The sequence below is a fragment of the Marmota monax genome, unplaced genomic scaffold, assembly GCF_021218885.2.
Source record: "Marmota monax isolate L192 unplaced genomic scaffold, Marmota_monax_Labrador192_F-V1.1 WCK01_AAM20220418_F8-fsc00007, whole genome shotgun sequence".
NCBI classification, from domain to species: domain Eukaryota; kingdom Metazoa; phylum Chordata; class Mammalia; order Rodentia; family Sciuridae; genus Marmota; species Marmota monax.
The window spans coordinates 13,349,155-13,925,870 of NW_026692781.1; the positions used below are offsets into that span (position 1 = coordinate 13,349,155).

At 36.3% G+C, this 576,716-nt stretch overlaps 2 protein-coding genes and 1 pseudogene across 13 annotated transcripts; 1 reads left to right on the forward strand and 2 right to left on the reverse strand.

Moving 5' to 3' along the window:
- Window positions 1-49,694: 49,694 nt before the first annotated feature.
- On the reverse strand, window positions 49,695-423,440 carry Znf385b (zinc finger protein 385B). Of its 9 annotated transcripts, none has more exons than XM_046447602.2 (11): window positions 423,195-423,440; window positions 332,270-332,421; window positions 331,342-331,641; window positions 140,411-140,553; window positions 119,709-119,747; window positions 115,809-115,919; window positions 88,170-88,332; window positions 54,958-55,200; window positions 53,536-53,714; window positions 52,880-52,981; window positions 49,695-51,182 (listed from the first exon to the last, which is right to left on the reverse strand). In XM_046447602.2, the coding sequence occupies exons 3-11, from the start codon at window positions 331,637-331,639 to the stop codon at window positions 50,964-50,966; spliced, it is 1,497 nt and encodes a 498-aa protein (XP_046303558.1). In that variant the 5' UTR covers window positions 331,640-331,641; window positions 332,270-332,421; window positions 423,195-423,440; the 3' UTR covers window positions 49,695-50,963. The 9 variants fall into 9 exon arrangements, with proteins under 9 accessions (XP_046303558.1, XP_046303557.1, XP_058436279.1 ...); XM_046447601.2 differs by having other exon boundaries at window positions 54,958-55,203; window positions 423,195-423,439; XM_058580296.1 differs by lacking the exon at window positions 423,195-423,440 and adding an exon at window positions 347,531-348,306 and having other exon boundaries at window positions 54,958-55,203.
- On the forward strand, window positions 157,518-257,430 carry LOC124094622 (acyl-protein thioesterase 1-like; annotated as a pseudogene).
- A 75,691-nt stretch (window positions 423,441-499,131) lies between the features above and the next one.
- Window positions 499,132-553,601, reverse strand: Cwc22 (CWC22 spliceosome associated protein homolog). 4 transcript variants are annotated; one of them, XM_046447433.2, is made up of 20 exons: window positions 553,434-553,601; window positions 540,478-540,617; window positions 538,718-538,785; window positions 537,279-537,389; window positions 533,320-533,562; window positions 530,220-530,348; window positions 526,416-526,584; window positions 526,009-526,062; window positions 523,640-523,775; window positions 523,330-523,536; window positions 523,176-523,238; window positions 519,347-519,448; window positions 518,028-518,109; window positions 511,705-511,765; window positions 508,648-508,725; window positions 507,823-507,975; window positions 506,095-506,222; window positions 504,638-504,739; window positions 504,324-504,544; window positions 499,132-499,980 (listed from the first exon to the last, which is right to left on the reverse strand). In XM_046447433.2, exons 2-20 carry the CDS (start codon window positions 540,502-540,504, stop codon window positions 499,394-499,396), a joined length of 2,721 nt encoding a protein of 906 aa, XP_046303389.1. In that variant the 5' UTR covers window positions 540,505-540,617; window positions 553,434-553,601; the 3' UTR covers window positions 499,132-499,393. The 4 variants fall into 4 exon arrangements, with proteins under 4 accessions (XP_046303389.1, XP_046303390.1, XP_046303392.1 ...); XM_046447434.2 differs by lacking the exon at window positions 553,434-553,601 and adding an exon at window positions 552,933-553,231; XM_046447436.2 differs by lacking the exon at window positions 553,434-553,601 and adding an exon at window positions 545,032-545,195.
- Between the last annotated feature and the right edge of the window lie 23,115 nt (window positions 553,602-576,716).

Below are 576,716 nucleotides of genomic sequence, written 5' to 3' on the forward strand. Positions count from 1 at the left end.
AAGTTTGAAATTTATGATAAAAAGGTTTTCAGTTCTGATGCCAATTATATCTTCCAGAACTTTAGTTTGAGGTCTGTTTTACTGGTCCAAATATGTGACTAGTCAAGAACTTCTATCTCTTGTGGGACAGTGTTCAATAAGATTTTTTTTTAAAAAAAATATTTTTACTTGGGGCTGGAGTTGTGGCTCAGTGGTAGAGTGCTTGCCTAGCACATGTGAAGCACTGGGTTTGATCCCTCAGCACTGCATAAAAATAAACAAATAAAATAAAGGTATTAAAAAATGTTTTTAGTTGTAGATGGACATAATCCCTTTATTTGGTTTATTTATTTTTATGCAGTGCTGGGGATCGAAACCAGTGCCTCACATGTGCTAGGCGAGTGCTCTACTACTGAGCCACACCCCAGCACCATGAAAATAATTTAGTAACTTCTTCTAACATAAGGTAATAGTTTTAGGACCCTGGGTTCTTACTAGGTTAATCATACCACTTCAGGTTATTGTCCTTTTAAAAATACTTCTTGAAAAATTCTAAATATGTAATTCTAACGATGTCTATTTTGTTTTGTGGGTTCATTAAAGATTAAACTATTGTCTTCCTCCATAACTACACTCCCTTATCTTTGTTTATTAAATCACTATTAACCCAGCACCTCAATCCGGAAACATTTACTGCTTCTCCTTCATTGACATCTTCCTCTCCAAACCCACTCCTCACAATTTACTCATGAATTCAACAAACATGCATTGATCAACTGCCTCACTTCAGACTGTACTTGTAAGACATATAATAATGCTGGGCACAGTGGCGTACATCTGTAATCCTAGTGACTTAGGAGGCTGAGGCATAAGGATACCAAGTTTGAGGCCAGCCTGGACAATTCAGTGAAACCATGTCTCAAAATAAAAAATAAGATGGGCCGAGGATGTAGCTCAAGTGGTAGAATTCCCTTGAGTTCAATTCCCAGTACTGGAAAACAATCAAAACAAAACAAAACCCCAGGCATAGAGTGTTGAACAAACTCCGCTGACCCCTACCCTTATGCAGCTTACATTTTACTGAAGAATATAATCTCCAAGTCTGATCAATTATATACCAGAAATAACTTTTATCCTACTGTACTCAATTCCCAATGCTAATGATTCAGTTAAAACACTCATCATCTCTTGTCCAAAGTAATTTTCTAACTCATCTCTATTCTTGTTATATCCTCAAACTAGCTTGTTCTCCATATCACCTCCAAAGTCTGCTTTCTAAAACATAGATTTGATTGTAATTTTCTGATCATTTTTGATAGATTCATATTACCAGTTGAATGAAGTCCAAATTCCTTCATGACTTGACCATGGCCTGCTGACTCAGCCTCAATCTTACCATCTCCCCTTCTTCATTCTAGTAGTACTGTACTATTTAAAGTTCCCTATCTTCCTGTGTGTACACGAATACTTGGTTTTGGCTTGGAAATGAACTTTGACTTCTCCTTTGCCTAATAAATTCCTATGTATACTTCAAGACAACTATTCATAAGTAGAATTTATCAGGCTCTCAACCTTGTACACAGCAATCTAGAAATTATCAAGGTAGTATATAAATCAGTCTCATGCATGTGTGTGTGTGTGGGGGGTGAGGTTGGGGATTGAACTCAGTGATGCTCTACCATTGAGCTACTTCCCCAGTCCTTTTTAGTTTTTATTTTGACACAAGGTCTCACTAAGTTGTTCAGGCTGACCTCAAACTTGCAACCCTCCTGCCTTAGCCTCCAAAGTAGGTGGGATTACAGGTTTGCACCAATGCAACCTGCAGTAACTCCAACTTGAGGAAGAAAAAGAAGGCTAGCATAACAAAACATTTTCACAGAATACTAAAATCACATGAAGTTACCCTGTAGATAATCAACTTCATGAATCTAAATAAGACTTTACACATTCATGTCTGAGCACAGACTAAAACACTATGCTAACCCCAAAAGTGGCTACACAATTCCTTTTCCTAGTTAGTGGAACTGGCTGCTATCTTGCAAATTAAAGATTTAACTTCATCTTGTTTTTTTCTTTTTCCTACATAAAAATTATTAAGATATCTGATCATAGAATGGTTCCCATGTTCTGAAAGCACCTGATCCCAGAAAACCCTGCTTCCTTGAGCCTTCCAAAAAATACAAGTTCAAACTCAGCTTAACAAATCCTTTCTTACTACCTCTGAGACTCCCCTTAGTTCCTTGGGGCCTGAGGTCTCCCTTGATGTAGCAAATAATAAACCCAGATTTATTTGAATACAGGTATATACCTGGTGGTATTTGGCTGGTGGGCATTGAAGTATTTACATATTTGATTTTTCTACCAGACTGTGAAGATTGAGATCTTGTTTCTGGCATTCCCTATACTAAGCATAGTGCCTGACTAGATAATGAGCACACTAATGGGAAACATTAATAAATTTGTACTTTATGATTAAAGAAACACAATTTTAAAATGGAAGAAGTTGCTTGAGTGAAGCATGTTATTTCACATCAAATTCTCTGCTGGTTGGCTACTGACTGAGTTTGTTTTGCATGTGAGTGTGTTCCTGTGGCTTTGATGCTATTGCTCTTGGCCAGTTCCTACCATCAACACAGCTCATGTATTCATTTTAAAGTGATGATGGCTTGCATTGTACCACCCAAGGATCTCACAGTCCCACATTCCCAGCATGCATCACCACACAGCCCACCAGGTGTGAGGATGCTGTTATTTGTACTATACATTGCTGAAAATAAGTCACAGTAGGAAGGCAGATTAGGATAGTTTAAAGAGTGGGGAAGGAGAAGCTATGAAAAACCAGAAAGAAAATTGATTTCTAACTACAGTTGAACTTCATACTTATTTTGACTTTGTGGATCATTCAAGGTATAGTGTAGTATGGTTGTTCTCTTTCAATTTATATCTATCTGGAGATTTCCAGAGCACTTCAACATTAACGTTAAAGTTCTTTATGTTTTGCACATTAGTAACATACTATTCAAAGTGCAATTAAAAAGTCCTAGTTCTATTCAAGGAATTCACCTCATTTAAGCTCAGTACTGCAGACTGTCAATAATTTAGGTTTTTTTTTTTTTTTTTTTTTGAGTCAGAGGGACATGAATTGGAACCCAGATTCATAGATTCCTGAAAATGTGATTTTTATGTCATCCTTTCTGAGGTTCCATTTTTTAGCTATAAAATAAGGATATCAATAATAAACACCCTACAGAACTGTGGTAATAAGGAAATGAGATAGTACATAAAAACCTTTCTTCACATTCAAAGCCAGCCTCAGCAACAGCTAGTCACTAAGCAACTCAGTGGCACCCTGTCTGTCTCTAAGTAAAATACAAAATAGGGCTGGAGTGTGTCTCAGTGGTTGAATGCCCCAAGTTCAGTCCCTGGTACCAAAACAAAACAAAACAAAATGAACAACAACAAAAAACACCCTTTCTTGACAACACAAAATACTAAAAAAATTATCTGTTATTAATATTCTGCAAGGCAGAATACTATGCAATATTATGTTATATATTATGCTTATTTTACATACTATTATAGTATATAATATGCTATGCATATTATAGATTATGAACTAAAATGTAAAAGTTTATAATGTGTGATTTAGTCAAACTCATTAGCTTGGTAATAAAAACTTTGTGGGCCGGGCTTGTGTATATTATGTCTTTGTCTGAAATAAACCTCTAATCTAGAAAAATAAAATAAGTTCTTTATAATACATTTACAGATGGAGTTTTAGTGTTTGAACTAGATGACTTTCAAGTTTCCCTGTTGTCAGAAAGAGAACAGTGCATTTGATAAACAGCAGGACTAAACCAAACAGTGAAAGTAGTGGAAACGACACCAGCCTTTGGGAGGGATGGACATTACTATCACAGTCAGCTCAAGACGATGAAAGGAACTTTAATCAAATTGTAAGCTCTGACAAGAAGGTGATGGGTGATTGGCTATTCTAAGAGGCAATTAGCAGCCTGGAAATCAAGAGTGAGTCAGAACATAGAACCCCACAGAGCAACTGGATGACATGTGTAAGTAAGAGACATTGCTATTATTATTAGCTAACATTAGTGAGTTCTTTTTATGTTCCAAATACTGTTCTGAGGATTCCTTCCTTCCTTCCTTCCTTCCTTCCTTCCTTCCTTCCTTCCTTCCTCCCTCCCTCCCTCCCTCCCTCCCTCCATCTTCCAGGGATTGAATTCAGGAGCCTTGAACCACTGAGCTACATCCCTAGCCTCCAAAACTATTCTGAATTGTGTCAGTTCATTTAATCCTTGTAACTCCCCAATATGAATGGTACTATTAACTCCATTTTACAAATGAAATGGAGCTGGAGTGGATTACCTGGATACTACAGTGGAAACTGATTCCAAAGGCATCATTTGTCAGGTCCCCTTGGTTTGCAGTTTCTTTGAGGGTCTTTTAATCTCTGACATTGAATCACTCATATCTGGACAAGCAATTTGGATCACTTTCATGTCTTTCCTTATCTCGCTTATGTTTTCCTCCACATTTTTGAGCATATGGAATGAGTTATAATAATTACTTTAATGTTTATGTTTACTAGTTCTGTCATGTGTTTCTATTTTGATTGACTTTTCTCGTTATTAAGGATCTCATTTGCCTGTTTGTTTGAATGCCTGTTAATTTTTTATTACATGTGAGACATTGAGAATTTTCCTTTGTTGGCTATTCATGGTTCTTAAAAAACTATTTTCAAGTTTTGTTCTAGGACATAGTTAAATTACTTTTAACAGTTTTTTTTTTTCTTTTTGAGACTTCTTTTGGGTTTATGTTTTCCTGTTTGTAGTGAGTGGCTAAACTTCTGCCCTCTCCAACCGGGTTCTACCCTCGTCCCTGATACTTGTTTAAAGGTTTTATCAGTCAGGACCAGGTTAACCTTCAGCCTAGGGCTAATTCTGCCCACTAGGAAGTCCATACGCTTATAAATATTCCACTCAATGCCCCGTGCTTTATGTTTCCACTCTGACTGAAGGAACAGCAACTATTCCTGTCTTGTGTGAGCTCCAGTGATTGCTCGGCCTGCCCCTTTCTGGGGGTTCTTTTCCATTCTGTATTTTATATGTGCAATGCCAGGACTCAGGTGAAGGTGAGGGTGGGGAGGATCTCTGAGCATCTTTACAGCTCTCCTTTTTGAGGCTCTGGTCTTTCTGATTCTTCGCACAAACTCTAGTTTCTTTGGCCTGAGCAAAATTTCCAGTCTGCCTTCCCAACTAGGGACCATTCTGCCTCTCTACACTGAACCCTGGAAACTTTCTCTAGGCAGTAAGCTTCGGCATTCTTGGGGCTTAGCACTTTGATTTTTCTCTTCCAGGAATCACTGTTCTGTCATGCCTGCTGTTCAATGCCTGAAAACCGCTGTTTTATAATTTTCCCTATTTTTCATTTGTTTGTGGCAGGGGGGCAATTGTAGTCTCTCTTCTTCCATCTTGGTCACATGCAGAAATTCCTGAGTATGTTTTTATGAAGTTAATAAAACTGGGGCCTGGTTAAGCCATGATTTGTATCCTTAAATACAACACACACAGTTTAATCCACTATTTCATGACCACACAACATTCCACCTGGACTTAGCCTGATCCTCATTTTAAGGTCTGTAACTTTTCATGTACAGATTTATGTGCCAGCCATGGCTTTTCCAGTTGAAAGTCTAGAAATTCTACTCAAAGAAGCCAAAGGAAAATGTCCTTTTAGCTCACCTAGCTAAAAGTGAGTTTTAGGCCTGTATAAAATGGGAGGGAGTTTCCAATGACATTATGAAAGTTCTGGATTTTTAATTCTTAGAAATATTTTCTATAATAGCTCTCAAATGGCAGACAAGATTGGAACTATAGGAGTTATATCCAGAAAGTTTTCTACTTCAAGACATAAATATCATGAGTTTAAACACTATCACTACCATGAAAGAAAGAAGATATGTTTTTGTATAGCTGTAATGGTTAATTTGAATCTTTGATTGGATTAAGAGATGCCAGGGACTGAAAGGGCTTATGGGTGTGTCCATGAGGGTATGTCTAGAAATGATTGGCTCATGTGATAGCCAACTGAAATAGAGACCCTCCCTCAGTATGGGCAGCACTGTCCAATAGGATGATGGCTTAGATGGAATAAAATTTGGAAGAAGAAGGAAGCAGCAGCAGATTCAAGCATGATTCTTCTTGAGCAGGTTCTTAATTGCTGCTGTGATCATCTGAAGATATTGGACTCTTGCTTTTTCACTCTTCCAAAGTGGGCTTTGCCAGTAATTCCTCAGAAGCCTTCAGTTTTGGATTAGGGTAGCACTTAGATCCCTCCTGTTCTGGGATTTCAGCCTCTTGGACTCTGCATTTACTAGTTCTTCCAGCTCTCCAGCTTGCAGACGACCATTGTAAACTATTCAGCTTCTGGTCACTAAGCCAACCTAATAAGTCCCCTTTTTATAATTTTACTTCCTGTTGATTCTGTTCTACTAGAAAACTCTGACTAAAACAATAATCCTTGTGGAAGAGTCCTCCATGTCAGATTGGCCAGACTTGGTTTACATGGCCTTTTAGACCCATTCACTCTGGCTTGGGGGTGAGAAGCTCTTCCATCACCCAACAGTGGCCATGTGTTCAACCTGAGTCCTATGGAATGGGTTATCCATAGGAAAGTGGGTGCTATTATCAGGAGGAGGAGATGAGTGCCTAGGCAGGACAGGGCTATTCATATTAGACTTGAGGTACAAGGCAGAAGCTTAATTTCAGGAATAATACAGAAACCCAGTACCATATTTGATATCCAAAATAAAGAATTTACTTCAAGGTGAAAGTGTCTGCTGACCCACTAAATGAAGACCTAAATCTTCAAAAAGGACAGACTGGTCACAGAATATTGATAATATCAGAGCTAATACATTTGCACCTGTAGTAGTGAGATTTTACAATTCTATTGCAACATAATACAGATATAGTGCTTTTATTAGTATAACACTCCTGATGCCTAAACTCCTGGTACAAAAACATAGGTGAAATGTTGCTATTGATTGTAAATTGGAGAAAAATTTCACTCCTAGATTATTTCAATAAAATTTTATCAATGAATTATATGGATTATTAAAAAGAATTTTTATTATTGAAATGAGAGAGAAATCTTGTCATTTTTTTGAAAAATAGCAGTGAGATTACCAAGGGTATACCATGTTGTTCATGTTATTCAACAGTGGGATTTTTGTTCAAATCCAGTTTGTGGCTTTAAAAGTTCTAAGCAATTGGTAGTAGCTGCCTGATTTATTGTTATACAGGATTTTCAGGTTTGTATTTGGACTGAGCTGGAAAGAGTGACTGTATTCCAGGTTAGCTCTTATGAGCATTTCTAAGACTTATGATCTAAACCAGAAGAGTAACTACAGCTGGCTCTGGTTTCATGGCCATGGGTAAATTGTTTAGAGTCACCTGAGTTTTTATTTTTACAAAGGAAAAATGCTTTTTTTTTTTTTTTTTTTTGAACTGGAGATTGAACTCAGGGACACTTGACCACTGAGACACATCCCTCACCATACTTTGCATTTTATGTAGATAGGTCTTACTGAGTTGCTTAGTGTCTCACTGTTGCTGAGGCTGGCTTTGAACTTGTGATCCTCTTGCTTCAGCCTCCCAAGCTGTTGGGATTGCAGGAGTGTGTCACTGCGCCCAGCTGGAGAAATGCTTTTTTAACACTCACATATGCTACAAAGATTGACCAGTGATGAAACAATATATTGTTTAGGGATATGTAATATCATAAATTCTTTTTTAAAAAAAATCATGGAATTGGGCTGGGGATGTGGCTCAAGCAGTAGCGCGCTTGCCTGGCATGCGTGCGGCCTGGGTTCCATCCTCAGCACCGCATGCAAGCAGGGATGTTGTGTCCACCGAAAACTAAAAAATAAATATTAAAAAAAAATTCTCTCTCTCTCTCTCTCTCTCTCTCTCTCTCTGCTCTCTCTCTATCTTTAAAAAAATCATGGAATTTAGGATTTTGGTTACTTTTAGGCACAGATTGAGTGAGGAGGATGATGGAAGAGAGGACCCTAGAATTATATGTAGTAATACTAAAACTCATATAGTTTTTAAGTGAGGTACAATGTTCATAAGTGTTCATAATATAGTATATAAATTTGGAGTGCATTAAATATTACAGAATAAAATATTAAATAATAATGAAATACATTCCTTTAAAAATATTCTAGCATCTTGAATAAAGGACATTCAGAAAAGCAAGTGATTCAACGTATTCCTAAACCCAATAAATCTGTATCTGAATTAGATTCTTCTCTAGTTTCACACATATTGAAGAGGTTGTGCAGGGTATCATGGGAGAGATCTTGGTTAACACATTCTCTTTCTTGTCAACATAATTTAAAATGTACATATGCCCATATCTGCATGTGTAGGAATATAGGAACTACAAGCAAAAGATTTCTACACTTACTATTTCTAATTTCTCATCCTCCTGAAATTCTGTCTTCTTGGACTTGATTCCTTACTATTCTACTGAGTAGTTCATATCAAAATCACAAATTACTTCCATCTTGCCAAGTCCAGTGGTTAGTTTTTTAAAATCTCCATGCGGGCTAGGGGTATAGCACAATGTCCTGGGTTCAATTTATATATATATATATATATATATATATATATATATATATAGATAGATAGATAGATAGATAGATAGATAGATAGATATAGATATATATATAGATACAGATATAGATAGATAAATATATTTTAAAGCCTTATTCTTTTCTCCTTGTATTTGACCTCTCAGCAGCCTCCCCTTACCCACCTTCTTTTTTCCCTCACTGTGGTACTGGGGATTGAACCCAGGACCTTTCTAAGTGCTAGGCAAGCACTCTACAATTGAACTCATCCCCAACCCTTTTAAAATTTTATTTTGAGACAGTTGCTCACTATGTTGCCCATGTTGGTCTCAAACTTGGTATCCTGAGTTTCTGTGATTGCAGGCCTTCATCACTATGTCTGGCTTTCAGCAGCTTTTATCCTAGATAAACACATCTTTCTGGAAACACACAGTTTTCAAAAATTTCTTCTATTTCTTTCATTTTCTTGCAGTGCTGGGATTGAACCTGGGGCCTTATACATGCTAGGCAAGTGCTCTATCACTGAGCCACATTTCCAACCCTCTTTTAACTATTTCTGAGTATTTTTTGCTGGTCCAGCCTCTTCTCTTCTTGGTTTCTTACGGTGAATGACCAAATCCTGTCTACAGTTCTCTTCTCTTTCTATAATCTCTCACTAGGTGATCTCAAAATGTATTGCTTAGTCATAAATCTCTATCACCAGATTTGTGTCTCTGAGTGCCACACTTCGGCATCAGACAACTTCAAAGTTTTCTCATCTACTAGATTTTCTGCTCTTAGAAAATGCTATATCAACTATGCCAACATCTCAGGCTACAAACATCTTTGATTCCTTGCTTTCCCTGACACCCCACAATCCATCCTTTATCAAGTACTTGCCAGAACCATCTTCCAATATGTTCCAAACATAACCACTTCTCATTAATTCCACCACTATCTTTCTATTCCAAACATCTATCGTATCTCACTTCGATACTCCCTCACCCTACACAGCAGCTAGTGTTATCTTTTTAAAGCATAAATTTGATTATAACATTTAATAGCACAAAACTCTTTGCTTGCTTCCTATTAAAATGCTAATAAATTCTAATTGTCTTGCTATGGTCACTAAGGCCTACATGGCCAGGTTCCTCCTAGCTCTCCGACTTGATCCTGAATCACTCTTCTCTCTCTGGTTACCAGCCGCACTCACCTTTTCTCCACACCTAGTTACACAGAGCTCTAACCCCTCTCAAGGTTTTGCATTTGCTAGTCTTTTTGCTTGAAATGTCTCTCTTCTGTCTTGTATGCCAAGCTGTCATGCTATTTCTTTTTTGCTTTATTTGAGTCTTAATTTAAACACCAATTCTTCAAAGAGAATTTCCTCTCTGATGTTATGCTAAGTAACATTTGACATGTTAGTAATAACTATTATACAATAATGATGATAAAAATTGTGAGATGTTGTTAAGATACTATATGCTTAGCAGAACTATCTCTGTGTGTGTATGGAGATTATTTTTTTCCTGGAACCATTCAAGAGTAAGATGTTTATGTCATGGTCCTTTACCTTCACATATGTCAGAGTGTACTTCTTGAGAATAAAGGTATTATTTTATATAACTTTAGAATTTTTACCAATATCAATAAATTATACTCATACAAATTTTCAGCACTTATTATATATCATTCACTGTGTATTATACAAGATTGCAATGGGAAAGATTCTCTCTCCGTAGTTTCTTTTAGAGCTAAGAATTTAATCTTTAAATATTTATTTATTTATTTTTGTGGTACTGGGGATTGAACCCCCTTATCGTGTTTTAATTGTATCATTGGTCTCACAGAGTTGATGAAAAATGGATTAGGGGGCTGGAGATGTGGCTCAAGCGGTAGCGCGCTTGCCTGGCATGCGCGGGGCACTGGGTTCGATCCTCAGCACCACATAAAAATAAAATAAAGATGTTGTGTCAACTGAAAACTAAAAAAAAGTATTAAAAAAGGAATTTAGAATGTAGGAAAAACCATATCCAAGTCAAATATGATGGGAGACACAAATTGGATTGACTTTGGTTCCTAGTTCCCATAGTGGATGGGATTGGTATGTGTGCCATCTTATTTAGCTCTATTATTTTTGCTGGAACTTGAAATGTGAACATGGATGAAAAGCTAGTGGTCATAAACCATCTTGGGATTGGACTCTGGAGAGAGTGGGATAGGACTCCGGAGAGAAGATCTATAAACTCCTGCTGCAGATGTACCTGGAGCTGTCATAGTTTCAGCCTTCCCTAAGGCTGAGTTGTTCAGCTCTTCCTCAGATTTATGGAAGGCATCCAGGATCCTTCTATCAACCCTTTATTTCCATTCCTTAACTAAAATTCATATCTGTCCTTTGCTTCCCATGAAATGTACCAGGTATTGGTGGAGGTTTCAAAACAAAGGCAGCAATCAAGCTGAGATTGGAAGGATAAACATGAGTTTTCCAGATAGATATCTAGGCAGAATATAGCATATAGATTTCTCATTTGTATGTTGATTATTTTTCAGAACCTGTGTTAGTTCCCCCCTAAGAGAGTAACTTAAAATTTGACTGGTCAGGGTGAAAAATAGGAAAAAATATTATTGAGAGTAAACATTTGAAGGACCTGAGAGTTTGCATTAAAAACGTGCCTTTCCTTCAACAATCCATCTACTCCAAATTTTGAGTGAATACAATGTGGACAAGTCTGTTCTCAGCGCTATCAATTTTTAATAGTAGTTATTTTATGCCAAGTAAAGTTTATATACAAAAGTACAGAATTTTAAAAACTTTATTCTGCGTTTCTGAAAATGGGGAAATTCAAATATCAAAATACTCAAAACTAATAATTTATTTGCAAACATGACCTAGAAAGTCAGTGGAATGCAGTAATCTTTTCAATATAGCCATTACAGGAAATTTAAGCCCAAACTTAGACTCTGGTAAAGCTTATTAAATGGATGATTAAATTAAAATTAAATAAAAGTCTGATTTACTTATTGCAGGGATTAGGCAAGCAAGCAACCAAATCAACCAGTTGATTCAGTTGCCTTAATCAAATAAGGAGTCAATTAAGTTGAATGAAAAATACTTACTCATATGTGTGTGTGTGTGTGTGTGTGTGTGGTGGTCATACACACACACACACACTAAGGTAAAATCCATCTGGATGAAAGAAAAGTTTCTTTTTGAGAACAACTGGGTTGGGCTACTTAGAAAGTGCCAAAGAGTTGGGGGTAAAACGATGAAAAGTTTGGGTTTCAAAATTTTCATTTTTCTGATTTCAAAATGTTTGCTCAAGTCCTTTTTGTCTGGTCATTCTATCCAGGAGATAGATGGTTTCAGAGGCTTCTGTGGCTCAGGAGGTTGAAGGGGACAGTAGTAGAAGGAATCATTGATTTTTGTGTTCCCAGTGTCATAGTGCAGCCCCTGTAGACATGCTCCCTCTGTGTTATGGTTCAGATTTGAGGTGTCTCCATAAGACTCCTGGGTGAGACAATGCAAGAAAACTTACAGGTGAAATGATTGGGTTATAAGAGCCTTATCCTAGTCAGTGCATAATCCACTTGAATGAATTAACTGAGTGGTAACCATAGGCAGTAGGACTGGCTGGAGGAAGTGGGTAGATTGTGTCCTTGGTGATTGGAGCTCTTTATCTCCGTTTCCTGATTGCCCCGTCCTGAGGAGCTCTCTTCGTCCACCCCCTTCCTCCATGGGCCTCACCTTCTATACCCTTGCATCATGGGCTTCACCTTGGGCCCAGAGTAATGGAGCTGGCTGTATATGCACTGAGACCTTTGAAATCATGAGCATCAAATAAACTTTTTCTCTTCTAAAATTGTTCTTGACGGGTCTTTTGGTCAAAATGGCAAAACAAAACAAACAAACAAACAAAAAAAAAAAAACCTGACTAAAACATTCCAGAAGTGTGGCATCATGGCATAAATTTGCCAAGCTAATCTAATTCTACCATATAATTCACAGACTGAAACACATCGCCTGTCTTCAGACTCTCCAAAGAAACCTAAAGGATTTGCAGATTTTCCTGTCTGAAGGATTTGGAATTTTTTTTTAGATGAATTCCTGGCCTATTGGGGATTATTTTGACAATTTCTTAAGTTTAGGATTTATATGTCTAAAATTCCACAAGATTTCAAGAGAGCTGAAAAATTCACAGGACACTCACTCTTAACTGTGGGGTGCCCAAGTGCTTTGCTCACAGAGCCAACAGCTGTGCAAATCTTAACTTAAAATTTTATCAGAGAAACACAGTAAAGGACCCCATGACATTAAGTGAGATGTTAGATATACATACTCAATTAAATTATGTGGCTAGAATCAACAAAAGCATTTTATCTTTAAATATTTAAATTTTTGCCTGCATAGACATAAACCAAAGGAGTCTGTCAACATGGCTCATCTTCAGAGCTTTAATGTATAGCCCAGGTTAGTGAAATGACTATTAAAAGATTTGTTAGATTATCACTACCTTTGTTTCTTTGATTTTGTTGTTTTTAGAATATTTACTTAGGAAATAAAAGAGCAATAAATATGGAGGTAGTTGAAAAATCAAAAGGTACCAATAAGCTTAAAATAAAAAATAAGCCCCTGACCTTCATGTCCTTCTACACCAAAACAATCCTTTGACTTTTTCTTTTAGTGACTTCTATTCTCAAGTCCACACTTCTAGATGACAAACTTGTACTCCTATTTTTTTTTGAATTATTAATTTTAGGCATCTGGTTATGACAGGTAAGAATTCAGCTCTCTGACACTACCTTATTCTTCTTCCTACTCATCTCCTGTTACATGTCACAATTTTAATTAAATCCATATTTAGTGTAAAACCATTAAAACCACGTCAATACATACCTTGGAGTTAACCCATACGCTGTAGGATTCATTCTCCCTTTTTCAGTAGAGTTTTTACTTTGTTGATTGTCTGCATTGCAGCACGTGCTCTCAGGACTCTGCCTCTCCTGCCCCAATGCAAATGCTCTATGATATTAATTATTCTACTGAATATGTCTTTCCTGAAGACAACTAATTGAGGTCTCTTGTTCTCTCACTCCAACATGGGCTTTATAGCTAGTGACCTGGGACCCCTAACTCCATTAGGTTGGCTCTGTTTGTCTTCAGATTTTATATTTTCCAATCTCATTTTACTCTTAATCTTAGTGGACCTTAATCTCCAGTGAAAAGATGGCATCTTTTGAAAGGGTGTATGGAAGTTAAAATATCTTACCATCTGCATATAGGAATTTGTCTTTATTGTATCCTCATTTTTCAGGGAAAATATGTGACTCAAAATTATGTTGCATCATCATTTTGAAGGAGTTGCTCTATTGTCCTCTAATTTACAAAGCCATTTCTGGATCAGTCAGTCAATGCCATTCCCAACCTCCAGTCTATTTTTGTTGCTGTTGTTGTTGTTAACAAATGTATATATTCATTCTGTTTAAATATATATGACAGTAGAAGTCTTTTGACATATTACACATACATGGAGAATAACTTCCCTTTCTTGTGGTTAAACATGGGAGTCACACTGATCATATATTCATATATAAACATAGGAAAGTGATGTCTGATTCATTCTACTGCCTTTCCCATTCCCTCTCCCTTCCCATCATTTCCTTTGTCTAATCCAGAGAACTTCCACTCCCCACCACTTATTGGGTGTTAGCATCTGCATATCAGAGAAAACATTGGGCCTTTGGTTTTTGAGGATTGGTTTATTTCACTTAGCATGATAATCTCCAGTTCCATCCACTTATTGGCAAATATCATAATTCATACTTCTTTATAGCTGAGTAATATTCCATTGTGTACACATTTTCTTTATCCTTTCATCTGTTGAAGTACACCAGGTTGGTTTCATAGCTTAGCAATTGTGAATTGAGCTGCTGTAAACATTGATGTGGCTGTATCACTATAGTGTGCTGATTTTAAGTCCTTTGGGTATATACCAAGGAGTAGGAAAACTGGGTCAAGTGGTGGTTCCATTCCAAGTTTTCTGAGGAATCTTCATACTGCTTTCCAGAGTGATTGTACCAATTTGCAACTCCACAAGCAATGTATGAGTGAACATATTCTTCCATATACTACCAACATTTACTATCAATTGTATTCTTGATAATTGCCATTCAGACTGGGATGAGATGGAATCTCAGTGTAGTTTTATTTCTCTAATTGCTAGAGATGTTGAACATTTTTTTCATATATTTGTTGACTGGTCATATTTCTTTGTGAAGTGCCTGTTCAGTTCCATTTATAGATTTGGTTATTTGGGGGATTTTTGGTATTTGTTTTTTAAGTTCTTTATATATCCTGGAGATTAATACTCTATCTGAATCAGCATCTAGTCTTTCAATGAGACCTAATGTTCTTATTCTGGAAACTTGAAATGTCTTCTCTATTCCTGTGGCTGTGTACTGATGTGGGTCTTTTCCAATTCATGCGCTAGGCACCTGGTGGCCACTTTCAATGTGGAGACTTCTCTCTTTCCATTGGTACATTTAAAAAAAAATTAATATTTTTATTTTTTAGTTATCGGCGGACACAACATCTTTGTTTGTATGTGGTGCTGAGGATCGAACCCGGGCCGCACGCATGCCAGGCGAGTGCGCTACCACTTGAGCCACATCCCCAGCCCCGTACATTTATTTTTTTTGCTTTCCAAAATCATGTTTATCTCTCTCATCCACTAATATTTCTTCTTCCAATTTCATAATTTTTGTCAATATGTTTCCTCATTTTAGTGGAATCTTGGGAAGGAGAAGAGATAAACATGGGTAGTGAACCCAGTGTCCTTAACTGAAATCTCATACCTCTTGTTTTTCCATTTGGGAAATTGATTCCCTACTCCTTCCCTCTGCCCCAATTTCATGGGTCTCTATCCGTGAGATAGTAAAGGATAGGCAGTCAAGTAGGGAAGACACAGTAAAGGCTACCAAGAGGGCAAGCACATGCACAGCCATTTTAACATGCCCTGACATGTAATAAAATAGTTCTTGTTTCTCAAAGGGCATACGTTTCTATCACTTGGAGAGCAACTGTCTAATGTGGCCTGACCACTACCACCTTGGGACAGTTGAAATATCAAGAACCAATCAAGAGGAGCTTACCAACTTCACCTTAAGTACCTTGAAAAGAAGGAATACTGTAAGACATACACTGTACCCTTGTCCCTCTCAGGTGCACGGTGCAGGGAGTTCTGAGTCTTTTACTTTCCTTTTAAATAAAATTCCTGCTTGCTTGCTTACCTCAGCAGTGTTCCCAGTGTCCATCCTTCAACTCCATGGAACACCAGCCTGCTGCTGACTCTGGCTGGTGATAGCTTAGGGGCTTGTCTGAAATCTCCAACCCCTACCAAGGAAAGTCATTTGCACCTGATGCTCTTTGCCTTCACTATCCTTTGGAGGAAAACCAGGCACCCACCACTCACTTAAAAGCAATTAGCTCAGCTGCCAGTCTCAAATCTCAGGTGATAAGTTTGTGTTTTGGTAGTTTCCAATCACCTGTCTTGTGGCTCCTCTTGTGGAAAGGAGGGCTTTTACCAATGGAAATGCCAACAGGTTAAGTGACCCTGATCAAGGCCCCTGTTAAGGCAATCACTGGAGGAATGAATGTCCCCAGGAGTTCAGGCTCAGGGGCCTGCACCCAGACCTGAAGAGGCCCCCAGGATCAACCTTAATGTTTCCTATGACTCCCATTATTATGCATGAACCCCAGGTATGCTTCTCAGTAGGAAGCCAAAAGTATTAATTTCCTTTTGGACACTGGCACCAGCTTCTCATACTTGTCTCTTACCTTGGATCCTTTTCCTCTGATACTATGACAGTGCAAGGGGTGCCTGAGTGGCCTATTACTAGATATCCCCCCTACCACCATTAAGCTGTAAATGAAATGGGGTGATGTTTTCTCATGAACTGTGATAGTCCCAGAGTACCCTCTCTGGGGAGAAATTTACTCTCAAAACTTGAGGTTTCCATCAGCATGAATTTGAGACCCCAGGGTTCATTATGTCTATCTCTATTAGAATGTGATATACACCCTGAAGTGTGGGCCACTGAGAGCAAAATCAGGCAAGCAAAGAGTTCAGTTCCAGTTAAAATAACTTTGAAGGACCCCTTCACCTTCCCACACCAGAGACATTATCTCCCGATTGGAGATTATTCAAAACCTTAAACGGCAGGGACTCTGGTGCCCCTGCAATACACTCATTTTAGGAGTCCAAAAAATCAAATAGGGTATGGCATCTAGTCTAAGACCTTAGAATAATCAATGAAGCAGTCATCCCCCTTCATCCTGTGATGCCCAATCTTTATATCTTTCTACTTTGTTATCTGAGATTCCTTCTGCTACTGCTTGGTTTACTATATTAGATTTTAAGGATTTTTTTTTTCTGTATACCTCTAGACAATCAGTCACAGTATCTTTGAAGACTCAGGCAGTGGATTTCCATTAACCTGGACAGTATTACCCCAAGAATTCAGAGATAGTCTCCACTTGTTTGGGCAGTTCCTTGCAGAATTCAGGGATAGGTCATCTGTAACTGTCCTCCAACATGTGGATGACATTCTCCTATATACTACCACCCAAGAAGAATGTCGAATGATCACTACAGAGCTTCTAAATTATTTAGCTGTTAGAGAGTGTAAGGTATCAAAAAAGAAAGCCCAAATATGCTAACCACAGGCTCAATATCTAGGATTACAATTGTCTCAAGGAATCTGCAGGCTAGGGAAAGAGAGGATTGCCCCCATAGGATGTTGCCCTCTACCCCAGACCATATGGTAATTCAGAGGATTCCTGGGGATAACTGGACATCGCAGGCTTTGGATGCCTGGGTATGGAGAGATAGTCAGATGTCTTTATTGACTCCTCAAGGAAGCCCAACACCAGGGGGAAACCACCCTAATGTGGGAACCAGAAAGCCCTAAAAGAGGCCCTACTTCAAGTTTTTGCTCTCAACTTGCCTAAAGAGCAAAAATTTAATCTGACCAAAAGGGAAGGAATGGTCTTAGGGGTGATAACACAAAGGATTGGGCCAGCTCAACAATGTGTAGCATATCTCAGCAAACACCTTGATATGATATCTCGAGAATGGCCCCATTGATTGTGAGTGGTGGCTCAAGTAGCCTTGCTGGTCCCTGAGGCAATTAAGAGAACCCTAGGAAGGGATCTTACTGAATACACTGCTCAAGACCTTTCAGGAATTCTACGTAGTAAAGAGGGATTATAGCTCTCAGATAGACACCTCTAAAATACAGTCACTGAGAGGTAACTCTTAGGCTTTTTTTTTTTTTTTTTTTTTTTTTTTTTTTTTACTCTTAGGCTTTTGAGAGGCCTTATTCTTAGAAGGGCCAGTGTTTTAAGTAAAAACTTGTTCAAATTTAAAACTGGCCACCTTTCTTCTGTAATCATTAGAAGGCAACCCCAAACATGATGGTCAACAAAGCTTAGTCACAGATCATTCAGCCAGGGAGACCTCCAAAGTTTCCCCTGTCCAATACAGATCTATATATACAGATGGAAGTTCTTTTATGGAACAAGGGGAACACAAAGCTGGATATGCTATGGTAAATTTTTAATCACCGTGCTTAGGGTATTAACCACAGTAGGGTGCTACATCATCCCCTGCCTACATGGTCTCATTCAGAGATTAATCAAAACCTCACTCACTAAACAACTCCTCTCTCATACCAATATCAAAATTTCTTCCTTTCAGACACAAAGGAACCTCACATGGACATCTATTGCGGACCCCTGGACCAGCCACCAAGGGACCATCACTGCTGCTTCTCAATGCCCCTTAACATCAGGAAGCAGTTACTGAGAGGTTGTTCCAGATGACTTCTACCATGAACCTCTTGATCAACCTGATCGTCCCTAAGGGAAATCTGAATTGCTGACCCCTCGTTGCTCCTCTCTGCTTGAAGCAGCTGTCATCACCCAGTTTTTCTTACTGCTGCAAGGACCTTATTAGAGGGGGTATTGAGATAGAAAAGGATGGGCAGTGAAGAATGGGGAAGGGAGAGTGAAGGTCAACAAGAGGGCAAACAGAACAGCCTTTCTAACATGCTCAGACAAGTTGCAAAACAGTTCCTGTTTCTCAGAAAGGGCATAAGTTTCCATCACTCAGAGAGTGACTGCATCATCCAGCCTGTGTCCACCTTGGGACAACTGAAATATCAAGAACCAATCAAGAGGAGCTTATCAACTTCTCCTTACATGCCTTTAAAAGAGGGAACACTGTAAGATCTAAACAGCACTCTTGCCCCTCCCAGGAACACTGCCCAGGGAGTTCTGAGTCTTTTACTTTGCTTTTAAATAAAATTCCTGCATGCTTGCTTATGTGGGCATTGAAGGTGTCCATTCTTCCACTCTGTGGAACATGAACCCAATCCCACTCCTGCTGGAAACATGGGGTCACTAATCACAAAAAGCATCCTCCTGACCACAGAGGTGGGCATGTAACTCAGGCCTGGTCAGTGGTAGACTCTATATGTTTTCCAAGTGACTTTTTTATTCAGGTGTAGCTATGATCCAGGAAGGGATAACCAGAGTACTTGTAGCTAAAGGAAGTGTAGCATTTCTTCTAAAGATCATAGAAACCTGATCTGGATGCAATTCTGGAGCTGCCAGTGGTCTTGTTATCTCCACATAGAGAAAATCTGTCAAGCTGAGAGAATGAAGTCAAGCTGAAATGAAAGATTAGTGGAGAAATTGGTATGGTAAAAATAGTGTTCAAGTTCTGGGACTTGGCTGTATCTAAGTCTTTTTTACCTTTGAAACTTTAAGAGTTGAGCAAATTAATACCCCTTTCCACTTAGACAAGATAGAGATTGGTTTCAATTTGTTTTGATTCAATGTGTCCCAATCAATGCAATGTTTTTAATGAGGGCATATTTAGGATTTGGGTAAGAATATCTTGCCTCTTACTGAATGGAAATTGTCTTTTTCCATTTTGTGTTTCTATAAATTATACCACAGTCTGGATAATTTATAAAGAACAGATGCTTATTTAGCTCATGGTTCAGGAAACTGTGAAATCCAAGAGCATGGTGCTAACATCTGGGGAGAACCTTCTTGCTGTATCATATAATGGCAGAGAGCAATATGTGGTGAGACAGAGTAAGTGTGCTAGCTCAGGTATCTCTTCTTCTCCTTATAAAGCCACTAATGCCATGATAGAGCCCTACCTTCATGCCCTCATCTGATGCTAGTTATCTCCCAAATGCCCTACCTCCAAATACTATTGAAATATAAATTTGCAGATTAAGTTTCAAACACATAAACTTTTGGGAGGACACAGTCAAACCATAGAGATAAAATATTTTGTAAAATAAGTTATTGTGAATTTTCACTTTTACAGAAAGTAAAACTAGTCCTTCCCCAACCACATGGACACTGCCACATACTGTTTTTAATGAAATTAGAAAAAAAGCACAAACCAAACCTGGCACATGAGGGTTAGAGATAAAAAATCAAATCAAAACAAACTATAAAAAAGAAATAAGAATGAATGGTGACTTACAGAAAAAGTATCAAGAAGTGATGATAAAGTTGAACGAACAAAGTGATAGTAAGTATATACATATACACTTTCTTTTTTTTTAAATTTTTTTTTAATTTTTTATTGTTGGTTGTTCAAAACATTACATAGTTCTTGATATATCATATTTCACACTTTGATTCAAGTGGGTTATGAGCTCCCATTTTTACCCCATATACAGATTGCAGAATCACATCGGTTACACATCCATTGATTTACATATTGCCATACTAGTGTCTGTTGTGTTCTGCTGCCTTTCCTATCCTCTACTATCCCCCCTCCCCTCCCCTCCCCTCCCCTCCCCTCCCCTCCCCTCCCCTCCCCTCCCCTCTTCTCTCTCTGCCCCCTCTACTGTCATTCATTTGTCCCCCTTGTATTATTTTTCCCTTTCCCCTCACTTCCTCTTGTATGTACTTTTGTATAACCCTGAGGGTCTCCTTCCATTTCCATGCAATTTCCCTTCTCTCTCCCTTTCCCTCCCACCTCTCATCCCTGTTTAATGTTAATCTTCTTCTCATGCTCTTCGACCCTACTCTGTTCTTAGTTACTCTCCTTATATCAAAGAAGACATTTGGCATTTGTTTTTTAGGGATTGGCTAGCTTCACTTAGCATAATCTGCTCTAATGCCATCCATTTCCCTGCAAATTCTATGATTTTGTCATTTTTTAATGCAGAGTAATACTCCATTGTGTATAAATGCCACATTTTTTTTTATCCATTCGTCTATTGAAGGGCATCTAGGTTGGTTCCACAGTCTTGCTATTGTGAATTGTGCTGCTATGAACATCGATGTAGCAGTGTCCCTGTAGCATGCTCTTTTTAGGTCTTTAGGGAATAGACCAAGAAGGGGAATAGCTGGGTCAAATGGTGGCTCCATTCCCAGCTTTCCAAGAAATCTGAAAAAAAAAACAAAACAAAAAAACGCTCGCCTACATATACACTTTCAAGTAACTCCCATGTTGAAGTCATAAAGAAAGCAAAAAGAATTTCATGTAGTGAATAAAGGTAGGGCAGAGCTATATCCTGTTTGAGCATGTGTTTAAATCTTACATTGGATGTAGAAAATGCTGTAATTGAGGTTAATTTCTTCTATAAGATGCATATATAAGCTTTTCTCATCTATCCAGAAGTGGATCATAAAGTGAATTTATAATTACATTTGCTGATCTAAGTACCATACATATGAATGATGGCAAACTAGGGAAACTGAACTAAATCACAACTTATTTGTAATAGAGAAAGGAAATGTATTCATTAAAAGAAAGGGGTGGATATTCTCAGGGCTCTGGAAATAGAGTGCTAATTAATTTATAGATTTAAAAGGCTACTCTGACTCAGTCTCATAATTTGAGTAATAAAACTCTTCTAATGGCTTCGCAGCAAATTTATAAAATAAATGAGCAAACTTAATCAAACCACAGTGCTTGGTCAATACAAATGTTTTTGTTGTCAGCAAATTACTCTACCAATTGAGAGATTTAGCTATGAATTTAGGTGGCTATGTGCCTCATCTTCCATGAATATATTAGCTAGACCATCATAAATGCATTTTATATATAATTATATAAATTATTATAGTTATACATTTGCATAGAATAACCATCCCAAATCATATATATATATAGCTGGGGTTGTGGCTTAGTGGTAGAGTGCTCACCTAGCACATGTGAGGCCCTGGGTTCAAGCCTCAGCACCACATATAAATAAATAAATATATATTACTTTTAGATGGACACAATAACTTTATTTATATATTTATATATTTTCCCATGGTGTTGAGGTTAGAACCCAGTGCCTCATACATGGTAGGTGAGCATTGTGCCACTGAGCCACAAACCCAGTCCCATGAATGCATTCTTGATAATAAATTGAGAAAGGCATAGCCTTAGTAATCAGTTAAAAATAAAAATTCTTCTTCTCCTCTTACCCCTTCCTTCCTTGTCCTCTTCCTCCTTATTTAGATTTTCTTTCCCAGTGCAGTTTTAGGTTTGCTGCACCACTGACTAGAAGGTACAGAAACATCCCCAGTGTTCCTTGCTTCCCCATTATCCACAGTACTCCCCAGAATGATATATTTGTTAGAACTGATACATTTACATTTGCATAGAATAACCACCCCAAATCCCACAGCTTACATTCAGGTTCACTCTTGGTGTTCATTCTATGGGTTTGGACATGTCTGGCATGTATCCACCATGATAATACCATGCATAGTAGTTTCATTGCCCTGGAAATCCTCTGTCCATCACTTCTACTCTCTTCTTTTTATCATAACAAACAACGATTTCCTTAAATCTTCATAGAGATATATATTAAATAAAATTTTAAAGACCTCTATGGTATTAATTTTATGTATAAAGGGGTTAATATTTTATCATTTCATACTGTCAGTTCACTAAAACTGATATTTACAAAAGTGACCACTTACTAGACAAGTTTTGTGTATCTGTGGCTTTAACTTGAAAACATTTGCAAAGGCAGAAAAGGCTCTTGATTTATAATTTACATTGCAAAATTACAGACCAGAAAGATGATTTAATGTAGTCTCTAGTTGCTTCTTTTAAGAAATAGATCAGGCTATTCAAAGAAGCTACAGTAATAGTGCCAGGAAACCCCTCCTATCTACTGGGCTCACCTCATCTATAGGTACCTGAACTTTTTTCCATAGGTGGAAAGTTGATTGTATGTTAGTACGGAGTCATGCCTTCTTGGAGACTCTTCCCCCAGGGAAAATGCACACATGTATAGACACATACAGTTTATGTAACTTTAGGAGTTTTGTGTACTTCTCTATGGCTATGAAGCCCAGAATCTTTGCATCAGATGACGCTCTTACAAAAAACAAAGGGATGCATGTTTCCTCCAGAATACGGATGCTGAAATAAACATGGAAAATTGGACCAAAGAGCACACATAGCTTCATATGTTGATTTGGGAAGTCACTTATGTAAAAATTTAAATAAATTTATTCACAAGAAATGTCATGCATTGAAATGAGCTAGAAAAGGGGAAAACAAGCCAGGCAGGGTGGCAGATATCTGTAATCCCAGTGACTTGGGAGGATGAGGCAGGAGGGTGGAAGGTGGAAGCCAGCTTTGGCAACTGAGCGAGACCCTGCTTCAAAATAAAATAAAAAGGGCTGGGAATGTAGCTCAATGGTAGAGTGTCCTCGGGTTTAATCTCCAGAACTACCAAAATAAAAAAAAAATAATAATGAAATAAAAGGAAAGCAAACGGTGGGAGTGGGGTGGGGGAGGACAAAACCACTTATTAGGGAGTAGGAGAGTAGGAAAGAGCATTTGACGAAATGTGGCTATCCTATCATTCCAGTCCCTTAGGCTGAATGATTTATTCTTTCCTCAGTAATCTGCAATACCAGTGCTGCTACAGTACTTCCAAATCTATTAAAGCTCTGTTCTGAGCTCTATTCTCTGCTTCATTGTCAATTTGCCAATCACTGTGTCTTTATAAAACATTATGATGGAATAAATGTTTCCAGGAAAGCCCTTAGGGAAATTTGATTGTAATGTATAGAATCTATACATCAATTTGGGAAGAGTAGAGACTTCTAAGATTTGAGCTTTTCTATCCACTTAAGGTATCATCTTTAATTTTTAGATGTTCTTTAATGACTTTCTATAAAGTTTTATAATTTCCCCCATAAAAGCTTTAAACATGTTTTTGTTAAATTGACTTTTAGGTACTTTGTGTTTCTGTTGCTAAATAAAATAGCATCTTTTCAAAATGTAGGCTTTTTAACTTTTGGGTTTTTGATGATATACACAAATATGATTAATTTTTGAATATCAATTTTATATTCAGTCACTTTGCTGTATTTTTAATTTGAGTAGTTACCTTATAAATATTTTATATTTGTTATCAAATAAATATAATTTATTTTCTTTATTTCCAATCCTTATTTCATTTTTTTTTCTTCCCTTGCCATTTTGGTTAAGACAGGAAAATATAGGTGGTCTAGGGTGCAATATTCTAATGCATGAACAGAAGAAGTATGTTGAAGAGAACTGTTATAATAGTTTTATAATACCTTTTTTAATACCTATAATAGTTTTATAATACCTTTAATATAATACCTTTTTCTCAATGCTGATTTTTAAATGGAAAACTTCTAAAATTTCTCCATTAAGAATACCATAGTAGGGGCTCAGTTGGTAGCGTGCTTGCCTCTCATGTGTAAGGCCCTGGGTTCAATCCCCAGTACCACAAACAAAACAAAACAAAACACAGTAGTCTTTGGTTAATGCCCTTCTCAGATAAGGATGTATACTTTTTAAAAATTTTCTGGTACTTTGTTGTATTTTAGCTGGAGAAGCTTTAGATTTATCTAGTTAGCCAAAAGTCTTGGCCATTTATTTTTATAAAACCCAAATTGCACACTTCACTAGCTCTTCAGAAAAGGGAGAAGGGGGGTAGGAGGGAATCCTTCCTGGAAGGGAAGAGATGGCTGGTTGAATTCCTCCTATAAATAGAAGTTTCTGGCCAGCCCCACTGCTGGGGACTAAATCCCTGAGATATTTATTTGCTATTATGATACTTATTAATTGCTACTTTTTTTTTAGTCAGTAACATGCCAGGGACTGGAGAAATGGAATCTCAGTGGGCAGTAGAAATGCCAGTAAATGATATAATGGTAGAAAATGCTGGTGATTTAGAAATATTTCTGACTAAATGAGCCTAAACTTCCCAGTCTATGGCAAAATACTTCCCTGTTCTAGAAAGAGCATAGGTTAGGATAGGTGGTTACTGGGATTCATATATCAAAGCAATAATCAAACTTCAGAAAAAGAACTCTACGGAGGTGTTCAGCCTGGAAAAACTGTTAAAACTGGAAAAACTGAAAAACTGTCTCATCCACCAGGGGGCAATGGTGTGGTGCTTGGAGCCCTGAAGCTCCTGAATGCCAGGGCTGACAGAGTTGAGAACCAGGCAACAGTGCTGCCTTGGATCATAGCTTTGGGCCTGCTGTTCCTCGTCCCTTGAAGTGGGGCTTCCATAGAAGAGTGTCTACCTAGATTCAACTGACAGGGGGGAAGATGTGTCACAATGGGATCATTAAATTTCTTCACTATTCATTTTTGGGGCATTTTTAAATTCTAGAATGGGTGGAGCAGATTCAGCTGTCATTTTGGGGTTATTGAAGTGTGAAGCAGTTCTAACTATGCATCTCAGTGGTGGTGAAGAGTGACGTGACCCAAAGCTATAAGGACAAAGTGGAATCGCTTTTCAGACAGAACTTCCAGAGGGCTGGAACAGGATCATTGAGTTTTCTTCCCTTTCTCTTAGCTCCACTGTTTGTGCTGGGGTAGGCACGCTCAGGAGGAATCCTGCTCACCAAGTAGAGGTTGAAAAAAAGGAGAGGAGCTCAGAGAGACCAGACAGACACAGTGCACTTCTCTCCATGAAGAGATCCAGAAAGACTTAACTGAGATACCAAGTCGTTAATTCCCTGGACTAGAGTTTCAGGCTAGGAATGAGGGCTAGTTCTTTGTTAATCCCCTATACTGGGTCCCAGGTCAGATAGAAAGAGAGAAATGAGGCTGATAGGGTATCCCAATGAGCCCAAACAGGAATAACAGGATATTTGGCCAGCTTTTCTAGCCTGAGGTGGGTGTAAGATCAAAGGGTCTGTTTACATCCTTGACACAATAACCCTATACACAGCATTGGACCTACTTTAAAACAAAACACACGTACTTTAGCCTTTCAGGAGTACTTTTGCATTCTCCCTTCTACTTTCTTAGACTCCCTTAATTCCTCAGTAACAAGTTGAAACTTGGTGGTTGTAGAAGGATAAACAGCTCTAGATTGGGTGGATAAATGAGGGAACAACTTTGATCACAGTTGGAATAGATAGAAAACTACCAGGGCTGGCTACATGATTTGTGGGTCTCAGACCAAGATAAAATGTGAGCCTCTTAAAAAACAATGTGAGCCTCTTGTTCAAAAAGCAGAAAAATTGCCACTAAAAGTTATATAAAGATTTTTAAAAAGTCATTTTATTAGTCATAATATGTCATAGGGGTAATCATCAAAGTAAAGAAAAATTAAAAGTATTGGCATGAATTTTATCATTAACTTTTATATTGAGCTGTACCAATTTTAATAATAGTTACATCATTGGGCTGGGGATGTAGCTCAGTTGGCAGAGTGCTTGCCTAGCATGCACAAGGCCCTGGGTTTGATCCCTGATCCCACAAAATAAATAAATACATTAATTAATTAATTAATTAATAATAATAATAGGTGTCTACTTTAAAAAAACAATCATATGTAGGATTGATGGCATTTCACAGTTCACACAAGCACATGTATTTCATTCTTGCCTGAAAAACTGAGATACTGTAAAAAACTTTTTATTCATTTCTTGTTACACACATATTCTACCAGCACTGTCTATTTTTGGCTTAATAATTTGTAAGAAAGATCTGAAAGGAAAAGGAACTATGGGTTGTCTCGTCTTTCCCTTTTCTTTTTGGTCCGGTAATGAGACTAAGAAAGATTACGGTAAGGTTCTTTGGATATTCGTGCTTCTTAGAACACTATTTTATTTTTTGTTCTGGTTCAAATGCAAAGCCTCACTTGTAAAGTTCCCCACATCCTGAGTCTTGGAGCAGCACAGAGTTCTGCTGGGCCCCTGATTCCTGGGGTTTCAGCAACACTCAAGCTAATGCAAGCCAAGTGTGCTATGAAAGCTGCCCCACATTCCCAGTACCATGTGGACGTGAAATTCACTGAAGAAGCTGCATCTATATTAAATCCTGCAGATTGTTTGACCCTGGCTGACTAGAACATTGTGATTGTGGAGAGATGGAATGTTGTAGGTGAAGAGCAAAAATTACCTTGGGCTATCTTAGTCCGTTTAATAACCATTTACTTTCAACCTTTGTATCTGATCTAATATTTAACTATTAGGTAAAACTCTTGTGGTATAAGCTTTAGCAGAAGATCTCTAGGCTCCACCAAGCCTGAAGTTAAGAATGCTGAAACCTATAGAAAAGATTCCCCCGGAATCTTTTCTGGACTTAACCTACCTAATGCCATTACTAATATATATAATTAGGTAAATGTATTTGACTTACGACCTTCATTGTTCTGTGGCTTAAAAAATTTCTATAATCTCTTTCTTGATGGAACATATTGTTCAGGGTGACCTGAATCCATGTTCCCAGGTCACAGGAACTCAAATTTCACTCAGAGTAAATGTTTTTACTTCCTAAAGGAGACTCATCATTGCCCATTGACCACCACATGTAAAGAGACACAAGGCACCATGAACACATTCATGGTATCCCCTCTGCTCATGTGCATGCTCCATTGTCTCATTGGGCTTCACTTACAAAATACAAGTTCAAAGGTAAAATTATGAGGAATTCAAGATGGCAACTGCAGAGCTTTTAACCAAGTGCAGGGCAATTCTGAGAGTGGGGCTCTGTGTAATCGAACTCCTTGCATGTCCATGAAGCTGGGTGCTGCAAGTTCAGATTGACTGACCTTGATGTGACTCCTTTTCTGGTGTTTCCAGACCCCTTCCTGGGTATTACTGTCTCGGATACTGAAAGTTGAGCTGCATTCAGACTGCCCTTCAGCACTGATCTACTTAGGGTCAGTACAGAGGTGAGAGAACCAAGGGAACAGATTCTGTCTGAGATGTTGGGATGCTCCAATTAGAGACATCTTCTCCCTCAGACCGGAAAAAGGCCAGACACAAAAGGTCAAGCACATGACCCAGAGTATCACGCTGTGATACACACTCCAACTTGATGTTCCTCACATATCGAGAATCACTTGTCATTGAACAAACACTGAACTTGGCCAAAGGTCATACAAATCCAACCAAAACTCTGCAAAAATCACTTTTATTTTGACTCTTAATTCTGCATCTCTAGCCCAGGGACCTTTCCTTTGAACTTGAAACCCATAATCCCAACCACTCACAGGGTTTACCATTGGATCGCAACATTAACCTTGAACTCAAAAGCCAACATTGAGTTCACTGTTGTATTTCCAAATATTCTCCTGTTTTTCTTCAGGAATTTTCATTTTGGTGAGCAGTCAGTGCATCCTAGACTTTGTCTTCTCATCATTCACCTTCAATTGGCCACCAACTACAGTGAGACTGGCTTTTAGTTATGTCTTGAATCCAGATTTTCACTGTCCCAGCAATAATTCAATTTTCATTAGTTGTCTTCTGTATATTTGTCTCCCTAACTTGTTTCCCCGTCCCCAGATTCATTTATTTTGGAACAACCAACAGAATTCTGTAGACTGACTTCAATCTTGAAAAATATAAAACATATTAAATATGTCATTCATCGAAATCTAAAGTAATCTGTAATAAAACCAATATATGTACCACCAAACTTTGCAAAATCTTAATTTATCAATTATTTTATAAATATAATAAATTTTGGGGGTGGGAAGTTCTGGGGTAGAACTCAGGGCCTCATACATGCAAGGTAAGCACTCTACTACTGAGCCACATCCCTAGCCCTGCTTCATATCTTTTGAAAAGACAAAACAATTACAAATATAGTGAGAGCCACAGTGTGCTTCCTCCTGTTCCTTTCCCCTTCTCTTTTCCTCAGAGAACATCTGGTGTTCATCCACATTCAAGAGGGATATATATGGTGCATGGAGTTTCATCTGTAACACATACAAACTATTGTGAATTTTTAAAATTTCTCATAAACGGTGTCACACTGTGTTATTGTTTAGATTTGAAACATATCCCAAAGGTCCATGTGGTAAAGATTTAGTCCCCAGCTTAGTGCTATTCTGACGTGATAGAAACTTTAAGAGGAGAGCCTAGTGGAAGGACTTCTGGTCATTGGGATCATGCCCTTGAAAGGGATTAGAGGGACCCACCCCTTTCTTTTTGCTTCTCATCCATGCTTCACTACATTCCTTAAATATTGGGATCAACCAATTATTAATTGAAACCTGTGAAATTGTGAGCCAAAATAAACCTTTTCTCTTTTTAAATTGACTATTTCAGGGGGCTGGGGTTGTGGCTCAGTGATAGAGCACTTACCTAGCATATATGAGGCCCTGGGTTCTATTCTCAGCACCACATAAAAACTAAATGAACTAAAAGTCCATTGACAACTATTTTTTTTAAAAAAAAGTTGACTATTTCAGGTATTTTGTTACAGTAATGCAAAGCTGACTAATATGAATGATATCTGTCTTGCTTCATTTTTATCCCCTGGTAGCTAGTGATGTGATTTACCATGGTCCAGACCTTTTTTCCAATAATGATCAGACTCTTTTTTGGAGGGATATTTGCTGTGCTTTGCTTCCTCTAGTCTTCTCTTTACAGTCTTTGCATGGTCCTGTATAATGACAGGGCTCTTGAGCTCTCTGTATATTTTCAGGTGTTTATTTCCCAATAACATGTGTATTAATACTTGCAATATTCTTTGACTCATAATTATGTTATATGTATGGGTTATGGTGGTTTTAGTTCTTCTCTTTATTGATCTTTTGAAGGTGTGGGGAGAGATTTAGATTTAGATGTTGCTTATAATCCAACATTATATAGAATTATGTTGCTTAATAAAAATTTTTGAAGAGTCCCAGTTCTTCCTGTGTCTCATTCTTTTTTGTTTGAATTCTATTTCTTCTCTATGAAGTACTTTCTATTTTTTTCTCCCTATGAACTTGACTACTCTAAATACTTCATATTAGTGAATTCACACAATATTTCTCCTTTTGTGATTGGCTGATTTCATTTATCATAACATCTTTAGGTTCATGTATACTATAGCATGCATCAGAATTTCCTCCATTTGTAAGGCTGATGATATGCTTTAATAAACCATGTTTTGTTTATTCACCTACCTGTCAATGACACATGGTTGCTCCACGTTTGGTTACTGTGACTAATGCTGCTATGAACATGAGTGTACAAATATCTGTTCCTGTTTTCATTTTTTGGGAGATAGATACACACAGAGAAAAACAGAATTGCTAGATCATGTGGTGACTATGCTTAATTATTATAATTATTTTAGGAAGTGAAAAACTGTATTACTGGTACATCATTTTACGTTCCCTCTAAGAGTGCACAAAGTTTCTAATTTTTCTATATCCTCATCAAGATTATTTTTATCATAGTCATTCTAATAGGCTCAAAGTGGTATCTTGTTGTTCTTGTGTGCATATGTGTGCGTGTGTGTGTGCGTGTGTGTGTGTGTTTAAAGGCAACAAGTCTCATTGTGGTTTTGATTTGCATTTCCCTGGAATGTTGGTTTTTATGACCTTGTTTCTAATGTTTGTTATTATTTCCTCTGAGTACGACATCTCAAGACAGAAAGGCAATGAGCTTTAAGGAAAGATAACCCCCTCTATAAAAGAAAATCACAATGCATGTTGGCATCTGATGGGTGAAAACTTGAGATAAATTTATTTATTAATTTATTTTAAAAATTTCAACACTTGTGGGAGGGGCTCTGGATTTTCCTTTCTTGCAATTTTAGGGACTAGAGCTCCTTGCATAGAGGCATACTGCCAGCAGCCCCCAGGGGGCGCTGGAAGGCTGTAGCTTTGCTTGCCTCTGGCTCTTCCTTGGAGACCTTTAGTAGCAGATTTAAGAATAATTTCCTGGGTTCTGTTTTTGGTCCCATTATTTCTCATTACTGCATAGAAATCCTAGGTGGGGAATTTAAGAACGGAAGCAGTATTAGGAGTTCCTGCTAATTCTGCTGGGAGGCCTGGGGAGCAGTTAGTAAACTTGTAATTCTCTTATGCCTTATAAATTTAATCCTCAAGAGAATAACTTGATAATCCGAGAGCTCTAGTATCACACCAAGGTCATAAAGTTTTTCATTCCACAGTGAGAAGAAGAGAAAATATTTATTTTCTAGGAATTGGGCTACCTACTTTTTACATAGTAGCTTGTGAATTATATATTATATTGTTTTACTTAGCCAAAATAAAGGTAAGTAATTTGTCAAGATCACACAGTTAATAAATGCCCAAACCAGAAGTCAAATCCAAGTTCAGTTGTAAATCATGCTGCCCCTGAAAATGTCTATTGTGCATTGGCCATAATTATGGTTATTTTTATTATTCTCTTTAATAACTGAGAGGGAGACAGCAACGCATAGATTAGATGACCTTAGTATTCTTGAACGGATTCCGCAGTTTTGAGACACTCTAAAAGCAACACAGTTGAGAAAGGGTCGCTGATTTTTGCTTGACATTTATTAAGAACTGAATGCTCTGTGATTTACTTACAAATGCTTAAGCTCATCCAAGTCACAGAAGTAGACTTGGCATGGCCTTGTTTATCACAACTAGATTCCAGGAAACATAAACTTCAGAAAAATTAGGATTTTTATTTTTCAAACTGTTTGTGCAGTGAGTTGAATATAACGAGGCTGTGAAAGCCAAGAGGTAATTACACCACCGTTTATGGGTTCTTCCCAAACACCACTTTTTTTTTTCCTTACTCCACTTGACCAAAAAAAGCATTTAAAATATAAAACCTGCACTATAATAACACTCGATGAGTTGACATGTGATACCAATGCTCAGGGGCACTTTTTGTCTAAGGATTTCATGGTGCTTTATATACTCATTAACTCACAACCCATCTGTTTTGCTCTATTTTATTACAGAGAAATGGAGCACCATGGATATCACACAATATGTTGGTGCAGGGGCTTGATGGGGAATTCTCCAAATCCTGAGCTTGCAGCTTGTTTATCCAACTTGATATGAACTCATACAGGGATCAGGGAACATGATGGCTAGTATTATTGGGGAATATACTAAGTTCTAGACTCTGTACAAAAGGCACTAAGTACATATGAAGATATGTATTTGCTCATTTGGATCTTTAAGAATTCTGTGAGGTAGAAGGTGGTATTATCAGAGAGAAATGTTGAGGGCCAGAAATGTTAAGTTCTGGCCCTTAATTGACAGTGAGCGACAGGGTCAGGATTTGAACCAGGAAGTGCCTGTGTCAGTGGTCTTTCTGTGACATTGCCTTTCCGCTAAGAGTCTTTGCCTTGAAACATGCTGGAGCTCAGTGGTTATGGGGAAAGTAGTTATTTCACACTGACATGTCTGAAGCTCTGTATCCGTTAAGAATCCCTTGGATGCAGACAAGCAGAAATTGTTCTTGGATAACATGAGGGGAAATGGAAATTTATTTGTAGGACAGGAGAGAACTACTCACAGAATCCAAGAAAAGATGAGTGGTTAGGACTCAGAAAGAAAGGGACAGAAGTGGTTTGAGGGATCTAGAGAGCAATGGTTGGTGGAGTGTGCCTCCAGGACATCACTGCCCAATGAAGGGTACTGTTCTGGGGGAGGCCAGCAGCCTGAACTTGGATCGAGACCCAGGGCTGCTCCAGGCATGGGCACTGATGGCACACCCTTGGGACACTTGATGGGGAAGGAAATCCAGGTGACTTCCAGGGCTATCACTAGACGAAGGGGGAATGGGTGTGTTTAAAAAGTATCTGTTGGGTCAAACAATAATCAGTGCCTTGGAAAGCCTGTAATAAGGTAAAGACTAAGGAATATGAAAATGATGGAAATGGCAGGGGGGCAGTTGGCCACTTCCCTCATGTCCTGTCTTTAATGAGAATCAAAACAGAGTGACCGCTGGGTGTGGTGGTGCACACCTGTAATCCCTGCATCTCTGGAAGCTGAAGTAGGAGGATTGCAAGTTCATAGACAGTCTCAGCAATTTAGAGAGGCCATAAACTACTCAGTGAGACCCTGTCTCTAAATAAAATATAAAGTAAAAAAGGGCTGGGGATGTAGCTCAGTGGTTAAGCACCCCTAGGTTCAATCCCTGGTACCAAAAAACAAAACAAAACAAAACAACAACAACAACAAAAAACTCACCCAGAAAACAAAACCAGAGAAACCTTGTTTTAAAGTAAAGGAATATACTCATAAAACATCTGAAAAGACCTAGCCCTGCAGCGGACATGAACCTATCCTATACATTCCTCCCTGTTCTACTGCCAGGGAGTGCGTGAGTAATGAAGTGTCCAAAACCTCTTCACTGAGTCCTCCAAGGCCTTTCTTTGGGATGATAAGCAGTATGCTGGGGGCATTTGCAGCCAAGGGGCTGAACAGTATTCCTGAGAAATGATGTCTGAGGCAGGTGTTCAAGACAGAGCAGCTGAGGCAGGGAAGAAGCAGAAAACAAATCAAATGGTAAATAAAGATGGATATGAGTTACCGATTTTTGGAAGGGAATGGGACTACAATGTCTCTATGGCTGTTCCAGCTCTAAAATCCACTGTATAAATTCAAATTAAACTCACACAACTACATTACTCAGATAATATAAGGAGCCATTTCCCAGATGATTAACAAGCCCTCCCCTGGCCCGCCAGTCAGAGGAAGCTGCAGTTGGGCCTGCAGTTGGGTTCAGCACCTGGAGACTAGATCGCTCCAGAGGGCTGCGCAGACACAGGGGCCCCAGGACAGACTGTCTGCAGTTGCTTTCTTTATTTTCAGGGGACACTTGGGGACCCGGCCTTGCTGTCAGCGTCCATCTTTCCTCCCCGTGGTTCTGCGTGGGCTCTTGGCTGTTTTGTTTGTTCAGGCCACATTCTGGGGTCCTCTTCCCTTTACCTCCCCTCTAAGGGTCAGCTACATTTAGTTTCCTGTTCCCTCTGGGGGGGTTGCTCTTCTTTTCAATGTGACAGCCACTCTAGAATCTAGGAATTCTAAACATGGCATCCAACCTCTAAGGTAATGAAGGAGGCAAAGCTAAATTGTAAGCTCCTCTCAACAAGCCCTGGAAGTCACCTGGATTTCTTTTTTTTAAGCCCCCAGTGGAGACGCTTCTGTGCATGTATTGGTGGCTCATCAGATGGATGTGTGTGTTTGTACCTTTGGCCAAGTCTTCCAGCCCTTCTGTCTTCATGTCTCTAAATCTTGATAATATTATCTGATCCTTCAGGTGCATTGCAAGGTGCACATGAGAATGTTAAAATGAAGTACCTTCCCTGTTGGCCTAAAGCAGTGAGTTATACCATGTGGTCATAGCACTGAGGAGGAGGAAACGCTGATGCTGGTGGAGGATGGTGGGCAGTGAGAGATATTTGAAACAGGTAGATTCTGGGTCCTCCTTAAATACCAATTTAAAGGCCAGCTATTTCACCTCCATGGAAAAGTGGCTCTGATCCATGTGTGAGTTGACCTATTGGCTGGATTCTACTTATGTGCAAAATAGTTTTATTTACTTAGTTATTTATGCAACTTTAGATACCTGACTTGAACAAATGGGACAAAAGAACAGTTTCCAATGATATCTCAATGAGTACCAGCTTTAAATAATTGTCTCTCAGCACACACCTAAAGGATGAACTTGAGTTGATCATCACAAACTCCACAAAGTAATTCCACAAGAGACAAAACAACCAAAAGACGTGGAAGAAAATAGCAAAAGGGAAAAATCAAGTGAAAAGTTAAAAGTGCCGCATCAATCAAGATATAAATTAAATTTAAAACTAATTGACATAGTTATTGAAAAATTATGCAGCATTGTTCTAAGCTCATTCTATGTGATGATTTATTTGTCATTAGCAATTTTATGAGGAAAGAATTATTACCAATTTATAGCTGAGGAAATCAAGGCACAGAGAGGTTAATACTTTGCTATGGTCACACAGTAGGTAAAAGAGTAAAGAGTTTAACACAGGCAAGTGGTCTGTCTCCTGTCATAACCTACTATGAGACTAAATGAGAGAAAGTGCTTTGTGACTATCAAAGAGTCATACAAAATCAACGTGTTCTGACCATGCTTATAAATTTTTTAGAAAATTTTTTTAGTTGTAGATGGACACAGTGGTTTTATTTTATTTATTTTTATGTAGGGCTGAGGATTGAACCCAGTGCTTCACACGTGCTATTCAAGTGCTCTACTGCCAAACCACAACCCCAGCCCCACCATGCTTATAATTTGATCCTTAGTATTTTTGTACCTGTGGGAAAAATGACAGGCCTGCTGACCTGCTCAAGGTCACAGGTGAGCCTTAGCAGACTCTAAATATGCTCTATTTAGGAATCAATATTACCAGCACCCCCAAGCTCTCTTCCCCCATCATTTTGTTGCAAGTCTGTTTCTTGCCAACACCTTCATAGAGAAAGTGCTGTTAAACTGAGTGAGAGTTAGATAAACGAACATACAAGCAAAAAGACGACACGTGCCTGCATTTGGAGGCAGATTTACTGCTACAATTCAGCACATTAGTGTGGCTTCCTGACATGGGGCTGGGGCAAACATCTGCATACAGAATTACTACCTCCCATCACACCTGGGCCACCCACATAGTCACCAATGCACCTGTCCCCAGAGGGTGCTCGGGTTGGAAGCACATCCACCCACCTGCCACATGCCTCCTTCTGAGCTGTGTTCAGAAGTCTGCTTCAAGGACTACTTTCATTGTTCATTTTAACCATAGTGACAACATTAAATAGAAGTTTAAAAAATTAGTTTTGATAAACTGAAGTTTTGCAAGGTCTCACTCTCCTCTAGAAATGGCTCTGCACTTAGACTAACCGGTTTAAAGAAGTTATTAGCTATCACCTGAATGTCTGTGGATATCACCAACCTGTGGGTCCACATGTGATCCCTGTAGCGTTCACACTCACCTTTACTGAGCTGTGCTGGTGTCCTCAGCTGATGGAGTACTCTGGTTCCCAAGGCGTTGGTGAGGTCTCTCCCACCAAGGAGTGTTCCATTTGTGTGGCACCTCCACGGCACCTGTGCTGCTCCACTGCTCTGCTGGACACAGGGTACAGTGCTGGTAGCTGTCCCGTGAGTGCCTGTGGTAGAATGGCTGAGACTAAATTGTATTCTTTGAAACTGAATCCAGACACATGATGCCAGACACAGAGTCCTGGAGGCCAGGACCAGCCCTGGAGACCGCGTAGGGGAGGCCATGCTATTTCTAGTCAATTCCTGAGAAGCAGGAACTCTTGGAAAAGTGCCTCCCTGAGTCCACAGAGCCCTAAGTGGTGATCTGTGGGTAGATATACAGGAGTTTGAGAATGCCCTAGAATTGCACAGAGATGGAGCATTATAGGTGCAGATGTCAATTTTTCTGTGTGGAGGGTCCAGTCCCGGTAGGCTCTTAAAGGAGTCCATGAGCCAAAGCAAGGCTTTGTTATCAGGGAAAGTGTCTCTGACTCATAGTATCTCTCTCACCTGCCAGGGGCTCTGCAGGTCCCACTGTTTGGGGCAGGAGGGTAAGAGAACACCATTACTTTACGAATCAACTCCTCCCCAATTTGCCCAATTATGCCCAATTATGCCAGAACACAGTAGAAGACAAGGATTCAAAAAACTCCTTGTTACATGAGTTTAATTAAATTTAGAAAAGGCAAGTTTTCACATTTTATTGCCAGTCCTCCTGCAATTGTAGCAGAGGTTGTATAACCACGTTAAAACAGACGTGGGGAGAACAGATCCTTTTTTCTTAGAGAGAATCACAACTTCTTCTGGGGAAATAGTAGGAGTGGTAATGGGGAGTGTGGACTTAATTAACTTGACTGCCTATCTGCATTGCCCAAGAACAGGTAAAGTAACCAAATAAATTGGTGCCATTACACCTTCCCCACCATGAAATCAGGAGGTATTACTAAATTGTGACAGTGCTATGGAGATTTTGAGGTCCTAGGGTTAAGAGGTACACTTACTGTGGGCCCTCTGAACCCCAATTCCCGTGGGAATGTGGGCACTGGCTGGTGACCAGGGGAGGGCACCTCCATGTCAGAGGTGGTGAGGGGGAGGGGTCATATGAAATTTGGGGGAAGTATTTTCAGCAGGATCCTTATGCTTGTAAAATTTGTTTTGATTTGTATTTAGTTCTGTCCTTTGCTTATTTTGTTTTTTTCTCTCCAAAGTGTTTCCCTTAATTAAGCGGCCTGTTTACCTTTTCAGATGTATGTCCCAGAACATCCCATTTCCTTCCAAGCGTCTTGGAGGACAGCAGGAAACTGCTCCTGCTTACTTGTAGGAGCAACAAAACCATAGGCTTTCTTCCTCCTTTGGCTCTTTTTGTTGTAATGGTTCCCATCTGTTCTCTAGAGAAGGGAAAGAACTCCGCTTTGCATGCGACATGGGCTGGATCAAGCAGGACTTCACACTGGTTATTCTGATTAGAACCAAGCACATCCGCGACTGCTGCAGACCAGTCCCTTTATTGACTGAACTGTGGTTAGGGAGGCGCTGTGCTGGGAAATCCAGCTTCCCAACAGTGGAGTCCTTGCAACTAAAGTAGTGCTCTCCCCCTTGCTTTGGAAAATGACTTCTGATCTTCCTAAATGCCAAATTGACCTTGGCCCTCAGGACCTGACTTATCTAAATTTTCAAGTTCCAGCATTGCCTGGTAGCTTAGCTCCACTGCCGGAGTTTGCTTTTAATGAGCACTATTTTACCTCCTTCTAGGGGCAGAGCAGGTGAGCAGATCGTGTGGAGTCAGCACTGAGTGGGGACACCTGTAGACATCTGCCTCCGTGCCTTGGCTGTCAGCAGGTAGCCCTGCAGCTGCGGCTCTGAGGAGCATCCCCGCTGGCCCAGCAGCTCTACCTGCCCTGGGACACCAGGCACTTCACAGTCATTGGTGTTATTAGTTGGCTAAGCACCTGCTTCCCTCCCCCGTGTCCCCTACATCCTGGCATTCAGGAACACTGGCTCAGCCTTTGTGTGTGAGGCAATGATATCCCCTGAAGGTGGCCTTCCGTTTCCTGTGGGGTTCTCTCTGCAGTGGCCACTTGGGTCAGAGGCTCTGGAATGGGAGGGTCAAAGCTAGGTGTTCTTGGTGAGCAGGGCTGTTTCCAGATTTGCTTTAGAAAGTGTAACAGATGCAGAACAGGGCGGCACCTACTGAGATAGTCACGGTTGGAGCACAAGATATTAGAGTTAGCGGTGGTGCCTCCAAATGACAAAGCCCCTGGCCAAACATTTATATTTGGTTGGCAAAATTCAGAAGAAGAGGAAGTCAGGAGAGTCAGACTCTCTTTATCTCCCCTCTCTGCCATAAAATATGCTTTGTGTTCTGCTATCTCCAGCAGTAGTGTGTGTGACTGTGAGATCCTCTGTGGCTCACTACAGAGAATCTGATGACAGTGGCATAGGGTCTTAGAAAATCAGAGGACATTACCACATGATGCCAGCAAAATTCATGCTCAAAGCAGATAAAGACAACCTATAATCTGCTCACAACGGTTTGATGTTGTCACAGTTCAGAAGCATCCATGACTTCTTAGCATTAGTGTCTCTGACCATCATTTATTATTGTTATTTTAAAGTATGTGGGATCATACCCATTGCTTTGGTCAGATGTTTAGATCTGACCAGAACCATTTTAGAGGAGGAAATTTTATTTGAGGGCTCAGGTTTCCAAGGTCTCCATCCATAGATAGCAGGCCCCATTCCTCAGGGCTCAAGGAGGGGCAGAACATCATGGCAGAGAGTGTGGCAGAGTGAAGCAGCTCACATGATGATCAGAAAGGAGAGAGAGAGAGAGAGAGAGAGAGAGAGAGAGAGAGAGAGAGAGAGAGAGAGACTCCACTTGCCAGATACAAAATATATACCCCTAAGGCACAGCCCCAAAGCCTACCTCCTCCGACCATACCCTACCCACCTTCAGTTACCACTCAGTTAATCCCACCAGGGAATTAATTCACTGTTTGGGTTAAGGTTCTCATAACCAGATCATTTCTCCTCTAAAATTTGCATGAGCTTTGGGGGGCGGGGACATCTCATATCCAAAACATAATGCCCATCCTCATCCCCATAAGGATACAGCAAATGTGACTAATGTTTCCAAATACTGCTATATGATCTGAAAACCATCCCAACCTGAATTTAATACGTATCAATTTTCTATGGTAGTTTTGGGGCCAACCAGTGTGTAGATTATTGGGAGTTAAATAACGAAACTTTTTTTTTGTTCTAATATTCATGGTGTAACAGATTACTCTGTGCCCCTTTGGAATTTTTATATTTAGATGAATACTTTCAGAAGATTATTATTATTTTTTTCTTTTCAATCAGAAGTTCAGTAATAAATGATAATGTTCTTCTCACCCAGTCCTCATGCATCTAGTGATAGTTCTTGGGCAGGGAGCTCCACACAGGGGTGAGACTAAAAGATGATCTGATTAAGAAAAGCAAGACATCACTTTACCATGGTATCTTCCCCTTTACTGCTACCCACACACCTAGGAACCCCGCATAATTTGTCTGTCAGTTTGAGAGACATATTTTGCCCTCAAAAAGAAGTAATCGGGAGTGTCAGACTCCCTTTGGCTTCACATTTGTAGTTCCTCTTTGGATCTAAATAGTCAGAGGGTCTCAAGCCCTTTGATGATTTATTAGTTTGCTGATAAGGTCACCTGGGGAGTTGATTTGTTTTCATTTCAATGTCAAGGGCTCACCACCTGAGATTCTGATTCAGTGGATCTGAGGTTGAGATCTGAGGTTGGCTTTGATGTTGTTTTTTAAAGCTCCACAGGTAACCCTCAGCCAGGTTGAGAGCCTCTGAATTAAACGCATCTGGGTGTTATGAGAACCAGAACAAGTCAATTCAAGCTAAAACAGAGAAATTCGTGTAAAAGGAACTCAGTGCCCCGGTAATTGACTTCTCTTTCTTTGGGGGTTCTTAATGATCTCCTTCAGGCCAGGTTGGAGTTTTTTTTTTTTTTTTTTTAATTTTGATATACTCAGCACACTGGCACATTTTGGTTTGCAGAATGAATTAAGAAGATTGTGATTTATTCTCATGTTATAATAATGGTTCATAATACATTTCCAGAAATCATTTCTATGGCATTTCTCAACACTATGGAACACCTAAAGATGAGAAAGAACAAAAAACTTGCTGTTTGAGCAGCTAACGTAGATATTTTTAAAAGTCTAGGAATGATTGGAATATACAGTTCTGTTCCTCCTGTACACACAGGGCAACAGTCCTGCTTCTCTGGTTTCCCCATTCATAGGCACTTAGAGGATAGGAGTGATTACTGTGCAATTTATCACTGAGGAAAATGATCATTAGAAAATAAAGAAAGAAAGAAAAAAGGAAACAGTGGTGCTCAGAGAATATTATGACCTGGGGTTATTTAGGATTCAGACAACTAATTTAACACTCCCAATATCTCTGATTTTGAGCCCACCATCCATCATTGATTAGGATTAATTAGTGCAAGGTGCTGTGGAGAGTGTGGAGATTACAAAGGTGACTCTCTCCAGTGAATTTCACTGGAACCTTGTCCCAGGTCCTGTCTGTCTTGCTTTTGAGATGATTAACGTGTAGGGACATGGTGACGCTGCTGCAACTTGGGTTTCATAGATTGTCTTTGCTGTCCAAAGCATTTTATAATTTTTATGACTAAAGCCCTATTTGAGGCCATCCTTGTGCCTCATAACTCTCTCTCTGGTCCATATAACCTCCCCCGATCCTTCATCAGAAAGATCTTTCTAAATGCAAATCTGATCATATTACTCTCAATTAATTATCTCTAAACTGCAGGATTTATTCCGGACTGCTATCTATCTAAAGCTCTTCATACTGATCCACATTTACATCCCAGCCTCCTCTGACCCCTCCTCCCTCCTGCTTCTCATGTTCAGCAGTACAAGCCACTCCAGATCCCTCCAAACACTGTACTCTTTCATATTTTGTGCCACTTTTCTTTGGAATGCTTTTCCTTCTTGTCATTTGAGCCACCTCATTCTCCAGGAAGTTCCCCTTGGCATCTCTTCACCCCACATGTTGCCCTCCCCCCACCAGCTGGGCCAGTTGTCCTTCCTTTGCTCCTACTATATATTGAAATCATGTTCAGATGTTTGTCTCCACAGCCACTTCCCCTCTTCCATTGCCCTTCCTCCCACTGCCTCCCAGGATTTTAAACAACCCAATGATAGGAACGATTCCTATCCTTTATAGAGTGCCAGTGGTTGACAGTGGACAGTCCTAAACTGAAAAGTCTGTTCCATTCCATTCCCTGTTTTTATAACTCAGACATTGTGCCTCAGCAGGAACCTTTGTCATGGTTTGCAAGCTCTGTATTTATGCAGGATTTGGCAGTGGAATCTGATGCTCTGACAGTGACACAGCAAAATTGTGGGAGCACAGAAGGTGGCAAGAGGCTGCCTGAGATAGCCTGGGTTAGTCTTGGTGAGCTTGTAGCTTCATCCATTTCTCGGATATCTATGTGCAGTGCCTGACATGCCAGTAATAGGGGAGCTAAAAATTTACTGAGCACTTTCATTGTTTTTATTTGATCCCCACAATAAATTTTGTATATTGAGGATGAGAAGTGTCATCAACATTTTATAGAGGAGGATAGCAAGTCTCAAATCTGCTTCAGGTAACATACTCAGTAAGTGGAGGTTCTGGGGATTGAAATTAATAAATTGTTATTTTTAGTTTTTTTTTCATAACTATATGATGGCTACATATATACCACTAAGAATGGTTTCAATGACGAACTTGAATCCTCAAAAAAGAGAGAGGAAGTTGCAATGGCACACACCTGTAATCCAATGGTTAGGGAGGCTGAGGCAGGAGGATCTCAAATTCACAGCCAGCCTCAGCAACTTGGCAAGGAGCTAAGTAATTCAGTGAGACCCTGTATCTAAATAAAATACAAAATAGGGCTGGGGATATGGCTCAGTGTTGAGTGCCCCTGAGTTCAATCCCTGGTATCCCACTCCCCTAAAAAAAATAGAGAAGAAAAAAAAATTATAGCTAGTATATTATGTTAGGAAGACAGGATCATTGGCAATACCTTTTATAAAACATTTCATTGAAAAGTTTAAATAAAGCTGAGTAAAATGTAATTTTGAAGGGACAAGATTCTTGTATATGAGAACTTAACTTATATTGGATGCTTTATCACCTGATTTGCAAGTAAAAATATTATTGTAGCCAACTTTTAGTACCACAGTAGGTTTAAGAAATTAGAATGATGAAAGATTCCTTGAAATATTTTCTGAATTATTTCCCTATTTTTATATGAAGCCATGTGTTTCCTAGACCACAATAATGATGAGTAAATTTAACAGACTTTGTTTTGAAAGCTGCTCTCAGTAATCCTCTTCTTATTTTCCTAGAAATGCTACCTAACAACCAGACTAAATCATTCATAAACACCCAAAGCTATTTTTTCCTTATTTCTATTTCAAATTCGAGGTAATCTGGCTCCTCTATTTATCCTGACTCACCAGGTCTTCTTCTATCCTACAAACTACTTCTGTTTGTTTTGATGAAGGTTCTTGTAGAATTTTGTTTCCAAGGGGGAAAAATAGAGAACTGATTCCCAGGACATTTGAAAGTCCTTATTGGTTACTGAAAACTATTTGGCCCTTTGCAGAAGGGCCTCCTGGGAGCCTAAATTTGAAGTTTGGTCTAATCAATATAATCCTTGGAAATGTTCATTGTTTTAATCTGAACTTCATGTGCAGCACTGGGGGGTACCTGCTAAGTTGCAGATTTCTAGGAGCCACTCTGGGCCTCCCTGAATAATAACCTGAAGGGGCAGGACCCAGGCATCTGCATTTAGCACGTTTTCCAGGTGATTCTTCTATACACTATTCTTTGAGAATCTGGGGTAGAGGTTGTACGTTGCACCTACCTTAGTGAAAATTCAGTCAGTACAAGATTTTTGCCTGTAGATGACGCAAGAAAGTCTTTGCTTTCTGGCTTGAGACCAGTGGTACTTTTTGACTCTCACTTGGTGTTCTATTTCCAAACTAATTTCTGTGATTAATTGCCCAGTATATTGACTTACAGTGGGATCAGCCATCCAAGACTGGGTATTTTATTTTTTTTAAGAGTGGGTATTAAAGCTTTTGTTCTAACAAAGGTATGCTGTTGACTACCATATTCCTAATAATGCTGCACCTCCCCGGGAACCAGGACCCTCAGGGAGGAGTCTGCTGGTCTTTATCTTGGAAAGTTAGAAATCAAAATGCAAAGTGTTTCTTCACGAGAGGGTTTTCTGTTTGTCATGAAGGCTTTGATTTTAATGTTCAGTCCCATACTTGCCATTGTTGATATTTAATGGAAAGTGAACAGTTTCTGGCATCCCAATAGTGAATTCTCTTAGGGAGAGCATCTGGATGGAGTCTGACTCCTTAATAAGAAAGAGCTTGTGTTTTGCATCATATTTTATTGTTTGAGCCTTCTGGGCCCTGTAGGTTAAATGCTGGCAGTTGCTTTTCAAGGAACTGTTACCATCTATCTGTATTTTTAGTCTTGGTCATCATCTCACAAAGGGGAAAAAAGCAGGCTGCCTTTTCTTTCAGCTGGTGGCCTGTCTATTCACCAAATTGTGATTTATAGTAAAAATGCATTTAACAGTGAAAGATAAATGTATTTTCATCTAGTAATAATGTAATTACTAGAATAATTATCTATAATTTGTTTTAAAAAATTATCAAGCCATATGAATTTATGCACTGGTTAGGCAATTCTTAAATAATTGGGGTTTGGTAATAAAGACATGGCTTTGTCTGGGCAGTAGAAAAGCCCAGGCATAGGACAAAGGAGGGAAAAAATTCATCTGAGTGCCATTGAGATTCATAGAGCTAAAGAGGCCATTTATGTTATTTGAGCGACTTGCTTTTGCTTTTCAAAGTAACCTTATTATAGTTTCTAACATGTCAGTAAAAGTTTTTCTCAAGGTAGAAAAAAAAATACCTGAAATAATACTGTTAGTTTTCCATTGCTGCAATGAAATACCTGAGAAAATTAAAAAGAATGAAGTTTTATTTTGGTTTATGGTTTCAGTCCATAGTTGCTTGGCTCTATAGTTTTTTGGCCTCTAGTGAGGCAGAACATCATGGTGGTGAGGGCTTGGTGGAGCAGAGCTGATTACTTCAGAGCATTCAGGAAGCAAAGAGAGAGGAAAAGGAAGGAGCAGGGGTCCCAGTGTCTCATTCAAAGGCATACCCCCAATGATCTAGCTGTCTTCCACTAGGTCCCACTTCATAAATGTTTCACCCCTTCCCAATAGCACCACAGACTGGCCACTAATCCTTCAACATGTATGGGGCAGTTAAGATTCAAACCATGGCAAATGCTAAAACTGTTTACTTGCTTTCAATTTTTATAATGAACTATTTTGATTTGGTATTTATCATACACTTATTTTCCAGTTGCCATTTATTGGAGTCCTTTGAAATTTTATCTCTGTTATTATGTCATAAAGATAATCTGTTTTGATTATAATGGGACAATTGGTTATATTTATGATTCTGAAAGTGACAGATTCATGGTAAAAAATCCAAACCATACTAAAAATTATATATAAAATGTAAAGCCATGTGAAATCCACAACTCAAGCATAACTTCTTTTATGAGTCTGGATAATCACTGTTTTCAGAACTTTTCTCTCTCTCTCTCTCTCTCTCTCTCTCTCTCTCTCTCTCTATATATATATATATATATATATATATATGCATACAGATATAATTTTAAAATTTAATACAATGAGATCATAAGGAGCTGTTCTGTACCCTCTTACAGACATATGTCATGGGCAACTCTTCCTGTCAGTACTTAGAGAACTATGTCATTACTAATGGTCATGCTCTTCCTCAATGCATATTGTTTGCATAATTTCTTCACTTATCCCCTATGAATGTATGTTTTCTCATTATTTTGAAACATTCTATGTATGAATCATCTTTTTACAATTACATGGTTAATATCTTAGGGTGTAGTCTAGGACATGGAATTTCTGTGTCAAAGTTAAGGAATAACTGCTGTAATGTTATATATGACAAATGATTCTTCCAGAAAAGTTGAAGCAATTTTCATTACAGCCAACAGTGCATGAATGTATCCATTTCCCTATACTCAATTTGACAGAATATTTATAAAATTCATGAAAATTTGTGTCAATATGCTAAATCTAAATGTGTTGATTTTATTTGTAGAACAAAAATATGGATTTCATTCATATAACTTCAGTAAGGACAAACATCTTTTCATACTTATTAAGATTATGTATATAATTTTAAATATCTTATATCTCATATATATATATATATATATATATATATATATATAAACTTATACATAATATATATGTATTTTTTTGGAATGTGTTTTTTGGCTCACATTTTCTGTTGGCTTCTCTTTCCTTTTTTAAAAGAATTCCCCCAAATTTTATGTGAGTTCTATGAATAATAAAGAAATGAACTATTATATATCATATGAGTTATTAATATTTCCTTCATTCAGCTTGTATGTTTATTATTTATTTATTTAGGGACAGGGGATTGAACCCAGAGTGCTCTATCACTGAGTTAAATTCTCAGCCTTTTTAATTTTTAATTTTGAGATAGGGTCTTATTAAGTTGCTGAGGCTGTCCTGGAACTTCCAATCCACCTGCATCAGCCTCCTGAGAGTCATCAGATTATAGGCATATGCCACCACACTCAGTAAATTATTTAGTATTTTTATATACTTTACATCAGAAAGATTAATTTTTTTTTTCATAACAGGAATTGTGTTTTACAACAAAAATATTTTGGATTTATTATGATTTGAGATTCTGATTTTCTTATATGGAATACAAGACTAAAATCCCAAACTATCTCTTATATATTAATCTATTATCTTAGTATACTTCTACTTGAATTATGTCTTTAGAATAGGAACATAAAATTACAATTAATGAGTTTGCTGTTCTTATGACAGAAGTAGTTTTATCTGAATCTGGGTCACCACTAAACACATAAGATTGGCTAATTTAAGATAAACTACTTAAAATTTAAGAAATCTAAAATTAGAAAAAATGTATTTATACATTTATTATGAAAATTCATAGAGCATGTTAAACTTTACAAAAACATTTTCACCTATTTAAAAAAATTTTTTAGTTGTTGATTGACCTTTATTGATTTTTTTTTTTTTTTTGTGGTGCTGAGAATTGAACCCAGTGCCTCACCCATGCTAGGCAAGTGCTCTACCACTAAGCTACCACCCCAGCCCCATTACCTATTTAATTTTATTTGCTTCTTAGAACCACCCTAAGTTGGATACCATTATGTCTTTTTTATATATGTGAAAAACAGGCTGGGAAAATGAAATAAAATCCTTTTCTGACAAAAAATTAACAGACCTAATGTGCAAAGGATATGGTCAGGATTTGAATTCAGGTTTTTTGAGGGCAAATTATATACTATTCTTATTTAATGGTCTTCAATCCTAATTTTGATTTTACAGTATAATAAAAATGAAAAGCAGGTGCTTAATGGCAAGCTTGTCCAATCATCTGTGGAAAAGTGACTTCTTAAACTGAACAATGTGACATGAAGATATTTTCATCGTACCTACAGAAGGAATTCTGACAACCACAGGTTTGATGCATTTTGAGCACTTAGCTAAGAGTAGAAGAATACATTATATTGTCACTCTTGCTTTAGAAATTTCAGCCAAAGAAATGAGCTAATTCCCTAGTCACACTCCATAGCTGCTGAGAAGCTGCACCGTCATGTCCCTGATGAATTCCCCCATGGAACTAATTACTTGGAGGAAGGAAGGAGGCAAAGATGAGCATCCCTTGTGGAATCTACCCTTGTACCACACAGCTTCTCCTTAACCTACCAAGGTACCAGGAACTGCTATTTTCCCAAAGAGGCCATGTCAATTCTGATATTTAGGGCCATCATATTAATAAAACAGAATCTGAAGGAAGGGACACTGCTAGGAGAAACCAGAATTCACACAGCACACCTAGAAGTGAAATGTAATGGCCTGTTACCTGAAAATGGGTGTATGTCTTGGTATTGACCTAATTCTCATCCATCAAAAAGCTCCTGGCCATCTCTCCACTCCTGCTTTCCAGTGACCTCCCAGATAAATCCCCAAATAATCCCCCAACTCAGTGAAGTCTCTTTAGACTCCCTTTGGAGATCTTAGCATAAAAGAATTTCCACAAGATATTCTATCAGCTCTTTCCTCTTTCTGTTTTCTCCCAGTGGAAATTTCCTTGGTTCTTTCTCTAACACATTAACTATAGCGTAGTTTTCCTTAAAGCATTTTCTGAGAGAAAAATTCTGTATAACTGTTTCTATTTCTGGCTTAGAAAAATCAGAATTCTCTTAGGACAGAGAAGGGAAAAAATCAGATATTATGCATTTGGTGTATAATATAAATTATTATTTTTTCAATAATTTAATTTTGGTAAAACAGGTGTCAGTGTAGCTTTAGGTAAATGGCATCTATGGCTACATTTTTTCCTGTCCTGTTCCTACCTATTGTCAATATATCTTCTGTTTACTTCATGTAAGGTCCTTTCTCTGCCTATTTGCAAGTGTATTTCACAATAGGCCTTTCAAAACCTCATTATTTACTTTTTAATACCCAAGAGGTAACTTCTCTCCCGAAGCATTATGGTACCTGAGATGAAAAGGAATGCTCTTGAGAAAATGATTACACAACTTACCAAATAAAAACACAGGATGTCCACCTAAGCTTACAGTTCAGATAAACAACAAATAATCTTTTGGTATAAATATACCCCCAAATATTGCATAATTCTTTATGGGACATAGTTATGCTAGGTGCAATGTCATACCAAAATTATTAAAATAAATATTATTAAAAAACTAAACAATTTGCCTTTCGAAACTCAGATGTAATCAGGTATTTTGTGTCAGGCAACACTACCTGAGGCCAGTTTTCCAATTCTACAGGACCTGAGGTGGAGTAAGTCAGGAAAGCAGTGTGGTTTTCAACTTTCACATGAAGTCAGCATCTTCTCCCAGTAGAAATGGCACAAGAAGGGATATTAGTTCAAATATATGCACCTCCCCACCTCAGGGCTGACCCCTCTGACATCTGAGAATCAGAGCACATGATAAGATATATCTGTTTAACAGTGTTTCCTAAGTCATCGCTTGAAGCTACTCACAGCTTCTTCTGGAGGCATGCATTTTAATTAATTGCTATTCTATTGTACTTCCTCCTCCCCAAGGTGATTTAAAAATCTTAACTCTATAAATCTAACTAGTAAATTTCTGGGTCTATTTCAATATTGACATTTAAAAAAAATTTGAGGATTGCATTAAGCTTCAATGAGCCATAGGAAAAGCAAGATAAATAAAATATAATTGCCATTGAAGTCCATAAAAATAAAAAGTTCTCCAAAGTGTTAAACTAAAACAAAATTCCATGAGAACATTGTGTATAAATCATATCTTATGGTTCGACTAAGTTTAACCAATATCGGTTAGAGTTCCAATGAGTCAGTTTAAAAAAGTAAACACGCCAAATTCCAAATTTTAAACTGGAATCTTATTGTACTCTAAGTTAACCTGTTTATAAGCCTCAGAACTAAAGTCAACAATTTTTCAATAGTTGGATGACATCTTTAATGAAGGAAGTCTATACCAGGCATCACAGCTACACTGCCATCTACTGACCTTAATTTTTTAGAAATGAGTATGTTAGTTCTACCTCCCATTCTGGTTCTCATTTATAAAAACTGACAGGGTCTGCGTTTTAGGTGGGAAGGAAGAAGATCTGTAATAGTTTTGTTACCATTCCCCTCAAAATTCTATAGCAGTGTAGTAGATTAAAGATGGTGCCAAGTTCTTTGCTCTTCTTCACACTGAGAAGTCTAATTTTCTTCCCTTCAATCTGAATTGGTTTTAGAAACATTTTTGATCAATAGAATATAGCAGAAGTGGCTGGGAGTTTCCTAATTCTTTCATAAGGAGTCTTTGGTTTCCACCTAGGCCTCTGAAATACACTATGTAACTACCTGAGACCACAGGAGGATGCTGGGAGCTCCCGCCCAGGCCCTCTGGTAGGCTGTGCTAGTGGAGCTCAACTGTCTGGCCATTCCCTGTGGAGCCATTTGGCCCCTTCACCCTGGCCCACCTGCCAGCTGAATAATAAGGAAAGGCTACTGATTCCTCTGGGGAACAGGACAGCCTGGCCAAACCCTGCTGGAATTCTTGGCCCATGAAATCCTGATGTAAGCAAGTGGTTGTCATTACAAAGTTTTAAAGAAGCTCATTGAACAGGAATAGATGGCCCAAACAAACAATGATTGTTATGCTTTAAAAGTAACAGAATGAAGGAAAAGGAAAGAAGGCTGTGCAAAGGGAGAAGGTGAAAGGGGAGGAGTGGAATAAAATTCTAAAGAGGAGAACCATAAATGCCTTGGACACCAATAAAAGAGGAGTTGGGGATGTAGAAGACCTTCAGTGAGTTTTTAAAAAATCAGAGTAAAAAATGTTTAGCAGGCTGCTACCATGATTTTGGACAACTCACAACTTTGGCCCAACTTCTTAGAGATTCAGAGAGGAAACAGCAGTCATGTTCCACCTCATGAGGCAATGAATAAACATGACAAATAAATATGCAGAAAATAAGAGCTAAAAATGATAAATATGTAAGAAGCAATCTTTGTTCCTACAAAAAATCTTTCATCAGGTGATTTCAAATTAGAGGGAGTCTCAGGAGAAAATAATACTGGAAATATGAACCGATTTTTATTTTTGATGCTTTTATTGAAAAGGTACATTTAAAAAAATACACAGACATTTTACCATTTACAGATTGCAGATATAGATACTCTAAAAGAGTTCACTATTTTATTGTTTTATGATACTTCTTGCCCCTGATATCACAAATATTCTAGTCTTGTTGATACCAACTTCGAAAGGGGGGCATGGGAGCATGACCTGCAACATATTCAGTGAACAGAAAGACAAATTGTTCAATTATAAATTTTATATCTTCTGTACATTATTGCATTAGGGAGCCACAAAATTATGTAGCATCATTACAAATGAAAACAGGTTAAAAATGAAGATAATTACGTAGAAATACATGGATTCATTGTCTTCTTGCAGAATGCACAGGAGGTGCCAAAATGTGCAATTTAGGAAGCTCTTTTTGTGTTTGTATATATTTGCTTAGCAACTCAAACCAGTGAGGAAGCTACAAAATAAGTTAGACAAAAAATAGCAAACAGGTAGTAATTATGCTATGTTATATGGCTTTCTATTTTGTTTAAATATCTCCAAATAAAATATGAAATAAAGAAAATACATTATCTTTTGTTCTCTTAACGAGAAATTCAAAGCTATTTTGCTTCCTAACATTTACACAGCAACTAAAGATGTTGAATTCAGACAAGAGATACAATCTAGTACTACACAGGATACAACAGTACTTGGGTCTAAAACAGTACACAATCCCTGTCGACGAGAGTACACCAAAAAGAAAACATGATCCGTTGGTAAGATGGTATTCACAAATAAGCACTTGTGTTCTATTTTTCTTCCACACTAGAATATGCCCGGTTGGATTCCAGAGCTATTTACAGACATCTGAGGAAGATCCTAGATTTCAAGTCTGTCAGGAAAATATTCCATATTGTTCTAAGCCAGATTATACCATGGGAAAATAGAGACTGGTTTTCTTTTTATTTACTTTCTGACTGTACATTTTCAAGAACCCAGATTTCTCAGATACACCAATTAAATGGGGTCGAGTCGGGGAGGGAAGAGGGAACCTGTGCTGCTCACATTCCAAAATGATTTGATCGGTCCATAAAAGCACTCTTGAATCTAGTGATTTGTTTTTCACTGGAGCTGGGGTTTGAGGTGGTAGGCTGCATTTTGTGGGTAGGTGGGATACTTACTGTAACACAAAATGCTCAAGTTGCTGAAATCCTTTTGGCTTGGCTTCTTGACTTTCCTACTGGCCTGGCTGGTCTTGGGGCTTGCAGATGTCAGTATGGGGCAAACAGGATGGAGGCCGGAGTGGCACGAATGGGCCCATGCCCTGGCCTCAGGAGAGCTGGAGGGATGGCTGGAGCCTGGAAGAGCGAGGCAGATGGCCGGGGTGGCAGTGAAAGTGCAGAGGACACAGCCGCTGCTGCTGCCAGGGGTGAGGACAGGAAGGCTGGGGCCAAAGGTTTCATCATATCTTTCTGGAATGCAAGTTTTGCCTAATGAGAGGAAAAAGACCAGGAATGGGGTGAGCAGGTTGTTGTCGAATAACAGCACCACAGAGAAGTCTTAAATTTAAAGTCCACTTTCAGGAGTGAAGAGATGATTATTTTCCCCAAGTTGGTGTCAGTGTCTTTTAGTATTGATATAGTTTTATTTTGAGTTGTTCCCATTTCAAGTCTTTCTTTGGTCTTTGATCCTGGATACTAGGGCACAGGGCATCTCTATGAATAGACACAAAGGGGCTCAGCAAGAAACAAATAAAACAAAACATGCCCAGAAGTTTCCTGCTTAAGCAATGGATCTCAATTCAAAATTCACACTTATGTTAAACCACCTTGTAGCTTAGAGAAAAGTTTCTTGCTTTTTCTTTTATCTTTTTTTTTTTTTTTTTTTTGAGAAGTACAACCCTTCACATCACTGCTCTTGGATAAACTGAAATTTAGGTAAGTAACTGAGTTCATTCAGGACATTACGGACCCAGGAAGAATAAAAAGACACACACACACACAAAGTCAATTCCTTCCTTTCCCTGGCCACATAATGAGAATTTCCTGAAAAATTAGCTAAATTAAGTATCTGTTATTGGGAATGACTATTAGTGGACTAGAAACTTTCTCTATTTAAAGGAGTCCCAGGGTAGAATCTTCATGTGAAGTAGAAAAATAATCCTTAATTTCTCTCTTTTGCAGTCAGAGGAGTTGTGCAAGATGGGTTTGCCTAATGCAGATACCACCAGCTTGCTGCAGAAGCTGAGGCTTTGGAAAAGCTGGAAGGTAAACTCAGCACCACCTCCAGCTGGCCAATCTCAGCTTCATCTCAGACTGAATACCATGCTGGGCCAGGTCCCAGGGAGAGTGTGAAATCCATCCATCTGGGTATTTATATGACACCTACTGCTGAAGTCCCTAGGTATTTTTGCAAAACACAGAAAACAGTACATATTGAGAACAGGTAGGATAGGCTGATTACCAACATGCCTGCTAGAATGGAATATAAACACTACTTTTTTGTATACATGTGCAAGCACATGTGCGCGCGCGCACACACACACACACAAGGGAAACACAGGGATATTAAACTAAATGGATGGATTTTGTTTTATGAAAGCAACCTCTCTGCCCGGGTTCCACACATCCCAGGATTCCTCAGGCATCACTTGCCCTATCCTGAGTCTTTGCTTTTCCTTATATAGTAAAGAAGATAGTCTTCTGACAAGGTCTTGGTAAAGAATAAGGTAATTAGTTCCTTTTTAATTTTATTTTTTATTTTAAGACAGGTCTCCCTAAGTTATGAGGCTGATGTTGAATTTGCAATAATTCTGCTTCAGGCCCCCAAGCAGCTGGAATTACAGGCATGAGCCACCATACCCTGCTGGGCATTTTTCTTTCCTAAAGGAGCTTTCTTCAAGATGTCCTTATAGCAGGAACTAAGCAGTTCATTCTAAAATTTCTGTCTATGTAGGTTGTTTAAATTCACAGCCTTTAGGTTAGGGGTGTACTTTAGTGGTAGAGCACATGCTCAGCACATGCTCAGCGTGTGTGAGGTCCTAGAGGTTCAATCCCCAGCATGGTCAAGATAAAATAGATAAATTCACAACCTTCCCATGACTGTTAGTCCCTAGGTCCTCCTTACAGCTCCTGCCCAACCCAGCAAGGCTGCCCTCCCCAAAAGGTGAGCAGGCGAGTGAACTTACTGCTAAAATGCTTGGGCTCCGCTGGAGTTTGTTGTAAGGGCTGTATTTCGGCTTCAGTGGCTTCCCTGCAACTCGGTCTTTATGCCTCCGGCTAGAAATGTGCTGAAAAAATGTTTGATGCATAAGCTAAATCCATGAAAGATACATTTCCTACACAGAGGTTGCTGGTTTCTCCATTCCAGCTCTTGGTTCATCCTTCTAGAATGGTTTGGGTGAAATCTTTACTACCTCCTTTAAGACCTGCTTCCTGCTCCCATTGTTCTCTATGACCTTCTCCTTTCCATCTTTTGTTTTCTATAGGCCTTATCAGATTTTTTTCCTGGTGTTTCCACTGTTACTGAAGAATCTCTCTACCTAGACTTTGGGGCTTGGCAGACTTACCAGTGGCTTCTGCTGGACTGTAAGCTCTGTGTGGTTTTTATGTCCATCCTTCTATCCCTAACATCTAACCTGGAACCTGACATACAGTAGTAGATGCTCCATTATTGGATACTGACTTTCTTTTCCACAGAGCACTTTTATGTTGCATAAGTTATGCATCCCATAAAGGTTAGTAAAGTTAACTGTGAGCACAGTGAGAACCACTCCGTAGATGAGGAGGAGACAGAGATCTTCACGTAGTGACCCCAAAGAGCAGAGTACACTAATTTCATTACCTGTTTGAGTTGAATTTCCGAGTTAACATGAACATCACAGATTTCACAATGAAATGTCTTGTTCTGTAGTCCTGACCCCTTACTGCCATTCTGCATCTTTAATCTTGATCCAGGTCTAGGATAGGACTTAATTGGACCAGCTCCATTACGAGCCTCAACCATGGTCTTGTGTTTAGATCCTAAAATAGAAAAAGGCATATATTAAACAGCTATTTAAGAACTATAGGAAGCAACTTCTCTCTCTCTCTCTCTCTCTCTCTCTCTCTCTGTTTACTTTTTCCTGTCTTTGTTGTCATTGTCATCGTCTTTTTTTTGGTACTGGGAATTGAACTCAGGGGCTTTTTATCACTGAGTTACATCACCAGCCCTTTTTATTTTTTGAGACAGAGCCTCACTAAGTTGCTGAGGCTAGTCCCAAACTTATGGTCTTTCTGCATCAGCCTCAAGTAGCTGGAATATAAGCATGTAGCCTGGCATGAAGCTCTTTATTTTCTTATCCTTGAGAAGGTTATCTTCAGGCTGAAGTTCCCAGTGCCTTTTTAGCATCATTTTTACACTAATTGTAAGTTTAACATGTTTTCATTGTAACACATGGGAAAACATGAGTGTATAATAAAATATCCAAAATACTGAGAAAATAAAGATTACATAGAGTTGTACCACTATAGGTAACCACGGTTATCAGGGTTTTTAAATTTTTTTGCTATGCTAACAAATGTGTATTTTCAGAATTTGGATTTACTAATTAAATATCCTGAAATTTTCAAATATCAAATCATGTATTTATTTTCTAATAATTACATTTTATTGATTAACATATTCTATCATTTTTGGTTACTATAATTTATTCAATATTCCTTATCGATAAGCTATTGTTTCTATTTTTTCTCTTATAAAGTGTGTGGCAGTGAATATTGCATAAAACTTTTTGTCTTCATCTCTGTTACCTCATCAAAAATGAGTTATGGAGCCAGGGGTGGTGGCACAAGCCTGTAATCCCAGCAGGAGGCTGAGACAGGAGGATCACTAGTTCAAAGTCCACTTCAGCAAAAGCACGGTGCTAAGCAATTCAGTGAAACTCTGTCTCTGAATAAAATACAAACTAGGGCTGAGGATGTGGCTCAGTGGTCAAGTGCCCTTGAGTTCAATCTCCTGGTACCCACCCCCCGAAAACAACTGAGTTATGGAAAGTATTTGATGCTTTTGAGGGAATGAAGAATAGAATAAGTTTTATCTTTAAACTGCTTTTGCTTTGTTATTTCCAAAGACATTATGAGCATACTTTAAAAAATCATTCCTTTGAACTCAAATGGTAGAGAAGACACTATACACATTTCATTCATGAACAACAGAGTGACATTCTGATGGGAAAAGTTGGGTTTTGTTATAAACTTTATTTCAATTTGAAAGATAGCTGCTAACCTGTGTTGTGTGCCTCTAGCTGTGACAGGGAGTTCACAGCCACTTTGCATAGTGAACAATAAAGCAATTTTTTGGCTTTCTCTTCTTCGGATTCAGCAACAGACCCTGGTGCTCCATTTGTGCTTTTGGAGGGAGAAGTGGCTGTCCCAGGTGGCAGGGCAGTTGTGCCAGATTTGAGGAGAAATGAGCCACTTTCAGAGCCTGATGGCTGACTGGAACTGTTGGCTTTCAGCTTTCCTTTATCTTCTAAGGGAGACAGAGGAGTTATTAAAGACTCATATATATATATATATATATATATATATATATATATATATATATATATATCATACAAACATTAAATCACCATCAAGGAATTAAAAACAAATTTGAAAATTTGAAAAACAAATCATAGAGTTTGATCTAAACAGAATTCCATGCCACTGGTTTCCATATGAGGTCACCCCAAGATCATGATAACTTCTCACAAAATGACTTTGTTCTCCCTTTAATAAAGCAGGTAATTTTCTGTCTGATTTCCTGGAGTTATAAGTTATGCTCCAGGGAAGTCTTTAATATATAACAACATCAGCTACCTTCCAAAATGATTACATGATATGATGGCAACAGGAAAGAAGTTATTAGGCAATGTTAGTTTAATTTGACTACTCATGTTTTAATTATGACATGGATATAAAGTTAAAATTGAATTTCTATACCAAGTTAAATTTTTAACTTTGGCTTGTAAAGTAGAGAAGAGGGAAGATTAGTTAAATTTTTGCTCTTTGGCAATGCAATTTATCTAAAATACAAGAGACAAAGTTCCATTCATTATGCTTATTAATTATTGGCAGTCAAAAAAAAGTTTTAAATAATGACATCAACTATAAGCACAATATGAAGATTAGTCAACTCATTTAAAGACATCTTGGCATGTAGATCACATAACTACTAAATGCTTATAATCCTCAAGGCCCATGTGTGTGCCGTGAAGGGTCAAAGTGACTTTAACAGTATCTACCTCCTCAGCGTTCATTTGGTATTCAAGACAGGCTTTGTTCAGTGACTCCTTTGGGAAAGAAATGAGTTTTGTTGTCAACAGCAAGAGCTGGTACTCAGAAAATGTCTATAGACATGATGATTAACTCTCATTAAGAGAGAAAGGGAATTAAAACTGAAAATACATTCGTTAATTGCCCTAATTCAGAACTGGACACCATTGGCCTGGATGACCAAGAGGAAACCTTCCCAAGTATCTAGAGAATGACAACCAGTTTTGTGTTTCTGTTTCTAGTATAAGGTTCTGTGTATGGTTTGTGAATCAGCAGTTGAGTTTCATCTTTTTTCCTGATCCATCCATCCATGTGAAGACCAACATAGTAAGGGTGCTATAGGGGGAACTTGAGATTTGAGGTTGTTTAGAATATATGAGTGCTGAGATCTTTCCTTAACCTCTGCATTCCATATGTCCTTTCAGCAGGTATATTAAAACTTCAGATGAAATGAAGTATTATGGAAAAAGTCTTGGATTTTTATAAGCTGACCTCAATAGTATGAGAGAAGGAAACAGAATCATTTTTTCTAATTGATAACAATGAGTAAATTAGTCTGGAAATTATTTCAGATCTGTAACTCTTTCATTTATAAGGACTTCTCAGATTGAATTTGCAGTCTTATAGAATTCATAAAGCAGAAAAATAATTCAGTAATTTTCATATTTTCCTCTTTGGAATTACCCAAATTTCATCACCATTATTTGTGATGAAAACTTAAGTTATTACACACCAAAATCTTTCCTTGCTTTAAGCATTTCATTTGGTGTTTTATTTAAATTTGACCTGAAAGAATCTGATCTATTTCAGTCATTTACTCACACAATCCCTCATATTACCCTTTTAATGTTCCTTATACGAATGTCCCTCATATACCCTTACATTTGTATACAATTTTACAAAAGTGCTATTACTTACATTATCTTATGATCTCTCAAACAAATTAGAATAGGTATGGCTGAAAATGATTTTTCTTATTTTTAAGATGAGGAAACTGAAATTCATTAAGATTAAATAATGTATGACAAATTAGAAGGCAGCATAAATGAGCATGATGTTTTCTCTAACTGATCGTCATTGGTGACTAACCTTCCTGAGTGGGGGGGAGGAGTATAATGTATCATTAATATTATGAAAGCACATGACAATCACTGTAGATGTGAAATAACTATTGCTTGTACCATTGCCATTTAGTTTTAAATTAATTTAGTTTTAATTTTAATTTTATTTAATTTTTTATATATAAAATTTTATATATAAAATTTTAATTCTAATTTTATTTAAATTTTAATTTAATTTTAAATTAATGATTATATCCTAGAAGACCCTAAAAGTTCCACCAGAAAACTTCTAGAACTATTAAATGAATTCAGCAATATAGCAGGATATAAAATCAACACTCATAAATCAAATGCATTTCTGTGTATCAGTGACAAATCCTCAGAAAGGGAAATGAGGAAAATTACCCCATATACAATAGCCTCAAAAACAAACAAACAAACAAACAATAAAATACTTGGGAATCAACTTAACAAAAGAGGTGAAAGATCTATATAATGAAAATTACAGAATCCTAAAGAAAGAAATCAAAGAAGACCTTAGAAGATGGAAATATCTACCTTGCTCTTGGATAGGCAGAATTAATATTATCAAAATGACCATACTACCAAAAGCACTATACAGATATAATGCAATTCCAATCAAAATCCCAATAGCATTCCTCATAGAAATAGAAAAAGCAATCATGAAATTCATCTGGAAAAATAAGAGACCCAGAGTAGCTAAAGCAACCCTTAGCAGGAAGAGTAAAGCAGGTGGTATCACTATTCCAGATTTTAAACTATACTACAAAGCAATAGTAACAAAAACAGCATGGCATTGGCACCAAAACAGACTGGTAGATCAATCGTACAGAATAGAGGACACAGAGACTAACCCATAAAATTACAATTATCTCATATTAGACAAAGACATCAAAAACATGCATTGGAGAAAAGATAGCCTCTTCAACAAATGGTGCTGGGAAAACTGGAAATCCATATGCAACAAAATGAAATTAAACCCTTATCTCTCACCATGCACAAAAATTCAACTCAAAATGGATCAAGGACCTAGGAATAAAACTAGAGACCCTGCATCTAATAGAAGAAAAAAGTAGGCCCTAGTCTTCATCATGTGGGATTAGGCTCCAATTTCCTTAATAAGACTCCTTTGGTGCAAGAATTAAAATCAAGAATAAATAAATGGGATGGTCTCAAGCTAAAAAGTTTCTTCTCAGCAAAAGAAACCATCTGTGAAGTTAATAGAGAGCCTACATCTTGGGAGCAAATCTTTACCCCTCACACATCAGATAGAGCACTAATATCTAGGGTATATAAAGAACTCAAAAAGCTAAACACCAAAAAACCAAATAACTCAATCAATAAATGGGTCAAGGACCTGAACAGACACTTCTCAGAAGATGATATACAATCAATCAACAAATATCTGAAAAAATGTTCATCATCACTAGCAATTACAGAAATGCAAATCAAAACTACTGAAGATTTCATCTCACTCCAGTCAGAATGGTAGCTATTATGAATACAAACAACAATAAGTGTTGGCAAGGATGTGGGGAAAAATGTACACTCCATCCACTGCTGGTGGGACTGCAAATTGGTGCAGCCAATATGGAAAGCAGTATGGAGAGTTCTTGGAAAATTGGGAATGGAACCACCATTTGACCCAGTTATCCCTCTCCTTGGTCTATACCCAAAGGACTTAAGAACTGCTTACTACAGGATCACAGGCACATCAATGTTTATAGTAGCACAATTTACAATAGCTAAACTGTGGAATCAACTTAGATGCCCTTCATTAGATAAATGGATAAAAAAAGTGGCCTATATACACCATGGGTTGTTACTCAGCAATAAAAGAGAACAAAATCATGGCATTTGCAGGTAAATGGATGGAGTTAGGGAAGATGATGCTAAATGAAGTTAGCCAATCCCAATAAAACAAATGCCGAATGTTTTCTCTGATATAAGGAGGCTGATTTATAGTGGGGTAGGGAGGGGGAGCATGGGAGGATTAGGTGAACTCTAGATAGGGCAGTGGGGTGGGAGGGGAAGGGAGGGGGCATAGGGTTAGAAATGATGGTGGAATGTGATGGACATTATTATCCAAAGTACATATATAAAGACACGAATTGGTGTAAATATACTTTGTATGCAACCAGATATGAAAAATTGTGCTCTATATGTGCAATAAGAATTATAATGCATTCTGCTGTCATACATAAATAAAAAATTAATTGAAAAATAAGAAAATACCTAATCACTGATTTGGGTTATATTGAGATGTATAAAATTACCTATTTTCTCTATATCCCTATTTAAGAAAAATTAAACAGATACCCTTTCTTATAACTTCTTAAAAAGAGATAATTTTAAAAGGTAATTTATTAATTAACAATGCATATTAACATTATGATAATTGCTGACAATGTGCTAGACACTGAAGAGAAAAGTAAGTAAACTATTATAGACTTTAAGAAAGTTATGGCTTATGAGGGGAAATTAAATAGTCATTCAGAGCCTCTAATTTATGATAGAAACTAGCAAGAGGCACGAGAGCATAGAGCAGAACATGATGACTTCTGCTTGGGAAGAAAAGGACATTTTTCATTAGGGAAGTGACATTTCAAAGGTTTTGAAGGTCAGATTTAGATAAGCAAAGAATAGGATTGAAAAGAAAGGGAAGCTCAGAGTGATCAGAAGCAGAAATGTGAAGACATGTTTAAGGGGCTACAAGTCCCAGGGCTTACCTGGTGACTACTTGGTAGTTGAGCATACAGCTGGCAATAGGTAGGCGGCCTATTACTACAAAGGCCAACTGAGGCAAAAGGCAAAGAGTATCTCAGATCTATTAAAATACAGTTGAGGACGTATAATATAGACAAAGACATTTTTCTTTAAAAGTATATTGAGAGCATTAGTTTGCTTAACATTGACATGATCTAACATTTAGATAAATAATGTTTGGATTGTTTTCCACCAAGTAGGCTGAAGTCTTAATTTCAGAGTATTAAGAAAAATTTTGACTTTGGAAATATATAAATGGTTTCAAAGTATTCAGAGAATTCTGGTTTTGGATTGATACCAACTGGTCAGTAAAACATATCCTAAAATCAGGAAAGTCACTCATGGTTTATATATTTAAACTGTGGCATTCTTTCTGGATGTGTAAATTTATAAACTTCAAAGCCTAGTTTTTTAATATCTCCTCTCAGTGACTTGATATTTTGGTCAAAATTCACTATATTAGTTTTCTTTCCTTACTGGCTTGTTTAAAGCCTCCTTATTTTGTGTATTTCTAAGTTTAATTAATGTACTGTTTACTTCTGTTTCTTTTAATAAAGATGCATGTCATCTGGAACTTCTAGTTAATATGAATTCCATTTTCAAGTATTCCCTCACCAAATTTTAATTATCAGGTCTTCTGACTGTCTTAATTATTTCCTGATTACTCAAACATCTTTTTAAAGGTTTTATTCTACAGGACTTTGAAGCAAAATTTGCTTAACTACATCAGAATTGCCCTTTGTTACAAAACCCCATAATTTATGTATGTAAGTGGATATATTTCTATAAAGTATCCTCCTTATGAGGTTTGACATTGATTCACTTATTTTTCAAATTTCAAGACATTTGAAAATATTTTAATTTGGGACTGTTTTCACATCTAGTTGATGAACCATTTGAAGAAAATCAGTCTTTAATTTTTATCATCCTTACTTCTTACTTCAAAACTTTACTGAGATTAATCCACCTTATTCATCAAATAGTACTTCAGAGACTAATAACTCACACAGAAGATAAAAAGAATGTGCCAGAGGTTTTGGAAGCACTTTTAAGAAACTGATCCTATTAGAAGATGGAAGTCAGATCCAAATATAGGTATTAATTTTAAAAATGATCAAAATAATATTCTATATAAATGTAGGTTTTGAATTTTGAATTAGAACTTGGAAGTCATAACAAATTTTTATTATTCTATTTACAAGGTTTAATTTTATTAATTTAACAAGTTTTATGTTCAACATAAAATTTAGACAATAAAGTCAGACAAAAAGTAAAAAAAAATTAAAATCATCCATGATTTCATTGTAACTTGTCATTATTTCATTGTTTTTTTTTTTGCATACTCTGCGAGGCAGAAAATGTTGCTACCTATACTTTTTATTTCTCCTTTTATTGAGGTATAGTCTACATACTATAAAGTACATGATTTAATTTAATTTTTAATTTTTTTATTGTTGTTTTGTGATGCTGGTGATCAAACCCAGGGCCTCATACATTCTATTCAAGTGCTCTACCACTGAGCTACAGCTAGAGCCTTTAATTTTTTTTGTTTGTTTGTTTCATTTTGTTTTCTGACATACTGGGGATCAAACCCAAGGCTTTGCATACACCAGGCAAGTGCTCTGCCACTAAGCTTACATCCCTGGCTCAGTACATAAATTTTAATAAATTTTTATATATATAAACACAACATATATCAAGATACAGAATTTTCCCACCACCCCAAAAGGTTACCTTGAACTCCTAATCACTTGATAACCCCCAAAGGTAGTTATCATTTTCATCCCTGTCAACTTAGGTCAGTTTTAATTGCTATTAAACTTCATATAAGTGAATCACTCAATATCTATTTTTTTGTGTGTTTGGCTTATTTCACACAACATTATGCCAATGAGATTCATCCATGCTATACATAGAGAAGTTATTTTCATTGCTTGATAATATTGCATTGCATGACTATTCCACAATTTATCTATTTTGGTATTGATGAACATCAAGAAAAGTTTTGGGCTATTTTACATAATGTTAGTAGGAAAATTCTAATGTATATTCTTTGGTAGACATAAACACTTATTTATGTTAAATATACATACATAGTAGAATCACTGGGTCACAAGATATTCATGTATTTGCTTCTAGTAGATTTTGAAAACAGTTTTTCAAAATGGTTATCAATTTATATCTCTATCAGCATTGTATGAGAATTCTAATTGTTTAATGTCCTCCCCAGCCCTTGGTTCTTCTGATTTCAGGTACCTGGTTTTATTGTGGCTTTCATTTGTATTTGTATTTCCCTAATGACTGATGACACTGAGAAATTTTGTAGATTTTTATTATTCAATTATTTCTTTTCTGAAGCGTTTGTTCATATCTTTTGCCTTTTTGTGGGGGTGGGGTTGGGGGAGGACTGAGGATTGAACCTGAGGATACTCTACCACCAAGTTATATACCCTGCCCTTTTTAAAGACTTTTCATTTTGAGGCAGGGCCTCACTAAGTTGCTGAGGCTGACCTTGAACTTGTGATCCTCCAGCCTCAGTCTCCTGAGAGATAAAATTGCAGGTTTGCACTAGCATGCCAAGCTTAATCACTGGGATTACAGGGGTGAGCTACCACGCCAAGATTAATACCATTTCTTTAACTGTTGTGTAGGAGACCAGAATACACATTTAGAGTATCAAAAGTCAGCTCCAATTTGAGAGATGATTTGTGGTGCATGTATCTGATAAAGGACACCTGTTCAAACTATATGTGTAATGAATTCTTCTAAGTTAATAATTTAAAAAAAAAACTGACAACAGTGTTAAAAAAAAATAGGAAGCCAGGTGTGGTAGCACCCACTTGTAATCCTAGCTACTCAGTAGGCTGAAGCAGGAGCATTCCAAATGGAGACCAGCCTAGGCAACTAAGCAAGACCTTGTCTCAAAATAAACATTTCTTTTTTTAAAAAAGACTGAGAACGTAGCTTATTGGAAGAGTATCCCTGCATTTTATCCCCAGTATTACAAAAAAGAAAAAGAAAGTTGTTTTATGATGATCCAAATTATTTAAAAAAACAACCAAGACTTAAATGATTTTTCAACTTGCCCACAGTTATTCAATTAATAAACAGTAGACCATGAATTTGAGCACATTTCCTAAAGCCTGAGCCAATGCTCTTATTGCTCTTCAGTTTTGAGGACTATTATACTAAGAATGCCTTGGGAATACCTTCTTGAATTTTTGATATTATTTTAAAAAAATATTTTTAGTTGTTGATGAACACAATACCTTTATTTTATCTATTTATTTATTTGGTGTTGAGGATAGAACCCAGTGCCTCACATGTGCTAGGCAAATGCTCTACAATCTAACCATAACTCTAGCTACTGATATTATGGAGTAAATATGGTGAGTAGATGGTAACACCTTTGTGAATTTAAGTTATATAATGCCATTGAAAACATAGCATGTGACGGGTGGGCAAAATTGTTGAGAACTAGAAAAATAAATTTCTCCTTCCTTCCTTCCCTCCTTCCCTCCCTCCCTCCCTCCCTCCCTTCCTTCCTTCCTTCTTCCCTCCCTCCCTCCCTTCCTTTTTCTTCTTTCTGTCCTAGAGATTTAACCCAGGGATGCTTTGCCACTGAGCCACATCCCTAGCACTTTTTGATTTTTATTTTGAGAAAAGGTTAAGTTGCTTAGGGCCTCACTGAGTTACTGAGGCTGGTTCTGAACTTGTGATCCTCCTATCTCAGCCTCCCAAACTACTGGGATTATAGGGGTGAGCCACCATGCCCAGTTTAATAGCATTTCTTTAAAGGTTGTGTAGGATACCAGAATACACTATATCTAAATATGTCTCTTTTGTCTTAAGGATTATTTTGAGGAACAACATCCACTGCAAAAACTCTGAGATCAGAGTAGGAATTACCATTTTGTAAGGAAAGTTTATATCTACGAAGGAAACCACTACTTATAAAGGTGTTTCCTTCCTTGTACCAGAAAAAAAAGGATGATTCTAAATCTTTAGAAACTCTCATCAATGCAGAAGGCACAGACTTAAATCTATATGATGAGCCTTACCCTTATTTACTGTGCTTTCCCTGGATGCTTGCCCACAACTGGCCTTTCTTCTTTACTGATTCCAGATGAAGTTGGTACTTAACACCTGAATTTCACAGCTACCTCTTGGAAGTTTTTATTCATTTCTCTGAATATCTCTCAAGTACACCTGAGGTATACATGTTAATAAACTTCTGTTTGTTTTTCTCTTGTTAGTCTGTATTTTATTAAAGGGTCAGTTTCTCAACTAGTTTCTCTTAGAGGGAGAGAAAATTATTTTTTTTCTCTTCAATAGCTGCAACTTGGCATGTAACCTAGAAATGCAAATGACACTAGCCTTTTAAGAAATACATTTCAAACAAAACTTTTTCTGTAGAGTTTTTTGTTTTCTGAGTTATCTCTTCTTGATTAATGGACTCTTTAAAGAAGATCTCTGGTTCCCTATGTGAAGTAAAAATTTCCTTGCATTACATTATTGTTTTTGCTAACATTTGTTTTATCAAGTTGTATGAATTAAAATCACTAAGACTTTTTTCTGCCTCTGAGAAATTACAAAGGTTTAAAACTTAAATAAGAGAGGTAATTATCTCACCAACAAGAGAAGTTACATATGTCTATTCCTTGGTGGGTGGTATGAAGTAGTGTAATCATAAGAAAGTAACTGTTCATCTACCTAACAAGCATTTAATGATCACCTATTATATATTATGTACTATATTAGGTACTCAAGTTAGCAATTAAAAAGACTAAGCCCAACTCAGTGGAATTAATCAAATGTGTGTGTGTGTGTTGTTGTTGTGGCTCTGAAAACAAGATTTCAAAGTATGATTCTTTGGCATACTAAATGACTTTGGATGAAAAGAAATGGAAAGGACTTAGAAGCTGTCTCAAAATCAAGGACTTTCGAACCTTTTGTACTCTTCCCACCACTCTACAAGCCAGGAAAGGACTCTCTCTTAAGTTCTTTTATCTTTATTTCTAAGCCACAACTAACACACAGCATGTAAATTTCCATGAGGTTTAACTTGCAGGAAAGTAATATGTATGTATAAAAAGAACTATGGGAGCTAGCTCCAGGAGGTGGAGGTTTATTGTGACCTAAGAAGAATAAAGAGACTACATAGGCCTTTGACAAAGACTTGGTCTGCTCTGCTTTTCCTTTCCCTCCCTATAAAAGTCCTTTGTGCCCCTGAGAGCCACAGGATGGAGCTTTTACAATAGCTCCTCCATCTTCTTCAGGGCTGGCCTTTGAATAAACTTGATTCCTTCCTACAAACTCTTGCCTCCCAAATATTGGCCTTCGAGCAGTTAGCAGCATGGACCTTATTCCAGTAACAGATTTAATATAGACTTGTAGAACCAACTAGACTTATGGATTGATTAGATGTGGGATAGAGAGAGAAAGAAAGGAAATTGATCATTATCATTTGGGCAGGGTCACTTGGTAAGTAATGGGTAGTGCCATTTAGTAGGACTAGAGATAATGATATTTAGAATGCTAATGAAACTTCCTGATTTATTAGCTAGGAATATATGGCTATTCCCTGTTCCTCCCATGACTGACTTATTAATATCAAGCAAGTGATTTAAATGATTGGTACTTTAATTCATGTGTGCGAAATACCACCCTTTTCTTACTGGCCTTGGGAACCAAGGAGATTGTATAGGTAAGGCTTCAGTTAGAAGACACAAAGTTATTAGTTTTGAGGGGTAGGCACAGGTGACTCACACAATAATATTTTTAAGATCCTAGATTCTGTTACATACTTAGGTGCTATGGATTTCTAAATCTATGACAGTGATTGCTGAAGACTGAAAAAAAATATGTGGATCACTCTTTATAAGCAAATCACAGTGGGATTATCCCTGTTCAACACCCTAGGCCATAAAGCAATGATTTTACTTTTTAATATTTGGGGGAGCAACATTATTCATCTATTTACATATTATTTTTATCATTATAATTTTAAAGACTAATATTTTAGATAGTTTTAATATACACACATATATAAATATACTGTTTTTCAATGATATATGTAATATGTAATAGGTTCTCAATTTACTGTGTAGCATTCATCATTTGTCAAAAAGAGCCTTTGGAAAACCACAGCCTTGCTCATTGATATCCACTGATCTTTCCAAAACAAACCTTCCAGAAGAGCAAAGGAGTTCCAGAACTTGAGAAAAGTGCTCAAATCAGTAAGGCCACAGTTTTAATAAACTCATACTTTGTGCTTTCTGAAGTCACTAAAGGACACTACTTGTCAATTTAGGTAATTAATTTTCCCCCTTTACACTTCATATTTCACTAAAAAGACTTAGATAACAGAGGCATGCAGTGAAAGACAGCTGGTCACATATCCTGTATTCACAGGCACCCAAGCAACACCTCATTATTATTCCAAAAAACAAAGCAATGCCTATATTATTATTTAACACTCATTAAACCAAGTCAGCTCACTTTGATAAGGAATTCTGAAATGATTCTCTTCTCCTTTATCGTTTACTTTCTGAACAATAAGAAATTAATGGGTGTCAGTCAGAGTACCTGCTTCCCTGTGCAGTCTTGTGAGAAATGAAGTTGCAAAGCCCATGGGGTTCCACGCCAGACAAAAACACTCCCCCAAAACCCTGTATGTATGTAAATGGATGTGTGGCAGAAGACTTCTTAAGCCTTTGCCTCATTTGTCTCTGCCTTATCTACACATTTGACACTGTGCAAAGGATTGAAACCACTAGCTGATGACAGATATTTTAAAGTTTGAAGTAGAATTCCATTAAGATAGCTAATGGATTTGCAAAAATGCAGCACACAAGCTGTAAGATGAACAAGCCAATTTGGAGTTCTTTGCAAAAAAAAAAAATGTAGTAAGAGCTGTACAGATGCTAGAGCATCACTTAATTGTTGAATGTACAAAGAAAGAGAATTCATTTGTGGCATAACAACAGTAAAAGGAGCAGGAAGAAAAGGCCAGCATTGCAGATTATGGTCAGATATAACCATCAGCTTGTCTCACTTTATTAGATGCTTTCCTGGAAAGTTATGCTTAGAAAGAGCTCAAAAATTTAGTAATAATTTGAATATACCATTGAATTAAATTAATTAATTATTTTTTAATAATTGGGATTGAACCCAGGGCCTTGCACATGATAGGTAAGTGCTCTATCCCTGAGCTATACTCCAAAGGCATCATTTTAAAGATTTTAAAAAAATCTATATGTATTTTTATTGGTGCATTAAAATTATACATAATAGTGGGATTTGTTGTTATATTCTTGATATATGCACAATATAATTTTGTCAATTTCTTTCCCCCATACCTTCCTTTCCCACTTCTTCCTCTTTGCCTTGGTCTCCCTTCCTCTGCTCTACTGGATTATATTCTATTTTCATGAGATTTCCCTCTCCAACTTTTTTCCACATCTTTTTCTTTAGCTTCCATGTATAAAAATGTGGCTTATTTCACTTAACATAATGTTCTCAAGCTCATTCATTTTCCTGAAAATAATATAATTTCATCCTTCTTTATAGTTGAATAAAACCTTATTGTGTGTGTGTGTGTATATATATATATATATATATATATATATATATATATATATAACATTTTATTTATGCATTCATCCATCAATGGATACCTAGCCTGGTTTCATAACTAGTTGTTGTGAATTGTGCTACATAAACATGGGTATACATGTTATTACTATAGTACACTGGCTTTAATTCCTTAGAATAAATACTGAGGAGTGGTATAGCTGGGTCATGTGTGTGGTACATTCTGTTTTTAAAGCAGAGCTTTCATTGAAATTCAAAAATTGTAAACGATTATTAAAAATTCTATTATCTTATAGATTAGATTTCCTTAAATTAAGTTATCTAATAAATAATCAATAACATCAATAAATGAAAAGTTCTTTACCTAGAGAAGAGGTAAATAAATTAGAAAAATGAGGGGAAAAGTGATATACTCAGGGAATACACACATAAGTCAACTTCCTTATGAAAACATCATCCTTCTTTTCAAGTTTCCTGTCAGTACTCCAAACCCTCATCAGCAAATGTTTGGTCTCCTGTATCTTTTTCTTCTTCTTTAGTACTGGGAATTGAACCCAGGTGCACTCTCCCACTGAGCTACATCAACATTCCTTTTATTTTGAGACAGGTTCTTACTAAATTACTCATGCTGGCCTTGAACTTGTAATCCTCCTGCTTCACCCGCCCACACCTCTCCCCCCATCCAGTAGTTGGGATTATAGGTATGTGCTTTATCTGGTCTCCTATGTCTTAGAGAAATGGGGAAGCTCGGTAAGTTTACCCTGATATTATAATTTCTTCCATCCATGAGAAAAAGTATATGTTTCCACTTGGGCTATTTTTTACATGTCTTCTCCTTTTTCTATAGCTTCATCTGCTTTTTTTCTACTAGGTTCTTTCTTTCCACCTACAGAATGTTGAGATCACCATGTTCCGAAAGTCATTTCCTGACTCAGTTCACTCCTGAAGCTTCCTTCCCAACTACCCTCTCTCTGGTGCTCCACCTGAAGTCACGTGAAGTGGCCCTTTCTACTTCCTTTCTTCTTATCCTCCTAAGTCAGTGATCTTTGTGTAGTCTTTTCTTGAACTTCGTATAAGTTCCTTCTTGAAACTTTTCCCCCTTGATTTCCACAACACTTTCCTTCCGCTGGTATTCTAAGTATTTCTTTGTCTAGTTCTCTTTTGGCCTCTACAGTAGCTCATTTTAAGTCCTTCATTACCTGTCTGTCACTGTTGGCATTGTTCAAGGTCACCCTGTTGTCCTCTTCTTAGGCATATATGATCTAATTCATTCACTCCAGTGACTTTCTTTGCCACATTATCAAAAGTTCGTAAATTCACAAACAAAAATCTCTACCTTTCTTACAGGCTCAAGACCCTTTTCTTAAGACAATTATCTTAAGAATAGATCTCTTAAGGAGATGTAATATGAGAGTCATAACAATAAACACATTCCTTTGTGCCAAGTCCAATATTTTGATGATGGATAAAAATAAAGAAATCTGTTGATTTCATTATCTCTATTATTAGAAATCTTAGACAAATTTAGATATAGATAAATAATGTACTGCTGATAAAGATGTAGCTAAACCATGTATCTATGCCAGAATAATGTAAAGCAAAGGTGAAAATAAAGTATGACCAAAGTAGAGCCAGCCCTCTTTGCAACTAAACAGGTGTCTTACTTTCTGGCAAGTTTTCTAATGGAGCGTTAGAGGTTCTGTTTGGAGAGTCATTAGAAGTTTCTAGTTCAACAATCCATTCTATAATGTTTTATTACAGAATGTAATGTACGTAATATTAAATTAGAGTATACTACATTATATGGGTTTTCATCAATTACATAGTAGATATATTTATGTCATCATTCTCGTTAAGAAATTCTAAGTACTATTTCCTGTGTCATTACTTAATTTTCCTCACCCTTTTAGATGTTAGATGCCTGTTGAGAGCCATTTGTGGGCTGTATGTGGACTATAGGCACCATAGCCAGTGAGGGGATAGGTCTGGCATTGGGAAATTTTCTGTGGCACCCCCACAGGGATAGACCACCTGATGCAGGTGAACTCCCCCTTCAGCTCTGCCAAAGATCCCACACAGCACCAGAGATGGGGTGACCTGCTGTAGCCACACAGCCCCTCTGAGATGGGTGTGACCTACCAAGGTGCCAATCAACCTGCTGACTGCAAGACTTCGTGAAGCAAGACTCCACCCCTGAAACCTTATCCCTGCCTTTGATGTATCCCCTTAAATAAACCATGGGAGCCATTTTCTAATTGTCTAGCTCCATCTCCTGTGTGGACTGGACCTATAAGGGGCTCCACCTTTTTGAAACTGTCTTTCCAACTTTGTCTTTTGTTCTTCACTAATTTATTCTAGACTTTAATTTTCTGTGGTTTAACACCCTCCTTGGCAGGAAGAACTCCCTAATGAGGTGCTGGCTGCCTCTCCATAGATGTCCATCACTGCAAGTGTCATTATAAGACTTTGTGTCTTAGTGATGGTGCCATTCAAACTAACTCACATCCCCAGGGCACATTAATTTCATACCAGGTAGCCCAAGACTGACTCAGTACACTGGGAGTCCTTCAGTTACCCATTTAGGTTTCCTCCAAATAGGTCCCTCATTTAGACGGGGATCTAATTTCAAGTGTCCCCAGGGGTTACCCAGAATAGTATAGTAGAGGCTGGTTTGTCACACAACACCTACCAGTGGGTTGACTTGCCTGTTAGTCATAGTACTTTCTGTTGGGAAATGTCTGATCTTAATTTCCACTCAAGGGTGAACTGCTGGACCACCTTTGGAAACTTTAAGAGTTTCCTACATGGCTTATGCTGTTTTGCAAGATAAGGAAAACAAAACAGAGTAATTAACCATAAGCCCCCAAACACTAAGTAGCCAAGGACAGCCAAGCTAGTTTTTAAAATGTTCAGAGCACTAAAATATTATACCAGTCTGAATTTGTCAGGTCTTTGACATCCAATGCACATTATCATGCTTCCAACCAAATTTCTAGAAACCCTGTCTCTTCAAGCATTGTCGATCACCTTGAAGCTTACTAATTCCCAATTAACTATGTTTATGTCTGATTTTCATATTGTGGACTTTAGACTAATCTTGAAAGCAGGGAAAATTGTCTATAAATTAAAGTGACTCTTCACTGAATCAAAATCTGTATGTAATTTTAAGAAAAAAGAACAGTGGCAAAAAACTTGATAAACTTTTATAGGACTGATGAAAGCAAAATGAGTAATTCTGTAAATTTAAAACTGGCCCTGTACTCTATTCACATGTTCTAGTAATTCTCTGCCAGGCTACAATCCTGACACAGAATGATGATGCTCTTTCCAACTGAAACCCTGTGTCAATCAGGTTCTGACCACTGGGATTCCTGCCCCTTGCAGTGGGTTTGTCCTTCAATAAAATGTCAGTCATTGTCCTCCTTTTCTGGGCACTGCATGCCAATGGCCCCTATTGTCTGCTGTACCACTTTGTGGAGGAGCAGAAGCTGCCAGTCTTAGGTAAACCAGTGTCATCACCAAGTATTTCCATGTTTAAAATGGGCAGCCTATACTGGGTTATCAGTGAACTGGCACTAATATTGGTGAACTTGTCAGTTTTTCTGAGTGAGTGCAAGAGAGGGCTTGTTTGCTTGAGTTTGAATCTAATGAATAGCTTTCTCCTATTTTGTGTAGTTTTCCAGTCATTTGACTTGCACAATAGAGAAATCAGATTTCAACTTCTTTAGGTTGAAAAATTGCCCCTTTTCTGATTTGTCACCAAGAGATGTGAAAGTTATTTCTGAGGCAGCTTTTATTATTGAAAATAGAATAAGTAAGTCATGTCACTCAAATCAAGTCCCTCAGGGAGTAGGTCCAGTGGAGATTCAAAGGCTGGAAATAAGATTAAAAACTAATTTTCTAGGTAGAATGAGGAACAGGGTCTTTTTCTTTTAAGTGAATGGCCCTATTTCAGAGGACACTTAGATTCAGAAAGTACAAGTAAAAATTTGAATTTAGCTCCCCCTGCCTCTCTAGATGCAGAGATCGGTACAGTGTTGAGCTGTGACATTCCAGGCAGGGTGTGGGGCACACTGACTATGGACTGTTCAGCCTGAGAGCTACTGAGGAAACTGAGTCTTTCTTCATCTTTCGCCTCATCAAGGCAGACAAATTACTACTGGGAAAGAAGCTTTTTGCTTCAGACTGCTCCAGGCAGATAGGTCCATAAAGAGGATGAGCCAGGTACCTAACTAGGAACTGCCTAGACATTCCGGGGCTAGATAGTCCAGACATAAAAAAGCTATCAATCATTTAGAAATATATTGCTAAAAGTCAATAATACTTCTACATTTCTTTTTCTTTTTTTTTTTGGTACTGGGGATTGAACCCAGGTCCTCGTGCAAGTTAGGCAAGTGCTATATTTTGACATTTCTAATCTTTCAATCTGCTGCTTTATGAAGTTGTCAAATCCACCTTTATATTTAAGACCTCTGGGTTTCAGGGGAAAGTCTATCATTTTTGATTTAAAAGGCCTGTCCCCCAAAGGGGTTATCTGGGGTTTCTTATTATGCTAGGTCTCAGAAATTGCTATAGTTCAGATCTACTATATCCCTTAAAGACCTATGTGTCATAGACTTGTCCCTGGCTTGGTAGAGGTGGGATTGAGTGGAACTTTGAAGAAGCAGGGCCTGATGGGAGGTCTTCAGGTCATTGGAATTGTGTCCTTAAAGTGGATAACAGGACCCTAATCCCTGTCTCTTCTTTTACTTCCTAGCCACGAGGTAAGCAGCTTTGTTCTGCTACATACTCTGCCATAACATGCTGTCTTGCCACAGGCCCCAAAGCAAGGAGCCAATCCACGGTGGACTGAAACTGCCAATACTGCGAGTCAAAATAACCTTATCACTTCATGAACTGATTATCTCAGGTATTTGTTAGAGTTATGGAAAACTAACAGTAATATCACTATATGGAGACTTATGACTCTGATAATAACAGAATTGATCAAGAAATAGATATGATACTGCACTACAAACCATTAACCTCATAGCTATAATACAAAATAAAGGGCAAGGAGTGTCTTTCTCATCTTACCTGTGCCCAAGATACAGACTCCATCAAGACATTACAAGTTATTGTAACATAGCATATAGAAAATAGAAGGGGAAAACCAATTCTGTCACACAAAATAGGAGTTTTAACCTGGAGTCTATAGACTTCCAAGGGGCTCAGGAATTCAAGCCATCATCTATAAATTTGAATGAAAAAAAATCTTTATTTTCATTTATTGCTAATTGAAATTCAGCATTTTCTTCAATCATAAATGAATGTAACAAACTATAATAGACTCAGCAACACCTATACCTTTATCACCAATAGAAATTAGTCTTATCAGACATTTTGGTTGTCATAGAATGCTGGAATCCTGATCACCACTGCAAAACTATGGTAGATGTTAGACCTATTGCTAGATCTTATTTAGCACATTATTGCTATATTATGAAATCATAAAAATTAACACTTGTATTTTAATAGAGTTGGTTTTATTTACAAAACTACAATTCCCATTTTATGGGTTTAAGAATATCTGTTTAAGAATAGGCATCATTAGTTGGTCACAGAAATCCCTGGAACAAAAAGAGGTTAAGAACTTTTGTGTTTATGCCCTAAATTTCCTTCTGTCTTCATTTCTGTTCTCACCCGCCATTTCAATTACTTCCTTACCAACATCCTAAATTCCCTTCTTTGCCCCCAGTGTCCTTTCATTGCTTCAGTTATTTCTGTGGGACCGTCTTTCACATTTTAAATCTATGAAGTTCTGATCTTTTTGCTTAGAATCCTTTTCCTCTCCACTCTTGAAACAGGGTCCCAGTTTGCCTGGCTCTTTTTCTCATCCACTAGGCAGAGAGAGCTTAAGTCCTCCATTGAGGCTGCCATGCCTTCCCAAATTAGGTTAGTATTTCTTTATTTTCACTCATCAAGCTTGTCATCACTTGTTCAGTATCTATCCATCAAGAGAATATACTTTCATGAAGGCAAGCCCAAGTCTATTTAATTCACCATCAGATCCTCTTTGCCTGGAATGATGCTGGTTATTCATTGGGGATTTGCCGCAGTCTGGCTGGGCACAATCAGGAGCCACTTGTCAAAAGAAACTAACTTTATTTTTAGAACCACACACGACAAACAAAATAGTCTCTCAGGAAAAACCCTCAGAGCCTCAACTGCCACCACCGGCTTTCCCCAAGCCTCTCTCTCCCACACAAGCTTCTCTCCACCTCCCACAATCCTCCTGCTCTTGAGGCCGATTGGCTGGGTCACGTGGGCGGAGCCAAAAAAGTCCCCCAATGAGCAGCTCCGTGGTCTGAAAGGGCAGGGAAACAGTCCAATGAGCATCACCGCAGAGGAGCCAATCAGCTAGATGTTGCTGGGGCCGAGGAGCCAATCAGCTAGATGTTGCTGGGGCCGCTGTGAGCCAATCATCAGCCAGCAGCTGGAAGTTTGCTGGCAGCTGGAAGTTTGCTGGGGCCCCTTTGGCTGTGGCTCTCAACATCTCCCCCTCTCTGTTTAAACAACAAGCATGTGGCTTAGGGACCGTGCCTGTTAGGCAGTCCAATTCAACATATGGTCCTTACCCGTCATCGGATGAACTGACCTCTAGGCGTCAGCCTCCTGTCTTAGGTTGGTACCACTGCAATTGGATCATACCCGTCACTGACTACCGGTCCAGCATACAGCCATACTTGTGGATAGGCCTTTGCACCTGTGGGGGGGTGAGGTTCTTTGCCTCACCTCTGTTGGCCCCCAAATTTTAGACCATCACTAGTAGAGGAGGATGCAAAATGCCATGACATTAAGCCAATTGAGGGCTCCTTTGAAAAATTCAATAAATATATAGGAAAACACAAATTAATAAACCAATTGTCCTTTTTATAACTTTTTAATAAACATTACTCATTATTTCTATATGGCTATTTTATTTACTTTAAAATTGTATAATATTGCCAGGTACAGTGGCACAAACCTATAATACCAGCAATTTGGGAGGTTGAGACAGAAGGATCATAAGTTCAAAGTCAGCCTCAGCAATTTAGTGAGACCTTCAGCAATTTAGTGAGGTCCTGTCTCAAAAAATAAAAAAGGACTGCAAATGCAGCTCTGTGGTAAAGTGCCTCTGGGATCAACCTCCAGTATAAATAATTCAAAATAAGACAAAAACAAATGAAACCAACCTAAAGTTGAATAATACAAATAGTTTATTTAAATAATTTCTATGAACTGATACTTTGCTTTCATTGATCATTAATATAAATAATGCTATCATGGGCATCTTTATGAATAATATTTTATTTTTCTTGCTTTGAATTTATAATTATTCCTTGATATAGAATTAAGGAAGAGGAATTAACTGAAATAATGGAATGAACATTTTTATAGTAATTAATTTATTCTATGAAGTTGCCTTCCAAAAGGATTCTCTCAATTTAAAATGCCACAAGTAATATAAGCTGAATAGCTGCTAATGATTTTTCAAAGTATAGTAATTTAAATTTATTTTTCTGGATATTAATCACTATGTCTTTTGGGTTAGTCAAAGGACTGGGTAAAATTTGGTTGAAAACAAATAGGCAAATTTCCTAAACTTCAAATGCAGTAGTTAGCCCTCTGTATCCATGGGTTCTGTATCCATGAATTAAACCGAACATAGATTAAAAATATTCAGGAAAAAAATGGTATCTGAACTGAACATGCACATACACATTTTTCTTGTCATTATTCCCTAAGTAGTTTAGTATAACAACTATTTACATAGCATTTACATTGTATTAGGTATTATAAGTACTCTAGAGATGATTTAAAGTAGTTCGGAGGATATATTTATGTAGGTTATATGCAAATACTATGCCATTTTATATAAGGAACTTAAGCATCTGCAGATTTTAGTGTACTTGGGGGTCCTGGAACAAATCCCTCATGGATACCAAGGGAATGACTGTATGCTAATTTACATATTGAGTAAAATTATTTTGTTAACAGAAAACTTAGAACAAAGATATGGTAGTAAGGAAAACATTATTTGAACTTAAATATGACCATTATGCTAGTTAGGTGGGTAAAAGTCATCATAAAAATTTTAACAGAAGTTCAAATATTTGAAAGCAAGGAATAAAATAATCTAGTGTGATAATTCTAGTATTTATGTCATTTCATATTTTAAAGAAAACAAAGTATATAATTTCTGGAGGCTAAGTAATTAATAGCTGACAATGCAAAAAAAAAAAAAAATCACACCCCAAGGAAAATTTTCACAAGAAGCGGAAATAAAACAGATGGGCTGACAAGTTTCTCCTTATTTATTGATATGAATGCCAGCAGGGACTTGTCAGGCAGGGGTGTTTCTCACTTAGATGGCACCTTTCTCCTAATCCTCTGATCCCAGTGGCCAGGCCCAACTTTCTCTCTGGACAGGTGGAAACGTGTCAGGTTGTCCCTACTTTCCAATACTGTAGCTGAGCATAGGGCAGCCTGTCAACTTGTGAGGTAGGCCATCTCTCATCATAAATACAAAGAAAAAGAGCTAACCTGTGTCTTCTTGCCCTGTCTACATTCTAGGGAGTGTATTGGATCTTCTCCCATTAAATTCTGCTTAATGATATTCACATAAAATGTGAAAACTATGTGACTACCATGTATAGAGTAGGTTACCAAGAGCTACAGAAGATATAATGAATGGGATACAAAAACCTGTGGGAAGATGAGTGGAAAGATGTTTCCTCTATTATATAAAAATGAAAGGAAGACCAAGAAGGGTCTTCACCTCTTTAAATGTCTCACTGGGAAAATCAGGCTCATCAAGTCTTAATGTCCTGGAATGAAAACACAAGTGCATATAATTACTGAGGTAATAAAACAAGCATATAAAGAGGAATGTAAGTGCAGGGCACTGTTGCATGCCAGCATGGCACGAAATGATCATAGAGTTAAAATAAGGACAGGGTCTGGAAATTTCTTTGAACAACAAATGGTTGCTTTTCATGGCTGCTATTTATTGAGTGTCTGCTACATGATAGCCAATGAGCTGAGCACTTTGCATTTATTAGTTCATTAATCCTGAGAGCAACCCTAGAAGGTAGGTATTAACACTCCCATTTTATAGATGAGGAACCAGAAGCTAAGTAAGCATTATTTGGTCAAGGTTTATGTGAGGTCTGAGAGGTGGACCCAGTCTGCCTGGCTTATGCTCTTTTTATTATGCTTCAGATGCAGAGTAGGAAAATGGCACCTAGCATCACACCTTAGTAAAAATATCCTTATATGAATCCACTCATTTCCCCCCGCCCCAAAAGAAAATCAGTTGTAAAGTAGGGTAGGGAAAGAAATAATAGACCTTTCTGAAATTTCAGACTTCTAGAAGTGTCAGTTAGTGAAATAAAATCTCAAACAGCCTGCAAAAAGCATAAGCAGTAAGGCCCAGAAACCTTTATCCACAGGTAGAATATCATGGTAGTGGAGTTGAAGGATAGCCTGGGTGAGATTCTGGCCTTAAATCTACTTTCTATCTGAATTGCTCTAGGCCAGTATTTCTAAGTTTCTAGTATCAATTATAGGTCTATCATAATCTTTAAGTAAAGAGTATATATGAAAACTTGGCACAGTATCAGGCACATAATTATCATTCAGTTTCATGATATTGCTGTGTCTCAGTCTGTTCTCTACTATTATAGAATATCATAGACTGGGTCATTTATAAATAGTAAAATGTGTTTCCCCCCCACTGTTCAGGAAACTAGGAAGGGACTTGTCAGGCAGGGGCATTTCTCACTTGGAATGGAACCTTTCAGGTACTGGTATCTGGTGAGGGTCTTTGTGTTGCATCATAACATGGGAAAAGGGCAAAGGAGCATGTAAGAAAGAGAATAAGGAAATTGGGCCAAATTCATCTTTTTTATCAGGAACCCACTCCTGTAATAATTCACTCACTTCCATGATACAACATTAATCCAACTAATCACCTTGTAAAGGTCCCACCTCCCACTGTTATTAGTACGGCAATTACATCTCAACATGAGTTTTGGAGGGGACATTCAAACCATAGCATTCTGCCCCTAGCCCCACCAAACTCATGTCCTTCTCACATACAAAATACATTCAATGCATTCCAATTGTCCCCAAAGTCTTAACTTATCCCACCATCAATTCAATAGTTCAAAGTCCAGAGTTTCATCTAAATCAGGTATGAGTGAGACATAAGTTACAATTCATCCTGAGGCAAATTTCCTCCAACTATGAACCTGTGAAATCAAAAAAAGTAATTTGCTTCCAAAATGCAATTGTGTGCCAGGTGTGAAACAGAAATTTCCATTCCCAGAGGGAGAAACAGTTAAGAAGTAAAGAGTAACATGCCCCATATAAGTAATAACCCAGTGAGTAAAAACATTATATTCTAAGTCTCCAGAATAATTTTTCACTCTTTGTGTTATTTCCTGGACACACCAAGAGGGGTTTAGGCCAACCTATAACTCTCTGGCTCAGCCAAGTCACTACCTCCTAGAGATTGGAGGCTCATACCTGTGGTTTTCTACATTTCTGGGGTCTCAGAAGTGGCACTATTCCCACTGCTCCACAAGGCACTGCCCTAGTAGCTCTGACCCCACAGTTTCACTGAATATAGCTTTTGAAGGTTCTTTCTGTGGTGGCTGCACCCTGAAAGAAGTCTCTGCCTGGGCCCCAGCAGTCTACAGCATCCTCTGGATTCTAAATGGAGGAAGCCATGTTCCCATGGTTCCTTTGGTCAGCTTGCTCCAAAGTCAGCAGCATGTGAATGGTGCCAAGGTTTACTCCTAGCATTCTTCAGAGGGGTAAATCAAGCTGCTCCTGGGCTTATTTCTACCATGGCTGGGGATGCTGAGGAGCACTGTACTGGAATGCAGACAGCAGAGGATTGAGGTGGTTCTTGGTAGCAAACTTGTGGAAGGGACCTTGGGCCTGTCTCTGATATTTTTCTGCCCTCTGATGGTGTGCTGGATCTGTGAAGGGAGGGAGGCAACCTCTAAGATCTCTGGAATGCCTTTTGGGTCTGTCTCCTATTGTCTCAATGGAAAGTACCCAACTCCCTTCCAGTCATGTGAATCTTTAGCAGATGACTGCCTGATCACACCCTTTATTTTTTCTTTCTACATGGCCAGGGTGCTAATTTTCCAGATCTTCCATTCTGCTTCCCTTTTAAATATAATTCCATCTTTAAGTAATTTATTTGCTCTGACATCTCACTGTATGTGGTTAAAATAGCTATGCAGCAGCCAGAATGCTTTGCTGTTTAGATGTTTCTTCTGCCAGATATCCTAGTTCATCACTTTTAAGTTCTTCATTCTATAAAGTCCTAGGACTTATACATGATTCCACCAACTTCATTGCAACTGTAAAATAAAGTTGTCTTTACTTCAGTTCTAATATCTCCTTCCTTATTTCTGTCTGAGACTTTATTAGAATGGCCTTCACTGTCCAAATTTCTACCAACATTTTGAGCATGACCATTTGTAGAGCAGGCTCAAGGTAGCTATAGTTAGGCTTGCTCACAAAGACTTTTTCAGGCTATGTTTTTAGTATGCAATCAAGGTCAATATTACTCTGATTCAGAGTATGTCCTCAAGGTCATAAACATTTGCTTGTGAGCATGAGCCCACTTATGTAACCTGTTGCAATGTGCCTTCTTTGTCTGGCTTGCATTTTAAAAAAAGGCTTATGGAAATATCTCAGGGAGCTAAATGGAACTGAAGCTAGAGCTGGAGGCTGAAGCTAGACCTTGGGCCTGGCTAAGAGCTATTTCCACCTCTGAATAAAGAATGACTACTATTCCAACTGCGCTGAAGCCCCTGAACCTTGCTTCCTGGGCCCCCACAGGACACCATTTAATTTCTTTTCTAGAAGTCAGACTTCCCCTACAGCTCTCATCTTTAAACCCCTTAGCACTCCACCCATGAAAATCTGGGCTTTTTCTAGCTTGCCCCTCCAAAATTCTTAAAGTATCCAGTTCCAAAGCTTCTTCCACATTTTTAGTTATTTGTTAATGGCAACATCCCTGATTCTCAGCACAAAAATCTGTTATTAGTCAGTGTTCTCTAGAGAGACAGAACCAATAGGATCAATATATGAGAGGGGATTTATTAGAGAAATTGATTCAAGCAATTATGGAGACTGAGAAGTCCCCTGATAGGCCATCTGCCAACTGGAGACCCTGAGATGCCAGCAGCATGGCTCAGTTCAAGTCTGAAAACCTCAGAATCCAGTAGGGCTGCCAGTGTAAGTCTTGAAGTCCCAAGGTTGAGAAGCCTAGAGTTCTGATGTTCAAGGTTAGGAGGAGAAGAGTGTTCCATTTTCAATAAAGACAGGAGGAAATTCTTTTTTTTTTCCTTTTTGTTTCTATGTGGGGATCAGCCTATTGGATGGTGCCTGCCCACACTGAGAATGGATCTTCTCTACTTAGTCCCCCAAATCACATGCCAGTTTTCTCTAGAATTGCCCTCACAGGCTAACCAGCAGTAATGCTTTATTAATTATCTAAGTATTCTAAAAACCAAGTTGATTCCTAAAATCACATTATCATATGCTGTTAAAATTATGTTTTGCATGGTCCTGTGTGTCTAAAGAATAGACAAGGTTCAGCATGATGAAAAATATGAGAGTTGATCATTACAAGAGACTGTCTCTCAGTGACAGCAGCAAGAAAGAGTAGCTAAATTAAGATTACAGGGACTGGGGTTGTGGCTCAGTGCCTAGCATGTCTGAGGCCCTGAGTTCAAGTCTCAGTACCGCATATAAATAAATAAAATAAAGGTCTACTGATAACTAAAAAACATTAAAAAAAGATTACAGGAGGACCAATAAGAAATAATAAGTAAAAATTAATGATCTGTAAGAATATCAGTAATGGGAATTTCTATTATAATTTACATTCCCAAAATTCTTTCATGATAATTTCAGTTGATTCATACAACATTGCTTTGATGTAGGGAGGGTATTTTTTTTTCCATTTTACAAATGACAAAGAAGACTCAAATAATTTAATACCCTTCCTAGAGTCACAGCAGGTCAAAGAAGCAAACAATGCTACAGTCTAGAAGTGTGCTGTCCTGTACATCAGTCACTAGTCATGATATGTGGCTACTTAAAGTTAAATTAATTAAAATAAAATGAAATGAAATATCCAGTTCTTAAATAGCATGAACCACACTGCAAGTGTTGAAATGCCACATATGGCTAGTCACATGCACATTAGACAACACTGATTATTGACTGTTTCCATTATGACAGAATCTTTTATTGGACAGTGCTGGTCTATAGAAATGAGAGTACCAATCCGTTACTTAATAATAATTTACCTAGTCTTCATAATAGTGAACCTGAGCCTCTGCATAAGGAGTCAGGGAAGAATATACTTCAGAAATGCGAGAGTTCAAAGCCAGTCTCTGCAACTTAGCAAGGTACTTATCAACTCAGTGAGACTCTATCTCTAATAAAATATTTAAAAAAAGGTTGGAGGTACTGAGGTTGTGACTCAGTGGTAGAGCATTTGCCTAGCATGTGTGAGGCACTAGGTTCAATTCTCAACACCTCATATAAGTAAATAAAATAAAGTTCCATTGACAACTAAGAAATATTTTTTTTTTAAAAGTGAGGGGGTGCTGGGGATGTGGCTCAGTGGTTAAGCACCCCTGGTTTCAATCCCCAGTACCAAAAAAAAAAAAAAAAGAAAAGAAAAAAAGAAATGCTTTCAGGAAAAACACTTCAAGCTTGATATAATCAGCTTAAACTGTATGTGGCACTAGATTAAAAGCATCATCAGGATTGGACTCAGATTTCCCCAAATGCCTAGCATAAGTGCCCCCATCACCACAAAATCTATAAAATACTTATTGAGTAGCTCTATTTGATCATTCACCTGTGTAAGAAAAATAGGTGACTGTAAAAGAATTCATCCTGAAGCAAAAATGTGGAATATCATTAAAATGTAAGTAACAACCTTTGTTGAAATCTCAAGGGCATTTATGTTTATACATTTACAAAATTATTCAATGCATATACAAAGTCCTTTTACAGTCCTATGTCTTTTCAATGCAGAAAGGTTGTAAATATATGTAATAACAGCTAAAATAAATGTCTAAAGTTAAGAAAGTTTTTTAATAGTGATAGACTTAATAAGGAGAAATCCAAGGTTTTGCTTTTTGGAGCAGTTTACAACATGTCCCCCAATAAATCACAAGTTAACAGGTTCTCAGTAAATCATAAATCGATCTCAACTTTTGGTTCACTTTTCTTAGAGGAACACTAGAAAATAGCTTTCAAAAGCAGAGAAACTAACAATAAGTGTTCTACATTGTCTCCCTCAAAGTAATATAAAATGCTCAAAAGTTTCAGAAGTAAGTTTCCAAAGGATGACAAACACTTAACGATCAAAGAATTTTCAGCCTCACCTGGCAGGATGCTGTTGTCAAATTCAAGGTGCATGGGCAAAGATGGAAGCAATTTCATTTTTAAATTGATTTTGAAAGTCTTAATGATATATTTCATTTCATAAAAATATGAGCTTTAGTATAATGGTCTGTTCTCTTTAGACAGATGGCATTCATTTATGTTCTACATGATTGTACCCCAGAACTTCAGACTTAAGATGTTTGTCATAAATATAGTTAATCTATTATTTTATGAGGGATAATAAATCTTGTCCTCCTGGATTTGGGTAGAGATGTTTGCCAAATTTATGATGGCTTTTGTCTATAAATGACGGATGCTGCCAAAGCAGAAAACTATCATTTTCTTCTACTCAACAGCACAAGGTCCTGTTGCTAGAGACCAAAGGGGAGAAGAGGCAGTTTAGGAGACCTTGCTGAGTAACTGATGAAGTCCTGCAGCAGTCAGTGGAAATGAGAGGTTGTCATTTGGAAAACTTGGCCCCATTTGTAACAACAGGTAAAAACTATGAAACACACAGTGAAACCCAGAAAAAAATGAATGCGAGGGTCTCTGTTTTTATCTTTGTTGGAAATACTCTTTGACAAAATCGAAAGTGTCTTTCATAAGGCAAAAGGGTGAGTGTAAAAGGCTAAACTGTAGGCTTGATAGGCAAATTTTATCCCAGTCCACTAGTTAATAATGTTCTGGGTTCAGAGCTGAGGAACTAGACCATGCAAAAGCATAACATGCTGAAAACTAAACTGAGCTGTTTTGAGATGTCCTGTCCCCTTTCCCTTCTCCCCTGACTTTTCTAAAACTGCTGTCTCACAGTGTCCACAGGTTACAGAAATAGGCTAAGCAAAACAATCTCCTGGCACTCAATGGAAATCTTTCGGATGGGATGATCCAAAATGCTACTGAATATGTAGACAGGCTCGAGACAACCCAACTGTACTCTTTTGGAGGCAGAACAAGGCTTATGCCATATTGTCAATGCCCATTACCAACATTAGTTTCCATCTCAGTGAGCATATTTATCTTTAGACATGTAAAATCTACCATTGTAAAGTTGGAGTTTTGAGAACATTTGTCATTTACTATTTACTTGAAATAAGTGATTTGTTCAAATTTTCTCTTGAAAAACAATTTAGCTTCTAAACTAAGCTTTGTTCTACCACAGTTAAACAGCACAGAAACTCAAGAATTACCAACAAAATAAAGCCTTAATGGCCCCTTCATTACCACAGTGCCTACCAAAAAGTATTAATAGTCAGCAGACAATTTAAAAGTAATACATGGTCCTACTCACTAATTCTGAAAAAAAAGTTGTTTAGTGGTATCTGACTTTGCTCATTGGGATACTTGTATTTATTCTCTGAAGTCAGACAAGTTTAGAGTAATAGGAATAATGGAATAAGCATGGGAGAAGAAGTACTGAGTTCCTGTTCATTTCTGACTCTACTAGGATTTGAATTGTGCAGATCTACATAAGTTCCAACCTTTCCAAGACCCAGGTTCTTAATGTTTACTATATTTGTGGGAGCAACTTGAAGGTGGTGACTATATATTATTTATTCCTAATATCCAAGATGGTAAAACAAATATTACTAATTGGAGAGCCCTTTGAGGACAAGAAAATGTCTTACTGTTCTTTGTTGCACCCTAGTATTTTAAAAATAAATATGCATGATATACTATACTATAGATCACAATAGAATGTTGAGTGAATAAATGGAGATCAAGTTTGTTGCATGAATGAATAAAAGATTTATACTAACATCAGGCCTACCTGACATGGGGAGGGTCACATGAAAATACATGTGCACCTGGATTGTATAAGCTGAAAAAATTTAAGGTGTTCTCATAGTTATATATCAAACAGAACATACTGATTCCATCGTCTTTGCTCATAGGCGCATTTATAAATATATCTGTGGCATTTTAAATCATTCCCTGTGCTCTGCTCTGTTTAGATAGCAACTGATTAAAGTCTGCTTAGCTCTAAATAGCTTTATGTACTCTAAACTAGAAATGTATTTTTTCATCATGATATCTAATTAATTTTTTAAATGCCAGTACTAAAGCCTAGACATATGGACTATTAGTTTGACTATCAAAATATGTTATCATTAGGGTAACTATCACAGAATTTTACTACTTTTAAGAAATAAGGTTTTCTGAAGGCTCTGTATTTTTAGAACCTATGAGTGGTTAAATACTGTCACAAAAGAGCCTTCAGCTTGATGTATGGGGCATATTATTGCAGGGATATGTACTGTCTTATGGCATTAGGACACTTGAACTCCAGGGAGAAATTTGGGTAGAGTGTCTGGCCAATATGTCCTAGCCATCTTCCTGAAGCTGCCTAACGCTTGCTGTGTTTTGACCCCATTTCTCCCAAAGCACATTTCTCCTCCCTCTCACTATGTTTCAGATTCCCACTGACACATCATTAAAGGTTGGGGCAGATCCTATGAGACCATAAAGTCATTCCTTTGTGTTTTACATTTAATTCTGCCCCAACTTCTAAAAAAATGAATGGGATAGCTATTCTTCCTCAACTATCTTTAATGAAACATGCTTAACTTTTTAAAAATCATGCAGTTAGAATTTCTTATAATAAATGAAATTTCTGCTATTGCAGTTTAAACCCCTTTGTTCACTTGATGGAGAGGAAAAAAATCAAAAAGCTTGCCTTGATACCCTGAAATTTCTATATATGTTAGATTTCTATATATAAATTTCTATATATATTATAACAAATGTCTTTGTATTGCACAGATCCACATACAACATGAGCCAAATTATGTCCCCATGTGTAACATAAAGAGAGAAATGGTTGTCCCTAGTATCAAAATAACAGATAAGAAGCTCTTGAAAGACTGTTAGATCACATCTTGGAATAATTAATGAGTGCTCTCAAGGAGCACAGGGAGGTCATCTGTGGGTCCCAGGCTCCTCATCAGATACTCTGAAATTACACCTCACCTTGAATGGTGTGCTATGAATCCCAGGACACTCCTCTCCCAGTAGCTCCTTTCCTTCAACCTGGTTCTTTCTTCTCTCACAAAATTTGCTTTCACTGAATCACCCTCTGTTGCTAAGTTGTTAGTGCTAAAACATAAGACTGGAAATTGAATTAGGCAACCCTATGGATATTGTAAGTGTCTGATTATTTGAAATCTGGCAGCTCAGGCATCGAATGAGAAACATTTTCAATTTTCATTCAAAAATCTAGGACTCACATAGAGGTATTTAAGCCCACTTGACAGAGCTCTTCATTCAGAAGAAAAGACCAAACTCTAGGGAATTTCAGTCTCATGAGATTTGCCAATCAACCATGAATTTTCAGTGTGACTGTTATGCTAATGTTTGGCTGACTCCTTGGAGGCAATGTTGTCTGAACTAAAACATTCCAGTCAATTAAGTGTCACAGTCACATTCCTCTTCCCACCCGGTTCTTCACTACGTTCCACCTACACCATTCTGTTTTTCTAAAATGACAATTTAAATGAATAAAAAGCCAGCTACCAACAAATCTATAACTCTGACAAAGCAGTAGGAGCTTTTCAAGGATTCAAAAATAGGTAATTAACAATAAATTATGTATTACATCGTTTAGACCAGATTTCCCATCTGGGCAACGCTTCTAATTTTCTAACTTGAAAACTGTATGAAACACATGAGGAAATTCTCATTTGGAAGCTATATTCAGGCATGTATAAATATGTGACAATGAATCCACTATCATATATCATTGTAATGCATAAATAAATAAATAAATAAATAAGCTACATTCAGTTGAAGGTGACAAAAGAAAATGTATCTACTTAGCAAATACAACCCACTCTATTTTTAAACAGTGTCACCCCTCCCAACAACTTGTGTGTTGCTTTTGTGGACATAATAGGATAAATAAATATTTTATTACTATTAATACCTATATAAAATATGGACAAGTAGTTTGAATGATCTAACCAGTAAGTTGATCAATAATTTATATAGATTTTAAGTAAGGTAACAAGGAAAAGGAAGTATACCCTCCAAAATATAAGTGGTTCCATTATTTCTAGTCCAAATCTGTACAGTTCCATAGTAATGAGCTCACTGTTGTTAGATCACAGGCAGTATGGGGTAGGGGTGGGCAGTGGGGAAGTGAAAGAGAAGTAGAGATCACAGGATTAAAGATCAACACAGATATTCTCAGGGGATGCTGTAGTTGAGCCCCCCCACCCCGCATCTGACTCTACTCTTATTCTCCAGGGTTCTTCTAGACTGGTTCTTTCCTTGTTTATACCACCATCGTTCTTGACCCTGGTATATGCTCCAGTTGTTCACTAGGCAAGTATAGCTGCTTAAGAAGTCTCTTTGTTTCACTGAACATCTGCTAGCATTCATGTGTTGCAAGAAAAGCCTTGAATTGTTCAATTTTATTCCAGTATGTACTTACTGAGCTCATCGTAGGTATAAGGGATACTGTAATAATAACTCAGGCCCCTTCTTTTGGATTTTCTATTTCCATAATGTTATTTTCTTGATTCTATCCCCTACTCTTTGACGTTTTTCTACTTCCTTTTCTGTTCAGTGCTTTTACTACTATCCCTAGAGCAAACTCAATTCCCAAGTAATAACTTAGGTGAAGCACTGAGCACATTCAGTAGCAACATTGGGATGTTTATAATACCACCAACTGCTCTATTAGCTCAGTCACAAAATAAGCTAGAAGAATAGAGTAACAATAACCTTCATTATTTTATTCTTTTATTTGTAAGTTCTGCTGGAGGCAAAAGGCATACTTCAGGTAATAAAATCTTTGGCAGAGTATTATTTCATAGAGGCAACAACATTCTATAGAAAATGAAAGCAGGCAGGAAGTCAGGAGTTGAGAGATCCTGCTCCTCCAAACACTGGGTAACCTTTAGTAAATAACTGCCACAATGCTTACCTTACTTTGGTTTGCAATTTTGCTAAAATGTAGATAGTATTTATTATTATCTGATGGATATATGGGTTAAAGATTAATTCTCTATCTATGTCTTTTTCTTTAGATGGGAAGAAGTGCTAAGTAAAGATTTAGCATTTATAGTCTGATCATCAGATAATATGATTCTGTGAGTATTACACAGAGAACAAAAAGTCTTCTTCTTTTTTAAAACAAGTTTGGCAGCTAACTTCTAGGCTACAATGGTTTTGAAACCAGCAACTATGGTATCTAACTGGTAACGGTCCCTTTCTACAAAGTCTCCTTGTCTGAATAGGTTATCTGAACTTTTCCCTTAGAGTAATGGACTTCTTTTTTTCTAAGGCCTTAGGAAATCATGAGAAAGCATTCTTAAGTTTCCTCCTCAAATGTTGATTTGATGAGTGGAAGAGAATCAGAAGCATGAGCGTGCCTACAACAGAGAGGTCACTAATGAAAGAAAGGAACATAAGGGAGGAAGGACATGTCCTCTTGGCCTCCTTTATCAGAATACTGAAATGATGACATATCCATGACAGCTCCAAGGCCAGAGGTGAGAAGGTCTATTAAACATCCAATTTCATGGTATCCATGCTAAGAAAAAAAGAGTGTTTTCTCTTTCCACTGAGTGCACCTACTCAGAAATATTACAGATTGCATATTCAAGAAATAAATTCTTAGAAGACACTTCCATTAGTAGTCTGCTTCCAATTATATGTAAAGTTCTTCTGTTAATAAATTCATAACTTTGTAAGCAGTTTCCTTAAAATCTTTGAATTTCTAACTCTGAGAGAAATTCTATTATTAAAAATTGAAATTTTTTATTATTAAACGAATTTCCAGATTCATTTAGTAATGCCATTCTCAGAAAATTCCACGATTTTTTCTCCTCAACTCTCCATTACTGGGGTAAAAACATAAAACATAAAAACATTTATTAGAAACAAGCTTAAGAATTCTTTCACTTAGAAGCTCTAACATGGAATAGAAAGGAATAGAAAGGAGTAATGACTCAGTATTTTAGATCTATTTCCTGATTTTTGTCTAAACACATTGTGACCAAGTGGCCTTTACATTTTTTCATGCACATATACTTATATATATATATTTTTTTTTTCAACACACATATATTCTTAAATGTATATATTTCACAAAATGGAATGGAAACATAGCAAATGCTTAGATTCTGTGCAAACACATAATCCTTCCTGTGAAGGTAACATATTAATATTACAAAAGTAAATCATGGAGAGTAACATGCAACAACTGAGAGGAGAAAAACAGGGTGGGGGCAGGGGAATAGGAGCAACACAAAGAATGTAAAGAATGAAAAGTGTCATTGACCTGATTTGTCAGAGCTGTTGCCTGTGATTGGAGTGATGGAGCAGCTGGGATTAGCCTTTGCGCTGTCCTTGGAAGAAACCATTTTGGGTTTATTTTTCGTTGCCTCTAGTGCTTTGACCTTCTTGGCATGTTTACTTCCTTTGTAGTGGGCCTCGGCCTGGCTCTACAAAGGAGAACAAATCAGGCTCATTTTTTGCTACTTACAAACACCACAATGGATGACCATGCAGGAAAAAAAATACATTCAATCAAAGGCACCACAGACATTTACAACTCAGCACTTGACTATGTTTCGGCATTTAATGAAGTGGTAGACCAGTACCGAAGAGGTTTTAGATAATGAACCCTTCCTTGTATATAAGAGAGGATCTGTATTTTTGAAAAAACAGAGATTACATGAGTGGACAACGGGATTAGGGCAAAATTGTGAAGAAGGTGAGCTTTGTCATCAGTGCCCTCCCACCAATGCCCCTTGGGGTTATTTTTCAAGCATTTGGCTGACAGCAGCAACTTTGAGTGTCTACCAAGGTCATGCATGTGGGCATGACCTTCCACAACCATTTCCCTTCAAACTAAATACCCATCTGTCCCATTTCTCCTAGCTCTGTTCTGAGACAGGGTGATAAAGCAACATGTTAACAGATGCTATTGGGTGGAAAGGACACTACATTCTGGAGACATCTACATGTGCTTCATGGGTCACTTTGATGATTCCAGTTCCAAATACAGATACTGTATGTTACAAAAGAGGTGGGGATTATCCTTATTTCTGAAGTCATAGCAATTAGTGTTAAATTAATTTATACACAAAACATAAGTAGATCTGTGACTTTAGAACTAGATCAAAAAGGAAGAAAAGAGGTCAAGACAAAAAAGAAAAACAAACAAACAAAAAACCCTTTCAATAAAAAAGAACCCCAAACCAAATTATAACAAACTTAGAAAATATTCAGTTAATTTATTGACATTTAGGAAATCTCCTTCTCCCTCCCAAATAAGGCTTTTATCTTTATGGCACCTAATACTTATGGACACATTAACAAGAGAATCTAAGTAAATTCACTTGAATCTTATCTTGAACAGACCAAAAAATATGGAATGCATTTTGATAAATATAGACAAAACATATGGCATAGTGACTTAATTATAAGGTGAAATGGACGATAAATCTCACAAAAACAAGATGAGTTTTTAAGTAATGATAACTTTTTTTTTTTTGGTACCAGGGATTGAACCCAGGGGTGCTTAACCACTGAGCCACATTCTCATCCCTTTTTTATATTTTATTTAGAGACAGGGTCTCACTGAATTGCTTAGGGCCTCACTAAGTTGCTAAGGCTGGCTTTGAACTCATGATCTTCCTGCCTCAGACTCCCAAGCTGCTGGGATTATAGGCGCGCACACCTGTGTCCCGTGAAATAATGATAACTTTTTAAACATCAGTTTTCTATATTTATCTGTATGTGTATGAAGATGGTAGGGGCCAATGAGGCTTCACACATACATGAGGTAACAACTGTAATTCAGAGTCATACATGTGCAAAGGTGAGCTAAAACAGCAAACATGTATGTACAGGAGATACAGAACAAAATAAAAGGGACCAGAGAGGAGTGGTATGAATGAAGATGTCCTAAATTTAACCTTTTGATTTGAGATTCAAAGAAAGAGACACATAAGAATAGGCAGAGAAAATTACATTCTGGTGGGAGAATTTAAGCTTCAGGAAAGGACTGTTGCAGGAGTCCAGGACAGTGGGTGGGCGTGGCTGGAGAGAAGCTTAGATGGGCCTCTTGGTAGAACATCTTCAAAATGAGACTAAGGAAAGTAGATAGGTAGCACAGAGAGTAGGAGATAGTTGAGGTGAGATTCTCAAGTAAATGCATGATGATACAAATTTCAAATGGGAGGATCTCTACAATGGCTATTCTGTACACGTTTGTTGATTGGATATGAGAGAAAAAGAGACAGGCAGCAGGGAGAATATATGATTTTTCTTGTGAAATCACATCTTCAGAGTATGAATATAATAAAAATGTCTTAGTTATATTAATATCATTGATTTCTTAAAGGCTTGGCTATTATCAATCCTGCTTGCAATCCCTTACTTAAGAGAACTATTTCATTGTTAACTAGTAGATATGAAGCACTCTTCTAACAGCCCACCGCTAGACTAAGCCATCTCAGGCTGATTTTTGTGTGCTGTTGGAATGTTTTTCTGACTTCTTGGCTTGTTTCCTTCCAGCTCACCAGGCACATGTTGCTTTGCTATCTTTAGACATAGAGCTATAATTGGTTCAGCAGAATTGATGGTGAGCACCACTTTAAGGCCAATGTCACTTCCAGGTGCTGGTGGGGCATAAACTCAGCTTATCCTGAATGGATAAAAGACGCTGATGAATTTGTTCATGTCAAATGTATGGTTGATGAAACCATAAGTGTCACAGGTCATGTAATGAGTCAAATATTATATCTATGTACCACCTGTCACATCCAAATGGGAGTTTGATGATAGATTCATGCTATTGTTTTTTCAGTGGTCCTTGGTCTTACTATGTTATTTCACATGGGGTGGGAAGTGTTTAGAAAAATAATGTACTGCCTTGGTAGAAGTACACTTTAGGGATAGGTTTAATTTATGTATTACAACTAAAGATATAGCAGTGATTTTCCTAGTCTACATGCTCTATCCTGAACACTTTTCCATAAATATCTCTGTAGATCTTTATTGACTTCTTACTGCTCTTGATTGGTTTGCTCAAGGACTTTTCAAGGTTTTCTTTGTCAAGGTGAAAAAAAAAAATCCCAGGGGAAGACAAAAGTTGTAACATGTTAAGTCCTTTATTTATTGATGAGAAAATAGTTAAATCTCCATAGTTGTGGTTATAAATTAAGAGTAAACAAAAAATTCCAAATAATGTGAAGTATAATAATAATTATTATTATTGAGCACTGTTCCAGGCACTAAAGTTTTATTTAATCCCCATAATACCCTAAAAGATAGTTATCATTATTAGCCAGCACTTTCCAAACTAGAAATCGAGCATACAAAAGTTAAGTAACTCATCAAAAGTCACACAGTAGGTACAGATGTCACTTAATGGACATGAATATTTAATTATATGTCTACATATTATACCCACACTAAGTTAAACATTATAATTTTATGAGAAGTGAAAAAGTACACACAAAGAAAGCACTCTGCTTTTAATTACTCAGTGAAAGATTATACTTTAATGCTACTGAAATTTCTATGAGTTGGAAAATATCTACATAATTTTGGGGTAATATACTCATAAGTAGCTAAGAAGGTCCCACGTTTTAGGTATGTAACAGTTTTCATAAGATAGCAGGACTCATCTTTCCAAGTACAAAAAATAGGACAGTGTTACCTTAGTGGCCTTTGGCTAAAGAAACATATGTTTCTCTAAATAAAACTTCCTACTACAAGATAAGCAGAATGTGATTTCCTCATTACTAATTCCTGGCATCACTGCAGAAGGTTAACAGTGTCAATTAACACCTGGGATAAAGATCCAGCAAAGTGACACCTCACAGGGTGCCAAGATGGAAAGAGCTCTCCATAACTGTGTTCCACTTTCCTTTTAAGCTGTGGGCATGGAGAGAAGGGCAACGAGGGTTAGCTTCTACTGACTGTTGTGTGGGAAAAGTGAAGTGGAAGATTGTGGAATAAAGACAGGGTGGCAGGCGCCATTCACTCCCATTTGGCATCTTTCCAGTCCCCCTGTGCTGTTCTTGGTAGTGGCACTTTGCTATCCTTAATACTGTGTCTGAGGCAGTGTCAACAGCTTCTGCCTCCTGGGCAAATCTTCAAATGAAACTGAGACACTGTTAAATAGCAATCAGATTAACATGACTTCATTATCCAGGAATCTCCTTAATTGAGGAGTGAAAGCAAGGACAAGAGCCAGAGAACCCAGGAACCAGGTGATACAATCAAGTCCAATCTACAATGAATCTTGTATCATTTAGGAGAGACTTGGCCACACTGACAGCTTTACACTCAATGAGAAATCAGCAGACGCATGGGTGTACAGTACTAACAGTATTTTCCTTCTTCCCTTCCTGAAGTGCTGTGTCCCCAAGGGTCAGTGACCAAAGAATCCTCTGGACAAGAACTGCCAGAATGATGGTTGGGGATGTAGCTCAGAGTGTGTGTTTGGCATGCATGAGGCCATGGATTTGATTCCCAGCATCCCAAAAAGGGGAAGGAAAAAAAAAAGTTCATAACAAAAGTTGCCATAACTAGAAAGAGCTGGCAGAACCACCACCCTGACCTTCCCCTAAGTATTTATGGGTATTTAGGTTCTTCTTTCAGGGACCACTCCAGGAGCTACCTGGCTACTCCCTGGAGGAAGAGCTTTCAAAGGAAATGACATCCTGAAATCTTTTTCTTCCATTAATCACCTTTGTTACTAAAGCCCTTCACTTTCCCAAATCCTCTACTTTCTCAGAATCCCACTGGTCCAAATAAAAAGGATAATGAGATAAGGTATTGCTTTAGACATAAAAATGGAATGAAATATTCCCAATGAGAAGTTCTAAAATCCACTGTGCTCTCATTTCCAGTTTTCACTTTGTTACTAATTGTACTTCAGAGCGATGGCTAGGATCTTGAGTCAGGACTTTAAAGTGTGTTCACTCTACATGAAAACAGAATCCAAAACACAAACTCACAATGGCTAGGGAAGGCCAGGTTCCTGGACAAAGCACCCAACTATTTGTTTACCAACAGAACCAATTCTTTTGCATTTGAAAAAGTAATTAAGCCTATTCCCTTAATTAAATTTCTTTAATGTCATGAAAACTGCTGGCATCCATTTTATTTTTGAGATTTTTTTTTGGTGGGGGGGTTATAGGGGATTGAACCCAGGAATATTTTACCACTGAGCCACATTCCCACTCCTTTTAATTATTATTATTATTATTATTATTATTATTATTATTTATTTCGAGACAGAGTCTCGCTAAATGTTGGAGCTGCATAGCCTCACTAAATTGTTGAGGCTGGCTTGAACTTGAGATCCTCCAGCCTCAGCTTCCCAAGTTACTGGGATTACAGGTATACACCACTGTGCCAGGTTTTTTGAGATCTTATATGCCAAAGTGGTAGACAATGTTAAAGGAAAATAGCAGAAGTCAGTTAATTAAAAACAAAAACAAATCCTATATACTAAGATTTCAAATTATACATATGTCTAACAAGCTTCCACAAAACAGAGAAAACTAACACGGGAGAAACGTGATTATTTATTCTTTGAAGAATTATTTAACACCTGCCAAATGTTAGAAATTGTGAAAAATTAAAAATAAAGATCCCCTACTCTCAAGAGTGGTGGTTGGAAGAAAAGAAAGAAAAGCACATACATAACTATAATCGAAAGCAAAAGGTGGGAAACAGGAGTTACAGAAGAACCAAGAATTGCAGGAGTCAGAGAAATGGAAAAATCTCTTCAGATTGAGTGGGCCATGGAAATTTCATGAAAAAGGAGCTTCAGAGCTGGGTCCTGTTACAGGGGCAGGGCTCTGAAGTTGCATGGTGGAAGGGGAGGTATTTCCAGCAAAGAGAAAAACATGTGCTAGGGTACTGAGTCCTGTGAATTATAGCATGTTCCCTGCTTTTCAGCTTCTCTAGAACACAGAGAGAGAAAGAGAATAATAGGCAAAAGTTGATACATTGTGCTACCTTAAAAAAAGTTCCTATGTATAAATGAAAAACATCACAATATTTTATACTGAAAATCAAATGTTTGATTATTAGGCATGTTGACTATAAAAAGATGACGCCATAAGATGCTGCTTCTACATTACAGTAAAATTGTAGTGGCTATATCAACTGTGATCTGAGTCCAAATCTTTTCATTTGTTCAATTTTTCTCTTTCTCCTAGTTCTCGACTTATTTTCAAATTAGGCCATAATTAAAAATTTATTTCTTTTGAAAAGCCAGGTCTATCATATAGGTACGTTAAGGTAAAACTCAACCCATAAAATTAACAACTTATTTCTATTACTGAATAATAAAATCTATAAAGATTATATTTTTAAAAATACCCCCCATTAACATAATGGAAGAATATTTGTGAATTTTTTTCAACATAGGCAAGAGATAATAAATAAAATAACTTTTATATAGTCATAATTTAATATCATCAAAACTCTTTTTAGTAAGAAGTATCTGAGATGCTTACCCTAAGAAAATGCTAATTCTTACTTAACAACTCTCTATGTTACACTATAATTTTATAATTTTTGAAAGGTGTATTTACTTCGTGTTCTGGATTGAGTATCAATACCTAAGTCAATGTTATGATAAATTTATGTATAAATTCCTTGTATGTGTGTTAGAATTTAATTGAGGTATGATGAAGTAAATGGACCCTGGAAAAGTATTCCTTTAACTCTCTCTCAAATCATAGAGGGAAGCAATCGTGAATGCCACAGAGAATGCACTCAGTAAATGATATTCTCTAAATTATTACACCCAGAGTAAGAAAACAAGTGCTCTGTACACTAACAAAATTCTCGAATATGAAATAATGGCAACATTTATAATTTAGGAAAATATCTAATTTTCTTAGAGAATTATGCACATGGGGACTTAAACTTCTAGAACTTCTAAACCTTAGAATTTTTTGAAACATGTAGATATGATCTTTTATTTTTACAATACAACATAAAGTATTCAGGATTTATCAATAATTAAAATCCTTGTCATTTATTTTATAGATTTCTCAACAGTATTTGAAATTGGAAGTTACCAACCTCCTTCAAATTACTTTTGCCTTTTATTAAGATGAGAATTTTATTAATTCTCAGCAACCTTGAAATATAAAGAAGGGTATCTCAAATTTTGTAGTGATTTCACAGTTATATTCCAAGTTGCTAACATGCATGAGAGTGTTGCTATCTTTTGGTGGGGAAATGGATTGCTTCATAGAGCAGTTTTCGTTACTCAATGGTAAGTAATGCAATATAATTCAAGTTTCCATATTAAACCTGTGACTATACAGCTAACTCAAGCCTTGTGATGGTATTTTAAATTAGGCTCTCAGGCTTCCACACATTAATTTTTAATCAGTCCAGGAGGTATTACACTCACTTCTATTTCCATATTAAAGAAATTTACATAAATGATACAAAATGAATCTAAAATTAGAACTTGCATCATGTCTCCTTATATTCAGTGAATATTCCTAATGTAGACAAGAGTGGCAAAGTACTTTTGAAAGTGCCATGTTCAGAAAACTGGTTGAAGAATAGCTTTAGTAATATTGTATATATTTAATATGTTGTTATTTAGCTGAGTGTGGTGGTGCATGCTTATAATCCCAGTGACTCAGGAGGCTGAGGCATGAGGACAGCAAGCTTGAGGCCAGCTTCAGCAACTTAGTGAAGTCCTCAGAACTTGATTATGACCTTGTCTAAAATAAGAAATGAAAAGGGCTATGTATGTGACTCAGTGGTAAAGTGCCCCTGGGTTCAATTTCCCAGTACCAAAACAAACACACACACACACACACACACATACACATATATACACACACACACATATACACATATATACACACACACATATAATTATTTATTTACCATCACTCATCTGAAAACCTGTTTTTACAAAAATCAGTTTTTGTAAATTTCACACTCAAAAACCCTAAACTAATTATTAAAACCCAGCATACATTTTATAATTAAAAATTAAGTGAAATATTTAAATATGAGGATTAATGTACTTTTAACATATATAAAAAATAAGAAAAAATAATAAAACTACATCTTAAGAAATCACTTAGCCAAACTGAGTTATGCTAACCCTCTACAGTAAACCACCAGATTAAACAAAATGTTTTCGTTCCAAATGAATCTGGTCAATCTTCACATATAAGACATTAATCTACTGGAGGTGAAACAAGCTTGATAAAATGGCATAAAATTTTAGTAAGAGAAGAAAGGGCTGCTAGATAGGTCTTTATCAGTGGAAAGGATCTCAAAGGCAGAGCTACATACTCCCAATGAGAAGACTATGATAAGAAAAAGATGTCCAGAAAAAACAATCTATGTTTATGGAGGTGAGAATGATCTACTTTCAGTGAAATGTGGGAATGTGTAGAGAAAAAGTGGGAAGAAAATATTGTAATGTAAGTAGCATATTATTTAGGCTCTAAATACTAAATTGCAGGTGAGTAATTAATTAATAGCATAATTAGGTAAGTAATGAGAAGCCACTAAGGGCTTTACTTCTAGCATAATCTGATAGCATGATGATCTACTAGGAGGCAAGAAAAGATGGGAAAGTAACTACAAGGTTCTTTCATAGCAAGACAGGGAATAAAGGGGTTCTTAAAGACAGATTTCAGGGGCACTGTAAATCAAAAGCTAGGACTTTTACAGAGAAAGAGCTTATTCCGTGTGTGTGTGTGTTAGTACTGGGGATTAAACCCAGGCCCTCACACACACTAGTTCAGAACTGAGCTACATCCTTATCTGTTTTTAAATTTTATTTTGAGAAAGAGTTTTGCTAAGTTGCTGAGGCTGGCCTTGAAATTAGGATACTCTTGCCTCAGCCTCCTAAGTAGCTGGAATTATAGGTGTGCACCACTGTGCTTGGGCTTTTCCTCTTATTAAAGCAAGTTTTTCTATCCAGAGGTGCTGTTCCTTTGCCTCCCCTGTGCCTATGATCTCTTATCTTTTTTAAGATTTATATTCAACCTTTCTTTCTTGCAAACAGATCCTTGTTCTCAACATTTAAACAAGCTCAAACCTCCCCAATCCAAAACAAAACATCCCACAGAAGAATTTATTAATATAGTTATATATGAGTCACCATTTTCTCTCCTTTAATCTATTGCACCTCAGTTTGCTGAAGTAGAGAATTTTGAGACAGCAGTGCCTTAAATCCTAAAATGGAGAGCATCTTTCACTCTTTTCACTTGACCATGCAGGCATGCTTCTTGCTACTCCTCTCTTGCTTGTTTTAGGAAGACACTTTGCCCCAGGCTCTTCTGCAGGTTGATTTCCCTCTTCTTTCTTTTCAGAACCATTAGCAGACCCATCTTTCCTGGCACAGTCATTAAATGTTGATACAAGAGTCACTCTTAGGTCTTTTTGAGTTCCCACTTCAAACTTTCCAATCTACTCCCTGTTCAATCTCACCCACATTACAACTTACACAATCATTTCTTCACCAATCTCTCTTCTGAGCTCCAAATTCAGAATAATGAAGTTTTACAGACACATATCTACTTGGATATCTAAAGCACCTGAACATAAGTTCCATGCCAAACTCATGAGATCATGTGTCTGTTTTACTACCCAAACTACCTAGTCCTCTTCTAGTGTTCCTTTTCTATCAATAGCACTGTTCTCTATCTGTTGCTGATTTCTTTATCTCTACTGCAACATTTGGTCCAAGATGCCACCATCATTGCCTGGACTCTACAACGGTCTCCTTAGTGATCCTGCAAAGGCCCCTAAAGCTCTTGTGCCAGCTGTTCTCCACAGAGTGGTATTCTCAAAACTCAAATCTGTTTATGTCATTCCTTGGTTCAAAACCCACATGCCTTTCACTGTTCTTGGATTAAAATCTAAAATCTTCACATTCAAGACCTTTATGCCCTACTCCCTCTTTATTCTAATTTTGTTTGGTTCCTCTCTGTTGTTCTCTGAGGAATAACAACATGGCTTCAGTGTAAGTCCAGGGCTGTCTTTCTGCACATGCCTAGAATACAATCCATTCTCTCTTTTATTAATTTATTCTATTCATCCTTCAAAACCCAGCTCAGACTTTCCTTAGTTCAGTGATCCCCTAGACTACTAGTCATATCCTAACTTTTTGGATTCTTCCCTTCATAGTACTTATGACCATTTAAATTTTATTTATTAATTTATATAACCATTTGATTAATGTTTGTCTTCTCAGACAATAACCTTCATTAAACTTGTACACATAAGATTTCTTTTCTCTTCATTGCATTTCTTGCACTTAGCACACTGCCTGAAACACTGGAGGCATTGATAAATATTGATGATAGGAATGGATGAATGAATAAATGAATGAAAAAAAAAGTCTTTTTTACTTGGCAATAGAATTAAAGTAAAGGTAGAGAAAGAAAAAATATTTAGAGTTGACTTTAAAAGTTTCATATCTAAATGGCAGGAAAAGGGACAAAATAACAAAAAAAATGTAGTTAGGGTTGATGAAGAAATATTGCAGAGGAAAATGAAGATTCATTCTGAGCATTTTCTGTCTGGTTGCTCATGGGCTGCACAGTGGCACAGTTCAGCAGATGACTGGAAATACAACTGGTATTTGAGGAAAGTGGGGTGGAGACAACCTTTGGGAACCATATGATAAGATTATGGATGAGACTCTGGAGGTAGATGAGGCTCCTGAGGAATTAAAATTCGTACAGGGAGCAGAATAGAACAGTAATTATACTTAACAGGTAGGATGAGGTTGAGAAATCAACACAGAATAGAGAAAAAGAGCCACCAGAAAAGTAGGATGGATAAGTCATTAACACACAGAGGCCAAAAAAAATTGAAAATCTCAAAAGTAAAACTAATTTAAAAATATGGCTACCAAGGAGGAACTATAGTCTTTGTGAAGTATGGCAACATCTTAAGTATTACACTACTTTTCTGTAATCTCAAAGCAACTTCATTAAATAGCTAAAAAATAATCTGAGTTTCTCATGTTCTAAAAGAATATTTGATAATGCTGTACAAAAAATATAGTGGTAGCCATGCTTGTTGAAATAAAGATCTTATTTATAGATACTGTTCCAAGGAAAATGATAGCACCTGGCCTACCACTTCAAAGAGGAGAAGAATACACAGCCATAAAGAGAACACAATGCCAGAAAGGCTGTAAACACAATGTCAGGTTACAAAAAATTACTCTAAACTCAATAATAAAAATAGTGACAAATAGCTGCTGTTTACTTTTTGCTATGTACCAGGCACAGTGCTAAGCATTTCACATGCAGTATCTCATTTCAGCCTCACAAAACCATACAGAGCAAACATTATTAGTTGAAGTTTACAGAGACTCTGAAAAGTTAAGTTATTGCCCAATCAGAAATGGAAGACCCTGGCTTCAAACTAAAAGATACATCATAAGATCCTAAAGTAAGTTTCAAGCCCAGGTCAAAATAGCCCTCACAGAGGGTCCAAAACAGGAACTCTTAACCTTTAGCCACCCTGGTAAAAGATGATCTCTATTTCCTTAGAAATAGATTATCTGGAGTGAAAACTGGTTTGGGGGCATGGTCTTTAATGTCATGTAAGATATAATTTTAACTATATGGATTTAGTAATTCTCAACCAATCCTTAGGTTGCCATCAGTTAAAAATCCCCTTTAGGATCATTCAAGAAATGTTTATGCACTGTGCTAAGGTAGCATGGAGTGAGCAATGAACAAAATGGACCCAGTTTCTGTCTTTATGCAATCAATAATCATGTACGTACGTGTGTGCATGTGTCCATGCGTACATGTTCAGAGAACAGATACTAAACAAAGAGTTATGTAAATAAAGACACATTTACTAACTGTAATACAGACCATGGAGTTTAGTGAGTGTGATATTATTAATGGGGTGGAACTAATTTTAGACTATAGTCCAGAAAAACTTCTTTAATGAAGAAACATTTGAGGTGAGACCTAAAGAAGGAGTATAGGAGTAAGAACTAGACTGAAAGCAGGAGGGGCAGAAGTGACTTGGCAGATTCATGGAAGTGAAAGCAAGCCATTGTGGCTAAAGCACTGCAAATAACGGAGAGAATGGCAGGAACTGGACTGGAGATGAGCAACACTGGTTAGGAATAGTTTAAATTTTGAGGATGCTGGTGACTAATAGAGTGAAAATTCTGGTAACAACAAGAGTGATAATAATGAAAAGAAAACCTCCTACTCCTCCAGGTTCCTGACTTTCTGCTTGGATCTCTCTCTTTCACATCATCATCATCATCTTCATCATCATTATGGTTAGATGTTGGGTGTCGCTCAAAAGCTCATGTGTAAGAAAATGCAAGAAAGTTTAGAGGCAAAATGATTGAGTTATGAGAGTCTTTAACATAATCAGCACATTAATCCTCTGATAAAGATAGTGGGTGGTAACTGTAGGCAGATTGGGTGTGGATGGAGGAGGTGGGTAATTGGAGGCATGTCTTGGGGATATATTTTGTCCCTGGTAAAGGAAGTCTCTCCCTCTCTCTGCTTCTTGGTGCCATGTTCTCAGCTGCTTTTCTCTGCCATGATGTTCTGCCTCACTTTGAGCCCCTAAGAATGGAGTTGGTCTTTTGTGAACTGAGATCTCTGAAACTGTGAATTCCCAGATAAACCTTTTCCTCCTTTTTCCTTTTTTTTTTTTTTTGTGGTGCTGAGGATGGAACCCAGGGCCTTGGTCCTGGGTTCCTTCCTCCTCTTAATAGGTTCTATCAGGTCTTTTGGTCACAGAAGCAAAAGAGCTAGCTAAAACAATCATCATTGTCATCATAGTATAAAAGAAAAAGCCACATGTACCAACTGATTACAAAGGATATGACTGGAAGTAGTGGACTAAAGTGAGGGTCACTGGTTTTTAGGATTTTGGAGGTTCTGGCTGCTTGACTAATCTTGGTGTAAAGTGATCAGATTCCCAACGGACTGAATGCTCAATTTTGAAAAAACAAATCTTGTATTCAATGGTTTGATCATTTGTCTATCAAGATCAGTTTAGGTCAAAACACAGAATCAGTGATTTATCTTTGACTCACCTAGTAAGATCAGTGTGGATAAATTAATTGGATAACTCAGACCTCAAAACAATAGTTGTTTGGCCTTAAATATGGGTCTAGATATTACTTGTGTTCAAAGACCAGAAAGACTTTCAGAGAGATGTTAACCAAGTAATGAAAATATTAATTTTATTTAAAAGAGAGAAGAGTATTAGATGTTACTAAATATTTATAATTTTAGAAAACTTATCTAATGAGACTAAAATTTGGGTGATGGACACAATGAAATTATAAAAAAAAAACCCTCAAAAGTAGAACATTTTTGAAGAAATGCTGTTAGTACATAACTGTTTGCTACAAGAGATTATATTTGTTAAATATGTATAAGAATTATTTTAGATTTTATCACTGCTGGTGTTTTTAATGAATGCCCTTAAAGTGCTGAAGTGTGCTTGAAAAATCATTTCTGCTGGTATTCTAAATCTGTTTCCACCTCCTTTGCAATTCTCATTTGCATTATCTTTGAAGAAAGAATTTGGACCAAACAAAAATAAATAAAATTCATCTATACCTGAATTATCACAAATCCCTAATTAATGTAGTCTAAATTAATAAGAATTTACTGGATTTATAAAAATGGAAATTTATGCAAAAGACAGTTATTCAATGTCTAAATCTCTAGAAAGCTAGCTTGAAAAGAATGTCAGATATTCAAATTTTTAATTTTTAAATCTCCATCTGTGAACTCAGTAATTCTATTCTGGCATTTTACAAATGTAGACATCTATCATTTCCCCAACATTTACAGATATTAATAAATACCTCCTTTTGTGACCATCTGTGTCCATGTAAATTAAATCACAAAGAGATTGTTGGTATTTTTACTTTAAAAGTATGTATAAGACATTTTGTTGGCCTAAACAATTTCATTTACAAAACTATAACAAATAACCTACCTACTCCTTTTGTAAATCTAGACTTTTCTCTTCATCCCAAATGACATAAGAAAAAAGGCAATAAATTTATGATGTAAAAACCCCCAATCATCATAGAAGGAATGATTCCATAGGTGCCTCTCATAAAATGTTAGTTACTTCTTTCCAGAGCAAAAACTAGATTATCATCTTTAGCTCACAGTTCATATCTCTGAACTGATAATGAAAGCTGATTTTCAGAGAATATTTGGTGGACATAATCAAAGATAAAAAAGAAACTATTTGATGATCAACATTCTTCAGTATGAATTGCTCATTCTAAATATAACATGAATTTAAAGCAGAACTGTAATTCCCATTAATTGAACATGAATCATTTGTGATATACTGAAGGTGGGGCTATGGGAATGTTCACCTTACATGCAGGAAATAAGGTTTTGCACTGTCTGTAGACAATTTAAACAATAAAGTTGACTAAAAAAAAAAAGCAGTCTGCTTTTTATTTTCATTAAATGCTGGTAATTCTAAACTATGGTAATAAAGTACTCCTGTGATAGTAGGAACAAATGTGACTCCATTTTGTTTTATGACTTCATAATATAATATATGTAAATGTAAGATTAGCACATTTTTTGTTGAGTGTGGTGGTGCATACATGTAATCCCAGCACTTGGGAGGCTAAGGCAGGAAGATAGCTAGTTCTAGGCCAGAGGGGGAAACTTAGCAAGACCCTGTCTAAAAATAAAATGGGCTGGGGGTATAGCTCAGTGGTCGAGCATTCCCTGTTCAATCCTCAGTACTGCAGACAAACAAAAACAATTAGCACATTTTTCTTATTTATGTTTTTTTTTTTTTTGGGGGGGGGGACGGTTACTGGGGATTGAACTCAGGGGCACTCGACTACTGAGCCACATACCCAGCTTTAATTTGTATTTTATTTAGAGACAGGGTCTCACTGAGTTGCTTAATGCCCTGCTTTTGCTAAGGCTGGCAATCCTCCTGTCTCAGCCTCCTGAGCCGCTGGTAATACAGGCTTGTGTCACCACACCTGGTTTATTTATGGTTTTAATTAACTACATGGAAGTTAATATAGAGGACTTGTAGTTACACAATTGAACTCTTCAATTCACAGTGACTTCACTACACCTGTTCATTTTAAGAGTAAGTTCCTAATAGATAGGAATCATTCCATATCAGTTCAGATGCCATTCATATTTGCAAACCCTGTGCCACTCCTGTTCTGGTATTTCAGTAGGTGATTTGAAATAAACACATGATAGAATAGTAATGTTAAAGAAACAAATCTTGAGATAGTTCAGATTCTTCATTTGACATGTCTACTTGGAATTTTTGCATTTTAAATATAAGAATGAACATGTCAACTGTGATGTGTATTCTTCTTGTTTGATAAATATCAATTTTAGCTTTCACTTGAAATATTTTACTGATTTTGGCTAATTTCATTAAAATTGAAATTTATGTTTAAACTTGTTATGTGCTTTAACACCAAGGAACAAAGAAGAAAAAAACAAACCAAAACAACAACAACAACAAAAAACCCAAAGTAATAAAGTCATCATTTTTTTTTAGAGCTAAACATACTTTTTAATCTGAAGGTAATACAAATTACTAAGAATTGAGCTATATTCTCCCCCCTCCCCACAGATTACCTTAAAAGTAAGATGTATTCTGGGAAGACCTAGTTAATCAGACCTGTTTTCTAACTACTGAACACTATATTTGCTCTCCAGGCATCCTGGAACTCAAAACTAAAGTGGAGGAAGAGGGAGAGAATGTTCAGGCCAAGGCTTGGTTCCTTTCTTCCTTAGGTTTAGATAAGATGAAATACTAGTCATTCAAAGTGACCATATTCTGTAACATGTTGACAAAGAAAGTTGTGGAACATTCACCCCAGGAGAAGGGATGATTCAGTCACCTGTTGTAAGTAAAGTTGGTTTCAGGTATATAGACATGAAAATTTTGCAGTTTTCGGGGTTCATGGATTCCATGGACCAGATCCTTGATGAACCCTATCTGCTTTGACTCTAGAATTTTTTAATCATTCATTTATCTCTCCCTCAAACTCTGACCACTTCCCAAGTCTCTATCAGTTTCATCTCCTCCAGGAACCCTTTTGAATATATGGAGATGATACATGTGGAGAGTATCTGGTATAGGGGCTGGCAGAAGAGGAGGCATCCATCAAAGGCTAGCTTTCCACTCATGATTATTCTAGCCCACATGCTCTCACCTTTCCTAAATTTACATTAGGACACACTTAATGCTATTCGATTCAGTAGATTCTAAGTGTACTATTTTGTTTCCCTAGCTAGATAACCAGGTCTATGAGTATGTTCTTCATACATTCCATTTGAGGGAGGAACTATTTTGATGTTCCTTTCCTGTCTAAGAACAAGTTCACTGCTTCTTTATTTTAACCATTAAAAACTCATATTAATTGGTTACACTATTTTGTTAACAAAGTCTTGAAATTTTAGAAATTGGCTAAAGCAATACTTCCTCATGTGCCATCCTCTCCTCCTACTCAGGTCCCAAATCATGCATCATAAGGTTCACCAGCCTATCAGATTTTCCTGGAGAGCTGCTCTTTCTGCAGACCAACCATATTTAAAGTTCTCCAAGCAAAGTGCCGTCACTTTATTCAAAAAGCTGCTTGAAAGGTGAAAGCAGCTAAAAGGTACCTCTTTCACAGATTATTCTGAGCTATATATTAAGTCAGCCACATAGTTAATGCAGTGAAATAGATAAGCTTATTTTTTTATTCCATCCAGCTTCTTTTTGTTTTTGTCTTATATTAAATAATACATTTTGTTTCTTGTTGGAAAGGTTGTGCGAATTTCCACCGACTGTCCACTGAAGCATTCAGAATAAAAAGATAAGCTATGGGAAACCAAACATGTCCTAAATAAAGTCTGAATGTAAAATTTAAACCAACTACTAATCATTTTGGAAACCTGCAGGTGTTCAGCCTAGAAATTCTACCTGTTGTTAATTATATGTTGAATACATTTGTAGCTGGAAATCCTAAACACACACACAAAAATCAAGTGAAACACTGTATTCTTGTTAGGGATTTTGTAACCAATCTTAACTAAGTGAAGAGTGAAGATGCAAAATACAGGAACCTTAAGTAGTCTTCTCCCAAGTGACAAGAAAACTTTCAGATAGAAAAAATTCAACAAAATGACTTGAAAATGCCTTTTTTTTTTTTTTTAGTTTTCACTAAAAGGGTCATTACTAACACAGGATTTTACACAGGAAGAAAAGAACACCCATAATATTTATTTTTAAAAGGTATTATTAACATTTGTTCAGCAAACCAATTACCTAATGGAAATGTACCAAAGCTTGTATTAGTGACAGTAAATTGTAGATAGTTAATGGTTTTCTGTTGAGAATGTATCCTGCTGAGGGGTAGGGTGGGTATTGATATTTTCATTGTATAATTCATATTTATGTTCTTCACAACATTAGGCTAATCATCCAACTTTGTATATTATTTAATACATATAAAGAACTAAAGTTACATGCTATGTGAGGCATCTATATGTTTAAAGAATAAACAGAAAAATATTGAATTATATCTGATGCATAATTTCCCCATTACTTAAATACAGGCTCTGATGAGATTTTAAGACATAATGCTTACTTTAAAAAATGTTTATTTTAAACCTAGTCTCTTTTTTTTTAATGATGAATTTTGAAACAGTTCTAAATTATCCAAATATCTATTTAAATTAAGGCAATGCTGAGAAATATTGTGATGTCTTCATATTATAGTACTACTGTAAAAATTAGATTTTTTAAAAAACTAATAACTACTATATGCTTAAAAAATTGAATAAAGTTTAGGAGCTTTGTTAAAGAGCAGCTATTGAGCAAAACTTTTAGCACAATATGTCCCTGCTCCATGCAATCATGCTATATTTCTGTCATGTTGAAGCAAAAAATGTTCATCATTTTGTCAGCTCTGGCTGAAAAACAGAGAATTACCTTCCCAAGCTCTGGAGATTTATGCTTTTAATTACCTCCTATCTGCTTCACTACCCTCCAAACCTAAGAATCAATATAAATAGTCTTATTTATGGGAAAAATGTAAAATGTTTGACAAAAGCTGGTTATCATTTTCTAGATTTTCCATTTGATGCTATTGATTCCTTCTATTTTTAGTACTGTACCTTTTTTCTCTTGACAGAATCAGTTGGTTTTTCAAACTCAGAATATTATTCATTTATCTAATAATTTGTACTGCTTAACAGCAGATATAAACTTTAAAACCAGCTTTTCAGTTCCTAGCCCAGCAATAAGATTATTATCGCTGTGGTATCTCTTTATTTAATCATCTGCTGCAGAGTTCCATTTAAGTGTGACTTCTCCAATCCCCTCATCATAACTTACTTTTCAGCGAGGACCAACTTCCATGGCTTATTTTGTTTCTAAATAGGAGGCTATATTAGCATAGGGAAAATAGCACCCTTGAATACACAAACATATAACTTATACATAATTATACATCTAGTCGTCCCTCAGTATCTGTCAGAGATCGGTTCCAGGACCTCCCTTGGATATCAAAATCTGTGGATGCCGAATTTTCTTACATAAGATGACAGAGTATTCACATATAACCTATGTATATCCTCCTATACTCTTTAAATAATGTCTGAAGTATTGATAATGCCTAATACAATGCAAATGCTGTATAAATAGTGTCATACTGTGTTGTTTAGAAAATGACAACAAGAAAAGGATATAAATATTCCCTACAGATGCGTTTTTTCCCCAAATATTTTTGAACTGTGGTTGGTTGAATCCATGGAGGTAGAACCCATGGATATAAAGGACCTACTATATATAATTTATATATATTTATATAAATAGAACTATAAAGGAGTTAGTTTCTACCCTCAAGAGCTTTCAAGAGAAATAGAGCAAATGTGAATGGGTGAGTGGCAGTGGTTGTATACATATATGTGAGAGAGGTAGCCATTAATCCATAGCTTTAACACACGTGTAGATGTTTGTTGGAAATATGTGACAGTGGTCTTGGTGGAGGGTCAAATATTGGGAATTGAATGTTTAAAAATTTTCCCTGTTAGGGTTGGGGTTGTGGCTCAGAGGTGGAGCGCTTGCCTACCATGTGTTGAGGCACTGGGTTCAATCCTCAGCACCACTTAGAAATAAAATAAAGTTAAACTATATTATGTACTAGTTAAATAGTATATATACATGTCCACCTATAACTAAAAAGTAAATATTAAAAAAAAAACTTGAAAAAGTTTTCCCTGTTATTAGTGACTGAAAATTCTGGAAGTATAAGATAAATTTATTTTTTTAAATACTACACTGGTTAGAGTTCCAAATGAAAGTCTTAGTATTTTTTTTTTTGTATCTTCTAAAGGTCATTTCAGGTGAAGTATTTCTGAATTTAAAGCAATGAATCCAGCTATTAAGCTAAAGAATTGCTTAATAAAGATACTAAAAATGTTCAAGAAAGACAGGGAAAAAAGAATATTTGTTCTATTTTTCTACAGAGAAAGAGGAAGAAGGGAAAAAGAAGAGGAGAGGAAGAAGACTGAGAACAAAGGAAGGAGGTTTAGAGAACACAAAGGAAGAGAAACACTGATAAGAGTTAAAAGCAGCCAAAGAAGTCAATAGCAAATTGGCAGAAACCCATAGAAGAATGTTACATCATCATCATCATCATCATCATCATAATTATTATTATTATTAAACAGCTTGATCCTTCAGAAAGCCCAAACAAATGCCTTGTGGCTAGGGTCTCTTTTGCTTTTGCTGCAAGGGACATCTTCAAAGGCAGTGGCTAACTGGCTTTCTGTGTCCTGGCCGCTCTGACTTCTCAGACAACCACAGCTGCTGCAGGGACTTGCTGCCTCGTGGCAGCTGGTGGAGAGGTGGAGTTAGCTTTGTTGGCCAGAGGAGGTGGAGGACCCGCCAACATGAAGTGGAAAGGGAGTGAGTGTGGGACTCAAAGTTGTAGCTTTCTCTCTAATCTCATGACTGCCTAGGTCTCTGCAGGATGAGGCCAGGGCCTCTAGAGCAGAGACAGCACTAGGGCCTCTGAAATGACAGATGGTTCATGGGGGCAGCTGGTTTATGCACTGTATTATTTTAGCTGCTAAAAGAAATCAGGAAGTGGGAACAGGATAAAAACTCAAAAGAATGAGAGAAAGATCCAGGAGAATATAACTTTATAATATGATTTTATCTAAATGAAAGCTGGAAAGATGACAAAGACACAAATCCAGAGTAGGTGGCACTGCAGAAATACAAACTGTACACTAATGAAGTCATGGGAACTGAGGGTGATATTGAATGACTACATTTTCTGAAATTTCAGAGCAATTTACAATAAAGAAAGTCACCTACAGAAATATTCACACAAACGACAAATACTTGGTCCCCCTACTATTTCAACTTATAAGCAAACCTTCAACTTCCTGCCCATTTGTACTTAATCATCCTAATGGAATTCAGTGAAAGGGCATGAGATCATCTCTTTGTCTTGGGATCTGAGAAAGCATAACTAACACAGCCAAAAGAAGAGAGGGGTGAAATGAGAGGTAAAGATACTGGATAACCCCAAACCAAAATAAATACAAAGAACAACATCAACAAAAATCACAAACCTAGAAAGTACTACCAAGTAAGATAAAATTAAAAATTGTGAACTATAATGTGATTCAAATTTGAGATGCTGTTCAAGAAGTAATACTGTAAGTTTTAAAAATCAAATGAATTAGCTCCAAATGAGTAATGAAAGCCTATGGAGTCAGTACTTAGGGACAGTATTGTGGTATTAATGATGAATTCCAAAATTTCAGGTATATTGAATTAAAGTATATAAAACTTGATTTAAAAGATCATTATGCTCTCATTTGATTTGCCTATAAAGAATGAAGGACCCAGTTATCGATTAAGGATATTTATAATAAACTGTGTTTTGTTATAGTAGAAATAGTAGTATAATAATAATGCTGTCATAAAAAGTAATAATATGGTTATCAAACTAAGTTTTTAAAAATATATATAAGAAAATCAAGTTGCTCTGCTCTTATGTAAGAATCTGTTTAAATTCATATCATCCTTCTGCTACTATTTCCAAGGAATTGAAATTAATATGTAAATTAGTTCCTATCTGCCAACTTTCCACTTAGCGAAAAAGAAAGAAATGTTAGCTTTTTTTTTTTTTTAAGGTACTGTGGATTGAACTCGAGGCCTCACATGTATTAGCAAACTCTACCAGTGAGCTACATTCCAGGCTTCCAAAAAAAATTTTAAGGTGTATGTTAGCTCATTTTCCTGGCAAGTTAACTCTGGAAATGACACTTCCAGGTAAAAGGCAAAAATTCAGATTTAGGCTTATCAATTTATGACCATACTACCGTTGTAATGTATCCATTCATTGGAGAATAAGGAGGCATTCAGGCTAAGCACAACTTCACTAAGCTTCTACCATGTTGGAGGAAAAAAGGTGGTTAAAAAGAAAACAGAGATTGGGGTCTGCATACATTTGGGCAAAAGTCTGGGATCAGTTGGAAAGAATATTATTCCTGGACTGCAAAGCTTGCCCCTTGGCAAAGTTAATGGTGTTAATTTGTAAAGGTTCATTTGGGAAATGTTTGTGATTAATGCCTGCTCATTTACATAACACTGTATTGTGTAAATAAAGCTGTGGCCTTTTGCTTTCCAACAGTGGAGTTCTACCGAGATGGAGATGGTAAAAGCTGGACAAAGCAGGCTACAGAACACTTAAACTAGGTCACATTGAATTTTAATGCACAGGCCTTCCCTGGTTCGTTTTATATGGGTAATGGGGAACTGCAGAATGCAGTCTGTTTACTGTGCAAATTTGCCTTCCAGATTTTTCAATAAACATATTTTCTACACCAAGGAGTGAAGCCAATTCAGTCTCAGGCTGATTTAGAAATGTTATTAAAGAAAATAAGGATGAGCATCTTCTTAATTCTTACATTAAAATGTAAATAGGGTAATTATAAAATAATAAACTCTCCCCCAAATAAAAAATGCTCAGTTTCAGAGCTTAGTTATGCAGATAGTAGCACCATTACTAAACACTGAGAACATGTATATGTCACATTTGTGAATTTGCCATCCAGACTCTGTGACTTTACTGCCTGAATCTAAACATGACTCAGAAGTTTAATTTATTTCTTTATTATCAACAGAGCTTTTTGAGCAGTCAGAGAGAGGCTGGTGGTCATATGCTTATGTGTGCACAATTGTCCCCGTCTTTATTAGCACACAGGGAGAAAGTGGTTGATATTGAATGAAACTCAAGTCAAAGCTGAACCTAATCCCAGAGAAATCCAGGAAGAAAATTCTTGTACTTCTCCTCACTCAACCCATGGTACAAAATTAAAAATAGAATTTGACTGGGTACAGTTGCATACCTCTGTAATCCCCGCAACTTGGGAGGATGAGGCAGGAGTTCAAATTCAACCTAGGCAACTTCAGGAGATTTTGTTTCAAAAAGAAAAAAAAAAAGGTGTTGACTATAACTTGGTGGTAGAGCACTTACCTACTATGCATGATACCCTGGGTTTAATCCCCAGTGTCACAAAACAAACAAACAAACTAAAATAGATAAATAAAAACGGCTAGGATGTAGCTTGGTGGTATAATCCCTCAGTGGTATAGAAATCCTGGATTCAATCCCCAGTACTGAGGAAAAAAAAAAAGAATTTGTAGTCATTTTTTTCTGTTTTAGCTGCTGTTCCATCTGTAAGATATAGGTGTTCATATTCCACCCTGATATGATATTGTGGAAATTATTTTTGTCATAGAGCTGTAGTGGTCCTCCCAAAGATCAGGTTCATTTTAGGTCTTATTAGAGAAGAGAAACAGGCTGATAATTTTGAAGTGATTCACCAAGTTCAAAATTAGGACTTAATGTCCAAGTTCAAGGACTCTTAATCTAGTGTTCTATATCACTAACCTTGGACTAAGAAAAACATAGAATAGGAGACCCAAAACACATTCTGGGGGTTGCAGATTAAGGACAGATTCTAGATATTCTTATTCCTACTGTTTGACAGTAAAAGTTGCTGCTGGATTCTGGAGCCTAGCAAAGTGCTTGTCATAGAGGAGGAGTCAAATTCTCAGAAAATAAATAAAGTTATGAGAGACAACATAATATGAAGAACTGTGGATTCAGAGGCAAGATACCCAGATTTTTGTCCTAGCTCTGTCATTTACTGACTATATCAACTATAAAAACCTATTAAATACCAAAAGATGGTATAAGGGATGAGTTAAATAAATTATAATACATACATATGTAGACTATGTTATCTATTACTTTCACAGCAAATTATCATAAAACTAAAGCATACAAATTTATTGTTTTACAGTTTAGATGGTGAAAAGTCTGATGTAGGTCTCACTGGGCTAAAATCAAGCCGGTAGCAGGACTACCTTCTCTTCTGGAGATTCTAGGGGCAAATTAACTTCCTTGCTTTCCCAGCTTCTAGAGGCTGCCAACATTCCTTACCTTGTCCGCTGCTGCCCGCCAACCTTTTTTTACTTTTAAAGCTAACAATGGCCAGTCAAGTTCTTCTTACATTGTATTACTCCAGTTACCTCTTCTATTTTCAAGTAGCCTTGTCATTACATTATCCAGGATGATTTTTTGTTGGTGGTGTTTTAGGGCCATCTTATTAGCACTCTTATTCCTCTTCACCAGGTATAGTAACATATTAGGTTTCGGGGTTTAAGACGTGGAAATCTTTGTCTACCACATTTGTGAAAGAAGAGAAAGGAAGCTCTCTACATTGTGAAAGGGAAAATTCTCCAAGGTATTATTATTATTATTATTATTTTTATTTTGTAAAAAAATACACAGCAAAGAAAAGCATAAATAAAATGATATGTAGAAAAGGAAGGAAATAAAAATATATGTTCACATTTAGTTGGTGTTACATAAGCAAACTCTGGAGAGATATGCAAAAATATTAAAGAGGTTATAAACTGGAAATGATGGCAAGGAGGGTAGGAAGATTGGGAATGGGACATAACAAGATTTTTCAAAGTATTTTTTAAAATCATTACACTTTTTGAACCATGAAAACATATTTCTTTAACTCGAATGATTCAAAATTGCCCCAAGATCCCATTATTGACTTGACTCTCAAAACCTTCTGTTTTGAAGAGCCTATCAACAGTTTTGTTATTTTTTCTTCTTTAAAACTCAAATTTTAACAGGCAAATCCTCATTTTTTTAGTGGCTTTATAACAAACAATTCTCTAACTTTATATTCCTGGGCTTCATGAAATTCTACATCTTTGCAACACTTTCAAAATTTTATTTTGAAATTCATTTGTATTGTACTGTGAGATCTTCTCAAAATCTAGCATTTCTGCAGTGAGAGGCTAGTGTTAGAGATGGAACATGTCTTTAGGTGGGTATTCATTTTCAAGAGGCCTATTAAGTATTGGGACATTTTAATTTTATATTCATACAGTTATAGAGGTGAGGCTTTAATTTTTCTATGTAACTATAGAAATTTGGACAATAAGTGTGAAAAACTGCTAAATATACTTGGATGTATTTCAGTATTTATTATTCTGGCTGTTCTTGGAAAAGTTCTTTATTATGCCTTAAATCTACTAGTAATAGCATGGTTTACTGCATTTAGTAGTTATATCCCCATCATAAATTAATCTTTTATTCATAAAATATTTTGTGGCACACATATCATTAATTATTCCTAGTCAGGTTTAATAAGGTGTGTGTGTGTGTGTGTGTGTGTGTGTATGTATGTATGTGTGTGTGTGTGTGTATGTGTGTGTATATATATATATATATATATATATATATATATTTTTTTTTTTTTTTTAAATTCCTTTAAAGATATTCAGTTGTACGGTTTTTAAAAAGCAAAGAAAGGGCTGGGGTTGTGGCTCAGTGGTAGAACGCTCGCCTAGCACGGGCAAGGCCTTGGGTGCGATCCTCAGCACCACATAAAAATAAATTAATTAATTAAAGATATTATGTCCAACTACAACTAAAAAATAAATATTAAAAAAAATAAAAATAAAAAACAAAGACAGTCATGTAACCACTATAGCACTGAAAGTATAAGATATACTCATCACTCAAGAGTTCTCTCATGCCCTTTTGTGCACAATTGCCTAATCTTACCCTCAGCCTCAGTGAAACGCTGATCTGACTATTCCCATAGTTTTGTCTTTTGAGAAAGTAAAGCAAGTGCAGCTGTACTGTGTGTAGTCTTTGTGTTCAACTTCTTTCATTTTGCATGTTGCCTTGGTTTCGTCCATGTTGTAGCATGCATGAGTACTTTATTTTTATTTCTGAGTGGTATTCCATTGTATGGCTACACTGTTTGTTTCTCCATCAGCTGATGGATAGTTGGGTTGATTTCAGTTTTGGATGGTCATGAATAAAGTTACTTTAAACATCACATATATAGGAATATTTGTTTTTATTTATTTTGGATAAATACCTAAATGCAGGATTGCTGGGTCACATGGGGAACACATGCATAATTTCATAAAATTTCTTATAAATAATTGCCAAATTGTTTTACAAAGTGGCCACACCATTTTGTATTCTCATTATGTATGAGAGTTCTAGTTGCTCCTCATCCTAGCCACTTGGTACCTTCAATTTATTTAATTTCCCGCTTCTTTGTTTGTTTGTTAGTTTGTTTTAGGACCAAGAATTGAATCCAGAGGCTCTTAAACACTGAGTCACATCCCCAGCCCCTTTTTATTTTGAGGCAGGGTCTCACTAAGTTGCTGAGGCTGCCTTTGAACATGTGATACTCCTGCCTTAGCCTCTTGTGTCACCGGGATTATAATTTTAATTCTTCTAATAATAGGTAAAATGATATTTGATTGTGGTTTTAATCTGCATTTCTGTAATAAATATAATATATGGTTGATCATGTTGAGAATTTTTATGTGCTTTTCTTTCATATTTCTTCTTTGTTAAATGATGGTTCAAATAATTTATTACTGAATTTATGTTACTTACGTGTTTCATATATAAGTCCTTAGTAGTATCATATACAAGTCCTTTTCTTATAGTCTATACTTGTTTTTTTTCATTTTCTTAAGAGTCTAATAATGTCATCCGAAGAACAGAATTTTAAAATTTTGATGAAACCCAATATGTCAATATTTTTATAGTTTATATTTTTTGTTTCCCATCTAAGAAATTTTTGTCTAACAAAAGGTCAAATAGATGTTCTATAATTTCTTCTAGACATTCTAGTTTTAAATTTATATGATCCATTTGAATTAATTCTTATGTTTCATATGAGGTAGCAGTCAAGGTTCTTTTTTAAAAATTTGCATGTGCATATCTAATTGTTCTAGCATTATTTCTGAAGTACTTATGCAAGGTTATTGACAAGTGACCACATATGCACATAAAGGTTTTCTAGACTCTGTCCTCCTCCATTGCTCAATGTGTCTAGTATTCTTTCTCCAATTTTATAGTCTCAATGACTATAGATTTTATAGTAAGTACTGAAATAAGGAAACGAAAGTTTTAAAAATTTGTACTTAAAAATGCTTGTGTTGTCCAGTGATTTTCTTTTCTGTGTACATTTAAAAAATTGTGTAATTTTCTACCAAAAAAAAGTCTTTGGTGATTTGATCAGGATACTGATGGGTTTATAGTTTGGGGAGAACCGACATCATCAGTATTGCGCCTTTGAATGAATTAAAACCATATTTTTCTCAGTTTATTTAGGTATATTATTATTATTATTATTATTATTATTATTATTATTATTATTTTGGTACCTGGGATTGAACTCTGAGGCACTTTGCCACTGAGCCACATCCCCAGCCTTTTTTTGTATTTTGTTTACAGACAGGGTCTTACTGAGTTGCTCATGGTCTAAGTTGCTGAGGCTGGCTTTGAACTTGTGATCCTCCTGCCTCAGCCTCCTAAGTCACTGGGATTATAGGCATGTGCCACCACACCCAACCCTATATTAAATTCTTGAAGATAAAATTTTATCAGGTACCAAAAAATTTCATGGAATTTTTGATTGTATTACATATAATTTTTAAATCATGACAAACAACTCCTTTTTCCTAAGGACAATCATTTTATTATGTTTATTATATAAAATTATAAAAATATTATTTAATAGTATATGTGAAAAAAGATATTTATAATTTTAGTATTTCTGAAAAACATTAATCCTGTAGCATGCTCTTTGTAAAATGGCTTCTGGGGTTGAGTAACCCAGGAATTACCAGAAATGATATGCAGCCTTCAGATTCTGATTTATATTGGTAATTGGCTTTACCTAATAATTTGATATTAAAAATATTTTACTATTATTTGTTTTGCTTTCCTATTACTTTATTTACACATTTTAAAAATCTACTTTTATTAAAAAGATTGATTTTTGTCACTCCTTCTCTTTTAGCAGGAAGATTATGCTGGCCAGATGAGACAAATTATGAAGCTTTTCCTGTATTTCCATGTTCTAGAAAAATCTGAATTGCATAGTAAATTATTCTCTGAGGTATTTAACAAGATTTTGCACACACATGAAATGTGACACTTCAGATTGAAAGTAATAACAATGGTTTTCTTCAGCATTCATTTCTTTTTAATTTTTTTCTATTTTTTGCTATTTGACTATTTTTGACAATATGATTGGTGAGATTAAATGTAAAAGGTATAAGTGAGACTGATTACATAGAGAAATTCTTAATTTCTGATATCAATCATTTCTTCTATTGTCAAGTTTAAAACATTGAACCCAAATCCCTTAGAAATCTGGCACACGAAAATGAGTAGGCTAGCAATAGGAAGGGCTACTAGAGAGTGTGCAAATATGAAGAAATGTACAAGATTAAGACCGATTAGACTTTCAGCTTGACAAAACACAGGGGACAATGAAAAGATGATACTCACATCTGAGTTAAAGCGAAGCTGACAGACATTACAAGAAATAACTTGTTTCTTCTTTGGGGGAATGGATACTCCAAATGTGTGGTTAATGACTGCTTTTTGCACAGGATCCATCTGAAAAGCAAATGATAAAAATTAGTCAAATTTTATCTTCGAAGGATAGACAACAGTGTGCAAATAAAAGTATCTTTAGTATTCCTAAAGATTTTAATTCCCAGACAGAGATAATAAAGATTCTTACTAAATAGTAATGTTCTTAACTCCAAGAATTAAGAACAAAAACAAATGACAAAAAACCCACCTTTTTTGAAACTGCAACACAAGAAGAGACCACAAGAGAATCACCACATTCCAAGAAATCTAATACCTACAAAAGAACCTTGTACATCCTTAAAAGAATCGTAAAACAGAAACTTAAGATCCAAAAGTCAGAGTTAAAATTAAGTTGTTAATGTTTTCCCTGTAGAACTGGTAATACTTACAATGGTTTCAAGTGACCTCAGTAATGATTATTACGGACACATTCAAGTTCTTATTTTTAATTTATGATAAAATCATAAATAGCAGGCTCTTATTACAGCACAGAAAATGTTAATCTTTATCTTAAAATAATGTATTAACTTACGTATCCTATAGATTGAAATTCATTCTACTGGAAATGCATGTCACAATTGTACACTCAAATGTACTATAACACTGGTTAATATGCAACCCTGTTTAAATATTGGTCAAGTAAAGTTTTGATTTAACGCCTGTGATTTTCCCCCTTTTGGCTTGCATGTATCATACATATTCAGAGAAATATACAATGATGAAAGTACTTGGTCACAGCAAAAGAGTGGCACACAGCCATCACAACACTCAGAAGAAGAAACACCTCTATCTGCAGAATTTATAAAAAGAGACCTAACAGTGATTCTCTTGGGTATTCCAGATAATAATCTCCAGCATTAACATCAGACAACTGGCAGTTCAAAAAACAATGTGCCGGATGAACAAAGCATTACTCATAAACAGATGTAACATGAACACGGAAGGATCAACTGACGCCATCATCTAGGAAATCTCCTGAGGTTAGAGTTTAGAATTGGATTAGCTGATGATATTTGATAAGAAAGGAGAAATGAATACTATCCCTGATCATGATTATAAATGATCAAAGTATAAAATTAGCATCTAGAAAAATTTAAATCCAGTGGAAAAGAGGGTGAATTGAGGGGTTACTGAAGAGTATATTACCCTATCTTTGGCTACAAGCTTAAGAAAAATGACAAGATAATATATTCTCATTATAGAGAACAGATATAGTGGTAGTTTTCTCAAGTTGTAGAATTGTTTTAATATCCTAACTGTAGTTATGGTTACACAATCTAAACATATCAAAGTTCATAAAACTATTCACATACCCTCCCCGCCAAATCAATATGTATGATAACTTAGAAAGTTAAAAAAAAATGTGAAGAGTATTATGTTTAACTACCCAATACAAAATATATCCAGAAAAATCCAGGGATTTACTTTGTTCAAGGTTATAACTGATTAATTTTTTATTTATGCTGGGGATCAAACCAAGACCACACATGCTAAGCAAGCACTCTACCACTGAGCTACAGCCCCAGTCTTTACATTTTATTTAATGAGAATAATAATAATAAAACTCTATGGGGTAAAGAAAATCTCAAAAAGTCAGAAATAAAACCTTAGTTTACTTTCTTACTTTATTCACTAGTTCATACATTCAAGACCATTCCATTCCCAAAACATAAAACTGTATTTTCTGAGCACAATTAATTAGTAGAGATGGCAAATCAGTTTGAAGAAGGTTAAAAATAAAATAGGCTAAACTTGACAGAATTTTAAAAAAATCCCAAAGTTTGGCAGTTAAAAGACAAAATATTTTATTAAGATATTTTCTGTTCCTAGGTTCTAAAAAATACTTCCCATCTGGTGATTTGTGAAATATATGGGAAAAAAGCATATGAGTATTTCCCAAATACCAATTTTCTCCATACTGCTTTCATTATTTCTGTCACATTCAATACTAATATTTTATTTAAAACTCAAATTAAAATATATTTTAAAAAATATAAACAAGAATATTCATAAAATCATAGTTTTAATTATTTCCTACTACTCATTTCAAAAATATATTGAAAATTAACATTTACAATCAAAACTTTCACTACTTAAAATAAATACACATATGCTAGTTGTTTTCATTAACACAATATAGAAAAAGAGATAAAAGACAAATCTAGAAAAATCTAGCTTTAATCTTTTAGTAAAGTAAGATAACTATTGAGGGCTTCAATCCTTGAATATACATTTTCCTTTACATTTTTTCAGATTTTTAGCTTCCTACATATATTTTTAAGTAACTTCTGACAAAACTTTATTCTGCCCAAATCCCATATTGGCACCACGGGAATCTGAAAATACCCCTTCCTGTTCCCAAGGTTGAGTGTTCTGGGTCCTGAAAGATGAGCTGAGGCTGAGCACTGCACATACAAGAGCAAGCAAGTTCCCAGCCATCTGTTTCCTGCAAAGCAAACTAAGGGCGTTCTTTCAAGATACTAGCCAGAATTGATTGGCTTTACTTATGTATATATACATAATCCTAATTTTTTTTCACAAAATCAACTAAACACAGCCCTTTTATCCCTTCCTACTTACCTGTCAATAACTTGCTGTCTTCCCATCTTTCGAATAACTTGTCACTAATCATATCAAAAGATTATCCCCTTAAATAATATTCACTATTTCCCACTTGATTCTCTATTTCCTTATAGGAATTTTGGGAAAAGACCCACTTTCCCCTCATCTAAATCTCTTTTATAATTCTCATAGAATTCTGTAATTATAATTTTTGTTGAAATATTTTTGGGGACATGATTAAATTAAGAGATGTTAAATGTTACAAAAAAGAAGGTTCCACTTTGCAATTTGAAACATTAACAGACCCTGTCAAGTTGATGTTTTGAATATTGGTCATCTGATGCAATAACAACAAATATCTGGGGCATTTCAGTAGGATCTATAAAAGGTTTTCAAATTCTTTAAAAAGAAAGTTGTAAAATTCCAAATATTTGTTTTCAGTGTTTCCACAATGTAGTAAAAGTTAAATGAAAATAACAACTATGGTATTCACTTATATTTAATTTTTTCCGTTAGTGTGATTGATGTTAGTTCTTTGTAAACATAATTATATATAAATAAAAAATATATTTTATATCTACATATACATATGTAGATATAAATATATAAATCAATGGTAATTGTTTTATTCAAGTACCAAATTTCAGAATGAATAAAGCATTCAGGATGAATAAAAAGTATTCTCATAATTCTTAAAATGTTGTAAATTCAAATTAGCCAATTTAACAGAGCCAAACTATGTGTCCAAAACATGATGATTTCATATGTATTCAGGTAAATCACTGGAGGAATTGCAATTACCTGACAAACTCGTATTTTATAGATTCAACTGGCATTTCATAGACTTTTTAAATTTATTTTTTATATTTTTAATTTTTTTGTAGTTATGTATGGACAGAATGCTTTTATTTGTTTATTGTTATGTGGTGCTAAGGATCAAACCCAATGCCTCACACATGCTAGACAAGTGCTCTGCTACTGAGCTCCAGCTCCAGCCCTTCACAGACATTTAATTGTGAAAAATGACTGCTTTCAACACTCTTCATTAAAATATTTAAAATATATGTTTTAAATGAACAAATGCTTGTTAAATAGTCACATTAAATTAGCTTGTTAGTTCACACTGCACAAAAAACTTGTCTACAGATTGAGAGAATTATGATTTATTAGGAAATAACACTAAAGCTTTTCAAAGGAAAAACAAAAACAAAGACCTATCACAAAGTTCTAGCTACCAAAAATCCTTACCTGGCAGAATTTATTGGTCCCAAATAAGCCTCTTCTTTTCTAAAAAAGTAAAAGTTAGAAGTAATCAACTAAAATTTTGAGGCCAGGAAGCACATTTACATGTTTTAAAGTTTAAAAATCTTACTTTTCTTGCTCACCCCTGACTAAAACTCTTGCAGTGCTTACTAACTAAAAAGTAGCAAGAGTTAACACTTGTCAGTTTTTCTAATGAAAATAATGCAGAAAAGAAAAGTAAAACCTATTAGTGCAATTAACTGGTAGGTAATAAAAATGAAAGATGGGGTTGTGGCTGTTACTAGGAATCGAGGAGGTAATTGGAGACTACATATGGGTGAAATAACTATTATATCATAGTGCATACAAAATGAATTAATCAAGCTGGCCGTATCACACCATCTATTATATTTTCAACATCAAAATAAGAATAAACATCTCTAGTACATTTACCAAGATTAGGGGGGCTACAATTCTGCATGAATTTTTTAAAAGATCATTACTTTCTATGAGTGTAATGAAAAGTAATTTACATTTGCACAGTGTAAGCAATCACATAAAAATATGCAGCTGCAAATAAGCTGTAGACACAGGAAAAAGAAACACTGCAGCACTTCACTAAAGGTAGGATGTATATAAGAAAGAGACTCTGTGATCAAATGACTGGACAAACAGATTATATTTTAGGCTCTCAATGATTTTTCTCCATGGAACTTTAGTAGAATTATAAACTTGTTCAACCATTCTAATGCTTTTCAAGAGGCTAGAAACTTGAGTTGTTTTTCTGAAAGAATCTTTAAACGATCTAACTAGCTAACAAGTAAGGCTGGAATGGAAATAAACTGGGCACCACACCACCTAAAAAGCAAGAACATTCAAGAATTGTGTAGAACTTTCTTTTATCCATACAGTTCCTTAAACATGGGGAAATCTCACCTTAAACTTAACCATCTGCTTTAACCAATGCTTTAAAAATCATTTGGGTAAGCACCTAATGGGGTCCATTAGCTTTTCTACTAAACAGAAGTAGAAACTGGGTTTTTTATTTCTGAAAGTTAAAATCAGTCATTCAACAAATATTTCTGGAGGCCTATTGTATCACAGACATTGCCCTAGACTAATGGGGAAATGAGTCAAACATAAGAAAGGACATAATTTTAAAAGATAAAGTGTAAAAAGGATAATACAAATTCTAATTGGAGTCTGTGTTAAGAAATCACTTTTAAGCAAAATAATGAGGCATGAGAAAGAACAGAAAGGTCTGTTTCTTCTGGTCCACCCTTATACCCCTCTTTAAATTTTCTCACACTTTAGAAACCGAAGGTCCTCCCTTTACCAGTGACATTGATGTGTATCCCCCCAGGGGTATTTGCTATTTAATTCCTTTTTCTAGCTGTTTAATAACAATATTAAACAATACAGTAAGAGCAGCTTAGATTTAGAGTTCTTATTGTGTGTTACAAAGTATACTAAGAAATTATCTTATGTAGTCTCCACCATCACACGCAGTGGATCTAATTATTTCCCTCCTTCTACAAATGAAGAATGTCAGGTTTTGAGAGGTTCAATTTCTTATTACCCTCAAGTCAACTCATAGATGCTAGAGTCAGGATTCAAACTCACACAGGAGTCTTTCTCTGTTCCATGCTAAAGGAATCTGTGAGGGATGATGGGTATCATGTGTGGCACTGGCTTAGTGTGTATGTTTGGGGAGGAAAAGATGAATGTTCTAGAGCTTCTGCAGCCTGGAAGGCAGCTGCCTACACAAACTACATATGGTCTATTGGTGCATAAGTCAAAGTTTCCTGGAGAAGTAAGCCTGTGTTTTCTCTTTCTGACCCATTTCTGTTATTCTGAGGATAAGCCCATTTTTTCTTGTGCAATTTCAGGAAACCCTTAAATAAAATTCTGGACTGTTCTGTCCTCTTTCCCCATTATAACTATTTGGTTTGCACAGAGACAAAAAGTTCTAGAAATACTTAGAGATTACACATTAGCAGGTGGCAGTCATCATTTGCACTTGTCTTTGATTTACAAAGAGGATCTCAGCTACTAAATCCTGTAACCTAGGGCCTTCTGGAAGTTTGGCTAAGCATTAACTTTTTTAACTATGACATTATCGAATTACAGGACTACAAAAAGAATAACTTCTTCATCCCTTCCTTTTTCAATATCAGACTTTTGAAAAAGGATGTGGCAATTGGGTCTCATTAGAACTTCAAATATACATAAAGCAACACATTTAAAACTGTGTTGTTGAAGAGCAATATTTCTCTAATGTTACTTAAAAAATGTTTTGCCTTTCATTATTGACTCTGACCACATGTCTTTATGTTAGTGTTTTATTCTCAAATCCTTGAAAATTGAAAATAGAAACAAAACAGATACAGCTATGACAAATTTCTTCTCTCAAAGATCAAGAAACCCAAATGATTGCATATTGTTGACAGCATTTGTTCAACCATATAACTTTCTGCTATTTTGGATTTCAAATCAGAAGGCTCAATAAAAATAAACGGCATAGAACATTACACTGGGATTACATGCTACCGTGAGACTTGCATTTTTGCATCTGGAATGTCTAAAAGCTGACACTTGGCCATTCTGATGCTGTCTCTCCTCCCCAGAGCACCCTGACAAGGGTCTGCCTGAATGCTGTCAATGCTGCTGAAAGGAAGACAAATGGCATGTCACTCTCTCCACAGACTGCTGATTAAACCAAGAGTCAAATATTTGGAAAGGTGCTTCCTCTAAGAATCCCCAGCTCTTTGCTAAAACCATATATTGGCCGTCTTGCAAAGAACATTAACTGTGCCTAGCAGAATGTTACCTAGTCATTCAGAACTGGTACAAAGGCTAGCATACACTGTGGAGAATAACATGCAAGCCACATTTTATTAAGTACCAATAATGTTTTTACTACTACTACTACTACTAGTAGTAGTAGTGTTACTACTAGTAGTATTTTATCAAAAAGTTATAGGCTTCAAAGTATTTTGAGATTGGTTGACAGTGGCAGTATCTAATGGCTGCAGGAAGTAAGTGGGATCCCAAGATTTTGTCTTTCCTCACCTTTCCCAAGCCTTCCTAGTGACAGTCAATATTCCCTGTAGGAAGCAGAAGTGGAATCTGCCTATAGGTGAGGCAGCCTATCAGAATGGAGCACAGATTAGCATTTCATTTTGTTCTTCCATTTACAAAATATACTTAGAAAACTTGATCTCTCTCACTCAAATTCCATACTGTCAGGTCCCCTTTGAAGAGCTCTGGGATTCATCAAATAAGACTTTTCTATTCCATTGACAAAGAGGATAATGAGAGAAAGGAAAAAAATAAAAAAACACACCTTGATCTGTTTTGAAGATGTTTTTTGAAAAGACTAAATACTTCATTTTCTCATAGTTTTTTCTCAATAAAGTCCATCTTGCTTTTATTCTTCTGAAGAATAAAAAGAAATGCATGCAATGCCAAGAGACTGATAATGACTTCTTTCTAGATCACTCTGATAATAAAAGATTCATTAGAGTTTAAAGGTTTTTATTTATTTATTTATTTTAGGTTTTAGGATCTTTAGAGTTAAGGATTTCATCTCAACTTTAAATACATAGTTCTATCCCTGAGAACTTTTGCTCCTTTGCAATATATGACACTTTTTATAAATGCATGATTTTCAATATATTTATATATTTATTATATTTTTCTTAAAGATATTCATTTTCAAAAGTTTATTAAGTATGTTGATTTAGGAGATAGACATAAGGTAGAGAACAAGCCTTCAAAAATCTAACAATCTAGTTGGGGAGACTTAAATATCTAAAGATATGAATAAGGCATTTGCAATTGTCATAAGTGCCATTAAAATAATAAAGCTGGAGAATGGGGAAACAATGATATTTTAGCACAGATAATTCCTAAAAACATTTTAGTTGCCTTGGTACCCACTGTGATTCAGACAAAGTATTTTTAAATGTGAAGCCATATCAAAATATGCAAAAATAAGAACAATATTTCATCACTAAGGGAATTTCATACAGAATTCAGAATTGCATAACTGGCAAAAATGGTAGAGTTAGAGGTCACTATCCTTGGCTTTCAAAGTGGTATGTGAGATATCAGCAAAGGGTTTTCTTTAATTGCTAAGTATCAAGTCAACAAGTACTCTTGGCACCAACACTACTACCATGTCCCCAAGAAGAGAGGGATACTAAAGGGTTCTGCATTTGAGAATTCTCTGAAGATGAGTGCTAGGCACTAGACACACACCTCATCTGAGACCTTCCTAGTGGGTTTCTATGCAGTGTGGCAGGCTTGGACTTGGTTCTGTAATTAGTTAGAGGAGAGTAAAATGACCCTCAGTTACTTTTTATTTTTAAAATAAACACAGATTTTTATCCAAGATGGTGAAGATATGATAGCAAAATATTGTTTTTTATCTTAATGCTTTGAAAACTTTAAAGAGTCACCAAATGGTAGAAATAAAACATCTAAATGCAAATGGACAGGTGGTTTTACTGTTTCCTTTTCATTAGGGAAAACCCAGTAATTCAGAAATTTTTAAATTGGTCTGAATAGAAGGAATAATTTTTAAGTTCTTTTTTAGACAGTTTTGTTATTGTTTTGTTAATGGAAGATGACATAAAGTTAGACTTGTGTGTCTTACTGAGGCTGAATGTCTAACTAACTCTGACAGTGGATCCTTGTATGTAGCAAATATGGTCAGTACAAATACAAAATATTCCACTTTCCTGGCTGCTCCTCCATAAGCCTGGTGATTTTCCATGCTGCCAGGGATCAAGGGTGATGCGGTAAAACTGTAGTTACGCTACTGGGTAATTTAAGAAGCCACATCAAAGAGCTTTTCAAAAAGTTCAGTTTAACAAATGAGACTTTCAACTTATTTCTGAAATGGATATGGGACTAGACTGTATGTTCACTCATATCTGGTTGTCACTAACACACACACCCAGCAATGTTTTGGATGTTGATGCTCCTACTTAAGCTTTAGAGAAGTAAAGAACTGAAATTCTGAAATCTCATGAAAATTGAAGGGAGATTAGTAGAGTAGAGGAAAGGGACCAGGGGAGGGAGGAGGAGAGGGAAAAAGAAAACAGTGGGGAGTGATATTGGCCAAATTACGTTGTTATATTGTGTGCATGTACGAATATACACACAAAATTAGTCATACCATTATGTACAACTCTAATGCACCAATTAAAAATATGGGAAAAAAGGGCTGAAATTCTATTGCATGTGAGCACATATTCAGGTTAAAAATGCATGTGGCAAGGTCCAATTGGTTAATGTTATGCATTAGGAAGCCCAGAATAACTTCAGCACCATTTGCAATTGTTTTGCTCAATGCAGGGAAAAAGCATTAAATAACGAGCTGAATTATGTCGCCAAAGGAAACTTGTGTTTTTCATTGTTTGTTTCCATCCCTGAGCAAGCAAATGCTTAGATGTGACTGGAAACCATTAGAAGACAAAGGTGTTTTTCCATCAGGATGCCAAGAAATTTCTCTAAAGGTTTTCATTTTATCCTTGATATTTGATGTTCCCCTACTAAAATAATTTCTGGCCAAAGTTCATATACAAAGTTGAGACATCTGTAGCCTCTTTCAAAGATAATTTAATGAAAAGTTCATATAATATTGCTAGACGCCCTTTGGAAGGAATATGAGAAAAAATATAGAATTTTTAAGGGAGAAGAAAAAAACTACCTGGAATCTCTAAGGGAATTAATAAAAACCCATTTCTACTTATTTTTAATATATCAAAGGAAGAAATGAAACAATAAACTACTACTATTTTTTTTTTTTTGGTCTCTGGAGAAGTTTCTGTTCTTAAAGTATTTATACTTTATGTTTCTCAATAAGATATATTAATATGTTTTTAAAAAGCAGTAGAAAACATATATAATGACAATGAACTATATGACCCAAAGATAAATGCCAACAAAGCTCGTTAGAATTCAGAGTGATAAAACAGGAACTGGATTTACCAAAATAATCTAAAATAAATGAGTTGAATGTTTCTTGTATTATTTAGTTTAATAAGTTTAATAAGTTTCTTATTGCTTCTCATTCAGGGTGAAATAAAATAAGAAACATCATTTCAGGAATACGGACTACAGAACAATTTTTGAATAGATGTATAAAATACTAAATGAGATAGAGATTCACGTAACAGGTCATGATAACAATCATTCAATAACACATTTGAAGAAAGGATCCATGCTAATATTTGGAGACAGAAGGTAATTCTTTTCTTGCTTGGCCTTTCCTTTTGTTTTTTTAAAGTAGTGACTTAAAAACAACCTCCAAAAGTCCCCAAAGCTGAGTTTGCATAACATAAAATTCAGTGCCAAAACTAAGCCCGAGAAATATATTTTTAAAAACAGACTTATTTATTCTTTAGAAGGAAAACAAAAAGGCATACGAATAACCAAAGATTACGTGTTATAGATGTAGGATTAAGTATAATAAGTGCTAAATCTCCAAATCCAAGCAAGTAGGTAAGGATTATTGTTTTTTTGGTAAATGGGCTAAAAAACATTAGAAGGACTTTCCAGGAGACCAAGAAAGTGATGAGCTTTCTTGATTTAAAAATCAATATACCTCCTGAACAGCCAAATGTATTAAGTGACATCCTTTCAAAACCATTCTGTCAAAGCTAAGTGTGAAACGCTGTTCAGTATCTAATTAGATATATCCTGATGCTGAGGCAAAACAGGTTCTTGACACAACTTAAAAAGCTATGAGAGGAAAACCCCACCAGTCAGGAAGAGGTGCTAAAACCTGAGCCTGTCTAGATATATTCTTGATTTTGTGAAACACAGTGGAAATGAAAGGTACCCTCCCCTGCCAGATAGACAACATATTTCTTACCCTTACATTAAGAAGAAAATGATAATTGAGAACTAGCAAGGCTTCATGTGAAGCAACAAATCTGCAATGTTCGAATTCTGGGCCACTCATTCATTATGAGGTGGTAAAATGTCACAGATCCTCTACATTTTGAAACCTGTTTATTTGTTTTAGTTTGAGGCCCAGAACCCCTGCCTCCATCTAACTGGAAATTAGATGGAAATCCTAATTCTAACTGGAAATTCTAACTGGAAATTCAATACAATTAAATACGGACACTGAGTTCTGTTAAAGCAGGTAGGTCAGATCTTAGCCTCATCAGGAAGACTTTAGTAGAACTCATTTAAAAATGAGGCCAGATTTTGAGAATTCTAGTTACTTGCTTAAGCCTCCTCAAACAAAACCAGAAACCATATTTTCTGCTAGAGGTGCCATATTTAGCAAACAAAAATATAAGATACCTAGATAACTTCAATATTGATTGATTGATGCAGGGGCTTGAACTCTGGGCCTTGTGCATATCTAAGCATGTGCTCAACTACTGATCTACAACCATAGCGCTAAATTTTAATTTTAGATAAACAATACATTTTTAGCACAAAAATGTGACAAACATTGCATGGGACACACTTATATTAAAAAAAATATATTGTTTATCTGAAATTCAGCTTTCAGCACCCTTTGATTACCTGTCCTCCCTCTCTGATTCCCATCCAAGGATATCATACTACTTTGGTGTTGATTTTAGTGGTCCTCCTCCTTGCAGACTTACCTTGTCACACTAAACATTTTATTTAGGGTCTTGATCAGAAAAGTGGATTCTGAATGGTTTTGCGGGCACAGGATGTCAAAACTATTTTATATAACATATTCATATCACTATTATCCTTTTGTATGGATGCATATATGTATATATATTATTAGCTCTTCTCAGTAGAAAATATTTTTGATTTAAGTTTGTTTCTGTGTTCATATTATAAAAATATACAAGACTTGCAGTGTAAAATAAAGAACTATAATGAAATGCCTCACTCTGCTCTCTGCAGTGATAATTGCTTTATTGAATAAGACTCTGTTAATGGTACAGCTTGACATTTAACATTTGTTCATTTGATTTATTATTATTTTTATGTGATTGCAAGGAGGCAATAGCTCAAAACAAAAGTAGTTTTAAACTGAACTGTCTTCATTTTCTTTTGAATTTGTAAGAAAATGTAGTGTTTTACAGGTAAAACTATTTTATTTACAAAATTATTTCAAATATATAACAAAGCCTATTTTGCCTCTCTATGAGCTAAATAAAACCACATAAAAATAAGAGAAAGTGAATACACTAAAAGAAATCACAAGTTAAAATATGCATCCAGTTTCTCTATATTTTGGCCATGGATATGGCATTAAGATTTGCTGGGATGGGGACACAGCTCAGTTGGTAGAGTGCTTGCCTCACATGCTCAAGGCCCTGGGTTCAATCCCCAGCACCACCACCACCACAAAAAAAAAGATCTCCTAATTAAGAGATGGAAAAAAACCCTCCATGAACCACATAGTAAGTTGTCATGAAACATACCAAATCTCTAATAATATTCACAAAACAATTTAATGTTATGAGGCAAAAAGACATTTGTGTTTTACAATCTATCCACGCCATATGATTTTTCAGAAACATTCCTGAATTATTCTTTCCTTTATGAATTCAGTTTGTCAGGATGGTGTTGGCCTATAAGTCTTCACAACACTCATTTGAAATTCACCCTTTCTGCCTCCCATAACCTTTAACACTTTTACAAAAATTGGACAAATATCTATATCTAGAAACATGAGAAGCTGATATGTTATTTTATTTAAAGATTTTGTATAATTAGTCAGGAATCACCAAATGCCTGCCAAACAACAGAATAATATCACAATATCAATCTTTGGCAGTTATCAAAACACTACAGCTTGACTAGCCCTCCCAGAGCTAGGGTTAAAAGCTATCCTCTGGAAATCAATCATACTCTCGGCAGAGGAGAATATTTCAGTGATGTGAAAGCTGAAATGGAGACTATAATCTTTTGTGATTACCCTTGAGGCTGAAGTGAACGCGAAAAGGAAAGTCTATGAATTGCTGGTAATTTCCTGTGATGACCGACTCCCAGGAAATTCTGATATTATCCTTGCACTGTAACAAAGGGACTGTTCCCCAGACAGTAGCTTCAAAGAACTCCACATCTGGGGTCACAATGCTTCTTCAGAAGCTACTCATCCATTACAGGAGCTAGGCTTGTGAGGCAGCAGCTCTCTCTGAAAACAATGGCGGGTCTGATTGCACATGGACTGATGAGCTGTGTGGTACAGCCTGCCTTTCCAGAAAGTTCTTTTCAGAAAGAACTGATTTAAACTTATCAGTTTTAACTCCCCTCACAGAGGTCTAAAGAATGATACATTTCTCTGCTAATATCTATAGAGCTATAACTATCTTGGCTGATATAATTTTTAAACTTTTGATAGTTTTTTTAAAACTTTTTTTTTTGTAGTTGTAAATGAACAGAATGCCTTTATTTGTTTATTTTTATGTGGTGCTGAGGATGGAACCCAGGGCCTCACACATGCTAAGCAAGTGCTCTGCCACTGACCTACAGCCCCAACCCTAGGTTGATATTTTTTATTCTGAAAAAAAATAGTTTCCATACCTACGCATATACCCTAAAAGTCTACATAATACTTGGAATAAAATATAAAACTATTATTCTTTTATGAGTAAGTAGAAAACTTAGATGTTATTACTCAGAATACAGGTTAAGCAGGTTCTTTTCATACAACTGACGATTTAAATTCAAGAAAAAAGGTGTGTGGGGGGAGCAGAGTAAAAGGGAGATATAGCCAAGGAATTTTAGGAATCAGTTTCTATTACCAATTCAAGAAGAATAGTTTGATATGTTGACTCTTATGACTAAATTTAAAATAGTTTTCAAAATGGTCATTTTAACCTACTTGCAACTTGATTCATGGAAAATGTGGAAAAAAATTATTTGTTTGAAAATCAACAATATTTTAAAAGTATAACTAAATGTTATGATGTCTTAGGACTCAATGACAATGTGTCATAAATACACAATTCTCATGCAGTTTGCATGAAGTTTTAAAGCCTAAGCACCACTGAAGATAAACAAGGAAAAACAGAATCCAATAAAACTGGTTGTGGTTATTTCCCCAATCTACTACTCATCCTTTTCCAAATTCAAATGTAGCTCGTCATTACTGCTTCCAAGCAGTCAGGTATCCCTGATCTTTTAAGTGTGCCTTTCAGTGACCTCATTCAATTAGCATAAAATGAACATTTGTTAAGTATCAAGCATAACTATTTTAAACTGGAGTAATAATTTCTTAATCTCAATGTCTTAGCCATATATATCCTTGAAATCCCCATAATTAGGATAATGCTAGTGCACAAGGCCAGCCCCAGTGATAAAACAACTTGGTTTATGTAGAAGAGATCAAAAGGATAGAAATATTAGTAAAAATTAATATTATTTATGAGAATAGAGTTTATCTATTTTGAATTCTCTATTGATATTCATGACTATTTTAAATTATTAATATTGTGAGCTGAGCACGAGCACTCCTGTAATCCCAGCAGCTTGAAAAGCTGAGGCAAGAGGATCCCCAGTTCAAAGCCACCTTCAACAACTTAGAGGCCCTAAGAAATTACATAAGACCCTGTCTCAAAATAAAAAATAAAAATGTCTAGGGATGTGGCTCCGTGGTTAAGTGCCCTGGGGTTCAATCCCTGGTACCAATAATAATAATATGGTGGTATTATATACTTATTTTTCATAAATTTCAGAAAATTCCATAGATTTTCTAAATATTAGTCATACCTTTAATTCAGCAAAAATTTAACCAAGTGAATTTTTATGATATAAAGATTTAAAGTAGAAAAACATTATCATCTCTAGTTTTAAATGGAGAAAAGTGACTTTCAAAGATCAAAGAAATTGAGTACAGACATGGGTCTTCTGACTCCTAGTTTGGTGCTCTTTCCTATCCTATACATCCACTTATTTGTAAGTGGATCACTGTCTTCTTCCTTCCATCTAGCTCCACTTTCCTGAGTGGAAGGATACAGAATGAGACCAGCTAGGACTAGTAGAGGTTTACATTGGAACCAGTCAAGTGGCGTTCTCAGAGGTCAGAAAGAACTCTCCAAGTGGTTTTTGGGAGGAGGTGGGACATAACTTGTAAGTGAACAGCCAACTAAATACATGAATGCCACTACCTTCTATAGAGGGTAAGTACTTCAAAAGTGTACCATATTATAGCAGCTATTAGTCAGGGTTTAACATGTAATAGCTTTAGCTCACTTTCAGAAAAGGAGATTTGTGGGTTTAATTATATCATTATGACATATGATGGATTTGGTTTCTACATGGGAAAAAACAAAAACAAAAAACAAAAAAAACTATGCCCAGATATGGGTTTTTTAATTATTGAAGAAGTTCTATAAACCTCTAGTTATTTGTAAGTTATAACCTGACAAAGAGATAAGATGTATTTTCTGCTACATCTTTTGGATCTTTATCTGGCTGTAGAAAATGTGTTCTCACTGAGAGAAAACAAGTATGAGACTGACAAGACAAATCTGTATACTTAGTAGAATGTATAACAAAAGTTAACTTTCAACCTGTTGTTAGAAGCCACAGGATTTATTGGGTACTTGAAAAAATTTGTCACACATGAATAATCTGTGAGAAGTAAACACATTTAAATTTAGGGTAAGTATGGTGGAAACTAACCCTTTCCTTATCTGATATTTTTTTTTTTTCCTTTTCAGTACTAGGGCTTTCTACTAAAAGAAATTAGAAGACTGGTTTATATTTTTCAATCTTTTGATCTGCAAAAAGAGTTCAGCAATGACACAGGTAGCCTATTTTATATGTGGGTACATTAAAAGAATTAATTATAGTCTGTCTAAAACCCTCTGATACTACAATTCTATGGAAACAGGTGTCACTCACATAATTTACGCTCTTTTCCCATTTTATTTCAAGCATCAGATCATAAAAAGGAAGTTAAGAAAACCTAAAGTGAAAGCTAAATTTGAGAAAAAATATTTTTCTAGGATTCCCACTGAGTTCTGCAAATATATTGAAACTTCACACGTTGCTAAACAACACTCCAATTCATCTTTAGCACCCTCAGTGTAACTATAAAACCAAAAGGATTGGAATATTCCACAGCATGCCCCTATCCACAAAGAGACTAAAACTTTATTCTGAACATAAGAATCCAGAGAGAGGGGGAAAAAAAGAGGAAAAAAAAATCTGTGTTGTTGGATGGGTTCTCACCACTATCAATTAATGTTTATAGAGCAACCAGTTTAGATACCTATTCTGGGCTGATGGGAATGTTGATACAATAATATTTTACTACATTTTTTTTTTTTTGGTATTCATTAAGCTCTTCTACTTTGCCACAGGCACATGAAGGCTTAGTTTTTGAGGCAAGCTAAGAACAAGGCTGGAGGTTTCTTCTGCTTCCTAATTAACTGGAAATTTGTTAATAATAAGATAAATATTTTAAAGAAGAGGGCCTGACACTTTTTCCAAGTTGACTCTACTCTTGAAAAATGCTGACCTGGGGCAGCGCCAAGACTAAAGACCTGTCTTGCCAGAAAATCTGATGAACCCTCCAAGTACACATAATCCTTGAAACTCTAGCACTGAAGATGAGGCCCTAGAGCCATGTGAGGTTGACTAGGATAATGAAAGGGACACACAAGAGGACATGGCATGGTGGGACTATAGATGTCTCTCTTCACAGCTCCTGAAACCTTGTATTCCCTTACCTCATGAGGGCCCATCAAGTTCTTAATCTGATGTTTCTTCAGAGCCATGAAACATCAGATTAAGTAATATGTACTGAATGATTAAATATCAACTGAATTGACTTCACTATGAGCAGAATTCTCTATTATGCTATAGCAAATTAAACAACAGAGCAAGTTCTATCAGACAGCAATTTCTGTCTTATTTGTTCCTATAGACCCTCCTTGGCACAAAGGCTGGGATATGTGTAGTAAATGATTTAGAATGAGTGACTTTTCCTAGACCCCCTAAAGATAACATTGTATTAGGTAGAGAGAACCACTGTAACTATCCACTACACAAACATATATTTATACATACATATATACACCATACAAATACTATCTGTGCATTAAAAGAGGGTTCAAGAGAACATAGGGAAAAGGGACATTTGAACACAGAGTCTTTAGCAAGATAAACCTTGAGGCCTTTGAGTAAGGCGAGAAACTTGAGTTCAATTTAAAAAGGATGTGTTTGTGGTTTGAAGGGTAGAGGAAAATAATAGTGCACATGGTTTTTTCCTTCCAATGATTGGATTCACATAATTTCTCTCTCTGTCAAATTTAATAGGAATGTAAAAATTTCAAGGCACAGAAACCAATGCTTAAGCATTTGTACAAGGTTCTTGTTAGCTTCAAACCACATTTCAAAGATTTACTATAACCATTTCTGGGGAGTGGTGCTGTTGACTTTTCTAAAACCAATAGTAGGCCACTGATTTCTGCTCAAATCAATTTGAGTAACCATGGAAAATTTCATTTCAGCATATTTTAATACTACATACTTCAGAACATGTAAAAGATGATGATCTTTCAATATATTTTAAAGCATATCATGAAAAATAAAAATTCAACCATATATTATTTTGATTTGACCGGGATAAATGGATCAGTTCAAGTGGAGTCAGCTGGGTATACTAGTATCTAAGAAATATAGAATATATAACTTTTTAATGACAGCAAGCACTATTAGAATAAAAATAAGATTCAAAGAACAAAATTACACATTTGGTTTGCATTAACAGAGGTAAATCATTGTACTTCAAAAGAATGAAAGAAAAATATGTATTTGAATGTTTAAGTAACTACTTTATTAAATCAATAAAGGAATTAAAGGGAGGTCAAAGAGTTAAATAGTCTAGATTACTTCAGGTTTCGTTATAAAAACATCTCATGAGAAACATGATATAAATAGCAAAGTAAATATGATTTTAATTTCTAACTTCTTTCTTTCAAACCTCCTTGATAAATGTATTATTGTTTAAACCACAAGAAAGAAAACTTTATGTTCATTGATATTGCCAAACTAAGGATGATTCGGAATCTCAGAGGACCTAAAATGATAAAGTAAATGGGAATCATATAAATTATTTCCTAGCTTGTCTTGGATGACTAAGAATGGAACAGTGATTTGGGACTTTATACTTAGAAATAATCTTTATTCTGTTCCACATATTTGTTCATGTCAGGAAAAAAAATAGTTTCAAGGTAGACAGTAAAAATTATATTATTTTTCAAAAAAATAAGATTACTGACTCTCTGGCAATAAAGTAGCAGTGACTGCCTTGTGCTTTCCTAGAGCAGGTGCGAAAACATGGCAGGATAGACAGAGATATTTCATACAAATAGGCTCATAAGACACCTTCTAACTATCAGAGAAACTAAATGGTGACTGAGGCCCCTAGATGGTTCTTGACAACAACTATAGCTCTAGAAAGTTACACAAATACATCTGAATGTATGCAAATATTATCTATTAAAAAGAAATTTTACCTACTTATTGCCACATATATTTAGGTTGGGTATGTGTCTCCATGTACTTGGGCTGCCTGGATAGCTCATCAGAAATTTATTTTCAACATTCCTGGAGGCTCAAAGTCAGAGATTAAGGTGCAGCATGGTGAGGTTCTGGTGAGGCCCTTTTCCTAGCTGGCAAGAGAGAGGTGAAAGAACTCTCTGTGTCTCTTTGTATAAAGACCCTAATGCCATCATGAAAGCCCCACCTTCATAACCTTATTTAACCCTAATTACCTTCCAAAGGTACTCTATTATGTCCAAACACCAACACGCTAGGGGTTAGGACTTTAACATGAATTTTGCGAGACACAAACATTCATTTCATGATAGTAAATACATAAGTGTGTCTTCTAAATGAACTTATTTTATCATATTAGTGTTATCCACCTTGGTAAGTATGCAATTTATTTCACTTCTAAAGTCTCTTCTTAATGGGGTTTAAATACCAAGAATTATTCCAGTTCTGAATAAAGGCAAAAATTTAACCCCCCGAAAAGGATTCTAAGGAGAGACACAATTGTGTATTTTTTAGCAGCTCAAAAAATATCATATACAGCAATTAAAGAATGACCATGGAGCATCTGACAAAGTAAAATGAATAACAAAGTAAAAAAATAGCTCACTCAGATACAAAAATATTTTCTTTCTGGTGTTTATTGAATTATAAAGTGTAACAACTATTTGAACATTGCTGGTGTTTCTTGATTTTTATTATCTTTTTATTTATTTCATTTTTTTATTTTAAATTTATTTATTTATTCTAATTTGTTATACATGACAGCAGAATTCATTTCAATGCATAGTCCACACATAGAACACAATTTTTCATGTCTCTGGTTGTACACAAAGTCGAGTCACACCATTTGTGTCTTCATACATATACTTAAGGTAATGATGTCCATCTCATTCTACCATCTTTACTATCTCCATGCTCTTCCTCTTTGCCCTATCTAAAGTTTCTCCATTCCTCCAATGCTTCTCCAACTCCCATTATGAATCAGCACCCATATATTGGAAAATATTTGGCCTTTGGTTTTTTGAGATTGGCTTACTTTGCTTAGCATGATATTCTCCAACTCCATCCATTTGCCTGCAAACACCATGATTTTATTCTCTTTTAATGCTGAGTAATATTCCATTGTGTATATGTACCACAGTTTCTTTATCCAGTCATCTGTTGAAGGGCATCTAGGTAGGTTCCACAATTTAACCATTGTGAATTGTGCTGCCATAAACATTGATATGGCTGTATCACTGCAGTATATTGTTTTTAAGTCCTTTGGGTATAAACTGAGAAGTGGGATAGCTGGGTCAAATGGTGACTCCATTCCAAGTTTTCCAAGGAATCTTCATACTGCTTTCCATATTGGTTGAACCAGTTTGTAGTCCCACCAGAAATGTATGAGAGTGCCCTCTTTCCTCACATCCTCGCCAGCACTTATTGTTGTTTGTATTCTTAATAGCTGCATTCTGACTGGTATGAGATGAAATCTTAGAGTAGTTTTAATTTGCATTTCTCTAATTGCTAGAGATGTTAAACATTTTTTTCATGTATTTATTGACTGATTGTATGTCATCTTCTGAGAAGTGTCTGTTCAGGTCCTTGGACCATTTATTGATTGGGTTATTTGTTTTTTTGGTTCTAAGTTTTTTGAGTTTATATATATCCTAGAGATTTTTCATAGTTGTAGATGGACAGAATGCCTTTATTTTATTTGCTTATTTTTATGTGGTTCTAAGGATTGAATTCAGTACTTCACATGTGCCAGGCAAGTGTTCTGCCATTGAGCCCCAGCCCCAGCCCTCATTTTTGTTATCTTTCCTTTTCAAGTATATTTACTTTATTTCCTACAAGTTTCTTAGGCATGAGGGTATTTTTGTTTTGTTTGTTATATTTTATCCTCTTCCCCAAACCCAGTACTCTTTTGTTCATCAAAATCCAACAACTGTGGTTTTTCAGCTAAAGACTAGGGACTAGGACAAGGGATATAATAGGTATATGTCAAAGTTTCCACATTTTCCACCCAGAGAAAGTTGGGAACTACAGCTGGAAAAAAAATTTTGTAATGAATTATTGCCTTTAGGTTTACAAAGATGCCTATTCTTAGGAAAATAAAAATGAAAGTAAATACTTGGGCTTATCACCTTGTACTTAGAAGGGGCTGTGAAATTCAGTGACGTATTCCCTTTGCTGGTTGAAGGAGTATGAGCATTGAAAATCAGTTCAAAATTCCCTGTCCTTTTTTCCTGTCTTCCCTTCAGAAAAGTTTATTTAGTGCCTATATAAACACCAAACATCCTAAAATGAACAAGATATAGTTCTAGTCCTCAGGTTCTGGCATTTTAGTGAAGACAGGTGGACTATGGTATGACAACTGCTGTAATAAACCTCATCTGGGGTACTTTGGAAACACAAAGGATGGAACTTAGCTCAGACTTAAAGAGTCACAGAAGATTTCCTGAGAAGGAAGGGGTATCTAAGTTGAACCCTGAAAGACAAATAGCTGAAGGGTGGATGGCAGTGGTAGAAGTTGAGCACTAGGTAAGCAATTGGGCAGAGAAGTCTATTAGGCCTTTGATATAAAGGTCAAAATTTTTAAAAAATTTATGTGTGAGTTTGCAGAGTCTTTTACCTAAAAATGACTCAAAAAGAGCATCTCTTTATAGTACAACTGTTGAAGTGCAGAGTTAGGATCAACAGGTTCTAGTTACACATCTTGACATAGAGCCCCATCCTAAATTATCAATGAGTCAAACTCCAGCTTCCTTATCGTGTCTCTTCATAACTCTGTTTGGACAGTGTCTTGAATTATTTGCTTATTCTTCATACAGAAGCACTAAGAGAGACATTGTCAATTGTGGTGTAAAGGATAAGACAGCTACTCAACCAAGGCTGTGAAGCATTCTTCATTGTGTATATATTTCTTCATCGTATAAACTTAGCACAGAACAGGCACATATTTTATTTTGTAATAACAGAAGAATCCTATTTCAATTCTTGTTATTTCTCCTATAATGTTATCTTACTATACTATAAAATGGAGGAAACCACTATAAATAATAAAAACCATTATTATTTTTAAGAATCCATTTAAGGAAAGTAACAAGACTTCAGATTTTTTAAAACCTTTAGCTGTAGTCTCAGAGCATAGTGTTTTCATTCTTCAGATAATAATAATAAAATAGACTTTTAAAATATTTTTTATATTTACTAACAAATTATTTTTTTATATTTACTAACATAAAACTTGGTTAAAAATAAAGTGATATAATAGAATTCACCTCACTTCAAAGAAAAACTAGATTATTGTACACAACATACTTTCAAATTTGGCAAAAGGAAATTTTGTTTTTTCAAAAATATTCTGCTTCACAGATATTGTTTATAGAAGTATATTTTTTATACCCCTAAATCCTTTTCTCTATTTAATGATTCTGCAGAAAATTGTCTAGTATGTTTCCAGAAAAGAGAACAAAAGATTTCTGATTGAGCTTTGTTCACAAAGGCAGGTGGCACAGGCCGAAAGAGCCAAGGATGTGAAAAGCCAGAACATGGGTTTCAAAGTTAGAACATTTTAATTCAAGTCTCTGTTTTTCCTTTGCTAACTCTCTTTTTACCTCCAGACAATAGGGGAAATAACCATAGTTTCCTAAAATGCTCTGAGGTCTGAGTCCTTAGAAGGATATAAATCATTACAAATTTATGATAATTTAATATAATCACTGTAGTGATATAATAATATTTTCTTAGAAAAACTTTGATAATAACTTTCCTAAAATTTCCCTTGGAAATCTATTGGATAAGTTTGGGTATTAGAGTGGATAAACTTATAGGCAAAAGGATTAAAGTAATTTCAATTGCAACTCAAGGTAAAAAATCATAGATAACTCAATAAATAAATGAATAAATTTCTTTACAAGTTGATAGAGGGTCTCACTTGCACTGACTTGTTTTTTAATAAACTATCAGGACTGTCTGCCTAATAAATGACTAAAATTTTACTCTAATAAATAGAGTAAAATGATTATTTCCTGTAGTTCTCTGCAGTTTTCTCTACCTTAACCAACTTAGTAGTATCTTATTTGAAAATTTAAAGTTTATTTTCTTCTAGGAAGGAAAAAAGTGAACTTCTATTAAGAGAGGTATTGCATGGGTTTTCTCAAACCCAAAGTATGTAAGATTGTTATGTACAGCAAACAAACAGAAAAATAAAAAGGTTATATTAGTGTTTCTGTAACATTAGTTAGCCATTTGGAAACTGCATTTTTATATTAAAAACCTTTAATGAAAATACCCCCTCTACTTTAATTTTATATTCCTTAAAAACAGAGAGGCATATGTCAGAAATTTTGATAACTGAAAAACGTGACTTACAGAATAATCAGTACTAATCATATGACTGCAGTTGTGAAAAGAACTGTGAGTGGGTGCCTACTGGTATGTACATATATACTTTTAAAAGGGCCTTCAGGATGGATACCAGCTGCTTATAGTACCTTTTTCTGGTGAAGTGAGAAACAGTATGTACAGGGGCAGGGGATGATGACGTTTTTGTTTTGCCTTGAATGCTGTTTTATTTGAATCTTTGAAATAAGTATTTGCATGTTACTTGTAATATACACACATGCACACAGACGTACACAATGAACTATAGGAGGAACCATTTACACCTTCTTACATTATCACTGTTGCCACTTGACAGCACCTGGACTTGTGCAGTATCTACAAATGCTGTCTTCTAAATGCACATGAATCAAAATACGAGTACCTAATAAACATTCCAAGAAGTATAGCTGGATTTGATTATGTTTGGAATGTATCACAGATGTGTCGATAGAGGACATAACAGGCATGCTTGAGTTCAAGCTCTCTGAAATGGCCTGATGTGGGTCTTTAGGAGGGTCACTCCGCTCTGGATGGATGAATATAGCCCAGGCAGGCATGATTTATCTTGCTGAACTGCTCCACTGGGCTAGACATGATGCTCACCTTTTCATGCTTTTTTTCTCCCCCCATGTTTTTTTTTTTTTTTTTTTTTTTTGGTAAATTGTTTGACTTGTCTCTGAAAAACCCAGGAGACAAAAACATTCAACTGTTTACTCACTAAGTCAAAACCAGTGCTCTTTAAAATGTTGGCTGATCCTTTACCCCCTAATTACCTTACAACACTAAGCCCCTGACAGAAAGCCTGTCAGCAGATTTTATTTAGAACCCTTGAGGAAAAATTCTCTTGCTGTTTTCACTTTACACAGAAGATAAGTTTGCAAAAGGAAACATTTGGCAGTACTTCAGATGTGTGCTGTCTGGTGGTGTTGATAATGCAATTCTTTCTTTTGATTATGGCAGCATTTATAATGCTGTTTCATTCACGTAGACCATCATGCCCCAACTGACTGCATTTATCAAATGAACAGACACAATTCATGCAATCTCCTGAACTGTTTACCCTTTCTCCTACTATAAGTTAAGAATCTTGACTACAGGCTGATTCTATATGCTGAACTCTGTTGTTGAGAAATGTCACACTCCTCTTGGTACACCTACAGAATGTCTTTTTTTCAAATAAAGGAAGTCAGCTGACCTGAGTAAAGAACACTGATAATTATGGGTAATTCACTAATATTTATCATATGTTTTGAAGAGAATAAGTATCATGGAGATAAGTAAAATGTAGATTTCAAATGAGTATTTTTTCCTTTTGCTAATAGTCATATTCATATAATCCACAAGAGCCCCAAAATAAAAATTCTTTTTGTGTAAAAGTCACTTCATCTAAAATATCTCCCAAATAAAAAGGTACCCAGGGAGATAAATCCTACAGTCATTTTTTTCCCTTTCTAGTAGTAGAGATAAATAAATGTGGCTTGATATCTCCAAATTGTGTTCTTGAGCATGTATGAATAACATCCCAGAAATCATATAGGTTCTAAAACCACTGAAAAGTCTATCAAAATTGCACAATGCAATAGGTGAAAAGTCATCTGTGAAAATATTTTAAAGATAAATATGCTGGCTATTGTTTGGTCTAACTCTCATGGGTGAAGCATCATATTTCACAGCACAGCTGAGCAGTATAACAATATATAGTTTAAAATCACACACTATGGAAACAGACTACATCTATTGCCTATTTGCAAATGTAGGAACAGACAGAGGTGGAGGAGGTCACACATCAAATAAAAAAATCATTTACTCACTGTGTTAAAATTTGGAAAGAGCCCAACAGCAGAACTACCGTCCACTGGAAAAGACATAAATGGTTTGATATCCAGTGAAGGCTGCATCATCAGGGTAGGAGTGCGCACAAGAGCAGGAAGGGTAGTAGTATGGCATGTACTGCCTGCCAAGAACAAAATGAAAATGAATTCAATCTCTTGCTCACATCCATCTCCCTCCCAAACCTACATAGCCCAAACAAGGCCAGTGAGCTGCCACCTGCAAACAAGAGAGTCACACTGGAAGTAAGCAAGTGGCACAAGAATAGTAAATATGGTCAAAAGACATCTTCTTCCTCATTGTCTAAGACAGTGATACAGAACACTCTCCCATGGCAAGAGCCAAGGGCAGCTCAGACTCAACAAGACACAGTACACAGCTTCTACTGGAAGGTGGGGGGAATGAGAATGGCCTGGTGCCCAAGCAGGTTGCTTTTAAGTGGCCAATAATTCAGGAAAGAGAGGGGGGTGGGGCCTCTTGAAGCCAGATGCTCTTTACTACATTAAAAGGGTAATAAACAATTTTTTTTTTCAAATTAAAGATAAAGGATTTTTGCAAGAAGAAAACTTAAGACTCTTAGAGTTTCTGTTTGAAAGTTATGACTCAATTTGTTTTATTTAAAAAAAAAATAACCCAAAAGCTGGCCTTTGAGGAAAAGAAGCAGTCTAGACATTGGATAGTCAGAGAATGTAAAACGGTCTGATTATAGCCTGGTTGTGGACAGGGTATTGGAGACAAAGAGTATTTAGGACAGGAACTCAAATTTTTGTTGTCAACTATCAGTTCTAATGAGCTTTGTATTATTTTAGCGATTATCCCTTTTAATCTTATATCAGCTGTTAACCCTTCATGTGAATAGGAGATTTGAAATGCTCCCCTCCAGCAACAAGCATTCTTCTTTAGTCTTCAACTTTCATGTAATATAGATAAGCAATGGCTGGTGCAGGTGGCTTTCTGGGAGATAGGCATGTAACAACTTTATTGAAATATAATTCATAGATGGGAGGGGAGGGGAGGGGAAAGGGGGAAAGGAAGGTGAGCAGAATAAAATAGACATTATTATTTCTGTATGTATATACGTGACTGCATGACCAATGTGATTCTGCAACCTGTACACTCAGAAAAATGAGAAATTATACCCCACCTGATTCAAATGTATGATATGTCAAGATCATTGTACTGTCATGTGTAATTAAAACAAAAACAAAAAACAAAAAAATATAATTCATATACCAGACAATCCACCCAAAATATACAATTCAGTAATTTTTAGTATATTCACACAGTTGTACTAACATCACAACATAATCTATTTTCTTGATCTCTTAAAGAACATTTTCATGATCTCTTAAAGAAGCCCTATCCCCATTAGCTGTCACTCCCCATTTCCACCCAACATCTCCAGCTCTTGACAACTACTAATCTATTTTCTGTCTCTAAAAATATGTCAATTCCAGGCACTTCATTTAAATTAAATCATACAATATGTGGTCTTTTGTGAGTGGCTTCTTTCATTTGACATAGTCTTTTCAAGGTTTGTTCATACTGTAGCCTGTATCAGAATTTTATGCCTTTTCAAGGCTGGATAATATTCTGTTGTATGAATGTCTCACATTTTGCTGCTGTTCATTAATTGGTTCATGGGCATTTAGATTGTTTTCACCTTTTTGGCTATTATTAATAATGCTACTATGGATATTCGTTTACAAGTTTTTGCGTGGACATATGTTTTCAGTTCTCTCAGGTATCTGCCTAGGAGTGAAATTTTGGTAAACACTGAGTCATATGGTACCAGATAGTTCAACGTTTTGAGGAACTGCCAGACTATTTTCCAAAGGGGCTGAACACTTTTACATTACCACCAGCATGGTTGGAAGGTTCCAATTTCTCCTGGCCTGACTACACAGGATCACAAAATAATCATATGCCTAAAATCCCCTGCTGACTTCAAGGAGAAATGAACAGTATGAGAAAATGCTCTAACTATTAAAATTTCCACCAACCTCTTACAGTGTCCCAGGGTCATTAAAATTCCTATTTCAATGATTTTTTTTTGTAATGATTTTTCTTAATAAATTGCATCATATTTCAAATCATTTCAGAACATTTATTGCCAACTGTGTTCAAGGGACTGTCACACCTCTTTTATATTGATCCTAAAAATTGGGAGAAAAAGAAGAGAGGAAAAAATAAAAGAAAAGAAAGGGAACCTGAAGCATTAATCTGTAATGATAGTTCTTCAGGTCTGCCCCATTCATTAGGAAATACAGACAAAGATTCTGCAGGAAAAGACTCAGCAAAAATATAAGTGTAACAGTAATTTTGTTTGTGTTTTTGATGAACAAGTAAATACTCTAAGCATGGTATTCACATAGCCACCCTGCATTTAATTACACATTACTCTTCTAATTAGGTAATGCTATATCCATTGCTAACTTCAGTGATTGTAGATCCAAGATGATGTATTATATCAATTTATCAAATGTTGCAGAGGCACTTATATTATTAAAATGCTTGTTTTAAAAGCTTTGCTTTAAAATCTTAGTTAAATTAAAAACTAGAAATATTTCTTAAATTAGATCAGAGCCTTTTATGATTCATTATTAATATAATTATTAAAAGTCTAAAGTACAGAGAATAAGTATACAGAATCATTCTACTTAAGCTGCCTGATGAACAAATTTGTAATTATTTTGCCATTGTAGATCTCCCAAAGGAAAGCTAGGTTCTTTCTCTAAACCCACAATGGTGTCTCTGATAACACTGTGTAGTACATGGCCCTCAGGGCCTTCTGAGTTACTTTGTCCAACAAACTCAAATCAAATAGAATGCAACAGGGAACTTGAATAGAGATTGCCCCATCAACAAAGGTCAGAATGCACAATGATCCCCCTTACCCAATCAAATCTCTATGCTAATAAAGACAAGACTTCAGAACTACTTAGCTGCCACCATTCATTAGCATAAAAAACTTAGCAGCTGCTTACCATTTCATTAGCATTTTAATGACAGACAATTTGCCATGTTAAACACAGATTGTTATAAAGTACTGGTGGATCTTCTGAATAAATATAAACTGTGATTTTATCAATTCTTTCACCTCAACTTGCTGTTTTCACTTTTCACCAAAACTGATTGCTTCAAAGGAAGTTTTTGCAAATGGAAATAAATGGGGATAAAGTGCATCCCCCCCACAAGTTATTTTTCATGCTTTGATCCTCTATCACCTTATTCCAGATTTTACTGCTACTGCTATTGCTGCTGGGAAGCCTTTCTCCTCACCTCTGGGTGCCTGAATGTCAGTGGGAATTACTAGCAGAAATTTGGCCAAAATGCATTGCACCTTGCAAAAAATGCTTAATTTCTCCCCAAGTCAAAGACTTGCTGAGGAGGGGAAAAAGGCTGAAAATACAGTAAGTGGGCATCTCAATGCAAAAGTATACCCTTTACATTGCTGTTCCCATGGGATAGAAGCAACCTTTGACTTTTGTAGAACTATTTGGAAATATTATATAAGGCTTGTATGTTGCTCTGTTTTGAAACCTAAGATACAGACTGGTATATATCACAATGAATAAAATCATAATAGAGCTTCACCTTATTTAATAATAATATATATATATATATATATCTCAAACTCTCTGTACTAAAACTAGATATACATGTAGCATGTAAATTTCACAGATCTAATAGTTACCACTGTTACCATGTCCATCATATTATTATTCTATATGTCCATATAATCTCCTGTAAGAATGCAATTAACCTCCCAGAAATTTCATTTTGACAGTGAAACACGTAGGGACAAGAGAAAATTTCCTTTCCACTCTCTGAAGTTACACTGAAATGACAATGACAGGTTAACAGGAGAAAAAAAAAACATACATAAACTTATCAACATGCATAAGCTCAGGAATCACACAAAATATGAAACTCAAAGGAAAGGTCCCATGGTTGAAGCTTAAATAACCTCTTCACAGGGGAGTGGAAAATGGAGGGTGCTCAGGTAATTTTAAAGGAGAAGCAAACAATTTTTAGAAGAAATGGATGAGCCCAAAGAACTCATCAATGCTGAAAGGTGTAACAAAGTCAGAAAAGCAATAAAAAGAGAAAATCGAGTTCTGGAAATAAATCTGAAATGCTACTTATGTTAATTACTTTAAAGAAATATTTGGAAATTCTATAATTGAAATCCCCCCAACACACACACACACACACACACACACACACACACCATAAATCTCCATGGTGTGTTAAGTTTTGTATTTCAGCACTGAAGGGGACATACATAATAATAGTAAGAAACTACTGCAGGATAAGTAATAGACCTAATCTCCTGTAAATGCTCAAAGAACTCAACAATGGCCTGGGACAAAGTTCCTCTGGGTTCTAGAGGAGGTAGCAGCCAGAAGTTACTGGAAGGTGAGAGGTGGAACTTTACTGCCAAGGAAGGTTGTCTTATTGTGCAGATAAAGTGTCCAAGGTAATCCCCTGGAGCTGCCCTCAAGAGAATAGGTGAAAAGTCTATCTGGGAGGGGTGTCAATTTTTAGTCTCTTCTCTTTTCTGGTGGTTAATCTTTCCTGGTTATTTGATGAGATTTCTAAAGAGGAGGTTGAAGACAATTCTTTTGGAAGAATTTCTTTAGTCAGAGAAAGGAATTTCAGAGATGGTGTCCCTTTTGTGCTCAGGGTTCAGGAGGAGAAACAAGGTCCAATTTCCTTTAATTCAAAGTGCTCCGCACTTCAAAGCTTCATTCTTTTGGGTATGATTTTCTGAGCCCCAACAAACACAGCTGAATTCATCTATTCCCTGAAACCAACAATATGTGAAAGATTCACAACTGTGATTATATTAAAAAAAATTACTTCAGCCAACTGTCTCTGTAACATAATAGGTACTTTATCATGTCAATGGATTATGTCATAATCCATCACAATAAAACTTCATTTGAGGACCAAGTGACACTTGAAAGTATTACCTTAGTCTTTGACCTTTAGAAATATTATATTGAAGGCTCTTTTAGGATATAATCTGAGGCTTCCTAGTGGCTCTTATGTACCACAACAGAAACTAACACATAGTTCATTCTTGGAAAGGAGAGTACATCAAAGTCACAGAAAACCTGCATGAAGAAGAATTTGCAGGAGATTAGGTCTATTACATATCCTGCAGTAGTTTCTTCCTATACTATTATATGTCCCCTTCAGTGTGAAATACAAAACTTAACACACCATGAAGATTTATGGTGTGTGTGTGTGTGTGTGTGTGTGTGTGTGGTGGGATTTCAATTATAGAATTCCCAAATATTTCTTTAAAGAAATTAAAATAAGTGGCATTTCAGATTTATTTCCAGAACTCGATTTTTTCTTTTCATTGCTTTCCTGACTTTGTTACCCCTTATAGCATGTATCTTTCCCTCTTACCAGGTGGGAAAAATAACTTACCAAAAAACCATGAAGTACGGCCACTAGGAAGTGGTTATGTGAATAAGGGACATGACTGATAAAGAGTCTAGTGTCTCTTGATAAAGATTACACAATAATAGTAACTGAAAGAACATTTTAATAACACAAACTATGTACCAGGTACTATCCTATTGCATGTTACATATGTGCACAGATATGAATACATACATACAGGTAATCCTCAAATGTATATGTCTACATATATTCATATATATGTGTATGTATACTTATTATTGTTTAATCCTCAGAAATGCCCAATAAACAAGGCATTATTGTTAGCCCCACTTTATAGATGAGAAACTGAGACAAGAGAGATTAAGCACAATTCATAAAGGTTATATGTAAAGGAGTTAGCATTTAAATCCAGAAATTTAACTTCTGTATTCTCTTTTTGCCACTATGGTATGGTCACCCAACTGTAAAACTGAAAACACTCCAGTTATATAGACACATTCTCCAGTTGTAGACAGAAGCATTTTGCCACCAAACTAAGGGATTAAAATGTTGAGCCTACAAACAGGAATAGTTTACAGCTGGGAATTAGTTAAAACTCTTATTTGACCTCAATTATAGTGTCTGATACTGAAATAGCTTAAATATATAAGTTTTTTAATGTTTTATAAGAAATTATAGAATATATTTATCTAAGAATAACCCTCCCCAAATAATAGTATTATTTAATTCAAACAATACTTATGAGGACCAACAAGGTATAGAGCTGACAGCTACAGAGATTATAAACTGAGTCAGAATTTATTTTACTTTTTTTAAAAAATGTTTTTTTTAGCTGTAGATAAACACAATATCCTTATTCAATTTATTTATTTTTATGTGGTACTGAGAATTGAACCCAGTGCCTCACATGTACTAGACAAATGCTCTTATCACTGAGCTACAACACCAGACCATCTATTTTCCTTTTTAGAGAGTATACTACTACCATTTAATGAGATTCTACTGAGTGCTAGATACTGTGCTAAGTGAATTTGTCCTGCATTTTATTAAGTTATACTACAATTTATAAAGGTTGTATTATCTTCATTTTAGAGAAGAGAAAGGTGTGACTTAGAGAGATTAAGATCACATAGTAAGTGATAGAGTCTGGGTCCAAACTTCTGCCCTTCTAAAGCCCATGACATTATTCCATAAAGTTGGTTATATATAAAGTTGTTACATAAAAAGATGCTCTCATCAGAACTGGGGATGTAGCTCAGTGATAGAGTACTTGCTTAGCATGCTCAAGGCCCTAGTTCTTTTATAAGAACTGAGGGGGAAAAAAGAAGTAAAAGGAAAATGCTGGCTTCAACAAAGTTTACTTTTTTTTTCTTTTTTTTTATTGGTTGTTCAAAACATTATAAAGCTCTTGACATATCATATTTCATACATTTGATTCAAGTGGGTTTTGAACTCCCAATTTTACCCCAAATACAGATTGCAGAATCACGTCGGTTACACATCCACATTTTTACATAATGCCCTATTAGTAACTGTTGTATTCTGCTACCTTTCCTATCCTCTACTATCTCCCCTCCCCTCCCCTCCCCTCCCATCTTCTCTCTCTACCCCATCTACTGTAATTCATTTCTCTCCTTGTTTATTTTTCCATTCCCCTCACAACCTCTTATATGTAATTTTGTATAACCATGCGGGTCTCCCTCCATTACCATGCAATTTCCCCTTTCTCTCCCTTTCCCTCCCACCTCATGTCTCTGTTTAATGTTAATCTTTTCTTCCTGCTCTTCCTCCCTGCTTTGTTCTTAGTTGCTCTCATTATATCAAAGAAGACATTTGGTATTTGTTTTTTAGGGATTGGCTAGCTTCACTAAGCATAATCTGCTCTAGTGCCATCCATTTCCCTGCAAATTCCATGATTTTGTCATTTTTTAGTGCTGTATAATACTCCATTGTGTATAAATGCCACTTTTTTTTTAATCCATTCATCTATTGAAGGGCATCTGGGTTGGTTCCACAGTCTAGCAATTGTGAATTGTGCTGCTATGAACATCAATGTAGCAGTATCCCTGTAGTATGCTCTTTTAAGGTCTTCTGGGAATAGTCTGAGAAGGGCAATAGCTGGGTCAAATGGTGGTTCCATTCCCAGCTTTCCCAGGAATCTCCATACTGCTTTCCAAATTGGCCGCACCAGTTTGCAGTCCCACCAGCAATGTACAAGAGTACCCTTTTCCCCACATCCTCTCCAGCACTTGTTGTTTGACTTCATAATGGCTGCCAATCTTACTGGAGTGAGATGGTATCTTAGGGTGGTTTTGATTTGCATTTCTCTGACTGCTAGTGATGGTGATTAGTATATTAAAAGTGATAGTGATTAGTATATTAAAAGTTTACTTTTAATATTAAAAGTTTACTTTTAATATCAAAAGTTTACTTTTAATATACTAATGTCACTGTGAACATTGAAACATCTAGTGATTTCTTCTCTGAATTTTGGAATGTAGAATCTGGCCTTCCTTCCTCCTTCCTCCCTGAGCTTCTGGGACAACCAGACCTCTGTGGCATTGGCTTTAGGCAGCACTGTTTTCCACACAAAGCATCAAAATCAGGAGTCAGACAGCAGTGACATGTAGGTCCCACTTTTATGTGTGACCTTGGACAAGTGATTTTACTTTTTTATACCTCTATTTTCTTTTCTACAAATTGGGGAAAATACAAGTACCTTTATCATAGGGCTGGTAGAATTAATTAATATTTTTCTATCAAAAGTGCTGAACTATGTGTTTGACACAGTTAAGTGTTGTATAGCTTCAGCTACTGTGGTTAATAACTACTCTTACTCCTAGGACAATTTTCATATCCCAGGAGGATATAATAGTTAAAATCATTAATACTGATCAGAAAAGGCAGGGTATGTCAGGGGTTGTGTGTTACCAATAAAATGTTAAAGAGGTCCAAGAGACAATGAAATTGCATTTGGTTGGAGGTTGGTTTCATCACAGTTTCCCTAGATAAGACCTTTCTTAAGATAAACTTTAGAAAAAGTTAGTGTTTTGAGAGGAGGCTATGGAAGAATGTTGGAAGGAACAGCATAAGCCCAAAGCACACAGAAAACCCAACATATTCAAATTAAAACCTTGTTTAAGCTCTCAAGGTATTGTTAGGCTTTCTGGATTAGAAGGTAAAATAGTAAACAGAAAAATAGAGCACTTTTGTGAACTTGGAGTAAGCAAACATTTCCTAAAAGGTGGTAATCATGAAAGAAAAAAATCAATGAATACATTCTATTAAGAACATGGATGTGACACCATCAAAGGAATAAAAAGGCAATCCAGATTGGGAGATGACATTTATTAAATATATATAGTATAAATTCAAGTCCTTTGTCTATTTAATATATACACACATATTATATATAACAGAATGTACATGCATATAAAATATAAAGAATCTACCTAATCTGCATACACAATAAAGAACTCTTACAAATTAGTAAGAAAAAACACTAGCAAATATGGGCAAAAGTCTTGAATGGACACTTCACAGAAGTAGATATTAAAATGGCCAATAAACACACAAAAGGTAATTAACTTCATACTGGGGACATGTGAATTACAACTAGAATGAGACATCATTACACAACCACAAGAATGTTTACAATGAAGCAAGACAGAGATTACCAAGTGTTGAAATGGATATGGAGCAACTAGTACTCTATACTGAATTGTAAATTATTGCAGCTATTATGAAAAAACATCCGGCAATATCTAAACACATGCCCTATGAACCAGCAATTCAACTTTTAGGTATATGTCTAACTGTATTAATTGTGCCGTACACTATTGTATATGTACTATACAATGTATATATACTATACAATGTTCATAACAATACTAGTTCCAAACTGGAAATCAGCCAGTTAACCCATCAAAAGTAGAAATAATAAATAATTTTGGCATTTTCACAGAATAAAATATTCACACAATAAAATGGAGCAATATGAGAACAAATGATTTATAATTACATGCAATAACAAATCTTGGGAACATAATGTTGAGAAAAAGAACTAAGAAAAAGAACTACATGTTACATAAAAATTTATATAAATATAAAGCCAGACAAATTAATCTCTGCTGTTAATAGTGGCTATCCTTTCAAAAAGAGAAGGATGGGTAGAGGATGGAGTAAGTGGAAGGGAATGAGAGGGTCTTCTAGGGTACTGGAAATATTCTTTCCTTGATCTGGGGCCAGTTACATGGGGATTTGTGCAAATTCATTCAACCATACACTTAGGATATTTTTCTGTATGGGGTCAGTGCTATTAACATCAATGAAATGTTTTGAAAAATTCAGGCAAAATTCTCCCATAAAAAGACCATATTCAACTACTGTCAAGTTATTATGGTTCATATGATGTTTGGATTTCTTTTTCTACCAGAAGCCTGACTTTGCTTAAAATAATTTGTGAGCAAATAAAATCCCCTCTAATGCTGAAGCTTCCTTACTGCATTCAGGAAGTGGAGAGAGGATACTGACAGAATCCAGTGATCCCAAAGACAAAACTATGTATCTGGAGAACTGAGTCTACACAATCTTAACTTTTCTGCCTGAGTCTCCCTTGGGGCAGCTCAGAGTCCCCTTCAAAGAGCTCCCACAGCAACCACCACTGTAGCAGCCTGGCAGAATGTTATGTTTAAAAAGAAATCTTTCTGAGTGCCACACTGAGGTTTATAAGCAATAATAAAGTGTTGTATCAAAAATGGCAGTGAAGCCACATCATGATAGATTTTAAGCCACAATGTCCTTTGGGTCTGGTAGTAATACACCAGCTTTTATACAAAATGATGAATACTTCACTAAGATGGATTTTCAGATGCTGTGGCAATGTGAAATCACACAGCCAAGTGGTGATTCACTTACACCTGAACATCTGGCCCATATACGAGATTTCTTCCATTAAATGCTGCAAAAAAATGGGCAAACTTATTTACTAAGAGTACAAACTACAGTTTGTTTAACCATGGGAAAAGTAGTTGTTATCTTTTTTAAAAGCAGCATTGAAAAATATGAGAATTTCAGAATTTAAGTAAATTTGGATAGTTAAAACTGAATTTAAAATATTTCTGCTTTATTAAAGTTTCTCAACTTGTAACCCAATAGTATTAAGCATGACCATGCAAGATAGGAAACTCGAAGAAGGCAAAACTGGGTCCTAACAAATGCTTTCTCAAGTTTTTCAGAGTAGTTTTTAATATACCTGACTTATCAAAAGAGAATGTCATGTGCTAGTTCCTAAATTACTAAGTCTTTAGAGAAGCCAGAATTATCTCCAGACAGGGCTTTACTAAAATTGTCTGAGGTCGAGACTGGATTGGGAGGTCACAGGAGCCTGACGAAATTTTCTGGCAGGAAGACCCAGGGAGATGGTCCTGGGCTACATTTGCCTGGTGACTCTTGTTAGTGGCATCAAGACCCTTACGTGAGGTCTGAAGCTTTCCTGTGACCAACAGAGAAACTATTTTCTCTCCCTTGACAGCATGCTGGGGAACTAACAGCAGCACAGAGCTATGTCTTATTTTAGAAACCTTCCTAAAACCAGATTTTTCCTAGCAAAAGTGACGACTATGTTTAGGAATGAGTATAATTTAGGAATCTACCCTTTTTTTTTATAAATAAAATAAGATTAGGAGGGCTTATTTCACCATGGTACTGACTAGATAGAGGTAGAACCAAACCTAAAGCCCATTGCCCAGGGACACTTTTTCGAATATTCAAGTTGGTGTAATCAAACATATACAAGAATCATAAGTTATGGATTACCACCTTTAAAAATTTAAGTAGATTAGTATCTGATCTGCTTTCTCTTTTAATTTTGAATAAAATTTAAAAGTACTTATTTTTAAGTAAGATTTTAATTTCAATATTTTTTAACATGAAAAACTGAAGAAATTCACTGAAATAAAACATAACCTGACCAAGAGTCACCATTTCTTTCTAGTTTAAAGGACAACAGAAAATCGATCGTGATTTTTGTTTTAAATAATTCTTTTAATATTCCCAATATCTGCCCCCCAAAAGAACGACAAAGTCCATTAAAACTATGCTTTTAACCATACTGTTTGGATCAATGTAACTAATCCTAATAGCTTGGTGGTAGGAGGCACATTCACATTTGTATCAGTGGTTTTTATAAGGAAGTATTATCAGAATTATATCAAAAGTGCTACCTAAAAAGACACATTTTTTTCCAAAGCAATGGAAAACTCCTTCCACTGGAGTGGATCAAAGCAATAGAACACTTTAGGCCTCTGGCTCTGTATTTAGGCCTGATCTCACACAAAGTGCCAGCCTGAATGGGGCTAGACATAGCAACCCCAGAGGTCAGTGCATCCAGCTGCTGCTATAAATTCTACCTTGAGGACACAAAAAATTTTTCCCCTAGTTTCAGAGGATTCAGTTTCTACATTCGATGTCTAGACTATTTGCATTTAAGAACCAAAAAGGGGATACAGGGAACAGTGGTTTATATGAATTATCCTTTTAAAAAGACCTCCCCCCACACACCTATCTAAAGCTTGCTCAATTTAAAGGAACACTGTTAATATTTGCTCTGCTAGTGCCCTCTACTCCTACCTTGGTAGAGAAAAAGGTTTCCCAGGCTTAAATATTAACTAATCACTCCAAAGCTATTCAAAAACTGTTGCCATGTTAAAAAAAAAAAAAAGTAATAGGCTCCCAGAAAGTACACCTTAGGTATAAACACAAACAGTAAAAACTGCTGTAAAGCTTTTTATATATGTATCTCATAGGCACAATAATTATTATATTATATAGGGCATTCAGAAAAAATTCTAGTGGATTGTTATTTTCATAGTAGGCAAACACAGAAAGGCCACTCTTGGTCCTCCATCATCAAAGAAGCCACTTTTCCCTAGAAATAGTGGAGATGGCTCCCACATGGCAGCCAGGGATGTTTTGTGAGCAACATGATACTCACTGTCCCATCCCTATGGAAACTTGGTGTGGGGTGCCTGACCAGGCCATGCCAAGGACAGGGCGCACATAGATTGTGAGTAATGAGGCGATATTGGGACTAAGGTGGGAAAATGGGTGAGGGAGGGTTTGGAGAGAGAAGAAAGAGTAGTGGTTTAGTTTTTCAGAGTAGATTATAATTAGCACCGAGTACTTATTTGGAATTTTCTAGGATTTTCTAAAAAGGTTTTCTTCCCTTTTGTCTTTTCATTGTATGGCAAAAGTAAAAAAGAGCAAAAATAATATAAGCTGAAAAACCTAGTTACAGGCAGAATATTTCACTCCTTCAAACACAGGACTTAGGCAACTGGGAGGCAATGTGAGAAACATGGAGCGTCCTTTAACCCAGGGGATGCTTCTACTCAGAAGGATCCTTAGGAGCTATTTAGCAGATGGGATCAGTGCCTGGCTTGGCTCCTTAGAACTCTGCCATTGTTTTGACATTGTAGGAATTGAGGCTACCTGTTTCCATCATGCAGGCAGTTCTGGGGCACTAGTGATATGCAAATCAGCATCAGATAAGGCTCTTCAGTGAACACCCAAGGATTTTCTACACCGGAAGTGATTCATATAAATGATTGTTCCTACACCTCTGTATCATGTTTACTTTTGTACCATTCTGCTGAATTTGTGCTAGGTTTTCTCTTATTGGGATTTCTTTTTCTTTTTCCTTAAAAAATATTCAATCTCATGAAAATAGAAGGGAGACTAAAATGTACATGAAAGGAATTCAAGAGAGGAAGGAGGGGAGGAATGTAATGGGGAATGAAATTGACCAAGTTATGTGCGTGTATGAATATGCCACAATGAGTAACCCACTATTCTGTATAATTACTATGCACCTACCAATAAAAAATTTCATTAAAATCATCAAAGTTTTTATTATTTGACTGTCAGGCTTCTTCTCTGTATGAGTCTTTACATGTACTAAAGAGTTAATTTTTATGTTGCATAAATTTAAGGTGAAGAGCAGAATAGGTAGGCAATTTAACATACCCATCATCTCACTTAAAAGTTAACTTAGTGTAACTTTTGTTGATTTTTAAAAATAAAAATATTGATTTTTAAAAATAAATTCTACATGTGAGATCATGCAATGTTTTTCTGTGTCTGTTCTATTTCACTCAACATAATGTCCTCCAGTTTCATCAATGTTGTTTCAAATGACAGGATCCTCTTCTAAAGCTGAATCATATTCCTTACATGGATTTTCTTTTGGACTTCCCAAATGAGTCCTTCTTATCCTCTCAATGAACACCAAAAGTCAAAGCCATAATGAATTTTTCAAAAAAGGAATTCCACTGAAAGCAAAGGATTTAATCACAGCATTCATATTTTCCTTTTCAATGATTTATTTTAAAAGGCAGCAAAGGAATGGAAATTTTTTTAGACTATTTTTTTTTTACTCTTGGTCTCTTCTGGACTTCAAACAGCCTTTTAAACTGATTTTGCTTTTAAAAGACAGCAATGGGAAGTAAACAAGCATAGAAATAGAACTGGTGTTCAATGTATTTAAGTTGACAAAGTGTGTTTCCAGTTAAAAGAAATCCGAAGTTCCAAAATTTCATTATACATTTCCAAACTTTGATTAACATGTACCTCTGTCTCTCTTTCCCTAACATCCTCTTTCTCTTATTCCTCTCTGTCTCTCTCTCTCAATGTATTTTCTGCCTCTCCTCCCTTCTCTTTCTCATGCTCTCTGTGTGTGCCTGTCTCTCTTGATTCTTTGCTTCTTTCATTGTAATACTACTAAGGAACTAGAAAGCACTCAAAAAATTTGTCATTTACCTTGATTTAAGCTATATTGTATTAACTTTCTTTCATTATTTGCTTCTATAAATCAAAAGATGAAGAGCAAGATTGTGCAAGGATCAGAACAAGATGCAACAATTAAATTAGGTCACATCTCTGTTTATGTCTGAAGTAGTCCTGTCAGTTGCAACAACTGTGGTTTGATTTTATATGTACTGCCACAATGGTATGTGCCAGATGCATGTGAGAGTAGGACAGGTTAGGAACTCAAATTTTCAGGTGTATTTTATAGAAATTCAGCATTGTGTCCTGGGCTAACCAAATGTTATATACCTTTTCACTGGAGAGCACAGGATGCTTCTATGTATATTAAGTAGCCTCCTTACATATATTTTATATATAATAAGTTGTCTTGTAAAATGTAACATGGCTTACAATCATCCTATATTTTTCTGATGTAGAAAATGATGCTCTGGAATAAATAATTCCACATAAAGCAAATATACAAAATGAAGGCAACAGCAGACACAGGTCTAGAAAAAAAGATTCTTCCAAAATTAGGTGCCAACCTATTGTAATAACTACACTGAGCAACAGTCTTGTCTGCCAAGAGTTTACACATCATAGAGTCACAAGGACTTTGGAAAAACTAATGTACTTTGGCTTTAACCTACTCATTTTTTGCAAGAGTTCACTGAACCCTCAGTGTTTACACCTACATCCACCAATGAAGCAGAATAAAAGGAGTCAATGTCTTTCAATATCTTCCAAACCACCTGAAATCCCAGTGGGAACTCTGAGATAAAAACATCTTCTCGGTGACAAGAGTTTCTAAGTCCTTTCCTAACAGTAATGTTTACTCATGTTGTACAAATGGCAAAATTTAAAGGATAAGGATTTCTTAGATGAGAAAAACAAAGTGATAACATTAAAATAGGAATGAGAATTTCACAAGTATCTTTATATACATACAAAACACACTCGCCCTTTAACAGACAATACTCCCTCTGGAGGAGCTAGACTTACCTGGTTTCCAGAGAGATTTCTCTGCCCCAGGGTCTAAATAAACATGAAATCATTGAGTTTTGACTTGAACTAGATGGAACATTAAAGTCTGAAATGTGCCCATCATAAAAATCATATGACAAGAGTGTAAATCACCCACGTCATTCAGTTTTATTACAGGCTCCCAGCCACTATTCTGTCAATCTGAATGTGGATTCTTGGACATATACAATCATCAACTTAAATACACTTTACAAGAGAAGAAAAAAAGGAGAGGGATTCTAATATATTTGAATTAAATATAAATCTCATTTTTGCCTAGTACTTACTCTGAGAAAAACTTCAAAAGAAAATAAATGGGAGCTCATAAAGACAAAAGGAAGTGAGAAATCAGTCACATCTTTATTATATTAAGCAGAGTGACTCAATAGTACAATTAAAATACAAACAAGTCAGGAAAATCAAAGTAATATTACAAAGGGGAGTCGTGAAATGAGCCAATTCCATTTTTCCTAATTCTGTTATTTTCCTCCTTTTCTGAAATTGATTTGAACTATTTTATATTTCTGTCACATACTTCATGAAAAAGTTCCCTGAGGTGTAAATGCTGATCAGTCAGCAACGCTTACCTTCACTTTTAAGAATACAGTTCACGTTTCCTTCTGCATTCAAGCACTGTACGAGGTATTGCATTTAGAGATAAATAATTCCATCATTTCAACCTGGTGCTCCTGTGAAATGTGGCGCTAGGAAACAGCCAACCGGCAGTGTGTCTGAACAAATCATATGTCCTGTAATTGCTGCTTAGCTCTAATTACTATTGAAGATAGTGTTTGCAACTTGATTCCAGGGAGAGGGCAGGCTACCTTCTGAGGACACTGCACCAAATATATCCTAAAAGACTGACAAGTTACTTTCTTTCATGTAATTTTTTCCTTTATCATCTCCTGGGTACTCAGAAATTACCACTTGTCATGGGAAAAGGGAAATCACAATATCGGACACCCATCTCTCTTACCAAACAACAAAATAATTCAGTTCCCTCAAAATATCTTTTTATCATCATAATATGGAAATTTCAGTATCATTTATATTTCAATGGTTGTTTTTCCCTTTCCCAGGTGGACAATTAAATATTTTAAAATTGCTTTTAATCTCTAAAAGGAATGTTCTCAAAATGAACCTTGTTTATATTCTGTTAATATAGAATAGTTTATTTGCATACAATGAGACCTTAAAAATTATTTTTTTCCTATGGATTTTTATTTTAAATAAAAATTCAGAGCATATAATTCAAAATACTAAAGCAGACGGCAATTTGGTATTGATTTGGTATTAATAGGAATGTTTATATATCTCAGCTCAAAAATCTAATTTCAGTTATATAGGAAATTATCGTGGTGAAATCAGCAGTTATATAGGCTTGCAACTAAAATGAAAAAATTATTTACTCCCATATTTAACTAATTTCACTTTACATTTAATGGTGTCTGACCATGTGATTAGAATAAGGATTATGATATGACCAGGTTACCCAGCATAGCTGTGACTAGATGGTTGTTTTGATGATTGTCATTGATACTGATGAGTTACTGGGCATCTGACTGAATGATAGAAACTTGAAATGACTGATGTTCACAAATGTCAGAAAGAATTTTGCACCTTTGATTGTGCAACTTTGTATATTTGCCAACCACAGCCAGCACTTTAGAGAGGTACAAAACAAATTACCCTTACCTTAATTCATATATTTGGTCTTTTTATGTCAGATTTGCACAGTAAATATCAGGGGCAGGTAAACCTAAGTGAATAATTAGATGCAGCAATCAAAGTGGTAATTATAACACCAGCTTTTAGAAATGGTGCATTTCCCCAGGCCCAATGAGCTCAGGTAAGTTATGAATAATAACATAATAGCATTCTAAATGGAACACAGTATGCTAGCTCTATACTTATTTTCCCCCAAATAATAACTGCACACTTCTTACTCACATCATATTTAGCTCTTCATGACTAAAATAAAATTAAAGTCATGTCTGTGGTTTTTCTTTTTTCTTTTTTTCCAATTAAATTTTCACCTATGATAGACTTCCCCTAAGAAACCTCTGCTTAGTGGAGGCAATGCTGATGCTTCCTGCAAAGTATTTTTCTGTCATGGAACTAGGCAAAGTGTTCTATTCCTTTTTGTCTGCTCTTAAATTGTGCCTAATTCTTGGAGTATTTTTCTAGAACATTTTCACATCTGGCACTCTAGTGCATCTTCAAGCTCCCTAATTCTTTATTTGTAGCTCTCATATATTCTTAATTCAATAGCTCACAAAGCATGATCCTTAGACCAACTGCATCACTTGTAAGAAAAACGAATTCTCAGGTCTCACCCTAGATATTCAGAAGCACAAACTCTGGAGATAGAGCCCAGGAATGTATGTTTTAACAAGCCCCTTGGTGACTTGAAGCCTGTGGGTGTTCAAGAACCGTCAGCCAATGGTGCATGTTTGTACTAAGAACAGAGGGAGAATGGGATAAGGAGCATTGAGCTTTTATGGGGAAAACCATGGGAGAGGTCAAGGCTCAGCAGAAGGGTGGCATTTGTGGTCATATAAAGACGGGAAGAAATTGGATGGGAAGGAGGCACCAGGAATTCCCGACCCGGCTAACTCATCACCCACTTTAAGGCTTCACTCAATAAAACTCATCTTTCTTCAGTCATTCCATTCTTTAAAGAAAACTTACTTCATTCCTATTAACTCTTAGCCTATCAACTACTCTCTCCGTTTCCTTCAATTTCAACTCATTTTAGAATAGCCAGACTGCGGCATTTGTGCCCAGCCAGACTGCGGCACTACACTTCCTTTAACTTTTTATTATTCTCTGGTTTCATAAATCCCAATTTAGCTTCCTAATAGAACTATGGTTTTAAAGGTCTTTTTTAGTCCTCCTTGACCTGTGTACTATTGGTAGACTAAGATCCCACCATCTAAGCTGCCTATTTTTGGAGTCAACTAGTGTATTTTCAACCACTTCCTGAACCCTTCCCACCTTAACTTCAACTTGTATAATTAAAGAGGTTATCCTGGCCTCCCTTCCCGAATTCCCTCATCTTGCTCCCCAAGGATGTTTCTGTGGTAGAATTCATTCCACTGCCTGGCACCATGAGCCTTGTTACACAGACTCTAAAACTTGAAGCTGTATTTGCCTTATCCTTCTTCCAAGTTTCCTCAATCACATGAGTTATCTTTAAGACATTTGTCATCTCCTTTTTCTTTTCTTACCCATCACTGTTACCATCACTGAGGTCCACATTGGCTGGTCACTAACATAATTCTTTAATCATTGTATTCCTCCTGTAATCAAATGAATTCTTAAGAACAGTTTGGATTGATCATTTTCCTATTTAAATGTCTTCCATGGCTCCTGTTAGTGAGTTACAGGCTCTGAAATCCAATACACCTTTTCAAATCTCTGCTCTTCTTGCTTACTAGCTGAGCAACATTACATGAATTAATTGACTTAAGCCCCAATTTTCTCAGATAATTAGGAATAAAACAGTAATCACATCTCCTGAGGAGATGTGAGGAAAATGCTTATAAATTCTTACCACAGTGCCTACAACACTGAAGGATTTAGTAAATGACAAACATTATCATCGCCATAATCAAAGTCATCACCATAGAATCCAGTTCCAATGCCTCAGTTTAGCAATCATTGCCATTCTCAATTCAACTGGAAACCATTTCTCATTTATACTTTGTAAGGCTTGTTAAACAGGATTCTTCCTTAAGGGCAAGGATCCCATCTTTCTTTCCTTCCTTCCTTCTTTCCTTCCTACCTTCTTCCCTTCTTCCTGTCTCTGGACCCTTAGGTAGTGTCTGACACCTGGTCCTTGCTCAAGAAGTGTTCTCTGCATTATGCACTAGCTGGTTCTTGCAGATATATACTTTAATAGTTCTATTATTTTGTTTATGTCACACCTCCAAGCATGCTTGTCTCTTTTGGTCCTCTTTTAAATTCTCTTCATTTTCACGTGGCATTTTAAATGCCATTTCTTCCAGGAAAGCTTCTCTCTTCCCTCATGAGAAAGTTCCTTGCTTTCCTCTGAACCACAATCCATTGAATTTACACTGAAGACATTCGCTTGTGAATTTTGTGTCTGAGCCTTCTTCCTCAAGCAGCCCTAAGGTCTTTTGGATCAGAGGCTAGATTTGTTTCACTGATGTTTTTCAAATGCCTCACCCGGAGAAGGCACTCAATGAATGTGTTGAATGAATGAGTGAGGCCCAGGAACAGATATATATATATATATATATATATATATATATATTATATAACAGATATATATATATATATATATTATATAACAGATATATATATATATATATATATAGTTTTTTTTTTCCAGATCATAGGGTTTCTTTTTCTTTTTTTTTATTAGCTACACATGACATTACAATGATCTTGGCAATTCATACATTTGAATCACTGGGGTATAATTTCTCATTTTTCTGATTGTACAGATTGCAGAATCATACTGGTCATAGAGTCACCTATATACATATAGCAATCATAATGTCTATTCTATTCTGCTGCCCTAGATCTATATTTTTATTGTAACAACCACATAGTTGCTTATTATTCAATTATTAAGGTTTTATTTCCCATTCATAATTATGGATTACCATCAAACTGTACATGGCTTGTGAGATTTACAGAAAAAGTTCGAGAGAACCCTTATAAATGGGATGTTCCGTTAACCTTGGTTTTAAAGTCTGTCTAGAACCCAAGCATTTTTCATAGAAACAAAGTCACTGGCTTCCTATAATAGTCCTCAGAAGTTCAATTAACCCATAGGATGGCTGTATGGAACAGAGGATAACACTAGAAATAGCATCTTAATGACATTACTATAAGGGGCCTTGAAAAGGAGTCACTATTCTTGATGAGTGTTTATGAAGATGCTCAGTCTTCTTTGCTATAAATCCTTGGCTTTTTCTTTATTTTTTATATTTTAAAACATATTCAGAAAGCTAGAACCAGAAACCAGTTTTGTAGATTCAAATGATTACTTTTCGCTGGGCACAGTGGCACACACCTGAAATCCCAGTGGCTTGAGAGGCTAAGACAGGAGGATTGTGAGTTCAAAGCCAGCTCCCAAACCAAGTAAGGGGCTACACAACTCAGTGAGACTCTGTAAATAAAATACAAAATAGGGCCTCAGAGTTGACTGAGTGCCTCAGAGTTGAATCCCAGGTGCCAAAAAAAAAAAAAAAGTTATTTTTTTTATTGACAGGATGAATGTGATTTATGAGTGTGATGATAATAAATTATAAATTTAGAAAATGGAAGTCCTCTAGAAAGTATATATATTTGAAATTTTTAGAAATCAGAAATCATTTCCTCCATATGATTCTAAATTTCATGTTCTTTGTTTATGTTCTGAATTAAGTTTTAATTGACTATGGCCTCTGATCTTTAGCTTTTCTTGGTTCCTTTATCAGGAATCCCCTGGCAAATATATAATAACTTGTTGACAAACTTTTAATTACATTCATTATAGGTGTCTGTTATTTTAAAGTAACTCTTGAGTGAGTAAATAATCCCTTTTTAATGGAAACGTGATTGCCATCCCAATGATCTGAAATTCAATTTTGGATTTTTACAAATTTACATATTTAAAGAAGTCTATAAACATATTATCTATGAATAAAATGTATTTTCACTGTCTTTTGCTTCCCCCGTCATAGACATGGCAAGCTGAAAAGTGATGTCCCTGGTTAAAAAAGGCAACTGTATTTGGAGAACACTAATAGTATATCTGAGATAAGGGAATCTAATACAAAATTTAGTGTAAATTATTGGCACTGACATAAAGGTAGTATAAGACAAAAATCTCCACAAGGGCAGGGATCTTTTTTTTTTTTTTTTTTTTTTTTGCGGGGGGGGGGGGTACTAGGGATTGATTCAGGGGCACTCAACCACTGTTTTGTATTTTATTTAGATTTGCTTAATGCTTCACTTTTGCTGAAGCTGGCTTTGAACTCAAGATCCTCCTTCCTTAGCCTCCGGAGCTGCTGTGATTATGGGACTATGCCACTGCACCTGGGTAGGGCAGGGATCTTTGCTTTGTTCACTAATGTGTCCCAAGCACTTAGAGCCATACCCTGAACATGCTATGAGCTCAACAAACAAGTGCTGCACTAAAAGGAGAGACCAACATAGGTTAAAATGGCTAGAGCAAGTGTGACTGAAGGCCTGACACGGGCAAAATCTCAGCAATGTGGTCCTGATTCTCCCTTTAGCTCTGCACCTACATCCTGACTATCAGCAAGTCCTGTTTCTACCTCCAGAGTAAAAATGAGAGTCTTCGTGTTTCTCTCCATATCACTGTCACATTGTAGTTCCAGACAACATTTGTTTGGACTCTCTCTGATGGCATTTAACAGATCTTTGAGGACTATTTATTTTCTCCTACACTTGATTTTCCGCAAAGCAGCAAAACAAGCTATTGAAAAATATAAATCGGACTGTGTCACTCCAGTGTAATGGCTTCCCAGTGTACTTCAAAAGAAATCAAACACTTATCTTGGCCTATAGTTACCACATGACTCAGCGCCTGCTCACTTCTACAATTATACCTACGACCAATTCTTCTCCCCATCTCCTGAGATCTCAGCTTACTCTCTCTTTCCTGAACATGTCAAATTTCTTCCTCAAGGCTTTTTCTGTTCTCTAACCATGGAGTTCTCTTCTAGTACAGTTGTGTCTCTACTCAGTTTTTACCTCCTGCTCTGCAAGATCTTTCTTCTATTAGATTATTATTCACTGTCTCCTCTAGAATATGGTCTCCATGAGGGAAAAGGATATTTTCTAGGTACACTATGTCAGTATCTGGAATAGTGCCAGGCCTATAGTAGGTACTCAGTATACATTCTGAATGAATGGATGGACATTACTTCTTCTGTCTTTTCTAGTGTGAAGACACAATTTTAGCATCAATGGATTTCAAGGACTTCTTATATATTATCAGTACTTTTTTCTTTTCTTCTCTTTATTGATTGTATTCAAAGTTGCTATAAAGTCAGTAACATTTAAGGTAAAAATGATATATAATGATATAAAATGATATAAGGTAAAAAGATATTTTATTATCATAGTAGGGGCTGACATACAGTTGGCTAAAAAATATTTGATGTGAGACATGGTATTTATTTAATCCACCAAATAATTTGTATGCATTTCCATTTATAGGTATGTGAGCATCCTCAGCCCTCTGAAGGGCTGATGTCAGGGGATTTGCTATGACAACATAGAAGGAATGGCAGTGATCCTAGTTAGAGCTTTCTCAAGACAAATATAAGAATAGATTCTATATAAAACTCTATCCTAAATTAAGGACAGAGTTATTTTTAAAATCATCCAAAACACCTAAAGTAGAATTTACTGGCCATCTTTACACATTTGTGTAAAAACTGCTGACTCTTACATGAATACTTATTGTGTGTCAACACTGTACAAAAAGACTTTATACATATTAATTCGCCGAATCTTCAAATTAACACAATAAGGAGAATTTGCTATTATCTTCATTATCTAGGTAAGGAAACATAACACACAATGAAGGTATCTTGCCAAGGTCACAGAGAAGACGAGGAGCAGAGCTGGCTTCAAAAGTCACTTAGTTTGTCTCTAAATCCATACTTTAAATACTAGCTAGATGGTCTTCCTAAAGAAGAAGGTACTATCTTTATACTTGTAGAATCTCTCTTGTCAACCATAACATGTAAGAAAAATTATAAAAAGAAGAAAAATTACATATCAGATGTCATTTACTCCTAAATACACACATTTCTCTTGTAAACATTCTTAAGTAGTGTTTTCCTCATTCCCAAATAGAGGTTGGACACACTTAGCAGCAAGGGACTCATAAAGCAGTTTTAGATCATGTGGGAAATCATGAAGAAAATCAAATGCCAAATCTCACTGTGCCTTTAATATCACTGTGAAAACAGCATGATTTTCTAGGACACACTGTGAAGTCTGAGGTAATAAGACAGCATTTCTTAAAATGACCAAAAACCAAAGTGGATCTATGAATGTATTCCTGCCTCACCAAGAATGTTCTATTCTGACAAGTTTGAACAGGGGACACAGACCTCATTGTAACATAAAAGGTTTGCAAACCACAGTGATTTCTACACAGTATTGGGTAAGGCTGTTTATGAAGAAAGGTCAATATTAGCTTATACTCAAGACAGAATCCAGTAAGACTCAGGTTGAAGGGAAAACTACTGGAGACTGAAGTGGAGCAAATTTTATACATGCATGAATATGTCAAAATGAATCCCACTATTATGTATAAATATAATGCACACATCAAAGCATAAAATATATAGTCTCAGGTTGTTCCTGTCATTCCTATAAAGCTCAGTTTATTCCCCCATTTATTTCCTCTTTTTAAAAGAGATGAATCCACTATCTTATGAAAGGTGAATGAGTCAAGGAGGAGTCAAGTCTACCAAGCAGAGCCGGGCTTTGCAACCTGACCCCTAGTAATAAATCTTTTGGGAAGCAGGTCTTCTTTTCCAAATGAGGCCTGTCTTCACTTTTCTCATGTGAGACTTGGCAAATGGGACACTATTTTGAATTTGACAGGCCACTTCTCTGCTCCTCAGCTGACAACTGTTTTATACAGTTGTCAGCCGGAAACTTTTACTGGGGCACGTAGGGGATCAGGACTTTTGAATCATGTCCAGACAAGAAAGTTCATCAACCCGGAGCTCTCTATCCACCCAAGCCCATCCAAATGGCAGCATTTCACTCATGCAAGTCAGCCCAGCCCTAGGGGGACAGCACAGAACATGGGAGAGGGTTATTAAGATGAAGCTGGTTTAGGAAGTTCCTTTGTGAGAAGCTCTCAAGGAACAGAAATCTCTGTATTTTGGTGAACTATTCTTTTGGAAAGAAAAAGAATAAAAAAGACTCCAGAAAGTCCTAGAGAAGAACTGTGAAGGAGCTAGGAAAGAACTATGAAGGAATTTAGGGCCTTTTATAATAGCTTTATAGCTTTAGCATTAGACCCCAATTCAAATTTTGCTTTACCAGTGATGAGGCTTTGGAAAATTGTTTAGGCTCTGAGCCTCAGATTTCTTATCAGATGTAATAGCTGCCTTTTTTAGGTTTAGAAGGAGGACAATATAACACCCATAAAATGCTTAGCAGAGTGGCTGGCACAGAGTATGCCTTCGATAAATGTTAGTTTTCTCTTTGTTTCTCAGATCCTGAAAAGGGCCAGGTGTTTGGAGGTCCAAATTTAGAAATGCCTCCAATATCTTCAGCATATTCCATTTTCACTGGCTTTTGTCTTTGTGTTGACTTTATTCCAGGGATTCTTAATTTAGGATACACGGACCACCCCTTCTCCAGAAATTGGCTGCAAATATTTGTAACCATGATCATTTTTCAGAGAGAGGGAAATCAGATTTAATCAATTCACAAAGGATTTTGTGATTCAAAGAGATTAAAATCTCTGCATATATTTCTGAAAAGTTGCAGGCAAACTGCATATCTTTTTGTAAATCAAATTTGGTTTTAATGTACTAGAAAAGTCTGTGAGTAAAAGGAACTCTGCTGAAAATCTTTTTGTAAAGCAAATACTTGTTTCATAAGCTGCACAGTTTTTTGGTTTTTAAAAAAGATTCAAATATTCACCTACTAAGTTCAATTAAATAGAGTATAGAGTAATATTATATGCACAGTAGCTAACTTCTATGAAAAATTTATCACAGAGTCTGGTGGTCAAGTTCAAGTTCATAGTAAACCAAAAGAAGGAACTCCAGAAAGTCCCAGCTCCTAACCATACAGAATCTTAGTTATCCTCTGCTCCAAATACCTCATTTTATGATTGAAGAAATGGAGGTTCTGCAAGGTTATGTGACTTGCCCAAGGTCATCACAATAGTTACGAACAATGAGGAATAACAGCTGTAAAAATAATGACTGTGATTATGATGATGATGACAGCACCATGATCTATTGAGCATCTACTTGAGCTAAGCCTCTTAAAGACTTTAACCTCATGTACTCAAACTACAACCCTGCAGGAAGATTTTATTACCTCTATTCAGCAGATGAAGCACTCTGCCCAGGGCTCTACAGCCAGCAAATGGACAACTCAGAAGTCATATCGGTTCAGACACCAGAACTATTTTAGTTCCTAAGACTGTGCTCTTTTTGGGGGGTACAAGGGGAGGCCCAGCAGATAGAACCAGGAACACTCTACCAGTGAGATACATCCACCACCCACCCCACCCTTTATATTTTTTATTTTGATACAGGGTTCACTAAGTTGCTGAGATTGGCCTTGAACTTGTGATCCAACTACCTCAACCTCCCAAGTTGCTGGAATAATCCAAGTGTGCACAACTACACCTGGCAAGACTGTGCTCTTAAGTACTATCTGAAACTCCTTCCCAGAACACAACAAATTAGAGTCACATGGTTTAGAAATATAAACAAAATTAAGAAATTAGGAAAGATACTTCTACAGTATTTAGGTTCTGTTCATATATTTAAAAATATAATATTAGACCATTCTTTCTAATGCTATATACCTTCAAGAATACATACTACAAGTCTATTCTCTAGAACAAACTCAGGTCTTCCCTGGCCACGCACCTTCTCAGTCTGCAGGTCAAGGAGATCTGACCACATGAAGTCTATGCCCTTCCCTCCCTTGTTAGTCTACATTCGGGTACCTGGAATTCCATAAACCCATATCCTAATGGACCTGAAATCACTTTCAGGTCTGCATAAGTCTCTTTTCCAGATCCCTCCTTCCAAGGAGGCCAACATCTGTGTGGGCCTGGGAGTGGCCACAGAGTGACTATTTTCTAGGAATGTAGAATAGGATATGGGGTAGGACAGAAGGCACTGTGCTTCCTTGTTCTGGCACAAGACTTTGTAAGAATTCTAAAATAATATCTGACCTTCTCATGGTTTTATGAATGAAGGTATATTTGTCAAAGTAGCACCTTATTTCACAGGCTTATTGGATTGATTTTTAACAGACATATGTGGGCTTCAATTTGTATTCCTCTCCCAGACTTTGCAAATGTTAGGGTAAAGCAGGGCAGAATCCCTTTCTTGGTTTTCCCACTCCTTTGATACCTCAGTTGTACCCCATATCTCCTGTGTGTGTGTGTGTGTGTGTGTGTGTTTTCCTACTTTTTGTGGTGACCTGGTATTATGGAGTCTATTTACCAAAACAGTCAACAGACATTTGATGATAAGCCACATATTATACTGGATGCAGGGATATAATAATGGACAAGAAACCCTCAGACTCTGTCTTCACGGATGAAGGATGCGCTTGAATATGCAGAGTGGTTAAGTGTGATAACAGGAACAATCCTGGGGATGCTGAGGGGACTTCCGTAAGTGTCCAATAAGGATTTTTAACCTTTTTTTTTTTTTTTAAAGAGAGGTCAAAATTGAAAACCTGGAGAGTAGGATTTACCAAGGTAAAAAGGAATGACTTTGGAGAAGAGGAAGAACTGGTCAGGTATGTTTCAAGTCGAGGTAACTACATACGAGGAAAGACCGAGAGCTAAAGCAAGCATGGTGCACTGAACTGAAAGAATTTGTCTCCAGGGTAAGCAATGTTCCTCAAAAGATGAGCTGGGACTAGGTCAGTATAGGTCTTATACGTCATGTTAATGTGTTTAGATTTATCCTAAAGACAGGGCAGAGTCAAGGACAGATTTTAAACAAGGACATGAAATGAGGAGACTTTCATTTTAGGAACATCAATGGGTATACACTAGATCATGTATAGTATATACCAGAGGAACTCATGGGGAAGGGTTGTGTAGGATAGAAGCTTACAAAGTCTGGAATTCAAGTAGGAGGCATTGGAGCGATCCATGTGAGAGTGAGTGTTGGTATGAACGAGGGTTACACTGGGGTGAGAAAGGTAAAGGTAGAATCAATAGGACATGACAACTGATTGGATATGGGGCTGATATCCAATATTCTAAAGCAAAGCTCCCAGCTTAGATAAATAAAGGAGTCAGACACAGAGAGAGAAGAGAGAAGGGTCAACTTGAAGGGAAATTTGGTTTCTGAGCTCCTCAGGGCTTCATCTTTCAATACTACACATTAAGGCTGAGGGGGGTCCAAGGCCTATGTGCTAGTCTGTGTGGGTACCCTCTTCCCTCTCTGCTCAGCTTCTTCCCCACCAGGAGGAAGGAAAGACAAACAATAGCCATGAGTAATGGAAATTCTTGAATGAGATTCTCATTTATAAATCCATTAACAAAGTTAATCATTTATTGAAAATATTTGACCATCATGAAAGTTACCATACTATTCAATAAAAGATAATATGTCTGAATTTTCACAATTATATTTGATTTTCAGGTGTCTACAATATTGCAGCAAGAATTAAGATTCAGTCATATTTCAAGATTATGCTCTCCTATTTGAAATTAGTCTATTAATGTTGATCCTTTAAAGGTAAAGACAAAATCACTTAGGAATAGCTAATCATATCTGCAAATCTGACTTGACACATTTCATAGTACATCTGGATCAGGATTAATACTTTTGAATTAAAATATTTTGTTAATCTTCAAGAAATTAACACAGGGTAGTGGTAATAGAAGGAATGTTTTAAGCAAAGGCACTTAGACTTGGATAAAAGAAATATTGTGATTTTTATTTTTTCTATGGTCACCTGAAATACTAGCTAATAGGCTAATAATAATTCTTTGTCAAGTTAGCAGCCACCAGGACAAAAACCTGGTGGTTTAGTTTTTGAAAGACCTGGTGGTATAGTTTTTGAAAAACATCATGTCAAAAATAAAGTTTATCATTTTGCTCAATATGAATGAATATTAGAGTTTGTATTATTCATTGGATATGTCATATAGTACAGTTAGGTATTTAAAATATCTAAAACTTAAAAGCAAAATTTAAGAAAGTTACTTTTGAACTTTTTAACAATTGTGCTATGTGAATTTTTGAAGTTAAAAAAGTAGAAATCGATACCATGTAAGGGAAAAACAAAAAGCTGGTGAGAAAGCTTTCAAGGGCTTCATTAATATTTTAAACTAGCGCAAAGCCATTATGTCAGCAATGCCAAGGTTGCTCAGCTCTAATGCTCATGTGGATTTGGATAAAATTCTCAATTTCTATATATTTCAGTTTCTTCATCAATAAGAGAAATAGACTAAAAACAAACTCCCCAAACCCCACAGTAAAGCAGGTTTATAATAGTTTTCACTCTCACTTGATGAAAGTCTAGCACTATTATTAGATTCAGCTATTTCTTCCTTGCGTGGAACTGTATCCCTGTGAACCAAAAGGAATGATTTTTAAAATCATTTCTTTACTGTAATGCCATGTAAGATTGATAACAAATTCTTCTCTCAGGAGGAATGGGCTAGAAAACTTAACAAAATGAGGATGTTTTAGTCGAATTCTTAGCCATACCTAGATTTAGGGGTTTGAACCCTACGTAAAAACTGTCTTAAAGAGAGGTGAATATAGCTAAACTACAATCTATTTGGGGAAAAAATAGCATCACACTTTTCTGTGGATAAAATAAAGATCAGAACTGATACTCACCAGGCAGGCAGCACTGACCTTGCCCAGAACAATAAATGAACTCTCACTACAATAATATAAACTTGTCTTTTTATTTTTCTCAAAGTTGTTCAGAGTCCTATCAGTGTGAACAACGAAGTAGAAAGCTCATGAAAGCAGAACCTAAACTATTCTGTTTTGCTTTGAGCAAGGAACTTATCTATTTCATACTGAATAAGGTGCAGAGAGGGCTAAACAAACAAACAAAACAACAACAACAAAAAAAAAAACACCCTGATTTAACAATGTTAAAATCTACTGGGTAACCATTAAAATAACTAATATTGAAACACTTGCATTATAGCCAAATTAATTATAGCTGCTTACAGGAAAAGACCATTAAAAGCCACAAAGCCTATAAGCAAACTAGATGGAAGTGCTATAAAGAAAGCTAATTTACAATCACACTTGTATACAGAGAAAATTATATTCCTCATATGGCATAAATCATGAACAGTTAAAAGTACAGATGAGTTAGGCAAGAATGGAGGGAAGAGGAGGAGGAAGGGTTTTCCCTGAGAGAAGCTCTTTGTTTCACTGGATCTCTCTCTCACTCCATCCTTCTTTTATTTTGGTATCAGGGATTGACCCCAGGGGTGCTCAACCGCTGAGCCACAACCCTAGTCTTTTTTATTTTTTATTTTGAGACAAGGCCTCACTGAGTTGCCAAGGTTGACCTTGAACTTGCAATCCTCCTGCCTCAGCCTCTGAAGCCACTGGGATTAAAGGTGTACACCATGGTACCCGGCTTACTCCTTTCTTCTTGAGCCTTGTTTTAGCCTACATTCTAGAATTTTTCTCTTTCCAGGCCCTGCTCTGGTCTCTCTGATCAAGTTGCTCTCTTGTTTAAACTTCCTCTTGCTCTTCTGGGTCTGTGCATGATGTTGTTGCTCAGGTTTCCATCTGGTCCTCTCTGGCCAGCCCCAACACTCTCTCTGGATGATCTCTCTGTCTTTCACAATTATCTCTCTGAGACTTCCTGATACTCAGAGCTTAGGCATCTGCCACAAGATCCAGCTCTATATATCCAGATACCTAGTTAGTATTGCCAGCTGGATACCCTAAATCCACATCTAAAACCAAATTTATCCGGGCTGAGAGATTTTACTGTGAAACAGGGCAGAATGAAATTTCTCATCCTAAAGGGATCTCCTATGATAATATGAAAAAATTTTTACAAGAGGAAGAGAGCCAATGACCAAGAGTGAGAAAGGAAAAACATTAACAAGAGTTCTCATAAATTTTCAGTATAATAGAATTTTATGCTTTAATAATAATCTAATCATAGATTAAATTGAATATTATTTGAACTTTAAGTTCAAATGAAGGATGGTTCTTTGGTTGGGTGTGTTTTGCCCAACACCAAAAACTAGAACCAGATTGAAAGCCAGAAGTAGAAATGCTGCCTGTTTGGAATTCTCCTTGACCTCTAGGTACTGTTTTGTTTTCCTGTGCAAAGTGGAGAATCTTTTAAAGACCACTGTTTGGGAATGAAGTTCCATGTAGTAGCTGATTGTGTTCCTTTCACAGCACAAAGCCAGGGGAAGAATGTCAAAAAAGAAAAGCAAAAAGGAGTGAAGGATTATGGTAGTCATGTCAAAATATTTTGGTACCATCAAAATAAAGGCCCCTTTTGTTGTTTTTAAGGGAGATGCCCATGGTTTTAATGTATATTCTGGAGCTAGTGCTACTGTACAACACACAACATATTTTAAAAATACGAAGTACTACAAAAATTTCATTGAAAATCTATTAGAATTTCATCTTGGGTTTATTTTCTTAAAAACTGATACATAAAAATTGAACATATTTATGGGGTACCATGTGATGTTTTGATATATGTGTACATTGTATAATGTGTGAATCAGGGTAAAAATTCTATTTCCTCAAATATGTGTCATTTCTTTGAGGTAAAAACATTTAAAATCATGTCATTTAGATTTTTTGAAATACACAGTATATTTTCATTGTTTATAGCCACCCTACTGGGCAACAGAGCATCAGAACTTGTTTCTCCTAACTATCAGTACTCAGATCAACCTTTTATGTTTAAAGTACCGCTGAAACAAATTTAAATTACAATATCTTGCAGAAAAATTTGAACTTGTTTCTTTCCCTAGAACTCCTCTCTTGGTATTCTTTAGGTGAAATGATGGCAACTCTACCATACTAATTGCCTCCTATCTCTCCTTTTCGTTTCACAGGCACACAATTCCTGGGTCTTAAATTCATCCTTGTGACTGATTTGTCAGTCCCTATTCCAGATCCTTTTTCTTCCCGTCATTACGAGTCTCTTCCACTCCAGTTTTATTCTCCTTAGGTTCATCTCACATGCCGCTGACAAAATAATAAATATATCTAAAATAAAAACTGAACCATATCACTCTTAGGCTTAAAATCCTTTTCATTATTCATCTACTCCACACATATTTGCTGAAGGCCAGGCTCTGTGAGCCAGATCTGTTCATGATATTTGGAACAGGGAGCGAACAAGACAGATAAGGTTTCTGTGCCCATGGAGCTTCACTTTTGCCAGGTCATTCTCACTAACATGGCCTCCATGGTCTCATCCTTCATGGTGAGACCCTTGACTTCATCTGACTTCCATTTCTCTTGTTGGCAGAACTACATTTTTCATTATCTCAAATATTGCATCAGCAATACAGACTGTTTATGATTCTATGTATACATTACACTGTTTCACACCTCTAAGATTTTCTCCTATGGGTCCTTAGCTCTCCTCACCTACGTTCATCTTCCTACCGATTTTTAAGAGAGGAAGTCTCTTTTTAAACTACTCAGGCTAGATGAAGTATCCCTTCATTGTGTTCCTACAATAATATCCAAATTCTACACCTACCTCAATTGCATTGTAAGGATCTTTATGGTGAAAACCATCATTTTATGTACACCCAGTTATAGACTACCAGTTTTAGACTATTATTGCTTTAATGAGTACTGAACTTGAACATGATTCATATATTCAATATTTCTATAATGATTTCAAAGAGAATTAATGGCAAAGAGATACTGATAGTATAGAGATTCACAATTCAGGGAAGAGAGCAAGAGGTGTCTGGATTATAGTTCTTATCCCCTATCCATGATGGGTTTAAAATATTCTGGTAGGTCAACAATTATCAAGGAAGTTCAACCATTTGTCTTGTTTCAATAATGTCTGCTGTATTGTTACATACCTTGGTGATTGAGGTGTTGTGTTGTGGTGAAGCCTGGTTCTTTAAAGATTTGAGGAAATCTCTTAAAGGATGGTTTTAAGTATTCATAAGAGATATGAAGAATAAAGGAGAAAACTGGATATGAAATATATTGAGGCAGCAGAAAGTAATCACTATCTGCAAAGAGACACTGTAACATGGGAAAGAAGCTCCACATGAGTGCCTAACAGTGTAAAAACTGACTTTCCATGAGGCTTTCAGAACATTCTGAGACAACAAGCACTCTACTTTGGCTAGTTGGATTGAAGGGATCATGTTTTTTAAGGCCAAGATTCATGAAGAATAAGCCAAAGCTACTTCATGAGGTAAGAGCTTACCATAATTTCTTTTTTCCATTTTAAGCTACTTCTAGTTCTAATCAGAATAGATAACATAAAGTTGGTCATATATCAGATATTTAAATCTCACAGTGAAATATAAAGTTTCTATAATAACATAAGCCCCAAAAGTATACATAAATACAGTTCATTCCATCTGTGAGACCTACTATTTGTAATTGTCCAATTATATAGAGCTGGCATCTACTATTTGTGTGTGTGTGTGTGTGTGTGTGTGTGTGTGTGTGTGTGTGTGGTGCTGGGGATTGAACCTGGAGTCATGTGCCTGTGAGGTGCACATTCTATCAACTATACCCAGAGCTATACCCCTGGCCCTGGCATCTACTTTAAATGGGAACTTTGCCTGCGAATGTCAGTTTATTTCTAGTAGAAAATGTGGCAACTGGACCCATGTTCTTTTATAACAACCAATTTCAGGAAGGAATATCAGGCTAATTTAAGGGTTTATTAATGTCTTCTAAATTACATAATTTTACTTTGAGGAAAAACTATAATTTCTTTTTAACAAAAGTTTAGATGATTATGTTTCAGTATTTTAAATAAATTATCAACTATATTCACAGTAATGAAAATCATGAATATAATAATGGTTTAGAGGTTTGTACTGACCATCCGTCTTCATTAAAATGACAAACAACTGGTAGCTATGAATAAATGTCAATGAGCTTGAATTTCTGTAAATTTTCTTGGGTTAACACATTTAACTCTCCTGATGTTTTTAAAGTGACATATATCCATTTTCACATTAAGAAATCAGTAAATTTTTAAATGAATATTCTCTGCTCTAGCAGTTACTTATTATGTAACTTTAGGATTCAATCACTTAAACTAGTGATAATACTCTGAATGTGGGATATATTTATATGTATGTGCATCTGCAAAAACATTAATAGATTCTTTGCATAATGTTTATATTTCTATATATTACACATTTAAGTACCATATATGTCCATTCATAAGCTTTAATCCATTTATCCACCTATTTGAATATTTACTATACATCTACCATGAGCCAGACCCTGTGTTCATTCTGAGTAAATCATGGTTCCTGCTCTCAAAAAGGTAGATGGTTAAATAAACAAGGGCAATAAGTGAGTTATGAACAATATAACAATTGACTGTGTACATACAACAAATCAAGTTGTACCTTAAAACTACAACCATACAAAAAGAGGTTTAACATGACAGGTTTATTTTTCTTGCTCTCCCAAATCAAAGCCACTGAAAAAGTGTGTGGAGTCTGTCCACATATGTACAGTTATTCTGAGACTGCCTACAAAGCAAAAGAAAAAATAATTTTATGTTACAATCCACCTTACTCATACACATATTAATAAATGCTTTGCCTAGGTATGAGTGCCATTTTTGATTAAAAATTCACAATCAATCAACAAGTACATGAAAAAATGCTCACCATCTCTAGCAGTCAGAGAAATGCAAATCAAAACCACCCTAAGATACCATCTCACTCCAGTAAGATTGGCAGCCATTATGAAGTCAAACAACAACAAGTGCTGGAGAGGATGTGGGGAAAAGGGTACTCTTGTACATTGCTGGTGGGACTGCAAACTGGTGCGGCCAATCTGGAAAACAGTATGGAGACTCCTGGGAAAGCTGGGAATGGAACCACCATTTGACCCAGCTATTGCCCTTCTTGGACTTTTCCCAGAAGACCTTAAAAGAGCGTACTACAGGGATACTGCTATATCGATGTTCATAGCAGCACAATTCACAATTGCTAGACTGTGGAACCAACCCAGATGCCCTTCAATAGATGAATGGATAAAAAAAATGTGGCATTTATACACCATGGAGTATTACGCAGCACTAAAAAATGACAAAATCATAGAATTTGCAGGGAAATGGATGGCACTAGAGCAGATTATGCTTAGTGAAGCTAGCCAATCCCTAAAAAACAAATACCAAATGTCTTCTTTGATATAATGAGAGCAACTAAGAACAGAGCAGGGAGGAAGAGCAGGAAGAAAAGATTAACATTAAACAGATACATGAGGTGGGATGGAAAGGGAGAGAAAAGGGAAATTGCATGGTAATGGAGGGAGACCCTCATTGTTATACAAAATTACATATAAGAGGTTGTGAGGGGAATGGGAAAATAAACAAGGAGAGATATGAATTACAGTGGATGGGGTAGAGAGAGAAGATGGGAGGGGAGGGAGGGGGGATGGTAGAGGATAGGAAAGGTAGCAGAATACAACAGTTACTAATAGGGCATTATGTAAAAATGTGGATGTGTAACCGATGTGATTCTGCAATCTGTATTTGGGGTAAAATTGGGAGTTCATAACCAACTGGAATCTAATGTATGAAATATGATATGTCAAGAGCTTTATAATGTTTTGAACAACCAATAAAAAAATTAAAAAAAAAAAATTCTCAGTCATGATCAAAACTAACAATCTAACCTTAAAGTTTCTTTTTCCTCCCCTTTTCAAGGTCATTAAACTGTTCCTGAAGCCTGAAAGTCACACTGTCTCTTCACTGTTTGTTCAGCTGATCACAAATCAGAGGTAATGACATTTACATTGCTAATAAACTTTGTTCCTGTTAACTCTTGTTTTGGTATAGTTTCTTCTACCTGGGAAAAGCTCATTTGACCTCCTATAGGAAAGTTTAACTAGAACGAATTCTCTGGCTAAGAATATTCCTTTATTTGTAAATCCACAAACACACACTCAAATCAAACTAGAAATTTATGAAATTTCCTAATTATCTCTTCCATATGAGAACCAGAACTGATGTGCAAAACAAATTAAAATATGTTGTTAATTTTCCCTGATGTTCACATTAAATTACCTAATAAATTTGGTTGTATTTGAAAAGTACCTCCTAGTCATTATGGTTTACATAGGCTACATGACAATGACCTCTTATGTTATGTAGAAACAGACTAATAGAAAAATATGTATTTTGATGGATATCAAATCCTAGCTAGAGTGGAGAAAATTGAAAATATTAATTTGGCTGTTCGGTATACTCAATTTCAACCAGTGACATACTTGTCTGTTTCTTTAATATTTCTTTGATCATAATTATTAACCTATATTGACTATTACAGGCTTACTGGTCTGAGGTGAAAAGTGAGAATTCCAAACTCAGTTTCTTTTATTAATGAGAACCAAATGACCTCAAACCAAAGCCAGATTAAAAAAAAAAATTCCCCTGGCTTATTTAAAGTCTAACTGGTAACAGTTTATAAAATGTCTGCTAATTATTTCCTGCTTTATTGTATTTGTTTGGCCAGGTATACATAAAAATATGCCTAAATAAACATATAAATAAATAAATATACACAAAAGAATGATGAGGTGATAAGACACATATGTCCGGGTTGGAGTTGTGGTTCAGTGGTAAAGCGCTCACCTAGCACGTGCAAAGCCTTGGGTTCAGTCCTTAGCACCACATAAAAATAAATAAATAACAATATTGTGTCCAACTACAACTAAAAAATAAGTATTAAAAAGATGCATATATCTGAATAAAATCTATATTATGAATTTTATAAAACTTTTAAAATAGTAAAGTGTATCAAGATCAATACACAGTTTATGTAATTTGAACAGTGCTAAAAGTCCAATAAAATATATAAATTTGGTTTAAAGAGATAATTCAATAAACAGTATTTGATATGTGCTTAAAAATAATAATCAATAATTTCGAACAATTTTCTATGTGGCAGGGGCTTTGCTGAGTGATTTCTATGCTTTCTGTACTTTAATTTTCATTAGAACCCAATGAGATGGACTCTATTATTTCCTGTCATAGAGAAGACTGAGGAATTTTAGTGACCTAAGTAAATTGCCCACTTATTGTTAAGAAGTGACAGATCCAAACTTTTGTGACTTCAGAGTCAAATTCCAGCTCATATTTGGCCCAATGTGGCTTAGAAATTTGAGGGTCTAGAATGGAGTCTCAATGTCCAATCAATTACTGGCCCTAAGACTTCAGGGAAATCACTAAACTTCTCCAAAAGTCAATTTTCTAATATATAAAATAGAGACAGTAAAATATCACAATCATTCTTATGAAGTTATCCTGAGGATTGAAGAGACAATGCAAGAAACTATAGAGTACTCTACAAATACAATTTCATTTCATTGTGATATCTGAACATTTTATAATTTTCAGGATATTCTGTGGAGTCAAACAATGATATTAAACCAGAGATCTCAGAGAAAGTGCTTGGGAAGTCACTGGAGTAATATTCTCTTCCACTATAGAAAATTTTAGGGAGGTTGCCAAAGATGGCACAGGGCAAGTATTAGAAAAAACCTTCACCCTTTGTGGATGTAACGACAAATGAAAAGAAGACCAGTATTATGGACTAAATTTCTGTGCCCTCCCCAATCACATATTGAAGCCCTAACTAATATAATTATATTTGGAGATAAGACACCTGCAAAGGTAATAAATGTTAAATGAAGTTACAGGTTGGGGCTCGTCCAATAGGGCTCGTACCCTTATAAGAAGAGGAAGAGACAGCAGAACACATACATACTCTCTCTCTCTCTCTCTCTCTCTCTCTCTCTCTCTCTCTCTCACACACACACACACACACACACACACACACAAACATAGTGAGAAGGGAGTCATCTGCAATTGAGAAAGAGAACTCACCAGAAACTTAATCTTGGACTTTTTAACTCTCACTTAAACTTAATTTTTTAGTCTCTAGATATGTACGAAATAAACTGCTGTTAAGCAAGGCTATGGTATTTTGTTATGGCAGTCCAAGCAGATTAATATCACCAGTATCATGTTTACCCCTCATGTTGCCAATGTCACCCAAAGAACAAGACCAACTGAGCCTTGTCCAGCTGCCAGGTGGGTAGCACTATGTTCTGATAAATCACATGAGGAGCTGACAACCTGGGGTTGTGGCCCATGGAATGTAAGAATGTCCTAGGCAAGGTTAGCATGAATGGGGCTCAGTATAAACTACTTCACCTGGAACAAAACTGTCCAAGTTCAGCAGGTTACTGTAAATATCCTCAGGAAAACAATCATATCAAACCAAGAACAATGAAAATACATCAACAAAGGTGCAGTGTTAATCTGTAAGTATGTCATTTCTAAAAGCTTAAAATTGAACACAGGCAAAGAGTAGATAGAATAATTTTGGTTCATAAAATTACAACTGAGCAAAGAAAAGAATTTCTGCATTAGAAATAAGTAACTTTGTATCTTTCCTTTTTCACAAAGCATGGTATCTATTGGCATTTACTGAGCTAGAAGGGAAACGAACAGAAAAGTTGTTACATATAAAAACAGGTATGCCATAAGAAGTTCTTTTTGTAGTTTATTTTCCTTAGGATGAACATAAATTACATTTCTTAGGAGTAATGTTCTAATTGACAAGAAGATAAGATTAAGTTTTCAAATGTAAACATATCTTCCTAGAGAGGTCTATCCCAAATTCTTGAGTACTCCAAAAACCATAGTTGGCAAAATGTTTCTACTTACCTTCTCTTTTCACACTAATTATCTCCCACACGATTTAAAAAGAACATTTGGTGAGCATTTTTTTTTTTTTTCTGTTTGAGGCACTATTCCAGGTACTTACAGCAGGACCCGCTATTTGCCTCAACAATCTCCATGATACTACCAGTACGAACTTGGCAATTTACTTCCTGGTTTAAAGAAAAAAAAAAAAAAAAAAAACAAAACCCCAGCTTCCTTTGCAGTTAGCTAGTAAGTACCACATGATTAGGTTCTGGCCAATGAGATGTGAGTGGAAGTAATTAACTTCCAGGTCATACCCTTAGAAGGAAATGAATACTTCCTCCAGATGTCCTGTTTCCTGTGGCCTGGGGAGTGGAAGTGGTAGTGAGCTGAACCAGCAAAAAAGGAACACAGACCAGAAGTGCCTATGTGTGCCCTGGGATGGTGTAGTTTGGACTCCCAATACACTACCACACCATTCCTGAATTACCAGGTGAGACACACAAGCCTTACTTGAGACCCACTACAGTCTTTAGTTGTTGTTACAGTGAGTGAGCTCATTAAAAGAAGATTTTACATCTGCCTTACGAGGTATTACCAGTTTTACTAAGGAATTTGGTCCTAGAGAAATTAAAGAACATTCTCATAATCGCATAGATGGTGGTGAGGATGGGATTTTAATCGAGTGCCTTTTCCATTATATCATTTTTATACTGATAGAAAATAACTAATTTATAAGAAATTAAATTGTGTATTTTTCTAATCCCTGATCTATTAATCTTGTAGGATTATGAAAAGGCTTCTGTTTCCTTGGATTAGAATCTGGGTAACAAACCCTTCTTTTTCTAATAAAGAATCTGGTAGTCACTTACTGATGCCTCTGAGACTCTGTCTCATAAAATGTTCCATCAGGAAAAATTATGGAGAAAAAGTATGTTGGACTGTGAAACAAATGGCTATTGGGGATGCTCTAACAATTTATAGAATTCACTGAAAAAATCACAATAACTCAGAAACAGACCTGAGGGATTTTTTGGTGCATTTTTTCTCCTGTTGTTAATCTTAAGTTCTCTTTTAGGCCCTGGACAAATAGCAGGGAACAGAGTAGACAAAGTCCCTGTACACTGGAGATGATACTCAAATGCCTATGTTGTAGATAATACTGTACATAAATTAATGTAAAGTTATGATGTGGGTCTAAAATTTTATTTTCAAAATTAAAAATGAAATAATTTGGAATAATAATTTTAAATTTTTAGAAAAATGTAAAGTTAATACAGAGTTCTTATATTTTCTTTACCTTTTAATGTTAACATGTTACCATGAGACATTTGTCAATGTTAAGAAACAAATTTTTTTTTAAATTGACAAATAAAAGTCGTATATGAAGTATTCCCCTTGCCTTGTCCCCAGGGGAAATAATAATAACAATTTAAGACTTTCAGTTGGTGCTTGAAACTGCACATGGTACTAAAGTCATTAATTTAGTGCCATTTTCATCTCAACTAAGCACTTATCATGCATTGTGGCTGTAACTTTCATAGTTTGAGATTGCAGTTTGAGGTGCAATAGCCTAGTACAAATTTCTTTTTCCTTTACAATTTCACGTAAAGAAGATCCATTTTTACTGTAGATCGTAGCAATCTCAGCATATGAATTTTTTCTTCCCTTATTAATTCAAGAACTTTCACCTTTTCACTTAAGGGAAGCACTTTACAGCTTTTCTTTGGCATATCTTAATTGTCTGTACTTATACTTTTGCACTTGGGCCCATTAAGTGAAATAAGGATTACTTGAACACAAGCAGTTAAATATCAAGAATAGATCTGACAGACAAGGTGGCTACTGAGTGACTTAACATGTGAGTAATCTATGCATATGCAATGTGGAAATGTTGGACAAAGGGATAATTCACATCTGGGTTGGGATGGAGTAGATGGCATGAGACTTCATCATGTTGCTCAAAATTGTGTGCAATTTAAAACTTATGAATTGCTTGCTTATTTCAGGAATTTTTCATTTAATACTTTCAGACTGTGATCATAACTAAAAATGAGGGACTATGAAAAGCAAATTATTTTGAAATATGCACACATTGTGGGAAAGCATAGTAAAAAAGAAAACAATTGGTTCATTTCTAATGGCTAAATTCCAGAGTTCCTTCAGATTCTACGAGCTGTTTTCATAAATGTCCTTTCTCTATCTAGCATTTACTCTTCATGCTTCCCTAGTATCTTCTAGACTGGTAGTTTCTCAGTTCTTTTTTTTTTCCTATGACCTTGAAAAATTTGAGCAGTACTGCCATGTATTTTGTAAATATCCCTCAATCTAGGTTTTTAAGTGTTTTTCTCAGGATTAGATTGGAGTTATGGGGTTTTTTAAGGATAGCAGAGAGGTAAAGTGTTCCTTTTATAATATGATACTAAAAAGATAGATGATACCAAAATGATTAATCACTGGTGATATTAACCCTGGTTTCTTTTATTGGAGAATGAGATTTAGAAACCCATATCTGGGCATTGTGTATGCTCATTGCTACTGAAATATCAATGTTTCCTGGCCCTACCAGGAGTAGTGCGATTTTTAAAAAATTTAATAATTTGTGGGCATCAAAACTGATGAGCATCATTTCTGTAAGACTGCATTAAAATGTAACCAGTTTATTTGGGGATACACACATACACACATACTTAGAGATAGTCAAATAATGTTAGCTTTTGAATAGTAAAATGAATTATTTAAATGTTACAATATTCCTGTCCTTTGTATTCTAATATACTAGGTCTTAATTAATTTACACAGGAACACACTAACTACAGAAGAAATGCTTTTTTTGGAAGTGCCTTAAAAGAAACGAAGGGCTTGGTGCAATGGCACATGTCTGTAATCCTAGCAACTCAGGAGGCTGAAGCAGGAGGGTCACAAATTCAAAGCTAGCCTCAGCAGTTTAGTGAGGGTCTAAATAACTTAGCAAGACCCTGTTTCAAAATCTAAAAAAAACAGGGGTGGGGAGGCTGGGGATGTGGTTCAGTGGTTAAGCACCTCTGGATTCAATCCCTGGTATCAAAAATAAATAAATAAAAATAAAAAAGAAAGCATCACCTTCCTCACCATGTCCTTCAGTGTGCTGCTTGGCACATAGAAGTGGTGACAGGCAACTTTGTGGGACCGCGGTTTAGGGATGGTAATGTGTCAAGGTAAAAAGAGCCTGGATTCCTTAATGACTTTGTAGGTCTGTCAAATAAACCCTGTACTGTAAAACTCCTGACTTGTTTTATGTGGGAAAAAAGTCAACTATTGCTTAATCCCTTATTATCAGGGTTCTGTTTTGAGGTCAAATGAAATACCTAACTAAAGGAGGTAGTTTGGAGATGAGGCAGAGCAAAAAAAAAAAAAAAAAAAAAATACTGAGAAACTATTATATATCAACTACTCTATAAACTTCAATTCATATAATTATCAAAACAACACTGTGTATATGTGAGAGAATTAAAGATTTATTAAGCTGAGATTCTTGCTTATACTTACATGGCTAAGTATTGCAATTAAGCCATAATTTAAATGAAACCCTGTTTTCCTATGACAGTATGCTAAAATGTCTTCCATTATTATAGATAACTCAGACCTATTTTAGTTACCAGTAATGAGGGCAAACACATAAATTTTTATTCTTCCCTCAACATGCAATACAGAAACGTATCTAAGTATACAACAAATGCATAACTAAATACATATTTAAATACACAACAAAATGGAAACATTCATTCACACTTTGACACCTCTTATTTCTGTCCATCGTCTATACCTCAAACAGCAGAAATAACTTCTGGGCTACTTCAAGAGTGAAACCTGAGGACTTATTTCTCTTAGTCCACATGTAACTATAATTTTTCTCTCTGGGCTAGACTGGGAGACCACTCCAAACCAAACTACTCATTGATTTATACACTCATATTTATTGAACTTCTACTATATAATCAAGCAACACGCTATATCTCATGTATACATTGTTGAATAAAGCATAGTTCCTATTCTCCAAAAGATTATAGTATAGTAGGAGAAACCTCAGCATTAATGACTTTGGGAAATGCATAATTCTATATTGTGAGAGGCTATGCATAGTAGGCTATTTAGCAGCATACCTTGCCTTTTTCCACTAGATGCCAAGAGCATCCTAACTCCTTTTGACAACTTAAAGTATCTTCAGAAATTTTCAAGTGTCCCCTTGGAGCAAAATCATCCTCTTATCACCTATTCCTTCCTCCCACCTCATCAGAACTGTTGCAATAAATGATACTATAAATATGCAAAAGATAGGCATAAAATGACAGGGTTCTAAGGTCAGGAAAGTTTTTAGAGGAGGAACTTATCTACAGAGACCTGAAACCTCAGTAGCATTCAGCTAGATGAAGTAAATAATTGCATGTGTATATCTGTTTTATTTGAGTATCAAGAGGCCTCTGAGCATATGTAAATACTGAATTTTAATTAATATAACATATTTGTGGAATGAAAGGTGGTGTAGCATGATTGGAGTGGGGAGGTATGCATGAGGAGGAGGCGTGAGAAGGTACATACATGTATCTACAAAGGAAAACAGAGGTCCAGTCACACAGCATAGGAGCTGGTGATTACAGAAGGCCAAGGTTTGGGGAGGAAGGAGTTCAGGTTTTTGACGAGTTGAACTTGAGTTTCCTGAGGGACCACTAGGTATGGATGTCCCATATAAAGTTAGATTCTCACTCTGAACCATGACTCAGGCCAGAAGAATGAATATCGCCTATGTAGAGAAGCCGTGTATGTGAAATAACCCAGGGAAAAGTACAGAGTTTGAAAGAGGAGCCAGAGATCTGACAGTGACAAATTGGACAGAGGTAAGGGAAAATCAGGGCAATACTGATGTCACAGAGGGCAAATGAGGAGAGTTTCATCAACACAGCATAAAGGTCAAGTAAGATGAGGAGTGACACACGTACACTGGAGTCGGAAATCAGGAAGACATTGGCACATTGGCATCCTTTGCCAGAGCCACCTTGTGAGTGTGTTCTGGGTGGTGGCCAGCTTACAGTGGGTTGGAGTGAATGGGATAGGATCCAGGAGAGACATTTTCAAAAACTTTGGCAGATATATTGGAATGATATAGGCAGGTCTCATGGTAGTATAAACAATAACTGTACCCAAGTAAAAACAAAAAATTAGCGTGAGTTTCAACTTTAGGAAAGTTGTGGATACTGCTTGCAGGCTGCTCTCTAAGTAGTCTGGGTATTTTTTATTAACCTCCCTCATGAAATTGGTGCATATAAGCACTGGATTGTTTTTGTTTTTCTCCTTTTCACAGTATATCACACAGTTCAGAGTGACTTTGCAGTACCTATTTATTTTGCTTATGGTATGTCTTCAGAATAAAGGACTATAATACCGGATCCATTCTGCACTAACATCATAGAGCCTTTTTTAAAACATAATCATCCCTAAAGGTTTAAAAGCAAGAATTTAAAACAATAAGCTATTTTATCAAGTTCTTAAATTATATTTCCCTTAAGTATGTTTTTAAAAGTGTTTCCTTGAATCAAAAGATATTAGTATGTAACCTAGCAGCCTTGGAAGAATTGAATCATGAGAGGTGAATGTTGCAAGGTATGCTAGATGTTTTCTTACACCTGTCCATTCAGTGAGTTTAGAGGAATTACTTCCCACACAGCTTACAGTCCTTTCCCTTCACTCCACAGTTAGTGCTGTCATCTTCATTATTTCTCTCTCCCATGTGCCTGTGCACTAGAATCCTAACAGGTCTCCTTGCCTCCATTCCTCGCCCTCACCAAGTCTCTGTCATACTAATAGGATGCTATTTCTAGAACAAATATATCAACACTTCATAAACTACTGTCATGGCTACTCATGAAACCCAGAATCTGTATGTCATATAAAGCCTTTTATATTTTCAGCTATCCCTTGCATATTTCACTTCATATTTACATTCTAGTCATATAAAGCCATATGTAGGTCCTGAGGCTTTATGCTAACTCTCTCATTAGGCTGTGTTCTTTGAACGGCTGTCCCTGTTCACCTAGAGAATGGCATTCAAGCCAAGTTCAAGCCATCTTCTCTCCCTCATATAGGACTGACGTATCCCTTTTTCTCCCTCTCCCCTCAATGTATCTTACAAATTTCTGTAATGATCTCAAAACCACCTCTTTGCATATATTACTTTTTACAGATATCTGTCCTATTAAAGTCTCAGCTACTTAAAAGATGGGCTGCTTTCTATATTTTTATATTTCATCAAAACATATCAGGAGCTCAGTAACTATCTGTCAGTTCACATATGCCTGGTAAATAGCTATTGAATGAATCTAGTCTAAGCCTCTGCTATTACCAATGAAGAAACAAAGTCCAGAGAAATAACTTTCCCAAGATTACCCATCTAATGGGTAGCAGATTGAGGAATAGAAGTGATTGTTGTTGCCTGTCTTTTAAACTAGGGCTCTTATCATTATACTTGGTCAATACTGTATCTATTTGAAAGGAGGACCCAGGACCCAACTCTGTAGGTTGCTGACTTATTTAAACAAAGCTTTAATATTAAATATCTAAGTAAATATTTGATGAGGAGCTATTCTGGTTGAGAGAACTAGTGGACTAGATCATTTAAAAGTAGCATATTATTTGATTTTATTCTCACCTTTATCCCTAAATCTTTACCCTCTTCTACCTGGTTGACCTTACCAGTTAGTGTTTACTTAGGTATTTTCAAAAGATTTCAAAATCTCTAAATAAATGCCAGCTGAAGGAAAAACTAATGTATTACTCTATTCTTGCTGGCAGAGAAGAAGCCTATTTAATATGGCATAAAGATAAGAATTAAAAAGAAACTCTCTTGGATTTATGTGAGCAAGTTGCATTATATGAGGAGACTATATCTTTGTGTATATATATATATATATATATATATATATATATATATATATATAAAGATAACTAGTTTATGCTTTTCATTCATGACTACAAATAAAACAGGACACTTAACTGATGAAAATGTTTTATTTTGGGGTTTTTAATAGTTCTTGGTATATAACATTAATATGTAAAAGCCCCAAAGAGTCCATTAGAGGCTCAGTACAAAAGCTACATATTAATAATGCTGACACTATGTGAGATGAAAGCCAATTTCTGCTATTTATGAAACATAAGCAAAAATCAACTTCCTGAAAGAGCTGAAGCTTATGAGTAAAAGAGGTTTAAAATGCACATGTCCTACAGATGGCAGAACTTAATATCACCCGAAAAACATAGGACAAAGAAAAGATTTTAAAAAACCACCTCAAAGCCCAGGTTTCTTTCAAGTCTTCCACTCCAAAGAAGATCGAGAGCACTGATGAATATTTGACTTTTCTTCTAATGATAAATCTCACTTTAAAAATCTATGAAGTTGGCTGTGTGCCATGGTGCATGCGTATAATCCCAGTGGCTTTGGAGGCTGAGGATTGAGAGTTCAAAGCCAGCCTCAGCATCTTAGCAAGGCACTAAGCATCTCAGCAAGACACTGTCTCTAAATAAAACATTTAAAAAAGGGGCTGGGGATGTAGCCCAGTGGTCATGCATCCCTGGGTTCAATCCCTAGTACCAAATACACACACACACACACACACACACACACAATATATGAAGTAAAAGTTGCCCTATGTTTCAATTCTCTCAAAAGATAAAATGGTCCTTTATATTCCTTTAGGCATTTATGGCACTTGAATATGGAAAGACTTGTCATAGGGAGGTGAAGTGAAAACCTGAGTGCCATTTTGTTGGTGCCAGTTTCTACCTCCATTGGAAAGATGGGTTCTTTGCAGGCCCTTCTCTCTGTACTAGCAAAATTTATGATGTAAAGAAATTCTCTTCTGTTTGCACAGATTTTCATTTCAAAGATGGGAATGAAGAGGAAAGATTATTTTTCTCATCTTTATATAGAATATCCTAAAAGTCAGGACCCAGTCCTGCCATTCCTCATGCAAGCAGGGGAGTAGGAGATGGAGTTCTGTCACACATACCCACCATGATTGCTAAAATCATTTTCCAACTTAGTCTCACTCTCCTGGGAAGGAGCCCGAGGCCATGAAAACCACTCATTCATCACATGCCACACCACTGTGATCCACTGAGCAGACATCCAGGGTCAGCATAATTTGCTTGACAGCCCTGAGGTCAGCCTGACTAGTGACTTAAGACTCTTTTCTTTTCCCTCTTCAAATGTTATTATGTACTGTCCTTTGTATACAGGGGTATTCCCGATACCCCAAATCAGAGGTGGGGAATCTGAAAAGGAAAATGTGATGATACAGTAGGGCTGAACTTGAGGGGCATACACAGAAGGAAAATGTCACAAAATGACAGTAACTCTTATAAAACCTATTGCAGAGACATCTGCACTTTAGCTTTTCACCTACTCTTGCTTGACCCCACACCTGCAATCTCTCTGGTATTTTTCACATTTTAGTTTAAAACCAATTTCTGTTATCTGTGACAATTTCATACATTGGCTGGTACTCTATACATTTATAGTGACAAAGAAACATTAAAAAATAATCATATCCATGCACTTAGGGAAGAATTAAGGAAGGCGTGCCAGCTTTAATTTTGAATTTTCTTGTTACTTGTCAGTTTGCCTCTCAGAGTTAATGCCAGGAGGGAATAAAAATCATCATTACTTGCTAGCTGCTCAATGGCATACATGAAATGAATAGGGGTCTTAATTCAAGTTTAACTGGCTCAGTTTCTCCTGTATCAGCAGAAAGCCAGGGACTGGCTGATCCAGCTCCCTGTCCACTCTTCTATCAGACACAAACCAGGTAGAGCTGCCCAGACACACACATTGCAGAGGGAAAGGAGAACCCCAAAGGCGGCTGGGAAAAGGGGGATTATTTCAGATTATTTCCTGAATGGACTCTTTGGGAAGTAGTATTAGCATTTTTTTTTTAATCCTTAGTTTTTCCTTGTCCTCTGGAGAGACTGGGAAAAATATGTCTTACTAAAGGGTCCCCAGAATTTAGAAATAATTAACCAAGACTAATTCTAACGCACTAGCTCCATGATTACAAGGAAGAATGGCAATGAGATACTGTCAATTTAGTCACTGGAATACAAGCAAGTTTGTGAAACCATCCCATTTTGGTGATAAAACTGTGTCTTACAGAAGGCTGTGCAATGAGCCAATTTGAAAAGAGGATATTATTGTGATGTGAATGTTTATTGCTAGTCTGAATCTCATGTTGATCTCCTGATTTTTCTTTTGCAAGGCAAATCTAATTAAAGTCAGATATTCAATTCAGTATTCATGAAACTGTCACCAGAAGGACAACAGTTACAATGGGAAAAAAATTAATATGGTATAGTGAAAAGTATATGTTTAAAAAGGTCTGGGTTAACACACCTTCTATTATATAGGGTCTGTGTATAACTCTGGAGAAGTCAGTTAACCTCTCTGATCCTCTCCTACCACATGCTTAATGGGGCATTCTTTATCTACATCAGCAGATGATGCCAGTCTTACAGAGTTACCAGGATTGAGCAGGAGGGTACATAGACCTTACAGCCAGATCACTGAACTCATGTTCCATACTTTGAGAGACTTCAGGCAAATGAAGTGAACTTCTTGTCTCAGATCACTTATTTGCAAAAAATGGATTGTTAGAGACTTGGCTTCATATCATCACATGAAACCATGGGTACATAGAGTTTAAGGCCAACGTGTGGCACTTGATACTTTTACCTGTGCCATTCTATTTAACCTGTGACTGGTATTACTCTTACTTTACCATCCAGAGTGTGGTAGGTTCAATAAACAGTGGCTTTATTTCTTCCTTTTGAATTTCCTTTGTACTCCCTTTCTGAGAATTTTACATGTTTTTAGTACATAAACTTTATTTGATTCTTTCAGCTTTCTCTTTAGATAAATGCTTTACCTGACTTACATTTACTTATAATAACTGATGGCAGTGACAGTCCTAGAAAGCTAAGGTTTAATGAGACCTTAGGGATTGTTTAATTATCCACTTCCTATTACAAAGATAAAGTGTCTCAGACCCAGCCTGATTCATTCCCACCATGTGTGTATGTATTTATGTACACAACATTCATATATATCTGAACTCTTAGAACTTTTATTTTTGTAATGATAGGAAATTCTTTTATGTTATTTTTAACTTCTTTCACTATATTTTTCCTATTTATTCCATACATATTCAAAAAGTTGCCTTGGTTCTTTCTATGTTATTCATATACTGTGTTTTCAATTTTTAAAAAAATTCAGCTTCCTAACAGTTCTTGAATAAAGAAAAAATGGGATTTTTAAAATTAGAATCTGTTTTACTTTGAACAGAATATATACTTTATTAACTAAGAAAATATAGACAGAATTAAAGGGTATGGGCTATGATTCCCAAGCAGATAGTCAGAACACACTGGGAGGAAGGGTTGGCCTAATACTGCTTTCTTAGAAGACTGTGTAATAGTCATCCCTAGAAACTGCTCCTTGCATGAAACTTCAGCTTAATCTCCTATAAGCAGGGCTAATTTAAAAGCACCTTAAGATTGTTCTACCCAAATAGTGACTTCAGCACTTGCTAAGGGTGTAGGGTAGGGAGTAAAGCAACTGGTCATCACTCTCTGTTTTAGCTTTCATTTTGCTTTGCTTACATAACACTAAGCCCTAATTCTCCTTGAGGGTTGACATAGATTCTCTTTTACCCTCCTAGATTGGTCATAATGGAATGTGTGGGTTCCTTATAACAGTTTAACTGAGGCTTGAGCAGACCCTGTTAGTGATTTATCAAGGTCAGCTATGGGCTGAATCTCATCTCCCTCTGGGGCCCATTCCATAAAGTTACTGAGACTGCAGAGTTCCTTCTGTCCAGTGACTTGAAATATCAACCAATTTTCTTTTTCACTAGTGAAACACAGGCTGAGTCTGCCCTATATGTACATGATGAGAAAATGATGCTGTAGGCAGAAACAATATCTTTTCAAAAATCATACCGATGAAACCTTGCACAACTTCTTTTATGAAGAATAAATAGTCCGAACCCCTTTAAAATAAGATGAATCTCAAGATGCAGGTTCTCTCTCTCTCCCTTTTCCTGATCTTCCTTCTTTTTTCACTTTCGTCTAGAAAACGTGATCTCTAAACAGTGATGCACTTAAGAGCCCTCTACACCCTCTTCCTCCGGTTGTTCACAAACATGTCTACTTGAAAAAAAATTATTTCTTTAAATAATTTAATAATTTTACCACTTTTAGTAACTCATAACTGTAGCATTGACCATGGTAACTTAAGAGTTTCAATAAAGTTGATGTCTGAAACACAAATCAATCATAGCTATCATAATTCGAGCTCTATTCTTTTTGTAGAACTCTTTCCTTTAGCAATAAGTCTGCTTCATGAAAGAACTGACAATGAAAGCAGGACATTGTGATTAACTTCATGTCATTTTACAACAGCAGAAACTTACAGCAACTTTTACCCTATAAAAAGTGCTAAGAGTGGGTAAAAGAATGCTGCTGAAGAACAGTATAGTGCAATATTTTCGGATAACAATTTTTACAGAAAGGAATACACTATTAAAAACCTCCTTTGGAATTATGTTGTTACTTCATGATCCAGATGGAGTCGTTGCATTATTTTAATTAATAACAAGGTAAAAAATATTAAATCAAAAGTGTCTTAGCTCTGTTGAAAGCTGTGTATGGAAGATTCTTGGCAATTCTAATCATCAGATACTTTATTCCTCTGTGCTTTATTTTATTGATAGAAGGCACTAAAGGCTTCTCAAAAATTCCTATGAAATTCTATTAAGTATATCATAAGGGAACAGTGGGAATTTTTACATAGGGAAGCTGTCTGTTACAACCTTCTTGGGGACTTTAAAACACAAGCCTTTTCAGTAAGTTTTATTTATTCACCCACTATAAAAAGGTATTGTTAGAAGGAAGACAAAGGAAATGATTTCTCTAGGATTCAATTAAATCTCCCCCAAATTTTAATATAGCTTTCAATTATGATAAAAATGAATTACTTGTTATCAATGGGAATGAAAACCTGGTTTGAGGCAAGAAACGTTTTCTTTAAATTATAATAAACACTGAAACATAACAGAAAATAGCCTTTAGAAACCGCAAGTGAAAAATAATATTAAAGTATCTGAAGAAGGCACTACTCTATTAGTTTTTATTCTGTTTGCTGAACATTTGAAATATTTTCCATTTAAATGCTTTTTCTTTATCAAAAATTATTAGCAACAATAGTATCATTGAAAACAGTTATAGTGAATATATTTGATTAAATGTCCATTTTCATTTCAGAACTGTAATTTCAAATAAGGATTTCCATTGGCAATACTTTAATCATTGGCTAAAATAGCCTCTCATTTGTTATAAACCTGTAAGAATTTTGAGTAGTTCAATTTTCACACATGTAAACAAGAATTATTGCTTGAATATTTGAAAACACCCTCAAAAGAGAAATGTTCTGAAGAGTATATAGAGGCTCAAATGTCAGCATAGGCAATTCATCCTTGTGGTTAAAACAACAACTTATTTCTACCAAAATGTCAATTATCATCAACATTTTTAGAGAAAAATCCTACTCTTTTCTATACCATTCTTAACTCATCTTAGTTATGACAAGGATGACCATGTAATTTATCATCCAACCCAGAACAGTATGGAGAAGGAAAGAGAATGCTATTAATAGGCATAGACCAAGAAGGTCTCAAGCAAACTGAGCTCACTGGTCACCTTAGGTATAGCTTTCTTCCTTTATCATCTTTCTGCCATTAAGCTGAAAGTGCACACGAGTAGTCATCTACTCCAAATTATAATGTCTACTTCCAGGGAACATAAGTAATGATGGGAAGGAGTGGGAGTTGGGGGGAGGAAAATGACAGACATTTTTCTTTAAAGTTTGAAAAAGAAGGCAGAAAGGAAGAGAAGACCTAAATAAATAAATAAATAAATAAATAAAAAATAAGACTATAGCAGAGAACAAAGTTTAAAATAAATAATCACACCACTTGCCTTACTTCTTGCTTTGAACTGGCTTTTTGCTTTCCATTTAGCCTTTAGCCTACTAGTAGAGATTAGTAGTTTGTTTAGATTAGTCATTTGTTATTATTATTAAGCAGCTCTAACTTCAATTTAATTTGGCAGCCACACAAATCTAAACAAACAATAGAATGAGAAGTAGGCAATTCCATCAGGTTTCATTAATGAACCAATACTCAAAGCTATTTCAAAGGGTCCAGTGCTCTCAAATGGCAGTTATGCTAATTTAGTCACTGTCAACTCATCATCATACATTTTTAATAATACCTACTTTTTTGCGTATGTTACAGCAGGGAAGAGAGTATTCACCACTACTGATTTCTAGTCTTCTTTGTGACAACCTATATCTAAGCCCCAATGTTCTGGGTGTAAGTCACAGAAAATAATACCCTAACATCTGACTTAGGCCAGCAAATGGCATTTGGCCTAAGGTTGACTCAGTTACTAAAACTGCCAGCACTGCTGTAAGCCCATTGTAAGCTGATGTTATTTTTGACATTAGTATTTTTAAAGCTAGTTCAGATAAAGAGGAGGCTCAAGGCCAAAAAATGCTTGTAAGTAAGATTCATTTCAGGACAACAATATGTTACACAAACCATGATACTAAGCCATTGTTTTAGGTGACATAGGCAAACTCTTGATATAAATTAGAAATGAATAGAAGACCTTGCAGATCTATGACAGTATGTTGAAGCAAATTTTACAAAAGCATAAAATAAGTGCCAATGAAAACTAAAAATCTAATTTTATTTTTAATTTTAATCAGTCAATAAAGAACATATTGAACAAAATGAAAACTATCATTAAAATATCTTAATACAATCTGAAATTAGGAATACTAAAAAAAAAAATTATCCTTTATATATCTGAGTTTTTTATTACTACCTCCCAAACAGAGAATTTGGCTTTACTGCATGAAGCGTCTTTCCTAGGCTTTCTTCATTTAAATCACTAGGGTCTCCGTTGGGGATACCTTGGGTTGTTCAACAACTATGCCAACCTTCTAATATTTCTTCCTGAAAAGCTTAAAAACTACACTTCCTGTATGTTCCTATTGCTTAGGTTCTTGGTATGATTTAGGTTACACCAATTAGAAATGCTAAATTAGGTCCCCATGGGGCCCTAAGACCCAGTTGTGATATGGTGTTTTACAGCAGAGGTGTAGAGAGGTGATGCTTCCCAATGATGGAGCCAGTATCTCCATCAGTAGCTTAGTTCTGTAACAGAGCTTCAAGAAACTCAAGATAAAGGTTATTTATTTGGTTTTCAGTCATTCCAAATATTCTGTAAGTTGTTTAATAAATATTCTAAATAGTCTACTTCTTCTTGAATTAGCTAACATGGATTTGTTCTTTGAATCTTGACTAATGCAGTACCTCTTAAAATAGTAATAAAAATTATAAGTTTCCTGCTGGGCGTGGTGGTGCATGCCTGTAATCCTAGCTGCTTGAGAGGCTGAGGCAAGAGGATCACAGATTCAAAGCTAGCCTCAGCAATTTAGCCAGGGCCTGAGCAACTTAGTGAGATCCTGTCTCTAACTAAAAATATATAAAAGGACTCAGGATTTGGCTCAGTGGTTAAAGGTACCTGGGTTCAATACCTGATGTCAAAAAACAAAACAAAATACAACAACTAGTTTTCTTATTTAAAAAATAAAAGAAAAATGAAAAAGTAATGAGCATAAATTTCTTCTAAGAGAGCATTTGGTCTTCCCACTTTGGCCTATTATTAATATTTCTCCAATATTTTAGCCACTCCCTCTCCTACCTCTCCATACCTTCTTTTGTTATTCTTTAAGAAAATAAAAATGATCAAGTTGGTGTGTTCCAGAATGTTGACTTGGCTTTTTTCATAACCCCATCCCTACCTTGGATATTTAAAAATCTTGACATAGGTCACACCATTTCCTTCCATTTGAAGACTTAATTATATTTGGATGTGATGAAAGCTAGAGTGGGCAAACAAAATTTTCCCTAAGGATCTTTTCTTTAGAGTGGTATACTGCAGATTCAGGTTGATATCTAGTAGAGTAAATAACTCCATGAATGATATTAATGGTTACATAAGAAAGCTAAGAGAGATTTCACAGTGCTCTATGTATAGCTATTACTCTGAAGAGACTTGAAACCTACTTGTCTAGGTGTAAACTGAAATAAGTTTGAAGTAGAAAATAATAGGCAAGTCCCCTGGGTCTATGAATATATGTATTTATAACTTCATGGAAACCATAAAAAACATAGCATTTTAAAAAAAATCATGTTCAGAGCAAGCATTTTGTGAACAGTTTAGGAGTGACGTACATAAAAATCTCAAGGACTTACTTTGTTCTCGCATATAAAATGTATAAATAAATTCTTTAGCATCTTTTAGTAAATCTAGATATTAATATCTGTATCATATTATTGAATAACAAATTACCAATAAACTTAGTGGCTTAGAACCACACCCATTTATTATCTCATAGTTCTATAAGTCAGAAGCCTGAGTAGACTTGATTGGATTCTCTGTTCAAGGTCTCACCAGTCCCAAATCAAGGTGGTGAAGAAGCTGAACTCTTATCCAGAGGCTCTCAGTTCTGTCCTCTGTACTTCAGATCTGTCTTCTAAGTCCTCCTTCCTTTTCTATGTTTGACTGAAACTGAGTGGTTTTATTATCCCTCTTCCTGCAAGTAGAGTTTTGGTGTGTCAGCCCTTCACTGGACTCTCCCTGTTTCTTCCAGTCTAAGCTGGCAGTGTTCCTGCTGGTATAATTTTCTCAAGAATTTCATGGGTCTCTTATGAAGGGCTCAGTGATGCTCCCTATTAGTCAAACCATGTCCAATGAATCTTTTTGAGATAACTCTTTCTCCATCTTTGGCTTCTCTTAGATATTAAAGGGCAGCATTCTTGAGTCATCACAGAAGTCCTCTAATTTAACTAACAAGATCTATAAAGTACAACCTTCATCTCTTATGTCCAACCACTCTAATCTTTTGATTTTTCAAAAGTTTCAGCAAAGTGTTATGCAGCCAAACCCTTGGCTTCCTTTTCTTTTTCTTTCCATGGCATATTTTCAGAATCAGTCTCTTAATTTGCATCTTTTGTTCTCTGAATAGGCAGAGATTTTTCCAAATCATAAGTCCAACTTCCTTTTTGTTTAACAGTTAACCTGAATTTATCTCTCCTCTCACATTTTACTCTAAGCAGTAAAAGAAACAGGTGACATTTTCAACACTTTAGTTGGAAATCTCCTTGACTAGAAACCCTAGTTTGTCTTTCACAAGTTCTATTTTCCACATAACTGGAGGAGACAATTCCACAAAGTTTTGCCACTACGTAACAAGAATCTCTGTACTTTTAGTTCCCAATAATATGTTCCTCATTTCCTACTGAGCCTGCAACAACATCTTTAATGTCTGTATTTATATTAGGAGTCTGAGCTTCTACCTACTTCCTCATTCCAGAGCCACTTTTGTATGTTAACTTTTGTTATGGCAGTACCCACTTTTAAGCAGCTAATCTAGACAGAAAGGTCCTATTTCTGTGAGTTGTTATAACAGCCATAAGTTTGGTTTTTATATTTCTGTGGTGGGTTTAGTGTGCCATCTTAAAGAGTTTCAGCAACATTAATACAGTTCAATAGTAGCCCAAGTTTATGATGTATATATTGTTTGACTATTTTTACAGATTAAATGTACTGCATTAGCACAAAAATTTGGGTATAGGCATAGCTTAATATGATGCCAAAGACTGTAAATGCAAACCCTATCTGTTTCCTTCACAGTTACCTCCCAAAAGTCAGCAGCCTCACTCTTGAATTCCTCTCCATCAGACTTCCATGTTTCTTCTGTCCATTTTTTTCTGTATCGCCCTGAGATTCTCACACAGTTTACATACAGGTATCTTTATGTCAATCATCCATGAGTCCTTTTGTACAAGCTATATCCTAATATCCTCTTATTTTACATTTTAATGTGGATAGGAGATTTTCATGAGATAGATATGAAGTATATGTTATATTCATGTCTTACAGACAGAAAAATTTAAAAAAGATTGGTAAGTATTATTGCTCCAAAGGCCTTTCCTCTCTTGATTTGAATTTTAAGTTCTCAGCTGAGGTTTCCCAAAACAAAAATTCACCACACACACACACATCACTTTTATTGTTCCAAAGGCCTTTCCCCCTTCTTTCATAAGTTCTATTTTCCAAATAACTGGAGGAGACAATTCCACAAAGTTTTGCCACTACATAACAAGATCTCTATACTTTTAGTTCCCAATTTTAAGTTCTCAGTTGAAGTTTCCCAAGACAAAAATTCACCACACATATCAGTTTTCAGCCATTTGGCTAAGGTCAAGTGAAATTTACCACACACAAAACTTACTGCAAAGATTAGTTCAACTTCTTCCAATGTGAAGAAGTAGAAGTCATCTTCACTAGAGCTCAAGATCTGAAAATGTCAGTCGAAAGAAATAATCTTGAAAAAAATTCCAAGTTAGCAAAAAGAAAGTCTTACAATACAGTTGCTATGGTAACTGCAGTGTACCCTGTTGCAAACTAGTAGATGGTTAGTAAAGTGAATCTGAATTAGATTCTTTAGGATAAAGACATATTCAATAAATACAAAGTTTAGAGAATTCAGAAATAATATGTCAGTTTTAAAATCCTTTCAGGAAGATATTTTAAATATATGGACAAATTTAAAATCCATTAAAATGGGCTCAGTTTTTTGACCTGCCTATGACTCCTCAAATTCCTCCTTTGCAGCTTGTCTGGAGAGCTTTAGCTCATGAACTCTGTCATCTGCATCCTGCTCCACTGTATTGAGAGATACCTACTGGGGTGGGGTATGGATGAAAGTTTTCCATAATTAATACTAATAGTTGTTATATTATGGAGGTCACCACAGAATTTTCCTTGTTCTGTTTTTTCTTCATCATGGTATGTCCTAAAGGACTTAAGTATCTAAAACAATTTAGGGACTTTTTCAACGGTTAAATCATTCGATTGTAATTGAATATGTCAAAGATGAAGTTTATTTATAATGCATATAATCTACAATATTTTGATATGTGTGTGTGTTTAATTTTTTTTGCAGTTGTAGATGGACTGAATGTCTTTATTTTATTTGTTAATTTTTATGTGGTACTGAGGATCGAACCCAGTGCCTCACGCATGCTAGGCAAGCACTTTGCCACTGGGCTACAGGCCCAGCCCTGGTGTGTGTGTTTTTAAAGATGACCTATACATATATATTGGGGGTAGAATGTTCACATGCTGCCTTAAAAGCATGAATTACCTATTATATATTTTCATAGCTCTGAATTTGGATAATAAAATGTAAAAATTATACATTGTGTTGTTTTGACCTATGTATATATTGTGTAATATTTAAACCAAGTTAAACATGGTTATCAAACATTAATCATTAGTTTATGGTGAAAACTTTCAATATACTTTTTTCTAGTTCTTTGAAATGTACAGCACATTATTGTTATCAATAGTCATCCTCCCTTGCACACTAGTCATCCTTCCTTGCAACACCACACCATAACTTCTTGCTCCTAACTTGTATTCATTCTTAGTAAATAATTAAATATTTAATACATAGTGGAACACTCTGCTATAAGCCAAAGATCTATATATTATATGGTTTAGATGTTTACAATGCAAAAAGAAAATGATCCCTAAGAATACATTTATTGTGAAGAATTCTAAAATATGTGAGGAATCACAGTCTAATTCAATATAAGAAAGTACATTATTTGACATAAGGTAGAAAATAAATGAAAAAAGAATATTTGAATGATTATATTATTAAACATTGTGTGTGTGTGTGTGTGTGAGAGAGAGAGAGAGAGAGAGAGAGAGAGAGAGAGAGAGAGAGAATGGATAACACCTCTGCAGAAATGAATAAGTAGACTTTTGTGAGTAGCAGATGGTGTGTGAATTTTTCAACAGACTGCCTCACTGTTTGTTATGCTTATATTGCCTACAGAATCTTTTGAGTGATATAATTACTAGGACAGTTGTTTGTTGTTCAAGCAATACCCACTTTTTGGATTTAGAAATTAAATTTCAGGAAAACTAATGGACTTGCTCAAACCAGTGCTGTTTGAGTTTCTGAATCAGATCAAAATTAAATTCTTCTGATCCCAAAAGCTATGAGTTTATACAAATTAGCACTTTCATAACTTACTATCAAGTTCATGTAGATGGAAAATACTTTCATGAAAATTAGTGGAAACAAGGTGAGAATTCCTGATAAACTGATGCTATTATATCAAAGAAAGAACAGCTGAATATTTTGTTTCAATCAATTGCCACAGTTTCTCTAATTCATGGCTGAATTAATGGGAAAAACTCTGTAATTTTCCTTATTTAAGATATCCCCCAAATCGGGAGGTAGCGTGGCCGAGTGGTCTAAGATTTCCCCAAAATAACTTAAAAATAGGAATATATTTTATAGTTTTATGTACAAGGATTTACCCCTAAATTTTTTGTCTATTTAAATAACTCCATTAAAGAAGAGTTTATATTATTTAAATGTTATAGTATTACATGTCATTCAGTGTTTCTCACAAACAGTATTCTGAATTATGAAAGTATATCCTAGGCATTTTTAAGTCACAAAATCAGTAACGACTAGATCAAATAAAGGTTTGCATAAATGAGAATTAGGATTATCAGGCAGTCTTCTTGACATTCAAATACCATTCTATAAGACTGGTCATAGCCAAGTTTGATGACTGTGATTCTGAGCCAATGGTTCTGAGCTGCCCTGTCCAGGTGGATTCCTCGTGGAGCATGGTCTGCATTGGCCACTTTGAATATGCCACGATGGCTGTGGAAACAAGGGAGGCATCAGGAACTGGGTCTACCAACCATTGTCCCTATGTGTTGGTCTTTTAGTAAATTCAAGTGAACACAATTCTAAATGGAATCTGAATCTTCATTTTGGCCAATCTTATAGCCCAGACCAGTTTTAGTGACCTGGCTCACTGCAGGGTCAATGACAATCACATAATGAATGTCTACAACCATAAGGGTAACACAATAACAGATCTAATCTGAATGCTAAAAATGGGCTCAACAAAGAAACTAACTCCAGAGCATTGTGAATGAAAGATACCACTTAACAATGTGAAGTTTCCTTAAAATATCACTTTAATATGCAATTCAAGAAGGAGGTTTAGTATATTGACTAAAAAGCTACAAATGTAAATTGGATGCTAACAATAATGTGAATTACTTTTGCAGGCAACTCAACCAGAAGAGGGCTAACAATGTTCTAATTAGAGTATTGCTTAGTTTCTTAAAGTAGATCATGAAATGAGAAAATATTTGAGTATGTAAGTCTGATAAGTTAGTATGTGTCACTTTTTCTATCCTTCTGAGTCAAGTAATTTATCTCTCAAGTCTCTGCACAAATAGACTCATTACTGTAATTGTCTATTATTGCTTCTGAGGGCACAGCCATTCAAGTTGATTAACAAAGGTAAACTGTCCTGCTTGTTTTCTTTGATGCTGCTTGTTTACATATAAGTCTTAGCTGCTACATTGTGGACTCATTGAAGGCAAGAACCAATTCTGTATTATTTATTTTTCTCCCTTCATTACAGAAACCAGCATATGGTGGGTACATAACAAAAGTTCCGGAATCACATCACTCTAGTAGAAAGACCCACATTCCATTTAGGAAAAACATTTCCAGCTCCCAGTTTGCTACATAATAGCGGCATTTAGACTCCCAATGGAGAAGGAAATGGTGAAGTGCAGCTGAGTTTCTCAAAAGTTTTATGAATATATGTGGGTAGAAAAAAAGGCAAGGTGAAAGTGACATTATAAACACATTGGCTTTTTCATTCTTGGATGAATGAAGGCATATAACCCACTTGGGTATCTCAGTCAGCATCATTTTCTTGAATATAAAAGACAAAAGTGCATATTCTTACAAACCTTTGAAATGCATTAGAGACCCTGAGTATATTTCCTTAGCAACATGTAGGAGCTGCATTTAGTTTTGGGATGCTGCCAGCTCATTTGATAGCTTTATGCTTAGGGAGGAGGACTAAGGGTTTGGGACTGATAAAGCAAGAATAAGACATTTTGAAGTTCACTAAGCAAATTCTGAAAATATCTCAAAGCAATAATAAAATATTCATTTATGTAAACATTTCTTGATATTATCTAGGATTGTCACTTTTATGCCTTATAAAACTGGAATCCAGGAGTAAAATAAATGTATGTAATATAGTTTTTTACTTTTAACATAATAGCAATTACTATATAAAAATTTTAAATCAAAGTATGGGAATAGTCTTGAAGTTTTGTGTTGCTGATTCCTCTACCGTTCCCTCTCTCTGTATATGTATGTACTGGGGATTGAACCCAGGGGCACTTTACCTCTGAGCTACATTTTCATCTATTTTTATTTTTTGAGACACGGTCTTGCTAAGTTGCTGAGGGTCTTGCTGAGTTGCCCAGGTTGGCCTTAAATTTGCAATCATCATGCCTCAGCCTCCTGCATCACTAGGATTAATGTGTATACCATAGCACTTGGCGCGCTCTATATTTTTAAGAGCTCTAGTAATATGTACATAATAGCACCTGACATTAAAAAACTGTCTTATATCGTGCCCAAATAATTTGAGGACTCCTCCACTCCCATGTCACTTTCACCACTTGAACCTGAGACAAATTATGATAATATGTATATTTCTGTTACTTCAAATTTCGTATTTATTGCAATACACTCATTACAAATATTCCCAGGGGTCAAGAGATACAAGGTCCATTAAAAGAGCCAACAGAGCTGACAATACTTTTAATTAAAATGTCATAATCCAAAGAAGAAGTTTGTTTTTAAACATCTTCCCCCTCCAAGTATGCCATTAGTATGGACTGGGTATTAAAATTTCTTGCTTCTCCTTTTTCAGCTATGATCTGCTAGATCACTTTGTATGATAAACTCTGAAGAGTCAATAAGGAAGAGATTTCAGGGGCAGGGTCAAATGATTCTAGTTTTACTTAGTGACTAACTTACAGTTCTCACTACATTGATGAGAGACATACATGAGGTCTATAGAATCAGATGAAATACAATGTCTTCTTGCATTAGGAGATTCTACAAGAAAGAAGGACTAAAACAATATTATGGTATATGAGATTTTCAATGATATTTATGTAGTACTCAGGACTTTCCAGCAAAAAATGTGCAGTTAAGACCAGTCTATTTTTATAAGCTGATTTTAAGACACTGGACAATTATAGCTTACAAGTCTCAAAATACAATAAACGTGTCTCCCCTCTCCCCTTTTTTCTTTTGACAGTGCTAGGAATGGAAACCAGGGCCTTATACCTGCTAAGCAAGTGTTCTAATGTTTTTTTTTAAATAATGTTACAATGATTATAAATATTCTACTAAGTAAATCACCTAAGAGAACTAAACTGGAATTGCATATTTTAACATGACAGTATGTTTCTCTATTAGCCCAACTAGTCATAAATGACTTGATATTTTTTGACTTCTACAATGGTAATTATCCCATAATTTTTCAAGAAGAAAACATCTTGTATATTGTCAACAAATGAGAGTCTGGGAAACCAGAATGATTTTCCAGTGGAGGAGCATTACTTTTTTAAAATTAAAGTTATCATAATTCAAATGTTATACTGGAGAACAAAATCCTGACATTATAACATAAATTGTGTATTTGGAAAGTTATGCATTGCCACAGGTGTGTCTTAATAACTCAATAATCATTAAACAAATTTATTTTGGTATTTATTTTTCATTGTTGAATGGAATTTAAAAAGTTCTTTATGTGCAAAAATGCTAGAAGTCTCCTTCAATATTGTAAAGATCAATGTGATGCCATGGGTATTTTCAGTCCAATTTGAAATTAAACAATGTGGTTCTTAGCATTTAATTTTCTTCCTCATGGATTTGGATTGCTCTAAAATTGATCGAATTTTAACTGACAGTGTTTCCAGGACAGAAAAGAGGAAAAGGACATTGATGCTGAATAAAGACAAATGTGGATTCAGGTCTGGTTCTGTGCTTGTTGATGTGGGTTACATCAGATATCTCAGCCTCTGTAAACCATGATTTCCTCACCTACAAAGTGAGCATAAGACTATTGCCCACCTTTAAAGGGCTTATACTGAGGATTAAATGAGACAGCATGGCAAAGCCTTCAACATAAGACTTGACAGAGCATACACACTTTGTATTAACCCCAGTTAATGTATATACTAAGTTCCCAGGCAGCCCAAATTATTAATTTGGTTGTGATGGTGTTTGTTTCAGAGTACAAGCATTAGTAAAGATTATTTTTTTAAATAGAGTTTCCATGTTCTAATTTTTCAAAAGAAATTCTTTTCCATTCTAATAACTAAGGCAGTGGCTTAGGATCTTAAAACAACTACTGTTATGTTTTTCACTGTTTCATGGTAAAGTCATACATATCATGATCATACTGTATAATTTTAGGATACTTTATAGTACTTGGAGTGCTAGTTCATATATTTCATGTAACTGCAGCAATAACTCTATGATGTCAGTCTAGTAAATAGTATCTCCAATTGACCCTTTATAAAGGCAGGTTGATTACCTGACAAACTTCACAGGGCTAGTCACTGACAGAACTCTGACTAGATGCAGTTCTTAGCCAGGTACTTCCTCCACACCACCTCTCTTCCAAACTACAACAATTCTGTTTTTTATAGATATAGAGAATCAAACGATGCTACATTATTCACCAATATTTCTCCTATCATAGTTAATTTATTGGAAGTTAAATGTAAATCTCCATTCAGAAATGCTTCTGTGGCAATTTGTGACCAGTTTTAAAGCTGAGTCAATTCAGAACACTTTCATTGAAAGACTTCTCTGAGGATTGGCATTGCACTTGACCCCATGGGATATATCAAAGCAAACTCACAGAAACTCTGCTCTCAATAAGTTTAAAAGCCAACTGGAAAAATTGCCAAGAGACAAAAAATATACCTAAAATAGAGAAGAGCCAATAAAAAAGATGTTAACGTTTTTAAAAAGTGGATTCCTAAAAAAGGGCCAATGATGATTAGGTAAAGGAACAATTTCAAAAAGGGCTGGAACTGAAAAGAAATAATGATTAAAAATAGTTTTGTTCCAATGAAAGAATCATCCTATTTTTAGAATTTTGAAGTTCACAGACAGGAGAGAAACTGTAGTTAGAACCCACAACATCCACCAACCTTTTCTGCAAGATAAAAATATTTATGTTGGTAATCTTTATTGGATTCTGTGTATCATATATATTCAAATGCAAATAACATGTCACTTGGTCTCAATATCCAGAGGGTTTTTTTCTCAAAATAAATATTTTTGCATAGTGTAAATCTATAAAAACTGTATTACAGAACTTACACAGATTTTAATTTGTTGCAAAGTAAAACAGAAAGACAGTTTTTGAGCAGACTTTTTTGTCTGCTTATAGATACTATCCCTGTCAAAGTGTTTTTGGTGGGGAGTGTCTGAAACTCTATTTCCAAAGAGCATTATAACATTTAAAATTGTAAAATGTCTCTGTGCCTACACATACCTTTTAACTCAATCCAAAAACATTTTATATTCGGTAGCACAAGAGAATAGTATTTTATTTTCAAGCAAGGTACATAACTGTGGAGTAATTTGTTTTCCACATTGCATATTTTAAGAAGTACTCATATGTTATTTTGTTTCTGGCTCCATATCCACTGGTATAACGTATCCTGTATTTTTACATAATAGTCTAACTATCTCCATTTCAAGGATTTTGAATGCCTAATAGAAGCATGTTTAAAATATACACATACAATATGATTTTTTAAATTAACAGCAATATGCTTTGGAATATTAAATATTAATAACAGATTTTTATAGATATTTTAATTTTATCACATGCCATTTCTCTTACTACTCTTAAGCTTAATAAAAAATTTTATGTTTCAGTGATTTATTTTCTGATTAAAATTGGGCATCAAACAGACTGCTTTCTGTGCTACCTTATCTGTCATTATACTCCTTTATAAACCAACCCAAATCATCTTGAAACTTGAAAAGTCATTTTCTAAATATAAAAACTGAAATTATAGTAGAATCACCAATTGTCTATAAGTAGTTTTTTTTAAAAATTAAATAGTTGTGGGATAATCAGTTATGATTGGGGCCTAAGCACATCATTCATGTTGGGTCGTCAAAGTGGATACTGGAATTCACTGCTTATCAGGGTGATAGCAGGTACCAGTGCTTGAAATATGTGTAGTGACCAGGCACCTACATGAATAGTTGGGATTTGTTTCAGTATGAAAAGTGAATGGTCAGGAATTATGTCTTAAAGATGCATTTATTTTCATAAATTATCAAATGAGCTTAATAATTACAGGGAAGCCAAATGGCCATTACTAATTCATGTCCTTAAGTATGGTATTCTCAAGTGAATTAATTGGTTTTAAGTTATCAAACATTAATGGTATTAGAAGCTTAGGACTTTTAGGTAGGTCCTAAAGGCAGCAGACACAATGAGAAAGTCAACTTCCCTTTATTTTTCACAGAGATTTTATCCTGAGGCCTATGAAAGAGGTTATGTTCTCTTATGAAGAGAACATTAATATCCAGGTGAAGAGGATTTTTCAGAATACCAAGGAATTCTGAAATGCTTTATAAACCACCTTTGGAAAATAAGGTTACACTACTATGTAAATCTGAATAAAAATTATAATTATTTTAGTAATGATATAAGAAGTACATATAGAGTAACTGTTTCTACATTTGTAGAAATAAACTAGCCATATCTGTTAACATTTATACAAAATTCTTTTTTACATGTTGATCAACTAATGGAAAACACTGCTGTTAGTTGTAGGATATATAGATTGAGACTAGAATTTCAAGTAGAATTTGAAAAGGACCCTCTTTGTTCAGAGAAAAACACATAAAAAAGGTTAAGAGTGCCCTGTGACATGAGCTCTTTAAATGGTGTCTAGAATTTAGAGCTGACCAACACCACACACTGACATTGTTAAAGGCCCATCTCATTACTGGAGGGTGGTATCATAGTAGTTTCTGTGTTTGATCAGCTCAAAGAAATCATGGACATTCTTGAAATGCTTCAGTAGACATTTGTCAGCACAGTATTACCTTCAGAAAGCACAGCTTCTGCTTTCTGACCTTCACATATTTCTCTCGTTTGCTCTGAAAAAAAAGGTGTTTGCTCCTTTATTGCAGTTTCATGCTTTCTGAAGACTTCATACTGAGCAAAAGTTGGATGATCCAAATGAGAATGTCTCACAGTGGTAGCACTCAAGGAGGGTACACATCTGGGAGAGTAGGTGCTATGGTTTCACCTGAGTCTTGGTTCTGCCTCACTCTAGGATTTGTGGTTTCTTCTTTGATATTTCTCAACATTTTCTTATCTAGACTTCCTGACCCAGATTTGGTTACAGCTGGACCTCATTTCTGACATGTCCAAGAATGAGGATGTGAGCACAGGAGTCAGGGAATACTAGTGAACATTGAAGACTGCAGAAACTTCCAGTTGTGACAATTTCTAATTTAACATTCACATTCCTATGGTGAATTTTACCTTTTCTGGAAGAAGGTTTTCTGTGTTTCTGCTGACAAACAGATCCCATTTCTGTTCACTTCTATTTATTTCTCTGGATGGAACTTTCCACACATATTATCTTGAGACACAAACTTTGTAAGTTTTCAGAAACTCTTAATTGCTTCCTTCTTTTTCTCTTTCTTGGTTTGCACCCACCTCTACACTTTCAGACTTAGATACTGTAAGCCAGAAGAAAAGAGGTAGCACCTCCTAGTGATGTGAAACTCCGTCATCAGAAAGTAGGAATCAGGAGGCAACAAGGTATGGATCTTCTAAACTGTCTGCAGAGAAAGTTCCACATATTGGACAGACCCACCTGCTGAATGCACTGCTGTCATTCAGACTCATTCCTTTCCAGACACATTTTGAAGTCATAGCCAACAAGGTATCTCATTGGTCTACAGCTTTCCTTGTCTTACCTATACTCTCAAATAAAAACAGCATTTCAGTCTTTGCTTCAGGCTCTGTTTTCTAGAGAAGAGATTCTCATAAAATAAAATGCAGGTTCTGTCTCAGGACATCTGGGATGAAGCCTAAGACTGTCCTTTCTAAGTTAGGCCTTTCTCCTGGTTCTTCATGTAACAAGGTTCTAGAAAACCAAAACTAAGACAGACCTCATCATTACTCAATATAAGTTCCTTGAGGGTCAAGACACTGTATTTACATATGTGTATATGTGCATGCACATTTTTTATTGTTCTACTCACTGAATCTATAGTATATTTTTGAGTGTAGGAAGTGTTCAATAGATATGTGACTAAATAGTAAATAAATGAATTTTCCTAGATGACTTCAGCAGTTTCTAGGCATAATGAAAATTACCGATTTTAAAATTAAAAATTTTAGGGAGAATTGCATTGTCTGGAGGTGGGCCTTTTGTGTTTTTGGTGATTGACAGGTAAAGGTGGAATGCCTAATATAGTTACACATTAATATTACCCCAGAATCTAGGCATTAAAGTCAAAAGCCAATAAAAAAGTAAGAGATTTATTTTAGAAATTTCTTGCTGGTTTTGAAGTACTGATGAACAGTAGTGAGGTATCTAGTTCAGGAAAGCTGATGCTGGGATTCCAAAGGTCAATCCTACTTTTAAAAGCTTGCTTGTCTTCTGACAGGTGTCAGAGAGCAAAGAAAGGTGTGCTTAAGATCCATTACATTGGTAGCATCTCATGTTTACTCACCCAGAACTTCACTTTTCATACAATATCTTTTATTATAGAGGGTGAATGGCAGTAGTCTGCTGAATTTTAAAATAGTGTATCATGTATAATTCATAAAAATTGCCAGTAGCATCAACATCCTCTTCTGGAATTTGTCCTACTTAAGAAATGTCACACATTAGACTTGTGTGATAGGTGTTAAGCCTGTTACTAGTTGTAACTGACCTTATCCCACTGCCCCTTCCACTGCTACCAACAACCATCTGGACACTTAAGACTTACAGCAACAATGTCAATAGCTATTCTTTTCTCTTACGCTTTAATTGTCATAGAGACATGGAAACAACTGAATAGAGTTTTCATATATGGAGTTCCTGACAAAGGAATGATACTAACTGTGGTACTATATGCCACTGCATTTGTTTCTAAATGATTTTGTAAAGGTCAGGCTCTCACAATCGAATTTTAAGGAGTTATTTCCAAAGACCACAAGATAAATATCTTTCTACCAGGAACTCTCATTTGGAAGGACTTTTTATTATAGTGGTTCTTGTGGTTGGTGTGCCAGGAGCACCAGCAGCACCTGAAAACTTGTTAAAAATGCAAATTCTTGGGCTCCATCCCAGCCCTGATGAATCAGAGACTCTGTCAACTGTTTTAACAAATCTAGGGGATTCCAATGAATGCTAAAGTTTGAAAACCACTTCTCTGTAGAAAGAAAGTTGCTGGGGCTGGGATTGTGGCTCAGTGGCAGAGTGTCTACCTCACACATGTGAAGGACTAGGTTCAATCCTCAGCACAATATAAAAATAAATAAACAAAATAAAGATATTGTGTCCATCTATAACGAAAAAAATATTTTTTAAAAAGTACCAATAGAATCCAGATATAAATGGAATTCAGGATATTCTGCATAGAAATATTTTAAAACATGGCATATGTCAGTGTTTTAGAACTAGGCTTGATCTATTTCACTACAGAAGAGGTACTTATTAAAATATACAAGCCTTGAATCCACCCAGACCCAGTGAATCAGTGTCTGGGCAGGAGCTGATTGCATGTTATAGGACATTCTAGACAGATTTGAGGCACCAAGCACAAGAACATATAATAGTGTTTGAGAACATCAGCAATCTCTGGGTAATGGGTCCAAGAGTGACCTTTATTTTCTACATACTTTTAAAATATTCTTAACTGGATACAATGATCATATATTACATGTATAATCAGAAAACAACAAGGGGATTATTTTAAATGATGGTAGCATATAGAATAATTGATATCAAGTCATCAATAGAGACCTAAGAGCTTGAGGGATTTCTTTTGTTTATAGCTGAAAAGTAAATAGCTGAGATTTTGGAGTAATACTGTCTGAGCTCCAATCCTAGTGACTGAGTGATGAGCTATGTAACTTTCCTCCTAGGAATCTCAGTTTCTCTATCTCTTAATCAGAGATGGTAATAATAGTGTATATTTCACAGGGTTGTTGTGAGAATCAAATGAGAATACTTATAACAGTACTTAAAGGTGCATGGCAATTCAAAATGTTAGCTACTAATAATACAAAGGTATCTGTTTTATGGTTATACATGACAATATGTTTTATGGCAAGTCTTAGTTCAATCTTCTGTAAAGGTCATATATTGATCAATTGATCAATTTTTACTGTAATACTTAAACTAGCAATGATTAAGTGGTCTATGTCTTCTTTCTTCATGGGGAGTAACTTTCTGCCTCATCTCTGACTGCTGTTCCTCTCATCTGCCTTTTGTCCATTGCCATGACTCTCACTCTCCTTTTGTCAAAAAACCACCTTTCAGCTTATCTTATATTTAGTGATCAAGGTCTTTCTTTCTCTTTCTACTTGTCCCCATTAGTGTGGTGTGCCATCTTTATTTGACTCCCAGATTTCTCTGTGCACTTAATGAATGTTTGCTAACATATTGCTATATTTTTACAAACTATATTTTTGTTTTGGACATCATTAATAATTAGGTTTCTGAAGCTCTAGAAAATAACTACACTTCTGGATATCAAGTTAAGAATTGGTTTAAAGAACATTATCCCTGGATCTGAGTATCCAGGGCAGGGAGTGGTACTGAGCTGCATGCACCCCAGCTGGGAGCTCCTGCAGCTAGTGTCTACAGACCAGAGCCCAGCTAAAGTTTCCCTTACCCTAAAGGGACATCAGTATGTGTTGAAGGCCTAGCATCACCTGATTATTTTTTCTCTTAGACTTACTCAAAGCATTATAAGTATTGAGAAAAAGAAGTTTAGGGGAGAAATTCATGCACTTTCTATTTTCTAGAACACTTTTACATTGGAAAAAAAATCTGAAGGCAGTGCTTTTAAGAATACAGTACACGTTTCCTTCTGTATTCAAGCACTGTACGAGGTATTGCATTTAGAGAATCACCTGGAGGGCTTGTTAAACGCAGGTTTCTGGGGTCCACTTCAGAGTTTCTGATTCAGTAGGTCCAAGAAAATTGGCATTTTAAAAATAAATTCACAGGTGGTATGGAGTCCACTAGTTCAGGGACCTCACTTTGAGAACTACTTGATATAATGTGGATATGAAATGTCCTCCAACACTCAAACATTAAAAGCTTTGTTCCCTGCTTGTTGCATATTACTCACATCTATCAATTCAGCCTGAGAAAGGGATCATCCTATACTCAGTCTATTTCAGAACCTCATCAAAAATAATTAAGTAAATAAATAAATCATAACCCTTATATTATTGAGATTGACTATCAGTTTAACAATGGTTATTATTTTAGCAGCAAGATCTAAAATTTAGTTCTATCAATGCCAACCTCTATATTTTGGTATATCTATTTCATGTCGTTCATATTCAATATATATGTTTCATTTCCTCTTTAAGTTTTTGTACTTATAATTTCCCCTGCCTTGACTATTGCTTCACTCCTTGTCTATCCATGTCTATAACTTCTTTCAAAACATAGTTTCCCATGATTCAATTCCTCTAAAATGTTTAGAAATTTTGATTTACACAAATGATTCATTGGTTTTGTTTTCTAGGGGATAAATACAGTTAATTGTCCCTATATTAAATTTTCTCCTGTTTTCTAATAAATCCTGGCTGACTGATCTTATTTTTCATTTTGCTGTCTTCCTCTAACCATAGCTCTCCTCCCATAAAAGCAGAAGATTATGAAGAGGATCAGAACTAATGATAGTATCTCCTATCAGTTCCTGAGTTTCTCCACATGTTATGCACAGGGTAGGGGTAAACATATTATTTATGATTGGGAGACCAAGAGGAATCAGGAAAGCAGCAGACTTTTCAAACTTTCCCTCTAAGTGAAAAATCCCACACTCCCAGTGATAGCAATGACTAGGTGCTCTGAAATTTCTTGGCTCCAGAGGTCCCCAGATCCTAAACTGTTCATCTTTCTCTTTCACTTGGACACAATCACTGTGTTCAGGAAGACAGCACAGCCAGAAGTGTGATGGCTTTTGTTTTGCTTCAATTTCTGCTTCAATGTTTGGAGAATAGAATGCAGCTACTATGAAACAACACCTGGTCTGTTTACTACAACAACAATGTTATAAAACATGACTTTAAAAAAAAAAGAACTGGATGACTGGGCCCCTGGACAAAACTCAAGCACAAATTATCACCTCACACTCATGATAACCATGGTAATTTGAGCATAGAATAGATGCCAAATGATTTGGGCCAGCCGGGTTATATTCTCCTGCTGTGCCGATGAACATTTCAGGTGCATCTTAATGTTGTATTGCTGTGAATATCAAAAGCACAGCAAGAGTCCCTAAAAGCTGGCAATAACCAATAAACTCAGGACTCACAGACTTCCAGGAAAAATATATATATATTCAGCATTTGTTTTACTAAGATAATCTATCATTTATTCTATCCGATTATTGGTTTGTACATTTTTATTACATTCTTTACTGACCTTTTTTAAAATTTTATGTTCAACATATATATCTAGTATCTCTTGCAGAAGCTGGATAACCAAGTCCTGCTCTATCCCTGCCTGCCCTATCCTCCCCAAACCCCAAATCTTACTCAGCCAAAAACCTCAGTGAGGATCAGGAAGCACAAACTTCAGGGCCCCACAGAGCAGAGGCAAGAAAGAAGCAATGATTCCTTGTATTAGAATATACTTTATTGATTTTTGCAAAGTAATCACTCAAAAATTAACTCTAAATATTAAGTCACTAGTATAAGTCTCATATTTATCAATTATCATTCACTTGAAGAGCCATCTTATAAATGAGCTAGTGAACAGGCATCTTCCAATTCTTAACATTCTGACCTAGTTTCTTAAAGGTCACTCTCTCTAAACTAGAAAGTTTATGTATCAGAATATATAGAAAATAAATGGAAGTTCCATCACTTTAAAAATTACCATTAAAACATTCATTCAATATAAAGTGAGTATTGTAGCATATAAAAAGACCCAGAAAGATATGGGGATGGAAGTCTAGTTCTGTCATTCATTAGTTATGTGACCTAGGCAAGTCTTTCAACCTCTTTGAATGCCAATTTTTGATTTTATAAAATTGGTTATGAGTATATTAAATATATATTAAATATAAAATACAGAAACTGTGAGGGTTTGATTTGACAAGGTCAAAAACACACCTTTTCTCTTTTTGCCTGAACCTGTTGACAAGGTTAGGCAGAGGTAACTCCTCTGCTTTTGCTCTAATCAACTTTCTGTTCTTTGTCTTATAGTGATTAGCTAAGACTAGAACTTCTTTTACTCCAGAAACTAGCTAGACAGAAACATTTCCATCCAGATGACTGAGATTTCCCTGATTGTGAAATCTCAACTGTGCATCCCCACACCTAAAACTCTGTCCACTCCTCCCTGTAAAAGTCCAAGACAATACCACTTTACAGAGACACTCTTATCTTAAGATCTGGGCTGCACTCCCTATTTCAATAGCCTAAATAAAATTTACCTTTTTTCTGATTTTTGTCTTTGACAATATCAAAAACATAAAAGTACTTGACAGTCATCAATAATTAACATTTTATTACAGACTTTCTATGAATAATACTCTGAATATAACTCATAGTGGGCATAAATATGAGAAAAATGTGTTTTCTGCATTGGTGTCTTCTGAATCTAGTTGCAGTTACATATATTCATGACCTTAATATCTTAATTTTGTAAGGTTTCCCTGACTTCCATGATGATAAGCTAATTTTGGAAGATCACTAAACAATATGAATTAATTCACAAACCACTTTAATGTGGACTTTATAGTCATATATTCATAAGAACTATAATGTTCAGCTTTGGTATGTATACTAATTCTTTATGACTTAGTTAAGATGGCTCTGTCTCCATGAAGTTTTTCTAATTTTTTCAGTAAGAAATAATATCTGTTCTCTGTGCTCTAGCTTGGGTGAAAAATAACTATGCATTGAAAAATCTGATAAAATTGCACAGTAAATAAATACATACTTGGTAACTTTTGGAGAGGTTATTATCCCAACCCTGAATATCTTAGTATACAATGTATAAATAAGACAGACTATAGTATAGGGCTTTAGAAATTTCACTTACTCCACCAAGTCAGAATCAGGAAACAGTATGGTATGATTGTGATGCAAAATTTTTCTTTCAACAGTAGGTTATCAATGGAATGCCAGTAAGTGTTAACAGATGACTCTTGGGGGAGAGGGAGTCATGATTTATAGTACTGCTGATATCTGTGGTGTAAATATTCCCACCACGACTGATTTTAAGCTACAAACATGTTACTTGCTGTAAATTTGAGAAGTAGTGCACACAAATCTCTCCTCCAAACTGGTGAGAGATGGTTTCATCACATCACAAGATGGTTATCTTTCTCTTTGCCTTCCTTCTGATGAACAGGATGATGTTATAGTAGGTCTAAGGGGAAGGGAAGACAAGAAACAGGGATTCACAGGAGGTTTTGTTCCCCAGTGTGCCCTCTGGGAATAATAGACCATCTCCAAGTTGCATTGTACAACCTGCAACTTGGAAACAAAATGAAAACATATTGTCATTTTTTGGGTCCATGATGAAAATTTTTGGAACACTTGCAACACAATAAATGGTGCATTCACTTTGCCTACATGATGCAAGTTTAGTGTCCTTGAATCTGGCAGGAAATCTAAAATTATAGTTATGTGTCACTTAATAATGGGGATATGTTCTGAGAAATGCGTCATTAGGCAATTTTGTTGTATGAACACCACAGAATGTACTTACACAAACCTCGATGGCATAGGTCAGTCACTTAACATGGCCCCTTGGTACAATTAAGAGATGCAGTAAAACAATGTGGGAGACTGCTAATATTCTGGTTTATAGTAAATGGTTTAAAAAATAAGAAGAAATGAGCACTCTAATACAATGATTAAAAAGCATAGTATAGTAAACACATAAACAAGTAAATGGCCATTAATTATCAAGTATTATGTATTATACATAATTGTATGTGCTATAATTTTATATAACCGGCAGTGCAGAAGGGTTATTTATACCAACATCCCACAGACATTAGTGATTTTATATACTACAATGTTATATGATAGCTATAGCACTAAGAGATAAGAATTTTTCAGCTCCATTGTTATCTTATGGGATCAATATATGTTTATATCTGTCTGTTGATCACAATGTCATGATGCAGCATGTTTGTACATGGGAAAAGACAGAAGCTACTGATTTATTAGGATTTTTAGTTCTTCTGCAGTGTACTAAGCTATACTTTTCTCAGCTCATTAGTTGAGCTTATTACAAATTTATTTTCTTTTTTTCTCCTAATGCCAAATATACTGAAATAAAAAGAAATATTAGCACAGTTTGAGAACTTACACAAATTAGCAAAGGCTCAAGCATCCATGGCTAGGAACAAATTGGATCTCAAGACATGCAACTATTAATAAAAATTTAACAGCCCAGCCCTGGAACTTGTTCAGGGTTGTCACCATCAGAAGTATCATCACCCTGACATCTTTAGCCTGGCTTGGGCTGGTGTAAACAATAAGCCCATGGAGTTTCCTGGGTTTATTTTTAAGAATAATGGACACCAAATCAGCTTTGTGCAGCACATTTGCTATCTGTGGTGTTTAATGACACTGGAAAATCCCTAAAGAAAGCTTCTTGGAATAACTTAGAGAGGTACCAAAGTTAAAAATAAGACTTATTTTCTAAGTTTAGACTCAAATGACTTGAGAAGACATCCTCCCAGGAATGCTTATAGAAATTATTTTGGTTCCAACTATGTACTTTGGAACCTAGGAGGAGTTATTTAGGTTCTCATTCTACATGTTCAGAATCTTGAGTCATTTTAAGGTACATTTATAAGAGAGAATTTTTAATGGAATAATCTTTCCATATCCCCACTTGTACAATTGCCACACCAGAGTAGTCTGGTATTGTTCCCTATATCTAGCAATGCAGAAAGAAGATTGGACCTCACTGCAAAGGAGTAGCAGCTGTAGAAATGACAAGGGTGGTTGGCAGCACATCTGTGAAAATAGGGACATGCTGACCCCAGAGCAGTGCATGTTCTACTATCATTATCAAGGCTTTCCTAGAAGCCCTCGCAGGGCATACATGTGGGATAATCCTAAATATTAGATTTATAGCTCCAAAATCATCCAAGACCTCAAAATTATATGAATACTTGAAGTATTAACAGACATCTCTCTCACCACCATCCTACTCTTTGGATGCCTAGAATTTAAACCTTTTATCTCTCTGAAGAATTCTGCCCTCATGAGTTTTGGTAGGAGGCAAAGTCCATTTCTCTGAATAAGAGCCCATGATATCACTCTTTAGCATTGTTTGAGGCCAGATAGGAACACAGGACTTAGGCTCAGTCAATCACACATATCTTGTCTCTCTTCCCAGGCCCTCATGCCCTAAATCTTGATTTCAAAAGACAGAAAGAAAGCAAAGCCTTTTTGGAGAAAGCTGCATTAGCAGCAGCTGCAGGCTAGGGATCAGAATTGCTGACCAGTGACGGTCAGTGTTTGGTGGCACCAGAAGCAGCTCTGCTTTGGGCAGATGAATTAATGGACTATAGGATGTTTCCAGCTTCCTTGCTTTCCCATGCATCATCCAATGTCCTCAACCTGCTTCTGCAGGCTTCCTGGTGTGTGTGTGTGTGTGTGTGTGTGTGTGTGTGTGTGTTTAATTTTGGTACTGGGGATAGAATCCAGGGGCACTTTACGCCTAAGTTATCTCCCTAGCATCCTCCTCCCCTTTTTAATTATCTTCTATTTGGAGATAGGGTCTCACCAGGTTCCTGAACTTGTGATACTCTTGCCTCAGCATACCAAGTCACTGGGATTACAAGCATGTGCCACTACACCTGACTTCCTGGTGATTGTGTGAGCTCTCTAATGCCTTTTCAACAAACGTCTTTACTATTGTAAACATCTAGTCAGTTTCTTGGCTAGCAGCTAAACTCTGATTATTACACAAATAAATTAGTCTAATAATTTAGTGTAATGTAATCCTTGAAAGGTTGCAAGACTCAAAAATATTAGACAAATAATTTATGCTTCCTTCTAAATGGGCTTATATCTGCAACCATAGTTTTGAAATAACATGGCAGCCTGGTATTGTTTCTATGCTTTCTTGAAGATCTCATCTTACATTCTTTACCATGCAGTTTTGTTAAAAATTTGGTTGATATAGGTGGTACTTGGGAATGATTATTTGAACAATTTCCCCTAAATGTTTTAAGTGATATCTTTGGAGCAGGCAAAATATTATCTTTTTGGACCCAAATATTCTGTATTTATTTGCTGCATTTTATAGTAAATCCTTCTGCAGTTATGAAGGAAAAGTAACAGAGGAATTAAATCCATTGCCCCAGTTTCTTCTAGAGTGTTTGTATAGGCATTGTCTAGTCTAGACACTCGTTGTCTCCCACATGAAACTTCATGCCTTTTTGTTGTGTATACAAGAAAAATTTTTGCTTTCCCCGAGGGTCTCTTTTTTTCTTTAATAATAAGAATCATGTAACTGATATATCTTCCTTTCTTTTGTCTACTGGGAAGTTCAGATGCAAGAATGAGTTTCAAAGAGAGAACTGTGGAAGAAGTGGTGGTTTGATTATATTTTTCATCTGGCCCTACTTATTTATGATATATAAGTGTGTGTACATATATGTGCAAATGTACATATTTATATATGTATATTATGGTTCTTTTTAAAACTTTTTTGGTTGTAGATAGATACAATACCTTTATTTTACGTATTTATGAAGTGTTGAGGATCAAACCCAGTGCCTCACACATGCTAGGCAAGTGCTTTACCATGGAGCCACAACTGCAGCCCTATATTATGTTTTTTTTTTATTTTCAACTAGAATTCAGCCATTATTTTCTTATTTATTCAAGCAATAAACTGCTACAAATTATTTGTGGAAAGTAGAATGTGAATAAATATATAATTAGATGAATAAAGGTGGCTAAATAATATGTTGGGTGAACATTAGCTATTATCACTACTTATACCAATTACTTGGTACATACTAAGTATGTGTGAAGCAAGTAAGAAGGTATAACAGTCACAAGAAAAACCCCTGACATCAAAAGTTTTGAAATTTAATTGAGTAACAGGGTTGGTACATAACATAATGCAATAAATATACTATTATATGTATGGAATGGACAGATGAACAGGTCATATACTAGTATCCTTCTTGTTTAAGAAGATGAAATTTAAATAGATTGGTGGTGCTTCTCTACAACCATGTCCCTTAGGAGTATAACTCTTCTCTCCTCTACTGGGGCCAGTGAGGTCTATGCTGAAAGATTCACAATTTCCAGCCTTCTTCCTACCTCAGATGATTTTGTTTTTTAAAAAATACATTTCAAGAAGATTTATTAATGTAAATATGATTTTATATGGACCACAAAAAGGAGAGTGGTTATTTTATTTTTGCTGAACTTTGTAATGGTACCTTTTAAAGCATTAGCTTTCTAATGTGTTTTTCTTTTTTGTACCATGACTCAGAAATAAATTTTGCTTCATAACTCAGAATGCACATGTGTGCGCATTCTCACACACACACACACCCTCTCACATGAAACATAAATTTCCCAAAACACTCTACCCCTCGTATGTGTGACACACATAATACTTTCTATTTTGTTCCATTTTATTTCTTAAGACATACTTACTATGACCCACTAAATTTAATTTTGAATAAGTAGCACTATTTTAAGGAAACAGGAAGGGGCAAATGTTTTAATTTTCTAAAGCGAAACTATTCTTTTAAAGATCAAAGGAGGTTAGGATGGATAATACAATATACTGCTTCTTATCTCCTGTGTATTTGCTCAGCAACCCAAAATATGCAGATTTATGATTCATGAAACTCTCTCTTAGAGGAGAAAATACATCCCCAAATTGTATTCTCAGTAGGAACACATCAACCCACATACATAAATCAAATTTCCAAAGCTTTTAGTATTAGTGTCTCCAGATTCTAAAAATGGACTTGATTTATAAGTCAGCTTCCCCCTAGCCTTAGTTATTAAAAAAGGAAAAATATATGTATGTTTATATAGCATATAATTCAGTGATTTTGAAGACTGTATTATTATTGACTAATCAGCAATGGCCTTAATCTTAGATCCTGCATAGAAAATATGAAACAAATTATTCAGGAAACAAATGGAAAAAAACCTTTTTTCATTAACTGATACCATGGTTAATCAACCAACTTAAAGAACTTGGAAAATAAAATGCTGCTATTATTAATAAGTCTACTTAAATATAATCAAAATTGTGAATGGAAACACTTCCAATTTTCCAACATAACCGTTAGTCTTGTTCATGCCAGAAATATCTTGGCATGAATTCACTAGAAGAAGATTAAGAAAGTTATAACCTTTTTTCCATGTCAACTTAAAGTAATACTTAATTCTTACTATGATTTGCAATGCCAGTTCTCATTGGACACATAGCCCTACCTTTAACCAATACTTGTATTCTAGGTGCAATCATATCACATTAACTTCCCATCCTACCAATTAATATCTAACTAAATTAGAGCCTAGTGAGTTTCTGTCAGATTTGTGATATTGTGTCCCAAATCTGCAGTTTTAACTAATTATAGAAAATCTGGGCAGGAAGCCTTTTCAAAAGATGATAAGCTTCATTTGCTTTTTGAAACTTTGAAACCATCCCAAACCAAGAGGTCTCTTCTATTTTAATTTGAAGAAAGGATACTAGTATGAATGATCATTCACTGTGCAATGGAATACCACAATAGAACCATATGTGTGTGATCCAATTTAATCTTTACATCTTAATGTAGTAGAAATAATTATCCCATCTACAAAGGAGAAACTAAGGCTCAGTAAAAACTAAGTTGATCAAGGACAAAGAAAGAGTACATTTTATATTTGAAATCTAACCAAAATTTAGAGTCTGACTCCAAAACTAATACTTCTCTGTTACTTCCCAGCAGTGGGATGGAGTTAGCTCTTCAGGCTCACAGAACTGGTTATACACAATCTCACATTCAGTAATGTCCCATTAATAGCTTGGAATCGGCCACAGTGGGAGTACTGACACCTTGAAAACTAGCAATCACTACAAGAAGGACTTTTTCAGAGAGCCATTTACTAGCATACCACTACTTATAAAACCTATATGTAATATTTCAGAAATGTCATGATTGAATGTTTCTCTTGATCAAGAATCTTTTTTTCATTTGTAAAAACAATAACAAAATGTGGGTATAGTTGCTCTTGGCATGTGTGTTCCACATTTATTTGCTGTATAACTTTGCCAACCATTAAACATACTGGGAATTTTCAGAGTTTTCAAGAAGTACATAGAATAATAGATCTTCATGCCTCCATTATCCATTTAATAATTACACGGTATAGCCAACCTTATGTCATATAAACTCCTCAAACACTATTTTTCCTCCTCAGCTAGATTATTTGAAAGAAAACTCAGATATCATATCATTTTATCTATAAGTATACCAGTTTGTATTTATAAGAGATAAGCTTATTTTAAACATTATAACAAAAACTGTTATAACTCTTTAATGATAATTTTGATACCCACCCCCTTTTACCCTTACCACTTATTTGTAGAAGAAATGGAATCATTTATCCTGTAGAATGTCTTACATTTTGTACTTTATTAAGTATTACTTTCCTAATTGGTTCCTGGGGTATCATGTGACATTTTCCTCTTCTATGTTTCTTGAAAACTGATAGTTAGACCTAGAGGTGTGGTATATATCCTACTTTTTTGGCAAAGAGATATCATGAATGGGAATGTGCTTGCTACCACATCACATCAGAAGGTCACAATATCTGTTGTCTTACTTTTTTGTATTTCATGAGCTTTGGTGTTCTTAGCAAACCCATCTCTTATAAAAAGATTCTCCATCAATCTTTCCCCAGATGGTTTGAGCAATAATTGGTAATCATTTCCTATGTTAACTGTTTCCATAGGGGTTACAAACAGTGATGATTTAACACTTTCATAACCTCTGCATTTATTGGCTGGAATTCTTCTGTAGAGAAGACACTTTTCCTGTCAAGAATCTGGGTCAGGAAACATATAAGAGCCTAGAAAATACTGACAAAGAAACTGCTCTGCCAATGGTACAGAATAGAGAACACAGAAACTAACCCACAAAATTGCAATTATCTTATATTAGACAAAGGTGCCAAAAACATGTATTGGAGAAAAGATAGCCTCTTCAACAAATGGTGCTGGGAAAACTAGAAATCCATATGCAACAAAATGAAATTAAACCCCTATCTCTCACCATGCACAAAACTCAATTCAAAATGGATCAAAGACCTAGGAATAAAACCAGAGACTCTGCGTGTAATAGAAGAAACAGTAGGCTTTAATCTCCATCATGTGAAATTAGGCCCCAACTTCCTTAATAAGACTCCTTTGGTGCAAGAATTAAAATAAAAAAATCAATAAATGGGATGGACTCAAACTAAAAATTTTCTTCTCAGCAAAAGAAACAATCTGTGAAGTGAATAGAGAACCTACATCTTGGGAGCAAATCTTTACCCCTCACATCAGATACAGCACTAATCACTAGGGTATATAAAGAACTCAAAAAGCTAAGCACCAAAAAAGCAAATAACCCAATCAATAAATGGGCCAGGACCTGAACAGACACTTCTCAGAAGATGATATACAATCAATCAACAAATACCTGAAAAAATGTTCATCATCACTAGCAATTACAGAAATGCAAATCTTAGATTTCATCTCACTCCAATCAGAATGGCAGATATTATGAAGACAAACAACAATAAGTGTCGGCGAGGATGTGGGGAAAAGGTACACTCATATACTGCTGGTAGGACTACAAATTGATGCAGCCAATATGGAAAGCAATATAGAGATTTTTTGGAAAAGTGGAATGGAACCACCATTTGACCCAGCTATCCCTCTCCTTGTCTAAACCCAAAGGACCTAAAAACAGCATACTACAGGGACACAGCCATAGCAATGTTTATAGCAGCACAATTCACAATAGCTAAACTGTGGAACCAACCTAGATGCCCTTCAATATATGGATGGATTAAAAAAATGGGGCATATAAACACATTGGAAGATTACTCAGCAATAAAAGAGAATTAAAATCATGGCATTTGCACGTAAATGGATGGAGTTAGAGAAGATAATGCTAAGTGAAGTTAGCCAATCCCAAAAAAACAAATGCTGAATATTTTCTCAGATATAAGGAGGCTGATTCATAGTGGGATAGGGAGGGGGAGTGTGGGAGGAATAGATGAACTCTAGATAGGGCAGAGGGGTGGCAGGGGAAGGGAAGGGGTATGGGGTTAGAAATGATGGTGGAATGTGATGGACATCATTATCCAAAGTATATGTACGAAGACATGAATTGGTGTGAATAAATTTTGTATACAACCAGAGATATGAAATAAGAATTGTAATGCATTCTGCTGTCATATATAAATAAAAAATTAATAAACAAATAAATATATAAAGTTGTCCACTGTTCTCAAAAAAAAAAGAGAAAAGAAATGAAACTATTCTGGCTGTATAAAAAAGACAAAGGAAATAATCTGAAATATAGCTTGCACAGGAAAGACAGGATACTTGTTTTCTTTCTCTTTATCCACCAGTTTTCAGAATAAGTTTATGCCTTCATAACCTACAAAGGTGATTAAGAGGGTTTTTTTGTGTGTGTGCCACCTGGTACAGTGGAACACACCTGTAATCCCAGTGGCCTGGGAGGCTGAGGCAGGAAGAACACAAGTTCAAAGCCAGCCTCAGCAACTTAGCAAGACTCTAAGAAACTTAGACCCTGTCTCCAAATAAAATATAAAATGGGTTGGTTATGTGGCTAGTGGCTAAGTGCTGCTAGGTTCAATCCCTAGTATCAAAAAATAAAAAAGAGGGTTTTTTTGTTTTTAATTTTTGGTATAAATATGTAATAATGGATTTTAATATATTTGATGTACCTCAATAAATTTCAGTCATTACTCTTCTTGATTCTTTCAAATTATTTCCTTTGTGTTTTTGATAGTAAGGAAGCTATCAAAAATTAGCTTTGTCATTATATTTCCTGAACCTGTTCTTGTAACACATTTTTTTGAGGAGCCTGATGGGAAGTGGTTCCACCCACCATTTAAACTGATTGGGCTTACTCAGGAGAGATTCTGAGCACTCACAGAATATACATGAGGTAGAGAGTACTGGCAGCCAGCATCTGAAATTTTATTTCTTAGACCAAAGGTATCAACTTATTACAATATCTCATACTGAATACAGAATTTATAATCCTTACTCATAACCTAACTCGTTATTGGGAGCATTAAGCACATGAATGAGTGATGGTCAACAAGACTACCTTGTATGCACTCTGCATGTGTGACTGGAAACTCCAGATTTTGAGGGAACTAAAATCTAAACAACTAAGCGGAAGCCCTCTTTTACATAATAAATATATGAATATGAAATTACAAATATAAAATTGGACAAAAACATGAATATTTATCTAGGCTGAGGGAAAACATAGCAAATTATAAATTTACAAAGCTAGGAAAAATGCCACAAAAATCACAAAGTATAAATAATAACATTTTTATAAATTTACTATCTGACTACTACATTTTTTGGTTGCTTACTCTTTGATTCCCTTTTCATATGATAATGATTTCCTGATATCACTATAGAGACATCAGAAAGATAATTTGGTCTTTCCTCTAGTTTGGTTGATGAGCCTTTCCTTTAACTTTTGATAGCTGGAATGCATAAAAACATATAAAGTTGGAATGCAACTTAACATATAAACATGGTTTGTGTTTTTATTCTATAACATTTTTAAAGTACTAGAAAAATCTTATAAAACCTTTAATGTGTGTTTTCCATCAAAAAGGGGGAAATGTATGATGTATTTATAAATATATAGAACAATATACTATCTAGTACATTTTTGACAGGTAAGAATTGCATTCTGTGTAGGGATTAATCACAACTATATCATCCAGTTGTACATTTACATGTCTGGTGACTGAAAGAATTTTCCATGGAAAAACTTCTGGTTCTGTACATTTCAATCATCATTTCTTCTCTAATGATTATGTACTCCCAGAGTTGGGGAATGTAGGACATATTAGTAGCAACACACAGCTTCTGGCCTTGCTGAGTGAGTCAACTGAGTATATGGTAGGACTTAGAAACCATTCATTCTCTGGGATGACTAGAAATAGCTTATTTATACAGAGAAGTGATTGTAGACTCATGTATATAGTATTAAACTCTTGAGTAAATGTATCTCCAACCTGTGTTCTCTTTTGCACAAAGATATCTCTAAAACCATCCAACATAAGAAAAAATGAGAGGAAAGGGAAGTTGTAGAAGAAGAAAATAGCATTCTTAATCAATTGTGGTTAGAATGTCTTATTGTAGAGCATATTATAAAACCATATGGCCATATGACCACATATGGCCATTCACCAGCTGTAAATCAAAAGATTTTAACCTTTCTATATTCAGAAGCTTTTTGGGGTTCCTTGGACATTTATAGTGTTATCCTTTAACTCTGGCATCATCCTCAGGGGACCTCAGTGCACACATATAGAAACCAGTGCTCTCCATGACTATTACAGAGTCTTCATCAAACCCTCCACAAGAATGCAAACACGTCAGAATTTTGCTCTCTCTTGTAAACAACTCATATGGTAAAATCAATATTTATATGAGCCAAGTGTGGGGGTGCACATCTGTAATCCCAACTACTTGGGAAGCTAAAGCAGAAGGATCACAGGTTTGAGGACAGCCCCTGAAACTCTGAGAGGCCCTGTCTCAAACTAAAAAATAAGAAGGAATGGAGATGATGGAGATGTAATAGAGTACCCCTGGGTTCAATCCCTACTACTACTAGTAGTACTATTACTATTCTCTTCTCTTATTCTCTCTCTCTCTCTCTCTCTCTCTCTCTCTCTCTCTCTCTCTCTCTGTCTTTCTCACACACACACACACACACACACACACACGTTTATATGAATCTACAATTCATAAGAAACTTGTGGACTTAAAGTACAGAATATCTATATAGATATATCCTGTCACTCTTGGTTGTAATCTAAGAGAACTTCAAGTATAAACATACAGAAGTCATAACAGGGTCTGGGGGTGCTGCTCAGAGGCAGATGCTTGCCAGGAGGAGAAGGGGAAGGAGCATGGAGAAGGGGAGGGGAAAAGGGAAGAAAAAGAAGAAAAAATAGCAAATAATTTCCAGCTATTACACTCACTAGTATGAGTAGGGACAACATACTTGCTTTGGTTCTATGCTGCGTCTGTCAAGTCTGGGAGTTGCCGGCAAGTGTTTCAGGAAAATTTCCAGAGCTATTATTAGATATAATACAGACTTTCCTACCTAGTTTTTAGCCATGAGATCTCTGGCAGATGCCTCAGTGATTACAGCGGTAATCATGCTTGGTATCCTGGCACAGACAGTCTGCCTCAGGATCAGCAGCAACAACTGACTGGGATTTTGTGGGAGGAATTTTTATTTTTATTTTTCTGATACTTCAAAAGAAGGACAAGGCCATTCCCAATGCCAGAACTCCTAGCTAAGCCATTACTTTTCCTTACATGTTATTAAAATGAGAGAGAGAGAGAGAAATCAAACCCCAAATCCACAACAAAAGCCCCAACTTGACAAGAAAAAAGGACTTTAAGTGTGGTAGGAACTCTGTATACCCGGAACATAGTTTCAAATTTAACACCACTGTCACTAAAATCACTGGTAATATTTTTTGTCATATACTATTCATTAGACATTAAGCTAAGTGCTTTGCATTAAGATTGCAGTAGCCCAACTTTACAGATGAAGAGGAAAGGACTGCAAATCTGACCTGGTTGTAACTAATAAGTGTGAGGCAGGGTGGGAACCAAGATTTGCCCTCAGGCAATCTAATTCCAGAGACAGTGTGTTAACCACTCTTCTATTATAATCATTCTTATCATAGAAATATATGAGTGAATAGATGGATATATGAATTAGCTTTATGTAATCATTTCAAATGTATATGAATATCAAAACACCACATTCTATACTGTACACATACACAATTTTTTTCAATTATACCTTAATAAAAACTGAGAAAATAAAATAATCATATTAAAATAGAAAAAAAAATAGTATATCCAGAGTACACAATGATTGTAAAACATGTTGTAAGGGGAGTGGGAGAAGAAAAAGCAAGGCAAATCAACTAGCAGATGTAAAAGTAATGATAGAAATAGAAAATCAGAATTTTACTACCACATATAATAATTGATTCAGGCAACAACCATCAAGGATTTTAAAATCAATAAATTAAAAGCAGGGAATAGGATATTCACACAACACCAACATGTCACTGAACAAAAACATGTCTTTACAGTGGAGTAAAGCTTTATGTAATATGTACAATGCAGTACACATGCAGACACTGCCTTACCTTACATCACCAGTAATGGAACGTACTGACGAACTGAGAAGGGCACAGCCTTACTTATGCAGATATGCTTAAACTGAATCTAATAATGAGGAAACAATGAAACAAATCCAAAATGAAGGACATTCTGCAAAACAACTAGCCTAGGCTTTTAAACAGTATCAGCATTGTGTGGTACAGTTGCAGCAACTGTTTAAAGGAATCTAAAGTGATATGACAACTAAACAGTGCATAATTCTGGATTGGATCTTAGATTGACAAAGGAAGAAAATTATTTAAATGACATTCCTGGGACAACTAGGGAAATAAGTTTGGACTGTGATTTACAGTAATACCCTATTAATACTATTGTATTGATACTTACTTATATTTTGCAGAGAATGTTCTGGTTCATAGGATATTCATGCTGAAGGATTTAGGAGTTCACTCCTAAATGTCTGTAATAATTCTCTCTATATATTTTTTTGTTTCTGATACTGAGGATTGAAACCAGGAGCATTTTATTACTAAGCCATATCCCTAGCACCCTTCTCCCACTTTAAATTTTTTTAAATTTTGAGTCAGGGATTCACTAAATTGCCAAGGCTGGCTTTGAACTTGTAATTCTCCTGCCTCAGCCTCCTGAGCTGCTACAATTACAGGTGAATGCCACCATACCCAGAGGTAATAATTTTTAAATGGCTTAGCATGATTATATATACATGTATATACATATTAATGACATATAAATGTATGAACATAAGTACAAGAAATATATATCAACATTCTGTTTACCTAAGACAACTACAAGTGTGGAAAAATTAATATTTAGTAAAGCTAAATTTTAAGGATGTATGGATGTTTCTCACATTATTCTTACAGCTTATTGAACTAGGAAAAACATTTTAAATAACATTTTAGTGGTGGCCTAGTTAGAATTGTTTTCTCTTTGTGAAAAAAAATGGTATGATAGCCATCACCTTATATCAAATGTGGTTTGAGAGCAATCAAAATAAAAAATGAGAGAGAAATTACAATCCAAGATATTTACATTCAATTTGAAAAGAATGATTAGCAAATTGCTAAATGCAGGAAATTATTGTTAGGGAGATGACAGAAGTGTAAAAATGGCCAGCTCTCTGAAACTGCTTCAAAGGAGCAGTAGAATTAACCAGTAAATTCAGGAGGTCCCATTGGATGTTATATATGCTTAATTAACTGAAGAAAAAATTGAGCTAGGAAAAACATTTTAAATAATATATTTTACTGGTGGCCTAATTACAATTTTGTTTTTTCTTTATGAACAAAATGGTATGACAGCCATCACTTTATATCAAATGCATGAGGTTATTTGTTCCAAAATTCTCTTTTCTGATTTCCATTTTAAAAGTTATGAGTTACATTTCATCTCTCAAAAGATAGTTTCCTCTAATATTTATTATGGTTTTATTAAACATGAATTTTCCTAAATCTATGTTGAATCTTTTTCAAAAGAGATCTGTATTACCTACCACAGCAATGATTTTTGTAATGTGACAATTGTATGAAAAAGTTATTCCAAATGTTTTTCTCTGTGTTACCTTTCAGGAATTTGATAATCAGGCATATTTGGTCCTGTTCATATGCTACAGAACTTTAGTCTTCAATCATATTTTTTTTTTGTTTTTCCAGTCTGAAGAAACAGTATTCTTATCTTTTTAATCAGTCCAGTTATTGTCATTTCAATGCCACCCACTTTTAATTGCCTTTCTATGTGGTTCTGTTTTTCTAGAGGAAAGACAACTAGACTAGGACTCACTTGTCTAAGTTTCTTTATGTAGGCTAAAGTCCACTTAAAGTTTCATTTCTAAAATCTTGATGATATCCAGCAGCTTTTTTATTCCTTATGAAATATAACTTGTTTGCACCTGTATCTCAACCTCAAGGGACAAACTACAGCATTTTTCTCAAAGCATAGATGGACTCTTGGAAAAAACATTTTATAAATATAAATTATAATTTTCATTTTCTCCCCCAAAAGCATTATGTCATATATACACATAGCAGAATTGAACTTCTGTGGTCTCTAAGGATTCAGAATGCATTACTTATACTTTTAGTTCAATCACTTAGTCTCCAAATTCAAAAGTAGAGAGGGATAAAAAATCAGAATAAAGCCTAGTTGTTCCTGTAGGGAAATTTTATGAATCAGAGCAAAATCTGTTCAACCCTCGCAGCTGGAGAGGCAAATGAAGCCAAGTCCTTTCCTCCCAGGAGCCACATTGTGGAAGGTGTGGAATGGACAGTGATCAGAGACTCTCATGGCCTCAGATGCTTTTGATGCCAGTGGGAAGAAGGCAGAGCTCTCCCATTCGTCTTCAGTATGTCTGTGAACAGCATGTGGCTTCCTTAGCAGCTCCACCTACCTCAAAGTTTGATTCAATTCTAACCTGCAAGCTATTAGGAGCAGCATCTTGCAAGGCGCTCAGAGAAACCATATAAAACTGAAGACAGATTTAGAATGAAATTGAATTTTCAGATATTGAAAACCACTGTCTGAAAAAAAAAATGTCTGAACAAAGAGTCAGCTATGCTTAGAGATATTATAAGCCTCAGATTCTTGGGTCACAAATACCTATTACAACTTTTAGGATTTTCAAGAAATCATTTGATCTGATCTTCTACCTTCAAACAGTTGAAACAGTAAATGTTCTAAGAGACTAAGTAGAATTCTGTTCTGAAAATCTCTAAGATGTAAGACATATCATCCTGCCTTCTGATAATCAGTGATGTTCTACCTTGTTTCATTTACATCTCCAAACATGGATTACAATAGATCCCCAACTAAAATACACCTGGAGACAGGAAGCAAGCTACTCCATCAACTGCATCTTCTCATGCAGGAACAGCTCCATTCCTTTTTTTCTTTTTAAATCATTGAGCCCATATTCTATTGTAATCTTAGTTATTCTATAAACCAACATGAAACATAGTCAAAGAACTCTCCAAGTATATTTTGAAGAAACTTAATGGTCCCAAGATATCTCTCTGGAAGTTCTACAAACTATTTTCATAGTAATGCTAACACTTTGTGTTTCTCACTGTGTTGGCATTTGCACTAATGGTATAATAGCTGCAGTGTGTAAAACCTACTGATAATTTAGGATGGGTAAAGACAGACTTCAAACTACCAGTAGTCCTTGTCTTGATCACTATTATACTCAGAACTGAAATTTTTTGATAATATCCTTAATAAAATTATAAAGATTATTAACTTCATTAAAATTCAAGACTTTGGCAAACATATTATGAATATTCTATGAGATAAAATAAAAAATCTGTATAAGAACCTCTGCTGAATATTCAAGTATCATGACTGTCTCAAAAAAACAAAAAACCCCAAAAGTTGGAAGCTGAAATAGTCACTTGTTTCAAGGAACACATTTTTCACTTGAAAGAGGAACTGGCAGAAAAACTGTGGTTATTTGGCAGATAGTTTCTTTCTTTTTATTCTGAGGATATTAATTGTTTCAGCCTTTAATTATTCATTTTGGATTCTACCAAGTGATTTTTTTAGAGCATTATAGTTATACGTAGAAGTTGGGTTCATTTTGACAAAATCATACATGCATAGAATTTGATTTACTTCATTTCAGTCTATCTCCCACCTTTTTCCTCCTCTCTTCCCTCCCCCAGCCCCATTTCCTTACTCTACTGACTTTTCTTTCACTTGATTTATTTGCTTACTTTTGATTGGTACTTTTTACATATGAAGTGAATCTGTCACTGAGGGAAACTCATAGGTTTTGTTCACTTTTTGTTTTTTGGTCAGTTATAAAATTTAAGCTTTCAAATAAAAAGTTATGATTTTGGAAAATTGGTTTTATCCACTGACAGCTTTCCAAAACTTAAGTCTTTTAAGATGAGACTGATAGTGAAAGCAAAAATGCAATTTTTAAAAAAATATTTTCTAAGGAAATGTACCAACATTTAGAGCTTTTGTCTGTATATCTCAGGAAACCAACATTCTTCAAATGGCCAGTGCAGGAAGTTAAAGAATTATATATACTTAAAAGAGTCTTTCAAAGTCAGACAAATCAATGTATTTAATGCAACGTAGTACAAAAGGTCATAGATAATAGTTTCAGGCTTCATGTTGCAACTTCTAAAAAACTACTACTTGTCAAATTCTGGTGTGATATCAAAGGGAATGAAATCTACTCAACAATACAAAGCAATGAACTTTTGATCCATGCGAAAACGAAGATGAATCTCAGGGACTTTATGTTGAATACAAGAGATTATTTCAGAAGGTGACATATTGTATGATTCCATTTATGTAACATTTTGAAAAAGGCAGAACTGCAGTGATGGAGAATAGCTCAATGGTTGCCAAGGATTTGGGATGAGAGAGAGAATAAATACAATGATGCAGCACAAAAGAAGTTTTCAGGGTAAATCAAACTGAATTGTGACTATGGCAGCAGTTACATGAATCTATATATGTGTTGGAACTTCTAAAACAAAAAAAAAATAGTCCAGTTTATTAAATGTTAATTAGCAATGTAATACAAAGAAATCTTATAGTACAAGGTTAGCTCACAGAAGATATTCAATAACTCAATAAATGTTAGCTTTCTATATATTAAAAACATTCCAAATCCTGACCATCAGACATCATTCTCAACATGCTTAATACCTTTTTTTTTTGGTAACACAGGGTTTGAACCCAGAGGTGCTTTACCACTGAGATACATCCCTGTACCTTTTTATTTTTTTTATTTTGAGACTAAGTTGTTTAGGGACTTGCTAAGTTGCTAAGGCTGGCCTTAAATTTGCCATCCTACTACATGAGCCTCCCAAATTGTTGGGATTACAGGCGTGCACCACCATACCCAGCTCTTAATACTAGTATTTGAGAAGACTCTACACTTATGATTAACAAACAAAAAACCCAATTATTTCTCCCAATGGTATATACATGCTTAGTTATTCTTGGCAACAGGCAGTCTTGTGAAAATATTATGGAAGTTAAAATCCTAGAGTTTGATTCCAGTTCTATCTCTGACTGTAGTAAAGCAGATGATAACCCATTATATTAACACTGTTCTCCATACTGTGAAGCTCTTTTTGTTAATGCTGCAGTGATTGATGAAGGCAATCATGACAGTTAACTTACTGTCTTCAGCCCCCATTACAAGTCTTCATGTAAACCTCAGAACAACACTACCAGCCTGGCTCTATCAATTCAAGGTCATATAGCTCTCAGACCACAAAATGCATGCACTCAGCCACTGAGTGAAATGTGCTCTGCATCTAAGTCACCAAGGTCCCCTATTCACCGACAACAGATGTTAACAGGTAAGCTGCCTTTGGTCCAAAGTTCCATAAGTCATGAATCTTTCTAAATTTAAGAGAGATTTCTATTTCAAACAATTTCTGATGAAAGATTTACTTTCATTGTGAAAATTCAAATTGAGTTGCCAGCTTTTCCACAGATAGTTTCGGCAACTTTTATTTTTATCATTTCCTGAATTGCGGGTGATAGGATTGGGACATTAGACTAAAATGAAACATGAAGAAAGCCCAGTATCATCACCTGATCAAATAAATCTGCTCATTTTTCATGGATCTATTCACATTTATTTCTGTTTTTTTTTTTCAACTAAAATCTTCCCCTTCAGCTATCTTTCCTTCTTCTTCTATATTGTTTGGAATGATGATTTAAAATCTTCTTGTCTAAATTTCCTGATTTAAAGTCCCATTTTTGTACAATTTTTTTTTATATTTTACAAAGGAGCACATCATTTTTAAAGTTAGCATAACAATAATAATATTATGTTATATAATATTTTAAAATATTTGTTTACATTTTTTAAAAAATATAAAGTATTTACTAAAATTTCTCACTATTACTTATTGTCAAGAGGATGGTTTCATGCAGAGGCACAGGTGGTTTCATCTTTCTGGAATTCCTGTCAGAGAGTGAGATGTCAAAATTTTAATGGCAGAGAGGTTTGTAAAAAACATTAAAATACTATGGGCACTAATTACCACTTCATTAGATTTACAAAGCAAATGGGAGAAACATCTGACTTCAAGTGGCTCAGCGTGGCAGCTGGAACAACTTCTGTCACATCTAGGAAACATGCATTGTGACACCCAGTCTTTAAAAGGACAAACTCTAAAGTATGGCCGAGAAATGCTAAACTTCAGGGTTGACTTTTACCTGGTTTTTACACCTAACTCCTGGTATTGCTAATATAATTAAACCATCACTGTCAAATGACCTTGGTCACTCAGAAGAAACAGTAACACATCTTTTATGTATTTTGATGTATTTAATAACAATGAGAGTTAATATCAACTGAGATCTATGAGGCAATATGCTAAGGCCTTCATAATGTAAAGGTCACATAATATAAGGAGGAAGAGTTTTGGGGTAGCACCTAACTTAAGTCTCAAGCTCTGTGATTCCCCAGCTGTACTTCATGAAGACCCACACAGGGGCAGAGCCTGGAGGATGCTTCTGCCATCTGAAGTGCTTCTCCATCCTGACCTATGGTCCCAATTCATATGCCACTTTTTCTAGCCTTTTCTGATCAGCCCAGTCTGACACTGAGACCAGGCCTGTGCCCCACTTTCCTGGAGGAAAAGGTTGGGTCTTAAGAAAATGTAGTTATGAACATGTCCATGTGCAAGTTCCTCTCGTGGAGAAGATCATTCTTTCTGATGAGTTAAGGAGTTCAGAATCCTGGGAAGTTTAAGAAGCCCTCTGAGTCTAATCCGCCCTCTTTCCATTCCATTGCCTCTGCCTTGTGTCAGCATCTTTAGCCTGAATACTGCAGTGGTGTCTGGCCAGCCTCTTGCCTTTATCTACCCTTTTGGAATCTATCTTTCACAGTGCTGCCATGTGATCTTTTAAAAACCCAACCCTAGTGTCATATTCAACTCTGGATCCTATTACATACTTAACAGTGTGTTGAGCACAGGAGGCGCTCAATAAACATCCACTGAATAAATGAATGAATAAGTGAGCACCTGCTGACAGGCTGACTACTTGCCCAGGACCCAAAAATAACTCTCCCAGACTTGCTCCTGTGACACCCTAAGACACTCTGAGTCTATCTATGGGTTTGGCATTGCACTTGATGTAATGAAAGATACGCTAATGTGCCAAACGAAAATCACAATCTCAAGTTTGTAAAGTGAGTATATTACAAATATGTTCCTAGTTTAAAAGTCACAGATAAAGAGATTACAATCAGGTTAGTAGTATGTGGTTTTGTTTGTTTCTAATGGCAAGGATTGTCTTCCTTTGGGGGAAAAGATTTGAAAGAACTATTTCATAAATATATTATACTGTTTTATATGATATCATAGATACAAGCAAAGTTATAACCTAGGAGCAGTAAAATTTTAAGGATTAAAATTTCATACAAACATCATTTCTGGTTATCAGTGTCAGATGTCATAGCTTTGACTTTTAGACTGAAACAGACAGCCCGCCCTCCAGGTCAGGGTGACACAAACTCGCCCTGGAGTCCAGCAGTACAAACCTCCCATACCAATTCTTATCTATACGTGAATAGAACATTTGTCAGCTGCATACTTATATTACAGTCTGAAACATTCCCCAGAGAAAACTGATTAAGTTCTGTAGTCAGCACAAAAGGGCCTAAAAATGCCTAAAGTGACTAATGTTCCTATAGTAGCCTGGAACCCTCAAGTTCCCTGATCCTTGAAGTTCCTTCAATCCTGAAGTTAAGCCATGCCTTGTCCAACCCAAAGTTGGACAGCTAGAGCTAGAGCTCCCAAAGTGGTCCACACACTCTTGGCCCCAGGCCTCCGTCACATTGCTCATTCCTGAGTCTGGCCCAGGAGATGGCTGAGCTCTAACTCAGTAAGAAGTGATCAAAGTGGCCACAGTCTCCTGCTTTGGTGGCTGTGGTACTGGCGTGAGGTCATCCTCAACAACAGCTATACCAGATACCAAAGGAAAAAAAAAGTGGTATGTGTTATTTCAATAAATATATATAAATGTGTAATGATCAGGGTAGGGTAAGTGGCATATCCATTACTTCAGACATTTAAGTGATCATTTTTTTTTATTCAAGTCAAAATGCTAGCAGATAACATTTTAAAAGAATTCACTTTTTCCATCAATTCCATGAATACTTCCTTTCTAAAATCAATGGATGGGGCAAAACCAGATAATCTGTGTCAGAGTGGGGGGTGGGCAAAGCTCGGTGTCTGGAACAGGATGTCAGGACAAAATATGGTGAGAAAGATGTCTGTGGTAGAGGATTTACCAGTGAAGGGAGGCACAGCCTAGTGGGCTAATGTAGGGTTGTCTGGCCTGTGTTAGTGCCTGACAGAGTGAGGAGGGTGTCCTGTTGGGGCATGGGGCTCAGCTTGCAATGGGGTAATGAACCTTGGGTGGAAGGAAGAGGCTTCCACATTGGAGGGGAGATATGTTTTGCTTTAATTTGAAAAAATGTCTTGTTTGGCTTAGTAAAGTAAAATTAGTATAAAATAAGTTTTAAGAATGTAGTTCTAATCATAATACCTATTTATATTTTCCAACTTTAGGATCTTTCCTTTGCCTTCTCTGACTTTACTAGGGCAAGACAAAAGACTTACCAGCACTGGAGACCAAGTGCTTACCACAGAGTCTGGTGCACATTAGGCAACAATTACATATTGTAGAATAAATTCATGAGCCAGAAACTCATATATACATTCACATATATAAAATTTCAACATTTTTTGAGATATGGAAGACTGGTGTTCATTGTCATGTACATAATGTGTAGACTATACTCATGGTGAAAACGTTCTTCTCTGTGAAGATTCTAGAAGAGTGAATAAGTAGAGTGAGGGAATTTACCTGGAAAGATTGTATATATGCAAATAATACATATACACAATGGGAAGTGCTATGATTTAGATGTGTTTCTTCCCCCAGGTACATATGTTGAAATCTTGATCCCTGATATGCCAGTGTTGAGGTGAGGCCTATCAGAAGGTTGGTGAGGTTATGGGAAGACCACTCTTGGAAGGGACTAATGCTGTTCTCATGGAGTGTGATAGTTTTCACAAGAGTGGAGTACTATAAAGTGAGGCTACTTACATGCCTAGTCCCTTCTGCACACAGCTGTTTTTCTGTCTGCTTCTCCATATGTTGTGACCCATCCTGGAGGGTTTTGCCTGAGGCTTAACAGATGGAGGCTGCCTGATCTTAGAATTTCAGCCTCCAAAACTCTTAGTCTCCTTTTTGTTATAAGGTATCAGTGTCAGCTATTCTAATATGGCAACACAAAACAGAATAATTACATGAGGAGAGGACTGGTTTGAAGTATGAGAAAACGAAATAAATTCGGATTCACATTTAACTCCATTATGTCAAAATTCCATGTTTGTGATACTGGTCTATGGAGAATGTATCCTTGCTAAATAGGTTTTTTTTTTAATTTAAAGGAAATCATAGAAATAGATATATATGAGAGAAGATGACATACATTATTCAAGATAAGGAATACTTGAAGACAAATGAAAGCCCAAGTAATAGATATTGCTAAATGTGGAAAGGATAACATGGTATGTATCCATAATGTTTGAGGTTGGTGCAAAGACTGTGGAATTTTATTGTTGAAAGATGAATCCTGTAGCAAGCTGTCATTTTTGAGGCTGACACTGTGCCTTTTCCAGTCATTTGGTTATATCAGTAACTTAACAATTTATTCAACACAGGGTAGATATTTCATCATCTTTATCAGAGATAGAAGAAAAGCAAATCAATGAGGTAGGAAGAAAGAAACCAAGACACGTAAGTCTTTTGTGGTTGTTTATATAACATGAATTTTCTTTGAATCAGTGTGTCACAGCATAAGACTTGGCTAACTGATAGCTAAACCTTTCACTGTTTTACTGGATAACTAAGAGGCATTAAATCCAGTGGACAATTGATACAATCATATCCTGCTACAAGTAAGAATTGATTAAGGAAAAATAGAATAATAGTTATCTTTAGTATCAACATGGCAAACGTTAGCAAATAATGCCTTTTGATTCCCCTTGCTACTGTCATTACACAAAGATAAAAAAGTCACATATTACTTTAACTGCACAATAGAGGAAAGAGCCATAAAATTGCTCAAATAATTCTGACTAAATTTACAGAGGACATGTTTTCTCCCCCAATTTTGCACCATTAGAGGAAAATTTGGCAAAAGAATCAAATTATGTAGGTTGCCTCCCAAGTTAGGTAACTAACAGAATATATATACTTTCAACAGAGTGTAAACACATTACACTTTGAGACAGTATGTTCAATAATATGTTTTCAGGTGAAGGACCTGGAAGTATAAAGCAATATCATTAATATGTATATACATGTATATATATTCATGCTGATCCATTTAAGAATTATTACATCTGGGCATGGTGGCACACACCTGTAATCATAGCAGCTCAAGAAGCTGAGGCAGGAGAATTACAAGTTCAAAGCCAGCCTCGGCAATTTAGTGAATCCCTGTCTCAAAATAAAAATTGATCAAAAAGTAGACTGAGTGTCCAAAATGTCTTGAAATACCAGGAAAATAAGACATTTGTTGTACTTCTTCAGATTAATAGTTGAACATACTGTTTTTCACAAAGAGGTCCTTCACTTAAAAATGTGCCTATAGACTGAAGAAAACATACAAAGCAAAATATTTTTAATACAGCTAATATATTGCATAAATACAAATAGATGCTGTTTTTTAGCCCCGGGGACACACTGTATATTTTATGGTGCATAAACACTACCTCTTTCATCACAAATAAAAATAAACCTAAATCTCAATAAGGTAGTCTCTAGATAGTTTTTTACAAGAACCTCCAAATATGGATCCATAAGAGGACAGAGAAAAATATGAACATTGCCTTGTAGAGGACTGCTTGGTGACTGAGTGCCAAATCATTAGCAAGGTAATGTGTATGAGGTAGTGCTCAAGTTGGAGGTAAGGTAGGAATCCTCAAGTACAAGTTGAATCTAAAGGAGATTACCCTCCTAAGAGAATATGGCTAATATTAGTGTTATGGTTTGAATCTTGACTGTCCCCTAAAGGCCCACATGTTAAAGGCTTTGACCCCAGGGTGGTGCTATTGGGAGGTGGTAGAACCTTTAAGAGGTGATGTCTAATAAGAGCCTTTAGACCATTGGGGGTGTGGCCTAGAAGGAGATTGTGAGATCCCGGTCTCTCCCTGTATCTTTGCTTCCTGGACATTGCTTTGCTCTGCCATGTGCTTCCTTGCCATAGGCCCAAAGGGTTAAATGGGGATGTTAAATGGAGCCAATTTAACATCCTCTGAAAACTTCAGAACTAGGAGACAAAATATAAACCTTTTCTCTTTCTAAGTTTCTTAATCTCAGGTTTATTGTTAGAGTTGTGAGAAATAGAAAGCCCAGTGGTCTGTTTTCAAAAAACCCTGTTTAGCTTTAAGTGTAAAATAAATTGGGATGTAAGAAAGACAGCTGGAGGGGAGAGCAGAATGAAAAGTTACATAAAAGGCAGCTGGAGGGGAAAGCAGGATGAAAAGTTACAAGCAGTTAACACAATAGTGTAAAAATTCACAGCCCCTTGACAAACAGAAAGTGAGAAGGAAGGGCCAACCTGAGCAACAGAGATAAAGTGTGTATGTGCCCAAAAGCATTCAATCCAAGGGGAATTTTCTTCCACAAAAGGAAAAAGGGAAATGGGGACAAAATAAAGGTATATTTCTTTAAATAACCCAATAGGCGACAGGAACACCTAGATAATATTCAGGGAGATTATACATCTCCCATAGCACTCAGCCAGGGAGGAACAAGGGGAGGAACCTTGTGCTACAGAGGATAAAATGCTGATTGTACCCAATCTGGGTGTGCCTGCTCCTTGCCCCAAGATGCCTTTCTTGCCTGTTTTGCAAGAGTGTTGTAAAGCTCCCTCTTTTGCTATACCTTTCGTTGTCTCTTAGTCCACTCTTTGGATTTGAACAAGTGAATATGTTTCTCACATAATGACAGCTGCCTAACAATTAATTGCCCTCCTCTTTATGAGGAATACCTTTCCTCTAAAAATAAATGAAAAGGAGGAAGAGATCAAAAAATACATTCCATATAAGTTTTTCTATCATTTAGAAAAATGGAGTTTCACTGGACATACCAAAACTGTACTGCCAGAGAAAATGTATTTCTTAGTTAGATTAAAAAACAAAATGGTTGACTTTCCTTTTCAATATATCAGAAGACCAGAAAACTCTTAACTTAGATAGTATATTTCACAGGACAGACTTGGGAACATGACAGGGACTCTGACCTTTTAAGTAACTATGGAGTACATAGTTAGAAATATTAAGATATATGAATGATGCTAACTACTGTTAGGATAGCTTTTTCATGATTATATGGTCTCTTTTTTCATAATTTCATTGAGTATATTTCTAGAGTAGAGGAATATAATACTGGTATAAAGTACACTCATAAGAATCTTTAAACTACAGTTTCTGCTGAGCCCCCTAATTCAGAATCATGTAGTTTATCCCAAACAGTGTTAACACTGTTCCTGGAACTGTTTCATGTGTACTTCAAAGAGTTGAACAGTTTGTGCCAATGGATTCTGGGAAAGCCCGCTTTTACAAGTGAGTACTTATGAGACTCCTATGTAATAAGAGCACACATTGCTAACAGTGAGGTTTTAAACTGCTAGCCTCAGCAGCCAGGAAATTAGGTCTTATGGTTATTACCACATCTCACCCTCATCCAGGACAATGGAATCATTTGCTAGTCCCAAAGATCTTGTCACTTTGCCACCGTAGCTATTTGCATATCTGCTTCCCAACTACATGAGTGGTCCCCTGAACATTAAGATGTCTCATTAATTTCTCAGCCCCTACGTATGAGACCACAGAAGATGCTCAGAAATTATACATTGAATGAATAATAACAATCAACACTAAATAATGTACTATAAATACCTTACCTATATTTATTTAGTAATTTTAAGTCTTCAGAATTGAACAATATTGGTCCCATGAACTCCCCTGAAAGCATAAGATTAAGGATTCTTAAGAGTCCCTGAGATTAGCCTCAGTTAAAGAAAAGAAAAATTGAGATAAAAGCTATTTAAGGGAAGAAGACTATTTTTTTTTTTTTTTTTGCCTCAGGTAGACCACAGTGTCTAGTGTATGTAACGTAATAGATACTCAATAAAAAATGTTGAGCAAATGACTAAAGTAATGATTATGTCTTCTCCAAATTCATAGAAGAATGAAAACAGTAGAACTAAAATCTAGGAGCTAGGATTGCTATAGACAAGCCCAAAGACAGTTGTGACTCTTTGTCAGCTGATGCAACAGAATATCAATAGACTGTAAAAAAAAAAAAAAAATGTAGTCAAAATGTAGAAGCCCAACAAGCTGGGATCATTTCTTTCAGGAGCCAACAGAGCTCCCTCAGGAGACTCTGAATACCATTTTGCTGCAAAGAACAACAATTAACCGTTGCTTTAAGGATTCTGAATTAAAACATTTTAAAAAGCCAAACTATGTCTATAACATTAAAGAAAGCAGAGAAGAATATGATGTACTAAAAGAACACTTCCATCACTTATCATTCTAATTGAAAACTATATAAGATGTTTAGGGATGAGTTGAAGAGACCATGTGAGCTACTTTGTCCCTGTGCCCATATCCTTCTTCTAGCCTTCATCATTTGGGTGTGAGGTACAAAAGAAGGGACCTCTGCTTCCTTGCACTTCAATACTTGTGGCTTCGAGTTGGCTTTACTCAGTGGGAGACACCATCAGGAGAAAGGAGGACAGAAGAAGTGAGAAGCTGAGGTATTTTGGTTTTCCTCCTTGCCTGCATTCTGGGAATGGCATCTCTCCACAAAAACAGTTCCTGTTGAGCAGCCCTTCTTCTGGCCTCCAGTTGCAGCTCTTTGTAGACTTAAGGGACTCAAGAGACACCTTCATTATCTAATCTCCCCTTTGAGGAATGAAGGAGTTTACATTTGGTCAAAAAACACCTTGTCGTCTGTGGCCGATTTCCTTAAACTTCCCACATCTCTGCAAATAGGTTCTTTATTAAATTCTCGCTGAAAATCTGAGCTGGTTATGCCTTCTATATCCAGTCAAATCTCTGACCAACACATCATGCAATAAAGTCAGGTTTTGCTACTCTTTATGAAACTGAGTACCAATATATCAAGAACAAATCAATTATCAAACCAACCCATCTTATTTCCATATTATGGTATCCTCAAAGGTCCAAAGGAAAGAAGAAAAAAAAAAAGACAGAATGTGACCATCAATGGCAAGCTGCTCAGTTCAACAATACTCCAGAGCTATAGAACAAATCCAGACCCATCAATGCCTACCCGCATTAGCTAAGGCCACTTTAACCTTTCTGAATGAATGAAAAAATAACTGGCAATGATTCTCTAAATTATTTTGGAATATTTCCATAGAAAGAAACGGAAATGCACAGGGGAAACAGAAGTAAAAATAATGTTTTAACAGAGAAAAAAAATGTCATGGGTCTGGCTCAATCAATTTGCCAGTAGATTAGGAAGGAGGACCTTGGATTTGGCAAGGTACAAATAAAATCAAGGGACAGGGTGGGGGACATTATGTGACTTTCCTTCACAAGGAGATAATAAACTTCTTGGCCATCTATCCTAAAAGAGGAAAATAGTAAACAATGGAAAGATGACTGTTTTCTGATGCCAACTTTCATAGATGAGATATTTTGATCAAGTTACTTTGCCTGTTTTAACTAAAATTAATAGGAATAGACAATGCTGTATTAATTCTTCACAATGTTATGATTCCAAGTTCAAGTTTGTGAATATTTTTCTAAAATCTTGGAGATGATAGTTGTATATTTCCAGGTTTGGGAAAATCTGCTTTTTCACTGCTGAAACTAAGAGACCCAACCAGAACAATTTCAGAGGAGGAACAGTTTATTTTGGGGGCTCAAAGTTTTAGAGGTCTCAGTCCACAGACAGCTGGCTCCATTCCTCAGGGCTTGAGGTAAGGCTTAACATCATGGTGGTAGAGGGTGGTGGAGGAAAGCGGCTCACATAATGAGCAGGAAGCAGAGAGAGAGAGAGACTCCACTCACCAGATACAAAATATATATCCCTATATCACAGCCCCAATGACCCACCTCCCTCAGCCACACCATACCCACCTTCATTTACCATCCAGTTAATCTCATCAGGAGATTAATTCATTGATTGGGTGAAGGCTATCATAACCCTATCATTTCTCCTCTAAATCTTTTTGCATTGTTTCACACAAGAGCTTTTGGAGGACACCTTACATCCAAACCATAACAGTGCTCAAAGAAGCTTTAATTCAGATCTCACCATTTATGCTAAAACATTTATCTTCTGTTTTAAAAACTCAGATTCTTCCCCTGCAAGGGCAGTATGTAGCCTTACAACCCTTCCATATGGATTAAAGAATATCTATTATGCACCAGAACTTCCAGGGTGTCATTTAGTAGACATGGATTTTTAATTCAACTCTTCAGTCTAGTGGCTTTTTTTTAAAGTCAAAATGTATATACAATGGAGTTATACTCAGCCATAAAAAAGAACAAAATTATGGCATCTGCTGGCAAATGGATAGAAATGGAGATTATTATGGTAAGTAAGTATTATGCTATTATTATGCTAAATAAGCCAAACTCAGAAACTCAAACTACAATATTTTCTCTCACATGTAGAAGCTACGGTAAAATAAAGGAAAAAGGGAGGGAAGGATAAGATAACATTAAGATAAAGGGAAGATCAGTAACAGAAGATGATCAAGAACAGTAGAGGGATGGGTGGGGGAGGCAATGCAGAAAGAATTCTTAAAAAATCATGTTATGTGCATATATAAATAAATATATGACAGGGAACTTCACCTTTATGCATAGGTAGAAAGAACCAATCAAATACAAATTAATAGATGAGGAAAAGGAAGGCTAATAGAATAGAGGAAGCAGAATGAGAGATGAGAGGGAGGGTAGGAGGGAAAAGGGGAAGGGATATGGGGGTGATCATGAACTAAAATCAAATACCATGCACATAGGAGTTTGTAGGGATGAACTCAACTATTATGTAGAACTATAAAGCTCTAAAAAACAAAACAACAACAAAAACTCCTTCCAAAACCCTCTTAGAGTATACTTTTAAAGTATAAGGTTATAGAATCTGAACCAATACATTTTATTCAAAAAGAGGCTCTGGTTTCTCATATGATTTGGAAATGTGATGTTTGTCTACCCTGAAAAACTGTTTTCTCAGCTCCTTGGAAAACTAGGAAGAGAGTCTTTGATAATTATACCACTGATGTTTTTTAAATTTGAAAACTTATGGGCTGTTTCTGCTGGATAAGTTTCTGTTGCCTACATATAATATTCTTTTAATTCAGTTTCTCAAACTCCTGTGTTCTCTGCTGTTAAGAAAAGAATTACAAAGCTGCATTCTGGCACGGAGAACACTATGCTATGGTTATTCATTATTAAATGACTTCTCCCAAAGAAAAGTGGAAACATGGTCAAGGAGACAAATCACCAGGAAATAAATACACACACACACACACACACACACATACACGCTGTATAGGTAAGGGAGACTATACTAGCCACACCAGACTTGTTCATTTATTCTATATGTTACATCTCAATACTTGTAATTAAAGTAGCCCTTCTTCTCTATTGGAGTTTCACCTGTAGAAATGAGCATTAACCTTACAAAGTAAAAGAAAATGAATTAACTTGGAAACAACATTGAGAGACAGTTTTAAGAGTATATCATAAAAGCAGAGGAAGAGGCAGAACTAAGAGGGAAGGAGAGAGATAGAAAGAGAAGATTCAGAATGAATAGAAATTGAAGATTTTCCTTTCAGGGAAACAAACATTTCTTCAGAGTTATACCAATATTGAAATTTACCCAACTGCATGTGAATTCTCATGTTTTAAGTGGTATTTTTTTTTCAATTAACAACTCTATCCTCTAACTTAGTACATATCAATTAACATCTGAAAGCTTTTAGTTTATGTCAATAGGTGTGGTTTGTAGTTTAAATGGATATTAGAAATTTATCTTTCTTTTTATAGGTACTATTAACATTTGTCTTAGAGGAAACTTTGTCCTTCCTGGATAATAATATGTTTATTACTCAGTTCTAAATATCTTTTTAAAATATATTTTTAAAGCATAAAATTTGTATTAAAAGGCACAACCTAAAATTATAGCCACTAATTGAGTAATGAGAATTGGGTAGCATGCAGAAGGCTTTATAAGCATTATTTTGATTAATCCTCACAGTACTGGACTCTTACCAGGTGGATATAACAATCCCCAAGTAAACTAAAGACAAGGAAACTGAGGCTTACAGAAGGTAAGTGACGTGCCGAGGATCATACAGCAAATAAAAAAAGGTGGTGCTGGGATTCACATCCAAGTACACCTTGTTCTCAAATTTTTCCCATTTCCTTATAATTAAAAAGAGGAGGCTAGGGCTGCAGCTCAGAGGCAGAGTGCTTGCTTAAATATGTGTGAGTCACTGGGTTTGGTCCTTAGCACCACATTAATAATAATAATAATAATAATAATAATAATAATAATAGTATGCTGTCCATCTACAACTACAAAAAATTTTTAGAAATGAGTAATGGAACAATAGACGATATTTGACTTATTAACACAAAAATGTTAGTTTAAAATTTAAGATATTAAATCAGGCATAAGTTGCTTTCATATTGAATATGTTTAAAAACAATTTGGTAAAGATTCATACTCCACAGCTCACAGAGTCTTTTGATACTCATGACTAAATTGGTGTTTCACTTCCTCTTTTTTTTTCTCATAATGGCACCCTCATGGGGACTTCTTAGACATTTTTCCTGTTATTATTTCCCTTTGTTTATGTTAATTTATCTATGCTTTATATGTGTACTTTATATATAAAAAGAATAAGATTTTTTGCTCTCTAGTGTGAAGTTTTGCTTCTTGGGGCAATGCTTTAGAGGATGGACCTCTTCCAAATCTCACAACCCATTGGTATTTCTTATAATTACATGGAATTAGGGCTTTCTATACTAGCTTATAGTTGTTTTTTTTTTTAGCATGTTAACATGCAAATACATGGAAACTGTTGATGAACCCCTCCTAAGTCATTTATCTCTTGGCATGGACAGAAGATCAGAAATCTACTTTGATAGAGGAAAGAAGGAGAGTTTAGAGCATTCTTTATTGCAGCAAGGGACAGGGGAAGAACAGAGAGCCTGTGGTATTGAAATGCCTGCATCACAATTGTCCTTCAGTCTAATCCTGTTGAACATATTAACACAAGTATGTTCTGTAAGGAGATGCTAACTCCCCATTCATGATGAACAAGAAAACTCAGTCATAAACCATCTCAGTGACCATCACCTATTGGTTATTGTGTAAATATTAGCTTTCCTGCCTGTGAAGAATTTACTGTTTGGTTCCTTTCAGGCCTGTTTGCATATTCTCAACTGCTACGTGGCCAAGAATAAGGAACTTTATGTAATGTTCCAAAGAAATGGCACAGCACCATGGCTCATTTTAACCAAGGTATGAATAGAAGACAGATGAATTCACAAATACTTCTTTCACATGTACTGTGAAACCCAACTTTTTATTCCCAGAGGCCAAAATGGTCTTAACCATTCAAGTAATTATAGCTCACCACTATAATTTACAGTTAGCTCTAGTTGACTCTAAATTCAAACAGGAAAATAATTCACTTATCTTATTGGAACATTGAAGTAAATAACTTCATAAAACTCATAAAGTTTCAGAAATCCTAGAAAGTGAGAATCCAAAGAGAACCCGGCTATAACTTAATAAGACAACAATATTTAATCTACTATTTATTATTTACTGACATTGCAAAAGTCCTACAATTGACACTTTATAAATGTTACGCATTTAGTTCTTACAGTGATCTGTAATATTTGTATCCTCATTTACAGAGGAAATGAATATAGAAAGGACATGTGATTTTCCTGATACTCCCTGAAGTGGAGGAGAAGGGATTCAAACTCCTGTCATCTCAAGTTCATTCTTCACTATCTCAGCCACAGTGAAATGATGGAAAATTCAAGTCTACAAACTTTTAATTTTCAATCAAATGGAGAAAATTTGGGGCAAATAGTTTTTTATACCATAGATAATGGTATAAAAATATTTTGAGATTTTTGCATGTGAGAAGCTTCTATAGAGATGATTTCAGATGCAAGATCACTTTTTAAAAATAATATAACTAATGTGGGTATTGGTAAGAATTGTCTGATTTTGAGAACCATGAAAGAATGTATGTGTCAGGGCCTTGGTAAATGATGAAACTGGTGGCTGTTTTACAGAAGTGTTTAACCCTAGAGGCAGGGACCATTCCCCTAAGCTGCCTACATTGTTCACTTCCCATCAATGGCATTACATTAAACCTTTTGACCTAAAAGGAGTTCCCATGTGAAAGGATGGTCCTTGTTTAATATTTCCAATGTATTTTACTTGTGTATATAGTGTCTCCAAAATGAAAGAATAATAGAAACTAAGAAGGCAGAAGAGGAATAGCAAAAAGAGAGTAAAACTTTCAGAAACCATTTTATAAAGGAGGTAACCCAATTGTTAGAAGCAGTATTGAGGAGCCAGAAATCTCCTAAACACCTAAATCTCCTAATTCCCAGACCAGTGTTTACTTCAGTGTTACCAAGTAGAATAGGCTGGAAATTTCAGAAAAACTTGACCCTCCAAATACATCATCAAATAGGTCTCCTCTGTGCAGACTTACCTAATATTTAAATCATTTAAACATACTAATAACAAAATATAAAAATGTAAACAATTAGCATAGTTTATAGTATGCTTACTATATCCCAAATGGATTATCAAACATCTTTAATAGTGACAGTCTTAATAACTCCAAAATATAGGTTGAAATTGTTCTCACTTCGAAGGCAATGTGTGCAATTGGTCAAAGCTTAATCAGTGCAATAAAAGACATTTTCCACCTAATTTCCTGGAGACTTAAGATATGTATGCAGTCTTTATTATTGGAAAATTTCTCAACTCATTGTGCACTTACTGATATAATCTATTAGAAAAATATTTGCTTTCCAAATAAATAATCCAAATCGTAAAATTCAGCCAGTGTTTTATAACATGAACTTGACAGTAAATGACATATTTTATCAATAAAGATTTTTGAATGTTCATGTAGCTTCTGATGAAATTCTTATTTAGTTATGCTCCTCTACTAACAAGGAAGCCTCCTATATCAGATCTTCTTTGAATGGTTATGTCAGATTTCTATTAAAACTAATGCATGCAGATATTATATTTAAAATATTTTATATAATGAACAATTGTGAATATGCTAAAAATATATAGCATGTTAACACTTCACCTTTTCAACATTGCACTACTTGAAATTAATTTTAGGCTGACAGTTTAAGCATTTTAAATTATCTTAAACACTAATAAAATAATCATGTAGAACCAGCCTTTTCTGAAGACACATTAGAAAATATACAATATATAGAAGTCCAATATATTTTTTTTAAAAAGTCATGTCCAAATTTAGACCTTGAAATCTTTATTGTTTCTAAATGACTACTGATGAAACTCCACAATGTTATGCTCATTTTTATGGAAGGAAAAAAGAGCCACAGGTCAAATGCTAATCATGACTGCTTCTTCAACTATATACATTTCTCAAATTGTTCTAAATAGCCAAATCTTGCTACCTAAAAATCTGGTAGGATAAATAACACTAATTATAGCATCGCCTAGCACTTTTGAAATCTGTACAACCCTGGAAAATTACAACTAGAGCCAAATACACCTATAATAGATATTTCCTATCATTTTAGAGCAACAAATTTATCATTTGTATACTTACCTAGAAGCATCTTTCTTAGCAATAGTCAATTCAGCCAGTCTGTAATTTCTGTATAGCAGATGTATGAAGAGCAGAAGTAAAAGTTAACCTGCCCCAAGTTTTATTACAGATTCAGTGTGAGCCTTCACAAACTCTTCCTTGTGTCCTAAGCCTGCTGGAGGACTGGCCTGACTCCACACACTCCCTGCGTACCTTGCTTGCAACTAATAAACAATAAAGTGACTGTCAGTAGATGTTGCCTCCTCAGCCTATCCAGCAAAAAAAAATTATGGAAAAATAGGTTTCTTCTCTGGAGTTTTCAGATATAAATTCTGAGTTGATCATGCTGTTTCTTTAAAATTCCAAGTGATATTTTCTACTCAATGCACAAAGGAACAAATTTAAACATCTGCCAGTAAGTTTATAAAATAAGTTGTAAAAATGTGACTTTTTAAAAAGTATCCTTTTTATCCCCTAATATTTTTTCTTCTAAGATTTTTTAATACATTTTGGTACAGACAAAAGAGAAATTGATCTACAAAAGAAACTGTATATGATACATGTTTTAAAGGAGATTGAATATTAAAATACTATTATTCACCATGGATCAGAAAATGCAAATTTATTATTTGGTATTATGAACTTGAAACTCCAATGAAATTTTAGTTTCACAATGGATTTGTTTGTTTGACTCCAAAGTAAAAGTCATTATTTTTGAAATAGGGTTCTCTTAACAAAAGAACAAGCCTTACAGTTTTAAAAGCAATAAGTATATTGCAGTAAACATCCAAAAAGGAATGTCTCATCTCTTTATTTCTTTACTGGATATGTATTAACAATTAAAAAAGGGAGGGGAATATTTCTGAGCCCAAAGCAAAAATACATCACATACCAACCAGCATTGGAGCCAAAAAGATGAGTGTAATTTCTGGGACTATGTTTTCTAAAATAGAAAATAAAATAACATGTCCATATACTATATATTTCAGCAATTGTTTTTAAAACACCACTCAATGTGTACTACTTTTGGCACATGATAGTGACAGAGGACAGAATTATGCTCTACCTTCATGGAGTCCAGATTTCAGGTATTTGCTTATGCCTCTGTATTCCTCTATTCCTTTATTTGGGGAGTCAACTTTTACTTGGCTAGCTACTTTTATTTTGGTAAAGGCAAGGCTAGGAAGTTAAAAATAGGAACAGCAAAGGAGAGCCTGAAAAAAAGTGTAAAAGGGAAATGTACCTAGATTTTGAAGGAAAGAAGGGCCAAGACTACAAAGATAGTATAATTTGGAGCAAGGGAAAGCAAGAGAGATGGCTAAGGATGATAAAGTTACAATAGACCAAGGTCTGGTTTTTGCCATTATAAAATGCTAGCCTCCTGCATACCATATACATTTGAATGTAGCATGCTGAAGGATGACATATATCTTATTTTGAGTAAACCAAGTACCAATTAGAAGGAGAGATCTGTGTGTTCATATTAACAAGAATTTCTCTGGAAATGTGGAAAGAAGCCTCTAAAATACTGACTCAAAAAAAAGGAGATCGGGAAGATGGCGGCGAGGGGAGTGCATTGCCCCCGTGTGCTGCGTCACTGTGTGGGAGTATGACAAGTCAGGACGGCTAAAGGCTATCTTGTTAGGAATTTCCAGCAATAGTGGGGTGCTCTGGAACCTGGAGGAAGGATTTCCATCGCACGAGGATAGGCTACGGGGACTCAAATGCGAGAGATTTGTCGCACGGAGGGTAACACTGCTTATTCAGCAAATCGCTCCGCGGCTGGAGTCTGCAGCGCGCGCTGGGAAACGAGGAGATAGCGACGCAGGGATACAGCGCTGCAGTTTCTGCCAGCCGTGCAAGCACCGTACTCAGCGCTGAATTCTGGGTTCGAGACGGGGGAAGGAAGCGGTCCATCTCGGTTCTCCACACCGGTCAGACCACAGAGGAGGCCAGCGGCCACCATGTTGGAGAGCTGACGTCACCATCCCTGTTTTCAACTGACCGCAGCTCATTCAGCCATAGAACAGGTAATTTCAGGCTGCCATTCGCCTGCGGCTTGCGGACAGATTGCTCGGGCTCAGTGCCTGGGTGCTTCTTAGAGCCTGCTCTTATTGGAGCAAGCACCGAGCACGGGGCGGCCGAGTTCCGGCTCCCGGAACTGAGCCCGCGGGGGCTGCTTCTTGGAGCCTGCTCTTATTGGAGCGTACACCGAGCATGGAGCAGCCAAGTTCCGGCTCCCGGAACTGCCCTGGCCCAGGGCTAGGAGCCCGCGGAAACAGCTTCTCGGTCCGGGTCCTGCTGAGGGCCGGTCAGGACTCACCCGTTGCTTTGGTTGCCCAGCAAGGGGAACGAAATGCTGCCATTCGCATAGGATACCAACATGGCAGAGATCTGATGTCATCAGAAAGCGGCGGAGGAGAGAACTTCATCAATACCAGCAGCGACAGAAACAGTTGGTCTCCTGGTAGGGGGGGTGAGGCACAGACACCCGAGTCTCTCTCGATTTGTCGTCGAGCCAGAGGGGAGGAGCCGGGCCACCGCCAGCGCCCGGAGCAGGCCCAGCGGCTCGCCGGCTGGTGATCGCGTGACCCCAATTGGAGAGGGGGCGGAGCGGAGCTGCCACCCGCGCCTGCAAGGTGGGCAGACACGTGACCCAGTGGTACACGGGCGTGGTAGGAGGGGCAGGGCAGAGCCGCCGCCCGCGCCTGCAAAGTAAGCAGACCTGTGACAGACTGGCGGGTCAGGCCCAGCGGCCTGCCAGCGTGGTATACACGTCACCCCAACTGGAGTAGGGGCAGAGTAGATCCTTTGCCCATGCCCGGATCAGGCCCTGCCGGTGTGGTGGTCACGTGACCCCAATTGGAGTGGGGGCGGAGCGGAACCGCCACCCGTGCCTGCAGGGTGAGCAGACCTGTGACCAACCTGAGGATCAGGCCCAGCGGTCTGCAGGCGTGGTAGGAGGGGCAGGGCAGAGCCGCCGCCAGCGCCTGCAAGGTAGGCAGACCTGCGACAGACCGGCGGATCAGGCCCAGGAGCCTGCCGGCGTGGTACACACATCACCCTAATTGGAGTAGGGGCAGAGAAGAGTCGCCACGGGCCAGGAACAGGCCCAGCGACCTGCCGGCGGGGTAGTCACGACACCCCAATTGGAGTAGGGGCAGAGCAGAGCCACCACCCATGCCAGAAAGGTGGGCAGACCTGCGACCGACCAGCGGGACAGGCCCAGTGGCCTGCCAGTACGACAGACACGTCACCCCATTTGGAGTAGGGGCAGAGCAGAGACACAGCCCACGCCTGCAGGGTAGGCAAACCTGCAACTGACCGGCGGATCAGGCCCGGTGGCCTGCCGGCGTGGTACACTCGTCACCCCAATTGGAGTAGGGGCAGAACAGAGCCGCCGCCAGCGCCCAGAACAGGCCCAGTGACCTGCCGGTGTGGTAGTCACGACACCCCAATTGGAATAAGGAGAGAGCAGAGCCGCCGCCCGCGCCTGCAGGAAAGAAACACAAGCAGTATGAAAAGACAAGTAAAAAAAGGACCACAAGCAATGCAGGTCAACGCAACTTTAGAAGAGGTAACAGCTGCAGCAGATGGAAAGTCAGATAAAGAATTCAGGATATACATGCTTCAGATGATCTGGAGTATCAAGGAAGACATTAGACAGCAAAATCAGACAATGAAAGATCACTTCGACAATGAATTACGCAAACAAATCCAGGAAGCAAAGGATCAACTATACAGGGAGATAGAGGTTATAAAAAACAAACAAACAGAAATCCTAGAAATGCAGTAAGCAATAAACCAACTTAAAAACTCAATGGAGAATACTACCAGCAGAGTAGAACACTTAGAAGATAGAACATCAGACAATGAAGACAAAGTATTTCAACTGGAAAAGAACATAGACAGCTCAGCAAGACTGTTAAGAAACCATGAGCAGAACATCCAAGAAATATGGGATAACATTAAGAGACCAAACTTAAGAGTCATTGGGATACAGGAAGGTACAGAGCTCCAAACCAAAGGAATGAGCAGTCTATTCAATGAAATAATACGAGAAAACTTCCCAGACTTGAAGAATGAGACAGAATCCCAAATCCTAGAAGCCTACAGGATACTGAATGTGCAAAATCATAAGAGATCCACACCTAGACACATTATAATGAAGATGCCCAACATACAGAATAAGGAGAGAATTTTAAAAGCTACAAGAAAAAGGAAGCAGATTACATTTAGGGGTAAGCCAATCAGGATAACAGCTGATCTTTCAACACAGATCTGAAAGCTAGAAGATCCTGGAATAACATATTTCAAACACTGAAAGAAAATGGGTTCCAACCAAGAATTGTGTATCCAGCGAAATTAAGCTTCAGGATGGAAGATGAAATTAAAACCTTCCACGATAAACAAAAGTTTAAAGAATTTGCAGCTAGAAAACCATCTCTTCAAAACATCCTCGCCAAAGCATTACAGGAAGAGGAAATGGAAAATAACAATGAAAACCAACAGTGGGAGGTAGGACAGTAAAGGGGGGGAAATAATCAAAGAGGAAAACAAACCATGTTTAGTAACAGAAATAAACAAATATGGCTGGAAGAACAACCCATATCTCAATAATAACCCTAAATGTTAATGGCTTAAACTCACCAATTAAGAGACACAGGCTAGTAGAATGGATCACAAAACAAGACCCAACAATATGCTGCCTACAGGAGATGCATGTGATAGGAAAAGACATACATAGGCTGAAGGTGAAAGGTTGGGAAAAATCATATCACTCATATGGACTTCGGAAACAAGCAGGAGTGTCCATACTCATATCAAATAAAATAGATGTCAAGCCAAAGTTAATCAAAAGGGATAAAGAGGGACACTACATACTGCTTAAGGGAACCATACACCAACAAGACATAACAATCATAAATATTTATGCCCCAAACAATGGTGCAGCTATGTTCATCAAACAAACTCTTCTCAAGTTCAAGAGTCTAATAGACCACCATACAATAATCATGGGAGACTTCAACACACCTCTATCACCACTGGACAGATCTTCCAAACAAAAGTTGAATAAGGAAACTATAGAACTCAATAACACAATTAATAACCTAGACTTAATTGACATATATAGAATATACCACCCAACATCAAGCAGTTACACTTTTTTCTCAGCAGCACATGGATCCTTCTCAAAAATAGATCATATATTATGTCACAGGGAAACTCTTAGACAATATAAAGGAGTAGAGATAATACCATGCATCTTATCTGATCATAATGGAATGAAACTGAAAGTCAACAATAAAAGAAGGAAGGAAAAAGCATACATCAATTGGAGAATGAACAATAGGTTACTGAATGATCAATAGGTTATAGAAGACATCAAGGAGGAAATTAAAAAATTCTTAGAGATAAATGAAAACACAGACACAACATATCGGAATCTATGGGACATATTGAAAGCAGTTCTAAGAGGAAAATTCATTGCTTGGAGTTCATTCCTTAAAAAAAGAAAAAACCAACAAATAAATGATCTCATACTTCATCTCAAAATCCTAGAAAAAGAAGAGCAAAACAACAGCAAAAGAAGTAGAAGGCAAGAAATAATTAAAATCAGAGCTGAAATTAATGAAATCGAAACAAAAGAAACAATTGAAAAAATTGACAAAACTAAAAGTTGGTTCTTTGAAAAAATAAACAAAATCGACAGACCCTTAGCCATGCTAGCGAAGAGAAGAAGAGAGAGAACTCAAATTACTAGCATACGGGATGAAAAAGGCAATATCACAGCAGACACTTCAGAAATACAGAAGATAATCAAAAACTATTTTGAATCTTTTTACTCCAATAAATTAGAAGATAGTGAAGGCATAGATAAATTTCTCAAGTCATATGATCTGTCCAGATTGAGTCAGGAGGATATAGACAACCTAAACAGACCAATATCAATTGAGGAAATAGAAGAAACCATCAAAAGACTACCAACTAAGAAAAGCCCAGGACCGGATGGGTATACAGCAGAGTTTTACAAAACCTTTAAAGAAGAACTAATACCAATACTTTTCAAGCTACTTCAGGAAATAGAAAAAGAGGGAGAACTTCCAAATTCATTCTACGAGGCCAACATCACCCTGATACCTAAACCAGACAAAGACACTTCAAAGAAAGAAAACTACAGACCAATATCTCTAATGAACCTAGATGCAAAAATCCTCAATAAAATTCTGGCGAATCGGATACAAAAACATATCAAAAAAATTGTGCACCATGATCAAGTAGGATTCATCCCTGGGATGCAAGGCTGGTTCAATATACGGAAATCAATAAATGTTATTCACCACATCAATAGACCTGAAAATAAGAACCATATGATCATCTCGATAGATGCGGAAAAAGCATTCGACAAAGTACAGCATCCCTTTATGTTCAAAACTCTAGAAAAACTAGGGATAACAGGAACATACCTCAATATTGTAAAAGCAATCTATGCTAAGCCTCAGGCTAGCATCATTCTGAATGGAGAAAAACGGAAGGCATTCCCTCTAAAATCTGGAACAAGACAGGGATGCCCTCTCTCTCCACTTCTGTTCAACATAGTTCTCGAAACACTGGCCACAGCAATTAGACAGATGAAAGAAATTAAAGGCATAAAAATAGGAAAAGAAGAACTTAAATTATCACTATTTGCAGGTGACATGATTCTATACCTAGCAGACCCAAAAGGCTCTACAAAGAAACTATTAGAGCTAATAAATGAATTCAGCAAAGTGGCAGGATATAAAATCAACACGCATAAATCAAAGGCATTCCTGTATATCAGCGACAAATCCTCTGAAATGGAAATGAGGACAACCACTCCATTCACAATATCTTCAAAAAAAATAAAATACTTGGGAATCAACCTAACAAAAGAGGTGAAAGACTTATACAATGAAAACTACAGAACCCTAAAGAGAGAAATAGAAGAAGATCTTAGAAGATAGAAAAATATACCCTGTTCATGGATAGGCAGAACTAACATCATCAAAATGGCGATATTACCAAAAGTTCTCTATAGGTTTAATGCAATGCCAATCAAAATCCCAGTGGCATTTCTTGTAGAAATAGAGAAAGCAATCATGAAATTCATATGGAAAAATAAAAGACCCAGAATAGCAAAAACAATGCTAAGCAGGAAGTGTGAATCAGGCGGTATAGTGATACCAGACTTCAAACTATACTACAGAGCAATAGTAACAAAAACAGCATGGTACTGGTACCAAAACAGGCGGGTGGACCAATGGTACAGAATAGAGGACACAGAAACCAATCCACAAAACTACAACTATCTCATATTTGATAAAGGGGCTAAAAGCATGCAATGGAGGAAGGATAGCATCTTCAACAAATGGTGCTGGGAAAACTGGAAATCCATATGCAACAAAATGAAACTGAATCCCTTTCTCTCGCCATGCACAAAAGTGAATTCAAAATGGATCAAGGAGCTTGATATCAAATCAGAGACGCACTGTCTGATAGAAGAAAAAGTTGGCTATGATCTACATTCGGTGGGGTCGGGCTCCAAATTCCTCAATAGGACACCCATAGCACAAAAGTTAATAACTAGAATCAACAAATGGGACTTACTCAAACTAAAAAGTTTTTTCTCAGCAAAAGAAACAATAAGAGAGGTAAATAGGGAGCCTACACCCTGGGAACAAATCTTTACTCCTCACACTTCAGATAGAGCCCTAATATCCAGAGTATACAAAGAACTCAAATAATTAGACAATAAGAGAACAAACAACCCAATCAACAAATGGGCCAAGGACCTGAACAGACACTTCTCAGAGGAGGACATACAGTCAATCAACAAGTACATGAAAAAATGCTCACCATCTCTAGCTGTCAGAGAAATGCAAATCAAAACCACCCTAAGATACCATCTCACTCCAGTAAGATTGGCATCCATTATGAAGTCAAACAACAACAAGTGCTGGTGAGGATGTGGGGAAAAGGGTACACTTGTACATTGCTGGTGGGACTGCAAATTGGTGCAGCCAATTTGGAAAGCAGTATGGAGATTTCTTGGAAAGCTGGGAATGGAGCCACCATTTGACCCAGCTATTCCCCTTCTTGGTCTATTCCCTAAAGACCAAAAAGAGCATGCTACAGGGACACTGCTACATTGATGTTCATAGAAGCACAATTCACAATAGCAAGACTGTGGAACCAACCTAGATGCCCTTCAATAGACGAATGGATAAAAAAAAATGTGGCATTTATACACAATGAAGTATTACTCTGCATTAAAAAATGACAAAATCATAGAATTTGCAGGGAAATTGATGGCATTAGAGCAGATTATGCTGAGTGAAGCTAGCCAATCCCTAAAAAACAAATGCCAAATGTCTTCTTTGATATAAGGAGAGTAACTAAGAACAGAGTAGGGATGAAGAGCAGGAGAAGAAGATTAACATTTAACAGGGATGAGAGGTGGGAGGGAAAGGGAGAGAGAAGGGAAATTGCATGGAAATGGAAGGAGACCCTCAGGGTTATACAGTGGAGGGGGTAGAGAGAGAGGAGGGGAGGGGAGGGGAGAGGTGGGGAGGGGGGATGGTGGAGGATGGGAAAGGCAGCGGAGCACAACAGACACTAGTATGGCAATATGTAAATCAATGGATGTGTAACTGATGTGATTCTGCAATCTGTGTATGGGGTGAAGGTGGGAGTTCATAACCCACTTGAATCAAAGTGTGGAATATGATATGTCAAGAAATTTGTAATGTTTTGAACAACCAACAATAAAAAATTAAAAAAAAAAGAGTACCCCGAGGACAGGTGGTTTTTTTTTTTGTTTGTTTGTTTTTTTTTCACTTCATGATTTTAACTTTTTATTTCATTTTCTCTGTTTGGGGTGTTATGTTTAATCAGTTTTTAGGTTGTCTGCATGTTTATGACTTTTTATGGCAAATGGTAACCATTCACCTACAAACACAGCCTTATTCTATAACTTTCACTCAAAGAAGAGAAATTACTTTAAAAATGCATCTCTCAGACTAATCTGCATTATCATTTAAAAGCAGGGGCAGAAGGAACAGGTATGCATCAGGCTTTCCAGTTGGATCTTCTGACAGCCATTGTACAGATAAAGACAATGAGGTTGTGGTGGCTTCAACAAATTGCCCAAGGTCACAGATCTCCAAATCCAGTGCTCCTCCCAAGCTTCCTCCACATATAACCTTTAGTTCAATCAGGGTTGAAGTAAAAGTTTTTATTTTTTGTGAAGATTTCCAGAGAATGTAAAAGATTTCATGTTTGGGGAATTGAAAATATAAATCATAGTAAGTAAAAGGAAAAAAAAATTTTCAAAAAAGCAAGCAGACCTTTAGTTTTTCTTTTGCTTTTGGGGAGACTTTTGGTTTTCCATTATTTTTTCCACTACAGGGGAAAATGAAAGTATCTGAGAATGAATCATATTAATTTGAAGTATTATGATTTTAGATTTTTCTATCATGTGAATATTAAGTTCTAGCACCTTTTATCCATTAATTCAACCATTTTCATAGGTATCATCTAAAATATGTAAAATTGCTCAGAAGCACTCATTTTCTTATACTTAGCACTTAGGTTTTACTTAAAACCACCTAACAGTATCACTACTATTATTTCTGGTGAGATTATGCTTAACTGAGGAAAAACTGAAGCATAATCAGCTTTTCAATTTTCTACAAGTATCTGTCTCTGTGGATGAAAGATAATTAGTATTAACTAGACTCTAACTTATGTGATAGAGAGAACATTTAGGGAGTGTATGAGCTCCCTGTTTGGGAATCCAGAATAGACCCAGAGAAGAGAAATAAAGACTAAAAATAAAGAATTAAAATTATTATATGAAGATGTTAATTACCTTCTGTGCAATCACAAATATATGGAAACATCCTAGATGTTTTATATCAGAGGACTATGTATGTCTATGTTATGAAATGCTATAAATTATATTCAGTGACATAAGAAACTATGTACTATGTAAGTAGTAGTAAAAATGATGTAGAACTGGGTATACAATGGAGATCAAATATACAAAACGTGTGTATCATTTTATCAATGTGACTGCATGTATAAATGCATATCTACAGAAATATAACTCCAAAACAAGTTGAAGGCTAACAGAAAATTTTGCTTTATTCTTTTCTGTGTTGTCATTTTTTTGTGTGTTGGGGCGGGTTACTAACCTGAAAAAACAAAACACTTAACAAATTGTAGTGGGAGAGATTTGGTTATTGAAAAGAAAACTCATGGATTATAAAAGCCTAGATGGAAATCTAGCAGATTAAAAAATATTATTTTGCCTGAAAACCTTATAGCAGATAAATGTCAAGAACTAGCTAAATTCTCAGGTTCTTCTTAGTCCCAGTGATCCTCTGATTTGACTGCAGTAAGGTTGTGGACTGGACAAGCATGTGCACTAAAGACAAGGAGGAGGCTCAAATTGATCACTGTCAAAATGCTAATGTATAGCAAGTGGTAGGAAATAAACAAGATAAAAGGGAACAAGGATAATGGTAATACAATATTTATAGTGAGATTCAATCATCAATTCCCACAACTCCTTGGTGACTCTATCTCTTCACCTGTGGCATGTGCATCTCTGCATCCATACAGATGAGCATCAGGAGCCTGCAGAAAAGGGATGGCAGGAACTCAGCTCAGATTGGCTTATGTGCATAATTATTCCCCCCAAGGCATTAAATCTTTTTAACCACCATGGTAGCATTGCCATTTTTACCCAAGCATTTAACTCAGACAAAGGCAATAATTTATATGTTGGGAAGACGTGGCTCCCCAGAAACCTTTTATATCCTAGCCCTCATTAAACTATTTATTCTCTGTCATTGTTGTCAGATTTCTATAACTACATCATGCCATATAATTAACATTGTTCAGACACATCAGATTTTTGCACAACTGGATACCTCAAAAGAACTAAGTCATCAGACAGAGCACCAGTTAGTTCCCTTCCTATACTGGATAACAGATGTTCAAATAATACAGTGTAGGTTTTTTTTTTTTTTTTTTTTTTTTTTTTTTTTTAAAGGAAGATGCTGCTATATGTATCAAGTCTTTCAACATGGTTGAATTACAAGTGCTGTCATTTTTCTTTTTCTTTTTCTAAACTCTATACCTGCCTAGTGTGCACCCTGTTTACTTTTATGCAAAGCTAGCTGGTCTTCTTAGGTAGAGTTTGCCTGGGTCAGCAAAATGCTCTGTGACTATTTAGCCCATGTAAGTGACAGCCAGCTGGGAAAACTGTGCTATTCCTAGTTTGTCCATGATATATAATGCAGAGGGAGATGGATGTGACAAGACTTTGGACAAGGTGAACACTTTTGAAGTAAGACAATATTCTGCAAACAATACTAGAGTACATTTGATTTTGAGAGATGAAACCCAAATGTATTTTAAGTTTTTCTCTATTTTGACAGAAATCTAAAAAAGAAAAATCCCATTTAAAAATCATCAGAGCAGTGGCTTGGGAGGCTGAGGCAGGGGGATCACAAGTTCAAAGCCAGCTTCAGCAAAAGCAAGGTGCTAAGCAACTCAGTGAGACCCTGTCTCTAAATAAAATACAAAAAATAGGGCTGGGGATGTGGCTTAGTGGTAGTGTCCCTGTACGCACCCTCCCCCCTAAAAAATTACCAGAGCAATGAATTACCATACAAGGGTATGGTTGAATAACTTCTAATGTTCAACAATAGCAGGATAATTATGGTTCACCACAATTAATCATGCATTTCAAAATATGGAGGGTTGTGAGTGCTTCCAACATCTATTGAAAGTCAGTGTGGGCAAGTCTTTGCACGTGTAAGAAGTTCACATAAAAAATGTATCTGCTCACATGCCCCAGCTATGCCTGCTACGTTAAATCTGAACATGGCTATGCCTTCTTGGTTTAATCTTATTGGGCTATCATCAGATTCCTAGGAGGATGAACCTGGAATTAGACAGGAGATACAAAAACTTTGCTAGATCAAGAAGTGAAGAATGGCCTTCCTTCTGACAAAATCATTTGGGGAGAAATTTCTCAGAAGCAGCTTTATTTTTATATAGTGGTCTTGCCTCACAGCAGAGACCAGTCCATGTCACCGCACTCAGCTGGCAGCTTCAACCTAGGCTTTGTTTCCACAGTCCTACTCTTGGTGCTAAGGAAGATATATCTATCCTCCAGGGCCATGGAATTCACAGCCCTCTAGTTCCCCTAATATTTGGTTCACTTGCTCTTGAAAAACTAAAAACATTGGTGAATTCAGGCAATGTAATCCTTGGACCCTATGAAAGCATGGTGCACACAGTTCATGTCTACAGGAAATGATAGATATCAAGCAATTCATTGATAAACTCGTGCCTCCAACTGATTGACATCATTAAAAGGTCATGTTTACAAAGAGTATAAGCCTTTCTCTGTGCCAAATCTTGACACTTCTAATGTTTCCAGTGTTAAAATGCTTGGCAAATACATACCAATGATACAGACTAAATAATGTCTCTTCATGAGAAATTTATAATCTTCTAAGTTTCTACAGATGGATTTTTATAATATGATCCAGAATACATAAGTATTAAAATAGGTGAAGCAGATATCCTTTTTTTCTTAAATGCAATTCAGCAAAATAATAAAATATCGCAACCAAATTTTTCAATACATCATTTGAAAATCACTACTATGTTTATTAAAAATTTGTTCAGGTATAAATGAACAGTTAGGTATAAACAACTCATATATGCTGTGACATAGTCTATGGGTTTATTCCAAAACTTCTTTGTCACCATGTAGTCTTCATTTTAATGTCTGTGTTTATATATGGTAATAACCGTAATAGATAAGAATGAGATGGTATTTCATCATTCTTAGTAATAGGGACAGTGCTTTTCAGTGTCAATAGTGATGCTGCTTTCTTTACTCAATGGCCCTTTTATTCTGGGGACCAGATTTTTCTTTGCCCAGATATCATTTCTTTTTAATATTCTTTTCTCCTCTTAAGAAAAAAATTAGGTCTTTCCTGATTGCCATTCATATGACACAAAATATTGCCTTCCTGCTATTTAAAGCCAATATATGCTGTAATCTGATATTCTGAATCACAGTTACATGGTATTTAAAATCTATTTACACTTGAGGAGAAAGCAAATATGTCTTTAACCCATGAATTCAAACAACTGTCCCTTAGTCTAAATTTTGATCTATTTTGTTATTAGAATCTTCAATCTAGGTAATCAGAATAATTCTGTGGTTTGATTTTTCCGTAAGTAACTCAAACAATAATTATAACATTTTCTAATATGTTCTGAAATATGTAACACTGATCCTAAAGGCTAATTTCTAACATTATTTGTTTTACTTGTAGCATAGAGTTCAGGTTTATTTTTTCTATACATGTTTGAAACCAACTACTGTAGAAAATGAGCAAGCTGTTAGAAAAAAATTTTTCAATAAACTTATTTGAAATTTTTACTTCACTTGACTTTTTTTTAGGAAAAAAACTAGTTTTTTATACAAACATAAAATAGCAATCATTTGATTTTTAAATAGTAAAAAATAATTAATTATTCAGAACCCTCTATGTATGGTATAGTTACCATACATTTTAATATATAGCAAAAGTGTATGCTTGTTACTTCTGAAATGTGTTAATTTATCTGCTGTATTCCAACTGACTAAAATCAATCTTAAAAATGAATCTTTATAAATGGATAGTAATTGATAATAGAAATAATTTAGTAATGGACTATATAGAATATTAATAATGAATCCATATGTACTTGAACGGATTTAAAAGTTTTAAACAATCATTTATTAAGTTGTTTAGCTTTACATAAAGAATATAAACTGCTATTTCAGTTATACAAATAAGCAAGATCTTATTTATGGAAAAAATATTCCTTTGGGGGTATTATGCTGTAAAGTACAAAAATGTAAATGTTCTTAACAGTTTCTATTAATATGAAATTAAATTTATTTCTGAAAAAAGTAATGTACTATCCTCTATAAATATGTACAGTTATTATGTGTCAATTAAAAATAAAAAACACGTTTAAAAATCACTGATTGGTTTCACTTTCTTTCAAGAGTGAATTCATTGGAGTAAAAGAAATGGATTTTTACTTCCCTTCAAATGAAGAATGTAGTCTTAAGAAAAGATATAATGAGTTTTAAAATTTTGAAGACATGCCATATAATCATAGAGTCCTGATAAAATACTGACTCCAAAGCATATATTCTTGTGAGTGAAGAAACTCAGACACAGAGGAGCAAATTATCTTGTTTATTGTCACTTAGATGATTCAGTGAAAAAAAATCATAAGACTATTCATTCTCTAAGTCTATACTGAGTTCTCTTTCTGTGACAGGCACTGTCCTGAGTCTCAGGTACAGGAGTCCCTGCTCTTGTGGAATTTGTTTAGATTAATGTCTATTGATTCTGATAACAGAGCCTTTTCAATTTGCTCATATAATTTTCTCACCAAAAGGGCTAATTTATACAACTTACAAATGGGCTCCTCTGTCTGATTAAAATGCTTGTGCTTTTGCTGTTATTAGTGTTCTTAATTTTTTTTTACCTGCATTAGTCTATCATGGTTGTTTTCTTGACAATTATCTCATCTATCCATATAAAAAAGAAAACTGTCTGGTCTTTTTGTCATGTGCCTTTCAATGAAGAACTTACATGATAAAATCTATATTATGTTTTTATAATAATTAACATATTTTGTATTTGGTTGCATAATATAAAAGGAAAGAGTTTTGTCTCTGTACCCCCCAAAAAGGAAAAGATTCTGAGAGTAGGGGATATTGATTTGCTATTTCTTTTTCCCAATTCAGTCTTAGGTAACTCCATTAACATTCAGCAGTCATCATATTATGATTTAAGCGAAAGATTTGGAAAAGAAATATCTATACAGTATCAAGTGAGCTTGAAATAGTCTGCAACTGCTGCAGTAAATCAGGAAGACTACTAATTTGTTGTTCTGTTCACTAGTATTCTGCAGAAATCATGTACTGCACATGTTTTGCAATTTTTAGCTGGAAAATCCTTAGATCACGCCATTTTGTCATTAAGGCAGAATATAAAGCAAGTTTCCAGGGCTTGCCAGCCTCCTGTCTCTTCTGTCTAATGTGATCCCTCTTTGTATCAAATAACTATCCAATTCCAGCTTTGGCTGATAGGACCAGGTATGAATAGCTGATTCGAGGGCAGTTAGTCATCAGAAACGTATCACTGGTGGCCTGGTTCAAAACCATGTGCCAGGAATTGGAAAGATGTGATACCAGTGGGTTGTGCACTGAGTACTGAGCTCTGACCAGGTTCGCTGGGGGTCATGTCAAGCCAATGTTTATATGGAAGAAGGACAGATCACAAGAGAGAAGAGCACAGAGTATAAAGAGCTTAAAAAGCAAGAGATAGGGACTGACTCAGAGAAAGAAGGTTCCCTGGGGTTTCTAAGTGAGTGTGACATCAGTTTGTCCAATCCCAGCTAGCAACATTTATTGACAATGTATTCCCTGAGATTCAGGGGTGTATACTCACAACAAACATTCTTCTTAAATTAACCTGAGTTATTCTTTGCAACCAAACAAATCCTGGCCTTCCTCCTATGTAGACTTAATTTTTTCCACAAGAAAAAACCAGAAGTCAATCAGAAAGAAGGGCACTCAAGTCCTCTTAGTCTCTGAAGGATCATCCTACTGAAAGTCAATTTGGGACACTAGTCTCTAGGCCATTAATACTAACTACATGGTAGTATTTGTTAATTTCTACAACCTTCTAAATATAAAATCACATAAGTGTTACAGAAGACCACAGTACTGAATTAATCTTTTCCAACTTTCACCCTCTAAATAGTTTTGGTCATGCTCATTTTTCTACCTAAATTCTCCCCATCCCACCCCACTTTTTTTTTTCTATCAAAGTGATTGGAAAACAAGCACCCAAATAAATCAAAGTAAACACTTGTGATTTGCCATATTCTGTCATTTTCCCTTATCAACGCAGTTTTTGGGTACATCTCCCAATGAATATTGCCCCTAAAATGGTATATTCACAAGGGGTTTCTCCTTTATCTCTACCTAATTAGTCATCAGTCTGTCTCAAACAGAATGGATGAAGAAAATGAATTTTTCCTTTGTTTCAGTTTTACTAAAGATTTGGTCAAAGTATTTCTTTCAGCTGCCCATCTTATCATTAAGTTCCTCTAGCAAATACATTTTCTTCTATACATGTTTTTCTCCCTTTGAATACAGGTCTCCAACAATTTGTTGCTACTTCCTCATAAGCCAAAGGAAATAGTAAGAATTAAATACTTTGCAACATAAAGGAAACATCATTTTCAGCCAATGCAAATGCTTTAATTCCAAAAATTCTTTAAAATGCCAGGTCTGAGTAGTTATTACTCAATACTGGCTTTGAGCCATCTGAAGCATTTTACTCTGGTTGGGGTTTTCCAACTGCTGAGAAACTAAAGATCTTTAAGCAGTAAAAAGGGGGGAAATGCTGATATAATTAAAAGGCAACAAAATAGAAGGAAAGAAAGTACAATAAAAAGAATATCAAAGTTCAATTTTCAAGCACATAGATGTCTATATGTTACAAAGCATGGAGATAACACAGAACTACGAAGATGTATATAATGGTCTCAGGAGTGCCAGGTCCTGATAAAAAGAGTTTAGCTGTATCAACTAATATATTATCATTATTATTGTTGTTGTTGTTGTTGTTGTTCACATAGGAAAATGAAGCATAGAGATTATAAGTAACTAACCCAAAGTTACACAGAAGTTGAGTGGGAATTTCCAACCAGGAGTTTTGGCCTCCCCACAGCTAGAGCCCTTAATCATAGACCATTTACCATTTCTGTAAATATCTTGACCAGTAAACTATTTAACAGGTTGCATATCAAAACTATCTCAGGAGCACTTCAAAGCATACCAACATCTATGTTCTACTGCCAGAGATTCTGATTTCATGGATCTAACTTGGGCCTGTCCTCAGTATACAGACAGCTCCTGACTGACGATAGCTTAGCTTAAGACTTTTTGACTTTATGATGGTGCAAAAGTGATTCACACTCAGTAGAAACGGTATTTTGAATTCTGAGTTTTGATCTTTTAAAAAGTAGTGATAAGTGGTGTGATATTCTCTCTCCATATTGGGCAGCAGTACCAGCTGTGAGCTGCAGCCCCAAGCAGCTATGCCACCATGAGGGTGAGGAAGGACTTCTCCACAGTGTGCTGTGTTGCTAACTGTGAGGCAAATTAGGTGGATTAAATGTATTTTCAACTGAACGATATTGTCAAATTCAAGGATTTTTATCAGGATGCAATCCCATGATAAGCCAAGGTGCATCTATATTTTATAAATCCCCAAGTGATTCTGAAGTACAAAAAGGTAAGATGAAGCCCATGCCACCTCTCTATTTATTAGTGGCCTAGCCAGAAACAAATCCAATTATCTTGACTTTTCCCCCTACATTACAATAGCTCCCCCTTCTACAAGTTGAGGGGGGAAATGAAGAAATAAAAGTTTTCTCTTAGAATGATGACTTTAAGTTTCTTAAACCAAAAAGCTTTAGTTCACAAGCTAGGTATCATGAAACACTAGGTATCAATCATGTTCTTTGGTGGTTATTAAAGCTAAGGTGAATTCTCTATTTCTGAAATAATTAAGTACATTAATGAGAAACAGATGAACATTTCCCAACTCCTTTTATTAAGTACTGTAGCACTAGTACAACTTAGACACCAGAGGTCTCTGCTATACAATTTAAACCCTCTATATAATACAGAGCCCTCCTAAGACTCCAACTCAAGCAAAGTATCTTAAAGAAGAGATAATGATGATTATCTGAGTGTTGTGATTTTTTGGTAAATGTTGAACAACCTGGGCTCTGAGGGGTGGAGCCCTGATGGTGTTTACCAAATTATTACTCCCACTATTGCCAAATCCAAATTATCAAAGTGACATTATTGAACATGTGGCTGGGGAGAGATGTATTATAGCATCCCATTATATGGTACTTCTACCACCCAGGCACAATAAAAAATTAAAACAAACCTTAAGAGCGTGGATAAAACTAAAAATATAGCAAAAGAATTAGGAAGGAATGGGGTTTGACTATTACATTTATTTTTAAATATAATTAATTTCATGAAAGTTATATAATTTAATTTTAATAATAGTCATATTTAATAACTGCAAAAATTCCTGAAAATATAAAGATTAGTTCTCATGAGCTAGTGCAACACACCACTGAAAAGGCATCCATTCCATCACATAGTTTTCTTGGAGAAGGGCAGTATTTAATTAAAGAAACTAAACAAGAATGAGTCATTGTTGTGGTACATTCAGTCTGAAGAGGAGATAAACTTTCTTCATTAATTGAGCTTTCTCAAGAATGAGAAGTTTTGATTAAACCCTCCAGAGCAAACCCAGTCTTCATGGTGAGCAGTGGGGCACAGAAGCTAAGGGTGCAGCCTCTGTTGTTAGAATGCCTAGGTGAGTTCTGGCTCACTCACCTGTACTGTATGACTTTGGAGACAATGCTCAATCATAATTATTCTACCTGTAACTAAAATGGTAATAGTATCCTTAGAATTGTTGACAAAATTGAATGAATTATTAAATGTGAAGCACTTACCAGCAGTACTAAGTGCATAGCAAATACTCAGGGAACATTAGCTACCACTCTCCTGTGAAAGCACCTTCATATAGATAAACTGCATGTATTGAGACAATTCTGGTCATTGGTAGCATCTTAAAGTTCCATGAACAGACTTTTAAACTCTCAAGTGCCCTGGCCTTTCCTCGTGCTCTGCTCTCTTCCTGAAATGATGAACTCCTATATATCTTTTTAAGCTAAGATCAAAATGTTTACTTCTCTTAACTTTCTCTGATTAGCTTATAGGTCCCTGGGGGGCAAGTCCCAAAAGGGTTTCTCATCTCCCCAGCCCTTTCCTCTCACTCTGTTTCCCAGAGCAGCTTTCATTCACCAGGCACTTCCACCATCAGTTTCTCTTGGAGTTGGTCAACCATGGACTGAATCCTCTGAAACCATGAGCCCAAATAAATCTTTCATCCTCTACGTTCTTGTCAGGTGTTCTGATTACAGTAACAAAAAGCTGACTAACATCCCCTTACATGGTTTGAGTTTTAGATATTCACTACATGCCTGGTTCAGGAAATCCCAAGCCAAGAAAAGCAACGTATATGATCCAGTGTTGACTGTATCCTAGGACTCCTGGAAGAAGCTCAATTAATTCTTTCTAAAGGAATACATCCTCAATCCACGCTTGACATTCCCACAGGGAAGGCCAATGAAACATGAGCTCACAATCCAAAATTTTAAAATACACACCCAAAATAAGCTACCAAAAGCAAGAGACAGAGAAACAGAAAACAGCACACTATAAACTCTTTCATAAATCTCTTAGAGTTATTAAACACAGAACACAAAATGTCTGAAATAGTTAAAGATGTACAAATTATGGATCCCATAATGGCCGTTAAAGGATTAAATGACTCTATATAAATGTATGATACAGCAAAACTTTGAGACCATCTGTTTGGAATTAAGATCCAGAAGAAAAAGGTAATTCTTCTCTCAGATTTCTTTTGCCCCATCCTTCCTGCCCGCTGCACTTCTTTCCTCTTCTCTGGTCCCTTTGGAAAGGCTGGAATATCCATTCTGACTCAGCATAGAATAAGATCAGCTCTAATTATAGTATAAACTCCAATGCCAATGATTGACTGGAATCTATGAGTGGAGACAATACTCATGTTCTAGCTTTATTTGAAGATATTTTTACAATATTAACTTTAAAACATTCTCATTATGGAACATTTCTTAAAATTTATAAGGAACCATGTTATTTCATTTGAATATGAGAGTAAAATAAAATTTATAAACCTTTTTATACAACAGGAAATCACATGGATTTTTATCAAAAATTAAAATATTGCTGGGTGTAACTACCAAGAGACACAGTGTTTCAACAAATACTTTATGTAAACTCTGTTACATATTCTTATTGCTTTTACGGAATTATATCCTCGATTATAAACAGCCTTCTTAAGAGTAGGGACTAGTTCCAATGATATATATTAGGAGGCTAATACCGTATTCCTTTTTTGAAAAGCATTTATTTATTTGACATTTAAATAAGCATCCACTTTGTGCCTGGTCCTATAATATACTCTGTAGATACTTAATGAGCAAAATTGGACCCAGTTCCTGCTCTCATGGAGCTTACAACATTATGATGGAGATAGATGACTACAGCAATCACCAAAGGAATGCAGAATTTCAATGAAGCAACTGTGGCATATTCTTTTTTTTTAAATTTTTTTAAAGAGAGAGAGAGAGAATTTTTTAATATTTATTTTTTAGTTTTCAGTGGACACAACATCTTTATTTTATTTTTATGTGGTGCTGAGGATCGAACCCAGCGCCCCGCGGATGCCAGGCAAGCGCATTACTGCTTGAGCCACATCCCCAGCCCCGGCATATTCTTTTTTGACTGTATTTAATGATTGCATTAGTTTTAAGGCTCTTCTAAGGAATATTAAGTTGTTACAAGTTAAAGGGTAATAGGTGACCTAGTCTTGTTGTAAATTTATTCTTTTTTTTTTTAAATATAATCCAGTTTCCACATGGGAAATCTTCCCTTGATATTGATGCCTATTAAGTTTTTTAAAATCATTATCTATTTTGCCAATACTTAAGAATTTTTAGTGTCCTTTCATTATAATCCCAAATGACAGACTGCTAAATTTAATAATTACAACAACGGACAAAATTATTTACTTATTTATAAACTCTGTGGTAATACATTAATAGATTTTGAAGATTTCGGCTTTACTTTGTGTTATCACAGCTGCATTTTAAGGAATTCTTAACTTTATCTGATGCCAACAACCTGCGAGATGGAGACCTAGGGCAGTACCCAGGTGGGCTGGTCTGCAAGTCCCAGAGAGGGAAGACTGAATGAGGGGATGGTATTCACAGGTGGGGAATCACGTGACCCCAGAATCCCTGAGAACTGAAGTCTAGAAGTGGTCTTCATAGCTCTCTAAAACCCAATCCAACCCCTGCAAAACCAATTGTGGGAAATTCTACCGAGAGTAAAAAGAAAATCAAGATTTTGTTAAAATATGTATATTTGGTGACTTAGTTCCATAACTTGGTCTTTGGTAAACTGCTTTTTAGATAATTGGCTCTAATCCAATTGACCTAGAATAACCTATTACATGTCCGTCTGATTTGGTCCTAAATCATTAGGTAAAAATAGCCTGGCACTTTGAGGCTGGAGCCAGAATAGAAGGAAGAGTGTGAGTGAAGCATGTACATAGAGATGGGTGGAGCAAGGAAGGAGCAGGCGGGAGAAGGACAGGTGTCTGAGCTGGCAAGGGAAATGTGTTGAGATGGAGCCATGGGTACCCTGGGTCCAAGGAGGATGAACACTGCAGGCTACTGTAAAAAGTTCTATCATTGGATCAAGTCACAGGGAAGCACTGACACTTTGTAAAGGTGGTTATATGATGAGAGTAAGATTTTGAAAAGACGATCCTTGCTATTATATATGAGAGAATGTTCTGAGGAGCATCTGGGATAGGCAGGATAATTCTGATGAAAGCTATTTCAGTTTTTCTTGCTGAGAAATGATAATAGCCTGGACCAGGGAAGTAGTGAGGGATGTGGAGAGAAGTGGATGATTAGAATGGACAGTGGTACTCAACTGGGGGTGATTTCAACCTTCATGGGTCATTTGGCAATGTTTGAAGACACTGTTTTGGTGTTGCAACTGTGGGAGGGGAAATAGGCAGAGGCCAGGGATGTTGCTAAACATCCTTCAACATACAGGACAGCCCCTCCCCACCAACAAAGATTTCTATGACTCAAAATACCAACAGTGCCAAGGTTGAGAAACAGTGGAACAAATTCCTAGGGAGTAATATGGACTTAATGTCAGAAATTAACCATTGGCACAATGCCAGATTTATTAAAATAAATTGCAATAACCACAAGAAAAATACCATAACTATCAGTAACTGCTTTAGGAACAACAAAATTTAAATGACCAGTTACGAATCAAATAAGGAGTTAGTAAGTAGGAATATATAGTTATTAAAACGCTTAGATGGGAGCTGTAAACTGCTTTCCCAGCTTGACAGAAATACACAGCTACTAAATCTAGCATTGTCTGCAAAAGAGACACACATTCACTCCAGTAACAGTCAGCAGGATCTAAATTTAGTTTATACTCTTAGTGCATTAAAATAGTATCAAGATGCTCAGGAAGTCTAAATCCATCACACTCCAAGCTTCTGTCTATACTGTTAATAGCTACTTGCCAAGATCCCCCTGGCCCATGTGATTACAGCCTATTAAAAACACGTCCTTTGCGAATTCCTCTCAGAAAACAGGAAACAGAGTTAAAGAAATGTTTCGAGATTCACCAACTAGCAACGCGTCATAATGCAGGCATGCTTAAAGAGCATATCTTAACTTCTGAAAAGAATGGAATTTTGTGCAAAGCTTTATGGAGCTTCTTTATGGTTTACTATAAAAGTTAAATGCTTTCTCTCCAAGTTCTAGGGTTAGAATGGCAAATTAGAAAATCCAATAAACATTTTTATTTGAAAATAAGATCTACTAATTGTCTACTGTGTAACTTAGCTAAACGGTAAATAGGGAAGGGCGGAGCCAAACCTAGGATTGAAAATGCAGAATGATTAAGGTCCTGCCATGATACCCGCATTTATGTTAATCTCTCTTTTACTCACAACAAAAAATAGACCCACCTGAAGAGATTCATTTTTCCCCCTTTATTTCACAGAATCTTTTAAAATGCAGTTTGAGATTTTTTAAAATATTGCTTCTTTTTCTGAAATGTTGGTTCAAGGTGTATTCCTTCTGGGGGAGTGCTCCCAAACCTTCACGTGTTGCATTCTGCAAGCATCTAAGTAGACACATACCAAAAGAAGAGTGAAGCTAGAAAGTGCTCAGAATCAATAAACTTCAACAAGGATGATGAATAGTATTTTTCCCCTCCCTTGACAAGAAGCTACAAACCAAAATGAACACAAAAGGCTTTGCAAAGTCAACATAAATAGCATTGGCCTTTTTACTTTAACAGATAATGTATAACTCCCTCTGCTCATCACCAGCTTATTTTTTCTGTGTTAGATATATGAAATTCAAAAAATATCTGGATCTGTCTACTCACACTTATCTAATACTTCATGCCTCCTATGCCCAAGACTTTGAAAGCAGAGCCTCATAGTCTCTCAATGTTTGTCCCTTCTTTATAAACATATCACCAGTCTTTAACTAGGTCACACAGCTATTTAAAATAAGGCCTACATTTCTCAGCCACTTTTGCATCTAGGTGTGGCCATTTGACAAAATTCAGGCCATGAAGGGCTTCTAGGTATTTTTTTAAAGGTTGAGGAAGTGATGGCTTCTTTCTTCTGCTTGCTAGACTGTAGACACTGGGACCTAGTCTGTTCTTGCTGGATTTGAACACCGTTCATGTTGCCAGCCTGACCATTATGTGGATCCGACACAGCTGGGGAACCATGTGTTTGAGGTCTATGTCTTTTTGCAAGGGCACTCCAGGGCCAAGGATGCTTTATGGCACCTTCTCACCAAAATTTTCTTAGTGACAGACCAACATCATGAATTTCCACATCCATTATATCGATACTCATAACAACCCTGTGAGCCACGAGAAGCACTGAAAGTTGCTTTTTTCTTTTTTTCTTTTGAGACAAAATTCTCGCTATGTTACTCAGTATGGTCTTGAACTCCTAGGCTCAAGCAATCCTCCTGCCTCAGCCTCCTGAGTAGCTGGAACTCTAGGAGCACACCACTATCACTGGCCTCTTCACTGAATGTTGCTTCTTAAAAATTGATGTGTATGGGCTGGGGATGTGGCTCAAGCGGTAATGCATTCGCCTGGCATGTGCAGGGCGCTGGGTTTGATCCTCAGCACCACATAAAAATAAAAAAAATAAAGATGTTGTGTTCACTGAAAACTGAAAAACAAATATTTAAAAAAATTCTCTCTCTCTCTCTAAAAAAAACAAAACAAAACAAAATACTGATGTGTAAACTGAAATTCAGAGGTAGTTAAGTTTTATTCCTCAAGTTCACATGAGTTCACTAACACTTCAATTCTTGATTCCTAGATTGGTGCTCTTTCTATTACACGTCACCATTTAAAATAGTGTGCAACTAGAATAAATTATCTATGATTCAAATAAGTAATTTTGAAATTTGATTCTGATTAGAATCATTGTGGGTCTTCAAAACTGGAATTGCTATTTTCTCCCAAATCTCTGTTTTAAAAACAATGTATAGGTTATGGCCAATATCAAAAGGATGAAAAATTTTTCATCTAATTTTATTCTTTCATATCGAATAAAGTTCATGAACAACACTTCATGTCTTCTTAAATAAAGCCATAAAAAATTTCAAGTATAGGCAGGATTCTGTTTTGAGAAAGCTCTTTTAAGACTAAACTCTAGTATCATAACAAAATTGTTCAGGGACCTTCTGTTCTAAAGTTTTCTTATAGGTCTCTGTAGTCTTAGGAAAAAGAAGAATTGTTTCCTTTTTAATAGCTCTACAATAAGAGGAAGGACAAAGAAATAGTTTAGGTCATGATTAGAAGACTAGGTTAGAACATTGTGGTATAAAATAATTTGATGACTATGATCACTCTGAATGGTTTAAGTACTCTTTGATCATTATAGAATACAGCTCAACTTCCACCAGGTATTTTTAAATTGCATACCTTTGATCACAATGGATTCCAGGAAAACGGATTTGTATGACTTGATTGATATCATCTACTCTATTGGAAAAAAGGAATTCAAAGCTTTAGAAAATTGATGGTGTGTTCAGTCTCATCTACAGATGTGGAACATGGCTGCTTGTAGTATACATTGGTAGGATTCTTGTGGAAGAAAGTTGGGCAAAAGGTATCAACATTTTAAAAGGGGCATTTTCTCATTTGCTTTGTAACTCAATTTATGGGATTATTTGAAGGAAACAACTAGCGAAATATCTACAATTTTGCAAGATTACCCAAAATGGTATTCAGAACATAAATCATAACTTTAAAAACCTTTATGTAGGACAGATGTCAAATAACAAAAATGTATTAAATTAACTGTAGCACATTCATAAACAAGACTTTGTAGTCACTGAAAATAATGTTGTTGTAAGATCTGTTGTGAGATGGTGTTTAGGTGGACAAACCAATAATATTCAGGTCCTGTACTTAACCAGTCATTTTTCATCTGGGACACTATCAAGGTCATAAATACCTAAGTGACAGGTCAAGCAATGGGTACATTATGCTAAATCTCCTACAAACTTCATAAGTGCAGAAACTGGCCCCTTTGACATGTCCCACCAAGCTTGTAGGGGTTCTCAACCCTTTTATCTTTTTAAATTTTTTTTTAATTAATTGCTGCCCTGTGAGGTTGAATCAATACACTGGCTCTCTGAAGCTGATCCCAAGATCAGAACTCTCATATTGCAGGCTGAGGGTCCCTGATCAGAAATGAGAGTCATCCCTAAAGGCATGGGGAGCAGCTGGCTGGCAGAGGAGCAGCTCATTAAGCAGAATCCCCCCTTCCTTCTCTGTCTTTCTGAATATTTTCAAAGCCTTATATGGTAGACAAATAATGGCAAATAATCAAGTGGGACACAACGTACCCATCAAATCATATTGTTTTAAAAAATACCCCCCATAGCCACCCACACAATTAAGATGAGAACACACCTGTGACTAACAGTGGCTGTCTTCAAGAGGTGGAAGAAATATGGGGAGGCAACTGTTGGGGTTCAGTTTCCTTTTTCTTTCCATGTCTATACTTTTGAGATGCTTTACAAACAGCAGCAGCAGCATGCATTGCTTTTATCATTAGGTAACATTAATGTTCGTTTCTTTTTCTAAACAAGACATTGGCTTCTCTATCTTGAACACACTGAATGAACCATGTTAAAGGTCTAACTTCTGTTTTTAGTTTTCTTGGATTCCTCTATTTTTGTCATCTAATACCATTCTCTATGACATTCCCTTATTTTTAACTTTAAAAGTAAGAAAAGTGACAACTTAAAGAAGAATGATTGTTCACGTCTCTGAAAGAAAGACATTACAACCTTCTAATAACAAAATCCCGAGCACATGTAAAATCTCCCATTTACATTCAAAATCTGCTAGCAAGTCCAAGTTCCACAGAATGTCTGTGATTCTTTCTAACTTTTCTAAGTGTGTATTCTGAATCACCTTTGTGCTCAGATTAGAAATAAAGTGTGTGTGTGTGTGTGTGTGTGTGTGTGTATACATGTATATGCAGATACAGATGCACACATGCTTGAGTTTAGCTCCTGGGCGGGCCACAATTGAATAGCAGCCTTCATTTCTCCCTATGGAGGTGAACACTGTGCTCAGTGGCAGATACTGAGAAACACTATATCCTAAGAGCCTCTGGTTACTTAAGAGCATCTTCCAGGCTTGTTCCTCTTTGAAAAGATAAAATAAAATATTCATGTGCTATCATTGTGTGGTTTAACAAAGAGAGGCAGCCTCTGCCTCTTACTTTAACTAATCCATGATCGTCCATAACCTCATACCAAGTCAGATCCTCTCATGTGAATGAGGAAGGCAGGGAAAACAATGGTCCTGCAAACAGTGCTTATCAAGTAACATTAGAATCAACAGTGAGATGACTGGTCCACCTTCACCAAATCACATTTCAAACATTCATCCAATGACACTTTGAACAAAGCATGACTTACTTCATGCACAGAACAACCTATTTCCACAAGAGATGTATCAGGATGCCAAGGCAACCTGCCCTCTGCCCTCCCTGAGAACTGAGGAAACATCAATGAACACTGAATGCAAGTTTATTTTCTGAATTAAAAATTTAAGCCCTTTAAATGTAATAGCAATACTGAAAGTAATTCAACATCTTTTAAGATAATTCAAAGTGCTTAACTCATTAAATATAATTATCTCTTAACATTGCTGCATAGTCTCTATTTTCCTAGTGCTCTTTAGAAAGGACAAAATACCCTTCCTTTTACCATAATTTCCCCCTTGTCTATATCTAATTGAAGAGCTTTCTATCAGGAAACTTGAAAAACGGATAATTACTGCTCTGGGGCCTTTCGTCAACTATGAACTTGGGAATTAGAGTTTCTGGCCTTGCTTAATGAAAAGTGGCTGAATTGAATTTTCTTCATCTAACAAGTATCACTTTTTTTTTTCTTTTGGTAAAAAGTTTCTTGGAGAAGCTCTCTTAATAGCCACTGGCAAAGCCCATAATTCTACTACTGCAACAATGAGATCTATTTTCCAGATCATCAATCTTCATTCTCCAGACAGATACAATTGTTTGAAGAGTTGCAATTACATTATCCCTTGATGCTTCTTCAGGCTCCACATTTGGCTGATTCCACAGTTAACAATTAAAAGGCCAAAGGAATTGAGGATTAATTTTTATCTCTAATAATAAAAAGTTCATTGCATTAAATTTCGTGGTATCAGCATCACTGGCCTCTTAATTAAAAGGGCAATAGTTACACCATTTTGTAGAAGGAGAGATGGAAGTCAATACCCACTCATGGACTATAGATTGAGAGTAGTAACTGCGATCATCATGGTGGTATGGATGGTAGAATTCTTTTACTACTTATAAATGATACATTTAAAGTCCTGGACAGTGGTTGACACACAGTAGAGGCACCAAATATGCCAGCACCCTTCTCCCTTGCTAGGCTAGGTCTATATTGCTAAATCTTCAGCCACCCTGATGTTAAAACTACATCACGTGTGTTTGAAGAGCAAAGTATCTTTAGCAAAAAAATAGGTTTGGTAGATTCCAAGCAAAATGTTGATAACCAGGATGGGTCATACACACCATCGCGTGTATTCTTATGTGAGCTGGCATCAAAGGCCAGCAGGACCAGGGTAAAGATCCCAAGGAAGGCTCCGCCCACTGAGGGGCTCCTAATCATCAGAAACCCACCAGAAAGGGATTCCAGGCGGCCTGTCTTCATTTGTCCTTTCCTTCACCTTTGACACCAGTTCTCCTTTCAGATAGACACACTTTTAATTCTGTTCACTCGAATCAGGGGATCATCAAAAGTATCTCATGTGGTTGGGAGAGTGTGCAAACCCACTTACACAAACATGCTTACTTGCTCTACTCTGAGCACTGACCGCATCACCTTGCCTGTCATGTTGGTACTCCCCTCCTATCATGTTGGTGTTCCCCTTCACAGCTCTACTGAGAGACAACCTCTCCCCTGACTGCAGATTTTCTGATTTACAGGTCTTTGTGGTGACCCAGGAATTTGAATTTTTCACGAGTGACTATAACACTGCTGAGATTTGGTCTTAGCCCCATTCTTTTTAAAAAATATTCCTTTTTTTTTGTTTTTTACAAAATATATTCTACTGTTGTAGAGTGTATTTTGAAATATTATACATACATAAATTTTACTTGTTCCAATTAGGATCCCATTATTGTGGTTGCACATAACGAGGAGTTACATTGGTCTTGTATTTATATATATGAAGATAGGAAAGTTATATCCAATTCATTCTACTTTTTCCTATTACCATCCCCACCTGCTTCCTTTCATTCCCCTTTATAAAGTCCAGTGAATTCTAATCTTCCTCTCCCTTTTTGTGGATTACCACCCACAAATCAGAAAGAACATTCTGCCTTTGCTTTTTGGGACTGGCTTATTTCACTCGGCATGGTATTCCCCGGTTTCATCCATTTACCGGCAAATTCCATAATTTTGCTCTTCTTTATGGCTGAGTAATATTCCATTGTGTATATGTATTACATTTTTATTTATCCATTCATCTGTTATAGGGCACCTAGGTTGGTTCTTTAGCTTGGCTACTGGTTAACACCATTCTTTAAGGAAAAAACATCCTATACTGCAAGCTTCTTAATACTTCAAAGTCTCTGTTTTCAGAGGTTGGCACAGTACCTCAGATACATAAAAATTCAATAAAAAAGACTTTGGGAAAATGGTGATTTACATTAGCAATTGTCTTAGAGAAAAGAAGTTTCCAGGAGATCTGGGTTATGCCAAGTACCCTTTCACACACCAGCACCCCTGAGTTTTACCTTCTTCATCTGGGGAGTTAGGTTGTAGGAGAGAAAGAAGGGAAAAGAATGTGGATGAATGGCTGGTAGATAGGACACTGTTGGGTCTATGGCTTAGGACAGTTTTCTTGATCTCAAAACCAGCGTTCCCTCAACTTGCCCTTCCCTAAAATCAAGAACTACAAAGCAAAACATAAATAATCCATGGAATCTAGTCAGAAATCACCCAAACAATGAACTATTTCTCTTTTAACATTAAACTTATATTAATCTACTAAAAACTGAAAGTCTTTCATCTAAAAAAAAACCTTGAATTTTGTTTAGAAATACATATCTTAAAAATTACCTATGCCACAGTTCACCTGTGAATTAAATATTACCTATGCCACAGTTCACCCAGAATTATTTCACACATATTGTTTATCAGTTCTCTTTTGAGACAGTGAAGTAGTTGAGCCAAAATTTGTATTTATTTTTTTCACAACATCTCCATATTTGGGTCATTTATAAGCTTGTAGGCTGGTTTCAGTGTTAGCACTCACTGTCCACATAATTTCAACTGAATGCAGTGTAAGTCCCCCACTTCCTTCTCTGGTATTATTTGACACGATTAAGATCTATCAAGAAGACCCATGGGTGCTTGAGAGGAGTTCACTACTAAATGGAAGTCGATCATGAAGGAAATGATTCAAGCCATTAGAAATTCTCTGGGCAGATGGCTATTACTAGGTTATCTCTAAAGGAACGCTGCAAAGCTTCAAGATCATCTAAACCTCAAAGTGGGTAAACGGACACCCTTTGAGCTGAGCCTGATTACTGAAATCTGTCTTTTGGTTTCTGGGACCCAGAGGCTCTGTGATTTGTGACTCTCTTAATTCACATCATGATCCCCAGATTTCCCTACTTCAAAAATTAGGGTCATGGCCTCCATGGCTCCACATTAGCATCATTAACTGATCTGCGGGCCATATCTCAGCGGGTCCTGTCAAGCTGATTCTTTCTTACCTCTCACAAACAACCCTCCTGTTGAATTATCTAGATGCCAAACAACAAACTATTAGATTAATATTGTCCCCACGTTCCTGGTAGGTAATATTATAAGGTTGGCATTGTGGAAGTATCAATGGTGATTTAGAGAGCTGGGTTTCATCTGTAGTTCTGAGGCAAACTAGCTGTGTGGCTAGAAAGGTGCCAAGGTTTCTCTGAACCTCAGTGTACTTGTCCATAATGTGGCAGCACAAATACTACTATCTCACTGGGTTTATGTGAAAATTTAAAGTGAGACATGCATAATAGCACAGGACTGATGAGAGTATTTGCTTAACTGCTGGGAACCACTAGATTAATGCTGCTATTAATGAAAGGGCACATGCTTTAGGGTGGTTCATGGTTCTGTATTTCAACATCTTCATTTATAAAGTGGAGCTGCTACCACCCTACCCTACAGATTTGGTGTTACCATCAGGGAGGCCTTTCTCATTCTCTATCTACTAATAAGGATTCTGATTTGGCCATCTCTGTTTATTTCCATTATTGCCATCAAGGACAATTTTGTCACAAGACAAATTCTCTAGGACTTCTATGGTCTAGAAATGAAAGAAATGGGAAAGAGTAAATAGAAAGAAAGAAGAAAAAAGAGAAGAGGGGAAGGGAAGGGGCTGCACGGAAGATGAGCTCATGGGCTCTTCCAGGGCACACCCCCAATAACCCACCTCCTCCAACCACTCCCCACCTGCCTATGGTTACCACCCAGTCAGTCCATTCAAACTAGAGTGGGATGATTGGGTTACAGTTCTCATAATCGAATCATTTCTCCTCTGACTATTCCTGCCTTCATACAAGAGCTCTTAGAGGACACCTTAGAGAAAAACCATAATATTCCACCCCTCCCCGCATTGCACAATGCAAAGTACATCTAGTTCATCTCCAAGGATCCCCATAATCTTCAAAGTTCAAGTACTGCCCCAAAGTCCAAGTCCAAAGTCCCTGAGACTCAAGGCAAACTTTTGGCCGTGTGCTCCCATAAAAATCAAAAGCAATTTACATTATATCCAATATATAACAGCACAGAATAGATGTTACCATTCCAAAGGAATGGATAGGGACATAGAAAGAAGGGATATAACCAAAACAAGACCTAAACCTGGTTGGGCACACATTTCCCATAGCTCTACTTTTGGTGTCTGGGGCACATGGCGGCAACATATTTTGTCCTAAAGGCTTGGGGAGTCCCGTCCCTTTGACCTTGCCTATTGCAGTATTCATGGCCTCCTAGTCTGGTTCTCTCTGCAGCCAGCTACTTTCCTCAGCAACAGTCCATGTTACTGGCATCTCTTAACTCGGTGTCTCCAATGCAGCTCAGACAATTCTCAAAGCTTCACATGTCACCCTCCCAGGAGCTGCCCTCAGGGATTCCAACTCTGCCACCTTCTGCCAGTCTCCAGGTTTTCCTTTGAAATCTCAGTGAAAGCCTCCATGACCTCCTAACTCCAGCAGCCTGCTTCCTGCAGAGCCAACACCACGCAGATGATGCCAAGGTCTGCTGCCAGTTCCAGCAGTAGTGAGGCCATCACCACCTTAGACCAGGCTGCAGAAGTGACTGAGTGTGGGGTGAAGCAAATCCTTCAGAAACAACTTTCTGGGAACCCCTGTGTGAGCAGGGCACCCCCACAATCTCTTAAAGAGTTTTGACTTCTACACCCTGGAGCCTGCAATGGGGGTGGTCTTGAAAATTCCTGAGAGATCTTCAAATCATCTTTCATATTGTTTCAGTGCAAAGTACTTACTTTCTTTTCCAGTGGTGGTAATGTCTTCATAAAACACACAGATCGTGTTTATAAACTTTTCAAGTCAAACTTCAAGTTTTTAAATCATTCGGCTCTGCCATCTGTTCCTAATTCTCAAAGTAAACTTGGGTTGAAAACTACCAGCAAAACCCATGCCACTGCCTGAATACTGGGTTACCTTGACATTTCCTGGGCCAGAGTAATTAGTATATCACCTTTAAATGTGGAACCAATCCCACAAGGATACCGAGGGCAGCTGGATGTTAAGAGAACTATGACTGGACTTTTGGGTGATAAGATTTGTGTGGCCATTTGAGGGAATTACTTTCAGGACTCTGAAGCACCTGGAGGCAAATAAACAGTAAAATAAACATTCTGTCAGTCATATGAGAAGGAAAAAAAAAGTCTTGCCAGTTAAAATCTGAGAACTAAGAAATCGGTGAACTGGGAAGGGGCTTCTTAGAGACTTGACCAGAGTATGCTTCCTGCTATGGGACTAGAAACAAGTGGGAAGCACCCTGAACTCCAGAGATATTGAACCCAGCTCTGGGAAAACATCACCTAAGTGAAGGCAGGAGCACTAGCAGCCCCAGTGCAGAGTAGGGCAGGGAGGAGGCACCTGCTTGTTGGGCTACATGACCATGGCAGGCAGGCCCTGGGCAACCAACATTTCCCATTACTTTTCCAGATCCAGTATTCCCCACTATTCACCCTGTGCTGGGCCTGGGTGGCTGACCTTTGTGGACTCCTTCCGGGGATCCCCTGTGCTTTCACTTCTGGCTGGATCCAGTTAAGGTTGGCCTCCAGCAAGGGACTGGGAAGCAAGAGAGTGAGGGCAGGTATGTGTGTATTTCTTTGATTTCAGCCCTGATGTTGTTTAGCTTTACATCTTCCAGGGGGCAAAAAGTTGGCTATATCTTTCCTAGAAGGCAGCAGCTCTCTCATCTGTTGGCAGTCCCTCTCCTGGGGCTCAGTTCTCTTCACTGACTAGTAATTGCTCCCTTCTAGTGCCCCTTCAGGGTCTAGGGACAATAACTGATACTAGCCATTGCTAGTCTGTGGCCCTGTCCACACTCCATTGGCTCTCTTAACCCTGCTCAGACCTCTGAAAATATTATCTTTATTAAATTCCCTCCAATGACTCTACCTAAGCATACCATCTGCTACCTGCCCAGACACCAACTAAGAGACCCAGAGAAGACAATAATTGCACAATGAGAAAATGCATAGGGAGTGTGTCACCCTCCGGAAGAAGACAGAGGAGAAAAATATGAGAACTAAGGGCCTGGACTTAGGACCTGGGTTAGAGAATGTTTCTCATCTTCATGTCAACTAAAAGCTAGAGTCATGGTAATGTAACATATTTGCAATTATTTTCAATGAAGATTTCCTTTATTTGTAAAGTAAGGCAATATTCTCTTTCACAGGGTTCTATTATTTAACAATCAGTTGATATGCCCTGTTGCATGACAGGAATAAGATTCAAATCCCATTTTCACCACTTACTAAGTAAAGTCACCATTCATTTTTCTATGCCTCTACTTTCTCATCTGAAAAATGGGGACCAGGGGCTGGGTTGTGGCTCAGTTGTAGAGAGCTTGCCTAGCATGTGTGAGACACTGGGTTTGAAACTCAGGACTGCATATAAATAAATGAATAAAATAAAAATCCATCAACAACTAAAAAAAATATTTTTGAAAAAATGGGGGCCAGGATACCTTCTTCACTGGATTTTTATGAGAGTAAATGGTAGGCCGATGGACACGTGCTTGCTCACACAAATCCTTAACAAATGACAGTTCTACTTGTTCCTTTTTTGCCACAAGTCTCACTTTAAGGATTCTCACAAGACTGTGGTTTTGCAAAGGAGCTTATATCTTGGAGAGCCCAATGAGTTCCCTCAGCACTGATTTCGATCTGGATGAAGATGAAGATGACTGTGATCAGCTCCACCTGCTCCCACCTTGCTGGCAGGGAGCCAGCAATCAGCACCTCTGTTATCTTTCCCTTTCCCCAAAAATTAGCACTATAGTTTTTTTTTTCCCAGAAAAATATTCCAAATCACATCAATTTGTGCTGCATATCATACTTCAAATCCTCAAATCATTAATGAAAGTACTGTGAATGACTCTTGAAAATCCTAATAAACCAGTGATACAGAACTTACAAACCCTAATATGATTGAAAAATTCCCTTTCAAGCTGGGCACAGAGCACATGCCTATAATCCCAGAAGTTCCAGAGGCTGAGCCTCAGCAACTTAGTGAAGCTCTAAGCAACTCAGTGAGACCCTATCTCTAATTAAAATATAAAAAAGAGCAGGGGATGTAGCTCAGTGATTAAGTACCCCTAGGTTCAATTCCCAGTACCAAAAAAAAAAAAAATCCCTTTCAAAATTCTTATCTAACCTTTGTACATATTTGCCATAGTGAACATTCTTGAGAAGTTTGCTCAAGATATGCTCTGAGGGAAAAAAATGGGCTGGGGTTGTGGCTCAGCGGTAGAGCACCTTGCCTAGCATATGCAAGGCCCTGGGTTCAATCCTCAGCACCACATAAAAATAAATAAATAAAATAAAAATGTTGCGTCCAACTACAACTAAAAAATTTAAAAAAAAAAGAACTAGCCACAGAAAATATATTTATGAACAAATATCTCAATGTCAATTCTATCCTTTAGTATTGTAAGCATCCTGCATACCACAACATTTTTAACACTACTATAGCTTTATGAATTAATTCAATAAATATTTTTTACTGAGTGCCATGCACTGATCTAGGTTTGGAGAAAATAAAACATACAGAAGCTCACATCATGATGGAGCTTACATTCTAAATTCAAGGTTAATAGGAGCTCAAGTAACATATTTTCCTCCATCTCTCCTACATCTCTACTTACTAAAAAGTTCTGAGTTTCAAGGAGTTAAGTGTTGACAGATAAAATGTATCCCATTAAGTGTGAATTTCAGATCGACAACACATAATTTTTTAGTACAAATTCGTCACAAATGTTGTGCCTGAGCAGAGGTATTCATTGGACATATTTATACTCAAAGTTACTCTTGTTTTTCTTAAATGAAAATTTAACTGGAAGCCCCTGTTTTTCATTTGCTATATCTGGCAGGGCTAAGGGGATCACTACTCTGCCCCAACTTGCTGAGTGACTTTACACACATTATTTAGCTTTTCTGGATCTCAGTTTGCTGATACATAAAATGGATTTGATCCAAAGGATATTTTAGTTCCCTTATATCTCCTTGGTACCACTTCTTCATAATCAATGATCTTGTCACCACATGCCTTCTTTCCTTCTCCTCCATTCCATTCATGGATGTTAATACTAGCTATGCATGGCTGCTCCAGTGTCTCCTTTCCTCGGTGTCCCTTGGTGATAATATCCATATGATCTTCAGCTCTACGTTGGTTACTTGCTTAAAGCTACCGATTGTTAAATGTCCCACACTGAGTAGCACTTTGTACTTCAAATATGCTTGCACACATTTCTGCATTTGCTGTGTTTCTCCTCTACCTCCCTTAGCATTCTTATTTTTTGAGAGAACACCACTCAAGTAAAGCAAATCCGCTTGCTTCTGTACAGATTTTCCAGGGACCCTGACTCCAACAATCTTCCACAGCTAGTGCCTCTCTATGCTTGCTGGAACTTCCTCCTTGCCCTTCCAATCACAGGAACTACTTCCCTTCTCCCACAATAAGCCCTCTGCTTTCACCTTCCAAGTCTAGTACCTGGAGGGGCCCACTGCAAACCTGGACCACCATGCCACTCAGTGCGGTCTTGGACCCAGCAGCCTCCGTCTTCTGGGTGCTTCCCAGATAATATACAGTTGTGATCAGAACCACCTTTTTAAGTTTGAGAAGCATTGGTTTAGAACACCCCTAATCACACAATTTTTCCATATTTTCTGAGAGAATCAAAAGCACCCAGTTTGGTCTGAATTTATTAGTATATCCCAGGATTGATAGTTCCTAAACCTGTACAAGGTACACCTGGAGGTTAACACACTCTTACTTAAAGAGAGGCTGACAGATGTCAGTGATCCTCATCCCACCCACCTCACATGCTCCTTTTGTGAGGCACTCCTGATATCAGCCAGGATGCTGAATGACCTGGTGAGGAGGGGGCAAACACAGGCTACTATGTCTTAATATGTTACTGGCCCCTGAGTAAATGAGCAATATGAATTATGACCTTCCATCTCGTTCTGGCTGCCTGCTATGACCAAATAAATTGATTCATTTTGAAGGGAATAATGCCATGATGAATTATTTCGGATACAAAGATGCTTAGTGAATAATTTAGAAGCACTTCATAGTCTCAAAGTTCTCAGAGCTCAATGACTAATAAAAACAATCCAGAGATTCATTGACTACATCTTTTACATTTGTGTTCAATTCCACAGAGCTGTTCCTGAAGCATGTAATGTCATTCAAAATACTGTTTCTGGAATAATCATAGGTACAAAAAGATTGGCAGAACCAAGAAAGCAATAGCTGCCTGCCTTTGTAAACAGACAATGAGTTCCTATGTCTCCTTTGGACTGAAGAGACAAAGACGAACGCATGTGAAGTAATCAGGTTTTTGTCTGACTATAATATTAATCTTTGGATAAGACACTGAATTACAGAAAAAGAATTCTGCTCTATACTGAATCCTTAGATAACCCAAATTTTTGGAGTCAAAAATAAAGCACATTGTTTATTTTTTTTTTCTTGCAGTAAGAGCAATGTCATCAAAAGTATAAGTGGCTCAATTATATATGAAGCCTAAAAATACCAACATGATAACTGGGGAACTCATTTACATTCAAATACTGAGTTTATCTATTTCAGTACTACATTCAAGGATAAAAAACTTAAAGAAATATCCAATAATTGTTTGGAAAGATAAATGGCGAAGTATTTCTTAAAGATTCAAGTGTACGATTATTATTTAAATCCATGCAGGAGTCTCACACACATCATTGGCAGTTAACAAAACTAATTTGAGAACCAACTCTTAGTTATATGGATATTTTTTAATCAGGTCTGCAGTTCACTCCAGTACTTTATTCAAAGGAGTTACACAGTTGTGAACTGATATCATTAGAATTGGTGGATACATGACAATGCTACAGTCAGATTACAGGGAATTTGGAATAGTTCTCAGTTTAAAAGCATTATCCTCCCTCCCTTTTTCTGACTGTGGCTTTAAATCACTGAAGTAGCTGTGTAAAAATGAGTCAATAATTCCAGCAAGTTATGAAATTCACTTGTAAAATGTAGATTTTAATTCTTTAAGAGGATAGGCAAAATTGCCCATGAACTGGCAATTTATATATTTAAAGTTAATTATTCACAAAATGTAGATTTTAATTCTTTAAGAGGATAGGCAAAATTGCCCATGAACTGGCAATTTATATATTTAAAGTTAATTATTCACCCTCTGAGCATGTTGACACATAGCCATATTGTCTCAGGAGCAGAAATTGAAAAGGGGATGGTAGAAAGATTGTAATGGAAACATTCCTAGAATATTTTTTGTCAAGTCCCCAGATGTAGAACTTGAAGACGCAGAGGGCCAGCTGTGCTACCTGAGATCCAATGGGACTCAATATCTATGTTCTGGAATTTGAAGCTTAGTATGGCTCTTAATTTGAATTATAATATACTCAGTGCTAGGACTATCTATAATTTTTAATCTCACTCTGGAAAGAAGGAAAGATGGACTACAATAATCAACAATGTCCAAGCCTGGCATAGGCACAGATGGAGAGGCCACATGAAGACCAATAAAAACAAGTCCAAAACAGCATTCCTGTCCCCTACTCTTCCTCACGTAAGAACCTGGTACTTTTCAAAACCCCTTGGGAATAGATAGGAATCCGCAAATGAATCAAGATTAAATGGTTTATCATCTTGGAGTCAGACTTAATTTCCTTTGTGAAAATAAGCATATGTACCTCTAGAGCTAATAAACAAATTCAGCAAAGTATCAGGATACTAAATCAACTTTCAGAAATCAGTAGCTTTCCTATTCTCTAATAATGAATTCACTGAAAAAAAATTAGGAAACAATTCTATTCACAATGGTCTTTAAAGAATCAAATAAAAATAATACATCTATGTAGAAAGACCTTTACAATAAAAATTATAGAACCTGAAAAAAATAACTGAAGACACAAGAATATGAAAAGACCACCTATGTTCATTATAGGTAGAATTAACATTGTCAAAATGGCCATGTAACCAAATGCAATCTGTAGGTCTAACAGCATATCCATCAAAATACCAAAGATATTCCTCACAAAACTAGAAAAAATAAAACAATCCTAAAATTCATATAGAAATAAAAGCCATGGAAAGCCAAAGCGATTCTAAGCAAAAACAAAACAAAACAAAAAAAAAAATCAATACTGGAAGCATTATCATACCTGACTTCACATTATACCTCAGAGCTGAAGTAACATAAACCACATGGTACTAGCATAAAAACAGACATGTAGACCAATGGAACAGAACAAAAGACACAGAGACCAACTCACACAGATACAGTCATCTGATCCTTGACAAAGGCTCTAAAACTATGGGATAGAGAAAAGAAAGCTTTTTAAACAAAACTGGGTTTCCATATGTAGAAGACTGAGTCTAGATCCCTATCTCGTACCCTGCACAAGTCATCTCAAAGTGGATCAAAGACCTAGAATTAGACCAGAAACTGTTGCAACTGACAGAAGAAAACAAAGTGTCAACACTCCAACATTATACCACAGGCAACAACTTCTTCACTATGACTCCTAACATTCAGGGAACAACACTAATAATTAATAAATGATATGGCATAAAATTTAAAAGTTCTGCACAGCAAAAGAACAATTAAAACCATGAAGAGAGAGCCTGCAGAATGGAGAAAAATCTTTGCCAGCAAGTCTTCTGATGGAGCATAAATATCCAGAAATATAAAGGACTCAAACAAACTTAACAAAAACAAAACAAAGCAAATAATCCAATCAATAAATGGGCAAATGAACTAAACAGACACTGCTCAAAAGAAGTACAAATGACCAAAAAATATATGAAAACATGTTCAACATCTTTAGCAATCAGGGAAATGAAAATCAAAATTACAGTGAGATTTATCTCACTCTAGTTAACAATGGAAGACATCAAGAACACATACAATAATAAATACTGAGGAGATTGTAGAAAAGGAACATTTATACACTTTTGGCAGGAGTATAAATTAGTATAACCACTACAGAAATCATCATGAAGATTCTTCAAAAGACTAGAGATGGAACTACCACATGACCCAGCTATACTACTCTTTGGTATTTACCTTAAAGAATTAAAGTCAGCATATTACAGTGAAACATGCAGATCCATGTTTATAGAACAATTCACAACGGCCAAATTATGGAATCAGCCTAGGGTGGCATCAATGGATGAACAGATAAAGAAAATATGGTCTATATACATAATGGAGATGTAATTAGCCATAAAGAAGAATGAAATTATGTCATTTGCAGGAAAATGGATGGAACTTGACAGCATTATATTAAGCAAAGTAAGCCAAATTCAGAAAGGACTGTATGTTTTCTCTCATATGTGGCAGCTCAGGAGAAAAACGGGGGTGGGGGGGACTGTGTCCCATGAAAATAGAAGGAAGACCAATAGATCAGAGGAAGGGGGTCAAGGGGAGGAAGGAAGGAGAGGAGGGGAAGTATTAGGGGAGGGGGAATTGACCCAATTATAATTTTCTATTGTGTATATATATATGAATATGTGACAATGAGTCCCACAATTATGTATAATTATAATGTACCAATAAAAAAGAACAGATTAAAATGAAAATAAGCATATGTGCCATTCTTTTTGCATAACTGATTTTGTGGAATAAAATTCAGACTCAGCTCACTACCCACATCTGTTTAACTATGACTGTAAACTAAGTCTTCAGGTTTCTCTGAGTCCAGCTAGAGATTAGATTGTAAGATCACTACTGATGCTATAGTTTGAAGATGATTCTAATCACAAGAATTTATGTGCTTATTTCCCTTTTCAGTAAATTTAAACAATATTTGTAAATGTGTGAATTGTATAGTTGAATTCTGTAAGAAATGGAATCATGGAAAACATGCTGATCAGATCCCTTACATATATGAAGCTAGTTTTAAGTAAGTCTTCTAAAGAGGAAATGCAGTTTGTCATTAGGACACAGCTACTCTTCAATAAAACATGGCTAAAGCAATAGGTATGGTACAAATTAAAGTATTTCTGTCATAAAGGTTTTAAATTGGGTTTTAAAATAACCATCATATACACTGAAAATTCTTGAAGGCAATTATTATTTATCCAACTCTGACATCTCACAAAAGCATTTCAGCACCTGAGAGGACAGGATAACTTAGAGTAACACATAAATTCCAGAATCACTTATTCAAATCAAATATCCATTTTTACACCAAGGGCAAGTACTTCTTCATAAAAGAACTGTGTAATATATTACCTAGAAATGAATGTTACATATTTATAACTCTGGCTGGTAAATCCCAGTCATACTATTATTATGCCATTAAACTGGAAATATATAGAGTTGAAAAGAGGAGTGATTGTAATAAAAGCACTTTATTCTGCACATAATACCTAAAATTCAATCTAATACAACTTCCAGATACCAGAAGTTTAATGTTTATGGTCTTTATTGAATAATCTTTTCCTTCTTTGACTAAAGTCAATAAAAAGTCATCTCTAAACTTTTCAGTCAAGCTAGAAACCATTACATTATATAAGGTCATCAAAAGAAGAATAAAATCAAGAAAGCATCTTTCCAATTCCTGCTAGCAAATGCTTTAGTATTTATCTTCTGGATCCCAATATTTAAATATTTTCACTGGATTGAAGTTTGACCAATATTTTGTGTTAATGCATTTTACTTGCATATTCATATTGGATTTAAGGTTATTTTAAGGAAAATAATGTTATTGAATAATGTTATAAAGATTCTAGAAAGCCTTTTAGGTTGGGAGGAGATAATTTTTTATAAAATTTATATAGTGATGCCAGGCACAGTGGCACACTGTGCACCTATAATCCCAGAGACTCGGGAAGCTGAAGCAGGAGTATTTCAAGTTTAAGGTCAGCCTCAGCAACTTAGTGAGGCTCTAAACAACTTAGCGAGATCTTGTCTCAAAATAAAAAAAAAAAAAAAAGATTTGGATATGTGATTCAGTGATTAAGCCCCCTGGATTCAATCCTGGTACTCAAAAATATATATACATATAATTTTGATGAAATATACATAACAAAAATCTACCATTTAACCCATTCTTTTGTGTACAGTGCAGTGGTATTAAGTATATCCATACTGCTTGGCAACTATCACTGCCCTCCATTTCCAGAAGTTTTTCATCTTCCAAACTAAGTACAAGTTTCAGGTCAGCCTCAGCAACATTTCTCTCTCCGTAGGTAGAGGAAAATCTAAGTAACATGTTTTTCAAAAAACATACACTCATATATTGGAATTATACTCATACAAAAATCCTCAGTTAAAGAGCTCCAGTAATTCTCTTTTACACTTTAGAAAAAGCAATTGAACATAGTCATTTGTTGCAATGTTGCTGGTTGGTATTAGGGACACAAGGAGTAAGGCATATTTGTTGATGTTTACAGAGCTGTTAAATATTTTGGATTCTGGCTACATAATTACTTTTAAACACCAATGGAAATATTGTAAACATTAAATAATGATTTATCTTTTGATTAATTTCTACTTTTAATAAAAGGTTCAGAATATATATGGGGAGGGGCATGAATACAAAATAACATGTTGTTACTTGGATGCCCACATGACAACCCTAATCAACTTGAACAGGAAAGTTATTTTGTGTATAATTTTCCTAAGGATGATTATGTACATACAAAGTTTCATGTATACTTTCATATTCTGTGTCCTCAGTTCACCAGGTTGGTAGCATATATTTGTGAATAGGTGAATATACAAAATGGCATATGCATAGGAAAGTTCATTAATTAGTAGTAAAAAAATAATTCAAGAAATAAATTAAGAAGAAATAACTGCTTGTCTGATGAAAAATAAATTAAAGATTGCAGGAAAAGTTAGCATTTTATAGAAAAAAAGCTTTAAAAAGCACCTAATCCACTGACTTGAATGTAAGAGGAAGCATATGTCTGTCTGTCTGTGGGATGACCCTACTTTGCTGGCACTCACTCCTCCAGTTCTGCAGCCCAGGACTCCAAACTTTAGCCTTGCACTATAAACAAATATTTGCTGACTGCCTGCTCACAGGCCACATTTGTTCCACTCAGTTCCCATTCCATCGCTGGCATGTTATGGAACCTTTCCCTTTAACGTTTTCTGATGCCTGAGTGAACCCTATTCATTCACACTAGATTTTTCTGTTTTACTCTCAAATCCAAACTATACTATATGCTATGGACTCCAGGCCTTGAGAAAATTCTGTTCTTTTCCAATGTCATCCTTTCATCTTCAGATTATATATCTGTGCCTATGAAACCTGGAGATCCCCAGAGATAATGATGTCCAGTATAGTATGATAGAAAAGGAAGATATAGCCTTTGTAGGATGCTGAATGGATTCAGTTTGAGGAGTGGGCAAGCAGAGACAATGTGCCTGGTTTCCACAGTGAGGTGAATGTCACTTTAACCATAAAGCCTTTGTCACTATTTGACACGGCATCCTTTATACTTCATTTTTCAGAGCAAACTGAAAATTATTATAATCCCAGCCACCTTATTAGCATTTTGTATTGCTATTGATACAAAATTTTGTCGCTTGAACACATTGAAAATCTCACATGCAGTTTAAAAACCCTCCTCACTTGGGTATCATGTGCAAAGACCAAGCATGTTCTCTTCCACATTATACCTCTGTCTATTTATCTCTCTCTCTTTTTCTTTTTTTGGTACCAGGGATTAAACTCAGTGGTACTTAACCACTGAGCCACATCCCCAGCCCTATTTTGTATTTTATTTAGATACAGGGACTCACTGAGTTGCTTAGCACCTCATTGTTGCTGAGGCTGGCTTTGAATTCTCAATCCGTCTGCCTCAGTCTCCAGAGCCCCTGGGATTACAGGCGTGTGCCACTGTGCCTGGCCTGTCTTTCTTCTTTTTTTTTAATATTTATTTTTTAGTTGTAGTTGGACACAATACCTTTATTTATTTATTTTTATGTGGTGCTGAGGATCAAACCCAGGGCCTCGCATGTGCTAGACAAGCGCTCTACCGCTGAGCCACAACCCCAGTCCCCCTCAATTGGCTTTTGGTAGGAATTACTCACCCATTGATGAAAATAAAGCAATATACTAAGAATAGCCAGGTTAAAGATGCCTTGAAATTATTTCTTCACTTTAATGTAGTCTGTTCTTAAAACACAATTTATATGTAAACTCAAGAGTTCCATTATATTCTTAGTCAGTGATATCAGCTAACGATTACTGAGATTACTGACAGTTTACAATGCACAAGGAAGAGTCCTAAGAGTTTACATTAGACTGTGCATTTAATCCTTAGGACAATCCTGTAAGGTAGAGACAATTATGATTCCCATTTAATACACAGCATAAATTAGAAGGGGTATTAAGAAATTTACTCAGTGCTACCTAGACCTTATCCAAGGTCATTAGGGATGCTCCATAACACTCTTAATCATGTTTTAAATGTCTGTATTATTTTCCACATGTAGATTGTTTCTATTTCCCAGTTTTACCTACTTTTTAAAGATTTTGCAGAGGTGAATGGCAGTGCGTATGGTTGGTCCTGCCTGAGACTGCTGCCACGTAAGGGCACTGTCCTTGGCTGGGCACTTGGACACTTCAGCTCAAGAACTGGTATCTCAACAATTTTGGGTGCATACTTTATTAGCAATCCACTGCTGAACCTCATGAAAGGGTCACTTAACTTCTATAGTTGGTGGCCACAATCCTGCCTAAATGACTTTTCAGGCTTTAAAGTCAAAACTGGAGGACTCTTCTGCAAAAACAGAAGGTAGGCATTCTATCACACCTCGAAAATGGATGTCTCTCTTGTTTCTCTACATACACAGGCATCTCACTAAAAGGAACAGACACAGCTCTAAGTAAAAACAGTTTCCTTCATTATCAGCCTCGCGAAGATGAATCCTCAATTTATAAATGGGAGTGGGAGGGAGGAAAGATCGATTTTGCTCGACAGTGCACAAAGGGGCAAGTTTGCTGTTTTAAGAAACTGTTTACATTTTCGTGTTTTTTTTTTAATGAGACTTCTTAAGAGGATTTTATCAATTTATATCTAAGTCAATTTATATCTAATATATTTTAGAAGTATCTCAGTATAGATCTATTGCCCTATATTTTAAGGCATAATTGTATGTGGCTGTTTAAAATAAAATAAATTTAACAAAATAGAAACAAATCAGATTGTTGTAATTGCAGGATTTTGTTTCCATTTATAGTTATCAATGTACTCACTCAAGATTTGTGAGCAAAAAGCAGGTTTGCTTTCTCTATTAACTCATTTAGAATCAGCAGACTCGTTTGCTGAAAAGAGATCCAGGTGCTAAGCACAAGCAGTTGCAAAATTCAGGAAAATCTTATTACTGGAGAAACATGGTCCAAGCCACTTTATGACAGACATTAAGGCTGGATCTGGGTATTGTATGTGATACGCTTATTAAAGGGGACTGATTACTCTAAGACACATACACAGATGACTCTCCTTCATTTACAGTGACACCTCGTAGACAAACACAAAAGTGTTCAAATACAGAGAATTTTAAAAAATGCAATTAAATATGGTTAGGATGAGTTGTGAGTCTGAAATCAGGCCCATGGGGCAGAAATAACTAATTTCTGGTTAAACAGAAGGGCACTCTTGCGGTTCATATGTTCTGATGGAGAACCTTGGTGTGTCTGCGATTCTGCTCTTTCTCTCATGTCACATCTGATGCATGAGCAACAGGGCTTCAAAAGAAATATACAACTCGGTCATTTACCACCACTCTCACTGTGACTATCTGAGTCCAAACTACAATTCTTTCTTATCTGAATTACTGTAGTAGTTGCCTAAGTGGTCCCCTTCATCCTCTTTTCAACAGAGTAGCCATGAAAAGTCTGTCTAAACAGCTGAAGTTCTGACAAACCTCTTGGCCATCTGCCTTACTGTTCCCATTCTGACCTCATGTACTGTCCCTCTAATTCTCTCTGAAGCAAACCTCCTTGGCTCTTCCTCAAACCTGTTGGGCATGTGCCTGGTTCAGGGCCTTCACCTGCTCTCCTCAACCTAGAATATACTTTCTCCACAAACCACATGACTAGGTCCCTCCCTTGTTAGTGAGATGGATTGGCTTCTCCTTTCCACTTTGTCTAAACTATCAACCCCACACTCAACATACATAGACTTAAAAATCTTATTCCCTACTTTAATTTTCTCCTTAGTACAATATTTATCATCAAATACGCATGTCGTTTTTGTACCCTATTTATTTTCTGTCTCTTCATTAGAATGCCACACCTAGGAGATCTTGCTTTCCACTTTCTGGTACCTATAAGAGGACCTGGCATGTAAGGGCTCAGTTTTTGTTAAATGGAATAAATGAATACATGAGTGGATGAATTTAAAGTCATAAAAATCATAAACCATGTCCAATAAAAGTACTCATTGAAATAATTTTAGTGGAGGGAAATCAGAAATAAAGAAAAAAAAATATGCACATATGCATACATTCATTGTTTTTCTTGAAAAAATTAAGTACTCACATGTAACTTCTCCCAGGAGATAAATCATACAGTCTCTCAAAAAATTTATAATATAACTGGGAAGATGGAGAAATAAACATTCATTGATGAAGCATTCTAATAGAAGTAAGATTGGGGCACTGAGCAGGGCTCTTGATCAGAGTGGCAGGAATAGATCTGTACTGAGAAATCAGGCTGGAAAGGAAGCAGGCCAAAGCCAGATGATAAATGATCTCTTCTGTCATTCTAGGTGATTGGATTTAATCCTAGAGCCACTGATAAATTTCAAGCTAGACATTATGACGAGTAGATTTTTGTTTTATGGAAGTCATTCATATAAGGATGTTCTTTATGTTGTTAGGTGTAGTAGCAAATAAATATAAACCATAACCAAAGCCATGGAATTGGATAATAAATCATGACAGATCCATATAACACAATACTAAATCGGCATTAAAATGATACAGATAAGTATTCATTGATAGTATGGGTTTGGTGTTGGGTGCACCATCTTTCTCACCACCTCCAAACCCATCAACATCTTATGTGAGTTCAACAGCCGTATGGTCAGCTCACTTGTTATTCTCAGGTCCTTCGATGAAGAAAAAGTGTAGGAACTTCAGAGATTCAACTTCACCTCATGGGTCTACTCCAAAGATCACTCAGGGCCCTAGAAAACTCTGGAAACTGTTGTTTTCTTCTTTTACCTCATCTTTTTATCCTTTTTTTTTTTTTTTTTCGCTCAGACACTATGTTCTTTGGGGAGAAACGAAGGAAATAGACTAGACCAGGGATTGGCAAACTTTTTCCATAAAGATCCAGTTAGTAAATACACATTTTAGGACTTACAAACCTATTGTCACAATTATGTAACTTTACCATTGTGGTGAAGCAGACACAAAGGACAGATACTAAACAAATGGGACTCTATATAAAGCTTTATGTACAACAAAAGCAGTAGATTGGATTTGGACCACAGGAACACAGTTTCCTAATCCCCTCAAATAGATCTTCTTTCTCTTTCCCCTTTTGTCCTATTGGTTGGCCCTCACTCCTTTTTGTTCCTACTTCACCATCCTCTCATTGATGTCGACAGCTCCACTGATAGACTGTTTCTGATCAACTCTCCCACAAAAACTAAAATCAGATCAATCTACCTTGGTTGCTAAATACTGATGGTACATTTTACCACTGGTAGTATTATGACTCCTGGTTTCAATACACAACTTTCAGCATTCATAGCAAACATCCTATATTTTCTTGATGAGTTTTCTCTTTTACACTCTTCAGTAGTAACGTCTAAACTTTCCCACTTTCCTCAAGAATTTTATCTTACTGCTAGCCTCCTTGCTCCCAGCATATTATTTTTTATCTCGCTTTGTAGGCAAAATTGAATATATCACAAGAAAACTCCCTAAATGTTTTGCTCTCACCTACAAATGCACTGCTATCCAAATCCAAATCTCCTTCCCTTCTATCTTCCTGGAAGAAGATAATTTCTCTCTTCCTCTCTCCTGTGCATTTGATCTCTTCTTCTGGTTCCTTTCCACCAGAATTTTAATATGCTCAGATTTCTCAAGAAAATAAAAAATCTTGATGTGTGTGTGTGTGTGTGTGTATGGTGTGTGTACATATATTATATAAAGTTTTATTACACAAAAACAAAATTTACCTTATTACATGCCATGAGCTATAATATTGTCTATTCTGCAACAATTTATTTTTTCAATGTACCAACCGAGACCCACTTAAATTGATTTCATATCCCATTAATGAGTATACCTGAAACTTGCATATGCACACGAGGAAATGTGTAAGAATTCACATTGCCACATTTTTAAAGGAGAATAGCTGTATAATAGCATACATGTTTATCAACATGATACATAAATTATTATATGCTCATAACATGGAAAACATAGTATATAATAACCACAGTTATAGGTAGTAAATATGTATAAACATCAAAGACAAAATACTATTGCAGAGTAGAATTATAAGATTTTATGAATTTATAAAATTTGACAACCTATGAAATACTATGTTTTTATGTTTGTATGGATGGACATATGGAAAGACACATAAATCTCAAGTATAAAAAGATGCTTACAAATAATAAAAAAACAAATTCAAGAACCCGTTGCCTCCAGGGAAAAATCTACAAAGGGTTTCACCTGTTATATGGCATTCCTTGAATATCTGAACCAATATGCTAAATGTTAAGATTCAACAAAACTGTATGGTGGGTACATAGGCAGTTGTTATATTAGTTGATTGTTTTAATTTAAATTTCTAAATTTTTCATTGAAATTTTTATGAAAAATCTGCTAAGGATGTGAGTAGATACACTAATTTAACTAATTAGTGATTGTCATGGTCAAGGCTCACTCCATGATTCCTTTTACTTCACCATACATGCTTTTTCCAGGAGATTCGCATCTGGGTTGAATTTCTGATCCATGCGTTGATGACTCAAGTTTATATATCCAGCCCAGATCTCTTCTCTGAGCTCTAGATCCTTATATCCAACTGCTACTATCTGGAAGTTTCATAGGAACTTCAGCTTCAAACTACCAAAACTGAACTCATGATCTTCTCTCCAACTTGGGTACTCCTCCAGTGCCCTCAGTAAGCAACCTTACTTGTAACCAGTTACATGAGCTATAAACTTAGAGGCCATCCTTTTCATCTCCTACCTTCACCATGCTTCTCATTAAATTCTTCACCATGCCCTTTTGCTTTTATTTCCCTCTTGAATCTTTCCCCCTTGAACCCATTTCCACCACCACCACTATAGTTTCATTAAGCCCTCACTGCTCAGGGTGAGATTTCTGGGCAAGGAACATCATTGTCATGGGGAACTTGTTGAAAATGCAGATTCTCAGGCTACCCCAGATGTGCTGAATCAGAATTTGATTTTAGCACAATCCCCAGATGATTTATATGTACACTAAAATTTGAAAAACATATCTCTCCTGCAAACTTCTTTTGTCCTTTCCCTGTTCCACTGTACTTTCAAGAGTGGGCAATATAAGATGAATGAGTTGGAAAAAATGAAATTAGTTTCTTAACCATGTCTATCTCTCCAACGTCATTTCTAACTCCTGTCCCTCTCTCCCTTAGCTCCAATCACAGAAGCTTTCTTTTGGTTCTTCAAATGAATCGTTTTTCTATCTTCCTTTGCCTGGAATGCTCATTTCTTCCTTCAATCAGTTAACTCCTATTTAATATTCCATTTCAGCTACCTTCCTCTCTGACTGCCATAACTGTTCTCTCTCTGTCCACAATTAAGACCATTTCCCTTGACCTTTATTCTCAGTTTTCCATATGTGTTTCTGTCACAGTACATATCACACACTGTGTGATTATTTGGTTAATACTGCACCTACCCATTTTATAGTAAGCTCAAGATGGGCAAGATCCAAATCTGCTTTACTTACTTTGAATCTTCAGTTCTTAATACAGGGCTTAGCATAGAATAGGCTTGCAATAAATATTAGTGACTTTCTGACTGAATAAATGAATGCTTAAAAAGTAATGATTTTTTGTTGAGGGAGGGATGGGACTAGATGACCCCTAAGGTTGAGCCATGCTGTCTCTTTACTTTGTCCCACTCACAGTGTAAAAATTGTTGTTATAATTCCCCTACATGCCTTAGGTAAGGTCAGGACTTTTTTTTTTTCAATCTGACCTCCAGAATAGACACCATAAACTAATATTCTTTCATAAATATCTCTTGTGCCAAGAAAGAGTCTAAGCATAATGGATACATAGGAATGTGAGAAGTCAAGCAAAATGCCAAGTTGGTTTACTCTGCCCTGCAGAGAGCCATACTTATCCAAAAAAAATCTGTCAGAGATTAAATTTAGAAAGTCTTGGGCAAAAGACAAGTAGTAGAGACACAGAAGCAAGTGAGGAGAAAAAATAAAGATGTAAATAATAATTATTATTATCATAGTACTTACAGAGCACTCACATGTGCTCTGTATAAGAACTATTGTTTTTCCCATTATGCATATAAGGCAACTGAAGCAAGGTACTTTTAAATGAGGCCCACCAATATCTATTAGTAAATGTTGGAACTGAGATCTGAACCTAGTGTTCTGTTTTATTTTCAACCATACAATGATGCCTCCTTAACCAAGATAATAGGTTAAGAAGGGAAGATTTAGGGCAAGTGTTGGATATACAACAAAGAAAAGCCTATGCACATCAACAGCTATGGCCATTAAATTATTAAGGCCACAGGCAGGAGTATCACCTCTATGAAGATTAAAATTGGGAGCAACATCCACAATCCTCCCAAACCTTAAATCTTCTTGTTTTTGAAGGACAGATTTGTGACTATATTAATGATATAATGCTGACAGTTTTCTTTATCTCCATCTGTCCAAACTTTCCTGCTTATTATACCTGTCTCCCCAAACTATACGTACCCAAGTCATCAATTACTGGTGATTAATTATAATTATAATTAAACACATATATAAACAAGCCATTAAGGCAAATAACCTCACAGAAGAATAAGGATCATTATGTGATGATACCTCATTCCCAATCTATGCACTTCTTGTGCATGACCTGATTCCCTCCCCTAAATTAGCCATGTCTCGCTATATTTGATGACTTCCAAGTTCATATCTCACTTCTAATCACCGGTAACCTCAGAATCTCTGTTTCACCTCTGACTTCCCAATATCCAGCTGTTTGCTCTTCTGTGTTCTAAGTAGCTAAAAGGCCCATATGCAGGGTAAACAACCACAAACCTACACACTTCTTCACACAACCCTTAGAAGAGTGCTTGCATAAGGACCATAGATGGCTCTACAAAAAAAGGGATTTAACATGAAAGCACTGGGACCAAAATCTCATTGACAGCTGGTTCTCTGAGTTGAGAACACACACTAATGTATACCCTGCACTTAAAACTTTCTAAAATAATCTAGTTCAGAGTCTATTTCAGCTCACATATAAAAGCTAGAATACATAAATTCAATTTGATTGCCCTGTGTAATAAAATCCTACACTGAGGTTGATAGATGCAAAATCTCCATTTACTTTATGATGGGTAAACAATGAACTGATTATTACTAAATTTAGCTTTTATTCTAGTTTTGTTTAAAATGTTAGAGTGGTATGCCCATTTAAATAATTTACATCTATATTTTTTCTGCTTTTCAACATTGTTGAATCCCATAATCCATAATAGCTACAAAATGCAATGTAAAGCATTATAATTACCTCTAAAATTTTGTCTAACAAAAAATAACAAATTCCAGCAAGGATGTTGACAAAAGGGAACACTCCTATACTGTTGGTGGGGATGGAAATTAGTAAAGCCATTAGGGGTAGGGTATGGAGGTTCCTCAGAGAACTAGAAGTAGAAAATTTGAGGCTGGAAATTTTTATTTTTGATATGTCTGATAAAATAAAGGTAACAGAAAGATCAGTGCAAATCAATAAGGAAGAAAAAGTAAGAGTCCCAAGTAGAAATGTAGATAAAGGGGATTTTCCTCCCCAATACTAGAAAAGACATATGATATACATCAAAATGTCGGCTGAAGCTCTATCTGTAGAGTGAAATAGTAGGTGATATTTGTTTTCAATTTTGTGTCTTTCAAGATTGAGCATTTTCTCTTTTTAATTTGGTAAAAGCAAAGACTATGGCACCTAAAACCTTACAACAAACCATAGAAGAAAAACCATCTGTGGAAAATGTACTCCAAGGGGCAAGACCCAATCCTAAGCAGATGTAAGTTTCTGTGAAATTTTTAGGCATTAGTTACTTGTTTATGTACCACATTATGCTTTAGAAAAAGCAAAAACTAAGCAACAATGAAAACCTTTATACTTAACTATTTTCTTAAACTAAAAGCCCTTATTTGTAATATCATGGACTGTGGAATAGACTATTCTCTTAGTGTTCAATTAGGTTGAGACCAAGTACACATCTCAATGGCTCCTACCCATCCAACTGTGGGTGTCTCAAAACTGCTGCTCATCTCTGCAGACCCAGTGTCCTGCTCAGTGCCTGATCATGGGGTGCTCAGAGCTATAGGTTAAACCCATGGACAGGGGCCCTATCATTATGACACTCCATGCAGCACAAGACAAAAAAACAGAGCCCATGAGTTACTCTAGTGCTTTACATGTCACCAGGTATTTTTATGGAAACTCATTTACTAATTTACTTCAAATTAGTAAATTGTTTACATTCTCCATTTGTTTTCAAAATGGTTCACATACTCCAGATAGCAGTAAGTCAACTCTGAGATTTTAGCCACTTCATGGAAAATAAAATGACAAAAAGTTCTAATTTTCCCTGAGTACTTAGTACAAGACTATGTCAAAACTAATTCAAACTAAGGGTTTCCCACAATCAGCACAATTAAATCTTTCACTAAATTATAAATGTAGCTTTCACAAATATTAAGAACCTCCAGTTAATATTTGTTTCCATTATGGAGGATATTAAAAAATATCGAATTTATCATTAGTTTTTAATATTTGCATAAATGTATCAAGATCATTGAAAGCAATTTTTTTTCTAACACAGATTAGGACTAGCATCTGAAGATTTACTTTTGCCCTTAAATTACTTAGCAAAGAGGTTTCTTGATAGCCTGATGTTTACGCTATGCTGAGCCAGCAACTTTTACAATGTCTCAATTAGCAAGGCCTGAATTAATGAGCCTTCATTAGTCTACCAATATTTAAATACAGTGTGGTATAAAGCACATCTAAAGAATGATCTTTACGAACACAAAGGGTATTGTTATTTAATGTAGAAAGCATTTATCTAAGATTTTATTCATCCACAGCAGGTTAACTCAAAAATAACGAGAATTTTATCTTCAGTTGTTTTGAATACTGGGTCTTAAATAAATTTTTCTCACTTTATGATCAAAGATAAATATATGTTTCTTCCATTATAGAACAATTCTAATATCTGTACTTTGAATTGTATATAAATGTATTACTTTTACATTCCATTACACACTAAATCATCAAAATAAAAACAATGAGGATTATAAATGCCAGTCTTTTAAATGACTATCTCTATACATGTTGTTTCTTTACAAATTGCTATTTTCATTTTAAAGATAATCTCTCATAGAATCAGACAGTAACAGGAGTGAGAGATGATGCAGAGAGATTACAAATTTACTTACATTTTTCCATTCAATGTGTTAAAACATATATAGCTATTTTCCTTCTGTGCTTGATATGATCTTCCTCAGGAATCTTCCTCACTAACTGGTTTGTATGAATTGCCTCAAGAATCTTTGTAGGTCTCTCAGTGTTAAGCACTTCATGCCACCATTCCCACTTTCTGGGGCCACTGTGGGTTCACAATGAACACCTCGTCTAGTAAGCCCCCCCCCCCCGCCTTGCTGCCTCCACCCACAAACTCTACCCTAGGATTCAAAGAGAATCAAGGACAAATCTCCCTTGCTTTTGGTTTCTCAGTACACCTATCTAATACTACCACCCTCATTCCATGAGCCAACAAAGATGGAGAGAAATCAACCATAGTATTACTCTTCTGGCTTTGCTCCCCTGTCCAGCCCTCATGCATCAGGGAGAAAGGGGTCACCTTTCTACCATATCTTTCATTATATATCATAGACATTATAGTATATCATGCCCTCTTCTTGAGGTGACACTCTGTACTACTTATTCTTCATCTGCCATTGTAGCCTCTGAGGAAAAAGGAAATACTACCTTACTGACATCTGAGCTTCAAGAAGAAGGAATAAGCAGAGATATTGGAAAAATATGTGGGCTGCAATGCCCACTCCGTATGACAGGCAATGATTTGGGTTTAGACTGTCATTCACATTTACAGGATATAACTGGTTCTAACTGCCACCAGGATTACTTAGGAAGAGACAGCAGGGAACATGGCATGTCAGCACGACAGCATCAAATACCTCAAAAGAAGTCTTTACAGCAGTTAGGTTATATGCTTTCCAGATCCCATAAGATTATGATCAAGTCAGTTGTAAGAAACAAAATTTCACAAATGAATGTAGGCTTCTCTGACACAAGGAAGCCTTATCCACAGAGGGAACCAACCACATCTTGTAACTGCCTGTAAGTATATTTTCCAACTCCCTACCAGGCATACACTCAGTCATGAGAAAACCATCTGGGGAAGCTGAGGTTATGAGTTCTTCGACAGATTTTCATGCACTTGGAATCACATGGGCTCTCGAGTCTGTTTGCTAATTAACAGTTCTCTTAGTCGAAATCAGGAGATGCCTTCAAAATAAATAATATTGAACATGACTGATATTCCACATTTATCTTAAGTATGTTTCCAAGGAAACAACGTCAGGAGATGATAAAACCAAGGTCATTCTCACACGCAAAATAGGTTTAGATTAATAATTCCTCTCTCAAAGGGTAAATCTAAAAATATGTGAACAATTTGAAACAATAATAATGACTAATTTGTGGGAAAACACTGTAACCAGTTCGAATACTATTAACAACAGAATATAATTTTCAGAATGACTACATTTTTCAGGATAACAGTAAAGACATTGATTAAATTCAGACTCTAAATATCATGCTAAAGTACATGGAGTAAAATTTAAAAAAATAAATGTAGACAATAAAACTTCTAAACATAGAGAAAGCTGAAGTGAGATTTTAAGAAAAGATGCAGGTCATTCCATAAAGAAGCTTGCAAAAATGAAAAAGAGGGAGGGGAGAAGGAAATAAAGAAAGTAAAATAAAAAAAATAGAAAGCACAAAATAAGATGATAAAGAAGAAATTCAAGTGTATCAGTTATGTCTAAGCATAAATGGACTATTCTCCAGGTTACATTTGAAACAAAAAAAAACATAATTAAGTTGTTATGTGCTCTTTATGAGATATGTAAAATATTAAAGAAACCCCAAATAATTTGTTAACATCAAAGAAAATATAGTTTAAGGCAAAAGAATTACTAGGGATAGAAAGATATGTGATAATTATTTCAATGCATCACAAAGACCTACACAAATGAACAATGTTAGCAATGGAGAGAATAACATAATTGGAGATGTTTCAAAGATTTGATTCATTAGTAAGGGGTATAATTAATAAATTTATAACACACTTTGGAAAACATAGATGAAATCAAAACATTCCTAGAAAAATACAACTGAACCAAAATTGACTCAAGAAAAATAGAAAGTCCAAGTAGTTTACATAAGATTGGTTTTAAAGATAAGTTTTTCAAATCATTTAAGGAATAGATAGATTCAGTCTCACAAGTTCTTCCAAAGAAGACATATTACTTAATTCCTTTTAAATACATATATACTAAATATATAAAAGTCAAACCATCTAATCATTTTAATTAACAGAGTATTTAATAAAATACAATGTTACTTATAATAAAAATTAACACACCAGTAATATAAGAGAAATTTCATAATATTTTATAGGATACATTTTTAAAAAAATCTTAGTCATAGAATGTGAATGTATTCTTGATATGATAAGGAATAATGGCAAGAATGCATACTTTGACCTTTTCCACGTAAATTCTAGCCAGGAGAATAAGACAAAATAAAGAAGTATAAGTCTAAGGAAAAGAGAAGTTGAAATAAAGCATTTGTAGACATGATTATATATACAAAATATGAAATAATCTAAAGAGAAATTAGAATTAATATACAATTTATCAAGATAGAAGGATACAAGTAAACATACAAAGTGAACTGCATTCAAACATATTAGCAATAACCAGTATATAAATCACTTATAAAAAGATATAACTTAAAATAACAATACACAGCTGGGCGTGATGGTGCACACCTATAATCCCAGCAGCTCAGGAAGCTGAGGCAGGAGGATTGCAAGTTCAAAGCCAGCCTCAGCAAAAATGAGGTGCTAAGCAACTCAGTGAGACTCTGTCTCTAAATAAAATACAAAATAGGGCTGGGAATGTGGCTCAGTGGTTGAGTGCCCCCGAGTTCAATCCCTGGTAACAAAAAATAAAAAATAACAACAGATAACACAAAATACCTAGAAAAGTATCTAAGAAAAGATATCCACCCATTTTGGAAGAAATTATATGAGTTATATAAAGAGTTTAAAGAAGACATAAATTTGTGAAGAAGTAGATCATGCACTTAGAAAAGAAGACTCAACATTTGTACAAGAATAATAAATGTTCAAATTAGCTGTCATACCTGAAAAATAAAAGCAAGGTGGAGTGCTTGGCTCAGCAAGCTATAAAGACTTTTTATAAGTTTACAATAGTAAGACAGCATGGCATTGGGGTACAGATAGACAAATAAACCAATGAAACAGAAAAGAGTGCACAGAAACTAAACCAGACATAGAAAGAGACTTGCTTTTGAGCCACCACGAATATTGGAAACAGTGGGGAAGAAGAAACTATTCACTAACTGACTCTAGTTCAACTAGTGATCTATAGAGAAGAAGGAAAAATGCACAAAATTGATTGTATAAAAACAATTTTGGGAAATTAGGGATTTAAAGTTACATTGTAGTACTTGTATAAGATTTGGGGATCTGTGTGGCCTTGGGGAAGGAAAAGCCTTCCTAAACTATACAAAAAACAGAAATTACACGAGCAATAGAAACATTTGATCATATTAAAACTAATGATGAATTTTCTCAAGAGAAGCCAAAAAAGGAGGAAAAATCAAGCCATACACCATGAGAACATAAAAGGCGGAAAACGAATTAGTTATCTCTATTATATAAGTGACTGCTACAAGTAATTGTTTAAAAAGTAATGATTCTATTAAAAATGGTCATTGGATGTGGTGGGAATTTCATAGAAGAGAAAACACAATGGCCAATAAACATGAAAAGATGTTCAACCTCATTAGTTATCAGGGATATGCAGATTAAATCCCCAATGCCCAGCATTTCATAACCGCCAGATTGTCAACGATTTTAAAAAGTCAGACAGTCTCCAGTGTTGCCAAGGATATGACACAATAGACTGCTGTGCTGCTGGTGGTTGGAGGGTGGTTGGAGGGTCTATTGATACCATAGCTAGGAAGATTCTTTGGGTTTCATTCATTCATTCAATATATCTGAATTGATTGCTTACAATGCATCTATTTTGTACTATTTTGTGGCAGTGGCATGGAAACATTGTCATTTCAAGTAACTCATTTCCTAGAGACAATATCCCTGTTGAGTACAGTATATAATCTACAGAAATCTGTGTGTGTATGTGCACATATGAATGTTCAAACCAGTACTACTTCTAATCAAACTAAGAAATAAAAGTAATAACCAAAACGTGGATCATCAGTAGAATGGATAAGTAAATTGGAGTACAGGACACAAAAAATATAAAACAGCAATTGAAAATGAATGAACTACAGCTACCTATCAAAAAGTATGAATCTCAAAAACTTTTTTAATGGATGCGTATGTGGCAACAGGCTTAACACATTTAAAGACATGGATATATTTAGTGACAAACTCTAAAGTATAGCAAGGAAATAATCAACACACAATTGCAGATAGGAATTACTTCTGGAAACTAAGGAAAAACAGGGGGCATCTAAGGTAAGATTTTATTTTTGAGTCAGGTTTTAGTTACACAGGAATTTGACTTAGTTTTTCAAAACTATATGTTTTATATACTTTTTTATTTATATATGACAGCAGAATGCATTACAATTCTTATTACACATATACTCATATATTTTACATGTTAAAATAGCTCATTAATTAGGCTAAGGTTCTTTGCTTGGTTTCAACTGGGACCATAACAACAAAGTGGTAAAATCAAAGACTTCCAAATGTTATTATTCATAGCCCATGTAAAAACTAGTATATTCAAGTATTGCCAATTAGTATAATCTTGTTTCAGTGAAAATTAAAAGAAGCAATATAAAGTGATTAGAAAACTGCATGAAGTATCTATGATAATGTTGTCATTAAGAACAAAATATTGAACGGTACTGAAAGCACTGTTTAATACTTAAATTGAACTGGTTCTCAAAAAATATTTCATATATGTAAATCCTTCCAGAGACACTCTGTAATTTGTCCTGTTAAGAAAGAAACCTTATCAAATCTCTATTATACCTGTCAAAAAATGATTTCTATGGATTTACATAATAGAAAGCCATTCATACAGACTGATTCTGCACAATGTTTATAATGTTAGAAATCATATTTAGTGAACATTATTTAAACATAATTTTAGCTTAAGACTAGCAGACAAAGCTAATGCTAATACTTTGCAAAACAGAAATATTGAAATGGAAGCTATTTTTAAAAGGTCGACAATTATTTTGATCCTTTAAGCCAAATTCTAATAAATAACATTGTCTGGACTGTAAGCTAAGTGGGTAGGGAAAGAGGGAATGGATCTATCATACCCAATGCATAGACAGAGTCGTCACATATAAATAAGTCATTTTTACCAAAATTCTTAATTATAAGATTTTTGTAATTTAAAACATTAATAATTTTGCTATAAAATAATAGGCATATTTAATGGCCAACAAACATTGTGAAGCAAGTTCTAAATCTATGCCACTATTAGATACATATAAAATATTGGGGAATTTTCACAATACATATAAATAAATGAACATTGCAATGAATTAATGTCATTACTGAATGTCTGTAAGAAAGTATGTTACATTAAATTCACATGATTCATATTTAATTTCACCTATTGGATCAGGAACTACATAGACATATTTTTAAAAACCTCATTATGGTAAGAAAAGAGGATTGGGTGATTAAAGGTTCAGTGCACACTGTTCAATCAAATCATCTAAGTATTTATAAATTTCAACTAAAATAATTTCAACCTAGGAGTGTTGTCGATTTTTAGGGAAAAGTTTAGTAATAAATGAAATTAACATTTGAACTATGTATTACTGTGATGTGCTCTGTACAGTCAATAACAAAAGATTCAATTACCTTAAAAATTTTACCATACATGTATATATATGAATGTTTACATGCATGTGTTTGTGTTTATGCACACCTGCAAACACAGTTTCCCATTTCTTCTGAGAAATCCATACCTAAGATCATTTGGGGACACTTTTTTCTGAACACTAAATCAAGGTGTTGGTTTTTCACATTATATTTTTGTATGTAGTCCTAATGTTCTTTATTTTTATAGCTCTGATTGTCAGTTTCACACTGCTTTATAGTGTGAAATTGACAAAAAAATTGTGCAAAACCTACATGTGGTATCATAGAAATTTAGCAAAGAAATTACTATGTAAATTGTCTGAAAAAGGCTGAAAACATACTGAAATAGTGATAGCAATGACTATGTTCCAATTGATCAGCTTTTCAAAGAACCTCAGACTATTCTGAATGTATGGACCTTTATATATGCAAATTTTTTTTTTCCAAAAAATGATAGTAGGATAAGCTAGACAGTTTGACATTACTTTATAACCTTACAGGAAAAGATGCATAGCACTTTCACAATGAAATCTGAGAGCCATCTTTTCTGCTTATCTTACTTTTACATCTTTGTGAGTAAGGTTATCATCATTTCAAACTCTCCATAGCAATCTTCTCAACTTCCTTTACAAGTAGGAAATGCAGTTTAAAAAGGAGTGGTATGTTAGGATCACCTTTGGTATTTCCTTCATTATATATCTTGTCTATTCATTGCCCTAACAAACCAGTAATTATTCCTGGGATATCAGAAATAATAGATTGCTCCATGCCTCCTTTCATTTTTCTTGCTACATGACTTGCATTCTTCCATATCCTTTCTCTGTTTTCTTCTATCCCTCTTGTTATACTTTAGGCATGAATGTAATAGGACAGTTAAAAAAGCCTGGAGTCACATTTCTAACTCTTCAATTGCTGTGTGACTTAGGGGCAGTTACTCTCTGGTGTTGTTTTTTGTTTTTGTTTTTTGTTTGTTTGTTTGTTGTTGTTGTTCAATAGATATGTGGGTGTCAGTAAAAAAGTTTTTAAACATTAAATACAATTATACATTTATAAAGCACTTTAACATACAGGTTGATACATGGTAAGTTGTAATGGTGGTGGTTTAGTGTTTGTATGAAGTACCTAGTCACTCTAATGAACCTAATCAAGACTTTCTACATTATTTCAAGATGACAAAATCCAATTTCAATAACACAAAAATCACCAGAAAACTATGGGTTATTTTTGTTTGCTTAATATATGACTCAGGAGGAGAAGGAGAAATAGCAGGGTACAATATTATTAAAAATACTGCCCTTGTGCTTTACAACATAGACACTGTCTTACAAAACGTGCACAGCATGTCTATAAGTTTATAAAGCAAATATAATTTTCCTTATTTTTATGATGAAGAATAAATCACAGAGGTTTTAAATAAGTAGTCCAACTGGACACTGAGTGTATGTTAAGCCAGTTAACACAGAACAGCCATCTTGAAATATTATTCCTGTGGTCCAAGTAGAGTTCTGTGTGTCTTTTGTGGAACATTAAGTCTACAGTGCTCAGTTCAAATGATATAAACAAATATTCAACATTAAGAATAGATCAGAGCTTCCTTGAGAGATCATTTGGGTGAAACAGATGATACTTTATCAGATAATGTTTCAATTTCTGTGACTTTATTTTTTTTTAGTTCAAAGTGTGTGTGTGTGTGTGTGTGTGTGTAAATAGACTCAAACTTGAACTGTTCTATTTAAAATCTCTATCACTTATATCTTTCCAAAAAGCTATTTCTAAAAAAATGGACTTTGTTGTGTACAGAATTTTCAAAGGGAATGGTATTATCTAAGCAATGTTAGGATATTACAGCATAAACTACCTTATAAAATGGAACATTTGGAAAAAGTTCTATACAATGGAGAAAATAATATCTGAAAAGCATATGATAGAGTCAGTTTAAAATGACTACTTAGAGTCTTTTAAGGATTAACCATGAGAAACACCAATAATGCTCCACATCCCAAAACACATATCATCTACTTAAGCAAACTATAATCATACAGTCTTTCTGTTTAGATATGTTTTTACTTTTATAAGCTTAGAATTACATACAAAACAAGGATAAACTGGGAATCATATGATTTAAAATATACCCAATGAGCATGACCAAATAAAAGCTGATTTAAATAATCACCATGGAAAAACATCATGTCACACCTAAATTCTACGTATTTAAGCCATATGGAGCACATCAAAGCTACCATAAAGTGACTGAAAAGATTTATTTTTGACATTGGGGAAATCTTACTTGGGAGCAGATGCCCAGACTAGCTTGGAGGCAGTAGGTTTTCATTGGGTGACTAATCACATCACTGGGGCATCTTTGTGAAGTCTATAAAAAAGATATTTAGTAGTAAAATGCATGAATATTGATGATAACAAACAATATGGGCACTTCAAAATATCTCTGAAGAGCAACGCTATAAATGCCCTGATCTTAAATCAGATGCAACTCATTCCCATTCACAGAGAACAACTGCCCTTTCATCAGGTTTGACTCTTTCAGACAAAAATCAATGAGAAATTTGCCTGAATAAAATGTACATGATTAAACTGTTGGAGCAGAGTTAACTCAATAATAATCTCTCATTTAATCCTTCATATTCTTAGAGTCACTAATTCTGGAGAAAATAAAAATCATTACAAATTCTCTTCTGTCTCTCCTCTCCTCTTCTCTCTCCCCCCACCTCTCTCTCTTTAACTATGAATGCAGTCAACCTTGAAGAATCTTTGAGTGAAGAAGTACTTTACAAAATGAACTCATACAAAAAGTAACCTAGAATTTTCCTAGAATTTTCTGGCTTAAATTGTTCTTAATGGTAGTACCAAAAAAAAAAAAAAAAAGTAATCAAAATCATTCATTTTGAAGAAACAGACTCTAAAGTCAAGAAAATACAGTGGTTTATTCAAGGTCTCAGAGTCAGTGAGTGGCAACTTCAAACTGAGAACCTAGAAAACCCAACTCTCATCTGATATTCTTTATACCATACCAAGGACTTCTTTTTAGATGGAAGACACCTATCAGTATAAAAGATATGCCTTTGTGGATTCAAGGTCCTGAAAGTTTATCCTTTAGTCAGCTTTTTGTCACTGTGATCAAAAGACTGAAAATAACAATTTTAGGGGAAAAGTTTATTTGGTGCTCACGGTTTCAGAGGTCTCAGTCCATAGACAGCCAACTTCATAGCTCTGAGTCTAAGGTGAGGCAGAACATCATGGCGGAAGAGTGTGGAGGAGGAACGCAGCTCCTCCACATGGACATGGCAATCAGGAAGCAGAAAGAGCTCTGTTCACCAGGGACAAAATATAAATCCCAAAGGCACATCCTCAGTGACCTATTTCTTCTAGCCACACCCTATCTGCCTTCACTTACCGCCCAGTTAATTCATATCAGTGTATTAATGTACTGATTTGGTTAAGGTTCTCATTACCTAATCACATGGTTAACATTTTTTTGGCCCAAAATACAATAGCATTATCATAAATGTAAACATATTTTTTTAAAAAGTTTATTTTTAAATCTACAATTACCTGGACTTGGTATGTTATTCTTTATTGCCAAAGAACTGATATCATCAGGAATCCTTGATACTCACAAGCAAAAAACAGTACTCAATTGCTAGAGAGGACACCCACAAACTCTCACTTGGGAAGGCTTTGGCACAGAATAAAAACACTAAAGCACAAGTAATAGGAATCCATTTAAAAATATTCTTCAATAACCATGTCATTTATACATTTATAATTTTAAAGCCCAGTTAATGACTTCTTGATAAAAGATCAAGTCAGGAAGCTACTTAAAAATGTTACAAACTTGGGTAGCACAAGTGCATTCTAAAGTTTTCTGAAACCCCTCATCCAAAGTAACATCTTTTAAAAGACTCAAATAGTTTATGATTTAGAGCATCAAAGAACAGGTTAAATTCTTACAACATAGGAGAGTGGAAACATGACTTCAAGGAAAATCTATTTTACATAAAATATTTACACTGGAGTCCAAACTGAGTTAAAGAAAACTAATGAAAATATTCTTCTCTACTGAAAAATGGGGGAAATTAACTTTCCTTTTAGCTCAAGTTTCTTGAATATCCCAAAAGGAAATACTTAATTTTCTAGAACATGCTGAAAGAAACAGGTAAAAAGGCAACATGGCTAGAGCTGAATTAATCAAGCAAACATCACTGACAATCAACAGTGCTTTCCTGGTGATTAAACACAATTTGAGACAGCTGGAGGTGGACCCAAACTAGTTGGAGATTCCAAGGGAACAGAATCTTAGGAGTGCAAAATGCGTCTCAGAAATGGAATTTGCAAATAGATGCAAAGCTCTCAGCATTTTCAAGACTCCAAGGACAAAATCAGAGTAAAACCAAAAGGGTAAATCTTGCATTTTCAAGTTTCAAAATATATTATTTACTAGTACAGCTCCTTACCTGGTCTTGTTCTTGTTTTTCAGGTTGCATAGGCTTACGTGAAATACTCATTTTCTCCAAAATTTCTCAGTGTTCCCAGGACCCTAAGACTAACTACTAGCTTTCAGGAAGGTCAGAGATTGAATACTGGACTGTTCCAAGACTGGGATTGCCATAGGTGTTAATTCTAAATTGTTACATGAAAAAATATCTGGATTTTTGTTCAATCTAACACTTGAACTGGGAAAATTCTAAGACTGACCACACCCCTACTTAGAGTGCCCACACATTCCAGTATGAGGTAACACCAAGTTTATGTCTGAGTCCTGGCTTAATCATTAATAACTCTTAAAAGTGTCACATTTCAATGACAAATCACATGACCACCACCTTAAAGAAGTTTAAGTGGCTTCTTCCCTTATCCTCCCAGCCCTTTAGAAGACTTTCTTCAGTGTAATACAATGCTAGAAAAAGAGTTACATGTTGACCTCACCGTAATAGGTACATTCCAATGTATTCCTTGGGTTCTTAGGTCTTAACTCCCCTGTCCCTTTTCTTTACTATTTTCTATTACTAGTATAAATTTTGGGTCTTTTTATAAAAATCATGCATTATTCTTCTCTGAAATATTTCCCCTAGTGCTTAGCTAGCTCAGAACCACAGATCTAGCTTAAAATACGAAAACTAAAAGAAAGTCCTTTGAAATCACTAATTAACTAACAAATCAATCATTATAACTAAGTTCATTTGTAAATTGGGCACTGTTTCTATACTGATAAAAGAATTTAGGACAAAATTTATGCTTAATAAAGGTTTATGAATAATCATGTGAAAGAACGATTAGGAAAGGAATTAAGAAGTTAAGTGTGAAGTAACAGAAAAATTATTATGACATAAAAAGAAAGAGAGAGGATGGCCCAAAGAGAGAAGAGCAGCCTAAATCAAAAGTGTAATTAACCACGCTCCAGTTTCCCACAATGACCAGCTCATCCTTAGGCAACAGAACATATAAACTCAGTCTACTGAGACTGTTTTTTTTTTTTCTTTTCATTGCAAAACTGTAATTCAGATTTTATCAAGGAAATAACTAGTTAAAATAGATTAGGTTTTTAGAAATATGTATTTACTTGAAGGCATGATGTTTTTGAAATGATGTGCTTGAAAAACCTGTGATCAGATCTGGGTAACATTCTTCCCATTTTGTTCAAAAAGAGAATATCCAAGACTACCAACTTAGAAAGCTATACTTCTGCATTTATTTTTTTTTTCTCACAATTACTAAGTTTTCAAGCATTGTGCCAGGCTCTCTGACATTCGTAACTTCATTTGACCATTACTCCAACTCCTGAGGTACATTTTACATATGAGAAAACTCAGATGAGAGTTGTTAGGGAACTCTCCCACACAGCTGATAAGAGTTAGTCAGGGTTTGAAACTGGCTGCCAGATGCCAGATCACAAACTCTGCCACTGTGCTTTATCATCTCCTTCTCAACAGTTTATTCAATCAATCATTTCTGATTCTTCTTTCTAAGACCCCAGTTACCTGCCCCACAGAGTACAAACTCCTTTAACCAGTGATTCCCACACGTGGCTTTAGAAAAAAACCAGGGATTCTTAAAAACACCCAGGACAATAATTCTACCTTAATTGATCAGCATATGGTCTGAGGGTGAAACTGAGGGGCTGAGTGAACGTTTATTAGCATGCTCCAGGCTCTGGGTTCAATCTAAAGCACCTCAAAATTAAAAATAAATAACTGATCCCAGAGTGGAACCTGGGAATCAGTACTACTTTAAACTTTCCTATTGAATTGGGGGTGTTAGAATGCTTGCCCAGCACTAGGTTTCATCCCCAGATCCTAAAAAACAAAACAAAACAAAACAAAAACCTTCAACTGATTTTAATGGGAGGCCAGAAATGGGGAGACAATTGCAGAATGGTCCCCTAAACCTGCTGTGACTAGCTTTCCTGCTTTGCCATCACTGTTTCATGATGGTGTGTCTTAGCCTATCTTCTAGACATACCACCAACAGACCAGCATTTGGCACTATTCTTACACAAAGATAGAATGGCCATCAAAGGAAAGAAACTTGTTCTTCTGGATCAGGATCTTGCACAGATGTTCAGTCTTTGTGGCTTCGGGATTATATTCCCTATGCTGATGCTTGGACACCTCTCTGAACCTATGAAGACTGTCCGGCAGGGAAAGTCTTGGCTCTACATGGATTCAAAAACAAAAATTTTACCTTCAATCCTGAGTAGACAACACACAAATGCCAGCTATTATGTGTTGACCATAATAGGGAGAGGGTATATGGCTTGATGAAAACCCAACAGCATCACCTTCAAATGCAAAGAAAAGAATATTTTAAAGAGCAGCAGTCTAGTCAATTTAGACTAATTAGAAGGCAGAAAGAAATTGTCAGCTGATCATAATATTAATCAAACCATTTTACACTTCTGCAAACTGACAGTCAATTGAGATAAGCAAGGATTTTGAGCTTAGAAAACAAAGAGCTAAATTAACATTCAAACTCAGCATTAAACTCCTAGAAAGCAAAAGAACTCATGATAAAATGTCCATCATCTTGCCATGACTTTGTAATACAGTCCCAGAGGGAAGATCACCCAGTGTTATGAAACCCAATGTTATGAAACAGTGTGAAACTGGGTGATCTTCCCTTTGGGAATGTAGGATCTTGGGGGTTTTGCTACATGTAAGATCATCCCTTTGGGTTAATAAGATTTGTAGATATTTTGTGTAAAAAAAATCCCTCAGTATTATGAAACAGTGTTTTCTGTTTGACAAAGAACTAAATGTATGAGGTTAAAAAGCAAACTCATTGTGACAATGGTAAGCTCATACATGCTGTCATATTTGCAGATTTAAGGACTGCCTAAATAGTATTTTAATATGGTTTCAGTCTTTCTTCCTTTGGTTTTATATGGTGTAATTTATACTGAAGTACTTCTAAAGTTTTCATTTCATCATAAAGCTGAGGTTCCCTGAGGCCTGGTGGTTTACATGGGCACTCATGAATAAGGCAGGTGGGCGTATTTGATGGTAAGGACACTGTGCACAATCATGAATCCTTGAGGAGTATCTTTACAACAAACTCTGGAAGGTAAACATGCACCCTTAGGTGAGATACATTGTAGAGAGTCAGGGAACTCCTGCTCAGGACCTGACCAGATACTTTATTTTATTTATTTATTTTTATGTGGTGCCGAGGATGGAACCCAGGGCCTCGCACGTGCTAGGCAAGTACTCTATTGCTGAGCCACAGCCCGAGCCCAGTGCTACACGTTTTTACTAGACAACTTTTGATTATTTCACATTCCTTCCACTTTCCCTCCACTTCTTGCATCTTTCATATTCTTCTTTTATGTGGGTATATTTGTTATTCTCAAAACTATATGTATGCTAAAAATTCAAAAGTACCAAAGGGTATCATAGTTGAACATAAGCCTACTTCAAATAGTACAATGGATATATAGTTTAAAGCAATTCTTCTTTGAACTCAAACCCCTATGAAATAAATCCATACATTCTTTTTCTCTCCTCCCCTTCTCTCTGTTTTTTGTGTGTTCTGATACATATATATAGACATACACAATATATACACACACATATTAAATGTATAAGTTTATCTTTCTTTTACACTAACAACGTATGCTTTGTCCTGTTAAAAAGAGCTTGGTTTTTAAAATGCGCCTAACTTATTTCCTTTTTTCATTTTATAAGCATATTTCAATATGATAAAGAGAAAATAAATTCAATATTTGGGTCAGTAAGAACCACGATTGTGGCAATTATAGCTAATAATTAAAGGTTCTGATTAAAGGTGAATATATATATATATATATATATATATATATATATATATAAATATTCAGAATAACTTTTAAAAGGCTCCATCTTGTTTGATGCTTGTTTGGAGGGGAGTTTATAACACTGTATAAAAAATTTCTTTTAAAATAGCACATTTTTTCTTTATCAATTTTGCAGATATATTTTAGCTCTTGAGTTATCAAATCAAAGTACTACCTTTAGTTTCTTGTCCTTCCTCCTCCCCAACTCATAGAACCATTAATTTCTTAGTATATCAGGATTCATGTTACTCTTAGATTTGTTAGACCATGCTAGAGAAACTTGCCCTTTAGCACGAGATATGTCAAGGATAGTTAATTATGCTATACATGAAGTGCTTTCAGCAGTCAGGCAAAATAAAATGCAATATTAACATTAGCATCATTGACTAGTAGGGCTACTTCTTGAGCTCTGAATGATCAGTCCAGCCTTCTTTAAATACTATCTTCTGATCAACAGCAAAGTATAAAAGTCCATCCCTGCACTAAGGTCATCCATTCCCTTTACAGATTTTGCCTCTATTTCCAAACTTCATCTCATGGTTTATGGTCTCTACTGATAAACCCTTTTTCAAATGTGAATACCCTATCTGCACCAGACTAGGCAGGGGAAGCTGATGTGGTATCTGGCAACTGTTGAGCGGAGTTTGGGGTAAACGAGTCTAGGTTTGACTTACAGCTCTGCTGTCTTCATCAAGAGAGCACTTCAGTCATCTTTTTTTGAGGATGCTGATTTATTATCAATATAATAAGCAAATCTTACTTTCTCTACTTCTTAGGATTATGGTAAGGATCAAATGGAATAGCAGTTGGAAATGGAAGAATAATTAAAACCAGTAGGTTCCACAATCTTCCACTGAGAAACTCCCTCGCTTTCACTCCCACGCCCACTCTTCCAGGGGCCTCCACCCACCCCAAGCCTCACATACTATGCCATCCAACTTGGGTCTCTTGGGCTGCAGCCCCAGGGCTTCCATCAACATTGACCCTTTTTAGGTTTTAGCACTTACTACTTGATTTTAGAAGATAGTTAAAACAGGAGAAAGAATAATTTGCAAATAATAATAATGGGCTGCATTTATCAAGCCCTTACCACATGCCAAACCATAAAGTCATTATTTGGCAGCCCTATAGCTTTTGCTATGATAACTTTTGGTTATATATTCCTTCCATTTCCCCTTAGCTCATCTTGCAAAGACCTCTATATACATTATTTTCACTTATCTTTACAACAGATCCATGCAGCAGGGTCTATTTTTATCTATGCTTTACAGATAAGGAGACTGAGACTTGGAAAGTGCAGTAATTTGCCCCCAATCATGCAGCTTAGTTGTGGTGGAGCTGGACTTTGAATTTCTCAGAAACTGCTCCCATAACCATTCAGTTCCTAGATGCTGAACCCATGTGCTAAACAAGTGGTCACTAATGTATTACCTTTTGAATTTAACACGCTCATATAATTATAGATTGAGGTTGGAAGATCATCTACTTTAACCATCTACCCAACATTTAAATCTCCTTTAATCACATGTCTAAGTCGCAATCTGCCTTTTGTTTCAGTAACACCAATAAGAGATGTCCAGAGAAGGAATCCTATCATTTTCAGATGGTTCTATTGGGAAGTTCTTGATATTAAGCAAAAATCTTTCTTCATGAAAAACAGCAACAACAACAAAATGCTGATCTTAATTTTACCTGAGAGTATTATTGAAAAACTATAATTTACATGTTACATATAATAAAACTCCTTAGTAATCACTTCTTGAAAAAAATGCTTTACCTTGGCCATGCTGGTTACTCTCAAATGAAAGCACTTTTAAGGCCCTCTGCATTTTGCCCAAACTCCAGGCATGCTCTGCCCAGCTGACCAAATAGCAGGACCCCACCCTTCATTATTACAGATGAATATTACTCCTATGAATACCATCTAAGAGATCCTTTAAAGTCCTTCAAACCAGCAATTTAACTGACTCATCAGTGCCTTTCCAATTTAAAAAGAAAAAAAATTGGAAGATATTCAGTGATTGAAATTGGGATCATGAATTCACATTGGTATTCTGCCATAACAAACATACCACACAGCCAAATTTGACTGAAGTAAGTAGGAGGACATTGGAGATGGCATGGGGACTGGAGGAGAGGATTTAAGGTAAAGAGAGATTAGCATCTTTTCTCAAGGAGTATAGTTCAGATACCAGAAAGCACCACTAATATCATTTTAAACAATAAAACAAGTAATGCACAATACAGGAATATTTTGACTAGGCAAAAGTAAAAAAAACAGATTGATGAAAGGAGGCAGAAAATGCATTGGGGGATCCAGAGTAATTACAAAGGGGTGCATACTGTTAAAAGATATGAAAAATGGAAATAATTAATAATTTGTCCTCTACACAATAGATATTGAAAAATTCACTAGATTACGGAGGTGGGGGATTAATTCAAAGAAGATATGGTCTACCACACAGCCTTTATTGGGATGGTAGGGACCATCTGTTTCCAAAATTTAAGTTAATATTACCCACATTCAAATGACCAGTTTGGGCTAGAAACAGGTTTCCTAGTATGACATGTTACATGAGTGACAGAAACCTGAGGTAGCCTTAAAAGGGTCAAAAAGGTTAGGTTGCAAGGCTGGGGTTATAGCTCAGCAGTAGAGCACTTGCATTGCAGCTGTGAGGCACTGGGTTCAATCCTGAGCACCACATAAAAAGAAATAAAATAAATAAAGACATTGTGCCCATCTGAAAAAAATATTTTAAAAAAACTACATTGAAGAAATTACTCCAAGCATCTTAACTATATTATTCACTAATTACTTGCAAGGAATCAACATAGCATCTTATTGCAGTATGTATGTGGCTCATTTCTACTTTTTTCCCCCTCATTTTGAGAATCAGGTTATATACTTATGTACAGTCACTCTTATCAGGGATATTTACAAAAAATGAGGGCATGAGGAAAGAGGAGAGAAAGAAAGGCAGTGGAGAAACATGAGTGAGCCAAGAGTACTTCCCAGTGCAGCCTTGGGTGAGATGAGAGAACCAGCCTCTTCATTCTCTGCAGAGAGGTTGCACAATGTTAATATTCCAAGCCAGGATAGAATACTCTGCTGTGTTCTGGTGAGGTTAAAATTGAGGCAGCTCAGAGCTAGGAACAGGGTTCTGGTAAACAACTTTAGCATGTATACAAAGTTGTGTCAACAATTTAATAAAAACCCACCTATAAATATTTTTTGTTGTGTGAGGCACATAGTAGGCACATAAAAATTATCTTTATTTTATTCTGCTTTACTAATGAGTTGAACAATTAAAGGACTGCACACTTTTTTATGTCAAGTCTGCAAGTTTCTTTGCCTTCTCTCAGAAACCTATGGGGTGGCGAGTCAAAAACTGAGTCAAAAGCCAGAAAGTCGATGGACATTTAAATAAACACCAGATAGAGGGGCAGGGGAGTGGGCACTAGGAGAAAAACCTCTCATTATGCATCCGAACTGCAAGAAGACAAAATTAACTTTCAAACCTGCTTAGGGAAGAAAGTCCTGAAAATGTTCTAGCTGATAAAGGGTAACAATTAGAAATTAATTGTACAGTATTTTTTTTGGTCTAAAATGCCATTGATGGTTATTATTAATGTGTCATTCTTATCATTTTATTTTAGTAAATACAGGAGTCTTCATATACTTATTCAGGATTTCCACACCATCCATCATATTTTTATATACCATTTTAAGTTTCTCAAATGGTAACTCACCAAAGAGCATTGTTCAGGTATTAAACTGCAACAGTACAGTGTTTACAGGAATGTGAAGAAGCCTTATTTTTTTTATGGAATCAGTTTTAAGAACCATTACTGGAGACCCACATTCTTATTTGGAAATTAGAAATGGTTATCAGACTTGTACAGGACACCCAGTTCACACTTGAACTTCACCTAAACAATGAGTTATTTTTTTAATAGAAGTATATCCCAATATAAGCAATGTCCCAAATGTAATATGATTATACTACAATTAATTGTTTTAGCTAAAATTCAAGTTTAACTGGAAGTCCTATACAGTTTTATTTGCTAAATTTGGCAACCATGAAATGAGGTCTTCTCATTTAATTAATGAGGAGGAAAAGGAAGTTAATGAAAGGACTAAAAGATGGGAAATGAAGCTTTTGAGGTAAGAACCCATTCTCTCATTGAAGTATATTCACCTCAGCAATGTATCTGGAAACAAACCACAAACTTTGTAAAATTGTTCAAACTACTGACGTACACAATTGGGAAATTCCAAAGAATTTGGAGAGCACTTCAATTTTGCAATGACGTTTCCCATCTCAAACACGTTTACTACATCTGCTCTATTTCATAAGTAATTTTTTAAAAATTTTTTATTGTTGGTTGTTCAAAACATTACATAGTTCTTGATATATCATATTTCACACTTTGATTCAAGTGGGTTATGAACTCCCATTTTTACCCCGTATACAAATTGCAGAATCACATCAGTTACACATCCATTGATTTACATATTGCCATACTAGTGTCTGTTGTGTTCTGCTACCTTTCCTATCCTCTACTATCCCCCCTCCCCTCCCCTCCCCTCTTCTCTCTCTACCCCCTCTACTGTCATTCATTTCTCCCCCTTGTATTATTTTCCCCTTTCCCCTCACTTCCTCTTGTATGAAATTTTCTATAACCATGAGGGTCTCCTTCCATTTCCATGCAATTTCCCTTCTCTCTCCCTTTCCCTCCCACCTCTCATCCCAGTTTAATGTTAATCTTGTTCTCATGCTCTTCGTCCCTACTCTGTTCTTAGTTACACTCCTTATATCAAAGAAGACATTTGGCATTTGTTTTTTAGGGATTGGCTAGCTTCACTCAGCATAATCTGCTCTAATGCCATCCATTTCCCTGCAAATTCTATGATTTTGTCATTTTTTAATGCAGAGTAATACTCCATTGTGTATAAATGCCACATTTTTTTATCCATTCATCTATTGAAGGGCATCTAGGTTGGTTCCACAGTCTTGCTATTGTGAATTGTGCTGCTATGAACATCGATGTAGCAGTGTCCCTGTAGCATGCTCTTTTTAGGTCTTTAGGGAATAGACTGAGAAGGGGAATAGCTGGGTCAAATGGTGGTTCCATTTCCAGCTTTCCAAGAAATCTCCATACTGCTTTCCAAATTGGCTGCACCAATTTGCAGTCCCACCAGCAATGTACAAGTGTACCCTTTCCCCACATCCTCGCCAGCACTTGTTGTTTGACTTCATAATGGCTGCCAATCTTACTGGAGTGAGATGGTATCTTAGGGTGGTTTTGATTTGCATTTCTCTGACTGCTAGAGATGGTGAGCATTTCGGGTAAAGTGCAACTTACAATTACTGTCCCATGACATAAAAGTGAAAAGATGCAGGTAAGTTGCTGAAATTCTTGAGGTTCATGTTCTCATGACTGCCTAAATCCTACTTCTTATAAGAAAGAAAAATTGCTACTAAGATTTCAGGCAGATATGCCAAATTATCCCTTTTCTATGTTCTATGTAATATGACAAGTTTCACTATTCTAAGAGAATTCTGAAATTCTAAAACTTCTTTAAAGGTTTTCATTATTAAACACATTACATCATCATGAATTTCAAAGAGAAAATGTTGATGCCCTATAACCTTCTAATTCTCAACGACGGACCCAATTTTTTTCTTAGGCTTTGGGGAAGTGATAAATAGGAGATATTTTATTTGTAAGTTGAAATCCATAACAAAGTACCCCTGATAATCTGACAATGAATTGTGACATGACATGACATTCTCAAAAGAACCAAAGAAAAAAAAAATGTTGTGTAAATGGTGCTTTGTCCAAAACCAGAAAATCTTTTCCTAATTAAAAGAGCACATTCTAAAGTGTCCAATAATAACGCTTTTATTTGGAATTCATAATCATGCTCAACCACTTAACCTAGGCAAAGATCCAAGAATTAACACGAAGAAAATCATAAAATTCAGGATTTCAGAGGTGTTTTCAACTCCATTGTCAAGACCCCATCAGAGAAAAAGTGTACTAGCCTCATCCCACCATGTCTACTGACCCATCTACATATCCATTACCAACATTACCAACATACAGAGAATAAGCACAATAAAGAATACCTTCCGATGTATCTTGGTAATTTTGATCATCTCTCTTTCAAAATACATTATGATTCACAAGATGTTCAACAAGGGTTATTTTCTGATGGAAAGAAGAGGCTCAGGAAGGCCTTCTTACCACATTCGTAAGTGCATTACCTCTGTGAGCATTCCATAGAAACAAGTAAGATGAAGTCACTGCATGAAAGGGGATGTTTTTCAAGTGTTTAATGTATCTTCAGAATGCCTTACTTTGACTCACTCACCCAGCTCACAGCACAGACATGTGCAACCAAGTGGGAGTAGTTCGCATCAAAAGTAAAAGGTACAGAAGCCTTTCCCGCTCTGCAAGAGTGCTCTGGGATGTAGCAACAGACAAGCAGATGAGTAATGACGAACTGCACAATATGGTCAGCATGAGGAGAGTGACTTTCTACAAATGTATAGTAGAGATGAACAAATACTTCACATTTCAGAGCACAGCTAAATGACAACGCATGTTAGGGAAGGTCCATAGTGGTAGATGTCAACAACTTGAAACCTGTAGATCCTGGATGAAACAACATAAAGAACTCTGGAGAAATGACAAAACACCCAGAGAGTAGACTAGGCTGAAAGTCAGAGTCTCTTCTTGAGGGTCTAATTAGACTCTTCCCACCTCCCCACTTTTTTTTTTTTTAAATCTCACACAGACACCTTAGCAGAAACAATCAGCTTTGACAGAACACCGGAATCCCAGCAGTGAACCATAAATTGACCATTACCATAAAAAGAACTGCTAAATGAGAAACCATGTGCTCAGTATAAAACTAATTTCATGCTTTCAAAAGCACACAGTGGCTTCTAGCAAGATAGTGGCCCTGGGACTTGCCGAGACAGATTGGTGAACACAAATGGTTTGCTCCCGATGCGTCTGCTTAGTCAAGCTTTACATGTACTGGCAGCAAATGGGGTTCTCGAGTCTTCTGTCAAATACACACTTATCTATAACTTTAAAGCTGAAAGCTATAAAACAGCTGCCTCAAGTAAATTTAGCAGGAAAAACACATATACAAAAATGGGAGTTCATAACCCACTTGAATCAAAGTGTGAAATATGATATATCAAGAACTATGTAATGTTTTGAACAACCAACAATAAAAAAAAGAAAGAAAAAAAAACACATATACACACACCCCATGTACCATGTTAGCTTCCAATCAAATAAAAATAGATTCCTCTGCAGACCGAACACTTAATAAGCATAAAATGCTATCTGAATTCATCATCACCTTCACACTCCTTCCTTGTTTAGGAGCGACTTCTCATCATATAGAACTAGAGTTTAGCAGAGCCTAAGCAATTGACTCCATCTACCAAGAGGCTAACTTTGAGCTGCCCTTGTCTATTTGGCTTTCAGATAGCCTATACTCAAAATGCTACATCAGATCTTTCGGAGCATGATGATCATATTCAACATAATTTAACTTCCCCAGCTGAGCACTGGGGGAAGTTACACTTAAGTGATAAAACCTGATACATTTAAAATATCACATCTAATTAAAACATGCTTCAAGAGGAAATGCTGTTAATTCCCCGCCCCCCTCATTTGGCACACCATCACTAGAAACCAATTACAGTAGGTTGCCCACTGCATGACAGGTCATAACTTTTAATTATTAATAATGTCCAGCTCAACAAGGTGCCAACTCCAGTATGTAATCCATTTCTCTTACTTTCTTAGTTATCTCGTAAACATGACTTTGCTTCCTCCTATATATTTTTCATGTCAAAGATTCTACAAAGTACATTTAGTTTACAGCCTTTTTTTATACACCTGAAGCACATAATAACACTACTAATTGCCTACTTTCGGTAATGATAGCAAATTGCATAATATCACTGACTTGTTCTGAATGTTTAAAATGCAAGGGAAGTCACCTACTGGTAAGATGTCCTCGGCACACATCTTACAGTGCAGAAGGAAAAGGATGCTTATCACACCCATTTAAGGAGTAACTTCCCAATAACATTAAAGAATCAGATATTTGCTCTTCAATTTTCCCCTTTGGAAATGTCAGTACGACGTGATAAACACAACTGATGACTCCACAGGATTCAGCACAACATACGAAAGAATCTGTAACTGACAGCCCAAACCTCAGCATCCAAGTTTTAGAATAAAAATGCTCACCTCTGCTAGGAAGTCCACTCCACATCCTGCAGGGCTTTCACCAGCTTCCAGAGCAACCAAGTTGGATAAACAAAACTTCCAGGATGTGACCAGGGTAATGCACAGTGCTACAGGGACTTGGCTGCAGCCCTGATTATCCGTGTGACAGCACCACGTTATATCAGTGCCGCTCCAAACCTTCCCAGTTGCTGGCTTATTGCACTGCTCATTGAAAATCCTTCACACGCTGGCAACATTTTAGGGAAGGACAAGCACACTCTGAGTCATTTGTAAAGAAAGCAGAGCAATTTCAATTCTATATCTCCACGCGTGCTGAAACCAGAAGCACTGTCAACGCACAAGTCTGAGGTGGATTTATGCCGAGAAACAGGCAACCTAAGCCTTCATTATCAATGCATGAAATCAGCCACTGTGATCAAATTCAAGCAAACCACAAAAAGCATGTAATTATGAAAGGCTCCACAGATTAGCACCAAACCTTGTGGAATGAAGAATCATCTATCGAAATTGTGTAAATGTTAAAAATAGCCCTGGCTTTTCAACAATAAGCAGGATACAGAAAAGCAATCAGTAGTCTATATTATAAGGACTTATTATCAAGGTTGCAAAAACCAAAATAGCTATAGGTTCCTGGGACTTCTGTACTGACAAATGAAATCACTAGAAGCTACAACAATTATAACCAAAAAAAAAAAAAAAAATCCACAGATTTGGCACAGATGTCCATTAAAGAGCAAGTCAAATATCCTTTAACCCCTAAGTGCCTGTTTGTGGATTAAAATGATAATAAAAATGTGCAGGGCTCTGTTAACACCAGGGCAAAATACTATCCGTTTTACTCTAGGACAAGTTCTTAAACAATAAAGATTTAAATTTATTCTCTTTAAAGATTTTAACATGCCAAAGAGTATTTTCGACATCATAATCTTTGTTCATTATTTTAAGATAACCTATAGCTCATTAAAACCACATATCCCTGCTTCAGTCACCCCCAAATTGAAACCTTTACCTTTCAGCATCTTCTTCCTTCTGTTACTAAAATGTAAGATGCAAGAGTGGTTGACACAGTCTTAAAAAGGCACAAGGTAGCTACACCCCAGAAAGTATCAGCAGTGACTTGCGATCATAAAATGCAGAGCTTTGACATGTTCATGCAAAGCAAAAAGGACATAAAACACTTACCAAAAAGTCACCAAAAAAAAAAAAAAAGAAGAAAGAAAGAAATCCTTAGTAGGCAGTACTAAGAACACATTTAAAGGTCTGTTCAGATTTTTTAAATGGGCTTAGGTTCTCACTAAAATCAGGATCCAATAAAGGCAACGCTTCATCTGGGGATCCTCTGCAAGTGACTGGGTTCTCTTCTAGTAATACTATTCTCCCTTAGGGGACACATTTAGTACTGTCAATAGTCTAAGACATCTGTATAAAAATAAGCATATGCCAGAACACACATATACAGAACATGGCATTTAGGAGCAATATCAAATGTGGCACTCCCAGGGTTATCTTCACTATGTCCCTATCTGTAGAGTTGACTGACTGTAGAGTCCCCATCTGTAGGATTAGACACCCTTCCTCAGAGACAGATATGGACACACAGGAGTGGATACACAAATGCATATACAAGTGCACGTGTGTGCACATGTTCACATTCTACGTTCCATGTCAGTCTCTGCAATCACCTTTCCTCACTTGAGTTGTATTTATTTTGTGAAGCCCCTGGGGCAACACTTCAGTATATCATGAGAAATGACAGACATCATTGATTTCACAATTGCTCAGTCCCCTCCCTCTCAACTCTTCTTGTCTTAGAAAATACTTCATGTATGATTATGGGCTTATTATTATTATTATTATTATTATTATTATTATTATTACCACCACATGTGAAGTTCCCTAGTAATACAAGTTTGAAATGAAACCAATATTTTGATTATAGATCCTTAATTTTTTATCTTTAGTATCTGAAACATTACTGAATTTAAACATTTTCAGATGCATATACCATGAATTACATAACATCTCCAGTAGGGTCTGGGGCAACAACTGTGTAATCAGAAACATCAGCATTTCTGTAGCAAAACATGTGCATATTCATACTAGCTGGGAGAAATAAACACTATAATTAACCTCACATCAGTTCAGGTCAGGTTTTTTCATCAATATGAATTATAAAATCTTCTGGTTTTCAGAGCTTCTTGGATTTTAGGAGTTTTTGCAGGTAAAAGAATAAGGATGTGTAGAAATGTATATTTAAACATATAATGCTAAGAACCATGAAATGGTGCCTAAGCAGGTGTTCTCCTGCATGGGAAAGAGATTTTGGTGGGTAGCAATGCTTAGCAGGATGGGCAAAAAAATATAAGGGAAGGTGCTATTAAGACTGAGACATAACAATCATTTATTGATTGCCTACTTTATATCTACTGGCAAAAAATATATTTAACATACACAATTTTTGGCAACTTACCTTAATTCAAAAAAAATTAAAAGGAAGAATGCATTTTCAGAGTGAGGCATAAAACACTGGGTTTTCTTAACATTTTCTCATTGTACCCATAAGCAAAATACATAGAATATTAGACAAATATAACACTGTTAGAAACAAATAATAAGTTTTACCTTATAAGATAAATGTCCCTATTTTATTTGTGTGTGCTATGTACTTCTAGGTATGGGGATTCTTCAAAATCACTTGTAGAAATAAATAGCAATATTCATTATCATCAACATTCAAACTTTAATTTTAAAATCCATTTAAGAAAGAATGTTCCCAAAGAACATGAATATTATGTTGCATTTAATTGGAGTTTATTCTATGAATATATTTAATAAATACATTTTTTAATATTTATTTTTAGTTATAGGTGGACACAATATCTTTTTTATTTTTATATGGTGCTGAGGATTGAACCTGGTGCCTCACACATGGTAGGCGAGTGCTCTACCTATGAGCCACAACCCCAGCCCCAATAAATACATTTTTAAAGTAAGTATATCACAAAAACCTTAACAGACCAAAATATGGACTCTGGATGTTAGACCAAGGGCATTTAACATACTAATCAACTTCTGTGTTTTCTGATTGACCCTTGGGATCTAGATTGACCTGGGGAGAAGTCTTCCTATTTCCTGTATAAAGTTGAGTGGAATGTGTAGCTCTTGTCTTAGTATCTAGAATGTGATCACAATGTCATTTTCCTTGAGAAGAAGAAAACTGAATTTATCTGTTCTTTTTTGACAGTATAACACAATTTCGCAATTTATTTCTTTAGCAACCAAAATGGTACCCTGATGGTTCAAAGACGTTATTATAGTTTCTACAAGTAACTGACTCTCCAAGAGAGCAGGTATCATATCAGGATTAAAATCAAAATCCCCTGTACCTTTAACATCAAGTCCACATAATAACACATGAACATTCAACATCTATAGGCCAAGAGTTGCTGGATTTGCAAGGCAGGCTCATCAGAGGGCAAACGCTTGAGGTGGGTTGATATAACATGGATGTCATTAAACTCAGAACATAAAACATAAAACATCTAGCCCTCCCAGCTCCTTCAAACTTTTCATGTAACCAAAGGAAGGGCAAACATGATTCATGGTTGGCCCAAGAATTAGCTCCAGATAAACCACTCATGCCAAGAATGAACACAAACCCCATGGCGAGTTGTAACATTCATCAGGGATGCCTAATTTGGTGCAGCCTCCTTGGCTACGATGCTGAAAGTAGAGCATTTATGTGAAGAAAGTTGGTCAGTCAGGGCAACAACACATTCATTCCACAGTGGAAATAAATAATAAATTTTATGTTTCCATTTAACTGGTTACCAAAAGCTTTTCTCCCTAGAGAAAGATAACACTCCTATTCCAAGGAAACATCAAGATTTTAAGAATACCTTTGGTGATTTAAATCAATCACTCACCAAATTCTTTGCCATAACTTTTAAATTCAATTCGATCACTAAACAATGCCAATATTTAGTTTCCAAAATCTAAGGCATGATTCCTGATGTGAAGCTACCCCTATCTTTTGGTAAATATGATATACATAAATGTTCATAATCCAAAGCATTCTTTTTAAATTTATTTTTTAGTTACAGATGGATGCAATACCTTTATTTAATTTATTTATTTCTATGTGGTATTGAGGATCGAACCCAGTGCCTCACACATGCTAGGCAGGTGCTCTACCACTGAGCCACAACCCCAGCCCCCATTCCAGTGCATTCTTAAAGCACAAGACTATTCCTCACTCACTGAAAAAGGGTCAATCATTCCTTTTGACTCTCTCTTTTTTTTTAAATTCCATTCAAAGCCATTCATATATTGATCCCTTAGAGTTTTCAATTCTTAGTCAACATCCTTGTCTAACATTTTTTTTTAACCACATGTACAGAATAGGGAATTGTTTTACAATACCTTTTTCAGGTCTATTTCAGGAATTGTTCTGACACCATCCAAATGGCCAGGACTCTGTCTCAAAGTTAAAGCATTTTGGGGATCTGGAATTAAACTTGAGCATTCCTTCTATTTCTAAATTGCTCTATTCCCATTCACAAGGAACTTCAATCTCAATATGCTCTATAAAGACCTGGGTTTGAAGCTCAGTGGTAGAGAGCTTGTCTTGCATGTATGCGGCACTGGGTTTGATCCTCAGCACTACGTACATAAATAAAATAAAGGTATTGTGTCCATCGACAACTAAAAATTTTTTAAAATATGCTGTATAATACAAACCCCAACTAAATTCATTTAGGGGGAACGGAGGTGGGATACCTACTCTATCCTTTCTTGGAGGAACAGGGTCAGGATTTTCTATAATACTTGGAATCTAAACAGTATGGATTTTGGTTAAGTCAAAGAATTGGAAAAGTCCACTGATATTCCTTGCATCATCGCTGGGTCTAAATTACTACAAGTGACAATTCTTGGGCCCCCTCAACGGGAACTGAGATTTATGCTAAGAAAAACAGATGCCTTCCTTTCAAAGCCCAAGTTGATTATATTTTGACCATGATCTTTTCTCCTTTCAAGTTTATATTTTCGTGAAAAAATCACAGGACGTCATATGCATTCTACCCAGTATATAGAAAGTATAATAATTATTCTAAAAAAGGAGTTTTATACATTTATAATTAAGAAGCCTGTGGATAATAACATTTATTGTAAATAATGTAACCCACCTGCCTCACACTGAAATCACTCATCTAACAAACTTACTGGTAGAAACTTAATGTACTTCATCAACGATTTGTTATACTTTCACTCGGGCACTTGTATTTTGCAAAAATCAGATTTCTTGGTTGAATAAATGGCAAATTGAAAATGAAGGAAAAGCAAGCATTTAAATGTGTTTCTGGGATGCAAGTATAGCATGCACAAGGCTCTGGGTTTGATCGCTAGCACCATAAGAAACAAAAATGAATGAATGAATAAATGAATGAGTAAACTTTTTTCTATTATAAAAATAAAAGACATTATCATATTAATGGATACTAGCCCTATCTCTGCATCTACCACACAAATCGGCATCATTTAAAATTTATGTTCTTTCTTAATACCTTTTAAAATGGACTAAAATTTTTCCATACATGGGACAATATGTATATATTTAAGTAGTGACTTTTATTCCAGAACACTGGAGAAACACCTCTCCTATCCATCCCTATATATAAACACACTTTCTGTCTCCCTTATAGATTCTGTTTAATGCACAGAAGATGCTCTAAGCATCTGTCAAATGAGCATGTTCCAGTCCAGACATGCATGTCATACATACCCTCACCCTTTTGTAAGGTATTTCTTTGCTTCCATACCTATTAGTAAGTTCCACCAAAATGTTGAGGTGGAGATGAGGGAAAAAAAAAAAAAAAAATCTTACTTTCAGTAGACTTGTGGCACCATCTTGTGGTAGTTATGTAGCATTGCATCTTCAAGTTTAAAAAATTTTCGAAAATGGAAATGCATTCAAGGATAAATTTAACATTTTAAATATACATGAGATTCAGTGTGAAATTTTGAGTGGTGTGCTTAAAACTCCATACACAAGGGCTGAAGATGTAGCTCAGTGGTAGAGTATTCGACTAGCATGCACAAGGCCCTGGGTTCAATCCCCTACACCGTCAAAAAACAAAAAGCCAAAAAAATTCTCTCTTATACACACACATTTTAATGATTATAATATCAAAACTCTGACCCTAAAAGCTGTTTAATAGTAGTAACTATTTCTTGAATGTAGAATGAAGATCAGAGTCCATTAGGAGTTGGGGGGAAACAACAGAGGATCTGAAGGCATCAAAGAGAAGCACAGACCATGGCAGCCAAGAAAACAGCAGGACAGAAATGCTGCAACTGAAAAGAAAAACATCTTCTAATCTTGTTCTCCATTCCCATTCCAACACATCACCTCTACTTCCTGCTGTATAATATCCCAGGCTTTTATCACCATTATCTTCGGCCACCCAAAATGCCCTCAACTTAAAATCTATTCAAGCTCAATTTAAAATTTGAAAAACCAAGTAAAAGATGCCATCTCTCAAATGGAGGCAGTTTATTTCCCCACCCTTTGAATTTAAGGTGGCCAGTGACTAACTAGCTCTGACCAAAACGAATGCAGTAGCTGCAGCTTCAGCCTTGACTGTCTTAGAACGATCCTCTGTGATTCCATGTAAGGAAGCCTGGTTTAATCTCCTCCAAAAGCAGTCTGCTGGTCAGAAGGATCCAGGCTCCACCTGCTAGATGTATGAATAGGCATTCTGCCAGTAAATCTGCTGCAGCTGCAAGAATGGTTCCCCTGTATATCCAGGACAAGAACGACTAGCTGAGCCCAGCTCAACATTTTGACCTAGAGAAGCATGATTCAATTAAAACATTGTTTGAAAACCTATTTCTAAAGTCTTCTGCCTACCTTCTCAAACCCACAAACTTCTGTGTTTCTTTTCAATTCTCTCGATTCCATCCACATCTCTGTTTTTCAAATACTTCAAGCTTTTTCTTAACTTGAGATTCTGGACAGTCTCTTCTCTTCCTTTGGATTACTTTTCTCCGCTCTCTCTGCATGACTAACTCCCTTTTAAGTCTTAAAATTTCAACCTTAAAGACAGTTATGAATTCCTTTGGAATTCATTGAACGTAAAAGAAAATGGTTATCCTTCCTCCTTTAGATGCTTTTGCATCTTTGTCCAAAATCAATTTGGTACATGCATATGGGTCTATTTCTGGGTTCTGTTATTTCCTTTGATCTCTATTTCTCCATTAAAATCACACCATCGTTTAGTTTAGCTATGTAGCAAGACTTAAAATAGGTAGAGATTCCTCCTGCTTTGTTCTTTGTCAAGATTTTTTTTTTTTTTTTAGCTACTCGAGGAACTGTGCTTTCCCACATAAATTTTAGAATAAGCTTGCTATGTCTGGGGGGAAAAAAAGATCCTTCTGAGATTTTGACAGAAATTTCAAGAAAACCTACAGATCAATTAGGGAGACAACATTTTAATTATGTTGAGCTCCAATTTGTGAACATGGTACATCTCTCCATTGAGATCTTTGGGGATTTTTTTTCCTCATTGTTTTGTGATTTTTTTAGCCTACAGATCCTGTACATGTTATTATTTTTTAATGTATATCTGAGTATTTCATTTTGTTGTGAGTTGTTGTAATTGTACTGTTTTAAATTTTGATTTCCAAATGCTCACTTTTAGTACATAGACAAATGATTGATTTCCTGTGTTATTTCTCTTTCTTGAAAACTTGCTGAATTCATTTAACATTCTTAGAATTCTTTTGTAGATTCTTTGGGATTTTTATATTGACCATAATGTCATCTGCAAAAAGAGAGTTTATTTCCTCCTTCCTAATCTATATGCCTTTTATTTTTCTTGCCTTATTACAGTGTGTAGAAATTCCAGTGCTATGTCAAGTAAGAGGCAAGAGTGGACATCTTGCTCTAAATCTTAGAGGAAAAACATTCAATCTTTTATCATTAGATACATTAGCCATAGGGTTTTGCAGATTCTCTTTATTAAAATGAGGTAACTTTATTCTAGGTTTTCTCAAATGCCTTTTGAGAAAATTACTGTATCACTTAATATATCATAAAAGTTCTTTTTTGTTTGTTGACATATTGGATTATATTATTTATTTTCAAATGTTGAACCAGCCTTGCCTACCTGGAATAAATCCTCTTGGTCATAATTTTTTCATACATTGCTAGATTCAGTTTGTTTAGATTTCACTGAGAAATGTTGAGTCTAACTTCATAAAATACAGTAATTTATAGTTCTATTTTTCAAAAATTATCTTTGTATTCGTTATCAGAGAAATATGGGACAATTTTCGGTAGTTTTCATATACATTGTTTCCTTCTGAAAAGTCTGTGCAGAAGGCAGAAAATTTTCAGTATTAAACAATAAAGAAGATGGGCATAGTGACCAGTAATTCCAGAAGTTCTGGAGGCTGAGGCAGGAGGATCACTAGTTCAAAGGCAGCTTCAACAACTTGGTGAGGCCCTAAGAAACTCAGTGAGACCCTGTCTCTAAATAAAATTTTTAAAAGGGTTGAGGATGTGGCTCAGTGGTTAAGTGTGCCAGGTTTCAATCCTCAGTACAAAAAAAAAAAAATACCCTATCTGCAAATATGGTTACATATGAGGTCATGAGGTATTGAGGATTAGGATTATATAAATATATATTTATATTTATATTTATATTTATATTTTGAATGGAGACACAAATCCACCTATGATGTTCTCTAAAGCCAAGCAATGGGTACAAAAGTGACACTGGCATTTTGTTTCCTAACCAGGTGCTTTCTTCATAAGTGAACTTGCTACCTCAGCAGGGAAGAGAAGTCACCACATCTGACTCCACCCTCTATATGCTGGGATCCCCTCAGATCTAAGTTCTTAAGATGGATTCCAACTATGCCCTCAAGCCCCAATAATTGGTATATATGAAAATCAAGGACACAATCTCACCAGGAGTATCACAGTGTAGGAGAAAAAAAGCACATATCGTTGAGGAATGGAGCATTTTGCTACCAGCCAGGGATAAACTGGAAGATGAGTATATCTCATAAAGGACTCCCAATGCCTAAGGAACTGGTTAGGAACATCAATGAACACTGAGACAGCCAGGATAGTAATCATCAGCCAGAAGAGCATTTGTCAAGACCATAATAAGGTAATCACCACCCCTCCATTCCTAAGCAGTTCCCTACTGTGTGGGCTGAACAGCAGGCTGAGGCAGAGACAGAGTGAGAGCGACTGTGCCCAGGCCTCTACGCTCCAAGGTCCATGTAGCCAGATCTTAATTTGGCAATGAGATGGATGCTTTATAAATAGAAATGAATCTTCTACATCGAGGAGTCCTGAATATACAAAAGTGAGAAGTTATGGGCTGAGAGTGTGTTAGGAGAGTTGCTACCAAGCAGGAAATAGAAATTTGATAGATCAAAAGTATGAAAAGTGAATGGAAAAATAAAGTCAACATCTCAGTTGCTCCTCATTGAATCAAGATTCAAAACAATGGATAAGGTGCGCACGCGCAGGTAAGCACCAAGCTAGACACACGTTAGTTCTTGCCATTTGCCTAGCATGTTATCATAGACCATTTTCCCCATCACTGGGCATTCTTCAGAAATATAATTTCTAATGATTATGTTGTCCATAGACATTTGAACTCAGATTCCATTCAAACTTCTACTTGGACTATGTACTCTCGGATTCATTTTTAATCTAATACTAATGATATTCTTAATATGTAAACATAGGGACAGTCCCTAATAATAAGTAAACAGAAAATGAAAAATAACTTTTCCCTACTGTTAGCATGTATCATATATAAGTTCCTTTACATTCTTTCACAATGCTGAGTATTGATTGAGAAAATGGTTTGATCATGTGAAATTATATCAGGTAAAACGAAATTGGGTTTGGCTTGAAGTACAAAAATTATTTCTTTGTAACACACACACACACACACACACACACACACATACACACAATTTTCATTGGTGCTCAATGTGGATCATGCCCAGTGTAACTTTACAAAATCAAGAACCTTGCAGCAGCACCAAATGGAATTTCAACAGATGGCTTCTCTGTATCACCTCCCTTCAAGTTGAGGCCCTATGACCAGAGCAAACACTCAGTCAAGTGGAGTCTGGAACCCCTGTGCCACTTTTAGAAGGAAGCTTCTCTTGGCCTTCCACCCAAAACCTGGGTAGAGGGCCCTCCTTTGGGGAAATCTTCACCAAGGGTAACTTGATTTCACAGTTCTCCTGAGTTCTGTCACTGTGAAGCTCCCCGGTGACAGGCAATCAGAAGGAACAAGAGCTACCCAAGGATAAGATACAGCACTGGAAAGCTTTGTTTGAAATTCAGGGCAGATGCAGGAATGTAAAGTACCTAAGCCTCTGACTTTGCCCAGCTGACAAGAAAAGGGTGAGAGGAAAGTGAAAATGAGGGCAGGAGCTCAGGGCAGGCCTTGTGGGTCTGGCTGTGCCCCGTCCTACTGTCAGAACGGCAGCGGCACACTGCTGGCAACTCTGTAAAACAATATGACAAGTCTAATGTGCAAGATTAATACTCCCTTCCTGCATCTTGGGATGTTATAAATAAAGCTGTAGCTTTTAATACACTATCAAGTACTGCACCACCCAATAGAAAGGAGATAAAGAAAACTCTCAGGAAAGTCTAATTTTGCATAGAGGGGGGAAAATTGATATCGCAGATCCATTTTAAACACGTTCCAAAATATATTAAGGGAATGTTCACACCCGATGGGGATACAGGAAGTCTGCAGTCCAATATAGAAACTCTGTGTGGGGTGGAGAGAAAAGGAAAAATAAAGAATATGTTGAGAGAGGACAAACAGCTCCTGGATTTTGCCTGTGGGGACAAGGATATATATATATATATATATATATATATATATATTTTTTTTTTTTTTTTTTTTGTAGTTTCAATTGGAAGATGTCTTACTCTATACCCTTCATTTTCTGTAACAAAACCATTTGTCCCGGAAGTAAAGGGAAGCCTGAGGCTCTCCTTCCTACCTGTGCTGGTGTTGGGGCTGGGGCTGGCCAGCAGTGTCCCCGAGCTCTGGGCTGGAAGCGGGGGCTGCCCATCGCTCAGCTGCTTCACCCGTTTGCGATGGGATTTGCCGTTGTAGTGGACCTGGGCCTGGGCTGCAGAGTTCAGCTGGATGTTGCACACCTCACAGAAGGAGAACAGAATTTTCTTTTTCTCTTTACTTAACTGGTCCTCAGGCCTGTCGGTCTTAATCCCCCTTTCTTCAAAGCCCCGTAGAAAAGCTGCCATATTCATAATTCCATCTTCAAGATGGTACTTCATACCTGGAAAATAAAACAGTACTAGTGCCTGTGAATTCACATGTAGCTTCTTATCTTCTGGCAAGTCTATAATTAGTTTTTAATAGTATGGGTTAGGTTAAAAGAGCTATTCAGTGGTCACGCCTAGAAAGAACTTGAGGACATGCAGTCTTGAACATGAGTCCCCTTGTCTGGTGATACCCCATCCTCCTTCTTTCTCCCATCACCTCCTGATCTTTTTTCCTATCATATCTTAGCTAGCACATCACCTTCTCCAGGGAGCCTGATCTGGCCCTGGAGGCAAGACAGGGCCTGGTTATATGCTCACAGAGCTATGTGACCTTCTTTGATAGCACTTATCTCAGTGTGCATTTCATATGCATCTGTGCAATTACATGGCTCATGTGTGTCCTGCCGGAGTATCAGCTCTGTCAGGGCAGCCTAGAATTGCACCTTTTATATAATAGGCACTTGAATGTCTGTTGAAAGAAGGATGTAATAGATGTTATGAACCCAGAAATTGTGTTAAAAAAAAGCATATGCATAGACACAAATGTACACATATATAATCCATACATGGCTGCTCACATGCAAAGAGACATATGGCCTAACTGGGGGTAACAAAAACCAAAACAGCACATCTACTACTTACATCGGGTTGTGTTCTAAAACCCTTTTTTTAAGTTGGTTGATAGGAAATTGTGCATATTTTCTTATAGATTTAGAAAAACAAATTGCTTTTAGGTTTCCAGATCAGCCCATAAACATCAATTTAATCTTTGATGAACTTGAAATGTAGACCATCTGAAATACAAAATAATAGAAATGCAATATTATAGCCAACTGGTACCTGAAAAAGTAAAACAGTAGATGTAATTTTATTCTTAAGTTCTGTTTTTTTTCTTGTACTTACTTAGATATGTTTATAGTGATGAAAGACTTCAAAGGGAAGTTTTCAGTGCCTGGAGACCCTCGAGTGATAAAGATTGCCTTGGTTTTTTATTTGGTTCAATTCTACTTTAAAACAGATTATTTCTGATTTTAGTTGATACCAGGAAGACCATCATTAACATATGATCAGTGTGATTATGATCAAGTTTTTAGTTCTGAATTTGAACAAAGAGAGAGACACTCTCCAAGATGATAGGGGTGTGCCACAGGGCAAAGATGTCAAGAAGAACAGGCTCAGGGGCAGATTCTTCACCATGAACATGAAGATATCTCCATGTTTGCAACCAGACACCTGATCTGCAAAACATATCTGTCTCACATAGTACTCTACCTTACCATCATCTTAAGGCCACAAAACTTTCCAAATAAATCTATTTCTTTCAGCTTTCCACAAAGGCAGTTTTCTTCCTTAAAATCTACTTGAGCTATGCATAAGTCAGGTTTAAGCAAGTCTTATAGCTAAGCTGGAGAAAATAATCCAGTTATTATTAAAATGTGATTTTGAACTACACATATATATTTTTATTTTTGTTCCTTAAATCCAAAACCTCACAAAACTTCAGGAAATACCAATGCCATAAAAAAGTTATGTTCAAACATATTATTGTAGCTGCTCAGAAAATGTTAAAATATATTATAAAATTTAACTGAACTGATAAACATAGTTTTTATAATGGGCTCCTTGCTATTACTATGCTCCATCTAGAAAATGAATCCACTGTAAAACTAGGAAAACCAGCAACTTATAACCTTGCAAACTAGGTCATGTCCCATCTTTTACTCAATCATTGAAACCTAAGTGTTACATTTCAACTCAAGCAACCAAGATCCTTGACTCAGCTGAAGGCTATTGACACTTTCATTTGAAAACTGAACCTCTCTGGAGGCATGTGGCCTTGCCCATGTTGTGAATCAATAAACAGTATTTCATAGAGACAGGACACACATCATAATGTTCCACTTTTAATTTGAAAAGTAAAAAAAAAAAAAAATACTCCTTTGTATTATCTTACAAGACATAAAATCAGCTTACCTCTACTTTTCAGGCTGCTATTTGTCATAGAAATAATTTATATTTTTAAATTTTAAATATACAAAAAGTAAGTTAAGAAACTAAAAAATGAAATGAGTGGCTATTCCTGAATTATCCTGCAATCTCTTCAGGATATTAGCACCCTTCATCATTTTTCATCCCTATTTTACATCCTCCCAGAGTACCCTCACGGATGACCCCCAAGCCTCCACCATCATGTTCATGGCCACTCTGAAGGAGGATCATATAACATCCTGGGTGGACTGTGCCCACCAAGTCCCCACTTATGAGTCCTAGTTCTGGCTTTCACTACACCTCCTCCCCCTTTTACGAGAAAAAATAAGGCCAGCTCCCATTAACAGCCACTTGCAACCAGAGTATATTTAGTTACAGAGGTCTTGAGAAAAGGACCTAGAGGTGCAGAGAGGCAAGATATCAGTGTCTCAACATCCACCTTTGGCCTGAGATGATATAATTTCTATGTGTAAATGCGATAACATTTATAATGTCAACTTTCTGGCTAAGGGGAAGATAACAGCAAGTTAAGTGGAATAAGAAAGAAAAATCTCACTTACTATTTTAAAGTTCTTTATCAGACTACCTCAAATTGCATGTTTCACTTGCATGGTGCAGATGGACCTTTAGGGGTGCCTGATTTTAAACAGAGCTGTAAGCAGCATTCTGCTTTGGATTGTCCAGAAGGCTTCTCTGAGGGTAAGAAAAAGCAGCACAAGTGAGCCCAGTACTCTGTGTGCTTTTTGTGTTATTCTAGAAGATGAGATGGCAGCATCTTCGCATCCGTGAGAGAATAAGATATATTAGTGCAAATGAAGGACTTAGAAAATTTAAGTCTTTGAGTTGCTACCTTTGGGAAAAAGAACTGGCTCCAAACTGGATGATCAGTGCATATCTGAAGGAATCATTTTAGGAAGCAGTTCACTTCTCTAGACCAGCCTTCGCCTGCCAAGTTACCCAGTTGCTTTTATAACAACTTGAAAATAACAGGAAGTTGATTCTGAGGTAAAAACATCTCTGTTACACACGTAGAGAAAGACATTCTTGGAGTGACCACATCTGGTGGAGAACATGGAAGGAGACTGGGTCACTTCTATGTAAGTGTGAAAAGGCTCTTCCCGGATTTATGATCTCATTCCCCAACTCACATCAATCAGTTTCATTCACTTCCCATTCATTCCCTAAACCTTATCTGTGTGGCCTGCAACTCCTTCCATGTTTAGTGCTTCTCTTTAAGAAGTCGCCCATATTACCCTTCCTCATCTCCAAATCCCAGGCAACCCTCTCCTCTCTCCTTTCTTGAAATCCTCATGATGCTCCCTTGCCAGGGTCTCTTCCTACCCCTGCACTCATAAAGCATTTAATTCATATAGCCAGCATGATATGCAACCCTTGTATTATTGTTTTAATTATTTGTATAGCCTTATTATATTTATATAATTTTACTCACTTATTTCAGCGTTTATGGACTGTGCAGACAAGGAGATACATGCCAGAAAATGATACAGAACAGGGTGGGGTGGGATGCCAGCCTGGGGAGACCCTAAGATTCCATGAGAAATACAGAGCAGCAAACAGGAATTACAACAGGATGCAGTGAGTACTTGGGAAAAGTCTGTATTTTTCCCCCTTGCTAGATGTCAAGCTCCTTGAGAATAAGAACTATGCTTTATTCATCCCTGTATCACCAGCGTCTAAGATTGTTTTTAGTACAAAAAAAAAGATACTTAATAATTATTGGCTGAATAAATAAACGCTTGTGTTTTTTAGTGCATATATGTATGAGTGTGTGTGTGTGTGTGTGTGTGTGAATGTGTGTTTGTAGCACTGATTGTGAACACAGTAACCAAACCAATGTTTTAAAAAACAAAGCTTCAAATTCTGCCAAGGTAGGTCGCACACTAACAAGGGCACACCTGTACCAACGTCCACATGGCATCGGCTCTTTCGTGTGATTAACCTTCACAGAGAATAGAGCACGGGGTGTTCTGGGAAGGTGTGGACAAAAATTCATGAAGATGGAAACAGTGAAGTGGAGAACACTGGGGACATTGGTGTTGATTCTTGCCCACCTTACTGTGTCGCTCATACCTCGTAGTGAGGGACTCCTAAACTTCAACTTCAGTGGACATTAAAAAGTTGAGTTGCTAGGTATGGGCCACAAACAACTCCCTTCCCTAAAACAGAGTTTTGAATAAAATCAAGAGATTAGTAAAGCGTGTTAATTTTGCCACGTTTCCATATTTATATCACAATAGGATCCAGATGCAAGAGGCTATATTTGATTCAATTTAGCCAGACAGTCATTTATAAAGAAAACATAAAATAGTGCACTATCCTTGCCCTATGGCGGCTAAAAGAACATACAAAGTAAAGAACTTAAAAGATGAAGAGCTTATAATAAAGCAGAAGAAGCACTCTTTTTGCATTATTCTGCATTATTTCAGGGAAGTGTGACTATGGAGTACTCCTTGCATAATAGTCCCCAGGGAACTATGGGCATACTTATATAGCATTTTAGCTTTATTGTACTGGATTTAATTTAGGAGTACTCTGGCCTAGTTTGAATAACAAGAGATCTTGACACTACTGGCTAAGACAAAATTGACATTCTAATGCTTCTAGTAGTTCATTTTCCTTGATGAAGACTCAGCTTTGGGGGCACACATCTCCTCTGTTTGGGGGAAAACATCTTAAAGGATCTTTCTATTTTCAGAAGAAAAAACAAGGACTCTATTCTGCATGAAGAACCTGGGGTGAACACAGTTCCAAGGATGTTAATCTCCCTCCATAATTACATGAAAAAAAAAATCCTCACTATGGCACAGTTACATCTCTGCAAATTATCTTTTCTTTCCTAAAATATTTCTTTTCTGTAAGTAAATTTAAACTGTATTGCCCCTGAAAATTTTTGTTAGATCCTGGGAGACAAATCTTTCCTTGTCCTAGTAGTTCCTGCAGAATATTGGTAGACACTGGAAGGCAAAGGGAGGATGCAGACCATCTTACCTTAGATAGAATGGCCTGGAACTGCTAAAGCTCACCCTGGACTATATTATATAGTGACTTATATTTGGGGTCATTCTGGGTTGAATAAACTCAACTTTGGGAAAGTACTCTTTTTTCCTGAATTATCATTAGGAATACAAGGAAAGATCACACTTCTATGGCTGGGTATAGGAAAGAAGACTGATGAGGGGAGGAAATAGACTCTCAGAAGAGTAGGCCTCAGACTATCTCTGGGTCTAGGAGAACAGGAGGCCTATGATCCAGATATGAGAGTCTCATTCCAGGCATTCTTGAAGTGGGGAGATAAACAAACCCCTGAAACATGGTGCCGGCCTGAAACTGGGATATATGGAGGGTGTGCACTCTGTATTTAGTAACAATTGTGGATTTCCCCACTTGCACACCTTTGTGCCCCTTGAAAACTTTTCCAAGATATTGTCAAAATCATGCAAGCATCACAGTTGATCTTCCTATTACTGTGGGTCAGTATGCAAGACTCTGGAATGGCATCTGGGGTGAAGACCATATATGGGAGAGTAGCATGAATGGGCTAAAGGATGCTAGTGATCAACAAAAGAGAAAGGTGGTGATCCAGGACTAGGAAGCTGGTAAAGAGGTCACACAACAGCTGTCTTGGGATATCTCAGGGATTCAAAAAATTCATACAGTGGGCAAGCTGATAAAATACTGGAATTTTTGCATCAAGCAGGGTGGAGATTTGAACTATTTTGAATTAGGTAATATGGTGGATAAATAGGCTAAGACGTTTGAGTTACCTAGATTTAAAGAAAACAAAATTGTTATTCTCACTATTATAGATCCAAAGCCATCCAGGTGTGTAGCATTTAGAAGTTGTTGTATAAATCTTTGATAAAATAACTGCTACAATTAATTCAGCTGTAGTTCAGTTTTAGTGAAAAGCAGCTAGTTAATTTGGCCTTGGCCTTCAGAAGGCCCAACAGTTGAATGTCTACCTTGACTAATGTCTTCACTGGCACCTTTGATCTTTGAAGTCCTCTGAGTTCCCATTGTGTGCAAATAATATAACACTGTCACTAATGAGAACATGCAGTCTATCTCACTAGTAATACCATAATGTAAATTTCAATTATATATGTGCATTTCAGCTAAAACTAGGATTGATTAAATCCTTGTATGCTCAATACATTAAGATTAGCAAAAGGAAAAATGTGTTTCTTATTACAAGTATAAAATAATATAATGATTAATGTTAATTATGAAAACTGTTAATTTTGTGTAAGAAGCAAATACTAAAAAAAAATTTTTAATCAATTAAACAGAGAAATCGATTGAAACTAAATTTAATAAATACTCACCTCAAGTTACAAATATTTAGAAACAGTTAAATATTTATACCATAATTACAATCTTTGGAGAACTGTGTGATATGCAAGCTTTCACAATATTAAATAAATAACCTTTCAGCACTATATTTAATCTTTATTTGTTTAATTTCATTATGGCATGAACCTTTCTAGAAAAAAATTCTATTTGGGAATTCTTCTCATCTTTTAAGAATGAATCAAAAGCAAAAGACCAGCTTTGCCACCTTAAAATTATTATCCCAAGGGGATAGCTAAATAACAGAAATTCATGATAAAATTTTCTATTTCCATATATCAAGAGTTATTTTGATGGTAGAATTAGACTTTATTCTTGTCCAAATATTGATCTTAACACAGCTTTTAATATTTACCTAAAATGTATATATGGTACACCTCCAGCTGTAGGAAACAGAAATGCTGATTGGCTGAGCTACATGGTCTTCTTTCTAATGAAGCCATCTGGATTCCACCTGCCCTCTGTCCTCCCTGACAAAGCGGTGCAGCTGAGACAGCAGCAGAGCACAGCAGAGAAAGCTTTAAAACATCACTGAGTGTGAAGACCTGACCAAGGGCAGATGTTGCAGCCTTTATCCTGCCACTGTCATTGCCACAGCAGACAGGCAACCATGAACGTTTTCCCAAGAAAGTGCTGGTACCATGCCAGCAAGTCAACAGCTAAGTCTATTCATTTATTTTTATTTTTATTTTTGCAGGGCTGGGAATTAAACCAAGGGCCTATGCAGTCTAGGCAAGTGCTCTCCCACTGAGCCACACCCCAGCCCCAAACAGCTAAGTCAATATTCATCCTAAACATGGCACATACTAACTTTACAGAAATAATTTAGCCACATTGGGGTCTCACTCCTGGGATACAGGGACCCCAGGAAAAGAAGACATGGGCAAGACCAGGGAATGTTAGGTAACTTTTAAGGTACTGGTAGTCATTGTCACTAACACCTTTTAGTTGGAAAAGAATCAAGGACCACCTAAAACCACCTCATTCTTCTAAAACCTGGAGATGGTGGTATAACAGGTTTTGTTTTTGTTTTGTTTCATTTTTCTCACTTTCTGACCATTTAAAATATTACTGGGAAAGATTTTCTTGTATATGTATCTTTATGCATGTCTACGGTTATTCCCTTAAGATAAATTTTGAAAGTAAAATTCATAGGTTCACTTTTAATACATATTGCCAATTTGACCTGTAGATAAGCTGTACAGATTTATACTTCTATCAGCAGTGTATGCGAATGTTTATTTCCCACTCTGGCAACACTGGGGAAGCTGTTTAAAGAACTCAGTCAACCTGACAAGCACAGCATGTTTTTAAATGTACTTTTTTGCCAACATAATTGGGCAGTTTTTCATATGCATATTGACCATGTATCAAGTGAATTTTGTATACATGACCTTTGCTTTTTTTTCCCCCTTCTTCTTTTTCCAATTGAAACTTGTCTCCCTGACTGATTTTAAGGAATATTTTTTGTGTATTAAACACACTAGTTCTGTCTCTCATACATTACAGACATTCCCTAAGTTAGTTCACCTTTTCGTTTTGTTCATAATGATTTTTGGATGCACATTTTACTTTTTAATTTCTTTCTTTTGTGTGTTTGTGGTTCTGAGGATTGAACTTAGGGCCTCACTCATGCATTCTAGGCAAACACTCTACCACGGAGCCACATCCCCAACCTGTACATTTTATGTTTAATATATTCAAATCTATCCACCTTTTCATTTCTGACCTGTCTTTCTCTTAAAAAAAGTAAAACCCTTCTCTTCCCATATTGTAGAAATTCTTAATTATTAAATATGACTTTGTAATTGGTATATAATTTTAAACATGATACATAGCCGAAAAGACATGGAAGTGTAGAAGCCTAAAACCCAACACAATGTCCCTTAAGGGTGCTAAGGATTTATGGGACAACTGTATCAATTGTTGTAACTACTGGGTGGGTACATGGTGAGATAATCAGGAGGGGGTAAGACAACAGAAAAGATTCTTATTAGACAGCAGTAAAATATTCCTTCCTAAAGACTGTTGTTATACACTGTCCTCCTCTCCAAACTGCTGAAAGAGACTGGGCTGAGCCTGAGTGACCATTCCCATGTATTCTTGTCAGAGGCAGGAGGGCTGCACTACCCAGCTTCTCTCCCAGAGCTCCGATTCCAGAGTTGCTGAACATACATTCAGTAAATAACATCCGTCTGGCTTTTCCAGCAAATTTCTCCCTTTGCTTCACCCACAAAATCTGGATAGTAGAGGTTTGTCTATTTTACTGTTCTAAAAGCCAGAAGATGAATTGCTATGAAACCCTGAGCAACTGTCAGATAAAGGAATGGCTCCATAATTAATTCACTGAAACAAATCTTAGGTATCATTTATCACATGTGTTCTTTCAAAAGTCACAGAAGTTGCATTAATTGTGCAGCAAAGTTTTGACATCAGAACATCTCTGGATGTTCAAATACAGAGAAAGGAATGTAAGTTTTCCTATATGCTTTTTCAGGTTAGAAAGTGTAACTTTTAACAGAATATGATTTTCATTTTCTTCCTCTGTTATAAACTTGACCTGGAAGAATTGAAAATGCAGTGCTTTAAGTGAAAACACACACACACACACACACACACACACACACAATAGTTAACATGGAGGCATCAGTGGGTCTGAAACCAGTACCTTCTGTGAGAAATTTTGTCTGGTCCTTTGGCAAGTTCTTATCTTCCCCTTGTAGTTACCCTATTGCAAGCTACTTCCACTAATAGGGAACAAAGACAGATTTAGACAAGGGATGGTGTTCTCCTGGGTCAAAATATACAGCAAGTGTAACATGCTCAAGCAACATGAGGAGAAAATAGCCATTTTTTAAAACTCTCTTGAGAATTTAGAACAGCAGGTCAAGATTCAAAGCTGGCAGCTTCATTGTGTCTGATGTGGCCGCCAGGAAATGACCCACAAGCTTTGTTGGAGAAATTAATCCCAAAGGCAGTACAGTCAGAGGATGATCCAATGACTGAGAAGAAGGTCAGGTATGTAAAAGACAGTGATGGGAACAGGCCAGAACAACTCAAATATCAGAGCAACTAAGACTGTCAGACATCTGATTGTGAGAATCAAAATCAAAAGCTGGTCAGAAGAGCAAAGGAAAAAAATGCCTTGTTGAAAATCAGGGTCCTAATGGTCCCAGGGCAACACCAACTGTTCAAATTGCACACAGAAGAGGATGCCCCTGTGACCTGCTCACTGTCATCCACCACTGCCAGCCGCAATCCATTTGAAACAAAGAAGGCAGTAAAGAGAACCCAGAAGGGAGCTGTGTGGGACAAGAGTCTGATGACAAGTTGATTCTGCTTGAACTTTTAATTTATTGCCATTCCTGACTACCTGTTCTTTCCATATTGATTTTCCTTTAAATGGCCTTTTGCCCTTTAAAAATTGATCTTAAAAAAATGATTCTTTGCCAAATATCTCCACTGCTTGATGACATTTAAAATCTTTACATTTTTGCTTTCCCTGTGAAGGGGATGATTGACTTTGACTTAAGTCTCTTGTAGGAACAAAATTTGAAAAATAAGATTAACAAATTTATTGTTGCTCAAGTATAATTGCCAAATTTATTCTATAAAATGTTCATGAAGTACACTCCCTAATTATTTTTAGATAGGTTCTTAATCTCAAAGTTAGAAGTTGTTAAAAAATCACTCTAATTTACACTCAAAAATAAATAAATAAATAAAAACCTTAAAGAACAGCTTGCATACAATTTGTTCAGCCACTCTAATAAATACTAATATCTACTGGTGACTGCATCAATCTGTAGAGCACTTTTATAATTTTTAAATACATAAATGTGTATGAGATACTTTCAGTTTATAGGCAGCAGGCACCAACCATCCTACCCACCTAGGATTGTGGAGAAGGTGACTGGCAAGATGGGGCGATACATGGGCTAGACTGTATTTGCTATTTTGAATTCCTGGGACACCACATTCATATTGACAAGTGAAATTCATGTGGTATTGCACCACAAGGAAAAACAGAGAGAGGACTGCAGAGAATTTTGAAACAAAGCATCCAATAACTCCCATGAACGTCTGTCTGTTGAAAATGCACTGAAGCACCCATGAAGCTCTCTCTTCTTTCTCTTTCACCTCAGTGACCCAGTTGAGGAATGCAAAAGATACTAAAGCTCTAAACATGTTGATAGTATGTTGGAATGATTTTAAAAGCACTGTGCCTAACACATGAGAACGTTTGCCCATTTGGGGATGGAAGAGGAAGAAATGGGAATATCAGGAAACACCAGCAAGAAGGCCCTCATGAACCAGCCATGAGCTCTAGTGTACCCTGACTGCAGGAGAATGACTAATTCCATTCTCTACAACTGAAGTAAGAAAAACGGCCAAAACCAATTGTAATTTGAAGCCATTCCATGGTGATGAACAGCATAATATTTTGTCCATGATAACAGGCCCAGTAGCATCTAAGAGGGAACCTAGTCTAGTTCTCAGCAGAAAAAGAAACCCCTCCTAGATCTAAGCACCTCCCAATCTTATCTGGACTGGAAAAAACTGAAAAGAGGCAATATTTGCTTCTGAAGAATTCTTCCTTTGCTTTTTCAGTTCTTTCTCTCCTAAGGGCTCTTATGCATTACCTTGAGTCTCCACTCAATCCTATTCTTGAATTAATTCACATTAAGTTGTTACTGATTGACATAGAAATATCAGCCCCCTCCCCGAAGGCTCTGATTCAGTGAGTTTGCATTATGTAACTGAAGGAATGAGGAAGGAAGAAATAAAGTATTTCTTGGAATGCTAAGGAATGCATGTGTTTGGATAATCCAGAAGTGTCTCCCTGCTTCCCAATGCCATCCCATCACAGATAATGGCTTTTAAGACATTTACCTACAAGGAATAGGAGACAGGGCCACTTCTGTGCTGCTTCTGCTCCACAACCTAAAAAAACACTTCCATCATCAAATGGAAGTAAGTGACAGCTCTGTCAGTCACTTGGTAGTTGAGTGACCTTAAGAACCAGTCATCTGTGTAGACCTCAAATTCCTCTTCTGTAAAGGAAGGAGAATGAAACAGATGACCTCTAAATGATCCTCCCTGGTCTAACATGTCATAGGTTTATACAAACTTCTTTTGTTTGCTGTTTATCTGCTTTTCTTATTGGGGGAAATCACAATGCTCATGTCATTTATCAGTAACATTTTGCCTTATGAAAGCAATGTGCTCTGGTCCTTCTGATCTATAGCTCAACCTTCCCAAAGAACCCAGTGGGTGCTGCTGTCAGTTCTGGGTTTGCACAGAGAATGTTCCCTCTCATCTCACTTGGTGATTGAGTGGGAGGCAGCAGGCAATATTTCAAAATGCAAACTGACATTTAATTATACAAAAATCTCCTTCCGTGATCGCTTCTCTTGCCAGTCTGATCTACTTGAATATTTTTCCTTTTTTTTGTTGACTCCTATCTTTCTAATTCCCATTGAGAACAAAAGGAAATGAACCCCTGCACTAGATTTACAGTCTTGTTACTTCTCTTTCCACCTAATACAATCTTTAGGTGACACAGTCATTTGCAAAATCATGTTTCTTTCCAAGACATTTCTGAATCCCTGACATCCATGCTGACATTCTCAAAATGTAGATATTTTTCAATATCTATGTCGCAAAATAGAGTATTAGTACAAATGTCATCAAAAACTCTAAGGGAAGATTCTGGCAATAAATAAATAAATAAATAAATAAATAAATGGAAATGGCCTGTTTCAGATAATTAAACACTGAAATGATTCAGTATGGAGATAAGGTATCAAAATGACTACAGAGTGACAAATGAGGCACTTGCCCTAGGTATGAAAAATAAGGGGCACCAAAACCCTCAGTAGTCGAGGTAAGCAATATTTTATTGCAATCATTAACAGCATCATGGCAAGCCATGTTAGAACTGAGACAAAGAGAAAACGGCAATACCAATCCTATCTTGAGTTAAAACTTGGATATTTTGCTCATTATGTAATTTCTTGCATTAATTTATATTTTATAAAAATATTGAGCTGGGTGCATTGGCACACGCCTGTAATCCCAGAGGCTCTGGAGGCTGAGGCAGGAAGTTCAATGCTAGCCTCAGCAAAAGTGAGGCGCTGAGCAACTCGGTGAGCCATCGTCTCTAAACAAAATGCAAAATAGGCCTGAGGATATAGGTCAGGGTTTAAGTGCCCCTGAGTGCAATCCTTGGTATCAAGGAAGCAAGTGTTCTGAAGCAAGTGTTCTAGTAATTACCAGTTGAAAAGCACTGAAAAGCACCGATTCTGGTAGAAACTGGTCTATGATTCTGGAGTACATTTTCTCATCATTTCTCTCAATAACATTAAAGGTGAGAATTAATGCCCCCTTCTTTACACATAAAGAGTACTATTCTGAGGTGATAAGGAAAATTGCAAACTCACATGTTGAGAAATTGGACAAATCGGCCTTCAATCCAGATATATCTAATGACCAATTAGACAGTTCCCCTCTGTGTTCTATGATTTTCATGGGGAAACAAAGGGATGCATCCACTCAGGAGTGCTACTACTCACCCCAGGGACACTAGACTGTATCAGCCTGTATCAGGTAATCTGGCCATAGCAGGTAACTATGGATGAAGTCAGTGATATCCACAGGTGAAAAGTAACAGTAACAGAAACGATGGAGAAGAGAAGAACAATTCAGGATGTATAAAGAAAGCAATGTTGTGGGTGTGTGATGGTTTTACTTTGCAGTTGAAAACTCAGCACAAGAAGTTCAACCATTGTGTCAATGCTTGCTATTATGTGAGCAAATGGCACATTTATAGAAGCAACAATAATTTAGTTTGATAAAAGGAGAATAAAATCTGGTATTGAGTCTTTTTTCAAGTTTAAGCCTACACCTCTGGATTTATCTCCATCCCACCTTTCAATGCTGACTGTAATGACTACCTTCTGTCTTTGATCCTCAACTCAAGCTGTTTTTACTTGGCCAGTCTTCTGTTTTCATATACTTAAATAGGAATCTACCAGAAATCCATCTCTCTTAGGAATCCACTCTGTTAACTCAACATCATCCTCTGTTTGACACCTTAGCAGTCACCGCCCCCCCCCCATAGCCACTTGTGTTTACACATTAACTATGTAACATTATGCCTCTTTTTGTTTGGTCTATTAATGAAACTAGACCATGGATAAATTTGTAAACAGATTTTCCATTTCTGGAGATGTCTGAATATTCTAAAACTGAACTATACACATTGTATAACCCAGTAAAATGCCACATACCATGAAAAGGTTCAGTGAACATTTATTGCTGAGAATGAAAATAAAATAGCTACAATTTTGTAGGTCAATACTGAAGTGCTATCACCTACCTGCCAGATAAGCAAGGCTTTCTCCCTGAAAGACTACATTTTTTGACTTCTAATATTTAACAACCATTTGATTCTTGCTTTTTCTCTAGATCTGGTTGGGAGGAAGGTTAGAGGAGAAAAGTATACAACACGATCTTAAGAAACATAAAATCTTACTGGGGAAATGAAAACCAACATATATACATTTATCCAAAATTTTACACCTTGAATCATAAAAGAGGAAAAGAATGATCAGTGGGACTTCAGGACTCACCTTGGAGGAGATGGGAACACAGCTGGGCAGGAAATGATTGGGTACAAAACATAAGAAATTGGTCCTAAAACACAGAAAGTAGTGAAGGGTGGAGTTATATCCAGAGGTATCATCAGCCTAAAGACAGGACTTGAAGTCATGAAAGTATGAAATGGGATAGAATGTGTGGAAGGGAGTTTAAAAAGAAAATGAATGAGAATTTAAAAAAAAAAAAAAAAAGGAAATAGGTTTCACATCAAAGGATCCTGACTTTGGATGAGGCCACTGGGGTCAAATGAAAAATGTTGTCTGGAGAGAAGAGGTCTGAACAACTTTGAAGATAGACTACAAAGAGCCTGTAATTTAGGAAGCTAAAAAGAGAGAGTAACTATGGCAGGGAGTTCTCAGAAGAAGGATGTAGGGAAGGGAACATAGAAAGCTTTCAAGGAAAGAAAAAGACTTAACAGGAAGACACAGATGCAGTACACCCTGGGAAAGCTGGAGGTAGGGGAGGGGACGCACCCAGAAAGTTTCCATCACTTTCATTATGTGGGGGTGACATCATTACCTGAAGGCAAAAAGGAAGTGAGCACAGATGAGATTGTCCTGGTTGACTGTGGTGGTGAGATTCCCAGGGTGTCAGTGCCCTCTGCACTATGATATGTGCATTAGCCACTATTTTTATATAATGAGATTTCAAATCTATTTGAAATATTATATGAAGAGATAGCCATAGCTGTCTTTCAAGAGCATGAAGCAAACACATCATAAAGACTTGCTATATTTAAAGATCTAGAAGGAAATCCCAGCATTTATTCTTTTATAATTTCTTTTTCTTTCTTTCTTTCTTTCTTTCTTTCTTTCTTTCTTTCTTTCTTTCTTTTTTTGATTTTAGGATTTAGAGAATGTTTTAAACAATTCTTGCTAATTTGGGTTGTTATTACACAATATTTTGAAATGAAGCAGCAGAGGTGCCAGTGACTTGGTTTGGCAGAGAATCCTAAACGACATACACATTTTACAAGTAATAAGTATCAGTGGCCCAACATTAAATTCTTGTTCAAGTTAAACAGGTTTTAACTCATGGAGCAACCTTTAGTTAAGCTGAATCTCTATGACCATGTATCTGGAAGCTCATAAATATCCATGCAGTCAATGAGAAGCATCTTTAGGCATAAAGGCAATTTTTACATTTTAACCAAAGAACAGACCATAGGCCATGCCAATTTATTTACCCTTTTGCCATGAGACAGAAACTATGGAGGATTTAACCTGGTAATCCTTGCTGGGAGTACAGCGAAATACACTCACAGAAAAGAGCAGGGACAACTAATTTCAAGTTTAAAGGCATATAATCATGCCAGTCTTAGGAAAACTTGTAGCAAATTTCTAAATAATCATTGGCTTACTAGGAATTGAGCATCTTAGTGTATGTATATCTCTATATATTTTTTCTTAATTTTATTTATTTACTTACTTATTTTCCTATTTATTTTTGTGGTGCTAGGGAGGGAACTCAGGGCCATGAGCATGCTAGTCATGTACTCTACCACTGAACTATCTATATCGCCAGTCCCCTTAGTACTTTTTTTTTAAAAAAAAAACTTTCCTTAAAGGATTGCTTCATTATGTTTTATATTTATTATTCATTTCAGGAAAAGTATCCACGTTGCCTCTATTTTAATGAGGTAGAGGATTAAAAAAAAAACAAAAACCTGTATCAATCAAGGCTTCTCAAATCTCTATAGTTTTATGTATTCAGAGTCAATCATTGAACCTCTTAAAGCCCAAAAATATATTTTAATCATCCTCCCAGGCTGCTACTTTACCAATAAAGCCTCAATTATCACAAATTATAGTTGCTCCAAGAAATGGAGAAGGCCACTTTGTACAAAAGATTTTACTGACTTGAGGTTTTTAATTTACTCACCTGGAGATGACTTATGTAAAATGTTTTGACAGTCCACAGATGACTTGAACAGTCGCCTTTTAAAGGATTTTATAAACTCCCTTGGATCCTAAATGAGGGAGCTATCCCCCTGGGGCAACATCAGAGTTTTATCCAAGGACTGTTTTCATCTCTAGTACTGAAAATGTCATTTCTTTCTTGCCACAGGTTTTCCTCCTCTCTTGTGCCTCTGCATGATAATGAGAAGGTCTCACATTAGGATGCACCATCCTAACTACCCTGCCTAACAGCCTCACTACATTTGAATACACTATCCTATGGAAAACCGCCTTGAAACAATTAAGATGAATGTCAAAACCAAACGTGTGCTTTCCACATCTTGTAGGGAAGGGGAACAGCTTGCCTCATTAAAGATTCAGATAGTGGCTAGTATCGTCTTGGAGCAGGCTGACTAGTTTTGGAGTCTCTGATTTAGCCAAAATGCAAATTATGATCTTCCCCAAAAGACTTGAATCTGGGCAAAGAATGCTGATCAAGAAAACGGAAAACATATACACATTAACGACAGACACTGTCACTCAAGCGCTGGCACTCCTGTACACTGTTCAAACTATGTTGTGAGACTGGCTCCATCCTTGGCTAGCTGTGTCTTGGCTCAAGATATTCAGTCTCCCAGCATGATATGAAAAATGAAGACAGTGGAATCTCTTCATAGATTTTTGGTAAATTTTAAGCAAGATAATATGTGTAAGTGACTAGAACAAGCGTCTGGCACATACTTGATATTTAATAAATGCTAACTATATCACATCATGAATATACTTTGGGATAGAAAAAATCCCTAATGTGAGAACGTTTTTACTATGTCACAGAAATATTTATTTCTATAATATGATGTCTGAGATCAATTTAAGTGACACAGTTCTTTTTTAAAGACTTATCATAAAAAATATAAGGGTACATGGAGATAGAAAGAAAATGTATGTCAGCCCCAGTTTTGACAATGATTGGGTACATTTTACCTACTGTGAATATGCCTAATTTTTAGAGAGGATTTTAGAATGTTTTTAATAATTACAAAACAAGATTAAATTTAAGAAGCAATTCTTAAAGTCAAAAGCAAAATGAACCAGGTAACTTAGCTGTAACAAATTGGTAGCATAACCCATAGAAAAGAACTTAAAACTTTAAACTAGAGTAATTTGACTCTATCTACCTATGGGTACATACCCTAAGAACAACAACAAAAAATGTGCAAAAATCATTTAAATTATTTACAGTGAGTATATTGTTGGGGCTAATAAGCCCCAATACCAGTACATGTGTACATTTTACCTACCTCTTCTCCTTCCCCCATATTACATGAAAACAAATCCCAGAAATATCTTTTAACCATAAAATATTTCAGTATGTCTCTAAAAGATGTGGATTTTTGAAACAATGTAACCACATACTGCTGTTATCACACTTTTAAAGTTAATAAATAGTTCCTTAATATCATCAAATATCCAATGTTTAAGTTTCCCCAATTGTTAGATGCATATTTTTTTCCCTAACCATTTGTTGAAACTGGATCTGAATAAGCTCCAAATACTGCAATCGGTTGATACATTTTTTAAGACTATTTTAGTCTATGATTCCTTTTCCCTTTTTTTCCACGCTTGCAATTTATTTGTGGAAGAAATCAGGCCAATGGTGGGTTAGAGTTCTTCAAGGTTACATTTTGTTGATTGCTTCCTGATGGTGTCTCTTAATGTATTCTATTGTTTTGTTCTTTTTCCTTCTGAAAACTGGTAGTCATATCAAAAGGCTTCATCAAATTGAAATCTAATCTTCACTCATAAGTTACAGGGCTTCATGATGCCTTCTAGTCTTTTTTCTTGGGGCATTAGCAGCTACCTGGTGGCCATTACCTCAGCTTGTTATTGTAAAGTAGTAATATCCTACCATTCATTGTTCATTTATCAGCAAAAAGATGCCTACAGAAGACTGTCTCAAGTCTTGATTATCTGAAGTATAGTTCATATAGAAAAGGCAGGAAAATTGCTTCAATTCTAAAATATGGAAATGATTTGCTAGAATGACAGGTGGTCATTTCAGAAGTCTCCTTTTTAAAACAAATGTCATCATAAACTTATGGATTTTTACATATTTGATGTTTCCCAATCTATTATAATATAATCTATTAAAATACTATTATAAATAGTATTTTAACTGATGATCAAATTTTTCTGTGTTTCATTAGTACAAGAGTCTCTTCACGTTGATTCCAAAGGTTTTCTGTTTGTTTGTTTGTTTGTTTTTTTTGTCATAAACTTAGTGCTCTTTATAGGTTCCTTGCTTTCTACATTTTGTTTGTTTTCTGCCCTGGCCCTAAAATCAACCAGTTCTCTAAGGTCTCTACTTCCTTTTAGTAGGAAAATCATTTAGATACCGTAATCCGGTGGCTAGGAGTTCATAGTATATGCAATGAGTTATTATTTCTGGGTCTTTTCAGTGCACAGAACTAGGAAATATTTTTAAATAAATATTTTTAGAATAAACTAAATAATTTGAATTACCTCACTGATGATAATTCAAATTCAGGGCTACAAGAATTCCATGAACCTCATTCATCTTCACTGATCTTCATTTTTATCTTCCTTCTCCATGCCCCAAATTCCAGGTCTGAAAGATCTTACTCATCTGCTTTATCTCATAATACTGGTGTTGGGGCTTATTAGCCCCAACAATATACTCACTTTAAATAATTTAAATGATTTTTGCACATTTCTTTTTTGTTGTTCGTAGGGTATGTACCCATAGGTAGATAGAGTCAAATTACCATAGTTAAAAGTTTTAAGTTCTTTTCTATGAGTTATGCCACCAATTTGTTACAGCTAAGTTACCTGGTTCATTTTGCTTTTGACTTTAAGGATTGGTTCTTAAATTTAATCTTGTTTTATAATTATTAAAAACATTCTAAAATCATCTCTAAAAATTAGGCATATTCACAGAAATCTAACTTATCTTCTTGTCCCTTCCTTTCCCTCTGAAATCATATTTATATTTAATGATTTATTTAATTTATTATAATTGGTCAAAGTTATAGGATATAGAATCACAAGTGGATATATGTATACAGTGTGTAATGATCAAATAAAAGTAGTTAACATTTCCCTTTCCTTCAATGTTTTTCAATTTTTCTGATTAATAATAATCATACATATTTACATAGTATCATGCGATATTTCAATATATGCATTTGCTATGTATTGAACAAAACAGGATTTCCATCTCCTGATCATTATTTTGTGTTGGAGGCTTCAAACTCATCTAATTATTAATAAAATATACAATAGAATATTGTACACTCCAGTAACCACATTATTCATCCTTCCTCCATCTCTCCCCCAACTTCTTTTATGTTAACTACTTTTATTTTGATTGCCTTTAGCAATCAAAATATGAAAGAGAAAATGTGGTATTTCGCTTTCTGTATCTGACCTATTTCACTTAACACAGTAGCCTGTAGTTTTATCCATTTTGCTGCGAATGACAGGATATCAGTCTTTTTCATGGCTGAACAATATTCCATTGTGTGTAAATTTACATGTATACACACACACAAACACACATATATCACATTTTCTTTTTCCATTCATTCATTCATGGACATCTTGGTTGATTCCATATCTTTGCCATTGTCAACAGTATATCAGTAAACATGGGCATGCACCTGCATCTTTGATATGCTGACATCATTTCCCTTGGATATATACTTGAAAGTGGAATAGCTGGATGATATAGTAGATCTATTTTTAGTTTTTGGAGGAACTTCCATTCAGTTTCTCATAATGACTATACTAATTTACATTCCCACCAACAGTGCACAAATTCCCTTTACAAATTCTTACCAACATTTGTAATTTTCTGACTTGTGATAGTAGACCATAAGTAGTCAAAGTCTGACCAAAAAGAATAAAATCAGAGGTATACACTACATGACTTCAAAATGTACTACAAATCTACAGCAATCAAAATGCATGGTATTGGCATAAAACAGATATACTGACCAATGGAGCAGAATACAGTGTCCAGAAACAACTCCACACATTTAAGTCAATTAATTCTCAACAAAGGTGCCAAAATCATACATTAGAGAAAAGATAGCCTTTTTAATATATTATGCTGGGAAAATTAGATATTCACATTCAGAAGAATGAATCTCTTACCCTTACACAGAATGGTCCTAAATATAAGATTTGGAACTATGAAATAGTAAGAAATAGGATAAACACTTCAAGGCATTGAAAAGACACCAAAAACACAAGAAACAAAAACAAAACAAAGAAAAAAAATCAAAAACTGGGATCATGTCAAATCAAGAAGCTTCCAGCAAAGGAAAACTATAGAATGAAGAGACAACCTACAGAAAGGGGGAACAGTTGCAAACTATTCACTTAACAAAGTATTTACATCCAGAATATATAAGAAACTTTAATCAAATTTAAATGTGGACAAATTATGTAATAGACTTCTCAATAGGTGAAATTCAAGTGGCCAGTAAATTTATGAAAAAATTTTCAACGTCATTAACCATCAATGAAAATAAGTCAAAACCATAATGAGATATCATCTTGTGCCAGTTAGAATGGTTACACCACTCCATGTTCAACATATGCAACCACCTCCCTTCTGCAGATAAATGTAATGGGAGTGTCTGACATATAACATTTATTCATCTTGCTTGTTTCACTCCATGGTTCCCACTGAACAACTTTCCATTATTATGGTCCAACAATTTCTTTGCAGTCTAATATGACCTAATGACTAGCAGACATCACTTCCACACAAGTGATATTTAGCAAAACACTCTAATGGGAAGGGTATCTTGCTTCATGTTTAAAGACTTATCAATGATTAGTTTTAAAAGCATACCATAGGCCCCGTTTAAGCTATCAGTGCTAAAAATGAACAATCAAATCTATTTCTCTTAAAAGCTGGCTATTTCTGCTAGAGCCATTGTTTTGTTCCTTTACGTGAAAATCTGCCGAAAATTGTCCCTTTCCTCTTGTAGGCATTTTCAAGAACAATTATCCCATTAAATAAAATTTTGAAAGATTTTAAAGAGCTCTAGAATGCATGAGAATTATTTTCCCTTTACTAGTTCATTGTTTGTAGAAATGTATAATAGAAAATGTTATAATGGAAACATTCAGAATCATAAGAACTGATCAGCAGTTTTAGCTTAGCTGCTTACTAGCTGGATGATCTCACTACCCAGAACTCTGATTTTTACATCAGCCAAGTGGAGACAATAAAACTAATCTCAGAATGGTGTTGTGAGAAAGGACTAATTCTTTGAAAGCAACATATAAACCACAAAGCACTCTGCAAATACAAAGCATGATAAACAGGGAATTCAATGACTGGTTTGCTAAAATCTGATCTTAAACCTTTAATTTGTTTGTTTATAATGATGGCAACATCGACTGTGAATGAGAACTTTGCAATCATCCGGGCTATGGTCTGGAGACTAAGGTTTTGCCTGAACAGAACTGAGTTATAAATATCTGTATTTGGATTTGACATTCAATTCTAAAATGAATCGAACATGCTTCAGAATTTTAATCTGACATCCAAGAGCTAAAACTCTGAAAGCAGATAAAACATTTGGGGGCAGAAAAAGCACTTGCTAATCTCAAGTGACTTTTAATTCCAACATTGATTATTCAATATAGAAAATACATCTTCATATAGACTCCTTTCTGAAAATTCATCCCCAAAGTTTTACATAATCTAAGTTAGAGAGAAAAATGTATCTGTGTTTTATGTTAAGAGAAAATTAAAATAAAACGTTTTCCTTAAAACTTTTCAAACACCCATAAATTTCATCAAAGAAATAATATGTAAGCTTAGAATGTGAACATGCTAAATCAACAGGAATAAAGTCAACTACATTCATGGTTGCCATTTTTGGACATTACACATCCTATGCATCAAAATTACTCTTTCTTGCCACTGAACTCCAAACTTGATTTCTATTTGTAATCAAAGCTAAAGAGATCTGCCTCTCCATTTTCTTTTAAACAAATCTGATTTAGGAATTGCACTTTAAAGGGTTATATACTTTATCTAAACATATAAAACTAATATTACATATAGATTTTTAGCTCTAAAATTTACAGCTGCCTATTTTCCTGTTTCCTATTAAATCTTGCATGCTGCAAACAGCTATATATCTAAACCACCAATCCAGTCCATGAATGATCATTGAGGAGGAAGATAGGGGGAGTGAGTTACAAAATTTTTCAAACACAGTAGCAGAGAGAATAGATCAATGAGCCTCCATATATCCACCACCCAGACTTAATATCAGAAATCTGCCACACTCATTTCATCTTCCTTTTATTGCTTTGTGGAAATCTCTTAAAGCAAATCTCAGACTTTAAGCACACCTCAGCATATCTCTCTCAAAATTACAGACACTTCTTATGTAACCACAATGTTATTTTCCCCATACTAAAATTACCGCTGGTTCCTTGATTTCATCTGCCACCTAGTTTATAATCAAACTTTCCCAGTTGCTTCCAAATAGTCACTTTACAGTTGGTAGGTTCAAAGCTGGATCCAAAGTTTACACATTCCATTTGGAATCCCTCCTTTTCCTTTAATACATACTTTCTTGAGTGCCTATTTATTGCTGGCTGCTTTGGCATTTTTTAACCATTTTTTAATTGGCGAATATCCTCAGGAGGTAACGTGGCAGATACTTATCTATCAAAATGTGTGCTTTTTCCAGCACACTGTGTAGTTGTTGCTGGGAAGCAGCTGACAACAGAAGCTTCACAAAGGAGTGATCACCTCAGTCACACAGATCACAGTGGGCCTGAAGCATTTACCAGTGCTTCAGCCCAAGTTTCTCTAGACCTGGACTATTGATGGGCCCCAGTATCTGATGCCCCCAATAACTTCCTGTTACCTAGATATGTCCTCCCTGCAAGCTAATGTGATTCGTGGGCATGTTTGTTGTTATAAGCTTCCTCCCGAAATACAGTTCCTAACTCCCTCCTCTGCGCTAAAATGCCATGTCACATTTCTATTACATCACATTTTTGGCATTTTATTGTAGCTATCTTTAACCCACTACATGGTAAATCCCAACAGGATGAAAATTATGCCTTATTTAATTTTGAATCTCTCAGGCTTAGCATACTGCCTGCCACATAAAAATTTTATGGAATAAAAAAGTGAAATGAAATGGATCAATTATACATACCACTTTTAGGAGTATGTTTTGAGAGGTAGACCTATCATTTATCTCAGAGGAAATCTTCTCATGCATTCACAAAGACATCCCAAAACTAGGAGGGGCTGAGGAGCGGAATGTGGTGATACACAAAATTATAGAGCATCTGAACGAAACGAAGGGAAAGCTGGGGGATGCTGGGAGAAAATTTCATACTTTCAAGGAAGAAATTGCTCTAAATACTAACATATAAGGCAAACGAAATTGTAGTTAATAAGAGGTCAAGGATCCATCATTTTGTCTTTGCATGGGAAAATCTCTGGCTGATTGGCAGTTAAGATATTTTTCAGTATCACCAAGGCAGAGATTCCACAATTCAATCAATGTTTAACAATCTTTATTGTGTAAAAAGCCAAAATCCCTTGCACTTCGGCTGAAGCTCATTTCTTCTCATTGCATCGTGAGAGGTGAGCAGCTGGCTACTGTAAGCAGATCTCTGCATACTCTGAGACCCTCCAAATATGCACTGTTTATTCCAATCTTTAAAATATGCAGCCCTCTTCACACTCTTCTTTATGCATCCTGTTGGGAATGTTCCATTATGTAATTCATTGTAAATCATCTTTTTTTTCCTACATTCCTAAAATTCACCTTTCCAGTCTCTTCCAGTTAATATTTCCAGTATCACTCACTGAATTAATTCCTTTCCCTCTCAATCTTTCTGCGTCTCAACAGAAGGCTTATTTTAGATAATAATTTACCTTACATTTCAGTCCTTGTTTTGAAGTGGCCGATGATGAAATTAAAACAGTCCCAATCAGAATCATGCAACCAACCTTAAAACAGTCTCCATCTGTCTTGGGAAGATTTGCCTTGCTAGAGATGTGTGGATGAATTTTTAGCACGAATTAAACCTCACAAAATCATAACTGAAGTATTTCTACAATTATTCTATAGTTCTGCCATTATGTCACCCTCTGATACTATAGAACAGAATGTCCATTTTGAAATGGAGTGATTTCAATTCAAATAATTGCTTATGACCTGCAAATCTGCAGAAAAATTTGGGGAGGTGAAGTGATGGGGTCCTAGGGCAGGAGTCCAGCAGGAGTGTTCTTCACGATGTTGCACTGCTTATTATAAGACTTGCCATTCTGCTTTCTTTTACTGCTACCCAAAAGATTGGCAGGTAAACCTAGGTAAAAATGGAGGTTAAAAAAAATGCCATTTCTAGCCTTAGAAACGAACAGGACATAGCAACAACAGAATAGATGACCTTCATTTACATAGCACTATGTGCCAGGTACTGTTGTAAATGTTTTACAACAGCAAATTAACTCTTTCAACAACTAACTCACTCAGTCTTTGAAATATTCTTGTGAGGGTAATATTTCTTTTATCCTTATGTTACAGATACAAAAACTGAGGCCCAGAGAGTTTCAGTAACTTGCCCAAGGTCATATGTGATTGGGCTGGAATTTAAATCCAGAAAGTCTGGCTCCAAAGTATATTATTCATCATGACCCATATTGTAAATAATTCAGGAATTTCATCTTTATGACATAGGACATTTGTTTGCTAAGGTAATGCAATTTTAATAAATATGAACATTTCCAAAATAACCTTTCACCTTAACAATAAGTAGAAAAAATAAGCAACATTGTATTGACGTGGTTCAAGATGGCTATCATTCTCATCCATGGGAAGCAATAAACTGCTAAGAGCATGTTTACTCCTGCCTATCTATCTATCTATCTATCTATCTATCTGCCTGATACTTGAACAAAGATTTTTTAAAACTAAAAAAAAAGGTTTTTTTTAACATAGACATTACCTATTTAAATGAAATTATTTAAAAAACTTAAATAATGTTTACAAAAAATGCATTTTTGTAATTTATTGAATAGTTTGGAGGTAGATGCACAAATCTTATAAATTGATATTCATATGCTATGCATGATAATTTGTATATTATCATCATTGGACCATGACCAACATATATGTTCAAAATCCCAGTCAGTAGAATAATTAGTGAGTGCAAAAGCATTGGACTTGATCTCATAAAAAGACCAAAGATAGTTCTGATGTAAGAAGTTTCAGCTTCTATCCTCAAAAAATATAGGCAATAACTGAGCATCTGACAAGAACTAAATATCTCTGTTAATTAGATTCTTCCAACTCTATGAACAGAGATTCACTCAGGTGACACCATAATAGTGATTGGTTATAAGGCTGTGTTTGGAAACAAAAAAGATAGATATTTCTTACATTTTAATGGGACAGTACAGAAACCCAAGAACCATTTATTTAGCTTAGGCTTGTAGAGGCAGAAATGTGATCAAGATTGGAAAGTCCTTTGGGTTCCAAGGAAGTTCCAGCAACTAGATCACCAAGTTGAGTCTGCTTATCACCATCCCTGCTTCCTTCTGTCACTGGATCTCTGTCCCTCCTTCTAACTGCCTCCCTCTTTTTTCTTTTTTTTTTCCCAATTCAGACTCCCAGAGAGTAGATCCAATTATCAAGTTTGTCACCAACATTTTTATTGTGCTTGTCTTTCCCTCTAACACGGCCTTCAGCATTACCAGATGTATCCAGAAGGAAAGAAACAAGCTTAACCAGGACCTCCAGAAACCACAGAGCCACTATCAACATCTGAGGCACTCCTCAACTCAGCTGCCCCTAAAACATCTGGGTCAGAGTTAGGAACACAGCGATCAGCATGGCAGTGAGATGACTTTTCTGACTTAAGGCCTGATTTGTCTAACATGAAAATGAAGCCAGAATTAGACAGGCAGAGAGGCAAGGGTCAGATCCAGAGTATGGAGGAATTGAAATGCTAATTCCTTCAGAGCCCTTCCTCCTCTCTTACCAATATAACCTGCCCCTGCTCCAACTTGTTGCTAAGGTAACCTGTCCCAAGAATTGCCCCTCCCTACAGGGAGTTATAAAATTGTTAATTAATGTGTACTGGGCTGCTCCATCCTGCCCTTCCTTGGCCCATCCCACTGAGCATCTCCTGGGCCTACTCAAGATAACCATCTATGAACCCCTTCTCCCTCACGGGAGAAGTCTATGTTACCCCTTTTTAAATAAACCCTGCTTTATATGCTTGCCTCGGTGGGCTTCTCTAATGTTCAAACTTCAACATGTGAGGGAGCAGAACTCATCACTGATAACCAGCAGTATCAATATCTACAATCTGTGGGAGTCAGGATACGATTTGACAATACAGATGTTTTTTATCATCCACAGGCACCTGGGTGATGCAGTGGTTGAGAAGTTAACCCCTAAACACGTATTACCTGTGCTTGGATTTAACTCTGATGCTTACTAGGTCTGTGACCATATGCAAGTTATTTAACCTATCTATACCTCAGTTTCCTCATCAGGAAAATTGAGGTAATGGTAGTCTCTACTTCAAAGGACTGTTGTTGTTAAGATAAAAGTGACACATCATACAAAGGGCAAGATGTACATGGCACGCAGTGATGAATTTTAGCTATTATTTTCTTATTACCTCTAACATACTTTATTAATTTTATACTTTGTACTTCCACAGCACAAAACTCCTGTCCAAATATACTGTGATCTTTCATGTCTGTGTTATTACTTTCTGCTTCAATCTTCTTCACCTAATTCTCCCTGGTGAGTCACCTTGTTTCTCAACCTCAGAACAAATTTCTTTTTGTCTGATCAATGCTCTTTGTGGTTGACAGTCTCCCAGAAAGAGTCTCCAGTGATTCCTCTACCTGAAATGCTTAGGCCACCTCTCATACCAAGAGGTGGCCAATTTGATTTGCTCCACTGAATCTGGCTTTAGGACTAGCTCAGAAAACAAAATGAGGTAAAAAGTGACATTCTGGAATTCTGAAGCCCAAGTCTTACGAGGATTCTCAGCCTTCACTTTCTTTTCTTGAAATCCAGCTACTTGGAGAGATTATATAAGGCATTTCTGTATTAAAACCTCAGATTATCTAGGCACATTGACACACACCTGTAATTCCAGAGACTCAGGTGGCTAAGGCAGGAGGATTGCAAGTTTGAGACCAGCCTTGGCAACTTAGTGAGCCCCTGTCTCAAAATAAAATTAGAAAAGGGCCGAGGCAGAATGTTCCTGGGTTCAATCCCAAAAGGAAAAGAAAAGAAAAAGAAAAATAAAGAAAGGGGGAAAAAAAAAAAAACAGATTATTTTCCAGCCAATACCAGCACCATGTGAATGAAACACTTGAATGTTCTAGCCCAGTCAGGCCCCAAATGAGTACAGCACTAGACATCATCAAATACCCAGCTTATAAGCTTAGCCAGCTCATAGAAACATAACAGACAATTAAATGATTGTGGCTTGAAGTCACCAAATTTTGGCTTTTTATTAAAGCAACAGATGACCAAAACACCATTTGTGAAACTCCTGACAGGCTAAGTATTTCTTGGACCAAACTTTCATAATTCTGTTCTGTAATTTAACAAAGCATATTATAATTATTTATTTTTATGTCTTTTTCATCCACTGAGTAATCATAAATTCAAGGGAAGAAAGCTTTATCAGGAATGATCCCAAGAGAAGTAACCATGCACAGTGACTAGAACAAGAGTACAACAAAGTTGAAAAGTTCAGAAGTTGTTGCCAGTCTATCCTTTGGCAATCTCTAATCCTTTGCAAATTTGAAGTTACAAAAAGAGTGAGACTCGTGACCCCAAGATGGTGATCACAGGATTTAATATTATAGCTTTTATCTAGCACCTCTTTCCTATATCATCAGAGCCCTCTTCTGATCATTGAGAGACAGAAAGTATGCATGTGAGAAAATATAAACAAATGAAACAGAGACAGGTGCCAAAGTCAACGAAGACTGCTTTTGTTTGCTTATTTTTAAACAAGGAACAAGAGGGAGAGGGACTTGTTTTTCTGGCCAGCATGACTTTTGGAGGCTGGGGACATGAGGAGTTGTAAATGTGGACTCTGGAGCCAAGTGGCCTCGGCACTCACTCAGCTTCAGTCTGGGTTTGGATCCTTGCTACACATATGTGTGGCAAATCGCCCAATCTGTCTGCCTCGGTTTCCTTAGGTATAAGATGGACAGCATGAGAGAACCTACTCTGCAGGGTACTGTTAAGGATTAAATAACCTTACATGCAAAACACAGAATGGTGCTTGATATTCATCAAGACCTATGTGAGGGTTAGCTGCTCCTGTTCCTCCTCCTGCTGCTGCTTTGTGTTTATAAAACACAAAAACTTCATTATATTTCAAAGAAAAAAATGAGAAAATATCTTTAGAAGCTTAGTTTATGGGAAAAATTCTAAAACCAGACATAAAAATCACGAACTATTAAGGATACATTACATTTGACCATATCAAAATTTACTGTGTATAAGTAGACAATAAAAAAACACCATAAACAACATTAAAAGATAACCCCGAGCCTGGGAAAAGAAATTTATCCAGATTCAGGTTCAAAATGTATAAAGAACTCCTACTAATCAATAATAAAAAGCAAATGAAACAATACAAAATAGACAGTATGTTAAACAAGCTATTTGCATAAGGGAAACCCAAATGGTTAACAACATAATTCAACAAAACTCCAAGATAACATGCCCCTCCATTTTAAATAATAGGATATTATTATTGTAATTGGCTCCTTGTCCTTTTCCTGGACAACTAAACTTACCCTATGAATGAGAAAAAGGAAATGGGGTGAAGTAGGAAGATGGGGAGGAAAAAGTGAGGTCCCCAATCTCCAAAATTATTCCATTCCATTCTTTCTGGATCAGGGTGATTATAGCCACTAACCTTTCAATAATGCAAACTTATATTTTATATAATTAATTTTTTGAACCTCTCTTCATATTTTGGTGATATTTTAGAATTTAAAACAACATCTTACTTAAGGGCAGACAGAGTTTTAAGAGATCAACACTTATTAATTCAGGACAATTCCCTAATGTAGGTACAGTTATTATCTGTGTTTTGCCAATGAGACACAAATAGTCATAGGCCTGATTTTACCCAGAAGAGTCAGGATTTAAATCCAAGTTATTTGGCTCCAGCATCTAGGTCTTAACCGTAAGTTATCTCACTGCCTCTGAACACTGGACATAGGAAAACAGCTCAGTCTCATTAGTAACTGGGGAAATGCAAAATTGCAACATACCATTTCACTCAGACAGAATGGCAAACACTTAAAAGTTTGAGAACTATGAGGACATGAAGCAATGAAAGCCTAGACTCCTTTAGGGGACTTTTAAATTATTGCAAACAGTTTCAGGATCATTTGCTAACATTCTCTGAAATTAAAGATACATATTCTCCATGATACAGCAGTTTTATTTATAAGGATATATAGTAGAGAAAATATTTGCCAAGGAAACAAGTGGAGAAATATTCTTTCCAACCATATTTGTAGTGTTTTACATATATGTATATATGTGTATATGTCTACATATATGCACATATGCATATATACACATATATATATACATACACACACATTTATAAACATATATAATGGTACTGCATGTGTACATATGTAACATGTAAATACAGTTACATATATGAAAATATCTGTAAGTGAAAGACTAAATAAATTTGACAGTCATACAATGAAATACTATTCAGCATTAAAATTAATAAAATAGAACTACTAATGTCAAAATTGATAATCCTAAAATAAGAATGTCAAATTAAAATGTAAGTTAAATAATAATGTAGTGGGCTACCATTTACATAAAGTTAAACAGCATGAAAGGTATCATATAGACTATCATGTACAATTCCTGAATGATTCATGAAGAATGTATGATAAAGCACACAATCAAGAATGGAGATGATAAACACTTAATTCAATGCCATGGAGACCTCTGGAAAGGGATGAGGCATAGAAACACAGGATCTTCAAATCTATCTGTAATGTGCTGGCTGTAAAACAACATAACTAAGGCAAATATGTTGATGTTTAATAAAATTGGATAGCAGGTGCCTGGTGGTAAGCTAGTTTATATACTTGTCTCTATATTTAAAGTATTTCATAATAAAAATATAAAAACAAATGAAATGTGTTATAACAGAGAACATTCCAAAAATAAATGACAAAGTAGGTAATTTGCATATATTTCATCGAAGTCCTTTTTTGAGAAACATGGCTATACAGGAGCATCTGTCACTATGTCTGGGTCCTTAACTTTTTTTGTTTTTCCTTTGCAGGGATAGAACCATGGGGTGTTCTACCACTGAGCTACAACCCCAGTTCTTTCTATATTTTATTTGGAGACAAGGTTTTGCTAAGTTCCTCAGGCTAGCCTTGAACTCCTGGTTCTTCTACCTCAACCTCTCAGACAACTGGGATAACAGGTATGCACCATCAACCCTGGCTGGGTCCATAACTTTGATGGGTCCTTCATCCCTTCAGAGATTTAACAAAATAAATTATTTCTACTACAATAAAATACATCATAGTGTTGTCTAAAATAACAAATAAGAGGAATCCTAAAATGTATTATGATAAACAGGAAAATCAAATTTGTGGCAAAACATTTATGGAAATATCAGCAACATGTTCTCTTAACCTAGTAAAGTATGCCACAAGACAGATAACAGTGGCTGAAATATAGGAATAAAATATATATTTTTACCATCTTTTTCTAGAGTTGGTAGTTTCTCTTTTATAAAAAAAAGGAAAACCTTCAGCGTTAATGGTTTTAAGTCAGCTGGTAACCATGGAGCTATAATGAATGTCTCTAGAATATCAGAAGGTAACTCTCGGGGACAAAAAGCTCACTTTCTGTCCAAGTATGAGTTTACTGGCTATTACTCTGTGCATTCATATTCCACCATCTAAGTTTTAGGATAAAGAGTGATTTAATTTAAATCCTGAGATTCAGTTCCAGGAAAGAAGAGATCAACAAGTATGGCATGCCGAGAACCTAACCTCATCAAGAGACTGTAGGACTTCAGCAAAACTCTCTTTTCTGCCTTTGTATTTCTTTCCATTGATTTATGCTCCATTGCCTTTATATCTTATCCAAATTCACATTTCTGCATATCCATGTACAAACATAGTAACACTATACTAAACCAGATCATTAGAAGGGCAATCTAAATTATGACCCTGAAGAGCCAAAATGATCTTGACCAAAAAGAACAAAGCTGGAGGAGTCACACTATTGGATTTCAAAATATCTTACAAAGCTATAGCCATCAAAAAGGCACAGTACAGGGCTGGGGTTGTGGCTCAGTGGTAGAGCTCTTGTCTGGCATGTGTGAAGCGTTAGATTCAATTCTCAGCATCGAATATAAGTAAATAAAATAAAGGTCCACTGACAAATAAAAACTATTTTTTTTTTAAAAAAGGCTAACCAGGATGAAAAATAATAGATTATACTTTGAACTATTTTTTGTGTGCTTTTTTAACTTGTTAAAGAGAGGAAATTTATATGAAATTTAAAATGCAAATGTTAAATTATCCAAAGGTCCAGAAGAGTTAATATTGCTAGAACCAAATAACCTTTAAAATGTTTTTATTTTGGTAATTTTTGTCATGCTAAGCACTTTTGTATCTGCACAATTCAGTAAGTTGAAAATCAGTCTTATTGTTGATACTACAGCAGACTTTTCTTGGATTTTCAAGTTTCATAGGATTAGTGCTAAGTCAAGACATTGGTGTCTAAGCCTTTGAAAGAATGTTTGGCTGAATGTTTGCTAAATATAAATATTTAAGTTACTTGAAATGATAATATAATATACAGTATAACTTGTGTGTATATATATATATATATATATATATATATATATATATATATATATATATATAATTTTAAGATTAAAATGTCCAATCTAAAACTACAAGTTTGATTCTTATTTAAGCTAATACTACATATGGCACAATATTTACTATTGACAAGATCATCTCTGAGAAGATTAAGATATAATTCTTAAGTAAAGATAATTTACTGAAGCATCTCTGACAATCTGACTTACTAGACAGCAAGCAAAAAAAAAATACTGAACAAGTATTTTTTATTCAGGAATGGGACATGATAAATTTAGGACATATAGATTATTTAACTTGAGTTCAACTTTTTTGTGACTTTTTTTGGAAGTGCAAATAATTCTTTGGATTAAGTAAGGTATACAAGATGCATGGTTTCTCAAATTTAGATTTTAAAAAAGTCTATTATAAAAAATCAAATGCATTAGATAATATGTTAAGTTCACTTGGAGGTCAAAAAACTCCAAAGAAAACAAGAAGAAACCTTAAGAGAATGTAGAATTTCTATAAACACAAGGTATGCATTGAAGATCTATTTCTACCAATAAGTATTAAAACAAAGAAAAAAAGGCAAAAATACAGACACATTGATCAATGGAGTAGGGGAGAGAGAACCCAGAAATAAACCCACACATCCATGATCAAATGATTTTCAACAAAAGTGCTAAGAACACACATCAGGGAAAGGACAACCTTTTTAATTACAGGTACTGGGAAAACGGGATATCTACATTCGGAAGAATGAACATATCCTTACCTCACTCCTTACATAAGAATCAACTCAAAATAGACTAAAGATTTAAAACATAAGACCTAAAACTGTAAAACTACCAGAGGAAAACTTCATGGCATGGATCTGGGGAAAGATTTATTGGAAAAGACTTCATAAGCATAAGCAATGAAAGCAAAAACAGACAAACAGGACTGTATCCAGCGAAAACAATTCTGCTTATAGGGAAACAATTAGTAGAGTGGGAAGACAATACAGGGATTAGGAGAAACTATTTTTAAGTAATACATCAAAATATACAATGAAACTCTCACTACTCAATAACAAAAAATAAACCTATGAAAATGGGCAAAGAACTTGAATACACATTTCTCCAAAAAGACACACAAATGGCCAACAATATATGAAAAGTTATCTAATCTCTCTAATCAGCAGAAAAAAAGGCAAATTAAACCACACACTTATTCACACTGGATATTATAAAGATGAAAGATAACAAATGTTGACAAGCATGTGGAGCAAAGAGAATCCTGATACACTGTTGGTGATATTGCAAATTAGTACAGCTATTTTGGAAAATAGTATAGACGTTGCTCAAAAAACTAAAAATGGAATCACCATAAGATCCAGCAATCCCACTACTGGACATGCACCAGAAGGAAATTAAATTAGTATGCCAAAGGAACCCCTGCACTCCCGTGGTCACTGAAGCACCATTCACAACGGCCAGCATATGGAAACATCCTAGGTGTGGTATATGTGCACAATGGAATACAATTCAGACTTTAAAAAAAGAGGAAATCCTATCATTTGCAGCAACATAGATGAGCCTAGAGGACATTATGTTAAGGGAAAACGGCACAGAGAAATCCATACTATATGATCCCATGAATATGTAGAATCAAAAAACAACTGAACTCATAGAAGTGGACAGTGGAATGGCAGAATGATGGTTATCATCTCTAGAGGGTACAAAGTTACAGTTAGATAGGAAGATAAGTTCAGCTTTTCAGTGCACAAGATGACCACATATTTCAGAATAATAAGAGAGGTTTTGGAAGTTCTCACCACAATGAAATGACAAAAATTTGAGATGATGGATATGTTAATACTTTAATGGATATATGTATCAAACCACTACTTTGTACCCCATGAATACACATAATTATTATTTTTATTAATTTAAAATAAAACTAAAAATTTTTAAAAATTACGTTGACACATGGCCAAGATAGAAATATGTATAAAAGAAACCAAGAGTAATCAAAGTACAAGGGACATAATTCAATCATTTAGTTTTATTTTACATAGAATGCCAAACAATTTAATCATGTGATTCTGTTACAGATGTTGTTTTTTAAAGACATAACATCTGGAAACATAAGTAACAAAATATATAAAAAACATAAATTGATCACAAAAATTGTGAAAAATCTTATAATTAAGAGTTACAAGATGAACAAGGATTTGATCATATCTGAATAACTAATGTGAACATTATGGTGTTAATGATGATTCATAAATAATCATAGTCTTGAATTATTAAAAGAAAAATAAACAACATTTATTAATTATGCCTTGATTAAGAAGCTTGGTTCTAAAATTCATCTGGAAAAACAAATATGTAAGAATGTTCTGGAAAAAAGGAAAATGAAGGGACTTGTACTATCAGTATTAAGACACAGAATGATGACATTCTAATTAAAAGAAGGAGGCAGTAGTGCAAGAGCAGACAGCTGGATTAACGAAGCAGAAAAGTCGCCGCATAGATAATAAGACAGGGAAGTTAGCAATCTTTGATAAGAGGAGTGTCAGAAATCAATAAGTGATTACCTCTGAACAGTACTGAAACACTTGGATAACTATTTTGAACACTGTCTGTTTAGGAGGATTCACAGTGTCTCAAACTATACATAAATAAATTTGAGATGGGAAGAGAACAGAAAGAACTTTGCACTTGCACTTTATTTTACAAAGTAAGAATGTTAATCACAGAGGGAAAATAACCAAAAAAGCAGTTTTTTAAAATATATAAATATCTTTATTCTTATAACTATAAAAGTAATATGTGAGATATTCAAAGCTTAAGATGCATGAAAAATAAAGCTTAATGAAGCAAGAGTTTTGTTACATTCAGAATACTTTTTTGGTGTATGTGTGTGTATATATATGTATATGTACATTTATAATATATTTATTATTGTATAAGCAGGATCACAGTTGCTTTGTAACTTGAGGTTTTTAAATTCTCTAGTAAGCAGCTTTTCCTGTGTCAATAAACACAGATATTGTATTTCAATTCATTGCCAAAAACCTTTTTTTTTTTTTGGCCAGGGTTCCCTGGCCTTGGCTAAGCAGACTTAATATTTGTTGTACTTTAGAAATGTGAGATACTGGAGTTTGGGACATTTGTTGATTAGTATCAATGATTTTTAGAGCATGATGATCATCTTCATCATTTCCCAAAGCTGCAAAATATCTTATTCCATCAAAAGGAACTTTTGGAGTGAAAAAGACAGAAATAATTTTCTCTTTCAATTACTTAGATCTAAAATCCAATTCTGGGAGTTTTCAGTCTCGCCTCTTTCAAACTTAGGTAACCGGCTCACTAGGTTCATACATGTACTGGAAAGTATGGAGAAGCAAAGCCCCTTTACATATTTCCACATATTATCTCTGAGCATTTGCTTTACTTGGAGAATTAGTGAGGCTAGGCTTTTGAAATGTTTATCAGTCATTGGAATTTCTTTTTAAAGTTATTTTTTTCAGGTTCTTTGATAAAGGTTCTATTGTAATTTTAAGTGAATTTATAAGGGAGCTTTCCTATGCTACTTATAAAATTAATAGTTTCCATATGCTAAAAATAATTTTACCTGCTTGTCATTTGTATTTTACCTTTGTTAACTTTTACATTATAAAAGGTTTCAAATCAGTCATATTTCTCCATGTCTACCCTAAGGCTTTCTACCTTGGCTGTTAGAATTAACTCATCACTTCCTCTGTTTCTATAAATAAGTTGAAACACTTTCATATATGCTTAAGTTCTCCCTGTAGTTTTGTTATTTTGACATCTGAATCCTCAGTCTAATTGAAATTTACTCAGGTATGAGGTATGATAAAGAATTATAGCAATGTTTGCTCCCAAATTTGGATATTTGTTCCTAGTAAATGAAATACCTTGTACATATGCCAATTTTTTATATCTACTTGGATCTGTTTGGGGCTTATAATTCTGCCACCGATTTAAACGAGTTCTTTTGACTACATAGTTAACTTTTAAACCCATCAAAAAATAAAAGTAAAAGGCAGAAACTCAGAAAAAAAAATTTTTGCAGGAAATGACAGATGATTGGTAATACGATAATTCATACAAGTCAACAAAAACTATGGAAACTTCAGTGAGGAGCATGAAAGATAGGCAAAGAACAGGTGGGGAAAATTCCTAGGAGAAGAAAAATAGTTGATTAATACAAACACAAAAGAGTATTTTTTTTTCGTGCTGGGGCTGTTACTCAGTGGCAGAGCGCTTGCCTATCGTGTGTGAAGCACTGGGTTCCATCCTCAGCAGCACCACACAAAAATAAATGAATAAAAGTATTAAAAAAACACTACTGATAATAATTGTTAAAAACAGGAGTAATTTTTGTCTAATAATCAAATAAATATGTTTAAAAAAATAACACTTGTTGAATTGTGCAATTAATAAGGACTATTCATTTTAAGAAGTCCTCAAAGTGGAGGAGAACCTAAGGATACAGACACTCTTTGACTTCCCAGCAGGCATATAAATTGACAGAATCATTTTTTTAAAAACAATCTGGCAATATCTAACAAGGGCCATAAAAGAATATAGATCTTTTGACTCAGCAATTTCCTTCAGACTCTAGGCTAGAAAATAATCTGAAATGCAGTAAAAGATTTATGTGCAAAGATATTTACTCTAGTTTTACTTATATCAAAAAATAGAAACTAGGTAAAAATCCAATAAGGTAATAAACATATAAATCATAGCATAACCACAGTATCAAATGCTGTAGCTATTAAGACAGCTATTGCCAAGACTGTTTAATGGCATGTGAAAAGTCTTACAATGTAATGTAATGCAAATAAAAAGGAATTTTTCAAAATCTATATATAATTGGATTCCAATCAGTAGCAATACACACAGAAACAACAAAATAAACACATAAAATGACCAACTCTGAGAGGTATGATTATGGGTAATTAGGATGTTCTTCATTTTTCATTTATTTCCAAAATACTTTATGTCTTTATTTCTTTTACAAATTAGAGAATGTTCTGCTTTTCAGATGAGAATATTGAGAAACATTTATGAGCTAAGCAAGAGAGGGACAGGATAAAAGCTTAAAAGAGAGGACCAGATAATTCTGCAAGGGTCCAGAAGGGAAAAAAACAGGAGGGGAGACTTGCATAGTAGGAACATCCTCCCTTGATATCTGTGAGGGGAGGCACTGAGTAGGGGCAAGCATGGATAGATTTATACATAGGTATAAAGATTCATATGCATTCATGGGACTCACAGACTGATCCACTTTATTGTCTAAGCCAAGCGAGAGCCTGGCTCATCAGCTGAGACTAAAATGGACAGAGGTAGTTGGAAACCTTAAGAAGAATGGCATGACTATGAAAAGGGAATGTGAGAAGGTGCTAATTAAAGAGGGAAAAGAATTATCCTGGTGTTTCTGTCTTCCAAAATACAAATGAAGATCATAAGATCACTTGGTTTGGGGAACCAAATGCAGTTATGACCTTGTTCACCAGAAAACAATTCTGTCAGCACATCTGTGCATAGACAACCTGACTGCTTGATTTACTGATTTGGATTCTGTGATTCGCTCAACACTATTCAAGCCCTCGCCCACGTCACATTTGTGAAACCGGTGTCCAATTCACGGTCCCCGAGTTATTTGACATTTTAATAGTATATGAGAAATGTACTCATTCTTGAAAATCATTAACTCCTTTGCTTGTGGGACACCACTGTCTCTTAGCATGTCCCCTGTACTGCTTGCCAACCCGCTGATGACTCCTTTGCTGCTGCCCTAAATCTAACGGGTTATAAATGGTAATCTACTCTAAAGCTCAGCCTTTGTGTCTCTTCCTACATTCATTCGTCCACAAGATGATTTCATCTAGGCTCCTGACTTTAAATACCTTTTGTATGCTGATGACTTATATATTCAATACACACAGAGAGAGAGAACAAGACCTAGAGTTTTAATCTTTCACCTGAGCCATCAGATTCACACAGAACTGCCTGTTCTATTTCAATAACTATCAAACCCACAAGTATTCCTCATCCCCAAATTATCATTTAACAGGAAACTCCATTCATCCAGGTGTTCAAACTAAAAACCTTAGAGCCATCATTACAGGTCTCCATCTCTTTTTGTCCACTTCTAATACAGCTGAAAATTCTATTTAGTCTACATTCAATATAGGGCAGGATCTAACTACTTCTCACCACTTCCATTCTAGTTGTAGGCACTATCTGGAATGCCCTGGTCCCCCAAGGGGCCTTCTCCTTCATCCCTTATTTCCCAGTTTGTTCTCCCTGACCATAGTAAACAAAGTGGATCTTAAAAACACTGAGTCATATCATGTCTCTCCTCTGCTCATAATTCTCTTTCCATTTCACTTGGAGTAAAACCCAAATTCTTTATGCATGCTTTAAATCCCTACAGGCTCAGACCCCTGCAACCAGGGTAGAAGCAGAGAGAGACAGGATAATCTTCTGCTTAGGTTTCTATGCAAGAGGGAAGTAACTCCTCTAAAGGCAACACCAAATACAAGCTTTCTCCAATGTTATTTCAAGATTAGTCCTAAACACAAGTTTCCTGATTTTTTTTCTCCAACTAGCAAGGTGAAGACACTGCCCAAAGAAAATGAATATTTAACTAAAAGCTCATATTTTTAAACATGAAAGTTTAGAAATTGCAATGGGACCGTTATAGTTTAGATATGAGGTGTCCTCCAAAAGCTCATATATGGGGTGCAATGCAAGAAAGCTTAGATGTGAAATGATTGGGTAATGAGAGTCTTAACCTGATCCATGCATTAATCCCCTGATAGGGATTAACTGCTTGGTAACTGTAGGCAGGTAGTGTGTGGCTGGAGGAGGTAGGCCATTGGGAACATGCCTTTGGGGTTTATATATTGTCCCTGGAGAGTGGAACTTGCTCACTCTGTGCTTCCTGGTGCCATGTTCCCAGCTGCTTTGCTTGGCCACACTCTTCTGCCATAATGTTCTACCTCACCTCAAGCCCCAAGGAATGGAACCAGCAGTCAATGGATTGAGACTTCCTTAAAATTGCTCTTTTGGTCATAGCAAAAAAAAAAAAAAAAAAAAGCTAACTAAAACAGGTACTTTTCAAAATATAATGTACTATACTCTAATTTCCATCCTCTCATTTTTTTTCAACTTTTACAAGAAATATACATAGAGACTGGTGTAATTTTATGAAAGATTTTCACCCTTTCTGTTCTTTATTAGTACTAAAATCCCAGGAGTATGACTTCCAGTCTCTCTTGAAGAAATGTGACACACAACATATCACAAATGGTGCTTTTTTATCTTTTACACACAAAAATGATGCTTTTGCTAAGAACAGTGAACATTTGCAGTGCTGCTAAAAGCAGAAAAATGACACATATCTGTCCTTATACTTTCACAAACAGAAAGTACTGGATTTCAGAAAGACAAAGTCTACTGCCTACTTTTGCTTTCAGTCTCTTATTGAAGTACTAGCTATATTGCAGTTCTGTTGCACAGTATTTCTTAATTGGCCAATTATCATAATCAATGAACACCAGTAACAAAAAGCACACAGTGACAAAAGATCTTTGATCTACAATATGGCAAAGTAAGGAGAGAACCATCATGATTTATTCTTTGCCAATCTCTTATCTGACCCTGTAGACTCAACAAATATATGTGAAAGGCAATTTTCTCATCTACTCACATAATCTCCTCAACATTCACTTTAACAATTCAAGCAGTCTAAGTTCACAAAGTTCTTTTTCTTAAACTACATGCAAATAATAAAAATGAGCTAATATCAAAATCCAGTCTCATTCCAAATGTCAATACATGAAATAATTGGTCTAAGTCACACACCTCTAAGTCCAACATCAGGAATGTAAACAAAAGAAAAATCAGAAGTGGGCTACAAAACAATAGGGAGAAGAAGGAGAGCCACACTGTGTATGTATAAGAATTACTGTGTGTGTGTATGTTTGTGTGTGTGTGTGTGTGTACACACCTGTGCACAAGCATGTGTTGTAATGCCTGTCAATTTGAATGGGGCCATATGAGTGTGTTAGCATGACTGGCTTTCTGTATGTGTTTGTGCATGGGTATATGTGTATGCATGGGTTTGTGTATATGGCAGATGGAGAGTGTGTGTGTGTGTGTGTGTGTATACCTAAGAAAGAGAAAGTATGTATGCGTTGGCTGCATGAATATTTAGGTTGTATGTGTTCTCCTAAGGACAATTATGTGTGTTTGTGTGCATGTCAGCTTGAACAAGCAAGTGTTTACGGGGAAAGGGAGAGGTTCACATAAGTGTGTGCAGATTGTGTCTGAGTGTGTTTATCTTTGGGTGTACACATGTATTAGCATGTAAACACTAAAAGATGGAAACACTAAAGAAACTTCCATTTCCCTGCTCCTAGAGAATGGGAGAGATTCATGATTTCTAAAAATCATGAATGTGCAGTTTTACTAAAATTGGCCTCCCTTATCTACACAAGGGCAGGTTCTTCTTAACTCATGTGTCTTAATTAATCTCAATAGAAATTAGTTATAGAAAATGTGCAAGAATTATTTAGTAGCAGGGCTTGGAGAATCCTCTCAATATAAACACTGCAACTTATAGGTTAGCAGATTGCTACTTTTTTTTTTAGTTTAAAACAACCTGTTATAATTATTTTTCCCTTCCTTAAATGGTTCTCTAAATCATTATCACAATCACTTACTGTCTCTTGATTAAACATCATTGTATTTAAAATCAGGGCTTAACTGATAATTGTTAAGCAATCATGATTAAAACCTTTGCTAGTTTCTCAGTATTACATATAAACATAAAACATACCCTTGCCAGAAATGTTCAGACTTTTAAAATTCAGTCCGGTGAAGCATGGACACAGTGTGCTGCACTATAATTTCATTTCAGTTCTCACACTATCCATGAGGTCAGTTCACTCTGCCTCACTGTGTAGAGCAGACTGGTAGGGGACAGACCACACACAGGTCACTCAACACCCCAATACTCAAAGGAATGGATGGGAAGGTTCTCATCCTCTGTGCTTACTCTAACACTCATAAGATTATAAATGCTATGATAAACCTGGAAACACATCAAACCTGTCCACAGGAACTACTCTGCCCTAAAGCTTTCTTTTTAGAACTCAGCTATTATTTTCATGTTTCCCCCAGTATATCAGAAATATCACTCCACAACCTAGAGCTTAATGTCACCTTGCTTTAATTTTCTAAAAATAAAGCCTGGCTCTGAGTATCCATTTGTCAACACTGTTGTTTTTTTTTCACACTCCTTCCTGTTCTGGTCTTAGAACAGCACCAGGAAATTCAGCAAACTTGAGGTTGGGCTGATGGCTTTCATTCTGTTGTGGTCACCATTGAGATGTTGCTATCCAAACCCCAAGGACATGTCAAAGGCAGGAGGCTCCAGTCACTCCATGCCAATGGCAGACTCTGGAAATGTGAAGTGCCCTGAATACACATCTTCCATTCCCGTGTCATCCATGTACCCATGGCTCACAGAGCCTATCATTCACTTCCTCAGTTCCCCACAGAGGTGAGAATGGCATGGCACTCTTCTCGTTTTCAACATCCATAATATGACTGTGCACCTTGCTTCCTGCCCCTTCCAAGCTTAAACTTCCTCCCGTGGCCAATCTGATTTAATGCTCCTAAAGAGGACAAAACCTAGAAAGCCTTTTACTTCTCCCCTTGGACAGCTGGGTGAAACACCATGATATGTCAACCCTTAGACATTCAAGGATGGCCTGACAGCTTTCAGTCTCTGGGGTCAGGGATGAGATATCCTAAGCTGGTATCCTAACCCCAAGGATAGATCAAAGGTCTTCTGGCCTATCCTTCTGGGGAGGATAGAGAAAAGGATAACTTCAGTCAACAGCAGCCAGAATTTATGAATTCTATTAATGCCAAAAATGTCCAAAAATTTCTGGACACTCTGTGGAATTTGATTTGTGCTTATTTCAGATTAAAAATTACACATATTACATCAAGTACTTTCCCTGAAAAGGTATCTGAAGTTGGTGAAAAATACACTGAGTGAATTTTTTTGAAAATTTAATTAGCATACTGTCAAAAATAAATTTGTTTCCAGACTTTAAAACACACTGAGATGTGATATATAGGGTGTGAATATATATGTGTATATATACATATTATGCCCATCCACTCAGATACATATATACACAAAATTTTCAATTGATGTGTTTTCTTGAGCTGTAAGAGCTTTTTATAAAAGTGTAACAATTTAATAGTTACCTAATAATTATTTAAAACTCTCTTTTCCAATATACAATATGACTTTAGTTTTGTTAATGAAAATCAGCATGTAAATTTCATCAAGATTTTTGAGTATATTTGCATATCTTTTAATCTCTGACTCTAGCCACTTGTCTAATTCTCAAATTTGTGTTCTCTCTCAATCTGGTTTATCGAATGTTTATTTCATTGAGTTTAAACCAGTTTTAGATTAATCAATTCTCATTTTCTGTTTTCTGATATTAAATTCTATAGTTTGTCTTTATCATTAATTTATTCTTACTTAAGTTCAGTTTATTGTTATTTTGTTTCAGGATTTTTTTTCCTCCAAATATCTAGAGTTGAATGCTCCACTCATTTATTTTGAAATTTTATTTTTAAACAATGAAATATTTCAGGATTATAAATATCAATAAATACAAATTTGCTGTAGTGCATAACTTTGATATGTAATTTTCTTCTAAAGAAGAAAATTAGTTAAAACTAACTTATTAAAAGTCTATAATGGTATTTTTAAATTTCCTCATTTTACTAGTGTTTTTGACTATTTATGATAAGAAATTTCCAGAATGTTGTAAGAGCATGATTGGTGGGTGTTTGCTTTTTGCTATGAATCTTCCAAGTTTTTGCTATGAATCTTCCACGATTTCTATGAATCTTCCTGAAGAATGATTGGGTTATGAGAACCCAATGGAGGTTTTAAGACATTAAAGCCCTAATGATACCATTAGCTAATGAGAAGTCTCATTTATACTCCATATTTTCATATTCCTATTCTATAAACAAGTGCAAAATTTTTAATTAATCCACTTGAGTCCAACCTCTTTGACCTAACAGAAAACTCCGAGTGTAACTTTTAGCAAAAGTTTTCACTTTTTTTTTTTTTTCCTTTTTCTACTCAAAGTATATATTCAAGGACGGACTACTGATCAGGACAGGTAGTCCTCAAATCATACTACAGCTGATCAGTGGACACATTACTCCCAACTGCCAGCACAGGACACAGTGGACACAAACCCTTGATTATCAGGGCACAAGTCTTTCCCCATCCCTCCCCCTTTCCACATATCTGCAGTACTTCTTAAGAAATAGATAAAATAGAGTAAGTTGGGGCCAATTAGAAAGCTCCTTATAATTAGAATTCTTCATTTAATATCAGAAATGTTCACATAATCCAATTAAAATGTCCTTTTAGACACCTGAGTTTACTCCAACAAAGAATGAATGACAGATCAGGAGGTTGGGAACAAGGTAAGGGCTTCAGAGCATTAAAACCTCCAATTAAGAATTCAGTTATTTTTATGCTTTGTATTTCCTGGCTTTAAAAATAATGCACATGAAACTAAAATCAATACTCTTGTTAACTGGCTTCTACTTTGGTGAGAACATATCACATTTTCACAGCAGATTCTGTAGTAAGAAGCAATTTTAAGATGTCATTCCTTATCTAGCCATTTTACCAAGATACGCTTTATCCAGGATAGATTAAATGACAACCTGTTTCCTCCTTTAGATTGTGTCAGATAAACTAGCATTCCCAGTTCTGTCTGGACCATAGTTCATATAGAATATGATTAATGATATATTACAAACAGAAATCCCCAAAGAAAACATCTTAATTCTTATTATCTTGATGAGATGGTAGAGCTTGTAATTTATTGGTCTGACCAGAGTGACAAAATAGACTGCAAGGAAAAAAAGTGCCTCTGTAGTATCCCAAGAGACAAAGTTGAGATAATTCATTAGCAATAACATATGCTTCAAATTCACTGTGTTCCACTGGATAGTGCAAAGTTTCCTGCAAACTAACAGCAAGAGATACATTATGATCCTCTTTTTGAGGACCATGATAACCTCCAAAGAAGCCCACAGAATTTTTGTTTTTAAATATTTAAAAATTTCAGGTTTACATGAAATTAAATAATTTCCCATGTAATATACTCCTAAAATGGATATTATATTAAGGTAATAAGTTGAATAAAATTAAACTGAGAACAGTGATTTACAAAAAAATAGAGGGAATGGTGGGCTAATAGATTTTTGTTCTTCTTTTCCAGGTTTCTTATGCCTTCTCTTCAAAGAAGGTTGTTTCCCACTCCCATTAACCATATGTTTTCCAAGCAAGGTCATCCTCTGGTTTAGAGTTCTTATATTTGAGTGCAACTTAATAAAACACTTTACCCAAATTTGCTTTTGCAAAAGCAATAGACTAAAACATAAAATCAATTTTTATTGGCAAAAGGGCTTTAATGTTCAAAAATAAGATGAAGATAATAATGATGAAAAATGTAATATTTTGTCTGACTTAATCCCAATTAGCAGCAGGAGCAAAAACACCATGCTGTCAAGAATATGATGAAGTTCTGCACTCACTCTAAGCTGTCATGAGGTGTTCACCAAAAGTTCATGTGTGAGACAATGCAAGAAAGTTTAGAGGTGAAATGACTGGGTTATGAGAACCTTAATGTGATCACTGCATTAATTCCCTGATGGGATTGACTGAGTGGAAGCTGAAGGCAGACAGGGTGTGGCTGAAGGAAGTTGGTTTTGAGGGCCTATCTTTGGAGTATATATTCTGTCCATGTTGAGCAAAGAGAGTGCTAGTGTGTGATATCTCTCTCTCTCTCTCTCTCTCTCTCTCTCTCTCTCTCCCCCCCCCTCCCTCCCTCCCTCCCTCCCTCTCTCCCCCCCCACCCATTCTGGTGTAATATGCCAATCTGCTTCCCTCCACCACACTCTTCCACCATGATGTTCAGCCTCATCTTGAGCCTTGAGGAATGGAGTCAGTCATCTATGGACTGAGACCTCCAAAACCATGAGCCCCCAAATAATCTTTTCCTCCTCTACAAGTATTCTTGTCAGGTCTTTTGGTCATAGCAGCAAAAAAAGCTGTCTAAAATATAAGCCATGATGGACATTAGCATTCTGAACGTCATATCTATATATGGAACCTGAAAAAAAAAACCAAAACACTTTCTTTGACTTCTGGATTTTAGTCTGACATTAAAGGTTGGCATATGAATTCCATTTGGGTATAAAGACAGGTCAGGATGGACCTAAACATCTTCCCCCCTTAGATGAAAGCCAAAGATCCTAGATCTTTAAATCTTCAGAAAATTGTCATTGGAATACCTTTTTTCACTCTAAAGAATTTTTCTTTTGCACACAAAAAGTGAACACATCCAGAGGCTGTGGCTGGGGCTCTGTGGTAGTGCTTGCCTAGAATACGTGAGGCATTGGGTTGGATCCTCAGCACCACATAAAAATAAATAAATAAAGGTATTGTGTTCATCTACAACTAAAAAAAAGATAAATTAAAAAATGAACATGTCCAATCAGGAACTCTAGGCTTATGAGAAAGTAAGCTTGATTTCACGCAAAGCATGACACTATTCCTAGGCTTTTTGTAGAATTCTCTGTAAATATGGCTTTGAAGATATACATTTTTTTTTTTTTTGTGATTGTATAACTTTGGAAGTTGTGGGGAGCAGACTTCATTTTGTTTTGGAAATTTTCTCTACAGATGGATTCTCTCCATTTGGAAAGAGAAGGGGGGAAAAGCAAAATAGTGTTCAAGAGCTCAAAATTCATAATGAATCAAAGATAACTTTGTGCTGCTCATAAAACCCTAGCCAAAGAAATATTCCAGTTTACTAACCTTGATTTCCTAAGTGGGATATTGTAGGTGAAGTGATGAGAGTGAGACCCACTCTTCTGTTTGGATTTTTGTCCTCATAAATCAAATTCTTCTATTACTGTAAAATATCACATAGAATTGGTATGCTCTATTACACAGATGCAGTGCAAGTTTCACACAATAGGTGACTTTTAATTATAGATAAAGATGAAGATGCTTGCCATGACTAGGCAAGTTAAATTTTATATCTAGCTATCTTTTCTAGGCCACTCAAAGCCACCAACCTGAGCTCATTTTTCAGTCTTCCTTAGTTCCTTAGTTCTTTGTCAAAATTTGTGCCTGTAACCTCTCCCTTAACAATCCTTTCTCTTTGTTCCTTTTGTTTCTCTGTGTACAGAAGTATCCTGACCAGATAGTTTTTCTTGCATTTTACTGTTTATCCTGTTTCTACCTCCCTAAACCAATATCCAGACTCTAAGACCTTCCTCTATCAACCATTAAAGAGCATGCTATTCCTCTTCTCAAAAATCAAATGACAGATTTCAAATATTCGCAAATCAAATGATTTGCAATTATTTTAAAATATTCTTTAGTTTAAAAGTCTTTGGTTGAAAAAGTAACCAAAACACCAACTCAAAAGAATTGAGCAATAAAAGGGATTTATTGATTCAAGTAACCAAAAACTCTGGGGACAGGGTTTAGCCTGATTCAGCGGCTCAACAGAATCATCTAAATCACCTTTATACCAACTTTCTGAGCTTAGGTGTTGTATTAGCCCTGAGGCTTGGGAAAAAAAAAATCTTTACATGATTTGCAGTACCTCCTAAGGCTACAGCTTCAATTACTACCAGTAGGAAAATCAATCATTTTTTTCTCAGTAGCTAAGGGGACAGAGCACATGATTGCTTAAACCAACAGGGATATTTTAAGGAGAAGTCTGTGTTACTCAAACTGCAGGATAAGGAAGTTTGGAAAAGAGAAGAGATGCTTAGGAGTTAGTCAACAATACTGGTTACTAAGTTTTTGACCTTTTTAGTTTATGACTTTCTATTCCTTATGGTATTCTATACAGAACAGTACAACATTCTCCAAACATAGGGCAATATGAATAACAATATTAGTAAAACACAAATAGACAATAAACACTGAATAAATGCTTGAAACTTACTCAATATATTTTTGAAACCACAAGAAGAAACATGTGAATCATGTTTAAACATGGGGCATTTTAAAAACTCATTGTGACCACATGCCCAATCCCACAGTTTGGTCATTGTTGTTTTGTTTTTGGTTTTTCACTTCTAAAGCAACACACATTTAAAATCACACTTGGAAAAGACATTGGCTTCTCTAATATTTTAAGAGTGACATTATGAATATATTGTAGGGTTTTTTTTTAAAGCTAAAAATATGACTTATATAGGGTGACCACACATACTAGTTTGCCTAGGACATTCCTGATTTATGTTTTTTGTCTTTGGGCTACTATTAATAATACTGACTTTCACTCTCAAGATAAGCTTTCTTTGGACAATAAATTATAATGTCAGTCTAATTTAGATTAATATACAAACACGTTGAAAATATCTATATTATTCTAAATGAAATTTGAGGTAAGGAAACTTCCTAATCAAATAAAAGTTAAATAGACGTCGTCTTTGTGTGAATAAGAAAAAAATACTTCAATTTTTCATCTTCTAAGAAACATAGTATCTCTTCTGAAGTCCGAATGAAAACTCATTTGAAGCCACAGCTGTTGTGCTTTGGGGATTTGGATTAAAACTCATCATTATCTTTCTCTAAATACTCTTCCCTGGACCAATCAGTGGTCATATGGTGTTTACAGGCCCTGGTCACTGAACTGACTTGAATGGCCTTTGTATTGCAATACAATCAGATTATGTCTAATCTAAATGCTGTGTGTCCTTTATAGAACAGACAAATCCTAATCCCCCATTTACAAAAGCAAAGCCAGTCCAGTCCCCAATGGCTTTCCCATTTTGTCTTGTTTTGGTTTTTATTTTTAAGTGACAGAAATAAAAATAAATTGCAAATTCACTCAGTCTAAGTGTAGTCTAAAAATAAATATTTGGTGGTTTTTGAGCTGTGGTCAAATAATTTCTTTTGTGATAGTCGACAACGTGTTACTATACAATCACAATTCTCTTCCTTCTAAAGAATACAGATTAGCAAAATAAACCACCTCACTATTCTAAAAGTATAAAGACAAGCTTGAAAAGCATCTCATTTCCTCTTTTCTAAATTACTTGAGCATTTGTCCTGAAGCTCAGATTAGTTAGCTGTGTCCCTACTTTATTAGTTAAGCAGCAATGATGTTTTAACATGACTGCTTCAAACATCCCAGAAGCAATGCATAAAACTATTCTGGAATGGACCTTCCAGTCTTCTACCACTTCACCACCCCGTTGTCAACTTCTGCTTCCCCATGAGCCACTTCATTTTCAAGGAGGTGAGAAGGTCTAGCAAAGGTGGCAACACTCCCTGCCTTCCTTACTCAGGGCTTTCACCATCTCTCAGCCTCAACTTTCTTTGTGTTCACCATCTCAGTAATGTCCTGCCACCTCCTTCTCCCCAAGACCCCAGAAATAACATTGTCAGGGCTCTGATGCCGTCTCCTCCCTCAACTCTGCAGGCTTTATCTATGCTAAGTTTGGGGGATCCTCTTTTGAAACTTTACATTACCTCCTATGAGCCACATAACCAGGAAATGAGATTCTAAATTTGGAAGTGAATAAAGAAGTAATTAAAGTATGAAAAACAGATGTCCAAAATGTAGCACCCACCCTCACACACCACAGAGTTTGGGGTTTGGTTCTGTCAAACAAGAAGGAAGCTCAATCTTTAAAAGGATAAGGGAGGAATTTTTCTGAAGTATTAGGAAGCCAAGGAGTATTTTAACAAAGACTGAGAGTGTTCTCTTTCTCGATACTGCTCTATAAAGCCACAAATAAAACAACAGAGCAAGGAAGAGCTCTGAGGCACTCATGGGTTTTCTGCAGTGTTGAAAGTGGAAGGCAGGCTTGCTAACGAAGAATCAGATACTATTTGAGCTCTAACTTGATGACTGATTCCATTCCTTTTAGGATACTGAGACATCACTTACCCCATCCATCTTTATGAAGCAAGGAGTGCTATTGATAGCTCTGCCATGAAGCAAAAATATCCCCAAAAGGTGCCTTCTTAAAAAAAAAAAAAAAGAAGAAGAAGAAAGAAAGAAAAAGAAAGGAAGAAAAAAAAAAAGTACTTTCTAAGTATACCGTTCTCCCCTGAAGCTGAGGTCAGTGGCAAAGTATTTTGCCACAATACACACAGTGGACCAGGACCTAAGATGAGGTGGAAGTTTTTGTCTTGTTTTTGTCCTGTGTTTTAAAACTTTGCTTTGTAAATTAGCCAGAAACAAAATTCTTTAACTTGCCTGGATTTCTCTCACTGCCTAGCACCTACCAACGAAATATAGACTCAAAATAAATATTAACTGCTTTTGCAACTATAAGTAATGTGATCAGAAAGGTAAGTTTGGAACCAAGATTTCATAAGGCATACGTCAAAGACAAAGGTAGTTAACTTCTAATTTATGTATCAATTCAAAAGTATTGTTCATCTATTCAAAAGCATATTAAGTTCAAACTGCATTCTAAGGACTTCAGTAGACCACAGATGAACTGAGAACCTAACAAAGAGATGATTATTTAAGGAGATAAAACGTTATAGTGTACTATAAAAGACTGATAAAATCTTCACGCTTCCTTCAACTTACCAACAGCTCACTATGTGCCAGATACTGTGTTAAACCCTAGGAGAAATATAATAGTTAAAAATATATAAATATGGTAGGGTTATGAGGAAGAAGGGAGGCACAAAGAACATCCACAGCAAAGACTTGTAGGTGTGGATGAACCAGAGCATTCAGGGAACTGCCAGCAGCCAGGTGTCCTGGAGAGAGAGTGTGATGAGCTGGGTACAGGAAGGGGAGGTGAGAGTCCAGATCACAGTGGCCCTTATGTGCCTCCCCAAGAAATTACAATTCTGTCCTGAAAGCAATGGTGAGTTGTTGAAGGAAGCATCTCCTTCATCAATTCAAATATTCTATAGCTGATTTCATAATAGCCCATTTACTATTTTCAGAAAATGATGATTCATTGCCAGCAATGGGAAATTCATGTTTCATATTTATGAAAATATGAATAATCATTTATTTGAAAAATATAATTTTCAAATGTAAATAATAATCCAAAGAATTATTTAAATGTTGATCTTTAAAAAATAAATTAACCCTCACACATATCTTACAACTAGAACTGCTCCATGTTTCCTAGCCCTGTTATTAACTGCTATCCTTTACATTCTACCTTCATTGAAGCCAAAGTTGACATAAGCACGGCCTTTCTTGCAGTATGCTATTAAAACCTAACACATATGCATACAAACAAAAATCGTTAGCAAATGGTCTATGAATTGTCACACAATGACCTTTCCCCATGTAATTAGCATTAAGAAAAAGTGGTATCTAATCAAAAGTGGATTCTTAACCCAGAGGCCTCCTCATGGCCCTTTAGAACCTTCCTCAAGGGTAACTATCACTCTGACTTCTATACCAAGGATTAGATTTAACTGCTTTTAAACCTCTTACAATTGAAATCATATAGTATTTATTTTGGGGGGAGTTTTGTGCATATTATTGTTTATAGTTGTACATTACTAATTTTCATTTCTATGTGGCATTCTATTGTATGAACATATCACAATTTATACAGCTTACTATAAATTTATAGTTATGTATTTTTCAGTTGTGACTATAATGAAAGATGTTGGTATTAAATATCCTTGTGTTTAGGGAACACAGGCATATATGCCTGTGGAATTGCTGAGTCTACCTTATTTATTTGTTCTTTGTTAAGTCAATACAGTACTTCTATATACAGAGCAAACATTAGACAGGAATATATGGGAAACCACAGAAAAGCCTAATAGGTAAAAATGCATCTTAAAAAGGACAGCTGGATCAAAATCCAAATGCCAATTACTAATTTGGTCATTAATTCTTTCACCATGAGCCCAATATATTACAACATAATTTAAGGATAATAGCCTTTACATGGAAACTCCTTATTAAAAGTAAAACATGACCCCATTTCTACTTTCCAGCTTGATTAAATAAAAACATTTTAAAATGCTTTATTCAATTTTATCTTTCAGATAATTTGGTTCAATGTTAAGCAATCATACTGTCAATGGCAACGCTGCTGCTAAAAAGAATGTATCAAAAGAGTCTAAAAGGAAATGTCTAGAGGAAAAGAATGGCTCTTAGTTTTCATAAGTTTGAGAATAGGAAAAATACAAATCATGTGAAGAACTTTAAAGTCTTTCCTTTAAACAGGCCCACATAACAAAATCACTGGTAACTGTATCTCAAAATATTTCACAAAACTTCCATGTTTTGAAATATATGGGCTTTATGGATGGTCTGGGCTCTGTGCCTAGAAATATTTCCAGAGATCATCTCACGTTTTTATTCCTAGGATCAATAATGTCAACAGATGTTAAGGTTTTTAAGCCAAGTGCAATGATAGAGAGAAGAGAGAAAGGGGAATAGAAAAAAAAGGAAAGAAAGAAAAGCATTTAAACAGTAACCCAAAGGATAGACAGACAAAGGAAGAAATTATAAAAGAGCACAACTGTTTGAACAAGATCCATACTTTTTGAATAACTATTAGTTTTAGTTAAGAAATACAACCAGGGCTGGAGCTGTAGCTTAGTGGCAGAGCACTTGCATGGCATGTGTAAGGCACCACATAAAAATAAACAAATAAAATAAAGGCATTCTGGTCATCTACAACTACAAAATTAAAAAAAAAAAAGAAATAGAACCAACTCTAAATCATACATTCTAGTCTTTCTAAATCATCCTAAAATACAATAAAAGAACAAATGTCAAAATGCTTCATTGATAAACAACTTCATAGCCTGATAATATTTTTTCACCAGCTGAAGAGACTATTTACAAAAAACACCTCCTAAGTTTTCAATGATTAAGATATCTTCTTAAAAATTACTTTAGGAATAATGTTAATCATTCACTTACCAGAGTAACAATTAAAAATTAAATAAACAAACAACTGTACATACACATGCAAAATAATACTAATATATAATATACAATACATAATATGATATGTAACACCTTAGATCGTTCCTCAAAAAATTAACTCAAAATTGAACATAGACCTACATACAAAATACAGAACTATAAAATTCCAGGAGATCACATATGGCAAGATCAAGGTGACCTTGATTTGAAGATGGTTTTTAGATCTGACATCAATAACACAATTCATGAAAGATAGAAACAATTGATAGGTGAAGAACTTGACTGAAATTAAAAACTTCTGCTGAGAAGCTACTGCAAAGAAAATAAAAAGACAAGCTACAGACTGGGAGAAAATATTTGCAAAACACATGATTAAAAAAAATATCATGTCCAAAATAAAAAGACCTTTTAAACCTTGAAATAACGAATTGAAAAAGACCAAAATATCTTAATAGACACCTCACCAAATGAGATGCACAGATGATGAATAATCATAAGATAGATGCTCGATATCCTATGTCATTAGGGAACTGCAAATTAAAATAGCAAATAGATTTCACTACATGCCTGTTAGTATGGCTCAAATTGTATTATGATGGTTAAAACTCTGACAACACCAAATGGTAGAGAAGATGGGGAGCACTCCTTTATGGCTGGTGTGAATGTAAAATGGTACAACCACTTTGAAAGACAGTTGGCAGTTTCTTAGACAGCTAAACATGACCTTACCACAGGATCCAGCAAGTGCTCCCCTGGTTATTCACATAAATGGGTAAATAATTTATGCCACACAAAAACCTAAACAAAAAAATGGTTACAGAACTTTGATTAATAATCTCCAAACAAAGCAATCAAGCAATAGGTGAATTACTAAGCAAAATGTGGTGAATCTCGAGGATGGAATATTTACATGGCAATATGAAGAACTGAGCTGTCAAGCCATGAAAGGACCTTCAACACAGTGCTAAATGGAAGAAGCCCATCTGAAAATGCTCCATACCAGGTAAGGCAGCACAATGGAGAAACAAAAAGCACAGTGGTTTCCAGAGGTTGGGGAGGGAGAGAAGAAGAAGTAGAGACAGGAGTAGGGCAGTGCAACTCCTCTCTATGGTGCACATGTGACAATATGCAGTAGGTGAAACTCAGAAAATGTACAACACAAAGAGGGAACTCTATGTAAACTATGGACTTCAGTTCATCTAATGTACCAATATTGATTCTACAACTATAACAAATGTGTCACACCAGTACAAGAGGTCACCTATAGGAAATTGAGGGGCAGGAGGGGAGGTATATGAGAACTCTGTACTTTCTGTTCAACCTTATTATAAATATAGACCTTCTTGAGGCCATTAAGTCTTTTAATTTAAAAAAAAATGAATGGATTTTTATTTTCAGGCAATAAAAATATCTGAAAATATATTATAATACTTACAAAATAGGAAACAAATTGTACTTGAATCTCAAACCAAGGATACCTGGTCTCTAAAGACTTCCTTTCCAGGAACTTCCTTTTCCAATAAAATGATGCTAGGTAGAGTTAATGACTATACAAAGGGCTAGGCATAGAGCTACAGATTTTAGATGTTATCTAATTTCATCCTCACATAGCCTGATGTAGGTATCACTTTCCTTATTTTCCAAATAATGAAACAGGAGCTTTCCCAGTCTTTATAGCTTATCATGTGATAAGCAAGCAGACTGACTCCACCTTGCATGCTTCTCCACAGTTTGATTATTGCATTTTACTGACAAAGATCCCACAAAATTGCATGAACATCTCCCAAGGATTTCAAAACTTACTAGATCAAGTTGCTCGGAAAAAAATAGATTAAAATGGGTTTATCATCTTAATATTTTTTTTAAATCTACCTCATGATTTATATATTCTTATATGTAATTGCACAAAATATGAAGAATGGTCTATAATTTTCCAAAAGTACACTTCCTTGCAAGCAGATACCCAGGATCTCCTGGCCCAACTTGCTCAAATATTCCTTCCAAGAGAAATTAGAGACATCAGCTCAGTGGTAGCAAATAATGCGTATGTGAGCAAAGAGGCCAAACCCTGAATCTGGGGACCAAGAGTAGGAAAACCAATGCATGGCCCAAGTTTTAGCACTCCTGTGATAGACATATCGGTCTCTTGAGACCTCTATTTGTTGACTCATACAGAGGCTGACAGAGAAAATCTTTGAGTGCCTGCTAGTTCTCAGATTCATGCATGTGGAACCTTGAAGATGATTAATTCTTATGACAGAGAGAAATAGTTTGAGCATGAGGCATGAACAAATTATGATAGGGTGTGGAGTTTCATGTCAATGTAGGCAAGACTGCCTTTATGACATTCAGTTGGGGATCTGAGGTTTCGTGGCAGAGTCTCTTTTCATGGAGAAGTCTCAAGAGTAGCAGAACAGTCAGAGTGGTTAAATTGTGTTAGTATTAGGAAGATGAGCCCTATTTGGTATCCAAGGTGATTCTGGATAACGGCAGTCCTATACTAAGCTGCAAAATAGGGAAAGTCGGGCCTTTGGCTATACTGACAAAGGAACCTTCTCTCACCTGTCCTGCCCTCCCCTGCTGCCTACTCTTCCTGTTTCCCCACTGCACTAGGTAGTATTCTCAAGGATGTTCCTTGGAGTTCTCTATGGCACAAAATATTCATCTTTCCCCTTAAAAATGCAGTCTCGTTGCAGCTCTTCCAGGATTTAGAAGAAAGGCAATCAGATTAAAATAAATGAAACTACCTTATAAATGACTGAAAGGAGCTTAACCCTTCCAGGGTCTGTATTTGCACATTAAAAAAAAATGTTAATACACATAAACCTTTCAAATGTGGAATTTAAATAAGAGGAAAAATTTGTAGACTTAAGAAAAACATAATTAGGTTTTATGAAAAGAAAGGGCAGGATCCTAGTCATCATGCCTTTATTACCTAGCCGACCTTCATCTCACTAAAACCCAACTCCTCATGGTAGATGGCTAATCCATACCCTGGCCATCCTGCGACTCCTGGGCTGGCATGCTCTTCAGGCTGACAATGTAAATTACCAACCTAAATGGTCAAGCATACATTTTACAATAACCATCACATTCCACACAAATAATCAAAGCATTAAGAATGAAATAAGATACGCTTAGAGAAAATATTCAAGGCCTAACCAAACACACAGTACATGATTAACCTTGTTGCATGGGTCAACAAACCAGGCTAAGTTGAAATAATTTTGCTGATATTACCTTTAACAAGAGACATTTATTTCATCTAAAACTTTTCTGGTATGGGGTAAAAATAAACATATGAAATATTTTTCAAAATTATATTATACTCTTCTAAAATCCATACAATGAATTATTTTACATTTCTCTAGGTATATCACCTGGGACGCTGACAGTTCTTAAATAGTCCCTAAATAGGGGCTGGGGTTGTGACTCAGTGGTAGAGCTCTTACCTAGCATGTGTGAGGCACTGGGTCAATTCTCAGCACTATATATAAATAAAGTCCATTGACAACTGAAAAAAAAAAAGTCCTTAAATAAAAACAAAACATCCTGAGAAAAATTACATAATTATATGTATACACACACACACACACACAAACACACACACACACCACGGGGTACATGCAAACAATCAGATACTTCATTTGACTTTAATTTATTCAGATATTATTAACTACTTAACTTTATTTTTCATTTTTTAGTCTTTTGTTTCCCCAAGTATGCAAACATATTTTGACTATTTCAGGAAAAAAAATCACAGGAAAAAATCATCTAAATAAAATGAACATTTTGTTTTTCTTTGATGCTAGTTCAAATTCAGAAACAGATGTAGTACAAATGAGAAGCATAGTCTATCAATGATATCTAAAATGCGAAAAAAACCCACAGTGTTTTGCTAAAAATTACTATAAAACCCTCAATATGTTTAAAATATTAAGTTTTAAAGAAATGAATTGAAAAGATTTTTAAAGCATAGGAATGTACAATAACATGAATGTATGATAACATAATGAATTTTTAAAAAAATCCTTGAGAACATACTGATATTTGAAAAGATGGATAGTGAGAGGAAAATTTAATGATGTTCTAAAACTTGGTAGTACTAAATATTCCTTTTTATAAAGTTTTGACTTTTGAACTATGTTAATGTTTTATATATTAAGAAAATTTTAAATAAGAAATTAAAATTGAATTCAAACAGAAACAAACCTCACTATATACTAAATAAATTACATAACTATAAAAAAGAAGAACACAGGTAACTTTAGAGCATAGCATATGACTTTATATCCTTAATAAAATATATTTTAAGTACAAAAACACCTGAAAAGATATCTTGAGGTTATCTTGAAATATCTTATTTGTTTTTGGTAATGGTGTCGGTGTGGCAATTCTGAAATTATAGAGAGGAGCTACTGTAACCATAAGTGGATGAATATTAATGTTATCCATGTTGGGATCAGGGTTGTCTCTACAGGAGAAATACAATTACAGAATGTTAGAAGGAGAAAATATAATGCTGTATGTTGGATTAGAAGCATCAGCAAGAACTCATCCTGTGTGTATGTGTCTTTACCAGCTTTGTTCACTGAATAGTTCTAGAAGCAATGATATCCCAGTAGTAACGTCCCCTAGTTCCCAGATGTTGGTTTCTAAACAATTCCCCACTAAAATAAAACCAGAACTTGTAGAAGAAACCAGCGGCCCCTGGTCTCAGGCAAGGAAAGTGCAAAGTGAGCCTGAACTTCCTTCTCTGCTGGAGAGGCAAGGAAGTGCTCCACAGCTTATTAAATACATTGGTCTTGGAGGGGCTTTTACTAGCCCAATGCAAGAGATTTATACTATAAGAATAAATGACGAGAGCCGCCCCCCACCCCTCGCGCCTGCCAGGTAGGGGAACTGTGACCACGGACAGAAAAGGCCCAGTGGCCCGCGGCGGGGCAGAGCTTCCAATCACTCCTGCAAGGTAGGCGGGCCTGCGACCCACCTGCAGAATAGGAGCAGCGACCTGCTGAGAGGCAGAGCCGCCCCCTCCCCCTGCACCGGCAAGGTAGAGGGAACTGTGACCACGCACAGAGCAGGCCCAGCGGCCTGCTGAGGGGCAGAGCCACCCCCCACCCCCCGCCCCTGCCAGGTGACCACCGACAGAAAAGGCCCAGTGGCCCGCGGTGGGACAGAGCTTCCAATCACTCCTGCAAGGTGGGCGGGCCTGCGACCCACCGGCAGAAGAGGAGCAGCGACCTGCTGAGAGGCAGAGCCGCCCCCTCCCCCTGCGCCGGCAAAGTAGAGGGAACTGTGACCACGCACAGAGCAGGCCCAGCGGCCTGCTGAGGGGCAGAGCCACCCCCCACCCCCCGCCCCTGCCAGGTGACCACCGACAGAAAAGGCCCAGTGGCCCGCGGTGGGACAGAGCTTCCAATCACTCCTGCAAGGTGGGCGGGCCTGCGACCCACCGGCAGAAGAGGAGCAGCGACCTGCTGAGAGGCAGAGCCGCCCCCTCCCCCTGCGCCGGCAAAGTAGAGGGAACTGTGACCACGCACAGAGCAGGCCCAGCGGCCTGCTGAGGGGCAGAGCCGCCCCCCACCCCTCGCGCCTGCCAGGTAGGGGAACTGTGACCACGGACAGAAAAGGCCCAGTGGCCCGCGGCGGGACAGAGCTTCCAATCACTCCTGCAAGGTAGGCGGGCCTGCGACCCACCTGCAGAAGAGGAGCAGCGACCTGCTGAGAGGCAGAGCCGCCCCCTCCCCCTGCACCTGCAAGGTAGAAGGAACTGTGACCACGCACAGAGCAGGCCCAGCGGCCTGCTGAGGGGCAGAGCCACCCACCACCCCCCGCCCCTGCCAGGTGACCACCGACAGAAAAGGCCCAGTGGCCCGCGGCGGGACAGAGCTTCCAATCACTCCTGCAAGGTAGGCGGGCCTGCGACCCACTGGCAGAAGAGGAGCAGCGGCCTGCTGAGAGGCAGAGCCGCCCCCTCCCCCTGCACCGGCAAGGTAGAGGGAACTGTGACCACGCACAGAGCAGGCCCAGCGGCCTGCTGAGGGGCAGAGCCACCCCCCACCCCACGCGCCTGCCAGGTAGGTGGAACTGTGACCACCGACAGAAAAGGCCGAGTGGCCCGCGGCAGGACAGAGCTTCCAATCACTCCTGCAAGGTAGGCGGGCCTGCGACCCACTGGCAGAAGAGGAGCAGCGGCCTGCTGGGAGGCAGAGCCGCCCCCTCCCCCTGCACCGGCAAGGTAGAGGGAACTGTGACCACGCACAGAGCAGGCCCAGGGGCCTGCTGGGGGGCAGAGCCGCCCCCCACCCCCCGCGCCTGCCAGGTAGGTGGAACTGTGACCACCATCAGAACAGGCCAGACCTGCAACCGAGAGACAGAACAGGCCCAGTGGCCTGAGGAAGGGTAGAGCCGCCCCCCCCCGCACCTGCAAGGTAGGCGGACCTGCGACCCACTGGCAGTACAGCCCCAGAGGCCTGCAGAGGGGCAGTGCCGCTGCCTGCACCTGCAAAGTAGACAGAACTGTGACCACCCACAGAACAAGCCTAGCGGCCCACAGAGGGACAGAGCCGCCGCCCGCGCCTGCGAGGGAGACTTTGCAACTATACAAGACCAATATAAATATATAGGGGGAAAATTCAATAACACAACAGTTTCACTAAGTAGAAAGGAACGCAAACAGTATGAAGAGACAAGGAAAGAAAGGACCACAAGCAATGCAGGTCAACTCAACATTAGAAGAGGTAATAGCTGCAGCAGATGGAATGTCAGATAAAGAATTTAGGATATACATGCTTCAGATGATCTGGAGTCTCAAGGAAGACATCAGACAGCAAAATCAGACAATGAAAGATCACTTCAACAATGAATTACATAAACAAATCCAAGAAGCAAAAGATCAACTACACAGGGAAATAGAGGTTATAAAAAACAAACAAACAGAAATCCTAGAAATGCAGGAAGCAATAAGCCAACTTAAAAACTCAATTGAGAATACTACCAGCAGAGTAGAACACTTAGAAGACAGAACATCAGACAATGAAGATAAAGTATTTCAACTTGAAAAGAACATAGACAGCTCAGCAAGACTGTTAAGAAACCATGAGCAGAACATCCAAGAAATATGGGATAACATCAAGAGACCAAATTTAAGAGTCATTGGGATACAGGAAGGGACAGAGTTTCAAACCAAAGGATTGAGCAATCTATTCAATGAAATAATACGAGAAAACTTCCCAGACTTGAAGAATGAGACAGAACCCCAAATCCTAGAAGCCTACAGGACGCCGAATGTGCAAAATCATAAGAGACCCACACCTAGACACATTATAATGAAGATGCCCAACATACAGAATAAGGAGAGAATTTTAAAAGCTACAAGAGAAAGGAAGCAGATCACATTTAGGGGTAAGCCAATCAGGATAACAGCTGATCTTTCAACACAGACTCTGAAAGCTAGAAGATCCTGGAATAACATATTTCAAACACTGAAAGAAAATGGGTTCCAACCAAGAATTGTGTTTCCAGCGAAATTAAGCTTCAGGATGGAAGATGAAATTAAAACCTTCCACGATAAACAAAAGTTAAAAGAATTTGCAGCTAGAAAACCATCTCTTCAAAACATCCTTGGCAAAACATTACAGGAAGAGGAAATGGAAAATAACAATGAAAACCAACAGTGGGAGGTAGGACACTAAAGGGGGGAAAATAATCAAAGAGGAAAACAAACCATGTTTAGTAACATAAATAAACAAATATGGCTGGAAGAACAACCCATATCTCAATAATAACCCTAAATGTTAATGGCTTAAACTCACCAATCAAGAGACACAGGCTAGTAGAATGGGTCACAAAACAAGACCCAACAATATGCTGCCTACAGGAGACGCATTTGATAGGAAAAGACATACATAGGCTGAAGGTGAAAGGTTGGGAAAAATCATATCACTCATATGGACTTCGGAAACAAGCAGGAGTATCCATACTCATATCAAATAAAATAGATTTCAAGCCAAAGTTAATCAAAAGGGATAAAGAGGGATACTACATACTGCTCAAGGGAACCATACACCAACAAGACATAACAATCATAAATATATATGCCCCAAACAATGGTGCAGCTATGTTCATCAAACAAACTCTTCTCAAGTTCAAGAGTCTAATAGACCACCATACAATAATCATGGGAGACTTCAACACACCTCTATCACCACTGGACAGATCTTCCAAACAAAAGTTGAATAAGGAAACTATAGAACTCAATAACACAATTAATAACCTAGACTTAATTGACATATATAGAGTATACCACCCAACATCAAGCAGTTACACTTTTTTCTCAGCAGCACATGGATCCTTCTCAAAAATAGATCATATATTATGTCACAGGGAAACTCTTAGACAATATAAAGGAGTAGAGATAATACCATGCATCCTATCTGATCATAATGGAATGGAACTGAAAATCAACGATAAAAGAAGGAAGGGAAAAGAATACATCACTTGGAGAATGAACAATAGGTTACTGAATGATCAATGGGTTATAGAAGACATCAAGGAAGAAATTAAAAAATTCTTAGAGATTAATGAAAACACAGACACAACATATCGGAATCTATGGGACACATTGAAAGCAGTTCTAAGAGGAAAATTCATTGCTTGGAGTTCATTCCTTAAAAAAAGAAAAAACCAACAAATAAATGATCTCATACTTCATCTCAAAATCCTAGAAAAAGAAGAGCAAAACAACAGCAAAAGAAGTAGAAGGCAAGAAATAATTAAAATCAGAGCTGAAATTAATGAAATCGAAACAAAAGAAACAATTGAAAAAATTGACAAAACTAAAAGTTGGTTCTTTGAAAAAATAAACAAAATCGACAGACCCTTAGCCATGCTAGCGAAGAGAAGAAGAGAGAGAACTCAAATTACTAACATACGGGATGATAGAGGCAATATCACAACAGACACTTCAGAAATACAGAAGATAATCAAAAATTATTTTGAATCCTTATACTCCAATAAATTAGAAGATAGTGAAGGCATAGATAAATTTCTTAAGTCATATGATCTGCCCAGATTGAGTCAGGAGGATATAGACAACCTAAACAGACCAATATCAATTGAGGAAATAGAAGAAACCATCAAAAGACTACCAACTAAGAAAAGCCCAGGACCGGATGGGTATACAGCAGAGTTTTACAAAACCTTTAAAGAGGAACTAATACCAATACTTTTCAAGCTACTTCGGGAAATAGAAAAAGAGGGAGAACTTCCAAATTCATTCTACGAGGCCAACATCACCCTGATACCTAAACCAGACAAAGACACTTCAAAGAAAGAAAACTTCAGACCAATATCTCTAATGAACCTAGATGCAAAAGTCCTCAATAAAATTCTGGTGAATCGGATACAAAAACTTATCAAAAAAATTGTGCACCATGATCAAGTAGGATTCATCCCTGGGATGCAAGGCTGGTTCAATATACGGAAATCAATAAATGTTATTCATCACATCAATAGACTTAAAAATAAGAATCATATGATCATCTCGATAGATGCGGAAAAAGCATTTGACAAAGTACAGCATCCCTTTATGTTCAAAACTCTAGAAAAACTAGGGATAACAGGAACATACCTCAATATTGTAAAAGCAATCTATGCTAAGCCTCAGGCTAGCATCATTCTGAATGGAGAAAAATTGAAGGCATTCCCTCTAAAATCTGGAACAAGACAGGGATGCCCTCTCTCTCCACTTCTGTTCAACATAGTTCTCGAAACACTGGCCAGAGCAATTAGACAGACGAAAGAAATTAAAGGCATCAAAATAGGAAAAGAAGAACTTAAATTATCACTATTTGCAGATGACATGATTCTATACCTAGCAGACCCAAAAGGGTCTACAAAGAAACTATTAGAGCTAATAAATGAATTCAGCAAAGTGGCAGGATATAAAATCAACACGCATAAATCAAAGGCATTCCTGTATATCAGCGACAAATCCTCTGAAATGGAAATGAGGACAACCACTCCATTCACAATATCTTCAAAAAAAATAAAATACTTGGGAATCAACCTAACAAAAGAGGTGAAAGACTTATACAATGAAAACTACAGAACCCTAAAGAGAGAAATAGAAGAAGATCTTAGAAGATGGAAAAATATACCCTGTTCATGGATAGGCAGAACTAACATCATCAAAATGGCGATATTACCAAAAGTTCTCTACAGGGTTAATGCAATGCCAATCAAAATCCCAACGGCATTTCTTGTAGAAATAGAGAAAGCAATCATGAAATTCATATGGAAAAACAAAAGACCCAGAATAGCAAAAACAATGCTAAGCAGGAAGGGTGAATCAGGCGGTATAGCGATACCAGACTTCAAACTATACTACAGAGCAATAGTAACAAAAACAGCATGGTACTGGTACCAAAACAGGCGGGTGGACCAATGGTACAGAATAGAGGACACAGAAACCAATCCACAAAACTACAACTACCTTATATTTGATAAAGGGGCTAAAAGCATGCAATGGAGGAAGGATAGCATCTTCAACAAATGGTGCTGGGAAAACTGGAAATCCATATGCAACAAAATGAAACTGAATCCCTTTCTCTCGCCATGCACAAAAGTAAATTCAAAATGGATCAAGGAGCTTGATATCAAATCAGAGACACGCCGTCTGATAGAAGAAAAAGTTGGCTACGATCTACATACTGTGGGGTCGGGCTCCAAATTCCTCAATAGGACACCCATAGCACAAAAGTTAATAACTAGAATCAACAAATGGGACTTACTCAAACTAAAAAGTTTTTTCTCAGCAAAAGAAACAATAAGAGAGGTAAATAGAGAGCCTACATCCTGGGAACAAATCTTTACTCCTCACACTTCAGATAGAGCCCTAATATCCAGAGTATACAAAGAACTCAAAAAATTAGACAATAAGAGAACAAACAACCCAATCAACAAATGGGCCAAGGACCTGAACAGACACTTCTCAGAGGAGGACATACAATCAATCAACAAGTACATGAAAAAATGCTCACCATCTCTAGCTGTCAGAGAAATGCAAATCAAAACCACCCTAAGATACCATCTCACTCCAGTTAGATTGGCAGCCATTATGAAGTCAAACAACAACAAGTGCTGGCGAGGATGTGGGGAAAAGGGTACACTTGTACATTGCTGGTGGGACTGTAAATTGGTGCAGCCAATTTGGAAAGCAGTATGGAGATTTCTTGGAAAGCTGGGAATGGAGCCACCATTTGACCCAGCTATTCCCCTTCTCGGTCTATTCCCTAAAGACCTAAAAAGAGCATGCTACAGGGACACTGCTACATCTATGTTCATAGCAGCACAATTCACAATAGCTAGACTGTGGAACCAACCTAGATGCCCTTCAATGGATGAATGGATAAAAAAAATGTGGCATTTATACACAATGGAGTATTACTCTGCATTAAAAAATGACAAAATCATAGAATTTACAGGGAAATGGATGGCATTAGAGCAGATTATGCTAAGTGAAGCTAGCCAATCCCTAAAAAACAAATGCCAAATGTCTTCTTTGATATAAGGAGAGTAACTAAGAACAGAGTAGGGTCGAAGAGCAGGAGAAGAAGATTAACATTAAACAGGGATGAGAGGTGGGAGGGAAAGGGAGAGAGAAGGGAAAATGCATGGAAATGGAAGGAGACCCTCAGAGTTATACAAAAGTACATACAAGAGGAAGTGAGGGGAAGGGGAAAAATAATATAAGGGGGACAAACGAATGTCAGTAGAGGGAGCAGAGAGAGAAGAGGGGAGGGGAGGGAAGGGGAGGGGAGGGGAGGGGAGGGGGGATAGTAGAGGATAGGAAAGGCAGCAGAATACAACAGACACTAGTATGGCAATATGTAAATCAATGGATGTATAACTGATGTGATTCTGCAATCTGTATATGGGGTAAAAATGGGAGCTCATAACCCACTTGAATCAAATTGTGAAATATGATATATCAAGAACTATGTAATGTTTTGAACAGCCAACAATAAAAAAAAAAAAAAAAAAAAAAAAAAAAAAAAAAAAAAGAATAAATGACGACAGGAATGGCTGCTGATATATATATATATATATATATAATTTTTTTTTTTTTAGAAAACTTGAGTCCATTCTGATATTTTAAAAAGGAAGAGGAGGCTTTTCCTTTACAAAAGGTAAGGCAACTGAAGACTATAGAAGGAGAAATGGAAAGTCGTCATTTTTACAATCACCATAGTAATAACTGATTCTAGGAAGCTGCCTCTGCAGATGCTCACAGCACCAGGTGAGAGGCCATTTAGGACACAAGATATTCAGAGCCACATGGTATCCCCTCCCCACCCCCCACCCCCTGCAGATTATTACTGATGACAAAGGGGAAAAGCTACCCTTCCAATGTGGAAATCTGGCAGGTACATCTTTACCAGGTGATCACGTTTAAAATCACCAGCATTAGGACAATGAAATCATGAGCCCTATTAAGTTCACAATATCACCTGTGGAGTATTCCTGCCATATATATTTAACTGAAATCTAACTGTGAGGAAAACATCAAATGTACCCCAATTGAGAGATACTCTGCAGAGCAATGGGCTGTCTCTTCAAAAATGTCTCCATCCTAAGAAACAAGGAAGGCTGCAGGATTATTCCAATTTAAAAAATGAAGATGTGATTGAGACAATTTGGGAAATTTAAAAATAGACTGGATAAGAAATTAAATCCTGCCAGAACTAAACGGGGGACTTCCTAGCCTCCAGAACTGTGAGAAAACGAATGCCTATTGTTATTTTATTGTGTGACATTTTGTTATGATAGCTCAAATACACTAAGACAAGAGTAGTCTGGTTTTTGACTTTGGTCTTGATAATTAATTTGGACATCAGTCCTTCCTCAGCCATTTGCTATGCTTTGCCTTTTCCTTTCTTGAGAGTGTTTTTGGATGGGCATACCTTCTTAACTTTACCATAGTACAATTTATAAGTTTTACATTTTATGAGTGGTTCTTTGGGGTTCTGTTTAGGAAATTTTACCTCCCCTAAGCTCATGAAGACATCCTCAAGTGTCAGCTTCTAGCATCTTGACTGCTGCTTTTCATATTTTTGTTAATGTTCCCACTCAATGTGACACTTGGTGTACAGGATGAAGTAAGGATAAAGATACTTTTTCCACAATGGTTAATCACTTGAAAAAATTTCCTGAAAAGGCCTTCCTCTCACTACTGCAATTCAAGGACACCTACATTATAAATCAAGTGACCACACAAAAAGGACTGGATCATAGACAAAATTATTATATTGCTAAATGTCCTACACATGATCAGATACATGCTGAAGTATTTAAGGATGAAATACCATGATGTCTGCAACTAACTTTGAAATGTTTTAGCAAAACAAAAGAAAAGCCAAATGCATATACACAAAAGAGGCCAATTGTTACCAAGTGGTGAAAACACACAAGGAGTTGACACAACTTTCACCACCTCTATTTATAATTTTTCAAAATAGTTGGTTGGAAACAGCATGGGAACTTTGAGTTAAAGGGCCACCTCCATCTATTTTGGCCTAGAACTCCACACTACTCAGCTTAGTCCTGGACATAAACATTGCATGAACTAAGCACATGTACACCAGTTCCTGTGGGTGCTGGGTTCTGGGGGTGGGAGTTGTTTGTCAAGGGTCTTGGAAATGTGGCACTAGCTGGTACTTCTTTTCTGTGGCCTCCAAAGTCCTGCACTGTCTGGCCCTCTTGGTCCTTGGTGGCCTCCTCTCCTACCCTACTGTCTCTTCTCATCCCCACTTTCTCTTTGCATTCCTCATAATTGCTAAATTGTTCCTGCTTGGATTCTGTGTTCTCTGTGCCCTATGCTTGGAAATCTCTGTTTTCAGAGGCTTCGTATCATGGGGGTCTTGGCCAGGGGGTCCCCCCTCAGCACTCCTTCACTGATACCAGTTCTACAGCACATCTCCACCCCCATGCACTGTCTCAGAGCTCTTTGTCTGCAGTTGATTACTTGATAACGATGATGATACAACAATTGTAAGAACACAACATGAGATCTACCTTCATCAAATTATTAAGTGGACAATACATCACTGTTGACTATAGGTGAATGGATAAAGGTGTGGTGTTTAAAAAATGTAATACTATTTGGTTTTAAAAGGGAAGGACATTCTGCCACATGCAATAACACAGAAGAACCTTCAGGTATTATGCAGGTGAAATAAGCCAGTCACAGTAAGAAAAATTCTGCATGATTCCACTTATATGAGATACCCAAAATAGTCAAATTTATAAGGCTGCTCATCAGAGCACTTGCCTCATGACTCAAGTCAGAAATGACCACGTGTACATTCATTTATCACTTGTTATCTGTTCTCCCAGAAAGGGACCTTGTCTCATCCAACTGCTTCTACCCATGGCTTCAATCATTACCTAATGTAATCCACAAACACAAATTTAATGGAGTAACAGTTGTTAAAACACCAGCAAACTCTGAAGATTAAATTTGGTACTGCATCCTCTGCAATATTTGCATTTGGAGCAATAAAACAAAAATGCAAAATAAGAAAATTGGAGTCAGCAGCCTCTCTCATATTTCTTTTAAAAGACTATTTTGAGACAACTGAATCAATGGTCTTGTGTTTTCTAATTAAACAAAAGTAAATTTGCAAAAAATCACAAATCACAACAACCTGAACCTTCCTGTCCTTATGAGGATAATGGAATGAAGGGAGGAAACTGCCACTTTTCTTGCCCCCAGCGCTCCAATGACCTGCTAGAGGGATGCACTAAACAATCGGAGGTGGGAACCTATTCTGCCTTTCCAGCTCATTAAATCATATATCATTTTTACATGTGAGCCACCAGGCTATAAATCATGTGAGACAGAATGAGAGCTAATTAAAGGGTCAGCTGAGCATATAATTTTGAATTCCTAGGAACCCAAAAACTGAGATTGATAATAAAATGTGATAAAACCAGAATCATTTGCTAACTAATAAAGCAAGGATTTTCAAGCTGCCAACTTACTAAGCCAACTTTTCATATTTAAAATAATCTACATTGAATACAAGACTTACATGGTAATGAATTTCCAGCATTTATTCTAAAGGGCTTCATTAAAATGTATTTGGAATTTAGGTTTTTATTTTCTATTTTTGGTAAGGACAACAAGGTCAAAAGAGATATCACCTAATGGTGTTCTCAATTCACTTCTGGGGTAGGAAGTGTTCTTGTTAACTGGGAAGTATATCACATCCTTCTCCCAAAGTGCATTCAGGGAAAACAGGTAAGTGCAAAGAAATTCCACTTGTCAAGGGGGAGAACCAAAATGCAACCAGACCCAGATGGCCAAGGTCACTGAAGGAGCTGGTGACGGCTCTGACAAGGCAGCTGACTCACCACGGTTCGTCCTGCTTGCTCCAAATCCAGGCTTCATCTAAAAGGCATTTTGAGGTATTTGAGTTTCCACATTTTATATTTGCATTCCTCGCAACCAAGAGCTTTCATATTAAGGAAAGAAAAAGAAACACCCACTATCTTATTTACACACAATAAAAAATATCCAGACTATTTTTCTTTAAAAGCTCTTTTCAGTTATAAACTAAGACTTGTGAACTAACTAAGAACAACACAGTCAGGTATAAATGCTAGGTGGTGATATTTAAAAGAAGAAACATACTAACTTTCTGTCATTACTTTAATTCAAGAACCAAAATGGACAGGCTTTCAGAGTTGCTGCTTTACAATGAGAACTGTATCAACTTTAAAACTACATCAGAATCACAGCTAACAGAAAACAAAAATTTAAATATAAAATATGTCCCATTTACTACTTCTTAAAAATATAAATCTCCAATGTTATCTATTCAAGTTCCAGTATAGGAAAAAACACACACACACACACATAAAAAAAAAACAAAAACAAACAAACAAAAAAAAACCTTTCCTTTTGGAATATAGAGATGAACAAAGTGAGAATTATTGAGTTACATACATCTAGGTTCTAGCGCTATGCCCGTTTTAAAATCTTCTCTCCAAAGAAAATGATACACATTTCCCTCTGTGATCAAGTAACTGTGGGAGGCTCAAAGAAACCACAGCTTGAAAACCACACATTCAAAAGATTACCTGCATCTCTCCTAATCATATGTCCCAAGCATAAGCACTGATTACAATGCTGGCACTCGAGTATGTACAAAACAAGAAAACTGCACAGTCAATGTGGGGGATTTGTCTTTTTACCTCTCACCCTGCAATCTTCTTGCACACAGAGTGCCTCCCTTCTAATCACATGGAAAGTGTGGTTATTATCTCTGCTCTACCTCACCCCAATGTCATCCTTATAATACCTAAGGCTCCTTCCTCCCTTTTAACCCAAAGGAAATGCATATTCCATCGCCATTTCTAAAACATGATTCCTCAGGAAAAGGAACCCACATACTTCTGTGGGATGTAAAGCTATACAGAGATAGATAAGTATCTGTGTGACTAGATCTACCAGCAAAAAATAGCTAACCAGAACACTGGCAGCTTCATAGGATCTCTAGCCTGTCTTATGTGTATGCCATCCATGCTTCTGTGAAAAAGAGTCAGTTATCTGAAATGTTTTCATGGATAGAATCAGGGAGGAGGAAATTAATTAATTTATACAAACTACCTTAATCATTTTTGCTTTAAAATATGAATCAATAATAAATAGAGTATAAACTAAATATAGTTATTATGAACAAATAAAAAGATATTTTCTGCTCCTTGTAAGAACATGAATGACCCTTTCAGCTTCAGTGCTATATATTCTATTCTAATTCAAAAATCACAGGACACTACAAGCAGTATAAACAAAGAAAACTATCTAGAATTGGCATTCCTATCTGGATTCTTTCGTGAATTACTCTCCTGAAGAAGATTCATAATAGTGAGATATATCCATAAGAAATGTTTAAAAAAATAACTATGAGTATATGGCAGAAAGATCAATAGAGGGAGGGGAGCAAGGGATGGGGAGAGGAAAGATGAAGGAGAAGTAGTAGGGTCTGAATGAGAACAAGATATACTCCAGCTGAGCACCCTGGTGAACACCTGTAATCCCAGCAGCTCGGGAAGCTGAGGCAGGAGGATTGTGAGTTCAAAGCCAGCCTCAGCAAAAGCGAGGTGCTAAGCAACTCAGTGAAACCCTGTCTCTAAAGAAAATACAAAATAGGGTTGAGGATGTGAATCAGTGGTTGAGTACCCCTGAGTTCAATCCCTAGTATGCCCCCTCAAAAAAATAGATATATTCCATGCTTGTATAATTGTGTCAAAATGGATTCTACTGACATGTATAACTAAAAAGAACAATAACCAAAAAATTCATACATGATTCCAGAAGAAAACTGCTTAGATAGACTTGGCTGACAGCCTCTTGCTGTTTATCCTTGAAAATTCATTTTGCTTTCATTAAAGACCAGCTACAAAATCTACAGCCACTGAGCCACTCAATGATTCTTGGGTCCATATGCGCCAATAACCTCCCACCTAACCCAGTGGATCTCACCAGAGAGAACTGTGTGCAGATGGAGTCACTCAGACCACTTCAACCAACTCAGAGCTTTCTTCCATTAAATTTTATTAGACAATAAATTGGAAACTTTTCTAGTCAATGGATCACAGAAAATAAATAGTATCTTTATTCAATGTTACTTTAAAATTTAATATTCCATTTTGTAGTTTTATGGTATTTAAAATAATATGAGATAAAGCACAAAAAAATGGACATTTTGTTCAGTTCTTTATCACTTAAATCTTTACCATTTACAGACACTCAAACATTTCAGTATTTGAGACAGCCATCTATGTCAGTTAGGGTCCCAATAGGAAAGAAATACATCTTTCAAACTGGGACAATGGGAAGAGGTTTATTATTAAAGAACTCTACAAGCATATGGTCAGGGTGGAAAAGAACCACAGAGATACTGCAGTTCTTAACTCCTGGATAGAGGAGTTAGGAGATATTTTTACCACCCCAGACCCAAGGGGAAGAGAGGAAAAGGCAGCTATCCAAACCCAGAGAGAAGGAAAATAGTGGGGAAGGCCATCTTGAGAGGAGCAAGACCACCACAGGACATAGCCAGCCTCCAGCACCCTTCCAGAGAATGGCCCGGGGAATAAACACTCTGATCTCCTCCCTCCATCCCATTGTCTCCTGCCAATATTTCCCTTTAACCAAACCCAACCTGAGAGATCAGGGAAGTCCATAGAGGTCAGCCTCCTAGAGCGCAGAACAGAGTGGACAAAGGTAAGAGCACATCTGGAAGGGCAAACAGAAGATATCCACATAGGCAAAGACCAGTCACTCACACCTCCATCTACAATATATTTATAAGGCTTACAGAATCCAGGCATTCACATAGGGCAAGAACAGGTTCAAGAACCGCCCGCACAGCCTGCCTTGTCCCCCAGAGACCCTGAAAGGCATATAAGCACATAAATGCTGGCAGTGCACAGTAAGATCTTGCTGAGTAAGAGCTGCTCATTTCTTGCCACATCAAGCTATATTCATATTTAGGAAGATTTTGACAAGCATCTCTGAACACTCTGCTAAAAAGCCTGAATTGACTACGTGCAAAATCGAACCATCAAAGTTCTTTGATCAGAGCAATGTCATAATTAAGTCTTTGTTTAGGAAAGATTTCTTTGGTGGTATTATGAAGTTGAGATTAGAAAAGGAAGTGGAAAAACAGCTAGGAGACCATTTAGAAAGCCATTACAAGAATCCAGGAGAGAGAGAACCTCAGTATTGTCATCTTGTGGTTTATATTTTTTAAAATCCCTGGTGCCTAATTCTTTGGGATAGAGAAGGGATGATACAAAATTTGTTCCTTCAGTTCTGAAGCTTCTATATTCTCCCACTTATTTCTCTTGCTTCCTTACATCCCACAGCCAACCATTTATCAAGTACTATTGACTCTGACTTTCAGTATCTCTAGAACTGACCCTCTTCTCTCTGCCAATGCTTTGATAAAGGACACATTTATCACACACACACACACTACTATTTCCAAACTATGCACAAACTGTTCTTGGGGATTCCATGAGAAAGGAAAGCTTTCTGGTCAAATATCTTTTGGAGTCCCTGGAATACGCACATTTTTTAAAGAGTTTGCTTTTTGAGCTTTAAAGAATGTTTATAATACTTGTGAATTCCTACAGAGGAAGACCACATGCAGCAGTCCCCCTTTATCATAGGAAATCTATTGACAGTGCTACACCTCAAGAAATAGATTGCAAAATGTTGACATGAACAAGATTTTCCTTGCATTTCTTCAAAACTTCATTCAGTCACTGAGTTTTCCACATTTATTTCCCCCAGGAAAGGCATTACAGAGCATAGACAGTAAAAGGTAATCAGTTATCGCAGTCTGAGTTTCAAAAGTTTGGGGAATAATAATTCTTGGGCAACAGACTTGGAAGGATATGATGATTAATGGCAAAGTTACCTACACTTAGACTAGACAAAAGGAAGAAAGAGGAAAACAGAGATGAAGTATCAAGAGTTTCAACACAAAAGCAGCTAAGCGGAGGACCCATGTCTCAACCCATTTACCAGCCATGTGCTGGGCCTGATGGGGAAAGGTAACCAAAAGCCCAGGTGGTTTGGTAAGACAGTAGAACAAAGGGAACCAGTGCCTTCCCAGCATGACAGAGACTGGAAGGAAAGAAAGACTTCGAAAATAAAATTGCTGAGATGTAATTCCATGGTTTTATTGGGGTTTCTCAACTTTGGCCCCATTGACATTTTGATCTGGTTGATTGTGGGGATGGAAGTGTGTATTGGAGGATGTTTAGCAGCATCTCTGACCTCCACACACCAGATGCCTATAATATATTCCCCCATCCCCCAGATATAACAACCAAAAATACTTCTAGACTTTGCCAAATGTCCTCTGGTGGCAGAATCCCTACTGACAACCACTGGTCTAGGTACAGCACCAGACAGCCTCAAAGAGTTTCCTTCTATCATGGTGGAAGTAATAAGAAGCTGAATGAATCATGCTGAAGAATCCAGCGTGACCTACATGGATGATGTCTTAGAACCAGATGGAAAAGAACAAAACAAAACTTTGTTGGCCATGGATGTCCCAAGGACAAAATGGTATACTCCCCAGAGATGTCTCCACACTGCAGTGACATTGGCTAAAGAACCCAGAGAGTGCAGCATGCTGAAAGCCAAGGTGCAAAGGTTCATTCCTAGAAATTATTCCACTTCCTGGGCTTCAGCTGCTTCATATCTGTAAGATGGAGATAATAAGAGTACATACCATAGAGGGTTACTGAGGTAATTGAATGAGTTAAAATTTGTCTTTACATAATTCAGTTTTAAATAAGTAGTGGTTTTTACTATGTATACAAACACCTCCCTGGAATATTAGATCCAAATTGGAAAAAGAGAATGGGGCTCTGAAATTAAATTAAATTTCTATCATTAAATAAAATGAGGTTCGCAGTAGAAACTAAAATTGTAGACTAATAGCGTTATACTTACAGACCAGCGATGTTCAGAAATTTCTCCTCACTATGTTAGCCCCCTTGTGTTCTGCCTAACATTCTCCATCTCTGTCCCTCAAGGTACTTCATATCACTATTGTGGTGACCTTTTTAAACCTCAAATCTGATGAGATCGTGGATTCCCTATTATCCACAGACACACCTCAAGAACTCAAGGATATGTGGGAGGGCTCAGGCAGAAGTCTCTGGAGAACCTCTCACTGTAATCTATTGAAAATATTGGTTGTCTATGCAAGATTTTATTTGAAAAATTATGTGCTGTCCCCCCCAAAACATTTGGAAGTCATTGGCCCAAAGAGATTCCACAAGGTGGCAGTCAAGGCCACCCATGAGCAGCCCTTGCCAGTCTTTCCAGCTGCTGGTCAGTCAACATAGACTTTGGTATCCAGATAAAGACAAATACCTGACAGAGGGTACAGGCTGTTAACTTCATAGTTTGCACTGTAATTTGATCTGCTTGAAATACCCTTCTCTACCTTCTATAGATGGGAAGTCTTTAAAGGGGTCTTTTGCTGGGAAATGTGCTCAGCTTTGCATTTTTAAAAGAAAGTGGATGAACTGGAAGTCTCTCCAGACTTTGGTGTTGAGGGGCTTGAACCATGTGCTGTAGGATTCTTCGCAAGGGTTAGGAACATGAAGCTTCAAATCCTTCCATGGCACTGAGCTACTCCAAGGAGCAGATCACTGGATCCACTAACCTCAGGAAATCAGCCTTTGTGTGTTCTTTCATGTCACCCTACTTACTTTCCTGAAAGTATTTTCTGCTGCTCTTTCCCAGGGAATAATTCCCTCCAGGGCTTCCCTAAACACTATGGCCTATCTCTCTTTCAGTGTGGGAAATTTCTGCACTCCCCCAAGGCAAGGGGAGTACAGAGAGCTGGGCCACCTGCTGAGAAAGGGTATAGTGTAAAAACACAATCCTATCACAGCAAAGGACCCTTCCACCTGCCCGTGTGTCTCAGTAAACTTTTCTTGAATAAGTTGATTCATTTTGTAGTCAGAAAAAAAAAAAACTAGTGTAAAAAAAACCCAATTGGGACACACATCTATGTCAAAGTGCTATTATGCAAGCTAAATACTGTTGGAGTTACATATAGTACAGATATCTATCTATAGTACCGCTATAGATGTAGATACAGATCTCCCATATAGATACCTATCAGGAAAGAGCACCTTGTCCAGTAACTGCCTTTCCGTTTTCTAAACCTTCATCATGGTTCATTCAGTGACAGAGAAAAATACTGCTATTTCCTCAGGAGGGTCACCATTCATTGTCTTCATTTGTGCATATGTCTGTATCCTTTCGGTTCAATGTCACAGCCCATCAGATCACCTCCTCCTCTGTCCCGTTTGGCAGCCAGTCTCAAGACTGCTGCTGGTTCTCCATCTGTCAAACTCAATCTACCATCCACAGAGAGGCAGGGCGAACTGAGTCAAGAACAACGAGGGCAGGCTGGCTTCATTGGGGCTGTAATTCACTTTGAAAGGAGAAGAAGCCCTAACATCATGGAAAATTCCCTAGCAGGGACTCACTTCCTGCCTTCCTGGCAAGACTCTGGCTAGAGCTGAGCCTCCTGTCCCAGAAGGTAACAGCCCCACACTGTGAATGGCTTTTGCAATATCTGTCCAGTTACAAGGACTCCTCTTAACCCCCAGCAAGAGGGGTGTGAGGTAGCCATCATTTGGAGAAGTTCTTCACAATGAGCCCAAACTCCTTGTTACAATAGATTGGTCCAGAGATAATACCTGACCCCAGCTGACCAACTGGATGGATGGAATAATGCCTGCAAAACCTTCTTGAAAATGGACACCAACTGAAACTGCTTCCTCCCTTGGCTGGTTATGTGACCTCAAGAAGAATTTAACCTCCCTGAATGTATTTCTTCATCTTGAAAAAACATGATTTGGATTAGATGATTTCCAAATTTCCTTTCTGCTCTTACATTATGATTTTCACATCAAAGATGTGTTCCAGCATCAGAGGTACTACAATCTAATTATCTTGGCATCAGTTTTACCATCTATAAAATGGGGATGATGACCATGCCTAACATGCTATTAAGTGATATAACCCACGTTATGTGTTCAAAACACCACACCACACAGTCAAGTATACCATGGCCTCAGGTTGCTATCTGTTGTTACTTCTATATCGACCAGATTTGGAATTAAAGAAAAAATAAAGAAAAGGAAGGAAACCAGGGGTGCACATATCATAATTGTTTGGCCAAAAGAATGATTTGAATAAGATCAAGCCATTTGGCTCATCAGTAGTGTAAAAAGGTGGAGGGAAAGAGCGCAATCAATATGACTCCATACGCATGTTAAAACCTAAAGCAGGTTTAATTGTGGCCCGAGAAAAAAAGGCAACACTACTTATCTCAAGCTCAAGAAGTGAGATAAAAATCTAATACAAAGGGTTCTCCAATAAACAGCAGTAGATAAAATCCTAATGCTCTCATCAGTGACACTGTCTTCAATCTATTACACTTGAAGAACCACGTTCAAGCCTTATTTATGCCATTATTTCTGTTACCTTGTCTTGGTGACATCCATATATCTGGGATATTCTTTCCATCTTAGGTCAGTAGCACAATGCTCACACCCAAACACCATACAAGGATGATTACCTCAAACCCAATAGACTATTTCAATCCAGAAACTACCTTGAGACCCTTAAAGGTGGCAATGTTTTAAGATGTTCAGAAGCATAAACTGGGATGTCAATTATAAAATATGTTTCTCTCCATATGGTACCCTGACAGCAAATTATTGACACAAATTTACTTGAATATGAAACCAGGTCCCAGTTCAATTATTTGGTGAGTCATGTGATCTGACTGGGTACAGTACAATAAGTTGAAGCAGGGTGAGTGAATATAAGACAGGTAATAAAAATAACAGGGATGCACAGTGTGGGGTAATATGATGCCAGTCTCAAGAGATGGAAAATTTCAACAGTCAACGGGCTGAGGTTAGTGAAGGCAATTTGACTTGGGTACTCAGAATAAAAAATGTTTTTCTACTTGTAAATCTGAGAGCAAGTGCCACTAAAATTGATGGGGACAGGGATCAATGATAAAGCCATCATCCAAGGGACAAGTCACATCTGCCTCTCATATAAAAGAACCCTACAGATCAGAAATATCACGTTTTCAAGGCACATTTGTAAAGACTGCAGCTCTTGCTCCATTTCCTGGGCTTGTATATGCAAAGAAAGCAACATGTGCACAAATGATGCCTTCAGATGGCCACAATGGAAAGTGACAAGAGTTTCACTACTCAGGGGATCCCAGAAGTAAGATATCATCCATTATCCTGTATTTTCAACACAATCTCAGGTGACCTAGAATTAAAAATATGTTTAAGGTGATCCTGGATATTTCAGGGCAAAATCAGTGACTACTGTCTCGATTCCACTCTACTATCTTGACGTTATCAAGAATTATACCATGTGACTGGCAGGACTTTTCTGAAGGACTTTTTCAAGATGATGAAAGATAAAGAGAACCTGTCAAAGATTTTCCTCTTAGACTACATTCTTTCCCATAGCATCCTTGCCAATGGTAATAACCTAACACATACCTTAAAATTGACCAAGGAACCATGGCCTTCTAAGGAGCTATTGACTGGCTGACTATAAAAATGGCAATTAAAGCATTTTTAGGTCCAAAACTTGGTGACATAAAAGAAGTCACTATTCAGTGACCTCATGTTTACATTTCAAAACCAAATTCTTGGAAAACATCTAGAATGGCTGTTTTCAGAATCTGGTACCAACAGACTTAGCATCTACAGTCATTTCAGACACAGAGGTATAAAATTTAATTTAAATTGTTCCAGTCACTCAGATGTCTGGTTAGGTTATGTTGCTTGCTTCCCCTGTTACTTTTGCATATTTTCAAATGGGAATTTGCTAATATAAAGTGGTGATACTCGAAGGGAGTTTGCCAAGGAGCTAAATTACAAAGCCATTAAACAAGACAAGCTCTCCATAACCCTGCTTATCTACTGTGTGGTTCTAAATAACCTCTCCACCTGTGCAGTGGTCAAAGGAGACTCTGTTTTATTTCATGTATAAAGTTCAGGAAGCTGACTTTGGACATCTCAGGTAGATTTTCCCTTTCCAGACTGGCCTCTCAGTTAACCCAGAAGACCTGATCCTGTGCCAAAAACGAGAGAGAGAGAAGAAAAGCCTTTGGTGGAGCTAAGAGGTTCCACTAAATTACTGTACTTCTCAGACTTTAATGTACAGATGAGACACCTGGGGTTTAAAGTGGAGACTGCTTCAGTAGGTCAGAGGAGGGGCCTGAGAGTCTGCATTTCTAACACGTTTCCAAGAGATGCTGGTGCTACTGGTCCACAGAACCATCTTGAGCAGCTAGAAGCCCAGCTCCTCAGCAAGACACCAGCTCTGCTCTGCCACCTCTGAGCTGTACCACTTTAGACATATTATGTCATGTTCTCAGTGCTTCTCTTCCTCCTCTACATACTCAGGTAAGAAACAAAGGCTCTTACTGAATTCTTGGAATTAAAGAGGACGTGAAAGAATAAAAGCAGGTAAGAGCACTCTGAAAAGGTTGACTAGGCTAGTCAGTTAACAGTCTTTAAAATTACTAAAGGACACAAAGACAGCTTTTCCCTTAAAAACCAACAAACTGGCACTGCTGCCACCACTGCCTTAAGTCCCACTTAGTGTCCATACTTACATTCTCCATGGAACTGCTGCTCAGGTGACTGTGGCCCTCTGGCCAGACCACAGCTGAGAACCTGGCTTTCCGCACAGTTATTTCTGAAAGCCTCTGGTCTAGACCTTGCAGAGTGGCATGATCCTCTTGACAACTCATCTTCCAAAGCCCCAGATTCCTTTAGCTTATTCTCAAGGCAATGAGCTACAAATTGAAAGTGTAGGGAGGAAGAGAGAGCAAATTCCCATGTCCACATAGTTCACAATGTATAGAGTTTCCTCTTAAAACGTACCAGTTTCTACCTGTTGGTTTTGCACATGACAAAAGTGAAGGCCTGTAGACATACATTTCCTAGTATCAGAACAGTTAATTAAGGGTGGAAATGAAACTGGAACCAGGCATTTAATCCCCAGTTTAGGGTGAATGCCTCCACTCTACCTTGGAGGAAATTTTCATCAACCCTTCCTTTTTTTCTAAGCTCCTTGCAAGCTTCTGTAGACACTCCTGGTTTTATGGCAGTAGATGGTGGGGGTACCACTGGACCAAAGTAGTGTTGACCCAGAGAAGATGGAGAGAAGCCACAGGAGCAAGGAGGAAGAATTCCTCATGGATGAAGAGGAAGGGACTGGAAGAAAGAAGCAGTAGCCTTGATTGTATGTCCCTCCTCCCATGTCCCCTCAGAGGAGACTCAGGAAAGAATAGCTGAAGTACCCACCAGGCCTATATTCATACTCCTGAGATGTGTTATTTTTTGCAATCCATTTAAAACTGGGTATCTTTAAAAAAATAAAAGTATACTGCAACAAATAGGCCACCCTCTAACTAGAATACATGTCTGCCATATGATCATGAACAGCTTGGATCCAGGGTCCACAAAGTCACACAGCTCTAGAAGGAAGCCTGTGAGCCGTGCATGCCAAGAAGTGAGATATGGACCAAGGAGGAGGCATAGCACGTGACAGGAGCCAGGCTGGATGCAGACTGATGGGCTGTGAAAACGTGGTCATAGGAACCAAGCAAAGAATGAATTATGGAGCTCTGTGGAGAGAAATGGGCTCAGGGCAGATTTATTATGCTCCATTTCCACTGTGCTAGCAGGCTGCACAGTCTCAGAGGCACAGATTTACTCAGGACTAAAATTTTACATCTAGGGACGCTGTCTCAAATAATCTAATTTGGTGAGATGAGAAAATCATATCTCGTAAAACTCTCATCCCTTTCCAAAAGCCCATATAAAAGTTTACAGGCTGCTGGGGTGTCTAGCCATAGCATGAGCTTCGATTATAGGTGGAGACAATGAACTTAAAGATGAAATTATTTTAATAAGAAATGCTACTACTTGGCATGTGGCGTTTATTCTTTATAATTCAAACTTCATAAATTTTTATAGAGTATCTATCTGCTGTCAGGCTCAGGAGCTGCTGTGTCACCAGCACTCTGTCAAAGCTTCTTCAAATAAAGGAATCTTGATCTGGGTGTGATACATCATGTGATATTAAGATATATGACCCTGCACTCACTTCCAGCATCTCCTCAGTAACATTTATGTTTGTCTCTCTGCGAATGTTAGTAAATATCTCCCCAACCACAGTGCAATGGGTTTCCCTTTCAGCTAGTGTACATGTAGGAATAGAATGCCTTAGAAGAAGGCAAGACCTTGACTGCCCTCTGTTCATTCTAGATGGAGGAGAACTGATGCTCAAGAACACAGTGATACCCATGCCACGGAAACTCCTTGAGGACTTGTGCGTAGGTGCCTTTTCAGGGTTGAAGAAAAGAAAAGGAAAGAGAGAGGGAACTGTTTCTAAATAATAGCAGCAACCATTTTCCAAGGGCTCATTATGTTTCTGGCATGGGATAAATACTGCATATACATTACTTCATTTGCATTCCTGTGAGATATATAATATACCCATTCTGTAAGAAAGGAATCTTCTGCTTAGGAATGTTTTAAGTTGTCCAGGGCCATATAGCAGGGACTCCATCTGAATGTCTCAGATTACAAAGCACATAGTCTTCCCCAATGCCATCTCAAACAGAATTGTGAAGCATAACAATGCTTCTCTTATCAGCACCAGTCTGACTATTTGTTTGTCTAAAAAGTAATACATAGGGGGAAAGGATTTCAGGAACCTTTGAAGGGAAAAGAAATTATGAATCACAGAATTTAATATTGAATGAGCTCCTGAAATTTTTCTTAAAAAAAAACAAAACAAAACAATGAGTTGATCACAAGAGCACTTTTAGGTCCCACAGCTAGTTTACAGAAAGAACAGTTAACTAGCTCATCCTACAACCAGGCAGTTGATTGGGGGGTCTTGGGAACTACATAGGAGTTAGCTTTCCCTTCCTTACTGTTGGAGAGTAACTTGGTCTCATCCTCCTCACTGTCTTTTCCTCTTCCCCTGAAACAGAGTAGATGGTTAGTTAATTAGAAGTAGGACTGGGGAGGTAGGGTCAGGAAGAGAAAGAATATTGTGGTATATTTTTCTTTTTACTTCCTTACCTTGCGGGTTAAAGTCATACTCGGAAGCTCTCCTGGGGGAAGGGTGAGATGGGAGGTGTAATCAAACATTCAGTCTACAAACATGAGCATTCACTATTTGCCAGATACTTGTATAGTCGTGAAGCAAATAAATGAGTCAAGGAGTCTCTCTAGGTATTTGCAGTCCAGTGAGAAGAGTCAATGCACACAGATCATGACAATCTAACAGACAAGCATTAAAAGAGAAACAGAAAAAGTGATGTGAAAACCTTTCTAAGGATTTTAGCTCAGGTGTGGCAAGGCTGTAAGCACAACTTGTGAGAAGTCACTGGAGCTGACCACAGAGGTTGGCCCTTGTGTGAAGAGAGGGAAACAATGGCAGAATTCTGGTTGAGAAAGGACATGCTGGTATTTTGGCCAATTGGCTATTAAATGAGAAAATGTTATGGTACATAATAGGTGCTCAATAAGTGCAGTGTATATAAAAGCTGGACAAATGATAAAAATGTGGGAATAAAAAGGTAAAGTAATTGATCTTAAAGTCCAAGAACACTCCTTTCCCTAACTTTTTTCTTATATACACTCCTCTCCTGCCTATAGTCATTCTTCAAATTATGTTGTCAATAATGTCAAGGGGACAGATTGTAGTGACCAGTCCCACCGAGGTTCCTCTCAATGCAGGAATTCCTTCAGTGTTGCATTGGTGGCTCATCAGCCATTGCAGATTTCTGACTACAGCTAGCAGGAAACTCTACAGCAGCCATACTCCTATTAGACAGTTTAAATCATTAGAAAGTTCTTTCTCATATTGAGTTAAAATCTGCCACTCTCTATCCTACCCACAGAATCTGGTCCTGCCTGCTGGAACTTCAGAAATTCAATCTACTTCCTTGTCCGCATGTCACCCCTTCAACGTTGCAGAGAATAGGCATGTTGTTTCAAAGCCTTCTTGTCTGTCACAGATGGTAAGATACCTTGTCCTCTGGCTAATGGAGGTCAGGAAGCAGCAGCCATGGGCTGAGGGAGATTCACTAAGATTCTGATTTGTGTCTTTTGACATGCTGGGCTGCTTAGGTGGCTTCCACCAGTGCTAAAATCCTGACCCTGTTGCACACTTTGTCATGGTCATCAGGCCCAAGAGAGACAAATGGGCTAGTTGCAGAGGTCCTTGAAGTATGACTTTCCTAACTAGTAACAGGCTCTACAGACTATTAAAAATCCATTCTTTTCACGGTCGCCTCAAAGTACCAGCATAATCAACCCCATGGAGCAGTTTCAGAGGTTGCCCTTAACATTTTTTTTCCTTAATGTTAGGAAATAAATTTGTCTTATCATCAGTAACTTCCCTCTTGAGATCAGTATAGCCCAATCCTCCTATCTCCTGTCTGCCTCATCCCCACACACATTTAATTTAGTAGGTATATAATTTCCTGAATCAGCATATCTTTTTTGCCAAATACCCACTTTGGCCAATCCCTGCTCCCTTCCATTACCACTGAGCCTCTCTTACAGTTGAGGAAGGAGGGTGACATCTGTGTGGTCTGAGGCGGGGTCATGTTATGTTAATCATAACATGACCCTACAATGAGGTGATGGTACACTGTCAACCTCTATGCTACCTGCCCCTCAATGCACTCCATGAGGTTTCATAGGTAACCAAGTGTTAGTTGCAAAACACTATTGTTGGTTTGTAAAATAATCAATGATCACAGACTAGGGTTGTGGCTCAGCAGTAGAGTGCTCAACTAGCACGTGCAAGGCCCTGAGTTCCATCCTCAGCACCACATAAAAACAAATAAAAAAAAATAAAGGTATTGTTTCCAACTACAACTACAAAATAAATATTAAAAAAATACTAATGATCAGTTAGAGCTCTTTATGACACAAAGCTTAATAATTCTTAATGTCAACGTTTGTTCACTCCTTTAGGTAGCAACATTAAAAATTTTAGAATCTGTATTTAAAATGGATCTAAATACACACCCCAAATACACAGAAGAATTGGTACATATCCTGAGTAAACACATTTTTTTGCTATCATTCTTGATAATTTCAGAAACATGATTGCAACATCCAAATATTTCTAAAGATCAGACTAGCCTTTACCCACGCCAACCAAGAGCACATTATACTCTTTTCCAGTGAATCCAGGAGGAAGACACAGATCTGAGAACCTGTGAAAATCTCGACAAATTTAAACCTCACTTATGTAAGCCAAGCTCAGTGAGGAAATAAAGATTTTAAGGATCCCAAAGGGCTACAGGGGTCTCTGCCACGAGAGCAGCCATCTGAATGCACACCATCACATCTATACATCTGTCACAGTTATCTCAGGCTCTGTTCTGCAGCTGCATAAGACAAATACCAGAAGAGGATGGGAGAGAAGGAAGCCTGCTATTTCCCACCATAAAACCACAAGTACAGGACAAATAGCTGTACCCAGGGTACAGCTATTGGATGTTGCAATCATGTTTCTGAATTATCAAGAATGATAGCAAAACCCTAGATCTATGAGAAGGAAGAGACGCTGCACACATTCAATGGTCATGATGGTCTCAGCCCCAGCCATATGGTCACTGTGTCAATGCAGTTACCAAAACCACTGTCGCTGTCTGAAGGTGTATAGTCATGAAGGCAAAGACAAAATTCCAATAAGCACTGATCAGTGAACTCCTTCTGGGCATAAGTATTATCTGGGGAGACAGGAAAAACTTCTGGCTGCAAGACATCATCTTGTGCAACCTCCTTTTAGATTTTGCAGAGTTAGGCTTGGGCCCCAGACTACCTATATCACAAGTGAGTTCACATAGACACTGAGACAGGTAGACCAGTGGTCAATGCTGCCATTGAAGAAGGCCAGTCAGTAGTCTGGCCTGTGAAGAAGGCCAGGCAGTAGTTAATCAGAGAGTATAGGCTGATTCTCCAGGATTCACACATGACAGGGTCCATGTGGGGGCTCTCAGAGCACCTAAAGGAAAGAATGGCATGTAGTATAGGGGAACTGAGCTTGACATAATTTATGGGACTTTTGCTAAGAACCACAATTAATTCTGATATAATTATTCCCTATGTGAAAACCAGGGCTAATCTCCAAGTATGTTGGGGTCCTACCTCAAACCCTGTGAGTCTGGACTTTTGTTAGAGTTTGTATCCTAAATGTCCCCAAAGGCCCAAATGCCCCACACTGTCCCAGCCTGTGGCACTACTGGGGGGTTGTAAAAGAGGGGGATCTAGTTGGAAGAAATTAGGTCATTGAAGGGGTGATCTTGAAGGAGACATTGGGAGCCAGGCCATTCCTATGTCTTTTTCTTTCCTGCCACCAGGAGGTGAGCAGCTTCACTCCACTGCATGTTCCTTGCCAAAGACCCCCAAACTATGAAGCCAGCCAACCATGGACTGAGACCTCTGAAATAATGAGCCGAAATAAGTCTTTCCTCCATTTAAGCTGGTTAGTTCAGGTATTTTGTCACCAGGACAACAAGTTGACTAATGCAACCTTCAAGGGTAAATTTGGGAAATCCGCATTTTGAGCAAGGCCTCAAGGATTCTTTCACATGCTAACATCTAAGAATGACCATATTAAGGATGCTTTTAGGACAAATCTGGTGGCCACAAGCACAGAACAGAGGAAGCAGGCTACACAAAGATTTTTCCTTCCACATTCTGAGTATGGAATATTTCATTCCTTTGCAAGTGAGATTGACCATTAAGAATCACATGTGTAATAATGAAGCATATACGGACTTAAACTCCAATAATCCTTCAGGCAGTTCACCAACTATATCTTTCTCTTGCCAATTATTTTGCTTGCTAAATTCTGACTTGAAAAATATAATTCAGATGGTAAAGTAAATGCTTGTAAACTCAGGAGGATCCCAATTACTATCCAACTACATTTCAGGTTCCCAAGAAGAGACTGGGTTTGACTGAATCTGCCCTTGTCACTCAGATTCTGGTCCCAAGAGCTGTCTCCATACCTGAATCACTCTTCCTTATCTGAGTAACTTCCAAACATTCAAGGTTTCCACCTGGTTAGCAAGTTCAACAAGCACGTTCATGCACAAGCTATGTGGTCAGCTGCTTGATCCTTCCAAAAAGTCCCAGAATCCATTTTTTGCCAGTCAAAATCCGCCTGTGTTTCCCATGGTTACACAATTTCCAGAGTCCCTGCAGTGTTTACAATTCTACATCTCTGCTCCCCCTCTCATTGCATGGTTCTTCAGAAGTAAACAAGGAAAGTAGAGGAGGAACCAAAGAATAGGTTACTGAAAAATACCAACTAAGTTTCAAACTAAAAGATCAGAGTGGCAAAATTTCCCTGGCCAAGAAATCAGTGTACTGGTGAGGCGTTTGGTATTAATAAACCATATGATGTACAATAATGGCTACCTCTATGACTAATATAGGTGCCAAGAACATTAATAAGTATATTTATATGTATTATCTCATTTTATCTGACAACAATCCCATCAAAGGGTCTTTCATAGTCTCAGACTTAGGAAACTATGGCACAGAGAGGAAGTCTTATAACTTGGTCACACAGCTAATAAACAGAAGAGCTGGAACCTGCATGCTCCAAGTGTAATGCTAGATTATGAACTCAACCTTTAGTTTAGAGTATCTTCATTTGTGCAAAACATGCAGCATGTTTTACCATCAGCATTTCCAGGTATATAAGAACATGTGCAACGACCAACTGATTTAAATAAAAATATTTCATGTATGCAAAATCAAAATGCCTGGGTTTATACACAAGTATGATTATTTGTATGCAAACAATGGCATTTAATGTTTGAATTCTTACTCTAAGCATCTGATTTTTCACAGCATATAAGGTAATCTCTCTCTCCCTAAGCCTGTGAGGAGAAGTTTTCCCACCTCCAAAGTATCAAATCTAAAGACATCATAGGATCCACACATTTTCTCTATGAAATTTAATAGTGTCAATACCAGTAGATGTTTTCTACAATTACTTGTAATGTTTAATTTCCCTATGCTCAAATTTTTAAACATTCTGAATTTTGTGGGTCTCATTTTTCTAATTTATCAGTGAGGATTTTGCACAAAGGTCACTTTAAACTCTAAAGGCAAAATAATTTAATGATTGGGTTTGACTGAGTGGCAGTCTTTTTCATATTTCAATCTATTATTTCACAGAAATAGCAAGGTAGGAAGCCTGAAGAGAATTAGAATCTGTACCATTTGGAAACCAGTATGAGCTGGCCAAGAGTTCAGGCTCTGGACTATAAAAACCTTAGTAGGTTGGCCATTTCAGCTAACACACATGAAAAATCACAACTGTCTGTAGAATTTCACACAATTTTAACACTTGTATATTGAAGCAAAGATTTAGAAGAATTAGCTCATTATCTCTCACAACTGGCTTTAGTGTAGCCCAATGGTACTTTTGAACGTTTCATCCTATCTTCTCAATCATGTTATTAAAAAAGTACACATCACAGTGTCAAGAATAAACATGAAGCTGTTAGTGAAGATTTAACTTAAAAATATGTTCTTCCTGATCTAAAAGTAAATAATGCAGAATTGAACACTTTTCTCTAAGAGAAAAGGGTGGAAAGCAATACTCATTTGTAGTTCTTTTCATGCAAAGCATCAAAAGGGGTTGTCATACTGACAACCCTTGATAATCATGATTGGGTACCTTTGCCAGGCCCACTGGTATTATAGAATAACCCTTTTATTTACTTCCAGATGCATTGGGGTGGGGGGAGGGAGGATGGATCTGGGACCTCAGTTAATATTGATTATATCCATTTATCAAATCTTTGTTTTGCTGATATAATGATAATATAATAGCATAATGGCTATTCAGACTCTCAGCCAAAAAGAAAAGAAAAAGTTGATCAGCTTTAGCCTGCTTAGGATAGAGTATGTGTGTGTGTGTGTGTGTGTGTGTGTGTGTATTATTTTTAAATTCCATTTCCCATTATAAACTCAGAAATGTAAATGCTTTACACATTCATATTTATTACCAAAATAAAATGCTTTCTTAGGCCCATGAATTTCAATGTTTTTTATTTGTTGATGATAGAACTGTCTTTATTAAAGGGCTAAGTCATTTTTCATAAAGTAGGTATGAAATTCTGGTCATCTTTTTGTATCAGTTTTATAAGTATTTTAATCCATCTCTGCTGTTTATGAGACTGTTGAGTTGGTGTGGCACCAAATGAATCAAAAACAAAAGGCCAATTGCTTTTTATTAGTATATATGCCTTCTGTATTTTTTTATTGACTTCTGAGAAATGTGCTCATAATTTTTTTTTTCCAAATTGATTCTTGAAACTAATCAGGAGGTGAGGACAATGTTAACCAGGCTAGGGCAGGTAACCCTTAAACAATTCAGAGTTTCAGTTGGGATTATCCCAAAACACAACTACTACCTTTACTAGAATAACTGCAATGGGCACAGCCCTCCACTGCTGGCTCCACAGACAATATCTCAGGGATTTTTCACCACAGTGAAGTCAACCCATTTCACAGAGGAAGAAACCAAGGTCCAAAGAATTTAAATAACATCCCTGAGCTCTCATAGCTGATAAGTCAAAAAAAAAAAAAAAAAAACAGGCTAGACTCACAGTACTGCTGTGTCTCAGATACCACACAGCATGGCCTCCTCAGAAACTGTACTTTTCCACCCACGCTGGAAATGGAAATCACTTGGGGAAATTTACAAAATATTGATCAAGTGGACTTGGGGATGCAGCTTAGCAGCACAGTGCTTGCCTAGTAGCATATGCAAGGCTGTGGATTCAATCTCCAGCACAGCAAAAAAAAAAAAAAAAAAAGAAGAAGAAGAAGAAGAAGAAAAGATAAGTTAAACTATGGCTTAGAAATAAGCTAAAATCATCAGTATATTTTAAAGCTCCTAAGGTGATTTTAAGCATGAATCCAGGGGTGAGAAAAACTGAATTAGAGGACACGGAGGAATAAAAAAATATGAATATTTCTCTGATTAGTGCTAGAACAAGGAAAGTTCAAGTTGTTTATCTGGAAGAGGAACGTGCAGCAAGAACACCAGACGGAGGCCAACAGCAACCCCAGCACAATCACAGGAGCTATCGTGTCTCCACCCAGCCTGCTCCTCCTGCCCCACGTGAACATCCACATGGCTTCTTGTGCTGAAGCAGACCCAGGAAGCTGTTCACCCACACCCTCCATCTAAAAGCGATGGAGGAGCCCAGAAAAGAAACAGCTTCACGGCGTCTCACACTGGCAGGAAAGGCAGGACGAGAGCTTGTGTCTCCTACACCCTATTTTGGGGTTCACTGAAAAAAAAAATTGGAAGCTGTAGAAAAACAGGTGGGGCGGAGAGTTCGCCAAGACACCTGAAGAAAATGTCAAGAGCCAGAGAGCAAAGACAAGAAAAACATCAACGCAGAGGGAGAAAGGAGAACAGCCATAATCTGCAATAATGGGAAGATGAGAAGGAATGTCTAACAAAGCAATGTGACTGGCCAGAGAAAAATACAATAGGGAGAATGAGCAACTGCAATAAAGCAGCAGTAATATAACAGGGAAATGCATGGAAATAACCAAGCCTCCAGTCAGCCTTGGGAGGCACATCCAGGCCTAAAGTACTTTCAAAATAGAAAGTAACACTGAAGAGTCTTACCCATAAGAAGAGTGCCAGGTTACTGGGCTGCCAGTAACCTCCAAGCCTGGGAAGTATCATCAACTGCCTTGTTGCTCAAAGCATGCTTCAAAGCAGCTATTTCAACATTACCTAGGAGCTTGTTAGAAATGCACAACCCTGGGTCTCTTCCCAGGCCTGGCTTAACCAGAATCCCTATTTTAATAAGATTTCCTAATGATTGATATGCACATTGAAGTTTGAGAAGCACTGATTCTACTGTAAGATCAAATTGAAATGTTAAAAAAAAGAGAGAGAGAGAGTAGATTTTACACAAGGGACTAGAGAACTAGTTACAATTCAGTCCAACTAATTAAATTTTTTGTTGAAGTCCTATGATGGGCCAGTCCATGAGCTGGGTATTTCAGGAAATGAAGGTCTGAGGTTAGGCCAGGTTAGTGCACTGCCCTTAAAGAAAGATGCAGAAAGCACATGAATGTATATGAGGAAGACTTTGACCTTTGTTTCAACAAGAGATCCAGCAGAATTTGGTGGAGCAAAAAGCTGGCATTAAAGGGAGATGAGGAAAAGGAAAATACCTTAGCAATTGCTCTGACTGACAGGTGGAGGTGGTTGTAGGGAAGTGACAGGGCTTGCTCCAGGCCCAGGGAACAGTCTAAACACAGACAGAGCTCAGAGACCTGCTATATGAGCAGGGAGAACTGCTCTCAGCATAAGGAAGCATTAGACTGTTCTAAGGAGGCTCATGAGGCTGTAGATGCCTCAGAACTATGAAGGGGAGGCAGCAGAGGAGGGGCTTCATTTTATCAGTGGATTCCAACATCAAAAAATAAAATTTGCCATATATCACTGAGCAAATACACAGGTTGTTTTAAAAAATTATCCTCCCCAGCTGTGCGTGGCAAGCAGCAGGCATGCAAGGACTCATGGAGGATATGTATAAATGAATGAATGAATCAATTAGATCAAAGTAAAAATTATGGAGTTGTTTTGGGGCTGGAGTTCAGAAGGTCTTAACTGTTAGAGGAGAGGGTTATGCATCATTTGGTGGGAAAATGGGGAAAGTTTATTAGCCAGTTTGCTTCTGCTTTAATAAATTCTACAAAACCAGTTATGACATACTTTGAAACAGAAGAGACTGGAGATGGGAAACTAGTCAGGAAATCATCATCGTAGATCTAAAAAGAGGTAAGACTAAACAAAGTCCCTCACTATGGGGATAGAAAGGTGAAGTGGCCATCAAGAGGCATTGAGGACATGGAGCAGGTGGAATTTGTTTGTGGATTATAGATGGAAAGCAAAGGTATTAGGAAGATCCTGGGTGACTGAGAAAACTGACAGAGTCATCCCTGTTCATCTGGGAGAAAGCCATTAAAAGGAGTTTAGATAAAACATTATGAAATCTGATGTTAGATTTGAAGCACCTGAGAATAATATAAAGCTAACTCTTAGTGGTTAAAAATGTTAAAAGTGAAATTTAGGAGGGAAAGACAGCTAGCGTATCACTTTAGGAAGAAATAATCCCACACTAATAAAAGAACACCAATGAATAAAAATTCCCTTAAAAAGGGCAAAAAGGAGATAATCTATAAAACAAAGAAAATCATAAGAAATCCCTAGAATTAAAATAATAATAATAATAATAATAATAATAATAATAAAGAAGAAGAAGAAGAAAAAGAAGAAGAAGAAGAAGAAGAAGAAGAAGAAGAAGAAGAAGAAGAAGAAGAAGAAGGAGAAGAAGAAGAAGAAATAGTAAAGGAGACAGACCGTAGTGAGACCCATAGGGAACAGAGACAGCAATGGGGAAAGTAGCAAAATAGAAATGATGACATTATTGGAGGGGGCTTATCATTAAAAAAAGAAGAAGAAGAAGAAGCAGTAACCAAAAGACAGTGGGAAAATGGGGCAGACACACACAAACTGTTCATCAGATCTTTGAAGATTCAGGATCTCATAGGAACAGTAGAAAGCCTGTTTTGCGCTTTATTTCACAAATGAAGCAGTCATTCCTGTGAGAAGTTAGAGCTAACTGCTTGTGCTTTTTAATACAATTTTTTTCCTGTTCAAAGTAAGGTAATGTCATCTCTGAGACTGGTGAGAAGAAAAAACTCAAAGGGCAAGGCATGGAGGGAGGGGGAGGAGCATTCCAGAGACTGAGGATCCTTGTGTTTTTTCAAGGTTCCCAACTACACATAGCATTACTCTGTGGAGACATGCCACCTCTCAGAGCTGTTCTGATTGGTTTTTGTTTATTTGTTTGTTTGTTTGCTTGCTTGCTTGTTTTCTCGCAGAGCCAGGACACCTGCCTGAGAAAAAGAATGCTGAAAACACCTGATATACTTCGATAGATTATCATATAATGGTTGCAGTTTATAAAGTTATTCTCCAACTGTTGACAGGTCTCAGTAATCGGCCATGTTTGGGTGACAAGACCTAATCACAGTTCTTTCTTTGGTTTAACTGAAGAGGAAAGCCTCCATTGGCTTTCTGCCTCAGTTCAGGAAGGAGGCATTAATTCATCATTTCCTTTTAGCCCTGTGAATCTGTATATTGTTAAAATCTTGTAAAGTGTCACCATTATTTTTCTTAATATAGAAGATATTTAGTGGTTATTAAACTTCCCTAAAAAGATCACTACTTATATAATGCAAAACAATATAATGCAAATGAACTATATAAGGAAGTTTGCTGCAATACACTGATGTCACTAGGATATTTCCAGAGAGGACAGCAATTTTTTCTGTTAGGAGACTTCACCTTTCCAAAATCCTTTTACTACAAATGCATCAAAAGAGGTCAAGGAGATCTACTAGAATAGCTATTTGATTTGTGGTTTTCACTTTTTGAAACGGGTGAGAGTGTGAATTATAAATCCACAAATACTTGATTTATGGGACTATAGAATCTGAAAACCAATGCTTTGACCAAATACACAGTTTCCCAACCTTGAACATCTCAAGTAGCAAAACTTGTAATATTTTGCATTCTAAAGGCATTTATATATTATTATAGGGAAGAGGCAGCACATACTTTATGTACATATGGCATCAAAGTAAGATTAAAAGACTGAAAACTGATAAAAATCTGACCCTGAAACATTTCAGGGAGCTCTTTCAAGCCCAAATATTTAATTTTATCGAGATGTGGTTTACTGGATTTATGAAAACCTTTCATTTGATAAATGCATTTCCCACAGCTTTGTGAATTACATGGAAGCTGCCAGTTTTCAGGCTAGAGGCTCTACCCCGTGACACAAATGTTATATTCTTTCTCTTTGGGGCATCTTTTGCTACATCTTGACAAAGTTTGAATTCTCCTTGGTATGATGCTCCTCAGAAAAGCAAAGCCAAAGTGAAGTGCAAATTTCATCTCTGTATGAAAATGAAGAGAATGAAGAAGGATATTTCCCAACCCAGGAACTTCTAAGAACATTCCAAAACTGCCTTTATTTGTGTTCCTGGGCAAACGTGTTGGGGGGGGGGGGTACTTGACAATTTATTTTCCTTTAAGGACCCACAAAACTTGTCATCCAGGTTCACCATAAAAACGGTCTTCCAGAGCTTGAGGAAGCAGCGGAGAAGCATCTTCCTGCCAGCTCTCCCTTCTCCCCACGGGCCCCCGCACATAGCAGTGGTGAAGCAGATGGTCCTCCTCCTCCCCTTCTCGTCCCTTCCGCAGTCCCACAGAGTCCTCCCACCCTGCGCTGACACCTTCACCAGCACTTGATAGACAAGGCTGCCCTTAATGCCTCCCAACAAGTGCAAACTTTGGGCGCCTTCCTCGTCCCCATCTCACCTTAGTTCAGCTGCACAACTCTCCTGGGACCCCACACTTCAACTGTTATCCTCCTCCCACACCTCGGTACCCAAACTACCCCTTTCCCTCTAATGAAAAGAAAGACGTCAAACCCCAAACTTCTCAGTGGCAGAGGCGCTGCGGCTAACCACAGCGGGGCACTCTGCTTGTCCTCTCCCCATCTCCATCCTCCCTTTCCGTCCTTGAGAATAGGAGCCTATCCTGGGGGCTCTTCTGCTCCTCCGGCTTCCCAACCTTCTGTTTAATTACAGGGACTCCCACGAGACTGGCCTCTGCAGCCCGGGGAGCAGCCCCCTGGGCTCCCTCCTCTACAAGTGGGACTGCGAGACAAAGTGCAAACTCTATCGGGAGGTGGGCTTGCAACCATTCCCCTGGCGGGGCGCCCAGATGCCCACTCTCTAGGCGGAGGCGGGCGGGGGAAGTACAGGAAGGCGGCGCCGGCTCCCAGGGCACCGGGCTGGGCTGGGGCGTCCGGAGCTTACCTCGGCGCGCCGGCCGCGGGCGCGTAGGGCAGTGGCTCCTCCAGCCGGGAAGCTGTTGCTCGCGCTCCGGCGGTTGCGGCGGTCCCGCCAGGGCTGCACTGAGGCTTCGCGCAGACGCTCTCCCGCGATCTGCTGCAGACCCGGACGGTGTGGCTACCGCGACAGCGGCGGCGGTGGCGCCGGTGACAGCTGGGCGCAGCGCGGCCACCGAACTGTCCAACTCTTTCGGGCGTGGGGCTCAGACGCCCGGCCGCGGCCCCGGCGCTGAGCGCCTGCGCGCCCGGCCTCGCCCAGGTGAGCGCTCGCCGGGCGCGCCCTGCCCACACCAGCAGCCCGCCGGGCTCCCTCGTCTGGCCGAGGACCCCCGGGTTTAGACGCTCCAACGCCACTCCCGCGCGCCGATGGTGGTGACGGTTGACCAAGGAGAGACTTGCAAGGCACACACACTAAAGCGATGAGGCGGGACTGTTCGGGGCTGGTTGACACTGCAGAGTCTCCCGCAGCAGCGCTGCCTTAAATCCCGCCTTGCCAGGCGCGCGCGCACAGCTAGGGAGAGCAGGCGCCGGCCGACCAGGGGTCCCACCCGGGGCGCAGCTTCGGGGCTCAGGTCCTTGAAGAAATGCTTGGCGATGACAGAGGTCCCCAAACCGGGATGCCAAGCCGCGCAGAAGGGCGGATGTTTCATGTATTAGGCAAACCAGAGTGAAACTCTCTTCTTGGAGATGGGCAGACCAACTATTTGTTTTTCCTCTTTGACCAGCTCTCTGCTCGCTGACCACACGGAGCAGCCTGGGCGTTTTTGGCTGAGCCGGGAAGGCCGGGAGAGCCGAGGCATCGCAGCCTTGCTTGGACCTGAAACACTCGTGGGCGGGGAGAGGGCTCATTTCCTCCGGATTTCTATTCCGTGTTTATTTAAGTTTTCCAAACTGAAACGTGCCATCGGTTAACCTGATGTAGGGCATCTTCTGAAAATTGTGCACGTATGGCCAAGGTGCTCCGTCCTCAAAGGGAAAGCACTTGGAAAGAAAACATTGAAGGGGAAAGGAAAAATAATTTCAAGAAAGCAGTTTTCTGAGATTACTTCTTTGGGAAGAAGTTCAAGGGTAATAAATGACAAGAGAGCTGTAGTAGACAGTAGGGATTTTTCTTTAGCCAGATGATTTTAAAATATTATTCTTTGGTTCTTGTCTCAGATGATTGACACCAACACCATAAATAATTAATCTAGCAGCTGTTAATGTCTTGGCATAATCGTTCAGAGTAAATATCTTAGCGTCCAGCCAAAGCCAATTCTGTTTTCCAGGGTGGGTTTGAGATTTAACAAATGTGCACTCACCCCATTCTAGAGCTTTCTAAAGGAGCAGGTTGTGTTTATTATCCACTTTGGAATGTAGGATTATTGCAGGCGCCAGCGCACCTGAGGTACCAGCGTGAGAAGGGGCATTACTCTGATAGTTTTTATATTTTTAGAATCCAAACATCTTCACATCCAGCTAGGCAGTCTCACTCATTACTAAGGGTAGATCTTTATTGGTATGTTTGTTCTTAAAACTGTCTCCTATTTGAAATTGCTACAGAAGGCAAGCTCCAAAATTCAATCATTTTAACTCAAAAAGATCATGAAGAATGATAATTGCTTAAAGAGTCTTTTACAAAATTATGCTCTTAAAGTCTTTTCCCATCAGTGAAGGTTATATTGAAAAATAAGTCTTGCACAAGTCCCTAAGGGTCAGTAGGATGGGGCTTTGGCAAACTGGAAGCAGCAGGAAATTTCAGAGGCAAAAGCCTTCCATGAGAGAAGAAAAAAAAAAAAAAAAAAAAAAAAAAAACACCCAGCTTTTAGTGCCCTGCACTTCAGAGTTGGGAATAGAACAGTTGTTGTGGTTGCTACTGAATTCAGATAAGTATTGGTATCTCCAGAAATCTAAGGTACACATAAAAGGGGAGGGCCCCTCAACACCTCCAGTCAACAGCTTGGATTGTACTTGCAGGCAATTGAGTAACCTCTGCAGAGTGGAACACCTGTGAGAAGTGTTCCCTGTGGCTTGCACAATTTAGAAGTATGTGCATTTTTTATGTCCTGCAAGCTGCAACTATATCCTTCTTTCCTCCTTGTCTATTTTTAATCACCTATAGCTAAGACTTATGGTGGAGAATTATTTGAGGATTGCATTTCCTAACAACAGCTGAAAGAAGCATCAAATACTTGCAGACAACTCCCAATTTTTCACCTATGACATAAGTAACTAAGAACCCTGCACCTCAGGTCCTGAGCCAAGGCAGGATATAAGGGCTGAGACAATTACAGTGCCTCCTTTTAAATACACGACATTAAACTAAAAAAATAAATAAATAAAGTATAGAAAATATTAAAACATCTTCTTTTTAGATATTCTGATTGCAATTGTGTGTGTCTATTGGATAATTTGCATTGACTGTACTTTTCCAGAGTTATTGGATAGGGAAAACCCTCCTGTCATCATTTTTCTAGAATCATTATAGTGAACTAAACCAACTAGCAGAACTGTAGCCCTGGGTTAGGAGCATTGGGAGAGTGGTCAGATAGCATTGCATAGGGTGCTAGCACATCAAGAGGATAACCCAGGGCTGGGGCTATAGCTCAGTGGCAGAGCACTTGCCTAGCATGTGTGAGGTACTGGATTCGATCCTCAGCACCACATAAACATAAACAAATAAAATAAAGGCATTCTGTCCATCTTCAACTACAAAAAGAAAAAAAAGAGGATGACCCAAAGACAAGGAAGCAAAGCACAAAAGAATTCACTTTTTTTCCCCCTACTTTTTTTGGGTTTAAGAGGTATGTGGCACATTTGTTCCTAAATATTGATGTGATAAGCAAATTCCTTGTACATCCATAAATTCATTCTTTTCAATGGATAAAGATCTTGGTGATAAAAAGAACATCAACCAATTCAAGAAATTTATTAGTAGGTTGGTTTTACTATATATGAAATTGTTATGAATTAACGCACTTTACGTTACTTTATACAACTAGACTCCACATTTTAGATTGCTTTGCAGGTATCAGCAAGACAGTGATCTTGAGGCTAGGGGCCATATTTTGAAAATTACTCTTGCAATGGAAGAAAATTAGCCTAGTAATAGAAAAATAATTTGATTTTCAACAATCTCCACTATGAATTTTTGCTGATAATTCCCTTTCAGATGGCTCTAGTGCCTTATGATGGGGGAAATACACTTCCTGAGTTGGAAGAGCAGAACTTGAGGTCTGATCTTGCACTATCTAGCTGTGTGATATTTTTCACTCCTTCTATGGTTCAGGTTCCTTGTCTTTAATATGGGAAAATAAATAGATCTTTCATGTATGATTATCCTGAGGACCAAAGCAAATAAAAAGATATTTTTCAAATTATTAAACACCTCATAGATATTCATCATAATTCCCTTTAACACCTAATTGTGAAGCAGATAAGAGGTTCATCTCCATATTTGACAATAGGTGTGTGTGTGCATATGTGTGTGTGTGTGTGTGTGTGTGTGTAGTATTTCTAGTATATTTGATGTTACTTTATAAAACTAGACTCTACGGACATTTTAAATTGCTTTGCAGGTATCAGTAAGACAATGGTCTTGGGGCTAAGGGCCATAGTTTAAAAACAACTCTTGCAATGGAAGAAAATTAGACTAGTAATAGAAAATCAGAATTCTAATCTCAGCTGTTGCTCTGAGCCTAGAACTTCAGTTCTGTAAGACTGAATTAATTACATCAGCCTTGTCTCAATAGATTACTGTAATACTCAAAAGAATATATATACATATAATGTATATAATATATATTTAATATATATTAAAATATATATATTTCATATATAATATATATTTCATATATTTCAGAAATGCTTCAGAAACTGCATAGAAACACAAGGTACCATTGGGTGACACTTGTCTTCTTCATATTTCTCTTTTCCCCAGTGCTTCTGTGTACTAGAGTGTACTAGAAATACTATATATATATATATATATATATATATATATATATATATATATATATAAAACGTTTCAATAGGCTATTAAATTATATTTATTCACAAGGGTACATGAATATATTGCAACTGTCACAAAATCTTGTATTTTATTTCAATTTGTCCACATGGTATGAGAAATTAATGTTCTAAAACTCCTAATTCAGATTTAGTAAAAAAAAAAAAAATTGTATTTGTTCAAACCACTTATGTTAACTGTTTTAAGGATCTCTGACCATTTAAGATAAGTAATGATAAACTGTAACCCCTCCAAAATGAGGTTTTATTGATCAAGGGATTTTCTGTATCATTTTCTTATAAATTTGCTTTTAAAATAATGTGATTGATAGGTTTTTAAAAGATAATAAATCAATTTTATGAAGATGTTCCAAACTTTACCTAGTCATTTATGTCTTAACAAAAAAGCAATCAGTAGGAAACAGCCAAAGAGTTTAATGGAAATATTAAGTTTATTTCTAAGGTGTCAATTTGTATTCTACATTTGTCTCATTTTTAAATCTTACTATATTATCTTTTGAATCTAATCGTATTAGGTAGTAAAAAGATAAAACTTACTCTTCAATCTTAAGCTTCCATGAGGAGCCAAGCTGTTCTTTTTTTTCTTTTTCTCCCTGTCTTGGGGGATTGTATTTATGTGAATCATTAGTGTTCTTTGAAAGAGAATTGTCTTCTTGGCCTTTAATTATTTTTTAACTCCAGATTGAGTTCCCTTTCATCTTCCTTTTTTTATTCGAATGCCCTTAGCAGAGAAGGGCCCTGGATTTAAATTCCTGGCTCACTACTGTGTGTCTTCCCTTTTTACATGGAACACATTTTGATTTGTCATGAGATTTTTAAAATTAATTATTTAAGTATTTTTCCCAAGTGTGACTGAGCTCTGTTTGTTTTCATCCTTTCCTCATAAAAATTTATTTTCTTAAGATCCAGTGGAATTGGTGCTTTGCCATGACATTGTGCCCTCTCTCTGAGGCAGTAATATTTTTTGTGTCCAGAGGTGATCAATATTGTAAAAGTATTCCTTCTAGACCCTAACCAAGCTCTGAAGTGATAACAGTACTGCTTGTTATGCATCTGCCCCCTTTGAAACCTAATCCAGCACTGCCCTGGGCCCTGAAAGCAAGGCTGCACAGGTTTCTCAATACCCCCAAATCCTTTCCTGATTAGACTACAAGGTGATTACCTTGGTTAGCACATATTCCCCTGTTTGGCTCTTTGCTCTGAGACAAATATAAAATAATCTTTGAACTTTATTTGCAATTTTGATTTTCTTTCACTTTTTGCAAATCTGAAGATGTGCTAATAGTCCTTTCAAAAACATGAATCATTTCCTGGGCTTAATTCTTCCATTGGCTCTCTTATGCATTTTGTTCACAACTGCATGGTGATTCTAGAAGTTCCCGAATGACCAGTACCTTTTGGCTTCGGATTTAAACACTTGTCCATTTTAATCTTTATAATAATTTTAGATAAATTACTAATATCGAATTTACCATGTTGGATAATTTTCAAAAAACTTCAGTGTCTGCATTGCCAACATGTAGCCCTTACGAAGACTGCTGGGTTTCAGGCACTATATGTGCCTTATCTCATTTATTTGTCTAAGAATCCTATGAGGGAGAAATTATTAATACCATTTGACAGATGGCGAAAGTGAGATTCAGTAAGTTTGTGATACGTTAGAGATCACAAATAATTAAAGCCACAATTCTAACTCAGCTTTTTCTAATTTTAAAAAGCCCTTTGTATGCTTCTTCTTGAGGTGGATCAAAAGTATGGATTGATTAAACATAAACTCCACTGGAAGTGGAAATCATATTCTATTTGTTTTTCATCCTTTAATACCTTAAATATAGTGCCTTACAAAAAGCAGCTCAATGTGTGTCCAGCAGAGTACATGGTTTCATGTTTTCTGTTTTTCACTTGGATAATTACCATCACCCAAGCTTTTGAAATTATCTCAATTCAGTTACCCTAAGGCAGGGTTGCAGGAAAGGAGTTAAGAGGGTTGAAAAAGACCCTTTTTCTTTTTTTAATTATTTTTAGTTGTACATGACAGTAGAATGTATTTTGACATATGATGCGTACATGGAGTGTAACTTCCCATTCTTGGGGTTGTACATGATGTGGAGTACACTGGTCATGTATTCATATTATGAACACAAGAAAGTTATGACCAATTCATTCATTCCCATAGCCTCTCCCTTACCCCCACTCTGCCCTGTCCAATCTGGTAAACCTCTCCCCCCACCACCATGCCTTGTATATCAGAGAGGAGTCCACCTTTGGTATTTTGAGATTGGCTTATTTCACTTAGTATGATAGTCTTCAGTTCCATCCATTTACCAGCAAACGCCATAATTTCATTCTTCTTTTTGGATGAGTAATATTCTATTGTGTATATGTACCACATTTTCTTTATCCATTCATCTATTGAAGGGTACCTAGGCTGGTTCCATAACTTACCTATTATGAATTGAGCTGCTCTAAACATTGTTATGGCCTTGTCACTAGAGTATGCTGATTTTAAGTCCTCTGGATATATGCTACTGGGTGGAATAAATGAAGACACTTATTTCTTGACAAATTCCAAATACATTGTAAACTTTGACCTCTCAACATCCTTCAATTTTGGACCACCCATCTGGATCTCTCTAAACAACTTCTTAAGGAGGGAACCTATCTTACCTCTCATCCTCCTGGTAATATTGACAGGCCCTTAAAGCTAGGGACTCTTATATTTAGTTTGCATTCATCTTCCTCTACAGCGCCTAGTACTGCATCAGACAATCATAGGTGTGAAAGGCAAATATGGCTGGTAATTTTCCATTCTTACCACACATGGGCAAAGGACCTAATTCCCTGCTGCAGCAAAGGAGGTGATTTTTCAAGAAGCTGGGTCCAAGCTATCATTTTATCATTTCTTCAATAAATATTATGTGTTTGATGTACAAGTATTTGCATGAGGCAGCAGAGATTCAATGGTGAAAGACATGGACTTTATAAATCCATAGAAATGGAAACCATTTTGCTATAGATCAAACAAGGGTTGCTGCTTCTCCTTTTACTCCAGCCCTCATCTCTTTGTCCTCCTTTTGTATTTTACATTTCCACTTTGCCTCTCAGGTTCCTGCCCCTCCCCTCATTTTCTAATTAATTAATCCTTTTCCCCATCTCTCTCTCTTATTACAGGCAATATGATAATAATTTACTCAACGTGAAAATGGTTTTTCTACTACTGGTCCAAGTTCATCTCATTTTTATGAGAAACCAGCATCACTTTGCCTATTTAAGGGATCATCAGAGTCATAAGAAAATAACCCTGGATGCCATTAAAGCTGTCCTAGTTGATAGTATCTTCTGGATGTCTTTTGTTATCCAAGTACCCTCCAAGAATTTTCAGGCATTTGGAATATAAGCAACAATCATTTAAACATCAGATATTACCTGGAGAATTGAAGTTATTATAACTCAGTGGGTTTTCTGAAAAAAAGTTTCTCAAAGGAGACAGAACTAGCTGAATTATAATTAGGAAGCAATGAAAGCATGAGGAATATAAGGTGGGATTATGGAAAGACCTGCAGCCTGGGGGCAAAAGACTTGCATGCTAGTCTTGTGAAGTTCAATTAAATCTCCTGAGACTCTGTTTCCCTATCTGTTCAGCTTTGACACTATGAAGAAGCCTTCTCAACTGACCTCAGTAGGTCCTGGCCTCACTTAGTTATTTCACACCTGTACATGAAAGTTTCTCACTTTAACTACAAATATCTAAATGTCCAAATGAGATCAACTAAATAGGTCGTTTACTACATTTTTAAAATTTATTTTTAAAAAATATCTCAGAAGGCCCAATTTTGTATCCTCTGGAATAATTGACAATGTCTGGAGATATTTTTGGTTATTATAAGTCAGGGATGCTGTAAAGGGCAGGGATACTGCTAAATAATCTGTAGCACACAGGACAGCCCCTGTAGCAAAGAGTCATCCATCATCAATAGCCAAGATTGAAAAACAAATTTAAAGGACAATTTTGTGTCATCAAAGGACACTATACACAATATTCATGCTCACTAATTTTTTTAGATACATTTATTTTAAACAGTATGAGATAGCATCAAAGTAGCAGACAAGTTATATGAAAATTTTGTAAAGATATGATGAAATGGATATCTTATTCATTGGTGCAGATTTTTCTAAATACAATGTTTACCAAATTTATTAATGTCTTAAAATGATTATTCCTATTGACAGGGGAAACAATTTCAATCTAAAAAGTCTATCTATGGAAATAATGTTAAATGTGGGGGAGAATAACACACAAAAACATTTATGAATTATAGGAAAAAATGAAGACAATCCTATGGGAAAAACTGAACACATATTATTAAAGGAAATTTATGTAGCTATTCTTAATGTTTGTTAGAACTCTGTAGTAGCAATTAGAATTACTGTAAAAAGGAAAGTCACAGATAACTGTATACTATGCATGATCACTGCAAAGCAAACCAAATCAATGCATGTAAAGATTGAAGGAAATGTAAAATTCACCCATATACATTGATTCATTGAAGTTTTGATTGATATATAGCATTTCAAGTGCACTGTATTAGCCACATAAAATATACTTGAATACATTTTCACACTTGTATTTTGTGGTATATATCATCTGATACATTTTTACATATGTTAAGTTTTCCTAATTTAAAAACCTAAGAAGACAAAGAGTTTGCTTTTTTATTTTCTTCATTATACTAAGGATGTAGTTACATGAGACTATTAAACAATGGGGCATACTCTCATGCACTATTGATTGGACTGTAAATTGATATAACCTATCAGGAAGATCCCTTATGAATGTGCTTCAACACAGCAATTTCTCATGATCTTAGAAACATGCCAGCATATCTAAGCAAAACAGTATATGAAGATGTTTATTTTATCATGGTTTGAGTAAGGAAAGTTTGGGAGCAACCTGAGTGCCCAGCAACAGAGGAAGGGTAAAATAATTTATCCTACTATGTATCAAACTTATAAGAAGTAGACTGTATTTACATTTTAACTTTTATGATAAAAGTTAATAAAGGTGGTTCAAAAGCAATTGGCAGAAGATAAGTAGTATATGCTATCAATTTGGCAGTGTGAAGCTCTTGCTACTTCAAATATCTGCAGCAATCTCAGGGTTTGTGTACCTAAAGTGCATCTGTTTTTACCTATGTATTTATTTTGTTTAATAAAAGGAATAAATAATAAACACATTTGGACAAGAAATGAAGAAGTGTAACTGATCTAAATTTGCAACAGAATGTCACTCAAGCATGTCCAAAGAATCAGGAAATTAAATTTCATTTGTTTTAATTAACAGTAATCAGTGTAATCCCTGATCTAGACAGGCTCCCTATTGCTGGGAACTTATGCTTCTCAAGAAAACCTGTCATCTCTGGCCAGGTTCAACTATTAATATTTCTTCCTCATAGTAATTCAAATTCACTATATCAATTTTTCTCACCTCTATTTCAAAAGTGTATTTCTTTTTTTAATTGCATGCCTGGCTCCTGTTTATCTTCTTCCACTGGAAGATTAAAAAACAAACAAAAAACATTGGTTTGGGTATCTGAGGTGAAAATGTGGCTGGGCATCAGCACTCCTTTCTTGCTTTGCCATACACTCCAAAAAGCAATGAAATATCTATCCACAACCCCCCCACCCCCCCGCCCCCGTCCTCTCTTCTTAACCTGTAGTTCACAGTCTTCTCTTTTCACCACCCCTGATATCCTGATATCCCTACCTCAGGTCCTTTTCAACTATCCATTTCTTATCTCATATTAACTTCTTATAGAACATTCCACCAGATAAAAAATCCCCAACCTACCCTTTCATCCAGCAAGAAAATTAACTCTTACATTCCTGGAAATTAGAACCCATCTGACTTGCATCATTGATTTTTTTTTCTTTGACACAAGGGAATGCCTCAGAATTTTTTTAACTTGTTATTTCTATGTAAATCCACCTCCATATATTCTTTCCCTCCCTCCCTCCCTCCCTCCTTTCCTCCCTCCCTCCTTTCCTCCTTTCCTCCCTTCCTCCCTTCCTCCCTCCCTTCCTTCCTTCCTTCCTTCCTTTCAGCAGAGATTAAATCCAGGGGCACTTAAACAACCAGCCACATCCCCAGAACACACACACTCCCCCAATCCCTTTTTTCTTTTTAGGTAATGACACTCCACCTGACCGTGGAGTGTATTTTGACCTATTATACATACATGGAATATAACTTATTCTAATTAGGATTCCATTCTTGTGGTTGTTCATGATGTGGAGTTTCACTGGTTGTTTATTCATATATAACAATTTCTCTTTCTTCTTTTGCTTCAGCCCTCCTCTCATTTCCTCTTGCCTGGCTCCATCACTGGAGATAGTGGCTGCCTCTCTGTAATACCTGCTATTCTACTCACTCTTCCCTTTTACAATTAATATATTCAGAAGTCGCTTTTTCAAATTGAAACCAAAGAAAAGGAAAAAATCTTTCCTTGACATTGCACCGCATAAAGCTGTTGTCTTCTTTTGTTCTTTCCTGTGTCATCAACATTTATTTAATTTTTTCCCACTTAGGAACAGTGCCAGTTTTTATTGTAGAAAGATTAGGGCAACAATACATTGGTGGATATTTTATATAAATAATTGACCTGTATAGGAAAGTTCTATTTCAATAAACATTTATATAACTAATATTTTAAGGGTCTATTTGCGCATAATGCCCTGCCATGTAGCTGTTAGAATAAAAGTAGACATATAAAAATGTACAAAATATAGTCTCTGATTTAAGCTTCATCTATTTTGGGTTACAAATACTTAAGAAACTTCTTGAAAAAAAAAAACAATTTGTCTGCACTGATAGTTTGTGCTTTCTCACCTTCTCTTCAATCAGATTCCTCAAGCCCTTGATCAGATGTCTACTGCCAGCACCACCAAGGATCCCTGAGTTCTAAACCTCAACTTCTTCACAGTTTTCATCTTCTGTGTCCTCATTTTAGAGAACACTAAGGATTTTAAAAATATTTTCATATATACAATCAAAATTAATTCTGTATAAAGGAGATACATACCACCAGCATCCCAAGCTCTGACCCTCACTTATCCGATGAGACTAAGGGAGAGAAAGTGATTCATTCAGTATTACTCAGCAAATACATGACAGAAACTAGATTGGCCCCAGGTTTTCTGACTCCCAAACTTGCCCACCTCTGCCTTTCTTGTCTGCTTCTATCATGTCTTCCATGAGTGACCAAATGAATGATAGATGCATCTGTCTTAGTGACCTGTGCATCCGGAATGCAGAATATTTGCACATTTGTTCTTTCTCTGACCGAGTTGGACAGGACTAAATGCTGCACTAAGCATGGAATTACTTCCCAGTAATTGCCACTGTCTAGGTTTCACCACAAAATGCAATCTGACCTTAGGCACCTGAGTGGGGCAGATGGAAGCTAGACCTGCTGAAATGCTGTCCCCAGTATTCATGTCACGAAAGTGCCTTATACATAAACCAGCTTTATAATTAGGATCTTTGGTGTCTGAGTAACTCAATAGCCTTAGTTTAAAGAGCTGACGAACACTCATTTCATCGGATTTCACTACAAGAAGATAATGCTTGAATGATGTTCTAATTTACAAATAATCTCCTTCATTCAAGTAATTTTCAGTAATCAAAGAAATTGAAGAATCTTAAATGCCCAGACTAAATGCACTGCTCAACTCATATAACCTGTAGTCAATGGCTTAATTCCCACCTTGTTGTATTCTAATCATTCTGAAACTCTTGTGACCCTGATAACATCTCAAAATGTCTGAATCACTGCTTCATTGCTCTCTTCCTTTTCTTATAAAAATCATGAACATCGTCTGTCTGATTTGCTGCATTGTCTAATTTCTTTGCAGGTAACTTTTTTTTTTTTTCCAACTGTCTACATCTGTTGTCTCAGGAAAATTGTTGTCTGATAAAGGCACTTCTCCACCTGCTTTTTCTAAAGTAAGAAGCATAAACACATCTGGATTTTTATCTTCTAAACAATCTTTTGCTTATGATCCTAATTAGCCCAGCCATTTACTTTCATTTGTTGCCATCTTATTTGAACATTTTACTGCCATTTGAAATGTTTTTGGAAACTTGCTGCTTATTGTCTTTTTCTAATCTAATATGTAATTTTTCCTTAATTTGGCTTGTTTACATAGCTTTCTCCCTCCTTCACAATTTCTTTGTAAATGGATATTTTTAAATCTCTTCCATATGTCTACATAACTTGTCTAAGGTCTCTGCTAAGCATTTATTTGTTTGAAGCGTTGTCCTTTTCTTTCTTTCTACTTCCTTGGATAAATCCACCTTAATTTTGTTCTATTTTTCAAGGGTTATAATTGAATTGAATAAAATCTCTATGCTTGCAATCAGTCCATGAAACACACTTTCACTTACTGGGACCCCATCACCACGTACAATATTGTGCTTAGCTGTGAGATAGAAAAATCAGACAGAAGGAAGACCATGAAATCAGAATGTAGTAAAAGAGGGCCTCATACATGCTAGGCAAGCATTCTACCACCAAGCTACAGCCCCAGCCCACAAGAGTTTTTATATTTAGGGATAGCTGAAGTCTCACAGGGTAGACAAGATATCTTAAAAAAAAAAAAAATCAGAATTCAGGAAGAATATGTAAATAGAGGAACCAAGTATAAATGGATTCCCTAAGACTCTGGGAAGGTTCTTGGGAGTGGTGGGCTCAGGGGAGTCCTGGGGATGTTATCGCTGCAGCTGGTCATGGCAGTGTTCTTTATGAAGGAAACTGCACAGAGGGGAAAATGGTTCAGACTATTCCCAACTTCTTGTTGTCAAGAGGAAAGAATCAGAGTCAATGGAAAATGAGAGGGCAGGGGCAAGTAGGTGAGAGCATAAGGGAAGAGCAATGTAAGCAGTTCTAAGTTGTGGAAATTCTTCACATAATTTTGAGCCTGACTTTTGTCAATTACATGCATTGCCAATATCTTCCCCAAGTTCTGTCTTCAGATTTTTGTCTTTAAAGATGACTTGATGAGCCCAAGTTCTTAATTTTAGAGTAGTCAAAATTAGCACTTTTGTTTCTTATTGAAGCAATTCTATTCTACCTGAGTTTAGAAAGATATTTACCTATATTTTCCCCTGAAAGTTTTCAAGTTTAAAACTTTAAACTTTTGACATTTAAGTTCTGGATCCATCTGAAATCAATGCTAATGATCCACATTTTTTCCTGGCTCAATTTATTCAGTGGTCTCTCCATTTCTCAGTGTTCTACCTACCAGGTGCCCTCTGATGGAAAGTAATAGTTGCACAAATCTATTTCAGGTTCCCTATTCTGTTCCATTGGTCAAGTAAAAATTAATGTCCCTGACCACTGACACTTTTAAGTGCTATTCTTAATTATAATAGCTTTATAATATGTTGTATTGGGTACACTATTAAATCTACAGATCAATTTGGATATGATGGGTAGTTATGTAGGTAGATAAATGAGTCTTCAGTGTACCAATGATGATAGTTTTTATGAACTCAGAATTATGATTAATATAACTCTATGTACTTGAACTCCAAAGATTCCAAGTGGGATGGGGAAAGATTTTACTGAGTGCAAATTTGGTTTTATTTTTTAGCCAAATTTTCACTGAAAAGCAAATTTTAATTTTTTGGAAAATACTTATTTTCTAAATCAGGTTATATCTTAGGTTGTATAATAACATCAAGAGAACAAAGTAAACACACAAAAACATCCTGTAATGGTTAAATCAAACTTTGACAATTAGACTATTAGTTTGGATAAACCAAAATTGTCAAAAAGCCTATTACTTGTAGCCCACATTTTCAGAGGGCATGAATTATATATGTCTACCCTGAAAACAATGCCTATCAAATAGTTATTGGAGATACGAATGAATAAACAATGATAGAGAAAACACATATTTCTCATTTGAAACTTTAGTTCAGTTTTATGAACTAAAATTCTTCCGTTAGGGAAATAAAAGCCTGCATTTACAATTCTGTGCAACTGATCAGATTGTATACTTTCTGCACTGCCAGGCAAGTGTGCTAAGGGCCAGTGGCATTCACAAACAGTCCAGTGATAGGGACACACTGTGCTAGGTCCTGGGAGGACCTGGGAAAGTAGTCATGAGACCTGCACAACCTCTGTTGTTTTAGCTTTCATTCAAGCTGAGAATACAAAGTGAACCAAGGAGCAAATGTCAGAGTACGTAAGAGTAATAAGTGTAAATAAACTCAGTGCAAACTGTATACCGGTGCTGAGAAGATGTCGGCAAAGCACCAGGTGCCCCATGGAAGATGGGAGGCAATGAAGCCACTGTGAAAACTTTGTCATACTGTTGATGGCATCACTGTGTTTTCTTATTGTTCTTCTAACTAGTCGTAGCCCATTGTTGAGTCATGATTAATATTGATTTAAACAAGATGTTATTTATATTAATCTATGTAGTTAATAGATATATCTTTAATGTATATGTTTATTATAGATCTAGTTATTTTACTTATTCATATAAATGAAGAGTTTCATGGAACAGAAAATGGAGGAGTGTATACATGGTATATATGAAAAATTAGAAATGAGTACCAGATTATTAAACTTCAATTTCAGTCCCTTATAGGGTTTTCTGTATGTAGGTGTGTGCTCACGGTAATATTAGCTATATTTGTTACTGTGGGTTGGTCCAACAGATTTGAAATCCACACAATTTGAATAACATTAGGATCTGTGTGGCCAGCTTAAAAAGCCAGTCCAAAAACACCCCACTCTGGCTTGTACACAATCAGCAATAACTCCTTAAGGTCAGGCTGCAACTGCTCTTCTCAGACTTATACTTTGTAGCTTTGTCTTTTCAGACTGGCAGCCAGACAATAATCTTTGTTTAAAGCAGATTCTCCCATCTCATAGCTACTAGAGTTCTGGCTGTGGCTTCCCAAGTGTTACATCTCTGCCATCAGTTTAGAAGTCATTGTCCCATCTTTCAAGTCTTTATTCTGCATACTTGACTTACTCTTCAGCAGTAGTGTAGGATTCCTGCCATCCCTGCCCATTCTGTCACTCCCTGTCCCACAGAGCAATGTCACGATGAGCCCTAATCTCATACTGTAATTTCCAAAATGTCTATGGCTTATTTTAACCATATTTGAGTTTATATTCATGAAATGTACTTCACAGGCAATTATGGCATTCTCTAGGAGTAAATCTGTAATTATTCTGTAACAACTGTTTTGCATCTTTTCTTTCCTAGAAAAGTTTTGTCAAGTTTTTAAATTCAGAAAATAACATTTGAACTAATAAAGTTGAAATTGTCAGCACTTTCCCTCCAAAGCTCATTTGTCAAAAGTTTTTGAAACAATCAAAATAAATCTTTGCAGAAATAGGAAACGTGGATTCTATGTATGCAGCCTGGTTCTGTTAGTTTTTTCTTTTGTTTCTTCAGTATCATCCTTTTTAAAGCTGAAAGCAAAACAAGACAATCTAAGAATCTTGATAAGGTTAGTCTTGCAGATAAATCTTTAATACTTCAAATGAGCACATACTTAGCAGGTATCTGTCAAATGAAGGACAATGTAGAGGAGAATCAAAGAGTTAGAACAAAGAGCCAACCAGAAGCAATAGGCCAATAGGTTAGAGACTTGAATCCCTACTCTTACCATTGCTGAGTTTCTCTAACTTCAGTTGAGAACTCAGTGTTCCAGTGGACTTCATGCTTGCCCCCATGAATAGGTAACAAGAACATGAAGTTACACTCATGTCAATTATCTGCTTCAAGGGAAAGTGCCAGAAGCAAATAGCACATGGGATAAGGGCTCTTAACTTAAGCTAATACACTTGAGTAACTAGAATGTGCTTTTCAATTTAATTATTTATTTTTCATAATAGGAGAGGCAGAAAGTAAGGAGTCTCTGGAAATAACATTAAATTTATTCTGCACAAGCCAAATGCACTGAAAGGTAAAATTTTGAGGTGACTGAAAAGGGGACATTTTTCTCAGGATACATTTCCTCCATAAAAGACTAGACTTGTACTCTCCCTTGGTGGGTAAATCTCATGAACATTCACAGCAGAAGGCATTTCATAATTCTTTTTTGTTGTTTTCCAGGCTCATGAGACATTTCGTCATACTGTGATTTTCCCAGAGTGGCCCATGAATATCCTCCAGATTGTCCTTGGGATAGTCTCAACATACCAATATTTTCAATAGTATCCACCCCCTTATTTCTGGGATAATATAATTGATGGTGATCACCTCTCAAAGACATGGTAGGTTCATGATCAGATCCTTTTATTCTGTTAAGATGTACCATGGATCCCGCTCAATTTGAGAAGTATGAGCAAACTAATTTAAACAAACAAACAAACATGAATTCAATTATTTTCCAGAAACAGTGTAGATTTGGCAAATTCATTACTGGGACTAAGCACAAATTCTTTTTGAAATGACAAATTTCCCTCAGAATTTTTTGTTAGTTTTTGCAGATGACCCTCTTATTATGTGGAGATTATTTTACCATGAAGGATCTGAATTGCATGTATGTCTAATATCCCTTATTTATTCTACCTTAGCCCTTTTTCTTTGAAACTTTCAAATCACGTTAAGATTTTGGAGGAAACATAGAATGTCCTTATTTTGGACTTACTGCACTAGGTTAAAAATAAGTAATTTTTGATAGGAAAGAATTAGTACAGTATCACCTTTGATCTCTGAGAGCACTCTGACCTCAGCATTCATACTATGTAGAAGAAATCAGCAGTACCTACCACTTTAGTTTTATAAATAAACTGACAACTCACAAGGAGGATTGCTTCTTATTAACTAATAGCCACTCAAGAATGGGATCTTGACTTTCTATAGTGTTGTAAATCTTCCCTTTTTAGAGTGCAGGATTTTTAGACTTAATGCAAACACACATCTGTGTTTATACCAGATGGCACATAAGACATTTCCTATTATTATTCATTCTTCTGTCCATTGCTACAGATGTTATAAGTATCTTTTACACTTTTCCCCACTCCCACAGGCTAAAAATAGAACTTAGCATTAAACATAACAGTAAATGAAGAGGCAGAGAAAAGTCAAAATGAAAACCAGATGCATTAGAAGATTAATTTTGTCCTTTCCCTACTTAATCACCTCAACAAAATGATAAACTTGCTGTGTAGCCAGAGCTACAATTTTTTGTTGTTGTTGTATAGATATCTTTGGAAGGGAAATTTACTCTTTCTTTCATAAAGTGGACAATTGTATAGTTACCATCCACGTAGAAGATTTTAAGCTCTATTTGAAAACCTCAGATCTCCTTTTTCTAGTTCTTATTTAGTTCTGTTTATAACCTGAGAACTGCATTAATTTTATAATGAACAAATATTTGACCCATACTTTCTAACTCTATACTATTCAATGCTTAATTTAATGATTTTATTATCTTGAGTCAAGTCAAGGATGTAAACTCCATTATCTGTGAATATACTGGCAAAACGCTACCCAGGAATAAAAAACTGAAGGACCCAGTATTCATCTACTTACACAGTAGCTCAATCAGGAGAGGCTGAGGCCGTACCCAGTCACATTTCCTAGTTCCTGCATTACTTTCTTCTCTCTGGGAATCAGAGAGAGGATGTAGAATATGCCCCATTCTCAGCTTTGCTCATTCATTGAATAATATTCATCGAGGGTCTACCATGTACAGAGTTTTCTCAAAGACTTTATTTCCAGAATTGCTTTCTTTCCATAACTTCAAGATTTTGAAAAATTCACATTACAGAAAAACTGCTGACCCGAGAATTGAGAATGACTCTTAGTCCACTCTCCATAGAGTTCTTTCTAATAAGGACAAAATAATGTCAGGTTTACCTCTAGTTAATAGGTCTAGATCTGGAGCATCGACTATCTTTCAAGATTCCCAAGAAAATAGAAGCAAAAGGAGTTTCTTAAAACTGTACTTTCATCTAATTGTCCAGTGCAAAGACATAAATTTATTTTAAAATGGTTTTATGTAACTAACATTTTCTAAGGTTTACTCAAACAGGAGGAAAGAGAAATGACACTGCATAAGAGCACAGAATAAAGGACTCATGTCACTGGGATACTGTTCTTGGAAAATTAATAGGCTTCAAAATCAAGCAAGATGATTAATACTGGCTTTCATTTGATCTATAAGCCACAATGACAGGCACAGCATGCCCCTGACTTGCCTGGCATTGTGATTTAATGAAAAGAGAAAAGCTTAGAAGACGAAGATGAAGGGAAAAAAAAAAAACAGAAACCCTTCTGTATTGGGTCAGAAACTTCTTGATTGATGTACCCAGCTTCTGGTTTCTAAATCTTGATCAGTACCATGTATGTGAATATTTTCTTTCTAAGACTGCAGAATAAAAGGTGTTAGTTTTTTAAACACAGATGACAATTTTATAGAAGGAGAATGATGGACAGCTTCACATTTTCTAAAGGAAATGCCATTTGCAAAGATATAAATAAAAATGATGAAGTGAGGAGGGGAAGGTAGATGTGCTAATCATGAGTGTACTTTTATAATAAAATTAGTATGGAATTTAGACTAAATAAAATCAGCTTTGGAAGAATGTTGGTAAAGCTGATTAGAAAATGGTTAAGGCCACAGAAAACACTGATCTGAGTAAGTGTACTGTGTTTTATCAGATCTCAAGATCTGATAAGGATGACACTAGGCACCTGAAAAATTAACCTTCCTAAGTCCCTTGTCTGTATCTCTTATTAGTTCAAAGCAGTGAATTCAGACTGAGACATCATGTAGGCTGTTTTAGTCAGCTGTTTCACAGCTGCAACTAAAAGATCTGACCAGAACAATTGTAGAGGAGGAAAAGTTTATTTGGGGACTCACAGTTTCAGAGGTGTCAGTCCATAGATAGTCAGCTCCATTCCTCAGGGCTCAAGATGAGGCAGGACATCATGGTGGAAGAGTGTGGCAGAAAGGAATCAGCTCACACGATGATCAGAGAGCAGATCGAGAGACTCCACTCTGCAGATACAAAGCCACGCCTCCAATGCCCCACCTTCTCCAGCCATATACCACCTGCTTTTAGTTGCCACTCAATTAATACCATCAGGTGATTCATTCACTGATTGGGTTCAGGCTTTTGTAACCCAATCATTTCTTCTCTGAACCTTCTTGCATTGTCTCACATGTGAGCTTTTGGAGGACACTTCACATCCAAACCATAGCATCGTCCTGGGGCTGAAAGATCACCATGTGGCGGAGAGAAATGGAACATTAGCCTCCCAAGTTAAATGTTGATGCTACTGTGGGAACCTGGAGCTGTTGTGAAACCAGCCTGGCATCAGCCTCACTGTTTTTCTTAAGATTCCTTTCCTAGTTATTTCTTACCATAGCTCAGAGAGCTGCTACCACATGGTTTACACTTGCTCAATCCCTTTTGGATTCTACCATTCACTCTGGCTCCTGTCAAGACTTCCATTCCCTTTTGCTGCTCTCCTGGGCACTTCAGTCTGAGGTTGGTCCAAATTTCCTGCCTGAATCTGCTTCCAGAGATTTCTTCAGAGACCACAGCGTCTTCCTTACTCTGCAAAGCCACTCTCCCTGGGATTGCTTAAATTAAAGCAAATGGGGATGTGATCTGTATCTTCACAAAAGATTCCTTTTCCTGTGATTGGATACTCAGATCTGCCTCTGTGGCTGTTCATAGAATGCTTTCATATTTTCTTTCATCACTCATTGAAAAAATATTTTGATTGGTGTGTTAAATTATAGACAATAGCAACATTCATTGTGATATATTTGTATCTGCAGGTAACATAATCTAGTCAATTTCATTCCCTAGTACCTCCCCTTTCCTCCTCTTCCTCTCCTTCCTCAATTTAATTGGTCTCCCTTCTGCTTTCATGAGGTCATTTTTTTTTCTTTTGTTCTATCTAGCTTTCACATGTGAGAGAAAACATACGACCCTTGACCTTCCTAGACTGGCTTATTACTTAATGATGATCTTGAGTTCCATCCCTATTCCTACAAATGACAAAATTTCATTCCTTGTGAATGAGTAAAACTCCATTATGTATGTATACCACGTTTTCTTTATGCATTCATCTGTTGATGGACACCTAGGATGGCTTCATAACTTGACTATTGTGAATTGTGCCGCTATAACATAATTATGCATGTATCACTATAGTATGCTTATTTAAATTCTTTTGAATAAATACAGCAGAGTAGTATAGCTGGGCCCTATGGTGGTTCTATTCCTTGCCTTTAAAGGAACCTCCATGCTGATTTCCATAGTGGTTGTACCAATTTACAACCACTTATAGATTGCTTGTGTATAAGTGTTTCTTTTTCCCAAGTCCTCACCAGCATATATATATATATATATATATATATATATATATATATATATACACACACACACACACATATATACATATGTATGTATGTATATATATACATGTATATATACATATATATAATACATATATGTATATAAAATTACAAAATGTATATGTATATATTTTTTGGTACCAAGGATTGAACTCAGGGGTGCTTTACCATTGAGCTGCTTACCCAGTTCATTTTGGTTTTTGCTTTGAGACAGGGCCTTGCTAAGTTGCTGAGGGTTTTGCTAAGTTGCTGAGGCAAGCCTCAAACTTGTGATTTCTTGTCTCAGCCTCCTAAGCCACTGAGATTGCCAGTATGCACCACTGCACCCAGCTATTATTTGTACTCCTAATGTTTGCAATTCTAACGCGAGTAAGATGAAATATCGTGTAGTTTTGATTTGCATTTCTCTGATTGATAAAGATGTTGAACATTTTTAATGTATTTGTTGGCTATTTGCATTTCTTTTTATGAGAAATCTGTCTAGTTCCTTCACCCACTTATTGATTGGTGTGTGTGTGTGTGTGTGTGTGTTTAGTTCTTTATATATATAATCTGGATATTAATCCTCTCAGAAAAGTAGCTATCAAAGACTTTCTCCCATTCTGTACTCCACTCACATTTCTCCACTCACATTCTTAACTTTTTCCTTTATTGTGCAGAAGCTTTTTAATTTTATGCTGTCCCATTTATTGATTCTTGGTATTATTTCCTGAGCATTAGGAGTTCTACTGAGGAAGACTGTCTGTATTTATATGTCAGAGTGTAGACCCTGTGTTTTCTTCTAGCAGTTGTGAAGTTTCTGGTCTCATTCCTAGGTCTTTGATTCATTTTGAGTTGACTTCTCTCCAGGTGAGAGATAGGGATCTAGTCTCATTCTTCTACATATGGATAACCAGTTTTCCCAACACTATTTGTTTTAAAAAGTCATCTTTCCTCTATCCCACATTTTTGCAACCTTTATCAAGGATTAGATGACTCTATCTGTGTGGGTTTGCCTCTGTGACTTTTATTCTATTCCACTTGTCTATGTGTTTGTTTTTATGCCAATACTGATTTTCTTACTAGACTTCTGTAGTTTGAAATAGAGTATTGCCATCATTCATTTTTATTTCTACACATTTACTGAGCATCCACAATATGTGCTGTATTCCTTCTTCCAGTTAAAAACATAGTCCTTATTCTCTTGCATAACTTATCTGGGAAAGGAGAACAGCCAACTTATAGTTCATGGCATGCAGGTACAATGTTCTTTGATAGACGTAATTAATGAGGGCTCTGGGGCCACATAACCAGCCTGCATGAATAGTTTTAAGTTCCCAACACAGAATCATTGTGTTGAAAAATCACACAGAACTCTTTTTATAATCAAATTTTATCCCCAAACCTCTTGGTACAATTCATTCAAAGGCTGTTTATTGGGTATCCATAACAAACCAGGCACCGTTCTATGTACTATCATTTAGTACTGAACAAAATAGAACTATTCCTGCCTTCATGGCCTTTGTATTCTAGTAGATCTCAAACTCTACTAGATAACACATAGTTAAGTACAATATAGAATAAAGAAGATAGTGATATGTACTAAAGAGAAAAATCAGGAAAGAGGAATATCAAACCTAAGAGGGAGGGCAATATACTAGTGCAACCAGGGAAGGACTCCTAGGTTCACACCTCTTTCTGGGTGTTTCACTGCAAGAACACACCTTTTTCAGCACAGATGACAGAGGTGGGAATCTTAACAGACAACCATAAGGAAATCATATTTAAGGACAAGTACAGGAGTGATTGTGTACCCTGAGTATTTGATTTTCCCTACTCCTCTCCAGGTCCTTTTTCAGCCTGGCATCATTTGGCTTGGGAAGCCATCACTCTATTTCCATGAAACAACTTTCTACCAGACCTGATACAATTACAGTAAAGAACTGAGTCTCCAGAGATCTTTGACCCCAAATTGGCTCACTGTCTTGGAAAACATCTCCTAGAGAAACACCAATAAGCTCTTTGGTCTCAGACAATTCAACGCCCCCCCTCCCCCCACACATATGCACACTCAAAGAAACAAGCCAAAACCCCAGAAAAAAATAGAAAATAGGACCTTCATGACTCCCTCTAAAAGTAGGTCTTGCCCTGTTATTCATTATAGGCCCCTCAGAGAATCTGATGAAAGATATGGAACCAGGTTCAGATCAGGGCTGGGGTTGTGGCTCAGTGGCAGAGCGCTTGCCTAGCATGTGGGAGGCACTGCGTTCGATTCTCAGCACCACATATAAATAAATGAATAAATAAAGATCCATCCACACCTAAAAAAATTTTTAAAAAAGAAAAATGTGTGTTTTAATTTCAAGGGGTTATAAATCCCATGAAATGGGACGGCTCCATAGCAATGGATTTAGAATGCCTGTTTTAAAAGAAAAATTCCTCTCTTTTTCAGAACAGCTACATATTTCTTATCTCCATTTACTATGAACATACTGTTTCTTACAACTCAGTAATCAGGATCTAATCTCCCTTTTGACATCTGACAAGTCATAAGGCAGGAGCCAGGAAGGGAGCTAGTGACAATTCAGCTCAGGCTACCTGCCATTGGAGATGCCACCATCAAACAGCTGCAGGGTGTACCCACAGGGCACAGTCTCTATAACCCCTTGCCAACATCTCTGTGACCCTGCTAGGAGCCCTGTCCCATGAGAAATACCGACTTATGCAAATAGATTGAGCTGTCTTAGAAAGAAGCTTTTTTCTCCCTCTTTGTGTCAGCGGTATTCCTCTGTCCTACCATTTATTCAGTACCCTCAACTGGAATGGCCTCGAAAATCTCTTTGTAAGCACTGAAGCTCTGCTCCAGCATGTAAAGGAGAAAATTAAGGAGAGAAAAAGAGAAAGATTCTGCCTGCTGGTATTTTTCTCAATTGTGTACCTGCTAATCTACCAACAGCCCTGTGAATTTGAGGTTAAACACTGAAGTTAAAAAAAAAAAAAAAAAAAAAAAAACATAAAACAATATGTTTATACTGCCGGGAAGTGGTGCAGAATTAGGAAGAGTGTACATATATGTATGTAGTGAAAATAAGATACACACACACACACACACACACACATATAAAAGGATATATATGTGTGTATATATATCCTTTTGTTTTTGTATCAAAAAAAGAGAGAGGTGCTGATACTCTTCTTTTAATAAGCTGCAAAATGCTTCTCCCACTCTTCTCTTGTTCCCACACACCCTCTTCTCTCACTGCATTGGTCTGTGAACTCCGTGTTCTCACCAAACGAGTTAGCTAGGGAGGAAATGACAATTTGTTTAGAATGAGTCAGTCCACACTCCTTTGATAAAGCAGTACCCATAGTCCTTTCTTGGTATGTGACACATTTCCAATCTATGGATTATGTGTGTGGGGGGGAATACTTTGTTTTTGTTTTCAATAAATGTATTACCTGTGCCTTCTGGTAGAGAAACTGAGTTATCATTTGGGGGAGTGGTTCAGCCAGAAGACCTAGATCCCAAACACGAAGCTTTTCCCTCTGCTGATTGAGATGCAGGATTAAGCCTGTTTGAGAAGAGATCTGTCACTAGACGAGAGAGGGGATGCCTGAGAAGGTAGGCTCCATTTCCTTTGATCGGCTCCAGCTTTATGCATTCTTCTTGTCCTTGAGGAGGGCAACCCCAATCAGAGAAATTCTTAGCACATCACAGGAAAAATGCAGTGGCCACAGAGACCAGGAGGGACACTGACAAAATTTTTTACTGGATATAACTAGGATGTCTGCAGTTGCTGCAGATCTCTGCAGGGTGTGCCACAGGCACTGCACCAGCAATGCTTATGCCCATGCAGAACCCCAGAGAACCAGCGTGCCAGAGCTGGTTCTCCAGGGGAGGGGCAGTATCTGGAAACACTTGAATATCATGACCAGAGGCTGTGATGATCCAGCACCTGATGGGAGAGGTCAGGGATGCAGCTAAATGCACAGGACAGCCTGAACACCAAAAGTTATCTAGGTCAAAATGTCAGTAGTGCCAAGGTTGAGAAATCCTGATGTACAGGGAATGAGAAGATGGTGACATGGGAGACAAGGAAAAGCAGAATATGTGGGAGCAAAATATAGCAGGGGCCCCACAGACACAGAAGTTTGGCCATTTCAATCACACCTCAAAAGCTCTGGGAATCTCAGAACAGGATGAAAATATTTCTGACTGAATGTTTCATTTCAGTATCAAACAACAGTATCGATTTGACAAAAACTGGAATATTCTCTATGGTTGCTGGAAGTTAAAAGATTCCACCCTCCAGGTGAGTCTGATCAATGTTTAATCCTTTCTGAAATTATAAAAAAAAAATCCCACAAAAGTATTTAGAAGGAAGTGTTTGATTTGGTCCCTTGGACACATTCACATGTATCTAATTTTCTAATTCTTTTAGTCAAGGCTTTCCCAGCTTAAATCCTAGTAACTGTATTTTGGGGCACTAGGGTACTTATTCCCACTCTGTGTGTATGCATGGATATGAAAAGAAAGCAACAAAAACTCAAACTCGCAGCCCATCTGGGAGAAGACAGTGTATACATTGTCGTTAGATAGAACTGGTGTCCTTTGTGCTACAGACACACTGTGGTCATCCATTTTTCTCCATGCAAAACACGTATGGACCACTGTAAGCTTAAAATCAAGGACAATCTCCCGCCCCTCAAGACTGCGGCACTGGGTCTGAAAATTTTCCTGGGAAGGATTTTGCAGGAGGTGCTTTTCAAAGGACAGGCCTAGGTCCATGTCAAGAGCTCCCTCTTTTCACTAAATATCATCATGGGGGAGTTTTCTGACAGCAGAGGCTGGCAGTGGGCAAGGTGTGTGAGAGTGCATGCATTCTCTACCTTCATGTGCTTTAAGAGCCCAGCCTGCATTGCCAATAAGGAGCATGGCACCTCCCCACTGGACCTTGGCTTTCTCATAAAGCACAGTTAAATTGAATGAACTCTAGGGTCCTTTTCCTAGTGCTGGAATTCATGTGAATCAAGTCTGGATTCTGTGTAGACAATCATTCTCATGCCTGCAGATGAATATCAAATGGCCACATCCTTTGCTTATTGTCATCTGTGGCCGCGCCTGAATGTCCCAACAAGCTGCTCTGTGGGTGACAGGTGTGAATGAGTGCTCATGGCATCTGTTTCTCTCACCCCATTCTTGCTTCAGGTTCTCCTCAAGATTATGTAGAAAGGACTTTAGTGGACTGATTTTATGAGTGAATCCAATGATAGAAAAACAATTCGAAGCAGATTCTAGTCAGTGCTTAACTTAGAGGATCATTTCTCAGAAGTTGAGGCTATTTCTAAAATAGTTTCCAAAGTGGCTTAAAAAATAATGGAGATTCTAAAACTAGATCATTTCCTGATGAAAATTCCAGGGACTGTTCAATTTTTAATCCTTTCTGAAATCAGCATGATTTTTCTTTTTCCCACAAAGGTATTTAGAATGAAGTCCTTGATTTGTCCCTTGGACACAATCCCATGTGTCTAATTTCCTAATTCTTTTAATCAAGGCTTTCCCAGCATAAATCCTAGGAACTATATTTTGGGGCACTTGGGGACTTATTTCCATTTGTCTGACAAATATACAGCATCAAAAATTCATCATTTAAATGCAATTAAAATATGGAATCATGAAAACATCATTGCAATGATTTAGATTGCCCCAGTTTTATTAAGAGATTAAGGCAGTTAGGAATTTGAAACATAATATGATGCACAATCATGAGGCCATATTTGTAAAGGTTTTTAATCATTTAAAATGGCTTTAAAGATAAAGAGGTATGTGAATCTGTTTGCAGGCAATGAATGACACTGGAATAGAATAAGAACATCAGAGTTAAAGATATAAAAATGCAGATTTGCTAAAAAAAATTACCTACCCAGTGAAATGTTCAGCAGTTCCTAATTCAACCAAATTAAAAGCAATACAGCAGAATAAAACTTCTCATATAAGTAATATGGAATTCAGTAAAGTTATTAGGAATCATATCTCTACCTAAAAACAATTCTAATTTATTTTTTTTAATTTTTTTTTAGAGTGAGAGAGAGAGAGAGAGAGAGAATTTTTTTAATATTTATTTTTTAGTTTTTGGCAGACACAACATCTTTGTTTGTATGTGGTGCTGAGGATCGAACGCGGGCCGCACGCATGCCAGGCGAGTGCGCTACCGCTTGAGCCACATCCCCAGCCCCCTAAAAACAATTATTACATGTATATTCCTATCTCACTAGGAATACCTTAAGATTAATTGACAATTTCATTATTCATTTGGTCTCCAAAATGACTTCATATAAATTACATTGCCAAGTGTAAACTGTTTAAACTTTAGCTGTCACATTTTCCATGTAAACCAACAACTGCTATAAACACTGTTAAGTGAAGCAAAAAGTGGTTTCCCTAAGGAAACTCAAAATATGAAGTCCTCATAAATTTTAGCCCCCTGTACCTCTATTTTTTGTCATATTTTTAATTAGCAGTGGTATCAGTGCTTAATGTAATACCCACAGTTGCTGGCTACCTAAGGCACACATGCAGGGTTCACAACCTGATACAGGTACATGTGGGTTCTCACTTGGACCAACTTCAAAATGCTGAAAGGGCAATCTGGTGCTGTTAGGAACTAAGCATCCATGCACTTGCTGTAATGGACACCTGGACCTCCTGAGAAATTTTTGAAAACTGCCTAATTTTAGAATTTCTTTTCTTTTTTTTTTTCCTTTTTTTTGGGGGGGAGTGGGTGGGTGGGTACTGGGGACTGAACTCAGGGGCACTCAACCACTGAGCCATATCCACAGCCCTTTTTTTGTATTTTATTTAGAGACAGGGCCTCACTGAGTTGCTTAGCACCTCACCGTTGCTGAGGTTGGCTTTGAACTCAATCCTCCTGCCTCAGCCTCCGGAGCTGCTGGATAATTTTAGATTTTCTAAGCTCTCAGTTTAAAAAGTAAAAAAGCAAACAAGTATAGGTTCTTCTTCTCATGGTTCCAAAGAATGAGACCCACGGAAATCAGAATAGAATAAAATGACAAAATTTCTTTCTTTCTTTAAATGGAGAGAAAATACAACTCCCATAAGAGAAAGGTTCCCCATGCATAGCGGTTTTTATGGGATTGCTGGAGGTAACCTTTAAATTTATTGGCTGATGACTTTTGGGGTGGGAAATTTCTTCATCCAATCAGAGTGAGGCACTAAGTGACCATGCACCCCCCTGTCCAGGATGCTGAGCACATGCTGTTCACATGCTTGACTGTACTGTCTGGCCCATCAGATGCTTTGTATACAGAATTGTTGCAATCCAGGCCATGCCCTCTCTGCCTATAAAGGAATTTTATTAATGCCATGCATCTTATATATGCAGCAATTTTGAATTGTATTTGTCACATTTCCTGTGCTCAGCAGTCAAATGTAGGTAGAGGCTGCTCTATTGACAGTGCAGCTCTGACTTAGATCTGGGTTTTTTTAAGTGGCTGGAATTTTTTTTTTTTTTTTTTTTGTTACTGGAGAGACAAAATGCCTGTGGCAGGATAATATATCCCCTCCTCCAGAAAGCATTGCTCAGCCTCAGAGATTCAATCAGTGGGGATTAGATTTTTGCAGCTAGTTGTATTGGTAATATTCTTAAAATAAATAAATAAATAGTGTTCTATTCATACAAAAGAATACTACACAATAAGAATTAATGACTTACAACTATATGCAACTATAAGAATAAATCTTATAAACATAATAATACAGAGTAAAAAAAACAGGTACAAAAAGTACACATTGTATATATTCAATTACATACAACACACACACACACACACACACACACACACGGCAAAACCAACCTGAGGAGAAGAGAAAAGGTAGAAATTATCTTAGGTGGGGCAGTGACTGGCTGGGAACACAAGAGGGCTTCTGAGTATTACTAATATTCTTTTTATTTTATTTTATTTTATTGTGTGTTTCATTTGTGAAATTATTGAACTAAATACTTATAAAATATGTATTTGTGTTTCATATGCTATAGTTCAATATAAAGTTTTTTAAAAGAAAGTGAAAATTCTAATTTCAAAATCTCTACATATTTCTGTTCTAGAATACAAACATATCGTATACTAAATAACAATATGAAAAAGACATGTTAATACTTGTGACATAATTTCTAAAACTTTTTTGATTCTAAAATAAATTTTAAAAAATAAACAAGATCAAAACTCATAGGTATTAACTTCTGGAAGTCAACTTCAAGGGTGGCCTGGGTAAGGGCACAGGGTTGAAATGGGTTAGGTTTAGGAATGGCCTGAGAGCTCTCTGCGTGGGTTTAGATGTGGGAGGGACATGGCAAGACACTACACTCTCCTTTTCTCTAAAGAATTTTCCATCTTCTTGTTCTCAGTTTCCCTAATAGGCCCTCTAACCCTGAATTTAGAGTCTTTCAACTTGACCTAAGATACAGAGATACTCAAGAGGAAAGCTTGTCTTAAAGAACAAGATTAAGGATGTTTGAGGATGACAAATTGAAACATCATGGTAGGTTTGATTCTTAGCCTGCTAGCAGATCATGATCATTACCATTTCATTGAACTATACCCCTATGGAAATAGATTTAGAATATTTATCCTACGTATAGCTTTAAAAATACTTATTTGTATTTTAAGGTTTATTCTTGAGAAGTTTTTACCCTTGAGAAAAATTACTGACAATTCTAAACTATCTCTGATTCTTTTAAAAATATTTTCCTAGTTGTAGATGGACACAATACCTTTATTTTATTTATTAATTTTTATGTGGTTCTGAGGATTGAACCCAGTATGTGCCTCATGCATGTGAGGCAAGCGCTCTACCACTAAGCTACAACCCCAGCCCCCTGATTTTTTAATAGTCAAAAGAAATAAAAAAATAAAGATCTATCCTGTAACTCAGGATGCTGTGATTTACAGCTAACCCAAAACCACTTAGGAGTTTAGTTGGGACACAGTCCTCCAGCCAGAGAAATTTTTGAAAACTGCCTAATTTTAGAATTTCTTTTCTTTTTTTTTTCCTTTTTTTTGGGGGGGAGTGGGTGGGTGGGTACTGGGGATTGAACTCAGGGGCACTCAACCACTGAGCCATATCCACAGCAAAGGAAGCTCTATTTATCTTCTCTCCAGATGTTCTAGTACTACAGCCTGAATGGATTCCTCTGTTAGAGTCTGTAAACAAGTCAAAATAACACCTGGCATTTTGCCAGGGGAATATTAGAGTTTGTAAACAAGTCTGGATGGTGCCTGGCAAAATGCCAGAGGGAGTGGTTTGAGAAGTAACAAAAGCGAGCCATTAAGTGTGGAGATTCCTTATTGGTTGACTGATGTATCTAGTTTATGCTAATTAGATAAGCTGTGTGGAATGTATAAATACTGCTCCTGTCCTGCAATAAACGGCTCCTACTCCTGCTGTATCAATCTACACAAGTTCTTCGTCACCCCCTGGCTATTTTGCCCAGCCAGCCGGCCTGTGGCATTCCTCATCACTTCTACATACGTGCCATGGGTACTGGGCATTCAAATAAAAATTTAACCTATTAAATATTTAGAATGCTGATTGATGGAGTATCTCAACTTTTCTGCCCATGAAATCCCATAGACCATTATACCAGTACTAGAATCTTCTCTCATTAGCTGCCAAGTGTGTATGGCTGACATTTCCAGATATGTTTGAGAATGTTTTAGTAGTTGTTCAGATGTCTGTCATAATTAGATTTGAAACCATGGTTTTATATTTTAGTTAAAGTCCTGAACCCCCCAAATCTATTTTTGTTGATTAAATTCATAGATTGCAAGAATATGGATTGGACTTTATAAAACTACCTTGCTTTATTTCTGTTGCACATTTATTTGATTATTTCAATAGGAATTTGTAATGAGAGAGGAAATTACCCATGTGCTTAAATGCAACAGAAGTTACCTGCATCTTTTGTTGTTGTTGTTGTTGTTCTAATTAGATATACATGATAGTAGAATGCATTTTGACACATTGTATACAAATGGTGCACAACTTCTCATTCTTCTGGCTGTACATGGTGCAGAGTCACACCAGTTGTGTAATCATACATGTATATAGGGTAATAATGTCCATCTCATTCCACCATCCTCCCCTCCCCTCACCCCCCTATGTCCAATCCAAAGTTTCTCCATTCTTCCCTACACCCATTCCCCATTATGAATTAGCATCCGCTTATCAGAGAAAACATTCACCCCTTTGGTTTTTGGGGTTTGGCTTGTTTCGCTTGACATGATATTCTCCAGTTCCATCCATTTACCTGCAAATGCCATAATTTCATTCTTCTTTAAGGTTAAGTAATATCCCATTGTGTATATATACCACAATTTATTTATGCATTCATTTGTTGAAGAGCATGTAGGTTAGTTCCATAGTTTAGCTATTGAATTGAGCTGCTATAAACATTAATGTGGCTGCACCAATAAAATAAGTATGTTGATTTTAAGTCCTTTGGATATAAATCAAGGAATGGGATAGCTGAGTCAGACAATAGTTCCATTCCAAGTTTTCTGAGGAATCTCCTGCTGCTTTCCATATTGGTTGTACCATTTTGCAGTCCCACCAGCAATGTATGAGTGTACCTTTTTCCCCCCACATTTATTGTTGCTTGTATTCTTCATAATTGCCATTCTGACAGAAGGGAGATTAAATCTTAGAGTAGTTTTGATTTACATGTATTTTATTGCTAGAGATGTTGAACATTTTTTTCATACATTTGTTGATTGATTGTATTTCTTCTGTGAATTGTCTGTTCAGTTCCTTAGCCCATTTATTGACTGGGTTATTTGTTTTCTTGGTGGTTAAGTTTTTTGATTTCTTCATATATCCTGGAGATTAATGAGGTGCATGTGTAAAGATTTTCTCCCATTCTGTAGCCTCTCTCTTCACGTTATCGATTGTTTCCTTTGCTGAAAAGAAGCTTTTTAGTTTGATACCATCCAATTTATTGATTCTTGATTTTACTTTTTGCACTTTAGGAGTCTTGCTGAGGAATTTGGTTCCTAAGTTGACATGATGACATTTTTTCTTCTATTATATGCAGGGTCTCTATTCTAGTGTCTAAGTCTTTGATCCATTTTGAGTTGAGTTTAGTACAGGCTGAGAGGTAGGGGTTTAATTTCATTTTGCTGTATATGGATTTCCAAAAACTACATCCCTTCTAGAAACTCCCTAGACAATTGGTTTTATTGGTGAAATCATTCAAATTCAAATGTCAAATCACCTATATTCAAATTTAAAGTTTAAAAATTGATCCTCATGTAGTCCAACATGGAAGATCAGTCAAGCCATAAAAATTAATTTCCCAACATTTCAAGATCTTTGCTTATATTACTTGACTATCATAGGGGAACCATATTGAGCACAATATTTCTTAAAATCTCCTTTTCATCCCTAATACTTTAATTAGTTGACACAGCTTCTCCTGAATCTCCTCCCACCAAGACTCTGATTCTTCTCCCCACCACCTTTCACCTTTTATCAAAACTCTGCAAAGCAGTATGCTGTTCATTTGAGGATAGAGGGGAAGAAAACAGGCAAAAGCTTGATTTCTCTTTGGATGAACAGGTAAAGGAAGACAGGGAGCACTATCACACAGCGTTTGCATGAGATTAACATTGTCTTGGGTTGAGTTCCAGGGAAAGAGACTGTGAGACAGATTTGCTTGCAAGGAGGTTATTGGGAAGGAATTCTCTGGAACAACACCAGCAAAAGCACGAGGAATGCAGGAGCTTGTGTCCTAGGCAGCAGAAGGAAAGAACACACCAGCCCAGAATGGGGCACATAGGTAGCACAAAAATGGGTCATAAAAAAGCACTATAGTAAAGCTGTCTTCTCACACGAGACAACAGGAAGCATCTGTCCTCATGTCACTTAGCCATAATCATCATTCTTAATTGTGCCATCTTTGGGACATTCTTGTTCCTAATTACTGTTTTGGAAGGCTTCACATGAAGTCTATTGTTTCAAGTCAGGTAATGGCTACCCCTTACACAGAAATTGTTCTGCCAAATGTCTTTGGGAGTTCTTTCTGCTCAAGCTTCCTCCCGTGAATGTTTCTCTTTAGCTGTCTGCACAGCAGTTCTGCTATCTTCTTGCAATTTACCCTCTGCACATCTCCAAGCCAAGATAAGTTCATTTTAAGCAATAAAACTGTGGTGTAGATATACAGGTTTGATGTTTTTAAGTAGCTGGCACAAATGAACTAGCTCTAGAATTGAACCGCTCAATACTAAAAAGCCAAAGTCTCTAAGGCCTTCAGGAATTTTTTCTTTCTTTCTTTCTTTCTTTTTTTTTTTTTCTTTTAGCACATCTCAAATTTGGCCTGAATTTCCCAGTTATGTTGATGCCAATCTAGTTTCCGAGACATAGATCTGTTTGATTCTATTTTCTCTTGCCCTATCTATTTAGTATGTAGTTTGACTGGGATTGCAAAATGTATTTTTGTTTCAGTTGAAATGCTTAGCTTACTTGTCCACGGTGCATACCATGATGTACAACCTCAATTTCCTTTAGGCTGGTATTCATTTAACTTGGTAATGATTCTATCCTTGTCTTCATGTTAACTTCCAGCAAACAGGTATGAGATGAAAACGAAGCAATTCTAAATCAGCTACTAACTAGTGAATAAAAGAACTAGTACTGAGGGCTGGAGTTGTGACTCAGTGGTAAAGCACTTGCCTAGCACGTGTGAGGCATTGAGTTCGATCCTCAGCACCACATAAAAATAAACATATAAAGGTATTGTGTCCATCTGCAACTAAAAATAAAGAAAGAAAGAAAGAACCAGTGCTGAATTCTAACCCAGATTTCCTTAGTGAGTGCAACTGGAACATTATTCGCCAAACCTAACATGACAACCTGTGCCCTATTATCATATCCTAAAGGTCCTATTGGAATTTTCTGGTAAATAAAACTCCAGTCCCATTGTTGCAGTATATTGCAGAGTCAGAACTGAGGGAACCAAGAGGGTTAGATCCTTGCCCCAAAATAAGTAGGATCCAGAGATCAAAGCCAACCATGAAGCCAACCATGAATTTGAAGCTTGGAGAAGGGAGAGGTTAGGAATCAGGAAGTCCCTGGAGGGTAAGACAAGGAAATGAAGCAGGTAGAAGCAGCTAGATTTTATTGAAACAGGGAGTTATCATAAGTTCTTGTTGGTGTCTCAAAGTTATTGAATCACTTTGGCTTTGACTTTCTACAGTTAGTTACATTCCAAACCCCTCTAAGTAGTTTACCTGTCATTTATTTAATCAGCTACAAAGAACAAACACGCTACTGTTCAAGGGTACAAAAACTATGTATTTTTTTGCCATTACAGAGAGCTTTTAAGAAGTGACTAATTAATCTTCAGAATATCTGTCAGTTAAGTAATAGATTGAAAGAAAGTACATCCCCCAACTGGCATAAAGCCCCATTTGGAACGGAAGCTTTTTTGAGCTATAACTAGATAGCAGCTAAAGACAGAGTGCTGAGGACAACATATGGAACAAAAATCCAAATGGATGGAAGTATGAAAATAGGACAGGAAGCTAAAATAGATGTGGACTCAATTTCTTTAGTATAAATAGCATTGTCTGTAATCTCAGGTAGATGATTCAGCAGTCGCTAACGGAAATCACTTCCAGTATAGCAAATGGGCAAGGAACAGCGCCTTAGATTCCTAAACAAATAAACAAAACAAAACAAAAACAAATGGGTCACTGAAAAACTTGAAAGGCTTAAAAGATCAGGTGGATTTCATTTTCCCATTTAGTATGATTGGCATCCAAATACCCTAAACCAATAGGAATGGCTGATAACCCACCTATATATAGGTTTAGATTACTGAAGGAAGCCTATCTCATTAAAGATGGGTGCAAAAAAATCGCTGAACCATATTGATTGGCTGCAGCAAATTCATGACCACCACATGCACCAGGGCTCTTACAGTCTCTCTGCCATTCATCCGTTTTCTCCTCTCAGATGAATCCCTATTCCATTTACAATCAATCTCCTTTTCTCTCTTCCTCAGCCCTCAACTCCATTGTGAAGCCCTCATTCTTAATATAGCACCTGACTTTCTAACTTGAATTGGTCCAGTTTCTCATCCTCCCTCGTCCTTTTTGCCATGGAAAACACAACATCCTCACTTATTTCCAAGACCAATCTTTCTGCCTGATTCTATCTCCCCTCTCCCCTTATCTTTGGGGACACCTTATTCCATTCATCAAATGTCTCTGACAAATATTTTAAAGACAATACCTGTTTCTGCTGCATAATGATCACTCAAAAGTGTGAGCATTCATTTGCTTACAGTTTGCAGTTTTGGCAGGGAAAGTCTGTCTGTCTGTCTCTCTCTCTCTCTCTCTCTCCCTCCCTCCCTCCCTCCCCCTCCTTCCCTACCTCCCTCCATACAGGTAGTTCCATGTGAATAACATGGATTTCCCCCACAGCAGAAAGATGTCAGATAGTCATTCTTATGTGGCACCTGACTTTATTCCAAAGTTCAAAAGCAGAAACTGCTAAATCTTCCTAATACCTTGCCTAGGAAGCCTAAGAGCAGCACATTCTAATAGTCATAGAGCCATCTCAGATTCAAAGGAAGGGGACTTCACTATGGCATTAATACTGACAGATAAAGCTCATTGTGGGCTACCCACTATAACAGACTAATACTCACCTTGGCATTGTCTCCTTTCCATTAAACTAATTAAATTTTCTTTCCAACCTATTCTTCCCAAAGAGTTATAGTTGTCATTTATACTTACAACAAATTCTCAAAAACAAACCTCTACTTTTGTTTCCTCCAGGGTAACACTTTTTTTTTCTCCTTGATCCACTGCAGTCTAGCCTTCAGTATTAATAGATTATTAAAACTTACTTTCTAATTGTGAAAGCTACTTGTTTTTGTCCCCATCTTACTATATTTCTCTGAATCATTTGTTTCCATTGACTTTCTTGAAATCCTCTATTCATTTGACTTCTCAGATATTGTGTGGTCCCGCTCCAAACTTACTCCTTTTTAAATGCCTTTCTCTAATTCTCCTTTCTCTTCTTGTGCATAAGTGTAGAGGGCGTCTGCATCTCCCTTATTTCCATGCTACCTTGTCCACCACCAGGTTATCCCAGTCCTATCCAGGTAAAATCTAGAAACCACTCCCTCTTTCTATTCCCATTGCTCTTACATTCATCCAGAGCTTCAAATGATCCCATTTGCAAGAGTCTTGCATTTATCTCTTGCATTTGATCTCTACATTCCAGTTTTCTGCCTCTTCCAATTCTACAAACTGGTACAAGAGTTACCTTCATTGCAGAGAATATCATGCTCAAGAGTTGTTTTTTTTTTTTTTTTTTTTTTTTTCCCAGCTACCTATTGTCCATTACAAAATTCCAATTTTCTCTTCTTAGTTGGCCAGGCCCTATAATTTTGGTTCCTAGCCATCTTTCCAGATCCCATATCTCATTCCTATACTCTAGCCCCACAGGACATTTCATAGTTCTTTGAAGAAGTCTTATATCTTCCTCTCTTCCTGTCTCTGCTCTTCTTTCAGAAGTGTACTTCAAATTGGTGCAGCCAATATGGAAAGCAGTATAGAGATTCCTTGGAATCTGAGAATGAAACCACCATTTGATCCAGCTAACACTCTCCTTCTATACCCAAAGGAGAAAAAAAGAAAAAGAAAAACAGCACACTACAGGGACACTGCAACTTCAATGTTTATAGCAGCACAATTCACAATAGCTAAACTGTGGAGCCAACCTAGATGCCCTTCATTAGACGAATGGATAAAAAAAAGTGGCATATATACATAATGCAATTTTACTCAGCAATAAAGGAGAATAAAATCATGGCATTTGCAGGTAAATGGATGGTGTTGGAGAAGATAATGCTAAGTGAAGTTAGCCAATCCCCAAAAAACAAATGCCGAATGTTTTCTCTGATATAAGGAGGCTGACTCATAGTGGGGTAGGGAGGGGGAGCATGGGAGGAATAGATGAATTCTAGATAGGGAAGAGGGGTAGGAGGGAAAAGGAGGGGGCAGGGGATTAGCAAAGGTGATGGAATGTGATAGACATCATTATCCAAAGTACATGCATAAAGACACGAATTGGGTCCCAAAATACTTGATATACAGAGATATAAAAAATTGTGGTATATATGTGTAATAAAAATTGTACTGCATTCCGCTGTCATTTATTTTTTAAAATCTATAAAAAAAAGAAAAAGAAAACTTTCTCATCCTTAAGGCCAAGCTTAAAATTTATATTTTACAACACTTTGCAGTTAGAACAAATTGGTCCACTTGCATTCTACCCTCAGAATTTTGTTTAGACATTGCTTTTAGAACATATCAACCATAACTTGGATTATGTTATTATTTTGGTGTAGCTCACTAGATTACAAACCCCATGAGACTAGAGCCTGAATACATCTCCACAGCTACCTAGCACACTTGATAGGAGCCGAATATTGTACAGTATAACTGGATAAGCATTATGAAATATTACTTACTCTCAAAATTTAGCCAAATAGTTGTGTAAAATGAGAGAGGTTTCCTTCAATACATGTGATTTAGTTCCCAGCTGAGATCACAAAGCTTTCTGTAGAGAGAGCTGCTAAAATTCTGCCCTATGCAAATCACTCAGTGGTACAATTAAATTTCAGAGGAAGTTTTTAAAAATCTAGAAACATCAAACAAAAAAAACGTTGTATTTTCTCAAAGTACCTGGATAATTGCTTTATTTTGCCATCTCGTTTTATTACTCAAGAATTTATCACCAAATGATACTCATTAAATTTTAATAACTCTGGATATACATGACAGAGTGATACTATACTTCCTTTTACAAGTAGCATGCAAATATAAATATTTCAATTAAGTATAAAATAGGATGCAGATAAATCTACAGGGAGAGGTAAGGAAATGGTATTTCATGTTTTAAGAAGAAAATGCTTGATTACTCACTGTAACAACTACAACAAAATGACTGTATGTCTGGTAAGCAGCAATTAAGGCTCTACTTTCACAAACTGATTTATTTCTAAGACATGTAGATCAATAAATCGATTCTATTTTCATATCTCTTATAATTTATTTAACAATCATTTCTCATCCATCTTTGTCAAACAATTTTCAACCTTTAGGCTGTTTAACCCACCCTTAGATTCTCTATCAAGTGGTTAATGGTCTAGAAAGAAACACTAAAGAAGTTCCTGTTTTAAAGGAATCCTAGGGTGTGTACTTCCGCACACTGAGTGATTAGGTACTAATTTGTAATTTGAAAACTAAACCTTTCATAAACACCTCATGTATTTATTTGCAATTTATGATTATATTGCATTTCAAAGATGGAGTTTGAAAATTGATTGCTGAAAAACTGGAATGAAATTTTTCCATCAAAGTCATCCTAGCCCAGTTCCCCAAAATGATCCATGTTAATTTGAATGCTTGAGACCTGTAGCACATTAGTGCCATTATTAAGTAGATCAGGGTCAGGATCCTGGGACTGAAAAGCCTTGAAAGTCATAGGAAGAAAGAAGAAAATGGAGAAAAATCTTGTCTTCTAGTCCTTGGTGGGTAGTCTTAAGAAATATTTCAAAGCTGTAAAATTTATTGTCAACATTCTTGTACTCCCTATATTTCTCTTTCTGTCCTATCCAGTTCCATCCTGAGTCTTCCTTAAGAGTCTCTGTGGGTCCCCTGCTTGAATGGCATTCAAGGTGACTGAATCTCTGGGAGTTTGGACTGAGTGGGAAATCTCTGGAACACTGGGGACATACTCTCTGAAGGTAATTCTTGGGGGACTCCTTGTTAGTTCTCCCGAAAAGATTGTTATAAAAGCCTCTGTTTGGCCTGAGGCAGTTCTGTCTGCCCCTAGCTTAAAAGGTGAGCATTACTCTTATGTGCATCCCCACCATTAGCCACTAGGTTCTCACTAGATCTGAGTCAATGTGGTCACCATGCTCTGAATCTTCAAAACTGTGCTAAATAAACCTTTTCTCTTTATAAAGCTAATTGCTGCCAGTATTTTATTCTGGTAACACAAAGTTGATGATTACAGGTGATTTGTTCATCAAGGACTTTTGTTGATTGAGAACTCTGTGCCTTAACATGAGATCTTCCTATGGTCGTGATTCAAGTCAGTAAAAGCTAATAAATCACAATATCAGTATTTTTCACTTTTTAATTATATCAGGAACAAATGAATTCTGTACTCAATTTACAAGTTAAAGAAAAATAATTAGAAATGAAAAATTTTTAATCTTAAAAACATAAGTATTTTTCTTTTGTGTTTTAAATAATTCTTGACAAACCATGAACAATCTTTAAACCTTAAATGTTGCTTGTGATTTCTTGATTGTGGAGTTCTTTTATACAAAAACAAAAGAGAATTTATAAGTGGGAAACATGGTAATTTAACCCAGAATCATATAAGCAAAGTTTTATTGCCTAGTTATCCATATGTCTCCTATATTTTTACAGCGTTTTGCTTTGCCCAATACACTGTAAAAATAATGAATTTTCTCTGTTCCAATCTAAGGCCAACATTTCCACTTACCCCATACTCTCTCCCCTACTGAAGGAATTTTCTCCTACAGTTATCATCCTCAACTGCATTCTTCCTGCCAATATACAAATATGTTTTACTCTCTCATTTAAAGTTTCCTCTTGGAGAAATGAACGATTCCAGGTTTAAGTTAGGAATTATGCAAGATGATCCAAGAACACCTTATTATACCAGATAGCAAAGAAGCTAAAAAAAAAACCTACCAGCACATGTCAAAAGTATTCCAAGGCCAAATTGAAGATGCTCTCACTGAGTGCAAATTGGAGCAATTTGAAGATAGTGTTATGGAAGATAGTAACTTCGAGAAATTGAAACATATTAAATATATTTAAATCCATGAACTGATTACTTGAAAAATTGTTCTTGTTGGAGGATATAAAGAACCTATTATTTTGCAAACAGTTAAAGAGAAACAATACAACATTGTTCTCTGCCTTTCTTAAGCACACTGTAAGAGTGAGAATAAGTGAGGAGGAAAGTATTCCAGCTGGTAAGTAAAAAAGAAATGGTATCATCAGTAGGTCATCTTTTGTAATCTCAAGTGTATTAATGTATCTGGGCATTGAACATGAATGTCTGCTAACATCCCCAAAAGAAAGGCAAGGAAATATTACAGTCTTCTTGATGTATAAACATATAACCTGAGAAATAATCTTGTAAAAAAATTAAACTTAAATCTGATCAACACTTTGGGTCTACTAGTATTAGAGAAATAAAAAAGAAAAGCAATATGTTAAACAAAACCACAGAAGTTTAATCGGGAGCACCTCTGTTGAGTGTATCTGAATGTATCCCTCAAAATTCACGTGATAGAAACTTAATACCCAACACAACTGTGTTAGGAGGTGGGGTCTGGTGGGAAGTGTTCAGGTCATGAGGGCTCCACCTCATGAAAGGATCAATGCTACTATTAAAAGGACTTTGGGAAAACCTTCTCTTCTGCTTTGTGAGGACAGAGATTTCCCTCTCTGGAGGGATACAAGACTTCATCTTGAAGCCAGAGACCTAGCCTGCTGGTGCCTTGATCTTGGCCCTTCTGGCTTCCAGAGATGTGAAAATAAAATTTTTATAATTTACCCAGTCTCGGGTATTCTATTCCAGCAGCCCCAAACAGACAGAAGAATACCCAGACAATAGGAAACTGCAGAAAAAACAACCTAAATTTCTGGGGAGGAGATGGAGAGAAATCTAAAGACTAGAAGAAATGTAGAAGATAGCAACTTCAAGCAAAAGGGAATTGTAATGTGTGGCTATTGGTTGGAAATTAAGTCAAACAAATACAAATCTATGACATTTAAGAGATAATTAGAACTTTGAACACTCTGTATATTTGACATTAAGCAATTATTATCAGTTGTTTTTAGTTGTCATGGAGTATTATGTTTCTTTGCAAAGAGTCCTTGTCTTTTAGAGACACACTCTAAATATGTATAGATGGGATTTGCCCCAAAATAACACAAGAATAAATAAGTACATAGCAGTACAGATTAACAAGATGGCTAATTCTTGAAGCTGCTTATATGTATATTAGGTCTGTTATAAAAGTAGTCCTACTTTTATATAAGTTTTAAATTATCCATCATGAAAATACTCTTAAAAATTCTCTTTTCCCTGCATTCCTTCTATCTATAGCTTTCTTTGATCCCCATTGGAGCAAAATGACACATAATACTGGTCTCCACCTTCCAACACTTGTCTTTTCAATCAGATTTTTTGCTTCTTATTTCACTGAATCTGGGGTGTCACTCTGATGTCCTGTGATTGCCATCTGTCAAACGTAACCTTCAGTCTCTTCCTTCAGCTCACTCAGTCTTTTGGCAGTATTTAGTAGCAGGTGAACCATTGTTGAGCTTTGATGTTCTCCCTCCGTCCCTCATGAGCTTCTTCTAATTTTACTGCCTCTATGGCTTTGATCTCTCTCAGAATACTAAGACTGATAGGAGCCTCCAGGATCCCTATCAGTGCTTCTTACCAGGTAATCTCATGCCATGCCACAGCTTCAAACCCGATCAAATGCTGATAACTCCCAATTTGGCATCCTCATCCCTGAGCCCCAACTTGTATGTCTAATACCACAACAACGTCTGGCAGGCTGATAGTTTACAATTAATGAATGAACAATGAAATTCCTGTCCTGCTTCTTCTCCTTAACATATTCCCAGCACCCTACCCTGGTTTTCCTGTTTCAATTTCCCCAATTACTTAGGCAAAAACATTCAAGGTCATCTTGACACTTTTTTCCCCTCTACTACGCATATTCAATCTGTCAGGGAGTTCTGTAAAGTCTAACTTAAATATATACTAAAACGGATGTTTCACTAAATATAGGTTGCCCTAGTAAAACACCACAGAGTCAGTGGCTTAAACAATAAAAGTTTACTTCTCACTGTTCTGGAGACTAAGAAGCTCAAGCAAGGTGCCCAGCTATTGATTCAGTCTGATGAAGTGTCTCTATCTCTATCAGATGGTCACTTTCTTGCTCTGTCTTACAGGACAGAGCGAGGGAGGGAAGGAGGAAGGAAGAGAGAAGACAAAGAATGTTCTATTGTTACTTCCTATAAAGACACTAACCCTATCATATCAGAGCCCCATCCTTATGTCCTCATTTAACCTTAATTACCTCCTGTAGGTCCTATTTTTAAAATGCAGTTATATTGAGGGATAGGGTTTTAACATACAAATTTTAGAGGGACACAATTCAGTTCATAGTACCTGACCATAATTTCAGGGAGTTTACATTTTTTCCAACTGCCTAGAATTCTTTCTCCAGTCTCAAGCCTAGTTCCTTTTCAATATTCAGATCTCAGGGACAAATATCCCTTCCCAAAAGTCATTCCTTAAACACCTTGTCTAAATACCTTCATAAATCTATCTATTCCCCGTTTCTCCTATCATTGCCCCCTGCTTTATTTTATTCATAACTCCTATCTATATCTGAAATATCAAATGCTTATTTGCTTATCAACTTTACTGTGTCTGTCCTCACCAGCATTTGAGGAGCAGGGGTCTTACCTGGGCACCACAGCGGTCCCAGACCTGGAGCGGGGGTTCGAAGCAGTAAGACATGAATGAGTATATTGGGAGTCCCCCAAAGAACTCCAGGTCCTTGGCATCTAGACCCTGACTGTTTGGTCATCCCTGAGCTCGAGTCCTAGAACATTACTAGACTCAGTAAAATAAAACTTGCTGACTAAATGAATGAATGAGGGAATAAATCCTTAGATTGTTGTTTATTAGTCTATCTGTCCCAACCCTAATCTCCAGCATTCTTTGGGATCTGTGCAGCTTTTCTAAAGATGCCCATTTTCCTCCTCCCTTTCTTAATTACTTTATAACTTCCAGATTCTTGCATTTGCTTAATGCTTCTAAAGATGATTTAAAGAATAAATGACTAGATATTTATTTTAAAAGCATACAATAATATGTGATCTTCTAGTCATTATTGTGCCAAATTTAGCCATGTGCTTTGAATTATTTGTTTCACTAACTCTGAGGTTGAAAGGAGTTGTACTAGCTCAATCTTCTACTATTTTGTATTAGCTATAATAATTCATATATATTTTTTTCTTTCATATTACATTTTAAAAATACCTATAAGAAAAAAAGTAAAAATAGAGAAAGCCATTATACAAAATAAAATGATATACAGTAAAAATTGAACTCCACTCTATACACAAAGTAAATTCTATTAGCACTTTGATGCTTACCTTTCTGTACTCTTCTTTTTATATCTACTTACACAAACACACACACACAGACACACACACCCCTACACATAGATGAATACACATTTTTTTTAACACATCAGTCCCACTATTATTTTTTCTCTTAACAACATACTTTGGTCATCTTCCCAGGGCAGGTAGATCTAACTTGTCTTTTTAAAAAAGTTGTATCATATTCTGTTGTTTGAAACACAGCTTCTTTATTCATGCCTACACTGATGGGTACTGAAATTATTAATTGCTTCACTTATTTATTATTATTTCAAATTATTTGTTATTCAAAATCCTTTGCTTACATGGACTTATAGACCCATGCTGTTATTTTTGAGGGCTATATTCTCCACATTGAGGTGGTTCTATTAAGTGTAATGAGCATTTTCCTACTCAAATTCATGTGCCTATTTCAATTCTCACACAAAATTTATGACATCGCCCTCATCAGCTCAAAACGCTTAAAATGTTATCAGACTTTCATGCCAAACCAACAGACAAAATTATCTTGCAGTTTTAATTTGCATTAATTTAATTTTTAATGAGGTAGAGAATCTTTACATGTATCCATTGGCCATTTGTACACTGATGACTTTTATATTCATGTCTTCTTCATGCATAGATAATTAAAATATCCTACTGAGATTTTTAAGAGCTTATAAGAGAATACATATTGAAACTATTTAAAATGGATAAAATGAAATGTTGAGGGGGCAGGGTTAGGCTTCTGTAATGTATATAAGGCACAGACACACTTCATATGTGCATGTCTATAAACATTTATGAGGTACTTACTATGAAGAAGGTATTCCCCTAAGGCCTTGGAGGCAAAGATTAATATGACCCTGTCCCTGAACTTGGAGCTTTTCTTCCTAATTAAGCATCCTATGATGGGAAATTAAAATAGAAAGAGGTCCAGCTTAGAAGCTTCATGTAAAAAAGTATAAACATACAAAAGCATTAGAATACAGACCTCTAAATTAGATCATCAATAGCTAAACTAAAGCAAAAGTTCTAATGAGAAAAAAAAGTGCAGGACTGGGTTTTCACCATAATGGGTAAATTGATTACAGGTTAGGATTAAATACATAATAGATTTGCATAATAAAATTTTATTGAGGTTTCAGTAGGTAAAAACAAATTTAATTTCCTTAGCAGTCAAGGACATATGCATGAAGAGTTGATGAATTTTCTTTTCTCACTTCTTAAAACCTCTGCTTGTAGATTTTCTGACAGTTTTAAGAATAGATGGTTGTACCTGAAGACTGCCTTTGGTCTCAGATGTATTCACCTATAAAGGAGTCATAATTTGTAATGAAATCATTCCAAATATTAGAAGAAAATAAGAGTGAGAAGCATGTGCACATTTATCTGCAAAGCTGAGAAACAAAATGCTCTCATTTTAGACACCTTATTCAGCCCTGCTAAAGCAAAAATAATTCAGCTTAGGATTTATAACCCAAAACCCAGATGCTGCACAGTTGGAAAAGTGGGGCTGCCCTGGTTCTGGCACACAGTGGAAGCATTTATGAGACAATATGCAACATCCTTCTCTCAGAACTACCCATATTATAAAAGGTCTGGACAGATCAGCCATTGAGATGGCCTTTTCTGCCCTTCCCACAGACAGTTGGGGAGGTGAAGAGAGAAAGCTGAGCTAGGTGAGGAGGCTCCCAGGGGGTTCCCTTCTCACTTCAGGCAGCCATGACCTTTCCATAGGGTCTCTCTCTCTCTCTCTCTCTCTCTCTCTCTCTCTCTCTCTCTCTCTCTCTCTCTCTCCAAAAAGGCCTGAACTCATAGGGACCATGTGGACTCCAGGGCCTAAATGGGATAAGTTAAGGAGACAGAGAGAAAGGACACCAGGCCAGTGTGGGCAACATGGAGCTGTGGTAGGAGGATTTACATGCTGTCAGCAGAGTTCCTAGTAGTGAGTGAGTGGAGATCTTTGCTCCAGACACTTCCATCCAACCACAGCTTCCATGCCCTGTCCTCTGGCATATCCTCTCAGGTGGGAGAGAAAGCAGAGAATAAACTCTAGCCTTGGAATTTCTTTGGTATCTGGAATTAGGGTCTCAGCACTATCTCAGGGCTCTACAGCAGTTTCAAACTATTTTAGGGACCGGACTTTGCTCCAGAGTCCATTACAGATGAACATGAAGCCGTCTTATTAGCCTGAGGTAGAGATTTATGGATTCACTTTGGCTGCCTTCCCTGCTCCCAGCTTTTGGAAATACACTTTGTATATGAAAAACTTTATACATGGTTAATGTATGCAATTTAGTGATTATGAATAGATATGCATATACAGGTATACATACATAAATGTGTGTTATGTATATATATATGTGTGTGTGTGTGTGTGTGTGTGTATAATATATGTACATATATTCATACTATCATCACAAGACTAATAAAACTGTCCACTACCTATCATCCCCAAAAGTTTCCTTATGTTCCCACTTTTGTGATTAAAACACTTCCCACGAGACACACTCTCTTAACAAATTCTTAAGTGCATAATATCTCACTGTTAACTATATGAACTATGTTTTTTACCAGATCTCTGGGATTTATTCATCTTGTATAATGTAACTTTATACCCATTAAGCAACACAATATTCCTTTCACCTCATCCTCTGGTAACCCCCATTCTATTGTATACTTCTATACATCTGACTATTTTAGATACCTTATATTGGAGGAATTGTGCAGCACAGGATCTCTGTGAACGAGTTATGTCACTTAGCACAATGTCTTCCAGCTCCAGCTATGTTGTAGTAAATGGCAGGATTTCTTTCTGCTTCAAGACGGAATAATATTTCATCAGATGCACACACCACATTTTCTTTACCCATTCATCTCTTGATAGGCAGGTGGGGTGTTTCTGTATCTTGGCTATAGGGAATAATCCTGCAGAGAACATGGGCATGTGGATCACTTTGTGTTTTCTATTCCAGTGCAAGTCCAATTCTAGCCTTAATCTAAACAGATTGAATTTTGGTATATGCTGAGCTCTTGACTCACAAAGGAACTGATTGTAATTTAGAAGACAAATAGAAAACTCCTTGTAGTGGTTGAATTGTTGCACCCAAAAAGATATGTCAATTTTTAGCCCCCAATACCTGTGAATGTGACCTTATTTGGAAAAAGAATCATTGCAGCTCTAATAAAAAGAAAGGCTCTAGAGATGACATCATCCTGGATTGACGGTAGTCCCTAAACTGAAGGACCAGTGTCTTTATGAAACAGAAAGAGAGAAGACCCAAAGGCACAGAGGGACAGCCATGTGAAGATGGAGACAGAGTGGAGTGCTGTGTCTATAAGCCGTGGAACACCAGGGATTGCCAGCAACCACTGGAAACTAAGAGAGAGGCATGGAAGGGATTCTCTCAGAGTCTCCAGAAGGAACCCCCTGGCAATGACTCAGCTTTAGATTTCCCTCCTCCAGAACTCCCAGAGATTAAATTTCCATTGTTTTAAGCCAATCAGTTTGTCATGCTCTGTTATGGTCATCCTGGAAAATGAATATACCCCACAGTCCATCCCCAAAGAGTTGTGTGCTCTGTGTTGGCAGTATACATGAGAAACCTATAAAATCACCCTTTATGGCACAGTGGGGTACGGAGTACACAGTGGGTTTGGACTACACTGACCTTGTTAGTTACTGCTGTCTGCACTGTTTTAAGTCCCTCTCTAGGCTTCTGTTTGTTCTGTGGAGACCAGGAAATCAGCCCGGAAATATGAAACAGAAGGTAGGCAGAAAAAGTCAAGAACACATACATGTGGCTGCACATTAATGTCAACCGGGGAAGTTTTAAAACATATTGTTGACAAGGCCTCACCTCTGAGCAATTAAGTCAGAGTCTCTGGGTTTGAGCCCTGATAATTTTTAAATTCCCTGAACATCACTTCACATCCACCAAGATGACTATTTTAAAAACAAAAATAAACATAAACAGAAATTAACAAGTGTTAACAATGTTGAGAAATTGGAACGTTTGTGTTTTGCTAATGGGAATATAAAATGGTGCAGCTCCTGGGGTAGTACTTTGAAGTGTGTAGTACAGTAGTTCTTAAACAAAAAAACAAACAAACAAACAAAAACCTAAACATAGAATTAGCATATGATCCAACAAATTTGCTTCAAGTTATATACTCCAAACAATTGAAAACAGGGAATCATGTCTTATATCAATGTTAATAGCAGCATTATTCATAACACCCAAAAGGTAGAAGCAGGTCATGTCCATCAGTGGGTGAATGGATAAATGAAACATGGTAGATCTGTGCAATGGAATATTGTTCAGCAATAATAGGAAGTGAAGTTATGGCATATGCTACATCATGGGTGAAACTTGAGAGTATTTTGTTAAGTCAAATAACACTAGATGCGAAAGGACAACTATTGGATGATTCCACTTATATGAAGTACCTAGAGCAGTCAAGTTCATAGAGACAGGAAGTAGAAAGGTTGTTTCCAGAGAATAGGGAAAAGAGAAGAGGGAGGTCATTGCTGAATGAATACAGAATTTCAACTGGAAAAGCTTAAAAAGTTCTGGAGACGGGTAGAGATAGTTGCATGACAATGTGAATGTACTTAATGGCACTTAATTATACACCTGAAAATGGTCAAAATGGTAAATTTTATGTCAGGTATTATTTACCATAATAACAAAATGAACAAAATAAATATCTTTCCTAGACAATGTGTATATGCAACCAGAGTTCAAAAATGAGGATAAGCCGGAGTTCAGAAGGCTAAGCCAGGTCAGGCAAGTCATGGGAGAGACCCCCTTGTCAAATGCCAGTCAGGAAACTCAAGAAGATGCAGGACAGGGACTTATGCCTGGGACTCAGATGCCGGGAGTCAGAGGCAACTAAAGTAGTCTCTGCAAGCCTGGGTCCCAAAGTCAGAGAGGGACCAGTGGTGGCACTGATGTAGTGTGGAATCAGTGTTCCTTCCCAACGCTCTACATAGGGCAAAATTGGTTCCTACCATGGGGCAAGGCTGCTCTCATGATGAAGAAGTCAGGCGAGATCACCGGACAGGTACTCAGGAAATGGAGAATTCAAAGGCAGTAATCACCCCAAATCTGCTTTGTTTTGTTCCCGTATCAACTCCAGATATTTTCTTTGTGTACTAAGAAAACTGTGAAGGTTCAACTCTTAACCTCTTGGGTAAACTCCCACTCCGAACATCAGTCTAAAAGAGTTGAGAGCCTGTGAGCCTTGCATAAGTCTGACAAGCAGTCTATCGATCTATTTCCAGCACAGTGTGGGTTGCAGGGAAAAGGTGAACAAGGTGCGTGGGTGAGGGGTGAGGGCGTGCATGAACAGAGGCTGATCCGCTTCATTTCCATTTCAGAGGGAATCGGTGCTGACCTTGTTCTCAGATTTGGACACGTCCTCTCCTTGGAATCAGACACCCCTGGCACTGCTTTTGGACTCTCTCTAAATAGTGATGATAATGTTAAAACCAAATTCCGACCCTTTAATTTGAAAAGATAACAGCAATCTCATTAGCAATGAAGGATAAAACAGCGTCAGTTTCACCTATGTATATACTTAGTCTCACCTGAGCCTGTTTTTCCCCATGTAAGGGCTGTGTTCTTCCGCTCCCCTACCCTTGCCTCTACTCTGTTCTACTCTTCCTATGAGAGGAGGTGGCTCCTTAGCACACCTCTTAAAGACAGCATATTAGTGGGGAAGCAGCATTTTACCTTACAATGCTATCTGGGCCAGCTTCCCAGCAGTGGAACCTGCATAAAAGGAAAATATTTCACCTCTCCTATTGTAATGGAGTTATTAAGAACAACTGTAACACTTCCTTCAAACGAATAAGAGGGAAGAAAAAAGGAATGCTACGTAACTCCAAAAGTTCTGTTATGGAAACAGAAGGACAGTATGCATTTATTGTACCTTTCCTGTACCATCTGCATCACCTAGACCTTCAAAGCTACATTTGTGCATAAAAATAGGATATAATTATTCAGTCCTGTGCTTAGGGGTGGAACAAGGGCAGACCACAAAGTCTTGTCCCAGTTCAAGGACTCAGCAAATGCTGACTGAGACCCCAGTAAGGCTGCTTTCTTGTGGCTTTAGCATGGAACCAGGACACAGCCTATACAAGATGAAGGGTATGCAAGGGTGAGAGTGATCGGGGGCTCTTCTGTTCTTTGGGAAGCACTCCCCAAATTTGGAGTCCTGGCAGTTGTACAGAATGAGGAGTCCACCAGTTCAGAAGAGCACTGTCCTGTATGTTTTTTAGAAAAGGAGAAGCAGGACAAAGATGCAGGGGCTCAGCAGCCTGCAGCGTTCAGATGATCATCCAGATTCCTGCGTCAGGATTTCTTCCTGCATCACATTTACACCATCTCCTCTGTCCTCTTTGGCCTCTGGTTGAGCCATAGGTCTACCTGAGACTTGAGTGCAACTGGCCTGGCCAGGGCCTATTGTATGTGTTAAGAATAAAGACCACCACACTTTCTTAGGGGTGAAACGAAGGGGGGGAAAAAAAACAAACCCAAATTCCACAACAAACAATTGTCTCTAATTCTCTGCCATTTCCACCAAAGAAATTCTAAGGTGAAAAGCGGACATCTGTGACAGCAACTGTCAGTGCAGTGGCCCCTCTTACAATACGTTTGATGGCTGATTTAACAGTGTGATTCTGAGACCTGTCTTGATTGAACTTGCTGGTTCCCCTAAGGACTATTTCATCCATGTGTTCCCCCACCTACACCACAATGTAGACTCCCTGAGTGCCTGGGATAATCACCTCTGCCAGACAAAGTGTTGGCTAATGCTGGACACACCTACAATTCTTAGCATTTGCCTCACCTTTTTCTCTAGATGCCAGGCAGACTCTGGCTCATTTCTGCAGCTTCCCACATTCTCCTGAATTGAGACTTCACCCCGGGGCTTTCATATTTTAAATCTTCTCTCAGATCACATCCATTCCCATTGATTCATTCATTTAATTCACTCCTTCAAGAAACAGGCAGACAGCGTGTTTTATTTACCAAAGAAGTGTTCCAGGTACTGAGGAAAAGAAGGGGCTAAGGACACCATTTTATCTTCAAGGATTTTACATTCTAGTTGGGAAGGTATACAAGTAATCGCCCAGTGGAGGTCTGAAAAGACTTCCAAAGCCAGCTATATTATATATTAAGTCATTTTCATTTGGGATGGTGTTCTAGACAGTCTCCAAGGTGACCTCCAATGATCCTCACCTCCAGGTCTTTATCCTCTTGTAATACCCTCTCCCACATTAATTCAGTGCTAGCCTGTGGGACCAATAAAATGCAGCAGAAGTGACTCCTGAGGTGATAAAAAGTATCAGAGCTTACACAGTGGTCTCTTGAATGGCTCTTCAGCCAACCTTATATGACGAGGGTACTAAACTGACCCATGGAAAGACCACTTAAAGAATTGAAGACCCTGGACATAGCTACCTTTACCTTAGCAGTCATAGTAGTTGGAAGCAAATCCTCCAGCCCTAGTCAAACCTTCAGAGGAATGCAGCCCTGGCTGACAAGTGCCTACACCATCATGAGAAATTTCAACCCAGAACTACCCAGCCAAACCACCTCAAATTCCTCACTTATAGATACCCACAAGAGAGAGCAAGTGAATTTTTAAAATTCTGAGCAAATGAGTTTTGGTGAAATTTGTTACCTTGCATTAGATAATTAATACAGATAGGCTATGTTTTTTTTTTCCTGCTATTATGAGCTCTTCTTCTAACTGGAAATCCCTCTGTATATATTCTCCCATTTCATCTTTCTCACCTTGTAAAGCACAAATATTATCTATTTAAATAATGGTTTTCTTAATCACACCACTCTGACCTCTGTATCCTCTTAGCACACCACAGGTACTATAATTGTTTGTTTATTTGTCACAACTATTTCTAGATTATGTGCCTTGTATGGGCAGGCTGGGTTATATTCTAAGTTTACAATATCATAGCACTATCCTAAGTTCTGACACATTTAATGTATAATGATAAATATTTGTTAAATGAATGATATAAGTGATAAATGATAACCTTGAATATACACAAGAATTACTATGTTAACTTCTATATTTGTATGTTTCATTTCAATGTCTCTTTTCTCTTTTGCATTTATTTTTCTGTATCAAAATTACTCTGGGGCATAAACCTCCTCTGTTATGTCTTTTGGCCTGCCTACAACATCTAATGTACTGCTGTATACTCAATGTGTGTTCAGTAAAGGTTGACTGACTAAGCACTTAATACCTTAAAACAGAAATTCAATAAATGTAGTCCCAGTGACCTGAAAGAGTAATGTTTCTCCTTGTGTGTCTAATGGATTACCAAGAAGTATCTTGGAGCCAGGATTTAATAAACAACTGTCAATGCCAAACTCAAGGACACAACTATCGTCTGAAAGGGCCTTCCCCAGAGAAAGAAAATTCTCCAAAGATAATAAAGGGCTGATAAAAAGAAATCCAGACTGCTTAAATGTAAAGGATTCCCTATGACCCCTACACCTACCCCCAAATCAGAGATATCTTTGAAGAGAGTGAATACCTGAATATCCCATCCCAGGTCAGAGACCAGTCAGAGCCTAAAAGTCAATATCAACAATTGAGTTAAGACATAACTGAGCTATCACAGATGAAAGGGAAGATTTCTACAGACAATTCTTGTCAAGGGAGCATCACTGCAGGTCCGTTGCCCAGTGCTGACTCTACTGACCCCATGCATCTGGCTCATGTTGCTGCCCCCAGCACTCTGACCTGATCTCTTTACTTCTCACCCTTTGTTATACAAAGTCCTTAGCTCCATTCTTGTCTGTGATTGGTTTTATTTCTCTTTTTTCTCTTTATCCATGCTGTGTCCTAACCTTAACCCATCAGCTTACAACTCCTGGATGAAGTTCCTGTCATCTGCTCAACTATCTCTTATGAAGGTGACAATAATTCCTTCTTAGTTTTACTAACTGGGGAGTAAATGCTAATGTAGTCCATTTTCCCCCCTTTTTTTATACTGGAGATTGAACTCAGGCCTTGGGCATGCTAGGTGAGCAGTCTACCACTGAGCTGCGTCCCCAGTCCTTTGCAAAATTTATTTTCAGACAGGGTTTTGCTAAATTGCCTAGGCTGTCTTTAATTTGCAATCCTCCTGGTTTAGTCTCCCAAGCAGCTGGGATTACAGGCATGCACCATGACGCCTGTTTCATCTAGGCTTTTACAGGAGGAGTGAACTGATTTTTTAAAAAAAGCATCCTGAGTTTTGATAATAAAATTATGCTTTAAAGATACTTCTTTATATATCTAGTTTTGCAAGGATCTGGAAATAATAATATTTTTCAAGTGAAAGAAAAATAAAAAGTAGAAGAAATATAATGAATATTCATGCTTTATAATATACTAACATTTACCATTTGGATTTTCAATAATTTAATGGAGAGGGCAAACAGGTTTTTATTATTCAATGTATTTGCTGCTGGATTATCCATCATAGATGTAAATGCTTCTAATTCAATCATGTGTATCTTGTGGGTATATTAATAACTTCACCGTTGATGGCTTTTGTATTTTATGTTCAACTGTATGTTTGTTATTATGAGAACAATAAATATAATTTTATAAAGGAAAGAGACAAAATTACATAAAGTAGAATGATATCTAAGAGGAATGGAATAAAGTAAAAATTATTAATAGAAACAGAGTTTTGGAAAATAAATTGATTTTAAAATAAACATTGTGATATAGAAGGTTTTAAAAAAATTGTAAACCCTAAAAAGAACTAAAATGAGTCATGAATGTCTTTTGGCTCTGAAGCTCTCTTAAATTCAATAATTAAAATAGCCTAAAAAAATCCTTGGTATTTTATTAAAAAGTTCAATAAAGAAGAGCAAATAAAGGATAATAATCACAAATTCCAAGTGGTATTTATTGAGCTTCTGTCAATTTTTTAAAAAACCATAGCAAGTACATAAATAACAACAACAAGGTGTATTAAAACTCAATTCCTATGTTGCTTCTACCTTCACTTCCTCCTGGTATTCATTTATAGTGTTTCCCACCCCACAGGACAATGTTTTTGAAGCATTCTCATGGGTCAAGAGCCATGTTGAGACTCTAAAGCATAATCTCACTTAACATTCCAAAGAACCCTATAGCTAGGTACACAGAATGTTGCTGATGGAGAAACTGTTTTGCTGTAGGGGCAAAGAGTTGTCAAGAACTGACCAAATACAAAATACTGCTTATGTGTCATTAGTATACGCTCTGTGTCTGAGTACATAAATGGAATATGAGGAAGCTGTCCGACTGACAATTGGAAACCTGCTAGGGAGTGGAGGAGAAGGACATGCGTAAAAGAGCCTCCTTCTATCTATATCACTCACTTGGGAGAAAGAAAATTGAACTGAACAAGAATGTTACCTGAAATCCTTCTACAATTACAGTATGACATACAAGTAGTCTCTGATTTCTTGTAATATTGTCAACCATTTCTATTGGAGAAGTGAAGTAGCTTTTATTTTCTTTCTAGGATTTAACTTCTTGAGATGATGCAGTTCTGATATAAGGGACATTCTATAGTCCATTGTTAACGCACTACTAAAAAATAACAATTTTAGGTGTTTTCTTTTTGATCACAAATCTCTTGGGAAACATAACCTACTCTTCCTACTTCAAGTTCATAGTATATTTTAAAATATTTTGCTCTTTCCAAAGGGTCAACCTACAGTCATTCTTTGGATTCTTCTTGCTTTGTCCTTTCCTGACAGATGATTTAGTCACAAGAGTCCATCAAAACATATCACAGGCAGCAGGAGAGATGTTGTTGGGGATAAAGGAATCACCCCATTGCAGTTTCTCATAAACTGATAACACTTCTGTCGCAAACACTGGCTTCAAAGAGGGAAGGTGCTCTGCTATCTCTATATCTTTGCCAGAGATGGCCATAATAAACTAGCTGTATCTGTATTTGCTGGGAAGCAATATTTGTGAGAGTTTACAAGGAAGCCATATCAATAGTTAATAGAGTCATCAATATCCAGGAGCAAAATTGATTTTTAGTGAATACAGAACTGGACAAAATATTTTTCTTTGGCCTTTAAAAGTTACTTTTAACAATATGTCCTATCACAGCACCATTTCTTAAATGGTTAATACATTTGGCTGACAAAGCAAAGGTAGTACTATAAATAGGATTATTAATGATGAAGAATTGGAGATACAGTAGGAGAAAAGTAAGTTGCTGCAGAATGAGATATAGCTGAGCAAGGCAGAAATACGAAAGGAAGAAAGTGTTCTAACACCATAGAGGACAATTTCTCCATTCCAAGGCCGGGGGAAAACATTCAAGGCCCCAGGGAACTGACCAGAAGCATGTCTTTTATGTTCATTTTGGTGTTATTTGTAATGGCAAGGACTTAGAAACAATATAAATGATCAGCCATGTGGCTTACTCTTGTGAGAGAATACAGTGCAGCTATAAAAATGAGTTGTTGAGGAACCTCTAATAATGCGAGAAAAATTTATGAAATATTATAAAGATATAAAACCAGCTTACAAAATTGTAGATATAGCATGATGCAAATTAGATAAAAACACAGAGATCTTTGCATGCATACATATAATCTAAAGATGGAGAAGATAATTACCAAAATGTTCCCAGTACTTAGCTCCAGGTTATGAGCTTGTGGAGGGTTTTAATATGTTTCTATGTATTTTTGGATATTTCTCAAGTTTTCTATAAATTAACGTGTATTATTATTATTATTATTATTATTATTATTGGTGGTGCTGGGGATTGAACTCAGGGCCTTGTGAATGTGAGGCAAGCACTCTACCAACTGACCTATATCCCCTGCCCTTAACATATATTATTTTTACTATTACAAAATAACAATAATAATTATTATTTTCCAAGAGAACAAGATGATGTAAAAAAGAACTTCTATTTTTGGCAATAAGATTGATGAAATACCTTAAGGACTAAAACAAAAGCAAAACCAAGAAAACTCCTGCCTTGAAAACACACTGCCAAGTAGGTAGAGATGAACAGAGGGCTAAACAAAGTCAGAGTAGAGATCCAGGTAGGTGAGCAACTGCTCCAGTGTCCTGTGGCCAAGGAGTGATGGAGCCACCTACCACCAGCCCTGACAGCTGACGCAGTACACATCTTTTCCCAATTTCATATTCACTGACATCACACGGATAGCTTGAAATCAATCTGGATGTATTTACAACATACAGATTGGCAAATGGTATACATCAGGATTTATTTTTCAGAAAGCCACTGCTACATTATTGAAGTTGAAGCTTAAGGAACAAATCCTAGGATCCTATAGAATAAAGTGCCTGATTATAGGCACCACATGAATTTGAGCTCTAAAGAGCTATATACTCATTATAATTCAGGAGGGGGAATGAACCCGTTCCACAGATGGAATTATCAGGGAAACAAACTTAATGCTAGGTGAAAAGCAAAACATCCTTCCTGAAAATTTAACCACAAGCTGACCCTCATGTAGGTTTTAGGACCTGACATTCCAGCTACCTATGGTAACCCACCAAACTCTTTGAGCGACAATTTGAAAGTGGTCCAAGTTGATAGTATCCCCAGGCTCCTGTCTGGTTCCAATACAAATTATTTCTATGGAAATAAATCTACAATTCATTTTTTTTGAAAAGGAATTAGTAATGCTAATTTTATTTATAGAGAATATGATTAATTATACAAACTGTATTTATTTAGACAATCAACATCTAAAACTACTTTCTACACACAAGCTCAAAGACTAAAACCAATAAGTGAAGTCAATTTACAATTCCTCTATAGTAGCAAGCAATACAAAAATAAAACAAAATCAATCTTTCATAAAAACGAAACATAAAAACACCATTTATAATAGTATTTAACAAGTTAAAATACATAGGGATATTTTTAATATTTTAACACAAATGCAAATCTTATATATTAAATACATAAAGCCTCTGTGGTAGAAATGAAAGAAAACTTAGATGGACAAATAATGTGTTCATGGAATAGAAAACTCAATATTGTTCAATTTTCCTGAACACAAATTCATTTTAATCCCAAAGAAAATCTCAAAATTATTTTTCACAAAATTTGAAATGTTCTGAATTTTGTATTAAAATAAATAAAATTGAATCAACAAATTTTTTTTTCAAAGGAGCAAATTTAGAAGATTCACACTTGTGACATCAAAGATTAATATAATGAGTGTATCTCAAGATTGCTTTCATTATTGCATGCCCATGAAAATAAATAGATTTAAATTATCCCCAGTTAGAGAAATTAAACTTCAAGTTAATAAAATTTTGTCAGGTATGGTTGAGATTTGGAGGGTCACACACTTGAAATCCTGTAACATCCAAGAAATTTCTTATTCCTAAGCAATAATCCATTCTCATTCCCATTGGAGAAATATCACCTCTATTGAGAACACATACTGTAAAATATGTAGTAATAAGGATGGTGTGATTCCTTCAGCCTGAAGTATTAGCACAAATATTAGTTCATACATAAAGTACAGTCAAGAAAATAGCAGCCTGAGTAAGAAACAATAGAAAGGAAAACCAGAACTGTAAAAGTTTTCAATACTTAATGTAGGCATAAGATAGATACGTTAAATATATTTAAAGGAATAAAAGAGCATTGTAAATGTGAGAATGGAGTAAAAGTCTATTAAAGAATGAAGAAATAAAAAGACTTGAGGGGAACATATGGAAATTCTAGATATAAAAAATTAAGTAATGGGAACTAAATACTCAATAGATTAAACAGAATATTAGATACAACTGAAAAGAGAATTAGGAAAATCAGAAGGCAGATGTAAAGAAAGTATTCAGAGGCAGCAAAAGGAAAGAGGTGGCAAATATGTAAGAGAAATGAAGATCCATTAGATATATGTGTGTATCTAATGTGTGGCAAATCCTTAAGTAAAATAAAGCATGAGATTGTAAACATTACAAGGTGGTTACCTAGGGAATGGAATGTGACATTAGACCACATGGAACATACAGGCTTCAGAGATTGTTCATTCAGAGTTATTCCATTTTTTATGCCTTAAAATATATTATAATTATTCTTTGGTATATTGTTTGTGTTTAATAAAAGCATTTTAAAAGTAGCTGGAAAGGAAACACTTCACAGTGTTATCTGTAACAGTTCTTGAGTCATAAAATTGTGGCTATTTTTCTTTTCCCATTTGTCTGATATCCTCAAATATCCCTTCAAGAGACTATTACATAATATAATAATAATATAATGATAAAAACACTTTTTTTAAAAGAAGGAAGCATATCTGTCTATATCATAATAAATGTCTTTGCATAAAGGGCAAACTCAAATGACCCTGTTAGCTAGGCTCTTCTCTTTTATTTACAGATAGACAAAATTTTCAAATGCTATATGCATCAAAGTGGGAAGGCTCCTTTGGACTCTGCTTTTTCTCTAGTTCCTAATCAATTAAGAAAGCCTTTTAATTACTTCTTGGGATTTATGGAGGTTCTTAAACTGAATTACCTCAGTTTCTTAATTGTATTTAATGACAAATTAATTAGAGATGTGGGACTGTCAAAATTACAACCACACTGCTGAGATTTAAATCTGTTTCAGATAAAGTCAGTGACAAAGATAACAATGATTAAATATTTTTTACTTAATGTGGATATGGGAAGAGCAGGTTAGTATAAGGCCAGTTGGTAAGAGAACACTGACATGAATAGGTTTTCATAGAGAAAATTTGCTTAGGCTTCAAAGCATTTGGTGTGTGTATGGGGGGGGCGGGTTACTAGGGATTGAACTCAGGCGCACTCAACCACTGACCCACATCCCCAGGCTCTATTTTGTATTTTATTTAGATACAGGTCTCTGAGTTGATCACCATTGCTGAGGCTGGCTTTGAACTTGCGATTCTCCTTTCTCAACCTCCTGAGCCAATTGGATTACAGGTGTGTACCACAGTGCCAGCTCAAAGCATTTTTAATAACTAATCAGTAATCAAATCGTAAAGAGAAGAGATGACTTTTTTAAAGTCCTAAATTTCACTTGGTATAAAATTACAAATTTTCAAATCATTTAAGGGAAACAGATAAAATTAAGCAAAATTTAAATAAAATAATGGGAACTAAAAAATCAACAGATTAAACAGATTAAAAAAATTTATTTTCTTATTTTATTGAACATAGTTTATTGTTGGTTCAGGAGTATGGTACATTTCACTATGTTCAAGGAAAATAGCACAAACCAGAGTGGAGGAATAAAAACCAAGTCTGACTCAAGCATCAACTCCATTGGATAAATTATAGCTTCCATTGTGTAGGATTCCATCAGTTTTTTCCTGAACTTCTTTTTTTTTTTAAGAAATTTATTGGTTGCTCAAAACATTACATTGATCTTGACACATCATATATCATACATTTGTTTCAAATGGGGTATGAATTCCTATTATTCCCCCATGTACAGATTGCAGAATGACATTGATTATACAGTCACGTTTAAAAAATTAAAAAAAAAAAATTAAAAATCTCACTGGATGTTGCTTCAGTTTTTCTAACAAAAAATAAGCTATCTTGTAATGTACTTAAAGATGTTTCCTATTTGAAACAGTTTAGGAAATTTTATTTGAAGTCCAAAAATAAATTATCATTTGTATACAATGAAGGGTATAAATGTTAATCATAAGTTTGATCTGTTTGGACAAATGCATTCACCTGCATAAGCCAAAAACCTACAGAGATTATTTCTATCACCTCAGGTATTGTCCTTGTGCCACTGCAATGACAGCTCTCAAGTCCATAGGACAAGTGTCCTGATTTCTGATATCATTGATTTGATTAGATCTTTCTCATTTGTTGGGGGGGTGATGGGTACCAGGGATTGGACTCAGGGGCACTTGACTACTGAGCCACATTCCCAGCCCTATTTTTTTGTATTTATTTTTATTTTTTATTTTTTAGTTGTAGATGGACACAAGATCTTTATTTTACTTATTTTTATGTGCTGCTGAAGATCAAACCCAGTGCTTCACACGTGCTAGGCAAGTACTCTACCACTGAGCCATAACCCCAACCCTATTTTTTTTGTATTTTATTTAGAGGCAGGGTCTCAATGATTTGCTTAGTGCCTCAATTTTTGCTGAGGCTGGCTTGAACTCGCAATCCTCCTGCCTCAGCCTCCTGAGCCACTGGGATTACAGGCGTGCACCTCTGTGCCCAGCTACATTAGATTTTTCTAGAATCATAATATTCACTGCTGTGTCTAGCTTTTTTTTTTTTTTTACTAAGCATGATGTTTTAAATATATTCTATTGTGTACCACAGTTTTATTAATTTTCTTCTTGTTGATGGCCACCTAGGCTGAGTACAGATTTTCACTATTACAAATAAAGCTGTTATGAATATTCTTGCATAAGGCTTTGATGAGCAATACGTTTTAATTTCTTTTGGATTAACTACCTAATCATGAAATTGCTAAATCATGGAATAAATACATGTTTAGCTGCCTTTAAAACTTAGTGGGACTTCACCAAAGCAGTTGTGCTATTTTCTACTCTTACCGAGACTGTATATTAGCTGTGGCTGACCCACTCTCAGACACCATTGTGTGGTTCATTTCTCATTTTAGCCATTCTGGGAGGTGATTTTCTCTTTTTGAACATTCTTGTGGCATCTGCCCATAAGAGTAATCTGAAACAAGTTGGGAGACATTTCTTCTTATATTTCATGGAACTGCCAGAACTTTTACATTCTGTTTAAAATGAAAGTTTCAATTTCTTTAAAAATATGAAGCTATTGCACCTTTCCATATTTTTTCTTGTTAGTTTTTATAGTTTGTGAATATTTGGAATTTGTGTATTTATTTAACTATTGGCATAAAAATGTTTATAATATCCCTTTTTTGTCTTTTAATACCTATAGAATTTGTGGTGATAGCTTATCATTCCTAATATTGGAAATATGGGCTTTATCTTCTTTCTCAATCAGTTCTCAATCACCATATTTATTAATTTTATGAATCTTTTCAAAGAATCAGTCTTTAAAATTATTTATTTTTGGAATTAGGCAAAGTAGCAGGGTATAAAATTAACATGAATAAATCAATTGTGCTCCTGTACATCAGTGATGAATCCACTGAAAGAGAAATAAGGAAATCTATCCAATTCACAATAGCCTCAAAAAAAAATTGGGGAATCAATCAAACAAAAGAGGTGAAAGACCTCTACAATGAAAATCACAGAACTCTAAAGAAAGAGATTGAAGAAGACCTTAGAAGATGGAAAGATCTCCCATGTTCTTGAATAGGCAGAATTAATATTATCAAAATGGCTATACTACCAAAAGTGCTATACAGATTCAATGCAATTCCTATTAAGGGTCCAATGATATTTTCATAGAAATGGAAAAAGTCATCATGAAATTCATTTGGAAAATAAAAGGTCCAGAACAGCCAAAGCAACCCATAGCAAGAAAAGTGAAGCAGGAGACATCACAATACCAGAACTTAAATTTTACTACGGAAAGCTATAGTAACAAAAATGGCATGGAATTGGCGCCAAAACAGACATGTAGACCAATGGTACAGAATAGAAGACACAGAGACAAACCCACATAAAAACAGTTATAGCATACTAGACAAAGGTGCCAAAAACATATATTGGAGAAAAGATAGCCTCATCAACAAATGGTGCTGGGAAAACTGGAAATCCATATGTTACAAAATAAAATTGGACTCCTGTCTCTCACCCTGCACAAAACTTAACTTGAAGTGGATCAAGCACCTAGGCATTAGACCAGAGACCCTGTGCCTTACTAGAAGAAAAAGTAGACCCAAGTCTCCCTCATGTCAGCTTAGGAACCAAATTCTTCAACAAGACTCCTAAAGTGCAAAAAGTAAAATTAAGAACCAATAAATGGGATGGTATCAAACTAAAAAGCTTCTTTACAGAAAAACAATCAAGAACATGAAGAGAGCCTACAGAACAGGAGAAAATCTCTGCCACCTACATCTCAGAGCATGAATTTCCAGGATATGCTAAGAACTCAAAAAACTTAATACCAAAAAACAAACAAACAAACAAAAAGTAGTCAATAAATGGCAAAGGAACTGAACAGGTACTTAACAGAAGAAGAAATATGGTCACTCAACAAATACATAAAAAAATGTTCAACATCTCTAGCAGTTAGAGGAATGCAAATTAAAACACTGAGATTTCATCTTACTCCAGTCAGAATGGCAGAAATCAAGAATACAAACAACAATAAATGTTGGTGAGTATGTGGGGAAAAAGGTACATTGTTAGTGGGACTGCAAATTGTTACTACCACTCTGGAAAGCAGTATAGAGGTTCCTCAGAAAACTTGGAATAGAACCACCATTTAACCCAGTTGTCCCACTCCTCGGCATATAGTTAAAATCAGCATACTATAGTGATGCAGTCACATCAATGTTTATACAAGCTCAATTCATAATAGCTAAGCTATGGAACCAACCTAGGTGGCCTTCAGCTGAAGAAAGGAATAGAAAATGCGGCATATATACACAATGGATTATTACTCAGCCATAAAGATGAATGAAATTATGGTATTTACTAGTGAATAGATGGATTTGGAGACTCTCATGCTAAGTGAACTAAGCCAATCCCCAAAAGATATTCTCTCTGATATATAGATGCTGACTCACAATAGGCGGGGGGGGGGGGAGGAATGGTGTTCACTGGATTGGATGGGAAGGATTTGGGGGAAGGGAGGAGATGGGAATGGCAAAGTCAGTAGAATAAATCGGATATAAATTTGCTATGTTCACATATGGATATACGACCAGTATAACTCTACTTCATGCACAACCACAAAAATGGGAAGTTATACTTTATGTATGTATGATATGTCAAAATACATTCTATCATCATGTAAAACTAAAAAGAATCTTAAAAGAAAAAAATTTTATTTTTGTGAGGTGTTTTTATTTGACATAATTCTATATTACTTATTTTACATAGGTTGGGTTAATTAGCTCTGATTATTTCTCCTTATCTTCTTCTCCTTGTCCTTCTTGGTCCTGAGGATTAAATCCAGGCCTCCTACATGCTAAGCTAGCTCTCGACCACTGAGCCACACCCCTACTCCTATTCTAGTGCTTAAGTTTTAATCATAGGTCTTTTTTTTGTTGTTGTTTATTTGTTTGTTTTAATTAGTTACACATGACAGAACAATGACCTTGACATATCATACATTTGAATCAGATGGGATATAATATCTCATTTTTCTGAGTTTACAGGTTGCAGAATCACATTGGTCATGCATTCACATATATACACACAGTAATAATAATGTCTGTTAGAATCATAGGTCTTTTAATGTACATCTTTCCAAAGCTTTTCTGTAGTCCTCTTTCCCCATGTATTTATTAGTTCCTTTAACAGCTTTACACGGGTGTTTTAAATTCCCTGTGTCCTTCACCTGACATTTCCACCATGTTTGGTTTGGTTCTTGTTCAAGTGACCATTTCTTCCTTGACGATGAGTCCCCCAGGTTTGCTTCTTTGCATTTATCACAAGTTTTATTAAATGCTACCATTGTATATAAAAGAACAAGGAAACAGAATACATCTTTTTTTTTTCCAGAAAAGGGTACCCTTTCTTCAGTCAGGCTGTGAAGGAGAGGGCTGAGCCAGCCTATCTGCACTGGGGTCAGTGCAGCCTGGTTGGTGCTTTGTTTAGATCTGGTTCACCCAGACTTCAAAGGTTTGAGGATGGGATCAGGGCGTCCCAGGAGCACAGCTGGTGGTCTGAGTACGTGGAGACTCTCTGTTTCCCTTCCCTGCCTACACTGTCAGCATGTGTGAGGCACCTGTCCTGCAGGGGATCATCTGTGGCTCTATAAACCCTCCCACTGCTGTGAATGGGGCTGCTGCCTTGGGCCTGGGAGGTCTCAGGTGCCTGGCAGTCCCCCCCACACACACCCCACCCCTGCTGTCCTGATTTCCCATCAGCCTTCAGCAGGCCCAGCACACCTCTGGCCACAGGGAGATCTCTTAGCTGCTCTACCCCTCCTTGAGCCACAGAAAGCTCCTCATTCTCAGGCCCACGGAGCTTAAGGAACCCTCCTTATGCTCCTGTCTGCCTTGGTACTTCAGCTGTGCTTTTGGGGGGATGAATCTCTCCTTTTTCCTACCTTTTCCCCAATCTTTCCAGGGAAGACCTATGGATAAGACTTGAAAAAAAGCAGACTTGCCTTTGTGTTCGGGGCTTGTAGGGTTTCTGAATTAACATGCCAGGCTTGACTCAGCCTTTAAAAATGTGTTAAAAGCTGAGCCATTTTATTCTTACTTGCTTTTGTGGCAACTTCCTCCTCCTCCAGCTGTTCTACTAAGATACAGCAGCTGTGGAGCTCTTCTCTCACTTTCTGAATTTTGTTAGGTTTGTGTGTGTGTGTGTGTGTGTGTGTCCTTAGTGCCCTTCTGTTGAACCAAAACCGGGAATTTGTAAGTGGTTCAGTTGTTCTTGGGGGGGTGGGAGCGCTGTTTCCACATGACTTGGTGCATCCTGCCCCTTAAGTGGATGCAGAAGGACCAGTGTACATGTTTCGACAAGACAGTCCCTTAAAGTCTCCTATAAGTTCTTCGGATAAGTTTATGTGACTTTCCTGTCTCCAGACAGCATTGTGATTATGTTAACTTGGATTTGATCTCAGGAGTCCTCAATCCCAGGTAGTCCTCATGACCACCCTAGAGATGATGTCCAGTGTAAGTGAACGTCATCTAAGCAAGGCCCTCAGCTGTGACTCCTCTGTCTCCCAGTGCCTCCCCACCACAGACTCTGTTTCTTAGGCTCCCCTAATGTTGACTGTTCTTCAATCCATCCTGCACTGGCTGAGAAATAACTCCTAAAACACAGATCTGCTCCTGTAACTCCATGACTTTAAAGCCCTTCAATGAATTCCACAGTTCACGGTGATCTTCATGATCTTCATTATTTCTGCAAACCCTACATTCCAGACGACAAGATGTGCAATTTTGTTTTTATCCAACAACACTCTACTTTGAACTACTGAGTAGCAGAAAAGTCAATTTAGTTCATTTTGAGTGATCCTAGTGAAGTCACAGTTTTAAGTCAGCTTTTTTCACTGCTGTGACTCAAAGGAACCAACCACAACAACTGTAGAGGAGGAAAGGTTTATTTAGGGGCTCATGGTTTCAGAGGTCTCAATCTATAGACAGCAGGCTCCATTCCTCAGGAACTGAGGTGAAGAAGGACATCATGGTGGAAGAGTGGGGCAGAGGGAAACAGCTCACATGACGATCAGGAAGCAGAGATACTCCACTCTCCATATACAAAATATAAACCCCATAGCTATGCCCCTAATGAGCCACTTCCTTCACACACCCCACCTGCTTCTAGTTACCACTCAGTTAATCCCATCAGGGATTAATTCACTGATTATGTTAGGGCTATACTCCAATTATTTCACCTCTAAACCTTCTTTCATTGTCTCACACGTAGGCTTTTGGGGAACACCATATTTAAACCATAATAGTCACAGTTTTCTGGCTTCCCATTTCTCCCCTAGATTGTCTCTTTCTTGATTGTTGTGGGTCCATCTTGGAAAGTTCCAGTTATTACCACTCTTCTTCACAGAAAAATCCTGTGATATCTGAGTCTCCATCTTGCCTTTATTTGTTTCACACTGTATTTGCTGCTGTGATTTCTTCACCCTCTCAGGTGGTCCAGTACTACAAATCTGCAAGTTCTCGGGGTCATAGCCACAGGGAAAAAAAATCTTTTGGTTCCTTTTGTCTCCTGGTTGTGTCTTGCAAGGAATCCATGAGATTCTGTTCCTATGATTCTATTCACTGTAGTATTCAGAAATTTCTAACATACTCTCTATGCTACAGGGATATTAATAATTCTGAAGGACTTGTCACTTTCCCAGGAAACCCATGAAGGCAGCAGGGGAGAGGACTCCCTAATTCTGATAATTTCAAACATATATGGGGGTCTTTGTTTTCCTTGAAGTTAAGAAAAATTTTATCTTAATGGAAGTGATAATACTGATTCTGCCTCATTGCACATCCTTCCAAGTATCTCTGTCTTGCTCTTGAACCATAACTTTTGAGACTGAAAAGCCAAGACTTGACATCCTTATTCTCTTGTTTTACTGGGCCAACTCCCATTGAGGACAATGGGGTTTTCTGTCTAATGACTTCAAAGCAGACCTGGTACACTGTGTCATGGAAAATATTGGGAGGAGGTGAAAGAGAAACATCGGTTCATATTTCAAAACATTTACCACATTATTTTTACTCTTTTCAAGTTAAAGTGCTTGCGACAGTAGGAAAAAAAAAAGCAAGAACAGAGATAGCATTTTATGCAATGTTGTTAGCAATTTTTTAAAGATGATGCTATTGAGACTCTATCTATAGAGCATGTTTTCAGGTTGGTTTTCCTATTGTGGCCACATAGTGTATTAATCATTCACCAGTCTCTCCACTGCATCTCTGATGAGTAATACACATTTGAGGAATAGTGGCCAAGAGATAGAGGTATGGTCTGTAACAGTACAGCCAACAGAACTTATTGATTATATAGGATTCTCCTAAAAACTCAGATTATAAAACACAAGTGTTTTAGAGTTAAGACCATTATAAAAATTGATGGCAGCCCCACTATATTATGAAAAGATGCATGCCATTTTTTCCTGGGCTTTCTTCTTTATGCTGCTGCATTTGTGGCATAAGGTAAAAATCACAACATCAGTAGGACTTGAGAGATCAAAGAGAAGATGCCCTGTTTGTCCAATTAGGAGAGTGGTCGTTAAGGCTTAATGGAGATATCACAGCCCTCCATCGTAAATTTATTCAATGTTTCTCTGGAAAGAAATGCATTGCTTTAAAACAAATCATGCAGCTGCTGAAGAACAAGTTAGGCTGTTATTTTCTAAACAGAAAGAGCAATCACCATGGTTTGTGGGGGAAACTTTTAATATATCTGAAGATCCTTTCTGGGGCTTTCTAAGAGGTTGGTATATAAAATAGACAAACAAACTAACAAAAATCTGACAATAATAAAAATAATAAAGCAGGCATTTAAAAATATTTAAGATAAATATTGAAGTTTTATTTTGTAACACTGACTACCTAGGAGTGATCCTAGTGAAGTCACAGTTTTAAGTCAGCTTTTTTCACTGCTGTGACTCAAAGGAACCAACCACAACAACTGTAGAGGAGGAAAGGTTTATTTAGGGGCTCATGGTTTCAGAGGTTTCAGGCTTAAAGAAATCCACACTATGACCAAGAATGTAACAAAAAAAAAATCACAGTGTTATGTGTAATTATAAAGTCAGTAGAAATGCATAAATATAAAAAGGAAAGACTAGAAGAACATGGAAAAGTCTCCATCATTATTAGAAACTTTTATTAGTAGGTGGTAGTATACTAGTTGTTAGGCAAAAAGCCAGGGACCATCATTGTATTTGCTAGTTTTTGTCATGCAAACTAAACTAGTGGTTTAAAAGAGCAGACATCCCTTGATTCTAAAAGTTCTGAGAGCCAGCTGGGTGGTCCTTCCGGTGTGTGTGAGACAGGTCAGGGCTTGCTCACATGTCACTTGTTGGTCTAGTGAATGTGTGCAGTTGGTTCAGTGTTACAGGGATCACCGCAATATCATTATCCAGCAACCTAGCCTGGGCTCATTCTTTTGGTGGCCTCAAGGAGAAGCCAAACCCTAATGGACAAGAACTACTCAAGCTTCTATGTGCATGACAGCTAATAATGTTCCATTGACCATAATAAGTCACATGCCCGGATTCAAGCCACTCATGGAGGTGTAACAATGTATTTCAGTTGTAAAAAGACTAGAATTCCAGCTACAGTTTAGATAAAAACTCAGATTCAGCATTGGGTATCTCTTAGTCCCAAGGGTACAGTCACAGAGTATACCTCTTGGTGATAAGGGGCATGCATGAAGAGATTATAGAAATTTGTGACACGTTGTAATCTCCCATGTTGTATATTTTTGATTATGGTTAAAAGAGGTAATTATTCCAGCTGAATTTGAGTTGGAAAGAGTACAGTTTATCATAGATTTTACAAACATTTTCCCCTTAGACTTTCTTCTGAATTGAAAGTATACAAATCATCAGGATTTAGAATCCAATGCATTAGGACAAATTGAAAACATTTGTGTAACTAATACCTACATATGGAAATATATTACCAACACTCCAGTTCTCCCATTTATCCCTTCTCACACATCCTCCTCCCCAAAGGTAACTACTATTCTGACTGCATTAGTTTTAGTCAGAATTATATAGTGTGCATTCCTTTTTATATTTATGCATTTCTACTGACTTTATAATTACACATAACACTGTGATTTTTTTTTTTGTTACATTCTTGGTCATAGTGTGGATTTCTTTAAGCCTGACTTTTTTGCTCAACATTTATGATTACTAGATTGACCCATGTTGTTAAACACAGCTGTGGTTTTATCTTAAAAATTTCATTTCTGTATAGTATTCTACTGCATGAATATAACATGAATTTGTATCTTCAAGTTGTTCCCAATTTTTGGTATTATGAATATTGCTACTCCAGACATTCTTGTACATGGCCTTTGCTGTACATGAATTCACATTTCTGTTGAATATATGCCTAGCACTGAATTGGCAAATCATAGGAAATGTGTTCAAATTTGGATGATATTGTCAAAGAGTTTTATCATACTTTATGCATACATTTTGTCTTTTCTTTGGTGTCTTAGATTTTAAGCTAATGTATTCTGACTTCTGCTTTCTCCTGTATTACCATAAAATGCACTGGAACTCCAACTGGGTTAACAGTAGTTGACCCTGCATTTAAAATTCAATAAAATCTCAAGAATCCTAAAGTGTATCAAATCACTTGGCCTAGAAATAAATGAAAATAATTGAACAGTTTCTCCATTAATTCATCAAAGGCTTTTTAAACACCAATAAACGACTTTAGATTTGAACCTGGGGATAGAAAGGTACCATTGAACTTCCAAGTGTCTTCATCACTGTCTGCCCCCTCAGTGCCTCCATCTCCTCTTATTGCTTCACCAATATTTGCCTTCCACTCAGGGGAGCAATGCATAACAGGTTGGCAGCTATGAATGGACTATTTGTACTACTGTAGGGAGCATCTTTTATTAACTACAATGACAATTTTCCTGCTCACATTTACCTCTATGCATAACTATCCATAAAAGTTTCATTGTTTTCTTTTTTTTAGATAAAAATGATATCAAGGACAGAAGCAATGTTATTCTCAAAACTTGAGTAATGGTGGTAATAGTTTCCACATTTGCCCTGTATGTTAAGGAAGGATTTCTGTATGCATGTGTGCATATGGGATTTTCAGACTACATTTATGTTATAGCAGATTGAAAAAGTTCCCAGTATTTCTACTGTTCAGTATTTCATATTGTAATGCCATCAGGATAATATATTAGTTGGTAAAGTAATAGGTTCAAGTATCTTTGTGGCTTAAAGGAGGTATAAAAGGTTCCAAAACAGCTACAGTTAATCCTTTTCAGTGGCAATTTTGTTTGCAAATTGAATTCTTGCATCTGTGTACATTTCAACATCCAATAAGAGAAGCGTAGGAAAGAGAAATTTGCTGTAATTTATAAAATAGTGCTAATTTCTAGTAATACAATTAACTTCACCTAAAATCACCTATTTGGATGTTTCATAAAGTATTAAGAGCTGCTCAAAAGTTCTTGTTCTATTTTTTTTCACAACCATCTTTATTAGATCTACATTTATTTCCATTCACAGTCAAAAGGAAGGGTTATAAGCAAGAATATTGTATGGTGGTGTTATGGTTTAAATGTTTGGTGTCCTCCAAAAGTTTTTGTGTGAGACAATGCAAAAAGGTTCAGAGGTGAAATGATTATGAGAGGTGTAACCTAATCAGTGGATTAATCCACTGAATGGATTATCTGGGTGGTTAGGCAAGTACAGTGTGGCTGGAGGAGGTGGGTCACTGGGGCCATGACTTTGGGGTTGTATCTTGTTCCTGATGAGCAGAGCTCTCTCTACTTCTGGTGGCTGTGTTCTGAGTCACTTTCCTTCTCCACACCCGTCCACGCGATGCTCAGCCTCACTCAGGCCCAGAGCTATAGAGTCAAGCATCTCTGGACTGAGAACTCTGAAACTATAAGCCAAAATAAACTCTTCCTCCTCTAATTGTTCTTTTTAGGTCTTTTGGTCAGTCACACACACACAAAAAAAGCTGGTGGGAATAGTATCTTTGCCACTGAAGTGATTCCAATCTGTTCAAGGAATCACTCTGAATTTACATGGATGCTTTTAGTGCAAGTGGTATAAATCCAAATCAAAGCAGCTTATATAGAAAAGGGAATTCATTGGCTCCTGTAACTGGGAAATCTAGCTTTAGAATGATTCAATTCAGAAACTCAAAGAATGATTTTGAAACCTTCTCCTCCACCTGGCTGTGCTTTCTTTTGAACTTTCCTCACCTGCTGCAAACTAGCTTTTCCTGTAGGGCAGTGGACTGACGCCAAACATTCAGCAAATTCCCTTCCTGCTCTTCAGCCCCTTAGACATAGCACTGTTTCAGGCTTGAATTGAAAACTACTGGGGAAGGACTCTGAATGGCCCAACTTGGGCCACAGGGTCCTTCCTAAACTAATTACAGTGCCCTGGAGATCTGGGTACTATGTATGCCAGGCCAGGGAGTCCTTCAGATGGCACATTCACTAGAATCATCTGTTTGTGGAAAGGAATAATCAATCCTCAGACGAAAGAGTAAATGTTTAGTACAGTCCTCACAGGGGCTTCACATGTATTGGCCACAAAAATAGTTTTGGAGAGAGAAGATCTCTAGCTAAGCAAAACTGGGTGCTATGTAAAGAATGCAACTCACAAGGTCGCCTTATTCAAATTCGAGATGCTTATTCCAGAAAACCTTATTTTTAGGAGGGAAATTGATTTCCACGGGATTCAATCCCATTTGCCCAATCTTTTAGGTCTTATAATGAATAAAATTACTGATTAAACAAAAGTTAATTTACTTAACAACCATTTGACTGTCACCAAAGTGCTTGATAAAAATAAATTAATAAATGAAGGTGTGTGTCAGAGTGAACCCTAATGTAGACTATGGACTTAGGTGATGATAGATCGATGAGATTCACTAATTGTAACCCACAAACCACTCTGGTGACGAATATTGATAATGGGGGAGGCTGTATGGGTTGGGCACAGGAGGTACATGGGATTTTTGTACCGTCTGCTCGATTTTGCTGTGAACTGTAAACTGCTCTTAACAAAACCTATTAAAGCATTTAAGAAATAGATAAAAGACAAGGTGTTTGGTTGTTGAATGCCCTAATTCTCTAATAGAGAATTAAAAATAAGTAAATGGCCACAGCTGGTTGTTTCCTTTCCTGAGACAAGTGTTGGTTATAATAACAGAAACCAAAACCTGTATGGGACCTATTATATTAGTAGGTTAATCACACTTCCATCTGCAGAGAACCATTAAAATGTCAACCAAACTGACTTCCCTAGAATGAGACAACAGAATATCTTCCCAGACAAAAACAGTTGGAATACTGCTAACCGCTACTCTAACAAGAGGATTGTGTAAGTCAGCATGTTTTAGACGAAGGGAGAGTGGTAATGTGGCTCAGAACAAGCACTGCCATGGCCATCCCCTGCAAAGCACTTCCTCACTCTAGGTCCAGGGCAGAGATAGGCAACTAGAGATGACTCAGGCCCCCATCCCCAACACATGTGACAAAGTCTGGAGTCATTATTAGAACTGGGAGATTTGTGATCCTGGCATCTAGAAGATACAGTCAGGACACTGTTCAATATCCTACAGTGCACAGGGCAGCCCTACACAACAGAGATTCAACTGGTGCTGGGGGGCTTATCCCTCCAACACTGAGTGTGGGGAGCTTGAGGGCATGGAGAAACCCCTCTGGAGACAGTTTCAAGCTTTTATAGTGGGCATGTGCCGGTTTACATATAACAGTCATGATAGGCCAGAGATACACATACATATCGTCTTACGTAAGTCCAGATACCAAGAGTCCAGAAACTGCCATGTAGTCCGACCCCACAACAACAGGGGAATAACTCCTTGTCAAAGGAGCAAGAAAATTGTGCTTGCCAGTATTCTGACAGCACTTTGTCCCCAAACATAGTGTTCTGTTAGGACTTGACTGCTGCACAATGATCAAGATTCTTCCATGAGGGTCCAAATTTAGGCCCTGCAGCAAACTGGTCCAAACTGTCAATGGTGTTGAGGTTAAGAAACCCTGGTCTGTAGCACAGTGCAAAGGAAAAGGCAATGTGATAAAACTCCTGCTTCCCATAAATGGACAATCTATTTGGGGATAAGCATAAGTTAAAAAGGATCTCACTGTACAATGTGTAAGTGCCAATTACAAAGCCTTAACCTATGTGCTCTGACACAGCTTAAGTGATATAGAAAGGAGAGTCATTGCTGCGTTCTACATCAAAGAAAACTCGGCATGAGCAGCAACATAAATGTTCTGAATCCTAAAGGATTTGGACAGGCAAATGCAAAAGGATATTTTAGGTGGTATGAGATATGTAAGCAGATATTCAGTGATCATAAACAGCAAGCAGGGCTTTCAGGGCAATAAATAACCAGCTAAGCCAATGTGAAGTTGTGTGGCAATCTAAGAAAACACTTTCTTTTGCTTGTCTAGTAGGCTAAGGTGGCCAATGGAGACCTGGCTCTGTCATCTTAGCTGGACAGAAACCAGTGTGTGGGCTGCAAAACTGGGATCTCGAACCTTTTAGGTGTTCCTGTAGAATTCAGACACTAAAATGCCTGTCACACAATCATGGTCCAAGGATGACAGCTCCTAGAGCAAACATCAAGGGAAGACAGGTTGAACTTGAGCTTTGAAGAAACTAAAGTAACAGGCTGGGAGTTTACTTTAATCCTATTATCTGGGTGTCATTGAACTTCAATATAGAGGCAGTGACAGGATGGAAATAATGCTTTAATCAGAATCTAGGTAGGTGATGTGCAAGTGGTCACTAGGCTCAGCTTTTCTGAATCACTAACATGTTTTAAAAGTATAATTTTTTTTTTTTTCAAATTCTTCATTTCATTTCTCCCTCTAAGAATTTAGGTTCATCTGAAAACTGGCCCCTACTTGCTCATTGTTGCATCTTCAGGAATCAGAACAGCATCTGACACAGTAGCTATCAGCAAACTATTGTTGAACAGTGTAGCTACAAAATACAAAGTAAAAAGGGCAGAATCATACTGGTAGCAATGAGGTAGAGAGATACGGACAAAAGCAATGTTGGTAAGATTTGCTGATTTGGAAAAAGGGAAGTTAAAGTAAAAACTTAAGTGATGGGATTTTGGTGGCACCAACTGCTAAACAGAAAAGATGCAGATCTGGAGAAGAAATGGTTTGTTTTGTGGGTATCAGAATTATAGGGAGGGAGTAGGCCAGTGAATTAAACTTGACAAAACTTTAAGAGCAATGTAGCTAGAGGGGACTGCTGAGGTTAGCAAAGTTAATAAGAAGGATGAAGGGCAGAAACTGAAGAAGGACCTCTGTTTAACAAAGTGACATTTCAAAATTAAGTAAATAGTTTTTGAGGATGTAGGGAGGAGAGTCACAAACTAGCTACTCAAAAATTACTTTACCAGTACATCATTTTGTTTGGTCTGCATAGTTCAAGCCCATTTGGAATTTAAAAATTAATATTAACAATTAAAAATCAGAAACTACATAAAAATTGTTTCTTTAATTGTCTTAAACACCAAGTGGTCAACTTAAGGTCTTTGTTTCTTCACTTAGGACTGGATGGAGCTGAGCATGGGTTTCTACCTATCTTGAAATGACTTCATCTTACGGCTCAATTCAGTATCTCACTTGTGCTATCCCCCTGGCTCCTACAGATATTAGAGTTTGAAGTTCCTGGTCTAGTGGCACTTGGTCTATGTTGACAACAATGATAACAATAAAACTGGTAACAGTAATAACAGCAAAACACTTAGTTCCACACACTGTTCTTATGTATGCCACAGAGGTCTTTTACCACTAGAGGGACATACTTCTATTGTATGACTGCAAAGACAGAAAAACTTAAGAAAGCTGTTAAAGGGCCTGTCTAAATATCAAGCCAGCCAGTGGAAAAGTGAGATAAAAACTCAGAGCTGTTGCCAGACAGTATTCGATTTCAATAGTAATAAGTTACTCTGCATGGACCTGAGTCTTTTTCCAAAAGCAAGCATTTCTGCTTTAGCCAAAAACTTCTACTCTTTTCTGTAGTGTGTCCAGAGACACATACACCCCTATGTGACTGTGTGCAGTTAAACATTTTTCTTCTTCTACCTGTGCATAGCAGATCTCTGGTGAACTCCAGTTGAATTCCTCACCACAAAGCATGGACTTCATAGTACGGAGGGCAGGTGGTAGTGGCAGAGACTTGACCTCACTTTTACAGTGTGTTTTATAAAACACTAAGATATGACTAACCTTAAGAAGAATACTTTCTAACAAGATATGAAACAAACTCAAAAGGTTTTTAAGGACATTTAGAAAGAAACATGGGGATGGCTATGATTGGAAGTTATAACATCCCAGGCTGAGGAGACACAAGAAATCGAGAGTAAGGAGGACCACCACCTGGTGATGTTCAGCCAGGGGCTCTAGGGTGTAGCACGGAAATGTACACGTTACCTAGAGGTAACACTGGGCACTCTGAGCTGAAGAAAATTGACTTGACTGATGAGACATTCTGTAGAATATACATGGAACAGAATGAAAAAATTGGGAAAAGTGAGAATTGGATTGGAAAATAAGCAGTAGGGCTCAAAAAATCACAAGGCATAAAAGCAGCCATGAAATTAAGGAGTTAAGTCAAATCAAGAACAGTGTAAACAAGGCATTTAAGAATCAAAAACTCACTCATAACTATTAGAGGTCCCTGATATTATGTTTTTTTCCTGACAACACACTTGACAAATGTGAAGTAAGTGGTATGATAAAAGCAGCAGGCTGCTTGAGTTAAAAGGATATACACATCTGGAAAAGTACTATAAGTGACAAAGAATTACTCTGTCACACCTTAACTCTAGAAAACCCACTCATTTTCTGTGTAAATACCGTAACACAATTTTTAAAGAAATTATAATAAATATTATTATAGGTGGGATGAAAGAAATCACTTAATAATGCACCAGTCAATAAGCCTGAATGTCCTTCTAAGTCTTTGCTGTGTAGTGGGGGGCCCCAGGGTGGGGAGAAGACAACTATTTGTTCTGTGCCCATTTTGTGTTACATACTAGTGTAGGCCTTTTGACTTCAATCTCATTTAATCATCACAACCATGTAAGGTAGACACGGTAAGAATTTTACAGATGAATTTGAAAGTGAGAGAAGGATCACACAGCTGCTAGATGCCAGAGCAGATAAACACTTCTTTTAAGCTTTTATCCTTTATACCTGTTTTGCAATGACGCTGATTGTGGTTAAAAACTGGCCTTGGAAGTTAAGAATTATGAGGCTAATTAGCCTTTCTGGACCTTGGTCTCTTCTTTTGGGAGACAATGCCAATTCTCATAGGGTTGTTTATTTAAATTAGTTGATTTGTTCATTCATCAGTCCAATTAGGCCATGGAACAAGGAAGGGAAGAAATGGTGGTGGACACAGGTGGTAACAAAGTCAATGGATCAGAAGTTTGGATGAGGTGAAAGAATTCTTAGAATAAATAGTAGTATCAAAACAGGTGATGTGGGGGATGGAAAATTCACTTTTGTTCACTGTTTTACCTGAAGTACATAGAACAAACATAGGCATATAGTAAAAGTTAATTTTAAGTTATATTTTTAAATCAATTCACTTCAATAGCTTTTTAAGGTCTTAATTGAGGCATGGTAGCACATTCCTATAATCCCAATTACTTAGGAGACTGAGGCAGGAGAAAGGCAAGTTTGAGGCCAGCCTGGAAAAACCACAAAACAAAATAAGTATTAAGATCTTAAGTACTCAGAAAAAAAAAAAAAGTTTCTTATTTTCACATTTAAAAGTTATAAGCTAAAGTTAAAATAAAGAGAGTAAACTAAGATTTCTAGTCTAGATCAGCACTCCTTTAGGACTTAAGAACCAACAAGCTCCTTAAATCCAACGGCTTAGCTAGTTCTGTGAAATGCACTGTGCCTGTGATGGTCTCTTCTGAGACACTCACCATCTGGCAACCATCATAATAGAGAAACATTAAAGAAGAAATCTTTATCTAAGCTATTGTATCCAATTAATATTTTTTTGAGGGGAGCAGGTAAGTTCATTTACATGGACTTTATTATTAACTATGCTAAATTTTAAATAACAAAAATGAAAGACATTTTGAATCCAGGGATGCCTGAAGGCTAACATTAAGATGGTGGTCCCAGTAGTCTTGAGCCCAGACATTGACTAGAATGGACTGTATCTACTTTTAAAGCAGGGAAGCACAAGAAATTCAGTTAGTAAACAGTTAAATACTTGTCACCAAATCTAAGATCTCAGAGGTGATATTTTATTTCAATGGTAATAAATAATATGGTCACATAATAATTAGTAAAGTTACAATGATGGAAGCCTTTAAAAATCTTATAAAAAATTGAAATTATATCATAGGCTTTTTGCATATCTCATGACCATATGTTTTTGAAAGAAATATTAATCCAAATTAAATACACATTAACTCACCAATGATAGAACTTCAGAGCTGAGAAATAGAAGAGTTTTAATTTAACATATGTGGTAGTTCAGAGAGAAAGAACTGTTACCAAACAGAGAAATAATTTTACATAATATAGCCATGCATCATTTTAAAGACTAACAAATACCCTGCTTCACCAAAATACTTGAGAAAAAAATTACACATTACCTAATTTGTTTGACATAATATGAAACTTGTAATAAATCCTCTACTCTGAAAAAAAAAAATGTGGTAACTTGTAAAAAGTTCATAACATTTCATTACCAAAGTAAAAATACTAAATTAAAATGGTTCATCTATTTTGGTCTTCAGTGAGACACAAAAAGCCACTAATAATTATAGTACATTTTTAAGTAACTAAAAACATTTTTTTCAGGAAAAACTATTTTGTCAATGAAAAGAAATCACTGATTCAATAAGCATTTGATCATTTTATTCACAAAATATAAGTAAGACTTAACATCCTCCTTCTGTTGAGACTTTTCTCTCCCAATAATTTTATGGAGGGCCTTGAGATATATCAATTACAAAACATGTTGAAAACATTTTAAAAATTTACAAATACAAACCAGTACTTTATACAAGAGTTCTCTGCAAAGTTTGTTAATCAATGTAAAAAATACTTTGTTTGAACTGAATATAAGGCATGTTCAGTTTATGTTATGCTGTAGAATCATTTTTGCCTCGTTGGAGATTTTTCTCTTCGCCGGTCCTGATTTTTCTTTGATTCTCTGGAATGTTCAGAGTATCTCCCAGATTTTTCCCATCGTCTCTCGGCACCATTCTGATACCTATCCTCATCACTTTTAGAGCCTGAATGTTTTCTATTCTTTTCCATTGACTTTGATCTATCTTTTCTTCTAAAATTTTCACTGTCCTGATTTTGGAGTCTGTGTTTCTCATTTTCAGAAAAAGAATTTCTTCTCTCTCTTCTCTTCTTTTTTGGATCACCACGTCTATTTTCCAAATCAATGTACATGTCCTCATCTCGGTTATTCCCAACTCTACTATAATTATTTCCATCGGAAGGAATACTTCTGTCTGACATGTGTTTTGTTATGGGATCTCTCCAATTCAGATCTCTTGAATTTTGACTTCTTTGTTTTTCTGACCTTCTTTCTCTCTCAGTCCTTGTTTCCTGGTGCTTTTGTTCTGGTCTTCTTTCTTCTTGTCTTCTATCATTTGTTTGTTGGTTCCTAATTGATTTATCTACTTCTTTACTTCTAGTCTTCCCTTGTCCCTTCTTTCTTACATCTTTAGCTGCATAGGTAAAATGAAATATAGTTACTTTTTAAATCTTAGTTCATAATTTAACAATAACATTTACTGATACATCATAAGTTTCTCAGTCATATAAGTGGATTCAAAGTCAAAATGAATAGAAAGTCTGATGATAAACAATGATTTACATGATGCATATTTTTTAAGAATATACAATATCTCACAATTAGTTACCAAAGCACTGTTTCATACTCAAGACAGTAAACTTTAAATTCTATAGCAAATGCTGTAGAAGTTTTTAGGAAGTGACTAGAAATGGTACATTTCCACTCACACATACTTAATGACAAAATGGAAATTCCAGCCAATGTGCGTTATGTTATCATATGAAATATCATGACAGGTCCCCCAGTACATAATCAAAATACAGTGATTACATTCCCTAGCAACATTATTTCCTAAAGGTGAAAGAATGGTACAACTGGGCTTATTTAACAACATCAATATGTTTTTCAAATAAAACTCTTTTTCTATGAAAACAATAGTTCTGCTTTCTGGTGCTAGCAGAGAGAGGCAATAGGTATACCTACAAAGCCTTGGTTTCTGAAACCACTCTTCTAAAAACTCTTGAACAATTCAATTTTACTAACAACCACAAATATAAATACAGTCAAACAACTCACCATTTAAGCTATAAAGAAAATTTAATCACCTTACCCGTCTTAATTTGGGTACATAAATCAAAAGTGCTAAGATGACTAAAATTTCTTTCAAAAATTTATATGTATACAGAAAGAAGAAAACATGGAAGAAAATTGCCTAATCTTGCTCAAAGTCTACCCAAATCTTGCTGAGCCAAATGCCTACCCCTGGCACACAGTATAATCAGTTGGTTTGCCACTAAGGACGTATTTCTCTGGTTCCTTTCAAACAACTCAGCTGATCTGCAGCTACCCCAGCAGAAGCCATCTGGCCCTGTGCTAAATCAATGTCCCCTCCTGACCCTGCTCTATACCACTCCCAGGGCTTTGCTGACGCTGAAACCCAGCCACATAATGGTATGCCATCCCCTCTCCCTCTGCTATGTTTGCTTTACAATTTTCTAATATGAGGGCAGTTCATTCTGCTTTTATGCTACTAAACATGTTATTAATAAAACAAAGTTCTCTACTAGAATTATATGGTAAGGAAAATTAACATTGAACCAGCAAGCTTCCTTACTGCAGCAATTCATGCTGTGTTGTCATCTGTTCTCAAAACGAAGACTATGAAATAAATTTTGTAGAATTAAAAGAGGGAAATGTTAAATGAACAGTGTTTGTATATTTCAATTCAAGAATAAAAGTTTCTGTTAGCAAATGGAATCCTGCTCTAATAATACAAAACACTGAGAGCCCCACAATTCTGGATGTCACATACTATGTGACATACACAGTCTATGTAAAACTATATAGTAATATATACACATAGACGATGAAACATAGTATCACATAATCTATGTGATACTATGTGAAACACTTTGAAATAAGCTAGAAAGGAGAACATAGATCAGCTTTCTGATATAAAGCTCAGGAATAAGTGCCATCTCTCTGAAATATAGCATGAAAATACACAGGCACGCGCACACACATACCAAACAAGAAATAACATGCATTTTAGATAAGCAAACAATTCCCAACCAAGACACTATAATGCAAGAAAGCAGAGCTGATCTTGGGTGAAACAAAATAGATCTTTTCAGAAAATATGAACTAGAATTAAACTTTGAAAACATTTCATTACAGCATTTTCATTTCCAAGTAGGATAAAGAAGACTGTAGAAGATCTGTGCTCCTGCTGAAAACAATTAAAAATACCAGATAAAATTTAAAATCTTCCATTTAAAGGCACTGAAGATCTGCAGTAACTTGTGGTGCTATAACAGAAGTAACTCTTAATTCCAAAGGTGACATAATTTGAACAAAATGAAGTAACAATATTGGATTTGAATCCATAGATTAAGATAAATATGCATGAGTCCATACTAACCTAAAAATATGGTTGAATTAAAAAAAAAAGGGAGGGGGTGAGTACAACTCTTTCTTACAGAACAAATCCAATTACTTAATGTAGGGGGGAAAAAAAAGAGAGATAAACAGAAAAAAAAAATCATCATTAGCTAAAACCACAGTAATAAGTGTTGGGGACAAGACCCAACAATGGTTGCCAAAATTAGTAAGTGAAAGCTGAAGGAGAGATTTGCATAGTATTAAATCACTTCCCTATAAAATATTAATTTAATAGAGAAAAATAGTTTCTATGAAGACATCTAGTGGACATCATCTCAATTCAGCAATCAAGGTTAATGTCACTAAAATAAAACACCAATATTATAACCCCCCTGACAAGGTATACAAAAAATAACACACTATTTCTATAGTAGCCTTGCCAAAATGCCTACTCTCATTCTAATCATGAGAAAACACAAATATCTATTTTGAGGGACTACAAAATAAATGAGCAGAGGATTTCAGAAGTGTCAAAGCCATTAAACACAAAAAGTCTGGGAGGTTACAGTAGAAGAGAATGCAATGAAATGCGAGTAGGATCCTGAAAGAAAAAAAAGAACGTTACTTTGCTGGTTTGTCATCAATTTATGTACATTTTTTTTTTACCTCTGATGACATTCAAATAAGATCTGAAGTTTTGGCTGGCAATATTTTTAGTAATATTCCAAGGTGAATTTCCATAGTTCAGTTGATAACTAAAACTATGATAATGTCAAAAGTTATAATTAGGAGGAGCTAGATGCAGATTTCTCTGTACTGTTTTTGCATCTATCCTGTAAGTCCAAAATAATGCAAAATAAGAATCTGAAACATTAAAAGGCATCAGGGAATCTATGAAGAAATGAGGACTAGAAAGGCCAAAACTTGAGAACTCAGAAGCAAAGAGAAGTAAGCTGACATTCTATATAGCCACTTTCTCCCTGGAAGCATCTGCTGATGCAGGGCTGCTGCTAAGGGAAGAGACAGAAAGACAGCAGGGTCCTGGCAGCCTCACAGGACTGGAGAAAAAGGACTGGGGACAGTGACTGGCAAGGCATATATATCCAGAATAAAGAAGGAACTCTGTAAATCAATAGGAAATATAACAGTGTTTGAGCAGCCATTTAACAAAAAAGAAAATATCCAGATAGTCAATAAAAAACAAGTGATACTCAACTTCATTAGTGATTAAAAAAATGCCAATCAAAACTAAAACTACAATGCAATCCCACCAGAATGGCTAAAATGAAAAGACGGCCAATACCTAGCTGGTGAGAGTATAATTTAGAATAATAGATCAAAAAATGGCAGTATTTACTAATCAAATAAATGCACATCCTCCAACAGTGATTCCATCTATAGGTACATACCCAAAAGAAATGTGTACAGATGCCTACAGATGCTATTCAACTTACAATGAGGTTATGTCTTAATAAACTCATTGTAAATTGGAAATACTGTAAAATGAATTTAATATACCTAACCTACCAAATATCATAGCTTAGCCTAGTCTACCTTAAACATCTTCAGAACACTTACATTAACCCACAATTGGGCATTGCAAGAAATATTATACCACATATTGCTACCTGAAAAAAGATCAAAATTTAAGATAGGAAGTACAGTTTCTATGGAATTCATACAGTACTGGCATCATTGTAAAGTTGAAAAATCTTAAGTTGAATCATGGTAAGTCAGTGACTCTCTGCATACACATATGATCATCAATGATGCATAGAATATTTGTGAGAATATTATTTGTAAATCTAATGTCCATCAAGTAAAAAGGATAAATTATAGGTTGTGACACATTCAGAGTAGGAAACTACACAGCAATGGGAACGAATGACCTATAAATGCAATAATTTGGATAAATCTCACAAACACAAAGAAAGAAATAAACCAGATGAACTTCTAGATACTGGTAATTCTTGATCTGAGTGCTTGTTATTTGGGTGGGATCTCTGAAAATTCTCACGGCACATGAGGAATGCACTAAATGTGTGATACCTGTCAATTACTAAGACAAACTTTTATTATTAAAAGTGAAAATCTACAGCCCCTATATAAAAATTATGAATGATATTTCAGTCAACAGTCAAATAAACACTTGCCAAGGAAATATCTTCACTTCTATAAAAAGAACTCCAAAATATAATTTCAGCACTATAAATGCTGTAATGCACTACAGACAACAACAGTAATAGATCATCATTTATAGTAATTAACTGTGGCTTTTAAACAATCAAATTCTTAAACCAAATAAGCAATTATATGATTTTATTTCCTCATAAACATCACCAGAGATACACTTGTTAGAAAAGAGCAGAATGAACAATGAATGGGCTTCAGTACCTGAGGCAGAGCTCTGACTACTGGTGGATGAAGAGTCACTCTCCTCACTAGAAGACTCTGAACTGCTCTCACTGCTGTCAGAATCAGAGTCAGAGGAGTCAGACTCAGAAGAGGATGATGCTGAAGATGAAGAAGTCAAGGAGGATTTATTTTGCTCAACATCTGGTTTTTGTGCCACAACAACCTTTGGTGTATTTTTAAGGTGCTCACGAAGTTCATCCCTAATTAGAAATATAATCTGTTAAATTATGCCTCAAAGGCAACTGTAAGATAATTTTTTAAACTGAAAATAAAATTCTGAAAATTATCCTTACGTTAAACCTCCAAGACCTATAGAAGTAAAAAAGTTGATGGCAAACCGAGTATTTCTTGGATTATCTCGTGGTAATAATCCTTCAAAGAATGGTTGTAGAGTTCTAAAAAAATAAAAAAAAGCATTAATAAAAGAGAACAAATAAAAATAGAAAATTCTTATACAGTCATTTTTCAGCCTACATATTAAATTATTCAATGAAATGAATAAGGTCAAGTACTAACTTACTCAACTTGATTTCTACAACTATACAATTAAGATTAAAAACTTTTTTATATACACACTAATACAGAGATACAAAGCATCAAGCAAAACAGAGGAAATAGAGGAAGTAGTCAACAAAGGGAGAGAGCAAGGATGAAGACTGTATATAATTGCTTTATCTATGAAGGGGAACAAACAGAAAAAAATTAACCATACAATTTGATTTGGGACATGTGGTTGTGAACTCCACATTGCATGACAATCCAATGGAGTCAGGGAAAAGTGTTTCACAGAAAAAGGTGTTTCATAGAATAACATAAAATATAAAATATAAGAATGATTAAGCATCTGCTAGACAGGTCAAGCAGAGAGGGACTGGCAGTAGCAGAAACAGAGGTAAGGAAGCATGAAAGAGCCAGACATGCTTAGCAAGCTTGGCAAAATTGGTGTGACCACAGTACAACTTGCTGAAGAGGAAATAAATGAGCCTGATAAAGTAGACAGGCATGAAATAAATATCTAAATCCAAAAGAAGGGGGAACAGGTCAAAAACAGCATGAGAAACCCAGTATAGATCTTGGTGAACTGTAATTCTGGAGATGCAGGTTGAGGAGGACACAAAGACTGAGAAGAATGAAAATAAAGGCAGGATCTACATGAGCAAATAATTTAATGGGGCAGAGACAGGAAGGAGCACGAGGACTGAGAAAGACTAATGGATTTGGCAGGTAGTCACTGAGAAATTTCAAAGGACACAGTAATGTGAATTAGTAGTTGATCTAACTGAAAATGAACAATGTGAATAAACAGGAAATAAGAAAGTTGAGCCAGAGATTACATAATAGTCCTAAAATAAGACCCTGGTATTACATAATAATCTGAAAATTACCCGACTAATATTTATTTGTATATAAATATAAATATTCATTCATAACAAAATATTATTTATCATTTCAACACCCAAAACCAGGGTAAAAATGAAAACAAAAACTGTAATTCTCATCACTGAAACATTCCAGTAAACATGTGAAAATAATTTTGTATACTCCAACTAAATTAAAAGAGGCATGATTCTGTGTTCTTACCACCTGAACATTTTTAGTTGTCTTGTGCCACATACCAGCAGATGCAGAGGAGACTAATGGATAAAGAAAGCCCTGGAGTGATTAACTCATAACTGTTTTACAACCAAGGGCGAACTGTCTGCTAACGTGGGCAAACCCCTCAAGGACAATAAGACTAAAACATACTTACTCATCCTTTAATCTTGCATTAAGTTTAGGAAGGCCCATGTATTCACACAGTTCCTGGAAAAATATTTTGACAAAAATTCTACTAGATGATGTAGTAGTTTCTTCACTCAGTTTTATACATTCTAGAACCTGAAAATTAAAATAGAAATAGATGATTTTATTATCTTTACTGGTTTTTAAACCAACTTTATTGGTTCTCAAAAAGCAGGACAAAGTGACTAATAAATTAAAACCTCTCTTGAAATTATGATATTTTCATCTTCAACCATAATTATATCCAAATATCTTCTCTTATGCTGACATGTATTATTTCTTGGCAAAGTTAAGACTACTTCTCTATACTAATTTTTAAATGTTAAGATGCTGCAGAAATAGATTTCATTTTCTTCCTTGTGTAATGTGCTTTTTATAGCAGGGAAGATATGCTGCTTGAGCACATAATGTTGAAGTGAAGATCACTACTAGCTCCTAAACTTCACTCATCAAAATATGGTCTGTATGCCACTTAGAGCATAAGGCCATTGTTCTGTACAGAATATAACAATACACAATAAAAGTAAAGACAGAAACAATGATGGTATATTCTGAACACTGAGACTGTAGCTTAAAAACTGAAACTCATAAAGACACAGTTTAGGGGGGAAAAAATAAAGTAATCTCCAGTTTTTATGGGTTATGTGTTTCAGGAGTCCATCTGTTAGTCAACTGTTCAAAACTTGATTTCATTTTCTCAAACTGGGAAACAAGGAAGTAAAAAATTACTATGATTAGGCAGCTGGGTTGGCTTACAAATGCCTATTAATGTAACTGGGTATACTTGGTATGTAAGGTACCATAAAAATTATCCAATGTTTTAAGATCTGTGTTGCCTTATTCTATCATTATGTTATTCTATCATGTGTTGCTCCTCTCTTTCAACCTGGATATAATTCCTTTCTTTTTTCTCTTTAAAATTCCTTTAGTAGCTTGGCTTTTAAAAATAATCTACCACTTTGAAATCTGTATCATTGCCATGGATACATCACTCTTCTATTATATGGTACACTTGCATAAAGCTGGAACATATCTAATTCACTTTGACTGATTAGCATCTCTCGTGACTGGACCCATAGGTGGTACCTAAATGATGGCAGTGAATGAATAATAACTGTACAAAAAAAAAAAAACAGCTAATAAAGACATTCAAATTTTCAATTCGATGCACATTTCCTCTTAAAGGACATCTTTCCTTGTTGTATGACTACAGGATCTCTCTTCTATCCCTTACCCAATGTCAAAATATCTACTCAAAAGAACAGATTTTGCTATCACAATCATTTCCCTCAAGTCCTAACAAGAGGAACCATGGAAACATACTCTCTCAGAAAAAGGGACAGTAATTCAGAGATACATGTGCTACCAACATGGGGGGTATGTATTTCTCTCCTTTGTGATCTGAGTATGTGTGAATGTATGTGTGCACAGAAGATGAAAATATTAATATTTTCTCCGAAAATACTGTCATTAAAAGCACCTGACTGTTATATATCAAGGATATTATTTCTTATACTTGTGTATTATTTAACTTTGCTTTAATCCTGTTACATTAACATAATTTTAAAGATAGCAGCCAGAGTAAAGGTATTCCATTTCATTTTAATGCATACTTCTTAATAAAATAAATATGGTCACATATTTGAGAATAAAAGGGAATTAGGCAAGAAGTATAAACATTGACCCAACAACTTACACTCCATGGAAGTGAATCAGTATACAAAAGGTGAGCAAACATCTTAGCAACATTTCTCAATTTGTTTGTTTCCAAGCGATGGATTGTATCATACTGCTCTTTGAATATGCTTTCAAAGGATTCCATGTATTCCTTTTTAAGCATGCAAAATCGCTAATAAATAAAAAATTGAATGTTAATACCAGAAAAACTGAATGTCAATACAATTATGAACACATTAATATTCTTAAATTTACTGAATCAAAAATCTTCAAAAAGTCTTATCACTAAATCTTTCTACATGATGTTCAAAAAAAGACATTATACACACACACACACATACACACACTACACATACGTTTTCTACCCGGATTTACATATCCTAAAACAAAATTAGACATGTAGTTGATCTGAGACACAAACATTTATATACTGAGAATATATACTTCTACCTCTATAGGTAGTTTGGAATAAAAATTACTTTAGATCATGATTTTCTGTGCTGCCTGAACATGTTCTTGACTTCATTAACTGATTTACAATTTTGAAAAGACATTATATACTTGTCCTCTATAGAGAAATTGGTATAAAGCATGGAGAATTTAAAAAAGTTCTTGAAGGACGATATACAATGTTAAAGCACTGCAAAACTGAAATGGGAATAAAGGAAGCTAAAGATAGTGGGAAACCTAAGGAAGTAAAGATCAATTTGCCTTTAGCGAAGACACATTGTTACATTAGACCAGACCACAAAGCAGAACTATTAATTTACTATGTTGGTGGTCAAAATTCTGACCCTTAGTACTTCTATTAGATTCTGAGATGAGAAACAAGGCTAGAACTCACCCCAGCTAGTAAGCCAAAAAATTTTTCGTATGTTCTTTGTTGGGCACAACAATCAAGTATCATATTGCAGAGTTCTTTCTATTTAGAAAAAAAGAAAATTACATTAACCATTTGAAACACAACGGATCTACGCTCCATAATAATTTCTCAATATGATAGTTAAATAAGTTTGGAAAACTTTTACAACTTTGTAAACTTTAAAAATTATAAGCTTAAGCAAAGATTGAGGGTTTTTTTGAAATAAGCCTTTAGTCTAGCTGATAATATCTATAGCCATTTATGCAAATTAGATTAATTATCTCAGGTAGAGACCAAATAAACTGCTAAAAGGAAATCGAATTTTTAAAATATAGACTCACCAACACAATATCTAACAATTCAGTTATATACCTCCAAAAGATACAAAAAAATTATTAAGAAATAAATGTTGGTAATATGGATAAGGCAGAACATGATGAGTCATTTACAGAAGCACAAATGGGTGTGACTTCAATTTTAACTTAAATGACCCTCTGGATGATACAGACATATGTATTTAGAAGAACAAAGAAAAAAATGTGCATGGCTGAATTTTTTAGCCTCAAAATAAATGCTATGCATACAGATCTATCTATAGATTGATCTTGATAAATAGGTGGAATCATTCCGTAACTGCTAGAATATACTGTCCAATCACCTATTTAGATAACCTTGAAAACTTCTGTGAAAATTCTGTTGATCTAATGAATGAATAAGTCCCTGATCAGAAAATACCACATCACAAATGTTTCTACTGAAGTAATTACAGATTTTAATTAATAAATGTGATTTATTAATTCCTGAAATAATCCTAATAAAATATGTGTTGATTGTAGCAATTTCACAGATGAAGAAACTCAGATAACACAGTGAATGGAGACAAAATAGGAAGAAATCATTCTCTGACCACCAGTATAGAACTGTCTAAACACTAGTTTTTCATAATAAAACATTTATTAGAAAGTTTAAAACATTTTTTTCCAAATACAGTAACTAAAATATATTTCCTCTCTTTAAATAGAAAGCAGACCTATGAAAATGTATATGCTTTCAACTAATTTTTAGTTTTATATTTTTAGTTAACAATCTTGACATTTTGTCAAATTTAACTACACAGATAGGACCTAAATAAAAATCGTAAATATTCTAAAACTTATGTCAATAAGAATTTATTGTATACACCTATATGTCAGAGACTCTAGGGGGAAGGTCTCAGGGTAAAGAGACACAAAGGGAACCCTGGAGAAGCAAAGAACATATGTTACAGAATTCTACTACCCTGCATAGTAGTTTATAGCTAACTGTGGGCTATTTAAATGACTTGATGGTGCATGATATTTTATATAGTACTGCACTAGAAGCTGATAATCTGCCATGAAACAATCTACTCAAAGTCCTCATTTTAAAACACAGGAGTTACTTTCAAATGCCATTATGTTGCTAAATTTTTTAAGTACAACAAGTTAACTCAATTAAATGTTTATAAATGAGTTGTGAAAGGTATACTTTACCAAAATTTCACAGTTCTGAAAATTTATGAGGCTTTCCTAAATTCTTCCATGTTAACTTGATATACTACAATTTACTTTAAACTTTTCCTACCAACATTGAGTTTAACAATAATAAAGCAGTTAATCAGGTTTTAAACAATAAAACATGACAATATGCTGATAGCATTGCTAACAGTACCACTTGCAAAACAAATTATTTTCTTCCCTAGGCTAAATGCAATTATAAAAGTTTATTCCCTATGGCTTATAATAATTAAATATTTTAACATTTCAATTAAATATTATAGTGATCTTAAGAGTCATTTGAAAATAAATGTACTCAGATGCTTCAAAATATTATCAAAATATGTTGAGGTTGGTGCTAGAATAACTACTGTGTGGATTAATATTAATAACATTTATGACTTAATTATATTCCTCAAATCATGTAATAAGATCATACAGTAATTTTAGTATCAATTATAATTTTAAAAGCTGATTTACATATTTATTTCCTTCTAAGGATGGCATATCAAGTACAGGCAGAGTATAAATAGGGACACTTACTATATATTGTTAAACAAACTGAAGATTTTTTTTAACTTCAAAGGAATTCATTTTTCTCAAAATTCTATACCAAGTCATGTTAAGAATGAATCATGTTTAAAGAATTAAGACAAAGAACTTTTTATCTAAAAGTGACTTAGCTCAAATAATCAAGAAAAGCTAGAAGAGCTAGAAATTTAACAGCCTTTTAGTCCCAAACACTCACTGAAGCATCTGTACTGGGTCTACCACTTATATAAAGCAAGGTATGAAAATAAAAACCACTAAAATCTTGGTTCATGTTCCAAGGACCTGAAATCTACACAGGCAGAGAGCAAGTGAAAACAATTTAAAACAAATTACAAGATAATCTATTCAATCTAATCTTTATTATCTGGGCATTAGGGTTCAGAGACTTTGAATAATGAAGTATACTGAGAAAAAAAAAGATGAGTATCTTGGGACTAAAAGAAGGCCTCAAGTGATTTACGAATCACTTAATACCTGATACTTTGCAGAGTGTTGGACATACAATATATGCTCAATACATTTTTGTTCAATGAATTAATGAGTGAAAAAAATAACAGATTCTCTGTATCCATTTAGAGCAATGCAAAAGTGTGATCTTTATAATCCCTACCACAAAGAAGGTATTTGTTCATAAAGAGATGGACCAAATTTCCTACTATATTTAAGTTACAACTTGATTTACAGGGAATCATTCAGAAATCCTACATCAGGTATGGTATTTTCAGAGAATCATCCTATTTTTCCAATATTCCATTCAAACATCCTGTTTAATTCAATGGAGTGAATAGCAGACATGAAACACCCCCAGGACTCCTGAGCTTTGAGTTATTAGAAAATTACAGAAAATGTACATTTTAAAAATAAGTTATTTAGCACTGTGTTACTGTTTTAATTTATAAAGTCTATTTATTGCCTTAAAGATTTTCATAACCGATATGAACGTTCTACTGAGAGAAAAAGAATGTTAACATACTGTTTGACTTTCAGGAAACTCCATTTTCAGCAGTTTGTGAGCACATTCTTCAAAATCTAAACTGGAAATAAAATGGTAACAATAGATAAAAGCTTACAGCGATGAACTGTACCACTCTGTCATATGGGACTACTACTTTACTACAGTTTTGAATAAACTCTTTTAACTGTTATTGCTATTATTTATTATGTATATAAAGTCAACATAGTTCTAATTCTACAAAGAATGTAGCACCAATAATATACTATGTAATATGGATGGAACCTAAGTAGGAGGTGGCCACAAATAAAACACCACATATAGTATTATTCTATTTATAAAAGTATTCTGAATAAGCAAATCCATAGACATAGAAAAAATTAAGGGGCTAGGCTGTGACTGCCAATGGATATAGGATTTGGTTTTGGAGTGAAAAAACTGTTCTGGAATTAGTGATGATGGTTGTACAACTTTGTGAATATACTAGAACAACTACAACATACTTGAAAACAAAGAATTTTATGGTATATGAATAAAATTAATTTTAAAAAGCAAAAAGAGAAAGATAAAGAATATGCAACGTTATTTATTATTCTCTCAAACTAGTCAAACTCAAGCTGTAATTAGTCAGATAAAGGGTTTCTGTCATGTATGATTTTCTTCATTTTAAGGCGGAAAAAATAATAAAATACATGGCTGACAAGTTTATCTCATTTAAATGATCATATTAGGCTTATCAAATGCTTCTCAGCTGCTCACAGGTAACTGACATACAATAGTGGTAAATTCTTCAGTCTTAGCAATCTTTTCTTTCAAAAGCTGGGGAATAATAACTGCATATAAAGAATTAATTAACTATTCTGATTTGACAATCCAATATTGGAAGACAAACATAAGTAATCTAAATCCAGGGCACTAGTTACTAGATCTCAAGGAATACTTTGTAATACTTAAGGTTTTCTAAAAAAATCAGCTGTTCTGTTCTACATTTGTTAAATAAATCTAAAGAAGAAAAATATCAGTAACTACATTCAAAAACTTAGATAAAACAGTGGTTTCACTTAACAATGAGGACTAATACAAACTAAAGGCATAAAATGTTAACATTTTTCACAAGTATTTATAATCAGCTAAAGTTTCTAAGAAATATATTTTCATTCATCATTCACAAATACATACCTACATCAATAATAATAACTGAAGGTAGAAACATCTACAGGATACTATACTGATTTATATTTAGTCCATAATAAGCACATTAGAAGGATTTTGAGACAAACTGATTTAATCCTCTTGTTTCAAGAGAGAAAAACAAGACTTGGAGGTTTTTGCCAGACTTGCTCCTGGACACACACAGTCATAGGAGTAAGATGGGAATACAGAAATACTTATGACAATTATTTTTTCTCACTCAATAAAGACGTCACAATTAACATTTAATTTGAAAAGCAATTCTTTGATATGTACATTCTGCAGTTGGGAAAAATTGTAATTAAGACAGGGGAAAATACAGATCCAGTTCCTCATGCTTACATTAAAATCCCAGCATAGAAGTGGAAATGATATTCTACCATAGTACAACCCCACCTAATTTTACCAGGTATTGTGAACGTTTTACATTTCTCCAACTTTGTTTCATAGTTTTTCATTTCTCCCTGATTTAAGTAAGGAAGAGATAAAAGATGGTCCAGGAGGCCAGCATGACAGCTAGTTCTTAGTCAACGTTTTTATAAGTTATCTTAGTTCACACCCAAACACAAGGCTTCCACATTTATACCCCCCCCCAAAAGTATAAAAATAGTAAATAATCAGGCAACACTCAATAATACTTAGTATTGACAAACTTCAATCATACAGCCATACCATATTTGCAGGTAAATGAATGAAGTTAGAGAATAGCATGCAAAGCGAAGTAAGCCATTCCCAGAAAACCTAAGGCTGAATATTCTAATACATGGATGCTGATCCATAATGGGGTATTTGGGTGGGGGTGGGGAGAATGGAGGAACTTTGATTGGGCCAAGGGGAAGGAGTGAAGGGGAGGAGGCATGGGGGTAGGAAAGATAGTGAGATGAGACAAACTTCATTACCTTAGGTACATGTATGACTGCACATGTCGTGTGACTTTATGGTGTACAACCAGAGAAATGAAAAATTGTGCTACATTTGTGAACAATGTATCAAAAAGCTTTCTGTTGTCATGTATAACTGATTAGAATGAATAAAACATTTTTTAAAAAGAATATTACAGAGCTACCAAGAAAATAAGCATACTGGTTCATGTGCAAGTAAATAAAATTTTACACACACACAATAATACAGCCATACCAAAACATTTTAAAAGATGTTATTATTTTCTTTTCTAGCTCTTAAAACCAGAATGACTACTCAGAAAAAAATTGGAATTTCTGAAAAATGTCAAAGAAGTGATGAAAAAATTTTACTACTTTCCTCTTATCTAAAAGTATGCATGACAGTCCATTTTCTTTGTTCTTGTTTTATTTTTTTGTGATTAACTAAATTCCATACTTAATTAACATGTCTTCAGTTTTCACATTATGTCCTTTTTTTTTTGCTCCAGGATCATATTTAGGATATCTCATTTAGTCATCATGTGTCCTTAGATTACTCCAGGTCATAACAATTTCACATATTTATTCACACATTTGTGAATGAATATAGATAAGACATGCTTCAGATTGTTTCCTAACTTTAAGAATGTGAACTTGGAGGATTTTTTTAAAAAATGTTTTTAGCTATAGGTGGACACAATACCTTCATTTTGTTTATTTAGTTTTTTTTTTTTTCTTTATGTGGTACTGATCAAACCCAGTACCCCATGCATGCAACGAAAGTGCTCTACCACTGAGCCACAATCCCAGCCTAACTTGGAGGATTTTTAACTATTATGGATTAAATCAGAAAATGTGTGATTATCTGAGAATATCAAAATACTTCAATAAATTTTTAGCAGAATATTCCAACTAATCATGCCTAAAATATATATTTATACCAAAACAAAAAAGCCCATGGATAAGAGCCTTCGAACTTGACAAAGAATCTTTATTGATTCTATTTTTACTTGTCCTTTTAAGTTTGATGGAGTACAACTTATATGAGTTCTAAAAATAATAATGATTATTTCAAGTTAACAAACTTAAATTTCATGGAATAAAAATTTAGTAACAAAAGTGTCCGTATAAGTCATTATACTTACATATTTCACTTAGTAAAAGTAATGAAAGTTTGCTAACTAGGAAAGAATGCAAATAAAATTTGAAAAATAAATAAAAATGATTGCATTCTTTCCTAGTTGAGAATTTGTAATATCCCTTAACTATAGAAACAAGGTTTCTTCTTGCTTCCCAATAATCTCCCCTTTAAATTGAGAATAGTATATTCATCTGCCTACCTCATAGACTTAGTGAAATAAACTGTGGTACAGAATAATATAACATGTAGAGCAAGCCATGCCTGTAATATAATAAACAGTTTATGTGCTAATCATACATAGCCAAATATATATACCATATCTATCAGTTATAAGAATTAACTGCATTGTTATAGGTGATATTAATTATGAAATGTTCTATAAAACTATGAGTGAACTTTGGCAATATCATTATCTTTCTATTTCTAAAGTCAAAAGATTTCTTCCTAAAATCATCCATATTGTTTATTTTATTGTTTCAAAACTGAATATGTATAAAGTGTTCTTATTTTATCAAAAAAGTACTTGATGATTCTTATACACAAGACTCTTTTGAAGTTGTACAATCATACTTATTAAATGAATTAAATTTGCATGGTATTTTAGTTCTCAGGTTGCTAAATAAAATGACTTCTAGGTTTAATACAGGTTAGTAGTGGTTGAGGAGAGGGTAAGGAAAAAAGAAGACAGAACTGAATTACTGCCTTGATATGATACAAGTTTTCAAGTTGTGTTTAAAAATGCTTATTGACTTTTCCATTTTAAGAAACTTTTAAATTGGCAGGGACATGGTAGGACTCCCTGTGATGCTACCTTACAACTTTAATAATGTCAAATCAGACTAGAACATCATTTAAAAGCAAGAATAGGAATACTTTATTTCAATAGGAAGCAATTATGTAGTTTTAGGTCTTGTGTTAAGTAAAAAGGAATAATTTTAAGGAGTCATAACAATAAGAATATAAGAGTACTAGAGAGACCAGTCAACAAAAATTTAAGAACTGAAATCTCCACCACAGAGTTGTGAAAACTTAGTTTTATCATACAATTTCTAAAAGTAAATTGTGTGCATATAATGCCCTCAAAGTCATGTGCCTTGCTTGATGGTTATATTGTATTCTTGACTTCCAGCCTGGTAAGCTATAACCACAAGACTTTTAGAAAATTAAAAAACAATGGGGAAAAAGACATTAAAACAATCCAAACTAGAATCCAAACTCCTCTCAGGATAACTTCTGATAATAAGTTGCTGTATCATTTCTACTCTGCTTACCTATTTTTTAGTTAAGATACTGCAGTTCTATATAGTTCAAACTTTTCCTCACCTAAGACTGTATCAGACTATGCCTACATTTATAATAATTCATCATTAACCTGATTTTCAATGTGGCATAAATTGTACATTTAGATTATCTTTTTTTTTTTTATTTGTATTTGGACAACAATACCTTTATATTATTTATTTATTTTTATGTGGTGCTGAGGATGGAAACCAGGGTCTTGCATGTGCTAGATAAGTGCTCTACCGCTGAGCCCCAACCCCAACCCCTAGACTATTTATCTTAGATTGAGTTTCTTGTTTTTTTTTTTTTTTTCCCAGAAAAATTCCACATATACTTCTCTATCAACATTCATTTCTTTAGGAAATATAATAATGAGAAAGGGTCAAATGACCTGGATAGTCTACTCATCAATAATGTGTATGTCTATCTCACAAGTTATCAAGACTGAGTATCATTTTTTTTTTTTTTAAAGGAAGCCACTTCAGCTATTTTAATGACCAATAACAGCACTTTTTCCAATAACAGCACTTCTTTGTCTCCATATTTTATAACATTTTAATCATGTTTTATTATTTAATTTGATAATTCTCCTATCCAAGTTCTTTAAATACCTATGCATTAAAGTGTTTTTTATTTTTTTCTAACCTTTGTCATATACTAAATTCAGCATTTAGGAACTGGCACTCCTAATAAATACTAACATTAGAGACTTACAACTAGGATCCGTACCACTATGAAGCAGATAGAAGCTGTCCTGTTTCCCAAAGCTTTAATTTTTCATTTCTTTATGTGATCCAGAGATCACAAAGTCTGAGGTCAACAACAACAAAAGATTTCTTTTAAATATTTATTCAAAGAGTTTACCTGTAACTCCTCAAAGTTAATGTAAAAAGCTACAAACAGTGAACCTGCTGCTCACATCTGATTACTATTAGATTTCTAAAGAACACACAAATGAAAGGTCAAACTATTATTGAGACTATTTACCTTTAACAAAAAATTTCTTCTCTTCTACTTTAGTTTATAGAAAAATGATACTTTATAGTTTTTCATGTAAAAGGCAAAGAATAGGTAAGGACAAACCAAAATAATTTCTAACCCATGTTCTGCTATTTAATATTTGAAAATGAATCTAAAGCCAAAAAGTTTTCAGACAGACTGAAAACAGGATGACTCCTACTTATGAATCATTATTATTACATCATACTAAATGGAAATATACAAAACCTAGCAACAAAACAAAACTGAGAAAATATTCCTCCTACACTGTAAAATGTAAACACTGCCCACTAAATCAATAGGTTGATTTCACATACAACCTAACAGATGCACTAGCATTTAATATTCTTATTTATCTTCAAAACCAAACTCATAGTCTTCAAAGAAAATAAGTTTTGTTTTCATGACATCATTGTAGTTCTTCCTTAATATGACTTCAAAGGGTCCTCAAAACCTTCCCAAGTCTCAAATCCTATTTCCATTTATATTTATTTCTCTCTGCATAGCAAATCAGTATCCCAAAGTCATCAAAACAGAGCTTCTCTGCTTAGAACCAGAATTAGAAACCAAATTAGAGAAAACAAAACAATAACATTAAGTACCCATTACATAATTAAACCCTGTGATAGTTTTTAACAGAGTTGTTTTATAAATGTATTTAACTATAAGAGATGACATAGGATGGGTCCATAAACATGGGTGCTGAGAATGCTCTAGTTTTCTGTTATCAGATTCTAAACAATCCCTAATCTCTTTCACCATCACCACCACCACCACCACCACCAATACCACCACCAACAATATTTTAATAAATTAATTAAAAAGAATAACCTGAGCAATTATCCTCTTACCTTGACTGAATAGCAAGATATATTGTACGACGAAATGAGACTAGGTTAATTTCTGTTTTGTCATGGATAGTCACTTTCTGACCTGAAAGAAATTAAACGTAACAATTACAAAATTAGAATAATAAATAAGAAAGGAAAAGGTATCTTGATATAATATTTTTCAATACATCCACTTAGAGTCTCTTACACTTTAATAATAAAAATAATAATCCTTTCTACTGTGTAAATCAGTATTTACCTAATTAAAGGTAATAATACTTCAAGTCTTTTACATATCATTTTGTTAGCTTGTAGTCCAGAATCAAGCGAGGAAAACTATTTTTATTTCTGAGTCACCTGTTCATTTAGATATTAGGGAAGATTGCATTCATGCTGCTATTATTTATAACTATAAATAATATTTTGAAAATTTGGAAACACTATAACTTACAGGCAAATATTAATTTTAATAAAATGCTTTGCAATCCTGACAGGCTGGATGGATCCACTATAAATATGTGCATTTGTCAAAATTGTCTGCTGTTTAATACATGAAAATTGGCCTTATGCATATTTGTTGTTATCTGGACAGTCTTTCATATAAAACAAAGAAACTTCTAAAGTATAATATAGTACACGGATAGTTAGATTATTTAAAGAGAATGCTGGAAAAATTAAATCTATTTTTGTAAAATATGTTATTGAAATAATTATACTGCAAGACAGAACTAAAATATATTATAATCCCTAAAAGAAAAAGATACTTTTAATAGTTTCAAATAAGTAATGCCTGTAAATAATGTCTGGTTTACATATATGTTCTAATAAATATTAACAGATTTAACCATAGTAAAGTTCCCACTTATTTTTCTATGAAATGATGTAATCAAAGGCGAATAGGAAGAACATCATGCCTGCTTCTGTACAAACACAGCTTTTGGTCTCCCCACTCTATTTTGCCAAAATGAATAGCAAATATCTAGTCATTCACATCTGTCACATTCTTGCCAGGGTTACATAAATCACATACACTCCACATGAATATACCTTTTCTCTAGTTTCTAATATTATCAAAGACATAAAATGCAAAATTAAAATTATGCTGATGTTAAAAACATGAATTTCCTTTTAGAGCATGATTTCTCAATCTTAGCAATGCTGGCATTTGAGGCTGTATTAATACTTTCTAGTGGAGAGCAGCCTTGTGACATAACTTATTTAACAGTATACCTAGTCTTCACCTACTAGAGGCAGTAGCATCATTGTTTTGTAGTATTATATTAGAATTAATTTAATTTTAGAGTATTCAACACTATTATTTAAATATGTTACAGCTTTACCTTCTTCATCTTCTTCTCCTTCCTCCTCTTCTTCCTCCTCCTCTTCGCTACTTTCAGCATCTTGGTCTGTGTTTGAATCACTATCTCCTTCATCAAGAATTTCTATAAGACCAAATAAGTTTAAGAAAAAAATTAATGAACAAGTAATATAAATATATCTCATTCTGAGACAATAATTCTAAGTTCATGGAAACCCATAGTGTTGTACCAGTTTACCAGCCAACAAAGATGATCCAAACCTGTGTCCCTGTACAAATGGTCAGAAAGCATTACGAGTGATTTGACTAGAGAGTGCCACACGAATTATTCTTCTGTTATATTAAAAAGTGGCCACAAATCAAGGAAGAGATGAAAAGAACAAAGAAAAAAATACATGAAGGTTTCCAAATGAGCAGGAACCCTGAAAAATTTAGGAATGGAAGCTAGCATATGGAAGTTAAAGAATCTCATCACCAGCAAAAGGACAGTCTTTTTATGAAAAAATGAAGGCTTGACATAGAAAACAAGGTTTTAAGGTAACAATGTACTTGGGGGAAAAAAAGGGAGAAAAAATAATTGTATAATTTCCTGCTCACTTTTAATAAATAAGATCTTTATTAAAATGTATACTTATTAAACTGAATGTTACAATCAAAGATTTTTTATGTGTAAAACTAAAACTGAAGTTTTAAGGCCTTTAAGAAAATTAGTAAGACAATCATTTTATTGCATTTGTAACTTCTTATGATACAGCTCATATTTAATATTAAATGAAAATGACTTAAGAGACTAAAATCAATGTTAATAGTAAACAAATGACAAAAACTAAAATTTATATTTTGCCTAACAGTGCTATTAGTAGCCTAATCAAGATTTTACAAACCTAGACAATATTTCACATTTCTTATCAGTGAGCTTTTTAATACAATTTTGGAGCCAATTGATTTTTAGGAAAATTCTATCTCTTTTTTTATTTAACTAAGCAATATAAATCAGAAACTACATATTTAATGTTAGCAGAGAACTCCATACTATGAAGAATAAATCACTTTACAAAAATGTGACGGGGTCATTCAGTCCTTATCTAAGTCTTAAGAATATTTCTAACAAATATGACTTCAAGAAATAAACTAAACTGTCTAGTTATTTATGCAACACAGCTCAGGCAGACTTTAAAAAGAAGAAACTATTTAATATTCAGTAGTATGAAGACAGGCACTCCTGCTGTTTTCCCAAATGCTGTAAAACCTAAAACACAAGTACACCTGGGTCACTCTAAGGTGCTAATTACTAAAGCTGTGCTCACTTCCTGCTGTGGTCATTTTTTTTTATGCCAGCTCTAGAACATTTTACAGAAGAATGAAGGTCAAATGAATTTTCTAATAGTTGACATCATCCTCTTCTCATTTCTCTACTTCAGAATTTACTTACTGAAATCACATAGGCAATGGCAATTGGATTTCATTAAATGAATAAAGCAGTGGTTTCAAAGAATAGTCTATAAATATTTAGAGATCTGCTGACACCTTTCAGGTTGTCTGTGACGTCAAAATTTTTCTCATAATAGTACCAAGACATTACCTCTATTTTCACCATGCTGATACATGCAAAGATGATTCATAAGTACTGGGTTTAAAACTGCTGTAAGCTAAGAGCAAATCAAGGCACCAAACTGTACCAACAATCAATGCATTCTTTAGGGCCATACTTGCTGTAGAAAAAAAAAGTCTGTTTCACTTAAAAACTGTCGTTGACAAACAAGTAAAACATTAATTTTATTAAATCTCAGTCCTTGAGGATATGTCTTTATCATTCTCTGAGCAACAAAATATGAAGTTCATATATGGAACACTTCTGTTAAATCCAGATGCACAGTGGTGATGGTGATCTCAAGAATAAGAAACAGTGTGACTGCTTGAGTTGCAACATGAATTGCTACTTTCCTTTTTCCAGTTTTTCTTGAAAGAAATGGCCAACAATCTATAGTTGTTAGGTATTTGGCCATCAATTTCATAAATATAAAAAAATTTACACTGTTTCTTCAAGGAAAACAACTAACAATATCTGCCACCATGATAAAATTCAGAATTTAAAGAGAAAATTTTATTTTTGAAAAACTATATCTATCCCTCTGAGCCTGTTCACTTCCCAATAACTGGACTTTTCTGCTGAGATAGACAATAAATTAACAAGTGTGATTTCTTGATATTATATTAATTAATGTTAATTTGATTTTGATAATTTTAATCTGTTAACATTTAGAAGATGCTCATAACTCAGTAAATCAGTATCATTTTCCAAATGACCAATGCAACAAGTTGCAAAATAATTTCTGGCTTAGAGACCTAGCTTACTGACATACCATACCAATGGATTGTAATGTAACAGAAAATTCATTGATACTATTTTAGATTCCTATTAGGCTAGACACTAAATTTGGCAAAACACACTGAATTACTTTTATAAAATACTTATTTTAATAAAAATATCTAGTTTTACTATTATTTTGAAAAGAATATTCTTTTGTGTTTTCAGGTTTAATTTCTAATATAATAAATAATGATAAATATAACACACATAAACAGAAGCTCTTTAGAGTCAATGATATTTTTCAAGACTGCTAAGGGATCTTGAGATCAAAGAATTTGAGAACTGCTGCAATAAATGAAAAAACTACCAGCCTAGACCCTAACAAAATAGAGAATTTCCAAGTTTAAAAAACAAAGAAATCATACCGGTTAAAACAGTTACAGAAAACAAACAAACAAATAAACATACCATTTGGCACCTCTACTGCAGGAAAAGAAGTTAAAAAAAAAAATGAAGGCTAAATGGGTTTATCAAGTTCTCCATGTTTAGAAACTAATAAGAGAAAACAGGAATCTGGCCAGTGGCAGTGAAAAGTTCTCCAAAAATTAACATCTAAGCAAAGACCTGATTACTGTATCAGGTTTTTAGGATACTGCATAGAATAGAAGGCTGTTTATACTTTTACCTTCCACTCTAAGCAGAATTATAGCATAAGAATACAGGCAAAGATAGAGTTCCAAGTCTCTGCTTTCTTAAGAGCTTCCCTGAGAATGTTCTTCTCAAGTAAAACTCACAACTGAAGGGAAATGAACTCATAAAACTATTATATAAGTAGGCCTGGATATTAGTTTTAGGAAAATAATAATAGTAATATAGCTTATATATATTATATATATTCATTGTCTGAATACTTCTTCTGGGGCCACACAATGCACACAAAAGCATTTCATTAATCGTTCCACAAGTGAGTAAGATTCATGCTTACATCAAACAAGTAACTTGTTTCAAGTCATGTGGCCAGTAATGTCAAAGAAAAAAAAAATGCAAAATCTGTTCAGATTTAATGTTTACAATATACTAATGATGTACAAATAACAATAATTACGAACTTATTAGGTAACAATCTCAGACTAATTTTATCAGGACATCAACCTGCTCTGAGGATGAAATAAAGTATAGCAGTTATAATAATGCATACCAATTAACTGAATATCAAACTGGGGGGCACAGACTATAATTGGCAAAGAGATTAAATAAAGGCCACTGGTAATTTATGAATATTTCTTAAAAGGGGTGAGACTTAAGGATTGAATACCTTATAAAGAATGTAAGAAGAGACAATAAGATAAATGATTCAGAATTAAGCAATATGTTAACCAAATACTACAACGAAAAAGCAGTGAAGAGAACTGCTTCATAAGAGCACAGATCTCACAGGATGAAGATCAGTGATCTATAAATATTCCTTTCTACCAAAATTATATAACTACCTAAGTTGCTTCTACTTATCCAAAATAAATTATTTTATAATTTTACATACCCTTCTTAATAGCTTTGTACTTGTCTTCATTCTCCATAAAATTAGGATCCATCTTGAAAACATCTTAAAAAAAGAAATTAAAAGTTAAATGTTTATTTTCTATATTTGTATTTTTTGGATGCCTCACTTCCCATTCCCCAAACCCCAGACTTACTAAGAACATCTTCTGGATTATAGTCATCCTCCAAAGGAAGCATATGGGTGAACTGATCATCTTCTTCAACCAAGTCAAGTCCTTCCAGGATAATAGGGTGATCCTTGAATCCATCCTTCCGTACAGCAAACATCACTTCAATCATATACTGAACTCTTTTATCAATTTCAGATTCATGCAGAATGTTTCGAAGGCGTTCAAAGATAGCTTAAGTTACACAGGAAAAAAAAAAAAAAAGAACAAAATAAGCAATAAATAGTATAATTCTAAAAAAAATACAAGTATATACAAACCAAGAATACACACTTACCATTGATACCTCTTGGTGACACTTGTGTTAATTTGAGGCCACATTCTTTGAGAAAACCAATGGCTACTTCAACACTATCATCTGTTGGTCTTTCCAGGAGCAAAGTAAGCATCTCTAAGCATAAAACCTCATGTGCCTTAAAGAGAATGCAGAGATATAGGAGAAAAAAAAAACACTTTTACATATATTAGCCTACTATTAAAAATAATTTTTAAAAACCAGGATATGTTTCAACAATAATTATATTAAACATATGATGATACAATTTTTTTTTTATCATTTTCATTATTTACCTCTTAGGAATTTATAGATGATTGTTCCAAAATCTTAAATCAAATACAACTAAGTTAACGTTAGCAAATATTCTTTTTAGACATTCAGTACAAGAAATGCCATAGATAATCTCAAAACTCTAAGTGAAAAAACACGTACTAATTTTTAATGAAATAATCTTTTCATAATCACTATAAGAAATAGGATTTTTGTTATAATACCTTTCTCTAGGATCATACTCTTTATATTAAATTTTAATTCATTCTATAAATAATTGTTAAATAGTAAATAGTTCCCTAGTTACATGGATACTAATTTTACCACAAAATTAAATTAATGATTTCTGGTACACAATAAACTATAGTATTTACATGGGCCATGTTCAAAAATTAATATTTGTAAATAATGGCAGGGAGAGTATAAAAATCTACTGAATAGTTTGCTATGAAAAAAATTAACTAGAAACACTGTTTGAAATGCCATCCATATGCATTTATAAGACATGTTTTTTGAGATGGGGAAGGAATGAAACAAAGTCTCAAGTCAGATATCCTTTTCACATTGTGTACAACATCAAAAATACATCCTACTTTGTGGGGGAAGGGAAGAAGGAGGGTCAAACAGTGTTACATCAATGACAAGAATAGCTGGGAAGATGCAAAATATTTAATGTTCTAAGTATTTTACATTTTACGGCAATGCAAAAAATTTCCAAAGTATAATACACATTCAAAACCAGAAGCATATCTCTGCAGTTACAGATATACAAAATTAAGTTTCCATGGTCTTCAGTAGCAAGTTATTAATGCAATAATATAACAAGCAATTAGGTTAACATCTAAAAGATTTCAAAGAACGGAAAGACTTTCAGGTACGTAAGAAATAATTTAGAGAAATAAAATTAACTGTGGGCACTATTCACAATATCCAATGTAGGAAATCGTATAGGTAACCATCAACAAATGAATGGATCAAGAAAATATGACAGACATACAAAATGGAATACTATTCAGCCATTAAGAAGAATGAAATCCTGTCATTTGCAAGAAAATGTGGATGGAAATGGAGAACAGCATGTTAAATAAAATAAGACAGAAATAGGAAGACAAATATTGCATATTTTCTCTTACATGTGGAAACTGGAAGAAAAAAAAAATCCGAAAGTAGAAGAGGGACTATTAGGGAACAGGAATGGGAAATGGAAGAGGGTAGAAGAAGGGGGATAGAAATGATGTGAAACCCATTAATTTCTACAATCAATGTGTCAACAATTATAATAGAAGTTTTTAAATAAAAATAAATTAAAAAGGAAAAAGTGGGACTTCAAAATTCTTCCTCTTATACACAGTAAAAATACAATATAGATCTAAAGAAAACCTTTGAGTATGAACAAGAACAATTTTACCATTTTACAGGTTAAATAGAAGCTAAATTGAAGCTATCAAGTAGCAGATGAAAATAAAATGAACAATAAAACTTAACAAAAAATACTATGAATTGCATTTAAACAGATTAAAATTATTTGATCTACTATATTTTATAAATATCTGTTTATTTATAGGGACTACAGATTTTTAAGAATATATTTATTAGGTTCCAATGGATAGTACAGAGAGAAGAGAATAAAATGATTTGCATTTCAAAACATTAAAATTATTAAATCTCCTATATTTTATAAACTGATTAAAAATACATGGTTACATATATGTAGTTGCTGCAGATTATTAAGTTTTGTGTAGAATGTCAGATATTTATTAGGTTTTCATGAACACCAGAACAAAGAAAGGAGAGGAGGAGATACCAACTTTATTGTTTTAGAAAATGATAATTCTTTGAAATAACAGCAGTTATGTGTGTGTGTGTGTGTGTGTGTGTATAGTATTAAGTGAGATCAATTTGACAAAGTAATTAAAAGTATTGATTCATCTTTATTAAAAAATATTAAATGCATTTATTTGCAGTTTGGAAATTAAAATATCATCCAAGGTATTTAATCTCAAGGACTACAATCAAAACAAAATCAGATGTATTACCTGGTATTAAGACCATGGTCTAATGCCACTAAACATGACCAAGTTTTGAAGATAATTACTTACCACATTTTGGTTAATAAGATGTGCCACGAATTTTGAAGCAGTCAGACAAAGTTGCTGAAAAGTGAAAGTAGACACAAAGTTAATCTATAAAAAACAATTTTCATTTATCTATAAAATCTGTAGTCTGTGAAGACACTCTTAAGATATTTAACACACAAGGATAATTTTTATGTGAAAGTAATGTATGTGAAACACTGCCATTACTAGCAAGTTACAAGTCAGGAGTTATAGCCATCGTTTTTGTGTCTCATAATTAGTGGTCAGAAACATTTAATAGAACCAAAAGAGTTCTCATGAAATATGGTCTTTAAAAAGCACTCCTACGTAGAAATCACCATTGTTTATTTTTGACCCTGGATTATTAGACTCTCTATGTGACAGTCTATTTACAAGCCATCCATACATACCTTATCATTTCTTCTATAGCCTTTTCGAAAATTAAGAATTAACCTCTTGAGGATTAATTCTCCAATTTGTGGAAATTTTGAGTTGATTATTGCCACCAATGCTGCATAAACATGGGTGAAGATTGGAGAAGCACTCTGGGCTTGCAAAACAGATCTGGACAGGAGTCCTCTGTTTAAAAAATAATAAAAATGAGTAATGAAAAAAATCAATTAATTAGGAAACAAATACTTAACATTCAGTAATATTATTCCTTTGTAAATAATCCTAAAAGCTCAATCAGGACTATTTTCTCACCACTTTACCTAGAAAATGAGTATGTCTTATTAATAAATATAAATGCCTTTGAAAAAACAGATGAATTTGTACTTTTGTAAAACAGAGAGATTTTATTGCAACTTCTCTCAAAACTCCTTTCTAAACGTAATTCCTCTTTTCCTGAATTTGTTACATATAAAAATCATCAACTTGAGAATTTTAAAGTTCAAAAAAAATAATTTAACATTTTTAAAAACGTGATTAAAAAATGACCTGTGTAAAAGTACAAAGTTGATGTATATAAAGTTTCCAATATGGGTCCATATTTATGCAAAGTAATATTGTGATTAAAAACAAATTTGAGTTGTTTACAATTTTAAGTCTAATTTATTGGAGTAAAAATGAAGATTTGGAATACTGCTATCAAAGTAAAAGACACAATAAAAGCACTGCAAGATTAATTTGAAAACAATGACAGTACAATAAAAACTCACTGAAATGAAACTCCCTGAAATTGTCATGGTATTATGTGCATCTGAGGAGGAACAGAAAAGATGCAAAGTGGGCTAACTGAAGTTATTTTTGGTACTATAAAGACAAATAATTATGGGATTGCCAAAGGCTAGGGGAAAAAATGTCTTACTTGTTTATATACTTGTTTATATATATGCAGGTTTATATATCAGAACTGAATCATTAGGACAGAAAATAAAAGAACCCAGCTTATAATCTAGAAAGACCTTAAGCAATCCATGTAACTTCTTTAAGTCTACTTATTTTCTAAGATGGGAAGAGCTCCACCAAAATCTGTTAGAATAAACTTAGTATAAAGTTGAAGGATACAAAACCAACACACAAAACTTAGCATTTCTATATGTTAACAATGAATTATCCTAAAGGATTTTAAGAAAATAATCCTAATTTAATAGCTACCAAAAAAAGGAAAAAAAAAAAACCAAACCCCACACACAAGTTAGGAATAAATTTAACCAAGGAAGTGAAAGATCTTTACTGAACCTATATATCACTACCAAAAAAAAAAAAAAAAAAAAAACTGAAGATATAAATAAATGGAAAGATAGTCCATGTTCATGGATTGAAAGAATCAATGGTATAAACTGCTTCCACTTTCCAAAGCAACCTATAAATTTATTGCAATCCCTATCAAAATTCCAATGACTTTTTTTTGTGGGTATGTGTGGTGCTGGGGATTGAACTCAGAGCCTTGTGCGTGCGAAGCAAGCACTCTACCAACTGAGCTATATCCCCAATCTCCCAATGACTTACTTTTTTTCCCACAGAAATAGAAAATACAAACCTAATCATTCATATGGAACCACAAAAGACCTCAAGTACCCAAAGAAATCTTTAGCAAAACAACAGAGATATCACTACTCAATAATAAAATTTACTACAAAGCTATAGTAATAAAAATAGCATGGTACTGAAATAAACAGAACAGAGACCAACAGAGAACAGAACAGTGAGCTCAGAACAATACACATTTACAATCAAAGAATTTTTGACAAAAGGTGGTAAAATGCATGATAGGGAAAAGATAGTCTCTTTAGTAGATGGAGCTGTTAAATAGATATTTAAATGCAGAAGTATAAAAACAGACCCAAACCTTATAACATATTAAAGAAAAATCAACTCAAAATGGCTTAAAGACTTATATAAGACCAAAAATACTCCTGAGGGAAAGCTCCATGGCACTGCTCTGGGTGATGATTTTTCTTAATAAGACCCCCAAAGCACAGGTAACAAAAGCAAAAATACATCAATAAAACTGCATCAATCTGAAAAAGCTTCTGCATAGCAAAGAAAATAATCAATAAAGTCAAGAGACAACCTAGAGGATGGGGGGAAATATCTGTAAACCATCAACTCATCAGGGGCTAATATCCAAAATAAATAAGAAACTCAAATCAATCATAAAAAAGCACAGAACTCGATTTTAAAAATGGACAAAGGACCTGAATAGACATTCTCAAGAGAAAACATACAAATGGACAAAAGATAAATGAAATGTTTAACATCACCAATCATCAGGGAAATGCAAATTAAGAATATAATGAGATATCACCTGACATCTGTTGGAATGGCTGTTCTAAGAAAGACAAAAGATAAGTGTTGCCAAAGCCTACAGAAGAGGCAACTCTTGTAAATTGTTATTGGGAATGTAAAATAGTCTAGACAGAAAAAAGTATGGAGGTTCTCCCAAAAAAATAAAAAATGGAACTACCATATGATTCGGTATTCCCCACTACAAAGAATACATAAACATTATATCAAAGATATATCTGCATTCCCACATTCGTGGTAGCATTATATACAAAAGCCAAGATGTCTATGATGAATAGACCGGAAAAGATGGTGTGTATACATATATACACATACATGTGTGTACACCCATACACATACACACTCACACATAATGAAATACTACTCAGTCTTAAGAAAGAAGGAAATCCTATCATTTTGACAACATGAATGAATCAAGAGGACATTAATGAAAAGAGATAGAGGTCAGGCACAGAAGGACAAATGATGTGAATTCACTTATATGTGGAATCTAAAAAAGTGGCACTCATAGAAATAGAATAAAATGGTGGTTTCCAGAGATTGGAGGTAGGAAGATCAAGGAGATGAACATACACAAAATTTTGGTCAGAGAGAAGGAATAAGTTCAAGAAAATTACTATATATTAAAGTGACTATAGTTAATAATAATATATAATTGCAAATTATAAGGGTAGATTTTACATGTTCTCACTACAAAAAAAGGTAACTAAGGTAGGCTGGGTGTATAGCTCAGCTGGTAGAATGCTTGCCTCTCCTGCACAAGGCCCTCGGTTCAATCCCTAGCCCCACAAAAGAAAAAAAACGTAACTAATGCATATGTTAAATACGCTGATGTAGCCATTCCACAATATATACATTAAAACACTGTCGATTATGACAAATACAATTTCTACCTGTTGACTAAAAAAAAAGAAAAAAAAAACAAATTAAACTGGCTTGAGTTAGTATGTTGTAATATTCATTATTCTCACGAGTTTAAATTATTGGAGACATTCAGTAAACAAATATTTGTGCAGAAATCATGTAATACAAAAGTTTCTCAAAAAAGAAAAAAATTCCATAAGACCTTTAACAGAGAGGTATAAGTAATTTTTTAGTAGCTTATATTTTCATAAGAGCTGTACTTTTTTTTTTTTTTTTGGTATTGAGATTGAACCCACGGGTGCTTAACCACTGAGCCACATCCCCAGCCCTTTTTATTTTATTTTTTTAATTTTGAGGCAGGATCTCACTAAATTGCTGAGGGCTGGCCTTGAACTTGCAATCCTCCACCCTCAGTTTGTTGAGCCCCTGGGATTAAAGATATGAACCACTGTGCTCAGTAAGAACTATATTTTAATTAAATATTTTCAACTACTATTAAAATGAATCAGCATAATACACCAATAATCATGGGACATACAGATATTATGTTCCTTTGAAAAAATTACTATGAAATACTACAAATAAAATAATTAACTTACCTTCCTCTAACTATATTTTCCTGAAGAAGCTCTTGAATAATAATACTTATATTAGAAATGTTGACTTTATTGATAAGACCATTGATTGACTTCTTTAGGGCCTCCCAGCTCATCCTCTGGTATGCTAAGCTAAAAAGAATTTCAATAAAAATTAAAACTTTGTCAACAATTACAATAACAACAGGCTATTAAGTAGTTTTTTATTAACACTGTTTTCACAAAATGAGTTTTAAGTATAGTAAAATATATTCATAGGAATAAACAGATTATATTAAATCATATTTGATTTACCATACATATAATACCAAAGTACAAACCATTTCCCTTCAGTACATGGTAAGATTATGTAAAAATATGTAAGGATATTTTGTTCTTATGTCCATGTATGTTGTGACTTAAAATCAATTTTTTAGTGAAATTCAATGCCTGCTTATTTTGTATTATATTGCTTCACTTAAACTTGTCTTTTGTGGAAACCTTTTAAAATAAATGCAATTTAAAAAATTTGAAACCACAATAAAAATAACCCAAATAGAGGCCACAGAAAGGAAATTTTATTATGACTCTACCCATAAAAGTATCAGAGAGACAACAAAATTAAATGTTTTAATTTGTTAAAGAAATGGTAATAACTACAGAAAAAGAGAAAGTCACATGGAACATTGTTTTAAGGATTTTAAAGTCTACATCTGCTGAGGCAGTAGTCCTACAGCTATACCAGCTAAATGATGGATGGCTACAGACTTTCAATTATTTAGCCCCAAAGGTTTCATTGGGTTAAACTAAAATTTATAATGTCTTAACTTTTAAAACTTTAAAATTCTACAGATTTTATAACTATTATCTAGAATTTGATTCTAGCTGCAGAAAGTCTTAACCTTTTTCCTTCCATACTGTTCTCTGGAAGTCTGATGAAGACAGAGGCGTCTAGAAATACAGAATTACAAAGAATATTGAAATATAGTCTTTAAAACATAGAAAATTTAAGTTTGATATAGTAATCTATGAGCTCCTTAACACATTCAAAAATAAGAAGTGACAGGCCAAATAATAACTTTTGTCATAGCCAAAAAATCATATTAAAGATATCTGCAACAGACTGTTAAGGTTATAGTCTGTGGCCTATATTCCTAACAGAAAAAAACATTAAATTTTAGTGAGATTAGTAATAACAAATACAACTTTTTTCCATTCACATTCATGGATTGATTGCCTATCCACTGACCTTTTGAAATTCTAAGGTGAAAAATCTGCTTGAAGTAGTATACCAAAGAGGGTCAAAAATGGTGCCTGATGAGCAAGAATATTTAATCAGTGACTGTTTAAATTATCAGTAGATGGTGAGGCTAGAAGACAGACTGACTTGCAGTTCATCTAATTTTTGTTTCTAAGTTCTCTACATCTACCCTCTACTGCCTGCTCCCCAGGTGGAATACTTCCCCTGTCCCACAACTTTTGTATGCCCTATTTCTAGAGAAATGAGACCTGTGGCTCAACAACTAGCCGAATCAATAAGATACTCCTGGTATCTACTTATAACCTCTCCCATTAAACTGATCAAAAAATTATATCAAGTATAATTATATTTCCTAACTAGGAAGCCTTCAATTCACCCAATTATCTACTGAAACAAAAGACTAAGACTTCAGACTTCTCTTCAGATATCTAATTCTCATTGTCCCCTTTTCAGCCCTGAATAGACTTCAACTGTAAAAGTACTTTCCAGGAATCTTCTTACAGTTGCATATAGTGCTGATTCTCCCCTTTGTACTGTACTTATAGGGAAGCAAGACTTAGATTAACAATGATGTTTCTAGTCTTTTACAATGAAGATAAAAAGCATTGGAGTGAACTGGAGAAAGTGAATGCTTTTCATTAATACTGCCCCTTCTGCCTCTGCAAGAGAATGCCTAGATAATCATTAAGCTCCCATTAATAAGCCATCCCCAAATTCCTCCTCAATAGTCCAAATACGACAACCAAACCTGGAATATGGCACATAAATAGGAATTTGTTGGTTTGAATTTAATGTCATTTAATACTCCTTTCTAGTTCTTAAGGTTTTAATTTATTTCACAATCTTCATGGGTATATTTTATGTGACATTTCTATTTCAAGCTAATTGAAATACTTTATATTTTATTTATCTAAGCCTCTCAAGTATTTTGCAAGTTGCCATTAAGACACACATGAAAAGGTATAGGAACATTCCTTGTTGGTTCACCTTGAATCTGTTTTTCTTAAAAGTGTGGCTACCTTTTAACCTAATCTTTTTCCTAACTTCCTGGCAACTGAGTTATGACTTCATTCCGGGACCATACTTTTCCAATTACCATCTCATTCCACTGGACAAAGTCTTGAAAACTTAGCTGTACTTTCCTAAAACACCTGTCACCATTTACTGTGAAAAGGGAGGCGGTATTTCTGTATAAATGTTCACATATGAATTTTGTTTGTTTACCTTTGAGTAGCAGAAAAATAGTCTATTATAGTCTAAATAAAAGCAAGAAAAGGAGAAAACTGTCATCTTCATAGATTTATAGAGGGATTGGCAAACTATACCCCTAAGCCAAAAGCTGTCCACTTCTTTTTGTAAATAAAGTTTTATTGGAACATGTCTACACTCATTTGTTTACATATTACCTATGACAGTTTTCAAATTATAATGATGTTAAATAGCTACAATATAGACAGAATGACTCACAACCTAAAAAATTTTTCTGTGGCGTTTTATAGGTTTGCTGACTCCTGGTTTAATACAACTCAAAAGATTCATTTTAGATCAAAATATCAGTGGTATTCTTGATTATATATAAAAAAATGTACACAACCAGTTTTAAAAAAATATTAAAATAAAAGATGAATAACTTTTTCTCAAAATTTTAAATTAATTCATTAAAAAATAATAAAGTTATGAATTAATATCCAGGTAAATTATACATAATGTTCTTGTTCAGAGTGTGGAGTAAAGAAGAAAAAAGGTCTCTAATTTGAGGTCTCTATTGTTGTGGACAAATGCAAAGTCTCAATAACCAAGGTTGACTAGATCATGGTTGATTTTTTGAATCACTGCCTGGACAGACCTACTACCTCAACATACCTGTTCTTATCTGTAATCTGTTCTTGCATCATTCTGAGCTTCGCAGGAGGAATATATGCTCCACCAGTGCGAGTAAGAAGAGGGTCCAATTCATCCTTCTTCTTCTTTGCAGTAGGTTCATCCTGGGAAGAACTCTGGATTACTGATGGTTCTGGGCTTCTTCTCCCAGGAGATGGGGATTTTCGGGACCTTTTCCTATCCATATCTCTTTCTCGCTCTCTGCGTTTTTCTCGATCCCTGCTTCTGTTAAAACAACAACAACAACAACATGTATATATAATATATAAAAATATATTTACATATATTATATATACTATATTTTATATATTTTCTATATATATATTATATTTTATATATTTTCTATATATAAAAGTGGTTTAGGATGGTGAAGTATGCTTCACAGAGAAAATGTAACTTATATTAGGGCTTCAAAGGCATCACAGTATTTAGAATGGGAGTATGTGGGGAAGGAGGACAGAAAGAAGGAGAATGACATTTGCAACTGGTAGAAGAGAGAATAACAACTGAATAACTGAGCATGAATATTAAAGCTAGAATGGGAAGACCAATAAACAATAAAGAATCATGCATGATAATAGTTTGAAAGATGAGTTTGAGTCAGATTATGAAACCTTAAAGACAACTAAGATTTTAAGTTTTTTATATTGGAGATGAAGAGGAATCATGAAAAGCTTCCGAGTGAGAGTATGACATGAAAAAAAGACAACAAACTGGCCTATGGTATATATGATAAACTAGATAAAGAAAACTCAGTTTTATTTTCAATAATGGCAAATTTAAGTGTAAGATTGCTTAAAAAAAAAAGTAATACTTGAAATTGCTCCTTGATAGAATTCATATTTTTATTAGAAACCTCAAAAGCATCTGATTGATTGAGGCAATGTGGGGAAAAAATAATTTTTCTAGACAAAATTATGCTTCCCTTTAATGTAAGTAATTATCCTTTCTTAACACTTAAAAAACAGATTGCTATTTTCTCTGAAACCATCAAGAACTCACAAAACAGTCTTGACTTTTTATTATTTCCCCCCAGAGATGGGTTAGTACACTTAGCTGTTTTTTAATAAATTGTCTTAGAAACTCAGATAATTTTGTTCCTGTTTTACACAATAAGCTACAAACACACATTAAATAAAAGTGAGTTTCATATCATCACAGCATCACTGAAAAATTCCAGACTTTAGATAAAATCAAGAGGATATGTTTGAGATGATTTGTTCTGAAATAATTTCAATTTACATGGAGAGAGAAAAGCAATCACCTATCCAGGCTGCTGTGAAGGAAGAGTTCTGAGTGACTGCCAATAAGGACAGAGACAGTATACACTAAAGCTGAGTCAAAAGGGGAGAAAAGTGGTTTCAAATATAAATCCCAATTAGACACAAATATAGATGCTCCAAATTCTATCCACTGATTTGCAATTGAGTTGCTTCTTACTGTGAATAATTCTTCTGAGAAACACCACTTCAGATGGCTATCACACCCTTAAAATTATTGTGTTTGTTCTTTTATAGTGCAGAAGGAATAGAATATTCTTAGTCTAAATAGAAACACCTGTAATCTTCAAATGTTTCTGGTCTGTTAGCCCTCATATTTTAGCCTGCTTGTTTCACAATGTGACTGTGGGTCACATGAGACTTTATGTTCATACATTGGACCACACATAAGGAGTTACACTACGGAAGTACACTCAAATGTTGCAAAAAGACATGGGCTCTGGAGTCAGAATTGAGTTCCAGTCCTAGTTTATCTACGAGATGGGTAACTGCAACTGTGGTTGTTACTTAATTACTTCAAATCCAATTCCTTATTTGTAATTTTTAGAAAAAAATAGTATTAAGTTTGTATGAGTTTTGACAGTATGAGAAAGTATGCAAAATCCTTAGCTTAACAATTATGTTGGAGTGGTTGTTTTTATTGTCATTAACATAATAGCTGATAGGCCTGGCTTTTGGAGGCTAATTTAATCTGACATTTTAAGATTGGGTATAAATTAGAATGTAATGAGAAGGATATTTTGACTGCAGATATTCAGTAATGTACTTAGCTCCAAATTGCAGAAGAATTTGATCAAAATTCTAGTGGTGGATTGGTTAGTCCTGGTGGTTATGGAATGGATAGTAAGAGATAGATCACAAAGGGCACAGACCTTAGTGAACAAAAAAGACGGCAGAAAAGTTTTTGAAACTGTAGGACTAACAAGGCAAACAGAAAAATCAGGACTGCTGGTTTTATGAAAATGATAACAAAGGTCTATGAACGGCACATATAGTGATAATAGAAATATCATTTCCATATAGTGATATGAAAATAGTTGTTGGAGAAAAACATGGAATAGGACAGTTTCTTAATACTAAAATAAAAATAAAATTGATCAACCATCACTTTGTACATTAGGAAATCTGAATTGTTCCACTTCCCCCCCCCCACTGTTTTTAGTGGTGCTAAGGATCAAATCCAGTACCTCACACACCCAGTGCTTTACCACTGAGCCACATCCCCATTCCACTATTTTCTATATGCTACTCAAAGTGCAAATGGTTCACTGCTTATCATTACTCAAATAGATATGCTAAAAAAAATTTTTAAAGTTATCATTTTCTGAGTATTTACTATGTTCAGACATGGTAGTAGGTGACAAATTATTTTTAAACCTAAAACACCAGAAAAGTCATGTCATCACATTAATTTTATACACGAGGAATCTGAGGATCAGAAGGAAGTTGGTAAGAAACTAACAAATTTGTATAACTAGTAGTTAAGATCTGAATATGTATGACTATGAAATCTATACATAACACTGCCTCATTAAATAGAATAAGACACAGACATCCCAAAGTCAATTTCAAATGACTAAATTGTCTACATTACTACTTCTCTCATAAGCATGGATATGTGTAAATTAAACTGAGTAATATATGTGAGTATCTACAAAGTGACTTCTGTTTCAAGAAGTTGAGAATATTCCCACCTTCTGCAGAGTTTCAGTTAAGCTTTTTTCCTTATACTGAGCATCCCCAGTATCTGCCGACTTTCTTTGTGGCACCTATTACTTCTAATTGAGGATTTCTTTTCCCAGATGCATTAAGTACTTTTTTTCTACATTATGTTTTCTCTTGAGCAAATACAAAGAATTTTTACTTATGTTTTTAAAGTGAAGTCTCAAATGCTGACTCCTGTCAAATATTCATTATGAAAATTCTTACTAATTTCTCCGAGAGAAAAAGAATTAAAAATTAACAACACAGATTATAATAGTCTGCTTAGTTTTGAATGTAACATGAACGGTACATAGGTTTGTCTCTTAAATACCATCCCTAGAAGATTCCAAACACTCTCATTCCAATGTTTTATGCACTGGAGAAGAGTTTACCTGTCCTCCATTTGGTTTCCTCATCTATCTCTTAACCACATAAATCTTGTAGGTCCTGCTGCTAGATGAACATACAGGTAGATAGCCAAGTTCTCCAAAACTCAAGTAAAAATCATATACATTTAGAAAAAAAAAAAATCTACAAATTAGTAACTTCATTCTCAATATTCCTAAGCCATGGGCACGAAAGAAAATTTAGATCACTGTCATAACATAAATGTATTTGATTTAGTAAAAAGACTCCCTAAAACAATCACATAAAACAATCCTTCTTGCTGTACAATATAATGATAAAACTTAGGCCTTATGTCAGACCTAGTGTTTGCCACTATTGTTTCTGAAATACAAACTGCTACTTCTCTAGGCCTCAGTTTCATTAGCTATAAAGCAAACATAACAGTTCTTACTTTCCAACTGACTACAGTAAGGAGTTAATTTACATGAAGTCCTTATTAGAAAGCCTGGCACATAAAGACATCCAATTAATGCTAGTTGCTATTATTACTGACTTTATCATAAAATAAAATTAAGCAATTTTTCTATAGTTAAAATTCCCAATACTAACCGTGATTCCATGCCACCATCATAAGAATGTCCTCTTCTTGAATGCTCATAGTCTGACCTGCTATAATCAAAGTAATCTCTATCCCGAGGAGACCTTTCTTGTTCTGCATATCTAACATATAAAATAAGAAAGCCAAAGTTGTAAGTTGAAAACAATTACCTTATGAATATTTAGGAGAGTAGCTAAACCACCTTTATAATTGCACATATTCTCAAACTGGTTTTAAGTAACAATTTATTTTACTAACACCCATTCAGTCAGAATTATAAACTTTCAGCTTATATATAGCAAAATGCCTAGAATTCACTTAACCAAACTTGTTCATCTTGTTTCACATTGTCCTGAGAGAAATTTATGGGGAAATCAATTATATTTGTCAGGAAAAAGACTATCCTACAAATAATTTCTTTTACTTACCTGGTTCATTTATCAAAGCACTGAACAAATGAGACCAATGTCATTGGTTGGGTCTCCATAAGGCTCAACTCTACTGCAAAAGACTATATTTTATTCTTGAAATTGCATAACTAGATAATAGTGAGAAAGGATGGAAATTATTAGCAAACAAGGATTCACTGCTTTAGATCCATTATGTGAATCTTTAAAGTCAATAAAATCAGAGAATTTTATGAGAAGTTATATACATTATAAATATGGATATTAACATAATTCATATTTTATATACACATCTACAATTAAGGTATGCATACATGTATACTGTTTGTGTGCGTGTGTGTGTAGAGACAGAAATATCTATGTATAAGGATGTGTGAATGAGTATATATGTGAGTATAGAATACGTGATAGGTGGAAGACAGTGAGTAGTCACAAACCAGGGAAATAAACTTGGTGTTTATAATGCAAAACTTTTTTGAGAGATTTAGCAAAGTAGAATAAGAATAAAGTATATAGAGAGTAAGGAACCTTTTCCTTCCAGAACTGTTTTCCTTTAATTTTTTTGTACTGGGAATTGAACCCAGGGGCACATTACCACTGAGCTACATTCCCAGCCTTTTTTATGCTTCTGTACTTTGAAACAGGGTCTCTTTAGATTGCTGAGACTTGCCACAAACTTATGATCTTCCTGCCTCAGCCTCCCAAGTTGCTGGGATTATAGGCATGCACCACTGCATCTGACCAGAAATTCTTTTTAATAGTTACAGCTTACTAAGATAAATAATATAGTCACAATATGAATACATGGTGAACATATGGTAATCTTTCTGGATTGTTAAATCTTAATCATAATAAGATGATATAATGTATATAAAGACATTTTGTAAACTATACAGAGCTATGTAAAATACAAATGACAGCAGTGAACACCAAAACCAGTATTTCAACATCCATCCTAAAATTAGGAAGCTAAGAGCTAAATTATTGCACAAACTTATTATAAAAAATTTATATTACAGTTAGAACATATAAAGCTTATTTACCTGTCTTCTGGAGAAGAGGTCCTCTGATATGAATTATAGTTTTCCCTTCTGTCATGACCAGAAGAATGCTTTCAAAGGGAAAAGAAAGGAGGAGCAAACATTTTTAAAAAAATTTATGTTAAAAAGTATACAGATAATGAAATACATGTCTCAGAAAATTGCAAGTACTTTGGCTCACATTTGTGGTTATATTCAAGTCTTATATTACTGCTTTTACCCTAATCTTCCCTATATGAAAAACACAAATAGTAAAGATTACTGTAGATGGGTAAAATAAAGAGCTAGGAGAAACAAACTCTAACTCTATATTTATAAAAATTCTTTTTTTTTTTCAACAAACATTATTTGAGTATCCGAATGTGTAGTGCCATGTCAGACTCTAAGGAATTTAAAACAACAACAACTCGACTCTTAAGAAAAACATCCTATGCCAAATCCTATGAAAAAGAACTAACATACAAATAAATAACTTCATGTAACTTAGGACTGACAGGACATGTGATATGAGACAGATATAAACCATTCACTTTCAACACATATCCTAATTAAAAAATCCAAATACCTTAAGAGGCCAAAGTACTTATTTTTACTCAGACATACATGTGAAATTTTTTTACACAACTAGCCAACATTGGTATTGATAAGCTTTTTAAAAAAAATTCAAATAATTTTTTTGGTAGTGCTGGGGATTGAACCTAGGCCCTTGTGCATGAGAGGTAAGCACTCTACCAACTGAGCTATATCCCAGCCCCTCAAATAATTTTAATAAATCTTAACTTGAAGAAAAAAAGTATTTGTTAAACAATTGATCTTGAAATCTAAAAACAGAACATATCAAACAATGAGTTGTGTAAACTTATATACTTGCCTCTTTAATGAGAAAAAGATACATTTAAAAATAGAAACTTGTTCTGAATGGAAATGCAAACAAGCTCCAACTTCCTCTGATTTTGTGATTATCAAGTTAACAGCAGTATGAATCTAATATTATTACAAGTAAATGGCCGATCTCATCAACTATTGAATTTTTGAATAATGTACGCTAACTAGACTAATCTATGAAGAAACATGAAATAATAATTTAAAGTAGCCATAGTTTTGCTATTATTTTACACTAAATGCAAGCATCTTAAGATCTGAATATGATGCATGGTGATCAATAATGGTAACATTATTGAATACACACACACACCCCTAACAAAGTTTTTAATTTACTTATTACCACAATAAAATAGAACTGTTTAATGACATAGGTTTTTATAAAACTTTACATCAAGATCCTAAGCCAAGGGCTGTCAGTAGTAGGGCACATGCTTAGCATGCATGAGGCCTTGTGTACAAGCCCCAACACCCAATATAGGGGAAAAACATCCTAAGCCAAATATAGAGCTGAAGGAAGGAAATACCTGCCTTCCATGTCACACTCACTCAGGGAAGCAAATTCCTTAAGAATGATGGTGGAATCTCCTGTGTCATTTGGTACATATTTTCTTTTGCATATGCTCACACATGATTTGTAGACACACTGATGTATGCACACACACAAACACACACAAAGAAAACATTTCATATATTCTTTTGCACATAGTTACTCTCGTCTGGCCAAGTAGCTACCTTTAAAATTGTGTGGAGTTTGAAGCATGTATAATATCACTCTACTATCTCATTCTAATGCCCCAGTTATATAAATGCACTGTTGTTTAAAGGATAGGTAACTAACTATAAGTTTGCATCTTCTATCAAGAATTTCAAACACTTACTTTTATCTGTGCCACACTACTTTTCATTTTCTATTGCCAACTAGTTTGATCAAAGAATCGTTCCTCAAGTTGGTCCAAGTAATAAGTACACAATAGTTTGGATTGCTGGACAGTTTACTTTTTCTGTCTGCAAACATCACCTATAAAATAGAGCAAAGAAAGCTTTGTTAACAATGATAAATTGTGTATAAAATAATGATATATTCTTTCCACATATTAGACATTTGAACACCTAATTTTTCTTAATCAATAAGCACAGATATAATCAATAATAACAAATTTAAATCCCTAAATAGTTCCACAAAACAATGTATATCTAGCACATATTACTGAAAAAGATGCCACAAACAAAAGAGCACATAGGCTTCATTATAAAGACAGAACAAATTAATTTAAAAATAGAAGTCTTATAACTTTATTAAAAATGCTCTCAGTGAGGAATACCTATATGATGTAATGGTACCGTAGTATTATAAAAAATGAACTGAGGAAACAGTCATAGAAAAACAACATAAAGGGAGTATAAAATAGCCAATGTTTCTACATAAACTAAGAATGAAGTAACTGATGCTCAGGCAATGATAATCATTCAGAAATAAACTGACTCCATAAGATATATAAGGTACTAAACTAAAATAATTGCCTCAACGTGATCTATTAATACTTCAGATAAATATGCACATTTGAGAACTAAATATTTGGCTCCAAATAAACCTACTCATCATTAAATGCTAAAATGTCTTTCTATAAAATAAATTTTAGCAATTTCTGCAAAATGCTATGTTATATTCGCATAAAACTGCCATTTAAGCATTTTATTGGAATTACAAACTCAAATGATTTATGGTGTGAGGTAAAGAAAGTATAAAAATAAAATTAAGTAGAATTAATACATATACAGAATACAGAGAAAGGACTATGTTCAATAACAAAGTAACTGAATAACTAGGAAAAAGATTTTTAATTTGAGGACGAGAAAAGCTATTATCTGGTCTATTTTCTTCTTTTTAAAGATTAGAACACTAAAAGTCAGACAAGTCATTTCAACATTCTAAATGATAACATCAGTTAGTGGTGGACCTATAAGTAGAAACCCAGGCTAATGACACCTAGTTATACCTTCTTTTCACACATATGAATAATTTTGACACTGTAAGTGAAAAACAGCTACTATCATTTATGGGGATGTACACAAATCATTAAGTCAAATGGTCAGCATGGAATCCAGGTTAATAATAGCAATATACACATAATTCTTTACAAACTTATTAATCTATGAAATATCATTGAAATCTAAAAGCATATTACCACTTATGTATCTACAGCTACAGTTAAACTGATTAACGTGCCTAACTGTACATAATGAGTTCATATGAAGCCTCTTTCTTTTGACTAGTTACTACGCAATTGTGGGCAAAGCTTAGTCTTATTTTTTGGCTGGCAAGATGTCCCAAATCTTTGTATTTTTCTTCAAGGAATGACTATAATCTTAAATCTTAACAACCACATCAGCCACCAGTCTATCTAGTACCTTATTATGCCCATAACCATAACATTATTGTTTGAACTCAGTTTCAGAGTAACTTTTCCTACTAGAGTCTATACCTCAGGTAGATAACTGAAAAAAAAATCTCAGAATAAGTTACATTAAACATGTTATAAAATCAAATTTGGTGGTAGTAGTACAGAGAGGAGAAATATGCTCCCCTTCCTTAAATAGCCTATTTAATATAATGCAAGAATTACAATCTTAATAAACCTGTGTTAACAAATCAGATTACAAAAATAAGGGCTGAGGATGTAGCTCAGTAGTAGACTGCTTGCCTAGCATGCATGAGGCCTTGAGTTCAAGAAAGAAAGAAAGTTTCAATGGGGAAAAAGGAATGTAGAGACTAAGAAAATTCAGACAAATAATAATTACACTATTTGGGGGGCTGGGGATGTAGTCAATGGTAGAGCACTTGCCGCATGTGTGAGGTCCTGAGTTCATGTCCAACAATACAAATAATAGTAATAATAACAAAACACTATTTTCTTATAAGAATCTAAGTAATAAAGGTGTTTTGATTTCCAAGACCACTGTAGCTTATTTGGCATGTTTTGTGCAAATTTTTAAAAAGGGTACCTGTACTTTCAATTTAAAAATGGCTATGTAGTTCCTACTGGTGCCAAACCTTACAAAGATAACAACTATAAATTCTTCACAAAATACACTACAATCTGAAGGCACTACAGAGAACAAACAAAAACAGGCTAATTGTGGACAGGAGTAGATGCCTAGGAGAAAGGAACATGAGGAAGTTATCTTCCATGTTATGACTGTAAACTTGAGTGCAAGCTGCAGTCTGTACCAAGTATGGCAGCCAAAAACTAATAGAAAAACTGTAGTCATTCTCATTTGAAGAACAGTCTGAGGTAACCACAATTGTTGGAAAGCAAGGAGGAATCAGAGGGGAGACAGCCAGAAAAGGGAAGCCTCCAGTGGCATGGTATAAACTCTCCCCAAATCTCTATCTGCCTCTGAACCAAAACATGAAGAAGGCAGATTACTACTGAACCAGCTCAGGAGACTAGAATTTGCAATTTAGCCCAACTAAGTCAACTGTTTAAAAAGTCAGCACTTCTCAGAATGTAACAGAATTCAAAGTCTCTATAAGTAACAGTATCCAGGATATTATTAAAAACAACTTATTAAAGAAAGTAGCTCAGTTTCAAAAGACAATCAGAGGAAACCAATGCTGAAATGATACAGATACTGGGGTTAGTATAGAAGGTTCTAAAAGCAGGGTTTTGAAAACATATGGAAAGATACAATAGGGGGAAAAACTGCCTGGGGGAATTTCAGCAAAGAAAAATAAATGAACCAAATAAACTCAAGAATTGAAAGATATAAAATATAAAATTTACTGGATATGCTTAGAATAGATGAATGAAAATAACAAAAAGTCAGGGGACTTGAAGATAAATTGATAGAAAATACTCAATCTAAAGAACAGAGAGAAAATATTTATAGAAATGTGGGACGATATTGAAAGAATCCTCATATGTGTAAATAAAAAGTCCAAGAAGCAAAAGAGAGAAAGAATAAGGAAATTTATTTTGAGAAACAGCAGGCAAATTTTCCCAAAATTTGTTGGACAAACCTAAATTTACAGATCGTAAAAGCTCAGAGAACGTAGGATAAATATAAAGAAAACTACAATCACACACATATTCATCAACATAAATCAATATAGACGAAGCATCCATAATCTGAAAATCAAAAATGTTCAAAAGAATTTTTGAGCAATCAGAAACTTTCATATTTTGGAGCTTTGCAGGTTTCAGATTTTCAGATTAGGGATGGTAGAACAGTAAAATGCAAATATTCTATGCAAATATTAAAAAACCAAAAAAATATCCAAACTTTAAAACACTTCTGATCTCAAGCATTTCAGAAAAAGGATCCTCAATCTGGAGTCAAACTGTTGAGGATCAAAGATAATGAGAAAATCCTGAGTAGTAAGAGGAAAAAAAAAAAAAAATCAACATATCACATATAATTCAAATTATAGTCATTACTTAATATTGTAAAAATGGTGTGCTCAGTCACCATGTTAAAAACCAATATGAATTACAGCTAACTTGTTATATAAAAGATGAATGAACAAATCTTTCCAGTTAACAAAAGCTACTTCTCTCTCACCTTGGGTAGACACAACTCCGCAGGGACAATGCTTATCTTGGCTGGATTTTAGGCTCCACTTGCCTCTACAAGATGACTCTGTGCCATACACAAGTAGTACGACTCCCTTCAAAAGTCCTGTTTTTATGGCTTTAAAGGTATAGATAGAGCCATAAACTAGAAACTTAACTAAATTCTGCCCAAAAGCAAAGGATTTTTTTCTATCTGTATCAGCACAATCACTGGGTCAATTCTATATTCTTAATACCTTTATTATGCATTAATACATAATTCATGCAACCACAAAAAATATTTACTGCACCTCTAGTATTTGCCAAGAACCTTTGTAGGTGATGGGTGATAACAAAGAATAATCCTAACAAATTCTCCTGCTTATATCACGCTATATTATAGGTGTCAAAAGCTAATTAAAATAAGTGAAACACCTAAAACCTCAAGGAAAGTGGCGGGTTGTACTTTTTTCTACATGTCAGTTTCAGATCATTACTTAATATTCCAAAACTGGTCTGCTAAGTCACTATGTTAAAAAACAATTTGAATGATGAAACTTACACGATAGGGGAATTACTTGTACGTGTATTGGAGCCCATCTAATATACTAATTCAGAAGACAGGGGATGGGAGAAGAGAAGGCTCAGGCCTACTTGTTTTATGAAAACATTCCCAAGATAATTCCAATATCCAACTCATCCCCAAGTCTCTTCAGCTCTACAATTCTGAATCAAAAGCACACAGTTTCTCAACTTTCTTAGGCCATGAACCACTTAGGTATAACACAGGGCCCCCACAGTCTAACTCCTTTATAGTAAGAAACTTAGTCATAAGCTAACTGGAAAGAAACATCCAAGTTTCAAATGTATTATCTTTACCAATTCACTGGTAAGAAGTCTGCAGATATATGTAAAAGAATACGTGTATCAGTGGGGCTGGGATTGTGGCTCAGAGGTAGAGTGCTCGCCTAGCAGAGCAGGACCCAGGCTCGATTCTCAGCACCACATAAAAATAAAGGCATTGTGTTCTGTCCATCTACACCTAAAAAATAAATAAATATTAAAAAATAAGAATATGTGTATCAGTGATTTTTATAATTGAGAAATCACGCTGTAATTTATGATCACTTTTATAATCTTATTCAGTCCTCATAATAACCTTGATTGGTGGTTTTAGCCTTATTTTTCAATGGCAGAACTAAGTTACTGAGAGTTGAAACAATCTATCCAAGTAAACCATGGCTAGTAAATGGTAGAGCTAAAATTCAAACCTAGGTTTATCAGATGCTTAAATCATTTAATATTGTATCTCAAAGGATCCCAAATAATAAATTGATGTCAAATTGATAAATTATAAAATGCAAACAGGTACAGTCTGTACTACCCAGAAAACTTCCTTATCCTAAGTGCATCCATTCCTTTCAGATAACAAAGACTGTAGTGCTAATATAATGAAGCACTACTTTTGGAACATGCATAATAATTTTAAGGATTCCTTTACTTAATTAGCACACCTAAGCTTCACTGTGACCAAGTACAGTATAAGTGAATAAATCACTTTACTCTATTGTGGAAGATTAAGTATTTTCTTTTACTTTCCCTCTGGGTTATGAAACCCATTTTCTCTTCCCAATTGTCTATGTATTTTATTTCAAATTGCCTTACTTATTTAAATTTAATGAGTTTTCTTTCTGATCAGTGTTTTTTTTTTTTTTTTCCCCTTTCTACTATTCAACCTTCAGCAGCAAATAATTTCTGGCAATCAAGTATAGTCTGTTACATGTCCATGCCTCAAAATGTTAAGAGTAAAATTGACAATATTATAAAAGTAGACTCTTACTTCAGTTGTAACAAAAAATGCACATAGTACTATAACTGTTCAGATTTATACAGAATATGCCTGTAGGGAAATTCTGGAAGCTCAACATGTGCATGCTTGATATTTAGACTAATTGGAATTTCCTGCAATGAGAGTAATTTATCTAGAGTTTATAGTTCTCCCTGCTCTTCTTAGCATCACTGTGGATTTTATGATGAATTATTAAATTTCTCCCCTTGTCACAAGTAAGCAAATCAGCAAAACTATTCCTGCTTCCCTGAGCAAGTAGGGTATTTTGCAACAGGAGATGTAGCACTCCTGGGAGCACTAGTTTTAACACGATGAAGATTTTCTATCAGCTTCAGCAAGCATCAGAAGGCAAGATATTTAATAACATTTCTAAGAAATACTTCAGACTGCTAACTAGAAGCTATGAAATTGTAAATTCTGCAATTTTGTAAAAAATTTAGAACATGAGAAAACAAACGGATGGCTAGAATACACTGCTTTCTAGCTTATTCCAAAAACAGAACACTTCTACCCCTGTTACTTGGGGTCTTCCATTCATGTTAGAAAACTCACTGAAATGTAATACGATAAAACTGCTAAAGAAAAGGGGAATTGGGGCTGGGGATGTGGCTCAAGTGGTAGTGCGCTCGCCTGGCATGCGTGCGGCCCGGGTTCGATCCTCAGCACCACATACAAAGATGTTGTGCCCGCCAAAAGCTAAAAAAAAATAAATAAATATTAAAAAACTCTCTCTTTCTCTTTCTCTTTAAAAAACAAAAGAAAGAAAGAAAGAAAGAAAGAAAGAAAGAAAGAAAGAAAGAAAGAAAGAAAGAAAGAAAGAAAGAAAAGGGGAATCAACAAAATGAATTTCCTTTAGTTTAGTCTATTCATTCTAAAGACTGATAGAGGCTTGGTGAATTTCAAACATCACTGTGTTAAAAACCAAAACAAAACAACAAAAAAACTCTTGGTTACCCAATGGGGAAAATGATATGTAACAATATTTAAAATTTAAAAATTGCTTAAATTGGTTCTAAATGCCAAAATGTAATGAAGGGAAAATGACAGGACTCTCTGGAAAATCCCCCAACAGAAGCCAAGCCTCCATCATTTCCAAATATTGTTTTTCCTTCTCAGGGAACAAAAAAGAATAACTAATTGGCCATAGTTCTTAAGCACAATATGACAAGATTGCTATGTAATTTCTATATCTGTACTGAAAGAAAATTCCTTTGTTTTGGAAAATGTATCTTGCTCTTTTTTGTAGGTTATATACTAATGAGAAATTTGCCCATGATATGCCACATAAAAAAAAGTGATGTGAAATTTGATTTCAGTGTAGACTCACGATTTCAAGAGAGAAAAAAAGGTCAACACTCCTGTTGCCTTTTCAGAAGAGTCACCAGGTACAGGTTGACAATCCTTTATCTGTAATTCTGAAATATGAAAAACTCTGAAAATATTTAGCAGCAAAACCTGACATGGGTTGGGGTTGTGGCTCAGAGGTAGAGCACTTGCCTAGCATGTGTGAGGCACTGGGTTCGATTCTCAGCACCACATAAAAATGAAATAAAGGTTTAAAAAATAAAAAATTAAAAAACCTGACACGCTAGGCTAGGAATGTAGTTCAGTGGTAGACTGCTTGCCAAGCATGTGTGAGGCCCTGGGTTTGATCCCCAGCACCACACAAAACAAAAAACAACAACAACAGAACAACAACACAACCCTGACATGCATCAACTTGAGACTTAACCCATAAACCCTTGAAACAATGCAGGAATACAAACGTGTTTGATTAAAGGATACTGACTGGGAGCCCAAAAGGGAATACTCAATAAATATTACATGCACTTGTATTTCTTTTCTAAATTCTGAACAATTCTGAGATTTGAAACAGTTTTGATTCCAAGAATTACAAGTAAAGAACTGTAGACCTATATAATGACCTCCTGGTTGGTAAATCCAGGGGCAACTTTCCTCTTATCAGACACTGCTCTAGTATTTGATATTGCTATTCCCCCTTTTCTTGAAGCTCTCACTTCTTGACCTACACATTACCTTCATTTGGTTTTCCTCCTCTCTTCTTGGTCCATCCTTTTGGTATTTTTGTGTTTTGTTCATTGCTATATTCTCAACACTCGGGGCTCTCAACACATATGTTAGGTTAACAAATGAAGAGCCTTGACTTTTTCTTTCTCCATATTCTCCCTAGAAGACCATCTATAATCTCATAGCTTCAACTCACATGTGAGAACAACTTTTCACTCCAGCTCAATAGTCTCTATAAGGTTCCAAATCCTATGTCATAGAAAGCTTAGAAATAAATTTGCTCCTGATTTTACTACATTCTTTCTGTATACAAGAGCTTAAAGAAGGCTCCATTCAGGGAAGATAGCATAATGAGACTATAACAGTTTTGTCTTAAAAACATATTGGTTTTGACCTCCCTAAAAATTTCTCACAAGGTCTTTATCTGTAGGTTGTAATAACTTATATCCCTGTGTATGCTACTAACTGGTATTCTGTTGTATAGAGTAAAAAGATTTTTAAAAATATTTATAAAGCTGCTTACAGGAAACCCAGGCTTTTATAAAAGTTCATTCCATTTCTAAATATTTGATACTACGCCATATTTTCCAAATGTCCTATGTAAAACAGAAATTGTCTTCATAGCTTCAACAATGTTTCTGCATATATTATTTCATAATAAAAACAGTTCCTCAGTACCAGTCCAGCTCCTAAATAAAATAAATCCTAAAGAACACCCTTCCTGCTACTATACTCTCAATCATTTGCACTGACATGCTCCTAAGACTTCCTCCTCTTGCCTTACTTTCCCCCTACATCCTTTGGTTAACAGCTCGGCAGCCTGGCAACGGGTTTTACCTTTACTGATAAACCTCAGCATCTCATTCACTGAGAAAATGGTGTCAGTATGGTTTTTCTTGGTCTAATGATTAAGCTAAATATATACCTATTTTCATGACAAGAAAGACAAAACATTAAATTTCAAACCTGTATCACAACTCTCATCACTCTACTTAGTGAATGCCTTGTGGTAAAGAAAGAGCTCTAATGATTCTAATCACCCACTGAATGCTTCCTTCTTCATGCTAGTTTGTGCAAAGAGTCTCTTGGTGAAATAACATGTGAAAACTTGTATTAAAAAACAGGACCAGAAAACAATGAAGCTGGAGCCATAAATGATATTTATATTATGTTGTGGCTCAGAAAAGTACTTCCAGAGGAAACAAGGAAATACAAAGCTAACAGAAAGAAGTATGGTCAAGGTTTTTTAGTAAAGGAAGTGCCTACGTATACTGTGGTGATACATATGTAAACAGCACACTGGTAAACGTTCCTATCCTCAGGTGGAGTAGGAAATGTTAAGTGATATAGCTACGCTGTAAACACTGCACTGCCGGAAGAGGAAGTACAACCAGTGGGTCTGGAACATGAAGAAAGAAGCAGGTCTAAGGCTGATTTCTGAAGGGTAAGTAGGAATTATTCACATGGAAAGGAGGAAGAGGTCACTCAGGAAATAAAATCAGTATGTGTAAAGACAGACAATAAAGAGTTTAGGCAATTCCATGTTGTTAAGAGTAGAGCACAGGTAGAGAACTGAACAAATGAGATGGAACATGAAACTGAGGTGTGAAAGGCTTTGTGTGAACTCACTGAATCCTTGATGTTCTTAGCTATTGCTGCACACCCAGAAGCTACAAGAGTACCTGGCATTTAATAGGTTCCAATTTTAAAACTAAATTTTAAAAAAGGGGAGTGTGCCTTTTTGATGATTATTCCCCATTTCTTCCTACACAGAAAACTCTATAATGCTATTTTGATAATTTTCTTATCAAGGAATACGTTGGTAGTCTAATTTCAACTATTAACTTCTTTTGGAACCACCAAGCTTTCTCGTAACTGCTTCAAGGCAGCACTATCAGATGACATCTTCTATTTGTCTTCACTCATGTTAACCTGAAGAGCAGCTTGAATAAATTTCCCTATTGAGCGAGATGAAAAAAATACCAGTTCCATTGCAAGTATTGCAAAAGGAATTGTGACCCTAAAGGAGTTCTTTCAACCTCACAAAAACATATCTAAGTAATAGCAATGCCTTCATCTGACCTTATCCTACCTTGTTTCCTCCCCACCCACCAAGTCTGTTCCTCAGTTTGCCTAATTAACTATATGGGTTGAATACATTCTGCCAACTCTCACAGAACAGCTTTGAAAACAACCTCTCTGATTATCGGAGAGCCATTTAGTAAACCATAATCAGGATTAAAAAAAACTTGAAGGACTGAGCTCTATAGAGAAATTTATGAAGTAGCCTCTTAGCTCACAGCACTACATCTTACTGCAGAAGCTCTTGTCACCAGATCTAGAATGAAGCTAATAAACTAATTCAGGTAAGGACTCACAGGGTACCATTTCAGGTGGAAGTACTGTACTGTCTGGCTCAATCCATTCATGAGTTAGGCTCAAAGACAGGTTAAACCTGAGTTGACATTGACTGGCTCAAGTGCACACATTCTATCTTCCATTAACTAATCCATTCTTTAATCACAGAAGCCTTTAGTGTGTACCCAGGGCAGCCCATATTGCCTTTCTGCTATCTGTTCACTTGGAAAGACTTATTAGCCTGGCTACAAAGAGAGAATGTTTAATTTAATCCATTCCCTTCTCTCTCTCTCTCTTTTTTTTTTTTTTTGTACTGGGGACTGAATCCAGGGGTACTGTACCACTGAGCTATATTTCCAGTCCCTTTTTCATTTTGAGACAGGGACTCACTAAGGCTGTAACTTACAATCCTCCTGCCTCAGATTCCTGAGTTGCTAGGATTATATATGCATGTGCCACCATACCTGGTGACAATCCATTCCTCTCTTCATATACTATTTTTGAAGAAAATGCTTTGAAAGTTTGCACTCTGTTGTGAACATTTAAATGTCTCTTCCACTGTCCTACTGGGAAATGTATATACTGAGAAAAAAGCATAAGTCTGGGGGATTGGTGAAATTCGTATGCCAGAAGCCTTATTGTTCCATTACCCTCTCATGCTAGGAGTTCCAGATTTAAAAAGAAAAGTAGGGAAAAATGAAAGGGAAACCCTCAAAGTTATCAATTGGGATTAGCTGTATTACTAATAACCATTTCTTTCTATAAGCTCTAGGCCAGCCATAAACAAATCATGGGTATTCTAGGTAGTACAAAATTAGTCTATACATTAGTACATGATAAACAGAAAATACGAATTCAAGTTAGGACATAGTATTACAAATACACAAAGTGTCACTATGTCCTCTTTTGGTAGTTTCAGATGGAACTAACTGTCGGTCACTTGGCTACATACAATTATTAGGGAGAAGAGCCAGCCTCTAAAGACTCTGGCAGAACTGACAGAGCTAAGAAAGCTGGTTTGGAAAAAATAGTTAAGTAGTCTAGGAAATGTCAGAACTCCAAAAATGATTGCAGCTAAATTCTCCAAAGTGGGGAATGATGTGGTAGCAAAATAGGGAAAAACCAGCTGGCCATTGATCAAATACTTCAAATCAAGGAGGGCAGAAACTCAGATTGGGGAGTGGAAAGGACATAACATAGCACTAGGGAATGGGCTAGAGTAGCGCTTCTCAAATTAACTGGCATGACAACCACTTGGATGGTTTGGTATAAGAGAAGTTTTATGAGCCCACATTCCCCAGTTTCTGATTCAATAGGACTGGCATAAAGTCCAATAGTTTACATTGCTCATAAATTCCCAGGGGATACTGATAGTGTTGGTTTAGGAGAGCACATTTTGGAACTCTGAAGAAAGGGTATTAGATCAAGCTTCTTAGCCTCTCAAATATGACCAATAACAGTCTTGAAGCCCCAGCCAAATGAGTTGGAAAAGATTCCATGAGGGTGCCAAGGACACTTAAAAGTAGAAGGGCAACATTCAGAACCAAACAATAAGAACTTGTGCACAAAGAATGCTTCAAATGCACTGCAATAGTAAAAACAATAATCACTAATGCTTTATACAGGCCTTTTGCCTTATGCATATCATTTTTCATCAAACTTAAAACCACCCACTGAGATAGGCCCTTATTTTTTTTTTCCACATCAGGAAGGCAAGACTAGAATGTTGGGTAACTTGCTCCAAGTGTTAGAGTGAATATGTGCTGCACCAAGACTGAAATCTTGGCTTGGTGGCCCATCAAAAGTGGGTTTCCTCTTCCTACATGTGCTGCCTGTAGCAATGTATCTCCTGGTCAAAACCATACTTTCAATGCCAATTCTAAATGTGCCTTTTCATAATAGGATGATAACTTATGTTGTTAACTCCTGCATTCACAGGAAATCCTAAAACAAGGTAAATTTAAATACAGATAAAACAGACTAAGGAAGAGGCAAATTAACTGATCTGAAGACCAAGCTTCCATGTTTACCTGCTATTTCTAGTCTACAGACATGCAAGGGAAACTCTTACCCCACCTTTTTAAAATTGTTGGTTTGGGTTTTTGCTTTTAGACATGGAACCACAGGGCCTCATGCATGCTACAATGAGCGACATCCAAGACCCTCTTACTGAAATGTAAATCACCTAATTCTTGTATCTAAAATTTAGTCTTTTCTCAAATCTTCCCTTTTTCACTTACCTCAGAAAACTGTGAGGATTAAGTGATGAAGGGATTACTGCAGTTAGACTCAGTGAAAATAACTATGGTGTTGCCATTATAAAAGCGTATTGTAGGACCAGCTCCGTGGAGAGGTGGAGACTGCGACCCAAGTTTAGGAATTACCGCATTATTGAAGTACCGCTATGGAGGGACAAGGGTCCACAGACGAACACCATACAATGAAAACCAGCGTCCCCTCTGAAGGATCAGTATTTACCCGGCAAGACAGCGAGAAAGAAACATCTAGTGAAATAAAAAAAAACCAACCAAACAAAAACACCTACAGGGATATTCCGTTGGAAAAAGGCAAGAGCCAAGCTTCCACAAGGTTAATTAACCACAGTTCACTGATCCCACCCCCTTGGTCCCGGGACCCAGGCACTAGGAAAGGGCCCTGGTGAGCCTTTCCGCTCGAGAGGCTCCGGTGATCCGCGTCTGAAACACGCTGCACACCATGGAGGAAGCAACCAGGGCTGGTGCTGGATTTCAGCAACAAAGACGCTGCGAAAGGAAACCCAGAGACCTCACTAGCAAGCAGGGTCCGAACGCGCAGGCGGAAAGCCAGTTGACCGCCAACCATTCCCCTCCCTCTCTGGACTCCCCGGCCCAACCGGCTCTCACATCCCGACCTCGCGGGCCCACAGGGCTAGATTAGCCCAGTGCCACCCAAGGTCGTACCGCCGCCGGCACCCCTCGTAAGCCCTTCACTAGCCACCCCACCCAGCCATCCGCCACCCCCACTCTGGGTCGCTGCTCGCGGCCAGTCTACGGAGTTCCATAATTACCTAAAGCTCCACCGCGCCGCCATTACACCGGATGTACATCACTTCCCCTTCCCACAGACTGGCAGCAGGAGGAAGGCGGACCGTAACACAAACCTGACGCAGTAGGCTATGGGACATCAACCCATTAAATTAAGTTTGATAACATGAAGTAATACCAGATTCAAAGCAGTTGATCCGGCCACATGCGTTCCGTACCAACTCGGCGACAAAAAAAAAGTTGATAGGAACTACAAAGCCCAGCATCCACCGGCTGCGCGGGCGGAAATGACGAGTGCAATTGTGGTTTGGGCGTGAGAAGGCCTCAGGGCACGGTGGGAATTGTAGTTTTTAAACATACGCGAGAAAAAGCACATGCAGGTTGCCCATTCTGGACTTGATAAATGGTGCTGACTTTAATCCAAAACTGCTTTTATAACATTACCCCCCCCCCAAAAAAAAAAAAAAGTCTTTTGTGGTCACATTTCCGTGAAAATAATTTCTTCCGGTCTTGGGAATCAAACCCAGGACCTCACACAAGCTTGGCAAGCACTCTACCACTAAGATGAACCTTAGCCCTTTCTGAAAATATACACAGAAAATATAAACCTGTTTTTAAACTTTTTGCAATAGTTCGTCCAAAATATTACCAAATGTTTAGTACTTATTACGTTCTAAGATTTTAAGACTAAGTAAATGAAAGCCGGACTACAAATAAAATGAAATCACGAGAAGCTAATTCCGTAGCCTATGATTCTTCTGTTTTAAGTGAGGGTGCCAAATGTTAAGACATTGTGAGGTTAAGGAGGTGATTATCTAGCAGAGTTGGAAATAGCAGTCTGTAAAGAGTTCAACCATAGGGCATCAATCAAACTGTTTCCTTAAACTTTACCATCGTGGGATTTTTTTTCTTCTTTTTTGCTTAAAACAAAGCTATCTTTGTGTTCCCCAACCGTTTATAAACCAGGTCTGGCTTCTGTATTAAAACTCCTCTGTTACAACTTAAGGTTCTCGTGCTTTCAGCCCTTTCTGAAAGAAGATAATGATTAAAAATAAAAACTGAACCTAGACTACTTGTGCTTGAATCACGTGCCCTTTGATTTATCCACTATTGATGTTGGACAAATTTTTTCATGTTCTTTGCCTGTTAAATAAGAATAATAGTAATAGCCACTTATACCACAGTTTTAAGAATTGAATTAGTTGATACACATGGTGCATGTAAGATGATCACTAGTATATAATAGTTATTATTTTCATATTCAAGATATTTGGCTATTGTTAAAGGTCCATTTTGGCAATTTAAAATATTTGAGTGAATACATTCCAGTTTGTTGCAAGAGGGCAAAATTGCAAGGGGGAGAAATAAAGATTGTCCATGAGCTTCTGACCCTTTCAATGCTTTATTCACTGGAATTACTCAATACAATTTCACTCTATAGGTTCTTGATCAAGAAAACGACAGTTCTTAATGCTAGGCATTGCGATAGAAATAATCAATTCACAGCAAACAATTCTAGATTAATCAATTCACAGCAAACAATTCTAGATTAATTCTAAGCACTGCAAAACACACTTAATCATGACAGGCTAATGACAGACATTCCCTCTGCATGCTAAGTTCAAAAGTCTTAAGCCTTAGGCTTTATGTCCAGCAGATGCATACTCACTCAGACTGCAGTGACCAGATCCAGAACCAAGGCAGGCTTTTCCTGGCGTGGAGTGAACAACTGGTTGAGGAGAGGTTCATAGGGAGAGGTTGCGCTCTCACCAAGGTCCAGATGAGGCGGTAGAGTTTGAGAGTGGTGAGGATCACACAGAGGATCAGAAACGATGACAAGTGATGGGATGTTAGGTCCTCATCAGGTTCTCCAGCTCAAGTGCATCCTTGTTTTGGCTGGCTGAATCCCTGTCCATCAGCTCTATTATTTATACTAAATTTTGGGGCTTTTGACCCCCTTTTCAATCCTTATTAGTACCACCATATTTCTCCATGACATCATTTAACCTGGGGTCAGAAACATCTGGCCTGGTGGTTTCCACCCTGATCTTCTCACCTTTTCCTCTCATCAGGAGGGAAACAGCCTGCCAGGGGCTTCACTGTTTTTCAGGGTGAGGGGAAATAACTTGTTTGAGGCCATACTGGAGTGCTCTGTGGGAGTGCCCGGTGAGACTGCAGGTTTCAAACTGGAGTTTTTAAAATGGAGTTGCTTAGGCTCAGGCGTAAGGCCATCCTCACAAAGTTGTACCAATACAGTTCACAGAAGATGAATCTGGCAAACATTTGTATCCATACCTGAAAAAAAGAAAACAACAACAACAAAACACATACACAATACTACCTATACAATTATCAGTGGAAAAAGGAAAGTTAGGGTTGAGCCTCCAGGAGCTGAATGGAGCTGGAAAATACTAGGTTTGTCAGTTTGGTCCTTCAGGAAGTAGATAACAAGATAGAATTAGGATCCCTTTGTGGTGATGCACATCTGTAATCCCAGTAGCTTGGAAGGCTGAGGCAGGAGGATCAAAAGTTCAAAGCCAGCCTCAGCAATTTAGGGAGGCCCAAAGCAACTCAGCAAGGCCCTATGTGTAAATAAGATATTAAAAAAGGACTGGAGATGTGGCTCAATCCCTGGTACACACACACACACAAAAAAAAAAAAAAAAAAAAAAGAAGAAGAAGAAGAAGAAGAAAAGAAAAGAAAAAGAAAAAGAATTAGGAATGTAAAAGAAAAAAAAGGGGAGGAACAGGATTGGAGAGGGTTCTCTAGAGCAAAAGAGAAAAAGCCTACATTGGGATAAAATATCCAGACACCTTGTACTACAGTCTTATCTTGCCCAGTGGCTTGTTGGAGCTACCCCAAGAAGAGTCTGATCTGAACTCAAAATTCAAGGCTAATTTGAAGATTTCAGAAGTTGGAGGCTGTCACCTAACCATACACTTTTAAGCTAGACAAGTCTTTTCTTAAACAGGTATTACAGTAGCAAATCTCTGTGCCTGTCACAGTTCAGCACCACCATATAGGTCCACTCTCCATATACATTCAGGGTACAGTTTCTCCAGGATTCTAGTGGACCTCTCTTTTTTTAAGAGAAATTTATTTATTTATTTAAATTTATTTTTGGTACTGGGGATTAAATACAGAGTTGCTTAACCACTGAGATACATCCCCAAAACATTTTCCCACAATATTTTGTTCAGAGACAAAGTCTTGCTAAGTTGCTTAGTGCCTTGCTAAATTGCTGAGAGTGGCTTTAAACTCACAATCCTCCTGCCTCTGCCTCCTGAGCCCCTGGAATTACAAGGATACACCACTACACAAGGCCCTGAAGGAAATTTAGCAGACAGAATTTAGTGGGGCAAATTACAGTCCCCATCTTGGCAATTTGTCTTGAGGCTACAACTGGACTCTTCATCATTCATTCTAGATTTCTTTTACTATCAGTTACTACTTCTACTGGTCTCAGTGATTAACAGTAGTGTGAAAAGCTCAATTCCTAGGAATTTGAGCACTCAGTAATTGTCTCTTTTTAAGGCAGACATTGTGTTTATTTACTGTCACTATTGAGCAAGGAATTACTAGAAGTTGGCCACATGGGTTACCTGAGTACCACACATATTAATTTGCTCCCATTGTGTAATACTAGACCTCTATCATCCTGTCAGGCATTGACTTCTTCTTGTCTTCTGGCTCATGAACTCAACAAATCCAAAGTTCCCAGCAGCAACTAAAGCTAAATTCCATGAGACGTTTGCTGTGTCCCTTAGCAAAAATACAGCACCTTTGGGGAATGTGACTGCTAAGTCCACAGCTCAGAGCAGGAAAGAGAAACATTGCATCCTACAGTGAATCATTTGAAAAATGTTAAGTGGAGCTATTTCTGTTTTCTTTCTTTTTTCCTGGACCATGTAGTTTTTCTGTTGGGGACTCTGGACCATATCAGGATGTACTATATCCTGATGAACCATACCTCATTCTTATAGACCGTTTTTCTTAGCTAGTTTGTGAACTGCACCTTAAGCAGTTCCCCAGTACCCCATTAGGCCACCAAATTCTGGGGCATGCAGCCTGTGATATAACCATCAGAATCCATGGTCACAGACACCCTCCTGGACCACCTTTGCTGTAAAGTTAGTACTGATTGGATGCTATGTTGTATTGTATTTGATGCTGATGATTAAACATTGTTTAAGTCCTCAGATAGTGGTACTGAAAGAAGGTTGGTTTATATAAAGTGCAAATGCATACCCCAAATAAGTAACCTATTCCCATGAAATTGAACTGCTGTCCGTGATAGTATGGAAAGGTCCCACTAGAGTCTCTTTGCCACCAAGTGGCTATTTGATCTTCTTATGAAATGGTAACATATTAGGGGCTCAAGATAACAGGTTGAAACTTTGGATGAGAAAACAAGTAGGCAGATCAGCTAAGGTAGGTGAACTTCAGGCTGATTCATTCGTAGACTCAAATTATGCCACCCTGGCCATTTGTTCATGTGGCCACTCTCTGCACTGAGTGGCCACTAACAAAGGCTGACATCAACTAACTGAATAATTTTTTTTCTACTTGTTTTTAGCATTTCTTTTAGAGTACATTTTTTTCTACCTGTTTTTTTGATGCTTGATAAAATGATCTTCACACTTTTTGTCCACATCAATATAGAAGCACCCCCTTATCTGTGGGGAATGTGTTCCAAGACATTCCTGGGATGCCTGAAATCTCACGTAGCACCAAACCTTACATAGATTGATTTGGCTTATATATAGGTACCTATGATAAAGCTTAATTTATAAATTAGACACAGTAAGAGATTAACATCACTGAAAATAAATTAGAACATTTATAACAATAGAATAATAAAAGTTGTTGAAAACTTATAAATTGCTTATTTATGGAATTTTCTATGTAATGTTTTGGACTGTGATTGACAGTGGGTAATTAAACCATGGAAAGTGAAATTGTAGCCAGGAGGAGAGTACTATATGTATATTCACATACCTCTAACCCTCTCATACCTTTTCTCCAGTCTTCTAATTTCTTTTCAGTCCTTTGAGCAGCTATCCAGGATGTTTATCATGGCCTTTAAGTCTATTTATACTCTGATCTCAGGCCACTTCTCCTTCCATACAAAGTGGATGACCAAATGCACTGCCCAAAGCTCTGTCCATTGGATGATTTTCCCTCTCCGCTGTCTTCTAGCATGTTCCTTAGTGAGTCTGCAATATAGCTGCTGTCCAGTTTCAGCTTTCATCCGTATATTTAGCCAGCCCATCCATAAATTAAGATGACTTTTGTTCTTTCTTCAGCTTATTGTTCATAACCACATTCCCTACCCTTTATACTCATCAGTGTAAGCTGAGGGAGGGGCATTGGTACAGCTGTATTGGTAATGTCAAAGTCTGTACTGTCAGCTCCTGTAGATTGATGTGGTCTTCTTTGTTCTTCATTGCAAGTGTAATATTTTTGTCTTATAATAAATTACAGCTAGGCCTCACCCCAAGAAAATATGCCATGGTGAGTCCAATAAGGCACATTTAATTTTTATTTTTCAATTAAATGTATTTTAACTGATATGTAAAACATAAAAATTATACATATTAATGGGATACCTTGTGATATTTTGATACACTGTGTAATATTTAAATTACATCTCTTGCCTCAAACATTCATCATTTTTTTTATGGTTAAAACATTCAAAATTCTTTCTTCTAGCTTTTTGAAATGTATAATATATTACTGTTTATCATAGTCATCCTGTGGTACAATAGCACACCAAAACTTATTTTTTTGAAAAATTTTATTGTTTCTTTTTAGTTATGCATGACAGTAGAATCCATTTTGATATAATTATACAAGCATAGAATATATCTTATTCTAATTAGGACTCCAGTCTTGCGGATGTACACAATGGTGAGATTCACTGTGGTACATTTATATATGTACACAGGAAAGTTATGTCAGATTCATTCCACTGTCTTTCCTTTCACTGTCCCGGCTCTCTTCCCTTCATTCTCATTCGTCTAATCAACTGAATTTCTATTTTTTTTTTAATCTCCACCCCCTTATTGTGGACTAGCTTCCATATATCAGCTTCCAATTTGACTAAAGTTCAAAAAATATAACATTTTGACCTTTGGTGTTTTGGGATTGGCTTATTTCATGCAGCATAAATAAGATCCATAAGTATAAGATCCATCCATTTACTGGCAAATGTCATAAAATCATTCTTTATTATGGGTGAGTAAAACTCCATTGTCTATATACAACACATTTTCTTTATTCATTCATTTGTCGAAGGGCACCTAGGTTGGCTCCCTAGCTTAGCTATTGTGAATTGTGCTGCTATAATATTGATGAGGCTGCATCACTTTAATAGTGCTGACTTTAAATCTTTTGGATATATACCGAGGAGCGAAATAACTGGGTCAAGTGGTGGTTCCATTCCTAGTATGTTGAGGAATCTCCATAGTGCATTCCAGAGTGATTGCAGTTTGTAGTCCCACCAGCAATGTATGAGTGTACTCTTTTGTCCACATCCTCACCAACATTTATTGTTACTTATATTCTTGGTAATTGCCATTCTGACTGGACTGAAATGAAATCTCAGTGTAGTTTAAATATATATATATATATATAATATATATATATATATATATATATGTATATATATATGTATATTTAGTTGTTTATGGGCCCTTATTTTATTTATTTATTTTTATGTGGTACTGAGGATCAAACCTAGTGCCTCACACATGCTAGGTGAGTGCTCTGTAATTGAGCCAACTCCAGCCTTCAGTGTAGTTTTAATTTGCATTTCTCTAAGTGCCAGAGATGTTGAACATTTTTTCATATATTTCTTCTTTTTCATATATTTTTTATTTTGAGAAGTGTCTGTTTAGTTCCTTTATCCATTTATTGATTTGGTTATTCATTTTCTTTGTGGGTGTGTTAAGGTTTTTGAGTTCTTTACATATCCTGGAAATTAATGCTCTATCTGATGTGCCCGTGGCAAAGATTTTCTCCCATTCTGTAGGCTCTCTCTTTATATTCTTGATTGTTTCATTTACTGTGAAGAGCTTTTTAGTTTGATGCCATCCCATTGATTGATTTTTTATTTTACTACTTGTGCTTTAGGTGTCTTATTAAGGAAGTCAGTTCCAGAGTCAACATATTGGAATGTTGGGCATACATTTTCTTCTAGTATGTACAGGGTTTCTGGTCTAATTCCTTTATCTTTAATCCACTTTGAGTTGAGTTTTGGCACACTGGAATTTCATACTACTATTTGACTGTAACTTAGTCCCTATTGATCAATTTGTTCCCATCAGTCCTCCCTCTACTTCTGCAGCCTCTGGTAATCACCTCCTACTATGTGAATCACCACCTTCTATGTGAAATCACCTTTTTTAGATTTCTCATAAGAGTGGCATTATGTCTTTCTGTGTCTGGCTTATTTTAGTTGACATAATGACCTATAGTTCCATCCATGTTGCAAATTATTGAGTAGCCTTCTTTTTATGGCTGAATGATATTCTGTTGTGTATATGTCCCACATTTTTTACTGATTCATCAGTTGACAGACACTTAAAATGTTTTCATTTTTTGGCTCTTGTGAATAGTCCTGCAATAAACTTGGGAGTACAGACATCTCTTCCACATACTGATTTAATTTCTCTTGGATATATACCTGGTGGTTGAATTGCTGGATCATAAGATTGTTCTACTTTTAATGTGTTGAGGAACCTCCATGCTGTTTTCCATAATGGCTGCACTAATGTACATTCCCATCAAAAGTATTCAGGGGTTTCCTTTTTTCACATCCTTAGCAGCACTGATAATTTTTAGTCTTTTTGATAATAACCTTCTTACTATTGTGCGGTGAACTCTCATTGTGTTTTAATTTGCACTTCCCTGATGATGAGTGACATTGAGTTTTTTTTCCCTCATATTCTTGCTGGCCATTCGTATATCTTCTTTTGAGAAGTGTCTATTGAGGCCTTTTGCCCATTTTTAATCGGGGTTTTTCTTTGTTTTGGTTCAGATGGGTTTTTGTTTAGTGTTATTGTGTCTTTGGAGTTCCTTATATATTCTGGATATCTCCTCTTGTCACAGTTTGCAAATATTTCCTCCCAACCTGTAGGTCTCTCATTGTTGATTGTTTTCCTTTGCTGTGCAGAAGGCATTTAGTTTGATGAAACCCTGCTTGTCTGTTTTTGCTTTTGTTTTGTGGGCTTTGGGAGTGTTGCTCAAAAATTCCTTGCCTATTGCAATGTCTTGAAGCATTTCTCTTATGTTTTTTTCTGTTACTGTCACAATTTCGCATTTTACATTGTCTTTAATCTAATTTTAGTTAATTTTTGTCACTGGTGAGAGAGGTCTAGTTTCATTCTTTTGCAAGGGGACATCTAATTTTCCTAGGACTAACTTACTGAGAAGATTGTACTTTCTCAAATGTGTGTCCTTTGGTCCTTTGTAAAAAAAAAAAAATCATTTGGCTGTAGATGTGTCGGTTTACTTCTAGACTCGGTATTGCCCATTGGTCTATCAAATATACTATGCTGCTTTCATCACTACAGCTTTGTAGTGTATTTTGAAATCAGGTAATATGTCTATGGCCATACCACCCTGAATGCTTCTGATCTTGTCTGAAATCAGGTAACATAGTACTTCCTGCTTTCTTTTTGCTCAAGATGGTTTTAGCTATTTGGTGGGTTTTCTTTTCTTTCTTTCTTTTTTTTTTTGTGTGTATGTGTACGGTTTCATGCAAATTTTAGGTTTGTGTTTTCTAATTCTGTTAAGAATGTTATTGGTATTTTGGTAGGGTTGGCCTTGAACCTGTAGATTACCTTGTGTAGTAGGGCGTTTTAATAATATTGATTCTGCCAACCCATGAACACAGGATGTCTCTCTAATTTTTATATCCTCTTCAATTTTTTTCTTCAGTGTTTTATAACTTTCATTACAGAGACCTTGAGACCTTTCACCTCTTCAGTTAAATTTATTCCTAGGTATTTTCTTGTAATTATTGTAAGTGGGATTGCTTTCTTGGTTTCAAGTGCAGATAATTCACTATTGGTGTCTTTAAAAAAGTTACTGATTTTTATATAATAGTTCTGTATTCTGCAACTTTACTGAGTTTGTATATTAATACTTTTAGTTTTTTTTTGTAGAGTCTTTGGAGTTTCCTGAGTATAAGATCATGTCACCTTTAGACAATGACAACTTGATTTCCTGTTTTCCAATTTTGTTTCCCTTTATTTCTTTCTCTTGCCTGATTTCTCTGCCTTGGACTTCTGGTGCAATATTAAATGATAGTGGTGAAAGTGGGAATCATTGTCTTGTTTCAGATATTAGAGAAAAAGCTTTCATCTTTTTTCTACTCTGTGTTATGTTAGTTGTTGCTTCTTATATGTAGCCTTTATTATGTTGAGATTAATTTTTTCTATACCAATTCAAATACAGGTTTGTTCCAAACCTGCAGTTTGTGTGTTGTATATAATGAATCATAAGAACACATTGAAGGGGTGTCTGTCCTCATAAGCTTCTCCCTGGAGCTGGGATAGGTACAGATACCATTGACACAATCAGTGACTTATGGGTCAAGCACTGCAGGCTTCTGTCTGACTCTGGGCAGAATCATCTTGAATGGACCAGTTTCAGGCTCCTGTGCCATGCCTTTGCCCACCAATGTCACCAAACTGCTTCATGCCCTGAGCTCTCAGTCTGCCACGAAGATTACCACACTGGGGGAAGACCAAGGATCACAAGCTACTTTCTGCTGAACTGGACTCATGGCCTAAGAGAGCTGCAACCAGTCGCAGGTGGTGTTGGCCAGAATAGAAGTCTGATAGACTGAGGCTGTATGCCTTCCTTTGGCACCAATGCTATTCCAGAGGCTCCACCTCTGGGCAGGCCCGGAAATAGGAGCCATTAGGATCTATCCAGTGTTAGGTTTCACCAGCCCAGCATTAAATTCTAGAGCAAAGTCCTGTTCTTACTGCCCTGTCCTATTCTCAGTGGTTGAGATCTTACTCCATACTTCACTGCCCAAGGTTGGCATAATATTGGGGAAGGCAGTCTCTTGGTCACTCAGTCTGATGCCAAACTGGCTCATGTGTAAATCTCACAGCTGCAAGGATCTGTATACTCTCAGGGGTGCACCGAGGCCCATACTGTAGCTGGTGGTGATGCAAGATGAAACACAAGTCTGTCCTACCAGGGCTTCTGTCTCTGCCTGGTGCTGGGCAAGTCTAGAGGCTCTGTGAGCATTGCTCTAGAAAGTACTGTGCCTTCCAGGGTTGGGGAACAACTGGTGGATACAATCTCTTGGCCTCAAAAATTGATGCTAAGCTGTATTATACCTGAGTCATGGTCACAAGGACCTGTTTATCTCCGTGTGCATTTGAGTGTGTGCCCTAGACCCACTATTAAGGTTGGCCATATTGTAGACCAAACTAGAGTCTGGGCTGTAGTGGTGCAGGTCTCTGTGTGCTGTTGGGGCAGGTCTAAAGGCTCTGTCTGTGGGCTCTGGTGTGGGAATATGTCCTTTGGCTTCTATCTGGTTCGAGATTTCACTGCATTGGACGTGGCACTGAGCTCTGGGATAGAATCCTACCCTGGTTTTATTCCTTGCTCTCTATAGAGTGGAATCTTGCTCTTCCCTCTGTTACCTGAAGTTGGAGGAGTGGAGCTGTGTCTTCGCTGTCCAGCTACTGCAGTTCCAGGAGCCAGTCTGCTGGTTTGGGCCTGAGGTAGCAATCATGGGGCACTGCCTGACACTGGGTTTCACTGTGGCAGATCTGTTGGTAGGTTTCAGGTGTAAGGCCTGGGCTTAATTTCCTCTTCTTTCTCATGTGGGAGTCATCTCTTACCACTCTGCACTGCTTGGAGTAAGAATGACCAAGCCACCTCCTTCTTTCCTGCTTTCTTCAATGCACCTTTTCATTTTTTTTTTTAATACTAAAAGCAGGCAGAATGGTTTCTCATCTGATTTTCTTAGCTCTGATGAAGGTAGTTTGATTATGGGAAGATGATTGCTAGAAGATCTCACTCAGGGGCATTCTTGCTCTGCTTTTTAAAGCACATTTTATTTTATGTCACTTAGTGTTCTATGGTCAGACACTCCTTCTTTATAAGTAGCAAACTTTCCTCCTTACCCTGTGTGTGTGTGTGTGTGTGTGTGCACAGGCGCTGAGGATTGAACCCAGATTTGCTCATCAAACAAAGAGCTATTTTTCAAATGACCTGCAACTCTGCTCCAGACCCTCCAAGCACCTGACCTATTATCCTTCCACTGAAATTTCCATGAACTCCATGCTACATCTTTTTCTACTGTTGACATTTACAACAGGGTAGGATCTAGTCTTTTCTGGTTTCTATATGAAGTGTCCCCCAAAAGCTCATGGGTGAGACAAGCAAGAATGTCTGAATGGTAACTATAGGCAGGCAGGGTATGACTGAATTCCTTCTGGGGGATTATATTTGAGGTTTGTATTTTGTCCCTGGTGAGCAGAGCTGTCTTTCTCTCTGCTTCCTGGGTCCTGTGTCCTGAGCTGCTTCCTCTACCACACCCTTCCACCATGATGTTCTGCCTTACCTCAGGCCCAGCACTTGGAGTCAGCTAATCATAGACTAAACCTCTGAAACCATGAGCCAAAATAAGCTTTTTGTCCTCTAATTGTTCTTGTCACGTGTTTTGGTCACAGTGATGTTAAAACTGACTAAAACATAGCCCAAGTGTCTAGGCAGCTTATATTATAGCTGAGGCACATTTCAGATTCCTTCCTGTGCCAGGATGTAGCTGTGCCAGCTGGTAGCTCTTTTTGTCACCTGGTTTATGGGCCAGATTAAAAAAAAATATTCCTCGGTGTGGATTATGATGCCTATAAAATCCAACACAGCCTGTAAGCACTGTGCTGTGCTTTCTCCTTTTTTATAGGGGATGTAGGATGTAGCAATGTGTCTTTTACTTTTAAGGGGACATCTTAGCCTTGTCCTGAATACTGTCTCTTAGGATCTTTAAGCCAGGTTCAGTGGTGCACATCTATAATTCCAGCAACTTGGGAGACTGAGGCAGGAGGATTGCAAGTTTGAGGCCAGCCTTGGCAGCTTAGTAAAACCCTGTCCCAAAATAAAAAATAAAAAGGACTGGCATGTTGCTCAATGGTAAAATGCCCCTGGGTTCAGACCTCAGTATCAACACTAAAAACAAATAAGCAACAACACACAAACTTTTATGAAAAGACAAGTCCTTGGTGATTCTGAGGGGTCATATCTCATTCCTTGAAACTCAAACCTCCTGCTTACTAGCCACCTTTTGCTCAGTCTTTCTGTTCTGAATGATAATGTCATTGATGTAATCAATATAGTAATCTATAGGCTTTCCGGATGATGCAGATCTCTTTAGATTCTATTATAAGAAAGAGTAGAAGAGTTAACATCCATGTGGCAAAAGTTTCATTGTATTCTTTCTTGATAGAAAAAAAATGCATTCTCCAAATCAGTGGATGCATAACATGTGCCTGAGGCAGTATTGTCCTGTTTTAGCAATGATGCTATGTTTTATATGATGACAAATGGGGATGTTATTTGGTTGTGCTTGTGGTAATCTACAATTATTATAATTCACCTGGTTTCTGCAGAGGTAAAATAGTCTAAGTAGAGATGTGACAATGGGTGTAACCTCTACATCTTTGCATTTCTATGGATATCATAAATCTCTACCATCTCTTTGATGTTTGATATTATTTTAGATTTAATCTCTTGGCTAAGGGAGGTAGTTTTAAAGACTTATTCTTAGTCTTCCCCATTATGATAGCTCTTAATCCAACTGTCAAAGTCAATGTATGGAAATTACTCCAACTGTGAAGTATGTCAATTCTAGTTATACACTTGAGTATTGGGTAAATTATCATAGGGTTGGTCTTTGAATCCAGTGGACCTATTGTGAACCAAACTCTGGCCATGACTCCATGGGCTCCATATGCCTTTTTCCAGGAGAGCTATGACATTGCTTCAGACCTTCAGGTACCAATATCTGCTCTGACCCTGAATGTAATAATTCCCAGGATCTATGGGTACTTTCCCTTCTCTAGTGTACAATCATTCAAGTAAATGGAAGTGAATTTCTTTGGAAAGAAACCAGAGGAATCATTACAGCATACACTTGATGTGTTGTTGCAGGATGTTTCTTTCTGAGACCCAATGAAGTCTCAATCAATGGCTTTAAAACTGGCACAGGTCCAGAAACTGAAGAAGAGATTGCAACTTTTATTGGGGTCACATTCTCAGCTCCTGCTCATCCATCCCTCATTGAATGCTCTTATATTTTGCTCTTAGTGATACCATGTTCCATTAAACCATCTTCACAACTCCCTCTTGGCTGCTGCTCTGACTTTGCTGGTCACTGTAATTGTGATCCCTAGCTTCGGGGTTACATGTTGCCTCGACCTTTCTTGTCTCAGGGCCCAAAATCCATTAATAACAATGGTTGCTAATGATCCAGTTTCTTTGACAACCTATCTCTGAACTGTGGGGAAGAACTAGCACTGGGTGTCTTGGTGATGTTGATACCCCACTTATCAGCACCTTCCCAGTGGTCATAAGGAATGATGAGTCCTCTGTCCTTTTATGGAAAATAATTTTCTGGAAGGTTTTCTGCTCTCCAATCCACTCAGCATGTCCACTTTCCTAGGATTTTTGCTTTCTTTCCCCCATGGTCAGCTATGGCAATTTATGCATTTCAATTTTCCTCATGGGCCATCATTTTCTCAGGTTGTTTAGAGTCCCCTTGCTGCCAATTTTTCCACCCCTTGGGATCGTTTACAAGATGCTTAATTCTGTATTCCAAGAGAGTACCCCAAAGTCAACAAACTCTCCCTTATCTACTATCATGTTCCAGTGTTCTCTGCCAGTGAAGTTTTAGCATTTGAGCTACTATGGTGGGTCAGGGACTAGTCATGCTCTTTAAATCATGGAGGATAGGTTTTTTGCTATTCAGGCAATGAAAAGTCCAATCTGAGAATCTCAAATTACAGTGTTTTTTTTTTTTTTTTTTTTTTTTTGGATAATTCCTGGTGCCATGTGAATTGGGTCCTCTGAGAAACAGGCACTGACATAAAAGTTTTTTTAGGGATGAACATCTGTGAAAGGCAAGGCAAGTAGGGACATGATACAAGTTTGATAATATCTCTTTAAGTAACTGAGAGGTTCAGGGCAAGATTGCCTATTGGAAGAGTCTTGTAGGACCTTATACCACAGTCTTGCTTGGGCATTGGCAAGGGCCACCTTAAGAAAGGCAGGACTTGTATCCTAAGGAAAACCTGAAGGAGTAAACAGCTACAGGTCAAATTCTGAACATCCAAAATTTGTGTTTCTATATCTAACCCAATAGGTACTAGCAGTAGGGACATGCTATAAATAATTAGGTTTGTTTAGTATGCTCCATATTTCTTACTTAGCTCAACACTATTAGGAAGAATGGTCAAGTCAGAAGAGATGTTCAGCCTTGCCTAGATTAAGTCAATACAAAAATTTCAGAGATTGTAGATTTTAAGGGAAAGCCCTAGAGATTTGTCACTGTCCTCACTGGCCTAAGTCCTTCCTTCATGGGAAGCACTGGTCAAACCCTTATGAAATAGCTAAAAGAGAATTTTACACTCCTTCATTGTGATATTATTGGTGCTATAATAAATTGGCCACTGCCATTCAACCTCATTATCAAATAGATTTCTGCTTTCCTCTTTTTTTTTTGAATGAAAACTCTAGTTTAGACAATAAGCTAGTCTTTATGTCTTCATGAAAGACAGTCTCAGAGCCCTGTTTTTTTTAAAAAAAAAAAAAAACACTAGTAGGTAGTCTGAATTAAGAAGAATAAGACGAGACTCTGGGTACATTCTTCCATGATAAGTTTGCTTAGAAAATTCCAGGCTGTACCAGTAGACTAAGTCAGGATTTCCAAGTCTGTTCTGTCCAGAACAGAACAGAAATAAACATTTCATCAAATCCAACTGCTTGATCCATGCTCCTGTGGAAGGAGAATTAATTACATTGGACTTAATAAACTATTGAGGGAAGTTATAATGTGATTATGTTTTACTGCTCTATTTTTTTTTTTTTTTTTTGCAGATAAACAAGACCACCCTTTCTTTTTCTTTGGAAACTATTTGAAAATCTAAGTTTAGTAGGCTATGCCTTTGGGATATACTTCTAAATTATATCTTAGGGTTAAGTAACAACTATTTTTACCAATTTTCTTACTTTCATATCAATATAAATTTTGCATAAAACCCAAAAGAATATATATATATATATATATTTCCTTTTTACCAAGATATAATTGGGCAAATCAATTTTACAATAAACTTTTATATGAAGTGTCACATTTGGAAAGATTTCTCACTGAAGCAAGTACCAACAAAGGTTGACTTTATATGTGAAGAGCAGCTCATGAATGACACTAGCTGTTAACATTGACTGTGAAGGTCATCCAGCTGAGTAATGACCATTGCTTTGGAGACCAAAGGACCTAGGGACATTAATGTGATGTAAGGATCCTCACTAATCCTTTTTCCTATAAAGCCCAGATACCAGTGTGGAGAGGAGGTGGGGAGGGATGAGCTAGACATAGTCGACAGTCTCCTTAAATACCTGAGTGTTACTTAGGACTTTTGTTTGCTAGTGACAACAGCACTGACCCAGAAGGGCTGTTTGGAATTGTATAAGTGTGTTAAAGTTGTCCCCATGGCAGATGGTGGCTTCTGGCATTTTGTAGGGGAAGGAGGTAGGGACAGGGAGTGGGCAAAGAACTATTGAATTATCATGAGAAATATGAAAATGTGTAGTTTATATCATACCATAATTTTGGTTTAGGGGAGTAGATTAATAGTATTTTTTTTTTATTTTGCACAACCTGATGAGTGGGGCTCTTGAGGAAGATCAGATAAGTTTAAAGCAAATGAAAAATTACCTTTGCTTCCCATCTGCAATTTCTAATGTGATTAGTCCAATTACACCTGTCTTTAAAAGTACAGTTAATCCAAATATAAGATAATCATGCTCATATTTTTAAAATCTAAGAGTATAGATTCCCAAAAGGAACAAATGATATTCTTTAATCGATTTTTATAAGGTATTTTTGCTGGGTGCCTGAATCTCAGATGATCATGTTAGTCACACTGAAAAGCTAAAGATTTGACTCACTCTTGGTGACTCAATTCCTATCACGTGTTGAATGTTTTAACAAGTCCCTAGTGCTTATGTAACCCACATGCAATAACTTAAAAGTGCTCTTGGAACTATTTCTGACAGATCCTACAAAAACACTTTAATTGGGGTAGCCAACAGCTTTTAACTGCCTCAGGGGATGTTTTGATATGGAAGGTGGGTGGAAACAAAAACAACCCACTAGAGAGGGTTCTTTTGCACCCCTCCAAACCCACCCCCCACCTGTGTTTTTCTTTCTGAGGCTTTTTCCAGAAAGCTCTTATTTGCAGACAAATGTTAATGTTTCCAGAAAGTAAACAGTGCCAGCTTCTGTAAGTGACAGGAGAGGCAGGAGAAAACACTTTATGGGACAGAGAAAGTAGAGATGAAGAGGAAAATGGAGTCTGAATGGAGAACAGCAAATGGAGCAAAAAGCAGTGAAAAAAGAGAAAGTAGAGAAAAAGAAATAAATGAAATGACATGGGAGGTGACAGCTTAAAGTCATAATCCATCTGGAACAATCAGCAATGACACTGTGGTTCAGGCAAGTAGACAGGAATCTTCTTTCGCAATTGAGAAAAAGTTGATATGTTACATGCTCGGTGCCAGAATCCCAGCACTACCCCAGCCACTGGGAAGCAGCAGGGAACGGGCAAAACATTTGGCTTCTGAGACGGAAGCTTAAAGGATCAATCCTAAGTAGAGCATGGTGGTTAAATGATGGTGTCCGGGGCCAGATTGAGTTTAAATGTATCAGCTAAATTAGTTATTTGTTTCCACATAGCACATTGAAATATTTATGATCTCAGTTTATGTGGGTCAGGAATCTAGGTACAGCTGAGCTGGGTCCTCTGGCTCTTGGTCTTTCACAGGTTGCCATCAGTGTATCAATTAGGGCTTTGGTCGTGACAGGCCTTGATAGAAGAATTGCTTCTGATATGGGGTGAATGTTTATATCTCCCTAAAATCCATCTGCTGAAATCCTATCCCACAATAAGCAATGGTATCAGAAGGTGGGGCATTTGGGGTGATGACTAGGTCATAGGGAACAACCCTCAATAAAGTGACTAGAGCCTGTATAAAAGAGGTCCAAGGAAGCTTGTTTGCCCTGGCCTTGAGGACACAGCTGGAAGTCGCCATCTACAAGGAATGGGCCCTCAGTAGACATCAAATCTGCCAGCACTTTGATCTTGAACTACTCAGCCTTCAGAACTGTGAGAAACAAATGTTTATTGTTTTTCTCTTGCTTCACGTTTTTTTCACTTAGAAGCCACCCAGTTTGCGGTATTTTTGTTTTGGCAGACCAAAGGGACTAAGATAGCTTCCAGGCTCACTCATGTGGTCACAGGCAGGCCTCTGGTCCTCACTGGCTGTTGCCCAGAGGCATGAGCTCCTTGCTACTGATGTAGACCTCTCCCTCAGCTCAAAACAGCAGCGGGCTTCCCTCAGAGTGACCTAGTGGGAAAGGATGGGAGAGGGCACAGCATCATCTCAAAAGTGACATTCATCTCTTTTGTAATATTCCCCCTGTTAGAATTATTGACATATGGTAAAAGGAAAGGCCTCCCCCGACCCTCTGAAGGTTCACTGAAATGAACTGATATTAGGCAGATTGGTAAGAGAAAATGGCATACTAGTTTGTTAACATCCACAGGGGGAAAAAAAACCACAGCTCGGGAATCATACGCTGAGTTAGAATCCGAGGGCCAGATGGATGAGGCTTAAATAACTTCCCAGCTGCAGAAAGGAGCTAAAGCTTGGATAGAGAGGGGATTGGAGTACTGCGGTAGGGGTTGGGGTGTTGATAAGCCATGGGAGGGGTGAGAGAAGCAGTACTTGGTGGAACAAAGGTCATCTTGGTCTACAGCCTCTTAGGTAAACTCTTAGAAGAATGGATGAAAAGTCTCTCCAGGGGAAGTATCCTGGGAAGAGACAGTTTCTTCTTTCTCTGGTTTATCTTTCCTGGTTATTTGATAAAGTTCTTAGAGAGGAGGTTTAAGATAATTGCTTTTCTTTGTTTAAAACATTTTAAAAAATTTTTAATCATATTTTACATTATTAGTATTATTTTGTTTGCCTTAGCTTTGGAAGAATCTTTCCTCAGTTACATAAGAGGATTTCAGAGAGAGAGTCCTTCCCTATGATTGAGGGGAAGAAAAAGATAAAGTTAGATGGACCCTGATTTTGAAGCAGCTTTTAAGGCCTCTCAGCATGTCTAGGTGCCAGTCTTTGGTCATAGTTGCTGAACCCCAATATTAAGTCAAAATGAAAGGATGCTATTGTTTTGGCCTGAACTCCTTCACGAGGCTCCAACAAACCTGATGAAAAATCAAAATGGAAGACTAGTCATGTTGCTCAGTGGTAGGGTACCTACCTAATACCTACCAAGGGTTTAATCCACAGGGACACAAAGGGTGGGGGGGGAGAGGAAGGAAGGAAGGAAGATCAAAATGGAGTCACTTATGCTGAGATTCCATGTCAACAAACCCAAACTCAATTGTTAATTGGCCTTAAGAAGAGAGAGTCAAATGTCCCAAAAAGGCCGATTTCAAGGTAACCTGAAGTATCCTGATGTTAGCTAATCAAGTTGTTTTTATATTGTTCTGTCTCTATGTTCCAGCCTTCCAAGGAAAGTACCTTTGAAATGACCAATCTGCTTTTTGTCCTTTGATTCTGCTTTCTTCAGCTCTTTTCAATTATGATTCCAACCTCTCTGTTCAGCTCATTAAAGCACTCATCTACTTTATGAAATGAAGTGTTGCTACTTTTTAAAATCGCAAGTAAAGCCAATTAAGATCTTTAAACTTGTTATAATTTTCTCTTGACAGAACCAAGTCAGTAGGGTCAACCCATTGCTCAGTGGGAGGGAATGATGAATCCAAGGGTGTGAATACCAGGAGGTCATCTCAGAGAATGCTTCATCACCACAGCGGGGTAACACATTCTCTAAAATGAGGGTAAATAATAGCACTTACAAAGTTAAACAATAAAAAAAATAGTAGAGTTAAGATAATATATCTAAAATGCTGAGCATGGTCCGTACACAGGACATTTTAAACGTATTTGACATTTTTTCCTCTTGGGGACTTTATTTTCCTTTGACTCAATCGGTTTCCTTTGCTTATTAGAAGAGAGATAGGACAGAAGGAGAAACTGAGGGCCTAGTGGTTTTATCTAATTCACCTGATTTAGTTTCCAAAAAATCTTAAATCTTTATGAAACTAGAAATTCTGGGGTGGAGACCAAATATTTAGAGAAAACAGCAGGTAAGAAGAGTCGGGTGAATGCTGAATGTTTGTTCAATTCAGGCATAATACCTCCCCCCCCCAAAAAAGTCTTTGTTTCCCATTTCTTTTGAAAACAATATGGTGAAAATTATGGGCATTTCAGTAAGCAATATAGTGAAGGAAAATGGCTGGACTTTATCAAATAGGAAGGTCTCTACAATCTCATTTGATCCTGCTGCATGTGTTCTGTAATCCTTAGATTAAGTCAGAATGAAAGTGCCCTGAAAAAGCAATAATGGGGATTTTGCTACCTGCTTTAGACTTAGACTGAATTAAAATTTAATATCACTCGATAGTATTTTAAAAGTCATGTATCTGTAGTCAGCAAATTAGTTAATACTATATTAAAATATGACAAATAGTCTGTCAATCAGACTGGCTCTAGGAAAAAGCTTTTAGCTTTTATTTTTTTATACTGAGATGCCCTAATATATTGATATCAATATTGGGACATTTTGGGATAAGGAAACACATTTCTTACATTAATGTTTTTGATCAGCAAAGATGAATTATTACCAGGCATAGGGCACAGAGGCATTGTGAGGAAATTGATCTCTCCTCTAAAATTTGATCTAGCTGGGAGCTTTCCTGAAGTGAAGGACCCCGAGTTGATATTCTATTCTTTTATTAGCTTTCCTTCTGATTTTTAAAAATCTGCATAGAATAGAAACTTGTTCCCCAAACCTGTCCTGAGAGACAGGATATCAGAGTGGTTGAGGTTAGTGGCCTGAGTCAAAGCTGTCAGAATTTATACCCTAGCCCTGCTACCTACTGTTTGATCTTGATTAAGTTTCTTAGCATCTCTGTATCTCAGTTTCCCTACTTATAAAGCAGGAATAATAATATTACTTAGATTACATGGTTATTATGAGAATCAAATGAGATACTTGGTGAAAATTCTTAAAACTATTAGTGCAAAAGTGACTGGACTAGTGAACGTAAGTGTATTGTTTTTACACTTATGGTTGTTATAGTTTGAATATGAGATATCCTCCAGAAAGCTCATGTGACAATCAAGAAAAGTTCAGAATTGAAATCATTAGGTTATGAGAGCTGTGATCTCATCAGTGGATTAATTTATTTGATAGATTAATAATTTGAATGAACTGTTGGATGGTAATGTAGGCAGGTGGGGCATGGCTGGAGGAAGTAGGTCAGGGGGCATGCCCTTGGGGATTATATTTCATTCCTGGAAACTTGCTTGCTCTCTGCTTTCTAGCCACGATGAACTCAGCAACTTTCCTCTGCTCTGTCCTCTGCCATCATGTCCTGCCTCACCTCGGGCCCAGAGCAATGGAGTTGGCCAGCTATGGACTGAACCTTTGAAAATATCAGCCCCAAATAAACTTTTCGTCTTCTAAGTTGATCTTGTCAAGTATTTTGGTCACAGCAATGAAAAGCTGATGAACACACTGGGTGTTGCTAATTTTTCTCCACAAAATTACTGCTCAGGCTTTTCTGCTCTTTACCTAGTGCCATGTTATTAATCCTTCATGAAGTTACTGTTTTCTTCCCACATATGCTTCAAAGAGCCTTCCTAACACATAATTGTTCCAAAGCACAGCTGTAGCATTTTATAACACTTTACTGAAACATATAGGAAGCAATATATGCATGCATAAGTATGGATGAGGCTATAATTCAGAAATGGAAAATCTACAAAGCATTAGGTACCCTTCCTCCTAGAATCTTGTGTGTATGTGTGTGTGTGTGTGTGTGTGTGTCTGTTCTTCCAGGAGACTCCCCAGAAGACCATCTCTATCCTGTTCTCTGCTTTGATGTCATGGTCTGGGGCTTGATTTATTTTTGCATCAACCCTACCTTTTCAGCGTCTAGGATCTTCCCAAACCAGCCAACTTCATGATCTCTTCAAAGATAACACTTGTTCACAAGGGAAAAAAACAAGAGATTCTTTTCCTCTTTTTTCAAGCATCTCCATTCTTGGTTTCTCCTTTGCTTTTCATAATCTAATGGCCCATTAAAAAATGCATTTATGCTGAAGAGTTGTCTTTCCTCCAAAATAAAATTTCTTAGAACATAGGTTAAAATTTTCAGTCTGATTTTATCTCTGCCAAACTTTTTTTTATAGACTCTGTCATAATTCCTGAATTAGTGTTTCTACCTTCCATGGTGTTATTCATTTCCAAGATAATGAATCAAAATCCATATCTCAGGGCTGGGGATGTGGCTCAAGCGGTAGCGTGCTCGCTTGGCATGCATGCAACCCGGGTTCGATCCTCAGCACCACATACAAACAAAGATGTTGTGTCCGCTGACAAATAAAAAATAATAAAAAAAAGACAGTCCTGAGATTTAAAAAAAAAAATCCATATCTCAGTAATGTCTATCCTCTATCAAGTCCAGGTCTCTTTTTATAGGGTATATAGCTTGTCTGATATCTGAAGCTTATCAGTTATCATTGCCTCTTTATACTAGTCTGATTAAACATCTTCTCTTTATTATATGGAATAGATGAGGAAAACCTTTTTAGTTCCACCTACTCCTGGACTGTAGGTGAGTTAGAGTTTGTTGTTTGAGTTGAAGTATAACATTGATTGAACATTTTACTGGCTCTCCATTTATTTTTCTATGGGTGGTGCTTCCATTCTAGAAAGAGGAACATGATGATGGGGTTACGTTGGGGAACTCCACTAGGGATAATTGAACTGTGGTGCAGTATGGCTGGCTGGACTGGTGAAATGATCTGGGTTCAAAGGAGCTAGCTGTATCAATAACTTAGAAAATGGCAAAGAAACCATGCAGCACACAAACATAAGTTTCTAAGACAGGACGGTTCCATGACACAAGGGTTAGCTCCAGTGCTGGGAAGGAGCAAGAGAGCGAGCATGCCTGAAACCTTCTATTTATTGGGGGGAAAGACATTCGAGAAAGTTCTACCCAAATAAGGCAAGGGATAGGGTTTCAGGGGGTTGCCCATCACCATCAGATAACGCTGAGATAGGGCTCAAAGCAGGCTCTGCTGCCGAGTGAGGGTAAAGACCACTTGCTTTGCACAGCTTTTGCATGCATGCCAGACAGATACCCCACCGCTTAAGGCAGGAGGAGCAAGCGCCTCCCAGCGGCGACAGGGGGCTCCCCATAGTGCAGTGCCCAGCTGTGTAGAATCATGTAAGACCAGGGAAGTAAGCCAAGGATTTACACCATTGCAACTAAGCTCTTAGTTGAACAGAGCTGAGAAGTCAAAGTTGGCCTGCCGAGATGAGATGATAACCTCTTTAGTGTGTTGTAATCTCTTGTCCCAGGTAGAAGTTTGGTGGTTGCACCTCAACACATGGAGAAAGCAGCTTTCCTTCTATAACTTGTTATCCAGATGGGGCAGCATTTGAGCCTGTGGAATATCCAAATCTCCTGGAATAAGGTGAAAAGAGTAGTATCACCGAAGAGCAATGAGCAAAAGGTTGTTTTGGCAGTTGAGGAAAAAGAACAATTTCTATAGATCCATGTTGTCAGGCTTGACAAATAAAAATATAGGCATCCAGCTAAATTTTAATTTCATATAAATAATAAAAATGTTTATAATGTTTAGTATAAATATATTCCATGCAATATTTGTAACATGTTGATACTGAAAATTACTCACTGTACCTGAGATTGTAATTTAACTGGGTGTATTTAATCTGGCATCTCTATTTTACTGGGAGCTGGGAAATTCATTCCAAACTAGGTAAACTAAGTTTACCCATTAATATCTTTAGGGTATTTTAGAGAGGATCTCTTCCATATGGCTAGAAGCTGAAAGGTATGAGGGGAATAATTGTATCAGTTTTGATACCCCAGTCCTGGTTTACCTATAG

Excerpts from the sequence above, each read along its gene's own strand:
- Znf385b (XM_046447601.2), bottom strand. The coding sequence starts at position 331,639 with ATGAAGTACCATCTTGAAGATGGAATTATGAATATGGCAGCTTTTCTA. Across the intron at positions 140,554-331,341 it reads CAGCCCCAACACCAGCACAG|GCAGTACATGCCATACTACT; the intron begins GTAGGAAGGAGA and ends TGTTCTTGGCAG. Across the intron at positions 119,748-140,410 it reads TCTTTCCAAATTTTAACACA|AAAAGAAGAGGCTTATTTGG; the intron begins GTGAGTAAATGA and ends TTACTTTTTTAG.
- Cwc22 (XM_046447433.2), bottom strand. The coding sequence starts at position 540,504 with ATGAAAAGTAGTGTGGCACAGATAAAA. Across the intron at positions 511,766-518,027 it reads TATCTTGCTATTCAGTCAAG|TTTAGATTTTGAAGAATGTG; the intron begins GTAAGAGGATAA and ends TTTTATTTCCAG. Across the intron at positions 504,545-504,637 it reads ATAGGTCTTGGAGGTTTAAC|GGATGAACTTCGTGAGCACC; the intron begins GTAAGGATAATT and ends ATTTCTAATTAG.